Here is a 576716-nt window from a genome sequence, read left to right as displayed (position 1 = left end):
TGGTGACCATCTGGATGGATTTTGCCTTGGAAAGCCTGTCTTGAACTTGAAGCAAACAAACATTTGTTCACATGGTGGGAAGGAAAAGATTGAAGCAATGTGCCAGAACTGGAAAAGCTGCCCATGTATATCAGTACATTTACCTAGAGCAAAATGTGCTCTTTATTTTTGGGACATTATCTTTAGTCCTCTTGACCATCCTGCATAGTGGAAACTCAGGGAAAAGATACCTTTTTTTTTCCTATGTGTGACAACTATATCTATAACACATATTTGCATTCAGATCTATTACCAGAAGACTCTTCACCATACTAGAGGCTGTGAGGGTTAATTTTTATGTTCCCTAACGTGGATTTTCATCACCCCAAAAGCAGTTTGCAGTAAGCAATTCCCTGGGGAGGAGGCAGCCCCAGAACACAGCACGGAGCACACCAGGGGGTTTCTGCACAGTCTTTCAGGACCAGTACCAAGCGAGGTGGTAGTGCCAGATGGTGTCACCTCTGCCTGGCTGGGCTGCCAGAGCCATTTCGGGCATCTGGACCCAAAGCCATCATCTGGTGCCACGGCCCTCTCCAAGACCCATAAAGAAGGATAGATGGTAAACTCCATAATGGAGAGGAATAATGCAAAGTGGCAGAAATGTTTATTTTCCTTTCCTCTATGGTTAGCTGTTATGAATTTGGGTGGCACTGTTTTGGCTGGACCCTGGACAAGGCTGTCTCTGTGCTGCAGAATATTCACTCAAACATTCATTTAATGAGCTGGCAGTTCAGGTGATGGTTGCTTCCCCTTTCAAGCTATTTAATGTCCCTGGCTTATCAGTTTCTTTGGTAACTGATATCCTTCAACAAAAAAACAGTGCCTGCAAACAACATACGTATCAAACCCAGACAGCACCTAAACTTTTACCATCTTTAGCATTCCTGGTTGATAGCATTTACTAAACCTCTGAGCCTGCCTCACCCGAAGTACAAAGAGAGGAGGGACCTTGGATTTCACGTTTCTCCTTTTCACAGCTTTGAGTATGGTGTAAGTAACCTTTCCCATAAAGTCAGCTAATATGATCCTTCATCCTAGATATATATAATCTACAAATGTAAAAACCATGGCTCGTCACATTTATATGAATCCATGTATGGGGTGAAAAGTTGAAATATTTTGAAGATGATACATGCTCCACAAAGGACACCGTGAGCTTATTTGTGCACTGTCATTGCTCTGGCACAAAGACAGACTAACATCAAGTGGTTCAAGGTTACACTTCTAGTACACTTTGCCAGTGTACATTTTCACAGTCTAATGTGCATTTTTACAGGTGCAAATACAATTATATCTAAAAGACATACATACCTGGAAGATTTTAAGTTCAAAATGAAACACCTTTTCCCTAAAGACAATTTTGATTTCTTTTATTTAAAAATTACCTTGAAGTAAACTACGAATCACTCAGTGTTAAAATTAAAAGCAGAGGTTTAAAGTAAAGTAAATGTGTAAAATGCTTTAAGTTCCAGTAAAATCTTTCTGAAATTTTTAGAGCAAATTGAGGGCACCTATGCAGGCACATATTACCTTCCCACCAGCCTTGAAGAGTCTGAGAGCTGAATTATTAGGAAAGCTCTTTTGCTGGATTTCTGACAAATCACTTTAATGTGCCAAAATTGATTTGGCATGAAATCGTCAATAGACCCTCCAGAATACTAATAGCATTAAAGGCAGATACCAGAGCTGACAAACTTGCTTGACTAAAGTTAGGTTCATGAATTAGTAGTTAGGTGTCTGAATTAAAGTCTTCTGCTTCCAGATGTGCTCTGTGTCCGTTGGTCCAGCTGAAGAGGTTGCAGCAAGTGGCAAATGGGGGTACTGGGAGTACTGGGGACAAGGAGAAGAGTTTATTTAATGACTTTGCTTCTCAGATAAAATCTTCATCTACAAGCCTCAGATACTCTAGGTAACCACCCCAGACAGTAGCTAAACCCCTATAGTTTTGTCCTTCTTTTTTTCTGTAACAAATCCACAGATCTTGACTCTGAACACACATCTTTGCATCCATTAAAAACACCAGCACAGCCCAGTGCTCTGGGCAGAGAGCACAGAGCTGACAGGTGGAGATCACTGGCCTCTTCTCCCAGCTCCACTTTCAACACCCCTCATGGCCTTGGAAGAAATTTTCCCCAGCTCTGCTTTCTTGTTTGTAAGACAGCAATGACAGTGTTTATTTTCCACGTTGCTGTGAATGTCTCTTTGTTATATTCTACTTTCCCTGAAGCACAAATTTACTGTAGGATCTTTTATATCAAAGTGTAGAGCAATCTTCTGCCCTCAGCTAGTTGTATTTATGGAATTTAAGAGTGTGAAACAGCATTTGGACCAGGTCTTTAGGCAGGAAGATACATATGTGCTATCTCTGTAACATGGAGGGACAGGAGCCTCGGGTGACATAAATCTGCTTTCTTTAACTTTAGTGAATTTGAGATTTCCTGTGGTGAAGGTACTGATTCAGTTCAGCTGGGGTCCAGGCCTCTGCCATTTCAGCAGCGGCATTTCCTAAAACAACTGGGAAAAGTACAGTAGAGGAGGAGATCTGCAGCCAAGCAACAACTCAAGGGAACTAAAACTGTCGTAGCTGATTAAGAGAAATGAAAGCTGCTCAGAAACAAATCTGAGTATGAATTTGGAGCACAAGAATTAATTGAGAAGGGGATTCTCTTTGTACTTCTTTTAGTAGGTCAGGCAGTTTATCCACTAAGATGCCTTTGAAGCTGCCAGTGAAAAAGGCATCGCTGGAAACATGAAACGGGCCAGTGAGTGAAGTCGTCTGTGTGTCCTGAACTCTGCTATTCTGAGTGAATTAGCTGCATGGTGAATAACTGAAGCCTAAGCCAAAGATGCTCCATTACCCTTTCCAAAGAGAGAGTGAGGAAGGGATAGCTCTAGGAAGGGATGAGTGACGGTAATGGGCAGCCTTAGTGACAGAACAGGGGTGTGATGCTGGAAGGCTGAGTTTCTGCTTCGCTCACAAAGCTGTGCAAATACTTGTGCTGTTGCCGCAGAGAACACCAAAGGACTGAACACAAACTCATAGCAATGTGTTCCCATCTTGATGTCACTCATTTAATGGTTCATGGTGACTTAGTAGGTGGCTATTCACAGAGCCATGAATTCAGTGGGAGTTTTTACCCTGATTTTAATGGAATGTAGCTCTAGAAGGGGAAAAAAAAAAAAAAGGCAGATAAAGGCACAGGAACTGATCAGTAACATACAGGGAACAGACTGCATCTCCTGCAGAAGTCAATGGGAGGAAAGGTTTTCCCCAATAACATACAGGAATGTTTTTGAGAATAAGAAATGTTTACTCGGAGCAAAGGAAATGGAGTGTTGTGTTTTCTAGCCCTTGGCTGCTGAAAGATACTGACAGTAGGAAAACTCACTATTTAAAGCTGTCTCTGTTCTAAATGCAAAATAGCAATGTGGTATTTTTGTCCCAAAGAGAGCAGAAGTAAAAGAGATATTATAATCTCGCAGTCCTATTCTTCCTCATCAAAGATGAGTTGTGGCAGATCATGCCACCCTCTGTCGCCAGCATCCAACCTTGTACCTAAGGGATCACTCACCCTTCTCTGAGGATCAGCTAGGTGTAAGAAATGGAGGAAAATAAGATGCAGTCACAGGATATCACACATTTGAGGAAGTAAATTTTGAAAATACTACTTACTTTGCCCATATTTTTCCGTACCTATAGCCGGAAAACCAATAAAGGAGGCTTTTTGTCACAGTGCTGTATTATGTTGTATTTATTGGTTTTTTCCAGCCTAAAGTGCTTTGTGCGTGAGATTAAAAAGCTGCAAGTCTCAGGCCATCTGGCCAACCAAATGGATTTAGTGTACAGGATCACTGCCAGATGTATGCCAGTTGTAAGTTTAATTTTTGAACATATAAAGTGCCTGGGGCTCTCTGTCTGTTATTCAGAGGAAATCGTGTTCCAGTTTTCCAAAACAATCCAGACACAGTTCAAGTCTAGGTGTATGGTCTATTCTCCTCCACATGGTTTAAGGGCATACATATTCTTTGTTTCTCATAAAGGAAAAGTGAGGGCAAGAGAATTTTGCAGGTATCTTACGTGTAACTTATGTTTGATCACATCTCTCTGACCTTATGGGATGGTAGGAAACACAGCAATAAGTTTTCTTAAGCACCTTCACTGAAATTGTTTAATTGAAAGATAAAATTTGAAAGAGTACTTTAGATTCATTTACACTTATATTTATTTATGAACAACTTGGAGAATGAATATGTTTTCAAGTATATAATAGTTTATAATATCTTAAAAGTGATATTTAATTGATCTGATTTATTTTAAATGAGGAGCTAATGGAAGGTGAGATATATTTTTAGCTTTACAGATGCTAAGAAGGATAAAGTGCATTTAATTTTTTTATTTTGCAAATGTTCTCACATAAGAAGGTCTACAGCACAACAGGCATAGATGTTGTGAAAATGAAGAAAGGTGTGAGCACAGATAACTCTGGGCTTTGCAAAATGGTTGTTCAAAACACAGCAGTTGGAATCCAGGACAGAACAGGATTGGGGTGATGAGAAATGGTGATTTGTGGGTCTGGCTCTCCTGCTGCCCACATTATTTCCCACCGTATTTCTTTGCAACTGAAATCCTGAGGCTAAATTACTTTCTCCTAAGCAGACCTGAAGGCCCAATGAATCAGAGGTAAATGTTTGGAAAGGAAAGACAGACTTGTTTGTCAGGGCATAGTTATTCTCCACTATTTGACAGACCCATGAGGCAGAAGCTGGTGAAAGCCAGACATCCACATCACCCAGGAACTCCTGCAGGAGACCCTGGAGCCCTTGAGAGGTCCAGCTTCACCGAGCCCACCATGCTGACTGGATTTGGCAATTTCCATCACAGTCAAGTTGAAGTATATGTAGACAAAACGTATGTTCAAATGTTTAGAAAAGGAGATTAGTGGCAATGTTGTTAGACACTGCCAAGAACCAGAGCCTTCAAGTTATTTGCAAAAGTCTCTACCACTAAAACCAAATCTCAGTCTTCCAAAACAAGGGCTGCATTAGCCTTGAAATCAGCAGGTCTAATTACATTTGTGCTCCTGGAGATTGCTGAGGAGTTTTGGTTAGCAGCTCTGGTCAGTGTGTTAGCAGTCGTGGTTACCCAGTAAAAAGGGCTCCATGTCTTTTGAGTGCACTTTTCTAGTGAAGAGCCATAAAAGAAAAGCTTACACTGCCATTTGTAGTTTATTTTATTCCTGAAAGTATTTTTCCCTGTTATATTAGCCACTTTTTTTTCTCCTGCAAACTCATTCAGGGGGTGGGAATAAGGGAAATCAAACAAATCGTAGATTTCAGAAAATAAGGAACAGCAAATTGAGCAAAAGTAGGATTATGAAGACTAAATCTTTTGTTCAAAGAGTGATTAAAAAGCATTAAGTTGGATGAAGTCAATCTAGAGCTTAACTGAATGAACCTTCTGCTCTATTTTTCTTCTGTTTGATTTCACATATATTAAGAAATTAAAGGATAGGAGAGGCCTCTTGAGGACTGCTGAGGCTGGGGCTTCTTAAAAAAAATAGCTGAGCAAAATCAGTTGAACATGAGCTCTGTTTCCTGGTTTCTAGGCAATGCAAATTGTCCTGGACAGCTGTGTCCAAGAGCAGCAAGAATAAGTTGAGGTTTTCTTTGCAGCAGAGGACTCGAGCAATTCACACCCAAATGTGTGTGCTGTGGGGATTCCTCCAGGCAATGAAATTCTGGGATTTGTATCCTCCTCTCTCCATAGCTTAAGTGAAACCAGTTCCCCTGCCCAACAGCAAATACAGCTGTAGTTCATTACTGAAACAGGGAAGTGTCAGGGTAATTGCTGTTTGATTTGCATTCAGAATACCTTCTTTTATTTTTCCGTGGTTTTAGGATTAAATCTGCACAAGCTGAGGGCATCCAGCTCTCAGGGTGGTTTACCTTAAAGAAAACTGAGTGTTTAGAGGCACACAGCTCCTTTGCAGGAAATATCAGAAGTATGAAGTAGGAGTTACCTGTGGCTGCTATTGAGGCCATGAACTACAGCCTCAAGAAAGACTAAAACCAAAAAATAATCAGGTTTCTGCACTCTGCTTGTGTGTGGCACTTTGAAAGCTCTGAGCCTTTGTTTCCAGTCTGTGTTTATAGGGAAAGATTAAGGGAAGGGGACAGAGTGTATCCCTTCCATAGCTTTTCTGTATTTACTGACTTAATTGTCTTCTTCTGTTTAGACTGTGGTTTTAAGTGAATTGCAAGTTTGTTTTAAAACTAATTGTTAATTTTAAAGTTATCTGTCTCCAATCTTTGCCATAATGGGCTCTTTCGTCTGTACATTTTTATATCTTCCCAATTTGGCCCAATAACATGCCCTTTATCTGAAACATTTTTATTTCTGGTCTTTGATGTCCTTATGAACGTGGTAATTTCCATCTTTGCTTCTGGAAAATGCTACCCTTGGACAGCAGCTGTGTCCCATAGCTCTGCCATTTGGAGCAATGGCTCATAACAGAGAAACGTAAAACTCTCCCAGTGCCAGCAACATTAAACTTTGAGTTGTACTGAGCAAAAAAATTTGCCCTGAAGCCTTTTGCTCCCTTTGGATGTTATTTTCCCCCTTGATTCAGACTTCTCTTAGAAAGAGGATTGTCCCCCAGGTACTTGAATACAGCTTGGAGGAAAGCTATTTTCTTTCCAACATCTGGTTTTGGTATTTCATCACCTTTCTCATTCTGTGATTGGTGAAAATAGGTCCTTCTTCCTCAGAGAGAGACAATAAGTGACCTAGTGCCTGTGGCAAATGTCCAGGACAGGAGATACTGAACACCTCCTCAGTACCAGAGACTGAGCTCAATTCCTGTGCAGCGCAGGGCAGAGTGTGCTTGACTGTCTTCATCACCCCTCTTCTTTCCCTTTGACCATTCTCACTTCTCCCCCCAAAATCTCTGTTATTCCCATGGAAAAGTGCTTAATCAGCCATCTTACAAAATCTCCATGTGGTTCTAGACAAAAAAGTCAAATCACTGAAACTAGACTTGAAGCTCCAAACATAGGGGATACACATATTTATATTGATTGGTTTTTTTCTGTCAAGTACAGTGAATTATCATAGAACGGTAAAGTCCTCTCAGAATTGCTTTTTCAAGGGGTATTGTTGTATAAATCATGAAAACTAGACACGGAAAATGTTGAGCAGGTCTCCTGATCCAACCATCTGCCAAGAGAAGATTGTCCCCTGCAGAATTTTCCCTGTTGCTCTGCCGTAGCAAGGTATCAAAGAGATGCTTTATCTGCAAAACAGCTCCACACCTATTTATAGTCCTGCAGAACTCATTATCTTTAGCTACAAAGGAATGATTTTACCCCCCTGTTATAGAATAAGGTCCCTCTGTCCGCAGTGTTGCACATTTGCTCATCCTCAAAACCACAAGTACAAAATTTCATATGCGTTCTCTGCTCAATAATTTAATCAGAAATATATCTTATCCACAGCCATCATATATCCTGCCCTTCCATAACACATTGATAACCAAACAGCTACCTCTTGATGACTCCCCCACGAATAATAGGCAGCACAGCAAAATGTTCCTGTGCTTTTGAAGCAGAGAAGGAGCATTTCATTACCAGATCCTCTCCCTCTTTGCCAGAAGCTACCAAACAATAAAAAGGAAAGGAGAGATATAGCTTGTGACATCTGTCAGTGCAAGTAGCCCTTGGTTCAACCTGGGCTGTTATAAATATTATATTTGAAGTATTAGCAAGAGCAGATTGGATTGCAGCAGGTCCAGAATGAGGCAGCCCGAAGGCTGGCAGTAAAACTGGAAGAAATGAAATGGTTTGGCATAGGTATCTCCTGCTTTGCACTGTACAAGGAATGAAGAGGGAAGAGGGAAATCCTTCTGTCTGATTCAGCTCGTCCAGAGCATCTATTTAGAAGAGCCACTTTTGCCACCCTGGCAAAGATGGACCTTTTCTGCACGGGCACACAGTGTGACACGTGACAGCATCCTCGCAACATCAGCTTAATTACCCTCATCACTCTTCTGTGCTTTTCTGGAGGTGTTTCTCTATGTTAGCTATGTTTGCATCACCATTGGATATGCACTCAGTCCTCACTTTGGACCAGAGCTGGGAGTGTATGTTCAACCTGCACAGGCTTCAGGGGGAAAGATGCAGACTCTGGAGATATTCAGGTACTTAAAGATTAAAAAATAGTTACTAACTCCTCCTGGTTTCACAAAATGTGAGCTCTTGAAACTGCTATTTAGATTTTGCTCTCAGGTTTAGGCACCCCAATGATTTTAAAAATCCGGTTAAAGACTCTCCATCTTGGTCCTTCACTAATATTATGGAGAGAAAATTATTTCTCTAGCCTAAACTTTTGTGAGAAGATAAGAAACTTCTGGCAGAGGCCACATGAGTGCCCTAGCTAAACAGGAAAATTCCTAACACAGGTTGAAATTTTGACAACTTCAAGGGAACAGAGAAAATCAAAGGAGTGTGAATATATCTAATATTTCTTTCTGTTACTGCAATTTTAGGTGTTAATTGTAACAGAAATTTTTTAGAAAAATTTTCTTAGGTTCATGATGTTACTTAAAAAAACAAAGAGAGAAAACCAAAAATCTTTTAGCATTTTTCCTCCAGCAATAAGAGAACAAAGCAGGGCAAAAATTATTGAAGTTGTGGACATTTCCACACCACTAAATAAACTCTCCACCTTGGTGTACATGGGGGATTAGGAAAGAGAGATGCGAGAAACTGGCCTGGACTTTATTTCCCTAGAGGTATAGGGAGATACTGAGGGAAATCACATTGTTCCATAACATGTGATTAAGAAATCAGGATATTTTTTTTCTCATTTTAAGAATGCAACAGACTAGACTGGAACCACCTGAGAAAGCTGATGGCAAGATGAGTGGAGAGAAATCATTCCTGTCAATACTTCTGAAGTGTGGGCTTGCATCGTTTGCTCCACAGCATTTTTATTATAGCAGAAATGGTCATATAAAGGAGAATTGCCTTGATCATCTTGGGCAGAAGGATGTTATATAAACAAGTATTGGCTGATCAGAAGCTCAGTGGGATTCAGCAATGTGCACTTCCAGCCCAGAAAGCCAATGGTGTCCTGGGCTGCAACAAAAGGAGAGAGAACAGCAGATCAAAGAAAGTGAATCTGCCCCTCTGCTCCACTCTCGTGACACCCCACCTGGATTTCTGCATCCAGCTCCGGAGCCCTCAACACAAGAAGGACGTGGACCTCTTGGAGCAAAACATAAAAGAGCCATGAAGATGCTCAGAAGGCTGGAGCCCCTCTGCTATGGAGACAGACTGAGAGAGTTAGGGGTGTTTGGCCTGAAGAAGGGAAAGCTCCAGGGAAACCTTAGAGCCCCTTCCAGTACCTAAAGGAGCTACAGGAGAGCTGGAGAGAGTCTTTGGACAATGGCATGGAGTGACAAGACAAGGGGAATGTCTTCAAACTGATAGAAGGCAGGGTTAGATGAGATATCAGGAAGAAATTCTTCCCTGTGAGGATGGTGAGGCTCTGGGACATGTTGCCCAGAGAAGCTGCAGCTGCTCCATCCCTGGAAGTGTTCAAGGCCAGGTTGAGTAGAGCTTTGAGCAACCTGGGATAGTGGAGTGGAAAGTGTCCCTGCCCATGGCAGGGGGGGTTGGAACAATATGGTCTTTATGGTCCCTCTGAACCCAAACTATTCTACAATTCTATGAAGTGTGTATTTAATTGCCCTCTTGTTGTTCTCTGGAAGGACTTTCCTCCCATTTGAAGTTGAAGGTTGGTCTAAACTGAAGAGCACTTGGCACAAAAAGGCACTTGAATTTTTCTCTTTAAGGACATGCAGTTTCATAGCCTCTTTAAGCAGCCTTAAATAGGTGCTGTGAATGGCCAGTGGAGAGGCTGCATTATCATTAGATTTTACCTGAGGGTAAAAAGAAATACACTGTCTGACCTTAGATGGGTCAGAAACACTGGCTATCAAGCAGATGGCAGTAAAATATCCCTGACTGCTCTGCTGCTGTTAACCACTTCTGAGGCTGTGCCTGCCTTAGGAAACACACCAAGGCTAAGCTCTGCTTGCAGGACTGTAGCCTCCACAGGGCAGGACAAACCAGCCACACACACTACACTGCAGTTATTGATGTCCCTCCAAGGACTGGGAATGATTTTTCATCACCACTCCCAACCCTTCTGGACTGTCATTTTGCTGTTTTGAAACATCCAGCTATGGTTGCCTCAATTGTGACCCATGTTGGTGACAACAAATGTCTCCTTCATGGATGTGTCTTGCACATCTGTAAGAGTGGGGTGGTGGTCCCAGGTGACACAAGCTATGGTGTGAGATGTTCCTTCCCTGCCTGATGCTGTATCTCAACGAGCTGTTGCCCAAAAGGCAAGGCCATGAACAACCTGCCCAGTACTCGAGCACCATGCTGCTGGGATGATGTCCTGTGCCAAGGCAACAGGTCTGGCCACACAGCCTCTTGCTGTCCCTTTGCTGTAGACAGCTGCTAGTTGGGGGTGTATTTTTGTCCCCTGTGCAGCACAGTCATCTCCCTTCTCTGACTTCTCCTTTCACACTCGGCATTGCAATTTGGGCTTTGGCTCTCTTCCTAATGACTGTATTATTAGCTCTATTTTCATCTGCTCTCAGCTCTTTATTTTGCGGAGAATTATTTTGGCTGCTCTACATATCACAAATTGAGTGGCTGAACCAAGTCCACAAACACTGACAGAGAAAGCACATTGAGCAGGGCCCTGTCCGACCACCATCATTGTCACCCTCACATGTGTCACTGCTCCTTGTCCACACGGGCATCCTGACTGCTGCCCTGCTGCTTTTCCAAACACACCAGGGCACAGCAAGGAGCAGAGTGACCATATGGCCCGAGGCAGCTGGGCCATATGAGCCTCCATTTGCAATACCCAGTTTGCACTTCCTAGGACACAGAAGGTGTTTAATATGTTATGTGTCACTTTACGGGTTATTCCAGCCTTAATTGCAAAGCTGGAAATGGTGCACAAAAGCTGTCCTCTTGAACGTGCTCCCTGCAGGAGCAGTCCTTCAGTCAGAGTGCTTTTCCATCTGTATCCAGGACATATACCCTGAGATTAGCTCAGCTGGTTAGAGCACAGTGCTAAAAATGCCAACTTTGTGGGTTTGGTCCCTCTATGGGCCATTCACTTAGGAGTTGGACTTGATGATCTTTGTGGGTTCCTTCCAACTCTAAATATTCTGTGATTCTGTGATCTGAGTAAAGCAGCATTCAAGGTGGCTGGTCCTGCCATTTGTCATTTAACCATAGTCCCCTCAGCAGTCCATCAGTGCTCTGGGGTTTTGGCACAGCTAATGGAAATGTGACTTGCAAAGCTGTGGGACAGGTCTACAGGGCCCTTGATGGGTATAGGGAGAGAAAAGGATCTGTGAGACTTCAGTTTTCTCTTGGTCTTCTGTCAGCTTCAAACTACAGAGGTATGACAGGGATGGAGTCATCCCAAATTCACTTCTCACAGACGTTCCTGGGTTTTTGGAAAGGACTCATTTGCATATCTGTATTCCCAAAATATGTCTCTGGAGATCCCTCACTGTGATCAGCAGCAGGTACAAGTCCTTCAGCCTGCAACTGCTTAGGAGCTCAATGCCTCCCACTGCCCATCAACAACTACAGTGGGAATTTCCATCTGCACTGTGCCGATTGCCTCCAGATTGGTTGTATGGAGGGAATGAACTGAGAAACAGGGAAGGAGCCTTCAACTTCTGCTATCCTGGGAGTAAAGACTTCTCAAAGGTTCTATTTCTTCCTGGCTCACTGGAAATCTTTGAGGGAACAGGAGGAGGAAGTATGATAGGAGATTCCCTAAGAACAAAGAGGCATCTCATTGCCTATGGAAAAGCAGGGAGGGGCTGGGTGGATAGAAGGAGAAATTAGTGATCTCCCTTTAGCTTTTCCTTTTCCACTAAATAAAGCTGAAAGCTGGAAATATTAAATAGCTGCCTATCTCCCGGGTTTTAGAAGAAGAAGGAGTACAGGCTAAGTGCATGTGTTTTTACAAGAAAGTCTTAGCTTCAAAAGAGTTTTCTAACAATTTTACCCCCCTCCCAGGCAACCCATGATTTTAGCAACAAACTGGGATCACCGGTGGATTGATAGCCCACTTTCCAGCAGAAAGAACTCTATGAAAGCTGCACATGGTTTTTAATGTTTAATGACACAAAATCAAATGGAAGTGGCTGCTGGCTTCCACAATCAATTTCAGGATATCTCCCAGAGAACAGGAGAAAGTGGGAGAGTTTCCATTAGCCCTGAAAATCTCATCAATGATAGGAAAATGGTTATAAATAACCCTGCACTCCAAGAAACATATTAAGAACCTTGTCCTCACTCATTTCTCATGTCTCTGCAAGAGGATACAGTTTTGTCACTGGTAAGATCATATCTTGGTCTCAAATCCACCCTTTCTTTGCACAAACACTCAAACATCCACAGTGCCTTGAGAGAGCCATGGCTCACAGTTGTTACCCTGGGAGCTGTCCCTGGTCTAGGAATATCTGAGGGACAGGAATCACTTAATCCTCCTGCCTGTTGGCTCTGCCCCATAGTGAAAGGCATTCTTGCCAGAATGCACTGTAGGAAGTTGTCCTGTCCCATAGTTGGGTGGGAAGGTGCTCCCTAGGGAAATATGAAGCTCCCTGTCCTGGGTGTACATGGGGACTTGCATGGCCAAATTCACCCAGATGCTCACTGGTGGCCACACTCAAGGGCTGTTCGGTCAACGAGAAGGTTCCTGCTGATTTTGATGGGCTTTATGCCATTTGCCAAGCTTAATGCTGCATGGCATGAAGTGCCCTTTTTCTGCCCTTGTTTTGCTCAGACTGGAGGAGTGTGATGCCTTCTGCCAGCTGGAATCTGGGAGGGGGAAAAGGTTATTTTTTGCGTCTTTAAAAAAAAAACAACCAGGCCTAAGCAAAGTTAGGAACAGCCCTGACTTCAGCTCAATACAAAACAAGAGGCTGTTTTCAAATTTTGCAGGTTCGCTCCAGGACTCCAGCTAAGTGAAGTCAAGGCAGGGTTTGTAATGCACAATTTAATCAGTGAATTTGTAAATCTCAAAAGGCATGCTTAATTTAATATTGTTTCTAATGGCTATTGTCTTCATGCTTGCCTGTTTCCCTGGTGTTTTTCCCTTTTGTAATTACTGGAATGGGCATTTCCAGGTGCACTGCATATATTAGCAAGCACTTTCATTTTAGTAATGGGTGAGACACTTTCAGTGTTTATTTCTTCATTGCCCTAATACTTACTTTATTAAAGGTCCTGATTCTTCTAAAGGAGAAAAATAAACATTTACCACTCCTTTCTACCTCATTTACCTCTTCCACAGGAAAAAACCAGAAGAGCTAAATTACTTCTTGGCCAGGGTTAGACCAGGTTTAAATTATCAGAGAAAAGAAAAACAAAAAAGGGATGCTTGGTCAATCATAGAACGGTTTTGGTTGGAAGGGACCTTCAAGGTCACATCATTCCAACCCCTCTGCTATGGGCAGGGACACCTTCCACTAGACCAAGCTGCTCCAAGCCCTGTCCAACCTGACCTCGATCACTTAAGACCCATTCTCACCCCTTATGGGGATGAGAACTAAGCCCTTGTTGAACTTAAAGCCATTCTCTTGAGTGTCAGGACTTCACAGCTATTTTAAGCTCAGTTAGGGGCGCCTGCAGTGCCCCTTTCCTACACCTCATTACCATCCCCTAGCAATAAAGTGCATTTTTGCCCTCCTTGCCCCACAGTGTGCAGCCTGGGGACTCATGGGGTGCAGGAGTCCAAGCCTTGCCCAGCCACCCCAGACTGCTGCTGAACACTGGCTGGATTTCAGCATCTGCTGACAGCCTTCATCCTGCTGCTGAGTAGCATTTTATTATACATGCACAACATCCCTTTGCCACATGCTAGTCTAATTTTCAGATTAGCTGTTTATTAGCATTATTACAAACATGGCTCTTCATCTTCTATAAATGGCAGTGCAGCCACTGTGCTCCTGTGTGAAGCCTGTAAGGAAGCACTTAGTTCACTAAATTACCCTGCAAATGTCAAACTTGCTCTGTAATATTAGCTGTACATCTTACATCCTCTTTATTAGGATTTTGTGTCTTGAGGGTGCCCTGTGGCATATAGATTTTTTAAAATACGAACCAGTGTCATTTCACTGTTTAAAAGAACATTTAATTAAACAGGATTCATTGCTTGTATGGGGCAAGTTAAATGAAAACTAAATAGAAGGCATATGATTACATGTTATTAAGCAGAGTGACTGCTCCAGAGACCAAACTCTTTTAACACAACATTAAACTGAACTCGTTTCATATGCACAGGTTAGCTCTGGCTTGGGAGGGCATCATATTTTGAGAGCAGTAGAATGGTTATGGGCACTAAATGGCTTTTAACAAAATGTGTGTTTCAGAAAGAAACCTTACCTAAGCTGGACTTAAATATGTTAATGAAAGAAATCAAAGCTTTGCACTGATTCTAGGTAACCTTTTAAAAAATACCACTTTTATAGTGTTAGATGCAAATGAGAATATCAGTTTTGTTTATTATTTCACTAGCTATAAATTAACAAGGGGCCACAATGAGTATAAAAATCAAATTGGAAGTATTTTTTAGGCTTGAGTTGTTGGTCACATCATGGCATTTTAATGTTCTTTAGGAAAACAAAAGGAATTATAATTAGAACTCCATTACACAAATTCCTATTCCCTACTCCTTTTATGTTAACGCTGTTGGTACAATTGGAATTTTTTTAAGACAAGCACTCACCAAATTTCCTTTCCAGGCATCCTAAGCTCATTTTTGAATGCCTGCTGTTCTCTAATCCCACCCCTAAAACTCACCATGGTTGTGAGCCTACAAAGCCTTTGGCAGTGGTGTAGCACTCGGTGGGCAAAAGTTGCTATTTTTACATGAATTGCAGACACCTCATTGTACTTTTACAGCTCCCAACTACTGCGGTGGTTTCGCCCACCATTTGGAGGAGGGATAAGTGTTTGAGTGTGCATCACTACATGGCCCTGGCTGGGTGCCATAGCCTTCTCTCCCTTTCCTTCTTGCCTGCTGATTGACATGTTACTAAGGTTTAAAACCACAACAGTGACAAGCTCCAGCTCAAGCCCTCTCCAAATCCTCAAAAGGACACCACGTCTATTTTCTCTGCTTGCAAGTGTGCATGCACAGCTAGAGCTCCAGAGGGGAAGCTCTCAGCATGAGGTTCGTGACTGAAAAGCATTAGGTGACTGAGATCTTGTATCTAAGACTGGAGCTATCTGTTTCTTCCAATAAAGTAACTTAAAATCAGGCTGTTTGGTGTGGTAGCTACTGGTGGGACCAGTGCTTGTGTGTCCCCGTGTGTGTGCCCTGAGTGCCACTCTGTTGCAGTGAGGACCTCGAAGTGGGAGGATTTGGCTCACAAACCTCCTCAAATCACATGGAGAGCACAAGGAAAAGGTTTCTCATATGTGAAGCACATGCACTCAGGGGTGAGGCTGCACTGTCTCCCTCCAGTTCAGCTCCCCTGCCCTCTCCGTTGGTGCAATCAGCACCGAAGCTGATTCAAAGCACCAGTCACCTGGCGCTGCCTGACTCCCCCCAGTTCCAGCAGAAGCTTTATCAATCGCCTGGGCATGAAGGTGCCTAGTGACCAGAATAAACACCTGTGTCCTAAAACTGGTGAGGTTTAACCACTCTCGGAATGTTCTCCGTTCTGAGCGGGTGTGGGCAGCTCTGCTCGCTGCCCTCGGAGCTCCTGGCACGGCCCCAGGGCACCTCACTGCCCAGAGCTACAGCCTGAGCCCCTGGGCTCCTCTGAAGGTTTGGGCTGCTGACTGCTGCCTCAGGGCATGTCCCTGGTTAACAAACAGAGTAACTTTTGCCTGTGCATTAGGCCAGACATGTCCCCCTATCTCTATCTAGGTCAGCAACAGCCTTGGGAGCACAGAAGTGTACTCTGAAAAATAAAAAAAAAAAAAAAAAAAGAGGAAGAGACCTTCCTATTTTTAGGTTGTTTTAATTGCTTTTCATGCTTTTCATAACAGCTGAGAGGAAACTCTTCCCTGAGAGTGCCACTTCCCCTTTCACACCTCTTCACCTCTTCTGGGAAGACCTGGAATTCTCAGCCTCTCCTGCACTGCAGCCCAGTCACAGCACCATTTTTGCTGCTCCCAGGGTCCCTCTCAAGCTCATGTCTTGTCTTCTCTGTGTCTCTATTTTTTATCTTCTTTTTTTGCCTGCAAAAAAACCTGATCTCCTCCATGCATGTTAGCGCAGACATGCTGCCACATATCCATGAAAAACAGAATTATAACAAAAAAATTGAAACAAATAAAGCAGTCTTGGAGCAACTCTGCCTTCCAAGTGGGAGCGTGGCTGTCCAGAGGTTCAGTTTATAACTTCTGGGCTTTGAAACAGGTTCTTAAGTGGAGACCCTCCATTGTTTTTGTTCATTAACACAATCCACCCTTGGGTCACATCAGTATGGCTGTGGCTTTGAGGAGAGTTGTAGCCAACACAGTAACATGCAGGTTTGTAATTAGCAACATCGGGAGGGCTGCTGTGGGCAGATGGGAGCTGAAAAGGCTGTGCCTGTTGTGAGACAAACTTTTATATGTACTGGCCTGGGAGTCCAAAGCCATGTGTGATGAATGACCTTACACACCAACAAGCCATTTGAACAGTAAACCATGGCATCTGTGTCCCTTTCTTGATACAGGGCAGTCATACCCTCTCTATAAATCATGCCAGAATGAGGTTTCTCTTAGTCATCTGGGTTAATCTTTCCTGCTGTGTGGGTTACCTACCCAAGGGTTTAAATCAGCTGTTCAGTCAGGTGGCCTGGGGTTCATCTGTAAGTTAAGAAACTCCAAATTTCTTTAGCCATCATCCTTTGCCTTCCAGCGGACCCCAGTTTCTGCCTTAGAGCAGCTGTCCTCAGGCACAGCCTCTGAACTTCTACAAGGGAAAAAAAAAGAGTAGCCAGGAGCTGTAGGACCCAGAAATACTGTAAAGTCTGTGCTGAAAAGCCTCTGTCTTTGGCATACTACAAGATTTTACTTGTTTGGGGTTTTTGCAACCATATTTTTTATCTCTCCATATCATTACCTACTGCCAGGCACAAGGTGTTACAGCAACCCATAGGTACCTGAGTATTTACCTCATAGCTTGCCCTCTGCCCTGGCAGTACATCCACCTGAGCAACAGTTCACCTGACCTATTTCAGGAAAGATCCCAGTCTCAGTAATAGCTTCTAATGGAAATATTCTGTGTCTGCTCGATCTCGAGCTTTCTCAGGTTTTGTTTTCCAGAAAACTGTAATTCAGGTACTCTTAGCATCTGCTCTTACATGGCAATATCCAAGAGTACCTGTTTTTTATAAATGCACAGCAAAAAGCCTTTTACTCAGAATTTAAGAGCATTACACTAACACACCACTGCCTGTGTCTTCCCAGGGATTAAATGCAGGTTGCCAGAGTTCATGCTCCTATGGGCTGTGCAAGCACTGTTTTCAGTTGCCTAATGCTTGCCCTTAGCTTAGCTGTCAGTCATTATTAGGAAAAAAGAATGAAATTCCAGAAGAGGTTTAGTGTGTCAAATGAGTAGCAGCACTTCTGTGCCGCGATGTCACGTATAGTATCTCCAGTGATGGGTATTTCAGCTTGGACTACAATAAATTCTAAATGATTGGACTATCATGATTATTTATTTAGTGTTTCTCCAGCTGTGGTCACAGATAGGGAGCCAGGGGACAGTATCCTATATCTTATATATACAGGGCATCTTATATATACAGGGCAAGCACTTGTGATAGTTTTCCTTAGTATTTTTCCACCTATTTAAGCTCAGGGACCTCATGCTTTGGACACTGGATGTTCCTCCTCAAAATGCTTCTCATCCACTATGTTCTTGTCTTCTCTTGAACCCATGTAAAGGTTTAACATCTGTTCCTCTACCAGGAGGAGTCCCAGAGGTCACCCAGCAGCCATAGGAAGAGCAATTTCGTTCTCAGGATTTATAGATCTGAGCAACAGCAGCCATGGGGGAGGCAACTGCTGCCAGCCAACTCATCCAAGATCACTGATCCAAATTTGTATCAAATCCTTAGAGTCCTCTTCCCTAAATAATGCCCTGTTCTTCACATAAAAAAAATAAATTTGTTATTTATACAACAGATGTACTTAAAACCACCAACCAAGATGAAGACTCAACTGTGCTAGGTACTATAAAAACAAGCAGTAATCCCCCAGAGAGCTTTTAAAGTAAGGGATTGATAGTTTAGCTTTCCTGGGAAGACCAGTCACAGTGAATCTTTAAACTCTATTTCTATGCAGAGCAGAGAAAGTTGTTGGGCTTTCACTCCTTACAGCTCTTGATAGCACACATAAAGCATGAAACAAGAAAGCTACATGTGACTTTGCAACTCCAGCCAGACAGAATGTATGTGCAGATCCTGCAGATACATCCGTTGACTCCTAAGTTGGAATTTATTCCTGAATCAGGAAAACGATGACCCGGGCGTTGCTGCTCACTTAAAATACCGGCCCCACAGTGGCAGATGTGATCACAGCAGGCTTCATAGAGAGGAGCAATTCCTAACCCTTACCGTAAAAGCATATTACTGACTTTCTGCTGTTGCACTATCTTTATGGACGTGCCCAAAACCGTCATTGTTAGAGTGGTTCGACTCCCGAGCTTGCCTCAGTGCACTTTGAAGCAGTTTGTCCTAAGCCAGTCATGTTCACTATCCTAATCTGACACGGAGCCTGATGGAAAAATCTGTGATCGATTATAGCAGCAGGACAAAGAGATATGAGAGGAAAGCAATGCAAAAGAACTGATATCAATCACTGGCTTGCAACGAGCCTGAAGAAGGTAGCTGATGGTATTCCTGAATTTGAAGGCAGTGTAGCACATCTTTTTGCTGTTGTAGGTAAACACTCTGAGCTGCAGATTGTTTGTCTTCCAGACAGACCGATTTGGTGTAAAAAGTGGATTTTGAAGTATGGATTATGTTGGAAGGGGACAAAATAAACTATTGGTTTGTTACCTTGAAAACGGTGTAGCACGTAATGGGTGTTTGCAGCAGTTTCACAGATGCTTATTACTCTTCTTTTTAAGCTTCTAAGTGGTTTTCTTTTTTAGATTTACATTTTTAATTGATTGAATGTGAAATATATGATGGAACAAATTTGTACTGAATAACAAACTTTAATGTTGAGTTAGCTTTTTTCTCATTGCTGGACAAGATCATCCTACAAAGCAAATTAAAAATGCGAAGCCAAATCCTGATTGCAATGCAGGTAACAGAAATCTTCTTGTCAGCCTCAATAAAAGCAGGTGTAAGTTTTCAGTATTAGTCCAGTCCATCCAATTCACATGTCTTTCTGTCTTTATCTAATCTAATACATGGTCATGAGATAAATTACAGAAGCGTATAATAAATTGCATTGCTATTAATTTTTGGCAAGATCACCTATACACTGGCCAGTAATTCATCTTCTCCGGGATCCATTGTAACACACCAGATCCTTGAAACTGCCTCTAAAATACTGCCATTTCATTTTATTTAAGAAAAGAAAGAGATTATAACTGCTGGTAAATATCCTGGTTACCCTCACCAAAATAAATGATACCTCATTGTGACCTCTGTAAAATCATGGTTATAAAAGTATCAAAATGTATTTATAGCATTAAGAGTCCCAAAGGTCCTTATTGTCTGTGTGAGTGGAAAACTATGTACTGAGAGATTTCAAAGTGGAAAGGATGACACGGTTTTAATTCATTTAATTCTGTGTTCATTGGGTTTTGGTTTTCTTTGCCTAGAGATTTGATATTACAGATAAAATACACAAAACTGAGTAAGAAATATGTGATACGTTGTAATAATATTTTCTGGTCCTCAGTTCACTACTCTTGAACAAAGGCCCATTCTGATTCACACAAGTCCCATTCTGAACCCACACACTCATGGATCTCTGCCAGATACCATTCATATCCAACTGGGAGTGGAAAGAGATATATTCCATTCATGTGAAAATACAACTTCTTTTCCCTTACACCCATCAGATCCATCCCTGCATTCCCCTTGGTTCCACCACCAGCATGAGCTGTTGGATGTGCTGGAGGGTGGGTGGGCATTGGGTCTTATCCTGAGCCAACCCCATTGTCCCAGCCCAATGTCCCACCACTCTATACTGCCAAGGAAGAGGTGAAGCTGGTTGCAGTTTTGGCTGGAGACTTGTTAGTGTCTGTGCCCCTGCTCAGTGCCAGCCTGGGAAATTGCTTTCTGCTCCTTGGCATTGTCAGTGACTGCCAACAGTCACCTCCTCCTCACCCCACCATAAATCACAGTGAAACGGTGCCATGAAACATCCAACAGCTGCTGAATTTCACCCAGGAGATTGCTGCACCTCAGTGGCAAGAGAAGTGATTTTGCATATCAAGATTTTAAAGTAATTTGGGGCATTGTGAGATGAAAGACATTGTTGATGTGAAAAGAGAATTATATTTACTTCAAAATCCATTCTCCACCCCATGAAAACAGTAGTTAAAAACAGAGCGTGTATTGCAGGATGATGTGAAAACCTGGTCTTGCTGGTGGGAGGGAGTTTTCCCAATGATTTCAGGGAAATGAAGGCTTCATCCTGCACTATTTAGGAGCTGGTGAGGCATAATGGTTAAGTCCAGCTAATTGGATGCACTGCTATAGGCACTTGAGAAATGTGTTAGACAGATGCATTCAGCTAGATAGATATCCCTTGGTGCAGAGAGCTGAAGTCAATTACAGAGTTAAATTGTGAAAGATTTGACCTGATGTCATTTATATCTCAAGTCATAATTAACGCTTAAAGTTCAACTCTATGGCAATTTTCTTTTAATAACACTTAAAACCTATATAGAGCTGAAAGAATTGCATAGACGTGATGAAGGATGACTTGAGTGGATGCCAGAATTTCAGTGTTAGTAATTAATCCTCAAAACATCTTCGTGGGGCATTTGGAAGCATCATTTCCCTCCAGTTTCTCCTTTGAAGAGAAGGAGGGTGTGCTTAATACCTCCCCAAAGTCTGTGGCACCTGGAGATAAGGACTGAGGTTTTTTCAGGTGCTAAAACAGTGAACACTTAGCTCAGCCCAGCTCCCATCTTTTTGTCCTGATGAATTTTTAAATTTTACCACAATCTTTAGAAATATGGACAAATAACTTGACAAATAGCCTGGGTTTTTCCAATTAAAATCTATGCAAATGTAGAACCTAAAGATCTGTCATAAACACAGCTTCTGCCTCAGAGGTTTTTATGTGGATGAAATATGAATCTTACTGAGGGAAGAAACGTGCTCTTGGGCTGAGACCTTGTAAACTGGGATTCAGCTCCCTGCAGATTTTTATGGTCAGGTTATAACTGCCCGTAAAGCAGGGGTAAAATGGAAGTGCTGACAAAACTTTTAAACTATAACAGTGGAAATGGCGCCACAATAATTTATAATCTACAGGCAGCTTTGGATTTATTATCACAATGACAAATGCACTGTCATTGTTAATAGGATATTTCCCAGCAAGGACTTCTTGTTATGCAAGCCAGGTTCACTATGTCATGCAGCATGATAGCAATAAAGTCTACAAGAATTTGTAATGAACTTCAATTACTAATAGATTATGGTTAATGGGAAATATGTGCAGTAAAGATATGGGTTTTTATATGCGCCTTCTGGTACTGTACAAGGCAATGATTTATGCTACAATTTCTGTTAACATTCTCCTGTATGAAAAAAAAAGCACCTAAATTGGTGGAAAGCCACTCCATCCATAACAAATATTTAAGATAATTTTGCACATCACGTAAATGAAGATGTAAAATTAGATATTAATCCATTTCATTTTAGCATTTGTATTTTTATTAAAAATTAAGACTTTGCACTACTGTGTAATGACATTAAAAATCCTATCATGGGCTGCAAGCATGAATTACACCGACGTAGGAATGGCGACAGCAGCCGAGCTGTGAGTGCATTTGTTCAATTTGCTGTTGTAATTAACGGAGCAGGGAGAATATTTTTCTATGTATGATTTAAAGTAACAACCCTGAAGCTGCTCAGGCAGATGTGTTTGATGCAGGGTGATATACACACGAAGTCTGGGTTCCTTTGGAGGGGGTCAGCCTTTTCCTCCCTCGCTGTGGCTCTGCCCCAGCCTTCCCGTGTGGCATCGCTCCAAAGCCGCACTTCGCTCATGGACATCGGCCTATTCCCTTCCCTGCACAGCAAACCTCCCACGGGAATTACATTGGGAAATAATCACCTGATGCACCATCAGAGCCACAAGCTCATTCTTACTTATCAGAGGGACACAGGCCTGAGTGTTTGCCTGCTGTTTCAAAGCAGACTTCCTCCTCTTCCTTCTCCCTCCCTCCCTCCCTCCAGCTTTTTCCTCCTGTACCTGTATTATATTCCAGGTTTATGTGCTTATGAAATGAAAAGGAAAATGAATGTCTCCCAATTTGAAAACAAACACTGTTCAGAGCCATTTCTGAGAAATATATAGATGCAATATAAAGGATTGCATTTACCCAGAGTCACATTTCATTGCTAAAACGTGTATTTAGCCAGAAAGGGGCACCCATGCATGAAGAACTTTCAGGATCATTTCTGGTATGTTTTTTAATACAGGTATCCTGAAACCTAACATGTTTCAATCAGTGTTATGCTGGTTTAATACCACTGCTCTCAGTGAACCTCTGTATAAGTTAGTTTTCTAAGGGTGTGAGGAAAACGTGGGGTTGGTATTTTCGCAAGGCATGTAGTGATAGGACAAGAGAAATGGATTCAAACTGACGGAGGGCAGGTTTAGATTAGATATTGGGAAGAAATTCTTTATTTTGAGGGTGGTGAGGCCCTGGCACAGGTTGCCCAGAGAAGCTGTTGGTGCCCCATCCCTATAAGAGTCCAAGGCCAGGTAGGATGGGGCTTGGAGCAACCTGGTCTAGGGGAAGGTGTCCCTGCCCATGGCAGAGAGGTTGAAACTGGATGATCTTGAAGGTTCCTTCCAACCCAAAATATTCTATGATTTTATGGTTCTATGAAGACCCATCCCATCGACCTGGGGGTTTGCAGAAACCAGGGCTGGTCTGGAGACATGCTTTTCAAAGCAATTTCTGCTGGTTGAGATAAGGCAGAAATTTCTGAGAAGAAAACAATTAATTTGGTGCAGAAAGCACACAGGTAAATTCAAAATTGCCTTATAAATCCCAGTCCATAAACAACCATGCTGTGGAATAGCAGTGTCTCACTGTACAATTAAGGGTGATTCTCACATGGAAATGTGGTTCTTCACTCTGTTAGGAAGTTCTTTGAGAGATTTACAAAATGTCCTACCATTTTTATGGTAAAATGAGCATAAAATTGTGCTTCCCCACACTCATTTCCTACTAAGTAATATTTACTTCTTGGAAATGTGTGTGTTCCAAATTTAAAATTAAAAATAATTTATCCCTTAAGGGTGCTCTGCTGATTCAGTTTTCCCCTAGTCCCTTAGCAGAAGTAGCAGCATATACAGAACGGAGTTTACTGTATTTTTTTCCCCCATTTTTTTTAATGAAATTCTCCTCAGAAGCAAAAGAGGGGAAGGAGCTCTCTCGTGCATTCACACTGAACATCTTTTGTGTGTGTGTGGTCATATCCTCCTCTCCTCTCCATATCAGCTCTGCTGCTCCTCATCTTTCCTGCTCTCTCCTGCATTTTCAGAACAAACCTCTCCCAAAACCCCTAAAACCCCTTTTTTCATGTGGGTTATTTTTTAAGTCTGCTAAAAAAAAGAAAACAGGATCTACGTGTGCATCTTATTGCTGGGTTTTGTTGTTGGATTTGAGGGGGTTTGGTTTTGTTTGGGCATTTCTGTGGCTCTCGAAGATCTCTCACTCCTGACAGGTTGATGTGGCAATATTCAGCAATCACCTCGTTTGCAAGCACCATTTAGAAAAGGTCACTGACAGCATAAAAGAGCTACGAAAATAATTGTATCTTTAATTTGTTTTCCATTAGAAATGCATGCAGCAATCTGTTCTAATGAGAGATTTTCTTTCTTTCCTGCTTTGGCATGTGACTGTAGCAGCTTACAGATATACTGAGGTCTTGTAATGCAGGAGTCTGTGCACAGAACTGTGTAAAGTGGTAATAGATCTTGTTCTGTTCAACAGCTGAGAAACATCAAGGAAACATTCTAAAATACACTGGAATTAATATCTGAGCACTAGGAGAAGTTTGTGTTTCAAATAATTTGCCCCAAAATGAATATAAACAGCTATTAATGCCTAATATGATCTCTTGAAATCACTTCATATCATTAATAATCTATATTTTATCAGATATGTGTGTGCAAAAATAAAACATAATTTCTTGCAGCTAAAGTATTACCTAAAGTAAACCATTTCAACACTGAATCAAATTATTTCAATGGCAAAAATCACACCTGTCTCACGGGACAAATTGAGTATTCAGACTATTAAATCCATTCAAGCGACTTTATTGTATTCCACTATGTATTGTGCCTCATAGAGAGCAAAACAATTCCTAAAACCATAAAACCATTTAGCAAAACAAATGCATCAACCCCAACAGCCTCACATGGAGCAAGGGACTAAGGAGATGAAACACCTTCTTGCTGAACTCCCTATATATTGAACAGATTTACCTGACACGACACCATTGAAAATGAAAAAAATGCTACTGGAACTGGTCAGTTTTGTATCACATTTTATTTTTACATTTTCCTTGTTACAAAGCTCACAGGCCTCCGCTGCCTGTCGAGGGAAATGCTGTGACCAGAAGGTTTGTGTGGTTAATTAAAAATACAAAAAATAAAAAAAAGTCCTGTGTGACTGTAGCTGCTGATTCCTGACCAAAGACTTTGCATCAGGGCTCACCACTGAAATCCACCTCTCCAGGACAGTTGTTACCGACCCTGTGCCTCAACCATCTTCCATTGCTTTCCTCTTGTACATCATCATAAAGTAAAAATCCAGGAAAAAGGAAGCAGTGCCATTAAATGGAGTTGGCTTCGGAGGCAGGAGAAGGCAACCATTGAACATGCAGGTGTGAGGCCACTTTCACAGTAACTGAAGGTATGAGATATTGAAGTCAGAAGCTCAAGAAATCCCATCAAGGAGCCACCCAATAGTCGGTCATTCTGAGCCTCCATTCCTGCTAGCTGCACTGAGAAGCTGTAATTGGCTTACTTGGTCTGTAAACGATGATGAAACCACATGTAGCTGTGGATTATTTCTTAGGAAATGGTTAGGTTTCTGTAGTGCCTGAGTGGATAGTTTGAGTTATAGCTGATTATACAACATCCGTATGATAAAACACAATTTACTGCCTAGTGAGTTAAACATTCATGGATTAGTGTAGAATTAATCAGCTATTAAAGCTCACTTATAACAACAGATGTTAATACTGATTTCTTAACAAGCTCCAAAAATTATATATCAGTGCTGAATTAAGCCATTTAAAAATATTTTAAAAAAACATATTTCTGTCCTTAACAGTTTGTATCTGACTTTTTGCTTTAGATCAAGAAGCAAGAAGAGGTTAATTCATGGCTCAATCACTATTACACACAGGTTGTTATTGAAAAGCATCTTCCCATCTCTGTTTTCACTGCATCCAGGCTTTCTTAACTCTTCCATTAACTGACGCTTTAGTTCAGGAGGAGCAGTTTTAGAAAACTCCAATGTTTCTGTCAGGAAATCCAGCAACAGCTCCCCATCTTTGTCCCCTTCAATAAAGCAGCTTGTTATGTCCAAGTGGGATGGGAGCTCATAGAGCTGGTACTTCAGCCCTGCTGAGTCCAGTATCTTTGGCAAGTCACCAGAGGAAACGTAAGAGCAGAGATCGTTCAAAGGGAAGGAAGACCCGTACTTCTTCCACAGCGTTTCCCAGCCACTCTTTCCTAAGAGATGAACCACCAGAAAAATGCTCAGGAGTAAGGAAAAACATTATTTGAACACATTTTTGATCATCTCTGGTTTTTAGCAGTTGTCATCACTGCGAGCAGGATCTTTCCAGACTTGGGGGGTGTGCTGGGGCATGGTGGAGAGGGCTGACTCCCTGCTCCTGTGCCTCAGGTTTGGGGACTGCTGGAGTGGGTGGACACATTATCTACCCTGGAGCACCTCTCCCCAAAGCCTCCAGATGAGGCTGGAGCAGTTCACACCCATGCATGCACCGCTTCTCAAGAGACATTTTACAAAACAAAACCAGCTGGGTGAGTTGAAAAGTCCCGAGTTATGTCTTCACATCTTTATTTTCCCTCAGTCTGGATATCTGATTCAGTATTTCTGCTGTAAATCATTTTTAAAAGGATCACCCACAATGACTGGACAGGATGAAAATAACTTCGAGCCTAATGAGCAGCTCTTCAAAGTTACAACTATAATTTTCCCTAAGTCCTAAAACCAGTTGCTCCGTGGTTTTGCGGTTGCTTTATCTGCAAACAGTTATTTATAGTCAAATAAACAGTTTGGTGTTTAGAAGAGAGGCTAAAATATTTTCTTTCACCTGGTGGAAATTGAATGCAGAGCGCTAATTGCAGGAAATTTGCTGGTGTCAGTGTTGTGTGACTCAGTGCCGTCTCTGAGCCGAGCAATTATACAGTACCTGAACGCAGCATTATTATAATGGCCCTCGACAGGCTCAGCATATGGCACTGCTTTTGTTTTCAGGGCGATGTAAACAGATCCACAGCTCCTGCAACTCGCCTGCTCTCCCAGCAGGGTCGGAGCAGGAGGGATTGCAACTCCACCAACTGACCCAAGCCCTCTCTTACCAACGACTGGTTTTTAATTAACACAGCCTGATGTGTTTGTGTTGGAGATGACATTTCCTTTTCTGAAATGAATTTTGTTCTGCCGATCTTTTAGTACCTCTTTTTGCTTCAGTGCTCGTTTTCATGGCACTTCTTCCTTCCTCTCTATTCTCTTGTTTCCCCCAAGGTTTTCCCTTGCCTTCCTCTCTTCTATTCTGAGCCCTGCTCCTCTCTCACACTTTTTTGTCGGTTCCAGCAACTTCTGCTCCATCAGAAAACACGGAGTTACATTGCCCAAAGAGGACTTCGAATCCTCTTCGTGAACTCAGAACTTTAATAATTTTAATTTTGAATAAGCATGTGTTCCTTCCTTTATTCACGTTTTGTGAATATCCAAATGGACAGGTTAAGTAACTGAAAAAGAATTTCAATTAAATATGTGTAGGTAATCAGCAATAGTCTGATATTATGATCTATTCTCATTCAGACAAAGAACAAGTACAGGGGTTTTTTAAATCATTTAAAATAGTATCATTTAAAATAGTATCATTTAAAATAGAGACTTCTTGTCATGAACTGCTTGAAAACACTTTGAACCATAAACATTTTGGATAAAAAATAGTTTGAATAAATGTGGTTCAGAGAATTGTCACTTCATTGTGGACCCTTCATGAACAAAATAAAAAGCAACTTCATCAAATACAGTGGCCAAATTCAATAAGAAATTAAGCTTAAACCTCTGAACAAATAATGCTTAACATCCCTTTCAAAATTATCAGATGAGACTGTTTACACAACTAAAATTTCCATAGCTTTTAAGGCAAATTAAAGGTTTTCCAGAGTCAAATTGGACTCCACCATTTCAGTACTTCTGGCATAACTTCCTCACAGTATTAAAAGGTCATTGTTTACTCTGCTCCTACATTTTCCTGCTGGACTGACCACAGAGCACCTCTACGAGACCTGAAACAGCCTAAGAATGCTGTTTTCTACACAAAAATGATGATATTAAGGAAATGGGTAGTTTGAGAAGAAAATGAACCATATGTGCTGTAACACCTGCTGTATGGCACAGCCGAGCCCCGCCGCGGCCGTTTGCTTAACGCCACAAGTCTCCAGGAGCGAGATAATGCAGTGCCCAGCCTGGAAAGCCTTTTCCAGCAAACAGCAGAGGCTGGAGCAGCTCTTCTGAGTGAGAGCTGCAGGATGGAGCCTCTCTCCTGATGTGGGGCCTCTGCTGTTGTCCACAGCTGGACAGGCTGTAGGATGGGGAAAAGCACAGGGCAAGAGGAAGATGTTTTGTGCCCACGAGGTGGGTTTGGTGGCTCATAACACCGTGGTGTTTATGACTCACACAGGTTTCAGTGGATGTCAGTTCACCTTGGCTGACTGGGCAGCGCTGGTGGAGCAACTCTCACCTGACACCAGGATAATGAGGAGCTTTGCCTGTGATTCCAGGAGGCTGTGGAAATATCGGACAGTTGCTGGGATATCTTTCACATAGTACAGCATCTGGAAAAAACAGAGATGCTGATAGACACATAGTGCCATCCTGAGTGACTGTTAGAACTAATACCTCTGGTAAAATAATCCAAATAGGGGCAATCCTGACAGGCGAGCAGCGGGACAACAAGGCACATTAGCAAGATGCCAGGCAGTGGGCTTGCACTGCAGGCCCAGGCTGTCACTGCTGTGCCTGCTCTCTGGCTCTCCCAGGACCAAGCTCATGTTCATTCATTAACCTGAGATAAAGAGATTCGCCTTTCTTTGCAGTGAAGATGGCTTGTAACGGCTTCAGTGAACTTGGAAATACAAAGGCAATTTCATGGAGAGGACAAGGAGCTTTTGAAGACACTAGTTAAAATGTATTTTTAGTTGACTGCCACCCACAGCCTGGTTAATAGGACTACTGTGCTCAAAGCTGCTTTTCATTTTTGTAGTTCACTCATGCTGAAGTACTTCAAATTACTGGGAAGTAAACTCACCTTTCTTCCCCTTAGAGTGAATAATGAGGTCACATACTTCATGCATACTTTTAACAGCCAAGACTTTGATAGCATTTACTTTGCAGAGACTCCTACCTGGATCATATGAATGAAGTCCCACTTTTTAGACTTCTTTTCTGCATTCATTCGACTTTCATACTCATCAGCTGTCTCCTCATGCCAGGTAAACTTTACCTTCCCAAGGTTTGATGTCTGAGACACACGCTCTGAAATACAGGAGAAGGCAGGACAAAGTTATCTCAATTGCAAATATGTGGCTGATTTCCACTCAGAGCTTTAATACATCCAAAAGTCATATTTAGATAGAGAGTTTTGGTACCAGTTAAACACAACAGTGGAATATTTAAAACCTTGAGCCCATATGTGAGGAGGAGGCTGTGAAGGACTTTGTAGGATGAAGTCTTAAGAGCATCTTAAGATGCTTTTCCCTTTGCTGCCTCATTTGGGCTCCTCTGATTTTTACCTGACTTAAAAAATAAAACAAATACATTCTTCCCCATGACCAGCTCAAGCTGATTTAAAATATATTGGTTGGGATGAACATTTATGAGGCCACAAGCAGCACACTTCACATTCAATAGGAGAAGGACTGATGGTCCCATCACATAAGTGCCACACAAAACCCACATGGCTGAGCAGAAGCCAGGCTGTGGTGGAGGGTTTTCCCCAAATAAATACAGGAGTTCAAGGATGGATTAAAGAGTGGGTTATTGTGGAGAGAAGCACAATTAAAATGCTGAGAATGGCAGAGAAAGCAAATGTCTCCTTCTGAGACTGTATAACTGGGATGGTGGGAGAGGGAAGGAGATTTGCTCTGTAAACAAGGACCTAACTCTTAACATTTTGGCTTCTGCTGTGTTGAAATAATTTTTCAGAAGTGCACAGTTTTGGCTAACTGCTTCAGGTAAAAGGGAAGGCAGTGTTTTAAAGCAAAGACTAGGATAAGGAGCGATATATGGAGTGTTTTCAGACCTCAATACAATGCACATCAGCAACTGAGGAAAGCAGAAAGCTGGAGAAGTGGATTCAAAGAATAAATTACACTGAAGGCCTGGCTTATCACTGCATTTCTTTCCTTTTTATAGGAGCAAAACTGAGAGAGAATTTCATAATTTAGGGGATGCTGGAATACTAATGTCCATCTGCTGGCATATGGAGCTCATCTCACTGCGTTCCTGCCTGGTGCCCAGGATTGCTCCAGGACAAAGCTAGCCTGGATGCAATTCCTGTGCTTCGCTGGAGTTAGCATAAATTTAAAACTTAAATGGCCCAAAGGCAGACTGAGCCTTAGCTACAGAACACATGTTCAAAACAACACGATTTGCTAAAACCAGTGCCTTTACACCCCTAACGACAATGTTACTCCTTTTGGGCTCTGATTAGGACACATCCCCCTCAGACAGATGAGAAATGCTCCATCAGTGCTTATCTCCATTCTTCTGTGGTTGGAAATGGGCCATCTCCTTCAGATGCTGCTGCTGTTACTCTGTTAACTTCCCTTTATCCGTCAATGGCCCCAGCACTTGCAGTTCAGACTTCATTTGCTGTTTTATACTCAGGTGTCATCCAGCAGCAGTTCATATCCCCAACACCAATCTGGTGCAATCTGGTTCCGTTCAGCTGCTAGTCTGTCTGCAAGGAGGAGCTAGGATGACAACTGAATTGCTTGCCAGGGTGGGCCTTTAAAGTCAAAATTTCAGGAAAGGCAAACTCATTATGTGGATTTTCTGCCCAAAGATTCATCTGAAGCCATTCTGAAAAGTTTTCCTTAATTTTCTCTTGAGTTCACCCCAGACTGTTGTCTGGTTCAAAGCTGGTCATGTGCCCCTGACAGATGCCCTCAAAACTGGGCCACCTGCAGCTGTGCAATGGCAAGGCAGCTCAGTCCTGGGGCCACCAACACTCCAATTATAGTCACCAGAGGACTTCACCTGGCTGTGGACCAGGAATGAAGGAAAGCCACAGCCCAGCCATGGAGCTTTGAGTGGAGCTTCCATTGTATGTCTCAGCCTAAGAGAAACCTGAGTTTGTCATCACTGCATGTCCCAGTGTGAAGTTTCTCTTGTGAGTTTGGCTTCTACTTCCCTAGGAGAAAGTATTTGGTGAGGCAGAAAACATAACTCCTGAATCCTCAGAGGTGCAGATAATGTTTCTAATTCTCCATAGAAAATCTGAGGCCTCAGAAACCTAATTAATGGTACCTACTGGGGACATGATTAATTACCAAATAAGAAAGTTTAAAGAAAGAAATTCAGATGAATATTTCATTTCCAGTTTAGCATAAAACTTAAAATAAGGGCAACATATTATATTTTTCTTTAACTTTCTTCTGGAAAGAAGTTCATTGAAGTAGGATAGGACTGTTGGTGGTAGCTGGTGGGACCACTTAGGAAGATTCAGAGCAAACCCAGTCCTACATAGCCCAGATAGGACAGAAATCCTTTGTGCAGGTGCACAAATGTCTCACAAACAGAGCAGATGCTCTGTTGCCCATCCTTCACCATGTCAGCCTGGAGCAATGTAAAAGCTCACGGGATTTTGTATGAGCCATCTTTTAAAAGATCAGGTCCATGTAATACAGAGACAGATATAAAGAAATTACGTGTTTCTTGGGAGCCTTTGGTGTTTCCAGTGACTCTGAATTCCCTCACTGCAGGGAGAAGGGAATTTTTTTTTCCTTTGACTTCCACAAGCTGCTTCATACTGAGAATGCTTCATTTTTAAGGACTTAAGCAAGAGCAAGAGTTGGAGATTTACAGTGTGGTTTTACAGTCTGGTGTTTACTATGGTTTGGAGCATTTCCAACAACACAGCCTGCTGATGAGGTTCATTCATTACTGTCACATCCATTCAGCAGCCCCTCTCTGGGAAGGTGTGTCGTGCTCTGGGCTGCTCACAGCTCTACATGCAGCTGGTGTCACCTCCACATAACACCATAATTACTTGCTAAGGTGAAGCCTAGTAGGTGTTAATCCAGTGATAATCAAACTGTGGGTTGCTATTTAATGCTCACTTTGTAGGGCAGTTTGACCAAAGTACCCTTGTTAACACTCAATCCTCCTTGGAAAACGATTTGCTTTTCTTCTTGAGTGTTGCTCAGACCTTTGGGCTGGTGGAAGGAAACAAACTCTACGCCCCAGAGCACATGGCAAAAGTCTTTCCTGTCAGTCTTGCTTTCCTGACCGTGTTTTCTAATTCAAAGCATGGTAACTAATTTAGTGCACCACTGTGAGGTTTAGCTATTTGTTGGAAACGATTTTTAAGATGTCAGAGAATTACCATGAGACATTAAAATTTTCCCTTTGATGTTGAGGAAGGATCCTGATTCAGTGCAAGTTGAAGGAGAAAAACTTTCTGAAATGCGGGTATTTTACTCTATTCTCATACAATCACCAATCACTTCCCAGCTTGTTTGGCTTTTACAGTCTGTCTAGCCAAGCATTTGCCATGCAGAGTTCTTGCAGTGTGAGAGACTAAGATTTTAAAAAGAGTGAACATCGTTGAGAAGCAATGATGCCAAAAAAGCATAAAATAGTGAATTTTTAAAATTTTATGAGACATTTCTGACAAGAACACATTTGCATGTAGGGCCATCCAGCTTTCAACACTTATTAATGCATTTAGCATACTTAATGTAAATTTAATTTATTTAATGTAAAAATACCTTTGTACTTGGAGATTTGGTCAGCACTTGGCTCTATCACCTCATTGTTGATGCTGACTCCGGGATATCTGGCTTGTACTTTTGAGAGGATCAGCAGGTCCATCTCACCTAGGGAAGCAGGAGACATGAAACACAAAATGAAAGCAGAGCTCAGGCAAATGTGATCTCCGCCACCACCATCACACCCCCAGTTTTGAAGGCTGGTGCCTGCTGTTTGCATACAGAAGACGTACCACACACGTACGTGCAGCTGTTTTGTATTTTCAGTAGGTTGCCAACGGAGATTGAGCTCTAGGATTTCAGAAAAATCTAAATATCCATTCCAACTATCTTCATCTCTCCTCTCTGACTGCCAAGGGAAAATCAGCCACAGTCATGCCTGTGGCTTGACCTCATATTTTCTGGGCATGGTCCAACCTCTTGGGAGATATCCTAAATGACTCTGACAGTGCCAGTTCTGATGGTCCCAAGTCACCAGTAAACCTGGCAGGATTCCTTAGGAGTCAGTAAGAGCATTTTTAGCCAAGTGCCTCACTGGTTACAAGGTCATGTGGGGGAGGGCAAAGAAAATATGTGTTTACACTGGAATCAGAGACAATATTCATGTCTGTTTGTCTTTAGTGTCCTGTGACTTTTCCCAAAAGAATGATGAATAGAACACATGTTTATCCAAACCCTGTTTACAGAATACCTCAGAGATGATTGTACTTTCTTTTTTTTTGTGTGAGGGATAGTTCTCTCTAAACACTGTTCATGCCAGCTATAATTATTTGATTGATGGATGCATCAGTAGATCCAACATTTCAAAATTTAAAAATAGCTGCCATATGTCTTGGCATCTCACCCCTTCTGTGTATAGCAAACTTAGGGAGATGATATTCCTGACTGAGGCACAGGTCCAGGGACAATATCCCGCTGGCTTGCTTAGCTTTCTTCAAGTTCACTTCTGCTTATTGTGCTTGGATAGATTTTAGGTGGAAAAAATAATAGAGGAATAAATTAAGGTCAAAAGAGTGAAACAGAGGGTAAATACAGTGAATAATAGAGCCAGGGGTCACGTTACAGGCAAATGTATTGTCCTGAAAGATGTGTTTGTGCTTGCACACAACTCCATATTACAAAATTCCCTGCAAGCACACGAAGTTATGTTCTGAATGGAAGATCACCCAGCGAGCCCAGATGGCCAGACAGGCCCTTGCTGAGGGGCTGTGGAGGGAGAGTGGTTTCCTTCTTTTGGAGAACAACGTTCCTGCCCTATCACACTGTCTGTTTTATAACTAATGGCCACCATTTATGTACAATTATTGTATGGAGGAGAGATTGACAGAACTGAGATTAGTCTTTGGCAATGGTATGACTAGAGCATTTAAGCTAAATTAACTCTTCATATAACATTTAAGTGTGGTGACTTAATAGGCAGAGCAGAAAACTTAGGTTTTAATTATGGGGGAACTCAAGCAAGAATTTAACAAGAAGAAACCACTTGATCTTACTGGTATTGTTTTTCCACCCAGTGAACTTGAGATAAAATACTTATTTCTTCTGATTTCTACTGGATTTCTTCTGGAGTTTATGTTCAGCTCCAGTGTTTTGGGGGACAGCAGATCCAGGAGGCGTTTCTACGTTGACTGTGGTCAGCAAATACATACAGGCAAAGCAGAGCTCAGCCATGACTGTCACATAGCAATGATGGGGAGTTATCACCTCAACAAAGTTACAATGCAAGTAAAAATTTAATATTCTGAGAAACCTAAGACATTATGGCACTTTTTTGGGGGGGGTGTGTGAAGAAACACTAAGGGGGCAATTCAAGCTTCTCTCTGCCCTTCAGGAGTGATGGTCCAAAAGGAGATGTTTTGTGGAGGACATAAAAGAATCAGGGTGGGGAGGCCAAGCTGTTTTCAGATGATATGGTTGCACACCAACTAACACCATTTGTCCCTTGGAGCTGACTTTTCAACAAAAGACTTATTTCCCACTCTACTCCTTCTTGCAATTTTTAATCCTCTAATCTTTGGGAAAAAAATAATAAAAACACATCAATATTGAAGTCTGTAGCATACCTGCTCCGCCACCAATGCTGAGAACATTGATTGCAGACTTCCCATTTCCAATACTGAAAAACATTATTTATGCATTTTAGTAGAGCTCCCAGTAGAGAGGGCTAAATGCAAGATGTGAAGCACTGGAGATCCCATGAAAACTAAAATCTGCACGACAAAACCACAATGCAATCTGTGCACGTACAGGCATGCCTGTGAGTGGGTAGGAGGGATCAGATTCAGAACTCTGTTCTTTGGAGATTTACCATTTCCCGCTATTTTGGCGATTTGTAGAGGCTTTTAGTATGAGCAGAAGCAGGTACACACCTTCTCTGTGTCTGTGCTCTGAGGAACAGAGACTTCCCTGGGTCTCGACCAGCAGCTTAAAAACCATTTGTAGAAGTTTTATATTTTGCAAAATGGGGAGGAAGAGAGGAAAGTACAATGTTCTTAAAATCCCTGAGGGAGGCTTTGGCAGAGCCATGAAACCCTGAGCCCCAAAGAGAGCCTCCCCAGAGCCAGGATTTGAAGCTGGCTGCCACCTCCTGAGCCAGCCTGCAAAGCCAGGGGTCCAGCAAAGGACACACACTGGCAGGCAAAGCAGGAGAACTGTTCAGCCATACCAGAGAGACTCTGAATATTACCTGAAAAGATTACTTTTAAAAAGCTACTTTCAGTCAAATTTAATGTTAGGATGTAGTATCTGTTACTGCGTTTCAGAGCTGATTCAGGGTAAGCTGTATTTGTGTGCGAGGAAACAATGCAGCCTTATCTCCTCCCTGCTAGGCAGGCTCCGTCCCAGAGAGCCGCCATCCAGCCATGTGTACAAATGGAATCTCCAGCCAAGCCCTATCAGAGACCTACAGATGGGGCAGCTGTCAGGGAGAAGGAATCTGCCTCTTGCAGGCAGCCCCCTGAGCCCAGCCAAGCCCGTCACCGTCATGGGACTGTACCCCAGGCTGGCCCTCAGCTCGGCGTGGCCACCTCGGTGTTACCTCGCTATCACATCTGGCAGCTGCCTCTCCATGAACTCCCGCATGCTCTGATGCTCTGTCGACTTCTCCAGGAACAGGCGGAACGACCGGAGGTATCTGTCAGGGTCGGTGAGCAAACTCCTCATGGGCGACGCCATGCTGGGGGTGGGAAGGGTGCAGGACGGAGGGGACAGGTCTCCTCTCAGACCTAGAGAAGGAATAAAAAATGCTGGAGGGGCAAAGTCAGCAGGTGCCTGGACTTTGTTCCGCATCCTTGGCCCTGCCACTGCTCCTTTGAAGCACTTAGAAGAGTGTTACGCAATTTTGCAACACAAGCTGTAAATCAGGTCCAAGCAGCAGAGGGTAATACATCATCTTTAATCTGTGCAGAGGAAGTGCCAGCATTTTTTAGCTGTGCTGACACAGGACTCACCCTGTTAAAACCCAGTAAAAGGGTCTTCAGATGGTTCTTAAATAAAAGAAATTTTCCCCTGCTTTGTGAAGGCATGGAGAGGCTCCAAAGGCTGGGTCTGGATTAGAAGAAAGTGCAACACCCATCTCCAGAGATGCTGGCAGATGTCTCTATCTGTATTTTTAGTCTTTTGATGTTCTTAGAGGGAATGCTGATAGTGGGGTGAAAACAATAAAAACCTTATAAATGAACTTTATTTCTCTAGTTCCTCTGAAGATAATAGTACAATTCCCATAGGCTAAGTAGTTAATTCAGTGAAGCCACATGAGTTACAGGAATGGATGTTGTGCTAAACCCGGCTTACAGAGAGTAAGGAGCAAGGGAGGCAGAGTGTGCTACCAGGAAATGTCAGGCTGTAGCTTGAAAAGTGCACAAAGATGCCTTCATCCTCTCTTAAACTGCAGTTTAAATCCATCATGTCTTGTCCTAACTGGCAAGGAGAAAGAGGAACCCTCTTCCTCCTCATGGGTTCCTTGCTAAAGGACTGTACCACATTTCCACAGTGTCTCTTACCATCTCCTCTGCCTTTCCTGCAGAGGTTACATCCCAGCCACTTCTCATTATTTTTATTGTTCTCTTTGGACTGTCTCCAGCCAAGCCTCCCACCTGCTGGCATTCCCTGGCTCCTAGCACAGTCAGGATGGCTTCCCTGACCCCACTGAGAACCCCTGCCTTCTCTCACCAGCATGACCACTGGAATACAAACCATGGATTTTTCCCAGACTACTTCTCTTGGCCCTTTGAATTACAGTTCTAGCCTCTGTTGTGCTCAAGTCCCTCCCAGCTGCACATCAAACAACAGTCTTGTCCCTCCTCCAAATCATGAACAGAAACACAAGTGAGTAGCAAGCTCTGGTTCATACTTGCCATTACCTCCCCTTCTGGCAGTGAACTTTTCACAAATTTCCTAACGATGCAACCAGTTTTCCGCCCACCCAATATCTGTCTCATCAAGGCCACATCTTCCTCACTTGTTTATGAGAATGCCATACACAATGCTGCCAACTCCTTCTCCCCTGTACACCAGCAGAAAGATGAGCTTGGCATTATTTCTTCCTGATATTTCCATGGTTTTTGGCCATCACCTTCTCTTTGAAGGACAATTTCTAGGGACAGCCATCATGCTGAGCAGCTGCAGTTCTCCAGCTCCCTCTCCTGCCCCCTTTCCAATGACAACATAAGTTGTTTGGCTTTGCCCATTTTCCTTCACTGGTCATGACAAAGGTAATATCCAAGTCATGACATGCTTTGGTTTTGTAGCCCATGAGCCACATCTCCACATATCCTAAAGGTTCCTGCAGGAAGGATCATGGTGAAGGTTGGTGACAAGGCACCTCCTCCAGCACGTGCTGCTACCAGAGCCATGAAATCAATTAGCAATGTCTGATAATTGTGTCCTTGGGGCTCTCCTGAAGACCTCTGGAACAGGACTCAAGCTGTGATCTTCCACCCATATTGTCTCCAAGGCAGACCAGCTTTGGCATGCTCCCTGTTCCCCACTTTCTCAGACAGCAAGGATGCTTTCAAGGCGAAAACCAGCAAAACAGAGCATGTTAAAGAGCAATGATGAGAAAAGCCTGATAATGAGCAGATAGATGGGAGAGCTTTAAAACCTGTCTCTGACCAACAACCCCTCCTTGACCCAGATGAGCAGCGCTTGAACTCCCAGCAACCTCTGAATTAACCTGGGAAAATGAAGTATGAATTTTGCCAGAAAGAGTAAGGAAGAAAAGTCCTGGATGTATCTCAGGTGAGAACTACTCACTATTAACCCACCCTGAAAACAAAGCAGTGTATTCCTTGTTTACTCATTCTTCTGCTCTGCCCAACTACTCACTTTTTATTTTAAGTGCAAAGAGGCTTTGCCATTTGCCACTAATATATTTTACTATGTTCAATCTTGAAAAAATACTTTGCAGTTAATAAGAGGAGATTTAGATAATAAACCTTTTTTTCTATGCCTCCCCCTACTTCCCATGATTTAATTTGGTGATGTCCCCTGCTCAGCAGTCTCTAATGAGCAGCTGAGATTCATTTTCATGTTAGCTGCAGTTCAAGGAATTTGTCTCGCTTCTTTCATTACGCTTTTGGCTGTTTGAATTTGCCCCATTTATTTGATTCTGTGTTTTGCTCTTTGAATTGCAGCCAATTAACTTTAAAAAATGAGTCAAGGAAAGGAAGGAAAGGATTGTTTCCGAATTAGGCTGATAGAAACTTTTGGATAATAACGTTCACTTGGGCATGGTCTTTTCAGGAATTATCAAATTTATACGTAGCTCCCTGAGAAGACTGAGAAGTTTTGAAAGCGGACACTGTGTTAACGCTGCGGTTACTTGATCCACCCTGGGTTTGTGCAGGCATAAGCAGAGTGAAACCTGCTTTAAACTCGCCATAAAACCCTTTAAACCTTCCCTGTGAAGCCAGAAAACAAGGCGAGCGTGCCTTCAGCTGTAAACTATTTGCAGTGGGAGCCTGGGCTTAACAGCACGGGATTACGTTTGTCGCTGAACGGCAGCGAAGGAGGGATCCCTCCGAGGGGCTCGATGGAATCTGCTCCGCTGGCACTCTCTCGCAGGCCGTACTTACGTGCAGTGGTCCGTGTCCCTCGGGGCTTTGGGCCCCCGTGGAGTGATGCCACTGGGGGCCTGGGATGTGCTCCCACCTTCTTCTCCAGCCACTGTCCCGACGGTCGCTGCCGTCCCACCCCCGGGGCTGCGACGTGTCGTCACGGAGGAGGGTTTGCTGCCTGACGAAGGAGAAGGCAGAACTGTAACCGCGTGTAGCGGCAGCTGCCTCTGGAGGCAGAAGGGCAGCTCCGACCCTGCCCGACATCTCCGCTGTCACTCCCTGCAGGGTCCCCACCGGCTGTCCCCCAGGACACACCTGGCACGGCCACCAGAACCCTGGGAGCATTCGGACACCGAGCCCCATCCCTGTGTTAATTAGAGTATGGATGACAAATGAAGCGCTGCCGCGGTTGTATAGGAAATGCAGCTCTTGACAGATTGGAAATAGTTGTCTCAGTGTGCAGCACGTGGCGATGGGCAGCATCATTTGCAGTGTGCCTATAGAACCCTACCATTATAGAATACCTGGCACTTTAGCTGGTCTTCTTGCCAGCAGCTATTCTTCTTATCCCTTGCTTTCCAGGGCTTAAGCAATGGGAAGCATTTTCCGAGTTGTGTGCACCCTCTGCAGCCCTGTTAGGAGCAGTTTTATCCCAGGGAACACAAAAAGCATTGACCCATATCTGCTGTCACATTGTGTTTTGGTGTTCAGGGCACTAATAAAATATTTGTCCTATGTGTGCCTCAAGTTATTCTTTGTTTCTTAATATTTAGCAAGAAGGAATTTTGTTAAGTTAAAAGAAGACATTTTCTTTCTTAACTTAGATGGAGAAATGAACTGTTCAACTGTTCACACTATGAAAGTCATATAATATAATACCAGTAATATTAATAACGATGCTTTCAAAGGCACAGTTACAGGAAGAATGGCTGCAGTTTGACATTTAGCTGAGAGTTTACTGAAATGAAGATTTCATATCAACAGTTAAAATCGTTCAGCCAGAACGATGACTGTTTGGGAAGGCAGCACCTGCTGCATTTTTTTTCTCTCTCCATACATAATACCATTCCCAGAACACTTTGAGGGAATGAGATACGAAGCCCTTCCCCAAGGAATGGTGTTTAGTACCTATCATATTCTATGATTCGAAGAGTGATGCCAAAGCCATGCAGGAGGAACAAGCAGACCAGCAACGTGTTTGTCATTTCAAACCACCAATCGTGAACTTCCTTGCCTGTGGCAGGGGGATTAGAACTTGGTGGTCTTCAAGGTCCTTTCCAGCCCAAACCACTCCATGGTTCTCTGACTCTATGACTTTATTTTCAAGGGGTGTTTTAAGGAAAATGAAACCCTAAGTAACCTGTCAGCTACAAATCAAGGCAGCTTCTCTTGGCTTGTGGTGTCCCAGCAAATGCTCCTTCTGCAGTGACAGCTCCCACCAGGCTGTGGGTGCAAACCCAGCTGCAGCAGCAGCCGTGCAAAGCCCCATCTTGGCTCCATCCTGGTGATAAGTACTGCTGTTCAAACATAGCTGGACAACAAGGTCAGCTTTGCCTTGTTTGCCTGGTTTTCTGTGCAGTTCTAAAAATCTGTATTAATTGGTGTCACCAAAGCTGTGCAAGCTGACCTAAAGAAAATAAATTCAGTGCATCTGGCCCACACTTTTCTCCCTCTGCAGAGCACTAAATATGAGTTTTCCAAGTGCCAGTTGCCATTTAATGTGAAAGCCTAAGTTTAGAGAGCCAAAAATAAAGATTATATGCATCTGGTGCTTTTAAGTGCTTTATGAAAAATAAAAGATGCTGCTGTTAATTCGCTTCTTTAATTTCTCCTGGAGACACATTCTGTGAGCTTTAAGCCAAATCCCAGCCCTTCTAGTCCAACGTGTGCAGGGGAATTGGAGAGGTGGGGATGCTGCACCATTTCCTGGATCTTATTTTCCTGGCCTCCAGTACCTTCCATTCCCAGCAGTGTCTGTAATGATGTGCTGCAGAGGCACCTGTGCCCAGGGCAAGGCTGTGCTGAGCCAGAGGCTACAAACCAGCAGAGAAGGACAGGAGCCAGGATGGGGGCTGGCATCACTCTTTAAAAAGACACCCTGCAGAGAAGCTGGTCACACTGCCCTCAGGCAGATCTATGGGTTTGTTCGTTGATGTGATTTTACACTATTTAACATCATAGAATTATCATAGAATGTTTTGTTTTAAAAGGGACCTTAAAGATCACCTCATTCCAACTCTCTGCCATAGACAGGGACACCTTCCACTACACCCAGTTGCTCAAAGCCCCATCCAACCTTTGCTTGAGCGCTTCCATTGATGGGGCAGCCACAGCTTCTTAATATTTATTTAAGAAAAATCACATTCCTGTCCTATTTTCCTGCGTGTCCTCCTATATACAGCGCTGTCCTAGATAGCAGGAGGCTGAGTTATTGAAAGGAAATCCTACAAGCATTGAGGGCACCAATATTTGGGAAATAATAACTATTGAATATTAAGCATCCCTCTGTCATGACTCCTCAAGGGACAATTCATAGCTCTGTAGGTACTTGACCAACTCTGACGTGGTGTAATACTAAAATACAAAGTTGTGGGTAAGACAAGTCCACCCTGAAATCTGGCAAGAACCCAAGAAGTTGTCACTGGGCCCATAAGTGAGTCAAGAGCTGGGAACAGCCTATATCTGCAGATTATTTCCCTCTCTGTAGTACATCTGCACGGGTTTGGGCTGAAAATTTATACTCTGGGAAGAAGGAGAAAGGAGTTAAATGTCATGGTCTTGGTCCAAATGAATCATTATTATTTTTTCTCCCAGGTGTACTCCAAGTGGTGGTGGAAGACAACCCCCAGTGAAGGAGGAAAGGTGAAGGGGAAATTGCAGCGCAGGATTTCCTGTAGGTTGTGCTGGTCTACAAGCTCCAACAGCCTCATCAGTCCCATGGCAGAAGCAGGAATAGCAGCACAAAAGTATCCACAGAAGATTTAGAAGAGCTGTGGTAACTGATGAATCAATTGCCTTCAGAAATGAGAAGGGTTATCTAAGTCAGTACAAACCAGGGTACAAGCAGGGTATTGGGACTGAGTGCTGCTTAGATGTGAAGAAGGAGATTGAAGTTCTGTAATATTGATTTTATCACGGAAGGGATGGGATTGTTGGAATAGACCATCCTGTCGTGAGAAGGGTTGCAGCAACCCTCCCTTGGGGGATGATCCATCGCTTTGGAGCAGGCACCAGAGCCTGGAGTCACAGCTGAGAAAACCTAAGCTTGGGTACAGGCAGGGGGTGGATCCATGTGTAATGTCCCTCCTATCTTAATAAAATGCAGGAGTACAAAGTATGTGGGTCAGGTCTAAGAAACTGGATTTTCAAGAGGCAGAAAGAGTGGAAAAGTCTGGGCAGGAGCGACCTAATTATTTACCTCACCACCAGATTTAAGCATCTGTAAATGGACCAAATATCTGAGCCTGGAGAATCAGGAGTTTATTTGGCTTACCTCTGGATCTGATGTAATCACATCCAGCCAGCCTGATACAGCAGAAGCAAGACATTGCTTAATGTCTAAAGAATTATTTCCGCTGTCTCCTAATAAAGGTGCTGATGTAAGCTGGGGGTGATAACAAGAGCACTGCGCTGGGGTAACAAAATCTCATTTTTCAGGGCAACCAAACTGTCAGTGCCAAAGAGCAGACAGGTTATTGCTCATGCTCCTCCAAGGTTACTTTTATTAAAATGGAAATTTTCAAAGCTTTGCATGCACACACACGTGGCCACAGGTGCAGACTTCCCTCAGAGGGGGAGAGGGGCCAGCTGCAAGGCCACAGCCATCCCCTTCCCCCTGCAACCCATCAGCTGTAACCCTTCCAGATGGGAGTACCCTGGAGGAACTGCAGTACAGCTGTCTCTGCCCCAGGTGAAAGGTGTCCAGGCTTCACAACCCCCATCCTCACCACGGCTTTGGGGTGGGTTTGACAGGTACAGCAGCCTTTGGTGGGTGGGATGGGCTCCCCCACATCTGCCCCCCATGAATATCCCACGTGATTTGGGTGAGGATTTGCTCTCCCTCCTCAAAGCCAGTGCAAGCATCATCACCTAAGGATAGGATAGAATAGAATAGAATAGAATAGAATAGAATAGAATAGAATAGAATAGAATAGAATAGAATATTTCATTTGGAAAGGTCCTACCAATTGCCTGACCACTTCAGGCTATAAGTTAAAGCATCCTTTTAAGGATATAGTCCAAATGCATCTTAAACAGTGCCAATAGGAAGAAAATATTAGAAAAAATATAGGGGGGGAAAAAAAAAGAAAAGAAAGCAAACCTGACTGATACACTGAGCGACTACAACAGGACAAACCTGAAGTTGGCTACCAAGAACAATTTTTTCCACAAATATGTCCTTTTATTTTCTCAAGTACATCTGAGGAACAGATTTAATTTTTAGAAATGTGTACCCTAGTTAAAATAATTTTGCTTTTCCCGTCCCTGAAGTTAAACGAATCAAAGATTGTTTGTGAAGTATCTTGTTATAGGGCGCTCCAAACTTCTGGCTTGTAATTGGTGAAAAAAATCAGTGCTCTATTCGCAGATTGAAAAAAAATTAGAGCATTTCAATTAGCAATTTGAAACTGAAATTCTTAATTGAGTTAATATCAGAAAGAAATTTGAAAAAAATGTTCATTATTCATTTTAGGGCCTGGGTTTGGAGGCAGTAAAGGGTGCTGGCACTGCATACCAGAAAGAGCTGGTAGAAGGTGATGCTGCCAGAAATCATCCAGAGGGTTCAGCTCTTGTCCTGCAAAGCCACGAGCAGTGATGGACTAGACAAGAGACCACCAGCTTCTTGTTAGCCCTGAATGCAGCTTGTTTTTAACGGGGGTTTCAATCTCTGCCAAGAAACTAGTTTCTGTGCTGGAGAAGCATGAAGGACTCAGCAAAGACTTGGCTCAGGTTATTGATGTTATGGGAAAGCAGAATTATACCAGGGAAGAAGAGACAGCTTTTATTCTGTGCCACTTTTGCTGCTGATTTAGGTTTTCTACATGTTTTAGCAAGCTACAATCATTCGCTATGAAAGAAAGCAATTCTTAGGGCAGTTTACCCATATATGGCAATAATTATTTTTTCTTTTGAGGATGCAGTGATAGGAGGACAGAACTGACAGAAATATCCAACTACCTATAAACGAAAAACAACATCTTGGTCATGTTTTTTCAGAGACTGTCATGAGGGACCACCTCTGGTACCACACTAACTCAGTGGAGCTTCAGACCCACGGATGATGAAAGCATGAAGTGGTCAGAAGTCGCGCAGCTCTTAACACTTGCTCACGCTTTAAATAATTTTCATTTGTAACAGCAGTTACAGATTCTTATTTATTCAAAACCAAATATTCCTGGCTCAGAAGATCACTGTCTTTCTTATACCCATGCAATATCCACTTCCCATTGGCGCCTTCCCCACATTACTAATTTCCCCTTACCTCCTCCTTCAGCTGTTCCCTAATGAGCTCGTGCCTCATTTGAAAAGCAATCAACCAAAATTATAAGGCCTTTCTTCTGTCCTGTGTTTGGAAAGGCATCATCCCCCTGAGCACATGGCACTGATGTCTGCTTGCACCCTGCTCTGACGTGTCAGTGCAGGGAGCTCAGTGGCCGCCGTTGCAGCATAATTTAACAACTGATATACCACTTGGAGCTCCTTGGTGTGGTTCACATGCCTCCTAAATCTCTCTGCTTGAAGTGTAATATTTTCATACCCTTCATATCTCTTCCTGTGGGAACTTATGCTAAGCTTTGGAAATGGTTTAGGCACACCCACTCCCCTCCGGTGGCAGTAGCCGCTTACAACTCTCGTAGTCAAAATCTTTGCCTTAAGATGACCGTATTAGGAACACTTCAGATGTTTGTAAGCCATCACTTGTGACAAAACCCAGCATTTAAATTACCCTGACCTGGTAAAGCATGTAGTTTTGACAAAATTTACTGTCTTGGAGCCTGTGGGATCCTGGTTCAGACGGCATCTGGCAGTGCCAGGGTGGCATCCCACCTAGTGTCTGTATAGTCTGGAGCCTGTGCATCCCTTTGGGCATTAAATTGCCATGGCAACCTTTATATACTAAGCATCTAAACTGGTCCATGTATCTTTTTGAAGAGGTTCTACTTCCTGGGACAGAGGAGGGTGTCCTGAACATTGGGCTTAGCACCCAGCAAGCCCAGCGTCTCCGTACCAGCCACCTGCCTTTCCCTTTTTTTCTTTACCTTTTTTTCTTCTACTTTTTTTCTTCTCTTTTTTTCCTTCCAACCCTCAAGTCTTTGTCCCTTCTGCCAGGTTCATTACAGTGGTGGGATGTTCTCACAGGTTACTGATGAAAATCTGTGTGATAAGGGAGAACCAGTGAGCAGCTAGAGCGCCTGCGAGGGAAGCTGGCTCAGAAACACTGGATGTTCTCAAGGGAACGACGTGGCCCCAGACCTCCCCTCGAGGCACAGACGGGAGGTGAAGCTCAGCCATGCTGTTGTTATTTCTCCCAGGCCTAACAATGGGTCAGAGGTGGAGGAATAAGAAAAATGAATATCAAATACTCCTGCAAGCAGCATGAATGGACAGGGAGGGCTGCTTGCTGCATGATCTCTGCCTCTTCAGCCCTCAATTCTCAGCAAGCACACCCAGCAGAGTGAGTTTTAATGGCACTATATAACTCATAACCACAAAACAAACTGAATCTATGACCACAGAAACAGATTGGCAGTTTTTCAAACTGATGTTAACAATTATTTCACTATTTTTTTTTTAAATGCCAAGTGTTATGACCAACTACTGCCACATGCAATTAAACCCTTGGATGGTGCTATTCAGGGTGGAAAGCAAGATTGTCTGTGACCCATCAGGGTCTTGTATTGCTATAGAATCACAGAATGGGTTGAGTTAAAAGGGACCTTAAAGATCATCTTGTTCCAAACCCCCTGCTACAGGCTGGGACACCTTCCACTATACCAGGTTGCTTTAAGCCTTGTCCAGCCTTGCCTTGAACACTTTCAGGGATGGGGCAGCCACAGCTTCTACCCCGTGCCAGGGCCTCACTACCCTCACAGAAAATAATTTCTTCTTCACATCTAATCTAAATCTTCTCTGCTTTAATTTAAAACCATTCCCTCTTGCTCTGTCATTACCTGCCTGTGTAAACGGTTGCTCTCCAAAGCCAGGCTGTAGCTTGGCTGTGAACACGGCCATGCTTTAATTTATACTACGTTTTTTACTACAGTTTGAACTAATATATTAATTTTGGAGCTGAGTGTACCACCTACTGCCAAAAGGCATTGCAAATGCGGGATTTCACAGTGAAATAGCAGTACAAAAGCACTGCTTCCTTGCAAGCACTTATCAGTGCTAGGTACATGGATCATGCAAAAGCCCTTGACACAGTACTATAACATTGCTTGAGTGAATGTATACGAGAGCTTTTCATGGATAGTGCTGTCATTTAATTTTTTTTTTTTTTATTACAACTTAATTTGGAGCCAACAGGAGCCTTGGCTGGAAGCTCTTTCCTGCAGAGTCCATTCATGCTTCATGAAGAGATGCTGAAAAGGCCATCTTAAAACTTCCCTAGAAGAAAAAGCACTGTGGATTTCCCCTCCTCTGTGAAAAGCCATTCCCAAAGAAATGACAGTTGTCTGCTCAAGCCTTAAACTGAAGATGTATTTATTTGCACTGAAGCCAGGCATGAGGAATTTTGTCTGGAAAGGAATTTTGCTGAAGGTCAAATTTGCTGAAGGAATTTTGCTGAAAGGAATTTTGTGTGGGATGGAAGGGGGTGGTGAGGGATGCCTGCAGGCAGCCTGACTGTCAGCTTGCAGGGCGTGGACCTGGAAGGAGGCAGCTCGATCCCTGATTGTATACTTTGAGCTCCTTCTCCTGTTGCAGCCCAAGCAATTGCCATTCCTCACCTCTTCACTTACCCTCCTTATCTCTTGCCATGATTCCTTCTCTCCCTTCCTTTTCTGCTCTGCAGGCCTGCAGCTGTTGCTGGAAATAATATTTTTTTTAAAACAGTTTCTATCTCTCACCTCAATCCAGCTGGTGCCATTGTAGGTAGTTTCCACGTGACACTGTTCCTTTCAAGCACCATATCCTCCCTCAAGATAGACACATCCACCCCAGCCTGCCCACTCTCTCCTTTGTGAGGCTGTATATTGAGAGTTATTTAAGCTCCCAGCTATTTTCCTGCTTAAATAAACCCTGGACCAGTTACTCTAAGGGCATCAGGGTTTTAATAGAAAGCTACACTGCCACCTTGTTATTTTGATCCCTATTCACCTCTCATCTTCCCACAGACAAAAGCCTCTGAGGTTTTTTACACGTAGGTGTATTCATGCTTTTATTGAGAAGGAATCCTCTTTGCAAGCTCCACTCTGGCACGAGCCTGTTCTGTGGGTCATATTTGGTGTTTTATTTGGGTTTGATTTTGTCTCTGCTCTGACCAAACTGGTGACCTTAATGATGACAAAAGAAGGAATTTGGAATTTGGTCCTGATTTCAGTGCTAGGAGACACCTCCTTGTCATTCTGTGGGTATTGTCCTTCTGTTGCAGCCACATCAGATTCTGTGGGGACTGGGAAGAGTAGGGGAGGGTGTTTGGGAACATCTTTCAGATTAGGATACACAAGGATGGGTACGGTGCACAAAAATGCAAAGTGCACTGAACTTTGTTACAGTGCAGTATTTATGGCAGAGATAGGTGGAAAAAATACAGTCTTGCTATAGTTAATGGGTTTTACTAACCATGCCTCTCAGAGCCCAGAGGACACACTTGGGCTGTGGATGTATCCCCTGGCTCTGGAATGCTCCTGGAAATGCAAGGTTAAAGCTTCAGCCTCCAGCCTCCAGGCAGGAAAATGCAAATGTGGTCCACCTTTGGCTTTCCAGAGGCAAACATCTGCTTTAAAGGGAGCTTAATATAAAACTTTGGAGCTACCTTTTTCCAGATAGGTTTTATGGTGTGGGAACAAGGCAAAAAAGTTGGGAAGATGGGATATTATTATTATCGTTGTTGTTTAATATTACCATTAATTGCTATTACTGTTAGTATTGCTATTACTTGTTTGGGGTTTTTTTCCCTTGGTGTTATTTCTTGCAGTTTTCATCAAGGATTTTCTAACTCCAGAGCAAGGGAGTGGGATCTTTTCTTTAGCAGTTATTCAAAACCAGGGACACATCTCTGTCTCAGGTCCCTGCAGCTGAGGTAAATACCACAAAGGGCAGCTGGGGAGATGCAGCTGTGCCATCCAAAACACACACTGAGCTGCTGTGGTGACAGTGACATGATAATCCCATGAAAAGCCTTGATAAAAACATGACTTTTTCTTCCATTTATCAACTCTGCTTAAGTTGAATGTGCCAGGTTTACTGAGAGAAGTAACCTGCCTGCAGACATCTGCATACTGCTGTTTAATTTTCCTAAAGTTAATGGAGAGAGTGCCCATAATTACACGTGACCTTCTGTAACTTTTCAGCTTTTGTGATGAAGTAGGAGACAGAATTATGGCACTTACAGCTATTGATTAGTTAAATTAATGGACTGAGACTGATTGAATCTATTGCCATGGCCAGAGGGTTCTGTGTGGTGTTTCTTTTATGAACTCTATAGAAAACATCTCTCAAACTGCAGGGTGGAGAGGTGGGTGGACCAGGGAGCGCCCAGTCCAGGCTGCTCCAACCGCAGAGTGGGTTCTTCATCTCGTTGTGGTACTGCATCCAAATGTCTTGAGACCAAAGCTGCTGTGTGAATCCTTGTCCCACTGGTACACTTCACATTTGGGGTCTATTGTGTGATTTTCATGGGTCTGTCCTACTAAATTTAAGAAAGCACAGAAATGCATGAGATACAGTAAATATCTGAAGGGCACTGAGGGAATAGCAATAACAGTTTATTCATCTAGCAGAGTTCAGTGCTGGGCTACCTAGACAACTTCACTTGATCACTCCCACGAAGTCTGTCACATCACACACATTTTTTTGAGGCAATTTCAAGTTGATCTTCAATTCAACAGCCAGTGCTGAAGGCCAAGCTCACCAGGTTTGCCACTGCACCCAAATTTCCTTGTCCTTACCAGGACACACCAAATCCAGTCTTCAAATTATTTATTTTTGTTAGATATTCAGCCCAAATTTATCTCCTAAAATTTTGTACCTACTGGAGAGAGAGCAAGGGGGAAGATAGAAGCCATTTCCCTCAACCCAGACTAAAAGCTGGCCAGCACCTTGGCCATCCACGGAGACATCAAAGCTGCTTTTCCTTGCAGGGCTGCAAGTGCTGTCCCCAAGGACCATTCAGGCTTCTGGGGAGAGCTTTGCACTGTGCCATTGCCCTGCCTTAAGAGGAGACACACAATGAGTGCCAGACAGCATGTCTGATGGAAACTGCTCCTGTCAAGGGTTTAGTAAGAGGTTGGAATTTTGGCTGAAGAAAGCAACAACACTGAGGCAACCAATTGGACTTGCACAGATACTGGCTTGGTGATGTGCAGTATTTTCATTGTGTGCCAAGAGTGGTATAATGTTAACATGGTGCAGAACATACAGACTGAAAACTACCTGAGTCCCTCAGATCCCTCAAAATATAGGTAAAAACCCAAAGACTTCAAAATAAAGATTACTCATAATCAGAAAGATTAATTTCTTAGCTCAGGAATAAATACTAGGATTAGATTGTCTGCTGGTGGATGGGCTGCCTGGTGTCATGCTGATGGTTCTAAAAATAAGTGTTGCACCTTTTATAATACTTCTGTAGTGCTACATTCACAAGAGAGCCTGCCCATGTCTGGGGATGTTTGTGGTGCTGGGGGTATCAGCTTCTCTCCTGCTGCTACTCTGGGTGGACACAGGTGTCCCACAGGTCTCATGGCAGCACCCTGAGGATGTTTCTGCTGTCCCCAGGTACCTCGGACATGTTTCTGCTGTCCCCAGGTACCTGCCCATAACATGTGCAGGGTCACCTCACAGCCTCCCTTGCCACCTCTCTTGAGGCGCAGCTGGTGGCTTGGTCACTTACCCCTCAAGGAGCTGCTGTAGCTCAAAGACACAAATCATCACAATAAAAGGACAAGGACTAATAAAAACTGATTTTGCGATGTTTGGCTGTTCCTTGCAGGTGGGAATGTGGCTGTCCATCAGCAGGGCAATGCTGACCTCTGCTGCCAGAAACAAAAATTATGGAGAGCTACCTGTGACAGCACTAACTTGGCCAGGTGGCTTGGAGGGAGCGAGTACAACACCATCCAGGTGTAACATCATTTCTGTGTCACCTACCCTGGGTGAGCCTAGGTTTGTATTTTCAGATCTGCAAACCAGATCTTGAGGAGATGGTGTAAAAGGCAACCGATTTACAAGCTGAGGCCAAACCCTTTCCTGATGGTTTGGCTGCCTCTGGTGACAGGCAGAGACAAGGGCTGTGTCCTCACATCTGGGAGCTGGAGCTGATGTATTCACCCCAACCAGCACGGTGGGCCTCACAACAGTGCCTGCATCAACTTCTTCAGTGCTTTGCTCTGCAGGCTGGGAAACAGGTGGAGAGGGGATATCACGGAGCCAGGAGTGATGTTTCAACTGCTCAGGCAGAAATTGGGATTTTCATATTTATAAAAGATTAGCTTGCTAAAACACAATTATAAAAATACAGGTTATTCCTCCTAAGTGTACCTGGGGTCCAGCAATGAGGAGTGCTGAAAGGAGCACCAAACTCAGAGGCATTTTCTAGGGTCTTCCTCATGGGTCAGTCACATGACTTAATATAGTGTGTGGTGATAAAAAATGCACAGATGCCACAAACCAGGGAATGCCTTCAGTACAGAGGAGAATTAGGATACAACACTGAGAGAAATGGATGGCTTTCAGAGCTGAAAATACAATTGGGGATGGTACAAGGGAACAGGCTGCTCTGGTGCAGCATTAGATGGGTCTGTGGTGCCACAGTGATACAACCAGTGGAAAAGGCAAGTGCAGTACTAAGATACATCAGTTGGTAGATGTACTTTCCATGGAGACAGGAAAAAATAAAGTCATTTTGGAGTTATTTGAGGGCTGCAGTTTAGTGGACCTGGCTTACAGAGGAGTTTTCCTGCAGATGTTAACACCAGCACGACCCACCCTCAGGCAGGCTGGGTTTGCTGCCCCAAGCATTGTGAGTGTGCAGGGCCACATCACCTCCAGAAATTGTTCCTGAAGCGGTTTCAGGAGATTTCACTACTCAAGTTATTCGTATTGCAGTCCTGCAGGTCTCCCCTGAGCTTGTTACAATGGATACAGTGTGCAGGGTTGAATCCATTATAACTTGTACTCTGGTTTTACACTCTGCAGAATGTGCAGTGCCCAGCCTGGCAAGCTCTTTTCTAAGGGCTCAGGGGCAAAAAGTTAATGGAAGCAGCTTGCTCCCGCTTTTCTAGTAGGGAAAATTGAGAGGAACTCTGCAGCCTCCCAGGCATTCCTGAAGATCCATCCTGCATCCCTCATCTCCAGATACTTTTTCCAGTTAGGGAATAAGGGAGTAAGATGGGGTTGATGTTTCTGGATTCAGACCCACCAAATTTGGCAGCTCCTGGAGGTGGAAGAGAGAAGTAAAAGGTCCAGGGGAGGTAAAACTGGAGCAGTTGCATTACAAACCTATTGCAACCCTGATGAGCTCTCATCTGCTGATTGCAGCTGCCATGAGAACCACTGAGGGCTTTTTGCTTAAAAAACTCTTTGCAATCATATCTAACACAACTTTCTACCCACTGCTGTACAGGTGACACAGAGAAAGGCATATGTGGCTCCTGAGCAGTCAAAGTGTAAAGGTAAAGCTCGTGTGTTAACACAAAGGCCTTGGGGAGGGTTTGCCATCAGCCGGGTCTTCTGCTGTCTGCATTAGGTGTTTTATTTATTACTGCTGCTAATCCACAGCTGGGTAAACAGGAGTCAAGTGAGTGACTCCTGTGGGGAAGAGGAAGAGTCAGGAACTCAGTAAATGGTTGCCAGCTCTTCAGCACACTGACAAAGCAGTAGCATTCCACCCCGAGCAAGTTCTGGCTGAAGAACGTGCCATGTAACCCTCTGCCACTCTTCATCGGGGGAGAATTATGTGTGTTTGTGGTCAAGGTGGTCTATCCTGGGACGTGCATTTCTTAGTCATTGTCACAAGGGCTAATTTATCTTTGGTAATTAGTTTCTGTGCCTTGGAGCAGTGAGGCGCAAATAAGCGTTTAACATTGATCTATTGCAGCACTTCCCTGGGTAAATAGATGGCTCTGGCTTTGGCTGCTGCTGATGCATCAGCGCCTTTTATGATCAGAGGAGTCACTCAAGCATCAGCTCAGCCACAAGCCAAAAAGCATGTCTAAGCTTTTAAAACCAAACTCAAGGGATCATGTCTTCTCCGACCTGCTTGTGCTCTGGAAGACAACAGCATCATTTCCCTCCTCCTGCTCTGAGGCACAAGCCCAAAGTGCTCCTGAGGGAGAGATCATATCAAAGAGGAACACAGCAGCTTGGAGACTGGGGCCAGCAGAAATGTCCTTTTGTTTTTAGAATCTCACTGTGGCTTAAGCTCAGGTTTTACACCGCCTGCAAGGCCAGCTCAGGACCATAGTCTGTCCTAATTAAACTGTTGCCAGTTTTCAAGCAATTACATGCAATTATATGTGTTCTCTTCTTACATGAGCACCCTCTCTAACCCAACTTTGACAATAGGACCACCAGGGAAAGAAAGATGCCTGTTGGCTGATTTAGCCCCAGAGCTAAATGTCTGGCAAAAAAAATGAACAAAGGAAATACAGTTTCATTAGAAGGAAACTGTACTAAGACATTAATTGAAAAGAATGGACATAGTAGTTGCTAGTCTACATGGAATAGAAGCAGAAATAACTAAGAAAAGCATTATTATATGCTAAGTATACTTAGTGGACTGGTGGACTTTGAAACACCAATTGATCTAGAAATGAATTATAGACAGTAAAGTCTGTAGCTAGTATAGTTTTTCACTTAATTAAATGTATTATTTTTATGTGATAGGGAGATGCTTTATTCTGTGAAACCTAATTATTTCTTTGGAAAAGTTGCATGTTCATCTTTATGACTGTGAAATTAATAACAGGCTGTAAAGTCTCACTTTGATTGAGAAACTCTTCTAGAATACGGAAAGAAATATTAATTCAGTGCCCATCACCTGGATACACTAGCCTGAATACACTGGCTTTTCCACAACCATATTTAACAAAGTGCAATTTAAAGGCTATTCCTTCCTGTCACAAGAAATGTGAGAACTATGAGCAGCTTGAAGTGTTCAAAAATTATCCCAGTTCTTTGTTTGAGCTATGAAACTGGGCTGCACAAATTCAAAGTGGCTAATTTTATCATGACCCCAAAACCACGTAGCAGTTGGAAAACAATTTCTACCCATTTATTAGTTCCATTGTCCTCATTAAATATCTGCTTTTCTTGCTGTTTAATTGGAGATGGGGAAAACTTACAGTTGCTATTCATGATGACTTTACTGAAACATTTTATAGCAGTGGACAAGTTGCAGTGGCCAACATTTAAAATTTGGGTATTTCAGTTTTTCAGCTGAAGTCCTAATTTTCGGGCATGTTTTCTTTTTTCAAGACTGCAGAAATAGTCACTGGCATGTGTGAAAATCAGACCATTAATATGAGTACAAGTAGGAGCTAGGTAGATAATTTGAGTGCCCTCATTTGGAGATGGTCTCACACTTTAGGCTACGTAGAACCAGTTCTAATGGCAGTTCAACAGGAGCTCCCAGTTCTATAAAAGAATAAACACATCATAAATATACGATTTCAAAAAGCCTTCTTATCAATTCTTCTGACTTTTTTCCTCCCTCTGCATTTGTTTTAGTCTGACACCTTCTGCTTTGTTTGAACTTTCCCACTTCTTTTGCCCTTTCTGGCACTTTCTTTCTTGAGTTCTCCAAAGCACAGGGAGCAGCAGCAAAAGACTGTCACGGTTGGACTTCCAAGCCAGTGTGGTATAAAGAGAGTCACAATTAAACAAAACCAATTGAGGGTCTGGTGCACTGATGAATAAAACATGCTTTGATGAAAGAACCTGCCTAAGTGCAAAGTATCATTATAACATAGCTTGGGTGGAAAAAGGGTTCTTTCCTCGGCTGAAATTTCTCAGAGCCAGATGAGCATTTTCAGACTACTATTACTGAAATAACCATCAAGGTGTTCAGCAAAGTAGTCATCCACCTCAAAAATACGGGTTATCAAATAAAACCCCATTTCCAAGTATTTCAAACATGGAATTTTCTCAGCTGCAAATTCAAAGGGAACTGGATACCTAGGAGCTTTATTATAATTTGAGGAGTTATTAAAGAATAGGAATCATCAGGAGAGAGCACGATAGCAGATCAGGTTGAAAAGTACAAACCACTTTTTTTTTTTTTCCTGACAAGTCAAATATCAAAATAAATTCACTTCAGGCACATTCACATCAGTTTTCATCAGCTTTCTCGAAAGACTTTTATTGGCACAAATGATCACAGGAAGCAAACTTCATGCTGAAACTGCTCTACCCACCTCCGAGGGGTAAGTTCATTAGGAAGGATTAATTGGATGAAGGCATTATCTCCTTTGAGAGGTCTTTTTCATGTCAGTACTTAATAATGTTCACTCTATTCAAGCCAACTCGGGAGTGCAACTTTCCACTGCCATTCTGAATAGGCAAAACACCACTCTTTCACATCAATTATTTTTATTTCCATTGTAATGAAACAACCTCCCTTTTCTGAATGATCAAAAGAAGATAAATGCTACAGTAGAGGACAGAAAATGAGGTACCAGACGTTCAAAGGACACATTAAATCTGCTGATGTGACCTGCTTTTGCTCAGTGAACTTACCCATGAGCATCTTGACTCAGATGTACAAGGTAGGCTGCAGCCTTGTGCGATGCTTTGTGCCAGAGCTCTGCAGCAACTGAGACCAACTTCTGCCTTTAACCAAGAGCTTTAGTTCCTTTTTGGACACTGTGAGGCCCTCTGCACATTCATCACTGAACAACAGCCTGCAGGAGAGATGCAGGAAATCACAATTTTTATAAGTATCTAAACCCTTGCCTTGTGTTGAAGTCAAGCGACACCATCTCTACTTAGGGCCAGGAAGATTTATAGCATTTGCATTTGTTATTAAAATAAAAATAAAATAAAATAAAAGGAAATAAAAGGAAATAAAAGGAAATAAAAGGAAAGAAAAGGAAAGAAAAGGAAAGAAAAGGAAAGAAAAGAAAAAAGAAAAGAAAAGAAAAGAGAAGAGAAGAGAAGAGAAGAGAAGAGAAGAGAAGAGAAGAGAAGAGAAGAGAAGAGAAGAGAAGAGAAGAGAAGAGAAGAGAAGAGAAGAGAAGAGAAGAGAAGAGAGAAGAGAAGAGAAGAGAAGAGAAGAGAAAAGAAAAAAGAAAAGAAAAGAAAAGAAAAGAAAAGAAAAGAAAAGAAAAGAAAAGAAAAGAAAAGAAAAGAAAAGAAAAGAAAAGAAAAGAAAAGAAAAGAAAAGAAAAGAAAAGAAAAGAAAAGAAAAGAAAAGAAAAGAAAAGAAAAGAGAAAGAAAAGAAAAGTGTCCAGCTCTTTAGGAAAGGAAGGGCTTGGTGCCAGTGCTGTATTTCTGCATGTTGTGCAACCAGTCCTATGAAATTCAGACTCTGTTGAGGGTTGGGCTGAAACAAATGTGGAGGGAAAAGAGGAAGCAATTCTGAAGGCACTCGAACAGAAAAGCTTGCAGGATCAAGCAAGAATTTACGTGCCTCTCAGAGGGGTGTTCCTCCACCTCTGCACCTCAGCAGGGCCATGTGAACCTGAATGGGAGTGATAGGGGCTTGCATTGATGAGAGATTTGTTGCAGAGTTGATGCACCAAGGACATTTCAGCTGAAGAAAAGCCATTTCTTTCCAAAGAGCAAAAATGCAAGAAGAAAAAAACCTTTGGTCTTTTCTGCACTCAGTCTCAATCCACATACACTGCAAGTGCTTGAAATGCAATTAATAATGTTAGACCCTTTTACACTTTTAGAGAAGTTATTTATTATTACTATTGTGTTGGCATGACACTTATCACCTCCTTAATAAATCCTCTCACTTACAGTAATGGATCTAGCCTCATGACCTGCCTGCAAGGAAGGGAAAGAAAGGTTTTAAAGATGGAAAATTGGGTCCCAGAAAGATGAAGTGATCATGGCCAGAATGGGAAAGCCATGGCAGGGCCACGTGCAAAAACAGATACCCCGGGAACAGGGCTGGCTCTTAATTACAAAAATGAACTTCCCTTCACATTCTCAGATTTAAAGAGCCAAATGAGAGATTTTTAACAGCAGTTTATCTCTGAAATTATTTCTAGCCTGATTTTAGAAGCAGAAGGTGTCAGACTGTTTTGCAGTCAGGGTGTATATGAAAGTTAATGTCAGATCCAGGAGCGGAGCGGCACAACAGGAGGCACAGCCAGCCCTGACAAACCCAACACGTGGCCTTTTGGGGGATTACCTGGCACAGAGGTGAGGTCCTGTCCAAACCTGGCCTGCCAAAAAACAGCATCCTGTACAACAGTGCTGATGCTCTGCCTCCAGAGCACCTCGATATGAAAATAGAATTACGACACCTGCTGGAAAAACGTACAAGCAGCCGCAGACAGAGTACAGACAACCCAGAACTTCTGCTCTGCCAGCTGTTAACTGTCAGCTGGAAACACACTCAGTGTCACCGTGATAAGAAGTGATAAGGTCATACACTTCTGCTCAGGGGACTGAAACTTAGTGGAAAACCTTTTCCTCCACCGTTTTGCCTTGCAAAGTTAAGGAGTATCTCTTGGCTGGCTCCCAGTGCCCACGTTTCTCCCTCTGGGCCATAAGCACTGGGCTGGTCTGGGTTCTTTCTTCTCCTTGCTGGTTTCCTTCCCCACCCTGTTCTCACGGCCTCAGGACACCAAGAGGGTGGTGGAAACAGGTGCCATCCAGTCTGTAGCAGTCCTAAAATGAAGTGCAGAGCTGAGCTGTCTTGTTCGTGGAGGCCAGATGGTCCTCACATTAGAGGAAATTATAAAGGGAAAAAAAAAAGAAATCTTTCATCAAGATAAAAAGTGACTGGGCAGAGGCACTTGAAATGGATTTATTTGTTGCCAATCTTTGAAAAACACACAGAAAGAAATTAGGGAAATTAATGAGGAAAGGCAAGGGGAAGGGAGGATTGCCTGGATGCAGCCTTCAGCACAGGAAGTGTCTGACCAACAGGTTTCCAAAAGGCAGGAGAGGAAGGGAGAAGTATAAGAAAGATGTAGAATAACTTTCCTTCCTTCCTTCCCTTGAAAGCACGGGGTTCTGGTCAAGGTGGAGTTTTTGTCTTAAGCCTGGGTGAAATTTTATGTATTCTTACGCTTTCCAGGGACTGTTATGACACATAAATAAACAAGGCTCTAGTACCAGAATAAATGCTAATTATGTTCAAAAGCAGTTTGTGGCTGAGAGATGGAATTGGAAGATTTATTTAAATTCCCACTGAAACAAGAATGAATTTGGGGACTGTATTTGCTGGGGGGAGCGGAAGCAAAATACGGCTCTCCTACACAGAAAAGCAAGAATTTCTTCTCCAATTAATCTCTTTATCTGGCTTTGTGCTATAGGTTATATATAATGCCCTTAGTTTAAAATTTCAAATCATCAGAAATATTAATAAACATTAAGCAGTGGCTGAGGGATAATTTATACAAAGTGCAGTGAAGGCACACCCTGGCAGTGCTTGTTTTTTTAAGACATTTGTAGTGGGGTAAGATGCTCCCTGTAAAACACCCAGATGAACACATGTCATTTGTTCCGTGTTACCTGAGGCTCTGAAGCAAGAAATTTGCATTAATATTTGGTGGGAATTACAAGTAAGTCAGGACCAAGATTGGCCATGACCCCACGTCCTCTGAGCCCAGGAGGAAAGTTTTCCTTACTTCGGCTGCCTTGAGATAAGTCCATGGGGGGGGGATGCTCTGCCAGAGAAGGTACCTGGGAAGGATGAGGCCTTGGACACGATCTGTAAGAATTAAATAAGAAGGATGTCTAGGTCAAAAATTTGTATTTTTGTAACTGTTATTTTTGTGTATAAAAACAAGTCCTGGCACAAGTTGGGTGAATAATTTTTAGTCTGAAGGTTCTTAACAGTTGAGTTGATTGATTCTCCAGTGTTAATTACTTCTGCTTTGTGTTGGATTATAAGAATCACAAGGATTTCTTTACATCTCAAAGTGGATTACCAATGCATAAAACTGGAGAATGACCAGTTGTTGATAGTAAATAATGGAGAAAGTCCATGAGTCAAATTTATTAAATCTGTAGAACTTTTCTCTGAGTTTCCTCAAATATCATCCACTTTTCCCAAATAACAAATGACATGATCTTCATGAGCACAAAAAAACAAAGTCAACATTTATCTACACGGAAACATCTGCAAATCAAGACCCGATGGAATGTTTGTTCAGCACTGGAAGTGTATTAGCTCTTCTTCCAGAAATAATAAAATCAAAACGTTTATCCTCTATGTGATCATTTTGATACTTTATAAAGTAAAAGCACTCTGAGTCAGGAAAGCACTGCAAAGTGTTTACAAAAGCAAGGGGCTTGGTCTTGTCAGATGGAAGTCGGTGGCAAAATGCCAGTAGAGTTAAATACTAAAGAAAACAGCCACTGGAGCAATAAACTGTAATCTTCCTTAATCTATAGTATCAGCTGTTGGCAGATACATATTGAGTGATAATAGGATGCAAAAAAATTTTAACAAAGCAATAGGGACTTGGAGACTGATCTGAAAATTTCTCTGTCACATTTATAAATTCACCAGTGGTACCATCACTACAAAGTATGATAAAACATATGTTTTCTCTACCAGCTTACTCGCAGGTCTAATCTAAAGTGTCATCAGACTATGGGAATTGGCTACTGGAAATGAAACTCCTGTTCTGCTCTTCTCTGTTCCTTCTCAGAGATGAGAAGAGAAGCCCTGCTGGGATCTGGCCATCTCACATGTCCCGCAGACCTCCTTCAGACACAAGATCCTTCCAGCTGGACCTTCTACTCCAAACATTTGTCTTGGAAGGATTTATTTGTTTATTTATTGTTAACAAGAAATTAAAGGAGAATGGAGGATGAACAATACATTTCCTGCATTTTGCAACAGCTGCTGCTTTAGCTAAAAGCAATGGTCTTAAACAATGCAGTGCAGGGGGGCTGGTCCACAACCCCCTCTGGGTGTCCAGGCACAGCCCCAGCTCCCATGCCAGGCTGGTCACACAACAGACTTGCATTAGAAGGTTAAGATGTCAGTTTATCTCTTTTCCTCTTTTAGGACTGATTGCAATAAACATCTGCATTGATAAGGGTACTTTAAGGGATGGGAAGCAGCTTAATTCTAGTGGCAGAAGATTTGTGTTTTCTTTGTGTTTTCTAAACAGGAGGGCAGTTGAATTTTGGCATGTCCCAGAAGAATTGGGCTGGTGGAGCAGAAGCAGGGGGAACTGTCCAGACCCCAAGGTGCTCATCCCCCAGCCAGGAGTTTGGGTGGCTGCCCCTGAGTGAGAAGGGGCCACAGGGAGATCCTTGAGATGGTTGCCTGTCCCCAGCCAGCACAGAGCTCCTCTGCTGGGACAGGACAGATACAATCATGGCACTGCCAGAATGTTTACAGTACCATCACTCCACTGTGTCCTTGGCAAAATAAGGAGAGATCCAGGCTTTTGCTGTCTGATGTGCCATCAGCTTGGCATGTGGCAGAGTGACCATGCCCTGGCTCACAGATGTCTTTGGAGACTTAACCAGAACTCTCAACATCTAGCAAGATTTAAATTTCTGTTGATATTTAAGTACAGGAGTGGCATGACTGCAAGGAGCAATGGTCAGTAATAAAGATATTTTAGACTTAGATATTAATTGTCAGTCTGAAGGATATGACCTTCCAAAAAAATGGTAGTTTGAAAAGCAGGATAACAAACACCTTCTTAGAGTTATGACCAGAAGGTTATTATTCCTATGAAGGCCTCTGCAAGCTCCAGAAAGGTGAGCATGATCCTACCCCCAGTACATGGAGGCACTACAGCATCATCAGGGAGCTTCAGCAGGATGTTGCCATCTCTGATGATACAGAGCCTGTGCAGATGGATCATATTTTGGATCATCTGGACTAACTTCATCAAAAGACAAAAGACCCTGCACATTGAGCTGGCAGTTACTCCTGTCCTTCCCATCATAAAGCTCTTTGAGAACAGTCTGTCCCTTAGGAAACCCAAATTCTGTGCCTAGCAAGGACTATCTGAGAGTATTTCCAGGGACACATGTTTTCAGTCAGCTGGAAGACTACTTTCTCAACAGAAACATGCCCCAGATTTCCTAGATACAATGTCGTGGCAACCTTTCTTCCTCATCTAGATTCTGCCTCAGGTTTCTGCACCCAAGGGAGCTCCAGAACTAGCATCCTAAATCTAAAGACTGCAGGGCAAGCCTTGGTATCTCAATGAAAACTATTAATATAGATATGGTACAGCTCCCGATTAGTGGAGATCTCACCTTACAGCCATGCATTTATTTGGTGTATGTGTTTATGAAGAATGCATGGGGTACTCAAAGATTTGCTACATCCTTGATGTAAGCTTCAACAGATTTGTTTGGGCAAATATTGAAGGGAGAGGTAAAAAAGTTCAGCCTCTGTATTTTTATCCTTTGCCCCTTGATTGACACTAGGTTTAATCTTTTCAATATATGGTCTACTATTTTACTGAGCTTGTCTTTTAATGGGATTATTCAGAAATCAGTTATTAGATTATTGCAGTTTCTGTGCCACCTTCATTCCCCTGGCGATGCTCATGGGTAGAGAAGCCTTAACATTCACTTCAAAGTCAGCCCCCAAGACTTCATACAGGCCCAGTAAAACTAAAATTATCCATCCTTGATGTTACAAAGAGCTGCTCTCTGTAGCTCCTTTTTAGGGGACTGTAACACATAATCAGAGCTCTGCATTGAAATGGGCATATTACTAACTGGAAATAAGGATAAAGTCTGCAACTGCTCCACATGAAACAATGCAGTTTGGGCTTTGCAGGCCTTAATTCTACTGCAGAGTACACAGGGCAGCTTACTACATGGTTATCCACAAAAGCATTTGCTTTGGGCTGGAACAACCTGTCGTGCTGACTGAGTGGCACAGCTCCCTCTGGGAGACATGGACCAGCTCCTCACTGTCTGCAGTGGACTAGGGCTCATCCTGGCCTGAGCTCAGCGGGTTAATCTGGCTCAAAGCTAAAGCAGAAGCAACCTCCTACTCCTGACATCCCTTTCCTTGTGTTTTCCTCCCTGGTTAGTTGTGACTCCTGGTTCTCTCTCTGCAGACCTGGCCTTGAGAGGCAGCCAAGCTGCAGCACTTCAGCCATCAAGTGGGATAAAAAAAACAACCCAAAAGCAGATTTCATGCATCTCCTGTGTCATCTGTGTTATGCAATCATGACTTTTTTATAAACCAGACCCCAACATCAGAGTCAGAGTCCGTGATTCTGCAGGAGAAAAAAGCAGCTGGCATCAGGATGCGATGAGCCAGCAAGGAAAGCTGGATGCATTTGTCAGCCTGACTACTTGATGCTGCTTCTTCAGCTCAGCATCTCCAGCGTTTTGGGAGGAGGATTTATTCCGCTGGCTGCTGCAGCCCTCTCGTGGCCACACAGACGCAGCCGCGCTCCTGCTGCTGGGAAAGCACAGCCCGAAATTCCGTGTGGGAGGAGAGCGTCTTGTAAAAAGCACAACAAATAGTTATTAAATAGCATGTCCGCCGAAGAATAAATATATAAATAAATGGAATAGACACTTAGGATGCTATTTATTCCAGGTGTACAAGCAGAGTCGTTGATAAATTACTTGCTTTTGAAGAATCAAAAGAAAAAATACAGATAAAGCACTAAGCAGCCGTGTTTTTAATGGGGTGTCCTATTTCATCTCTCCAGGCTGTCAGTAAACAGTCTGCTTTGAAGTGCTCCTTTTCTTCTGAGCATTTGCACATTGATTTACAATGGTGTGGGTAAATATTGTGCTCACAGATGGGTTTTGCTGAGAATCTGCTTATTGGAAATGTGTCTGCCTGGTCAGGAAACTCCAAGGAGGGATGAAAAACCTTCTGGGTTGGGGAAGATCTGGGGGAATTTGAACTGTGCCAAATTCCTGCAAAGATTAACAGACAGATTGGAGCCTATAGAACAAACAGTAGAATGGATCAAAGGGAAAAGCTTGTGCACAGGTATGGTGCACAGGTATTCCTCTGGAGGAGGTTGTCTAGTTTGGACCGATGTTTCTTGAAATAACAGCAACAGTACCTACAGACCAGGGTGCTGCAGTACTGCCAGAGACATATTATGCTACTGTTTTCCCACTACTTTTCTGGTTTTTTCCCTTACAGGAGTTTCAGGAAAAATGGTTGCCCTTCAAAAAGATGTGATAAAACCCAAACCAGACCTAAAAAACATACCCCAAAAAAACAAAGGACAGAATGGAGCTACAGTGACTCCATGGGCTCATTACCTTTTCAGACAGTGCGATGCTACTCCTGGCAGTAACTGCGTCTGGGCAGATGGTCAGTGAATGGGGGGGATAGGTTTAGCAGCACCAGCAGGGCTCTGGATGACAATGACATCTAATGTTTTGCAAGCCAGTGTGCTGACCCATGTGTTCATGATGCTGGAACAAGCCATTTGATCCATACCAGACATCAAGGTGGCAGCGGTACCTGAGTCCCTTCAGGTGCACACAGGTGTGTGCTATCCAGCTTGAGCATGGAAAAATCAGTTCATAGAGATGGGCTCTGTGCCTGCAGGTATTTTCCATCTAAGCTGGTGTTTTCTGCCCTGAGACCTCTTTGCTGTGAGGCTGGTGTGGCTGCAGGCAGCTTTTCCCCTTGTGGTCAGTCCAAGGTCTGCGCTGCTCTAAGGCACTAAATGCAGAGCCAAACCCGGCAGGCATCCTGTGCAGCACCTCCCTTTGGAGCTGGCTACCCTGGCAGCACTTCCTTCAGTCCCCCAAACAGCTCAGGACCCTGTGGTAATAGTCTTATCTCATCTATATTAACATCTTAACCACATACACTCTATTTGAGTACTGTAGGTGCTGTTTTGCTGTGCTGTAGCAATGAGAGACAAGCTACCTCCCAGGGCTGCAGCACAAGGACAAGCTGCAGCTCACTCACAGCTCTTCCACATCCCCAGGCTCATCTTTCTCACTTACAAGAAATCCTTAATGCTCCCATAAAATGGTATTTTGCATATTTTTTGTTTTTAACTAAATAACCTCTTTGCTCTTCATTTTCTGTAAGCTCATATGTGCAGAAGAAGATGTGACTTTTTTGGTTTAAGATTGCTTTTATTTTATATGGAGACAAACTGTAGTAAGAAAGTAACAAAATTAATATCTGCCTGAAAGAGCATGTGGCAAGGATCATCCTGGGATCCGAAATATTCTCCAAATAAAAAGGCTGATAAATTTTTAAGACATGTCCATATTGCAAGATGCTGAGAGCCTTGGGGTAGTAAATACCTACATTGACAAAACCATGTGAAATACCCTAATGCAGAGCAACTTTCAGCTCAGGTCTGGGTGCAAAGCCGCTAGGATAAATCTTGCTGGTTTTGTCCAGCACAAATGGAAGCATTGGGTCTGTACATGGCCAGCACAAGGGCTGCAGCCTCCTCCTGGCTGCAAAGCAGCCCCTGGTCATACAGACCCGTCTTTAGGTGTGCAAACATGCTGGCTACATAGAAAAGTGGAAGTCCCAGAGTTGAAAGCACAGACAGGATGCTTACTGTTAAAAAGTCCATGTAGGCTTTTAGTGAGATGGAGCTCTTTACTTTCTGGAAGATATTCTCCTAGGGGTGGACTAAGTAGCCAGGGTGTAATCTTGGACCTGGTGACCTCATCAGGACAAGGAGCTCGTCCCAGTGTGGCGGGCAGCTCTGCTGACACTGGCTGGCAGTGGTAGGCTGCAGCTGAGCCCCACTTTCTTACCTTCTTGCCTGCGAGTCACCTTCTTTCTATGCTACATTTTCCTGTGACTGCATCACCCCCATCCCCACCCCAGCTTGTCCTCTGCAGTCAGCCCGGCTTTAGGACTCCACCACGATCATGCTCAGGTTGTTGCTGAAGATGATCCTGCCGTCCTTGGTGCTGCTGCACTCGGGCTGGCACAGAGCCTCCCGCAGCCGCTGCCGCAGCGCCGGCGGCGCCGTGCCCAGGAAGTCTTTTGTCCCCGTCAGGAAATCCATCATGAGGCCGCCAACTGCGTCCCCCTCGACGAAGCACTCGGTGATATCCCATCCCGACGGGAACTCGTACACGCGGTATTCGACCCCGAGTCTCTTCAGGACATCCGTGATGCCGCTGGAGGTGATGTAGTGGCCGCTGTCGGTGGAAGGCAGGCAGTCCCTGTATTTCTTCCATAAGCTGGCCCACCCGCTGCTGTCTGCCAGGGCAGGAGGGGAGGTTACTTTTGCAAAGCCAAGGCAGTCAAGCACCAGCTAATGCACCTGCAAAATGAGCTGGAAATGCTCCCCAGGCCTTGCCAGGACCAGGAGGAGTGCTTTCCCCTTACTGGAGTCTACTTATAAAAGTCTGTGCCTAGAGAGGGGTAAAACTCTGTTTTCCCTCAGCCCTCCCTCCAAAACTCTGCTGTTTAAAGGAAACTCCTAGGTGATGGTCTCCAGCACTGGGATTGCCCAGAAGGAGGGATACACACAGAAGTACCAACATGCTGACCCTGAACATCCACACTACCTGTTAACTGTCTCTTGGCTAGAACAGTGCAGATGTTTTTATACATCAAACTTCAATTTTAAGTGCACATCAAAGAATATATACCTGGAAAAATAGCCCCAAAGAGCAAGGGAAACAGGCTACAGGCAATGTGAGAGAGAGTTTTAATGGCAAACATGGGAAAGTGTGCTTTATCCACCCCACCATGAGCCCGAGATTTATGAAGTGACACAAGGGATAAAGCACTCTATTGTTTTTAATAAATGCCACCATGTTATAAGTGCCTCTTTTTCCTGTCCTACCATAAAGCCTGCAGCTCTTGGCAGCATTTCTTGTCCTACTGGGGTCTGGGCCACCACTGTGCAGAGATAAGAGCCCCAAAAATGGGCCCACCCAGAGCTCTGGTTGTGTTTTGACAGTGCTGATTTCGCCAGGAAGAAGGATTGACCCCCATTCATAAACAGCCACACTTCCATCTACTAAATCTTCATAAGCAGGGAAACCAGAACACAAAATCTGTGCCTTAGACATTGGGATCCAAGAGGCTAAGCCCAAGATTGCATGCTCCATATGAAATCCAGCACTAGTTTTATTTATCTACTACAGAATAAGTGCTACTGAAATCCCCAGGTAAACATTTGTGGCATTCAAATTCAAAGCTCTTCAAAACTCCAGGAATGAAGCAAAAAAAATAAAAGGTCCCACTTACCCGATAAAATTATGATCAGGAGTTTACCATGAAGGTCGAGGCAGCTGTGGAAAAACTTGATAGTATTGGGAATATCCTCCACACGGTACAGCATCTAGAAGAGACAGTTACACATAGCCATTATCCCTCCTCCACAGTGCAATGACCCTCCAAAGCCTTAAACCCTTTCTATAGAGTTGTTTTTAATTGTGTACCAGTTGCTTCCCAGCCTGTCCTGACTCAGCACACACATTTAGGGATACCTCACAGGACTGGGCGTCGTCAGCTTTGGTGTTTGTGGAGCCCCTGCAGAAGTTATTGCTCATGGAGAGCTGTCCTAAGCCCTGATCATCCTAACTTTATGCATACATCAGAAACTAAGGAAGGAGTGAGAGCTAATACTCCTATGTCAGAGCAATGCCCATTACCTGGATCATATGGATGAAGTCAAATTTCTTAGGCGTGCCTTTCTCTTTCACCTGCTGTTGGTACTCCGAGGAAGTGAGCTGGTGCCAAATAAAAGAGACATTCTGCAGGTCTGGAGCTTGATTCACCAACTCTGTTTTAAAAAGTAGAAAAACCCCTTGAATTTCACAAAGTAGCAGATGGATGGTCCTCACTGTACCCCAGGCAGCAGGTACAGCCTTACCTTTGTAAGCTGCCACATGCTGCGGGTTGGGCTCTATGATTTCGTTGTCAATAAGGACCCCTGGGTGCACAGCCTGCAGCATCCTGATCATTTTCAAATCCTGCTCACCTATTCAATAAACACAAATTCATTGCTTTAAGAAGTAGGCAAATGTGATGAACGGGTGCCAGAGCATCTGCCACCACTACTGCCAGGAAATCCCCTGAGCAGGAGGGAGGCATATTTGACCTTGTGGCTTGCATGGTGGAATCTAACTGTATGTGTATGTGCCCTGCAAAGTTAGCTGTTGGTGCTCCTCTGTTGCAGTCTAAGCTCTGGAGAAGCAAGCAGCAGTCTGTCCTCCGGTGCTAGGAAATTTCCAGGGTTTTTTGACGCCATGCAGGTCACTTCGCTTTTTTCCCAGAAATGCTGTGATATACCAAGCCTATAAAGTCCACCTAGTCCACCTGGAACAATGTAAATAAACAGCAGAGGTGGGCAGCGTGTCAGGACTTCAGCAAGAATCCTGTCTCTAGCTGATGGTGGGGCCTAAAAATAGTCCTGCCTGTGCAAATGTCACACTGAGAGGTCTTGATATGAGATACTGCATCCTCCCTAGCTTTTTGGCTGATGTACCAGCCATGAGAAAAGTCGTCACCTTTGGCAGGTGTTGCAATAAATAGAATTCAAGGAGGGAAATACTACCCATGCCAGCACTTCAGGGACATCCAGGGCAGGAGGAGTCCTTTGAAATTGGAGAAAAAAATACCCAAGGCCCCTGAGGAATGGAGTGGCAGCAGTGCAGGGTTGGCACAAGGGAAGAGGCTGCGGCTGCATCAGCTGAAGGCAGATGCACAGATTAACATTGTTGTCAGGAAGGAAGATGCCCATAGCAAACAGCTGAATCATTTTAGAAAGTCCTAAATTTCAGTTTTTAAGTACCTGGGGTGGGGAGCACCAGCTCTTAAAGGTGCTGCTGTGGGCTCCCTGCAAGCTCAGAGCAGGTGGGAGGCAAAGCACCACTGCCCCATGCCCATGCCACTGATGGTGGCAAATGAGTATACCAACAGCAAGTGGGTATCTTAAAAGCTGCTTGGGTTTGGTTTTTTTCACTCCATCTCTGCAAAATTCCTTAATCCATTCTTTGCAAGAGCAGGTAATAACGTCCTCAACCAGGCTGTCTGCAGAAAAGAAGCAGTAAAATACAATGCTCCAGAGCAGGGATTTCTCTGCTGCAGCTTGCCCTGCCGGCACCAACCCTTCAGCACTGACCACAGCAAGGCTGGGGCAGGAATGAAACCCCTCTGGCAACCAGCAGCCCATGCTGCTGGAACTGGTCATGGGAAAACACAGGGTGAGAAAATGTGATCTGGACTGGGACACAGGCTTTTAGGATGTAGAGTTGGTCACTAATCCCCATTAATATTTTCATCAACTAAACTAATTCTGGGGGCTCTGTGAAACCCGAGTCCATGCCTGGAAAGGTCAGGGATGAGACATAACCTTTTGCTCAGTGCCATCCCAGCTCACTCCCTCCCCAGACACAGACATTCAGCTCATGCAGTCGTGGGCAAGCTGAGGGGGTGTGGGCCTGTGCCACTGTCTTGTCATCTGTGAGGGGCAGTCAGCCAGGAAACAGAGGAAATTTTAGAGTTTTTATTTTTCCATTAAAACCTCTTCTGAAAAGGACAAAAGGAAAATTAAGGATGGTGCTAAAACTTCATTTTCCCCTTGTGTTTTCTTGGAGTCAAGATTTCTGTTTTATATTACTTAATGAAAATAGAATGTAATTGAGAACTGAATTATTTCTTCCTGCTTGCTTTCTCATATGCTCCAACATATTCCCAGTTGAGGAAAACAATCCAATGCTAATTTTCACTTACTCAGGAAAACAAGGGGAAAAAAGTGAGAAAAATACTTTCATTTGAAAGTATTAGCACTTAAAATTCAGCTGAAAATACTTTTCAAAGCAAAAGTAAACTCTGACAAATCGAACTGCTGTTTTTCTCTACTTTTTATTTTATCCCAGTTTCCCTAGGAGCAAAGTTAGCTGTTTCACCATTTTTTTGATTTTGTTTTTTTTTTTTTTTTTCTTTAAACACAAATACATTTAGAATTTTAGCTTTAAGGCTATTTTTCCAAAGGATGAGTTTCTCTCTGGGGAAAAATATCATTTGCAGTTAAACTCTACTTTTCCCTGGATAAAAACACAACAGTAACAAAGAAACATGTCTTGAAAAAGCTGATGCAACCCCATGCTAATGATTGTGGCCAGCTGGTTTTGCAGTATTGGGAACAGGGCATGGCCCAGCCTTGGCCTCCAGGATCCCTAAAAGCAGAGCAAAAAGAGAGATCCCTTCAGGTGGGTTGGTCTAAGGCAGGACTTTGTGTGGAAAGAACCTCTCTGATGTCTCTCTGTCAAGGTTTGAAGATGCTCTTATACCTAATCAGAAACAGGAGACTTTGCTTTGAGGCATATAAAATCAGGTGAGAGTCTTCAAGAGGCAGAAACTAACCTAAAATCACACACATCTCACTGCTCAGAAAGATTTGAGCAACAGCATTTCAGAAGGGAAATGGGGAAGAAAGGGAGGGAGGGAGGGAGCCTTGTTCTCACCCCAGCTCCACTCTTCCTTCTGCCCTTCTCTGTTTCAGTGAGAAGCATTGTCATTAATGCCTGAGTAGTTATCCTCATTGCCCAAAATTTCAGAATAACCTTCTGCTACCCACAGGGACCCGCATTCCCCAGCATCAGCAGTGCTGCCACACTCCTTACCTGTGCCACTTCCAACTCCCAGAACATTTATAGTCGATTTTCCATGGCCAAGACTGAAAGGATAAGTATGTGTTACTCAACCACACTATGTCACATAACTTTTTGTTTTCATTCTTGTTGCTTGGATGACACATTGGCCCAGAAATTTTCATGTTATGCACACAAATTGGGATAGAAATTGGAGCATCCCTCTTGAGCCCAGCTACAACCAGCATGGTGAGAGCCAGCCCAGTATTAGCAAGCTCATATTTCAAAGTACAGTAGGTACCAGGGTGTAGTGTTTCTCCCCCTTTACCAGAGAGTTTCCTTCAGGCTGTGGCTGGCACTGTGCAAAAAAGCCTTGGGGATCCCCAGGGCAAAGGGGGTAGCGGGGCTGTGCCTGGCTGGGGTGGGCACTGCTGAGAATGCAGGGACAAGGTGAGCTGGGGAGAACCTCTGCACCCTCAGGAGAAAATATTGGATATAAATACCCAGAGAAAGCAAAACCATCAGGCTATCCAGGTGATTGGAAATAACAGAATCACAGAATGTGCTGAGTTGGAAGGGACCCACAAATCATCTCTTATCAACATTAATCTTGATTAAAAATTGGGAGGAATCTTCAATAACTTTTATCTTAGAAAAATTACTTATTAAAGGACTCCAGTCATGTGGTTCATAGCAGAATATTTACTAACAGCCTGGCTCAAGGATGAGGGGCCATGTTCTGACTTGCTTTATAGCTTTATTCTGCTCTTGGGCATGGACTGTGTTGGGGAATTGAGTTTCCCATACATAGTCTCAGGAGACACCACAGCAAGGATTCCACAAGAGTGGAATGAGCAGCAAATCCTGAAGGGTGTGAGTAGCCAAGGAGACTTAGCTCTAATGAGGGTCAAGACCCTTTGACAGACCCACAATCAGCATCATAGAAAGCCACAAGGTTTTGCATCATTTAAATTCACAATAAAAATTTCCCAATACAATCTTCGAATTACTATAATTTTATTGCTTATTTTTACATATATATCTGATCCAGAGAATAAAAAATTCCTGCCCAAACTTTTTTCTCAATGGAGAATACAGTTGCTGTAACATCCAAAAATTATCCAAACTTGAAAGGGCTTTCTTATGGTTTGGATCTAGGCTGTTCTGAAATTATCTGCAGTTATCCAGTCTTAATATATTACATCAATACTTCACAAAACTGATTATCATTTGGTACTCAAGCAACGCAAATCGACTTAGGATAGAAATAAGGAAGTCTTAGGGGATTGAGAAAACCAAGAATTAGTCACTAGAAGAGAATTAGAAATGTGTTTCTGTTTAGATGGTGTGTGATGAAGTCCCAAAAGCAGGAAGAGAGCGCATGAGAGCTTTCTTTTGAAAAAAACAAACAACCAAAAAACCCCAAATTTAATCCGTGGAAAATCAGCTAATGAAAAGAGATGGACATGAAAATGAGGTCTTGATTCTTTCCTTAACATAAACTAAGAGGCAGCACAGTATTAATTGAAATAGCACATACTCTGGAGTCCTTTAGCAGAATATCCTGTAACTCACTATTAGGGGATTTAAAATTGAAAAGCATTAAAGTTCATTCCTGCCCAAAAAAACCCTTAAATGTGTTTGCTGACCCTTGTATGCAGGTTTCCCTCCTAGGATAACAGATGGCTTTCCCAGCTTGGTGGAAGCAATCCTTACCCAGCCATGATATTGGGCAGTTGTTCCTTGTTGAACTCATCCATGCACTGGTGCTCTGTTGAATGATCCAAAAATGTCTTAAAGGCCTCCACATACTCCTCAGCTGTGAGGCTTCTCATGGAAGGGATCGTATACAGCTCTTGAGAAACAAATATGGATTGCATGTTAGTGGTTTCAAGACAAGTGAAGGGTCAAAGCACTTACTTCATGGAAGAAACCCAACCCAACCCAACAGGAGAGAGAGATTTGGGAAGACGATGCAGAGGATGCACTTTCCAACTGGTTTGCACTCAGGGTTTGAAAATTATTCTTGGATATCCTTTGACATCAGCATTTTTGTTAAGTGCCTCATCACTAGGGGTAAGTCTGAGGAAAATGTCTCCAAAATGCTTAGGCAGATACGGGGACTGGAGGGTTTTTCTAGAAGACTAAAGAAGAGAATGTGAAGGGAATTGCACAGCAGGTCCACACCTGGTGGGGGCCCCATCACTTGTGCCTATACTGGGCAGTGTAACTGAGATGGGCAGCTACTGACACACTTCTTAGGAGAGGTGATGCAACACAAAAACTGCCACCTGCAGCTGAAGCAAAAATAGTCAACCCTGTGCACCTCATTTCTGACTCTCGCCAGCATGGGACTGAAATGGGCTGCCAGGGGGGTGAATTCCCTGCTGGGAACTGCAGCTCATGGCCAGGAGAGCAACTGATATCAAAATGTTTCATCTGAATGGGCTCATGTTCAAATGTGGTTGGCTGACAACAAGATTTCTCTCTCAGAGTCGAAACCAGGGATACTCCAGGGCTTGCAAGCAATTATTGTAAAAACTCCCTTTCCTGCTGTCTCATCCTAATGACAGAGCTGTTGCCAGGGCACAAGCTCTGGCCAACTGCTTGCGTGTGACGACCTACAACAGGACTAAGACCAGAAGCTCACGAGAAGATGGCCTGCAGCTGGGTACTGGCTCTGGGTCTGTAGTGCCAGCCTCGGTGTGCGAGATCAGCATTGGAAAGGCATCATTCAGTGGGGAAAAAATCAGCTTTTTCTCCTAGACAAAATGAGGATGAAGTGCAGGACACAGCAGAACATCATCATCCTCATTTTTGCCTTTCAGGGAGCTGCTTTCTTACCATCTGCTTTTAGTTGCCACTAATAAGAAAACTGTATATCTCATCCGGGACTGTGCAGTCTCAAATTAAATGACTCTGCTGTTTCCAAAACCACATGTCATTGACAGCTGTGTTTCTGGTCCAGAAAAATATCAACATCTACCCTCAACACTTGGAACTAAACCCTAACATAATCCTGAAATCACCTGAATTGCAGTCAGTTTACCTTCCTGCTTCTTTTTTTTTTTTTTAAAACAATCTCTAACTCCAAAAGAATTAAAATATGTTTGTAGTGATAGCAAGGTGAGTGGGCATTTTACTTTATTCTCCTTTTTTATTCTCCCAAATACCTGAATTATCGTGTGGAGTTGTCAGAATCTCTGCTTCAAAGTTCATGCTGGGGAAACTATTCCTGTAAGGAAAGTATAGCACTTCAGTTATTTGAAGAACCTGTATGTTTTTTTGAAGCTGCATTGAAAATGCAGAACAAAGGGAAGATGCTCCAGGACAGATTTTTCTCTCCTGATAATCAATGATTTGTTCTTTTTTACTAAAGGAAGTCAAAACTTCTTTGTTAGCTGATCATAGAGTCACAGAATTGTAGAATATTTTGGATGGAAAGGGACCTTAAAGCTCAGCTTGTACCAACCCCCTGCCATGGGCAGGGACACCTTTCACTAGACCAGGTTGCTCCAAGCCCCATCCAACCTGGCCTTGGACACTTCCAGGGAGGGGGCATCCAGAACTGGCCACCTGCACCAGTGTTTGTCTGTGTTGTGGAAGTTTTTGTACCCCAGCAAAATCATTAATCAGTCAATGCAGTTGAAGGCATTAGACTGATATTAAACATCCTGTGAAACCTTGAAAGAGCAGTGAAATTAGGAGAAGGTTATAGTGAGCATCAGCATCCAAAGTGCTAAAATATCTGCTTGGCCTGTTGTTTCAGGGACCCTTTTTGCTTTGCTTTTTTTGCCTTTTTTTGGTTGTTGTTTTGTTTTGTTTTGTTTTGTTTACTTCAGATTTTCCTGGCTGCAAATGTTACATCAGGTAACTTGCAGAAGATATTTGTTCGAAGGACAAAAGTCAAAGAGGGCATTTGGCCATAAATGTTTTCATTCAGTTACATGTTTTCACTCTTAGTTTTCTGGAGCTTTTTTTTTGTGAAGACCTCCAGCAATGGAGTCACATCTTCTTTCCTTTTAAAAAATGCCTCATGTATAAAACAGGGATGAGGTACCACTGGAAAAAAGGAAGGGAGGAAATTAAACTGGAGCAAGGACCTTGCTTCTGCAAGTAAAATGTTGGGCTGATCTGTCTATGCAAAGGGAATAGTCACCTCCTGGGTAACCACATTTCAGCATCAAGATGCACAGCAAGACTTAAGGGTGATATTCCTGTGTAACCTCTGTATAACCTAACACATCACTGCTCCCAAAACTTTGCTGTTAGAACATACTTTGTGAGAAGCAGTCTGAGATAGCAGACAGCAACCTACAACTCTCCTCTGCCATGGAAAAAAATTCCATGTGAAGAAGAAACAAGATAGGAGGTGGAAAAGTAAAGAAGGGAGTCTTGTGGTGGGGCTTTGAGGTGCCAATATGTAACAATTTGCTGGCAGGTAGCAAAGAAGTGGCCACAGGTGCAAAGAGCACACTGCTATGGTCGATGAAGGCAAGAAAGGACTGAGATGTCCCAGAGGTCTTGGAGATGCTGGGGCACTGCCAGAGTCCTGCAAGAGCAGTTGATTTCATCTGAGTTCAGTACCAAAGCCATGTAATTGTCTCCTGTGAGAAACTTCAAAGGTCTCGGTTTCACCACCCTGACCTCACCTCTCCTCAGGAAAGGCCTTGCGGAAGTTCAACAGGAACAAGCCTGAACTCAGCCCACCTCCATAAACTCCAGCTTGGCTGCAGGCCAGTCCCTCCAATTTCCACTCTACCCTCTTCCATCTCTGCCTACCAGTGCAGAGGACTGTTTTGTCCCCTCAGCTGGCTCAACCCAGCAAGATGGTTTTCAGAACAAATGTTCCACTAAAATGCTGAGGGGTAGTATGGCTTCCCCTGTTCCCCTGGCTTCCCTAGAGGAACAGCTCTGGGCATGAGCTCCATTTCTGACCGGTCAAATGTTTCCAGCCGTGCCAGGAGACCTGCCAGGTGACCTGGGCAGAGTGCAGCACAGGAATTCACCAGGACGGATGATGCCAAGATTACTCTTCCACTGACACTTTTGCCATTTCTCCCCAGGCAGGGGTTAGATTCCAAGATTGATTAAAACTTGTTAGTGGCAAGGTAAAATGGGAACAAATAGATTTCCTCTAAAATCTGGTTTAAAATCTAGGTCCTAAAATTTGAATACAACATTTTGGGCTGGTGCTGCCCACCCCAAGGCCCCACAACCCCACAGCAGGACCAAGCTGGTGACTGCCAGGGATTGGGATGCTCACAGGCTGCTGGTCCTGTCACAGGTCCCAGCTAAGATGGAGCTTTTATTAGCAAGGTTAAACTTCTTCCCTCCACAAACCAAGCAGGTGCAGGACACAGAGGGAATTCACGGTGTTGCTTTAAATGATGCAGCCCCTTTAATTAAAGAAGTTTTTTCTAGGAATAGATATACATTTCATTATACCTAAACTTAGGCTGTGGAGGGGCTAAAGGTCTCCCTTAGCCCCCGTCCCTCCCAGGACATGGGCACATCCTCTGCCACTCCCACCTTACACGCACCCATCTGTGACACAGAAACAGCGGGATGCTGGGGAAACACCATCCCGCTCCCTGCCAAAACCCACTTACCTCTTCGCCTCCGGGGCCGCGTCCATTGTCGGGGTGGATGCTGTCCAGGGACACAGGAGTTGGACGTTGATAATCCTCGTGGGTCCCTTTCAGCTCAGAATACTCTGTGCTTCTGTGACACAGCAGCTGGGCACGGGGCCGGGGGTCAGCCCCTAGGTCAGCATGTCCACCTGCCGCCCGCGCCGCGCCGGACGCTCAAACCCCGCGGCGCTGGGGGCGACCCGGGAGCGCGGCCGCGGCTCTGCCGGCACCTGTCGGGACAGGCAGCGTCACTGGGGCGAGGGGGGGAAACCCGAGCCCCGCGGGGAAGGAGCGGGGGGCCGGGGCGGGCAGTGAGCGGGGCCCGGCGTCCGCAGGGATGTCCTCATCGCGCGGGGGCTGCGCTGCGGTCAGGGGGAGAGAAACAAAAAAAGGGACACGTTGAGACTTCCAAACCTTTAAAGCCTGAGTGGAAGTGGCTGAGGAGTGTCCGGACGGACGGGAGGCTATTTGCGTTCACTTTTTAATGTGCTGTGAAACCTTCCTCCGTGCTCACCGCCCTGGGCAGAAAGGGACGCTTTCCTGCATCCTTGCCGCGCTGCTGCCTGACAGATGGGGCATGCACTGAGAGATCCCTGCTTTCTCCAGGGACAAGAGGACCTCTGACTGCCCAGAGACCTGAGCAAGTGATTTTTCCATCTCTGATTCAGGGGGAAATGGGGCGTAATGGCAGCACCTCTTGCGAGCACTGCAGCCCCGCAGTAGGGCATCCTGGCACACCCCCGGTCCTGCCCCACGAAGGGAACGGGGGTGGGCGGGCAGCCAGGACGGGGTGCAGCGAACCCAGCCTGCTCCCTCTCTGCTTGCTAAACCGCAGGGATTAGAAGGCAAGAAAGCATTTTTTGGGACAGCTGTCCAAACCAGAGGTGGCTGGAGGTTCCCAGGAGAGGCTAACACAGCAGAAGGTGCAGTTGTCGCTGTTCCAAATACAGGAAATCCTGAGTGTCCCTTGCACCCTGCATCAGCTTTTCCCCTGCCCACTTCCACAGGACTGATGCTCCTTTTGCCTAAAATCTAGTAACACAAATGTAAAAAAAGAAAGGATTTAACGACTTTCTATTTCCAAGTGAAGTCTGCTTGTGCAAAGAGCAGCATTAGGACCCTCTTCACTCCCTTCCCCTGAGGGCAATGGGTAGAACGGATTTAGCAAATGACAGATAAAGCCTCATCCCTTGCTGAGCTACCCAAAACACTGCCTGCCCCACACAGATCCCTGAGACCAGGGACCTCAAGTGGGGAGGCTTCACCATCAAGTGACCTGCCTTGATTTAGACTAGATTTGGCTTCCAAATGGATTCAAGTTATCCACTGCAAGGCAGGTCCACAGCAGCACATTAAGCTAGAAATGACTGCATTGCTACTCCTAACCAAAATATTCCAAATATTTATTGAAATATTTTGAATAGGTGAGGAAAGACAAGAACCTCTTTGGTAGATCTAAAGTGCAGATTTGGCTCCATTTGACCACCTGAGCAGTGATTTTTACATCAGTCAATTCAATCCCTAAACATTCCTACCAGAGGTGCCAGCCCCTGACACCAACTATGCACCAGTGGATGCACCTGGAATATCTCAGCTGCCTCATGACCCCCAGCCACCTCTGCCTTGTCCCAGCTAAGCTACCCCTCCATTCCCCCATGACAAGGCCAGGGATGGACACCCCGCAGGTCCCGGCAGGAAGCCATACCTCCCCAGAGCAACAGGAGCTGTTGAGAAATCTCCAGCATCCAGGAGCTGCGCAGCCCTTGGAAACCTCCTTGTACATCCAGGGGGTACTGATACCCCTCCGTGTCCCCTTGTGTCCCTCCCAGCTCCAGGAGACCACGTAGGCGCATGCCACAACTGAGCCGGCATTAGCCTACAACAACAGCCTTTGTTCCCCAGTGCTGGAAACAACGGGACATTGTGGGCAGCTGCCCTGGCCGGCAGAAATTGGCAGCAGGGTGGCTTTGGAGGATGTACCCTCTGCAAGCCGTGTTTTCGGGTGTTCTGGCAAGCTCGTGACTAAATCCGCTCTGAACTCAGTTTTCCGTGCAAATCGAAAAAGCTGGTGTTTGATCAGTGAGGTGATGGCTAAAGCTAGAGCTGGGCTGCAGGGAGAGAAAAACAAAGAAACTGTGTTTATCCCCACACACTGCGGCTGCAGAGGTCAGTTTTGGGCTGATCCAGCAGAAATAGGTCATTCACTTTCCCCAGGGCAAGCAATGCCTGAGGCTGGTATTGCCCACGGCCCCGAGCTCCCTCGGTGTTCCGTCTCTGTCATCCCATCATGACAAGCTTGGACCTGTGTCTCCAGGCGGAAAAGCCTGGATATTCAGAAATCAAATTTCAATGACTTTATCTTCTAAACAGTGATCAGCTTTTAGGCTGATGAATGTCAGGAAGGTCCTTGTCATTTTTACAGAATGTCCATGGAAATGAGGTTGGAACTAGATGGTCTTTAAGGTCCCTTCCAACCCAAACCATTCTGTAATTCTATGATTAGTAGTTTTTTTTTTGAGACCCTTTCAGCTCCACCTAGGGCAACTGATTAAGGCTCACATAATTTTTTTGTGTAACTGATTTGCTTGTGAGCAGAGGTCTTCTCTTCTGCAGCAGTTTTCCCTTTTTCAATGAAAGTGTTTTCATCTCTACATATTTTCAGTTTTTCTAGATGTATCTCCCAAGATACATCCAGCAATTTCTGTACTCTCCAAAGTGAAATATTTGGTGCAAACATGTTATTCTGCATCAAGCAAGTTCCAGTAAATAGAACGATAACGAGCAATTTTGTAGCACTCATTTTTCTATAGTTAAAGAAAAGATTTCTCATTAAAGGAGAAGACTTTTTGCTTTAATCCTATTAAATATTTGACATCTGGAAAGCAGTAGGTCTTGGAGTTTGAGCAACAGTATTTGTTTTTTATATGTGTGTACAGGATATTTTCCTATAGGAAAAAGAATATGATTTCTGATAAATACTGAAAAAAAACAACATCACAGAAACAGAACCCATCCCTCCGTGGGAGTAAGAGCTGCTGGGCTCCAGTCATGTTTGTATTCAACCTCCCAAAGAACCCAAAGTATCTAGGTCTGAAGATCAATAATTTTTTTTAACACAACCCTTCTTGCCTTTTCATTAAAGCCTGGGTGCTGGTTCAGTTCTTCCAGACCTTTTGAAACAACCCTTCTCAAACCATTTGACTAGAGGTCATAACTCATGTAGTTGTAATTACAAAGCCAAGGACAGGGCACAGGGAGAGTCTGATGTGGCTGCCTACAGAAAATGCTCTTTTATTCAAGGTGAAGACCAGCTTTGCTCTACAAACTATACAGTATTCAAAAAAAAAAAAAATGTCCCTGAGAGCAAAGGCAGGTATGGTAAAATGTGCCTTTTACCCCTCAAGAGCTCACACGTTTTCAGCCAGGAAAACACACTCAGAATTCAAATTTTCCTCTAGCTGCCAATAGCATGTGCTTGAAGTGTAGCCTCAGCAGGATTAAACACTTCCAACAGGTACAGTGCTCCAAAACAGGGGTATCTGCAAACTCTGCTGTACCAAAATATGAGAAATTGCCAGCAAAAGATTTTGTCCCTGACTCAAAGTCAGCAGTGCAAGTAGTAAGGTCTGGAGACTGGTCCTTGAGAAGTTTTTCTGGTTCAAGAGGATGGACTAAGGGGAACAGGGTTTTGGTTTTTTTTGTAAGAAGGCTGTGAAAAAGGACCCTCACAAGGCTGGAACGGCTGAGGAGGTATCTGCAGGGAGCTCAGTGCCACAGGAGGTTGGCTTCAAGTTAAGGTTTCTGAGCAGTGCTGGTGTGCTAATTTGTTGCTTCTGTGCTTTGGTAGGGTTCACCCACCAGCTTATAACTAGAAGCAATAAGTCTGCAGGTGCAGGAGTTACAGCTGGGCAGTTTGGAGTAATCCCAGCATGTCACAAAGTGATGTAAATGGCTGCAGACCCAGGGACCCACCAGTGCTCTGCTCCCCTATGGGCCATAAAGAAGTCAGAGAGCAGGCAACACAAAAGAAGCACTGAATTATTGTGACTGATTACATTTCAGTTGCACCTGGAATGAAAGATCAGAATTTAAATTCTTTTTACTTACCTCCTCTTGAAGAAAGGCTGGGCCCAGCCATCACGGCAGAAGTGACACCACACGACCTCCAAAGGGAAGGGGCCTGAACACTTGGAGCAGCCAAAGTACCCCAGGAGAAGCCACCCTACCAGGCAAAAGTCTGTTACAAAACTGGAATATTTCCTGGAAAGTAAATAACATGATGGGTCACCTTTTCTCTGTGTAAGCTTAGAGAGTAAGAGGTGGGAGAGTGGGTATGAATCCAATGGGAGATGCTCACCTTTCATAGAAGTTTTGGCTGCTCTTCTGTGATTCTGGTCTCTCCCAATCTTAAAAAGAGTAGCTTAACTAAATTAGCACTTCTTTTTAAGTTGGGTTAAAGTTTCCTTTCCATTGGTGGTAAGTTCTTCCATCTCTAAAACCTAAGGGATATTTATAAAAATAGATCAAACCAAGCAGCTTTGGCTAATCAAGTTCAGCAATATGCATGTCTGTCATTCAGCAGATTGCGGTAACAGAGGAGAGCATGTCAAAACGAAGGGACTACAGATTTATTTTACCAAAAGCCACTAGATGGGGATGTGAGGACGTTTTTCTGATCTCTGTTACACACGGATCCCATTATGCTGAGCTCGAGCTGGCCTTTCCCACTCACATGGGCTGCCGTTGTCTTTGCTTTTTGCTTTTAGGAGCTGACAGAGGTCATTTGGAAACTTATCATTCCCTGAGTTCTCATCCTATAAGAAATCAGGCCTCAGGCAGCCGATACAGTGTGATTATTGCTTGACAAATATTATTCTCTGCACCAAGATTCAGCAGAGGGAAGAGTGAAGGATTTGGCTTTCAGTTTGTGGATTAGTCCTCTTTTATAGGCTGTGGAAAGAAAAAGCACTTTATATTGAACACAGTGGGGGGAAAAAAGTGTATTCAGCAAACTAGTAATCTCTGAAAATGTCCATACTTTGGAATGGTTACTGTGGAAAAAAGCCAGGAGATTTCCTCAGGCTCAATAGTCAAACCTCTGGGTATTTTTTTTTTTGTTTTGTTTCTCCTCCTTTGAAAGCCCTAGTTCTCCTATGAATAAGAGAGATAAAGTCGGGAAAATTGGTTTGGCGGAGATGTAGGCAGGATCAGCCCTGCTCTCCAGGGCAGAAGCACTCCACAGATGTATACCATGAGCACATATAGGCTGCAGGAGTTCGTGCAATGCATAAGCAATGCTATGGGAGTAGGGAATGAGGAGGCCTCCAGTTATACAGTAAATGTCAGCTCTGACCTCCAGTAACCTTGGGCTTCTGCAGTGACCATCCACTCTTACTATTTTACCTTAAGTGTCAGGATATTTGGTGCTTATATTAATTCCCTGCTCCTGCAGTCAGGTGAATGTAAAAAAACCCCTCTTCTAGCAAACTTTTAACAGTAAAATTCCAGATTCAGAGGCACATTAAGGCACCCAAAATGCACTCCAGGGTTCAAAACACAGAAGATGCTTTGAAAGAAATACAAAAATTATTAATTTTAAAGCAATTTAATGAAACTTTCAGTGGTTGGCAAGGGAGGGAGAGTGAGTGTCAGGGTGTCTTGGTGAGTCTGAGAAAAAAAAGCTCTGGTAAATACCCTAAAAGAAAACTAAGTTTTTATCATAATATTAAATTCAGAAGACTGGGACAACCATTCAAATATTTAAGTGACTAAATATCTTTCCTACTCCATATACTTGAAACATGGAGCTAATGCTGCCAGTTCATGGCAATCCATGTTTTAAGGACTGGGAGGGCAGAGACAGTGGGGACTGTTTGGTGGGTTCAATTGCATCTCCACTAATTGCTGAAAACTGGTTGCTATATTTCATTAAACATAAACAGAAGTGCAATTGCTTTTCCTGGGTGAGAGGGTAGAGGGGTTGAAGGAGCACTGGGATGGCAGCAGTGGCTTTGTCCCTGCACACTCTGACTGCTGGACACCACAGGCACCAGCCTGGAGCCCATCAGGTGCACACCTTCCCCACCAGAGTGTTCCCAGCAGCTCAGCAGGTACTGCAGAATCCATCTATTTTTCTTCTGTGTTTTTTTCCTCACTGCTTAGTAGTTTCCTCATGGTGACAACAAAATGTCTGTTTTCCAGGAAACCATTTGAGCTTTATGGATTAGCCATGGTAGGCACTTGCAGACCTCCATAAAGCACGTTGACACACTCTCTGGTGTATTACTAACTCAACTGAAAAATTGATCAAAACTGATAGAGTTACAGGGCCTGCGTCCCTTTACAATCTCCTGTTGTGCCACTCGGCTCCTACAGAGCCAGCAAAGCCAAACCCTGGGAAAACCTTTGCCTGGAAAATATGCCTTTGTCCTGCCCTTGGCTTTGCACCGTGGCAAGAACCACACACCTGAAGCTGATGATGTGTAGGATGTGCCCACCCCCACCCCCAATTGCTGCTGGTTCTGCTGGGGCCAAGCTCCCCCCCGGCATTGCAGGTATCCCTAAAATGCAGCAGGAAGTGCCTGCAGGGCCCTGTCCTGCCACAGGACACTGACAACATCTGCAGTGTGCTCAAGGCTGGCATGTTCTTGCCCAATGTGGGCATGGCCTCAGGTGCCTCCTGCATGCCCTGTCCTATCTGCTCCAGCAGCAGCTCTTAGGAGAGACTGCTTAAACTACAGGAATATTTAGCAAACTCAGTAAACGTGGGCATAGGTCTGTTGTAGAAGATGGCACGTGTACAAGTTTCGAGCTGGCTTCCCGCCAAGTCCCCCCAAAACTCGACAACAAGAACCCGCCTCCCAGAGAGGGAAAAAGGGAAAAAAAAAAAACCCAAGCAGCCAAAGCTATAGCAAAATATATATATATATATATATATGTATATACTTTACATATGAGACAGATACACAAAAGGAGAATACCACACACCGGGGGGGGGGGGAAGGGGGGGAAAGGGAGAAGGACAAAAAGGGGCAAGGACCGAACAAGTCAAACGGCCAGCCGAAGGCAAACTAGCAAAAATCTCACCACTTCCCTTCGAACAGGCAGGATGACCAGACACGGTCCTCGGCTCTCCCCTCACGCGGGCAGATAACGGCAGTCACTGTAGGCCTCGGCTCCAGATAAGCCCGACCGAAACAGGGATCCACCGTTCTCGAACCTCACCGGAGAGGAAGAGAGCGAGATCCCTCCCGCTGGCTTTATTTATACCTCAAGTTACGTAAAGGAATAGCATGGAATACTTCCGTGATCACTTTTCTAGTTCCTTCCTGGCTACAAGTTGGTCTCCAGGAAGGCCTAGAGTGAAACCACCACAGCACGCCATGCAGCAGAGGAGCTGCTGATCTCTTCTGCAGGACCTCAGCAAAGTCTTTTCTTTTTCCTCCTGGCCTCCCAACAGCTCTTGTTTTTGCTCTCTGAGAATATCAGTCCCTTGGAGCAAAGTCTGTGCCTTATTTCATCCCAACATCTCCTAGTCTTTGGGAAGGTAGCCAACTGTTGGGTGTGTAGTGTCTCCTCAAGCATCCTCTAGTGTGCCAGTCCTACAGAAACACCTCCTTCTTTTGTTTGCTATTTACAGTTTGACTTTTGCAGGAATCCCAAATGAACAAGGAATAGCAAAGCCGATACCTGATTCAAAGAGCTTCCAAATGAAGGGTCAGGTGGGATAAAAAGGATATTAAGATAATAGACAAGGGATCAGAAGTGGATGAGATATCAGAGGAGATAAGGCACTTGCTTCCAGTTCTAAACATGCAACCAGAGCCGAAATGCTCTTCCCTGCATGTTATGTGCTCCCCACTCTCAGATGAGATAACAATGCTGTGCTCACTGTCAAATTCAGTTCGATGGAGCTGATCAATAAACACTCACAGATGAATGCCATGACATGATACGCAGAGGAAGGAGCTCTGTTGTCACACATTGCCAATGGGAAAAAGACAGTGAGGGAGATGCTCAGCTTTTCAGCTCTTTGGAGCCACAGGATCGTTTAATCATCTAGATTGACAAAGACCTTTAAGATCATCGAGCCCAACCATTAACCCAGCACTGCCAAGCCCACCGCTAAACCATGTCCCCAAGTGAAACATCTACGTGTCTTTTAAATGCCTCCAGGGAAGGTGACTTACAGTAATGACTAGTTTCATCATCATGAGCAAAGAGGTAATTTCAAAATTGCCTATGTTCACGTGGATAAATATACAGGATATTCAAGAAAAAAATGGGGTTCTCTTACTGCAAACATCAAGTACAGGCAACTTTCTATCACCTTGCAAAATGCTGGACATTGTCCAGTTTTAAGCTGTGTGCAATTGTAACATACCTCAGCGGTTTATTTATTTTTACCTGAATATTCATTTAAAAAAAAAATATCTAGGAGCTGTTTGCACCCCTGTCATTCCCTCCAGCTATGACCAATTTCTGCTGGGCTCCTCCCCAAGTCCCTCACCCTGGCCAGATCCAGCTGGGGTGGACACTCTGTAACACAGCACAGATCAGAGCCACCCCTGTGTCACCCTTATGGGGTGACTGTGGCCAGTAGAGGGGTCCAGGACAGGACCCAGCAGGCCCAGCTACCTCCACAGGTGAAAATGCACAGGATGAACTCTGGGCAACATTAAGGTATTTACTATCTTTTCAGACAAGGATGCTATTTAAGTCATTGTTACAGCAACTGTAATTTTTATTGCACATAAGTCCTTCATGGCCACTGAGCTGATGACAAGTCCTGATGGCCTCAGCTCCCTCCTCTGTCCTTGCTCTCTTATGTGGCCACAAAATCTCATTTCCTTTTCCCCCACTGAGATTTTAACCACTTACCCCAGAAAGGGTCCAACTGCTGAGTCGGGAGGTGACCCACAGCACCAGGCAGGTGTGAAGAGTCATGAAGGACCAAACATCTCAGCAACAGCAATGGATCAAGACCATAACTGCTTCAAAAATCCCAGGAAACAAAAGCAAATAAAGCACCCCTGGTGAAACCCAGACGTCCCTGCTCTCTGAACCGAATTGTGCCCTGTGGCTTGTGCCATGGGCACCACCCCTACACAGCCCTTGTCCATGCTGCAGATCTCATGTTTGGCCCCAGGCAGTGGCCATCTCCTTTAAAGTGAATATCCCTGATCACTTGCACTCACATATTCCCTAAGGAGTGTATCCTAAATATATATATATATAACATTGCAGGGGCTCCTGGAGGTATCTCCAGCATCTTGATGCTCTTCAAAGAGCTCAGGAGGGAAGCAGTTCAGTTGGCTCTGGCACATTCCATCTGCAAGATTTAGTGGAATTCTGAGCTGTTAGCAGCTATGGTTTTCATCTCTCAGATGCTATGGTTTTCATCTCTTTTCCTTCCCCTCCTTACATGGTACATATGTGAGTGAGCTTTCCCAAAAGCAGTTAAGATGCTTTTGATCTCAATTACTAGTATCAACTACACTGAGAAAATTAGAATTCAGGATTTGTTACCAACACTTCAGTTATTCAGTGTTATCAAGTTGTCACCAGGCCTTTAATTATTTTTCAGTTTACACCTAATTTCCCACACTGTGATAGCTTTAGCAATGTTAAGGTAGATCTGCAACTGTAATCGGAAATGTCCAAGTCCTTTATGATGCTGGGGACTGGAAATGATAACGTTAATAAAATTCACACATCTCCTGTGCCACAAGCCCTCATCAATATAGTGTTGATTTGCAGTTGACATGCTATTTAATTATGCTCTTTTGGTACCAATAAGCACTTAATAATATATTCAAAGTGAGTAAACAGGATATAACACTGACTGTGATTCTGCATCTATTTAAAGATTGGGCACAAGATCATAAAATCTCACTGCCAAAGCCTTTCAGTATTTGACTTTGCTTTTTGGACAACGGTGTGACATTGGGAACATCATTTCTGTATGGGGTATGTGCACCCAAACTATTGGTATGTACACCCAAGGCATTGGTTGTATTCTGGAGATGCTCAGAGGTTTCAGCAGTGATTAACACCAATTATGCAGATAGTTATTGTCGTGTGCAGAGATCATTTGTTTTAACACACCAGCCAATTTTGACTCATCAAAACATTATGCAAAGAAGGAAACTGGTTAGAGTGATGGAGCTGGTGCAGAAACTCTAACAAACCTCTAACAGAGTCAGCAAACAGGCAATTTGCCAAGTTTCTCGCCCAGTCCAGGTCAGGAAAACTGGGATTATTATACCTGCTGCAGATCCCTGTCTGGGGGAGGAGCTCTTCCCGTTGCTGTGCTCTCAATAATCTGGATCTCAGAGGGAAGATACTGAACTGCTATTTTCTCCTCTTTTCCCCTAAGAGGCCATTAGCAGTCAGGGCACACTTTGATGTGCAGGTGATGCCTGAGGACACTCCAGGTAGCTCACCTCCGACCAGTAGTCAGACTCCACTCAGTGCCAACCCCCAGCTGCCCTACACCCCAGCCAGGCCCAGGGCTCCGAGCTGATGTACAGGTCTGGGAGAACCACTGTCATCCTCAGGCTGTGCACACAGGTCTCACCACTGTTGTGCAAATCAAACACTCTGGAGACGAGCTGGTTTGAGGGTTTCATGCTGCTCATGCTAATAACAGGCTTATCTAGGGTGAAAAAAAGGTCTTTCACAAGACCTGCCCCAACTGCCCTCTCCAGCTCTCATGTAGCCCCTTTAAGCATTAGAAAAGGCTCTAAGGCCTCACCAGAGCCTTCTCTTCTCCAGGCTGAACAACCCCATCTTTCTCAGCCTGTCTTCATCTCACTGATTTCTTTGCAACAGAAAAATGAGGAAAGCCTATCCACTGCTGCACACAATTCTGGTCCATAAACCTGATGAACAGAAAGATTAGGAGCTTGTGTCCAACTCTGCCCCATTTTACAACTTTTTTGAGCATCCTGAAGCTAAAACACAGGGAGAAAAACCTTCAGCAAGTCAGCACCTCCAGGCTGGGATCTCCCAGTCACTACCATGATCTCCTCTTTCAGCTGGTGTATAGGTGTGTCTCAGGCTTACAGGTGCCTGCCAGCTGTGTGCCAGCTGCTGCTCAAATATACCATTTGGCATGATTTGCCTTGCAACTATCTAATGACATTTCTTGCCCAGAAGCAGATGTAGGAAATCACCTTTCTAACCAGCACCTCCATTCCCGGCCTGCAGCACCTTCTGCAAATAAATGTTACATGTTTGAGATTTAAATTCATGTTAAATCATTAGTGCTGATCTTCCAGAGGTGGGGAAGCAAGGGTTTCAAACACACAGCATCCAAGTGCTCAAGATCATTGCACATTTTATGCTGTTTCTCTCTCCACTAATTGAGTTAATGCCACACACAGCTGGGAGTGCATTTGAATCCCCAAAAGCACCATGGCACTCTGAAGATGGGCTTTTTCACGTGCCAATTTGACAGCTTGACTCCAAACTGGCTCCTCCCCAAAAAAATACCTGTGCCACACAGATGCGGATGACTAGCGCCTGAACCAGAACTAACTTCTCAGAAAATTGTACTTACTGCAGGACAAATTGGGTCTGCTATGCCAGAAGCCAGAATAATTGCTCAGGGGAGCACAGGGCTTATCCAGCAGTTAATTCATTATTTGTACCTTCCCAGAGCCAGGATGGAAACAGCAGGAAAGGCGGCAGCAAACAAGGTACAAACTCCAGTATCTCAGGATCAATTTGTTCAGTTAAAGGCTTATTGCCATCACAGCAAGGTGGCAAAACACCTTTACAAGAGCTTACAGGCAGCAAAATAGAGGAGGGACCTGCTTTACTGCTGTTTTGTGATATACTAAACTGATTTTAATGCAATTAATGCTGCATTTTTGACTTTTCCATGCCTTTATATGCACTCCAAAGTCAGAGTTTGGAGAGGTCTTGCCATGTGCAAAGACTGGTGTTCCAAAAGAAACAGCAGCTTGAAAAAGGTGTTAAAAACTCTATTGGGTTTGTGTGGCAAGGTTTTGGTAGCGTGAAGGGTACAAGGCTTCTGAGAGAAGCTGCTGGAAGCTTCCTCCATGTCTGGCAGAGCCAATGCTGGCCAGCTCCAGGATGGACCTGCCTCTGGCCAAGGCCCATCAGGAATGACAGTAATGCCTCTGTGACAACACATTTAAGAAGGAAAAAATAAGTTATTGTGCAGATGAAAATTGCAGCCAGAGAAGAGTGGAGGGAGAACAGGTGAACAACTCTGCAGAGACCAAGGTCAGTGCAGAAGGAGGGGCAGGAGGTGCTCTAGGCTCCAGAGCTGAGGTTCCCCTGCAGCCTGTGGTGCAGACCATGGTCGGGCAGCTGTGCCCCTGCAGCCCATGTGGGATCATCAGGGTGCAGAGACCCATCTGCAGCCCATGGAGGAACCCATGCTGGAGCAGGGGGAATGTATGAAGGAGGCTGTGACCCCGTGGGAGGCCCAGGATGGAGCAGGGTCCTGCTGGAGACCTGCACCCCAGGAGAGGGAAGCCCACACTGGAGCAGGTTTTCATGGTAGGACTTGTTTCCCTGTGGGGGACCCACGTTGGGGCAGCCTGTGCCTGAAGGACTGCACCCCATAGAGAAGTGACCCACGTGGCAGCAGTTTGTGAAGAACTGTTGCCCATGGGATGGACTCACACTGGAGAGGTTCATGAAGGACTGTCTCCCATGGCAGGGACCCCACAGGGAGCTGGGGAAGGACTCCTCTCCCTGAACAGCAGCAGAAAACAACCCGTGATGAACTGACGTTAATTCCCATTCCCCATCTCCTTGTGCCATAGGGTGGAGGAGGTAGAACTTGGGAAGGAGGGAGGGGTGGGGGAAGGTGTTTTTAAGATTTATTTTAGTTCTCATTCTCCTGCTCTGATTCTGTTAGTAATAAATTTAATTAATATCCCCACTTTGAATCTGTTTTGCCTGTGACGGTGATTGGTAATGGGTCTGTCTTGATCCTTATCTTGACTCATGAAACCCTTCTCTCCTCTGTCCAGTTGCAGAGGAAAGTGAGAGAGTGGCTTTAGTGGGTACCTAGCATCCAGCCAAGGTCAACCCACCACAAAAACCCGGAGCACCAAAAGTGGTGCAGAGCTCTGCCACCATTCTAGTGACACTTACCACGCCAGGGCTGACTTCACTGCTGGCTCCCAACAATACCCCTTTTTGCTGCTCTCAGTACAGCTCCTCAAGGGACAAGAGCTTCTCCACAGCTCCCCGAGGTGACCCCACGTTGGCCCCATCTCCACTGCCTGCTCTGTGACCACATCTGTGCCTGTGAGCCCCAGGAGGCTGCTATCACCCACCTCATCCCACGGCCACACAATGATGAGACACACCGTGGGGCCAGGGCTTGACTTCTTCAAGGGTCCCTGGAAGATCTGGGAAGCCAATTTTTAAAATAAACCCAAGCCATTCATCAGGGCAGACAAACAAGCTCAGGCTCACAGGCTCTGTGTGAGTCCAGCCTGGCCTCGAGGCAAAGCAAAGCTGCTCTTACCTTTAACAGCCTTGACAAATTGGAATAGGATGTGTCTCTATTGAGTGTGGATGTTTTCCCACTGCTTTTTTTTGTAGTCTTGACTGGTGCAGGGAATCACCATGAATCTTCATTTGCTTTGCTGCATTCACACTGGGTTTGTTGCAGTGTATTTTTTTTGTACTAAATCCCCATGGCGGGGGGTTGGAACTAGACAATCCTTAAAGTGCCTTCCTACCCAAACCATTCTGTGATTCAATGATTCTACGAAATGCACACTGTTTTGGCTAACATTCATCTAGGTCTTAGTACATTAGCTCTGTCAGATCTATTATTGCTTAATACTTTTATAGAATTTATAATTTATTAATGCAGAACAGTAAGGATACTGCCAATTCTCTCATTCCTATAAAATGAAATGCAGAACTGCCAGATGAGTGAGGCAATGGGCAGGGATGAGTACAAGGAGGTCTCAGAGCAGGCCAGGCCAGTGTGGTTGGGAGAGTCACATTTACTAATGCGAGTGGCCAAGGAACTTCCCTATGTGACAGGCTTTTTATTTCAATCAAGAGAATGTGTTAGTTAAAATAATCTTGGGCATATTTATGCTATTTGTTCTGCACCATTACACAGCCATTGTGGCTAAAGCAAGAGATAATTAATCTGGTTGTCCCCCTGCATTTATAGGTAGTGCAGATATAGTAATTTTTCTATTCCTTAAAAATAAATATTTCCCAAATGGAAAAGCGGTTTTCAAAACATGAGCATGTTTTACACAGCAAGGGCACTTGTGTTACATCCTATTAGCACAGCCATCCTTCTACTGCTTTCCAAATGGAACAGAAGCAAATGCAATATGAACTCATGGAATGTAGCATTCAGAGGAAAAAGTAGAGAGAAAAGAATAATAAACCCAGCCTGTACCACATGACACAAATCACCCCATCACCTTCATCATCAGCTGCAGCACAGAAAGGCCACTCCAGGCGTCTGCCACTCCTTTGCAATGACAACATCACCTTTAGTCATTCAATGGCTTGAATCACCACTGGGACAGGACCTGCATTTGGATTTGGAAAAGGTGTAACCCAGGGAAGTGAGAGCATCTGGAGCGAGTTAAGTACATCTGGAAAGTGAGCAGCAAAACCCATCCATGAGCTAAAGGAGGAAGAAAATTATTAAGAATATGTTGCATTTCCTTTCTGACAGTGCAAACACTTAAAAATATGCTCACAGTTACATATGTAACATATCCACAATGGAATTCTTGACTTGTAAAGTGCTGGAGGGAAAAAGGAACAAAAGAAAGCTGCCACTGAAGCCTGTGTATGAACTCAGCCTGTGCACAGGGGTGTGGGGGCTGACCCTGCCCAGGAGTGCTCACACAGCAAACACTGCTGCTTTGGTGCACAGCTCCCAGCTGAGGTCTGTGGGGACTGGGGAGTGTGAAATGGGCAGGAATAAGGAATGCCAATACCTGAGCTGTACCAGCACCAGCAGTTCTGCACCACAGTCAGGGATTAGCACATTGTTTCCAGTCCATGCCATGCCGCTCAAACCCCAGAGGAAATAATTTTGCTCCATTTTAACTCTGAAGACCAACTCTAATATAAACATTAAAAACGTTATGTATTTGGAAGAGAAGAACTGGAAGTTGCTGGAAGACGTCACGAGTGTGAATGCCAGTGCTCCAGGCAGCACTGGTATGAAATGCTGCTGTGTGTGTAAGGTGGGTTTCTCTGCTTCACCCTCCACATGGAGAGTGGAGAGTAGCTGGATATATCCACAAGGAACGAGAGAGTTCACACTTCAGCAACAGCTCTGTGCATGAAGAGCGACTGAACACTTTACACGTGAGGGAAGGCAACACTTCCAGGACTGTCACAGAATCACAGAATTGCAGAGCTTGGAAAAGACCTCCAAGACCATCAAATTCAACTGTTAACCCAGCATCACCATGTTCCCCATTAAACCATATACTCAAATGCCACATCCTCCTGCCTTTTGAACACTTCCAAAGATGGTGACTCCACTCCTTCCCTGGGAAGCTTGTTCCAATGCCTGACCACCCTATTGTTGAAGTAATTTTTCCTAATACCTAATCTAAACCTCACATTCCTTGGACATTCCTTGTCCTTGGAGTACAGGAATGAAAAAGAATTTCACCTCCCCATAATTCTTCTTAATAGTAGGAGGGTGTCAGCTTGTTATCTTGGTAGCAGGAGAAAATATCCCAGCTAGTCCTTTTCCTGTCTGGTGATTCACGGGGCAACACATGACACACAGCAGCTGAGCTCTCCTGCAGAGGGGGGAACCAGCAGGTGATGGGCTCCAGCCCTGCCTGCAGCCCTCTCATCCCCCTGCGCTTCCTGACAGCGCTCACAGCCCACCCTCACATGGATTGCCAGGAAAGGGGCTGAGGAGCACAGCACAGCTCTGCAAGGGACCCACCAATTCCTCCTCTGCTCATCAGCAGAGTCCCCCCCCCCCTCCCTCGGCCTTTGAATCTCCCCAGGGTATTTCATGCTCCCAAGTTGCTGTTCTTCCTTTTGGTGCTCATCCCTGGTCCCCTCATGTGGAGAAATGAGTGATCTGGGGAGCTGCTGGCACAGCAGGGTCTGATCCCTCTTGCCTGGTCACATCAAAAGAGCAAAACCATCAGGCTCACTACAAGCAGCACATCACCCTCACAAACGAACCCAGATGTTTCCCCTCACGCCTGCTGGCAGAGCCACCCTGGGCCAGCCCCGCTCTATGCAGGCAGCAGCAGAGGAGCTGAAACCAGCAAATGACTCCTTAGGAAAGCGGGACAGAAGGGACTTCACACCATCATCTGGGTCCATTCGTGAAATTGGTCATTTGATGAAGTAATTGGGGTGCATGGCCCTGCATCCATGGCAGGACAATGCTGACATTTTGGCTCCCGCCCAGTCACGCTGCGATAAATGGAGCTGTCAGGTCAGAGCACACTGATTCATTTTCATTCAAGCACCTATTTAATATTCATCACGTTATAGGAGGACATTTTCATGTCGGGAAAAACACAAATGCTCTCCCGAAATGACTCAAGGGCAGTAAAGAATAAATTGTCTTTAAACCTGTATAAGGAATGCTGAAGTCACAAACAAGGCATAAAATAATATGGAGGTGCAAAGTGCTTTTTCCTTATTAGGTTTATCCAAGTAAAACTAGGCTGGCAAGCTTGCTCTATCAAGCAAACAGATGTGGTAAAAAAAGGAAATTAAAATTCTGATCCATATTCATTGTTTCAGTGTCAGCAAGGGAGAAAGAAAGCTCCACTAATATTTTTTTTGCCTTAGAAAGCTGATCCAAAGTTTTACGGAAAAAAAAATAAGCAAAGCTGATAAGAAAATCAAAGATCATTAATAGAAACAAATCACATAGCAGACACAGTGTCTAATATCAAACAAAATGTGAAACACAGAACATGCTTGACTGCACCAAGCCACAGCTCCAGGCACTGACAGCATCTTAATAGGGAGTTTTCTTTCCCAGAGCTCCCACCGCTGGCCTGGCCAGTGCTGCTGCTGTCCCTGGCCTGTGGCTGCCAGCCACTGGTCCCTGCATTGGCAGCAGGGTTTATCTCCAAACAGATAACAGGTTTTCCTTTTCTGATTAAATTAAGTTTAACACAGTCCTGGAGGCAGCACCCAACCAGTCGCATCCATGGATCCATTGCAACCATGAAATAAAACCAGACTGATTCCAGATTAAAAAGAGGCTCATGCCTTGACCACATGAAGTTTAAGGGAGAAGAGGACTAGTGACAGAAGAAATTGGAAAAGTCCTTTAAGGTTACCAAGTTCAACTGTTAACCCAACACTGCCGAGCCCACCACCAAATCATGTCCCCAGGTGCCACATCTACGTGTCTTTTACATCCCTCCAGGGATGGCGACTCCACCACTGCCCTGGGCAGCCTGTGCCAGTGCTTGACAACCCTTTTGGTCAACAGATTTTCCTTAATATCCAATCTAAACTTCCCCTTGAGGACATTTCCTCTCATCCTGTCACTTGTAGCCTGGGTGAAGAGACTGACCTCACCTGGCTACAGCCTCCTGTCAGGGAGTTGTAGAGAAGGTCTCCCCTGATTCTCCTCTTCTCCAGGCTGGGCCCTCCCAGCTCCTTCAGCTGCTCCTCATAGGACTCGTGCTTCAGACCCTTCACCAGCTTCATTGCCCTTCCCTGGACACGCTCCATCACCTCAATGTCTTTGTTGTTGTGAGGGGCCCAGAATTGGACACAGCACTCGAGCTGTGACCTCACCAGTGCCCAGCACAGGGGGACAATCACTTCCCTGGTCCTGCTGGCCAAACTATTGCTGATACAAGCCAGGATGCCACTGGCCTTTCTGACCACCTGGGCACACACTGGCTCATGTTCAGCTGCTGTCACCAGCACCCCCAGGTCCTTCTCTGCCAGGCACCTTCCAGCCAACTCTTCCCTCAGTCTGTAGTGCTGCCTGAGGTTATAGTGACCCAAGTGCAGGACCTGGCACTTCCCCTTGTTGAACCTCATGCCATTGGCCTCAGCCCATCAATCCAGCCTCTCCAGATCCCTCTGCAGAGACTTCCTGCCCTCCAGGAGATTAACACTCCCACCCAAATAAGGGGGTCTTAATGCTGGCATGGGTTTATGTGTGTATTTTGCATTTCTACAGACTTGATAAATTAACACATTTTTCTCTGTAGAACAATAATAGGACAAACAAGTTTCAAGTCAGTCCCACATGCTACAGCTGAGGCTCGGGATGGAGCTGATCCTACAGCCAGCACTGCATCCCATGTACTCTGGGCTGCAACACTCCCCATTTCAGTTCAAATGTCACAGCATTTGGCTTTCACCATCCTCCCTCCCCCCATATCCATTTCCCAGGATCGCATGATTAGGAGAGACAGGCAGCTTTCTGGTTTTTACTTTTTAGAAACTGCAGAAGGGATCCAGCAGACTCATTGCAGGCAGCAGCTCTTTATTTCTAAATCACATTCTGGTACATCAAAGCACTGCCCAACTTTGCAATATTGAAGAAGTGGGGGGGTTTTGTTGGATATAGGAATTTTTTTTGGTTAATGATGATCCACGCTGCATGTAGAAGAGTGACAAAGGAATGGGAGTTTGATCCCTTTGGCCTTTCTACAGCCCTCTGAGGGCAATGAACAGATCTGTTCTCTCCCCAGCATCTGTCTTTGGTCCCACAGGCTCATCAGCACAGATTTTTGTGTACAAAATCTTCTCCTGCAGAAGACACAGAATTACTGGAGAGCAGTTTATGTAAATATACTCTTTCCTCAGAAGAGGACAGTGTTTTTAATGACAAATTGAGTGAAATCTCACTTGGCGTGAAGCAAATAAAGTAGTAAATATTTCAAGTTACTGCTCTGCAGTAATAGAGACTGCATTTAAAATTAATTGCCGTGGATCTACCGTATCTTACAGAGAAATGGAGTGACAACTGTGATGTGACACATCTGCATTACAGCTTTTCATCTCAATTCTGTCTTCAACAGGCTCCATCAGCTGCTTGCATTCAGTACATGAAGCGATATTTTCCGCCCATCTCTACTGGAGAAGTAGCAATCTCCTGATGCTTCCCAGCAATGAGAAACCTGTCTGAATGTCATTGCTGTCACCACACAGTGCAGCCATCAGGCACAGGGTACAGGTTATAGAGATGTATGTCTCTGATGCTCCTCTGCTGAGCCCACCGTGCACAGCCCATTGCAATAGAAACCAGAGCTAGGACTGGACTGAGTTATAAAATCCCATTTTCTCTGCTCCAGGACTGTCAGATACTGGAAGATGAGGTGGTTTACCCAGTTAAAAAAGTGGTGTGGGGCCATTAGAGAAAACAAGGGATCGCTGCAAGTTGCTCTGGTATGACTCGTCTCTGCCGTGACTTTTCCTGGCAGTCCCTCAGCATGTTTGTCACTGGGAGAGATGGCTCAGACACAGTGTTAGGGCTCCAGCAAATATCCTTCTTGCACTTCTCAAAACAATCAGTTCACTGGTGCTTCAGCTTCTATGCTTCTCATAGAACCTTCACAACTTCTATGTAGTGTATGTTGGAAAAACAAATCCTTCCATCGCAGTGGAATATCTTCAAAGTCCCACTTTGCTTATCTGAGGAGAAGGCTTCAGTTTCATCAGAGGAAACACTTAAAACATTCACTACAAACAGGACAAACATGGATGTTGACTGACACAAATGCTTTTCTTAAAGAATGGATGATCCGAAATGAAATCTCTGTTGCATTCTGTCATTGAAACAATCCTGGATTTCCATCCTCAGGTAGACTCCAAACACTTCACTTAAATAAATTTTGATATACTTGGCCTACCTAATGCACACAAGCCAAGAAGCTTAACCTTTCTGCTGCAGAAGAGCAGCCACAGACCATACTTCTCAGGGGACACCTGCATCTTTCACTGCTCTGACCCATCAATTGCTGGGACGTTCATCTAATTCAGTCACTGAACTGAATTGACTTGTAATGTAGAAGGCAAACCCAAACTGTGTAATTAAATCACTTAATTTGCCACATGAGGCATTTCAGAATCAATGCACTCATATTCACAAAGGTGGTGGAAAACTTCAAGGAAGCAGCAGATAACAACCTATGATTCCAGATGAAGTTGATGAGCATTGTTTACTGACTTTGGATCAGACACATCCCTCCTTTGCCACCTCCAAATATGGTTTTGCTTGATGCTACAACAGTGACAGAGAAGTGACCCTAACTGTTCCTGCTAGTTCCTGCTAAACTCAGAACACAGTTACCAAAGGTTATTTGTAATGGAGAGATAAAACATCACATTGCTCCTTGGCCAGTAATCCTGCTGCTGTGCAGTGCTGTGATCGCTGGGCAACAGCAGCATCCTGGAAACACTATTGCTGGGCTGCATTCTGCAAGAAAAACTACCTGAAGCTTGCTCACATGAGGTAGGAGCCAGATTGCACCCAAAAAATATAAAATCCCAGTGCCACCTTCCTCATGTGCAAAATGAATGCTTGGTGCTCCACTTCCCTCATGAACTGTCAGAAGATTCTTCACTGTTATTAAGCTTGAAGAGATTTTTTCCAAATGTCATACTGGCATGTAACAACCCCAGTATTCACAACATGAAGGTGAACTTTCGTGAAGCAGAGGAGAAAATTAACATTCTTCCTTATTGGAGGAAAATGAATCTTATTTTTCATTCCATCAAAACATCTCTTCACAGACAGGATAAATCCCATAAATTGCTTTAACCTATGTATCCACCTACAGTCCATTCTAGACATGACTGTAAAAAAGCATGTAATCAAAGTAAATGAGCATAATTACCAACGACTGCAAATATGGGGGTTTAGGTTATTTTCTCAGACATTTCATATGTGACCATTTTACCATTAGTTTACATTTAAAAATACCAATAAACTATACTAGATTGGAAGATAAAAGGGTACAATAAAAGGATACACATTAAAAATTCATGCAGAAAGCATTCCATCGCCGTGCTTACCATTATAACTATTCATTCAAATCTAGTCTTTTCTCCCCAAATGTAAATATAACCAAATCACAAAGCGTGGCCAAATATTAACCTGTTTCAAGGGACAGTGGGGTCCCTTGTTATCAGACTTCACAGCAAGACACTTCTTTCATTTCTACCAGGCAGGGGACAAGAAACAACTGCGCAATTCAATTTATTTAATGTCAGTTCATGTGAATTCCTCGGGTTTTTTTACAATCATGTTTCCAGCCCCAGCTATTCCACTGGGTCAAACAGACTTCTTTAAGGCAACCTCACAGCTGTACAACTCTCTTGACCCAAACCCATCCATCCCATCCGTGCTGCTGCACTGGGCAGGGCTGACGGCTGTTCCCCAGGGGGATGCCCTTCCCTGCAGATGCAGCAAGACCAGGAGGAGTTACACGTGACTTCCTCAATCTTCCACGTCTGACAGAAGCAGGAGGCACAGCCAGTCGTGAGCGTTACGGATCAGGTCGTGTCACATCTCAATAGCTTAATGGCATGGCTGGTGGCACAAGTCATGTCAGCAGTTAAGTGACAGTAACAGAGTCACCTGTCAGGTCGTGGCTCTGGGAATCAAGTAACACATACATATTGATGGCACGTAATAGCCTGTGCTCAGATATATCTTCATAAAGGCAATATAAATCAAGCTCCTGTCCAGGACAGGTGCATGTCACAGCTGTAGGATGTGGAAGTTAATTCATTTAAATTACATTTTAAACCAGACAGAACCATAATCTGTCCTGAGGCATGTTCATACATCAGGTAGCCTGATCCATCTTTCAAAAGGTCCTGAGTTAGATAATTTTTTCTGCATTATCACCTCCCAATTGAAAACAAGATGCAAAATCATATTTAAACTACATTTCTGCTTCCACTCATAAGGGCAAATTAAGTTATATATTGAGAAAAAATATGATCAGAGGGCTGGAGCACCTCTGCCATGGAGACAGACTGAGAGCTGGGGTTGTTCAGCCTGGAAAAGAGAAGGATCAAGGGAGACCTGAGAGTCCCTTCCAGTACTAAAGGGGCTACAGAGCTGGAGAGGGACTTTGGCAAGGGCATGGAGTGATGGGACAAGAGAGAATCACTTTAAACTGAAAGAAGGTAAATTTAGATTAGGAAGAAATTCTTCACTGTGAGGGTGATGTGGCACTGGCACAGACTGCCCAGAGAATTTGTGGATGCCTCTCCTTAGAAGTTCAAGGCCAGGTTGGATGGGGCTTTGAGTGACCTGGTCTAGTGGAAGGTGTCCCTGCCCATGGCAGAGAGTTGGAACTGGATGATCCCTAAGGTCACTTCCAACCCAAACCATCCTATGATAATCTTCCAAGAAACCAGCTGTGCCATGTTAGCAGCAAATATGAATAACTTCATACTTACTGGGATTAATCCAAAATAGAAGTCCTCAAAAGATTTTCTTTTCCCCCTAAGATTTATTCATTTCCCAGTGAAACTGCCCATGAATGCAAGTGCACTTAAGCAAAGAAAACTGTGCAATTAGGCTCTTCTTTGACACGTATGAATACAAGCACAAGCTAATTTACAAGTCTTTAGTTGCATTTTCTTGTAGAAATTTTACACTACTCTGCTTCCAGAGCAAAGAAAATTAATCTTTGCTCTAGATTGTAGCACCTGAAGTTCAATGGTCCAGTGACATTTCTAGTGTGGTTGCTGGGGGGGAGTACAGTTGGAATCCAGCCCTACGAATGAGAAAGCTTCCCAAGACTTCAGGAAATTTCTGCAGGAAAAATGTAGTTTGATTTTACATACCTCATACAAAAGCCCCAATGTTGGCAGTGTTTAAGCAAAATGAGATGCATAAACATGGTACCTGTGCATGCAAATATCCCATGCATGGAAAAAAAAAAAGTTGTAGGTCTTACAGCTGTGATACCAAAGTAGGGAACACCTGGCACTGGACATTGAAATCAAGAGAGTTGAAATAAATGATGACAAAGTGCAGACTCTTGTTATCTGGTTATTACCTACAGAGACAAACTGCCAGGGCATTTGGCAAATTCTTCACCCCCAGATGCCTTCACTCACAATCCCATACATGTCTTGATGGGATGCCCTAGCTGGGAGTATTGGAATGACCTTCCTGAACGGGACCAAGATCCCTGTCCTGTCTTCAGCAGGGGACAGCACAAGCACCAGCTACTTCAGCAAAAAGTTTAGAAATACCAAACAGGTAAGAATTGGGAGTAACCCCTTTTCCATATCATGGCTCACTTTGGACAATGAAAGGCAGGAATTGACTCCAGTGCTCTCACAGGAGGCTGGGCATCTCCCCGCAGCAGGATATCCAGGGCTCTTACGAACAGCAATAACCTTGGTATCTGTCTAAACAACTGATTCCTGGTTTTGCACTGTGCTGCATTCTCAGCCTCATGAACTCTGCAGGGCCACCAGCTCCTCTGTTCAATTTCACAGCTTAATTCAATCCCAAATCCATGCAATTACGTTGTGACATTTGAATCACCGTGCTGTCCAAGCTGGACGAGGAGCGGACATGGGTTCATGTCTGCACTGGCAGACAGCACCCAGCCAGCAGCAGCCTCACGAGCCTCCCCTGCTGCTCCTTTTCATTTTACAAAGTCAAACAGGTGCATTCATTCCCTAGAGGGCATTGCTGAACTGCAACAGCTCTGCAGCAGACATTGAGTGTCCCTCAGCCCCCGGCACCACTGCCCTGCACAGCCCGCGGCTCCACCCGCAGCGCCCAGTCCCACTGGGAACCATGGACAGTCCCTCTGGCCAGAAGGTGCACAGGTGGGGACAGAGAGTGGTGAAGGGCACCAAACTGAAACACATCTCCAGATCCATCAATATGAACATACATTTTGCAGTGTTGTACCTGGAGCTCCTTGCCTCCCCAGAGCAGTTGACCACACAGCTGACGTCTCCTGCACCGGATGCAGAATCATCGAGTCACAGAATGGTTTGGGTCCGAAGGGACCTCAAGGGTCATCTTATTCCAATCCCCTGCCAAGAGCAGAGACACCTTCCACTAGACCAGGTTGCTCCAAGGCCCATCCAACCTGGCCTTGAAGACTTTCAAGGATGGGTCATGCACAACTTTTTTGGGCAACCTGGGCCAGTGCCTCACCACCCCAATTTCTTCCTAATATCTAATGTAACCGTGCCCTTTGTCAGTCTGAAGCCATTCCCCCTTGTCCTATCTCTCCATGCCCTTATCCAAAGTCCCTCGCCAGCTCTCCTGTAGCCCCCCTAGGCACTGGTAGGTGCTCTATGGTCTCCCTGGAGCCTTCTCCTCATCACAGTTTGGACTGTAATTTACCCTGATGCTGAGGGCAATGACCACATGTTGCAGCTGTCGTTTTGCTATTTTAACACCAACTTTCCCACTCCAATGCCTTGTTGAACAGCATGCTTAATTGAGTTTATTCCTTCATTATTCAAAGAGCACCATTCTCCTCACATTGTATCCCACAGACAAAATATATTAAGATCTGTCAGTGTTCTTCCTAATAGCACTAGATCATTATTCCCCTTGCAACTCTTACTCTGTACATGTTAGTCAGCAGTTCAGTACAGGGCACCATTAAAAAAAGATTTAGGGTCCCAGTGTTACTGGGAAACACTAGATCCTGCTTTTTATTCCATAAACAGTTACAGCTCTAAGGTGGGAAGCAGGGCCAGCAGAGCATCTCCAGGGCCAGAAACAAGTGAGAAAATTTCCCCTTGCAATTCTTTCAGCCTTTCTTTCTAATGAGGGAAGACAAAAGCACATTCCTGACCCTGCTTTGGTGACACACTAACACCTCAATTTAATGCTGAGGGAGCAGTGCTGGGTGGGTGGGATCGTGACCTGGGGCAGGAAACCTATCTACAATTCCATCATTTTTTCGATAAAACTGTAATATTCAAATCACATTACAAAGGCTGTGCATAGCAACATAACAACATGAGCAATGCCTTCTGCCCCAGTTATACCCACCTCTTGTGATGATCCAGGTAGCTGCAGATTGGAATGGACCACACAGGTGCTGGGCTGTAAACAATTCTTTTTTTCTCTTCTCATTATTGTAATAAGCAGTAGCATTGAGTTAAAAATAACCATTCTCCAGACCCACAATTATTCTCCCCACTTGCACTTGTCTATACTCCCTTTTTCACTAATCACTGCAGCACAAAATATGTCAGAAAAGTTTGGAATCCAACTCCAATCTCGGACACAGTAAAGGACTAATAACACATGTTGTTTACACACATTTAATGCAACATACCAGAAGCAATTTTCTCACTCTCTTTAGCATTTTATTTGCTTATAAATACAAGTCAATACCACAAGATGGCACTTTCTTACTTGCAACACACACTATTATAAACACTTACCCTCTTCAAATGTTCCCAGAATTTTACGACATGTAACTTCTCAGTGGTTCTGAAACATTTAAAAAAGCAAGACCTTCTACAAACTGCATTTGTGTTTGATGTATATTAAATGAGGTCAGGTAATTAAATTCAAAAAAAGGAATTTATAAATATTTCAGATAAGAAAATTTAAATACAAAAGCAGAGTTTGTATTAATTAAACTGAATAACAATTTAAACTGGCCATAATGTATCTACATGGTTTAATATAATTTAAAATACTTTTTAAACAATCAAATCCTCTAGCCATTCATTAAAACACCTATCTACTCAACTCTTTAAAAAATATTCTTGGTTAAGAAACCACCTATGCTTTTTCATAACAATCCTTATTCTGTCCTGTAGGTGGAAATGAAGCAAAATCATATTCCAGACTAGAAAACAGGATAAGAAGGAAGAAACTTTAAAAAACCTGATAACTTCAGACACTTCAACTCATTCTTCCTTGCATTTCTCAAAATACATGATCTGGTTTTAAAGTCTTTGAACGAAATGTAAACACTAGAAAACTCATTGTTGAAGTATGTGAAGAATAAAGAACCCTGCACTAATATAGTGCATAATGATGCTGTGTCAAACTTGTCATTTACAGTAAATGTCACATTTTCCTTGGGATTGTCATGCCTTTTTTTTTTTTTTAGCTAATTCCTTTTGATGCCTGTAGATTCTCTCTTCTTTTTTTTTTTTATTCCCATTGCTCAACAGGAAGAGCTGTATTTTCTGGTCTCTTCAGAAAAGCTTCACAGGATCCAAGTTTTAACTCCTTTTTTTTTTCTTAATAAAGAAATAGCAAATTTTTAAGCTTGCAATACTTCTGTTCTGCCCAGTATATTACACATCAGGAGATTCCTCAAAAAACTGAGAAGTCGGAGAGTTCCAAAAAAGAAAGCAGTTAAGGCAGTTGATGTCTAGATTTGGATTTCTTTTACATGTTACATGTCAATGTCTCCATCGTAGGCCAAGGTCAGAGGCTTCTGCTGTGGAGGAGGGCTTTGATGCTGCTTCGTTTTTTTGCTGCAAGAAAAGCATTTCAGAAGACAAAATCATTAACTGCAATAAGCTCAGAAAAATCATCAAACCCCACACTTCCATAAAAAAATCAACATCCCACACTGGCTATTTAATTTTATAACTGAGTGATGCTGTTGTACAGTGACTACTTCTAGCACAGACCACATGGCCCCCCTTGTGTGCTCTCACGTGTGTGGTACTGACACACAACCTGCCAAAAATGGGCAGCCAACTGTGCTCCTCATCTGCAGAGGAAATAAAGCACATTTGTTTCCCGTCTCTTCTCACAGCTGACAAAACAAGGAACACCTCGCAGAAAAATTGGAACACAAGCTGTCTAGGAGTGGGACATTCTCATTTTTCTTTGGCATGGTATTGAAGCAACAATAATTATTATTGAGAAATACATTTCCTCACCAGCCTTCAAGTGATGGAGAAGTGTGTAAGGTTATTTAAAAAATCCTCTGTATCCTCCAGTGTGAAGCCACGGAGAAATGGAGCCACATGGCTTGGAAAATAAAGGAGCTGCAAGTCCTAAGCAGCATCCAAACATGGTTATTAGAGCTTCTAACCAAAGAGAGAGACTGAGAGAAAGAATAGAAAAATGAGGGGGAATAAACTGGTGTTGGATGAAAGAGGGCAATGATGCTGTCAAGCCACGGTTGTGACTCTCTCGTTGCCTGCCCTGATCTGACAGGGGTTGGGCCAGCTTGCACCATTAACATTTTTAAGTTCAGGCCAAATCCCTGGGCATTGCCTTTCCAAATATTCAGACCAGGGAGTGCAACACAAGCTCCGCCAAGTCAGGCCCATCACCCCTGCCTGGTGCGACAGCTGCGCTGGAGGAGGGCAGACAAACCCCCTCCCAGTAAAGCCCAGCACCAGTGACACACTGGTGTAGATCAGGACCCAGTACCCTGTCTTTAACAGTGGCTGGCAACAGCAACTTTAGACACAGGACATGTTTCCACCTGACATATTCACTGCAAAAACCTATTTAGGGATTTCCTCAGCTGGAGCGTACATCCAGAAAACCACAACTAACATCAGGAGACCCAATCTCCCATGAACTGTTATGCCATCTCCAAATCCATTTGTCTTCCTGGCATGCACAGTCCCCAGAAGCAGTAAGCTCACAAGGTAATAATGCACTGTGTGAAAAATAATATCTTTTGTTTATTTTAAACGAACATTTCATCAGATGCCTCCTACTTCTTTTATTGTGGGAAATAAAAATTCCCTAGCACCCTTTTCTCCCACATTCATGATTTCATAGATCTCTATTGTGTTCCCACATCAAACATCATTTTCCAATTGAATGCCCCTATTCTATTTAGTCCTTCCTTGAGCAGAAGCCAGCTCCTCGATCCAATCATTCTCCTTGCCTTTCTTCAGTTTTACTTTATCTTTTTTTTAAATAATACAATAAAACCCCTTTCTAATCCCAGCACAAGTCTGAATAAATAAAAGGTCCTACTGATAACCAAAAAGAATTCTTTCCCTGCATGACCACCAAACTGCTTCACAATAATGCCCGTTAACAGTTACAGTTTGGAGAGTTTTAATTACTCTGAGATAGGGGCCAAATGAAGGCACTTAGGTAATCCAATCTCCATCCTTTCCTAAAGGCTCGAGGGTTAAATCTCTGCAACACAGAGTGTTGTAATACATTTTGGATTGTTTAAGTAAAAGCAAACAAGCTTTTATTTAAGGACAAAATACATGCCATACTTACCACATCAGATAGGATGTAAAAATCAGGAAAACTATGATGAAGAACCCACCAGCTGATACTCCATACACCCACATCTTCAGTTTACCATCTGTTGAAGATGAGGAAAAAGGACAGAGGGATAAAAGGGGAGAATTAAAAAAAAAATTCTAAAATACATAAAAATTCAAGAGATTAATTAAAGAGAAATTAGTAGCATCATTGATGGAAAATGCAGCAAGGACTGGCTGGGAACAACCCATAAACCCCGTATTTTTGATAGCAAAGGATATTTCTGTAAAAATCAATCATTTTAAAGACAAAATGCTAACTTTAGTAAGGACCGTAGATTTTCCTCAATGAAAACTGAAACTGAGCTCTTCGTCCCAGTTTTCCAAAGCAGTGTTACTTCCTAACCCTGCTCTGGCTGAGCTCCCACAGCTCATTACAGGCAGCCTGGGCTTATGGTGCAGCACAGAAACACAACCCAGGCAGGCTCCTGCCCACAGAAAGGAGCAGGGACACAGGATAATTGGGGTACATTCACTTCAGAGCCCCAGTGGCTGCTCTGGCAGAGGCAATTCAATGCTGAGCTGACCCAGACAGACAGAGGTAACATCTCATGTGTTTAGCCCAAAGAAAAGAAGGTTGAGAAGGGGTGAGATTGTTCTCCATAAATACTCAGGGGTCAATTGGGGTAAACACCAGTGAGCACAAGTGGACAAACTGCTTTGAGCTGGAAAACACTTGGGCAACAAATGGGAATAAATTCAGCTTAGAATAAAAACAAGAATAGACTTTGTAACAGTAAGACGGATAAAGTTGTGAAAGAGCTTTCTGGCTGGGCCACAGAAGCAGGAGACATAACTGGCTTTAAGACAAGGTAAGGCTCTTGATTGGGCTGTTTGGTTGCAATGACCAGGGACCCCTGGAGGAACCTCTCCATGCACATGTGGGCTGGAGTCTGTTGAAACATACCCTTGTCTCAGAACACTTTATCTGCACAGGTCCTTAATGACAAGCTTTGCATTAATAATAACAATTGTTCAAAGATTGACATTTCTGTTTCTCGCTCTGTTCTGCCTGTACAGCTTTCCTTGAGGGGAGAAGGTTTGGTACTTTTCCATGCAGCAGCAGTCTGAGCTGATTCACATCAACAGAGCTGCAAATACTCACTGGAGGCAGGAACAGGAACCTGTGCCGTGCCCACAGACACGGTTTGACAGAGGCCATTTCAAACTCAGTCAAGTGAGAGGGACAATCACTGAGCCTGGTTTACATTTTATGTTTGAATCACGATTTTTTTCAAAGGGAAACACATTTAATCAGATCCCATTCTTTCTCATTTTTCTTCCAGGCCTTGTGGAAAGGCTGAGTACTTCTCAGACATTTTCTCTTCTCCTTGAAACACTTGCAGACTATCTCCCACATGAGAAGAGTTCTGTTTGTCAGGTTTGGGTTGGTTTGTTTGGTTTTTTCCCTGAAGTCTAGGTATGAAATTGGTTGCCCTCTCAACTGGAGAAGGCCAAGAAACATTTAGCAGTCCTGCAAAGGGACTGTCACAGCCACAGGAAGGCATCACAGCATGTCTGCTATGAAGGCAGCTCTGCTCTACATCCCCAACAGAAAGGCATTGGACCATGTCATCTGACAATTTAAGCAATGCTATTTAAATTGCCTCTCTACTTGAAAAAAAGTTTCTGTACCTGAACTCTGGCCTCCCGGAGTGTGGTAAAGAGAGGAAAAACACAGCCTGATTTGAAATCAGTTCTGTGCACCCTGCAGAGCATTCAGAAGAACAAAAACATCAGCCTCATTAAATCATAATAAAATTTGTGTTCCACACTGTAAATGGGAAGGGAAATCACAAATTACCTGGAGAAAGGCACATGTGCTTTCACTGACAGCTAAAAGCCCTTAGACATACACAAATGTCAAGGACTGTGGTGCTGCAGGGTGGAAAATGCCATCCATACAGGAAGCATTCACCACAGACCTGCTATCAAGAGCAGAACTCGTAGGCAACAGCAGTTTCCTGGAGGAGCCAGCACTAACTATTGCAAACCCCCAGACTAGGGAGCCTGAGAGCCTCTTTAAGGCAAGTAATTACATATATTGCCATGAAGTTAGACAAAGGGGAGTGATTTGAAGAGCACCAGCCTTGACCTGGGGTCTGAAGAGCACACACAGACTGAAGAGTTAACTGCAGTATGCCATGGGGTTGGTGATACATTTAACACACATGGAGCACCTTTATTCCTTTCCTGTATATTGGTTCTATAACATTTCTGGCCTAAAATTAAGTAACAACGTGTTCTGTAAAAGTTCCCTAGTCCCTATTTCTGTTACAGTCCCAGGGGGAGAGTTGGCTCCCAGATGCTGCACTGAGGTCAAGCCCACTAGAAGCTTTCAGGGCTGCAGACTGGAATGCTGATTTTAAAACAGGATTGCAGCATCCACCTACACCTCCCTCTCTTTTTCTAACCCCATAAAGGTACACAGCCAAAGAGATGACACCCAAGTAAGACAGCCTACAGAAGGCCAGGGATGCTGAAAAATGGCAATTAACCCCAAATCTGTGACTCAAACTGATGCTGAACTGCGTGGGCTTCTGGATGAAGGGCTTGATCGAAAACTAGACAACTTTAGAAGGCTCTGGACTGAGCTCTCTGAGCCCAGAGACTGTCAACGCAAAGGTTAACTACTGTATGCAGATCAAATATGTAAATGTAACATTCAAAGTGTGATCACATATATCAGACAGAATTATGGCTCCCTGAATCCCCCTAACACAATGTTTTGTTACATGTTTTCCAAAGTCTTGTGTTCAGTAGAAACTAATTGCAAACAAATGCAGTGTCAGGTACCAGGAGAGGGGGAAGACTGCACTGCCAGTATTTTAGAAGACAAGGAGGAGAACAAATGTGTTTTGGTAAAACCTGATGCACCCGACAAGTTTGTTTCCCATTTTAAAGCCCTGTTTGCATTTCAGAAATTTATTTTGGATGAATTAGTCTTCAAAACAACAGTCAAAATGGGAATCCGCTATTACTACAGCACTAGTTCTGTGGACCAGTCTGGGCACATCTGGTATACAGTTCCATCTGGGAAGGATTTTATGCTGTGGATGTCAAAGATCCACCTGGGATGAGCTGCTCGGGCACAGCAGCTTGCCTGCTTTTTTGGGGTGTTTTTAATGCCATAACTTTAACATTTAAACTCTAAACTCTACACTTTCTAGCCTGTTCTTTTCATATACTTTTGAAATACAACAAGAAACAACCAATGCTTTGTTTAATGAAATCTTAAGCACTTTTTGCTCTGAATCTTCTCAAGCGTTGGTGATCAATATCTTTCCTAGTCCAAACATATTACATTCTAGAAACATCATCAGATAATAGTTCTAAGCATCCCCCCAAATCACATAGGAGTATACTTTTGCAAAACATTATTGCCTCATTCTGTCTTTGCTATCTCTCAACATAAGAGATTGTGATTCCTCTGTATAGGCACAAAGGCATGAAAGACAGCACACAAGTCGGAAACTGGGAGGCTGCTCCGCAGCTCCCAGACACAATCTCTGATGTTATGATCTACAAAGCTTGTACCTTTCTTCTACGGAAACATTTTAAAGACAATTTATTCCATTCATATTTAAGTTTTTCACCTGGATTAAAAGGTTGAATAGACCATCCTTTGAAAATGTCATGCATTTTTGAGTTGACAGGCTTATTTTTTCCGGCAATGGTCTTAACATCGGCTTTCTTATCTTCTAAACCTGGTACCTTCACGCAGTAATCCAGGAAACCATTTGATCTCATTACTTCTGTATATCCTCGCTCACAACCGCAGACTCCTCTCTGGAGATAAAAGGGAATTCAGCATTAAACCAGACAGTGCCCCCTCACAGAACAGTGCACACTGTAGGGAAACCACTAAGAAACTGCAAGGTACAACCCGCACGTGCAACTTCACCACCACCAAGCAAACCAAACCACCCAGGAACTGGTGCCTGCAAACCCATTTCAGTTCAAAAAAGCCAAACATATTTGGGGAATTGGTTGAAAAAGAGTCTGTAATTATGGAGAAGCCTAACATGCAAACATTTTCATCACAACAGGCTTAATAACAGGAATCTGTGGCAAACTCCTCTCGTCGGTAACAATTTTCCCACTGACCCTGCCGGGCATTAGAAGAGACGAACCAGAAACAATCCCCCTTCAGACCCAAACCCTCCTCCTGTATCTCCTCTCGAGTATTTCACGGGGCTATCTAAAATGAAGCTTTCTTGTGGCCAAATATTCACTGTCCTGGATCAGTCTAAGCAGTTTGGTCAAGAGCTTTTTTAGAAGTCTGTAGTTTGCTAAATAGATACTCCATTTTATAAATTTTACTTTAAAACAGCTTCTTTGTATTATTTTTCTTTGCTAATTACTTTATAATGTCTGTCTGAGAGTCTTGATACATACACTTGGTTATGATCCAAACAGGTGATTGACTCTTTTATCTCCTCTTTTACAGAAGTTTTAAACAGTCCATTTTCTATGGGAGAGTATAATAGCATTCAATGAAATTTTAACCAATAAAATTAAACCAAGAGTCCCCAAACCCATCTACAGAACAAACCCAAACCTGTAACACCACATAAACACTCCATCACTCATTTGTGCCAGTTTATGGTTTCCTTTCAGGATGAAATTCCCACAACTTCCTCGAGGTGGTACCACGGACACACTAAACTATTTTCTAGGTCCTGGAATGCATTTAGGATCCAGATGCTAATTGATTAGATTTTGCAGTGCTAATTTCCTAACCATAATCTGCAGCAAGTAATTACCTGCGTGCAGTAGGAGAAGGGTTTTCTACACGCCGGGCTGCAGTGCCGAACTTCCGCGGGTTTTGTCCGAAGAGGACACCCTCCTGGAAAAGAAAATACTGAGTGCCTTCAAGGGCATGTTCTTTGACTTGGATCACCACAGTGTGAGAAGTACTTGCTTACTTATTTTATATAGTTAAATACTAGTCTATTATGCACATTAGCATAATATCTGTAGGCATTGTATTAATTAATTTGCCTTAACAGGGCAAGGAATTATTATAATACCCATCTTGTTAATGGAGAACAGCGATATAGAGATATAAGCAATTTGCCATGGGCCACATAGGAAGTTAGGGAAAGAATGGGGAATTAGATGCAGATCTTCTGTGTCCTCATTAATGTCTTATCTACATAAGAAGACATAATCCACATAACGCCTTTGCCCATCCTCACTCAGGGAAGCCTGTGCTTCTATAGGAACAAAAATATGTTAATGAGTTCTTAAATACTTGGCAACCTTTGCACATAAGATTTTTGTTATTATCTTAACCAGTCATTATAAATAGAACTAGATAAAAACATCTGCATTTTCGTTTCTACTCTCTCCTCATTCACCCCGTGCATATTGAAAGAGACCCTGTGGATATGCAAGCCCTACTGCCTTTGTCAATCTCTCACAGAGCTTCAAAGTTCTGATGAATTTCCCTTTTCATCCTGCACAGGCAGAATTTGAGGGTCACGGTGATAGCAGGAACCTCACAGTTTGAGTGATTTGAGACTCTTGCATGTTGAAAGGAAGAAGAGGTACAGAAGGTGGGGTCTCTACCACACGTGCAATGTTCTCTTATACTCTTCACAGGAAGGTTTCACTGAGGGTTGTGCAAGTCAGCCCAGGTAGCCCTCTAGGATGTGCACACTTATTTCTTCTTGTGAGTAGCCCAACAGTAAGGATAACTAGCCCAAATACTCCCACGTAATATATGTGTGATGTTGATCTGACAGCAAGGCTGGTAAGCTCCCATCTGTCTTTGCTATACAGAAATCTAAACTGAAATTCTGGAAGAGTGAGGAAGGATGTCCAACTCCCTCTGAGCAACAGATGCAGAAAAAGAGAAGTCTGGATGGAGACATTTCATTCATAATCCTGCGAGGCAATCTGGGGAGATACCTGTGACATTCATTCCATCCGAGCGCTGACACCACACTGTGCGAACGTTGTCTTGCCAAAGGCTGGTTTTCCACAAGTAGTCATAACACTTCCCTCCTGTAATATCAACATCAGTTAGTCTTCACCTTGCAACTAATTCAGAATAAACTCTTGAAAGGGAGGAAGCCAAGCTACCTGAGCAAGGCCGAGTTTCCACCTCTTGCCCGGCGCAGTTCTCCCGGTTCTCCGGAGACTGAACGATGAGCGCCCGGGATCGAGACTGGCGCCCCGTTGTCTCAAAGCTCCTGCCATTGATGCAGGTGAGCTCGCAGGAGCTCCACTCTGACCACTCTGTCAGGTGGCAGTCACCTGCACATTGAAAGAATAAATCACAGGTTTGCAAAACGAATCAGCCTTGAAGGACAAGGACAACCTAAGCATACAACCGCTTTAGCGGTGAAATATCCCAGGTATGTCATCCAGAGGTATGCAATATTCGGATTTTCTGCTTCACAGGGAATCTCATTTTCTCAAAAAACAAAGGAAGTCTTTTTCAGGTGGTCTAGAAACAGCAGAGTGAGCATTTACCTGATCTGCTGAAGCACAAATTCTTACTACAACAGCTGAAAGCACTCAGAGTTACAGGAGCGTATCCACCTCAGACAGCTATCACAGGCAGGAATGCACCATGACTTCCCAAAGACTTTACCTGGGCAAGGCACAGAGCAGGGTAACTGCAGCACACTGTCTTTCGATGGCAGCTCACCACATAATGCATTTTCTACTGGTTTGGATGTAGCAGAAACAGATGCATCATGCACTACACACGTGAGGTTGCGGACTTGCAATCCATCTCCACACTGTCCACCCTATAAAATGATAAAAGGGAACAGAGGCACACATCACTGGCTTTAGCAGATGACAAAAGAAACACATTTGATTCCAACTAAAAAGTGTTCAAAGATACAAAGTTGGCCTTTGAATGTCAATAGTATCCCCTGCAATAGTTATGCAAATCTCTGTACACATCTCTACAGAAGCTCAGAGGCAGGGGCAGAGTGAGACAGAAAAGTGCGGGAAATGTAACCCAAACTGGGGAAGAGGTGGGTACCATAAAGGATTAATACCATCTTTGGGGTCAACCCTTCATGCCTTCTACTCAAGCTAGTGAATTTCCTGATTCTTAATTAATGCCCAGTTACACGAACACAAAAATTTTCAGCTTCTCCAAAGAAGCCAAGAGCAGAACCTGCCCATAAGGAAGGGACATTTCCTCTACACTCCTTTGATGATGCAGATCAAGAAGAGCACTTACGTGGTTTAAACCCTGCAACAACAAAAATCCTCCAGGACAGTTAACTGGGCTAGCAGGGTTATTGTGCATTAGGTTGGCAGTGTAATGTTCTAAAGGGAGCGACCACTTCTGGAGCAGACACGAGATCCCCAACTTGAGTCACACACTCCAGCAGGACATCAACCCAAGCCAGCCATCACCTGTCAGCACTAAACCCCATTTGAACAAGCAAAAGGAGGCTCCATCTGAGCCACTCCATGCTCATCAAGCCCAGTTCTGAAATACTTAGTCATACACCAAACTACTTGCTGAAGATGACTTCCTTTACTGCAAAATCAATACTGTTTGGCTAAAGCCATGGTCAAGGGCTGAGGATGCTGCAAGAGCTGAAGTGCTGAGGCTATTTCTAGAGGCTGGAATTGTTTCCTTCTCATCTGATAAACAGAGCTCCAGTGCTGTTGAGGTGGATGCCTTAAACCTGCGTGATGCCTTAAGAATGTGCACCTGAAGCCCTGAGGAAATGGCACTTTAAAAAATTCAGTAAACAAAACTCAAGAAGAAGGAAGAAACATTGCTTTTATATAACTGAGGGATGTGCTCCTTTGGATTTCTTGGCAGTGGATTCTCCTTAAATAATGGACTTAATCTGCAGAACAGAATGGCTCCTACCGAGTGCATTCACCCAGCAGCAGATTCAATAGCAGGAATCTCAAGAATGGCTCTCCTGCACACACCTGGCTGCTTTTCACTCTCTCCATCCCTTCTGTTGCAGACCCACAATGAAATGGAAATAGGAGCATAACTAGCTGGATTTAGAGAAGTTGCTAATCAAAAGCATCTTAGAGATTAAAGTAGATTTACTACATGCAGCCAGATTCCAAGTTTTTAACACCATGTTTCACTTTAGTCAGGATGTAACTTACTGTTCTAAATCGCTGTTTCACCACTGAAGCCTCTATTGTGGTCTGAGATTAATGGTGTGTGAATAACTCATGCAGCTGTCAGTTGAGTTAGAGTGCTTAGAAATGGCTAGTGGAAACAGAAGACGATGGAAGAAAATTCTTGGGGGAAAATGGGCACTAATCAAACTGCAGCATTTCCAGTTCAAAGTGGCTCAAAGAGTGACTAAATGACTGGAGAGGACAAAAGAAGTTTTCAAAAATATTCTTCTTCTTCTTCTATAAACAATATATATTTATGTACATATCAATATATAAATAGTAATAAGAATACTGAGATATAAATAGATCAAAACAATAATTTTTTCAGTAAAACAGCCTCTCATAAAATCCACATGCAACACTCTTCATTTTTATATCACGCAATATTGGAACTACATTCATATTTCAATATTTAGAATAAAAAATAAATATAAACTGTGAACTCTCAAACAATCCCAAAGATCAAGATTTACTTTTTAACAGTGGCTTCCATTTGCTTGCTTTCTTTCAAGACCTTAATTGAACACACTTAAAAGATAAAATGTGACCCTGTCACTTACAGTAGGAGAACCTTTTTGGTATATTTGGAAAGGTCTTAAGCAATGCAGGAGCACTGCCTTAACTTCCTTATCATCTTCAAAATTATTCATGTCCCCAAAATTATACATCTGAAGTTCTAATTAATAGAGGATAATTAATAGTGGAGCCAGAGGAAGTTCGCGGCAGCAATGGCACACTGAGGATGCAGGGAATAGCTGCTAATCAAAGAACTGCCAAGGAAACCATCAGATATTTAAAACACAGGAGAACAAATCTGTATTGTAAATGCTCTTTCTTGGAAGGTGTGATCCTCTGAGGTTTGCCTAGAACCAGGATTTGCCTCTTGAGTTATGATCTCTTTGCAGGAAATACATTAGAATTTGCTTTCCAGGGGGGATTTCTCTCATTTGGCTGCAAAAATTTCTATGCTGACCCTATAGAAGATGCAGAACCCATCCTGGATTCCCTAAATAAAGCCAGGACATATGTGCCCCTCCACCAGCACCTGCATGGAGCCTCCACCTCGTACTCTCCTTGAACCAACCACCACTGGCAAAGTAAGGAAAAGGTTTTTACCAGGACTGTGTTTGACAGCCAGGTATCTCTGGAATTCAGCAACACACTAATGTAAGGCAGCATCTCCACAAACCTCCCACATCACCCACATATAACACACTAGTAAGACAGGAGATAACAGCCCCAGTGAGATGCTTTGCCCAGATGTGCCTTTAAGAAAAGTTTTCCCTTTTCGGCTTTTGCTGGGGTTCATGTGTTCACAATTATTTTAGGTAAAGAGTTGATTGGGCAAATGCTTTCACAGGTTGATAAGCATTTAATCAGGTAAAAGTCTTCTCTAATGAGGGAACATTGTGTGATCACATTTAAAGGAGTGCTTTTAAAACACATTAGAAAGGAAAGGTTTTTAGTCTCCTTAGGAATGTCAGCCAGGTGGTGTTTGATAATGCCTAAGCTACTTCACTTATATCCCTTTAATGGAAAAAATGATCAACAGTGTCAGCCACTGTTAAAATTGTTTTTTAAGCTAATCAGGGTAAACCATTTCAGCTCTAGGAGGATAATGACTAATGTCCTGTAACCCTTTAAGACTGGTTGTATTGCCCAGTTCCCAAATTGTGCATCCCTCTGAACAAAGCAGAAATGCCCCATGCCACCAGCAGGTGTGGCTGGGACATGTGTAATTACTTGGAGACCAGCGCAATGATTTCCATACTGTGACACAGAACACATATAGCAGGCTCTATTCCTAAACATGCAGACACTTCTAATTATTCACATGAAATCAAATTAACATAAAATAGTCCTTCTACACCTAGGAAATGCAGTCTCAGTTATCTCATAATACAAGGAAAAAATATTTTGGCCTTATAATTAGTTGTCCCGTTTCTATTTATTACAGGAAGACACTTTCACACTGTGCATTTTGGTCTTACCATAGGATGCATTTACCTTATTTCACAAAGCATCCTTGAAAACAGGACTTCTAAAAGCTTTCTTTAGAACACAGGCTTAAGCTTCTTTTCCAGTAAAGCACAGGAATAAATCACCCAGTATTTATGAACTACATTTAATTCCTAAGCACCTCATTAAAGAGAGAGTGAACATGAATAGAATGGCTCCCCTCCAAAACAAAGTAAAGGGTAGAGAAGCTACACAGTGGTAATTTAAGGAGAGAAGCAGGCTCTATCTCACTGAATGTGGGGATGATATCTGGGTTAGGAGAGGCTGTGATTATTTGCTCTGAGCTGAAATTTAGCTGGATTCTGGATGAGCTCACTTTTAATCTGCACAATGTGTTATTTATCTGGAGAGAGCCAGGGTGTTAATTCAGCTTCCCTACTAATTCTTTTATCAGCTATGTTAGCTCCTATGGCTGAAGGTCTGTTCCCTGATGTTTAACAGGATTTGCTTACACTAGCTATCAGATGATACTATCATTTTGTTCTATTTATGTTATACATAAATAAATACTGAATGCAGCATATACAAGGACCATATTCACCTCACTAGTTGCAATGGGTCGATTACAGAAAATACAAATATATTTCTGTTTCTCTGATCTTGGACTGTACAAAGACTGTCATGCTCCAGATTTCATGTGTGAAAATGTGGGAAAATTCTGGGTATCTACTGTGCCACTCACATATTCACTACATGTCTGTCTACCACACTTAGAAACCATATAGGTATTCAAGGCATTGGCAGTGTGGGAGGGGGCAGAGCAGAAAACACAAGGCATGTGTGTCTTTATGTGCATTACTGGCCTCAATCTCTTACACGGTATAATGTGGAGAAGCAGCCATAGATCTGGCACAGGTCCTGTCCCCTGGGACCAGACAGGGCACTTTTCCACTCAACCACACTTCTCTCACCTCCATTTCAGCAAAACCAGATTTAAGCAGCCTGATAAACCTCACTGTGAAAGATTCACCTCTGCTTAAACTGGGTTACCAACTAATATGTTTTAATATTGGAAATGTGATCTAACAGATAAAGAGAGAAGAAAAAGCACAGAGGGGAAGAAAAAGTCAATTCAAGCCTGGTGCAAGTCACTGACAGTGAAAAAATGATGGCTCCAGTGCTGTGCAGAGGTGCCAAGTGCAGGGACGGCACATCAGAACTGAATCCAGACATTTTCAGATCATTAAAAAGATAGCCAGGGTAAGGAAAAAGTAGAAACCAGCCCCTCATAAAAGAACTTGCACTACTGTACCGGAGACCAGGTGGGGAAAGACCTTCTATACAGTACTTTTAAAAAAAAAGGAAATAAAAAAGATAAAAAGGCTAAGCTCTCTTGATATCTAGTGCATCTATTTTCTTTTTAGAGTTGTTTTATACAATTAAATTATAGGTCATCATATCTATGCCCACTCAAACACATTCACTCCGTAAATCCCTTTTAATAGTTCTATAAGCTTATGGTACTTGAACCCATATTGCTATCTATGAAGGGCTGCTGATGGCTGGAAGATGAGGTGCAGAGACTTACCACTCCTGAACTTCCCCTGCTTCCCTGTGGATCTTATCAGCACCTTCACCGGCCACAGAGACAGCGAACAGCAGCCCCAACTAATCCCGAAATGTCATGATGGGTTTTGTGGTCGACCCCAGGCACAGGGAGCCCCTGCAGCCCTCGGGGAGCACCAGGGAAAGCCGTACCTGGACTCTGCAGGGAGACCACGGCCCCAGGAGCCAGCTGTAGCAGGGCTTCACCGGGCAGCTCCTGTGCTGGGTGAGCTGCTCCGGGCAGGGCCGGCCCTCGCCCGCTGCCCGCAGGACCACGGAGCGCCCACGCACCATCTGGCCTAGGCGAGGGGAGAGCACACACACGGCGAAGGACAGACAGAAGGAGAGAGAGAGAGACAGCTTTTGTAATTTATCAGCATTGCCAGCTCATTTCCCACCACTAAAATCTGCTCAAAAAGCAATTAATTGGGAAGACTGGATAATATGGTTGCGATTGCTAAGTCTAAGTAATGCAGCCACTGATATTTTCAAGCACACTTTTTAAAACATGGTTTTGTATGTTTTCCAAATACAGCATTTGTTTATGCAGCACATTTAAATACTTGACTAAATCCTGATTATTAAATATGACAAGAAAATAATTCCTATGGCAGCAGCATTTCTACCACCACGTATTCAATATGTTTCCAGAGATTTTTAACAAATGAAATTTTCTTTTTATGAGCAATTATGTGGACCTAATTTGAAAACTGCAAACACTGTAGTGGCTATTACCATCCATAACCACTTCTACCATTTCCATTAAAATCCTATTTATTACTGGTGAAAACTTCTTCAGCCACTGAATGGAAAAAGCAATTATGTTACTACTTTTGAACTAATAAAACTGAATATATTCATTAAAGTTATAGCAATTCCATTTCTGTCTCCTTTGCTGTCCATTTATGTCCAGGAATGTTTTCACTCAAAATGTTTCAATTAGAATTCTGGCTCCAATTAAAAAGAAAAGTGGAAAAGAAAAAGCCCTTATGCAATAGAATGCAGAAGACTGTGCTGGACATAAAATTTCTGCCTTGTCTTTCAATATGTGTGGATTTGAGTTAAAAACTAAAAGGTCTGGGCATTAAGGGCAGACACAGACAACAAAGCAGAAGCGAGTGGTAATTGCTAACCCAGAGAAAAGGAAGAGATAAGGTGTTGTGGTAGAGCTCTCCCATTGGGATCACAGCCCTTCAGCTGCTTTTGTGAGCAGAGGGGAGTGTAGGGGGAGCAAACACCCTGCAAAACGGGGAGGCTGCAATATCCAGCCAGATCCTTCTCCCAGCTATTTATGCACATCCTTTTTAAGTAAAAATATTGCAGGTGTAAGGCACATCTCTAATAACTGTCATTGGCACCGCCTAAAGAGCAGGGTTTCCAAAACATTTTAGTAAATAAAAATGAAAAGCAGACACACCTGAAAAAGGTACTGATGGGATACCTTAGCAAGCTATCTTACCTTTACAATGCTATTCCCTTGCTTTGACCCATTGAATTCCATTTTTAAGCCCATTTAAACCAATTTTAAGACTTCTTCCTTTTTCAATTCTAATTCCCTAGACCTGGGGAGTTTGTAACAGAAGTGATGATAAAAGCTCTTATCCACATGACTGTGCATTCAGCTGTCATGGAATCAGATACATTAGAAGGTGGAAAAAATTCTACCAGTTGAGAGAAAAGGAAAGAAACTCCTGCAGTTCACTGGGGAGTCAGAGCAAGGGAAGAGAAACATCCCAGCCTGCTGTTGATGAATCTCACAGCAAGCCTCCCTGGCCCAACAGGCCAAAATTAGCTGTTCCTTCCCCTCCAGCCAGACACCAAATTTGCCAAATTCTTCCTAATGCTGAATGCTGAGGACTGGTGAGCCATGGGAAAAAGGCTCTTTGGGACTGGTGGGCAGCCCATGGCTGTGGGGTTCTGGGGACACCCTGGGACATGCAGCTCCTCCGGCCAGGCAGTTTTGCAGCCCCACCAGGCACCACCTTCCCACCTGGAGTCATGGAAAACGAGGCCTCCTAAGATTAAAAGATCCAATTTCCTTAGGAGGGACTTGAAAGCCTGAAGCATTCATCAAGCTATTTTAATTAACAAAATAATTTCCTTTCGTACACTCTGTTTAACGTGTTTCTAGCAAAATGTAAATGGGAAGATCATTCAATAGAGAACACTATTTTCCTTTTAAGAGGAATTAACAGCCTTTCTGTATTTATTTCCATTTTGGTTTCTTGCAGTTGGTTAACCAAACCATTGAAACTTCACTATAGCCCCAATGGTCAGCTGGGGCTTGACTCATTTAGTCTATCACTTTCTTTTTACACTGTGAATAAATCACTGAAGAAAGACATCTCATTGAAGCCTTTCTTTGCACAATGACTGCAGTGAGTTTCTTAAAGCTCTGATTTCTTTTTCCACTCCACAAACAGTATCTAGGTGCTCGATTACCACTCAAGTAGCAGAAAAACTCCCTGCTTTTTCTTTTTAAATACCTTATCTTTTGCTGCCTATGCAGAAGAGAATCTTACTGCATCTGAAATTAATTTTCTTCCCATACAAACACTGCAAGTTGAAGCAATCTTAGTTGTGTCTTTAATTTCCCAGTGAATTTTTCTTTAATTTCCCAGTGTGTTGGCCACATCTCTGATTCCTCTGCTCTGCAGTATTAAATGATACAAAAATTAAGACAGAAAGTGGGCTGAAAATTGAAAATTAGTATTTCTTCATTTGCTTGATTTTGAAAGAGGCTGGTCTTGTTGATGCTGGTCTCTTAAAATTCTGTTTTGTGTCAGCAGCCAGAATTTCGTCTCAGAAACATAGGATTATATTTTCAGATCAGAATAATGAGATTTTTTTACCCCCCAAAAAATTTTGCCATTCCTTGTTGATTAAAATTCCTGCTACAGTTCACCCCAGTCAAAACAACTAACATGTTGTAACCAGTTTGATGACTGTGGGCAGAGCACATAAAACACAGCTTTACCAAGAAACTCTGGGAACAGACTGGGGATCAAGTTCTTAAATAAGCCCTGGAGGTCAGGTTTGGTCCAGTCACAAGGTAATAAACAGAGCTTTTCATCCACTTCCCACTGCCAGTCCCTCCAGGAGGCACTGGAGCATCCATAGCTCAGGGAGAGCTTTTGGTGGCCCCTCTTCCAGCAGCATTTCCCACCGCTGTCAGACTAGACCCTGCCAAGTTTGAGTAGCAAGCAAGAAAGCATCACAAAAAGTTCTTCTTCAGAAGGCAACACCACAAATGTTTTACCAAACTGGTGATGAACCAGGGAAGAATATAAACACCAAATCTTTCAGTTGTGCACATCCTTGTTCCCCCTCGTTTCTGTCCCACAGGTCAGTCTGGTGCTGGGATGCACATCTCTGCAACCCGCTATGTCTCCTCTGGGCTCTGAGGACTGAGCAACGTGCCTCAGAGTAACTCAGGTAAATCCCACAATTCATCTGATAAAGTCAGCTTTGCAAGTGGAAAAGCACAGGTTTAGGGGGTTTTATAAATCCAGCCCTCCTGTTAGAGAACTTGGGAGAAACCATATGGGATTGGAAAACGTTTACATAGAAAAATTCAGCATCCTCATGTATTTATTTGCCTTAACAAAGGAAATTCAATTTACTGGGGATCAGCTTTACCAAACATCCTTCCAAGTAACTTTGATTCAGGCCATGAAAGCCTCATCCATTAAGGCAGTACTATACATCTTTTCATAGCAGTACAGCAGCTGATATGAGGGACCCTTACATATAACCCAATGTCAGCCTAAAGCCCTAGCCAGCATCCTGAACAGATGCTGCCCAGAACTACAGCTGCAACAGGCAAATATCCATTACACATCTCTGTAGGCTCAGCGCAGGCAGGAAAGAGAGATCTACTTTACTCATCATCATTTATAAAAATCAATATATTCGCCTTTGGCTGCTGTGTACCAGAACTGTACTAGATGTCAGTGCCACATGCGCAGCAGCACCACTTCATGTTTAAATGCACTATTCCACAAAATAAAACCTGCATAAGAGAAAGAGGCCATCCATTAAAATATATCACAGCAAACTGCTACTGGAGGAGATGGACAGAATAAAAACGTTAGCAACAATGCTACATTAAAAAAAACACATGAAAACGCAAATCCAGCAACATTACATTTTGACCTGAATCATATTTAAATTATGTTTCTCTTTGAAGTCCTTGATGGTGCTTCTGCAGGCCCTTCACACACTCTCCAAGAAAACACAGAAAAGCAACATATTGTTTTGAGTAGATCCAGTAACGGTGTGTTCAACTTGCTGTGAATTATTTCTGAATACCAAGCATCTAAGTCCTTTATTTCAGCTGTGGGCAATTACTTACTGGCAAAGGGAAGCAGTATGAGTGTTTACTACAGCTAATTCCCACAGCTCATTTATTGTCATCCTTTGTTTTTTCCTGTCTAATTTGAGGCTTCATCCTATTCACATAAATGCCTGTGAGAAGCTCATGATGACTTCAAAGGTGTCACTGTCCATGAACTTTTCGGTAGGAAACTCTCACTGTATTCATGTGTGAAGCACCACGTACAGATAAGTGCATAATTAATGTCTTCTCTGTTAATGCCATCATCAAGTAGTATTTATAACCAACTGGAACTCGGTGAGGAAGCTGAAATTATGGTGTTTGTGCTGCTGGAACCACACAAAAGCCATGGCCACACAACTGGTGCCAAGGTCCATCCACCATGGATGTTTGATATCAGGGTAGCTCCACACCTTAGGGCTGCTGCAGCAAAAGGCAAATCAGGACTGAGGATGTAGGAAAATAAACCATGTGCTGGAATAACTTGGATGCAAAGTACTTCTGTTTCACTGATGCTTTGGCATGAGTTTCAGAAGACTCTTGGGTTCCTACAAAGCTATTCAAATGGCAGAGAAGGACGAGCAAAACTTGGCTTCTTTATGATACAGTTTTTAGGACAGTTTTCCCAACTGCTCAGCTGCCATAGGTTCACAAAACAGTATCTCCAGCTTTAAAATCCATGTAAAACTACAGGAATAGTACCTGCCTATAGCCTATACAAGACAGCTCTCTAGCCAGCAATATAACAGAGTCATGATCTTTGAAGACCAGGAGATGACCCATAAACTGAGCTGAGCTTGGGCTTGACTGTGTGGTTCAAGTAGCCTTAGTGCAGTTTGGCACCTGCAGCCAGGACACTTGAGGACACTGGCTGGAAGGTCTGCTTTGGCAGGGAATGATGTTTCCAGCTTTCCTCTGATTCAGGACATGAAGTAACTCCTTGCATGCATTGGCAGCCATCACCTCTTTAACCAGTCTTTAGAATTGGCACAATCATTTCAGGATCAGGGACACAATACAAGACCTATCTTCACTCAAGCACATCCTTTTTCAAACTATGCAATATAAGAGCTCAGGATGAAAAAGCCTTCAGGCATTATATAGAGTTTTAGCTCCTTGAGTGTGTTAAAAATCATAAAAAAGTTACAACCTGCTTTTGCACTATACTTTGTTTAATTTAGCAAGTGATTGAACACTCAAAAAATTAATTTAAGTTTATTCAGCAACATGAGCATTAACACTCCAAAATGGATGTTGAAGAAATAATAAAATTTGGAATTAATAGTACTCCCAGTGTGGTGTTGTTAAAACACTGTCCATGAATTATTCATTTCTGTTAAGAAAGCACTACTTCACAAACAGGCTAAAAGCTCAGCAAAGGAAGAACAGCACTAATCCAAATATTAAGCTTTTTCTGTAACATGCTTTGATCTCCAGAATCCATCTGAAGGAATCACTTTATGGAAGTTAAGAGCTTTTTTCTTTTTGACCTTAAGTGAATTTGATTCAAATATACATTATGGCTCTTGAATCTTAAAGACCATTAGCTGTACATCAGAAGCCTGGGAAATAATGTCTCAAGCTTACTTTGAATAAAACCTTCAATGCATTTCCTCATGTCAATACTCAAAGGGTTTTTTACATCCTATAAGTTGAAAAAGGTCCTAATCCTTTCACTTTTTGTATGCTGGTGAGCATTACTGGCTACAGAAAATCTTGCTGAAGTTACTGGGGTCACACAAGTATTAAGGGACCTGTGGATACAGGATGGAGACAGAGGCATATATTAAATGATGACAAATAGCTTTTGTGTATTTTCTTCAATGGGATCCAATTATGTGACTAAAAGTTACTTCACCAGAGGGTTCCCATTTACTTATTTATCTCTCAAGATTACTGTAACACTCCCCAGCTCTTTGGTAGCTTTACATACTCCCTGTCTTAGGGGTTAATGTTTGCTATGACTGAATTCTGAGAGTTTGAATTAATTAATAAATAATCCTCTGGGCATCTGACTTCTTGCTTCCTAAGTTGCATTTTTCACTTTAGAGTACTTTGGAAATAGCCTGCTTTGTTCAAAACACCCAAGACCTCAGGACCCTGAGAGTGTCCAAGATCACCTCTAACAAATTCAGTGTGATTTGGGGCTATCCCTGAGCTCTGCACTCCTGCTCAAGGATTGTCTGAGCCCACCCAGGGTTGGGGGTACTTTTTGTGCTGCGTTGCTGAGATGTGGGGGGGAGGAAGACAGGCAGGGACTCACCACCAGAGCCACACGTGTGGGAGCACTGGGACCAGGCCGACCATGGGGAGAGCTGGCAGTCCACCGCGCACCCCACCACGCACCGGCTGCTCGTCTGCACGGGCTTCTCCAGGCGGAGCTGTGAGGTGACAAGGAAACACAGGCATCAGCTTCCCCAGGCCCCAGCCACCTCCTGCCACAGCCAAGCACCCAAACAAAAACTGGCAGTGACTCTAGCAGGACACCAACATGGGGGAGCTTTCCCAAGGGTGCAACGGGTGAAAACAATTTCAGTGTTGAAGCGTTTCAACATGCTGAATTCTGCTGAATTTGGCTGGGGTAGAGTTAATTTTCTTCCCAGTGGCTGGTATAGGGCTGCATTTTGGATTTGTGCAGAATACAGCGATGATAATAGAGATGTTTTTGTTATTGCTGAGCAGGGCTCACATGGAACAAAGGCCTTGTCTGATTTTCATACTGTCACGCTGGGGCTGGCGGTGCAGTGGGAGGCTGGGAGGAGACAAAGCCAGGACAGGTCACCCCAGCTGACCAAAGGGATATTCCATACCATATGATAACATGCTCAGTATATAAAGCTGGGGGAAAGAAGGAAGAAAGGGGGATATTTGGAGTGATGGTGTTTGTCCTCCCAAGTAACCATAGTGATGGAGCCTTGCTGTCCTAGAGGAACACCTCCCTGTCCATGGGAAGTAGTGAATTAATTCTGTTTTACTTTGCTTAGGTGTGCAGCTTTTGCTTTTCCTATTAAACTGTCTTTATCTCAACCCACAAGTTCTCCAGCTTGTACCCTTCCATCCTCTCCCTGATCTCGCTGTCGGGGAGTGAGAAAGTGGCTGTTTGGGGCTTGACTGCTGACTGGGGTTAAACTAGGACAGCACCCCTCAGTCTTTGGGTCTTATTCCAAAAGGACAACCCCAAACCTCTCATAGTAGGACACAATCTCCCTAGTCACCAACTTCCTTGAAGCCACTGGAATAGTGCAGGGTTGGTAGCCATGCCACATGCATTCAAGTCAAGGGGTGACACCACCCACTCCAACACCCCACAGATGCCTCTGTCCCCCAAAGCACCCAGCAGCTGCGCCCCCAGCAATGAACACAACTTTTCCACCATTTATGGACGATGTCTTGGTGTGGATCAGAAGGCAATACCAGCTTTCTGGAAGCACAGTGAGCCTCTGGATGTTTCCCAGCCCTCCTCACCCTCTGGCAGAGCTGCATGCTGACGGTGGCTCCATCACTGCGCTGGCAGCTCAGGAGTCGGCGCCGCTCCCCATGTCCACACGAGGCATTGGCACCCAGCTGGCACCCGCTCCAGCCTGCAGACACAAAGCAAAGGGTGCACTGCTGCAGGTCACCTTTTCACTCAACACAGAATCACGGATCACAGAATAGTTTGGGTTGGAAGGGACCTTAAAGGTCATCTCGTTCCATCCCCCTGCTGCGGGCAGACACACTTTCCACTAGACCAGGTTTCTCAAAGTCCCGTCCAGCCTGGCTTTGAAGCCTTGAACAAGTGGCTTTACCTAAGGCAGCACTTCCCCAGATCAGGGCATCCCAAAACAAAGAACAATCCTCACAAAAGGATGTTGTTCTTAAAACCAGGCAAGTCTCAGAGGAGATACCACTCACTTTGCACTCTGATATCGTATTCCCTTACGAAACTGGTACATCCGAGCGCACATGTGGAACGTTGATAAAGGGTATCAGTTCAATCCAGTTGGCACACTTACAAGACTGTATTGTCTGAAGCAAAATTTAACTGGGGAAATTTCTGAAGGGAAACTCTGGTTTAACCTGTTTTTGTCTCCAGGCAAAGCAAGCCATTACTTAAAACTAAACTCTAACACTCATGAAATAAAAACAGTATTTCTAGCAGAAGAAAATTAATATCTTATTACGTGTCTGAAATTATGTTGATCAGAATACAACTAAACTGAAATAAGCTTTAAAACATCATTTAAAATAAACAAAAAGCCCAGCACAAGCCACTAAAATTTCCATACACCACCAATAAATAAGAAGGATGAGAAGAAAACCTATTACTTTGTGTCTTCTACCTCTGATAAACATGAACACATAAATGTTCTGCATTTCTGAAATGTGATGATAAAAAAGGCATCGTCCTGCTGCCTGTGTTTCTAGGGCTTTTATTACAAACAGGCTGAGTTTATATTCAGATATTTTATCTTGCTTTGTTCTCCCTTCCCACCAGCCCCAAACTTCTCTTAATCTCTCCTCTCTATGCCTTTCTCATTTATTTGAGCTGGTCAAAACAAAAGGAATTTTTCCTGTTTTGTTTTGTTTCGTTAGTTTGTATGCAGCAGATCCAATTGCTTCTAAGGTCCTAAATAATGCATTTTGCTCTGAATATCCTATGCCCACCCATATAACCCATATTGCCCTCAAAGCAGAGACTTCTGTTGGTACTATTGGTTTAATCAATTCTGTTGATAACACACTGAAAATCTCATTTAATATGCTTTACTTCCAGGGTACCTGTAATGACAATTTAAATACAAAAATTGGGCATTTGTCCAGTAACCTGTAAAAATGTAGGTATGTAATTAACTTTACTGAAACCAATGATGTCTACACGTAGCTCTTTTAAAGTCAAGGCTTTAACCAATGCCACAAGTAAATATAACTAAAAACACAAAGTAAGGGTATATTTGAAAGTTGCACCTACCTGTAAGGTTGTACTGATATTGGAAACAATTTTGGTTAAGAATGCATGGCTTCATTTGCGAATCTTCAGGGCAGGGCTTTGAACTGACAGAAGATCTCAGCACTTGTCGAGTTCGGGTTTGCATAATGCTGGGATCACACACCTGTATGCAAAAGGGATGGACAGTACAGAGACCCCAGTAAATCATACAGACACCAACAGCCCAGGGTTGTTACATGCAGCTCCAAAGCCACATCGAGGTATGACAAAATCCCACTCCTGTTCCAACAACACTTAAAAGCATATGAAGAGAAAGAAATGCAGTTTAATGTTAGGAACCCAATATTACTAAAGGTCATATTTTATCAACCCCGATTTGGCTATTTTAGGCATTCTTATACTACTTATCTCCATGGGTTTTGTATCCTTTGTTTCCATGTTTTTAGGATCAGTGGGGACAATAGGATAAATATTGTGCCATTTTGCTGTGCCCTACTTTGTACCTCTTTCCAAGACCTCTAGTAAAATAACATAGTACTCAAACCTCACTCTCTTAGTATGGCATGGGGCTGTTTATAGTACAGCACGAATGAGTGCGTGGACATGGTCCCAGGAAATCTAATGGAAATAAATCCCTATTAAAGGTATTCACAGCCATTTATTGGACAAGATGACCTATTTAATTCCTAACAGTTTCTCATTCAGCTTGTTCAGGAACAGCAGGGAAAAAAACCCAAACAATGCATTTAGAAATACATTTTCATAAATGCTTGGGGATTTAAAACATGATTTTTCTATAGAGTACTTTAATTACAAAAAATAACTAACAGCTTAAAACCATGGGCTTATTATCATGCAACAAACTGCCTGCAAACACTGAACCCTGCACGGGTGAAAGTGTGGATAATTCCTGTATTGTGAATATTAAAGGGAAATGTAATGGCCTTGCAGCATAAATTAATTCTCAGACTGCTGTAAACCTGGATTAGTTGCACAGATCACAGCATAAATGAACAGAAGAAATATCAGGAAAAATAGGAAAAAAGTTTGGTTAGGTCTTAAAATACATTGCCAGGGCCTGTTTTCCTTATGCTTACATTATGTGAAAGAAATTCTATTATATTCTTGTTGCTGACACACATCTTGTCAAATCATTTCAAACTGGTAATCTTATTTGAATACCCATGGTCAGCTAAAATACCCGATTGCTTCTAATTATCTGAAAATTAAACATATGCTAAGTGTTTACCAATAGTTTACTACCTTTTTCTCAACTAATCCGATTGTTCATCCTCACAACTAACACTAATAACTTAAATGATTTGCCAATAAACCAAAATGAGTAAGAAAAAAATCAAAGCGGGTATCTCAGTGGCTACTCCTAATTAATGTTTCTCTGAATTATGCTACCAAAGGGAAAAAAAAAATCAATGGATGCTGTGATAGAAGTTGCCTGTGCCAACTCAGAAATACCTGCCTTTGCTCCCTTCAAAATGAGAACCCGCAGACAGAAAATATGCATCATTTGTAGATAAGTAAACTCTTTTAATAAAATAATATTTTTCCCCTGTGTAGCATGCCCCCCATTGTGCTCGATTACAGGGCATTGATGCAGCCCAGTGCTGTCATAGAGCCCCTCAGATTTCCTGGCTGGCAGGACTGTTTTCCCTCTCAGATATCCTCCTGGTGGGCAGCAGATCAGTCTGCAGGTCAAAATCTATCTGGTGTTTGCCAAACAAACAACTGGTTTACTGCCGCTCTGAAGCCTGAATTCTCACTGCGCTGATGAGCCACAGTGTTCAGAAGCCAGAGCTGATGTGATAAGCTCCTCACTTTTACCAGTTTGGAATAATAAGGAATCTCTGTAGGAAAAGCATTCATTTAATCAAGCTGAGTACACGGGAAACATGCAAAAATTCAAAGTCGGCAAAGTATAACTAATATCCTGTAATATTATTTGTCGAATTTCTCTTAACGTCAATTGAGAAGTCAAATTAGTTTTATAATTGATTTTCTGGCCTTACTCTTTCAAGTTAACTATGTAAAAAACTGAGCCAAATACACATGGAACTGAGTAAGCAGCAGGAAGGAATGACTTGCAAAAAAAAAAAAGATGAAAGCTGGGATTTTCAAAGGAGCAAGAGAGGAAGCTGAATATCCAGCTACCCTGGAATCTCAATGGGCTTGGGTGCACAACTCCTGCAGGACCCCTCCAAAAACCCAGGCTGGAAAAAAATCAAGTGTTTACAACAAGGCAAAGGTTGAGAAAAGGCTTGGCAGACTCAGAGTCATCAGGGGATGTGAACAGTGAAAGTTAAAGAAGAGAGATTGATTCCACTGGGGAGATGCTGAGGGTATTAACAAGCAATAATGAAGGGATGTGTGTAATCTACACAGCAGGAGGAAGATATTATGTCACCATTGTCACCACTGCCATCACTACCAAGGGTGCACATCTAGTCCTGAATTTGGATCTTACTGGGTTCTGAGAGCAAAACCAAACACCATCAATGGCAATTTACATGTTCAGGAGGTAGGACAGGAATGGTAGGTAGTAATTCATAGAAAAGGCAGCAAATGAAAGAAATATTCCTTGAGTACTTAAAGTAAGAAATTATCACAGAATTAATTAAGATTTGGGCAAGAAAACAGAAGGTGTTGATTCTGAATATTCTCACAAATGAAGAAAATGGCAGAACAAATCTGACTATTCAAATAATCTTCCATACAAAATAGTGAAGGTGCCATTCAGATATACGGATCAAGACTTGATCTGCCCTAGGAATCCAAGATTCTAATTCAATGCACATATGAACCTACAATTTTGGGGGTTTTAAAAATAAATAAAACCCACTGTGATTCAACAATGCTTTACTGAGTATCTTCATTTACAACTCCTCTCTTCCCACTGAGTGGATGCTATACTTCCAAAGACATTATTTTACTTCCTACTGCTCTATTAGCAACTACTGCTTTCACTGATGACAGATGAAGCTTTTTTAATTATATTTTACATTAAGTCAACCATTACCTCCCATAAGGCTATCACAACTGGTTTGTGCTCAGCATTAGCCAATATTTCTACAGTGGAAGCACAAGGAAAGAGGAAAATAGGCAGGCAACAACACCATTTAGACTAGAAATAAAGATTTATGGATCAAAAAAAGACAATGAATAGGAGTACTAACTGGTCATAAATACAGGAGAGGAAACAAGTACTATGAAATAAAGGTAGCTGTGATGCACAGAGGTAGAAGGCCAGAGCCCTGGAGAACTCCATGCTCCCTCAGAGTTAAGTGCCAGATCAGTTTGCCTGTTAAGTTTTACAGAATATGTTGTTTGTCCAGATTCCTTCTTAATGACAACGAGTTGAGTAATTCTGGCATATGCATACTCTAGAATTGGTGATAGGAATGCAATTAATTTCTGGATGGCAATAATAATGGGGACCTATCTCAAGTGGCACATTAACAGCCTACAGCAGTAGGATGTCATACACAGACACAGTAAGTTTCTTTATGGGTACGACTACACTGTCCCAGCCTACTTTATAGAATTAAATCTCACCATTTCCATTATTCTTTTCCATGAAGTATGAAAATGTTGAGCTAGAGCCAGGAACCTATAGGCCAGATTATATAAACCACTACAGAAACAAATATTTTGAAGCAATGAGAGGCACATAAAATGTTAAGACAGGAATAAAGCAGAGTTTTTCTCAAAGGACCATTTAGAAATTATAACAGCCATCATCTTGATTCTGTGCAGGAATTCCTGGCATTATTGACTACTGCATTTTTTAATATTTCTTCTAGCCAATCCCAGTTTTTCACCATGAGCACCTGTCACTATTTTAAGCCAAAATAAAAAGTGAGCGACAAAACCATACACAAAGGATGTACCCAGCCTTCACTCCAGGCAATAACGGAACAGATAAAGCACTGAAAGTTTGTTCTGGAAAAGAAGGGTATTAAATAAAATAAACCTGCAAGGTTATGAATGCTAAGTTCCAGTGCAAGAGCTGTTAAAACATCACACATTAGTATACACCACTAGACCTTCTTTGTGATGGATTTTAAAAGCTGTCCATTGATCTAGGCTTTCATAAACATCATAATTGTACAGCACAAAGGCTGTAACCCATTAGAGGGCCCTTTAAGCTGTTTAATTTATCAAGCAGCTTGTATAATGCATCCTGAGCTATAAATAGCTGGCTGCATTATTTTTAACAGGCTATTCATAAAGAAACATACAATCTCAAAATAAGGCATGTGCAAGGCATCAACAGTATTTGACTATTTTTAACAGAGCAATGAACCATTATATTGTTCATGCCAGTGTGGATGTTTTGTAACAATTTAACAAGCCATTCACAATAACACAAGCAATCTTTTGAAATGAGAATACATTTACATAAATTTTCTTTTTCAGACAGACCTAGGTTCTGAAACTTTACCTGCCTCCACACAGAACCACTGCTTTTTAAAGAATGATTGCTAATGAAGATGAATAAAAATAAAACAACAAATATAAAAAAACACAGCAGTTACCAACTTTTTGGAAAGCTATACAAAAAAATCCAAGCGACAGTTATGCTAAGGAGCAGTACATGTTCTTCCAAAAAGCCTTGGACCAGCATAATTCTCATGCTTAACCTGAATAAATTATCTCCTGGGCTAGAAACACAACTGTGCAAGCCTCACTCTTCAGTTCAGCCTCCACACTGCAAGTGCTCTGCCAAACTTACGTGCCAAACCCAGAGAGGTTGGTGAGTGTCCTCTGGAGATACTCAAAAGCCGTCTGGATACAGTACTGAGTAATGTGCTCAAGGGAATCCTGCTGGAGCAGAGAGTTGGACTAGATGACCTCCAGTGGTCCCTTCCAACCTTGCCCATTCTGTGATTCTGTGCACAGGTACCAGCTGTGATGAAGACTTCAGTAACACACGTGCAGAGCCCCAGTGTCTACCCGAGGCCACAATTTCCCTTCCAGCTGGCATTTCCAAACTGTAGCCACTCCGACTTGCATCCACGATGAAAGCCACTGCAAGCCTGAGAGCTGGCTGCATTGCTTGGTGACACTTCTAATCCAATCAGTTGTGGCAATATCACACTCCCCCCCCCCGCAGATTTGAGGGAATAATAACTCAATTGTGGCAAGTCCTGAGCGTGGTACATCACTATTGATCCAAGAGGAAAATGCTTGCTGAAATGGAGACAGCTGTTCTCACTCACTAGACATGCAACCTCCTATAATTAACTAATTTCAGAGCTCTTGGAATTAGCTGCTAGAAATGCCAACAGCTGAGGCAAGCAAGGAGGCCACTCCGATCCGCAATGGGGGCTGCGACAGCCATCCACCCAACAGAGAGCTAACAAAATAGATTTGAGGTAATTATTTCAGGGACTTGTAGCACCACTCGCATATTAACTCTTTTTAAGAATGCTTTGATGAATTCAATTGAAGTCAATTAATTACATTTCCAAGTCAGATGAATACAAAGTCGAGACGCCGCAGGAAGTGTGTGTTATTCCATCACTGAATATGTAACAGAGATGATAGGATTTCAGTTTCCAGATTGTTTAGCTGGGTCTTTGAGCAATCAAGTGATGGTGTCTGACTGAACACGCTATTGTCCCTGGAACAAATATGAAATCTCTGAAGCAAAATGCAAGTCGACCTAATTTGCCTATGATTTTTTTTTTAACCAGCAAGCTTCAAATTGTTATTTTAAATGGCTTTAAAGGCTTGATATTTAAGTTACATGGACGTTACCTAGTGACAAAGAAGAAAGCTTTATGAGCCAAAAACCAGTCTTCAACAAGAGGGAAAACAGTTTTGAATTTACTTCTCGCAATAGAGATAGTGAAAATAATAGGGAAGCTTCAAATCAGTAACTATGAGTTTCTTGAATCCAGTACAGAGACAAAACCTCAGAGTTTGAGTCCAGTACAGAGACAAACACCTCAAACCTTGAGGTATTGTATTTCAGCTGCATTTCTGGGTCACAGCCATTAGATGAAATATTAACATTTACCTTTATGTAGCAGTGTTAAATAGCACCATGATCAAGATGTGAAAATTGCAATTCAGTTGAAAAATACACATAAAAGAATTGTGGGAGCATCTGAAATTATAAAAGAACACAAATATTTAAAAGTAGAGGGGAAATGCACCAGAAAAAGGTAGAGCAAATACAATGTTTTAGACAAAAAAGTATTGAAGAAAATACTTTCCATTGACAAAGCAGTCACCACCTTTATGACTCATTGATTTCAACATGATTCAAGATCATTTACCATCCTGAAAGTGGAAAATTCACATGGGAAGAATATTGCTACAAGATAAAAACCGAGTAATACCCTAGAAAGTATCCAGAGTACAATGACATATTGACAAAAGGTACAACGGATAATCTAAAAGGCTTTTTTATATTCAGCTGATAAGAGTTAGTTATTCTGCTATCAGGATGAATTTATTATCAACACTATAAAACATGAGCGGAACACCAAAGCGGCTGGAAAAGAATTCTCACCTGAGCAAGATCTTCGGTAAATATCTCAAATCAAAGAACTCCTCAGGCAAACATGAGGCTGAAATTGTGATTGTTCATTTCTTACAAACTAGAATTTGTCAAGTTGCATAAATCCTCTTTATCTCCAGCAAGCCAAACACGACCAGAGCTAGAGGAAGATGTCCTGGAATGGTCTTTGGCAGCTGCCTCATGAGAGCGGTATGACTAGAAAAGTGCCAACTATTTTGGTATGAAATGCAAATGCACTTGAAAAAGAGCAGCCAGGATTTACAGTTTTGCTTTATCATTGCAATATGACGTGATCTCTCAAATTTTTTGGACTAGTTGGGGAAGAGAAAGGAGTCATACTTAGAAAACATGTTTTTGTTGAATATTCAAAAAGCATTTTATACATCCTCAGAAGACAGGCATTTCCTCCAAGTTTGGCATGAATCAGAAACCATGCATAATTATACCAGCTATGGTATAATATGCAATTAAATAGACAGCCCTAATGAGCAAGAGGTTCTGTGCATACAACCTTACTGGCATGTAGTTTGAGCTCTGTGGGAAGACACGTGAAGGAAGACTGGAGGCCCAATAGGTCTGACCAAAAGACTTAACATAAGATGTAGCTGCAGGTACAGACTCCTATATTTGGGTGTCTGTATGTATTGGAGTGTCTATTTGTAGTTCTCCATGCATGGTCCAGATCCAAGCTCTCACTTGCAACAAGTGGAGCTACTCAGCTGACCACAGGTAGCTCTTGCCTTACAGATGGAATGGGATCCTCCATAGGCTCCACTGGCTCTGTAACTCCATTGCCCATGTCCACTGGCTCATGGCCGTTCTCAGTGACGACCTTTCCTAGTGGTGGCTCAGGAGATGAGGGTTCCATTAATCACCTAGTGCTGTCAGTCCCTCCCTCCTGGCCACCATCATTCCCTCAATCCCTGCCCCAGCACACCTCTGGCCCCACACATACCAAAGACACACCACTGGCACAGCACAGTCACTCTGCACTGACAGCAAAGCCCAGCGCTTGCCTTGGAGATGCTGAGCATGTGCAGCCTGGGAGGGACCGTGTTGTGTGGTTCTCTCTTAAAACCAAACACAAACAGCCGGAGTAGCTGTAAAAGGGAGACAGCACTGCTGTAAACTCATCAAAGGGAGGGTTTTATCTGCCCATAAAACTTCAAGCTGTTTATTGCCTCGTATCTGGACAGCACTATTGAAACACATGCTCCGTCGGCACACAGTCATCTTGGTTTCACAACAAAGCATTGCAGAACAGCTTGTGAAAACATATTGTTCAGTTAATTGCATTGGCATGCAGATGCCCTCACAATTATGAATTAACATCCACCGTGGCAAAAGGATGCACAAGGAGACACAGGGACTGTGGCATGAGGCCCTGTGCCTGCCAAGAGCTGTGCTGCCTGATGGAGTGCAGCCCACGAGCTCTGGGCTTCCCTTTCCTGCTTCTGTGGGCTACGGAGGCTTCACCACTGGCAAAAAGGAGCCTCCAGGCAAAAATTCTAGGTGTCTTAAGGATACCAGGGTGCTTAAACCTTCAAGCAGTTCTTCTGCTTGATCTGTCACCAAGGCACCTGAAATACACCCAATGGCCTCAAGGATCTCTGCATTAGTTCACTGCGTGCGAAAATGAGGAAAATCTATGTCTGAAAAAGTCAATGGCAAAGAAACAGCCCAACCACAGTGGGACTTTGAAAGGTATCCAAGCATTTGTATGGGTTGCAAGAGCGTTATACTTCATCAAAGCTATGCTGCTCAGGAGGAGGTGAACGCAGGAAATGAAACACAAGATTTTATTTGACATGTTCTTACCGAGTATATTGATACGCTACACAAAATATTATGGAAGGAAATTACCTGTGTCAGCAGTAGTATAAATACCTGTCCAATAACCACTCAGACTTTCAATAATGGCCCTGTTAACACAGGGGCAATGAATATATGTTTGTCACTTAAATACATCAAGTAAGTCTGTTAAAAAAACCCTGTGAGATTAAACCCGGCACCTATTTCAACACCCATCAGGGAGAAACAATAGGTTTGAAATCACATGCTTTGAGGCCAGAGAGGTTTCACAATACAAAATTTGTAGCTTCTTTCCATCTTGCACACTTAGGAAAACACAGAGCACTTGGCAGTGGCTTGAATCCCTGCATAATTCACCAAGTTTCATGACATGATAAATTGTTCAGGCACCTTGCTGCCATGCCCTTCTGCTGCTGTTGTCTCAAATCTTCCCTCTAGGTTTTGAGGAGGAGGAGACGTTGGACAGAAATAGTGTCTGCTGGGAGGGGAGAGCTGTTTTTCCCTCAGGACTAAGACCTGTCCAGAGAAGTGTCACCACCACAGTTCACCAGTAAATTGTTATGGCAGTCGTGCATCATTGACAGAGGTGTCCCCTGCAAATATTTCCTCAGACAGACAGCCCTTATTGCAGCTTGAATACTGCTCCCTTCACCCCCTCAGCTTGTGTGGGCCCTCTCCTGTAGACCAAGGGGAAGGACTTGTCGAATCAACTGTCACAGTAATAACTATGTGTTTCACTAACCAACTTTCTATAGCTCAGTCTCTGTAGAGATATAAATATCTCCAGATTCAACCACATGGCAGGATCCATTAGGCCTGACATCCCTCAGAAAATAATTTACTTTCCTAGAAAATAACTATGCCATGAAATGGTTGAAGGACAAGCAAAGAGGAACACTGCCAGTGACACAAGCAGGAGGGGCCTACCTGTGGACACCTGCTCCACTGTCCCCAGTCAGACACTGCACACTCACTGGGACAGTACAAGCTACACTTCTGCACTGTGTCTGGGATTTCAGCCTCATTACACAGAGCATTGGGCACAGTCTCCCTTCCATGGTCCTCAGCAGTACTCACACACCTACACAGAAAACAGAAATTTTCGTTAGAGTACCACGGATGTGATGGATATCAACGAGTCTGCTCGACCCCATAGGGGACACCAGACATGACAACAGCTACGTGCAGCATGGCTGGTCAAAAAGCAGAATTAATCATGTTAATGCAAATCAAAACCAGCTACATGCACAACACGCTTTTGTCACTCACAGACTTCAGTAACAATAAACATTTTAAATAAACATTTCGAACTTCATACAGAGGGATTTTAACTTTGATCGGCTGACAGAGGAGCAAACAGAAGATGACAACCAGCAAGAACAAACCTTTGTGCTCCTGCTAGGAATATCTGAACATTTGGAAATAACTAAGCATTTCCCCGTGCCTGGGGAATGAATATTCAGTAATAATGAATGCCACTCTGGTGCGTGCAGTGCCATTACTTGGGGAAAATGTTAGCAAATCAGAATATGGAGGCACCTCAGGGAGCTTTATGTATACATGGCATTTAGGTTGAAGAATTCTAATTTAAATATCATGCTGTCTTCCTGAAAAACCAAGGTTGCATCTCTGAGATGCTTTTCCTTTAAACCATTGCACATAAACACATGTTTCTTTCCATCAAAATACACTGGACTCAGGAACGTACTCACTGTCAGATGGTCAGATATCCCAGCTTTATTCGAGTACATATCAGCTCTTTTTGATCTGGAGTACCTGAGCTTTTGTCTCCACGCACCTGACTTTCCTCGTTTGTATTCCTTCTCCACAGTGGAGGGAATTTTGTTCGCTGTTGATTTTGCACGGAGACCACGGTTCTACTGCCCAAGAATACTGATTGCACTCACTGTAGCATGGGACTGCCTCGTGCACCTGCCAGGAAAAAGAACCAAACTGTTCAGCTGAGCCATCCAGGTTAGCACCTCTGCAGAAACACCTCAGCCAAGCCCAGGAAAAAGCACACTGAAAAATATCCTGACTTACACTCCTTATGCTAAGGGTGTTGTAATGGCTTTAAGTTCATTTATTCATTATTGACTTGCCAAGGGATTTTTAAGTATATAATAAAGAGTAGTATGCATGCAGCATCTTAGGAAACAGGATAAATAACAGCTATTTCCTGCAGCCAAAAGAGGAACTCCATTACAATTTCATTTGCTCTGCCTGCTCTCAGTATAATCTATCACATGTCATTCACCAGGACTGTATGTACCACATCCTTTCATGTTTCAGAAGGTAGAAATTTAAAATCAGCACTCATTTACCTTTGCTTCTAACATATCCTTGTAAGTCATTTACTATAAAAGAATGAAATTTCATGCATCCCACAAATTTCATTTTTATCCATAAAAACCGTAAATGCTTTTTTTTCCATACAAGTGACTTATCTCTAACATATCTCCCAATCAAACACAATAGTGTATTCACCTGAACTATGGTATCTGTGTAGAGAGAAAAATACAGCCAAAAGCTTGATAAAAGGTGCCAGATATTCAGGTTGTTAAAAGCAGCAACACAACTTCAGCAGATGTTTAGGTTTAAATAAATGAACACCTCAACAGTTCTATTACAGTGATGAATAAAAGTTATTTATTTTGAATCTGGCTTGCCTGCAGAAGCTGATTTGAAGATACAGTATTCCCTGTTGCTTTGTACGAAACACATGTGCTGCCCTGGAAAAATACAGTGCACCTAAAATTTCTTCTTCCACACACCAAGATCTCCTCAGCCTTGCTGCTGTGGAGCCATTTCATTCTCACCTTTAAAATAACTACAAATCAATAGCCTTCCTCCCAGTTACCCCCTCAAAAGAAAATCAGCCACAAGTTTAATAATTTACAGCTTCATTTTAAAATAGCGGATTATGACTGTGCATGTTGTGGCCACAAGAATAAAGAAACCTTCTTTGCAACACTTTAGAGGTGGGAAGACAAGGAGATTGAGATATCAGTCCAGAAATAAAACTGGTATCCCATCAGAAAATCACCTTCCTATCAAACAAAAGGAAGATAACTTGCAAAGGAAAACCCCTCAGGAACAGAAAATGTCAGAAACTAACTTCAGCAGTGGGTCTGCTTACATGTTGTGCACAGGTTTAGCAGAGAAGGAAGAATAAGAGATGCTGAAAAGTGCAAAATACACAAAGAAGAAAAGACAGGAAAGAGGGAAACCAAAATTGGGACTGGTGAGGGCAAGGATAACACGAACTAGTAAGAGCATCATGTTCCATGCAGAGAGGAAGGGGAGGGGAACAAATGGGGCAAAGGCAGCAGTACAAATAGTACAACTTTCCCTACATATTATTAAGCACAAATTACAAACCTGGATGAGGCTTGAAGCAACCTGAACTAGTGAGAAGGTGTCCCTGCCCACGCTGGGGGGACTGGAATGATACGACCTTTAAGGTCCATTTCCAAACCACTCTATGGTTCTGTGAAATCCTTTTTTCATGGCCTGTGCACAAATAACACATAGAAACATGCACTACTATACCAGGGATAAATTATGCTCAATGATGGCATCTGCTACAATAACTTTCCTGTCAGAGCGAGTGGGGTCAACCCACAGCCTTTTGAGGGAGCTCAGGGGGTGTGTGGTACTTCGAGCACCTGCTGGACCTGCACAAAGGTCTCCGAAAGATCTCAGTGCTCCTCAGACACTTGATATGGTAAGCAGCACCACAAGTGCTGCTAATTAGCTGTGCAGCCAGGCTCGTTAACACTAACTGTTGTACACAGGAGCACACAGAGGAAGCACTCTCCCACTGTGAAGCCACTATCCTGCCCCACCAGCCTGTCACCTCCAGAGAGCCACCAGCTCCTGCAGCCACATCCCTGCACACGCCGGGGACAACAGCAATCCCTCTCCAGGCACTGCAAAGCCTTTGCATTCCCCACAGACATCCATCCCGGAGATGGATGTAGAGACAGAGAGTATTTATTACTTTCCCTGCTCCACAGGGGGAAGGAAAAACTACAGCCTGCCTATGTTGCCCGACAAAACATACTGCTGTCCGCAGGAGGCGATTAGTGAGAGCAAAATGTGCGCTTGAGGCATGGTCAGTGATTCCCTAGAAACAGAGGGGAGGCAAAACCAGAGAGAGAAAAGAGGCAAACTTGGACAAAGCTGGCTGCTGGGGGCAGGAATCCTGCAGCCCAGGGAGGAGGTAGTGTCACTGGGTAGTGTCAAAGATGGCAAAACTTAGTAAGTTTATTAGGACCTGGTTGGCCTGTTCCTGCTCTTTAGACTTCTGGAGAGAAAGCCAGAGTTGGGAGCAGCCAGGAGCTGATGGTTTGGTGCTGCTTCCCTCCACAAGCACAGCAGGGCAGCAGGGGCAGGCCAGCACAAACAGTGGCTTTGGGGATTTAAGATTCTTTTCCTGGTTCTAATTAATAACCTTCCCTCAGGGTTAGAGGATGCTGCTGTGAATCCTGCAGGTTCACAGCACTGCCAGCCTTTCAGTGCTGGTCCTGCTGCCTGCAGCCAGGACGGGGTCAAGAGCTTGGGAATACCATCTCATTGTCTCAGTGACCTCTGATTGCTCTGCCTTAACATCTGCTAAACCTCAGACCTCTCTGAACCAGCAAAGCCCACCTGTGGATAGCAGTAGAGGCTTAACATCAGACATTTACCACAAATGTGTTTTGGTGGTCAAAAGCTCCTGCAGCATGTACCCGTGTAGAAAAACCAGATGTTGGGCAGGCAGGGGATGCCACATTAACTAAAATCTATCTGAGGAAACAAAACAGAAATCCCATATTCAGTGACACAAATACACATAATACGAAGTGAAACTTCAAATGAGCTCTTTCAAGAGCAGGTAGGATCACAACAACAAAGCCATTAATACAGCATTGCTCGTCTGCTGTCTGATTGTGTCAAACTGCTATGATTACATGTGAAGTCCCATCAGCTCTCCTCCTCCTCTGACAGACAGACAGACAGACAGGCATCCCATTCTGCACTGGAGGAGAAAGGTCACACAACACTGGCCACATATCCCTGCAGCACCTCTGCTGCTAACCTGTTCAGTACTTCCACTTTGGTCAGGATTCCCAGGTTACACTCACCACCAAAACTCTGAAATGTAACTGTTACAAACAACCTGTTTTCCTAAGCTCTTGTCCTGACACACAGCACCTCTCGCCTCTGAACAACCTCTCCCCTCTGCCCTGCGTCAGCACTGAGCAATGCCATCTCTGGTAGTACCTCTGGGACACCGGGGAGACGTAAATAACCACCTCACATCACTGGGAGGCACAGATTTGTTAAGAACAAGTTACAACAGACACCAATGGACACCATTAAGCTTTTAAATGGAAGTCTCAAAGAGATGCAAGATTTCCACAGGTGGAACTCTGTGGAAATGCATTCAGGAAGCTGTGAATATAATTTGTGTCTCCATCTTTGCATTTAAAAACCACAGTGACGTGGCATGTGGTCCCTTCCTCCACAGGACAATGTTTTCCTTCTGTTTCTCTCTCCTGGCTTGCCATAATTTGTTTTCAATCACCTCCAAATCCTCTTTTTTTTTGTATTGGGGAAAAAAATCAAAACAAATCTTTCATTCCTAAATTTTGCTAGAAACTGTGATACTTAAGGAGGTCACATGATGCTCTTGATTTTGCATTTTGAAAGGATTTTGCCTAAGCCTTTCTGTTCTTTGGGTCCTACCTATCAGGGCAACCTAAGTTCACTTCTCACCTCCTAGGTCCACGGGAACACCCCTGTCCTGAGCCTGGGATGGGATGTGGTGTCCTCACTCCTCACCAACCCAGGGACCCAAAGTGCCTGAGCATGGAATGGGGTTGGGATGTGCTCCCATGGATCCCTGGCTGTAACACAGAGTGCATCCAAGCTTCAAATTACATACAGTCTAAGTCTCCCAGCCCATATCATGTTTGCCATCCAGTATCTCTGCTGCAGATACAGAATTTTCTTGACCAGCTATGCCACTTCACAAAGACAACAGTTCTACTGAAAATAAGCTGCTCATCCTTCCCCAAACTTACGCAAACCCACTATGACAGCGCATTTACAAACCCCTTCAGACTGAGCCCCTCAACACATGTACGGAACTGTACTACCATAATCCATCTCCTGAAGGGCAGAAATGAAATAAATTCCATGTGATAGGCACAGAGGCCCGTTGTTCTGCATGGCTCATGGGGGAGAAAGATGCTGGAAGCTGAAAACGGCTGACCTGTGAGGAGCTGCAGAGCTCAGCACCCAGGGGGCCAGCCTGGCTCCACCTCTTACTGCCTCAAGAAATCAACACAGTCTTTTAGCAGTTTAGAAAATTAACTGCTTTCCTCAATTTTTATTCACATTTACATGCTGGGTTTTGGGCTCAATGAATCAAGGGGTGAAACAATGCCTGACTCAAGTCAAGGGGAGCTTTGCCACTGACTTTCACTGGACCACTGTTTCGCTCTTTGTAGACACAACTGCCCTAGAACAGTACTTTAACATCTGAAACCTAAAATCAAGTTGATGGGCACACTTCTTAGTAAATTAAAGGAAAGAAGGACATAGGAGACAGACTGCTAAAGCTTGCTCTAACAAAAGATGCCATTTACCATTCGGTCCAATGCAAAGCCTGAGCTCTTGCTAAAGAATATTGATGTCAACAGTTACTTCAGCAAGATATACAAACATGAATCTATTTATTTTCTCTTTTAATACCTGATACTTGCCTTTTAATGAAAAGTCCAAATACCTAACAACCAAGGAGCTTTGTGTGGTTTACAATGTTCTCTAACTTATCTAAATGTAGGTCAGGAATAACACAGACCTTGCAAAGGATGTATAGAAACAAGTGCACTTGCTCAACTGATGCAATTCATTGAAAGAAATTCATACCTACACTTTAGGTAGCTTTTCTGATGAGCACCTAGAATGAGGTCCAACACTTCTGAAAATCATAGTGACTTCATATTTCAGTGAACATCAAGATTTATTGTGCCTCAAGATAAATATTGACTCTGGTTTTCCCTCAGTCGATATTTTAGCTTTCATGACAGTAAATCTTGGTGTTCACTCCAACTAAGTCAATATCTGCTTATTATATTAGAACAACCAAACTGATCACTGTAGCAGTTGGCTGAGACCCTGAGGACTACCTCTGTGCTATTCATTTCTAATACAAATGGGCTAAACTCATCGCTAACGTAAGTTCATTTCACATCACTGCCCTTATACCAAGGTTACATTAGACCTAATACACTGAAACAGCCAGAGCTGAAGAAATAACAACCCATTTTTAAACTGTGGAGACCACCTTGAGTAACACCAAAGCTAGAAAAGATCCTTTTTTAGGTGGGAGAGCTGACTTGCTCTGGTCTGCAAATGGACTTAATGGTAAGGAAAATCAAGTGCAGATTTAAAAACCCCTCCTACTAAGACTGGCCAGCAATTTGCTCACTTTTAACACCGTTTCCATACCCACTTTTATGTGCCCTGCATATCCAGGCTGCAAGAGAAGGGGAGGCAGCAGTGGGATGTCACAGTGCAAAAGGGAACCTCTCTCCTCCTCTCAGAGCTTATGGCCACCATTTGGTGACATCTGGGCCACAGCCAGCACTCCCTTGTAACCAGCCTGACACAAATGGATCCAGAGCATGGTGGGAAATACATCCCAAAAAATGTCCATTCATTGTAATAACCTGCAAATTTGACTTCTACGTTGAGTCCATCTATTTCACACAAATCTCTTTTTTGGCTGTAAGATGCCTATACGTTAACTGAATAACTTTTATAATGTACCAACACTGCTTTCACATTCTGTTTAATCCAAACCAGACAATTTCTAACAATGAGTTTCTATCATTTAATTCTTTAAAACTGAATTAAAAACGGAGTACTTGCTTTGTTAATTACTTAGCTGTGTGTTTGATTTGGCAGATCTAAGCATGCACTTAAAAGCTTTACTGAATTAACTGTATATCTGAAGTACTTGCACATTAAGAAACACTACATCACAGAAATTATCTCATTAAAATTTCAACATTAAATAGTCCCCTCTAAAATAAAATTGATTTTATTTCATGCGAGTTTATATATTGATCAAGATTGCCAGAAATATGCTAACCACTCACCAGTATTAAAACTGGTTGGACAATTAATTTGCAAACAATTTGGATTTTGCAAAGCAGCGGTTTCACTGATGAATACTTGTCTTTGGGTATTTGGATGCTGCAAACAGCCACCAAAATGAAAAAAAATTGCTCAAAATGACCTACAGCACAAAAGTTTGAACAGATCATTATGCAGTAAGACTTCTGAAATTATTGGAATTCCTGAATTTTTTATGCCTCTAGCAGATACCTGCACAAATACTCGTGGAGCAAATTCAGCACTTTTAGTTTTCATTTATGCCCAAATCAAAGGAGTTTGTGATTTTTTTCTCCTCTGTGGTGTGGAAAAAAGAAAATCAATTTCAACCTTCGCTAAGGTTCTCGAAAACCTTTGCTGGAATTAAACCAAGAAAACCTAGACCTGTCTAAAACTTTGTAGCTGGCAAAGAGATGGGATCCATTTTATTTTAAGTGCAAAATATGAATTCAGAGTCAGGGCAGTAATTATTACGGAACAGACAGAAAGTTGCATCAATTCCCAGTGTCTGCTCTGCAGGCAGTATGGAAGCCCGTACAGAAGCAGACCCTTCACCACTATTCCACTACTTCAAAAACTGCTGAAAAATCACTTTCTCTGAAAAGAGCAAAAACACTTATCAAGCCTCTGAAGTTTCTCCTTCTCTTGATTATCTATTTATAGCCCAATCCTCAAAACTGCTCAACTTTAATCCTAATTTACTCATGAGAAAACTGAGGATGAAGAGTGATTTACTACAGACAGGTTGGTAAGGGAGCCCTAAGGGAGTGGGGAACTGAATCTGGAAATGCCCGATTTCCTGCACTAACTGGATGACATCTCAGATTAAAATCAGCTCCTGAAAAGTTCAGATAAAGACATTTCAGGATGAAGTCATCAAAAAAAGCAGCACCATAAAATTCTGGCTGTAAAATGAGGAAAAGAGGAGATATTAGGAAATCAGCAGGGTATTCTTGCTATAAAGATATCTGGATGCTCCACTTTCCCTCACCATGGCCTTTACTGTATCTAGCCTTTTGCTGGACTTTACAAAATGCTCCTAGTAAATCCCTTACATTCTTCTAACGGGTAATTAAATATTCAAAGTCAGACACTGCTTTATTTCAAATTCTTAAGTGCAATGAGTGGAAAATGCCTTGTTTAAAAAGTTAATTGAGGCGAGCTCTCTCAAACCCCAGTCATTACGGCTCACTCTGACAGAACTAACATGTTGCTCAGCAAGGTTTATTAATTCATATTTATGAGCAGTAAGTGGCTTTGTTTTCTGTGAGATTGGTGCAGGCATTAGAAACACCAAGTTGTAACATGGTAAAGCATGAGTGCTCTTTCACAGAGGTTAAAATACCAAGGTGGCATCATTCAACATGAGAAAATAAGGGAGAACATGCAGCTCCTGGCCCCAAACTTGCGTCCCTGGTTTTACTGTCACTACAGCCTCTGAGGAGCAGGACACAGCACAAAGTATAACCCTGCAGGTATTGGGCATTTATTTCTACCTGAAATACTCAGGTAAGACAATTTAGTCTCAGACCTATACAAAAATTGTAGCTGTTAAATTGGGAATGGGGGATATGAGAATACAATCACAAATGGCCAGTTCCTCTGGCTCTGCTTTTTTATTTTATTTTATTTTATTTTTTAATTCTATTTTGTCACTATCAAGAAAATATTGAATCCAGATGAGATATTGACAAATGCTATATTACTATGTTGTCAAATATGGGGGTCTAATGCAAGGCAGAAACTCATTAGTGAGAGTTTCAGTGCATTTTACAGATTTCAGGAGTTGAAGGTGCTGCAGCTGCTGCTGCCTCCCTGTCACAAAGCCAGACAAGCGTAGCAAATTTAAGTAGATATAAATAAATCAATGTCCCTTGTTTCTGAAACAGCACATTTTGCTGCAGTTTCAGGGGTAACAAACAAATGTGGCACCTCTCTGGATGAATCTGTTATGTAGTAACAATGTTGGATCCAGTTTTGAAGAGGGGAAGGGGGAAAAAAGCTGATTGATGTAGAACAACATCAAAGCCCCTTTTTACTAAATGAGAACAATAAGATGAAGACAGATTGCAACACCAACCTGAGCCTTTGTAGAGGTCCATGTTAGCAGGGCATGACAAGCAGAAAGGAAAGAAAATTATATATTCATTAGTTTAGCTGCTATATGATAATATTGCAAAATAAATTAAAAAAAGGGAAGAAAATCTACTTAAAACTGCCACAATGTAAGGCTGCATTCAATTCTTCGATTTCCCCATCTTTCAAAAAAAAAAAAGAAAAAAAAAAAAGAATCCCTCAAGCAGAAATCAGGCGTTTCTTTGTGAGTGAATGAAAAGCATGACTGTGCTGAAGAATAAAGCACAGTTCATTCAGCTCCATCCAGCAATCATCTGAAGTTCATAACTGTCTCTCACAATCAAAGTTTAGGATAACAAAAACTAATTAAAAAAGCTGTTAAGCTTAACCTGAGATCTGGTAAGACACCCCACAATTACGGACTATCAATCATAACAGATATGAAAGGTTTTCAGACATTTAAATCTTAATGGGGTGGCTCTGTCATTAGTAAAGCCTAAAGGTTCCATGCTCCCACTGCTCTCATTTGACTGCAACACCCAGCAAAGCCCACACAGACGTGCACCAGGAGCCATCCAGGCCTGGAGAACATGGGGCTCCTGAGCAAGTCTGCCCAGCCAGCCGGTGCTCCCAGACCAAATCACAGCCTTCCAGTAGGTCAAAAACCTCCCCCGGTGGGATATGAGCAAGTAATTACTAGATCCAGAAGCCAAGTCATCTGTCACATGAAATGAAATAAATGCCAGCACTAAACACAAACAGTCCCACAGAAGCACTTTCTTTGTGGGCATCTGGACAATAGGCAATTTAAAGAAAAGACCATCAGAGCTTCCTGCTAAGTTAAAAATGATGCCTCGGAGACAAAGTTTCAGGCCTAGTCTTTCTTTTAAGAGATTTTAAATCATTTCAAGGTCTAAAAGCTTCAAATTGATATTCTATCAGTTTATTTTCATGTCTTAAGCAACAATGAATTAGCGCGACAAGAGCAGTCAGGTTTGTCCTTACCATCGTATGATCTTGAACTGACAATTTTTCCACACAAGATTTAAAACCAGTTAGCTGACAAGAACAATTTGATTGATGGCACTGTAGACAAGAGATAGAAGAGACTGGGAAGTGCCAGGCAGTTGAAAGTTATGTTTTTTGAAACACGCTTCTCTGAGGCTACACCAAGGGCTAGAAGCAGAGTGAACTGCAAACCGCTCCTGAGGCTTCCTGCAGTCACAGCAAGAAACAGTCCAGTTTATGTTCCTGCAAAAGCAGCAACAGAAATGCAAACCAACTCAAAACCTGATTGTTTCGTTAGGATGAGACTGTCACTCTCCCCCCAGTCCACTCAGCAGGAAGTCTCATTCCTCCTCAGCTGCATCCAGACTGAAGCAGATGCTCGCAGGGAGAGCGGGACAGGCGCTGATGGATGAGTGATAAATCCCACGGCTTCAGAGCTCAGAAAGACCACCCACAGCCTGATTAGTAACTGGAGCTGGAAAAATTTCCCTAGAAGACCAAGTTCCTGCAGAAGCCAGCATATTTGACAGCCTGTTGCATCACCTGTTTGAGGTAGCTGTCTTTCTGCCAAGACAGGCAGATGTTAGTACCGCGCTTAGACTCTGCATTAACTGGAGCGATTTTCTGCGTATAATTACAGGTAAGGCAGACCTCCCAGCAGTGCACAGGCCAGCCTCGGGACCAGGCAGAGGAATTCACAGATCTGAAGGCAGCTACAACCACACTGCTGCACACTTAGAAATCCTACAGTTGTTACAATCTGACAGTTTTTATTGGTATTTCTTGTAGGCGGGTCCAGACAGAAAAGATTTAGGCACAGAAGAGCCCAGTTTTCTTTCCCAAATGCGTACATTCAAGAAAATTGATGTACTGCACAGAGAAACCAAGCTTCTACCTGCAAGAACATACATATTTAATCAACTAAAAGCTCCCTTGAGCCAAAAGTTAAATTCTACCCAACCTATTTCAAACATCAGAGTGCACACATACTGTCCCTGAGCCAAAAGATAAGAGGGAAGTGTCTGCAAGTCACTACCTTGTGGGGTAGCTGATGTCTCTGTAGTTCTGGATATCTCTCTTCTGTTTCTTTCAGAGCAGGGAATATGTATTCTCAGATTCCTACATTTCTATCACTGACCCGTAGTCTGAGGTTAAATGCTTTACATGGACCTGTACAAATCCACGCGAATCAATGGAAAGTCTTTTACTAATTCCACTGGGTCATGCTGTGGCAAGCAAGGAATATCTGGACATTTATAGGCACATCACTAAAATTTAGCGGAAAAAAAAAAAGTATTGATCATGGTGAATTTTTGCTGCAGTATGTATTTATTAAGAATGTACATCAATACTGCCTATATACTGCTGATTAATGAGAAGCTATATAAAAAACAAATAGATGGTTTTTTGAATAAATCTGACAAGGAACACATCCCTACCCATAGCAGGGGTGTTGGACTAGGTAATAAGGTCCCTTACAACCCAAAGCATTCTATGATCCTCTGAAGGAATAACTGCATAACTCTTCGTGCACATATGCCCATGCACTGCAAACATCAGATCTAGCACATGGTTATGTTTTCTTGGTTTTAAGGAGTTTATGAGTGTCTGACTACTGGAACCCTACCAGAATAATGCACCAGCAGGTACTTCACCTGTAGCAGCTACCACCAGCGCACCAAGTCCTGCTCTGTACCACTGCAGCATTCAGTGGGGATGTCAGGGCACGAGTGATTCAGCAATTCTCACACCTCAGCCATTCCCCTGCTGAGCACCACCTTCATGCATCCATGATTCTGGAAATAATGGAGTGAAAAAGGCTGTTTCCCAAAACAGTAAGTAAAGGGAGCAAATAGAAAGAAAATGCATATGGAGGCTACACAACACAGCTGTGCTTTGCAGCGTGTCGTACACACAAACCACTCTACCTGAAACCTTTTAGAGAATTAAATAATGCAACACAGCAAACAGCATGTGATAGAAATGAGAGGACACAGTAACTTAAAGATCATGCAAATGGTCTAAAAGAAAGTAATCACTCAGCCCATACAAGATGAGAAAGAGAGGAAAATTAAAAGGCATGAGACAAGAACCTGAAGTTAAATGACAGATCTGAAATGAACTGAAGAGCCCAAGAAATAAAGGGAAACACTGTTATCTATCACAGGAGCCACGCAGAGGCAGCCCAACACTAAAAATTCTCAATTTACAATAGAGGGAATGGTAGGAAATGGAAGATCACCAATGGGGTGAAGGGAAAGAAAGGTGAGATAAACTTTTTATGATGAGCATTGACTCAGAAAGTTTGGCCAACAAGGAGGGAAAACTTGAAGAGACACTTGAAGTGATTTATGTGTCGATGGGGTTATTTAGGAATGAAGGAGACAAGATACTGAGTATCCTTTGGAAGATGAAATGTGAGAGAGATGGAGGAGGAAAGGGATAAAAAACAGTGACCTGCACAGCAGTCATATAAACTTTTACTCTTGGGAAACTATTTTCCTACAGACATTATCTATAAGCAGCAGAAAATAACAAGGAGATGAGTAGCAGGCAGCACGGGCTTGTCAAGAACAACCTGTGTGAAATCATTCTGATGTTCTTGGGTAACGGGATAACAGATGCTGTGGATAGGGATGAAATGGCAGGTATTCTGTTGACCTTAGTAAGCCTTTCACACTACCGTTCAGGCTAAGGAAATACAGCCTGGATTAATCTAATACTCTGTAAGTACAATGCTGGAAAATCAAATTCTGAATAGTAATAGTGTAAAATGGGCAAGAAACCTCACAGATGTCTCTGCAGAGCTTTATGTTCTATATCCAGTCATATTACTTGTTTTCATTAATTTGGGGCTGATGGACTGAAAATGATTCTTACTGACTCTGTGGATGCTGCCAAGGTGAGAGGGACAGTGAGGCAACCGGAGGACAGGAAGAGAATTCAAAGTGGGCTTTATGAATTGGTGAAATGGAATGAAAAAATAGGTTGAGAGAGAAGTACAGAACTACAGTGACAAGAGACTGACCAGACAACAGCATGAACACAGGATGAGAAACAAATGGCCCCTCTGTGGTACCACTGTTCTGGATCCAGAAATTGTAGAGAACCATAAAGAGAATGTGATTCATTAGTATTGTAAAATGAGACAAAAGCATAGTTTACTCTGAGGTACCAGTTGAGCCATGGCACAGATTCAGCTCAGGAAGCACGTCCAGATGCATGCACCCAACTTCATGAGACATCTGCAGGATTTGAACCCACTGAGAGGCGAGTGATGACAGTAACACTATTAAGACCAGAATCAAATTGCCAAGGTGAGTGGTGGCATTTCCTCTGTTGCTTTACAGGCAAACATTTAAAACACCAGTATAATTAGTGACAAACTATATGATGGCAGGTCTGTCAACAAAGCATGGTATCACTGTCAGATAAAAGAGCAATACTGAGCCATAAAAAGAAATAACTCTGCTGCATCATACCAGATGCAGAGTAGCAAAAAGACACCTGAGAGAGCTTTAAAGAGATCTTCCAGCAGCTTGAAACCATCTATCTGCAGCATCACTGAGCTCCGTGATGGCTTATTCACTGCTGCCTTGAATAAATCACAGACTACCAGACTGTGTTTTGGAAACCAGAGGCTCTTATACCTCATACAGGAATAGGATGGAGGAATTGATATTATATTAAATATTAACAGCACTATTGTAACACTGCTTACAGTCCTAGCTCCTCATTGTAGAAGCAACATTGATAATGACAGAGTGGTTAAAGGAAACCCAGAAAAATAATTCAAGATTAGAAAAACTTGCCTAAAAGTAACAAAATGAAGGAACTTACCTCTTTGGTTTAGATGAGAAGTGGGGAAGAGGAGACTTAATCATTTTTGAGAACATACAAAGCAGATTTCTCTTAGAAAAGCTCCTTTTAAACTAGCAAGTAAAGAGATACGTTCCCAAGGCTGAAAGCTGTAGTTCAACAAATTCATATTCAAGTTTTAAAAAAAGAGGGAACTTTTTAAGCATGAAGAAAATTAACTACTGGATCAGTTTATTCAGGATAATTCAGCCACAGTGTGTGGCAAGGTGGGTGCCTATCTGCAGACCTCCACAGGTAGGCATGGATTTGCCTGCAGTCAAGGAGCTTACGTTATACAAGAGGTCAAAGCAGACCATCACCTTCATCATCATCATCATGATCTTGTCTTAGAATCTCTGAATGAGGAATTCCACAGAAGACTTCTAAATCACATATTAATCATTAAATGAGCACCACTTTTACTAAACTACACTATATACTTTAAATATAAATTGTAGATTGAAGGGATGCTTGGGTGGATTTCACATGCATTTTGAGAGGTGGTCAAAAAAACATAGCTCTGCATTACAGATCAGAAGCATACTGCAGTTAAGCCAGTCCATGTATCATCCCCTAAATGTTGATCCCCCAAAGATGACAATATTTTATTTACTGCATCAGCTCTAGCTACTAAATTTTAAGCAAGAGAGGAACTGAAATTCAGCAGGAGAATACACTTTTTAGCAAGGTCATAATGGCACCAGTAGCGTGCAGGATGGAGGACGGAAAAAAAAGCAATTATTTAAATAAAGCAAACACTCTCTTGGCTGCAGCTGTTCATCAGTGACTTCTGCCATTTCTCAACTGTAATTCTGGAGTGAGTAAAATAGATGGAATACTTGGAAATGCAAGTTAGAGTCTTCCTGGGTAGAGGCTTCCAGGTTTTTGGTTTGCTTCTGAGACAGCTGCTTGTGCTGGTTTTTATTACTAGGACCCCTGGCTTAGCAACGCACCCCTGACCCTCCTGCGGGTCAGTGCACAGCACCTGGTACATGGACAAATATATGCATGGACATCACTAAGAATAAATATGAGCTGATTGACAGAAAAGTGAAAAGAAAGAAAACAGAAAAAGAACAACTGGCAAAGAAGGGCAAATATTCATTGTACAGAAATGCATTGCAGGGAAAACAAGAAAAAGAGGAGAAATGTGGTAACAAGGAATACTGGCAGTGACACAGAAAGGGATAAAGGAAACAAAAAGACAAAAGGAAACACTAGAGGAAGAGGCTCACTGTGTTTTACAAAGGCTTAGCAAAGTAAAACACAAAGCAAAACATGTCTGAGGCGGCACAGAGGCACACAGAGAGGCAGTGACAAAGTTATTTGCAATAGGGAATACATGGAACCCTGCTGGGCTCGACTTCGGTTGTTTCTTTGTGGTTTGGCAAGTCCTGTAACAGCATCTGGTCATGTGAGACAAGTGCAATGGATCAGAATAGTTGGGAAAGCAGCAATGTTTAAAAGGATAGTGCCTTTATACCCATCAACTGGCAGTTTGATAGTGACCTTAGTGCCACCGTTTGCTCTACATACAAATAGGCAACACTCCCATGGTTATTTTCAGCTTATTTTACAAAGCCACTTTTGGAAATCTTTGTTTTCAGCCAGCAATGCTGGTGTTAGAATCAGGCTCCATTCGCTTCATATCAAAGCCTCTCCCACAGTCCAGCTGCACACCAGCATGTAGGGTCCAGAGACATACATTTCACAGTCATGGAATCAGAGAATATGAGCTCGGTCAGGAACTCAAGGACCATCTGGTCCAACTTTTCAAGGCAAAAGCACGGTCTCGACAAGGTAGCCCAGCACCCTGTCCAGCACCTTGAAGCACTGACGAAGCCACCACTTCCCTGGGGAGGTTATTCCAAAGGCTGATTGTTCTCATTGTGAGAAATGTTCCTTGTGTCCAGCTGGAAGGATTAACATGTACCTCTTACCTGTCATCTCTTCCACGGGACTCCTTGTAAAAAGGGAGTCTCCATCTTCTTTGTAGCCACTCCTTAAATACTGGGACATGGTGATAATGTCTCCATGGTTGCTTTTGGCCTGCTGAGCAAACAGATCATACCAATCCTCCTTGCCCATGTATGCTGAGCAGGGAAACAAGCCACATTTCACTGCCTTTTCATTTAGACTTAGAGGGGAACACTAGGCAGTAAGAAAAGTAGCTGCTCACTCAGAGACATTTAAAAATACTTAAGCATAGCAGCAAATCCCCTTCCATGTTTATTATATGGACACCAGACAGTTTGCAAGTGACATTTTTAACTGTTGACAAAGCTAGAATGAAGGACTGACATACAATACATTGCTGCAGATGGGTATAGAGAAATATACCCTGGTAGAGATCACTGAAAAATCCACTGCATTTGGCATAAGTAATAGTTGGATTTTTAGTTGTTTTGGTTTTTTTCGGATTGTCAAATAAAACAATCCAGCTGCCTTCTGTTACCTTCTGTTATATCAACAAAAATAATCAGAGAGGAAAAGAGCCAAACAAATTCCTTCTTTTGCACCACAGAGATGAAAAAATAATCAACTGACTAACAATGTTATTTGTGCTTGTGTATGTTTACATAAGGAAATATTTTTCTTAATAAAAACAGAAGACATTACAATTTTGAAGAAAACAGAAACCTGAGGTAGCATGTTTCCCTTCTAAATACAGCGAAAGATGCTTCTCAAGGACAACATCTGACTTTCTAACTCAGGCAACTGCTGGACACCAATGAAACCAAATCACGTTCATTGCCATGACGGTCAGCAAAACTCAGGATATTCAAAATAAACAACCCAAACCACAAAATTTAGGTCTCTCTGTTCCTGCCTGGCTTCCTCGTGCACTGGTCTGAGGGCTCTGGAGCATGATGTGCTCCTGTTAAACACAAGGAATGCAATCAGGTAGCACTGCCAGCAAAATGGCCCTTCATGAATATCTCAGACTTTACGTCTCCCACACAAAAGGAAAGAGGATTTCTCTTCCTCACTCATCCAGAGAAAACAATTACAGCTGCACCTGAGCACTGCAGAGTGAAAACAAAGCAACTAAGGAAAAAGCCTTATCACACACTGGGCAGGAGCTACATGGTTTCACACAACACACAAAAGCATCAGAGACATGCCCACTGCTGGCACTTGGGATTTCCACACAAAATCGGGAATGTTTTGGGTGGAAATCACATAAACACCACATCTCTGGTGCAGAAAGACATCAGAGCCACCCAGGGCTGTAATTGCAGACTTTTGGGGGCAAAACCATCAGCAACTCAGAGATATTGGGACATACAGAAGAGCATGAGGGACCACAGCATTCACCTAGTCAACTTGAGCAAAGGGCAACTCAACACTCCTGCCTGCTTACTGGAAAATTTGCTTTGATGCTTTTCAAAAATTTTTGTCTTCACAGTTTTTGCATTCCTGGAATCAAAAAGACACATCGCCAGTGGGAAGGACTAGGGCAGAGAAAATGCTGGTAACTGAGCCCAGGGCAGAGAAAATGCCAGCAACTGATGCTATTTTAATGGCTGTGCTTTTAAGACCTCCTGGGGATGAGGTTAGATGCCACAGCGGGTAAAATACACCTTTCCTTGGGGAAGAATTATGGGAGGCTTAAAGAAAATTAGGTGAGGCACTGAAGGAAGCCCCTGACAGTCTCTGGCACAGGCATGTACAATGGCAGCTCTAAAATACAGAGAACAAACCAGAACACAGTAAGACAAGATTATCTTTGCTAGTAATACATGCAGACTTCTTCACAGCACATCTACTCATAAAAACCAATATTTTTAACAATTCTGATGATAAGAATGCATGTTTTTTGGGGGGATTAGCCCCCTCAGACTGCATGCTTCCAGAAGTCTATCTTTCTTGGTTTTCCCAAAGCAATGTGCTACTAAGCATTCAGACTTTGCTCTCACCTATTGCGTCTTTTGGGTTGTTTTCTTTGTGAAATTCCATTTAAATCTGCTCTGTGTGCAGTAGGAACAAACATGTCTTGGGATAAGTCATGGGCAGTTGGACTGTACTCAGCACAGCTCAGCAAGTGAACATGGTGCAGCTTTACCCATGCGCCACGGCACGGCACCAAACCACCACCAAACAAGAAGCAGAGCCTTCACCAATGCAACCCTGTTTCACCCCTACAGATGACATTGCACTGCACCCCAGACAAGCCAGAAGTGCAGACACAGCAATAGCTGAAAGAGGATGTAAATCCTTCTCCAGTGAGGTCGTGTTCTCCACCAGGCTGGCATGGCAGCAGAGAGGCAAACGCTCGTCCCATACGGCAGAAATAGCAGGGCCATTCCCACACACACTTTACAGCATGAACACAGTTATTCCTCTTCTCCATAGCTCCACTTCATCAGCAGAATTACACACAGCAGTAATCCACACCCAGGCCTCTGTTAGCACCTAACAAACTTGAGAAGTTCTTGAAGGAAGAATTACTTTGGTCCTGTTTCAATAGCTCTTTCCATCAGAGGAGGGTATTGTAGCATTGGTTGATTAGCTAGGAAGATTTTTCCTTAAAGTCAGCCTCTATCTCCACTCTTTTAATTCCACCCCATTACCCTTGTTACACCCGTGGGCACCACGTTGTGGCATCTTTCTTTTATATTTATGCCCTTTATGTGTTTGGGAACTGTTATGACCCCTGCAGACACTGCTCAGCCCCAGATGCCCTTTCACACCAGTATTTGACTCTTCCCACTCCCCCAGCAGCGGGATGATACAGCTGTGTTAACTACAGCCCAAACTCCCATTCAGAAGCAGCCTGGGAAGCACAGAGAAGCTGTATGGCCCCAGCCCACACAAACCCTTGAAGTCTTTAGCATAAACACACAGATCAGACTTTGATGGAAAACAGGATCATACCATTCAAACATCACATTGCTTGCTCTCCCCTGGCTTCTTGGCCCATTTACTGCAATCTTCCCAGGCATTAGAGGGGAAGGAAAGCTCTGTATCCATGTTTATTATGCAATTCAGTTTTATATCAGTGTATTTAACTTTGTTTATGCTGAACTCCACTGGCTTAGCAATGAACCATTGAGCAGAGTCTTAGGGGATTACGTTCAGTATTTTCTCTTAATTAGGCCGCACTGGCTCCTAGGATGCTCCATGCTGCTTTTATCTGCAGCCTCTCACAGACTGGAATTGTGTATCTCAATATTGTAAAACTGTTTTTACTCTTCTCTGAGATAAACCTAAGGAGATTAGACTGGTCGGCTTCTCTCAGGTTGCTGCAGATTATCACCCACAACCTCACTGCCCCTGTGTACATGTCCCTTATCTCCTTCCAACACTTTTCAGTTCTGAATGCTTCTGATTATATGATAGAGACTGAAAAATAGCCAGGGTCTCCCTCAGTGATTTGCTCTTTATGGAAATGCACTTATTTTCTTATTCTTCCCTTCACCCGTTCCTTCTTCAACAGATCATTTGGGACAATAATCTGAAAGCATTTATTGCAGTCGGGCTGGTTTTCCAGAATCACTTGGTCTGCCAACTATCAAGATTAATGACAGCATTGGATTTCAGAAACCTGGAGGCAAGGGAACATCCAAGCTTTCCTGAAAGTCATAAGAAATCCAAGGACTAGCTTCTACTGCCTGACTCTCCTTAGGCTGCAGTACATTTCTCTGTAGAGATTATGATTATTTAATATGAACATTAAGAACAATGTGAGGCTATAAGTCATCTCAGAACCTTTAATCACACTCTCAGACGTGACCAAGCAGTGAGAATCTAAGTGTCAATGGGACTTCATCCTGTGGACACCTCTGTGCCCAAACCACTGTCACCCTGCCTGGGCTCCCACATCAGGAAGGTAATCTGGATGATCAGTATTTTAATAATGCTAAATCTTTATTCAAAACCTTCAGCCTTGTATATGTAGGGCATGGAAGTTCCTGCAGGAGAAGTAGGTCAATGAGCTGGCCTTCAGTTCAGTGGGAGGTTATTTCTGAGAGCAGACACCATAATGTGAGGCAGGGGATTTATGGCTGTCTCAGGACAATGCAAGCCACTGATAGAGCCTGCCAAGATCAGCTGGGGGAGATCCCAGCCTCTGGCACAGCGGCAGTGGAACTGTCAGGTATTAATTCACATCATCAGGTAAGGACTGGGAGAGCTCAATCACCAAGTGAGCCCAGGATCCGTGGGGATCAAGGGTCAACCTGAATTATTTATTTGGTTCAACAGGTGATCTTTGGTCTTTAGATTATCTAATTCCACTCAGCCACCTCCATAATATATCTTTTTTTTTTCTTTTTAATCTTCTGTCCCACTCTCCCAGTGAAAATTAATTTTCTTTCTTCTTCCTTTGCTCAGCCATGTGCTGAATCCTGGATGACTGTCCTTTCTTAGAGGAATATATAATAGGTGTCCATTTTCCCAATGGCAAGATCTAATAAATGCCCAGCTTAGAATCACAAGTACTAGAGATAAAACATTCTTGAATAATGTCAATATAACTTTCCAACTAGTTCAATACAGTATTAGTTCCAGTATGACAATGTCTTATTTTCAAACAGTTATTTATAGGGCTTTCATCAAGCTACCTGGGATTTTTTTTTACTGTGTGTAGCTCTCTTCTCCTTAATATTCAGCCTAAAACACTTCTGAAATCAGAGCTGAAAAACCTCCTGGTTAATTTGATGTTTCAAGTGTCAGTACAATTTCCAGAAAGTACAAGAACTACGGAGGTCAAAAGAATCATTCCAGCTTACACCTCAGTGCTCATTCACAGTGAGTTTCAAGATAACCTTTGAGGACAAAACATTCTAGCCTCAGCTTCAATAAATGTAACTTTCAATTTGGGTGGCCACTCATGATTACCTGAGCTCCTGTTTGAACAGGTTAAGTGACCATCACCGTGGTACTGGATGCTGCTCAATAGTCCACTCCTGGCAGTGGCAATAGTCTGGTTCTGGTTGTGCAGCAGTTTACAACACCCCTTTCCCATTCTGAGCGCACACACCACCAGCAATACACCCCCCAGGAGTAAAGAGCTAACAGCTCAAGATTGGTGGGTCTGCAAACCCTCTCTAGACAGTCACCTACAGCACATCACTGATATGCTCTGAGCGCTGTAACTTCAGAGGCAGAAGAAAAGGAAGCAGTTCCAAAACTGGTATGGGGGCTAAAAACCGCCTTCATCTCGTTTTCACTGTGGCAGCACAGAGTTATGGAGGAGCCAGTAATTACCAACTTATGTGAGACATCATTTGTTTTGTAACTGCTCACTTATCATCCTGAGTGGACTTCTGCCTGTGCAGTCTCCGAGAGACACCCACCGTAAGCTCCACTAATTGGTCAAGTGTCAGAATGGCTGTCAAAAATGTGCTCCGTCGGCATTTCCTTATGAAATCTATCAGGATGTCAGCTAGGAGCTTAGCCCTCAGAGATAAAAAAGAATGGGAAAGGCATTTATGAGTTTGACAGGATTTTAGTGTAAAAGTTAAGGGAAGAGATGATGGTTTTGGAGAGACACACAAGAGGACAATGAATTGCTGCAGGTCCAGTACAATTATATTGGGGTCAGCCACCACTGAGGCACCTGTCTGAGGTTTAGCATTGCACTAATGGAAGATACTGATTTTCCAGACACCACTATGACATATTTTAACACAACAGAAAATGGTCAAACTGTATTTGGATGCCTCTGCAAGGATTTTTCTATTTCCCGGAGACTTTCTATGAAAAATGAATTCAGACACTTAATACACTTGCAAAGTTTTGCAAGTTGCCAATAACTGAAAGCTGTGTTTGGGCGTGCAAATTTTTCTGCCATGTGTTATCTCCCTGGCAAAAAATACGAGATGTTCAGTAATGCAAAAATATGAGAAACTGCAGCTGCTCTTATTAAAGTTATGTGGCCCGTAAAGACAGCACTGTACTTGTTCAAAAAATCATAGTTAAACAGCTCAAGAAAAAGTTTTTGGCCGCAGACACGGCCAGACCCTTTAATGTAGTAATCCACACTTGAGGACACATCTTTAACAAGTAATAAACACACATAAAAAGATTCATACATTAATACAAGAAACTGCATTCTAGAGATCAAGCCACCTCTGCAAGAGAAGGAGCACGCAGTCAAATTTATTTCCAAAATCAGTTTCATGCTAAGCTGCAATCTCATTTACCTAAAAATAATGAAAGAGGAAGGGAAAAATCCACTCAAAATTATTATTAAAATGAACAGAATAGAACATTTACCAGATGTTCAGGCTCTCCACCTACCCTTTATCCTTCTTGACGTCTGACACTTACTTTCATTTTAGAAATGCATTAATAAGATCATAGATCATAACAATAAAACAGGTGGCATTAAAACCCTCTAATTTAGGCTTCTAGTTAAGGCATGTTATAGGCATTCACCTCCTTCCATTGACTATGTATGGATGTCAGCCTCCCAGCTTTGAAGATTAATGGGAATATCATTACAATTTGTCTTTAACCTCCAACTTATCCTACCCCAGATGCTAAACCCTTCCCATTCCTTCTTTCCTTGTCATGCTCATCACTCTAGTCCCCTTCTTTAACTAGTTCTATACATTAATTCTGCCAACAATGAGTTCACTGAGGTTACTGCTTCTATTGGCACTGGAAGACGCGCACAGAAATTCACATGAGAAGCAAAATACTCAGCTATTTCCCTTTTCTACAACTCATCCTTACCTGAGCAACACATAAGGCAAAGTCAGGAGCTGCCAAACAGCCTCACTACAGGTAATTTCTCACTTGTATAAACTGTACTGATGCCCACCCTTTCCATCCCCTCCTTGATGTCTTCCTACGGGAATAAACAGCCAGCCCCATGCCAGTGGGGTGCCCTGTTTTTGTTTAACTGTTGTTTAACCATATAAATTACATTCCTGGGGTCATCCTGAAAAAAGCAGGAAATGCCATGCCAGGAAGCTGATGAGGGTTATCAATTGTCCATATTTAGCTTCATGGTAAATGAAGGAACACAGGGAGCAGAGAGAGGAACTGATAGCCGAAGAACCACCTGTGGACTGAGGGAAGGGACCATGTACTTTGGGTACATCAACACATGGGCAACATCAGCTAAACTATCAGTAAAAACAACACTGAAATAAAGAACTACTAACACTTTTGCAGAACTGGAAGAATAGCAAGATCAACAACAGCCTTTGGCAAGTGGGACACAGGAAGAGGAAGAGGGAACATATGGAAGAGGACGTCATGAGAAGAACTTACCAAAACCAGGGGTCTCGTGAATTGTCAGACTAATGTGATATCATCTTAAAATGGTATGTGAGAGAAGGTAAGGTAAGACTTTAAGGAACTAGAGAGAGAAGTTTTGTCCATGCATGGAGTCAGTGTGGGAGATCATCCAAGGTGGGCAGGGAAGAGGGGAGCAAGTGGGTGGCTGGGGCTGTAGGGGGGAAGGTAGCACAACCCCACAGCACATCCAGAGCAACACCAGGGGCTCGCACTGGAAGGAGACAGAGGTGAGGATGAATTCAAGGGGCTGATGTAGCCATGGAGAGGTAGAACCCATGGGGCTGTGTGGGAGCGCTGTAACTCCTGCAAGAGGTGACTGTACATAAAAAATTCTCTTAGACAAATTGCCAACGCCCTCACAGCGTGCTCTGCGAGCCCAAATGCAGAGATGCTTCTCTGTGCCTCACGGCAGTCCTGCACAGGCTCTGGGGAAATCTTCTTTTCAAGGGAAGGTTTGAGTTCACACTCCTTTGGCTCTTTAACACGGTTTACAAAACCACAGCTGAGTATTTTTTCCCCAATACAGAGAACCAAAAGCAACAGAATTACAAGCTGGGTGAGGTGAAAACTAAGTACTGCATGCAAGATACCACCTCTGGGGCCAGAGAGGGGAAATATATGCAAATATTTCTTGTTTCTGCCAAGGATCAGCCAGATTTGCAGAGTTGGAGCCTGCTCTCATTTTTATTGGATTTTTTTTTTGTAATTCTATTAGAAAACCCCTGACTTCCAATGGTGTGAGATATTGCAGAATCAGATCTAAAATATGTTAATGTCACCAGAATAATGATTACAAATCTTGGAGCGTGATTTGTATTCTGCACAGGTATGTCTCGGGTTACAGGTATCCTGAATCTGAATTTGTTTTCTGATTCTGATGCTTTTACTTGTGCTTTCTGGGACATATTCTACTATATTTTCTAACTGCAATTATTGCAGTAGTTCCTTTAACAAATTTTAGTCTTTTGCTTTGATTTATTTCTGTAAGACTTCTTTTTTAATAAAGTTCTTAAAACTTGCTGCCAAGGACTTTGAAATTTAAGGATTTGATTTAAGCTACCAGAGAAAGGCATTCACGATCACATTGGGATCCTGGTTTCTTCTTTTCAACACCAAAGCACAATTATATCTCTGTAATAGTTATGCTGAATATTAAAAGGAGCGATTATTATGGGGCATTTTAACTATCTGAACATTAAAAACCTAAAAGCACTAATCATAATTCTTTTGCCATATTAAAACATCACGAGTAAAGCAGGAGCCGCACTAAAGCAATAGTCATTAATCGGTATTTAAAATAAGACTGTTGCCAAATTATCTCTTAGGCTTAATTTCCTTGAGCAGTATCATCCCGCAGAGAGAAGTCTGGAGTATGACCTGACATATTACTGTTCTTCAAGAGATAGTCCACCACTGGCAATTGCTCACCTGCATTAGCAGGCCCCCATGACACTGCCAGAACCTCCAGTGCACAGAGGTAGAAATGTCACATTAAATACCCACCTGCCTTCTGAGGCAGCCCAAGGCTGCTCAGTAATGTAGGCAAAACTTGATCAGTTATTTTTCCCTAACCCTATAGGTAGAAAACCTGAATTTGGTGCCAGCAGCAGAGCTGGATCCAGTGGAGGGCACAGAGGACTGGCAGAGCCAGCGAGAGTTCCAGGAGGCAAGGCTGAAAGGAGGGGAACAACTGTATTTTAGAGGCCACTGATTTTGGGCAGCTGGAGGAAGAGAGCATCCATTCTTCCACACACCAGGGAATGCCAGTTCTGGCTCTTTGCAGGGCCTCTCCTGCCTGCCCTCATGCAACAGTGTCTTGGCACTCCACACCCAAGTGGCTGGTTCCTGCTCCCAAGGACACAGGGAAAGCCCCTGTGGACTGACTCTGTTGAGAACAACCCCTCACTTATGTCTGCAGCTTGCTCATCAGCCTCATGTTCTCACTTCTCTCCACACTCCATACCAATGAATAACCTGGCAAGATAACACTTAATAAAGCATAATTAATCTAACCATTCTAATAAGAAAAGCTTCAACGAGACTTAGAGGGTGCAACATTATAAGGGACAGCATACGGTCACGACACGGGTCTCTGACAGGTTAGGCCAAACTTCCTGAAGTTATGAGCTAAGTGCCAGTTGCAAAATTTCCCATCTGCTGGTGATGATGAACTTCTTTCCTCCCTCCTCATTGTAGCTGGAAACATTCCCTGTGGAGGTACTTCCATCTGCAAAGGCAGAAGCCATGCTGGAGAACGCTCCAGTGTGGGAATATCATCAGCAGGCCCAAGCTACAATCCAAAATTGCCATCCCAGGCTGACCAGACAGGCAAGAGCACGTGCACTACTCACCATCTAGATGTAGTGCTCCTGTCAGAGCACGTCACAGGTGATTTGTGTTCGTAAGGTGTTAAAAGCCTCAGGTTCAAATAAGGAACAAAAAAACCTGGTCTCTAATGCAAAGGCCTTACATCCTATTTTATATATATACTGCACCAAGGAATAACTCTATTGAGAACAACAGTTAGCTGTCTCTTTGCTATGCCTTTCATAAGTTTGCTCCCTCCACTTATCCTCCTTTTTATGGGGCACAGGAGAGCTATTCCTCAGCTTGCTCTCTCTTCTTTCTCCCTCTCTTGTCCACAGCTAATTTTATCTCCCCCATGGCTTCAACTTTCATTTCCAACTAGCACTTACACTGTTATATCTGAAGTGTTCCTCTCCAGTCAACACATTATTTTAGTTCATCTCACTCTCATTTCACTTGTCCCCACTTCGCTCCATCAATGGCACCACTGAGGAGCACTCATGTCTGAACTTCTGTTATACCTTTCTTTATGCCACCCTCCTGGAATACTTAACTGGAATTAATATGAAACAGCATTCCCTTTCCCAGCTCTCAGTACTTTCTCAGGATCTGCTCTGGCTGGAAGCCTCACCTCTCCCCCCCAAAACCAGCCAGACACAATATCTCGGTTGCACAAGTCTTGGTAATACTGGCAGCTTTTTATTGTACTTGCTCTATCAAAAAATAACCTTGCAAAAACAGCATCACCATCCCATTATGCCTACTGTTAACTGTGTGACCAAACAATCTCTGCACTACGACCCCCTTCGTTGATCCTTTCTCATTGTTCTGTGATTTATTATTTTCTTTTTTGCATTTGGTTCAATACTGATAGGCTTTCCCACTTTGGGGAAAGAAATACGTCTTGTGTGCATACAGCAACTGTATCAGTGAAGACATTACCATAAAAGTGATAAGAAATAGTGCTAAGAGCTAGTTCTACTTTAATCCATTTATCCCACTGTGCCTTCCAGTAGTCAAAATGAAGATATGTCCATGGGACCCAGCAAAGAATCAAATTTGCATACCACAATAAGACATGAAATAGTTACAACTTCAATTGCTTAAGGATAATTCAGCCTATTATCCCCTTCTGTGCCATGGTGAAGTGTCTGGGCTATTGGTAAAGCTGAAGCACATTTAAAAAAAGTGGATTTTGTGTGACAAACAGAAGAATGCTTCTTTAATTTTGAAGAGTCACGAAGAATAAAAGGAATTGCAAATTAAAAAAAGAATGCAGTTGTCCAGGGAATTTGGATATTTGTACTGGGACCAAAACAATGCTACTTTTAATAAAGCTGCCATCATTGCATATCATATAAAAGGCCACTTTTCAGCCCAAAGCACCAGACAAACAATGAGCCCAGTCTGGCAGTCATTACTTAGGCTTCACACTCATTAGTTTTTTATCTAAACCAGTCTGAGCTGATCAGATTTTCTCATGTGCTGTTTAGGTAAGGATCTGAATGCACTTTATCAGGGTATATCTGTTAGCTTTGCAAAATAGTTTAATGTCTCTCTAATACTCAATATAAAGAGCATCACAATACATAGGTTCTATCTTCTAAAGAAGAGAATATTCCTCTGAAAAATGGCTTAAAGGAGAAATAAGTCCTACAAAACACCTTTGAAGTGAGGAATAGAAGAAGTGTAACTCTTAGGTTGCACAGTGGCAGTTTAGAAAGCACCTTCATAATCACAGTCTCTCCTATTTCAAACTTCTTATCCAATCTGGACCACTCACTTCAGGAATGTCACTGCTATTTAGCAGAGAAGCCCTGTTTGGGTGTAGCTAAAATTTAATATATGAGTGTCTTTATTGAAACCCATCACTCTACCAAATGACTGAGCTGTCTAATGACAATCTGAGGTAGAAGAGCAGAGGTGAAATGAATATGCAGACAGGACCGCCATTCCAGCTGCAGATGATTTGTCATTTAAGTGTATTTTGGACAGACAGATAGGTCAGGCAGAACAGAGACACTTCCACTGACAGAGTCCATTTTGTACTACTCTGACACCACGTATTCCCAAATGAGTCCATCAAGCCTGACCTTTCAACACTCAACAGCTTGGGGGATAAGTGGGGAAAAAAATGACAGTGGTATTTTCCAACAGGACAAAAGAGGTTCTTTTCCTAGATTTGCACTATTGACAAATGAAGACCTATTTGAAACTGTTTGTGTGGGTCTTTGTCTTTATTATCTTTGAACTCATAGCTACCACCCCCAAAGGCAAATGTTTCCAGCAAACAAACAGGACAAAGTAATGGCTGAAAGTTATTCTTAAACTTTTCTAGACTGTTATAAACCTGTATATTTATATTTGCTTGCTATAAACCGCATTCAGTAATTGCATCCAGGCCACTAGCTTTGAAGTAATTTTTTCATATTACTTCTAAAATTTTTCTCATAATTAATTTTCACAATGACCTGCCGGACAGCATCATACATTCCTACTTATTTTTCTTGTGATCAAATATTCACTGACAACATTTCATCTCTGCATTTCCCCTGTGACACTTCCAGTCTTAAACTTGTGTTTAATTTAAAGTGGCAAGGTTCAACCCTGGCTATAAGTGAATGCATGACCAAATCCTCTGAAAAGGGCAGCACCATACAGCAAGAGGAGGAAGGGACCTTCAGCTTCTTCAAAGCCACCCATGCAGTGAAACCAAACCAAACTGCTCTGCTGTTTTCTGCAGTTTTCAACAGGATTTAAGTCATCTCAGTACCTTATATGTGTATTTCCTTCCAACTGACCAAAGGAAGTTCTTCCTGAATTTATAACAATTTTTAAATAAGTATTTAGGACAATCAAAACAAGTACACAGTGTATGCTCAACTCATTATTTCATTTTTTTCTGCGTTATCTTTTCTGTGTAAATCCATGTACATCCTAATATACACACATCTTAAGTCAAAATTTATATTAAAATATTTCTTTAGTTTTTCTACTGAAATATCTAAACCCTTCCCAGAAAATTACAATTCACACATCAGGAAACAAATACAAACGTTTGCATTACCTGCTGAGAAGCAGCACAGTGCAGCTCTATAAGGCTTCAAATAAGGATGATACTTAACTACTTTAAGTTTCTTCTTACAGACACATAAATCAGAACCTGATGTCACAGAGATTCACCAGAGTGAGAGGTAAACAAGACTCAGTGAATTAAATTATTGAAGAAGTTTATCAAAACCAGGCTGAAATTGTCTGGGGCCCAGAAAGTAACACTGGGATGGTTCCACCGTGATGGTGCTGGCGGGCAACACACCACAGACCTCCAGAGAGGGATTTTAATATAAAACCAGTGTTATTAGACCGCTATTTTTTAGCAAGATTTCTCTTTTATTGCAGAACAAATGCAGCTAATAATAATATTAGAACCAGATATTCCCAAAAGCAGTCACTGGCAGGTTCATTCAGCCACTGAAACAAGGTGATGCTATTCCAGATTTGTTTTTCCTAAGAGAAATGAAAGAACTGGCTATAAAAATAAATTTGAAGTATATGATTATATGAAAATTCTAAATTAAAGTAGAAACCCTTAGAAAAGGCAGGTTGGCATTTTCAGTCACAGCTCTTGGCTTCAAAAGGGCGACTTGTGCACAGTGAGGGGACCAGCTGGGAAGCCACTAATCACGGGGGATCTGCCAGGGGAAGGAGACCAGAGGTTTTGAGTCAGGGAAGCCAATACTTACAGGGATCCACACCTCAAGGAAGAAATGAAACCTTGAAGGCAGCATGCCTGGCCCTCACTTGTCAAGGAGATCAGAACAAGCCCTGCGGGGATAACTGAGTGGACGTGGAGATGAAGGAAGCACCAAGGAGAACCCCACCTTAGAGTCTGGAAATGACAGAGGAGACAGCGAGGGGCAGCTGCCACAGCCCAGACAAGTGAGTTGCTTTAGAAGCCACTAAAAGAAGTGACAAAAGATGACAAATGGTACATGAAGACATAACCTGCACAGAAGCGGAGCTAATACGCAGTGAAGCTGGAGCAGTGGAGCACAGATTAAAGGCAATAGGTAACTCCAAATTACATAAATACATGCTTCAATTCTCATTGGTGTCAATGATAATAACCACATAGAAAGTATCACAGTTGAGATGAACATGTAGCTCAAGAAACAAAATGTCCAAAAATGAGAAATTTCCATCCAGACTAGTGAAAGAGCTGGCAGATGAAATTTCACGTGGGGTAGCAAGTTTAATAAATCAAGCAAGACACGAACAATACCACGCAGTCAGAAATAATAAATGCCACATCTATATATAATGAGGAAAAAAAATTATCAGAGCAACTAGAAGCCCTTTCTTCTACGCTTAGTAGCAAAGCCTTAAAACAACTTTAAGGTAAGAATAATCCAAGCCAGTGAAGCTAACAGAATCTGGGGGGAAACACCACATGGATTTAATACAGGTAAGGCACATGGATCTGACATCTTTCTCAGAGAAAAAACCCTCAATTTCCAGAGAAAGGAAATGAAATTGATCTTGGCAGTCCGATTTTGGGAAAGCTTTAACGTCATGTCACCTGGGAAGTTATTAGTTAAATTGAAGAAGATGGGGGATTAGTACAAAAATTTTAAATTGGCCTGAAATTGTGAGAGGTAGGACAGCAACAGCAGCATGAAATGGGGAACGTCAGGCTGGAGGGAAGTTATTAGCATCACTGCTGAGGGACTGGTCTGACAGCCAGTCTTGGTTAATATTTCACCAATTATACTGGCACACAAATAGGTACGGCCCTGTTCAAATTTTCCTGAACACAAGGAGCTAAATGACATCTTTATGAAGAGAGGAGTGGGATAGTGTGGAGCAAGATCTACATGGCCCTGGACTGAAGCGTCGGAGAGAGGCTGCAGTTCAGTAGTAGAGAGCACAGATCATATATTTGGAGACTAAAACAAGCCCAAAATCTTGGTTTTCTTGGGAAACCACGGGGGGGGGCATCACAAGATGAAACATTACGTGATGTGGCTGCTTAAGAAACCAGAATAAAATGGAATCCAGGAAGGTTTTAGCTTAGAATTTCCCTACAAGATGGAATGCAATTACTGGTGTTCTACAAAGCCCGGCTAAGACTGTCCCTTGTGTGGTGTGTACCAATCTGGACACTTACTTTCCCAAATTCAAACACAAAGAAATACAGAAGAGAAACAACAGGGTAATTTTGAGAATGAAGCTTCTGTCTTGCTAGGAGAGGCTAAAAGGTTTAAATATGTCTGGAGATGGGAAGCTGCAAGGGATGGCTATCTTACCATTAGAGAATAGAGATGTTTTCTTCCTATAAAGCCTGTGGGGCAAGAAAATACCAGAGAGCAGAGCTTTTAGTACTAATGGAAACTTCAGCAAAGATGAGACAGAAGAAAATACCCATCTACTCAACCTGGGAATGACAAGAATTTTCAACAGGAGAGGATGGGCCAGGCTTTTCACTGGAGTAATGCAGATTATCTGCCTAATGCCAAGGCAAAATTTAATAATGTTTTCAACTGGCCAATACAGCTGCCTGCAATTTCTGTGACTATAACAGAGAAATAAGTCCCATGTCCTGTGAAAATATCATGAGTGTTCCATGTGTGAACCTGGAATACAGCAGTGTGACACCTGCTGCACCTCCCCTCTCCCTCGGGTGATCGCACATTAATTTCCTTGCAAACCTTCAATTACAGGAGTGAACCAACAGACAATTATCCTAATGAAACCTCAAATTAAATGCAAATTAAATTCAAGACCACTGAAAAAGTGATCTTTGATTGGAAGCAGGTAATGAATTGGGTTTTGTCTTTAGCAGTTGTTAGCAGGGTTTAGGTAGTTCTGGGGTATCAAAGACAAGACAAATTGGCTAAAGCAATGACTAATGTAAAGCTATTAAGATAAACACTCATTTTTTACATTTTGTTACAAAATATAATTAAAAATTTAATCTAAAACCCCACATCAAACCTATAAATTTGTTCTTAACCTTTAGATGAAAAATGCTTCTTTTTTTTCCAATCAGGGTTGTTTGCAACACTGAGAGCCAACAGCTTCAGCTCCAAAACCAAGCAAGGCTGGTGTGGGAAGCCACAGAAGTGGCCCATTTTGGTTTCCATACAAACCATTAAGAGTTTTAATCAATTGAATTTAATGGAAATAGGAAAAGGCCCATTATTTAACAGAAGAATTTTACTCCTACCAAATCAGGAAGGATAGGTTACTTTCCATGATTTAGCTACCCTTATACACATCAAACATAAGAATAAAAACAGGGACAGTTCTACACGGTGAAACTGATAAGTGAAGGTCTTCCCTAAACAAAGTCTATTTACACACTGAAGGTTAGGCAACATAACTAAAATGAACTGAAAATAAATGGGCTTTTTTTTTCCACAAAACATAATGGAGGGACAGCACTGTAACAGAAGGAATTTGAACTGACAAAACATAAAGCACAGACCTCTGACAACACTTTCACTTTACTTTGAATAGAATTACATTATCTCAGGTTATTCTGGTTCTGCTGTAATCCATTTCTGGGAAGTACACTCCTTTCCCTTAGGTGCTTGCAATGCAATCCTGAGAGCATGTTACATTTGTGTGACATTGAGACATTTGCATTTTTCCTATTTGTAACACCTTAAAAAAACAAATGTTCCTGATTTCACCATTTAAGTGATGGTCCAATAGTCTTGCAAATACTATTGGACATATTTCAGGGAAGCATGTGGAGACTGATTGTTCCTTTCATTATTAACTCCATTGATAAACATTAGCTCAAGCCAAAAAAATTATCCTTTTGTTTTTTGAATCAAACATCATCTGTTTCCCAGTCTGCAAACTGGACCACAATCCAGCAAAAACATGCAAACTCCTGGTATATTAAATGGTTGACTATTCCACAGGGAGGCCACTTTGCAGGGATTTACATCTAACTTGGACCAAAGGTCTCACCTTCGCTGAAGAGGCAGAAAAAAGAGAAATATTGTGTAAATTAATACTGCTTTCTGACAAAAAGCTGAGCCAATTTCAGGTGTCTTAAAAGTTAATTGGAATTTCCCTGTATTTAAATAAATGATGAGAGTCGGGCCAGAGACATTTGGTTAGAACAACACAGTCGTTAGGAAAACACTAGGTGGAAGAGAGGACATAAAACTGGTGTTTGCATCTGCTGTCACACAGTATGCCAGGGATTTATGGGCACGCTCCAGAAGTGAGGAGCTGCCATAAAGTGCCTCCCTGCCAGGCAGCACAACCACCGGGCACGTGGAGCAGCTGGAGTGCACGTCCCATCACTCACCAACTACTGGTCAGTGGCTCAGGCACACACAATTTACTGTGGATTACAGGAAGGGAAGCAGAGATGTAGAGCCTGAATCCATTCCCAGACTTCTCACAGCTCAGTGTCAAGCACAGCCTTTTCGTACACGATGCTTCAAAAACTACTGCCTGATGTTGCCCTGCACAGCTGGACATGGAGATCATAGAATCATAGAATCAACCAGGTTGGAAAAGACCTCTGAGGTCATCAAATCCAATCCTTGATCCAACACTGCCGTGGTTACCAGACCATGGCACTGATGCCACATTCAGTCTCATCTTAAAAACCTCCAGGGATGGAGAATCCACCACCTCCCTGGGCAGCCCATTCCAGTGTCTGATTACTCTCTCTGTAAAAAATTTCTTCCTAATATCCAACCTAAACCTCCCCTGGCAGAGCTTAAGACCATGCCCTCTTCTCCTACTGCTAGTTGCCTGGGAGAAGAGAACAACCCCCACCTGGCTACAACCTCTTTTCAGGTAGAGATGAAATAACTCCCTTAACACCACTAGGAACTGAAAGAGAAGTGTCCCATCCTCAGTTTTAAACCAGCACCTGTCAGGCACTGATTATTCTTTGGATGTGATTAGAAATGAATTTCCATTCAGGGGTACAGAAATCAGGTGCATAGAACCAGCGCTGCGAGGACTCTGCAGCTGCACAGGCTGTGTGACCCGTTAGAAAGGACTGTTTTATTTAATTTAAAAAAAAAGTTATGACATATGGACTAAAAGAGACCTGCCTAAAATGAATATTTCACTCCAAAACAAGTAGATATTTTAGTCTTATCAGAGGGATTTCAGAAGTCCTCTGGGTTCCCTTCCCTCACCAAGCTCTCAGGTACCATGGTATGCTACATTATTATGACAGGGTGAAAAAAAGGAAATGAAGGTAAAAAAAACATTTATGCTCCCTCTAGCTGGGATTAATTTCTGAGGTTAGCATGCAGATATGACCCGAATACAAGCTGTACTTCGAATTTGCTGTGTGATAACTAACTATGCTGAAATGCTGCTGTTTGCATACAACTCCTGAGAGGGTTCTTATTATGCAAAAATGAAGACGTGAGACCACTGACAAAAATCTGCGAGTCATTTATCAAACACCGACCTGGAATGAATATTAAGGAAAACCTCTTTTATATGCAAATGTTTAATACGGTTGAGTTTAATCATGACTTTCCTTTCTCAGGACCGATGAGTTGTGCATGTACTGTGCTCTGTAAGATACAATCTTACATATCTCACTCACAAAAAATCCAGTTGTTTTGTCAATGGTTGCTCTGGGAACACACAGCATTGAAAATGAGCCTTTTCTTGTTATTTTACTCACCTGTGAGACTATCCATAAAGCCTGTTCTGTCTGCCCACCTGCTGATCACTGGAGTAAAATCTGGTTTACACGGACCAAGTACTTTCATTCTCTCAACAAGACAAACTCAAAGTATAATTGATTTCTCCAATGGATTTTCTAATGAGTATCTACTGTTACTCTAGTTGCTAAAGTACTCACTGGTGTTTGTGTTCCAACAAAATACAAATCGGTTTATTTACCGTCCAACTTCACAACGAGCTGCAAACTGGGGAAAAGCAACATGAAAAAAACCCCACATCATTTTAATGGTCTTTATTTATGATTTTTAAATATTATTTCAAAGAAAAGGGTTTAAAAAAATCGAGGAAAAAATTCTTGCTTAAGAAACAATTAAGACTGTTCAATGACAGTACTGTAGTTACAAGTCAAGCTATGTAGGAAATCCAAAATTCAAAAGAAAGGTTGAGAGAAGTTGAGAGTTTTCAGTGGTTACACCTCACAAGGAGTAGAGGGGGGTTACTGGAAGGACCCCACTGATTTCAAACAGGACTGGCAGGTGGGACTCAGGGAAGGCTCTTCCCATCCATCCCACCAGAAGTCACAAGAATCACAAATGAAATCACAGCCAAGCTGAACTAACCAACAGAGGGCAGCTGACTCACAGGTATAGGGAATCCCTATTCCTGATGAAACCCACAGCAAAACTCCTGTGCCATCAATGAAATCCAAACCAATGTCAAAACTTTTTATCCGAAATCTATAATGCCAGGATTGGACAAAGTGTTGCTAGTGAAAATAGCAAGTGTTTTCAAATAATAAAGATATTTGAGAAAGGAGGAGATAAACTTACTGAAATTCAAATCAGTGAGTGCTCTGTCTCAAGCCAGCCACCTCTGCTATCACTACAAAAATTGAAGTTTGCATAATATATTCATTCTTCAATAGTAACTCATATGGAGAAAAAAAATCTGTTTTCATAATGCATGCTGATTATAAGTTTAATTAAGGAAAAAACACAGCAGTAACCTACCAACTAAAGAAAATGATCACCCAATGACCAAACTAAAACAAAACACTAAAACTGGTTGGTTTATTGTTTTGACAACAGCATGTGGTTCAGCACTAGAGTCAAATTAATCCTCCATTAAAACCTAAATAACCATTTTAAGCCTGCTTTTTAAATTATTAAAGTGTGGCTAACATCTGTTCATTGTGAAACCACAACTGAGTCTCATCCTTTTTAAAATTAATCTGTAACTCTAAAAAAACATGTAGACTATATTTGCCATCAAACTATAATCGATGCTGCGTAAACTTTATTAAGTGCACTAATATTCAATTATCTTTGATTCTGAGTTTGAAGTCCAAAGTCAATCTGGAACATCTGAGACACTATGATGGGCCACATCTGTTAGTGAATCCAAGGGCTCACAAAATGCTCCCTTCATAAAAGGATGCAAGTTTCCTGGTTAAGTTACAATATGGGAAACAGCTGACTCAAAAATAATATAAATTATAGGCGGATTAAAAGCCCTCATAACTTTTAATTAAGCAATAAATCACACCAGACTGCACAGGACTGCTGATTTATGCACTCCGCAAGTGAGAAGCAGTAAATAGAATGAGACAGGACAGAATATACATCTTATTGGAGAGGAAGAATCTATCCTTTGGTGTTTCATTCATATATAAAAATCTGCTCACCTTTAATATTCCTACTGTTGGATATAACCTGCAACACATTTATAACTCAAAGATGTGCCACAATCTATAGATAATGAGGAAGGATTAGCTGAATTTGTGTAACTCATATTTACAACTCTCTTTTCTTGGTGTCCCTGCTAAAACAAAGACTTCAGGAAGCAGGGAGAGCCCCAGACAGGTGTACAGAGGAGACATCTTTAATTTCTCCCTTCTCTCCCCGAAGGCATCAGCACGTGACTGGAATGAATTTTGAGTTTGGGAAAACAGCCCCTGCAAACAACAGCCCTCCCTGACACGGGGGTTGTATGTGACAACCACTCAGAAAGCTGTAATTGGGCCTTGAAATCTGAAATCTCTAAGTGGTTTATATTCCAGTCAGCAATCTGGGAATGTTGATGGTCCTGATGCTGTCACTTAAGAAAGATGCAAAATTCATGTATTCAACTTGGGGTTCAAATGCACACATTTAGCTGACGGCAAGTCCAGCTCTATCCTTCCAGTCATGAGAGGGGAGATCAAGAGGAATAGAGAAGGTCATTTGCACTTTCATTCTGCTGTCTTGGAGGAAGAAACCAATTAAACAACATAAAAAGAAAATAAAGCCCATTCCTGAATCTATCAATCAGCTACAGAGCACAAAACAAAAGGAACCCAACAAATGAAATGGTTATAATTTCTGAGAAATGGTCACAAGAAACGTCTGCACCAGAAAAAATATTAACACTTGTTAAGTATTAATCAAGGAGAACTGCTGTAGACAGAACAACACAGCAATACTAAATACTTTAAAAAGAGGTAAGACCAGGGTTATTTTAAAGATCAGGGTCATTTTAACGACCATTATGCGAGTGGTGCCTGAGAGTTTCTGGGCTGCTCAGGAGCTCTGACAGATGAATTCACACACCACATACATCTTCATGTCTGTTCTCCCTATTTGAGCAGCAACTTCATTTCCAATTATTCTCCCTTATTCATAAAGGAGAGTCAGAAGAGTAGGAATTTTCTGCTCTGAATGCTCAGGGTATGTTCACAGCACGCAGGTGAGTCAGACCATGTTTAGCAAACTCCTATTCCTCTTAGGAATAAAGCCATCCACTGAAATGCAGTCACCTTTAAACTGGGGACACACAGAGTCTGCTACATATTTATAAGAAAATTCAGTCCTTCTAAAGACACTGCTGTCCACTGAGAAAATTAAAAAAGTGATCAAAATTTTCATTAGTAACCAAGCTAGAGCTGCATACCTAGCCAAGAGAATGCAGAGGACCCCCATATAGAGACCTGTATGAGACAAATCCAGACTGCTATTTGACTGGCCAAAGGACATATGAGATACTCTGTCCTGAGAGGAAACTCATGTCTTTACTGCAGTCTTCCCAACATCAGAGCTGGGAGCAGACTGCCATCACATCCTTTCTTAAAGAGCTTCCTAGAACAGCCTCGCACTCGTTTCTGATGGGAGCAGATGCTAAATCAGGCCAATGCCAGCACCTAATTTACCAAATCGAACCAACCCAACCTTTGTTCATGTTGGATGCTCTCCCAGCATGATTCTGATTCACACACCAGCTCCCTGGATTGGACAGATCTGGGCTGCCTTCTGCTTAAAGCCCTCCTGTGTCCATTATCTTGGCAATATCTTGTTGCATTCACACTTCAAAAAGTTTTGAAGTCATTATGTGGCAGGTTCTTAGAATATTAAATTACTGTCATGAATTTCCTGACTTGACTTAGAATCTATTTCAGAAGAAATTTCCACATTCATGTCTTCCATCACAGCAAACAGTACTTTGCAATCAACAAGATCATATTTTGGAAATTAATTTTGTACAGAAAGGAGTTATAAAAGAGAGTAAAGGAAAGGAAAATGTGTCAAAATGTTCATTTAAATTGCCAAAAGCAAGAGAAGGGATACTTCTGTGTAATTCACTCTCTCTGAAGACTTAGTCACATGTGATAAAATGCATGCCAAATAACTGTTTGTCACATCTTCTACCATATGAAGAGGTGAAGACGTACCAACATTTTCTATTCAGAATATTCTTGGGTTTGTTCCAATTAGAACAGAAGCCAGGGCCCTATTTTAACTGTTATGCAGCATCTCCCCTTCCCTAACGACTGCAAACCTAAAACTGAGAACAAATTGCACTGCAAAACTCTGCAGAAAAGAAACAGAAAGCTTTTTAAAAGGAGGAAGAAGTGGAAAAAAACACCCAAGATTAAATCTGCTGCCAAGGAATAGCCAAGGCATCAATCCTTCGTGTTCTCCTGTTCCTAAGACAAAGACAAGCAGGAGTAAGTTCAGTCTCGGTGTTAGACGCTGTCACGCTGATTTATGACACGCACTGTGTGCTGGTCCTCCAACGTGACATATTGTCCACGAGAGATTCAGCACAAACCAGACTTCTTGCTTAAAAAAATATTGCCCAAAACCAATTGAACTGCAGTTCCTTAGGTGAAATGCTAATGCTTTCTCCACTGGGCCACGCGACCATCTACGGCTGATTTTCCATTTAATTCCATCTTCTCTGCAGAGAAATCAACAGGACAAAACACTTTGGGTATAATTTCTGTCTTTCACTATATTTTGCAGTATGCTGTTGTATTAAGCAATAAATATTCCTTTCAACAACAAATGTAGGAACTACATTTGAATCAGAAATAATTATAGGTACATTCTCAGTTCCAGATATGCAAACATATCAATTTTTTTTACAGCAAAAATTCCTGCTCTGATACATATTTCATTAAGAACTTGGTAGTGGCTGTAGCAGGCAGAAAAAAAATGTAGTTTAACCAATTAGCACAAGGCTGCTTATTTTTGTGGATTCAAAAGTAATTCCAGGAAGCAGACTGGTATCGTAACATGTTTAACTTCACAAAGTGCAAATGTTCTCTCACAATTGCAGAAAAACAGCATTACACCATATATCAAGTTTCTTTGTTATTGAAGAGAAATTTAAAGAAGCTATTTAGAAAAAAAAAAAAAAGCCAAGTGAAAAATACTGTTGAAGTTGTTAAATGGCTCCATTTTTGCAAGGCTCAAGCTTTTCATGAGTGGCAATAGTGAAAATATGTTTATACGACTCTTTATTTAACAAAAAACCTGCAAGAGAAATGAAAATCAAGTGTGGATAGTTATTGAAGCTGAATATAAATTTAATATATACCTGGAATTAGAGCAGACACTACAGGGTTATCATCCTGAAGGATAAAATGGGAAGTAGCTGTATTTCCCTTAGGAAGTGAAGTAACTCCCACCCACATATTGGACTCCCAGACACTCTCTTCAGGCAGGTGAGATAGTGCTCAGGCTACACAGATTTGGCTGCTACTTTTGCTCACTTAACCAACTAAATTACTGTTTAGTATAAAAACTTTCAGTCACAGCAAGAAAACTGTAAGGGAAACAGGAGGTTCTCGCTATTTTTTGACACTGAAAATTCTCCCACATTAGTGTAGCAGGCAAAAAAACTTGTCATTTTTATGATACTGTAAAACTGCACTAAAATCAGAGGAAAAATATGTTTTGTGCTGTAATGCCTTCCTTTAAGGCAGAGTGGGAGGAAATCAGACCTTCTGAAGGGAAAACTGAGATTAAAGATAGGATTTTTTTTTCCAGAAGTTGCACATGAAGCAAATGATTGTTGATAGAGCCAGAGGAAAATGTAAGTCAGATGTTTCCCTGCATGGCACAGGATGGGGTCTTACACAGCCAATGGACTGACACAGCAGAACTGGGCTCAGAAATAAACTACTGGCAGCTGAAATCTATGAGAGGAAGAGATTTTGAGTGCCTCGAAAAGTGCAGTGACTTTTGCTGACAATTAGAAATCTGTATTATAAAAAAAGTGATTTAAGCAGGAGCTATTTATAGCTAGTACACTGATAATGATATTCTTGAAGACCAATTTCTAATACTGGAAGGTGAGGGTTATACATGCAACTCACCAGCCAGGGACTGCATGTCAGCTAATTCAGTGACAGCAATTAAAGTTGTTGGCTTCAAACTTAGCTTCTAAAACAAGAGCCTAAAAGTTTTGAAAGCACTTCATACAACACATGTATCTATACATGTGTATGGATAAAAGATATATTGATGCAAAGGAAGAGTATGACCAAAACAAAACATGAAAATAAACTCTTCTGTAGTCAGACACAGGCAAAATTATGAAAATAAAAACTATTTTAATAATCCACGGACAGGTAAGAGACAAAGATAAATGGAAGAGGTTGCAAATATTTTGCAAGTAAGGACGGACAAGAACATAAATTGAAGGAAAGCAGGTAAAATGCAGTAGTGTTAAATGTTGTTTACTCAGAAACTTTACTGGATACAAAATTATTGCTTTGAGAACAGTTACCTACCTGAAAAAGGGAATCTTGTTTAATTGCAGTGCCCTGGGATAAGCCATGGTATGCTGCTCTTCCTTTGGCAGAGTTTCCCTGACAAGGTCTAAGGGCATTTTTGGATCACTGAAACTTACCTTGCCAAAGGTGAGCCCAAAATTGCCCAGAGAAATGGCTACTCAATGTGAGCAAGACAAACTTTAGCCTGCATACTACTGTGTTGGTTTTCTTTGAGGGTTTACTTGAGGAATTAGAGTGTGAAAAGCTCTAGAAACATCTTTAAAAAAGGCCTTTCCTGAACAGACCATTCCTAACACGACCAGTTAGAAAAGGGGAAAGATCACACACACTCCCACCTCTCCACCTCCAGCCCAAGTCCAGCTCTGCCTCCAAGAGATAGTGACTTCTACAGTCCACCCAACCTTGTACATTCCAATGGTGAGTTTTAAGAGCCAATAATTTTGTAAGATTTTCATTTTTGAAAAGAAATTTGTCACATTTTTTGCCGATCAAAATAAAATTTGGGTTTTCTGAGTGCAAGTAGGGCTAAACCAGTCACTTTCTATGAAAAGGTTCCAGAAATTCACACACCTTCACACCTGCTTCTGAGAGAACTGGTCTGTAAATGCACCACTGCCTGCTCCTTTTTCTTTTCCTTAAACTCCTGTATGCAATTTCAGGGGAAGTACTTGCAATTCTAATGTGCAAAGTGTCTGTATTTCTCATATTCTAGAGTGAACAGCGGAAAATGTCATTAAGAATAAAATATTCATTTTAACGAAAGCAGTAAGTTTACATTCTAAATACATTACATCTTTTTCCTGCTATGCCTGCCATAACAAATACTCCCAATCCTTTAAAAATGTTTGCTTAAATATATACAGCATATATAAAGGGGATAAGCTACTTGCTAAGATATTTGTCCTTTAGCAGGACTGGGTAAGAGAGAGAGGGGGAGGAAGGAGAAGGAGGGAATATCTTGACAAGAATATGTATGAGAGCAATCAATAAAAAAATAATCCCTGGAATTCATGAGTCTTGAAAATAAGATGCATTTTCTTGTAGTAATCCTAAAAACCTATAAAAGAATATTCAAGCAATAAACCCCCCTTAACTCATATTTAACCTTTCATCATGTAGAACTACATATTAAATAGCTTAGCAACTGCATGCTGTGTAAGTGCATTCAAATAGGAGCAGAAATAGAAAAATGTAAATGCTACACCTCTTTTAACATGCACTGCACAGCCAAGAACATCTGCCAGCTGACCCCCTAATCCAATCGGCTGTTCAGAAGCAATCACATCCTCAGATAAGAGCTGCACAGCTCCTACATGCAAAGCCCATTTTCTTGAAGAGATGGAGCAAAATGTAGTTAGCCAGCTCTCCAACGATTTCTGAACACAGGTACAAGGCGAAAGTAATTCCGCAAATTACACGGAGCTGCATTAAAATACTGTCATCTCTCCCACCAAATATTGTAATTTATCCCTTAATTTCACAGGGCAACAGCACAGACAGAGTTTAGGGCTGAAGTGACTACATCAAATCGAGTGGTTGTATCAGAATACCAAGCGCATACAGCCCACACAAATGTTTGTCACTTCCATCAGGAAATAACCTGGAATAAAATCTGGGGCTCAACCTAGTCCATTGACTATAATGAGAAGGAGAAATGAAAAAAAAAGCTGAATTAATTCTCCTAACTCTGAGTTAACTTCTCACATCTACTGCAAAAAGAGTGGGCTGCTTGAGGGGCTCCACAGGCAGATGAAGACATTTAAAGAATGGCTTCAAGATACTCCACAAGAGTCAAAACGTCTGTGGAATTAAGAGCATAAACCCCATGGAACATTATGCAGTGACAGGATGTGTCATTATTTCTGCATAAAATCAAATCCTGCTAAAAAGTTCTGTCCTAAATACACAAGCAAGCTGCACTACACTGACCAAACTGAGTCCAGGAGGACAGTCTTTTATGGAACAGTTTATGTGACTCAAATAACTACTTATATTCATAAAATAAATTGTTTGATCATGCAAACTGTCTGTCTCTCCAAAGCAGTAGCTTTGCTAAATATCTGTATTGGCAGAGCCCTGGACATGGTAAGAAAGAATTGACAGAACAGTGTTTCAAGTAACATTCTCTGCAGTTAAATTTATGTCAAATATTTGAAAGGCATTGAAAAAAACGACATACAGGGGTCTGCCAGAAAGCCTAGACAACACCCTGCACAAGGAGAAGGTGAAAAAATTACATGGCTTAATAAAAAAACCACACAAACTGACTGAGGGATTTAATTACAAGACACTGGAAAAATGGAGGGTTCTCCAAAGTAATTGATTAAGCAATAGCAAGACCCAACCTCAGAAGCAATAATAATAAAAAAAATACTATAAATACTGGAGGAAATAATAAGAAAATCATAAGTGAATTCTATTGACACCTGGAGGAATTCATTATTGGTTCAAAGTTATCTCAAGTCTTATCAGCTGCATAAAACACAATATAACACAGTATCCAGTGAAAAGTAAAACTCAGCACCATGGTGATTTCGCTTTCCCATGTCTGATATTGAACAAAAGCAAATATTTACTGCAGATACCTAATCCAGATTATATAAAATAATGAGGATGTCACATTTTTATACCTAATGAATCCATAGAGCTTTGCTCTAGGGTTTAAACACTGCCCAGACCATAGGAAAGAGCAGACAATCTGCCTGGCAGCGGATTAACGATATGTGTCCAGCTCAGCTAAACAGCAGTGCCATCAGCTAATTTCATTTACCATCTGGGCAGACAACTTGTACATGCTACAGCGTGCCTAAGGACCTCGGTGAGTTACATCTGGGCTGGAAGTCTAATTCCAGTGGGTGCAGAGCAAAACTCCTTCTGAACTGCACAAAGAATTGAGAAGTGTTGGGAGAGTCGATGAATGGAATGACAGACAAAATGTGTGTGTGTGCATTCCATACTGCACATACATATATATGTATAAAAACACACTTTCCTTATTAGCACAAGTTCTTCTTACCGTAAAAGCTCATATATATATATAAATATATATATGATTAATCCTATAAATCTAAACTGGAAAGATATAATCCATTTGTGTGTTAACCAGCTAGAAATAGCTTCTGTTCTACCCTAAAAAAACTCAAACTCACAGGTAAAGAAACAAAAACTCCCCCCCAAAAAACAAACAAAAAAACCCCCAAACCTTAAAGACATGAAGTCACAAACCTAAGGAAACAGACCTTAACGCAATTCTACTACAGTGTCACTCCTACAGCCTTTAACAGAAAGCCTCTAATGAATTCAGTGGGTTTTAGAACACAACATGTGGTCCTGGTAAAGAGGCAAAAAGTACCAACCACGTTTATATTAATACCAGCCATGGCACTTTGCAAGCACTATGCACCGATATACTGTACAAAGACATAACTTCCAAGTTTAAACAATTTCTTTCCTTTAATATCTTCTGAAAGGCTTTTGAAACTAGCAACTCTAATGTGTGTGGGAATAGGTAACACATGATAGCAATAAGTTTGCTTTTAATGGAAAGAGTCTGCTGTGTCTATGGCTAACAAACCCCAGTATCTTTTCATTACAAAGGAGCTTATTGTTACCATATGACTTACTGTGGGATTTCACTTTGCCTCTCTGGTGATCTGTCTGATCTATTAAGGAAAGCACTGAGCTATGGACAACATACACTTTATTGCAGTTTTATACTTTGGTAGTCCCTGCTGCTTCTGTCAGCCTACTTCCGATGAATAGTAACAAGGAGAAAGAAAAAGAAAGGATTAAAAAAAAAAGGGAGTATTTACCAAGTTTCTCACAGGGAAAAAAATTAACTGTGAACAAAATGAGGCAAGTTCCTAACGAGGAAGTGGTGCTGCATCCCAGGACATTACTCCTACAGCAAAGGTTGTGCAGAAAAACAGCTGGATCCACCAGCTCTGGCACCTACCAACCACCACATAAATAAATCTCTGTGTGAATACCATTGAAGTACTTCTACATGACACATATTTTATACATATACATATTCATAACATATATATGAAGTTCCTTCAGCATGACTGTTTCTGCCCTATTAATTAATTTTCATGGCTGAATCTGAAATATAGGACAGGCAAAACTAAACAGTACTTCATCAGTGTTAATTAGTATTGAGAATTAATCAGCAAATGTAGGAAATCACTATTCACTTTGCAGAAATGCATACAGCATTAAGTAGCATTTAAATAGATGCTGATCTTTCTTTAAGAGTAGCAATTTAAAGATTATCTTCCTCTGATGGGATACTTCAATATTGAATATACAGAGATTAATGTTCAAGGGAACTGGTGCTGTGTTGAAGGGAAATGTTGCTAAAAATAGCAATATATATTTAACAAATGTTTCTACAGCAACCATAGTCTCAGAAAGAATTAAAAAGTTTTAAAATAGCCACGACATCTGAGCTCTCTGATGTCTACACACTGCCCAGGTGGGATTATTAATCCAGGGCTTCCGGTGCTCTGGGAGATAATAATTTTTTCATGCAAGAAATACGTTGTTTCAGATCAAATTCTGAGCATCTCTCCTTCAATTCTTAAGAAGTTCAAGGATTGCCTACAAAATGTGACACAAGGTTTGGTCCCAGAGATACCCCCTGTTTTTAATTTCTTCACCAGTACAGTACCTTTGGATCACAATTCAAAACACAGCAAGCCCAGAGGGATTTCTGTTGGTTGTTTCAACACCACTCACCTGATTCTTGAGATCCAGCTTCGGGCAGGGACGGCCTCCATTGTACGGCTTCTCCTTGAGCCACTTGGATCGGACTTTCACCCCCGGTCCACAGGAAGAGCTGCAAGGAGACCAACTGGACCAATCGCTTAGTTTGCAATCAAACGGGCAAGGGACCGTGCAAGGTTCTTCAACGTAACCTAAACCAAAAATGTGAGACAGGTTTTAATCACCGCGACCGATGAACTCCGACCCTCTGATGGGATCTGTGCAATCAACACAAAATGAGAACTTCTGAAAGAGAAGACATTTGGCACACTGACAATGTCATCCCAGTACGAGGCTATGGCATTATTTTTAAAGACCAGCAGCGACTTAAATTAATTTCTACTTGGTTTAGTCCAATAAAGGCAGTGATAAAACTCACCGATGTAAAGGACACACGCTGGTGAAAGTAACTGATGTGAAGCTGGTGGTCACCAATACGTGGTGATTATCTTCCCTATGAGACTGTGGCCATATTAAATTCTGGAGAACCAAGTGCACAGCCCAGTTCCATATTCCTTCAGTATGATACTAGTAATCTCCAGAGCTGGCACAGGCAGGAGTCAGACAGAGGCTCTCTTCCCAGCAGAGGGAAGCAGAGGATGCTGGAGGCACCAGAGTTCTTCTCTTGGCAGCTCCCACAAGATGTGTGAGGGACCTGCCTGTCAGTTGGAGCAGTGTGGAATCCGCTCTTGGGAGAAACAGATGAAACCTGCATCCCACATCTTACTAGTAATTCTCTTTGTACACCTTTCCAACTGTTTTGCTTATTATGGGTTTCATAAACGGCATTTTAAAGCTCTGCTTTCACCTTAACCTGGTTTGACATAAAAGTCCTCAGAAGATCATCACCTCTTAAAATCACAATACCAGGCATCTGCAGTAGCAACACCTTCTGAATTAAAAGCCAACAGGTTCCTCCATGAAGGCACAACCCCACAGCTGTTTTAGGAGCTGGCATATGGGAAGAGAGATTTTGCAGAGCCTAGCCTGGCTGTGGAGCTCTTGGTGTGCAGAAAGGCAGTGGAGGGTGGTCAAACCCTGAAGATCTCCAGGGAATTACTAGCACCAGTCTTGGGTTGGCAGTGTGGAATAATTCCTGCACCTTCCTGCTTACCATGCTGCATTCGTTCTCCTCCAGTTCCTATTACCTGCTTGTCATGTCTGTATGTATTATTTTAATTTAAACAAAAAAGAGTTTTCATGTTAGACCATGAAAGGCAGTGGCTGCTCAGATTAGCCTTTATTAGAGGCAGCTTCGTCCCTCTGACAGCTGTGGCAATGATGGTCATGGAAATAACTGAATTTCATCCCTACCACATTTCTGATGTTTCTCATTTTTATGCCCTTCCTTTCTCTTTGGTTTTCATCACACAAACACTCCCTCTCTATTCCTTACCCAAAGAATACCAAACTAGCTCATTTCATGATTCTTTTAGGAAGGGTTTCCCCACTCTATCCAGGTGACAGTCACTGCAGCATGGAGGGAAAAAACACCCAAACAACAAAATCCGACCCAGCAGCAGCTGCTGTCCAAAACCCTCAGACAACAGCTCCTGACAACCTTGAAACACCAGTGCTGAGGCACAGAGATTATTCTGGTTCAGAGCTGGATTTACTAGCCAAACTATGCCTGAACTGCTGCTCACTCCAACCAGGACTGTATTACAGCCAGAGCATCCACCCACGGCAACAACACGCTGCCTCACTGCCGCTCTTGACACTGAAGTCAGCACCAAGAAAGGTTCCAGGCTTATTTAGGCATCCATTCCCCGGAAAATATCTCCCTTCCAGAAGTACAAGAAATACTGATGTTGCTTTTGTAAACAGTGCCTTAAAAAATGCTGGTAGCAGCAGCAGTTCCCTCCTTCAGCTCGGTGATGCTCCATTTCTCCTCTCATGATGCTCAGTGATGGTGCTGTTCCCTCTTTCTTTACAGCGGCCGCCCCGCAGCCTGACAGCTGCAATCACTTCCCCCGTAACTCACACTGTAACTCTTCCCTGGAGCTGCAGACCCGCTCCCATACAGTGTGCTCTGGTTTTCTTTGCCACCTCTGATCTCTGTGTGCTGTGGGGCCTTTTCATTTGCAGCTCCAAAGCCACTGGAATTGGGCATCTTAATTATTTCCTACTGAATCTGCTGCAGTGGTGTTCACACGTTTGAGACATTTCAACTTTGCACGCTTTGTGTGCTCACTTCGGTGAGAAGACACCCATGCACAGACATACACAAATATTTCCAAAATAGACTCGCTTTTTTCCCCCAAAATAAACCTCCCAAATATCCCACTAATATTCTATTCCATCTGCTTTGGTTGCCACTCAAAGTAATTCATAATACATTATGATAAGTAAAAGAAATTTTCTCATGATAGATTTATGAGAAGTATTTCTTAGGCAGTTCTCCAAAGACTTCTTTTCCACCATCGTATGAAATATCATTTTTCCTTGGGCTGTGTGACAGCCTGGGTAATTAACTCTCAACAGAAACAAAGAAAGTGCCTTGTTTCAAAGTAGAATTAGTCAGAGGGGTTATCAACTTATCAGAGAAGGCAAAATGGGCTAAGTCTTTTGGCAGTTCAAGATCTAACTCTATAATAAAAAAAAATATAAGACAAAAAAGAAAGGAATACAAAAAAAATAAGGAAGATTACGGAAAAGTTATAATAAACCATCTTTCTTAGATATAAGAAAGAAGTTTTTTACAACAGGGGTGGTAAAACACTGGCACAGGTTGCCCAGAGAAGCTGTGGATGCCCCATTCCTGGAAACATTCAAGGCCAGGTTGGATAGAGCTGGGAGCAACTTAGTCTAGCTCACTGCAGGAGGCCAGACATGGTGATCTTTAAAAGGTCCCTCCCAACACAAACTATTCTATAGCATTATGGAAATTAAAGAAACCTATTGTATTCCATCCCCAGGAAGTGCTGTGAGTTACCCCTCAGTGAACCACAGAATTTCTGAAGACATTCTGTTTCTCAGGGACCAGCTCATTCCTTTTTGAGTTTTCCTCACCCATATTTTTAAAGTACATTAAGTATAAACAAACAGTGGCCAGCTAATAGAGCATTAAATTTCCATACTGCCCAGAGGAAGCCAATTCCCCATACTGAACAAAGCTACAGAATCAAAACAGGATCATAACTTTCCTCCAGGCTCTTCTCACAGACTGCCGTTACTCTTCCATCAATCACGTGAGGTTAATTCTAGGCTGAGATACTCACAGAGCAGAGATTTCATACAACCAAAACTTTCCTCCAAAAACGTTCCTGTGATGTACCTTCTCTGCTCAGACAGAGAATGCCTTTATGGTTATCTTTTTATGATAATTAGTAAATAACTTGTACTCAGCTCATCCATTGCTGGTGAGAACACGGTTTTTGTTTTTCTCTGAAGGAGCCAAGCAATGACTTGCTGTTGTCAGGGGGCTAAAAAGACCCACAGTAATCCTAGTTTTGGCATGCCTAGAAGACTTGTAGGATTGGCACGGTGCACAATACAAACCAAACAAAAAATCCCAAGGGAGACATGCTATTGAAACAATCCGTTAATAAAGAATTCTACGTTCAGGCTATTACCAAGAGAAATATTCTTACCATAACAAAATATGAATAAAGGAGCATAAACATATTTCTGAGCTACTGTTGCTCAGCCTGGGGAGACTAACTCAAGGCTGAGTTTACACAGCTGGTTTTGTCAGTGTCATCCTCACACTTCTCACTCATCTATCACATCCCCCATTTTTCTCTCCTCTGCAGAACCTGTTACCAGAAACTTAAGTTTCTAAAATCTTCTGCAGAAAAAGATGTTCTGTTCTCCACAGCCCTGCTCAGCCTGCTTTCCATGTGTTTTTAGATTATTTCTCGAAGCCTCCTTTAACTTCTTTTTTTTAATTATTATTACTTGTCAAAATTTCAAACACTGTTAAAATAAAGCTCATTTAATTAAGACAGAACAGATGAGAGCCTCTGTCCTACCTAAACCAATAGCAGGTACCTGAACACCACAGAGCTGGAGCTGCACACACAGATGTCACAGGAGGCAGTGGCAGGAACACCAGCATATTTAAGTAGATATTTTGAAACATACTCCTGGGAATTGGCAGAAAAAATTGATCTGGATGATCAAACAAGCCTTTTCTATGTTTAAGTGCTATTGTTTTTCTACTGAGACACTGTCAATGTAATGGGATGAACAAATGCATTTACCCAGGCTGCAGAGTTAATTTTACTATGATTTATTCATAAGAACAATGTGCTTGTTGCTGAAGAAGCCACAAATGGAGTCTCCTCTCTAAAGTGCCTGTAACAAACAAAGCCCCCACAAATTACACAGGATGCACTGGAAAGGCTGGAACACACGATGTAGCAGCCACTGCTCATCTCCTTTCTCCTGTGCAACCCAGAGCCAAAGCAATGGCAGGGGGATGAACAAAGTGAGGACAATGGTTTAGCAGGAGTCACAGAATCACAGATTGGTTTGGGTTGGAAGGGACCTTAAGGACAATCTCATTCCAAACCCTGCCATGGACAGGGACACCTTGCACCAGACCAGGTTGCTCCAAGCCCCGTCCAACCTGGCCTTGAACACTTCCAGGGATGGGGCAGCCACAGCTTCTCTGGGCAACCTCCAGCATCAGAGGTTAAGGCACAAATACATGGTGCAAAAACTGTAATTGCCTCATTTTTTTCAGCGCAACCCAGGAGAGGCAAGGCAAGAGGAGGCAGCTGGAGGATGGGCTGGGGGGTGTCAGTGATGCAGAAGGACTAAGAGGGTGTGGATGGTACTGCAGCACCACGGGGGCAGGTTTGTAGCAGCACCATTTCTTTCCCATTTCTTTTGTCTTCTTACACAAGACACTGGTGTATCACAGCAGCACAGCCAGCGAGGGGCTGCAGTGTCCTTCCATGTCCCCTCCATAGGCACAAACGGGAGAAGCAGGAGATTAGTAGGTTTACAAGCTCACATAAGACACTGGCATCCACCTGACTGTTGCACTTCCAAACGATAAATTTGCTGTGGGTATAAGGTCTGCACAGAGAGTTAAACAACAGTGCCAACAGCATTCCAAGAGGCCGACTTAAAAGTGATGCGAAAATAAACAACATTTCTCCAGCAGCTTTGAAAACAGATGCACCTCTAATTGAATTGGCTTTAAACTCATTTGTATCCTCTCTAACATATTTCATGGTTTCAATTAACAAACTTCTAGCGGTTCTACCCTTGTTAGTAAACCTTGAGGTGGTTCATAAAACTCAAGGTCATTACTTGAGAGGGACAATTCTGTGCATCACCGCAGCTGCCACTGGTAATAACACTGCTAATTTCCCCTGGAGTCTGTGGGACAGGACAGATCACCCTCTAACAAACAAGGCAGCAGCAGAGTGGACAGTGACACAGAAGAAATGCTTCTAATTACACACACCAAAGGTAGAGGGGAAAAAAAATTGATTCATTATGCAATTAATATTTACATTCATTTGCTTACTGACTGTGAAGTATCATAGAATAACACCAGTAAATCCATACAGGACTAAAAATTTAATAGCTAAAGGCTCTATAAGGGAGACCTGGTGGACCACAGCACTCAGTGAGTCACATTCTGTTCAGCTGAAGCTTTGGGATCTCCTACAAAGCAAAGGTCTTGTTTTAACTCACGTTAAAACTCAGCATGGAGCACAGACTGAAGTTAAAAGACTTAACTCCACCAGCTGATCATAGTTCTATGGCTGGGGCTTTTCCAATGTGCCATGAATAAGGCAGCCACTGGCCATGGGCCACCCAGCATGACTGAAGGTTCCAGTACCTTGTGACATACAAGGGGAGCACCTCGTCCTAAGCACTCTTGGTTCAAAACCTAAATTCTGCTTCAAGGGAGAAAACTATTAACGGAAGGGAACTAAGCAGAGTAAGTCTGGGAGTCTTGAAGTTGCTAACAACTTGAGTTGCAGCTGAAAAGGATGTAATCTTGCCACAGAACAAATGTTTAATCTTCTTTCTTTCATAGTGTGCAAGGATTTGAGAGATTTTATGCAATATTAGTTTGCTGAGAAATTTAAGAGATAATCTAATGAATACATTCAGTGAAGGCATAGCCAAAAAACCCAGCTAAAATAACTTTCACATCAAATGTTTTGCAAAGCTTAAATAATGGACCCTTAGCTAATTTATTCCCATTTGCTCAACAAAGAGGCACGTGCTCATGTTATCTTGTAGCAGACTGATTACAGATTCTAAATAGACCAGAGAGGACTTGTAAAAAAGGCTGGTAAGTTTAACTCAACATTATTGTTATTGAAATTCATCCAAAGGTTGGTTTTATTGCTCAATTTCACAGTCTCTATAAATCCCGAGGAAGCAGTTGGGTTGGTGCTGACTTTGCACTATGATTCCTAATTTCCTTTGATTTTGCATTACAGTTTTCTTCCTTAAAGAACTTGCGAGCTTATGCTTTGAGTTACACACAAACAATACTAGCTGATATATTTAACCTTTTAACTCAATAAGGAAATCTCCATTAATTAGCACATTCCCTGTAACAGATTGCAGAACAAGCTGAGAACTCTTCCGGAGAAGGAGGCTCGTCTGCTGCCTTCAGAGTGCAAATAAATAGAGCAAATAAATAGGACCTCACAGTGTACATTTATCTCATAGGGAACTTTTGATGCAGGAGGGCAGAAATCCACAGCACAAATCTGTCCAGGCTCCAAAACCAATTGTGGGAATGATTCTCCCTTCTCCCAGGGCTGCTCCCCCACAGCAAAGGACTGCTTGGGAGCCCTGATGTCTTAACAAAGTCCTTACTCAAATAAAAAATCATCCACTGGGATCAATAGCAGTTAGGGGAGTAGCTCAGCTGTGTTTTTCTATATACTTTGCTCATCACTCTGCCACTGTGAAAATCATCTGCTTTGTCCAAACAAAACTGAGTAGCTTTTTTTTCCTTATCAGTGTTGTCATCATCTGTATATCAGGAAAGAAACTCAGCCCACTGTACTTTTTAATGGATTTTTTAGCATATATATTTTTTTCAGGTTACTCCATTCACAGTAAAAGCAGGTTTTTAAAATAAACTTGAGACTGTGTTTATTTTTTATGATGATGATGAGATTTATATAAGAAAACAAGCCTTTTTTTATCGGCTGCACACCTTCAGCAGTACATCACAGAGACAATTAAACTGTCCACAGACCATCAAATTCCCCATTTCTCCTACACTTGACTTCTCTCAGAGGCCTGATTGCACAGCAGCTCTGAAAATAGATGTGCACTGCAGAGTGTTCTGAAGATCAATATAGACTTCGGCAATTTGGACCAGGCAGGAAGCACCTTCCAGAGCCAAGGGTCCATCACTGGGAGAAAGCTGCCGCCAAATGTCACCAAAAATATCTACACCCCTCAGTAAATCTTGTATGACCTGAAGGTCAATGGTTTCAGGCTCTGCTGGAGCACACTAAGAAACTCAATTTCAGAGTTTGGGGCCCTCCATGGAGAACATCTTTTTGCCAGTTTCTAAAGTCACGACATTAGGCACTGTCAACACAATATGCCACCTAATTTCGGCTGCCAAGATGTGACCCCAAGACACAGACAAGCCTCATTTAGACAACTTGCCTCGGACAACAACGTGACAGTTTCCATTCTACAGAATAGGAACCGCTGATGCATCTCCTGTATCCTGATAATTAGCACGTATTGTGCAGTATAATACTCCTCTTATTTCAGACAAAACAAACCACCAGATGACAGTGCAGAAGACAGGAACACTAATTAGGCCAATGTGCAATTAATATTTTAAAGAAGGCTCATAACAACATGAAAAAACCCCAACTTTTTTTCCTTTTAAATGTACATTCCTAGTTCTCCAATTTACAAGCTTGAGAGGTTTTACCAGGTGCAAGGGTGTCTGTTCACAAGCAGGTCACACAGGCACTGGAAAGGCAGGGGCAGGTTCTGAGCCTACAGTGACCTCCACAGCCCCCTCCTAATGTCACAGGAGGTGAATGACACAGTGACCCCTCACTGTCACAGGAGGCTAGTGACACAGTGACCCCCAAAATCAATACCCTTAAATCAATACACTGCCTCAATTCCTTCTCCTCTCATCAACACTAACTGAGAAACCCACTTTAATTATACCGATGCACACTTTAATTACACCAACGCAGTTTTAAGGATGCCACTAACCATTACCAGCTTTAGGAAGACCTTTCCCAAACACCAGGTTCCACCTGCTTGGATAAGGAGTTTCACTCCTCCTATTAGAGGTCACCCTGCTGCAGAAGCAGGGATGCAAAGACATCTGACCTTCTTATATAAAGCTGTACTATAAAAAACATCTGATGGAAACAGGATTTTAAGAAAGGGAACAGTCCCGGTTTTCCACAGCTCAGACACGGAGAGACCAGCGATTCATTTAGATGATGGGAAACAGGACGTTTTTGTGACGTCAGCAGGCCCCAGTACAGAGTATTGATGTACTGAATTCCAGATAGGCTTTTGTTTCAATTTTGCAGTGTGACTTTGAGCTCTCTGGTTGTGTAGCTCAATCTCCTGTGCTGGAGGACTTCAGTGAATTCAGAATCAGAAAGCGATGCAATCTTGTTAAATAATGCCATTTTTAATGGTCACCCCTTCGTGTTACCAAACACAAATGAGATCCAAGATTTCACAGTGGGAATCTCTGTCTGTAGCAAGGAATATCAGAAGATTTGCAAACCAGGCTCTCAGTAATTTAATTTGCACCATCGTCATTTGCAAACCTTGGAGGAACAGAGAGCTATCAAAGTATATCTCAGACTCAGGCATGGAGTAAGGTAGGACAAATGCTCAGTTACTCATCAATATCACTGGGATAATCCTTAGAGCAGACTGAGCTGAGGTTTAATTTCACTTATATTTCCTAGCTCAGGCTCATTTCCTCACATCTAAATTCATCTGTCGCTGTATTTCTCCGTTGGTCTCCCAAACTCTGTGATCAAGCAGACTACATGAGGCACCTTACAGAGCTGTCCATTGTGTGCCCATCTACCCCTGCCATGCTAATTCTACTTCTGTATAAAGTGCTCCATCAAACTCATCACTGCTCATTTTATTCAGACATTAGCCTGTGTCCAAAACATGGAATTCTTATGGCTTTGTCCCATACAAGTAGAAACACAAGAAGTTGCTTCCGAAAATCTTCAGGATATGGCAAGACACGAAAACCTTTAATGCTCACTGCTGTGCACTACACCACCTACCCAGCTCTACCCAGGGGTAAAGATATGGAACTGTCACTTCCCTCTCAAAAATGATTTGTCATCCATTTATCTGACTGAAAGTCACTCAAACAGGTTAAAAAACATTGCAAAAAACCCATGTAAGACATGAGAGGAATCCTGTGAATTACCACCAGTACATGTCACTTCCCAGTACAGCTACACATCTCAAAAAGGATCACGAAGCTCTCCATGAGCAGTAGAAGTGTAGAGGTCTTAAGACCAGAGTACATAATTCATGAACAGGACTAGGCTAAAAGATTATTACTTCATACTTCCAATATAACGTATTAAATGGAATGACACATGGGGAGAGAAAAATGTTAATTCTATCTTTGTATGGTAACATTTTATTAGAGCCTTGCTTCATAACAGGCTGTATTTGTGACAAATGTGTTATTAAGGCAGAAGAGATGGGCCACATTTCAAAGAGACTCTCTTTCCATAGCCCACTGCAGGAGTCAGGGCAGGAGATCACCCACTGCATTAACTTTTTCTCACAGCTCTCCTAAACACCTCCCATAGACTATTTCTACACTGAGTTACAATTTCTACACTAGAAACATTCCCAACTCCCATGGAAGAGCTTTAATCAATCTGTCAAAAACTGACTGAGCCTAATAATAGAAAGCAAAGGGAACGAACACGAGCAAGGGTGGGCAGAGGTGGTCCAGCAAGAGGAAGCTAAGGGTGAGTGTCAAACAAGAGAAAGTCTGTTTCAGGTCAGTAAAAAACCATTCCTTCACACAGTCTGGTACAGCTGCCTCTTCAAAAGGGTCATTTTACGGAATGCAGCAAAAAGCATAAAAGAAATTTGGGCAAAAAGATAAGCAATAAAGATTTGTATTTAAAGCCGAGGAATAACAAGAGACATCACTATGACTAAATGCAGCACTTACAGAGGATGCTGCTCAACTAGCCAATTCTCTCAATGTTTCCCTGTAAGATGCATGTTTCCTTTCTGTAAGAAGATAAAGACCTAGAAGAATGTGCATTTCTACGTACTAATGCCTCAGGGGAAGTCCTACCTTGCTTTAAATAAGCTTCTTTGGTAGCCAGTTTGACCCATTCAGAAATAACTTTTTTGATGGCTGTTTATCTTTGATACTGTTGCCAGGAAAACACAGAGAACTCAATGTCTGAGCACTTGTCCTGTGATCCAATTTCATTTGATAAGTCTTTTAACATCCCTAAAGGAAGAAACACGGCCAAGTTTTCTTATGGTGAACAGATTTGGGGAAAAAAAAAAAAAGAAAGGAAAAGATACGGAATAAATCAATGTTCTTTGAGCACTGTTATGAGAGCAATATGTAAAAATCCTGTAGTCAAACAAGAAATGGAGGGCAGGTCCTTCCTGGGCTCTGTGTCTGTGCTTACAGCTCCCCTGGTAGCCACAGCTGTAATTAAAAGTGTCACCACATACCCAAGGAGACATGTAGAAATGTCAGAGAGAGTCCAGAGGAGAACCCAGCCAGGATTTCAGGGCTAAATTAAGAAGCTATTTTGCTGTGAGAGAGCAGGAAACCAGTCAAAGGTGGCCATGGCTTTGAAGAGCCCTGAAATGGGGACTCGAGGGTAGGACAGTCCTGTCTGCAGCTGGCAACACCTTTTAGCTACCCTAATTCCCATGCCAGGGGATTGGAGGGGCACAAAACAAGGTGAATTTTTAGTTGAAACTTTTTCCTGAAGCAATCTTTGAAAAGGTTTGTCCTAGTAGTAATAGAGCCATTAATAAAATACAGTCATGCAACAAAAAGGCCACAGAGAGAGACTGTGCTGGTTTGGGCTGGGGTAGAGTTAATTTTCTTCACAGTAGCTGGTATGGGGCTGTGTTTTGGACTTGTGATGAAGTGTTGATTACACAGGGATGTCTTCATTATCACTGGGCAGTGATTATAGAAAGCCAAGGCCTAGCTGGACTCTGAAATGAATGGATTGTACTAAAAAATAAAATTTCAATATAAATTTCATTCAGACCAAGAATTAAATTAAATACTTTGGAATATTTTCAAAAACAGAAGGAGGAAAACTTGTGTTCATAAAATCTTCTATTTCTGAGGACTTTTGAAACAAAATCAGGGATTTCTGCAACAATTTCATTTTTCGAAACACAATTTACTAGACATGGAAAAATGTGTAGCACAGTTATTACCAGAAATTATACACTTTCAAAAATAACCATTCAATGCTACATTTTCAACCTTTTTTTCCCCCAAAATTACTACCTTGTAGTAGTAGTAGGTTTGCTATCAGGCCAGGATAGGCTTGGCCTACATTTCCTTAACCTATTAAGCTCTGCTTACAGCTTTTGGAGCTACACCAATATAAATTTGCAGAACAATTATTAGAATCTAGGGATTAAAAACTACCTGAAAACAGCTAATTTTCTCCAAAAATGAAAATGCTGGGACTGACATCCTGCAGGGTTTCAGAGCAGGTCCCTGTGTCAGGTCACAGGTAGGTCACGCAGCATGGTGGCCAGAATTTCCACATACAGGAGCACAAACCCCAAAGGAACACCCCAGGTAGAAATGCAGCATTACTCTGAGATGACATTTCAGTAAATCAAACTTCATGACACTTGATACTGCCTGGTTTTCAGCAGCAGGAGTTGATATTCCCAATCCATGACCTTCGCACACTGCCCTAAATCCCTCAGCACTGGGGACACGGCTGATCAGGACAGAAGCAGCTCTGTCACTGCTGGCACACACTGCCCTGATGTGCCTTGGAGCAGGGAACATCCCTCCAGCAAACAAAACCTGGGAGTTTTCTCATCACCAAATTTTTTAACTCCTCCTGGTGCACCCGTTTGCTAATCCCACCCACGTGGGATTAAAACTGGCATTTTCAAGGAGTGTCCTTGCCAGCAGCAATCTCAGTTGCAGTGTTACATCAACCTGCCTGGGAGGAACCAAGCGACACCCCTGCATCTGCAGGTGCCAAGGAACTCTCTGAGCCACCCCAGTCACCTTCAATTTGTCCACCAGCAACTGGAACACAGACAAGAAAATAGTACTGTTGAGAATAAGGAGGTGTATGAGCATCCCTGCCGCGCCCTTCATAAATTTAGAGATAATTAACGCTTTTTAAGGTGACTGCAGGCTGAAGCTAACCACTCTGTGATTTAAAGTCAGGATCTATTTGTCTGTTGTGTCTTTCTTCCAGGTTCCTCTTATTGTGAGCACAGTAGAATTTGAATAGTATAAGCACTCTTCATAAATTCCTGCTTTCCATAAATTGCCTGTTGGATCAAAAGCAGAACCTCCATGCAAGAGCACAGAAATCTCCAGCCTTTGATTTGGAACAGATGAGGCACCCTATGTTCCTCCAAGATTAAAAAAACCCTGTTGGCACAGAATACAAGAGAGAGAGGCAAAGGGACGACGTGAAATCTTTCAAAACAAAGGAGACAGAAATTCAAAAATAGTACAAGCAACTCAGATGACAGATTGAGAAGAGGATGAACTGCAATTAAAAGGACAATTTCATGTACAAAGGGGATGCTCCAGACACCAGTTAGAAAATTGAGACCCTTTGGACTAGCAGTGAGCTGAACACAATATAATCTAGTCTTCTGATAGGAAGGGAAATTGAGGCAAACTATAAATTCCATTTTTGTAATGTAGTTAAAGATAGTTACCTCTATCTACTATTTCATAAATGCATTTCCAAAATAAAGGTAGGAAAAGAAGTGTGAATCAAATCCAGGAGAAAATAACTAGCTCAACTGGAAACTGCAGGTCTCTCATTTCTTGAGGTTATTGAATGGGTGATCAAGGAAAATGATGACACCACTAAAATAAAGCAGCAGTCTAATCACAAAAGTTAGTCATGAAATAAAAAAGTGCACTTTCTTCTAGATATTGGAGAAAAGGCTTGCTATAGAAAGGAATAAAATTCAGAAAATCTGTAATTTGTATTTTTAAGCTTATCATATCAAATTATGATGAGCTAATAGAAGATTAAATAGCAGTAAGGAAAGGTAAATTAGTCGAGGCATGACCCGTGTGCCCACTAGAGTTGACCCACAGTAATGACACAAGCCTTGCTCAGCTGCGCAGGGTCAGGACAGAGGGGATGCTCTGCATGTGGTAACTACACCAATGTGGAGAAAATCCATTTCCTGCTGAGAAGGTATATTTAAAGGGTTAATACATTTGTAGATAATAGGCTTAGGACAGCTGGAGTCTAGACTGCTGGCAAACACAAATGAAAGGACTTTAACAGAGGTTTTGGTTAGGGATTCTTTTTTCCCCCTCAAGTTGCAGAATGAGACACAAAAGTCAGTGTAAGATCAGGGCCTCAGACCTCGAACCCCCCTGAGCAGTGATTCATCTCTACATTAGACTCAAACTCACAGTACATTTACTTGACAACTTTGATACACTCACATAATAGGTCACATTGACACAAGTGAACCAAACCCTACTGAACTGTAAGTTCAACAAGCAGATTTCAGTCAGGGAAAGTGAAAATCACTGCAGCGAGAAGGCAAAAGCCCAGAATTGGCTCTGTAGAAAAGCTACAAACTGATCAATACTGTTCTATACCACTTTTTTGTCCTATACCATGTACTCAGGACATTATCAAACTTAAATCTACTCTTGAGGCACAATTTGCATCCTTACACCTGTCTTTCTACCTTTTGTAGAAAAACTGAGGTCTAAGTCTTAAAACTTTCCCTTTTGTCCTGGTTCAAGAGAAAGGAAGGAAAAGCACTGTCCTGCAAAAGGAAAAGAGCAGGAAACACAGAGAAGTCAGAAGACCTGAAGGACACAAAAGAGGAACACGCTTACCCCTCCATCTCATAAAGCAAGAACAATGCCCAGATATCACCATGATCAGCATTCATTATATAAAGAAATGGCTTAATTAGCCATAATCATGGTCAGCTAGCAAATGTTAAAAGGTCACTTGATACTAATTGTGAACAAGACAAAATGAGTTGCTTAAAAAAAACACTGTCATGAATAATTTCTCAGGGCTTAGTATTTCTGGATGCTTCTGTAAATTGCTCTTCTCTATTATGGTTGAAAAGCATTCTGCTAATTATTAATTGGATAATGATTTGTTTCTATCACTAATTCAATAATGTGTTCAGAAGTGCATTTTGAAAGTTCCCAGCTCTACAGACCATAAATATCAGACTTATCTTGACATAACTGCTCTGGTTGGAAGGCAGGTCCCAAGTGATGGAAGTGGAGCCTATGGAGTTTTCTGCCCATTTTTAGGCACTTTGCACCAAAGTCACTGAAAGGTCCACATCCTCTAGAGACCAAGGGAATGCTGCTACAGGGAACAGAAGGTGTTCAACACTGGGCAGCTTATGTATCCTAGGTATTAAACAGGGGTTGGCTGGAGATAATAGTTCACCCTTAGCAGGGTATCCAGAAGGTAGAAACATCTCACCCCTCCCTTTACATCCCACTTCCAAACTTAAGGGTCTTCAGAGCACTGTGTACATGGTGTAGGAGGGAGGGCATACGAGAGGACTCTGCTGTACAGCACTGACCACCCCTTTGTCCTGTGACATGGGCCCTGTGCCAGGGTGGTGTTGCAATCATTTCTGCTCACATAAAAAGCTGAAGGCAAGAAAGCTGACAATAATCCTCTGGAGCTACCACCCCCACTACCTCCCTAAGAGAAGCCAGACCATTAAAAATGCCACATAAATATCACTGACAGAAAACAGGCTTCAAGGTTATTCAGAAAAGCCCCACGCATAGACAACCTCCCCTTTTTAGTAGTGATAAAAACCCAGAGTTTCTCAAAAGAGCAAGTCACGCCACAGGCAAACCCACCTTTCAAAACCCAGCAGCTCCCTTTTTGCAGAAGAAAAAGTAATGTGGGGGAAAGGTATAGCACTGCTCCTTCATGGGCCACAGAGGCATAATCAATTGGCACAAAAGCACATTGTTGAAACACAAACCATGGAAAGCTGCTTTATGAACCCGTGCAGCCAGCTGGAACTGCCATCAACAGCTGCAAGAGGAATTCACTCCAGGACTGAATCACTTCATTAGGGTGGAGGTTTTTTTCTTTTATTACACGCAGCTCAGGCTGTTGATCCTCATCCTGAAGACCCTCCACAGAGAAGCCCCACTGCTTCTCTGCTCTCTGAACATTTATGGTTCAGACTGTATTAGTTAATCTTGTCCTGAGACATCATTTCTCCCTCTGCTATCATAAGCAGCCTTCCAACCTACTACATCCCACTGCGTGGTGTCTCAAGCCTTCTGACTAAGTCAGAGAGCAGCAGTGGTTTGGAGGCAGCACAGGTATAGAATCTGCTCCTAAGAAAAAGGCTTGTGACAGGACAAGGGGGAATGGCTTCAAAATGACACAGGGTAGGTTTAGATTAGACATTAGGAAGAAATTCTTCCCTGTGAGAGTGGCAAGGCCCTGACACAGGTTGCCCAGAGAAGCTGTGGATGCCCCATCCTTGGAAGTGTTCAAGGCCAGGTTGGACGGGGCTTGGAGCAACCTGGGCTAGTAAAAGGTGTCTCTGTCCATGGCAAAGGGGTTGGAATTAGATGACCTTCCAACCAAACCATTCTATGACTGCAATGAACTGCAAATCACAGAAACTGGAAGAAAATATCTGAACGGAATGACATCTCCTGCTTGCTCTGCTTTTAATTCTGCCCGCTTTCTGTTTGACATATGCAACTTGATTATACATGAAATAGAGGTGGACACAACCCCAGTAAGCAGTGACATGAAAATACATATTGTGTATCAATTTCAGCTTAAGATTGAACGTAATTGCAAGGAGGAGACCACTGCCTGCCACATGCACTTGGTATGAGGGACAGCAGGTCTCCAGCTGGAGTAGGAACTGTCTTCAAACAAAATGCTGATTGAAATACACCTTCTCCTAAGTTATACTTCTATGGGATTTTCAGATAAATAAAATTTATCTGAATTTTGACTATTCTGACAGTGTAGTCAACTTTAGCCCTCCTGTACTTCATTTCCATTGTAGAAATGTCAGCAGACCCTCATATTGAGGAAAACCTCAGTATTAAAGAGCAATAAGAAGACATTCGAAGAACTGTGTTCAACACCCGCGGCAAACTTGTGAGAGCTACTCCAGCAAGTCACACCTACGACAAGCTCCACCTGCGAGCCATGGAGTGCTCAGCACTGGGGCTATTTACACATGTCGGAGTTGTTTTAAATCTCCTTACCTGAACTGCTGCAGAGAGATGGTTCCACGAGTGTCCCACTCCCATCGTAGCAGGCGACAGCTCGCAGCCGCACGCCCTCACCACACTCCTTGGACACTCCATGGGATGGCATTCCCAGCTGCAGCTCGGATGGGCCTCCTCTGATGATGCAGTCAGACCAATTTCCGTGGGGCTGGGAGGTAAACACCTCGCAAGGGCACGGTTCTGTTTCAACTTGAGGATAAACTTCTGTGTTCTGGCATTTGTCTCGCTTTCTGCTTCGCCCTGTTCCAACCACAGAAATCTGTTTGTTAGCTTAACAGCTGCTACTCTTGATAACAACACGTCATATTATTTATACTTGCATGAATTCAACACATTAGAAACAAGACAATCTGAATGTTAATATCCAGGAATGTTCCTGAAGCATCTATTAGCTGCTGCCAGTGCTCTGGTGAGCAAGGACAACGTATTTATCTCCAGGGGCAACCGGAGAACTTGGAAATAGCGTTTTGATGGGTAGATCAAGGAGCAAAATACGAAGTCTTACTCTAGGCATGGTGTGCCCAAAAACTGCTTTGCAATTTCATATAATATCATTTTTCTCTAATTATCTGATAAAAATAAATTGATTGTTTTGTCTCTATTTGCTCACAATCAATGGTTGCCAGGACAACTTCCAGAGGACTCTACATTAGCCACAACTTCCTCTTTGAGGTTTCTTTACAAATTAGTTAAAGATGTGCTGTGCACACAAACTGTGCTTTGATGAAAACAGAAGAAGATAATCCTCAGTAAATTATTAGGGCTGGAAAGCATTTCAATGGTACATTTGCTTTTATGTTTTCCTTTGGTCTATTCCTTCAACAGGTTTTAAAAGAAGGCTCCTTCAATAGTTTCAGGAAGCAGCAGCATCCGAATAAACCTTTGGTACAGCTCTCTGCAACTGCACTCCCCATGCCCTGCTCCTGCAGGACTTCAAGGCATGAGAAGGGGTCCCCAGCATAAAAGGAAATAATGCAAAGAAGAGAGTCCATGCTCCCTGCATCCCTACAACTGCTGCAGGGAACAAATGTCTGTATACAGCCTCTAAAGATAAAATCAATGCTTTCCTTGGCACAGGTCAGCCAACATGCCATGGAGCAATCTCGATGCTGGCTGAGCTCAGGAATGTCTCTGCATTTGGCATCTGCACAGAAGGGAGAGTTCATCTTCAGTAACAAACTGCATCTGTATCCCACCCTCAAAATGTTCCTCAGGGATCTTGGACGCGCTAAAAACACTTCTGCAGAAGGTTTTTAAAGCTTTGATCCCAAAAGAAATGTTTTCTCTTTGATACTGCACACAAATAAGATAGTAAAAACAAACAAAAAAAAAGTTATATAACCCAACAACCCTCTTTATAGACTGGAACCAAGAGTAATTTCACCACACACAAGCTGGATCTCATCAGTACCCATTTGCATACAAATATGTACCTCCAAAATAAAGGCCACGGCTGCAGACCCTTCATATCACTGTCCTTCAAGCCCCAGCTCTTTCAAAACTGTATTGCCAGAGTTCTGCAGAATGTAAAATTTGCCAGCACAGAGGGATACTAAACACAAAGAAACCAAACAGTGCCAGCACCTTTACGTTTTTTTACATAAATATATGTGTACATTTTTATGTAGGTATTTATGAGCAAATTCAGGTACAACTCCTCAGACTTCAAAAAAAGTCTTTTAAAAGGCTTTAAATAGATTGGGAGCTCTCTAATGGCATCTCCAGCATTTTATGTTTGATGAGCTGACAGGGGCCACAAACTCAGCCTATATGTGCAGTTGTATGTTCTCCATTATACAAGTAAACATGGGAATTCGGGATTTGCCATTGTTTTGTCATCATGGTACGAAGCACATCAGACTCAGGTAAGGATGTTAATAATCTCACACTTATATGACTCTCCTTGTCCAACTTGCCCTACCACCTGCTTTGCTGAAATCTTCCCTCTAAAGAAGTTGCTATGAAAGCCCTAATTTGAGGGCAAAAGTGACACTGATCTCATACTCTTCACAAAGAAATAGTTTTAGAATTATTGATGGTGATATTTTTATCATCTTCACAGGCTGCTTTAAAAATTACTCTTAAAAATACCATCTCCAAAATTTTTGAGGACAGAAACCCTTCAATTAGATAGTATTTTCTTTTTTTAAATCACATTTCTGAACACTAACAAACATTATACACATTAAGTATTATCAGGTAGTGCATACTGTACGTAAGAATTACAGGAAACATTAAAAATACAGAAAATGCTTGGTACCCACAATACAGTGAATTCACTGTATTAATTATCTGAAGACTCACCTAAAAACCGTGTTTTCATCATAATGACTTTGAATTTCGATATGTTCTGTAATAAGTCTTTCACTTCTAAAGTAATGACTAATTTTATATGTAGAGTTGATGATGACTTACAAGGTAAAATGAGTAATACTATTAAAAACTGAGTGGAGGGCAAGCAAATACTTAGCGAACAATTAGCAGATTCCCACTAAATGACACTGTTAATGAACTCTCATAATGAAGCCAAAGCATTCACTTGAGCATAGACACACACAGTGATGAACAAGAGGTACAATTCATGCATGCTTAGAGAGGTGAAATGCAAATGAATAAAGGACTCTTCTAATATCACAAAACACTTCCTAAAATAGCACTTTCCTTAAACCTTTGGACAGATTTCGTGTGGATCGCACCTTTTCAAGACTTTTGGCTACCTCCAATTTTCACAAAGGTTTTATGCAAATACAAGTCAGCACTAATCTCATCGACTTTCCCTTCTCAAATGTGGCCAAACCAACCCCGACGCTGGATTTTGTCCTCCCTTACTGTTTTCTGGGGTGTTGTGCTGTCCCCACCCAGGACACCAACTGCATGTCCACCACTCCCTTTTCAGGACACCTTTGCTGGGCACAGGCTGAGACCACAAGCTCCATCCCAGCAGGAGAAATGGAACCCAGCAAGGCTGTATGGGGACAGACTGGTGGTGTTTGGGCACAAGTGCAGTGAAAGTGAGGAGACAAGTCAGAAAACCTGAGTACTAGAAACCATTTTTGGTCCACTTGAACAAATCCATGTCTGACATAGAACAGAGTAAGGAAGGGAATAGATAGGATCATACTGTTTTGTAACTTGCACAGATGTTCATAAATCAAATTCAGATTTAAAACTACCTGGAAGTAAGTATCCACTTAATTCTTAAATATTTTCTATTACATCAGGCACCTATTATTCTGCCAGGGATCAAAGACTTCTCCTACTACAAACATACAGGCATTGACATAGAGAACATTTTAGAATACACTCTGCCAGAAACAACAGAGCATTATATAATACTGGTTTTTATGTAAAAGAGAAATCTTTATCCTTTAATGAGCCACACTGAAGAATGGCAGCTTGAAGCCATTATATATGTATGCTGTAATTGTTAGGTACTAAAAACTTGGAACACTCCAGCAGTAACACACCAAATAACAAGACATCCATGCAGGCAAGGACAAGGGGAGTATAGAAAAAGGAGCAGTGGTGGCCACCATATTTTGCTGCCACTCGGTTCCCAAGGCTTTATCCCAGCAGATATTCTTACAGCAACGTTAACATTCTACTCCAGAGTAGAAATCTTTGAAGTTTCACCTCTATTAACGGAGCAAACTCAAGCCAGCTACACCATAGCTCTCAAACACAACAGAGAAACATGAAAAGGTGTGAGTGTTGAGGGTAACAATAACAGCCAAATTTCTTGTAAGCCGTCTAAGAACATTATAATTCGTTTTCATTTGATTAACAATATATGTGGGGGAAGACAACAAAACAAGCAGTTCCAAGCTATTAATGTTAAGGAGTTTTAAAGCTTTTCAGTTTGGTCAGCATTCAAATAACATAATAACAAACCACGACAGCAAGTATGGGAGACTGCTCCATGAAATGGTTTGAACTGGTGAGTATAATGAATACATAGAAAATTTTGAACAAAACTGTTCTAAATGGTACTGTTTTTTCTTTACTCATGGTATTAATTTGCCCAGTTGAACTATGGAATACTGCTGAGCACAAAACAGCCAGTTTTAAACCTCCTTCAGATTTCAACAGTCTTAAACAGAAAATGACACTGATTTGTACTCTTATATAGGTGTTTGCTGCATGTTTCCCAGATTAATAAGTCACAGTTGCACAAAGACTGGTCACTGTTTCATTTGGTTTATGCCTAAAACCAGCTTTCTACCAGTGAGTTTTCCTGCATTATTCTCATACCAAAATGTATGTGCATAAGGCAGGCAATGACCACTATCAAAAATCAATTAAGGGTGATTACTACTCTGGGTTTTCCCACAACCCCATCATCAGTCCAGCAACACCTGAGAGCACTAATCACAAGTATCACCATCAGCTAAACATTATAAAATATATCACCTGTGAGTGACCGTCTCCTGCTTCTAGTTGTTTCACAGTCAGATGAGCAGGCTGTAAATTTGGACCAGGGGGTAAATGTGCAGTCATCTTTGCAGGGAATGAGGCACTCCTGGACAGGGGACGGCATTGCTCCTGCCCACCGCACACAGTCACCGACATCGGCAGGGCCGTCCTGCTCTGACAGGCACGTGACAGCTGAAAGGAAAGGCACAGATATCTTTAGATTCTTGTATATATTGTATCATACCCTGTGCAGTCAGTCCCTGTGTTCTGTGTGAGATTCACTCTCCTGGATTAAGAGAATAAAGCTGATTTGTTTTTAGTCATTATTCACGGGTCACTCAAAGATGTGCTAGGAGCTCCACAAAACCGTAAGGACACTTTCTTATTTGAGCAGTGTGTTATTAGAATGGTGATATAAATTCACTATTTTCAAGGAGGAGGTCATTTTAAGGGTTGTGGCAACAGTTTAACCAATGACACATTGTACAACCAAGCAACAAAACATGTAATACTGTGGTTATGTGCCAGAAAACATATTTGGTTGAGGCCAGGATTCACAAGCTCTGATGCACATGCTACTCATGGAACTGAAACTGCTTCAAAGTAAGAAAAAAAACTTAAAAACTATAAAAGAAAGCTTCCTTCTCTAAAACTGTCATCTTTTCCATATTTCAGCTTGAGGGAATGACTGAGCAGCAGAAGCTGCAGCTAAATGCTTCTTGCAGCAAGGTGTAAATACAAGGTCTGGCCTTTCCAAAGTGAGCTCCCTAAATATTGTGCTACCTCTTCCACTCTCCCATTCTCTGTCCATTGTCCTTTTTGTGACTGTAATGATTAATTTTTCAGGGTGGATATTGGCACTGTATAACCATGACGCAGAAAAAAAGTATTTGATGTATAAATTTGAGTCAAAGGAAGCCTAGGACAAAAGTTCCTAAAGTTTCAGTGAATTTATAATAAGTAATTATAATAAATAAAAATAGCCTGCATATCATGGAGTGTCTAATTTCATTAATAATAATTAGTTCCCACAAAATCTCCAAGATTATAGGCTATTTATACCCTACAGTGTAGGTTAAACAAAGCAAAGGAAGGTCATGACTTGATTAAAGTAATGAACTCAGGGATAGAGTAAGGAACTGAATTTGGCCACAATACTTTAGTCATGTTGGGCTCTCTGATTTCAGGCAAGTCCACACATTGTATCATAAAGGCACTGAAGATGAAATTATTTAATCCAGATTTTAATATTTAACTTTAACAACCTGTGATATTACTTTATGACGATCGCTAAATAATTCAGGTCTCTGAGGCTGCATATAGTTTTCCTTGTTGCCAGCACTTAATGTGACTATGAGTGCATGAAGAGAAAGGGAAAAAGAACTGTTTTCTTGCAGTTAAAGGACTTACTGGGGTGTAACTCTGCAATGAATACACATGATTTTGGGGTTTTAACTACAGTACTGTATGGGAGCAAGGGGTGGGTTGGCAACCATCTGGAAATAAAAAAAACCATCCTATTAAAATGTAATTAGATTTCTGTGGAAAAAAAATCAGCATTTTGAAGAGCATGCAAAAGGCAAGCAATTGTTAAAAGTCTCTTTAGACTCAAGTGACAGCAAATCAGCATATTAATAACTACCTCTAAACTGCTGATCCTTGCCTTTCACTTTCAATCCCGTGACCCTCCCTAGCTCCCAACTCCAGCAGTCAGACTTGGAGCCGTTCCCCTTCTCAGTTACGGGAGGGCAAGGACAGAGGTCAGGGCTCTGTACAGGGACATGGTGTAATTGCCCTCTTCAGGAAGGTTAAACAAGTAATAGACTCTGATGCCCAAGGTCTGTATAGCCTCATTACCTTCAGCAAGGACACCATAGATTTGGCAACACAGACGTGTCCACGTGAAGTCTGGCCAAGGATATGCAAACCATCTTCTCAGCATCTCTGCGGCTGTTGGCAGGGACATGAACACCACCCTGCACTGCCAACCCCATGCAGCCAGACTTGTGATTGTATAGCAAATAAAAAAATTATTTTTCATGGTTTTCAGCATACAAATAATTCACTGAGTTCACTGAGCCTATTTGGATGCTAAAATAGATGGATATATCAGGACATATGGGATGAGGGCAAATCTTTGCCAGAAATCACAGAGCTTAAAGAAATTGGTGACAACAGACACATGGGTAGAGCAAAGTTGAATTAAAACAGCAAATAATATAGTGCAGTATAGATGTATAAGCATGGAGACAAGAAAGAGTTGAAAAGAAAATATAATGGATAGTCTAGTAAGAGACATAAGACCTAAAGGAGGATCTCCTGTGATGTGACTAGGGATGGGCAGGTGGTTGAAAATACAGAATTGCTTTTCTTCTCTACTTTAGGAATTTTTTTAAGTGCGGATCACGTAACTCCATCCAGTCATTCCCAACAGAGCAACAAAGCCTCTGTGCCAGCAAGAAGGCAGCAGCCAGAGAGTAAGGAATCCAGAAAGCTTTTCTTGATGCCTGAAATACAGGCTCTGGAGAGCAAACACTTCACTTGCTTCCCACACTCCTGAACTTCTGCAATTCCCAAGGCCATCAGTGTTATTACCCAGCTGGTGGGCACCTCTGTGGTGACCTGACCTGCATCCATGTCACTTTGTGGGGAGAGCAGGCACTTCTCGTTTCACATAACACCATTAAATGCCAGCCACAAGCATCTGGTACCTTTACATACCCCACACCTCCTCAGAAGCAACACAGGGCATTTCAGTCATATTAGGAGGCAATTCATTTCCACTCAAGAGCCTGCGAACATCTTCAAAACTATGCCAGTGCATGACTTCTTCAGCCTAAACTGAATTATCTTCAAAAGCATGAGCTTAATGGGCCTGTCACTCATAAGCAATAGCAGCATTTCTGCTACATGCTTACAACCACGCTTGAGGTGAGCAGCATGAACTGCTAAAATAAATTAAATAATAAAACAAAAGCCCATTTAGGGCATTTTAATGGATTGAGAAGGGGTAGGCAGGAAGCAGCAGAGATGACGGGGCCATTCCAGTGGTTCAGTTGGGAACTATTCCCCTCGTTTCTGCCTGCTGCAAACTTACTTTCCAATTTAGTTAGCTTTAACTTCTAAGAGAAAAATATTTTCATATACAGGCACTTCTGGAAAGAGAATGAGAGAAATTTGTTTTCAGTGAACCTCCAGGAAAGTAAAATTACTTATCCTCAGTGGTTTCAAACTACTGATTGGTTTGGCTCATATGTGGTTTATGTTGCATAAAAAATATTTCCCCTTAATCCTCAGTTCTGTCACAATGGTTTTAAATAAACTCATACCGCAAAGCCATTTCTGCTATGTCAACATCTCTTTTGTTTTTTTAAGGGGGATACCACTGGAGAGTAAATGCAGTCCATTTGCAGCCCTGTGCACTGAGAAAAAAAAATCAGAGTAATAAATCCCTCCTAGACATAATGTGTGATTTCTACCATCTCTGCAGCATTTAAAATGGACACAAACATATGAATAAAACAGCTAATAACAGGACACTGCCAGATAAAGGCTTTCAAATTATAATATTGATTCCCACAAAGTGGGGAAATGTAGGATTTCCTTTTCAACTCCCGCTATTCTTTTTTATTACCACCAATCAACACCACCAAACTGGAATTAAACACTTGGGGCCAAACTGTGAGATGACATTTTGATGCAGTTCTGTTGATATAAAAAGAACTGCTGGCATAAAAATAATAATAAAAAATGTACACCTTCTCTTGTAATGATAAACACAAGATCATGAATTAAATTGAAAGGCAGGCAGGTTTAAGAGGCTAAAAGAAAATAACTTTTTTGCAGGGAAGGGCTGGAATTGTTTAACACACCATGTGGATACATCTGTGAAGGTGCCAACCTAACTCAGCAATTAATATGAGCAATGAAAATACTGCAGATGCAACTGCTTTGCTTCAAGGCATCAGTCAAGTGTTAAATGTACAGCTTGGGGAGGAAGTTTCCCTTTCTGCTGCTACAGGGTCCTGTTGGGAGACTGAACAAGGACTGATAACAGGATATTCAGTGTGACAGTCTCTGTCTTCTGGCTTTATATTTCCACCCACAAGAGCATGTCTGTATCCCAGCACCTCGGCATATGGCACACAGAAGCATATGGAAGCTATATTCTTTAACTACATTTCTCTCAAATTGAAAGTAAATAGCAGGCACTTGTTCTATAAACTTTTAGATGGTGAAATCAAATGTTTGTAGGCTGTCAAATTGCAGAGGTGCTGAAGGCATCCTTCCTTCCATCATCACCAAAGAGGAATGTCAGCATCAAACTGGGATAACTCAGGTGCCCTCAGGTGCACAGGCCTGACTTAGAAGAGCACTAGAGATGGTCCTGGCAAAAAGAAGTGTATTGAAAATGAAACATTATAGGCACAGCGTTGCATCCAATAAGGAAAGATAACATAAATATAGTTCCTCTTAAGTAAAAATCCAATTACAGACAGCCGCTGCAATCATATTCATTTACCAAAGTTATAATCAATTCTCCTTTAAAAATGCATTTCAACAGATTCCAAAGGGTAAAAACGCTAAAGAGTGAGAGTATCAAATGCGAAGCAGTAAAATTATGTTGTACTGCGGCACTTTCAATTCGTGAAAACTAAATTAGTGTTTTCAAAACTCTGGAATTAAATGTCATTAGAACATCAGAAAACAATGACTGATAATTCTGGGAAGGCCAAAGAAACTAAAGCTATGCAGTAGTGCAAATCAAATGGCTGTAATTAGTACAGGAAAAACAGGATGAGCTATGAGGTTAGACAAGAGCTCTAACATCCAAGAGCTGTAGGCACAACAAGGTAACAATCTTCCCTGGCTTCAAATTCCAAGTATGTGTGAAAAATCAAAGCCAGCACGTAAAGTTAAAGAAATTATTTTAATATAGCTTTTTTTCCTTCTCATTGTTCAGAATAAATCTCATTTTGTGTTGCATAGTTATTCTAGGTATCCCAATATAATAACGTATAATTTCTTACACATATTAAGAACTATAAGTGAAAAAGAAGTTAAGCGGTAATACGTTCAAAAAAAAAGGAAATAATTTAAGAGTCCAGACTTGCTGACTATAAGAATAGTCTCATAACTCAGAGTGACCTCATTTATTTTCTATATTGACACTCCTTTACAGTTACAATGAGTTGCTTCAAAATCCCAGGTGGAACATTTAGGTTTTTCTTGGTATGTTAACACAACCCTAATTATAGGAGACCAGAAGCAGACATAATAGAAGACGTAACATAAGGCTCTGCTGACACTCAGGTTTAAGTCTAAGGCCCCAAATCTATAAGGACATAAATATACACTCAACTCCAGCCCTTGGATGCAGCAGCACTCTCTGCACGGAAATGTGTCCAATGTCTGGACTTACAGAAGCAAACCGTAAGATAAACGTTGAAAGTAAATCTGAAGAAAAGAACAAATGATTCCAGGAAGGACATCACAGACACAAATCTAGTAAAAATAGCTGAAGAAGAGCTGGAACAACCAGTTATGCATGAGGAAAACTGCCTCTGAGGTCACCGGTTTCGCATTTTGTAATTATTAATGATATTGACAGTAGTGCTAAAGGGCTAACAAATGCCACCAAGCAAACAGAGCACTGAATAAACACAGATCTCCACCAACCTGCTCTATAAACAAACAAGAGGAGCCCAAGATGAGGTTGGGATGCAATAAAGATGGTAAATACCAGCTGAATAGATAAAGGAAAGCAACTGAAATGATTTGCATGAAAAGGGGTGGGAGAAGTGGGCAGAAAAGTTAAGTGCAGAGCATTAGCACAGAGAAGAAATGGTAACAGGGGAAAGGGCAGAAGTTTGGGATAGAAGTGAAGGAAAAAAAGCATGCACAACTGTGAAGATCCTTCTCAAGTTAAAGGTCCATGTTTTAGCTGCTCTTTAGGTTAGTTTTTCCCCACAGCCTTTCCACAATAAGACATGGACATGGGGAAAGAAAAGTTTCATGTAGGCACAGAAGCCTCAGAAGCAGTCCCAGCTACTGGTCTCTGGGGGCCACCTCCAGTGCAGCCTCTGCCACTTAATGCCTTCAGCTGGACTCACTTCTCTCTGTTCCATCTAAAATAACTCCTTAAAGCGCAACTTTTCTTTGATACTTATGGATGAGGTGACCGATCATTTGGTTTGGAATACAGGAGCTGAGCTGCACATGTCAGTTTTGCCAAGCTGTGTGACTTGATGTTTTATTCTTCCTCATCTGTGAACAGAACCACTGTTTGAGGAGAAGCAGGAGAAAAATACATTGCTATAAAGCCCATTCCTCCTCACACCCACACAGTGAATGCAGAATACAAGATTGATACATTAATGTTGAGCACTGTTTTCATACAAGGGTTTTCTTATTCTAAGGGGTTCACACTCTGCCTGGCCAGAAAGACAAAACAATATGAGTTTTTAATGTTTCAAATTTACTCTGGCCAGAGAATAACTGCAATCTGAGTGCTTTTACATTATGCAATCAGTCTATAGAATCTTTCACAATTTTTCCCTTTTTTTCCTAACATGATTATAGGTTTTGAATGGCTTTACTTTCATTTTCTATTAAAAAGAAAATCAATGGAAGTGCATAAGATGATTAATGATAGAAATTATGCTCCTTTCAGAGAACATAAAATACAAAAATATGCTTATATTTTTCCTCTTTCTGTGGCCCACAATTACTAAAATTACTCGAGTTCAATTTCTTTGTAGCTCCTATCATCAAGTTATATTTAAGATAAATTATTTATTGCACACTTGAAAATAAAACTAAGACATCCTGTTATAAATACACACATTGAGATGACAGTAAATACAGAGAATGAAGCATGCCACATAACACAAGAGAGAGGAAATGGAAAACAAAAACAACATTTACAGTACTTCTAGTAACTCAAGTTGGAAAATCGCTGATTTAGCAAGCACTGATTTTATTTTGAAAGCTCTTCCTCAGTTATACATTCCCTGGACATGGTTTTTAGTGGCAGCTGGATGAACTTAGAATCTCATGCAACCTGTTTTATTCCAGCCAGGTCCAGTTTTTGGTAGCACCCCATGGTCATCTCCCACAATGGCAGCAGAGAGTTCAACACTGCAGCTGACTCCCATGGCAAACCCAGCCTTGGGAAGTCTCAGAAGACAGTTCTGTAAACTTGTCCATTTCAATTTGAATTGTTTTGGTATTGGTTTTGATAAAATTCAAAATTATCCACTTGTATCAACTTTCAGGTGATTAAGCATTCAAAACATTGGTTTATGTGGGGTTAGGAGAATAAACGTGGAATCTTGCCCTGGAAGGCAGACACTCTGCCTGCCAGTTTACTCCATCTCTCCCTTTACAGTAAAGCACAGGTACTAAATCCAGAACATAACACTAACATACCAAGATATTCACAACTGCCCCAAGAGTATATTTAAAACATTGTGGTCCAAGGTAACACCTACAGACCTGCATTTACCCTTTCACCTCAGCTCCCCAATCCCTAGCTCTGGCTCTTCCCATTTTGGTATTCAAAACTCTCACTGCCCTTGACCCCTTGTCAGGGACCAGCACTGCAGACATACATCGGCCCTTCAACAACTTTGCAACTCATCCTCATCTATATTCCTCTCGCAGAAACTGCTCTCAAAGTTTTCTTAAGTACCAACAGATTTTGCAGATATGGTCCTGCATAAAACTTTTCACTTCAACTATCACTTTTCTAAAGAACAGATAAGAATACTAAATGCTTTGAGGTCTGAAGTCTGGCTACTCATCTCCAGCCTGAAACTGATAAAACAACTAAAATTACTTTGACTGAAGCTAACAGAAATACATGCTCAAATAATTCATGTTATCTAAATTAAGTATCTTTCAGCCATCATATAATATTGTCCACCTCATGAGAGAAAATAAAGGTGCTGGACTTGAGATTGAAGGGTCAGCACTGTCGAAGTACAGTAAATACACTGTACTTAGATTAAAGGTGAGAGAGGCAGAAAGAGATTGTGAAAAATCTCCCACCCACAACCCTGAAAAATTAAATGTTTGAGGCCTTTCAGGAGATTTACCCAGTGGGAAAACTAGGTAGGCAGATTGGAATCCCAGTAAGAGCAAGGTCACACTCTGATGTGTGGGAGTTCCATACATGTACACATAATGTATAAATTATACACCCAGAAAGGCTTTTTATACTTCTTCCTAAATATTCCTACTGTGCAGGGAAAAAGTGTTTTACAGAAACCCCACCTCAGGGCATCCTTTCTTTGGAGGGAAAAAAAAAAAGACAAACAAACCCAAAAAAAAGACATCCAAATTTGCCAAAAGAGACTAACAGTCCAAGACAGTGAAGGGTATATTTCTAAACTGAGCATAAAAAAGACACTGATTCCCGTAAGTATAAGAAGTGGTATTTCCCCTGGGTCATGCTAAATGAACTTTTTTTGCGTGTGTGAGTGAAGCAGATCCAATAGATTTTCCTCTTCAGAATAATAAAAATAATTACACCCATCTTTCCTTGGATTTGCTGTTCAGACCGTTCTCACTGCTAGTATGTTCCTTTTTACTCTCCTTTTGAAGCTAGCAGATCTTAAGGGACTATTTGCTTTCTCTTTCTAGTCTCTTAAAAACAAAGCAGAAGATCAGAGAAGATGCAAAGGCAGATATCTTACAGGATGTTGTGTTTTCCATACAGTGATCTTCTTTTCCTTTCTTACAGGCAGAAAAAAAGGAAACATTTCGTATTTAGCTGCTGCTACTTATCTTAAGTTTGTACTAAATTGTTTTAATTGAGGGGGGTTTATAAAGCAGATTGCATTCCTGCTGAAACAATGGGGAAACTCACATTTATTTCAATAGGAAAACAGATCCTATTACACTTTCTTTTTAATGATTCTTCTGTGAACGAAGCATTTGTTTGCAAACATTTGTTTCTAAAGCAATTACACAATCCAAACACTGACTGATCACAATAGGATCATTCATCTATAACAGATACAATATTTGGACACAAAAAATTCTTTTTTGTGGTTTCTTTACCATTGGTTCAGATCACATAATTTATGATTTATTTAACTGAAAAAAGCAATCCAATGCAATAAAAACAAATTAATACAACAGAAACTAAATTGCATCAGACCTAGAAATGCTTTCCACTCTACTGGAATATTGTTAGTATTTTTAGCTAATCTTCATGTGCTTCATTCTAGCCAACCCCAGGGTAGAGCTGGCTAGGACACTACACTACATTTCCTTTTATTATAGTCTTTTCAGTAAAAACCATTTTAATCTTGGCTATAATAAAATTATCAGTTTGATTCTCATCTTATACCCTCTTTTCACCTGTGAAGTTTTGTTCATCTTTGCTGGAGCTCAGAGCCATTTCTCCCACAAAATTGCTCCGTGCGTGAATCTTTCTGGATGCAGAAGGTTTCTGCCAACTGTCATTACAACATCAAAGGTTTAAATTGAGGAGCACTTAAAGCGGGGGAAGGTCATCTCTGGAAGTTAACTTGGAATAAAATTTCATAGAAATGGAGGTGGCTGTTCATACTCTGCCAGTGCAGCAACAGTGGACCCATCATTTAGTTCACATGCCTCTCCTGGCTCATTTACCATCAGCTTCCTCCTCCTGTAAAGGCAGAAACATCCCCCACACCCCTGGGAAGTCCTCAGTGTCCACACAGAGCATCAGGAGCTGTGCTCACCTCTGGAGAGGCAGGACCCAGCCACGGCATCATTAAGGAGCACATCAGTAACTCAGACCTGAGGCTGCCTCAGTGACACAAAGCCTGGAGGAATATCTGACCCTTTCTTCCCTGAAGAGGGAACAAAGTCTATGTCCAATTATGCCCAGCACTACCATGCCTCTCAAAACCAAGAGGACATAACCAGAGGGACTTCCAAAATTTCCCGAAGTGGTAATTCTTCCATTTTAGAATAAGTTATTTGGAAATAAAATTCAATGCAGAACCAACTCAATACTTTGAAGATTCATCAAGATTCACATCACATTCCCTTTTCAGAGGCGAGAACTGATATTTAGAATTTTAAGTGTGTATTTCAAAGAAACAGTAAATAGCAGCTTTTTAATTCATCAGAAGCCCAAAGGAAAGGGAACTTTTCATACAAATGTGCTGTACTTGGGAGACTAAGTCTTGCTGTTGCTATAATCAAAGTGTAAATACAGCATAGCAAGAACCCATAGCAATTTGTGTCTATGAGCAAGTTTCACATGACAGGGCCAAATAAATTCAGACTGTACAGCTCTACAGAACTGGGAGGTTCCCTGAGCTACTGCACTGGTATTTTGCCTTTCCGAGATCATTCGTCGCATCAGACCTTTGTCTCAACTTCTCTTTAAAACTTTGTCATGTCCTGTTTGAAGGCCCACACTCCAGGGTTATATCTTATCAGTTAATTAACTTTTAGAATAGAAACAGCAAAAATGACTATATAAACTTTTGCTCATATATATCAAAGCCAACGTCAGCCAGTGTGGTTCCTGTGTACCTAATCCAGGAGACTTATAATAAAACCTCATCTTCCATTTACAGCCTGAGGCAACAGTAGGTCTTGCAGAGAGACGGGCGAAGTGAGGAGGTTTAGTAGAGCAATAATGTTGCCCAACAGCTTAAATATTGGTCTAGCTATGAAACTTTATGCCAGGAGGTTCTGAGATTACATTATTAAATGCCAATATTTCATCCATGGTTTTCACTTATTCAGAATAATGTATAATTCATTTCAGAAAAAAAAAAAGGCAATTTATTATATTTCTCCACAGCCCCCCAAAGAAAAAACCCCTGAAGGTAACACTACTCTTCAGTAGATCAGGGCCACACTAATGAGGAAGTTTGGGGATGGTGTGTGTAATATGTCAGTTCTTCATTTAATGAACAATTTAGCAACAACATACTAGAAACTATGAAAACCACTGCCTTCACTCAGGCCTATAAGGTGACTGGAACAAGGAATAAAGGAGATATTGATTAAGCTGGAAAGTTTGAATCAACAAATAACGAAGAAGAGGATCCTTGGAAGCAACTTTGATTTTTATTTTACTGGCTCTTCACCTAACATCAGCAGATCTCATTGATGTGTGATAAAAAAAAAAATGGGGTAAGGAGGGAATTGAACAAGAGCCACGTTCGAAAATAATTTTGCCCACAGTTCAAAATGACCCAGCAGCGAAAAGGATGAAACACAGAAAAAGAACAAAGAATCTGAAGGAGAATTGTAGCCTGAGAGGCTGGGAGTGTCCAGCAGCCCCTCACTCAACTCCAAGCACACCTCTTTCCTCAGGAAGGCCCTCAGGCTCCTAACTCCTGTTATTTCTGAAAAGTTGTGTGATCTGCCATCTATAGATAGATAGAGAGATAGATGGATGGATGTTATAATTTACTGCCATTCCTGATTTTTTTTAAAGTTTTTTTTAAGTGCAGAGTTAAATCCATATAGGTTAAGACTTTCTCAAGAAAGTCTCACTAAGAACAGTTTTTAAAAGTCAAGAAAACTTCTTATCATTTTGTTTCTATAAAATGCAAGAGAACACACTGTAGATTTAGATTACCATATCAGTACTTCTGATTTACTCACCTTTTCAACACAAAGACAGGCAATTCCCTTATATAACTTTATTCCAAAGCTGTGACCTTGACTTCTACCAAAAGTTCAATTGCATGGATATTGTTTTTGAGACAGGATGAAGGAAGAAAGGAATTCTCACAGATAAGATTATGAACTGTCAAATGCAGCTTAAGAAATACAACTGTTTCAAAGAGATGATCTGATTTAATATGTGCTGACCGTCAACTCAAAAATTATGACTAGGTCATTATGTAGCACACTGACTACAAAGCTTGCATTACTTATTTGTTTGCCTCATAAAGCATTAGGTGAGTGAACCAAAGACATTTTCAAAGCCTTCCATGTAAGGATCAAAAGTACCAAAATAATATTAAATTAAACACCATAAACTGAAGGTGTATGGTTAACAACATACACAAAATTGGACTTTTTCAAAAGGTAAAGAAGAAAGCATTGAAAAGTACTATTGGTAAAGTAACCAATTACAACAAGATTAAAAAAAAATGGTGTTCTCTAGTTTTTGAAAATAATAAAGAAATGCATAAAATGGCTATTTTAACTATTAACCCACTGGCCTAGGTAATCATACAACTGTAAAAACACAGTGAAGCTTAAAAAAACTACCCCAAACCACAGTGTTATCCCCTGCAATGAGAATTGTGTACCCATATAAAAAAGAAAATATTATTTTTTTCTCTACTCAATAAATGCAGTAAGGTTTTTCTAATAAAAAGGGGAAAAAAAGGTGAGCTGCCAATACTGATGTGTCTGCTATCAATAAATGAGAAGTCATGATGAGACAACAATCTTTTCCAATATGATAAACACAAAATAAAAACCCCTGAGAATCATATGGTGCTTTGCACAGATTCTTGGATTCTACACTGTCCAATATAACAGAAGCTCATTTCACATTGCCATATAAAATTATTCCAGAAAAAATAAGTGTACACTGGAGTGTACATGGGTTACATTTAAGTTAAAAGATGCAAGATTGACAGTTCTCTCCAAAATAAAGAATGAGTAAAGATTGTGAAGAAGTGAGGAAATGCTTAACTCTAATGTTTCAAATGCTTATCTACCTTTCTATCATATATGTTTAAAATGAAGTTTAATACACTTTCCATTATGGTAACAGTGGGACTCTTCAGTAACCACCTCAAACAAACACGTTACATGGAATCACCTTCAAAAATCAAATTATTCTTTATCAACACAAAGTCTGCTACACCCACAAAAACACTGAACAAATAGCAAACAACAGACACCCGCTGCAAATATTAAACAATTATTTTTAGAGAAACTTACATAAGGAAATGAAGAAATGGGACCTGATTTTTGTCCCCCACAAGTCAGCTGCCCAATGTACCTACATGTGAGGCTGTGCCCAATGAGGCACCCAGATCCCTCTCCCAAGTCATGACAGCTCCTCCATCATCTTCTTATCATACTTCAGCTTAGACAACTAAGGTTTCACAATAAGGATATACTTACTCACCAAAGCCTTAAAATCAGACTGAAAATGTTCAGACAGTTATCACAATAACATATATTTTTTATTGAAACCACATTGTAGCCAATATTTAACAGATTAATTCACATGTCTGGAATAGTAACATAAAAGGGGTGCAGCTCTTCTGAAAGAACACATAAATGCTAGGTGACATTTTTTATTTTATCTACAAATTATACATCTTTTCCATCTCTGGAATAGTCTACAAAGAACAACTGATAAAATCTGGTCTGTCAGGGTGGAGACAGAGTAAACTCCAGTCAGATAGAGCAAAAGCCATAAGGAGGAAACAATGGAGAACAGCTGGGACAGACAGATAGATTATTACACTCATATATCTGCATTAAAGCTAACTAAGGTGTCCTGGAAGGCTGGTCTGGTAGGGAAAAGAAAATGGAAGAAGGGTGCAGTTCAGAAAAAAAAGAGAAAAATGAAAGTTCTCCTATCAGGGAATGGGTACAACCATGGTGGGGATAAGCTGGAGTAGGAGAGATCAGCTAAGCTCAGTCAAAAGCTTAGCCCTCAAACACTGCCCTCAAACAAAAAGCAAGGTGAAAATTAGGTCAGATTTCTAAGGATTAGCAGAAGGCTGCAGCACAAGCATGCAAAATCAGAACTAGAAACAGGCATTAAAGGCAACAAAGGATCCTCCTGCAAATGTTGTAAAAATCAGGCACTGTCCCACTCACTTCCTCAAAAACTGGCCCAAGCTTGCACCACCCTTCACTGAGAGGGTAGCTGCAGTGCCAGGACTGTCTTTCCTTTCAGGGAAAGGGCTATCAAGGATAAGCTGGCTATTTCAAATGTCTGTCCTAATGAATTCCAGCTCTAGCAAACTTAGATAAACTGATCTTGATGTGCCAGAAGTGAGTATCAGCTTATTTTTGATTTGCACAAAGATACTGGGACAAATCGTCATTTAGCAGAGACAACTATTTAAAAAAAAAAAAAAAGGATAAAAGTTAAATACATCAACTTTCTTTCTGTAATAGATTGATGGACACAGGGGAAGAATATTAAGAACAGTAGCCTCATTTTAGAACAGCTTGTTTCCTCAAGGACAAAAATCCTAAAAATGCTCAGCACCGTGAATCCTAAAAGACTTTCTTAATAATTAAATTACATTGCATCAAAAAACACATGCCTCCAGCAGTTTGATTTGGATGTGTGTACTCTAAACATGAGCAACTGGGTGAGCAAAGATTGGGTGGAGATGACATAAAAACATATAGTATGCTTAGCACTAAAGAAAACCCCTGAAATTGAATAGAGCCTTTTGCTTCATGATAATCTCTAGGACTGATTCACCACTGTTTTATTACTGACTTTTGTTATTGTATCTGAATACAATTTGATTTTATGAGATCTTAAATATTACCTTTATAAACATTTGATGGGATGTTGACTCTCTATCTGCAAATTGCTTATTTGCTTATTGTATCTGCTCATTGATGCCACTGCAATAGCTTATTTTTGCATTAACTTCTTTGTCGAGTCTAGTTTATCTTCTGAGAAAACTCTGAGATGAAATTTTTAATAAGAAATCCTTAAAAAAAGATATAACTGTAACTGGTAAAGACATTATCCCTTATAGTGTTCTGTTCGCCACATAATTCAATCGGGGAGTTTATGCCAGTAACTGTGAGATTTCAAGAAAGTACTTTGTTTATCATTTAATCAATATGATTTGAGCAACCCAGAAAGATTTTTAAACAGTAAACCAAATTCTGCACACTCCTCCTGCAACTTTACCCAAGTTCAGACTTTTGCGCAATGAATGCTCTCCACACTTCATTTCTTTTGCTTCCACCATTCTGACTGGGCAAACTCAAAACCAACAAAAACCTGTGGCTGAATTCCATCTATACAACACATATTAACTGGTTTGCAAGCAATGGAAGCAGATGATGACTGCACTGGGAAAAAATACAGCAGGATCATTAGCCTCTCCTCATCAACCTACTCGACAGGTTAGTGCTAATTGACAGCTGTACTCAAATACTCATCAGTTCTTCCACTGCAAACCTGATCATTTACATTCCACAAAGCATATAATCAAATTTTATTCAACTAAAGCCCAAGAATTAAGTGTTTTTAACTTCTGATAACACATCAGATGATTATTTCACTCACAGGAAAAATGTAATACCTGCAAAACCACAGAACCAACTGCAAATTGCTAATAAGTTTCATTATTATTAAGTTTGCCCCTTGGAAACACTAGCAATTAGGGTCAAATGAAATTCCATAATCCCTCTAAATTCCTTTCCTGGTTACTTGCACTATTTACATTTACCTGTGAAACTGAGCTCACTAGGAAAGACAGGCATCTTTGAAAGGCTTCAGATAAGACAATTTGAGCAAACACATTTTGCCCTGTTTCTTATCAAAGCACTTAAAATTGGAAAGTTTATGCTTTCATTCCGGATTTGCAGAGTATTAACATTTAAATAAGCTTAAACGAAGGGCCAGATACATGATCTAAAAACAAAAATGAATAAAAATCAGCCATCTTCCTATAAATGCTACAATTAATCACCATGATGAACAGAGAGAAAGCAATCCATCTCGCCACACCATAGAGCTGATGTAGCTTTTCTTTTCATACACCACAGAAGTTAATTATTATGAGCAGATGTGCTTAGATTACATGAAAATTTATACCCTATGAAAGTAGGCATTGAAGATATCTATTTATTTTAAAACACAAATTCGTCCCTGTTTGTTTAGAGGTTTGTTCACGTGCAACTACATCAGTAACGAGGCCCTCACAAAACCCATCCATCTCACAGGCAGTGCTTTTTATGTGCTCCACTAACCAAACGTTTCAAAGCGGTCCTGGAAAAGCACCTGCTGGTCAAAGCAACTTCTTACAAACAGGGTGCTTCTGATTTGTCCCATAGATTCCCCAGTGCACCCCGAACAAGGCCTGCTGTGATCACATCATATGTTCTGGGGGTTAAAATGTGACAGAACAGCTGAATCCCTCAAACTCTCTGAAGAGTTCATGTCTGCACGTAGCTGCTCAGTTCTGCAGGCCAATTTCTGCTTGATTTTCTTAGATATTGTTAATAAGACCTATTATTAAGATGCCCTCCCAGAGCACAAGGAAAAAAACCCAGGCCTGCAGCGGAGGCTCGTGGTCAGCGAGGGCAGTGGCTGTGGAAGCCCCGTATTCCAAGCACACAGCAGAGTCTGGGAGCGCTGCCCTGGCACATCCCACATCCCCTGAGGACGTGCTGATCTCCTTCACCCTGAATTAACTGGATGCTGAAGTAGATGGCCTTCGACAAGCCTATTACATTTTAATAGGTCTGTTAGAATCCCTCGCGCTGCCTGCCTCGAGTTCAGGCGCTTCCTTTGCCTACGCAAAGACCGGAGTAAAAAACAAAGATGAAGAAAGTTAATATCCAAAAGACAGTAGGAAAGACATAACTCGGAGAAATTTCAATCACCCTGGGGCACATCACAAAAAAACCAAATAAATGATTGCAGGGCTGAAACTTCAGTGAACTGTCAAAAAGAAACAATAGCACTGACCGGAATTGATCAGAAAAGCGGTAAAAAGTAATATTTGCTACAAGGCTTCACATTCATGATCCAAATTTGGCATTACAAAATACCCTTCTTTGGGAAAACTCTGTCAAATATCAGAATATATTATTCCAAACTTTCCTTATTTCACAAAGCCAATATCAGCAATCCTTTAATAAATGATGCACGCACCTGGCAAACCCAGCGGCTGCCAGCAAAAAAATTGACTTTAGAAAAATCTTTGTTAGAAGGTGACATTTTTTTCATTACTATCTATTGCCATCAAGGTATAGAGATGGCTTTTTCTTGTGTAGTAATTTTATTCCAGGGGAATTCCAATTTTTTGGATGAAGTTTCACTTGATTTATTATAAATAAAGAAGACAGAATCTTCTCTTGAGTCTTTTCAGAAGCAAATAAATGACAATACTGTTAAGGAAAGTGCAGAAGAGGTGTTTCCAACAGGAAAAATGTTTGGAAGTATTACAACCACGATCATCAGACTTGTTTCAGAGTATTTTTAGTATTTCTGAAACATATTTAGAAACAGTGCCAACAGAAAAGAGCACCACCGGGCACCCAAAGCAAATGTAATATTGACCGGTTCACAGTCACCTGCTGTATTCTCACAAGTGCAAGCACTTCATAAGCATCCCTGTCACTTCCAGTTATTCTACTGTCACTTTAGTGCACCTGTTTGAAAGAAAGATGCTGGGAATTTTGAAAGACAGTTTGAGTCAAGGTTACTCATTCATTCTGAAATTGAAATCTCATGTCTAAAACCTCTACCGGAGACATAAAGGGATTGAAGCAACATTAATATACAAACTCAGAGTCAATGAACATGACATCAGGACTCCTTTTGCACCTTTGTGGCATGTCTCATTTAAAAAAGAATCTTGTGCTTGAAGATTTACAGTAAGCCATACTGATGAGCTCTGCCATTTAGGATGCTAATATTCATGTTGAGTATTACTTCCCAATTATTGAAAGAAACCTGACTCAATAATTTCCAGTAATTTCTAACTAATGCAGAATAAGGGAAAATGCAAACTGCAACTTTTATCAAGCTCCTCTGAAGGAAATTGTTCAGACAGGCCAAACCTTAGCAGTCTGACAATGAACAATACATGCTATAAATCAAACTTTGCATTCCTTTCAACATCTCCATTTTCCTTTCACCAGCAGTTGGGTTTGTTTGTCAGTTGGTTTTTCTGTTTGTTGTTTTTGTAGGGTTTTTTTGTTTCTTCATTTGCATTTGTTGATTTTTGGGGGGGGAGGTGGGGAAGGAGGAGTCCAAACAAGTGACGGAGTCCTTTAATATTTCATTGATTTAAGCAGGATCAGCATTTCAACACAGAATTGTCCATTTCTCAAACTAAATCCCTTTGGTACTACAGTAGTGTAAGAATAAACGACCAGTTTTCATCCTTCCAGTTAATGAGATCATTATGGACAAGAGAGAGGTTATTTGGGTAAAGACTGTGAGAGTAACATATCTAATGTTCTCCTGACAACTAATACTATAAAAGCTTTTTAATAAACTTGCTTATTTTTGGTCATGCTTCAAGCTTTCCCATTTAAAATGTCTATTTGAAGAAAAGTTCTCCTTAAGGCCATTTTCCAGGGAACCTGGATCTTATCCTGCTCAGCTCAGATGAATTTTTAACAATTTCCCTATGAACCACAGCGGCTTTGGCATGAATTGTCTTTGGAGTTGTAAACAGCACAACTGTGACAAGGAGGAAATTAAAATTTTATAAAAGCACAAGTAGATCTAAATCAGTACTGAATGGATCTGCCTGCACACAAAGAGGTGCACAAGGGGGATGTGAAAGTGTTATATAAAATAGCAAACAAAAAAGGAGACCAACCAGGACACAAATGTCTCAAGAACAAAGGATGATTCAATTAAATTGAAAATCATCAAGAAACTAAAATAGTTTACTCACTGCAGGGTTAACCCATTGAACTGAGGTATGCCAGACATACACAGGGGCCAACAGATTAGAAAGAACATGAAAAAGTCAGATATTTTTATAGCTAGTTACAGTGATAGTTACAGGAGCTCATAAAAAATATTAAGGATTAGAAACCCTTGTGTTTCAGGCTCCAAGTGAACCAAACATGGAGTTTTAGGATGAGGTGGCTCCTGTGTTTCTGATAAAGAGCACACAAGGCTGTGTGATCAGGTCTGCTTACAACCCACCCATGACCACAGGAGAGATTCTGTTACAGTCTGCAACATCCTCTGCACAAACCATGATGTGTGACCACCCAGGCCTACTGCTCACATAATATAAATTTCTCAAGATTTGTATTAAAAATCTGAATCAACTGCTCATAACTAGGATTTTAAATCACTGGAAGTTAGTGGTAAAAACAAGCCATAATTGGAAGGGCCTGTCTCCAGTTTGAGGGAGAGATTGCTCTTCATTATGTCTCTCATTATGCCTTTCATCCTCCTCAGTCACAGCACGGTTTGGTTCTCCTTGGACCTCTTTCATCTACTATACTCTGTTTAATGACAGTCCATCATTTAAAAAAGGACCCCAAAAATTACTTTCACCAACGGTAGTTGCTTAGATCATACAGACTACACGCTAGATAAAAGAAATCTTGGGAGGACCAAAGAGAGCTGAACTTAATCAGAGGGATGAAAGACAAAATGAAAATCTATCTACGCTTACATTTAAAAAGGAGTTTCCTTCAGATAAGATGATCTCAACTCTCTCTCTGTACCTGTTAAATATGGTGTGAGTACTGTCAGATCCTGTGGGACTTTTATGATTGAGATGCTCCAGCAATTCCTGTAAATTGTACACATTTGGATGGTGCTGTCTTTGACTTTGAGGTGACCGGGCCACTTCCTATTGATCTGAAACCTTCTTTCCCCCCTTCTTCCCTTTTTCCTCCTAATCAAGACAGAAATACATAATGTGGAAAGCTTTGATGTTCCTCTGCTTTACTTCTCATTATTTTGATCTTATAACAATCCCTCTATTGGTACAAGCCTATAGCGTGCATTTTCAGTGTTCCTGCCTTCTGGCTTCTACTTGATTAAGGCTTTTTATTTTCCCCCAGAAAACAAATGCTGTGTGTGGTATTAAGATGCTGATATTTGTTTTGTTTATCAGATAAGAAGAGCATGTCGTTAAGCTAGAGAGCCTTCTTACTGCCTTCTTCAGAGTGGAATATACTGTCCTGGTTTTGAAGGAAATCAAATATATGTAATTTATCTGATGCGGTCTTCATCATCTTTATTTTACGGGAAGTCTACAGATCATTGAGTTGCCTTTGGATAAAATGCTGCACTGTAGATTGCTGTCAGGACAAATTCTCTGAGAGTCTCCTCAATTTTTATGTTGCTGGCATAAGGCTACAGTGACAGAAATGACTTGGAGCCTCTCTTGCCATTAGTTAGTGTCTATGAAGTAATGTCATGCCAATTCTCCTACCACCTATGAAATACTTTTAGAGCAGCTCTATCTGGGGTGGAAGCGGGGCAGACCTAGGCTGAAATATAGTTTTAACCACCCTGTGATGCCTGTTGACATCCTCCATTAAAAACAGGAGGGCAGTCCACCATCACTCTTCTGTGAACAACCTGTCACTGGAAAATCAGTATCAATCTTTCTTCTCCCTGTCTTATCAACTAACATCCAAAGAAAGAAAAATTGGTCTACGGGAACATATTACCTGGAGATCAGTGGGATGTAATACAATATGAGGATGAATTTCCATGCCCCAAAGCAGTGCCCAGCTGCAGACTCCAGCCATACACAGATTTACATACACACCTCTGCTACAGCACCAGGTTTTAAGAAATTGGCCCAGGATGATTTCTACACAAGCTGGTGATTTTATTTCTCATATATTAAACTGAAGGAATATCAAAGGCAGCCAAAATGGTCAGAGAGATTGATCCATCACATCTCACACAGCCTCATCTGTCCCTTTCCCTCCCCTTCCTTCCTGCTCCTGGTCAATTCTAATGTTAAAAAACAAACTTAATCCCACGGAAAATCTGTCTGGATGAGGATATCTTCCTCATGTCACTGGTGCAGGGAAGGCTAAGAATGCATACATGACATTAGCACTACATTTTTGTCTACCCCTCCTTAATTTTTCCTTGTTTTCCCCTTTGTGAAACACTTTCACACATTTTTGCATGAAACCAATCTACTATCAAATCTACAGTTAAACCCAGGCTTTGGGAAGTAAAGATCAAAGCCTACAGGTGAGCTGATAAACACTACCCAGACTCGCGTAATCACACGTCCATACTGCAGTGATCAATCTCTCCAACTCCTGTGTGCAGATATACAGAGCTCACCAAGAATGGAGATTAGTTTTAAATGCAAAATCAAGGGTATAGTTTCATTAAGTTCAAGAGATTTTAATTTGTTCACTGCTATTCACCAGAGGTAGGCTCCTAAATACCTTATTTCTTTCTGTTAATGAAATTTGGGTGTTTTGCAAAAAGGTTCCCAATCTATTCTAAATCTATTGGCAAAACAGGAATTGGAATTACCCAAGACAAAGTTTTGGTGCTTTTATTTGATCTTAATTGTTTGTCATTACTTACAGTGGCAGAAGGTGTTATGGAACAAAAAGTAAAAGGGAGGATTACCTGTTAACATATTCTATTTTAGGAAACAGAAGAATAAATTTCAGGAACTTGGGAGATGAGAAGAAAAACATAAGTAATACATGATTTTATGATGGGTGCTTTTTTACAACAGTATAATGCCTCTCACACATAGTCCATAATTCCAGACTTTCCTCTACACTACCGTCGCCCACTTTCTACGGTGTAAGTGCTCCACAATTTTTTCTTTGATGAAAATTTCACTTTTCTGATTTCAGAGCATGCTCAAATTTATCCAACACGTATTTTTTGTCTGCCTTTCAAAGCACTCACGACTTGCAATTACCCAGGTGTGTTACAGATGTACTCTCTAGTTTATCATCCACACTGTTAGTGGAAACACTGAAGACAGTCCAGAGCACATGTGCCCTGTGGGAAGCCATCTGAAACAGCCTTCCTGGCTGACAGCAAATAATGATAACAGAGCTCGGAATGGGTTTTTTCAACAAGTTGCACAACCTCACCCTGCATTTCTCTAGGTCATACTTTCTTATTGCACATGGGAGACCATCATGTGGGACCAGACTCAATGTCTTCCTGAACTCAAGAGAATATTATCTGTGCTGCTTTCCGCTTCCCTTATTGCCTGACCTCCAGTCCACTGCCTCATCAGGGAAAGAAACCAGATTATCAAAAATAAGTAATGGTAAATCAATTCTGGTTTAGTTGTTTCTTACCACCTTGCTACTCTCCATGTTTATAAGCTAAAAACTGCATTATCAGCGACAGGAGGGTAACAACACAAATAAACACATCCTTTATGAATTTGTATTAAGATGCAGAGTGACTACATCCCTAAAGCACTGGTGAAGCTCCAGGCAGACGTGGCTGGCAAAGAGGCCAAGGCTCTTCATCCCGCAAAGGCAGGTTCCCCCTGAACCTCAATCCCATCCTGGACAAACTGTTTCACAAACACATAACAAAAAAGATCAGTCCCTGTCTTTACCCTGGTAATTATTCTTCCCTTCAATTATTTGCTCCCAATGCTGCCAGGCAGGTGCCTTCCAGACTGTGACTCTGGCTGGGACCACTCAAGTTCAGCTCGCTGTGCTCCACTGGTGTTACCTTAGACTGGTACCTTCAGGAAAAACACTGACAAACCTCATGAACCCCCAGCATCACCCAGAATAAAGCTCAAGGTGCCATTGTCCTCCCAGGCAAAGTTAATATTGGAGGGAGCTGCTGATGACAGGTGAGCTGCTGTCAGCTGGACAGATTTATACACAGGACTGCACTGCAGAGCACTACTCAGAAAATATCACCCCAGAACTGAAGCAGGCGAGTCTTCGCCGCATTTACAATCGTAAATGTGTTCCTTGCAAACTTTAAGTTATCACATTGCCTTTAGACCGTAAATTATCACAGGATTCTAATATGTACCTCCTGAAATTGGTAATTCTCTGCAAAAGCATTCTGCAATTCAAATTATAATGAATACATCTGTTAATTTAGCTAATCAGCAGTTATAATAACTACCTGCAAAAGAGGGAATAAGAACTGTTGGATTATGAGCAAAAGAAAAAAAAGGTAACACTGATGCTTTTTTGATGGTACAACTCATTATAAATAGGTTACCATAAAATAATTGCAGGAGAAACAACAGCAGTGTATATGGTCATTACTGATTGATAATACACAAGATAATACAGCTAAGGGATGCCTGTTTGAAATATTTTTGTAGATTCAATATTAAGAGCCTATATCTAAACTCATCCTTTCATCTTGCTTGATTTGGATGCATTAACTTAGGCACTATTAAGTTTGTGATCACAGTATTGCCTATATTTCATGCAAGATTTTACTGGAACTATCACTCCATTTAGATACACTCAGAAAACTTATGCAGCAGTTTGTTACCATTTTTTTCTCATGATGACAAGTTCTTGGTCTGAATCACAGTCTAAAACCAGTCTTGTCTGCAATGTCCCTATAGCTATCAGAAAGCTCCGGAGTAAGAGACAGAAACCTGCAATGAAGGAGACAAGAATCTTAAATTGCTCGAGGCCGGTGCTGCCTGCATTCTACTTTTTCCCTGTCAATTCATGCATCAACTTTTCAACTGAAACAGGTTATATTTAACACCAACCATCTTAGCTAAGTCCACGTGGTGTGAATTCACGACACAGTTAAAGAAGCAAACAAATACATCATATGTGGTCTCATATTAGAGCACACCAGAAATATGCCACTGAGATGCCCAATGGGGCTCTCCAGGGATGATCCACCCTGTGACCTCTGGTGAGCCAAGGGCAGTGCCCTTCTCCAAAGCAGAGGAGTAGCTTCTCATTACTGCATTGGTGGGTCTGTAGTTGTTTTCCTGTACACAAATCAATAAATTATCTCTAAAAATATCTACTCCTCTGTGTCACAGCGTTTCTGTATTCTTGCAATGAGGAGCTACAGCTCTGAGATGGACCTACTGTCTCATTAACAGGGGGAAATATGGTCGAATCCCCCAGAGGAATCAAAGCGAAGTGGCAGGAACAGAAGAAATAAGGCATGACATGTTCTATTGCTGCAGCTTCTGGAAAGTAACTACTCTTTCCATAATCACATTGTCAGTGTATTTCCAAGACTAGTTTCTAAAGCAGAGCCTCATTAGACCAGTCTGGACTTTAATACACGTCTATTTACTTTATCAATGGTGTTTGAAGCAGCCTTCAAAGACACTTCCTTAAAACAGGCTTTCCATCCACTAATTAAACCTTAACAATCCCTTGTAATGAGCAACACATTTTTTTCCCGAAAACGTGTATGTCTAAGGTGGCTGCTCATGTCAGCACTGAAAGGAGAGGTCAGTTCTGAAGGATCCTCCGTCACAAACATCTCAGAACAGTAAAGTCACTGGAGGGCACCTAAAGCAGAAACAACTCTCATGAAATCATAGAATGGTTTGGGTTGGAAGGGACCTTGAAGATTATCTCGTTCTGATCTCCCTGCCATGGGCAGGGACACCTTCCACTATCCCAGGTTGCTCAAAGACCCATCCAACTGGGCCTTGAACACTTCCAGGGATGGGGCAGGTACAATTTTTCTAGGCAATCTGTGCCAGTGCCTCACCATCCTCACAGTAAAGAATTTCTTCCTAATCTCTAATCTAAACCTGTCCTCTGTCAGTTTAAAGCCATTCTCCTTGGCCCTATCCCATATCCTTGTCCAAAGTCCCTCTTCAGCTCTCTTGGAGTCCCTTTAGGTATTGGAAGGGGGTGTAAGGTCTCCCCAGAGCCTTCTCTCCTCCAGGCTGAACAACCTCAACTCTCTCAGCCTGTCTCCATAGCAGAGGTGCTCCAGCTTTCTGAGCATCAATGCGGTTTCCTCTGGACCTGCTCCAACAGATCAACATCCTTCTTATGTTAAGGACCCCACAGCCAGATGCAGCACTCCAGGAGGGGTCTCATCAAAGTGGAGTAGAGGGGGAGGATCACCTCCCTCGACATGCTGCCCACGCTGCTTTGGATGCAGCCCAGGACATGGTTGGATTTCTGGCCTGCAAACGCACATGGCTGGGTCATGCTGACTTTGTCATCAACCAACATCCCCAAGTCCTTCTCCCCAGAGCTACTCTCAATCTATTCTCCACTCAGGCTGTACCTGTACTTGGGACTGCTCCCACCCATGTGCAGAACCTTTCCTCACAGTCTTGTCACCTTCTAGTAAAATAGTCCCTTGTCAGGAAAATGACAGCTATACAGCAATAGAAAAGTTTGTAAAGCTTTTCATTTACTTTTAGAAATGTTGTCTACTGTCAAGCAACAGTAACATCCCCACCCTGTTTTACTCAAGTGTCCTATCTCAGGGGCGTTTTCCAAATCACACCTCAATTAAGTTTAAATAACAACTATATTCATTATTTCTAAAGGCTCCTTTTCTCTTTCCTGTATGACTGTTTTCTGAGTAAGTTAGTCCACTGAAGCTGGTATAAAAAATGAAAGGCTATTGTAATTAGTGTAATATCTTTCAAGATGAAACCATAAAAAAATGCAGCTTCAGACAGCTGTCATCTCTTTGGCCATTCTGCTTATTATTCACAGACAAATTCTGATATCTTCTGCATATTACACAGTACATCTACATGCAATTTCAGTGAAAGCACTCATGAAACAAGATTTCTAAGTATCTATCTCAGAATCTAGCTGAGAGAAAGGATGGATCTTGAATGTCATTTCAGACCTAATTTGCCCTCAGCAGAGTCATTGTTCTAAATAGGTACACATAAACACACTCTGTTTTTCTTTGGAAATAATTTCTATGAATTCAATGTCCTTATATAATTGGCTGGATATGACAGCCACTGAAAACTAAAATCCTCTTTTTTACATGACAGTCAGGGTATGGACAGAAAAAAGAAATCTAAAAATGGATGCTCCAAGGAACAGCCAGACTGATTATCTTCAGTGGTAAAAGGGTAATTGCTGTTACATGGTAAAAAAGAAACTAAGCTAATTCATATGAATACTCTTTGGAGAAGGAGCACTTACTGGCTAAAGACACTGGCACATTATGTAAGCTAACTACTGTGTGGAGTGGTGATGATACCTCGAATGCAAGCTCATTTGCAGGATGCCTGAATACTGCAGGAAAGCATCTGTTCTAACACCTGGGGTTCTTCCACTGATGGCACAGATTCCTCTGGAAAAACCCACAGACTGACAGAATCATACAGGGCAATTTAGAATGGAAGGGACCTCTGAAGATCCAATGCCTGCTCTAAGCAGGACAGACCTCAAAGTTAGAAAATGCTGCTCAAGACCTTATTCAGTTGAGTTTCCAGTATCTCCAAGGAATCTAGAGTCCCTCCAGGCAACCTTTCACTTTAGCCTACAACTGTTATCCTCTGTTATTTCACTGTGCACCTCTGGGAAGTGTGGCTCCACCTTCCCTGTGAAATCCACACTAGGCACTTGTCCAGGCTGAACAAGTCCAAATCCCCACCCTCACCTCACATGTTATTTCAAAAATACTCCAAAGACCCCCCTTCATGATGAAGAATGAGAGGATCAGAAGTTCTCCAGTGTCGAGGTTTACAAGCCAAAGAGACCCTGGAAGGCATGTGACAAACACCTCCCTTGGCTGCTCCCTGACATTTCCCAGCACCTCCTCATGCACACAAGCTGCTCCTGAGGAGCTCAAGTAGCAAGGCAGCTTTGTCAAAGTTTCCTTTACTCAACACTTCTACAGATAAAATACAGAATTGCTGAAAACCCAGCAGCTCCTTTTTCAGACACAATATGGTCAGTTGGCAGCTTGGCTTCAGCTGCCCCCTCCATGGAGATCACTCCCCCTGTTCATACAAAACATCTTTAAAAACCTTCTTCCATGGGATTCATCTGAGAACTCATTTTCCTGAGACCCCACTCATCTTCAATAATACCTAGCAGACTGCATGTAATTATGAAAACCAAAGCTGCTACAAAAGCCACAGTTAATTACAAAAAATGAATGTGGCACTGAAACAATTTTTGCTTAAACCTACCAAGGTATGAGATGTTTTTCATGATTACACCAGAACAGCACATAGCCTATGTAATTATTGGAGGGCACTCCACAGAGTTAAAATAAGTGTGATATTCTTCTCTTATACTTCTAATTCTGTCACAGTAACATTAATACAAAGTTCATGCAACTACTAGAGCATAAAGATTACCATACCTTCACACAGAGGCTGAGGAATACAATTTACAGATTTGAAAACCTTGTGGAAAGGTCTGTGGTCAAAACCTAGTTAAAGATATTTACTCATTTGAGTTTTAGTTTAAAACACATTTCTTCTTTCAGATACATCCCACATACTGTCAGAACTTTTCTTTTGTTTCCTTTGTTTCCAGATTATATAAGAAATTCACTTCATCTTTAAAGCTTCTACCTTTGTGAAGGAGTAAATTATTATGTCAAGTTTCCTCAGCATACCTGTATAGCAATTTTTTTTCAATAAAAATAACCTTTTGTGAAAGGTTTCATTAGAATTCCCAGGAGACTGATAACAGCCACATCTCCAGCCATCTGCAGGCACCACTACAGACTCCGATCACATACTCTGAACAGTGACATTCTTCTCAACACTTCTGTTCAGACAATGGGATCACTGTAATTTTTAAGTGCTTAATTACGCCAGGGGCAGGAGCCCAAAGCATTTACCCATGCTGAGCTTCTCCAACAGTCTTAATGAAAATCAGGCCTCAGGCAAGTCATTAGTAGAATTTAAAATCATGGGGAAATTATCCTTTCCATTTTTAGCACCATGAATGGATTACTTCATAGAGGCCTACAGACAATTCTTTTAAAGCCCACATGCTTCAGCTTTAGGCAGAAGAGCATGTTAGTGAAGGTCCTTGAACATCAAGCATAAATCTCCTCCTATACTTCAAACAAACTATCGTGTTAGTGGTATTTTAATGGCCAGCACAGAAAAACTGTACAATGGATCCACACTCTTATTTTATAAAGTACTTCAGTAAGTTTCCAAATTATCTACTGTAAAAGAGCAAAGAGCCTACTTAAATGCCACACTCCAGCAGCATAAATGCTCAGAGGCTGGATGGAGGAAGCTCACCTCGTGACTGCAAACCGAGTCCACACGCCTCAGTCTGTCCTGGTACACCCTGTCTCACTGAGTCTGGCACCAGCACACAGGGACTCCAGCGGTGGGTCTTCCACCTGCAACAGGAAAAGGTGAACAGGTAAGTGGTTAAAACTAGAAAACACGTCCAGGCAAAAAACCTCAGTTACCAATGACAATTTGCTATAGAAACTTAAGAAAAAAACAAGTAAAAAAGCTGCAATTCCTCTTGAAATAAGCAGATGCCAGGTTCACCCTCTAGAAAGCCACATCCTCCTCCAACAACATTCCCCTTTCTTATTTTTGCAGGGCATGGTTCAAAGTTACACAAAATACACAGAAAGTATCTCCAGTGGGCTTTGCAATCAGGCTCTCCTCCTGCCAGCCTGTTCTCATGCAACTGATGGTGTTCCCAGCCTGCTTCCTGTGCTCGTACATGTGCCAGCCAAGCACACCAGGAAGCAGCTTTCCATGGCACAGCGGAGTGGTGTGAACCTGCCTGGTAGCACCTCCAGCTCCCCGCTCCACTCCCAGACCATCTCCTATGGGATGTGTGGGCTGGAGATTTATATGCAAAGGTACAATGCTTCTCTATTTACTAATATTGCATAATAACAGATGGGCCACAGAATTTTAATGAGGAGAGGTGAGTAATTGCCCTATTGTACTGTTTGTCTAATCAGTATTTTTTTAAGTGCGTATTATTCACCGGTGTGAGAGGACTGGGGGAAAAGAAGAGTTTCTGCAATAAGCATACAATCATGATTAAGGCAGTTGAGGGCTTGTGGTCCCAAAACAGCTCCCATTTATTTTTAGATACAGTGAGGGGGGAGTTGCCAGTAACAGCTTCCTTACACACATCAGACCCTGAGGTTGCCATTTCTAGGAGTTGTGTCTATTGCTGCTTGTTCTGATGATGCCAGATCTGCTGAAATCCCCAGTTTGAACTCTACTTTTATACATTTTGCAAGGCACATTATTTGTTTTAACTCTGCATTTTCTAGTATTGCGTTATTTTCTGGTGAAAATTGTGCAGGACAATGGCACAAAAGTAATTTCTGGAGAAGTGGACACCCATCAGAGGCTGGATCCAAACTGACAGTTTTTACCTATACACTGGACAGATGGGAATATCTTCACATTCTCTTTCCTCATACAAGGTGTCTGGGCATGCCTGTCCCCCGCTGGCAGAATCCTGCACGATAATCCTGTACCGAGACTGCTTAACTGAGGTGGCATTGCCTGTAAAACAAACAAAACATTTGCCTTCCAGACACAGCTGGCACCTCAAGTTAGTGATCTAGCTGACTTGGTTATAAACATGCTTTGTGTTCCATTTATATTTTGAAATTGAGAGCACTCTGGCTCTATGCAAGCAAGGAAGGAATGGTACATTGGATCAAAAGCTACCTTTACTTGCTTTAAAGCTACCAGGAGTTCAGCAGAACAGCACATGGAAGGTTGATAAATCAACAGCCTAAGAGATGCATCAAAAAATGTCTACTTAACAGAACATCAAATCAAAGAAGAAAATAAATAAATAAGAAAATGAATACCTTAATGGGAGAAAAGAATAAAACCCAAAGAAACAAACTGGCCTAATGGAAGGGGTTTTTTTTCTGAAAACACATCCTTGTGGTCTCAGGCTGCTAACAGTAACTCATCTTTATGGCTCTAGAAATTATAGATGATAACTTCCTGATAGGAAAACCACTGCAACCAAGAGAGGCTAACTCTCTGCTTAACCCAAGTTGATGCAAGATCAGTCCATCCAGAAACACAGTTCATAAAATCCACAGAACAGAATGAGGCAGGAAAGACAAGGACAAGACTTATCTGTGTATCTCTACAGCCAAACCAAACACAATCCTTGGCTGTGTAGGTGGTAAGTACAAACTGAGAGCTGGTTTAACCACTACCTGTGGCATTAGTACTTCTTTGGGTACCGTATTCATACTTCAAAACCACATGCCAGAAAATTAAAAAAGTATCTCAGCAGAACTCCATAAAGGATCCCACACCAGGTAAACATCTTGAAATAGTGGACTTCATCAGATTTGTCCAAAAGGGGAAAGTAGTGTGCCAATTAGCCCATCATAAGTATTACTTTTCCAGCTCAGGATAAGGGCAAAGCTGCAGCAGCAAGATTACAATGCATTACAGCAAAAGGAAAACTTAGAAAAAGTCACACAATGAACACAAAGTACGAGTCCAATAAAAATGTTGGCTTTAAATGAAAGCCTCCATTGGCACATGTGCCATCACTGTGAGATCACTGCAAAGGAACTTTGGGCCTGCCTTGAAGCTGCTCACCATGGCTGCTGCCCTAGGACAGGATAAGCACATCCAGGGTGATCCCTCTCCTGCTTCTTTCACAACCACTACCTGAGGCAGCTCTACAGCTTCCTAGAGTCTCCTTTCAGATGCCTGATTCAGTGCCTGTAAAGCCTCACAAAGAGCCTTTTCTTAAAATCCAGCCCAAGTCATCATTTCTGTAAATTAAGCTAAACTTGTTTTATCTTCTGTCCACTGCATGAAAGGAACAGTTTATCCCTGTCACCTGATGCACAACCTTCATGAAATTGCAAGGGCTTCTATCTACTCTTAAGTCTTCCACTCTCTAAACTAACCAAACACAGTTCTTCATAAGTCCTTCTCAATTACCTCTCACCGCTCTCTTTCTTTCAACACTGTGCCCAAGGAATCCCACCTGTAGCCTCACCAGGGCAAAGCACAGTGACACCTTTGGTGTGTCACAAACAACATGACCGTGAGTTTGACGGGCCCGGGATGAGTTTTAGCATTTCAAATTGTTGACTTTCACGCATTTTGTAGTCCACTGTATCTCCAGAGGTGCCTGAGGCAGTAGTGATGTTTTCACTTCCCATTCTGTCTTTGTGCAATCAGTTTTTACTTCCCAAGTCACATTTTGAGAATTTTCTCAATTATTCCAATATAACTCAAAATATTGTCTACTATGTTTGCTATCTCTTCAGCTCTGCACACAAGCACACAAGCTGTTAAGACAAATATCACAGGGAATTGGGGCCAGGAGGACTCAGCTCATGTTCCAGTTTGATCCCAAACAGAGGACATCTATCAGCTGACTGACTGCAAGCAGCTTTGCAGAGGACATGGGACTCTTGATGGACAAGGTGACCATGAGGCAGCAATGTGCCCTTGCAGCAAAGAAGGGCCACAGCATCCTGGGTTGCATTAGGAAGAGAATCATCCATGAGGGAGGTGATCCTTCCCCTCTGCTCAGCCCTGGTGAGAAACTGGGTGCTGCACCCAGTTCTGGGCTCCCCAGTAGCAAAAAGATATAGGCACACTGGAGCGAGTCCAGTGAGCAGCCACAGAGATTGTTTAGGGACTGGAGCACCTGACACACAAGAAGAGAACAGGAAAGCTGGGACTCTTCAGCCTGGAAAGACAGCTCACAGGATTTTATCAATGTGTATCAATAAGCAGTGGCAGACAGGAAAGGAGACAGACTGTTTTCACAGTGATAGCCACTGCAAGATTTTTCAAGCAGCTGAGTACCCATTTAAGAGAGACTTAATTCAAGGCACCATTCCTGAGCTTCCTGATAAAAGTTTAATGTGTTAAAACCTACCACTTCCCTTAATTAGAGCAGCTATGCTGCAAAAAAAAAAGTTTAAATTTATTGGGCACAATTTGTTCTCAATAAATCCCTATTGGCCAGGTTATTTGAATCTGATTCTTTAAATGTTTATATCTTGAATAATAACTTGTTCTCGTGGCTTTTCACATAATGAAGTGAGGAAGAGTAATCTACAGTTTTCTTGACCTTTCTTTCTGAGGAGGTGGGGGTGAGAGAGAGAGTGTTGGGTTTGGTTTGTCTTGGTACTACTGAAATTTAATTAATTCCTTAAGACTTAACAGTTTCTCACCCAGAAGACAGACACTAAATGCTCTGGTATTACTTTATTTCTTCCTTCTTATTCACACAGCCCCACTGACACAGGAATAGGTACTCAGTGGAAATACTTACTCTTTAGTCCATTTTTCTCCTGGCTGCAGACAAGAAACAATAGCAGCAATTGCACATTTCCCTTGTTGTGTTTCCCTCATTTCTCAGAAAGTCGTGGACATATATTTCATTCAGTTTCCCTTTACTATTAATCCCTTTATGTAATTCTTGTTATCTAATATGCACTATCTTAGTTTGCATTCTCAATTTCTTCTTTCTAATCTTTGTGAAACAATTTGACAATCCAAAAGGAAACAAGATTGTGAACAACTCCGATGATAAGATAAGAAAGGGCTTCTCTAGTTGTGTGTGATGGTTTCTCTTCATTTTTTGAAGTCTGAACTTGCAAGTCATATACACACATCTCGCTCCCCTGTGCTACTGGTTTGCTCTTAGCACAGTTTAAGGACAGAAATTACAGTCCAGTAGGGCTTCAGTTCTTTGCAGAGGCTTTCTTGGCAGCTTCCAGATCTTCTATACTCCTGCCTGCATAGAAAATGTTCCCAAGAGGTACAGCTACCAATCCTTGCAGTTTGTTGAAGTCTGCCTTTTTTTTTTTTAATGTCTTGCTGATATTGCCATCCTTCCCTCTAAGAATCGTGAACTCTATCACTTTGTGACGATTTTCATTCAAATTATCTACCACCATTAGAATCTTAGCCATTTCCTTCCTATTAATCAGCACCAAATCTAAATGAGCTTCCCACAGTAATTTTCTCCACCTCGAGAAACTAAATTATCCTCAACATTTATTGCACGTTACTCAAACCCCATTTTCAAAATTGAATTTCCTCACTGGCTTTTCTATAGTGTTCCTCACAAATGTTAATGAGCATAATTTTTATATTTCATTTAGAATTGCTATAGCCTGATTTTTCCAGAGTATTAGCATAGCGTAGGACTGTCCTTTTACGGCTGAGCTTCAGTTGATTTTAAGCATGGTTACAACTGTTTGCCCTCCTAAAAAAAGAAAGTCAAGCCTCAAGATCTCTAGGACCATCTTAACTTCTATGTCCTTGACTCTGCAACTCAGATAATGCTGTTTGAGAATTTCAGGGGTGCCTTCTCCACCTCCCTCTGCCATCAGCCTCCATTCTCCTCCCTTACACACAGGGCCATTCAACTCTTTTTACCAAACCATTCTTCTCATTCCTCCCTGGATCTTGCATCTCTCATTCCTCTGTGTTTCACTCCTGCCCAGTGCTCAGAGAGGTGCACGACCATTCTCAGGTGAGGGACAAAATCCTTGTTCACTCCTGTAACATGTGCTATATCTGCTCCAGCTTCTACAGGAAACAACCAGCTTCAGACTCTGCTCCTGACCACATGGAAAGGCAGGGTCTGGTCAGCACAAGGCTCTGCACACACAAATATGGACAGAATTTCACAGGATTCTGAGAATTCAGTCACTAACATCAGAACTCTCTCCAGTACTTCTGTACAGATAAGAGTTTTTGACCAACTCTGACTGTTTGTTTATGAGGACTGAAATGGCAGATTGTGGACTGTCTGACACAAGGCAAAGTCATTGGAATTTCTTATCATGGCACACCATGCATTTTATCCACTTTTACCCCATCTCATTTCAAATCTGATTTAAGGTATGGGGAAAGAAATAGGACAGTTACTACCCAACATTTCATGTAAGCTTGCTTAGAGCATTAAGCAACTGTGAAATTTCTAACCTTCCTCCTGGAGAACCAATGCTCAGAAGAGGAGAGGTACTTACAGGTACCATCTATTTTCAGGAGGAAGATGAAAAACATTATTTATTGCTAGTTTTTTGCTTTTCTTGTTAATCTCTCTGTTTTAAATCTGTGCTGACAGACCAGAGAGCACCTCATCCATGCTGAAAGCAGTTACCTCTCCAGGCCACTTTTGCCACCCTAAAGCAGATGACAGAGGAAAATCTACATGCTGCTCCTTCAGAGTAACTCATACTCTGAAGCCACCCTATTGATTCTTTGATTGTTGTTTTGATCCATCCTCAAAGACCCATTAAAACAGATAACATTATAGGAGACTGCAGTAGACAGTCATCACCTTTAAGTATCTGAAATGGCAGAGAATCAATAACTTGCAACAACCTCCCTGTTCCTGCCTCCCCAACAGGTGCTTGGATTCAGTGGCACTTCTTTGGTGAATTATGCTGTCCGTCCATCTGTTGCTGCCCTGAGTTCATTGCTGTCTCCTCTTCTGAGGTAGGGGAGAATCTTTTGCCAGAAGACAGACGGTCGTCTGATGACATTTAAATGTAGGGAAAATGTCAGCTTTTTTATTGTTAGTAAAATGGGATGTATTTTCCCAGATAAAATACAAACAGCTCAACTGGTAAAGTTCTGTGTAAACCTGATTTAGTGATTACATGTTTGTCTAAGTTCTAATCTTATGCTGGTACACAATTAATTTTAAATCTGCCAGGCAATACCTGTTCCTGCTTGATCTGCTTAGTAATTCACCATCTGTATATTGCTTTCATTAAATACAACTTTTCTATAAAAAAAACAACACCCCTCACAACTCACGTATGCATAGTGGCTTTGAAATTTCATTATCGTGCTGAGGTTTTAATTGTGTGATGCAAATTAAAAAAAAAAAAACAAACTTGCAATGCAGCCATATCAATAACAGATTTAGCAAAAAGCAAACTCCCCCATCTAAGAAGTTTTAATTTAGAATTATATTAAAATGATAACGCTACCAAGGAGGTTAAATAATTAATTTTGTCTCATTTTAATTGTAGACTATTATTTAATAAACAAAGTAATTTACCAGGTAATTTATTCAACTTCTTCATAGGCAGCTCATTTAAAGTCTAAAAATAAATTGCTAATTAAAACAGGATTCACTGTTTTAGAAAGCAACTCATTTTCCTGTAAAATCTAACAAGGACTATGCTACAGCATCCACTGAGAATCTCTGAAGGGCAAGGAAACTACCAACAATAATGAAATATTCTGATAACTGAGAAGACTTTCATCTGAACAATTAATGAAACACATAAATTTGTCACAGAACCCAACACTAGATCATTATAAAGAAACCTTGCTGAAACATTTCTTGTCCCAGCCAACTAGATCAAAGAAATGTAAGGTCCTTGAAAAACCACAAAGCACAGGAGTTACTTGCACAACCTCGTACATACACCTAGGTTGGTCAAGAGAAAAACACCTCATATAACGAAGCAATTCCATGTATAGTTATATAACACTGGGACCTTGGAGTTCTGACTTCAAAGGCAGAAACCCAGAAGGAATTTATTCCAGGAAGAGAGAATCTACATCTCCAAATCTGTTCACGAGGATCCCACTTGCACAAGATCAGCATCAACTCAAAGTCAACCAAAGATCTCAAGTCCAAAACTCATGCACATGAATGCCCTAAAAATTCTTAGACTGGTGTGAACTACATGTTTCTAGGCCAATTCTCTAATTTTTCCCCAAATGTTGACCTCTTAAAGGCTTACCAGGCTGACATGCTGTTGGGCAGGGAGTCCACTCACTGAAAGGTGTAACAACACAGTCCTTCTTGCAGGGGAGGAGGCACGGCCGCACGGCCTCAGGTCGGATGGACTCTGGACATCTATTGATCCGAACGCAGAGACAAAATGTAATAAAAAATTGAAACTATGGAGAAAGACCTTTTTCTCAAGACTTCCACAGGGCTGTGAGCATAGTGCCACGCCAAAGATATCCCTCCTGGTCACAGCACAACTAATTTTTCTTCTCCTTTGCTCTCACATAGCAATTTAGTACATTTCAAGGGTGAAAAAAAAAAATAAATGTTTTAAAAATTGTGGAGCTCAGCTTGATGACTACAGGACAAAGGTAGCTTTGTCTATGACAACAAAAATACAAAGCTCACTGGAGCAAAACAGACATATTTATCACCAAAGAAACTGAGTAGTTATGTTTATAAAGTAACCTTGTTTTAGCACAACATGCAACAGCTTTCAAACCACTTGCAACTGGCTCTAAGGACTGATGTGATATTCCTTCACTCTTAATCCCTAGGAAACACAAAAATAGCTTCAAGTGATCTTTAATTGAGGCCTTGATTGTTATGTTAAAAGTTGTACAATGTATTACAGTAAGAAGAGCTCTGTGAATTTCTTCATTTTTAACTCCTAAATGAAAAACGTCACACATATTTTAATAAAAATTTCAGACACAGTTAATACATAAGTTAATTATATTAATTAGTTAATATATAAAAACTCAAAAAGTGTAAAAGGGACAATTTTCTGGGATCAGGCAGATCTTGCATATCAAGTGGGTGAACAGGAAGGAAATTATTCTTTTTCATTTTTTATTGGTTTCTATTAAAAAAAAAAAAAAATCACTCAAAAATACTTAGCAATGCATGCAACCCAAAATGATCCCATTTGGAAGAGGAATATCCCACTAATCCCTACTAGAGAAAAGAAAAAAAATCTGAAAGTCATGATTCTGCTACTTAAGTGTTTACTTACCCCCTTCGGTTCCATTTCTCCTTACACCATCTCACAAGTGGAGGGGGCAAACAACTATTTTAGACATTATATAGTTCTATAAACAATATGTCTAATTAGGTGAAGTCAGAGCATATCAGTGGATTCAAGATCTAAATGAATACTAGATGTCTTTCCTTTTATTTAATTAATCTCATTAACCTCAAGAATTTTAATTAACTTTACTGAAATCAACACAGTCTGCTTATACGAATAGGATTGTTTTGAGAGCTACAGTAAGAAATGAAACTCGGTTGTAAGTCTCTAGACTCATTAATGGTGCAAAAATAATTAGCAATGTCTTGATTTTTCTATACAAGGGAAAACATCTGTGCTACTTATTTTCCTCATTTAGTAAAGCAAAGCAAAATTCAGGATATTTGTACTGCAGAACATATAATTTTGTTGTTGTGTTGCTATCACATTATAGAAGCTATATATACCAAATGAACAATATAAATCACACATATGGTTCTGCCTCATTGGGGTGCAAATATAATGCAAAATCTATTTACTTTTTCTGTTTTATTAGAGCACTGCTAATAACGTATTGATGAACGTTATATTCAGATGTACTTTACATTTTCCTCACACCTGTCCTTCAGGAAAAGTATTTGCAGAAAACCGTAAATTAGAATAACAGAGGAGCAAAAAAATCTCCACTGCTAAAAGCACGCATTTGGCTTGGATTTACATGGAAAGCTAAAAAGGGGGTAGCTATTTGGTTTTGTTATATATTAGGACCCCCTTCCTAGTAGTGGTGGAGTAGCACCTGGAGAATTAGTCCTGAAACAAATTATTTTCAACGCCACAGATTCCATACACTGAAAATGCCTTTACCTGTCACGTGTTGTATAAATAATCACTACTAGCCCTCCTTTAAATACCTTTTAGGTGTGACCTGGCCAGAACTGCTCTTCATGCAGAAGACTTTCCTCGTCTGTATTCCCACTCCACAAGTGGCCTCTCCACTCCAGTTGATGGTGGAGTTGAGCGCGGTCACCAGCACGTCCTCGGAGCAGGAGCTCCAGGGAGACGTTTCCCAGAAGAAATGCACACATGGATGATCATTACAGGCACGGTGTTCCTGCAGGGCTCGGTCAGGGGGACAGGCTTTTCCACCTGGAAAGGGTCAAGAGAACACCATATTTTATCTTATGGCACATGGCAAAAGGAAGACAAGGAAAGATAAACAAAAATGTCAGGTTTGTCTAATATCTTCTCTTTTTTTCCCATTAAAATAAATAAATAAAGCTTAAAGAAAGCTGTTGACCTTTATGGCTGCAATAACAACCTTCTAAAATATTGTTTCCCCATTAAACTAGCCTTGCATAAAATTGTATTCCAATGCATAATGGAAACAGAAATGGGCAAAGAATATTTCTGAGTTACCTTATTGATAACTCCTACACACAGCCAAGTTAATTCAACTTAAATGCCAGTATCACTCAGCAAACATGCAATTAGGTTTTAAGACAAATTAAGCATTATTTTTATGTTCATTCTCCTTGCTAATTTCCCAAGGAGGAATGCCTCTATCTCATATTTGGACTCTATTCACGTGTTGCCTTAAAGATTGGAGCTGCTGAGATGCTGAACAGTAATGACAGAGGAATGCATCAAACGATACCAACATCTGAAAATCAAGGAGGGGAAACTTGAAAGACAGGTTTTGAGTATGAGGCCTTTACTTTTCTGAAGTACCATCCTTCAAATGTGTGTCCAAAGATTTTGCTAAGCTGCTACACTTTGTCAGCAACTGGTGACAAATCCACAAAGTACACAGGTTTGAACAGCCTCCCCAGAAAGTATAACACTCCAGCCAGCAGCCCGAATTTATCCCATAAAAGCAGGAGATATTTGTAGCTCAAAAGCTATGGAGTAATGCAGTGAAATTTAACAGTAAGCATTGCCATTTTTGGAAGAAAGAAGTAAAAATTACTAAAATGGAAACCATTCTCTTCCAGGAGGGAGAATCTGGCAACTTGGGACATTGCCAAAGTGCTGCAGATTTTGAAAGAACTGAAGAGTGGGGCCAGATATCAGGAGGTTCAGAGCACCTTTACACCCTACTAAAATGAACAGGAGATGAAGGTGTATTGCTCCTCAAAGGGATGCCTATTGCCTTGCAGGACTGACCCTCCCGAAATAAGGTATGACCCCAAGCAGCCACAATGAATAGCAGGGAGAAAGGGAAGAGAGAGAAAAATTACTTGACATGCTGATTTGGGTAATCATGTCACATTACCATTTATCTTTTCATGAAAATGGACTGTTCCACCCAGTGTTCAGTCTCAGAAATGTTTAGTATGATGAAGGAGTAGAAAATGCCCCAGGTAACTTATTTCCTGAAGATTTTGACTTGGCAGGAAAAATGCAGACCAACTACTGTTCTTGTGTGTTTGAGCACAAGTTTTTTAAAAAAAAGGCTTAGCAAGCAAATGGTAAAATGCTTGGTGCATTAGGGAAAAAATAAAAATCAAAAGAAAATATCTAACTTAAATTTTGAACTTCCCAGGGGAAAAAACGAGGTGCCTTTTTTTCAAAAATATCCATGCTAAGGAAGCTCTCCTAAACAACAGAGAGTAGTAACGAGGCAGTTTTAACTTAATAAGAAACACCACAAGGTCCATCCAACCTGGCATTGTGCCTGCAACACCACAAGCAGGAGATACTCTTTATAGAAAGCAAAAAAACCTGGCCACTTTCTGCAGTTCATTGACAACTTTCGCACAAGGAAAGCAGGACAGGACTCCTCTGCCTGGCCATTCCAGTAGCCATTTACAGACTTTTTATGGACATGATGTTCATCAGTTCCTCTAACTCATTTCACACCTGCTGAGAATGCCTGCTCCACAATCTCCTCTTGTACCAACTTTCAGAAGTTTGCTGCATAATTAATTATCTTTGAAAACCTGCTTTAAATCAAGTAAAATAAAGTCCATCTAGTTTCATCAACAGCTTCCTGGTTATCATATTCTGGGAGCTGGTGAAGGGCTTGGAGAAAATGACCCAAGGGTTTGAAGTGAAGTCAGCCTGTGAGATGGTGTCCAGAAGTCCTCAGACAGCAGAGCCACAGCCAACACTGCCTGCACTGACAAACGAAATGGCCCTTGCAAAGGTACCACAGCTTTGTAGAGTTGGGGGTCCAGCTCTGAGCTGGGTATGAAAGAGGCAGAGAAAGCAGGTAACTTAACACTGCCTCACTATTGCAGTGATAATGGCATTAAATCCACTTTCGCTCTCTAAAATTTCAGTCACTGTCTCTACACAGACGTGTGACTCTGCATAGCAAACCATCACACCCATTGCTAAAGATGCACAGAAAAAGTCGGGGTGTTTGATTTTAATAGTTAATTATTCCTTCCTGAGACATTTAAAGCATTCAGTTAAAAGTAGGACATTTTTAGTTTAGTGTCTTGCAGGTTGAGATATACCGTGCTTCTGTACTTCCAGAATTCATTTCTTCACAATTTCACTGTCATAATTCCAAGTTTATCTGTTATTTGTGTTTCATTACTTTCATGGAAAATATGAAGTCAACTGTATTTTTCATTTTAATTATTCTCTAGCTCACAGACTGGTTTAGTAGTAGTTACTATCATTCAATTAACAATTATTTTCATCCTGAAAAGTCCAAATTTTCTTAACAAGTGCTTATAAGGATGTTTATGTAAATATAGACCTTTCACATGAGTAAGGGTTTGCAAGATCAAGTCCTTACACTGTCCCAGAAACAGCAGGTGGCTTTACTGATTATTTGCAAAATAGTACTTAACAGAGCTTGTCCTAAACTAGATTTGCATCTGGAAGTGTTTTGTTGCTGCATTAACCACACATAGGTCTGGCAATAGCAGGTATTTTGTGTCAACAAGGCTTTAGTCTGTTGGAGTTCTTCACATTTTATGAATTTTTATGCACTTGATTCAAGACCTTTCAAATCCTGGGTGATAAACCAACATGCAAATTAATTACCATATGTGTAAGTGTAGCTAGAAGACTAAAGTTCTAATAGAAAATAGTTTGTGTAAATAGCTGTATCACTGATGTTAATATGCAAAAAAACAGATACAAGATGTGTCCATGAAGATCCAGAGGAAATCACATATATTCATCAATAACTATTTACTTGCTACAACAGAAAAACAAGAAGGTCAATAGGTCTGCATTAATAAAATAACATAAGAGGCCCTTTTCCACTTCCTCATTTTTCACAGTTCACTGTTTAAATTATTACTACAATATTCCCAGATAAAGACACTCACAGGATGAGCCTGTGTCACGCAGCAATTTTATTGGTAGAGGATTCAGCTCTCCTGAAACAAATTCACACCCAGACTGGTCCTCAACAGACAGCAATTCAGAGGCTGAAGTAAATAATTTTGAACTGTGACAGAATTTCTCTAAGTGACACATTAACTCCAGCCCATAAAGATCTCTTACACCCCAGGTATGATGCACGGACAAGCAGTAACTATTATTCCTCATTGCTGTGGAACTGGGACTAGCTCTGATCTAAACACAGTTTGGCTGAGGAATGCAAGTCAATTCATCAAGGGAACAGTGGTTAATCCAAAAGTGTTCACCACTCACCCTCAGCTGGAAGGGCCAAGATGGACCTGGTCCTGCTTTGAGCGCCCTCCGCGTTTTTACTGGAGCACGAGTGGGAACAGGGAGACCACGGGGACCACTCGCTGATGACACAGTCCATGGCACAGGGGATTTCACAAGCCACAACTTCAGGGTGGGGCAGCTCTGAGCAGAGGTGATGTGGCACTTCTTCACCTGGAGCAAACGCAAAAAAGACACGTGGAGAGAGGCACGGCTTGGTTCAATATCCACAGTCTGCACCAAACAGACTAAGTTTATGTCAAACACTCGCCTGGCCATGGAGGAATATACTACAAAAGAGAATGTGGTTAGGCTTCAGGCTTGAAAGGGTAGTACTTGAACAACTAACTTAAATATTTATTCAGAAAAGCAAAGAAGAAAGAAACGTGTTTCAAGGTTGGTGTGTGACATCTTGGCTGCAGTCCACTTTATGAAGCAGGCAAGCAAAAGGAATGAGATAATTCACAGATTCACAGAATTCAATCAGAAATAATGACAGTTGCCCTGTATTTTCTAGCAATCTCTACCTACAGAACCTATTTTCCACAATATAAATCGTGCAAGTACTCAAAGACGTCAGATTTTTTTTTCCTGTAGATCAGAGAAGTATCTGATAGATGTTTTTGTCCTTCCCCTGCAACCTCACCAGAATGAACCACTCTTATTTCTGACTCTTGCTTCTCACCCAAAACCCAGGAGATCCAAAATTATGAATCAGTTGGATCACCCACATCCAAGGGAGAAATACTTTCTGTTGGAGATGAGCCAAGGGACCTGGACCAAAGCACACCCTCCTGATGAGAAGCATCTTTCCAAAAGCCCTTTCAACAAGAAGGTAGGACACTGGGGACTGGTAGAGAAAAACCTATCAACCAAAACAACCACTAGCAGAATGAGCAGCAAAAGAAAGCACATGAGGGATGTCATGTGGAATACAACAGAGAACTATTGTTTTTAAAAAGGAAAATAAAATAATAAAATACACTTTTATTTTTTAAAATAATATGGAAAAAGTCCAGAAATTTTAGTAATTACATAGAATTTACGAGGATATCATAATTCACAAAAAGTTCATAAAATATAACTCTTTCAGTACTGAATTACATCTAATATCTTACAAATATATTTTAAGCAATGAACAGTCATGACTGACTTTGTTCTATTGCTTAGTATTTCTGTATCCTCATGAATTTTCAGCTATATATATGTATATGAAATTTCTGGAAGCTCAACTCCACCTGTTTATAAACAACAAGGTCACACCAAACGTTACCTCCTCTTTTGCCCTCATCATAGTTACAAAGCTCTCCTTTGAGGGTTCTTTAATTATGAACCTAGGGAAAAAAAACCATAATGACTATTCAGGCTCAACTATATGTAAGAAAAAATAAAATTAAATTTATAATGGTAACAACTGGCTCTTTCACCTCACACTACAGGAACAGGCTCCAGAACAAGGCAGCCCAGGATGCAATTATAAGTGGGAGGGTAGAAAACTGCTGGCCCCACATATACAAGTGAGTAAATAAGAGAGGCAGGCTGTGAGCACATAAAGCTGTCGGCAGCAGGGTGGTATTATCTGCAGTTGCATTCCTAAATGAAGACAGGCTCATTGCCCTCGAGGCACAAATAAAACTTTTCAAGCGTATTATGAGAAGGAGCGTCGGATCCAGCAGGCAATCAGACTGCAAGATATGGTTAAAAATACTTTATTTTTATACTCCCTTTCCTTTGTGCACACCTCTGCTCACCAGGAAAGGCTCGATATGCCCAGTCTCTGCACTATACTCCCTGCACACAGCCCCCATCCCTCAGAACTGCAACTGGCACCCCTGCAAACCAAGCTCAATCCCTCATTCCCTTTGACTAGCCCGGATCAGCACTGCTGCTTTGGATGCTCACATAATACTGAGAACTATCTTCAGAGAAAAACAATGTAAAAACACCAAATAAACCTGTAAGCCTTATTCCAGCTGTCTTCCCGAGTCACTTCAGCGTCAAAATCCCTGCTAACGTTTTGACAGCTTGTCTGTACAGCAGCAGATAACAGGAGGGCATCCTGGGCAGGCGTGATTTCTGGAGTCAATGGTACAGCAGCATCAAGAGATTATATGCTTTGGTGAAGTGGGGTGAAACATCTGTCCTCCTCTCCCATCACTGACACTGACATGGAAGCACGTGGACAGTCAGTAACAGGTTTCTGAACCAGAAGGGATGGAAAAGGGACACTGGTACTGCAAGCAGGTCCCCCACCCCTCCATCCATAACACAGGTTATCTCTGTTGCATCAGGACTTTATGCAAAGAGAGTACCATGAAGTTCACCAAATTCTGAATTTAACCCAATTTTTCCACCAGACTGTGCTACAGATGTAAGAATCAGAGAAAAACCTACTTGTTGAAAGCCAGGAGAGCCTCTCCATTGATTTAATCTGACTTTACAAAACCCAAGCCACTCCATTCAAAAGACAGGTCCGCTTTGGGGTGGCTTCCTCCAGGTGCCACATATTTTGGAGTAACCACCCTGTGGGGAAGGGAAGCAAAGGAGCAAAACACACTTTCACCTTCTTCCCTCTGTGACTTCTTTTCACGCTGGATTTACAGCAGGTGACAGCAACAGCAACACTGCAAACAGAGGCTGCAATTCACAGTTCCTCAGCAAGGAAAGGAAGCTTTGCGTTTTGTTATAAAGAGTTTACCACCAGGTGCATGGAGGTACAATTCAACACTCACTTTGATTTACTTTATAGTTCCACTCGCTGTGTTCAGGTTTAATTACTGCCTTCTATTACTGCAGAAGGGGAATGTTCTCCTGTACCAGCCGCCTGGCTGAGAATTCACAGAAAACTACTGCATACTACAAAGGGAGGCAATAATATTTCATTTTCCATGAAAAATACAAGTACAGGATAAAGCTGAAGTGTGCTTTATACATTTTCACAGATTTACAGGGAATATTAAATTCTCCAGAGCTCCCAAACTGTCCACTCCGTACCTTAAAGGTGTAATTCTTATCTCAGATATGCTGAATAATCTTTCCAGATATTTCTCTAATCTTTACACACACAAGTCCGTTCTATGGGGCTGGATGGGATCCAACCCAAATGTACTGAGGGAGCTGGCAAAAGGGCTCATTAGACACTCTCCATCATTTACCAGAAGTTCTGGCTATCTGGGAAAGTATCAGGTAACTGGAGGTCAGTAAATGTGACACTCAGCTACAAAAAGGGCTGGAGGAGGATCCAGGGATCTTAAAGCCTGCAGCCTGACCTTGGTACCAGGGAAAGTCATGGAGCAGATCATTGTGAGTGCCATCACACAGCATGCACAGGACAACCAGGGGAACCATCCCTAGCCAGAGTGGTTTTACAAAAAGCAAGTCCTACTTGACTAAACTGACCTTATTCTATGAGAAGGTGACCGACTTATTGGATGAGAGAAAGGTTGTGGATGTGTCTAACTGGACTTTATCAAAGCCTTTGACACCACTCCCCACAGCACTCTCCTGGAGAAACTGGCTGCTCATGGCTTGGATGGATGCACTGTGCAATGGGGAAAAAACTGGCTGGACATCCAGGCCCAGACGGTGGGGAATGGAATTACATCCACCTGAGGCCAGTCACCAGTGGGGTGTCCCAGGGCTCAGTACTGGGGTCAGTCCTGATTGATAACCTGGACAAGGGGACTGAGTGCACCCCAGTAAGTCTGACACCAAGCTGGGTGAGAGTGTTGATCTGCTGGATGGTAGGAAGGCTCTGCAGAGGGATCTGAGCAGGCTGGATAGAGTGGTTGGAAGCTGCCTGATGGAAAAGGACCTGAGGATGTTGGTCAGCAGCTGGCTGAGAGCAAGAACATAACTACCTGCCATCACCTGTGAGGCACAACTGAACTGCCTGAGGTAGAATAATTGAAACAGCACCCTCAGCATCCCAGGAGCCAAAGTGATCCCTCTCACATGCTCTTTATTTCATGCCTTAAGCACAAATTGTTCTCAGCCTTGCAGAATGCCTGCTTTCCTAAAAGAAGCTATAGTTAAGAAAAATGCTACAGTTTTCTATTCAAAATGTTTTATTGCAAACATCCTGAACAACTCTAATGGCATTTTTTAAACTGATTGCCCTGTACTTGAATAGTTTAGTGATTATAAAGCTAAATACTCAAGATATACTCACCAGATAGCCTTTTATAGGAAAGATTTAATCCATATTCTTCCAAGTCAGGAGGTAATAATTACAAAAGAGAAGACAAGCAAGGCATTTTTGTAAATATATTGGCTAACAAAGTTGCTCATTACCTAATGTACCAGTCCCTCATTTGAATTCTTTAACAAAGCAACAGAGAAGCTACGTGGAAAAGTACCATTCTGAGTAGAATTTTTAATTCACCTAAAAGCAAACTAAAGTCTTCCCAACAGCAGACACAAAATAAGGAATGACCTAAATCCCCCCTTGAACTAAAGAGCTTGGTCTTGTTTCCAACAACTCAATTTTTTTCTCATTGCATTTTCCATTCCAGAAAGAGAAGCCACTCCCAGGGTCCTGAATAACGCGCTCCATGTTGAAGCACTGAACCAAAAGGAAAGTTGCATTTGGAATCAGTCCCATATTAAACTGCATCTGTCTATTTTACATACTGCCTTGCAGCTCTGGTGCATTAGTCTCATTCTTCCCAGTGACCCGTCGTACACCCACCTCCTGTGACAGTTTTTAATTACTCCTGCCAAAGACATTCCTCCTCTGGCTCAGGAAAAAGGGAATGTCCACTAGACAGGACACAATTAAGGCAGCAAAAATACAAATCCCATCAGGCAGCAGGAATAGAAAGACCAACTCAATAACAAACCAAGTATTCTCCTTTCGACATTCAATAGTATACCATGATCATTTTTTAGAAGGAAAAACTGCAAAGTTACTTTGAAGATTTCAGGTTTTCACATGGGTGGAGCCTCGAGTGACCTCCACGATGGGAAAAGGCTCAAGGCAAAGGAATTACATTTCAGACTGTTCTGCATTGCTATGTAGAAGTTCAGAAAATTTATTTTTTGCACAAGACTGCTGCAAAAATGCTGCATATTTAATGACAATTACCAGTTTGCCATCAATATTTCTCCTTGTAGCATTCCAAATTATTCACTGGAAATAATGAAGCTGTCATCTAAAATACTATACGTATCGTAAAATTTTATGTGCCACTTAAATCTCAGAAAAGAATGACAATAAACTTTGATTAAATACTTGCCTGTAACAGAGTGAGATGTCAACAGGCAGCAGTAAATCCAGAGGAATTCCTATTGACTGTATGCCAGTTTGCTAAGAGTAAATGCATTCAGAGAAAGCTGTCTGCTGGCAGCATCCTGGCCTAGGCATCTCATCAGCTACCGAAAATGGTACATTTAAACTCAATAACAATCAAATTACAACAGGAGAAATTTCTCATAACCATCTTGAATGTCTTCATCTCATCACAGCATCACGGATCTTTTTTCCCATGCTGCACAACCAGCTTTAGAGAGATCTTAAAGCATCCAGGGGCTGATGTCTTCAGTCATCTCCAGCAGATGAATCTCACTGAAACCTCTGGTTCCCGGTTGACTTTCCTTAATGCCAGTCAACAGGTAAGAACATCGGAGAAGAGCAGTGTCAGTCAGTCAGGGAGAACAGTGGCACATGGAATAAATTTAATTGCAGTGGTCCATCACTATTACCAGAACCCCACGGAGGGGAAGGGGAATGCAAAAGCAACGAAGGCAAACGGAGGTCGAGAGTGTGAAAGAAGGTGAAGCCGTGAAATAGAACAAGCCACTCACAACAGACAGGAGGGAATAAGCACAAATAAAACCAGGACTTTCTCAGGGAACAAAAGAAAGAGAGAATGGATGAGACAATCATTAAGGTTTTGAGTCAAAAGGCTTGGTTAAAATGCAACTGTGAAAAACAATGTGTTAGTTTAAGGAAAACGCATTTTTAACCACATAATGCTCAGTGAAGAGAAAGGGAGAAAAGACTCAGGAGGATAAGAAAAAGGAAAGTAAGCCAAAAAGTACAAAACTTAACAGAGGGAATGAGAATAAAGATGAAAAGAAATGAATGTCTGGAAATATGTTCCAAAATTTCCACAAAATCAGAAGTCTTGTCCAAATCCCGCCATCACTGGCCACCATCCTGTGCCTTACTATGGCCAAGCAATCATTGCAGAGAGTATGAGAAAAAGATGAGTATGGAGAAAAAGCAGTATTTGTTTTCATTTCCTGTGTATCCTCTACAGCAATTTGGACTGTTTGCCCACTGTTGTTTTCTCTCTTTATGTAAATGCACACAAGAAAACTGATTTGTGACTCCAAGGAAGCTCCAAGAAAGCCCAGCACAGGAGAGGCACGTGAGTGAGCAGCTGCCAAGCCCACAGAGAACATCCCAGAACTCCTCTGTGGAGTATTACACACACAAGGTTACAAAAACTAACACACCTGCGTGAGGTTACCCACACAGAGACTGCCTCCAGTGTGTTTCCTATCCCACGTGGAAAGATAAGTTGTCATTTAAAGGAATTTGCTGCATATTCACCTGCTGAGCTTGGGCATAGAAGCAGAATCAGTTCTACCTGATGGCTGCTTGCACAGTCCCTCCTGAATTAAAGAGAAATTGCTCCTGTGGCAGCTGAAAGTAAGCACGGGTTCGCTGCATCCCCAGAGTAAAGCATGGAAATTCAGGCTGCTGTTCCTAATAATTAACACAGAGCAGCAATCTGAAAATATAAAGTATAACAACTTAACATAATCCATATTAGTGTTCTGGGGGTTTTTTCCTCTCTTTTTCTTTGCACGTTTTTCTTTTTTTCTCCATTATCCGTCCTCCTTGTAAATGAGGGAAGCTATACAGGTGGGTTGATCAAGACTGATTGCAATTAAGATTTATTGTTGAAATTGCTGCTATGGTGTAATTGAAACAGGTGTCCCTCTATTTCCTTCTCTGTATTACTTTCTTCCAAATGCTAATCAACACAAAATATTGTAGAAAGCAATTATACAAAAAAGTCAAATGTATTAAAATATTATAAATTATACATATATTTCCAAAACTTTAAGAAAAAATATTAGCGGACTTTTTTATTCCAATAACATACAGAGTCCACTTCATATTATATATCTAAGATATAATATACAATATGGGGCAGAATAATTTTAGTGGAAGAATTCAGGCATTTTAGTTTAGAAAAAAGGAAGGTGGCATTTTATTTCTAATGCATCACAGCCATAAATTTCCAAACATTAAGTTGCCTTAAGTTGCCTTAAGTTGCCACCTTTGCTCTCAAAACTGAAAAAAAAAAAAAGATTTATTACCAAGGGCAAAGTAGAAGAAAAGTTGTGTGTTCACACACGGAAAAGTGCAATACTTTTATACCTATACTGCTTTGATTATTCTAATTTTTCTTCAGATTCTGCTACTCAGTAATGATATTCCTTGCTGGCTTGCTCATAGCCATCAAAAGCCTGTGACTGACTGTTATCCAAACAATATTCCCAAAATAAGTTGGCAATTTGACATCTATTGGGAATAGCAGACTCTTTTTCTCTTCTAGCCCAGAAATCACCCCAGAAGTGAGTTTGTATTAACATGGGACACTGAAAAATTGTAAACAACAGTGCAGCAAATGAGGTTGATCTAAGTTGGCAAAAGTCTTGTTTTCAGATACAGTGAATGCTAATGATAATAAATAATTGCAAATACCATCTGGACTCTTTAAAAAACATCTTTCTCCAAGTCTGCAATTGAATCTCTACAAAAAGAGGATCAATGCAAAAGAAAATGAAAACAGTAAATTAAAATTAGATTTATGCCAACTACTTAAAACTAAGAGCTCATTTAGAAGCAGTTAACACAAAAATGTGTTCTAGTTCAGCTGCAGAGTCTGGCCTAATCCCATAAAGCAACTCTGAGAGCTCCCGCAGCCCATCAGGAAATGTTCAGAATTTGCAGGACCAAACACTAAGCTATTTTTTATTTTTATTATTACTACCATCTTTTTCAATTTTGTCTCTAATTGATCCACAAATCTCAGAACAGAGCTTTTATAAACTGCAATAAAGAAGAAAATACACCCAGTATCATAGATGATCATCAGTCAAGGGTCTGGATGAATGTCTGAGATCTGTTCTTGACCAAAACAACACAACAGCAAACCATGACCTTCAGTTATTGAGGAAAACTTCCCAGTGTACACAGGTTTAGCCAAGTATCAACTATGCATCTAAAGTGCATAAGACACTTTTCAGCTGGGTTAAGTTACTTCTGGCTAATGTACCCTGGCCTCTGCTTGAACCATTTTTACATAATAAAGCTGTGAATTTTAGACAGAGTGTTTAATTTCCACTGTATTTTGCATAGATCATTTAGTACTTAAAATGGGGATAAATCAAATGTAGGAAACACAATATTAACAATATTTTCTGTGTGCTTCCACTTTGCCCATGAGGTGGAACTTTAATTACATCATTAATAAGGATGCCTGCATTTTCACTCAGTACTGCATCATTCCTCTAGTGCCATTTAAACTGCATTTGGTCTCTAAACTGCTCCACCCTCTGGAACTGGTTCACTGATTATATGGGAGCAGCAGCCTCATCCTGCTTACAACTCAGCTACAATGGCATCAACTGAAGAATTTAAAGGCAGGAATCACTTACGATGACCTAATATGGTTTATTTAAAAAAGTTTCCTGTTCTTTTCTGCCTCCAGAAAGTTTATATAGATTTAAAAGTGACAGTTGTTTTGGAAGAAAAAAAACAAAAGAAAAAGAAAAAAAATCTAAAACTCAATCAGTATTTTGCCCAATTATTCAGAGTCCAAACTGTCTGGAAACTATTTTTAAAAAATCTGAAAGATGGCAACTGTGAGTACACTTTTTGCTGAGGAAAAAAATTATAATTTCCTTATTTGTTCCAAAGTAGAAAAAAAAAAAAAAAAAAGAAAAAATAAGTATGAACCCCGAAGGGCCCAAATGGATCCCAACCACTCATTCCCTGACAGGTTTTCCAGTTCCTGTTTTTAACTTTGCTACAATTTTAACTTTGCCACTAGATTAAAGAAAAACACAGAATCAGTAAATGAAATCAAATGAAAGCACTTCACCCCCCTTTTAAACACCCTGAAGTGTCGAGGCTGTCAGGAGACATTTGGACACGCTCTTCACATATAAGAACAGAAACACAAAAAATGGAGAATATCCGGATAAAATTTGGTTTTCTACCACTAAATTTCTCCGTGTGAAAAAAGCAATAACCACTTTGCAACTTGGAAAATATTTCTGTTCTGATTATTCAGCTATTAAAATAGGAAAGTGTCATTTTATGACAATTGCTTTCGGCAGGAGATATTTTACACTTATATTTGCAAGGAACGGGAACATAAGGAAGAACAATATTAAAACCTTCAGCGTTAATCAGTATTTTCAAAGCTAAGCACATTTTGACAAACTTTCTAATAGACACTGTTCAAAATTCATAACACATATGAGCATGATTACATTACTCTAATTTATTTTTTCTCCTCTCATGCGCAGCAATAAAATTTTACCTTTGAACTTATATTTATTACAACTTTTACTCTATGGAGGGCATGCAGGCACAGAAATATAATAAAGCTCTGCTAATTCCATACATTATTGAAATCCTAACAGTGCAAATGGTATCTTACTGTCTTCATGCATACTTAAAATTTCAATTCAAAACCCATTTCATTAAAAGGTCTGGTTAAGCAACAGTATATGTTTTTTATAAATTTGTAAGTTAATGTAGCAGAATTATATTTTAGATATTCAGAAAAAAAGGATGTAATACTAGTGTTTGTTTAGGTGTTGTAAGCAAAAACTTGATTGATACTAAATAATTGAGTGGTCCATCCATCAGACTCCTCTAAGCACTATAAAAATGCAGAGAGGGGAAAAGCTAGAAAATAACATTTGCTCACCCACAGGCAGCTGAAAATTGGGTCTAATTTCAGTGGTAAAAATCCCATTGACTTCCCCACACTGGGAAGTGTACAGCTATGCAGGATAACTTCAAACTTAATGAAAGCACAAACAAGTGAAAGCACAGAAGGAATTTACACTGGGAAGATCAGGGGTCATCAGTAAAACAAATGATACCTGGCCAAGGAAAACATCAGGACTAACACACAAGAGAAATTCTGGGAATCTCCTAAATTGGTGGATAGAGCAGTAACTGATACAGCAATCCAGAAAGGGAGCAGCTCACACAATCAAGTACATGACAAAGTGCAAAAGTTGACTCGAACTGCAGGTATAATATTGGCACAATCTCCTCTCTCCTCGCAAAGGTCACTTCGCACATTAGCTCCAGCTCCATTGATTAGCGGCTGAGATAACAGCAGCTCACACACTCCTCAGGCACTGGGAACAGAGACAAGGGGATGACTTTCTGCATACCACATCCTCATCACATTTCTGGTAATTGTTCAGTCACAGATAAGGCACAAATAGGGAAAAAGCAGCAGAACAGACTCCTCTGAAAACATTAACAGAAACAACTTAACCACCTTTACATTTGGCACTGAGGCATCAAAAATGATAGCTATTATTACTGCTGTAATTACATGGCTGTGACTTGGAGGAATCGCATTTTGCTTCCCTGGAAACATGGCCACGTGTTTGACAGCTCCTAAACCCACAGGAACAGATCTCCCCACCACAGTCAGTTTGTAGAACTGAACACCTGGGCACCTGAAGACACACGGCCAGGAATGGTCCAAAGGGCTCCCAAACCCAGGAGTCCATCACCCCCATCCTCCTGGAGGCAGCCTATGGCAGTTTGACCACCACAGGATCACACAATGGGGAGTTCTGAAAACTCCACAGCCAGGAGTGCTGGCAGCCCTGGACTCGGCTTCTCTAATCCCAAGCTTCTGAGAAGTACCAACATCATGATCTTTCCAGAGCATCACTCTGTCCCCACCACACCTCTGTCCTGACATAGGCCACCCTTGAGGACTAAGTCTGAGACTTTCATATCTAAACTCTTGTCAGAACTCTGTCTGTGAGCCAGCAGTGGTCACATACGTCCTCCTGAGCCAGGTGCAAGACAGAAATGCAAGGGAATAAAGACACTGAGCCAGTTAAGCTTTTTGACCACAAAATACCAGACCAGACCAGGAAAAGCGTGAGGGCCATATTTCAACTCCAGCACACAGATGTAAGGAAGTTGCCAAGACAGAGGATTTCCCAGAATTTAGTAAACTCCGTGCATGATATCAAGCTCTCAATCTCTGATCAAATTTAGGCTATTGAGCCATTCTGGGCCACAGCAAGCCCAGACGGGACAAGTCAAACCTCATCTTTGCATGAATTCCCATCAACAAGCAGCAAAGCAGGGAGCAGTTTACCACAGCAAACTATGGTGTTGTCTCCCTCCTACACAAAGGTGAACTTCCAATATCAGCTATCTCTGCTGTAGAGCCAAACTTTAACAAAATCCTTCAGAAATCTGGTCTCGAACAGATTCAGTTTTGAGAGGAATATTCACTTGCTAAAAAGTAAGGAAGAAGGTTTTTCTTTGAAATCAGATAAGCAGAGCAAGATTTTTACCTTCTCTCAAGCAGTTAGTTGGAACATATTCCACTATGGATTTTAAAGTCACTTCACCAGCAACATAACCTCCCAGCATATTGAAAACCAGCAGGAAGTGTTGAATTAATACATACATGCTAACAAGAACTCCTAGAGCCATGAATGTTCAATCCAGTTTCTCACTAGCTGATGCTGTACCTCACGGCTGCTCCGTGGTTTTGAAGCCTTGAGACAAGGGAAGAACTAGAGGGTGTAGAGCAGGGAACCACAGGAATGCAGGCAGAGGGAAAAGTCTCTGGAGAAAGCCCGAAGCAGAACAGTATCACAGCAAAGGAGGCAAGGCAGAAATGTTAACATCTGGAGTGGGATGGAGGAGGGAGAGAGGGGAGGGAAGTCAGTCTCCATCTTCAGTGGTTGTGGGGCTACATTTGGATAACGTGTGGAATACTTCCCAACAACATATAAGTTGTTCCCGCTCATGTGCTGTGTATACAAAGAGATACAAACAGAATAAGCTCTCAGAGTCACTGTGACACTTGGCTGACTGCACAGGGTAAGTTATTGCACACCAACAGACTGCTGGAAAAAAGGAACTTCTACACACCTTTGGGGTCTTATCCATACATCTTAATGTTCTGGACTGTGACAAATGATTGGATAACAACTCTTACTCCCCTTGTCATCATCCATCTTCTTAGGAGGCTTATTTCTTCAAATCCTGATGATGAACCTCTGTAGTCACTTATCTGAGCAGTGAAAATTTATTGCCTGTACCAGAAAATGAAATTCTCCTGCAGGAGAACTGCAGTGGACACAAAAGGGCAAATTTCCACCCTGGAGTATACGGATGCATTTTCTTTCTCCTCAGTGGAAACTATACACATTTATCCAATGTCAGGATTTGGACCAAAGGGTATCTCCTGTGTTAATAAGAATGGCTAATTTCCAATTAAATAAGCTTAGAGATCATAGAGATGCCCTAATGAGAAAAAAAAAAAATGAAGCCCCATACTAATCCTGCTTTCACTGCACATATTTAACAGGGCTGCCAAAGCAAAGTCTCCAAAATACTTACTAATTACATTGGACTGCCTCCAGCCACTGTCACTGCCAGGAAACGGGCAAAGTTTGCAACAAAACAAAACCACTAAGAGTTCAAAGATGATATTATTATTTTGGAAAAGCCTTGAAGAGGTCAAGAGACAAGAGAACTGTGGAACAAAGCAGTGCAGGGCTGATTTGGACAGAAAATAGTCTGTGGACTTCACAAGCAGCTGTAGAAAAATATTTTGGCACAGCTGGGAGAAGCTCCCAAACCGGTAAGCTGCAAAAGAGCAGACTTGCACTAACTCCTTGGCATTCATATTGGAATGAAACACATGCTATCTGTAGCATAGACTGGAGGGTAAAAAGAAAAGTTGTAGGGAAGAAGTCTATAAACTCAGCTGAAAGAATCCATACGTGTCTTCTTTTTCGTGCATCCAGTGGCAGGATCTGGTACCCCAAGAGTGGTTGTTCCCAAGACAGGGAGAGCCCGAACACCAAAGGATGACTGCAAGACCTGAAAGTACATGGCCGAAGAAATCAAGTTCCTACTTTTGTCTGATCAGTGATGAGAACTAGCAAATCTGTGCAAGTGGTACGTGACCCTCATCAGAAACAGTGCTAGGAACAGCCTGTCCAGCCTTCACATCAAGTTGTATTTAGCCATTAATTAGCTCGAACCAAGAACCTCCACTGCAGCTTCATAGTGCAAGAAGGGTTGAAAGAGCTGCAGGTGCCCACAGTGACACCATAAATATTGATCACAGTGCTCATTCCACTTCATCAGCCACAAAGCACACAATGGTGCTCAAGGGAGAGGAAAAGGCAGATCCAATTTTAATCACACTTCTCTACTAGAACGCAAACCTCATGGAATATTATTTTAATTACTGTTCTTTACTCATGCCAATCGCAGACTATAGAAAAAAAAAAAAGAGGTTTTTCTGGACACAATCAAAACTCCGAGCTTCCAGGAAGGTGCATCTACACTATGTGAATCAGCCCTATGTAACAACACCCAAGTGAGCTCTGCAACAGCAAAAGCAGTTTTTCAGCCCAGCATGGCACCCTGGGCTCGTCAGAAACACAGGTCATTAACCAGGAAAACTTGGTGCTACCACAGCTGTTTCTGAGCTACAAACCCCTCTGGCAGTGAGGGGGCCCTACAGACTTAGTGGCTCATTCAGACTGACCTGCTGTGGTGGGTTGACCCTGGCTGGGCACCAGATGCCCACCAAAGCTCCTCTCAGCTATGCCAAGGGAGAAAATATAACTAAAGGCTCATGAGAGAGATAAAGGCAGGGAGAGATCACTCAGCTGTTACAGTCACAGGCAATGCAGACTTGACTCAGGGAGATTAGTTTAATTTATTACTAGGATAATGAGAAATAAAACCAAATCTTAAAACGCCTTCCCCTCCACCCCTCCCTTCTTCCTGGGCTTAACTTCAGTCCCGATTTTCTCTCCCAGAAGCCACCCCTGTAGCCCCCTGCTGTCAAACCCTTGCCACACAAACCCAATACACCTCCATAGTACAGTACATAAATCCTAAACCACTTAACCTTCAAAAATATATGTCTGGGAATACTGCCAGCGAATATTTGAAAGGGATTACAGTAAATGTATTAGTTGTCACTGGAAATTAAAATATGGATTTCAATTGAAACTCTACATAAGAGGGACGTTTTCCCCCAAAATCCATTAGTTAGCAGCCATGCTGAATGAAGGGGAAATTGTACATCCAGCTCAGACTACGCAGGGCAAGCTGATATATTTTAAAAGCTGCATTTTTATCTACTGAAATAAAACATTTTACTTTTTTATTTTTCTACTTTAATCAGAATATAACCTCATTAAATGACAGTGTGTGAAAAGAACATATAAACTAGAAAGAAAATATAAAAAATTTCTGAATAAATTAATGTTTATTGCTTTTAGACTTTGATATTCTGGTCTTTACTACTTAAATGCAGTTTAAATGTATTACTTGCCACGGCCTTTACGTTAAACCCAGTAAGTCTGCAATTTGTGATAAAATTCCTTATCTCTCTTCTTCTGAACCTATGCAGAGATCCAAGGTTAATTTGCAGATAATATTACTTCATGAAATAATTATCTTAGTCTCTAGTACTTAAAATAGCCAAATTCAAGAAAGATAGTTTTAAAAATGAAGCTGTTAGGGCTGCAGGATGGAGGCTGCTCCCACTGACACACCCCCACATGGCAGTACCTTCAGTGGGAGGCATAGTCTGGGTACCCCAAGCCTGGAGCAGCCACTCACCCAGGAATTCAGGCCAGGGATGCTCCATGCTGATGCACATGAAGGAAGGGGAGCCAGCCCCATGCAACGTCACCCTCCAAGCCCCCAAATGGGAATGGCAAAGCAGCCTTCTGCCCTCTTCACAACCCCAGTACCTGCTGAAAAATTACTCTCTTGAGCCATTCTTCCTCATCCTGCTAATTTTTCCAAGCATCCTCCTATTAAACTATACAAATATATTCATTTAGTAAACATCCCATTAACCAGGTCAGTGTACAGTATTCACAACTTATTATGGAGCAGCACCAAATCAGTCACAGAAGCAATTATGCAATTTTAGAGCAGACAACTCACTTTAATCTTAATGTGGGGCTGGGGATGTATATGTCAATGTTCATTCACATGACTCATTCATTTTCAAGTATTGTGTTCCATTTGTTTCACCCTCACTCATGCAGCACTCGTGTCTTTTGATCTATAAGCTTTGTGGGCTGTCAGAAAACACAAGCTCAATGTTCCACCCTCCACATCAGGGATTTTTTCATTGAATTTAGGGGTATTTCGAAGCTTCTATTGCCTGGGGGCAGTGGGAGAAGCTGGGCTAGATATTTAGAATCGAGACCTAAATAAGCATTAAAAAAAAAAAAAAAAACAAGTCAACCAACATTAAAGAATTGAAGATCTTTCCAGAACCATTTAAAATAGATGGCTGTAGAGAAGAGAAATCAGAGCTAAGATTCTGGGATGTTATAGTTACAACAGGGGGAAAAAAAAGTGCCTGTTAAAATCCCAGCTTTATTTGAAGACATACATTTACTGAAGCATCTTGGGAAAACAGGATGCCATATAATATTAACAAACAAGAATATGCTCTGTCAACCACATGCAGCACCACAGACATTTTGAAGACCTAAATAAATAATGTATTAGAAAACCTAGCCCAGGCTGAATTAATGCAGACTCCAATGATATAAATGAACGGCAGCAGTGGAATTATTTTCCTGGGATTTAAGTCGTATATAGCATTAATAGTAAAGGCCTTGAGATACTTACTGATAGGCAAGAAACTGCTATCTTTAGATCTATGCATGCCCAGGGAGCACTCTGCCCAACTTACAGTCTCAGAGAGTTTCCAAGAGAGTTACCAAATCACTCGGCTTTATTTGTAAACACCATGAAATAGAACAAAATACCCTCTCGGCTCTATTCTCCTTTGACACAGCACTAAGTGTACAACAAACAGTGCTGACTTGGGAAATCTCCTGAAAGCGGGGCTAGGGGTGATGGGAATTTTGCATCTGGGAACAAAAAATGGAATTTGAACTTACAGGATCATCCTGGTTTCTACAATACTACGGGCAGCCAAGACTCAGCTCCTCCCCCGATGTGGGAAGGGTCCAGGTGGACATGACAGTGTCACCTTAAAGTGACTCTGTCCCTCCAGCAAAGCATCCTGGGCTCAGCCAGTCCCAGCAAACTCCCTGCTCACTTGCTAGTGGCAGATATATATTCTCCCTTCTTTCAGAAAAGTCACTTTTCAAACTACAACCATTTCCCACCAGATGCAGTGCCTGAATCCCCATGGACACCTCTAGCCACAGGCCCACGCCAGGAGCTAACTTTGTGGGATTGTTTTTCCCTCCTTAGCAATATGAAAGGAAAAAGTACCATTGTCTGTATCCAGAGCTGCTGCCCCAGTCCACGTGGGTGTGTTGGCTCATTTTTTTCCTTCTTTCTTTTCCTGGGCTTGGTAATTACCACGACAATGTGAGGGTTCATTAGTAGCAACACCACCAGGCGAGTAATGGCAAAATATAGACCACAGCTGTCAGAAAGGAACTGAGCAAATTCATACTTACAGTCCACGTCTCCACAGGATTTTTTAAATAATGCATCTGTTTTAACAACCATGGCAGGAGGATACACTAAAATTATACAGGATGGGAAGACTGGGCTTCAAATTGCAAAACACACCCCAACAATCCAGGATGATTCTGTTTCTAAAGAAACTCCACCTCATATAGACGTTCTCTTCACAAACCTTGTTCTGACATTTGCAAGCTGCCTAAAGATACAAACTGAACAAGCTGTTTATTTAGAAGGGAACCATGAAATATCTTATCCCGTTACTTGTTTAACTCTCCTAAACAAAGGCAGTACCTAATTTGAGGCAATTACAGCCATGTTTCACAGAGACAGAAAGAAAAACACCGTACAATGGAATTTTAAATTGTTCTCAATCTCCTCACAGAGCTAATCTTTCTTGATTCACTAATTCACATTCACTGCAGCACTTCACAAAAGCTCCCATTTATTAAATACGAGATTCAATTCGCAGATAAACAATTCGATAATGTAATCTACACTTAAAATAATAGTTTGGTTTCAAAGTTTAGGGGGGAATTAGGAGTTTTCCCTTTTTATGGCTGTTCTTAGCACCATTTCTTGTCACAACCTCAGAGCTCAAGTCCTGTAATCAAGGTCCACTGGGCTTGTGTTTCCACACAAGGCAGGATCTGTATGAGGATTGAATGCTGTCCCACAGAACTCACGGAATTCAGTGGGAAATCTGCCAATAGGAGGACATTAAAGAGCATTTAGGAGCTGCATCTCATGGCTGTTTTCCCTGCTCTGCAATTTCTCTACTGTTTTATCACATGTTCTTCTCCTTCCATTACGACCACCTGACTAATCACAAATTGCTGCCTAATGAAGAGTGCAGGCATTATAATACTTAATTAGAATTAAGAGGAAGATTTACTTTAAAAACCTGACAGACCAATATGCCCCAGAGCCAATCTCGGTAGTGCAGAACTACTCCAAAATTTCCGTGTCCCAAATTCTTAATTAAAAGTTCGTCAAAACTTATTGTTTTACGGGGGGAGCCTTCCCCTCTAGAATCCATTAACTTCCAAACAAGTGACTAAATTGTTTTTAAATCAGCTCTACTTCATAAACAGCTTGATAAAAAGAAACTTAAAGAAAGTACAAGACTTATCTTTCATTTCCACTCAACAGCCTTCAGAACTACTGTACAAAGGTGGCTCTCACAATCACTCCTGTCCAGCACACGACGTGCAGCACCGAAGGAATTTCTGCAGCAGAAAAAGCCTTCTGTAGGGCCACCCAGCAGGGAAGGATTAAATTACACAAAAAAAGCCCCTGCTTTCTTTCCTCCACGAAAGGGCTGTGGTCAGAGATCAATGTGAGGAGCTGCCTATTGAAGTTAGACTCAAATTATTCCCTTGTTTAAACCCCGGGAGAAGGTTGCTGCTGACACGTGGAGCACAGCACACAACCAGAGCCCAGGTGCAGCTCCTCCACCTTGCCTGAGGAGCAGTGAGCACCGAGACCTCATGGCTGCAGGCTGCTCCCAGCCTTTTCTTGACTCCTCTGACTCCCTGCACCTCTGCAGGGAGACTGCCTGCACTGACTCCTCTGCATCTCTCCTCTCCCTCACCTCAACCCCTCCTGCAGACTGAGCTGGTGGGAGGCCCCCAGCCCCACACACCCTGGCTTCTTACAGATCCTCCCTCCCAGGTCTCAGTCTCCTGTCTGCACAATCAGGTTTAGTTTATTTCTACTTCACAGAGAACTTAACTGGCTTACTCTGAAACATTTTTTTTCCTTTCATGAGTTATATCATATGAGTTGGACTCTGTCCCACTAAGCCTCACATACCGAATGCAATAAAATACAGTTGGTTTCTTTACCCTAATGATCTCCCGTTTAATTTAAACCTTCTGTACTCTTGAGTGTTTCTCTAAGCACAAAAAAAGTCTTGGCTAAAATGATTTTGAACTGTGAATTGGGCAATTTTCTGCCTGTTGAGAATTTGAAAAATACCGCATGCATTAAAAATTATATTCTGGCTTGTTTTAGTCTGGTGTCCTAAGGAAATCAGGATTTGCCATTGTGCTGTTTATCCATCTGCTGAACACCAGAGAATTTTGAAACCTTCTATTAATGTAAATAAAATTCGACAGAGGGGTTGGTCTCTAAGATTCAAATGCCTGTTTGAACTACCTTCTGAGTGCTGGAGAAAGTCAGAAACCATTACTGGACTCTCTTGCAAATTAGCTACAGGATCTTTCAGAAAACTCATGTGAATGGTGTCATATAAATATAGCTGAATATCTGGTTAAAGACAAATGGTTTAAGGACAGTATTAATGCAAAAAACTTTGAATTAGTGTATGTCAAGGAGATATTATGAGTAGGAAAGTAAACTCCAAGGAAATTTTGAGGTTACAACTGTGTAAATAAGCTCTAAAAGCACCATCTCAAAACCAGGTGAAAATGCCACTGATGCAAATGCTATAAACAGCCACTGGCCATCTTCAGAGAGCCCCTTTCTATGTATCAAAACCAACAAGGATGGGACTAAAGCACCAAAATGCCACAGAGACTCCATTTGGGATGGGGAGGATGAAAAGACATCACAGTATTCCTCAAGACACTGTGTGTTTGAGAGACTTAACACAAATGTTACCAAATCAAAATCAAGGAGTGAGATGTGCTATCTTAATATCTACATTTGTTAAACACTTCCTTCACTAGTAGAAAGGCAGTGAAATCCTTAACCCCTTTTGGAATGCATTTAATCCTAAAAACCAGAACCTTTATGGATGAGATTACCCTCACTGTCACATCTCCACCTGCTCCTCCTGGTACATTCAGCCACCTTTGGTCACAGATCCAGAATCCTGTCCTTAGTAATACTTTTCAAAAGAATCCTTCCCCCCTTCCTCTTCCATCCACACAAGTTAATTTTACAACTTGTCATCAGCCTGCCTTTCTAACACAGTTCAAGAAGGATCCTACTTTGCTCATATCTCCCCTTTCTGAAGCAGGGTTCCCTGAGAAATAAAATAACTCTACAAAAAGAATATGAACTCAACGTGTATGTGAAGTTCTGCTTAGTTTAAAGAAAACAGGAATTCTATTGGTACTTAAAGGTATTTTTTCTAGTCTTTTACTGAAACAACCTGGGATTTTTGTCTAAAATAGGGGTAAAACCAAAGAAAACAATTTCTTCTCCAGACTTAAAAAAAACTAACTACAAATACTTCTGTGGTTATAAAATACAATAAAGGAACTTTATTTCAATCTCATAATCAAAAGGTTAGAAACCATCAAACTCAATAAAGATTCCCTAAGCATTAAAAACTAGTTTATAAATAAATAGTTTTAAACTATACATATGCATTAGCCCAGCATATAAATGTTAATCCTTCTATACAGTTTCTTCAAACCACTTGCACCAAACTAACAGACCTACAGGTCACACACACATGCCATGCTCTTTAGGTAACCTTTATCACAAGCTCTGATCAACTCAGGTCAAACTTATTCCATAACATTTAAAACATAAAGGGCAATACAGATCTTGCCATTATAACTGATGTTTATATTTTTCTTAATGTTATAATTCCCATTTCTGAAAAGGCTACCTTGAACCTTTGTTCCAAATCTACAGGTGTTTGAAGCTCAGGTTAATTTTTAAAAAACATCATCACCTGTTGCTCCCTCTCGTGCAAGTGGGAGCTGGATCTTTGAAAATCCATCTCCTCTCTGCCAAAACAGCCACAGGGAAGAAGCAGCCTCTGCCCTCACCATTTTAACACTGCTCTGAAGTCTTGAAAAACATCTTTTGGAGACACTAGGCATTAAAAAGGAGCACTAGGTACTGAAAAGGACCCTGGTTTTGCATAGCAATTCATTTGAGGGCTTTCTGCACTGACCACGAGCACACGCTAGGCTAGCACAGAAAAAAATATGTTCACAGGTAGCTGTAATATCTTATACTGACAAGCACAGGAAGGATGAAAGTTTGACATATACCTAATCAACTCCACTGTATCTCCATCTGCCAAAATACAAGGAGCTAAAATTACCACTGGATACCAACTGTAGTTGCCTTCTGGATGACTGACACGAGACACATCACCAGCAATTGAAAAAGCACTCTCACAGTTTAGCTGGAAATCTTGCAACATATTTGCATTCAGAGATGAAGAAAATGAATCAGAATATGCTTGAGTTTATCCTCTCAATTCAAGCCCACTATCTCCCACCCTTCCAGCACTAGATATTTCAGCCTGTGCTTTAGTGCCAATATTCCTGACTCCAAGACACAGATATTTACACAAACATAGTTACTACAAGAATTGTTTATAGACTTTTCAGTTTCTGTCTTCCTTGGTTTGCGGGCCACATGTTTGCTCTAGTCTTGAATGAAACAAAACTGTTAAAGTGTGACTAAGCAAAGAAAGATCTAACTTTTCAGCAGCTTACCTTAAGATTAACCTAAAGCTGATCTTCTGCTTCTTTTGCAGACATCCATTTCGGTAGAGGATTCAAAGACAATAAATTCTCCTGAACTCATGGCAGTGTCTGTCCTCTGATTGTCTGTGCACCAGTCCTAGAGCAGGGCACAATCTGCATTTTGTCTTTCTAAATGTTTCCAGCAGGAGACATCAAATCTTTGGCACGATACCAGTTGCTGTGAGGTAAGGCTTGATGGAGGTAACTAAATCCAGTCCACCTGGCTCACTAACAGCCAGCCTGCTCACAGAGCACATCAATCTTTATGACTACAAGAAAAACGGGTCTCAAATCTACTGAACAAACCCCACACCATACTTCAGGATTCCTCTAACACTCATCAGCCTTGCTACTAGACTGCAACATCCTCCTTCCACCACGGCTGCTAAATGAGAAATATGGATCCTATTTAATTGCCAGAAAGTTTTGCTTTTAGGATTTAGGATTAGCTTTCAGGATTTGTGTCCCTAACAGTCAGGAAAGCATACTGGTTTGGGATCAGCAGTTCCAGTGACAGGGTGTGGTGGGATACACTCAGGAACGAAAAGGAGGAATGAGCAGTGTGGTGCAGAAGGCTGAGCCCCACAGTGGTAACTGAACCTGTAAGCTTGGAAAAGCTGGTACCTGTTTCATTTTATTGACTCTACGTGCAATTGTGTCAAGTAACTGGGTAATTTTACCATTCCCTACAAAATAATTCCAAATCTCAGATGTGTACAGTTGTTTCAACTCCAGTTTGCATTTACATGACCAGTCCATAACTGTGCATATTAATCACACCCTCCTCAGGCACAACTCCCATTGCCAGTTCTTTCTTGCTAATGCTGACAGCACACAAATCTGACCAGAGCAGTTTATCAGCCTGTCTTTTTTAACCTCAATGATTCCAGAAGCTGAGACAAAACAGCTCCTAATCCATTGACCAGCTATTTAACTTTTAACTAGACACTGCTCTCTTATTCCCTGTGTATCACTCGGAGATCACTCTCCTCCCACACCCTGCTCAGGATGCCAGAGCCCTCATGGGCACTGAAGAAAAATTGATTTTCATTACTCCATTTGTTAAGGTCAGACTAAACAAAGGTGCTTTTCCACATTAAGTTGAAAACAAGTGTTTTAATTTTACAAATAAAACCGCTTCTTTTGGTTTCCAAAAGTTTCTGTTTCTAAAATAAGGAATTACCATAATCTAAGCTTATGCTACTCTTACAGGAGAAACAAAATCTCAATGTATCATTAGATACAGCATCTGGACTTGATGTGTCACTGGACTTGATGCATCAATGGAAATTGATATGTCACAAAGAATGTATTTCAGACTTCTTTTCAATAAATTGAATGCAGTCTTTTCTCCGAGAAATAAAACAGACTCTGCAAATTCACTCTATATCACTAATCCACTGCAAAATGAAAAATCATGAATTCTACCCAGGTAAGAACTTGGCCTTGCTGAGATTGGACTCAATGATCTTAGAGGTCTTTTCCAACCTAAGTGATCCTATGATTCATGTTGTAACAGGACACTGCTACCTTCATGCCCTCAAACAGGAATAAAACCAGCTGTCACCTCTCCTTGAAGCCCCTTTTTCCTGGAGGATTGAGGTGGGAAGAGCCTTTCTTAGGGACCACAGGACACACTGGGATGGACCTGGGAGCACAGACAGGTAACTGAGCACACTGTTGTTAACATCCCACTCCCAAAGAGTCTTCAGCTTCTGTAAGTGCAGAGCTTCACTGTCAACCCGTGGCAGAACATAATATTGGATCTTAAAATAACACTGCTTTGATTACCTTTCTTCCCTTTACTCTTCACTTCAATTCCAACAGGAATTCAGTGTCTGCTCTGTCAATCGAGCCATGTGAATAATAGATTTCTGTTTGGGCACTGAACCAAAAAAAAAAAGGAAATAAAAAAAAAGAAAAGGAAGAAGAACTGTGTAACTGTTTAAAGTAGTCTGAAGAGAAACTGGGGGTGGATTTAGGAAAAAAGTAATTTCAAGATAAGGCAAAATGTTTGTTTAATATGAAAGAATATTTTGCTTTTATGTTAAAAACCTCTTAAAAATAATTTAATTTTTTAATTTTGTTTAAGACTAGTTCACTTACCAAAAAAACCCCAAACATTAACCCTTTGATCTAAAAATGCTGAAAGAAAATATTTTAACTCTGAAATAATGTTCTCCAGTTTTACAAATAAAACTGTCAGGTGAAACAGAAATTTGGGAATAGACGTATTTCAATCGAAAGGTGTATTTTTTCAGTGAACTTACTAACACTTAAAAAGAAAAACCCCCTCATTTTCTTGACAAGTGTCATGTTCTAGATACCAACTCCCTAGAACCAAAGAAATAGAGAAATAAAATAAAACTGAAGCTACTGTCCCCAGTACTGCCAGAACAGCAGTAGCAGTGCTCATATACAGGTTTTCTGCTTGAAACCAAAAGAAGCAACAGACCTAAAAGTTCAGTGAACACCCTTATTTTGTGGGTTTCTTCTACTCGCCAACCTCTGCAAATACACCTTGGGGTCTTGGGGGGTTTGGATCAGGTTGTTTCTTCTTCTGGCATCACACTGCTGAAATGAGGACGATTGATTTTTCACTCCAGAAGGATTTCTGTTCCTGCCTCTCCTCGCTGCCACTCGTGCAGCCCCGTGCCCAGCAGCCCCGAGGCTCAGTGATCCCAGGCTCAGTGATCCCCAGCTCAGGTAAATCCTGCAGCCTGAAGCCAGCAGCTTATTCTACTGAGACTAGTTAAAGAAAACATCTTGCCACCACAACAGCTATGGCAGGAGTGTTTTATGTCTAAGCCACCACCTCAGCAGATTGTCTGCAGCAGGGATGTTCGCCCCTTACAGCTGTGAGTCCTGAGACCTGCCTGATATTAATTCATCAGATATGGCTGGGAAGGGTGCACAGAAACCCACAAAGTTCCTGGGAGGAAACCAGGTAAGGCAGAAGCTGCTGCAGATGGTGTTTCTGTGACAGGTCCTAGGAATAGTCCTTTGGGTGCTACAGGAGAAGAGAGACAGCAGCATTTGTCTGGGCCCCTCTGGACTCTGCTCCTCTGGGTTCAACATCTGCATCTCCCCAGCACTGCATGAACTGTGCATGAATAAGGAAGGGAGAGATTATTCAGAACTATTATAAACACTGTCCTCGAAAAGGAAGACAACTCCACAAGTTTGGATTGTCAGGTTGGATGGGGTCCTGAGGTACCTGGCCTAGTGAGTGGTATCCCCGCCCATGGCAGAGGAGTCAGAATGAAATGGTCTTGGAGGTCCCTTCCAACCCAAACCATTCTCTGATTCTATGAATTTTACCTCCCACAAACTGAAGAAACCCTGACACCCAAGCTGACACTACAGAAAGGCAAATACTCAGCAGCTTTTGAGCTGTGACTAGACTTGTTAACAAGGAGCAGAGTAAAAGAGCCAGAATCCAGCAAAATCACATGACCTTTGCATTAAACCTTGTTGCCGATCCAATAATTTCTGATTAAAACAATTAAGCCTTTGGGTACGAACTATTTCATATTTTTGATTACTTAGACAATATGCTGTTCACTGTCACAGAGAAACTGTCTTTGCTACTAATAATTCTTCTGGTAGGAATCAGAACAAGCAGAAGCAAATTAATAAATGATGACATGGGAATTACAACAAAATAGATTGATGACTTGTGGGTATGATTCTGAATAATAATATTTTACAATCTATTCATGAGCACTGCTAATAGGTGAGAATTCGTTTATAGTATTGTCAGAAACATTTATAAAATGCTCGGAAAAGGAATTGTTACTTTTATGAGTCATACTTGTTATTTCACGAATTTATTGTTACAGTTCCCCTTACGTACGTTCTCAGGTTGTACTCCTTACCATAATGACTACTCTGTTCACAAGCTACACAACGGGCATTTCTAAAAAAAACCACAGTTAGGTTTGGCATTTGTCTTGTTTCAATCTTATTTTCTATCATTATTGCAGCCTAAAATAGATATGGAAAATAACAATAAAAAGGGTGCCCAAGTTGTTACATCAGACTGAACCCAACAACATTTATGAGTTAAAATATATGTTTATATATTTCTTAGCACCTAAATCAAACAACTGTGAAACTACCCATGAAGGCAGAACTTCTCCTGACTGGACTGAGGTTCCATCTGCTGATCCTGAGCCGAGTCCTGCTGTCTAAGGTTATCTGCAGTTTTCTGCACTCTACTACAGCACTGAGTTCCCCTTCACTCACCATGCTCTCAATGCCTGTACCTCTTGCACAGACAGAAGCAGCAGAGCACACAAAAGATTATTATGATCATTGTCTTCAAAAAAAAGAAATTTTGGCTACTGCCCAACTGCACTTGAAAACGAGAAAGTTTTAACCATGTTCATGTTTTGCGAACTGGAAAGTTTTAAGAGAGTTATTTTCATCTGGTCAATGCACAGTAATGTTTGTCGGTTCTAATCAAGACTGCCCAAAATCAAATGTCAAATACTTGCAACTATCTGATCAAGAATACATTACAAACAGGCAATTATTCAATTCCTTGCTGAAAACTGAAAACAACAACACTGAGACAAATCACAAATAATTTGAGTTGGCTGTGAATATAAAAAAAAAAGGAGTTTTCAAATAAATTCTTTGATCTGAATTATAGATCCCTGTACCCACTGATACATTTACACCATCCAATTTTAAGCATCATCATCAATTTTCCTATAGTAGTCTTTTGGCTTCGCAGACTTTCCCAAAAATATGATTCGTCCTTCACTAGCTAAATAAAAAACACTTTGCTGAAAATTTTGTTTGGAAAAAGCATGCAATAGAGGTCTTTTGCCATTCTATGCATTACTTCACATTGCATTTCTATGCATTATTTTATTTCATTTGATTTATTACACTACTGTCTTTAGTTGATACAGAAGAAGAGCACTCGAGGGATATGGACCAGACAGTAAGAACATCTCACATGCATCATATACATGTTCAGTAACTTATTAACAGAGATTAGAGACACTGCTAGTGGGAGCAGACACCTAACAATGACAAAGTAATGAGATTATTATTGTCTTCTCATTACTCCTCATTTACGCCAAAGTACCGCAAATCACAAATTACAGACTCCAGCTACTCCATAAAAAACCTGCTGTACACAGTATGTGCTCTGTGGAGGCCACTTCATTATTAGAGATTAACCTATTTAAGGAACAAAAAGTCATTTCTGTACCTCTAGATCAAGTGGAAGTACGAGTGTTACATCACTGAAATTCATACAAGTCCTTACAAAGAGATACTGCTTTGAGAGGGAAGACTTCAGAGAAACCTTGCAAACCACAGTTAGATCCATCTGTGACTTGCTCCAGCTCAGGCCAGCAGCCATTTGTTACCTGGGTCAGTACCACAAAATCTCACCAGAAAGGATGGTTTTTTAACGTGGGAAGAAAGGACACTACAAGGGATTCAAAGGTGGAGTTTCAGCTGGAGGAACCTGTTTGTTATCCACTGCTCCCTGCTCACCTCTTTCATGGCACACGTTGGCACCATGGACATGGCACGGGAGAAGGACAATGGGGTGACCAGAAGTGGGACAGAGAAGGGCTAATGCCTTGTGAACTTCACTTGCTGTCTATCAACATATTTCAGAGAGAAAGAGGCACCTCCAAGCTCCCCCTTGCTGGAGGGAAGTTTAGTTCAGCTGGATCCCACAGGCTCCAGCAGCAGCAGCAAAGTCCTCTGCCACGGGGGAGGGCTGAAAACACGGCCAGTTCCCCTCCACTGCAATCGGTGGGACTGGAGCTTGTTTTAGGCAAGTGAAAAAACAGTCTCCTCATGAGAAGGGCCTCCTGACTGAGCCATGGGGAGCAGCACAGAACAGCCTAGTTTACACAGCAGAGCACAGGCTGGGGAAGGACTCAGGTTCAGCCACACTGTGGATGGAGAAAGAAGCGAAGGTGGGCAAGGGCAAGAAGGTGTGATGTGAAGCTGTTCTGCATCATGGCTGACACAAACAGCACTGAGATCAGCTCCTTCTCAAGAGAAGTCAACCAACACACTGCAGCAAGAACAGGAAAAGAGTGCCAAAAAGTCTGGCATTCATGTGAAAATGAAGGCGTCTTGCAGACAGAGAAGACCTAAAGTACCCTAATGAACATACTCCAGGCCCAAATGAACTGTGATTAAGATGATGATACACTGGATTTTGTCATGTAACAGGGTCCAAAAAAATTATTATTTTCATCCCTGTAGGCTTTCAGTGGGAATACTGAACAACAATGCCAGGCATGGATGATGGAATGACTGGATAAATTACTGGATTTTAGGAGACAGAACTGAATTCTAGAAAAGATGCTCAAGTAAATGCAAATACCAGCACATAATACAGCTACCCTAAATGCTTTCAGCAGGACCCTTACTTGCACAGAATACTGAATATGTGTACAATGCATGAGCATAGGCCTTATGCTATTTTACCTGTAATTGATACATCGTGTTTCACATGACTCCCTCCTGGCCTCCTACTACCAACTAACCAGCTATTCCAGGTAAAACACATTATGCCAGTCTGACACTTACTCCAGCTTTTAGCTAAAAAGAGAGACTACTTCTTGCAAAGGAAATTTACCTAAGAGAATATTACAGAAGAAAATAAAGTTATGAACAAAGTAACTAATGTTACTGGATTCAGGGAAGAAGAAACAATTTGATTTTTTTTTCCAACTTCTACTTTAAGGACTCTTCCAGACCTCTCCTACCCAACCAAAAATTCAGAAAGGCTTAAAAGTACTATTAAGCAGTGCTTCTAACCTGCCTAGTGATACAGATACTTCCTTGTGAAACCTTCTCAGGTTATAACTGGATACTGATCACGTCTAGTGACAACATTTGTCCCGAGGTGGCAGGGTGGGAAGAATGTTTATTTTGTAACTAGAATATGCACAGAGTAATTGAAATTAAAAGGGTATTGTGAGATCTCCAATACCTTGTTGAACAACTGAGTGAAGAAGAGGCACTTCAAAGGCCTGGCTTCTGTAGGATCATAGCCACAGAGAACAGTTCGATCAGAGATCAAGGATCATCTGCCCTGGAACGTGCTCTCCTTCCCAGCCACAAGTTGGTGCACAGACATGGATGCTGGCACAGTTCTAACAGTGTGAAGTACATGGTGCTCCTTAGCAATACCATCCATCTGCACACTTCACCACAGGCCTGGACCTACAGTTACAATCGCAGATCAGCAGAGACCACTCAGACAAAATCCACAGTCAGCTCTCTGCTCTCCACTATATTCTGGCTGTGTCATTTTATAACAGTTGAAGATTTCTTTTCTTTTTCTCCTGGATTCTCAAAAATTTACAAGAAAACCACACAGATTTAAATGTATTTATTTCAGGAGAATCTGTGCTCTTCAGACAAAGCAGCCATCATTTCTTTCTGTCAGGTTCTAATGCCTCGTGAAGGACACACTATTTTAACCACTTGCCAATTAACCCCTCCTGTTATCAACTTGAAACTGTGATCGGTCTCAGCACCATGTAAAAGAAGAATTCTCCATTTCAGACATAATATCGGGCTCTAAAGTTGCACAATTTTGCCACTTCTGAGATGATAGTACAGTCTTGCTGCGACTAAGGACTGCAAAATCGTGCTCCAAGTAATTGAATCTAAAGATCTGACAACACTGACCTTATCAAGGAATGAAACCTTTGGCTGAGGTTCAAACCAAACACAAGAAATAACATCTTGCTGGTTGTTTGTAAACGTCATATAAAAATGTACTTATTCATTATTAGCAACTTGTACACTGAACACTCTGCAGGTCTCCAACTGCAGGTCTCAAACTGCTGCCAAGTGAAGGATTACTTGGTACAATCATTTCAGTGACATCTTAGTCCTGTATTAATTTTGGCAGTGCAACCAAGCATCCCTTCTCATGACTGTAACAGGGTTATCACAAGATAAACATTCAGACCACACACTAAAAACTGAGGATAGAAGAAATGCTAAGGGCTGGGTTAATATTTTGAATGCCCATAGTGCTGCTGACCTGAGTGACAGCCTCAGTTTAGTACAAGATGAGCAAGAGGGAGGATTCCAGGCAGAACCAGGACATTGGTATCCCACTTTTGTGGTGATAAGACCAGGAATGACAGCACATGACCTGCACTGGTGAGTCATCTCCCTTAGGATAAAATAGAAGAGGAAGCTCCAGGCAAAATCCCAAGTCCTATCAGCACCAGGCTCTCATGAGCAACACAGCCAACTCAAAAAGCTCAAACTTCCATGAAAATTCAGTACAGAGATATTTTAAATGTCTTCAGCAAAATGTCATTTTAGAAGAAGGCACAAAAAACCACAAATGGCTTTTGAGACCATACCACTGCTCACCTCTCCTGCTCTTGCAGACGGCGTTCAGGATGCGGTGTCCAGGCCCACATTTCCCATGGTCAGTCACACATTCTCCTTCTGAAACGACCCACTCGTAGCACAGAGGGTCTTCACAAGGAATAGACTCCACTAAATGGGGACAGCCCACCAGGGTGCCCACTGGATCCACAATCACTTGCCTTTGTCTCATCCTAAAGCCTGGAAAAAGCATAACCGAATTAACTGGACCATGGCAAAAATATTTATACAATCAGGAATAGGACTATACAGGGCACCTGGAACAGGGGGATAAACAAGAGTACAACATTTACAGACTGGATTGGCTGGGATGGCACTCGGCTGCATGTGCCCACTTGGCTATATGTGCCCACTTGGCTGTATGTGCCCACAGCTCGGCCATGCAAAATCTAAGAGTGTGTAAAAGAATTCCAGCAACCCACATTTTTCACATTTCTTTTTCCCTTTTATCAACATCAGATAGAAATACACATGTCAAAATACAGAAATTTACCAGTGATGCATACATTAATGCAATAGTAGCATTAATATAAAAAGAGAGGAACAGTTAAGGAACTGAAGATATAAAGGACATCTATACTCTGCCTGGGAATCCACTAACAAAAAGATTTGTTTTGAGACACAGCAGAGCAGTTTACTAAGAAATTAGTATTCTGCTTTATGAAGGTGCAAGGTTTTCTGATACATAATGCATATCATACCTCTTTGAAATGACATCCTATTAAACTGGAAGATTCAAATGTAAAGTGGAAGAAAAAGGTTACAGAAATAATCATAGAATTGATTACATAATCTACCTCCTCTGAATAAAGCCAAAAGTCATGTTGCTACATAAAATGCAGAACTAATATACAAGTATCTTTCAGCATGTCCTGTTATGTAGATGACACAGAATTCTGAGAAAAAGGTAGAAAAAAATATATGGTGGTCTTTCCTCCAACAGTCTCAGAGTAGGGGCAAATATATAGCCTTAGTAGAGGCCACGTGGAAATGTTCTGCCCATGAAACAGAAAAGGAAATTAAAAATAAAACATTCCAAAGAACATAACAGATCAAACTTTCACAGTTCTCAAATAAGCAAAAAGAAATTATTCAAACATGAAATGCCTTTGCAAGTATTTATATTTGGATATTCATTTTTTATTATTTCTCTTTTAATTTGAAAAATTTTGACCAGTTCAAATCATTTCACAAACTTAGGCAGTTTTCAGAAAAGTGTAATATCCGAACAATAATATCCATTCTCTGACATGGACTCCAACAGTCATCTTTCCAACTTAGAGCCTTAGGAAAGGCTCTGCAAGGAATCTCAATGTGTTGCAGCAACAAACATGTACAGCAGTCAATTAAAAACCAGGAGAGGTTAAATTATATTTGTATATCCTTCTTCAGGAATTTAAACCAAACCCAGGAGAACAGAACAACCTCTTGGGTCAGGCTGACTGCAGATTTCAGGGCTGTGGGATGCACCTTAGTCCTGACACGTTCCAGCCAGCTGCATTGCCCTGGAATCCGGGCATGCAGCAGGACTTCCAAGGGGAATCAGAGAGGAGCAGCCTGGCTGCTGCTAGCCCAAGAAATCCTCCTTTCTTACAACTGCAGTGCAGGATAAAGGGATCTGAATCAGCTTGAAAAATTCTTATCTTTTTTTTATTTCTCACACGAATAACTGCAAAAAGCTTTTAAAGGTCACATTCCGCTACACACACCTAAGAGCTTCATCCTATGTTCGATTAATTTTTAAAAGGAAAACACATTAAGCTCCCGATGTAGAGTTTGACACCACTGTCTTTGCAACGTTATTGTAATATTCCATGGCCTGCCTTAGACCCCCTCGATGCTGCCCAAGGAACAGAGAAGGGCTGCCCTCACCTCTGGCTCCGTGGCGGTGCTGGCAGTTCTCGTGCAGGCAGGGACCCCACGCCGACCACAGGGACACCACGCACTCGGCCGGGCACGGCAGGTGACACACCTGGGAGCTGGAGGGAGCAGGACCCTGGCAGAGCTTCCCATCTACTGGTCTAGCAACTAAGAGATAAAAGAGAAAAAAGAAAATCAAGGCTGTAACTTCGCCCTGACAGCGCTCCAGGAGTTTGCGGTTGACCTTAGTTTTCCAAAGTGCACCAAAATCCAGTGGTTTTTTTTCAGGGTCTTATCTCCCTGAGCAAGAAGTTAATCCTGTGTTCAGCAAGGCACGTAGAAGTTTTATCTAAATTGTCCGTACTCAGCAAGCCAATTAAGACTATGCTTAGTGGTAAACAGGAGCTTTAAATTCAGTGCTGATTTTTGACAATGCTGGAGCAATAAACTGGAATCTAATCCCTGCATTTATGGCCTCTTTATACCAGACTGGATAGAAAGACATCTAAGAAGGAAATCGAAAAAGTTCATGTTGCAATTGGGAGCCAGGCAAAGGCAGGTAACTAAAACCCAAGCAGGGGGGAATCTCCCCATCCCTGTCCTCTTCAGGGGCACTGCCACCTCTGGATTATGGATGAAGGGTCCATACTTTTCAATTTTGTTCATCAATAAAATTGAGCAGAGATCTTGATTTCTTCTATACAGACACATGCAGGAAGCATCTTTCATGCCTGGGAGGTGAGACATTTACTGGAGTTGCCAGGCATGGATCTCCAATCCTCTTTATCCCTGCAGGAAGCATCTTTCATGCCTGGGAGGTGAGACATTAACTGGAGTTGCCAGGCATGGATCTCCAATCCTCTTTATCTCAGAAATGAACTGACTCCAAACTCTGCCAAGGACCAGTTTACTTGATACCAACAATAAATTTGGAAATTTTACTCCCTTTGTATTTCCATTTAACATTAGAGATTTCTAGTTTCAATTAACTTCCCTCACCTTTTTATTTGGGGCAGAGGAAGGAAGGAAAAGAACGGGAAAGACTCCTCAATCTATCTTCTGAGTCATTATATGATATTGCATTTTAATTACATTATGGGCTGAATTTGGCTGTCTCTTTAGATAAATCAATATCAAAGCAGTCTTTCAAAAGGCACAGGCTTGTTTGAGTTTACTCTGCCATGGTATTACCAAGCCTTCATTAATTTTTATAGCTACTGAGTTTGTTTTATCCTCATTTTTATTTTTAATGTCTGTTTTTCTTTGCTTCCATGCATGGAATTGATTTGAAAAGAATTTATAAAAACATGCCCAATATATGAGTAATTTTTTCTTTTTCTGATATTTTACCACTTTCTTTAAAATGAATCATTTGAAGAAAAACACAAGTTCTTTTTTTTTTTTTGAACACAAGACTTCAGTGCTCAAAATCCCCATACATTTTGATTTACACATCCTGAAGCTGAGACTTCAGACAATATCAGTGCTTATGATTCCAGCTCATCAGAATAACAGGATTAAACAACAGTGTGATTTAATACTAAGCTGAAAGATAATACATTAGTAAAAAAGACCATTTTCTGAATGACTTCTGAGACACTGTAAGGCCTCTGACATGTTCATTTAGAGATTAGAACAAGGTGGCATAAATCCAATTCACCTGAATGCTCACACAGAGAGACCCTTTCTGGAGACCTTGCAAGAGAAGTGACAGACAGAATGAAATAAATATTAGAGTTTTAAAGATAAGAGTATTTCTTTTACCAGAAGTCTCATGCATGGCTTAACCTGCCTTTCAGCATCAAGCTTTGCAAAACTGTATCAGTTTTTGAGAGTTCACCTGAAGAAATGAAAGGAAATAAAACTGAGTGCAGATGGTCAACACAAGGAATGAAGTCCAGTCCTACTCTGCTCTAATTCAAGGTGTCGTTGGCAGGAATGGCTCTTTCCTCCTCACTGCTTTTTAGATTTCTATATTGAATTTAACTATTTAAACATGGAAGCCAGTCTATAAAGTCAGATTGTTCTCCTGCCTTGAAAACCAACCAGTGCGCCCGAGGGTATTTTAAATTGATTTTGGATAAAAGAAAAACAAGAAAAATTGATCACAAAAAGTTAAAGGGCCTACCAGCCATCCCAGACTCATGGAAGTCTCCCTATTCTGAAGGATTCTTCCTATTCTGAAGGAAATCCCTGCCTTCTTCTCCCTGCCAACCATCTCCTGCTCCTCCTCCTCCCTCGGGCTGATGCCCTATTTAATTCTAGCACTGGGAGCTCTTTTCCCAGGACCTACATCCTACCTGTCACTGCAGTAAGACTGCTTGATTACTCACTTCCTTAGGTAGTTCTTTATATTCCATAAAAGGTAAATCAGCAAATACCATTCTAATCAAATACACAAATACACTCTAAGTCTGTGCCAGCTTTTACTCACTCTACACTGACTACAAGCCTTCAGTCAAAGTCTCCAAGAATTAGATAAGAACAAAAAACCCCAAGCTGCATTAATAAATGCATATACAACACCATCCTTCTCCAACACCAAGCAGGTACAGAGAGCCACAGTTTCCAGCACGATGGCCAGAGTGACTGGATAGACCAGCAGAGTCCTCTTTAAAAGAATTTCATTCCTTCTTCAGTCATTTGATTAAAATCTCTGATTTCCATCTGTTTTATTTCAAAGCTTGATGTGATTTGCTAATGCTATTCTTGCACACCCTAACAATTTTTTTCTTTTTTTTTTTTTATTTTAAATTAAGGATAAAGTGGACTTTTTCTGTGAACCTTTTAAACACCAAAATCCTCACACACCGCAGCCTCCAAATGGCACAGGTAGCCTGGCTGGGGATGTTTCCTATTCAGGAAAAAAGCCTGACATTATGCCTATGATAAATGAACACAGCTGCTAGGAATGTCTTCAGGAACAGGCCAGCCTTCTGATTTTGTTCAATAATTGACTCTGCAATGGCATTTTCCTACATTCATATAGAAAAAGTGCTTTTTGTGTAATTATTTTCTTGGAACAATATCAGCCTTTTTTTGGTGGGGGGGGAAGGGGAAAGGCAGAAGCCAGAGAAGCGAAGAGTGGGAGGGGGAGGCAACATCTCTGATTCAAGTAGCAGCTTATTTATGACACTTGTTCTTACCTTTTAAAATCCTGTGTTCTTCCCAATCTACAGAACAAACTTGGAAAAGCAATCAAGTACTAATCTGGGAGCCTCTGAAACATTGCACATTTCTATAGCTGTTATATTGAATCTCTCCTTTATAAATGCGACTGCAGCTGTTCCCAGCACCAGTGTCTTGCCTCAAGTTGGAATTTTACTATTTGCTGTTATTTTCAGGTTATTGCTACCAGCAGGAGATAATAAATTGGGTTCTAAAGTGTCTTGTTTCCCTATATATTTTTACTGAGGTAATGATTTGGAGGAAGAGTGGAAGAGGAAATCAGCTCTGATACGATTATTTCCATAATGTAATTTTTCAGACAATAAATAAATTATCTTTGAATACAGTCATGTGGACAGATACTTGCAGGTACACATACCAACACTATGTTAAAAGCAATGCTGACCAGACAGAGGGAGAAATGCATAGGATAGCATTTTGAATGCAGGGATTCCTGTCAAATACGGTTTTTCAACTCCTCAGGAGGTAAATAACTTTTTTTTTCCTGGACCTTAACTACATTTCCTTTTTACAATGAAAACCCAAGTATTTTTGATATTAAAATCAAAATGAGACATTTCCAAATATCACTAACATAGCTGGTATACGCACAGAGATATCAGGTCTGTCTCTTACATATTGGTGCAGCCGTATTTTAGGTAATATTCAATTCTGAAGGAAATAAATCCATATGTTTACCATTTCTTTTGGCAAAACTAACCCAAATTAATGATTTCCAGGGTACAAGAAAGGTACCAGAAAGGGATGGCATATCCTTGTGAAAGTTCTTACTGCCTCTGCCAGGACTTATAAACAAGGACACTTGGATCAATACAAAGGGAAATTACTTGAGAAAATCACAAAGGAATGAGTTATGCTATAAAAACACCTTTGTGTGTAAAACACAATAGGGATAAACCCAGCACAACATTTGTAAGCAATTTCTCTAACCTGAAAGACTTACAGCAAAACCAAAATATTACACAAGGGAGAAGTGGTGAGTGCAACTTAAGCAGCCTGGAAATGGCACCAATTCCAGCCCGTTGCATCCCTCCATTACGGAGCCTAATGCACGCCATGCCTGATGGAAAGGGTTCCTTTAGGCTTTTAGGAAGAATCAATTAGTCTTGAAGTCACCAGGCACAAAGTTGAAGTCCTATTTTCAATTAAAACCTATTTAATAGACAAGGAACAACATATGAATAGAAGGCTGATCACAGCATGAAAGAGGGTTAATAGTGGACTGCCAAGAGCAACAACGGTTTAATGTATTCCAGAACAATAAAGATCCTCACAATTTTATTAAAGTGACACAGGCAAAAAGTGTCCCTGTATCCATATCCTCTGCTGTACAACAGAACTGTGATCCCAGCTGGAATACTGTATTGTTTTGCTACAGCAGAATTTGTGGAGACTCACGGCAGAAACCACAGTTCTGGCAAAAATTCAAAGTGAACGTGGGGCTTCTCACCAGCAGCCACATGACTGAGCAGACCAGAAGTGACAAGTCATTAAGAGTGTCCAGGAAAAACAGTGGAGGCAACAGGGATGCTGGGACAGCAGTGAAGGCAATGATAGGAAGGAAAAAAGGGCTCTGTGGGATGTTTGAGCCTTTTGGCTGTTACCCAGAAAAGGCTGGAAATCACTGGGACAGACCACCAGAGAGGGTGAGAGAAGTCACAAGGAAAACAGGGAAGAAAACCTAAGGAACAGTGAAGAAAACCCATGAAAATTTCATTTCATTTATCTCCAATGTCTTCTGTTCCAGGACAAGCCCAGCCACCGTTGGCTCCGTTCTCTCTCCACAGTGTCCCAACTTGTGGCATCGCCTCGTACATACAAATCTTTTTAATTTTCCATCTGACTCAGTGTTATTGTCTGAACACAATGCAGCTCCCTGGCCTCATAACAACAACAGGACAAAATTACGCAGAACAAACCATCACTGTTTTGAATAAAATGAATCCAGTTCCAGTGGCAGAAAATAATGACAAAAATACAGATGCAATTAAAATCTTAGCTTTCAAGGGTAAAAGCCTGAACTAAAACCTCGTGAACTAACTGGGCTGCATATTATTTGCTAGATACCATGGCCAACTATACAAATAAAAGTATTTATAAAAGTATAACTATTTCATGGTCATAACAAATAGTTCATTGACAAAAAAAAAAAAGGCCTATTCTTTATAAGGCACCTCTTAGAAGGCACACTTCTTTCACTGTCAGTCCTTTTATACATTATTCTCTTCATTTTAGTTTAATTAGTTTCAAGACATGAAAGAAGTGAAAATATTGTACCTCTAAAAGACATTAGGGAAAATGTTTTTTTCCTTAATGGATTCAAACTAAAATTTTTGAAATACGCATTTAAACACTACTGTCAAGCACTGCAACGATCTGAATAAAATCATTTCCTCTGCTGCTTCTAAAGGGTTTCCCCCGAAGAAGCCAGCTGTTACATATTTATTTTTCCATTATGTGAGTTGTATCTCATAAATTCTGCTCAGCATTTGGTGAGCTTACAGATCAATAACTCGGCATCCCAGAATACAAATCTGATGCAGACTTCCCTGAATATATTTCACACTTCAGAGGTGTATTTCTCATCTTTTCAAGCCAGTGCGGTCATCCCAGTGACAAACAACTAGTTTGCTAGTTTGGGACTAAAGGGATCCTTGGGGGGGTTGTTCTTCCACTTGAGAATGTGGTTTCTGGGATTCAGGTCAACTAAGCCCCAGGCTGGATGCTCCTGTTGTTGGACCATGAGCCAGCAGAAGAAAGCTTTTTCCACACCACTGCTGACCACCAGTTCTCTCCCCCACCATGGTTCTAGTCAAGTTTTCTCATTACTAATATATTCTAACCTATTCTTTTTCGACTTCATAAACCAGACAAGGACAACAGGATTTAAACATCAAAGTTCTAAAATTCTAATTTCCGTAGAGTAAATTAATCTTCTCATTCCTGCAGCTTCACCAGCATAAATTTACAACAACAAGAACAAAACCAAAAAAAAAAAAAAAAGAAAGGTGTGCATTTAATACAGGGTTCGTATTCCTCACAGGGCTCATATTCACTCCAACAGTGCAGAACCTGCATCAACTCCTACGGGCAGCTTATCTCCATCAACACAGTCTTTTCCCAGTAAATATGCAGGATGGCAACAGCCATAAATGACAACAACCTGCACAACCAACTTCCAGTTTCTAAAGAGCTGGACCTGGTGGTTCACAAGACAGCTGGCACCCGAGGGGATGGCAGCACACACAAATCGGATTCTTCGTTGGTATTTCTCTCTTCCCAAAACTACTTCCACAGTTTACTGAACAGATGCCACATGTACCAATTTGAAACACTAATCCCCCAGAAGACAAGCACTGGAAGATCATGATTCAGAGCAGAACAAAGAACTTGCAGGGGAAAAAAATGTGGCACCTTCATTAGGAAAGTGTACAGAGCAAAGAAGGAAAACCAGAATATTTTAGAGATAAAAAAAGACAAAAGGGCAGAAAGAAAAAGGTGAGGAAAAACAGAGAATAATACAAGATACGAATGAAAGGAGTTGTCAAATTAATCTCTGTGCAAACTCCAAAGAGGCACCATTTTCTGGAAAATAAAATACAATACCAAAACATGTCCCATATGGGAACCAAGAACAGTCTGAAAAGTTCACTCATCAGATAAGAAAGGAATAGATATTTTTGTCTATCAGCAGTAGGGAGAAAGCTCAATATTTTGAGGAAAACAAGAAAGTATAAAGGCCATAAAATCATCATTTTGAGAGTCGTATAAGTTGGAGTTAGATGAAAGTGCAGGGGAACAGTTTCAGTTTCAGACCATTTTGTGATTCTGTCAGTGAAGTGGCTTGTAAGACAAAACTACATAAGGGAATACACACAGGGATGGATCAGAAAGTAACCATTAGACCTGAAAAGGTACTTGAGTATTTTCCAAGTCCTTAACTCTAAACAGACTAAAGGAGGTTTTGCTGCTACAGCTGGTGACACACAAATTTATAAAAAAAAAATCTGATGTAAGATGAACCAGGTGGAATTGCATCCTAAAAATAAAGCAAAAATTAGTATAGGCTAGGGAACTACAGTGGAGTAAGTCAGTCAAGATAATATGTCTACTAACAGGGGAGGGCTGAATGTCTCTCAAAGGAAAGAGACTTCTGTAAGAAATAGCTTTGCAGGGTAACACTAAAAGGTATCCAAAAATAATGAAGGCACAACTATCTCACACACCTGCAACTGAAATTCAAGATCAAATAAAAATAAATATAAGGAGACAAATATGATGGAGACACTCATTAAGCAAAAAAACTGCAGACAAGACTTTAGAACCTTGTACAGGTAGAAGAATTATATGTGGATTTTCAGATGGAAAATAACAAAGATTAAAAAGATAGGAACCTGCAGTGATTTGCTGGCGAGATGGTAATAAGAGATACATTTTATTAGCCAAGTTTACTATGCTGGGTAAACAATAAAGAGGATTCAAGGGAGAAGAGCATTTCACAAAAGTCTTTTCAGTCCTATAATTAAAACTTAAGCAGGCAGGCTGCAAAAAACATTATAAGAAAATTCGAAAAGTGAGAAGCAAATTGGATCTCATTCAAACAAGTAAGAAAGAAAAAATGTCAAGATATATAAGGCACAAATTTTATGAAAGAATGACAGGGCAGACAGATCCCTAGTTAGAAAGCTGCAGAAAATATGGAGAGAACAGCAATCCCAGTCACTAGGGACAGCAGGCAACTAGTTCAGAGAAGAGAGGAAATGCTTCTGGTGGATTTTATAAAGGCTGCCATCCCCAAGACTACTGATAGAGAGTTACAGTTTCTAGATAAATCCAAAAAGGAAAATTTATCAGAAAACAAAAGGATACTACCTGGTCTTCAGAAGAGAAGATAAAAAATTCCTGAGGAAGAAGATTAAATCTAGGAACCACATATGTTTATAAACTGTTTGAACATAAACACAGACACCACTTCCAGACCCTAAGAGCAATTTTAATTCCCATATCATTGGAATAATTTATTGTGATTGAGAGGAGATTTGCATAATATTCTTCCCTACTTTTACCAAATGTCCTTTTCATTGGTACCCTGGGGATTGCTAGACAGTGATGTTCACCCAGATCAACTAAAATTTATTGTGGGGAAACACATTTCAGGTAAAATTCTGTAAAATCAACAGTCACAAAAATCCTACCTCTTTTCGTAAGCCCACTTGCAAAAGAGAAGAAAATATGTGAGTCCCATGGTGGCAGTGTCTTGCTTTGAAAATAAATTGAGGGTCTGCCTTTCTACTTTATTTAAAAGAGCTTCCACATGAGTGAAGAGGTACAAAGAAGGGTAACCACCACCATGCCTACAGTTTGGTCCAGACACAGGATGGTCAGGCACAGGGATTAAGGAGTATCCAGAGTTGAAGGGCAAAAAGGACAGACTGGAGCTGTACTGTAGATACCTCATTTCCACATTCTACACTACTTTTTGTGCAAACTTTGTCTCTTCCTTAAAAGCAACATCATTTCCAAAATGCAAATTTGCTACTTCCATCTCTGGATATCAAAAGAATAATGATAAACTTGAAGTATTAGATGACGACCTCTCTGTGAAAATTGAGGGTTATAAATTTAAATGTGTTAAAATTCAATGAGATACTTAAAGAAAACACAAAGATCTGTTTAAAGCTAACCATGGTAAAGTTCAGTCTAAATTAACAAAAGCCTCACAGTGAGTAGAGATGTGGAGTTCCCTTTACCTGTTTACCAACTGCTCACTGACAGCTTCATCTAGATGGAACAATCTCAGCATGCAAGAATATTACCAAGGACTTCAAAGAATGGAAGATATTCTGCCTCCAAATACTCCTCACCCAGGTTAAAAGTATGGACTTCCTCCTTAAGGCCTAAAAAATATATAACTTCACTTGGATCAAGACAGGGATTTCTTAGTTAGGTCACCTCTTCGGGGAGAAAGATGTGAAATCTTATCAATGCACTTCTCAAAGTAATACCTAAATGAGAGTTTTCCATTTCCAGTATCTTCGAGTTGGAATTTTATAATCAAAATACAGGAAGATTTCTGTAGACTTAACCTTCGGAATAGCTGATATATAGGGACTCAAGAAAACAGGTGCTCTCTTTCCAAATACACACATTTTAATAAAGGAAGAAATAGATGGGAAGACTAAGCAAATGAAAAATGGGAGAGATATCCTTGGGGGATAAAAGAGCTTTGAGCAGTATGTATAAATACATCACAGATGGTACCTGTCTCCAACCAGGATTCTACATATTTTTCCAAGAATGCTGCTGGAGAGACCACAGGACAAAATCTTCTTTCACATATGTCATTGGGCCTAGGTCCAAATTCTCATTGGAAGTAACTAGAAGAATAACAACTGTGATGGATGGTAATATCCTATTAGACTCGCTTGTTTGATTCCTGAATGATCCCTCTAAGGACACTCAAGAGGTGAAGAAAGAAAAATTACTGTACTTTTGATGGTAGCAATTAGGCTCTATATTTGCTTATACATAGAGGATTAACTTCCTCATCTTCTCCTCATCACTGAAAAATTGGTACAATAAAATATGAGATGCCCTAGTGATGAATAAAAGTATTCTGTCAGTTCAGATTGCCAGAAGAAAAAAAGCCCAAATACATGTCATTCCTTATTTATTCAAAAAACAAAAATTGATCAGCTAGTACATGAGACACACTGAATATTACTGGCTAGGAAGGGATAATAGGGAAGGTTTTCCCTCTTTCTATTTGCATGTGACTGTGCTGCCAGTAGATGGGATTCTCACTTGCCAAGGACTTCTGTACATCTCCAGTACTGCTTTGAAACTACAGTAATAATTTATACCTTGTACAATTGCCCTGCACGTTCAATTTTTTTGCCTATATGAAATTATTTTTTTTTAAAAAAGGTCATAACTGTAAATGCAAGGAAGAGGTATCCCAGTGAGTTTGGGGTGTTTTTTTGTTGAGAAGAGGGCTTGCAACTGTTAAGTTGAACTGAACTTTGAACAAGGGGAAAACCTGCAGGTGATCACACAGTAGATATAGAGCACCACTTCTGTCACAAGATGTATTGGTATAAGGAATTCAGATGCACTCCTCTAATCCTCTGGAGTAATTCACAACACTGACAAAGAATAACGTGTGAATGAAGTCAGTTCAAACTTGTTGCTCACCAGCCTAACACAGAGTGGTCACATGGACCACAGAAGTGGTCAGAAGGATGAAGACAGTTAATAAATGTCCCACACCTCTCATCAACAGCACTTTTCCAGCTTTCAAAGCCCTGTGCACCACACACTTGTGCAGAACAGAGGGGTGTTGTGTTGCAAGAGCAAAGTGGTGCCAGATGTTTGGGAGAGGTGGAGCAGCCACTATACATAAACTCAGAGTCTGGGACACACACTGAGCATCCAGGAAACATTTGCTTTGCCTCTGTAAGTAAATAAATCTAAGATATCCTATTGTGTTGTTATTATCTTACATCTCTGCTCAAAAATACATTCCACAAGAGCACTACATCGAGTAAATAAAACAGCCTATGATGAATTATTCATGGTGAATCTGTAACTACTTATTATTCTTCTAAAAGAAATATAATTCACTTCCTGAGTCCAAAAACCTTCTGTCTGCTCAGAAGTTGTGACAATATTACTTTTGCTTTCCCCTTCAAATCACAAGAAAGACTGTGTATCAATCTGAAGCAGAGGCTAAAGCCACATCCCGAATGGAGTGTGACATCTTTTTTTATACCCTAAACCAGGACTACACGACAGATAAATGCATTCAGCTACCAAGGGGCTGGGCTACCTGATATATGAGAGAGGAAGAAAAGTCAACTCCAAGCAAAATTTAGTTCCTTCATCCTTTGTAACCCTCCCAGCACAAGCGAACAACAGAAGTGGCAGCAATTCATCCAAGAAGGGTGTGGCTCCTGGCACTTCCACACAACACATCCTCCCTCTGATGCCAAGTAACACCTGCCTTGGAGAGCACAGATACCAGGAGGGCATCAGCTAGTCAAAGGCTACCAATGACTGGATGTTATCTCCTTATTTTCTTCCCCTGTTTCCTTACTCAGATCTACTTAGGCCAGCAGTTGGGAGTGACCCCACACACGTACCTTCCTTCAGCCGGTGTGTCCCAAGCTCCATGGTGATCTGGACACAGTAGACCACCCGGGTTTGTAGGCCACCTCCACAAAGCCCTACATGCCTGTGGTGGTGAGGGTCCTGCTGGCCAAGGAGGAGTGACACCTGGCAAGCTTTCCATTCAGAAGTTCTCCAGGCAAACCTTTGGAAATATAACAGGTAAAGATAGTGAGTAAGGGAGAGGTACTTTACTGGATGACAAAATATAATTTGTGTGTATATATATATATATATATATATATATATATATGTAATTATATATATGTAATATATATATATAATATATATTTGTATAAAAAATATAATCCTTATAGCAGCACTTCCCTATCCAAAACAGGGAATGTTCTGAAACATTTTAAGCATTAAATTTACACAGGTTAAGTATTTGCTATGTGTCTGGTGCACTTGTGTAAAACTTTTCCCAGAGCACCAATCTCCGAAGCGTTCTGAAATACTAAATCATCCCGACAGCACCTTTGAGCACGGTGTAAAAAAGGAGTGAAGATTAAGAGGTTTGATTAAGTGTGAAAACTAGTTTTCAGACATGTGGCTCCAACCACTAAACCACCCCTCTCTGCCAAGAGCTGAACACCTCACTCTGAAATGCACTTGATAGCTGAAATCCTGCATATGTCAATGGAGCTCCAAGCACAGGTGGATTTTCTGCGAGGACAATTCCTTCAAGGGATTGGCCAAAGTAGCTCAGCTAATTCCAGTTCCCAGAAGCTGTGATACACAGCAAGCTCTAATAAAAATACTTTTATTCTACGTTCCATTCACAACTAAAGAGCATTAATGGTTCTCAAGTCAGGATAATGTTTTGGGGCACAGACAGGTGAATGCTGTGCAGACAATAGTTGTTGGTGTGTACCAGCTTAAATGCCAGGAAGAACTTATTAAAACAGTAGGGAAAACGGTGTTGTGTATCCATGGAAAGCGAGAGTTATACCTCCATCGTGTCTGGAAATGCAGAGCATATTTCTAACATGACAGTTTTCACAGGCATAATTCACTTTGACTCATAGGTCACAGTATGAGGGGAGTAAATAAGAGCTCAAAGTCTTTCAGAGCTTCCTGAATGCAAATCTTAGGCAATATTGTTTTTATAACAATCTGTTCACACTTCTGCTGCTTTATTCCTCCACTCCTCTAAATTTCATAGTTTCCCCTTTTCCATACAATCTTTGGGGTTTGTGTAATGTAAACTATGTAAAATAATTTCCTTCTTTAATCCTCCAGACAAATGCTCTCTCTTCTTACAGCAGATCCACAGTTGTCAAAATTACGTGTGTTTGTTGGCTGCTGACTGATCTCTGGAAACTCAAACACAATGGGGTGTCTCTGCAGAAAAAGCCTTCCCATCTTAATTTCCTGTATTCTTCATGGCAGGTATATGTTCCTGACCACAGCTATGGCAAGGAAACATGCATCTCAAAATTATATGAAAAATAAATACATTAATTTGTCTGAGCACACATCAATATTCTCTTAAACTTCTTATGTTGTAAGTATGGGCATAAAATGATTTCTAGCCACAAAGCACTTCCGAATTTTGTAACATACTCATGGAAAACATTTGTGAATGCTGGCAATTACTTTTCATTTACAGTTACTGTTTGGACGAGCTGTCATACTCTCTTAAATAACACATAGCATAAGGTGTAAATCTGGATACACTCACAGGGTTTATCACCAACAGAGAAAACAATGAAGAACATACTTTTCACATGACCAGTATCAAATACTTCAACTCCAATAACATATAAAGCACAGCCATGAATTTTTTCTTGTAGTAGTTCCTAATCCCACTTCTTGGGCCTGCAGTGTTAAATGCAACCTTCCCCTTACTATATAGGCAATGAAAAGTAAAGTGCTCTTCATCAAACATTGGGTGAAGAGGATTCCTCCTCCACAGCACTTCAGGACATTGTGCTTTTCAGGTCTACACTTTCAAAACCAAAAGCTTACACAAAGAACACAAACATCTTTCTGCAGCCATGGAAATAGTTCTTTTAAGGAAGCATTTATTGGAAAAAAAACCCTGACTAAAGAAAAACTCATTGTTAATATCTAGCTTAGGAAGTCAGCTGTGAACTCTGGATCCTAAAGCCTCATTTCCAGAGGTGTGAGCATCTGCTTCTCCTATTCGGCGTGAGCTGCGGGAGTTAACACCTAGGAAAATTAGGCCATCGGTGATTAAAATTATGCAAAATAACTAAATCTGAGCTCTGAGATAATTAAACTTCATCAGCTCCTGAATCTTAAAAAAAAAAAAAAAATCCCTTTAGATATTCTCCCAGAGTAAGTGGATAGTGTGTTCCACTGCTGAGCAGCCCATAAGGAACAGCTATCGGAGCCCAGCTGGTGCCTGTGCTGCTCTCACCAGCTCCAAGCCTCAGCCCCATCAGCCCATCTTGCTTCTTCCCAGCTGGACATGCCCTCAGCTGCATGGAATTTTCCAGTACCAAATCCTGATCTCCAAGCATTAAAAGTTTTTTAAAACATTTTCACTGCCATTAAGAAGCCCATTACCCCAGAAACGTATCCAAGGGATTGCTGTCCCACTGAGTAGGAAACCCAATGCACGACCATTCCTGATGGACACAGTGACCTTGGACAGCTCTTTGCAGGGTTTTAAGGAGCGTGGCGAATACTTGGCATTCATTTGCCCACCTACGGACTACATTAATCCCCAGAGGGTGAGGATTATGGTAACTCAGGAATTAGGAGGAACATTACACACTGGGGTCAAAGCTGGTCAGCTCCAGTGTGCTCTTGTGATCTTTACTCCAAAACCTGTCACTGACAACGATTTCAGATGTCCATAGATTTAACATCTCATTTTAACTCCTACCAATCTCTCGTGAGACTGATGCAAACTTGGTGTAGTTGCAGTGCTAGCTGTGACTCATTCACCTACAGACCTCTTACTACAGCTAAAATAATTCAGCCCTTCCCTTTGGCTTTCCAATAGGCTTGTTCCAGTCTTTGACAATACTGAGGTACAGGAAGTCCAGCTACTTCAAAGACAGACAGACCCCACTGATGATGGCTGGAGGACTAGCAAGGTAACATCTCAAATAGGGAACTCCAGAATCCACAGACAGCTGTATCGCGCTGCTTAAGAAAACTGGTTTAGGAACAATGAAGTTTGTGCTTGAGGTATCCAAGAGGGAACTTGGCCAATAAAGCTGAACAGCTTTCACATCATAAGCAGTGCTCAGAATTTCCCTGCTAAAGAGTTAGTAGAAGAAGCAGAAAAGCAGGTCCTGCAGGTTTCGGTTCCAATCATGGCAAAAGTGTGCTCTAATACTGTGACACCCACCTGCAACTGCAACTGCAGGAGAAATCATCCAGCATGGAGATGGATAACCAAAGCTTCACCAGGGATCATTCCTGATCCAATGGGAGGCAACAAAGCTGGAGGTCACTGCTGCCTGCCCAAGACCAGTGATAGTCAAAGGGGTGAAGAGCAGTGTTGCTACCACTCCCGCAGTGTAGCTCCAGAGCCTAGCAGTACTATTCACTGCATTGCCACTCCACTCTTTCCTACTTCACACTAATGTCTTGTCTTTAATTTGGGCATAATGAGACCCATTTACAAAGTGACACTATCACACCTGTATCTCAGCAATAACCTCAAGTCTTTTTTAAAAATCAGGTCTTAAAACTTTCCCATTTTCCATCATTTAACTTTTGAAAAGCTTTGAATTTCCAACAAAGCGAAGAGAGTTTTTTTTCTAAATCCCTGTCTTGTAACATGGCAACCACAAGCAAAATGAACGATATAAAGACATAATCATAATTCTGGAAAATATATCTATTCCCAGCAAACATGAAAGCTACACATCAAGGATAAAAAAGATATAAAACATTGTTCTAAAACCCATGACTCAGTGACAGTTATGCAACAAACAAGTGCTCAATATCTTTCCGATTTATAGTAACCTCTTGGTGCCTTTAGTCTACAGGACTTATGCTCTTAGTGTTTACACAAGTTTTATACCTGTATATAACCATTCACTTTAATTGAAGTATCCCAAATTTATACCACAATAAAAGAAAACAGAATCACCTCCTATGTGTTTAAGCTTTTTAAGCACTTAATCCTTTCAGAGCAAATAACCAAAAGTAAAACAAAGCACAAAGCTCTGGAGTCTTACATGCAGTTAACGTGTTTTATTTTCTTGCATTTAAACTATTGATTACAGTAGCCTTTGTAAACTTCAGTCATAAAATTAAAAGCCCTTCATCTAACAGCAAATTTACAGCTTTGCCACCTACCTGTGATGGGATGTTTAACTTGAAGCCTTGCCATGGACATAGAGATAACATTTAACAGAACAGTTCTGAGCCTTAAGGTATTTTTTTTCCTCTCTGGATCCTTTTAGGAGCTGGAATATCATTTCACCCATCACTCTCTGCTGAGTACAACTCTGCAAGTGCTACCTCTTTATCTGTTGCTTTTCCATGTTGGAGGATGTAGCCCACAACATGTCCCTTCATTCACCCATGGGGTGCTCTCTGCCCCTGCATTAAAGAACAGCCTCTAGAGAACCGTGGGATCATCCAGTGGGTTGGGTTGGAAGGGATCCTATGGATTACCCAGTTCCAACCCCTCTGCCATGGCAGGGACACCTTCCACTGCACCAGGCTGCTAAAAGTACCATCCAACCTGGACTTCGACACTTCCAGGGATGGGGCAGCCACAGCTTCTCTGGGCAACCTGTGCCAGGGCCTCAGCACCCTCACAGGGAAGAATTTCTTCCTAATATTCTCCCTAATATAATAAGAATTTGCTTGTAATCCCCTTCCTTCTCCTGCTCAGAGGCTTGTTCTGTTTCTGGTCTGTGTCATTACCCATTTTCTTTGCTGTGCCCGCAGCATGCATTTGAAAATTCTTCCCCAAAGAACAAAGCTGAAGGAAAGGCTACGTGTCTCAAAATAAACCAGAAATTAGCCTAGAGTGTATTTCAATGAACTGGAAAAGTAAATACAAGTCTCACCTTAAGAAATTTTAAGACTAATCTGATTAGTCAAACACAAGAAAGAAAAAAGGAATGGCTTGTGTTGAGACCAGACGAAGGAAAGAGCCTTTTATTTCTGCTATAGAATCTCCTTAAATTCATCATCTTCTCGTAAGGGGAAGAAAGAAAAGATAACTGTTTGGTAAGCCCCAGCAAAGCCACAAATGAAGTGTCATATATTTAAGGGGGAAAAAGGCATAATCTTTCTAGGTATTACACTGCAAAGAGAATATGGTCAAATAAGGAGAATAGGAACATCAAAGGTTTCTTATATTATTTCATAGGGATTAACACTTTATCCCTCTAGGGCTGAAAGCCACTGCTTTCCAATCTGAGCTTTGTCACCAGTTCCCAAAGAGCAACACCAAATCACCAGGCTGTAAACTGTAATATGGACCAATAGTATCCTTTACCAGCTGTTGACACCTAAATAACATCTAAATGTTGAGTTTCTGTTCACCGATACAAAGTTCTTGTCCCCACAGCCTTATGTCTGGTAAACCCTCAGCACATACTGCAGTATTACAGATTTTCATTCTTGCTTGTTTCTGTATGTACTGAACGGAAAAATCAAAGTCTACTAACTAGGCATTACTGCAAAATTGTCCTCAACACTGCACAGTATGAGAAGGTCATAGCCTACCACCTGCATTTGGAGATATTACATCCCTAGAAATATCAATTAACTAAATACCAGAGCTGTGTTTTTTAATATTTTTAGCTAAGTGGCTCCATTAACCTGCAAGTTTAATGTTATTTTTCTGAGCTGGCACATTAGGCAGTTTATTCCTGCTCTTGCAGATACTGCCCTGGAAGTGTTGCCTCAAGGTATGGAGGCATGGAAAGATGGGGAAGGTTTTAGAGTTCCCAGAGTCACAAAAACCTGGGCACAGCAGCAATACACTGACAGAACAACAGGTTTCCTTCTACACAAAGAGTGGCACCTCCAAAAATTTATCAGTGTCACACAGATTCTCACCTTTTGGCTTCTCCTGTCTCTACACAGCCGTTTGCCCTTCAATAAAGTGCAATGTCAAAAAGCAGAGGTGAGAAAGTGGGCACAGCCCCACGTCTGTTCGCTCCCTGATTAAGTATGGCAAACGCAGCAAACGCAGCAAACACTTTTGGGAGAAGACAACCCAGCCAGTCTCCCCCAGTCAGGTGTCACTGCACCCACCCTCCTGCACAAAATCAGCAAGACAATGTGCTAATCTATTGTCTTTGAAATCGATGTGCGCTTGGGCAGGAGCAAAAATCACTCTCTAAGAGCCTTTTTCAGAGGATGTAATCAAGCAACAGAATATTTTTTTTTTCATACTTCCTCTCTTCTGCTGGCAGGGTGCATAAAAATGATCAGCATTTGATTTTGAATGAGCACAATGATACAGAGACACTTTTACAGGTGATGCCTTCCTAAGAAATATATCTTGCAAAGGCTCTATTGAAGGTTTTGGCAGTGTCTGGCAAAGCCCCAGAAACTCGTGACTTGAGCACTGAACAGATCTCCTATTAAACACACTCATGCACAGACAGGGACATTTGTCTGAATGTATATAAAATTTTACCAATCCCAAAGCTTTTTACAATCAATTTGAAAACATGTCACACAAAAAAAACAAATAATATTTTATTTGCTTTGCAAATCACACACTTGACCAGCCTGGTCAAGCACAATGGTGTGGGTTTGCAGACCAGAAAGGGGAGATCCTCTCCTTCTGCCAGAACAAAGATTGCCACAAAGCAAACAAGCTCTCAGGGATTGCAAAGTTTCCCATTTCAAGAAGTACCCAGAGGGAAGCTGAGTAAAGTCCAGGCTATTACCTCTGATCAGTTCCCATTTTCCTCAAGCACGACTGGGATTTTTTTTAAGGGGAGATGAAGAGGAATCATTAAATCTTATGTAAAAATTGCAATTTCAAAGCCATTAAAAGCACAGCCATAGAGATCTGCCCAGTCTCTGTGCAGCTGAGGAAATTCTCTGAAACAGCAATCAGTACCAAAGCTCCTTCAGACAACAAGAGTCTCTGCTCCCAGTTTTTAAAATATGAAAATATAAACTGTAGTGGGTGTAATTTAAATTCATTTCTATATATAACTGTAATTATTGTAATAGCAATAACAACAATAGAAACAATTACAAGAACATTACTAACAATAAATAACACCACTAATCATAGTTAACAATGATCAAATCAATGATGTCTTAGACACAGAAAGCACAACACACAACCCTCTCTGTGCACAAACCAAGCAATGAGGATCTGCTTTGCACGAGGCAAGTCACCAAAGAGGGGCTTCTTTACTTCCAAAAACTGGGCTAAAAGCTCTCACCATACCTGGGGCAGGGCTGCAGCAGCTCCTTCCCTCCCACGCTGCAGGCTTCCCTCTCTTCCAGCTCTGGGCACGGCTTCCCAGCGCCCACGGCCACGCTCCGCACGCTGCGGCGCCGGCTCCGGAATCCTGGGGTGGGATCTCCCCAGCTGCAGGTCCGTGAGCAGGAGCTCCACGGGGACCACTCGGATGTTTCACAGTCTTTAGGGATGACACAGGACTTGGCGGTCACAGGGACGGGATCCTGCAGGCAGAGGCTGCGACAAGAACACAGTACAACAGCTGAGAGGGTCTTGCTTTAAAAATTCCTTTCTTCTTTTTCAAGCCAAACCCCCAAAGAAGAAATCCATGGCCATTTTGGGCAAATCAGAAGATCTGCATCAACAGGAATACAATGAAAGTCAGAGGAGCTCCAATACAGTGCACATAACACATTTCCAGCAAGCTCTGGGTGCAATCTTTCAGGACGAGTAGTTTGTAAATAATATATCTCATTTATTTTGGGTTAAACAGATGAGAAAGGTATTATATTTGCTCCTCTATAGTTAGAATTTCACAGTTTATCCAGAATGGAAAACAAAATCCAAGCTCAAGAGAAATAGTGCCATTGGTAACCATTCCCACACCCCATACACAGGATGAGATATCCACTATCCATCCATCCGACTAGGAGTCAGCATGTTCTGCTGAGAAACTCTTCTCTTTTAAAAAACAATTAGTCCCACACTAATAAGAACAGTGTCAGTTCTGTGAGGCTCTTATCAAAAACATGCTGTCAAACAAGGTTAGAAGGTTTTCAAACCTGACAAACCACCAGAGACTCAGGAATGCTGCAACTGGGGCTATATTTTGGGACTCAGTTACTCCTGATGACATCAGAACATGATCCCATTCACTCCGCAGCACACCAAGACACCACACAAGGCCCAATATAATAGGAAAACAAATTCTAAGAGCTGCCAACTGTTGAGATTTGGTATCGAGGTACAAAGTCCCAGAATAACATTTTTAAGAGTTCCAAGGTTACAATAAATTTTCACAATAAAGTATGGCAAATGCAGCAAATACTTTTGGGAGAAGACAACCCTGCAGACTAAGGACACCATCCTTCCTTGCTCCTCTGTTTCTGTCTCAGCCAGCTGATGGTTCTCCTGCCCAGAGGGTGCTGGGGGAGACCCCAGAGAGCATGGCTGTGGCTGCTCCACCTCACCCTGGCCAGAGACCAACCAAAGGGGCTGCCCCATTCCTGAAAGTGTTCAAGGCCAGATTGGATGAGGCTTTGAGCAACCTGGTCTAGTGGAAGATGTCCCTGCCCATGGCAGGTGGTTGGAACTAGACGATCCTTAAGATCCCATCCAACCCAAACAATTCTACAACTCTAGAGGGTAACCTCTCCTCCCCTAAAATGGGAGAAAAATCCTTCTTGCCTCAAAAACCTTGGATAGCTGAGATAGCAGAGCACAAAGGATATACCTAAGGAGGACTGAGGGATGTATGAGCAGAGATACCACTGAAGCATCATGGAGGACAGGATGGGGCAGATAGAGACGAAACCGAGAAAAAAGAAATCACCAGGAAAAAAGAAAACAAGTTTGCAAATCATGCAAACTGGACTCTGAAATTAAGACCACACATGATGAAGTCAGTGTGAACTCTAAATTTGTCTTCTCCGGCCTCCAGTTGCTTGTGGTCAAGCTTTTGCCAACTGTAAGGAGCAAATACAGGTACACTTAAAAGGTGTGAAATCCAGAGCTGCTGCCAGGAAACCAGCCATTACCTCCCTTGTTACTACTTACAGCACAGTTTGACCAACCTAACTCCTTCCAAAGAAAACAGACTGGGGCAATCATTTCAGGATTGCCAGGCAGCCTCACAGGCAGGAGCAGAGAAGATAAAGGACATTCACTCGCTTCTCCAGCCTACAAATTGGTCCCCTTTTCACAAAGGTCAATAGGAATATTCCCACTGATACACATCAAGTTTGACTAGAACCTCAACCACCTGCAAAATACAGTATTTAGTGGCTTATATTTGTACTCCAATGTAAAAAAAGAAAAACAACTTTCGGTCTTAATGTCTTCACCCAGAATAAAACTCATTCATCTCACAGGTGTTATGAGCATGAATTTACTGAGGTTTATTTAAACAACTTCATAAAGTACAAACAGCCTGTGATGTTCATAGACCCCTCAAAATAAAAATATTCTTGCTTACAATTTAAAAACATGTCTCATTCCCCTATTACAAGTCAAATGCAAAAGCTGTCTGATTGCAAAGCTGTCTCTGGAACAAAACATCAGCTCTGTGGAACCAAGGACTGAAAAGTACTAATCATTATACATGTACTTACTAACCAAGGGATTTTGAGTCTTTTTTTGGGGAACATTAGGTTAGGTGCAGTCACATGAATGGTCACTTTATTTCCCTTTCAATATTTTTTAACAGGTGTGCCACTAGTGCCAAAAACACTAACAAGAAAGAATAATTCCTGATTTTGAGTAGATCAAACAGTAGCACAGACAAAACACTGCCCTAACTGATGGTACCAGAAAACTCAAGTTTATCTAAGAACACAGCACAGAGGGTAACTGATCTCACATTTTAAAGTGTGATCAAAACTCCCCATTCAGATACCAGTGCAAAAACCCAAATCCATTTTTGGGGTTGCATCACTGCAAAAGAGATTTAAGTCCTGCTTGATCTTTACTGAAGCACTGAACAAAATGAAGCCTTTAAAAATCTGGTTTGGGGTCTTTGAAATGTACATTGCTAGTCCCAATTCTTAGCCAGACAATACCTCTCCTAATGGATTCAAAACTACGCTGACCCTCCAGCTGCAAAAGCCAACCCTGTAGAGAAATCATCCCTGCACTGGCAAAAGCCTTTGCCAAAGGTTGAATAGCTGTTTCTGTCCCTGAAAATCTCTCCACTGCTCCTGCTACAAAATAAGAGGGTAACTTTGTTGACCTCCAGGTGAATCAGACAGGGAGCTGGCAATTTCCATCCTGCTCAAGTAGGCTTTTGAGGGAGAATTACAAGCAACTGCCTAACAGAAAGAAAATTAATTAACTTGTACCTACTCATTCAGAGCGTCCAAGTCAAATTAACTGTGACACCAAGCAACACAAAGACAAATGTAAAAACACTCTTTTGCATGAAATTCAGACACAGCCTTTCATGTCGCAGATGTATTTAGAACGATCTAATACAGATAAAGCCCAGACATGTGAGACACTCGCAGATCTGAGGTTGCAAACGAGACACATATTTGTGCTGCTGTGGCTGTATCCAAACCAGCAGGGAGAGGAAGGAGGTCCTGGGGGCAGGAGGTACTACAAGAGCCCTGTTTTCAAACTTATTTTCCATATATTAATGTCTCAGGTTAGATCTTCTACTTGGGAGTCGATCTGGGAACTGTGACATAATAGGGTACTTACACTACTGATGCTTTATTCTGTGTTATGCACTTGGATTGACACTGTAGCACTACAGGAATTGTTTCCCTGTGTCGAGGTGCCTGCGGTGCAGGATGGATCCATTAGTCAGCAGCAGCACGGAGCCTCAAGTGGTAGAGTGCCCTCTTAGCCTCTTGTGTATTGAAGGGGAATAAACCACTTATTAAAAAACCACAAAACACTCGACCAAGGGAAACCTACTCATGCCTCTTTTACACTTGCACAGTCCTGGAGCTACACACAGAAGAGCAGAGGGGGGGAGGGAAAGCAGCTCCAGGTACCAACCACTCTGGCTGTGCAGCTCCACATCCCTCCAGGCTGTTCCCATGGAGCAGCTCTGCTCGTTTCCTCCATCTCCAGTCACACACACCCAGGAGACACAGTAATTGTGCAGCCCCAAGCTGAACCACACCACCTTTCTGCTCTGGACGAAAAGTAGTTCACCAAAAAATAGCACATTTCCCAGCAGCTCAGTGCCTTTGTGCTACATGCCCTACAGCCACAGAGCCATCACATCCACTGCAAGGAAATGAGTGGGAACATGTCTATCAGCTGGAAAAAGGAGCAAGACCATCCAGGAGCTGTGCATCACTAAATCAGGTTGGGCACAGCACAGAAATTACCCCTGGTTTCCTCTCCTAACCGTACCAATGCAATTCCTCACATTACAGGATGAGGCAGGTGGTTATTGTTAAACCTTTTACACTGAAAGGATCATCTCCAAAATAATTTGACACACTAAGAAGCCGTCACCATGGCCATGCTGCTGGTACAAAGGCAGCACCAGGAGGACAGGGTACCACTTCTGCAGCCAGGCTCTCTCCCAGCAGCTCAGGAAGGCTCCCGGGAAGTACCTTGCCTGACTGGGGAATGTGTGTTCAAACCCATGTGCTGCAGAGCAAGACAATCCTGGAGTGAGCTAAGCCACACTGATAACAACCCATTTTCATTTTTTCTCTTTTTTTATAATGGTCTCCTATGCTGTAACCAAGGATCCAGCCCTACAGGCTGCTGGACTACAAACTACCTGCTCTTTGCACTTGGCTAATAATATTAAGGTCTCATAATGGACACAATCTTGCCATGTTTCTAACAGCATCAAATAACTTTTTCCCTTAGAAATTGGCAATCAATGTTAACAGGCACACTTTTGAGGATTCCTAATGTATTTTAGGGACCTCCAGAGCTGCCAGGGGTATTTTGGGTACTGGTAATACTCAATCTGTGCAGCAGAGGTTTCTTTGGCAGAAGAAACACCAGCCCCTTCTGCACCAGGGTGGTGAAGATGGGGAATATCTGCCTGCCATACAACTGACCAAAGGGAAAGGGAGCTGGGGGTCCTATAATCCAAACAAACATCACTAAAGGTGTCTAAGATTTGGTGTCTCCAAAACTTAATGCACCAGATCCTCTGCTTTAATTAAAAATAAATGCTGGCTTACATTTGCACTACCCAGGCAGAATCTCAAATCTTGGGGCTACAGAGGCAGCTGATTCCCACCACAGTTTGAGAACAGAGAAAAACGCAGTCATTATTGGACACTATTTCAACAAGCATAGAATCAGAGAGTCATTAAGATTAGAAATGGCCTCTAAGATCATCGAGTTCAACCATTAACCCAACACTGCCAGGTCCAACACTAAACCATGTCCCCAAGTGCCACACCCACATGGGTTTTGAACAATCCCTTCCAGGGATGATGCTTCAACCACTTCCCTGGGCATCCTATTACAATCCCTGACCACCAAAAAGTTACTTATGGAAATGAAAAAGCCATCACTGCTCCTTTGTTTCACACACTTTCAGTGAAAGCAAAGTAAATGACAGACAAAACTTTTGAAAAGAACACTAGAAAATAAAATCTCCTTCCTCTCCAACAGCTCTGGGAATTGTTTTGAAGCCTGAGCACTGAGGCTTGATTCCTACATCTGCCAGGAGGAACGTGAACATAAAACTCCTCTCCCAGATCGGAATCATAACCATCAAATAGCGTATCACAGCATGGCATTTCCAGCTCCGGACTGCAGAATTTTGTATTCACCCAGAGAACAGAAGAATGTCAACACTGAAACTGCAAATATTTTTTTCCTAAAAATGTACATCAGCACAGTGGTTACGCACAATCCACTAGGAAATGGATAATGGAAATTTAAATTACAGAGGCAAACAAAAGAGTTGAATGCTGCTCCACCTCCGCCTTGACAGATGGGTTGTCCCTTGACTGAGTTTGACCTGAATTTTCACTTAAAAAGGCAAAGTAAACAGAAACCCAAATCCAACTCTATTATATCACTGTTGTCATCTCAAATGTAAAATGAAGAGTTTAAGAAATATGTACCTAAAAGACTACTAATCCAAATAATAATAATAAAAAAACCCTAAAATTGTTTGATCCTGACTTTACCTTCTCAGTACGCTTAGTGAGCACACATATCAGGTTAGAAAATCAGGTTAAATTTATTTAGGACTTCAGTGTCTAGCTATGGGCACTCATTTCACTAAACTGCAATTCAGTATCTAACCTGAATAACCTTTTTTCTTTAAAAAAAAAAAAAGAAACAAACTCAAGTGCCTTTGCCTCACTATTCAGTACATTTTTACAACTCTAACAAGACAGGAAACCAAAACCAGCAGAATTTCTGGCACATTCATTCCTTGCAACTTTTTCAGAGATTTTTTTTTTTAATGCATGGAAGTGCTTATATTTTAATTTGTTACTGGATATGAGATTTAACACAAAATGGAAACATTTTTCTGAACTAAACTGAAATCTGAGTTCGATCGGAAGTACTATGAAAAAGAATTCCAGTTTTTAAAAAAGAAGTCTTTAAAAGCTTCAGATCAGATCCATCAAATCATCCTATTTTGATGTTATTCCTTTTATTTTCATGAATATAAGGTTTCTACACCAAAATCATTTCTGAGCAGAAGTGAACCTCTCTCAAGGTCTGTTGATGTTCTGCTGTTCAACTGTTGTCACTTCGGGTGTTTTCAGAAAGGTCTGTCGCTCCCTTTCCTTCTCCTTTGCCCCTTTTCCTTCCATTCTGCCAAATGCAGAACCTCCAGACTGAAAAGATGTTTCATCAAAAGCATCCCCAGCTCTGTTTCCCTGACACAGAACATCCAATCTTCCACACGCTCGTGCTCCTCTCCAAGTAATTCCTGTTTACAGTTTTTACATTTAAAATTGCTAGGATTTTTGCTTGCACCTTTAAGGCTGGTACAGACACACGGATCATCACAGGACCAATTATTTAAATTTTAAAAAGTGTCTTCCTTATAATGCAAAGGATTGTTCCTCTCCTTCTGAGGGTTCACTGTAAAACCAAAGGGTCCTTTTTGCAGGGTTACATGGCAAACCTAAACATCAGGCAGGGGCTTGGAACGAGATGGGCTTTAAGGTCCCTTCCATCCCAACCCATTCTGTGACTCTATGATTCATAAGAAGTGAATGCATTCAACCTTTTAGCATTTAAAAAACAGCTTGCACCCAAGGCCACCAAAATCCAATTTTGGGCAAAAGACTGTTCTTTCCCACCAAGGAGTGTACCCTGTATCCTCTCCCATCAGGGAGCACAGCAGCTGCTGCTGCTCACTGGCCTCACCAGCTGCTCTACAGCCCTGAAATTAGACACCAGTAAATTAAACAACCTTGATAATAAACTGGGCATCTTTGCCACTGCATTATAAATCAGGAGGCATGATGAGCATATGTTCCATCTCCTTTTGAGGCCCTTGGCCAGCTGAGGGTGGTTTGCTGACCACTGTTACCTGCCACTTTCCTGTGAGAATTGGGCAGTGGTGGAAGGCAGGGTGATGGCAGAGCCCTGGCAGACCAGCAGCTCAGAGCCCACCGTTAAAGGATGTCCTGGGATATCCCTGTCTCTTGCCTCAGTTTTCCAGACATTTAATTTACACTGGTACTTACTCGGCAGTGACGGTAGAAATGGGAAACCTCAGCCAGGAAAATGCAGAAGCACAAACAAGGCACTTCTTTCCCGTTTTACAGCAGACACTTGGCTTCCTGCCAGACCCCACTACAGGGTGATGCAAATGTATTTACTCTTCTTTATCAGTAGCCAAAATACCATCGCTGTCGTACAGCAACATCTGTAAGATCAGGCCTGTTCTTCAAAAGAATGGCAGCAAATACACTGCACAACAAAACGAGGAGAACACTACCAGGGGATGCTCAAAGGGAGTCACTGTCAAGGGTATTTGATGTCTGTGATGCTCCAGCTCTGAGATTAAACACCAACCAGATTTTGGGCTGGATTTTTAGCTTTGAATTTTAGATCCAGAAAAAGAAAGGAAAAGTGTGTGACTAGCTGGACGTTGTAACATGACATGACCTTTCCTCCTCTACTCAATCAATGAGCTTTGCTCTTGTATTTGGAGTATAGAGTAAGGGATGGGTCAGGCTCAGCTCTGCAGTAAATCTGAGACACAAGCTCAGCAGAAAAAGACTGCCAGGAGGTGGCTAATGGAGCCATACACTCCCCAAAAGGGGGTTAGATCAGCAAAAAACTCAGAAAGGAGCAAGGAAAAAGACAGCTTGATCAGGGACAGAGTCACTAAAACCAAAGCTCTCAGCACTCTCTCCACTGTCATCCAGAAACTGAATGTATAACACAGCAGAGAAAACATTTATAGAAAGTTTCCATACCCATTCTTACAAATATAGCAGTGAGAGTGTGAAGGTAGAGTGAGTGAAATTTTAACAAAAGCAAGATCCCCTTCCTAGAGCCTCTGATAAGGAATGAGATACAAGAGGCAGAACAGCTAACAAGTGTTAGCAGACATAAACCTCCTCGTAGTCACACAGCAGCATAAATCACAAGTGACTCCATTAAAGTCAAGCAGCTACATGAGCATAAAATCTGTATATTTAGAATCAGCATATATTTAGAGACAAGTAATAGAGTCAAGATGTTGGAAACTGCTGGAACAGTTCACAAAGCCCGACTTTTTCCAACAGATAAAAAAATAATCCTTCCCTGGCTACAGGTGTAACAGAAGCAGGTTAGAAAAGCGGTAGAATGTGTATTTTCACCTCTGTGTGTGTGCAAAACCACTGTGGACATTAACAGGGGTAGAGAATTGGACATAAAATCTCTGCCATTTGAGTTTGTGCAAGCACCAGGAGCTATGGATTGATTTCTGCAAAATTCAAGAGCAGGGTTTTTCAAGAACTTCCAATATTCTTGAAAAACAGAACACAAGAAGATCTCCAGCAATTTTGACTTTCTCAGAAGTCAATCAATTTCTCAGTCATCTGCAGCTACTGGCACCCGCCCAAATCCAACCTGGAGTCAAACGGCAGAGCCCAGATAGCTTAAATTCAAATGTGAGAAATAGAGAGAATAAATCTTTCCATTACTTGTTGCACTTTACTGTAACCTTCACATTTGAATTATAGCAAAGCAACCTTACACAGACTAAGAGAAATCATTAGATAAAACATTAGGTAAGGACAGAAATCAACAACCTCTACCAAAGACAGTCATACCAGTCACCTATCCTGTATCAGCACCCAAGAGTTACACCCAGACAGGAAAGCTCCTCAATAAGGACAACAATCACAGGTTTGCTCACTGATTTCTTTCCAAAATATACCTTCCAGCAAATTCCCCAGGTCAAACTTTTCAGACTTATTTTATGCAGTGCTGATTTATAAGAATGAGGGAGTTTAAGTTGGTGCAATTTTAGCCTCTTCTGCCAAATATATGCAGTACATGACTGAGAATGAAACCTCCCTTTCCCCCAACAGTACAAAGTGATATATAATCCCATTTCCTCAAAACAAAAAAACCACAGAAGAGAATTACTGAAAATATAAAATGAATTAAACAGTCACAAATTTTAGAAGAATGCAAAACCTTCAGCATATGCTAGAAGAGAATTATATCAAGAAGAGGTCCATAAAGAACATACATAAAAATAGGCATTTAAAGCTCATTCTCTGTGGTGCTGCCAGGCCGAGCCAGCGTTCTGCCCCACATATCCTCTGGGGATGAACCAGAAGCCAAAGCCCCCTTACCTGAGCACTGCATGTTTTCCATCGCTCCTTACACACCTGACCTGCCTGGTTTGGTAGCCGATCTCCACCTCCCCAGCATGGTGGTGGCGTTTAGAGCCGTGAAGTCCAGGTGTGCTTCGCTCTCCAGAGTCCGAACCCAAATCCCGCATATTCCTCCCGGCCAGCTCGACGTCCTTAGGGTGGGGCAGCCGGCATTCGCCCCACGAGCCCACGCGGAGGCTGTAGGTGTGCTCCTCCTCCCCGAGGGCACAGCCGGGAGCTGCACAGGCCCTGGATTCCGTGAGGTTCGGGCACGGGGCACCCCCGTAGAGAGGGGGAGCGATGACCGCCCGCGTGCGGTGCTGCAAACTCCTGGCGCAGTCCGTGCCGCACTCGGACCAGCCGGAGAACTCGGACACGACGCAGTCCCGCGGGCAGGGCACCAGGCAGGCTTGCTCAGCCGGTGGCTGCGGTGTGAAATACTCACATATTTCGCTGGCAACCACGGTCCTGTTCAGTCTCTGGAGGCAGCGCACGCTCCGGCGCTGCAGCCCGTGCTGCGCGGTGACACAGGCCTCGGCTCCCACCTCAGCTCCGGCGGCGGAGACCAGTCCGCACCTGTCCCATCCCGAAACCTCCCACTCGAACAGCTCCAGGTGCCAGTCGCAGACCTTAAAGCACCTCCTCTGGCTCTCGGGTTTGTGCTGCTGGTCGCAGTTGGCGTGGTACGTGGTCCAGCCCTCCGCGTGGGTGCACCAGACGGCCCGGCTCCGGAGGCCCCCCGAGCCGCAGTCACCTATGCACCGGCCCCAGTGACCTGCAAGAGAGGGGGTGTTGAGAAATGCCATGCAATGCTCCTCCCACGGATCTGTCCTGATGCCCAAGAGCAGATCACAGAACCACAGAATTACAGAACAGTTGGGGTTGGAAGAGACCTTAAAGCTCATCCCATGACAAACCCCTGCCATGGGCAAGGACACCTTCCACTAGAGCAGGTTTCTCAGAATCCCACCCGGTGTGGCCTTCAACGCTTCCAAGGATGGGGCAGCCACAGCTTCTGTGGGCAACCTCTGCCAGTGCCTCGCCAACCTCACAGTGAAGAATTTCTTCCTAACACCTCATCTAAATCTCTCCTCTTTTAGTTTATAATCATTCCCCCTTGTCCTATCACATGTAAAAAAATATAAACTGTATACAAAATATAAACCATACCCTGTTGTATATTAAAAAGTAAATAACTGTCAGCTGGTCCCCAGAATTGGTTAAATGCTTCCTAAAGGCTGCAAGACATTTCTCCTCTCAGTGTACTCACATCACTGACTGCTTGGAGAAACTTGGGGTAAAAAGAAAAAGCCCCACAATACTTCAAATCAAAGACAAGCCAGGCACGTTTCTGTGGCAGTAAAATTCCTCCCAAAGCCTCAGGAAATATGACTACTTAATTTTACTTGTACAAATTAATATAAAAATGATCATAAAAGAACAATAATCTAATAGGAAAAGAAAGTCGAGTTAGATAAGAGGAAAACAGTCTTAATAGAGCAATTAGTTAATGGAATAAACTGCACTGGGAAGCAGCTGAATCATCATCTGAAGGGAAAAAACTATGTGGTTAAATATGTAAAAATAAGAATATATTCCTGGTAGGAGTTTGAAATGGAGGAAGTGACTTGGCATGGTACTGCAGGATGGGTCCCACAGGGTGCTGCTCTGAGAGCGGAGCCCGACGGCAGAAAAGGCATCTCACGTGCATGGACTTCCAATCACCCTCAAGGTACATTGAGCAAGTAATTTCCACTTGCAGTATGTGGCACTATAAGAGGTGGTTAAGCCAGTAATTCAGGAAGAGAAATTAAACCAAAATAAAACCCAGCAATGTAATTTTCACTTCTGGAGCACGTGAACATACATGTGTAATCATATGAATCTTACTTGAGGATTTGCAAGAGAACACAATCAGACAAGGCTAAATAGAAAGATTTGTCTATGACAATATTATTCGATAAAAATCCAGCAAGTCAAAAAAATAATGAGGGCTATAAAGTACAAAATTGCTGGCAAACTTGAAGAGCAAAGGTAGAGAAAAGCACTCAGGCCGAATCTTAACTATTAAAGGGATTTTGATGATCATCTCAAGGGGGTCTCATCTCATTCCTAAGTTTAAAAACTTTCCAATACCTCATAAAAGACCCATTTTGTTCAGTGCAAACACTGCATACATAATCCTTGCTTGAAAATACACTGAAGCTTATCTTTTTTATTTTTTCAAGGCAGAAAATGAACTTGCAACAAATGAGTCTATTTATATTAAGCAATGCTTCTCTGGCCAATTTTTTTTTTTAAATTGATTTTAAAACTACCGGAATCAGTTAACATGCTCACACTACAAAACCAAACGCACATAAAACCCAAAAGCAGTCCCATAACAGCTGCAGTTATAATCCCAGGTATTTCATTCAGCCGATGGCAGTTTCATTGGCAATCCCGTTGTTCTTTCTCCATGAATAGAGGAGTTGATCCTCCAGAGCCAGGGGCTTGACATTGTGTAATGAAAAATGAAAATAAATAAATAAACATGCCTGATCTCTTTTTCGTTGTTAAGAAAGGAAGAAAAGCAAATAGGAACTGGATATAGCTGAGCTTCTCCTCCAACAGATCCCACGCTCTTGCCATGTCCCTCCTGCGGGAGCTCCTCCTGCCCCATCCTCCGGGCCAGGGCTGCAGCTCTGCCCTCAGTCAGAGCTTCTGTTTTGGTGGACAGATTGAGGGAAGAGGGGTTTGCACATCCCTCAGGGTTTAGACAGATCCAACTTTTGCTGAGTCCTTTAGGATACGTGAAAAAAATCTTTGTCCCTTTTATGCCTCCGTTTCACACCAAAAGCCATCAGCCCAAGGTAAAGGACTCAGCTGTGACACATATCTTGAATGGGAAAAGGGAGCATCACACTCTAGTGTGCTCTACAAGCTGTCCTACACTAAGGATAGGCTTTCAACAGAGCATGATGTGCTTAAAAACTGAATACTTAAAAAAAAAATTAATCTTTAAATATGCTTTTGAAGTTCAGTTACAGGAAAAGGTCCATTGATGATTTAAACGTTCGTCCTTGATACTTCACCTTGATCTAACAGAATATTCTTATTCTAATGTCACCAAGACTCAAAACCAGACATCAGATTATGTATAAACTGTCATCTCCTAAAAATACTAGTCAAAATTCAAACCTCAGGCAGTAGGTGGCTTTCTATTAGCAAAGAAAAGCAACTACCACAAAGATTAAGCATCGCGACCGAATTGTATCATGAGCTTATTTATTTCTCTGAGGCACTTCAGCAAAGGCAGCTCAGTTTTTGGAGATGTGGAAATTTCAGTGCAGGAAAAGCGGGGTTTTCACCAGTTTGTTTTTAAAGCAAAAATTCAAGAATATGTTGTTTCACTTCAGAACAGTATTTTGCTCATCAATAGGACCTTGAAACACATTACATCAATCAAGGATTTACTACCTATTTCTTAGGATAGAAAATTGTATTAAAAATAGCATTAAACCCCCAGATGGAGTAATACAAGGCAGCTGTAGCAGAGGACTGGCCAAATCTCACTCATCAAACCCATTACTGCTTTTCCCTACTGCACAGAATGGGTCTCTTTGGTAGTTTTTATACATTTCTGGGTGCTGCTCATGAACTACTCTATGGAACAGCTGCAGATTTACCACCCCTCACATTAACAGGATAGAGAGACAAGCAGCAGAAGCCAGAAGCAAGAAGTGGCCATTATTTAATGTCAGATGTGAATTCAGAATGAAAAATTACAAAAAAAAAAAAAAGTAAGCAAGGAGTTGTAAGTAATTACACTGTCGTTAGGAATATTACAATTTGCAATTATTCTCTGGCAAACATGCTAAAAACAGAGCCTGCTCTTGGCATAGCAAAAAAAAGGAGGAATGAAAAATAAGGTTAAAAATCAGATGAAAAACCCATTACTATAGATTTTTTCACTTCCTGACAATCTCTTCAGGACGTGGTAGTAAACTTATCCACAATCTTTCACTGCTTAGTTAGATATCCTGTTTAGTAGTTAAATGAGGAGAAGGATGTAAATACTTCCTAGTCAATAGCCTGCTTTGTAATTAGAATTTAATTCTTTTTAGAAGGGTCATGTTAAATTTACTCTTTTCCCAAAATAAATCTGAGTCAATTAAAAGAAACATCTCAGTACAATGTGAATAATAATATTAACTACATTAAAAACCCACTGGAATTTAGGCATCAAAAGCCCAAACTTCAGAAACATGTTTTACAACTCCCCATCTCAAACGGGAGGCCACTGGTAATTTAAGCAGAAATGAATAAAATGAAATAAATTTCACAGTGATCTGTCCGTAGAAAGTACAAAAAGATGAAGATAAAGGATAGATCATCTGTCTCCTATCTTTTGTAACCTAATCAGATACTGGATGGGTGTTTGAACTCATCACAGCAGGACAAAGATGGGAGAAAGAGACTGTGGATATACACGGACACAGGGAGATTGCAAGATGGACGTAAGAAAAAATTTCATCTCTGTGAGGATAACCCTGGGAAGAGGCTGCCCCAAGGGACAGCAGAATCTCATCAGTGGAGGTTTTCAAGATCTGACTGAACAAAGCCTGGTGTGAATTCAATGCTGAGCCTGCTCTGTGCAGGAGGTTCAACCAGACGACCTCCCGTGGTTCTTTCTGACCGGAATTACTCCATGAAGGAGCATCTAAATGAAAGCAAAGCCTTGTCCAACAGGATGCCAAAAAAAGCTTTTCCCTAATAAATACCACCGAGATCTGCAAAGTACCAAGGGACATGCAACAGCACAAATAAATCCATTAGTCAACCAAACCAAAGAGGAATTCAACCAAATCTCCATTTCCAAAATCGAGAAGTCAAACGAAACTTGCCTGGCTTGCACAAAAATTGTAACAGACAGTGGGGTGTCTTTGTTTACAGAAAACTGAGAACAAGGACATCCTACTGTTTCTTACAGAACATCTATAACACTACAAGTAAAGACATGAAAGGGATTAATAAATCAAGACAATCTATTAAAGAAAAACTACACATTGTTCTGTTTGCCATCCTTTATCAGCCAGAAGGAGTACTGTACTATCATCCCACACAGCTCCTCTAATCCCTTTCAAAACATGCAATAACACAGCAATTGTAGTTTATTTGATGCAGTGCACACTGTTCTGCTTTTCCTGCCTGCAAGACCTACCTACACCATAATTATGTGTGAAAGGATGCCGTGACATCTGCTCTCTGCCACAGGTCACACACACATAAGGCAGGCAGGCTATACAGACAATAATTACATCTTACAGACAAAATAAAACACCATTAAACATCAAAATTAGATGAGGAATCCCAATAAGATCTGCTTAGTAAGTATGTTATTGCTTAATAAGGCTTGCCAGACTAATTATGCTCTGCTTATTGTGACATTTAGTTTAATCCTAACCATTCCATCGTTGGGGAATTCATTCAACAGTCAGCATCTTCCACAATGGTTCTGTCCCTGATGCTATGTACTGATTTTCAAACTTAGGATGAGATCAGCAATCAGTAAAATAGAATATTGTGTTAGCAATTTGAATCAGGTAATAGATATGTGCACATTTGATACATAAAACAGCAAAGGAACACTGAATGAATTAATGGACAAACACCGGAATAGCCCTATTTTCTACCCATTTTTACCTTCTCTTCCAGTTTAAGTATCAAATTTAGGAGCAATTGCTCTAGACCTTAACAACTTGTTTTTAAACAGAACCTTCTAATTCTTATACATCATTAACAGAGACATACAACTTCACTAATCCCTGACCAAGGAGTAACTCCACCAGATGTGATGTAACTCCACAAGATCACTGCAGTGTCCACTTTAATGGAATATTTCTGCTTGAAACATCATATAACCCCTCTGGATGTCATTCCAGCATCATTCCACCAGACCATGGTCATGGGAAATGCAAAGCTCCAACTCAGCTTTAACAACTGACTCAGAGAACAAGGGAGCTTTATTCCTGATGGCACTACACCTAATTAACCTTGATTATTAGTAATGAAGGCAAAAAATAAGTTCCACTGAATATGTTTCCTCAGAATAATATGTTGCTTTATGAGAAGTTTTTAATGAGATTTATCTAATTTTAATGTAATTTTATGAGAATTATGCATGTTTTATGAGACTTGGACACACATTTTTTTATTATGAACCAAACTCTTAAAGAACACAATTCAAAGACATTCAATATTATACCAAGAAAAATAAGTCAAAGGATTCAGGCAAATATCTCAGTCAAATCTTTTTTTGCAGGCTAAAATCTTTGGGACCAGGTCTGTACAGAGTCTAGGACATCAGATCTCATATGTCTCAGTATTTTATATTACAAAGTAATGTTGTGTCGCTGTAGTTGGCAGAACTGCCCACTCCCTCCTGTCTCCTTTCCCTTCACCTACTGCCACATCTCAGCCAAAACACAGCTTTTTTTCCTTGCCTATACTTAACTGTCTCAATTATTTTTCTATTTATTATTAACAGCAATTCATTAAATCACTTTGTACTATAATCTGTATGAAAGATTCTATACAAAAGACTATTGTTCTATTTGCAGTGTGTCACACAGGGCATAAAACGTTCCTCTGATTCCTGGGATTAATTTTAAATACTTGCAGCACTTTTTTAAACTTTCATGACCTACACAAATGAGCAATTCAGCAGCTTAGTTATTCATCTTATTTTAGATCTGAATAAATGTGAAGTTTAGTGACTTAAAGCCATGCAGCAGTTTGTTCCAATTTTACATTTCAGGTTTTTCCCCTTATTATCCACATGCTGTAACACTCAAGACACACTTCAGCAAGAAAGACATTCTGCAGCAGAATGTAATGAGCAGTGCTGTTTATGAAAATGCAGTGATTTACTAACCCCTTGGCACTGGAAGGCAGGACTTCCCAATATTAAGCACTAATGTAAACGGCATTAGCTGAGCTACTCAATCATGTGCCCACACCCTGGAGACAGCCCAGGGAAAAATACTCTTTTCTTTCAACTCTCAGTTAAAAAATGGAAAAAAAATAAAAAAACCCCACACATTCCAAAACATTTCTGTAATACTCATCCAACACATTCTGAGGGTTTGTGAGAACAGATCTCTTGCCTCGATAGCAGCGGGTGTTAGGAGAGGAGTCCATAATCTATCTAGACCTATGTATTCTATAGAAACAAAAAGAATAAATAGATGTTGTCTATTTGTCTGTCTATCAACAGATTACAACTATGAGTAAACTATAAGTAATGCATCTGAGATTAAAAACACCTCAATACTGGATTATAGATAGCTATAATCAAACTCTGGTCTTTTCAAAATTCCAAACAGCTATGAAAACCAATTCCTTCTAAAACATAACAGCCTTTACGAGTTCTTTGTAAACATCACCTTAAGAGAAAAAGAAATGTTTCTTCATTCACTGCACCCTGACTTTGGGCCTTATAATCCCCAACAGGAACTGTTATTTCCCAGAATCAACACAACACAAGTTATGCAGCATCTCCTATAACACAAAGCATCAGTTTACCAGTGGGGACCAGGGGAAAAACACGGGCATTGCTGGACACCCATCTCAGTAACACTTTCTTCTGATCCCCAGCCTCCTCTCTAGTTATACTTAAACCTTCTCCCAGGCCCACAGGAAAGCTCAAATCCCTTCAAGCACAGTCAAGCAAGAAGTCGACATGCTGACATTTGCAAGGAAGCAGAAGGAAATTTGAGATATTTGTGAATGGGGTTATTTCTTATTTTCCTCCAGGAACTGGGAGATTCAGAAGGTCGTTAAACCTTCTGCATTAACACCAGCAAGCCTTGCAAAAGGCTTTTTCTGTTTTTCCATATTCCGGCTTCCCCCTGTTGCCCTTCACACAGGCAGTCACTCCAAGATGTTTTCCAGCATGCAAAGCCCAGGTTTCACCCAGCTCCATGTTCTGCTGACAGTCCAGCTGGGATACACTCAGCTCTGTAAGAGAGAGCCTCATCCACAACAAACCTCAGCAAACAACATCAAGATCAGACAATCATGGAATGGTTTGGGTTGGAAGGGACCTGAAACACCACCTAGTCCAAGCCCGTGCTGTGGGCAGGGACATCTTCCACTAAACCAGGTTGCTCCAAGCCCCACACAACCTGGCCTGGAACACTTCCAGAGATGGGGCAGCCACAGCTTCTCCTGGCAACCTGCGCCAGGGCCTCACCACCCTCACGGTGAAGACTCAGTGAGGGCAGAGAAGACTGGTACTAATGGACTCCTAAGGGAATCACAGCAGGAAACTCGCTGTCAAAGGTTCGCTGCTCCGAGACAGGCCCTGGGTGGGACAGCTGGGGGGAAGCACTGGCAGTGGTTCAACATCTGCTTGCTATTCCAGCTCCAAGACACAAAGAGAATTCTTATTTTAGTTCTGCAATAATTCATTACCTGGCAAACACCGAAGATAGAGCCCAATGCTTCTTCCAAATCTTGACAACTGCAGTTTCTAATTTTCTTACTCTTTCATGAAGTTTAAATAATGTTTGTTCATTGAAATAATAGCAAAATAAACAAATGGTTTCAGAGAAAAAGTTGTGAAATAATACAGCAATTTGCACACCTGCAAAACCCTTCTGAAGTATCCAAATTTACTTCCCATGCACATAATCACAGAAATAGGTGCATCCCCCTCCAGACATCATTTTAAGGGAGAACTATAATCTTTCTGCTCAGCTTCAAACTATTCCCAGCTTACATATTTTATAACTCACAACAGCCCAGAAGCCAACATATGTTTTCAGCTACTACAGCAATCAATATGCCATGGAATCGGAATCGGAGTCCAGAGTTGCACACTAAGTCTGGTTAGGGCTAAACAGTGGAATTGCATTCCCTGTCCCTCAGCCTCCTGCAGAGTTGATGTGCCCACACCTACAGATATCCCATTACCTTGGAGGTTCTCCACCTCTGGTGAGCTCCAGTTGGGGCAGACCCTCTCCCTTGCTCTGGAGCAGAAGTGGGGCTGCCCAAAGCTCTTGGAACAGAAAAGGTAGATGGGTAAAATACAGACACCACGTACTTCTAGACAAATATCTTCTCAACTGTATGGGCCAGCCACTCATTATTCTTAATAAGCATTATAGAAGAGCTATACAATGGGCAGGAGTCCCATGGTGCCCTACTGCTGCTAATTAGTATTTCTGCAAAGATGGAGAACACCTATGATAACAATTCCCTGGCAACAGCATAATTAATTCATGTGAAAAGTACTATTTTTAAATATGTGCACAATCAATTTTATAAAAACTGGACAGAGGTTATTGTAGAACTCTACAAACTGCTTTTACAGAGCATTTTCCCTTTATTTACAGTCCATTTTTAATTATACCCTTTTCAACTATTTATAATTAAATTCCCATTTGCTCTAGACACTCTACTCCATATTCTAGGGGGAAAGTGTTTTGGAAAAGCGTAATTCAGTGCATTGTTTGTAAATAGCTGTGGAGGAATAAACCATACGAGCAGCAATGCCAAAATTTGGACTGACAAGTGTTCTCCAGCAGTAAATCAATCTGCTCCTCTCGCAGACACTGGGAGCACCAGCTGCTGACAGGAGGAGTGGCTGAGGAAGGAGCAGTGGCTCATCAATCCAGGAGGGCCAAAGAGGTTAGATTTCCAGGCAGTGTACTCAGGATTAAGGGCTTTAACATGCAAGTGATTTACACTTCAGGGAAGAAGGACAGGCATGTAGCACATACAAAACAAAACAAAAAGAGACAACAATAACAACAACAAAACACCAACCAACAAAAAGAAAAAAAAAGCTAAATCCAATTCACAAAAATTCGATTTGGATGAGGGGAAATAAAATAATTAATGCAAAAGGAAAGCAAGGACAAAGACATTAATGTTCTAATTGAAACAAACTCCCATCACATCATGAATTTTGCCTCTTGACTGTGAGGTCCAGAAGAACGGAATAACTGAAATACTTCAGTTTGCACTCAGGGAACGTGATCACATTACCTCGTTCAGGCTTGCAGGTGTTAAGATAAGAAAAATCTTGGGTACCTTGTGCCAAGAATTACAAAATATAAGTAAGCACATCATATCTGCATGAGTATGTGAAGGAAGAAAAATCTCCATCCCATCTGGAGGCAGATTTTGCCAGGCATCGTTCCAAACGACTGCACATGCAGGTAAGTGAAAGCAAAATATGGTCAAATTAAGACCTGAACATCAGGCCAGACTGAGATCCAGGGATCTTATGAGGAGGTTGTATTACCCCTTGGTGCTTTTGAATTTATTTTATTTTATTTTAAGCTAGACATATTTAGGTGCTGGAGAGCAGGACATGGTACTCAGCAACACCCCATCCAGAGCAGCCGTGCTTCTCTTCAAACCCACCTCCCAGGTAAGAGTAACAAAACCCAGAACCAGGGCAATAAAGTATTACAACATTAAAAGCAATTTCCTATTAGTTTTACTTTTTAATTTCGGTTTTTTCCTATTCCAGCTGTGTTAGACTCTGTAGAGCAAAAGCCAGTACTGCTCCAAGGATGAACAGAGAAGAGAACACCTTGGTTTTGGCAATAAATCTCTGTCAGCCCCTTCACTGGAGCCCAAGCACTGCCAGTCCTGCAGTGGGCAGTGCCAACCCACCCTCCAGGGTGGGAACAGGCACGTTCAAGGGAAGGGGCAGGGTTTGGGTTGCTTTTTTCAATACTTACTCTGCTGAAATAAAGAAAGCTGAAAGTAGAACGTCAGCTCCAGTAATTTAAAGATGGAAGAGTTCAAACATCAAACCGCACCCTAAAATTACTCAGAGGTCAGTCTTACCAGACTGATAAGATCTTCACTGCCTTTGTGGCAGGTGTTTTGCTCATGTTATTCTGAATTTATAGTGGTTACATATTTCTGAATAGTCTTCAGCTATCACTGAAATCCTAACAGACACGCACCTTTACTTGTATTTTCACAGGTTTCAGCACAAGGGATAAAACCACCTCCTTTTAGATATTGAAACAGCTGAGAATATCTATCCTGAGAATGGCTTTGCAAGCACAGCCCCATGTTTCTTTCAAAAACCACTAAGAGATGTGGCAGGCAGCATTCAGGTTTTCTGCTGGGGCTGTTTGCTGAGCAGAGATGAACAATTCTGAACTTGGAAATCTGGTCACTGTTGCCATAAAAGACATCATACTCTGATTTTTTGAAGTAAAAGGATGGTGACATGGAAAAGTATCAGTTACAGATGCACATATGCTGCACACAATTTGACATCCAAACATAAGCATCTGCTTTCACAACGTCAGCCCACACTTTGCAACTGAAGGTTTTTTAGAAAAAAACGTTCTTATACATAACTAATCATTTAACAAGGGCTCAGAAAATGCAGCCCTTAATAGATTTAATTAACAGGTTAATGATGTGCATAGCATGCTTGCTCTCAAAAGCAAAGATTTTCACATTAAGCTTGTTTCTGTTTCACAGAAGCAGCTTTCTGTAGAGTATCTGTGCTAATGTAATTACACATCTGGCACTTCTGCTGCTTTCAATTGCAGAGATATTTATAAACAGTGCTAGTAATTTGCACAAGAGTACCTATCTTTTCTAATGTTTTGCACTACAAATAAAGATATTTGCATGAAAATTCAACTGCAAAGAGTTCTCTTTTGTATCCCCGAGTGGTTCTAATGAATACATAAAATGATCATTTAGCCTGCAAAATAAATCTAGCACTTACACTAATGTCATGACTGCCTGGGAAACCTGCATAAACTAAGCCTGCCTCAAGTTCACCTTGATATAAAGAGGTCAAGTACAAATTTTTAGATAGTTTTAAATTAAACATCAGCCCTGCTAATCATCTTTGGACCACTGTGTCACCACATGGCAAAACTAATGTTTTAAAATATAATTTCTTGGCAATGTTCATTTATCACCCTCACTGTAACTGCAAAATGATGGAAAACCAGGCCAGAATAATGGAAATCACACATTATTCCTACCAGTATTGTCAAGAAAATAGTGGTTATTAATTTAAATATGCCTCAAAGAACGATCACAACTTCAAAAATTATTCCAGAAGATAAAAAGCCATTCCTGCCTCAAGCTGCTTTCAGTTCAGTTTAGGTCACATTTAGGTTCATCATGATAGCATCTGAAATCCCTCAACTTACTAAATACTGACAGAAGATGCTGCTGCCCCAGTGTTTAATCAAAGGAGAGGATGAGCCCAAGGTCCTGACGGGTGTTACTTAAAGGAGATACTATCAAAGGAACCTTCCAACACCTGCCCAAGCTCAGCAATGGCTGCATGGGAGAAAAGATAAGCCAAGATAAATATCCCTTTCTCCTTCCTATTGTAAGGCACATCTGATTAAGAAAAATCATAAATTATTTAATAAAAGGAAAAGAATATATGTGTGAATGTGCATAACTTGCATAACTGATGTCAAATATATTCATATACACATGCACAGACATATATATACATTATGAGATATTTGCATTCTGATGATCCCACTTTGCTCCCATTTTGGAGTCAATCAGTGTTTTGATGCTCAGTCTGAGCCCAACACAACAGAAGTGCATGTGACATGCCATGACTGTACTGGAGCCAGCTCCTAACCCTTCCCACAGGAGACACTTCCAGTGCCTTGGAGGTCATGATGGAGAACGTGGATACTTTTGAAGATCAGATGATGACAGGAAATGGACAGAACACTGAAATCTGGTAATCTGATTACTCCAAAACCCCTGACAGTAGTCCAGACAGACAGAATGAGGAGTGATTTTGGGGAACAGGGCAATGAAAACACTTAGCTAATAACCCTGAACCACAGAGCTCAAATGGCTTTTAATTTTGCTGCTTTTATTTGAGTAAGCTGTTTCCATACAAACCAGCTCATAAACATATCCCAGCTGGTTCATTAACCAGTACATGGAGATTCAGTATCACCACAAGAAAACAATAAACTGCTACAGAAAGAGCTTTCTTGAGCAATGGAGTGGGATACCCAGCCTCTGCCAGAAGGAAATCCACCTCCTGGTCTTCTCCCAAGGTTTAAAGAACTACAAAGTTCACAGCAAAGTTGGTGTAAGCACTCACCAACTGCAGCATTAGGAAATCTGTCTGCACCCTCAATAGTTGTCAACACTCAGCTGTAGAAATACCAGACTGGGAGTTCTGTGGAATAAGAAAAAATTGGCTTTCCCTCTAAGGACACTGACGTAACTGCTCTTAATTGAGTTTTAATTCCACTGGGCATTCTTCAATTCAATCAAGCCACTTGGAAACACTCTTCTATTATAAATGTCTATTCCTTTCTTATGATTGCCATAATAAACTTTACGCAGAATATTCTGAAGTAAATAAAGCCAATCTGATTTGAGATCCTTTTAACAGTAAGCCATATATTTTACATACACAAAGAGAAATGACTGGTCAAATGGCAAAAATCAATGAAGAAAAGGGAGCTAAGAAAATACAATCCATATTCATTACATGTTTAAAACGTTTACAGTCTTTCCTATCTGAAGTTTAGAAAGTCAAGATATTCATCATCTTTGAAAATTAACCTTAAATGACTTGTATTCCTTCTCAGATGATGCAGAAAGATTTTCAGTTTACATCTAATCTTGATACTGCTGCAGATACAGAAAGTGGCTTCCAAAAAGCATAAACAGAAAGAATCTGGACAGACTTCAGGTCTTTTTAAAACAAAAAAGAAATTTTTTCAAACAATATTTACTGTTCCCAGGATGTGTTTTCTAAAAATCCTTTCTTACACTAAAACCTGTTTGCTAAATTTAAACTGTTTCTACTTTGCTGTCTTAAGAATAAAGGAGAGGAAAATACCTTCAGGACCTCTGACCTTAGTCACTATAGGGTAATGTAGGCTGTACTGTTGTCAGTTCTTCTACTTATAAAGTCCAGTTGGGTCTGTTGTTCTCTTCTCAAACCACTCCACTGTACCATATTCCCATTCTCCCACATATTCTAACTTAAACCAATAAAACAATCTTGACAGGCAAAACTAAGCAACTAAATGCTTTTCCACATTCCTTTTTACACATGCAAAAATACATTATTAATGATTACTCAGTCGATGTTTCCATTTATCTAAATTTGTCTGATTACAGTAGTTGCTGCCCAAAGAATTTTGCCCTGATAATGACGGATGTGTGATCACACACCACATCCACACCACAGCCTTTTTCATTTCCACGTGCCATCAGTGTCCACTGGACTAGGAAAGCAGAAGCTTCCCACCATGTGTCCAGACAGCCTCCCATCAAACTCTGCAGTAAAACAAGACAATAAAATAGCGTATGGACTTCTACACAATCCTCTATCTTCTTGGCCCTTCAGGACAGCTTCCCACAGGATCCTAGTTCCCTGAAGAAATTAAAATCCGTGCTCCCAAGACCAGGGAAGGAGCTCCAATCCACATTCCCTCCTCACCTCCCTCAGGATCTTAAACTCCACCATCCTGTGCACCAACCCACTCCCCGTGGTCAAGGCTCCTGATTCCCACCCTCCTGATCAGTTCCTCTGTACCTGTGCATCGCCCACCTTGCACATCATCCATCACCTCAGGAGGCCTCTCCAGCACCTGAATACAAACAGTGTAGAGGAGTAGAAGCAGGGAATGACACATGGTGGGATGCAGGCTGGCACTGGAGACCCCAGTGCTACTGAAATCTCACCAGTGGTCAGTCAGGGAAATGGACACCTGGAAATGACTGAGGGGGTAAAATAAAAATTAACACGGTAACATGGACCAATAAAGAAAGAGGGAGGTGTAAAACTGGGGGGAAACAACCCCTTGTGAATCCTACAGAGAGGAAAAAGAAGCCATCAACATGAACATCAGATTCCTCCTGGGAAAATACTCCAGATGCTGATAATCCACCACTCCCAGAACAAAACCCCCAATTTAGGACACATGGGAGCAAGGTGACATTAACACCAGGAAAGGTGTACAAGGTGGGGTTTGTGTGTGTGTTACAACTTGAACTGCATTACTCTTCTTCTCCGTAATGATTAAATCTGGACTAATAATGATTGCCCTCTTAGGGTTTCAGTTACACTAACATTAATTAACTGGATATACTTATCTCTTCCTCCTTGCCCAAGAATAAGGGGGGAAAAGTTTTCCTTAGGCCACTTTGACTCATATTAGAGATGGACTCTCCTTCTTAGTCCACACAGATCTGGGTATTTTCATTTCTGCCACTGCAGCCCCAGGTCCTGACAGGACTGCAATGAAACAAGACAGTCCAGCCTGAGCAGAGACTCTGCCAGAATGCTGGGAACACACAAGTGCCTGCTGTAATGCAGCATATTCAAATAGTGAGTCTCAGGAATAAATCAGTCTCAGACATTTGTGTAAGTAGAAATAAGGATGTTTTGCATCAGCCCTCATAAAAAGATTCTTCACATTTATTAGGTACTGCAATGCCTTGGAAAAACAAGTCACTACAGCTTTCTGACTGCAAAGTTCAGAGTCTTGGGTATTGCAACAGACCTTAATCTTTTCAAGTAATTTATTTCATTTCACATGTAATAGCTGAAGAACACTACGCATGTCAAAGACACTTATTATGGAAACTAACTTAATTTTTTTTAAAATTCCAACTAATCTGAACATTTTATAAACTCTTCCTTAGATTAAGGCTGCACTAAAGCCCTTCTCAAGTTTCATATGTGAATAAACTCACCCATAACAACTCTGTAGGGCTTTTTACATTCATTATTTATGGGCAAACAGATTTTCCCCATCGAAACTTTGGCGAAGCTTGAAAACACCTTTTTATGGTCGCCCTAAAAATACTCCGAAATCATGCAATTATAATGAAACTGCTTATACAAGCTACATTAAAATATTAACTCAGCATCAAGTCTATAGATAAATGGAGCACAGCAGTAACAACAGCATATGTCACTAGACCAAGAGGGATTACAGCATCCAACAGCTGGACCATTAGAACAAGTCACCGGGTGCCAATCACACTGATACAAAATAGGGGGGTTTTACTGATCACCATGCACATCCTTTGCCCCAGGGAGGAGGAAGAACAGCTGCTACTTCCTGTAGAAGCATTCATATTTCCTCTCTTCAGGGAATTCAAGCCCCAGACAACAAACTGGTTGGGCAGGTAGGAGAATTCATTTTCTTCCAGTCTGCTTTTACGTACGTGTTTGCCAGCTCAAGGAGAAAAACGCTTTTACAAGAACACTAAATATGTGTCCCTACAACAGCCACGTTCTTCTCTCAGGGGGTTATGAGTGCCAGGACCAGCAGCCACTTGACAGAGGCACCCTTAGTATCATTTTCCAAAGGAGAAGAGGCCCAAACTCTGATCCATTACACCAGCACCAATTCGAGCTGACCAAACAGAGTCCACGTTCCTGCTCCATTCCTCGCTTCTCTCTGTCCCACATTTTGGATGTCAAGCTAATTACTAAGTTTCATTCACAAACCTCAGTTCGCCAAGAAGCATTTTTAGTCACGTCTTTGAATTTCCAAATGGATATCAGACTGTTAAACAATTTCTTTTAAGATGCCACAGGAAAAAACTCCGTATCGACTCGGACTCGCTTCCAACTGATGCCTAATCCATATTACAATAATAATGTAAATTATCTCTAAGGAGTGGTTGGCCGTTGTGGTCACATCACATGACAGGCAGGCAAGCTCAACCAATACATAAACTGTGAGGGAAAATGGTAAATGTGCTGATTATGTAAATGGAACTGTTTGAAGTCAAAGATGCTGGCCTGTATTTCACTGATAAAACGTGTAAAATGGAAAAAACCACTGCGTAAGCAATTAAATTTAACTTTTTAATCAATAAAGGGGAAACCGGGACCTAAATCCACTTTATAGGATTTAGGAATCAAAGTCTTCCTACAACTCAAAGATAGCTGTGATGCCCATGTAACTAGAGGGGAACTTGCTTTAAGACAAAAATGTCACATTCTATCTTGATGCCACACACAAGAGAGTCATCTATCATAAGATTAAGATAATTTGGTGTAATGATGCTCCTGATCTTTAGTTCTGACTGGCATTCTTTCTAAATAAAGCCGTGCTCACGACAGTTTTGATGGCAACATCTCACCGGAGTTTGACAGATGAGCCCACCTGTCCCTGTTAACACTTTGGAGTTGTTTTTTGTAGGTCCAGTGTTTCTCCAAGGACTACAGAAGTAGGAGCATATTGTGCTTTTAAACTTGCACTTAATACCAAAAATTTCCACACTGGAAGAACTTGGGTTGGTACCAAGGTGTCCAGAGCTGCAAAGAGTCAATTCTCCCTCCTGGTCCTACGAGGAGGCCGCCCAAGACACCAAACACAGTGGCCCAACACTGAGCTGGAGAGTTGCTTTGACTTCCCTGCTGTCTGCCAGAGTCCACTGCATTTTCCTTTCACTCCTCATTGACTCATTTCATACAATCCTAGAATAGTTTGGGTTGGAATAGACTTTGAAGACCATCTCATCCAACCCCTCTGCCACAGGCAGACATGCCCTCCACTAGACCAAGTTGCTCAGAGCTCCATCCAGCCTGTCCTTGAACACTTCCAGGGATGGGGCAGCCACAGCTTCTCTGGGCAACCTGTGCCAGGGCCTCACCACCCTCACAGGAAAGAAACCTAATTTCTCTATATTGACACTCAAACACGGCACAATCTGCCACCTAACACCAACTCCTCCTATTCACAAAACTCAAAAAATTCAGTAGTTTCTAAAGATACCACTTCAGCCAAACCTATTCCATTGCCATAACACACTTGTGAACTGCTGTTCTGTATTTTACCTTATCCATTTCTCTGTTCAATAAAGTACTGTACAGTGTCACAGTCTTATTAAAACAAAACAAACACCCTTACTGAGGATACTTTCACATCTGAAAAGCAACTGAGAACATATATGTAGCACACAGGATACGTATATGCAAACAGGATACATAAATACACACATTCAGAGGTGTTTACTGATGCAAGAATAACTGAAAAATAAGTTTACTACACACAGCTGGGGCTGTGATGGTCAAGCTTCATTCTAAAAAGCACCAAACGACTGCCATCTGCAATGCCTCTGATAGCTCACTAATTAATGATCAAGATTGCATTTGCTTCAGCATAATTTTATGCTTTTATATGGATATCTTATTTGATTATAATTATCACAGACTGTAGAAGTTTATTAGGGCCAATCATTTCTTAATGCAATTAAAATCCCAGGGGAACAATATGAAGTAATTTTTATTGGTGAAAGTGATGACAGCTTATAACAAAAGGGAACCTACTTATCAGCCACAATTATTCCAAATTATACAATTAAAACAAACTGCATGCATTTTTCAATACTTCTTTGCGCATACCTGAGTTAAAACAATCAGGATGTGTTAAAAGTGGCAGAATGAGATGATCTTTGGGCTCCTTTGTATTCACCTCTTTGGGGAAGGGATTAGGCAGCCTTTTTCTCCTCCTGGATGAAATCACCCACTCTTAAAATAGCTCTCTGGGCTACTGCCTCTGCTTCCCAACCCTGTTAACACAACACCTCTAATTCTTTCTCTTCCACAACACTGTGACACTTCCCATTAAAATGAGTCTAAAAACCATTTCTCCACAACACAAATAATTATTTATTCTTTCACCCGAAAGTATTAACATGGAGATTGGAGGGTAAAAACAATAAGAAGTGTCTATGAATGGATTCTATGTTCATACAGCTAATCCTGTTCTTTCATACATTTTTAGAATACCTCCAACTCGGCACTGGCAAAACAAATTATCCTCTTTCCCATTCTGTCATTCTCTCTCTATTGTCATCCTAAAGGTGTTCCTTTTCTTCCTCTGCCCAGACAAGAGCCTTTCAGGTTTTAGTATGCTCCTTACCCCAAGACCTGCTTAAGAAAAGTAATACATAGCACGCTGATGGGTGCCAGAATGTGATTTATTTCCATTTCACAGTTTCCCCACAGTCTCCCCTGAGAACCCAAGTAATCACTGTGAGAACATCTCATCACTGCCACTGGTTTAGCCCCATTTGCTCCCCCTTAAGAGAGCCTTTTGATTTAACATGTTGCACTTAACCCAGATAATATTACAGCGTGTTCCAAATTCCACTTGTTGTGCTCTAAAAAATGTCAAATTTTGAGAAATATTATTTAGCCAGTCAGTCTACACTGGGTGGCTGTATTCACAACTGTTTCCAAACAATACAGACAACATTGCACTATTCCTTACACCATGCTATTTAAGTATTTTGTAGTTCTGCTGAATGAGACCCAGTATCTGATATGCCGTTAAAAAACTGGAAAGAAACTATGCTAAAAAAAAAACCAAAAAAACCCAACCAACCAAACAAAAAAACAACAAAACAAAACAAACAAACAAACAAAAAAAACACCTGTTCTCAAGAAGATACTAAAAAAGAGATCTTACATTTTCTTACCAAAGATAGACCTAAGAAAATAGCCTGTAGAGGAATAAAAGGCAGATCAGGGAAATACCAGCCAGTGTTATCCATGTGATTAACCTTTCTCCAGACACCACCACCAACCCTGGAAAGCAGCCCCTTCTGCTGGGATATCAACACCAGGGAAGGCTCTGCACCAGCAGGTACCTGGAGCCAGGACAACTTCATGGGAACCAAGGAGAACCACCACAGAGGCAGGGTGGAAAAAACCTGGCTTCAACATAAATCAGCTTCCTCTGATTGCTCTTATGAATCACATAAGAGAAATATCAGCAGCCAGCTGTGACTGGCACTGAACTATCTTCCTAAGTATGCTGAACAGCACAGAATCCAGGCATTTCTCCTGTGTCAATATTCCACTGCGATAGCTTTTCTCCCGAGGCTTAGAGAAATCCTTCCTCCTCTAATCCTGTTTTCCAGTGACAACTTAAGAACTGAAATGGCAATAATTTCCCATTTCCAGTGCTAATTCACAAATTACCCAGGCTTTTTTTTTCCTTGGTTGTTCTACACATCCAGCAACGCTCAGTATCCTCATGGAACAGGAGTTTGAACCGTTCAGTTGAGGGGTAGCATGGACAGGCAGAGAAGGATAAGGAACCACTTCTTTATAAATTATACCTTTGCTGATTTTATTTCTACTCTCTGAAAAGAGCACTAGAGGCATCTTGGATCAAGGCCTCTTAGCTCAAGGCAGTGATGCTTAAACTCTCCAGCCTCACTGGCCACCCAAGTCTGGGCACCTCAGCTTCACAGAACAGTAATTTACTGCTGTCTGCAATATGAAGAATACCTATTGATTTCAAATACTTTTAAAAAAAATACTTCCTCTAATAAATCAGCACTGCCTGTGCTTGTCAATTTATTTGCAACAGCTCACACGCCCATCGAGCCCATGCACTGGAAACAGCATCTGGATTAACCACTGTGGTGGTGTTAATCACACTTGCCAATTATGAACTGCAACAATTATAATGCTGCTCATTCATTAAACATTTCAGCACTAATAAGTTAGCTATATATATGAAAAGATCTAGGAACAGGATACACGCTTTCAGACTTCAAGTCTCAGGCAATTCTGTACAGCAGACACTTTAAGGGCAGATAAGGTACTTTTTCTTTTTTTTTTTTTTTTTTAAATAACTGGTGCCAGTTCCAAACCACGATACTATTTCATCCCAAACTGGAACACTGTACAGAGTCAATGCCTGTGAAAGTCATCGGAATGCTGAGATATATTTGTTCTGTATTTCTATGATAAAAAAAAAGAAATTTCCATGCCAGCAGTATGACTCAATGTCAGTTAGACACTAACACCCCAGGCATTTTCCCTATGGTTTGATACTCCATTCTACAAATGTAAGTTCAAAGGGAAGAGTTTTTTCAAGCCCACATTTGGGCATATAATGTGTTCCCTATGAAACGGAAATCACTTATCACCTTGTATTAGTGGTTAGTGGAGAAACCAAAATGAACTAGTATTTTCAAAGGGCAAAATATTATATTTAAATGTCTTACATAGATATTTGTGAATTTGCAACCTACTATAGCCCTGAAATTTTACTTATTTTTGGTGATCTGGCTTACATGAGGCTGCAGGCACACATGGAGGAAGAATCACACATAACTAATTTTTGGTGACTAGGTGTCTGGACATATAGATAAGCCTATAATAGATACCTGTGTAAGAACAAAACACTACTGCTGAGAGGATGGGATGGGTGTGAACATGCACTGACTGGTCACAAAGGGCCCTCAAGGGAAGAGTCCTCCACTATTAGTGGAGACCAATGAGCTTCTCCAGCAGAAAACTGGGAGCACTCAGGTCACGGCCACATGTGGACCTTCCCCCCAGAGAAGCTCCTCTTTCAGCTATACAGACACAGGCAAGGTTAAAGCTCATCCTTCTGCACAGTCTTAAATTTTCCAGCTATTTCAGTAGGAATCTGTATGTTTAAGTCACTTTTCAAAAAATATTTTGCAGGTATTTAGCTTGGAAATCCTTCTTTTTGGGAGGCATATCCCATTAATTACCTGAAATGTTTTTAAGTCTCTAGTTATCCCTAAGAAGTAGATGCTGAAATGGTGGAAAGGTCCACAAGGATAGACAGGAAAAGACTTAATTCAATACAAGATGGTAAATCAGGTTAAAAAGGCAAAGCATGCACATGCCTTCCATTGTGAATAGCTTTCTGAGCAGAAACCCAGCTATCAAAGAACCTTGAATCTGAGTTTCAAATGGGATTTTCAGCTCTGCAATCTCTCCACTCTCCATTCACACCAACAATTAAGGTTCTAATGAAACAGCACAGATTTCATCCACAGTTCTGCCCCAGCAGTGCTATTCTCAGTCTCTCTTTGTCCCTCAAAAAAAGTACACGAAAATTCAACTGTTTCTAACTTTCTGTCCCAATCTTGCAAGAAATATTATACCAGCAGAGATAACTGGGTGCACCAGCATAGCAAAACCCTTGACTCGACATCTTAAATTGATTCTTTTCTCCTTCCTACACATAATCCCTTAAGCCCTGCATTCAATACCTTTGCACACCCTATAGTGTGTTCCTAAGACATGCACAGCAACTCCTAACTCATTCCCTGCTCTTCATCATGAAGTGCATCTCAGTACAGAGTAACAAATACCTCATTTTAAGTGGAGGCCCAGGGAAGGAGGTCCCACATGGACACGGCTGCAGCTGACTGCCTGAAATGGCAAAGACCTTCCTGCCTGCCCCAACATAAACTTAACCACCCACACCTTTCACGTTTCTATATCCACTACCCAGAGCTCAAAAAAGTACACAGCATGCTTCCCAGAATGCACATGCTTTCCTTTTTCCACTGTGCACACTCCTGGTTTCCTCCAAGTCATTGCTATAAACTCAGGAACACCGAGAGAAGCTTCTCACTGGCTTTGTGGAAGTCAGCATGAGCCAAGGTCCCCTACTCTCCCATTCCACTGAAGAACAGAGGTATGAGGTGTCGTCCTTTCCCTACCAAGGGAACAAATTCCTTAAGGACAAAAATTTACTCTTGACTATGGGGAATGAAATTCCTACCAGAATTAATGCAGAGCCAATTTGCATCTAATCTGAGACAGAAAATCCTAGAAAATATTTATGGCAAAGTAATAGGTGTGTTGTTCAACCAAATTTATAGTTATAATAAATCAAGAGATCATACAAGATTTAGCCATATTTTGACTGCTGTTTAACCTTTTCTGAACAGTATATGGCAGGAATAACTCCACCTGCAAAGAGCATTGATATGCTTTTCAAAAGTTCATTTTCCTCTGATTTCACTCAGTTCCAAATTCTCCTGCAATGACAGGTGTCGCAAGAGGAAACAGAAACTTTTTTTTAATTGGTCTTCTCATCCTAGAAGTAATTTTCAAAGTGCAGAGAGCTTTGTCAGACATTTTTATGTATTCTACTTTCATCATTTAAGAAGGTCTGGAACGTTGCAAGGATCATTATTACACGACGAAGACTGTTAGGCAAAGCTTTTTATCTTGGTTGCTATTAAGTGCCCTTTTATTGCCATATCAATCAACTAAATGATTTCTAAAGTCTGGTGTAAAATAGCATGTTGGTGGAGCGGGCAAAGCTGACAGTGGGTAAAACTGTAATCTGTTTACATCTTTGGACTTGATGGCTTATGCTGCTGGTGAGGCATTTCCTAAATCTTTCATTATTGTAGTGACTGGAAGACAACATGAAAATGAGTAAGAGGTTGTCTGGAGCGCAGGAGACTCCTTGAAAGCTCTGAAAACCAAAAATAGAGCCCATAAAAACAGTGTTAAAGAACTTCTGTGTGTTTTAACTGAAGGTGTAGGGAAGCAAGAGAGACCAGAACAATTTAGGAACGAAGTGGAGCAAAACTGTGATGATGTGATGGGAGGGAACCAAAAAGAAGACGGAAGGAGGATTCTTCATAAAGTAGGTGGAAGAAAAATGCATTTTGAGTTAAGAACTTCAGACTTCATATTCAACCAACATAATTATGGCTTTTCACACTAACAGCAAGGCCCAACACTGTTCCCTTCAAGCAGTTCAGCACTTCTGTCACAACTACAAGCTGAAGCACAATCAGTTGCTTTTATTAGACATGTTTGCTTTCTTTCCCCAAAAACTGAATGCTCAGCAAAAACTAACAAAATGCCATTTATTAGCACAGTCCACGAAACATAACAGTGCAGAGGGGAAAAAACAGTAAGTCAGGTACAAAGTGCATCATGCAAAGCACTGAATTTATAAATGCACAAGCAAAGCAGCAGTTTGAAACAGATGGGTCACTGGTTATAAAAGTTTGCTACAGATGGAGAATTAGCACAAATACTTTACCACATCACATTCAGATGAAAACTTTGCATAAAATACAAATAATTTTCTCTCACTATATTGCTCTGCTCTCAAAAAGAGGTATTTTTGCAATTATTTTGCAATGTCAAAGAATTTTAGTCCTCCAAAGAAATGCCCTGAATATACTAAAAACACACACCTCTGTTCAAAGTTCTTCTTTCCATGAAGGGAATCATAGAATCATAGAATCAGTCAGGTTGGAAGGGACCTCTGAGATCATCAAGTCCAACCCTTGATCCACTACCACCGAAGCTACCAGACCATGGCACTAAGTGCCACATCCAGTCTCATCTAAAAACCTCCAGGGACGGAGAATCCATCACTTCCCTGGGCAGCCCATTCCAATGGCTGATTACCCTCTCTGTAAAGAATTTCTTCCTAATATCCAACCTAAACCTCCCCTGGCACAGCTTAAGACCATGTCCTCTTGTCTTACTGACAGCTTCCTGGGAGAAGAGAACAACCCTGACCTGGCTACAACCTCCTCTCAGGTAGTTGTAGAGAGTGATGAGGTCTCCCCTGAGCCTCCTCTTCTCCAGGTTGAACAGCCCCAGTTCCCTCAGCCTCTCCTCATAGGACTTGTGCTCCAGTCCCTTCCTCAGCCTTGTTGCCCTTCGCTGCACCTGCTCCAGCCCCTCAATATCCTTCCTGAACTGAGAGGCCCAGAACTGGACACAGTACTTGAGGTGTGGCCTTACCAGCTCTAAGTAGAGGGGCAGAATCACTTCCCTGGTCCTGCTGCCACACTGTTCCTGATGCAGGCCAGGATGCCATTGGCCTTCTTGGCCACCTGGGCACGCTGTTGGCTCATGTTCAGCTTCCTGTCAATCCAAACTCCCAGGTCCCTTTCTGCCTGGTTGCTCTCCAGCCACTCTGTCCCCAGCCTGTAGCGCTGCAGGGGGTTGTTGTGGCCAAAGTGCAGGACCCAGCGCTTGGCCTTGTTGAACCTCATCCCGTTGGAATCAGCCCAACTCTCCAGTCTGTCCACGTCCCTCTGCAGAGCCTTCCTGCCTTCTACCTGATCGACACTCCCCCCAAATTAGTGTCATCTGCAAATTTGCTGATGGTGGACTCAATCCCCTCATCTAAATCATCAATAAAGATATTAAATAGAACTGGGCCCAACACTGATCCCTGGGGGACACCACTAGTGACCGGCTGCCAACTGGATGCAGCACTGTTCCCCACCACTCGCTGGGCCCGGCCATCAGCCAGTTCCTAACCCAGCACAGAGTGCCCCTGTCCAAGCCGTGGGCTGCCAGCTTTTTCAGGAGAATGCTGTGGGAGATGGTGTCAAAGGCTTTGCTGAAGTCCAGGTAGACACATCCACAGCCTTCCCCTCATCCACCAGGTGGGTCACTTGATCCTAAATGCAGATCAGATTGGTCAGACAGGACCTGCCCTTCCTAAACCCATGCTGGCTGGGTCTGATCCCTTGTCCATCCTGTAGGTGCTGTGTGATTGCACAGAGGATGATCTGCTCCATAACCTTGCCAGGCACTGAGGTCAGGCTGACGGGCCTGTAGTTTCCCGGGTCCTCCTTCCAGCCCTTTTTGTGCATCAACGTGACATTCGCCAACTTCCAATCATCTGGGACCTCCCCAGAACATTCTTCCCCAAGGAAGAACATCTAGGATCTTCCATACCCTGGCCACTGCATCACGTACTGGCCACCACACTTCTGTGAGCACAAGCCCTTCCATGCAGCAAGAGTTTGCAGAAGCTTAAACCAGCTGTACAGCTTAAGTAAAAATAATCTCCTGCTGATACAGGACTGCCCTGATCCTCCAACCAGAACTCCTGGGGCAGCTCCTCACTCCACGTGCAGACCTGGTGGTTTTTGAAGGTTTCACCATCAGTCTCACACCTGGAACAAGATCTACATTGTGGGATAAGCTCATCTCAAAACGGGGAAGGCTTTAGGGCATTGACATTATGGAGCCGGATTTCTCCAAAAGCTATTCCCTTGATCTAAAGCTCCGAGTAAGATGATTAGGAGCCCTGAAGTGTGCAAAGCCCAGCTGTTCCTCACAATGCAGAAAAAGCCCTCTTTAGTCTATTTTACAAGCTACCATTTTTTAATCTTGTTCCCTCATATATATCAGAGATAACATGTTGCTTTTCCTCAACTGCTTTTTATTCAACCTACCACCACTTTCATCAGTAAATTTTACTGTATTTAAAAGTTTCCTGTACTTCACCGTACAGCTATTTTGTATTTGATCTTATCTTCGACTAGGTGGGTTGTCGAGGAAATTTCAGACAGGACACCTGCTTTACAAATGAACTAACAAACAGCAATAGCTTTGGAAGATCACAGGTGAGACAGTATAATGAGGCTCAAGAGGTTCAGTTATTTTACTGCTCCTAAAGGCAACTCACACTCGTTGAGCAGTGGTTCCACAGTCTGTTCATACACCTCTGAATTATGGAGGGTTAAATTCCTGCCTTTATTTCCTAGGTTTAAATGTCATGGGAACAGAGATAGAAATGATAGCATGTGCTTCCATTATTAAATTCTTGCAAAATTACTGAACTACAGGTTATATCAAAAGAAACTGCACCCCAGCAGGTGCATCCTGCTGTAACCATCTCCATCACTTTCTCGCACTGGTGATAAAACAATTTTACAAGCGCTTGTAACACGGTAATATTTGTATTAAAACACCTGACTAGTTCACAGAAGCAGACACTACTCTCCTGAAAGTCAGAAACCCAAGGCCAAATTTCACTACCCATTAACTCCAGATTACTCCACCAGCTGAAAGAGTATAGCATGAGTAAATTCAGAGGTGTGCTGGTATCAGGGCTGGGAAGATACACAGAGGTCCTCTCTCCCTCATTCCTCTCAACTAAAGAAGCTGGGAATAACATCAACTTCCCAAATCACATGTTACAGCAGTGAGGACAAGCAGACCCAAAACATCCCAGCACCCACCCCAGCAAGGCAGGAGGGGTGATGGGCTCTCATACTAAGAAGAAAGTTCACAAAATATGCATTAAAAAAATATTTTTCTCTGTAATATATGGATGTATAACACTAATAGCAGTGAGTCAGTAAATATCATTTAAATTGTCAAGCTCTAAAAACCTTCATCCCCCAAAAATGTACTTCAAAGCCATGTTTGCACAAATTAACAAGGGCAAGGGCACGCTGATGCATTGGTGAACCTGCACTGGGATGAGTAAACACTGTAAGAGAGTCTTAACGTAAAAATACTTTCCCTAACACTGTTTGAATTACAGGGTAATTAGGTGGGGGTTTAATACATCTTGTCAATCTTTTGGCTCAGGCTACAACATCCAACTGTGGCCTTGGTAAAAATAATTCACTCATCACAGACTTTAGTTTCCAATGAGGAGGAGTCTAAAGGCTCAGCTTAATAATTCATTTGCAATTTTTGCATACTGCATATATAATATCAATATTTCAGCACTTGAATCATTGGGAAACTGAACAGATGATGAATTTGAAGTTACAGGAGTGATGCGAGGCAGACTGAGGTTGGCACCTCAAGTCTACTCTTAGAAACCATTTCACTGGCAGGCAGGGCTATCAAGGTCTGTAGGGGTGAAATGCTGACAGACTGGATTTTGCAGCCTGCCTTCTTTCTCACACAGCTGCACAAAACAACTGCTGAGCCATTTAAAAATACATTTGTGAGACTGTGCTACTACAAAACTAGATTTTTAACCAAATATCCTTAAAAACACTGCACTTTAGTACAAATTTTGTTTGCTTTATGGAATAAAGGCAGCACAAATATTGTGAAATACGTAACTGCACAGCTTTCCATCCCTACATACTGAGATGCTTTAGGTCACAAAAGACACTTTTGGTAAATTCTAGTGAAGGTTTCTCCAAGACAACAGTTGTAGCACATATTGGGCATCTCCCTCTGCCTGACCAGGGAGGCTTTGACCTGCTAACAGATGGCAGTGTTTTACTTTATAAGGTTCATTCCGTTAATAAAGAATGTAAATTTTTCTTCTTCATTTCTGCTGATGTAAATCCACCAGAAACCCTGAAACCCAAGAAGCCCACTCCTTGTGACAATTTAAGTGTGACTGCTCAAAATTTGCCACAGACACAGCAAGTGTTATCTGGGCTTCATCCAACCTCAATCAGATCTGTTCAACTTCAACCCACACTGCTGCTCTCCTTTAAACAAAAACATATGACATTGAGAAGAAGAGAAAGTTCATATGACACCATTGTATACAATTGTCCATTAACTGCTCTAAGGGGATAACGTAGTTAACCAGCACACGTGTGTGAGCAAAGTGTCAAATTGGGTTTTTTTAAATATATGTGCTTGAAATAATAACTTCACATTTATGTGTCTGTTCTCTGACACACAATACACAGAACAGAAATTTTCTTTATTACAATAGTGCTACACGTCAGTCACAAATTATTAATGAGTATTTTCTGACAATTCACTCCATTTCAATTATTTATTATTCAGTGTAAAGCACAAGTTTTACATTTTTTTCTTAGATTGTACTTTTCCTGTCTTGTCAATAGGAATTCATATTTGCTATTCAATTTACATAATGTGTAGGCTCTCCTGAATCATCAAAATAAGCTGAAGTACTAGGGAGTGACTTACTTGAATATCAACAACTCCTATTTTTCACTCCTGGTGACATTCATGCAGAAGCCGAAGTATTGAAAAATACCAAAAAGGACAGGGAAAGAAAGGCCAGAGGGCAGATACTGGGACAGGAGAAACATCTGGCAGCCAGCAAAATAGGGCAAGAAAATGATAATTAATAGAAGGGAGGGTTTTCCTTGTAGCACACACATGGGTACATGCTCATCAGTCCTGTAAAACCAGCCAGGGGGTTTCCTAAAGATGATTTAATTTGGACCACAGTGAACCTCTGATCAGCAAAGGAATCCTATCCCAGGTCTGAACAGCTGTAAAGAACAGACACCGCAGCCACACTGCCAGAAAATGAAACTAAATAATTTTAAAATCAGCCAAAGCAGAGGGGGTGCAGCAGCTGAAAGAGATGACTCAGCCCAGAGAGGTGTCCCTTCCATCATCACTAACCCTGCTAAAATTATACTGGTGATCCCCACGGGAAAAGCCAAGGAAGTAAAAGGTACTTTATCAACCACTTCTCTGAATGATATGCTGAACCTCATCATTCTTGCCTCGACTTTTTATTATAAGAAATATATTTAGGTAGAGAAAAGGGAAGTTAAATCCCCCTCATAGGGGGAGGGGGAAAAAAAAAAAGAAAAAGAACCCCAAACATTTTATTTTTCTTCAAATTTCTCAGGAAATAATTTCTTTATGTAATGATAAAAAGGCACAGTTATCTATGCTTAAGTGTAAAGCAATACCAGATATAACACATCTTCACTGGCAAGGAGAGTGTGTTCCACTCTTCTGCACAACTCATTACAGACAATATCCAGAGAAAATCTTTATAACGTTCTGTTTCTCATTTCATGAATTTTTACAGCTAATGTGCTCTCAGTCAAGAATAATGCAGTGATTAGAACAGAGCACGGTAAGAATATCTGGCAATGTAATACCTATAGAATTTAATGAATTTCCCTCCACCTAGAAGAAATTTATTGATCACCAATTTTTTTTCCAGCTTTAGATCAATTTTTACATCATTTAGCATAAAGTTTCTAGAATTAATTCACGAGAAGGTACAGATAACAAGCTTTGAAGGTAACAAGATATTGATTTGTGCGACTTTCTATGCTAATTTCAGGATTTGATCACAGCTAATTTAATTTGACTAGCGCTTTTTTATTTTTAGATATCTACAAAACAGCTTGAGGATGAAGATTCCCTTTGACAATAACTTCAGAAGACTCCATCAGGAAATAGAACCGTGAAAACTTTACGGGGTTTTGTACTCACTTGTGCACACACACTCATGCAGGATCTCACACACCAGCTTGTCCAGTGACAAAAAAAATATTACCTGGAATAATCTGCCAAGACATGAGGCCAGGAACATCTCAGCACAGAGCCACCTCTTGATTGAGAGTCTCCACTTAAAAGTATAATTTGAAAAAACTCAACAGTAAAAGACGCAGCTTTACCTGGGCAGTGTTTAACACTATCTCATGTTGAATCATTTTGTGTGTTAAGCATTTTGTGCCAAATTAATGCAGTTTCCACATTTAAACAGATTAAGCCATGATTTTACACACTGAAATTTTCAAATTCCTTGGCGCTACCTCTGTGTTTCCTGGGACATCACAGCACTGGACAAGCCCCTCGGACAGGGATTTGTTAAAAGCACAACTCCTGATCTAGGGAAGTAACTGTTTGGCAGACAAATTAAATAAAATCTAGAAACCATCTGTTTTAGAAACTTTAATGATTAATTTTAGGAAGATGTTCTAAAAATGAGATTATTTTTGGCATAGCATTTATTTATAAGACATATCGCTGGCAATCCAGCATTTTTCATACCAGGCTTATAACTACATTTTCCAGTTATCCATCTGGGCCCTTTTCAATTCAGTGGTTTAATTAAAACTCAATGGTATTATCAATCTGTTGCATTTTTCATTTTGATGGTTATTACATTTAGAGTACAGCAGGAGTACAAATTAGAGTAAGAAGATAAATCTCATCTTAAAATTTCATTTCTCTATCTTCAGTAACTTTCGTTGTCATAATATTTTCTAGCTCATTCACGTTTATAAAACAGTTTTAATGATCTATTTTTTATTATTACAATAAAGGGAAACAGGAAAAAATTATTTTTCAATAGCTTTACACATCTCGCAGGGAATCTCTCATTACTCATTCCATCAGTCTGGTCAACAGATGGGCATTACACAGCAAGGTTGGGAAAAGGTCCATGGCAGGGTTGATATTAAGTTTTCTTTTCACCTCTTAAACATGTAATTTGGCAGTAGGCAGCCAAGTACATATCTAAGAGACAGAATCTGAGAGATGTAAGAAAAATATGACAGATTCCCCAAAGAAGAGAGTGGTGAAACAAAAATTGCAATGTTGCAAGTAGTTTCAATTAATATTTAAAAAGAGCATTGCTGTGCTTCCAAACTACCTACACAGACCTGGAGGACTCCAGCTTTAGACTGTAATAGCCAAGACCTTAAGGAGTCCATATCATCTTTCCCTGGGTTTTGTGCAGCACTCCCAGTGCACCCAACCATTTCCCTGGGCAGATGATTCCCCTTTTCATTTCCCAGCTCCAAGTCTTGCAGCAGTGCCACCATGCTTGCCTGGCTCTGAGAATGGCAGGGCATTTGGAGCAACACAGTTAAAGGCTTATTAAACCATTTTGCTACTTTTAATTGCAAACCCAACTGAACAAAAGGGGAAAAGAAAACATCTCTGGGTCCCATATTCAGCGCCACTGAATCCTTCAGGTTTTCAGGATAAAATATTTCAAACACTCCCTATAGGATGCAATATGAGAATCAGCAACAGGAAAGGAAAAAAGGAAGTGAATATTCACCTTGTGTCACTAGCTGATTGGCAGCAATCTTAAAACCTTACAAAAAATACAAGGCATAATTCAGATAGAAAGCAAGAACTGTAAGGAAAAGGAATATGATTTATTAGACCAAAGGATACAAGTAGCAAAACCAAACATGCTTCCAGCATATGCCATAGCAGGATCATGATGAATTAAATTTTGGGCCTTGCTGCTCTAGGATGCTTGTATGTTAGAGGTAAAAATTGTTTCAAAGAATCATTTAGACTCATGGCAAAAAGTCCGTCGGGGCTATGAAGGTTATTATCCCCAAAAATGGTGCAAGCACCATCTCCAGCTCAGGGCTTCCTGAAGCTCCAGGCTGCCAGGAGAAGGGACACCAGGAAGTCCCTACATTTACCCATTTCTTACAGAATTTCCCCAGGCAGGCAGTGTGGGTAGTGCTGGGGACAAAGGCAGCCTCGGGGGACTGTGGGTTGGTCACTGCTCCTGCTCTCTTGACACATTGGAAGAAAGGGAAACGCAAGGTTTTACAGAAGGTCAGTAAGAAACCTGCGTTTACTCTCACACACATCATCTTCTGGCCTTACATCAAAGAAGAGCCTACCAAGAAGCATTTACCTGATTAATGTTTCCCCAGCAATCAACCTGTCTGTTGGGACACCATTCATCAGGAGTTGTGCCTGGATTTGTGGTGCTCATCATTTTGTTTCCACAGACCTCACACAAAGTCAGTGCGAATTCCTGCTGACTCAGATGTTGGATCAGAGCCAGCATTTCCTCAAAAAGAAGTGGTTGTACAGCTTAAGGGAGGAAAAATTATTTAACTGCTTGGTCAAACGAGATTCAAGCTTAGATGCTGATCTTGATTACTGAAGGACGACAAAGAACAACGGAGTAAACTCTGACAGGCATCAGGAAGAAAATCATGAAGTCCAAAAAACAGTCTGTATCATAACAAGGAATGTCATCTGCAATGCCTTTATGCCTTAGGCTTGATGTCTGGATTTTCCTTTTACTGTCAGCAGAGGATTCCTTTGGCTGAATCATTATAACAGTACTATTTTAAAAAATTTTAAAAGTTCAGATAACACTATTTTTCATGAAACATATGCAAATACCAATTTTGCAGCTGATCAGTTTTGACACACCTGGCTATCAAAATGTTCAGTCTTCTCTGAAAAACCTGTAGTTAGCTGAGAGGAGCTACCAAGAGTAGCTGACATTCCCAGTAAGGATTTTAAAAACACCTAGGCAGCACTTTCTGTACCCATCGCCCCCAGCCAACACCCACAAGTCACATCTTACTCCACACACACAAAAGTGTCACTCACTTCAGCCAACTCAGTGCATTTAACTCCGAAAAAAATGCTAAAAAGCCAAAATAGAAATTAATCTTAAATGTACACATAACTGTTTCTGGGTCTTACAGTGGGAGCACTAACGAGTTCTCTTTCTGTACATAGTATCTGGAGGCACAAAAAGGGCTCGGCACTCAACTTGAATTGACTTTTGATATGAGTCAGACACCCAATTATCCTTTGTGCTCTTGAAAAATCCACCCTCATCTCTAATTCTTGTATTTCCATAAGAGTTGACATCTATTAAAACATCATTAGGTATGCAGTCAAAACAACATAACACTTCAAAAAATTACTGGTAGTCACAGTTAATTTCCTGTAAAATATTTCTTTAAAACCACCGTAATTGGATTCAATATTTCAGGTATCTCTTCCATAGATTTTGGGGTTGGATATTTACCAGGAGAGCCTCAGCTTACTGGCATTTGCACCAGAAAGAATGAAAGGAAAATACAACACAGTAGCCTCTGCTTTATGAGCAGTTCTGACTTAATTGCAAAGTTATAATTAAAAGAACTGAAGTGCCTACCAATTCAAAACCTATTTACTCTGCTGTTTAAAAGGGTGATGTCTATATGCTTGAAACAATTCTGAGTCCAAATCAAATAGAAGAAAATCTTTACAAGAGATGTAAATGATCACTGTAAAGCACTTAAGGAAAAAGCTGAAAGAAGCACAAGCTTGTTAAGAAAGACCACAGAAATGCAAACACGCAAAATGTAAAATGATTAAAAAATTAAGAAAAATTAATAGAGATTAGCCTTTAGAACTTAACACAAAATGTAAAGAAAAAGATAAGAAAGCTGGTTAGCATGAAGGCTAAGAAATATGTGAGGTTTCAAGAATATCAGGAGCCAAAGGAATCACGCCAACAACATGATTAACTGCCTCGTGGGTCCTGTGAAGTCTTCATTAGACAACCTCAGCTCATCCCTCCCGGATGCTGAGTGATACATTCCTTGACCTGACGTGAACACTTCGGTTTTTCCACGTACATGAAGGACCCCCCAGTGGCCAGAACACACAGGTATAAAGTACTTGTAACCTGTACCCAGATTGCTGCCTATGCTCCAGCCCAGGCACACACATTTCTTGTTGGGAAACCCCAGACAGTCCCACACCAAAGGCTTTTTTTAAAGCATATTTTTCCCTCCCATCGTTTCTGACACGGTCATATTTCACACAGCCTTGTCAATGCTCAAAGTGCAGCACTGGCAAAATACTGTGAGGGTTCTGGTACCATAATTCCTTCCCATCAGAAACAACTCAGAGCACAGTATTACCGAAATGAACGGTTTATTTAATATGCCAGAAATATAAAGTAATATCCAGAATAATACTTTGGCTTGAAACTGAGTGAGAGACTGGAGATGAGACCTGTCAGATTAGACCAATTGAACCAAACAAAATACCAAAATTTTTTATGTGAGTGCTCAATCACTCTGAAATTACTGCAGACTAACTGGCTATTTACCCAGAGGAAGCCAGCTATGCACATGAGTGAGTACTTCTTCTTTGTTAAAATGAAAATAGTATTTGGGCTCTTAAAGCGAGGTATAATACAGCAAAAACAGCAAGTGTTTTCTCATCTATTCTTGAATCCCTTTTTAAATGGAAAGGCCACTTAGCAAATAACAGAAATGGATGCAGCTGCAGAATGTACAGAGATAAATGGGGAGAGGAGCAGCCACGGCTCTACCACACTGCTTAGTACATTAAGTGACTGTAATCTCATAGCTGGAATTTAAATATCACCTCCAGACAAAGTAGTTCCAAGAACCACTCCTAGATGCAGTGTACCAGAGTTTTGTATGGTAGTGGGAGCATCCAAAACTGCCCCAAATATGCCCATCCAGGACTGGCCACACTAAAGAGGATGACCATGAGCCATCAGACAGATTAAACAGCAGCCAGGGAACTCCACAGAGACTTCTGAAATAAAGAAAGAAATCAGCTCCAAAAGTATTTTAAAAGGCATGATTGTTTTTTTTCTTATAGCAGAGGAGAGAAAGCAGGGGGAGACAGATGTCACAGGGCACAGCATCCACATCGTCTGTGGGATGAGACCCCGCACAACCAGGGACTGGGATGATAACCAGGAACTTTTGGGAATTAGCTCTAGGAAGGTGTTTGTTAAGCTATATTAAGCCTTTTGTACTGCAGCTCATCTGGTGCATTGCTGATACTGGCCTTGAACAAACAGTTCCGTGCCTGCTGGTTAATTTTGTCCCGTTAATAAATCAATGAAGTGCTTTGATCCCAATTTGATTCATATTAGATTTTTTGAGCAGCTCCTCACTGCAGCAGGCAGGTGCCACAGCCTTCCCTGCCTGTCTGCCTGAAAAATCAGGAAACAATACGCATCACAAAATTTTTACTCCCAGACATTTTATCACTAATTCAGCCACTTGAAAGAAATTACTGATCGGTTTGAGAACTGACCAGGGAAGAAAGGATTTCCCATGATTTAGAGGGAGTAAAACACCTTTGCATGAGCAAAACAATGCCATTTTGACTTTATGCAAGCCTGACCACTCTCAAAATATGCAAAAGTCCATTATGGTTCTGGGCAGCTGATGAGCTTTATTAAAAAGTTTATTACCTCTTCAGTTAAAAAACTCATGTTAGAATAAACAGAGGCCTGACAGAACTATTAAACCACAGATATTCTCTACTCTCTCAGTCTGTTCATTCAACTGTTTCCCCCGCCCCAGCAGACAGGCACTCACAACAGCACTGGAAACAACCAGCACAGGAGGACACTTGCTACAATAGCCCCAGTGAGCTTCCCACCATTATGTTGGATTTTATTGTTGGCTTTCAGCAGTAAATTCTGTTTTTCTGCAATCCCACTAAGCTTAGGTAAATTATACACCATGCACCAGAGTTTAACTCTCTGCTGGTTGGTCCCCACAAAGAGCATTTGCTGTCACAGCTATGAATTTAGAGAAATGGGAAAAACAATCTAAAGGGAAGTATTGTAAAAGAAAAGTTGACAATTACATTCCTTTTTATTGATGACCCAGAGCACGGTAACGTGCTGACAAACATCCTTCTTTTCCCTCTCTGCCACAGCCCTCGGCACAGTATGTCCTACACGACCACTAACCTTCATTTCACCCCTTTTTTTTTCCACTTTTCCTGATGGATGCAAAGCTACACAGGCACAGGGGAGATCCACGCACGAGCAGGCAGGAAACAGGGCCTGGGTTTGCAGTGCAGGGGCAAAATGGAGGAGATTGCAGCTCTAGGACACCCTGACACCCTCACTCTTTCTCCTTCTTCAAAAGTATAAAAAAAAAGGTGGTTGTATTAAGATTAGGAGGGATGCCCACTTGTCCTCACTAGTTAGCACCACCCTGCTCCAGAAGGAGCCACTAAAGCCTTTGGGAGCGATCTCTTCCCTGAAACAAGATCCACGGAGGAGCCTGACCTGAATGGAGAGAAGTTGCCTGGTAAAAGATGTTTCCTGGAAGGTAAATGTATTTCTTCATTCCGTGGCCTTTCTGCCTTCTGTTAAATTTATGAGCTTTTATGTTCTGTTATATTTTCAGCGTTCAGCTCAAAAAAAAGCACAGTTGTGGCACAGAACGAAAAAATCCTGTGAAGTCAAAAAGCATTAAAAGAGATTTAACTGTCTCCTTTTAATTTCTTTCTTCATCTCTGGGATAAATCTTTGATCCACGCTGAATCTCTCAGCTACTCTCCAGTGGAGGCAGAGGAAATGCACACCCAAAACATCTCCTAGAACAGCTGCACAGCTCCTTGGTTCTCACCACAGCCCAATCCAAACACATTCCAAGCCCAGGGCTCTGGGACAGGTATAGTCCTACCCCCTGCCCACCCCACAGGTAACACAAACAGGGTTTCTCCAGAGCTTCTACGCTGCCTGTGCTGCTGCCACCCATAAATGCCCATGTGAGTTCTCTACCAAAAAACACATCAACTCTGTCTGATCTGTCTTCAATAGCTGCAAAATGTTGAGCTCTAATATATGACAGTAAGGGGGGCTAAACCATTCCACTTTCACACTGTCACACGCACACGCACCCAAAAGAAGTTTTTGATGAGGCCAGGCAGGTCTGTCAAACAAAATCTGTCGTGAAATCTTCTCAAATTAGAAAAAAACAACTCACCCTACTTTATTTAGCTTCCGTTGTTCTCCTTCTCACCCAAAACTGTGAGCTGCAAATCTCTCCAGAACAGAGCCCATTAACGCACCCTCTAACAAGCGGTAACGCCACCGGTCCCAGCCAGCTGTCACACCACGCCTGCTCAGGCTGCTCAGACTGCTCATGGAGAAAGGGGAGAACACAGGACCCAGGCTTTTGGTTTCACATCAGAAGAATGCAAGGCTGGAACACAACTATTATGCTTAGGAACATGGCACAGGAGCTACCCCACAGATATTTTATCTGTGATCCCGCCTGGTTTCCACCCGAACAGAAATCAGCCAGCCTGAAGAGACAGAACTCCAAGATGGGTCACAAGAAACTGAACGGGAGAAAACGAAGCCCTGAAAATTAAGCCTTATAAGTTCATAAACTTCATCTACCACACTCAACTTTATCCTTTCTTACTCTCCCAATTTTAATCTAAGCAGCTGTGATAGCTGGAGCAACTCTTTAAGCCTGCACCCGAATCCATGCAGCTTTTAAGAACATACATTTCTCTGGGTTTTTTAATATATGCAGAATACAGTATGTAGAGAATATATATGGTACTTGGGTTTGCAGAGAAACCAGAAAACAACATCAATATTTAATTTTCATGTCACAAAGCAGAATTCTCTTTCAGGGAGCTTTTCAGAAACTCGGTTCCAGCTCTTTGAGAGGAAGAGGTTGGCAGCACTGAAACCTGGAAAAGGAGTTTCAACTTCCAAAACTTCATTCTTATCCTCCTCATCACCTGCACAGGGAATCATTTCATTTGGTTTTGTTACAGAAGAAGCACTGCTATCCTCATTCCTGAATAGAATCACTAAAATACTGATTGGCCATAAGATTTTAAATTGAAAGAACAGTTTAAACAAGATAGACAATGTACAACAGTAACCCAGACTGGATTTTTTGGTTATTTCCTATTTAATTGTTTTGTTTTCTCCTCTTACTGCACAAGAACCTCTCAGATCATGTATGTTTTCTTTCAGTGCTGTGCACAGTGATTTCAGTTTTTGTTAGAGGATGCCAAACCTGGGGCTGAAGGTGCACTTGGCTGCAAGGACTGACTGTGAATGAACTTGGGCCAAGAGCATCCCAGGTGTACGGTACCAACGCTGTGAGGGCTTCACTGCTGTGCAGCAAATACGAAGCAACAGTTTGGGGCACGTTTGAGTGTTCCTGACTCTTCTAATGCCACCCAGCAACACAGACGATGCCGCGAAATGCACAGTCCTCGAGGTTGGCAGAACAGATGGAGCCTTAACCTTTACTGGAGACTCTGGTTACACAGCTTCTGCATCTTAAATAATTTATAGGAACTGATCATATGGGAGCTTCAGCTGCGGAAACAGATGATGCTGAAACAAGATCTGATCCAATCTGTTCACTTGCCAGTGTTCAAAACCTGGGAAAGGTGAACAGGTCACCCTGCAGCCCACGGCACTTGGAGGCATGGGATTTTCAGCCCCATACACTTGTTTATTACTGTTTATTGCATTTAACACAACCCAGCTTCAGTTTGTGGTGCACCACATTTGCTTCAGCTAAACAACTTTAACCCAACTTTGCTCTAAAACCAAGGAAGGATTCCCAAAGTTACAGTTCAGATGCTCTGCAGATGAAGAGGCAAGTTAAGCAATCACTGTATATGTTACCATACAAATATTTAAGAATAGTAGTTTGTTCTTAAGGTAAAATATTTAGAAATGGCTACAGTGGTTCTGCAGGACTTGAATGGTAAGCAGGACCTCAATTTTAAATACACTGAGAAGAAACCTTAGGCTGAGAGCAGCCTTTGTGCTGCCCCTCAGGATGGGCCATGCTGGCACAGGGGCACTCAGGGCTGTGAACACCATTATCAACAGCACAGAGCAGAGCAACCACATAAATGTGCCTATCTGCACCTACATAGAGCAGCAGAGCAGGAAGCAGGAAGCCTTTACAGACAGCTGGGGCAGAAAGCTTCCCCAAAACAATTCAGGAGAAGCATGTTAAAGCAAACCAGTCCAAGTTCAGCCTACTTTAATATTCCAGGCTAAAAACTGTTTCATGAAAGCTGATTCACAAACAGACCAAATATTGCTGTTCTGGGATGCACAACAAAGAGTGGGGCAGATGGTCAGGGGTGGCAGCAGCTTCACTCATCTGATTTAATCCATCACCACAACCCTGTCAGAGCCCCCAGTCACGTGTGCTTCACTTACTCACTCGTTCGGTTCACACGAGGCATCCAAAAAAAGCCCACTGAACAAGATGTACAGCTCATATTTACTATCCAACCCTGCCAGCATTCCTGGGTTTTTTTAAACAAGATCGGAGAAACAAATTTGCTCTTGGCTGCGAGAAGCTCTGCCAGGTTTTCCATCCTAAGTGTGTTTTAATCGGATCACTGCTTAAACTTTTCAAAAAACAGTGTTTAATGAAAACAAACAGATGTACAACTGCCGAATGTCACTGGGAGACTGTTAACATGTGTCATCACCAAGTTTTAACAGCAGAACTAAAAAAAAAAAAAAGAGATGGAGAGTTATGACAGGGAAATACAGTTGCTATAGAAGTCCATCTTTCCCCAACACAATATTCCCTAGAGAAGGAAGGAGAGGAGCTCCTACGCACAGCCCGAGTGGGTGTCTGTGTCGGAGTTGATGTGCACACTCACACACCTCCCACACACGGGCTGGAGTCATCCCCCTGCCCCAACCCACCCACAGCACCCTCCTGCCTTCCCACTGCTCACCCCTCACATCTACTGCAGGGCAGGTCACTTCTCACACTGCTGATTCAGCAGAAAATCCTTCTAAATACAGAGGGGAAAATACAGTTTCCTTCAAAGGCTTCAAATGGACTCACCCAGCATCCTCATCCAACCCAAGCCACTGAGGAGTGAGGATACGGATGGAAACCTCTGTCCAGGGGAGGATCTGGCTCCCTTTGGCAGCAGTTCTACAAGTCCACACTGAAACCTTTTGAATATATACACCCAACTGAACAAGTTCCAAGTTATCAGCCAAGGCAGCTTCTCCCGAGGATAATTCCACTTACAGCACTGCTTCAAAATACCCACATCCACATTATGACTCCTATTTCTAAGAATAAAGCTGAATAAAATGGTTTGTCCCCCTACTTCCCACAGGAAAGCAAAGCAAAGAGCCCATCTAAACTTTCCTCCCTTTCTTAATGAAACTCTTAATGATTTTTCATCCTTGTGAATCATTGCCTTGGAGCAACTTCTTTTAGCCGCAGGTTCTCACATTTAATTTCTCTGTATGCTTAAGGGAAAGTTTATCATGAGAGTGCCCAGAAAGATACTCAAAGGGTTTTATGAGAAAGCTATGAAATTTTACATATGGCATTTACCAGCCTAGTTTAACAAAAAAAGAAGAAAAAAACCAAAATAACCCATGACATTAACAATCAGCAGATTCCTGTGACATCCTGTGCCACCTCCGTGCAGCTGTCAGTGCACAGAGGCAACAGAAAAACAGATTTATGTTGATAAAGACTAAAAATAAAATAAAAAAACACCACAACAGACATTCATTCAGATGTATGGAGTGTTAACAGCTACCCAAAGATAAGCAGACCAGAACACATGTATGTGTCCACGGGATAGCAGGAATCACTGGCACTATCATGGATATTCGGGCTGGACATGAAAAAACTGTTAGGATTTAATAAATAAATAAATGAAAAATCCATCAGCAATACATTAACAGATAGACAGCTTTGCCAATACCAAGGACATAAAAAGAAGCAACTCTCTGATAATTTATTCTTAAACTAAAATTTCCCAGCTGCTTCAATTGCTATTTAAATGGGAAAACAACTAAAATGCTACAGACCTTGTAGTTCTCATTCATGCAAAATATGCTAATTCTACAGGTTTGGGGAAGAAGCAAATTTATGGGCAGACAGGTAGCCTCCAGGACACAGTAATTCAAAGAAATATTAGCCAGGTTTGTATCTAAGAAAAGGAGATATCCTTTTGCTTAAAAGTTAATCTTTTGCATTGTGGTTAATATTGTCTAAATGGTACCATCCACAAGTAAAGTATTGGCTAGAACTGCTTCCAAAAGACCTGAAAACAAGGATCTTTCACAAAGTATCTAGGTTTCTGGGGAAAAAAAAGATCAGGTCCTATAAAACTTAAAGAAAAGAAGTTGAATCACCTGTCACTTTATCAGTCAACCACCTGTTATTCTTAAGAGGTGAAGCAGGAGGAAAGCTTGATGGAAATCATCTTTTTTCCCATCTTTATTCCCATCTTTTTTCCATTCTCTCACGTCTGTCTTTTCATTAAAGTTCCAACATACTAGCACTGTCCTAATGGTGATAACACAATTGCCCTTAACTGCTTCCCAAATTACCTGACTGAGGAAGGAATTCAATAGTGTTTCCTAGGTGGTACCAATTAACACCCACCAGCAGTGATCTCTAACAGCCCATGAGCTGAGAGCAAAGCAGAGCAGAGCAACCACTGCTGGTCACAGGACTGAGACTGAAGAACAAATTCTGTGAGATGGTCAGACTCACTGCAGGAATTGTGCCAAGGGAAGGCAAGTCCCTGAACTGCACAGGAACAAACATCAGATGAAGCCAAATGAGATGACTTGTGTAGGATAATTATTCCACCACAAAGAAAAGTGGCAACAAAGAACAAAGCACAAAGAACAAAAAGGAGACTTTACAGAGATAAACAGACTGAACAAAATCACGTGTTTGTTGCTCACAACAATTAGGTCTTCTACTCCAAGAATGTTTAAGAACTGCAAAAATTTATCAGAATAAGGTTAGGGAAATTTTTTAACTCTCACTAAACCCAATACCAAAGCACTGAGATTAAAAGAAAGAACATTTATAAAATCTTACATGAAGCAAACATGAAAAGGTTGCTCAGCTGCAAGATAACTGAGTAATGTAACCTTTCAAAGAAGCAACAAAAAGCGATTAGACCATCCCCTGGATTGAAGATGATTGATTATGCTGCTAGTATTGGAATTGAAGTTGACTGTAATGCTTTTCATGTAATTGCTTTATTGAATGCTGCATAGCTTTATTTGGCAATATACTCAGAACATTGCGAGTTTACCAGTTCTGCAGTTCCTGATACACTACAGACACACAGTTACAATATATTTATCCCAATGACATTGGATTAAATGGCACATACTAAGGTTACCTCCTGACCTTTCAGTTAAGGTCTACCGGGAATCTTCTGCCTGCAGAATCATCTAGTTGATTTGAGTACCAGCAGCTCTCCATCCTCTGCATCTGTTCGCTGGTTTATTCCATAAACTCTATCAAAAAAACTTAAATCTGATTTGGGGCCCTGTGTGCTGTAATAATTAAATCATTTTGAGGACTCTGAAAGCTGGCTCATCCATTAAAAAAAAAAAAATCAGTCAAGGACAAGTAAATCACAGTGAAGAAGATGAGTAAGTAAAACTTCCCCGTTTTTGTATTGGAGTACATTAAAATATCTATGGGGTGTTGTTTGTTTTTAACCTTTGTTTTTATCCAAAAAAAACCAGCCTTCGAAATTTAAATGTAACTGCATAGAATTACCTTTTCTCACCTGCTTTTCAATTTCTTTGATTTGTTATCCCCTGGTGTCACTCCCTGCTCTTTGAAGAGAGTCCTGGCAAAGGTCAGCAGTCAATTAACCATCAATAAATACCCAACATGAGAGTGACAATTTTGGGCTGCCTGAGCTCCCATTACTAAACCAAGCAACATGTTGGAAAGCTCATAACAAAAAGCATAAAGTACTTTAGAGTGTTCTGAAAATAAATATAATGTTACCTTTAAAGCAGTAAGTATGAAAAATATCAAAGAAGGTATGTAATACCAAGTTTTATCATCTATTGCACACATATATTGATTTAACCGAGACACGCTCACTTATCTACAAAGCAAAAAATTGGGTTTTAAGTACCGTACTTTGCAAGACCCTTAGGGCACAATAACATTACTGTCATCATTTACTCTGACTTCCCTGTCTCTCACTTGATCCATCTCCAGTCTCTTCAAAACAATGCAGCTCTGTTTCTATTTATGCCACCACACCAGCATCCTTGGCTGGATTGGCAACACAATAATTATACACAGTTAACACAAAACACAGGCAAAAATTAATGCTTAAACATACACACATACCCCCCAACATCTGAGCAACATATGAAACACTCAGACACACAGATGACTTTCCCAATGCTGTGCATACAAGGATGTATTTGGGGTTTTGGGAAGGTGGTTTTGCACACTTTTTCAAGTTTAAGGATTGTTCCCAAACAATTTCAAAGTAAGATCTTCTTTGCATTTTGCAGAGGAGTGTAGAAGATAGAGGATTGATAGTTCCTTAAGAGTAAAGTGAGATCAATAACAGTTAAAGATTCCTACAACTTCAAAACGAATCCACGTTGGCCGCCTGTTAAACACAGACACGACTTCAAATCTGCAGAATCACAAATTCTCACATTAACAATGTTTTAAATCAAGGTTCAATTATACTGGGGTTATAAAATATTTAATGCTGGTTGAAAAATAAATGTACTGAATTAGTTTAACTGAAAATATTGAACTCTTAGACAAGTTACTTATTTCAGTGATGCACTGAACACATTTAACACACAGAGCTGTGTGTTAAATGTACTGAAATTCATTTCCACTTCCTCTTGAACACAGCATTACTTTATTAATGCAACCAAGAATATTAAGGGAATGACAATAAAAACATGAGTGCTACCTTATGTGCACTATATTTAATAACAGAACTTCTGAAAAGTTCCCAGTGTTTTATCATTAAAGCTTCCTTTTAATCTTTGTCTGTAAAAACTCTAATTCCGGGCAGCTGCTTCAAAACTCTGCAGCTAATAGACGTTTATTTCTATGCATTTATTAAATGCACAGAAAATTAAAAGTTAGAAATACTTTTTTCTATATCCAGTGTCTCTACTGCGAAGATCTTCAATAGCTAGAAGAAAAGTGCTTATTGCACAGAATCACAGAATAGTCTGAGTGGGAAGGGACCCACAAGGATCATTGTGTCCAACTCTTACATGAATGGCCTGTACAGGGATCAAACCCACAACCTTGGTGTTATTAGCACCATGCTCTAACCAGCAGAGCTAATTTTGCTTAAAAGCAGCTGGGTAACACAAATCAATTTAACTAATGGGTCAAAAGATGTTGAAGGTGTCACAATTATTGAAGTTAGTTTTCCCTTCAGCAGCTTCGAAGCCATGAAAGTTATGACTATAAATGTCATACTGTAGAGAATTAAAACATGCTTCACATAGGTGGATATTTTTAAACTATTGATATTTGCAGGTCTTTGGATCTCAGGGGTGATAGAATAAACCCCAGAAAACACCAATCAGTGAAAAATTTCAGATAAAACAATAAACACCAGATATCCCCTCACCCTGGGTTTAACCTCATGGCTGGCACCCCCAGCCATATTTCATACTTCTGTTGACCTATTCAAGAGGTCAATAAAATCCTGATAAAAACTCAGAGAAGTACCTCCCTTACACATTTAATTTTTTAAGCATATTGAAAATATAATGCCTTGAATGTCAGAATTTTTCAGAGTCATCCAGCGTGAACTATTATTGCAAATGATGCGTAGGAAGACTTTGAAAGCTGCTGTTGACTAATCCAGGGAATATGAACCTCTCATTACCACTTAATTCTGTACAGGGTATAAACACAACCCTGAGTTTGTTCTCAGAGTTCTGTGCCGGTGGCATCAGCCCCTTCTCAACGCCTTCTGCTGAAAGTCTGACAGCACTGCTTTACAGAGCCACAAAGAGCCTTTAAAACAGATCCTGTGGAATACAACAAGTGGGGGGTGGGGAGGAATACACAAAAACCAGGCAGCAAATATATTGGCTTAGGGTAAATAAGGGAGGTGTACGGTCCTTTCCCCGGGATCCGCTGGGTACCAAGGCACACACTCAGCTCCGTCTCCGAGGCGCTGGGCTGGCTCCTCTTTGAACATATGCCCTTTCAAGTGAAATTAATCACTCTCTTTATCACTCCTGCAGCATCTGGAGCCATAATCATTACCCAACTGCTGAGAAAGAAATGAAACCACTAATCGCACGGGGAGCAGGGCTTAGCGTTCAGAGCAGGAAAGTTTTTATTAAGTTCTCATTTGAAAAGTGATTTTTCATGGCCAGCCTTCCAGGACACGCCACACAAAAGCTGGACCTACTTGAGCAACTGTCTACAACTCATCCCCCAGCACACAGAACCACCATAGAAGCGCTGTAATGAAGTTTTAACACGCTTTTCCAAACTTAGCTCTGTAATCCTCAATCACTATTATAAGCAAGTACGACATGGAGACACATTTAACCACAAACTTTGAAAGGTCTCTGGAAGAAGGAACTGCAGAAGTGGTGGTGGACACCAGTGTCATCAAGAGTAAGGATCAGACAGTGCCTCTGGATTCACACACCACACTCATACTGATCTCAGCAGGAATTCCCCAGGCAAACTGAAGATCCTACATTCAAAACTACTATATTAAGTGGTAATTTCATCATATTTATCCACTAGCTGAAAGTGATTAAAATAAACCATATCAACACTACTGCAATCATCTGGATTACCACGAAATATCCCCTATCCCTTCTAACTTCTCTAATTCATTTTCCTGGCTTTTGACATTCATATTTTTTGAAACTAAGAAAGAATACAAAGAATAAGTTGAAGACAGCAGGACTATTCTCATAAATGCCGGGGGGGGGGGGGAAATCTAGGGAATAAGAAGGCAGACAACCCAAACCTCACGAAGAGTCCCTAGAAAGAATCAGCAGCATTACTTGCACAGTGAGAACAACAATAGGCATCTTGGGGACTTCTAATACAATTTTGTGTATTTTCACCCATAATAATTGTGCTCTACACAAGAGCTGAATGAGAAGGTGATTATCCCCATATACTGAAATCATTCAACTAAGAGGCCAAGTAAAACTCTTCCTCTAACTTAAGATATAATTATTAAGAAAAAAAACCCTGCAGGGTTCTGAACAAGGGCAGCAAAATAATTAAATCTAGTACTCTGCTAAAACAGGTTGAAAATGTGATCATCCATTTTTAATGCTCCACCTATACGTAACAACAGAAATCCTTCCAACAGCTGCATTCAATTAAAAAAATATTAACCCCAAGGAAAAACTACAAAAACATCCCCATCTGTTTTTCTTGCCACTCACTGTGCTTCTTTTGTGTCTGAAATATGTATGACAATACAATCCAATGAAGTTGAATGAAAAGTACCACAATTCCAACAATAATAAGCTATCTTTTTATTTTTTAAAATGAACAATTTAAAAGAAACCACTTTTGCAGATTTTCCCCTGTGACCCCCCAGCTCTGTTCCCATAGTAACTACTGAGGAAAGAAAAGGATAAGAAGCCTAACATACTTTTCCCAATACCAACAAAACACAGAAAAAAGCACCTTATTCTCAAAAACTATTATTCTCAGGAGGGGAAGAGGGACATTAAAAGATTAGTGTGAATCTCTTGTGTAATCTAGTTTAAACCACCACCTACTGAACATCTGATGTTGGTTAGACAAAGATGTTTGTTAAAGCGGGAGGCCTTTGTGTAAAAGAACTGTTGAAATAGTTTTGGAAGCCCAACAATAACAAAATTACCAGGAACATGCTGTAAAAGCTCCCATCTGAACACAGCAAGGCACCAGCCCACAGCCGTGCTGCGGCTCAGCGCTCGTCTCCACCGAGGAACTCGCATTCCAAGCATGTGAAGTGTAAATTTTGGAACTTAATTTCAGTGTTATTTCAGTTCCTCCTTTGCTTAACTTTTTAATTGGTCTCATACTCTACGTTGGAGTGTGTTTTTCTAGGGAAATATACAGAAGCCAGTGATCCTTTCTTTAAGCAGTGCCACCAAGAACCTTCCACTGGTGCCGACAGGTCCCTACAGGAAACCAGAGCTAATAAGGGAACAACTTGGAAACACCGAGTTTACAGACAAGGAAAAACAGCTTCAGTTTAGGCACTTCTGCATCGCTAATTACACTTCCCAAACTCCTCCAGGAACAATTTCAATGGCATTCTCTGTGCCACAGGGCAGGTCCCTCAGCCATGTCCCGTACACAGATCTTTGAGCCCGGTGGGATAAGGACAGGACCCCCGTGGGTGTGCTATGGGCTGCTGTGGCATTTATCCAACCCAACACAGACCTCGAGCACCTGGAGGAAAGACCAGGCTGGAAAATGATCTTCCAGCATAAGAAAGGTTCTCCAGGAGAGAGATGGAGCTCTTATGTTGTATGTTTGTCTGGTTCTCTGACAAACACACCAGTATCTACTGCCTGTAAACACAAGGTCTCTACCAACTTTGAAATGTCTCACCCACCTAAACATTAATTGCACAACCACTGCAAAGGGGTATAAATTAAGGCAACGAGTGCATCTCTACAACTCCAAGTTGGATTCAGCCGTTGAGAAAACAAGACCACGTGAGGACACCACGTCAGAACTGGAATAATGCAGGTGAGATGCAGCAGCAGAACATTATGTAACAGAATTTAGAGGTCTATGGAACAGGAAGGGGAAAATGTGGATAGGAAATGGTAAGGAAAATGAAGAGAGAAAACCAAATGTTTATCCATCTGAAACAGCTGCACTTCTGTCTGAGGAAACATGAAATTAGCTTTGAGGTCACCGTTAAAGCTTCTCAAATATCAGTGACTTATATCAACCAGCATATTAAGTTTTGCTGCTAATGAAATTTTGCAAAAAACTTTCTCTGAATATTTGAATATTATTGGGGTTTTTTTAAAGTTTCATAGAAATAAAAGTGTAATTTATATTTTCCCATAAAATATTCTTCATAAATAATTATTTTAGACAAATTTAGAACTAAAGTACTAATTTTTTATTTAAATCACTTTTTTAATAATGAAACTATAACAACTAACCTGCTTCAAATGAAACTGTTCATTACAAAATATTTTTAAAAAATGATTCAGAGATATTTTAAGCCAGACACTTCTAATTACAATTGTAAAATATCAGTAGGTGAAATCTTCATTGAGATTTGATATAATTCTGAGGAGTAATGCTAAGAAAAGATTCCATTCAAAAAGAATATGTTTACTCATAGAGGTCCAGAAGCTTGGTACCCTCAATGAGTAAACACATTAGCAGCAATGACCAAAAGAAGTGTTACTTAAATAAAAGAGTAGTCTGGCTCAAGAACAGAGGTATAAACTGGTCATTATTAAAGTTCAAGGTAAAAATAAGAAGGTTTATCATTTTAGAACAACTTTTCATCATTAGAAGTTTGGAATCATGAGTGAGAAATATCATAAACCTCCCAGATGCCACACAAAGATCACTAAAAAGCCACCAGTGCCTCATTCACGAGGTGTTGTCCTATCAAATAGAAAAATCACTTAATCTAGGACAGATCATCACTCTTCACTTTGTTGAGCTTCTCGAAAAACTTCACTTGTTGCAGAGCTATTTTTGAATCTTCTTTCAGCAGGTTTGAGCTCTGCTGTCCTTTGAAGACCTGGGCTCCTTTTAACATTTAGTGTACGCAGGTAAAAACCTGTCTTTTAATACGTAAGGTCAAAGGCACTTCCAAACCAGCACTTGACCTTCCTGAAACTACGATCTGGAGAAAGGGCACTTTATGGCAGCATTATCTGAGAACAGAGAACAAAAGACCCTTTTTCATCGTAGCCGCGGCTGCCTCGCCCACCCTCACGGGCAGTTCAAAGGTTCCTCCACGTTAGAAGTGGTTCTCTGAAAAGTTCATTTCGTACCCTTTCCATTATGGATTGTTTCTGAAGAAAGACTAATGATCAAAACCCATTTGCTCACCCTATTTTAAGGACAACTTTCAAATACGGGCAGTGACTCCGAACTGAAGTTTTCCTGTGTTCACCTGGGGCAAGAGCACTTACGGCTCACACACCTGGCTACCCAAAGCCTACGAACTCCACAGGTTTAATGGCTTCTTCCTCAGGTAAAAATCTCTCTACTGTGATCAGAATCATTACAAACCCATTTCCCAGTCTGATACCTCACTTTCAGTGCTCTTCCTCTCATATCAGGGAGCATGTCCCTGCTGGGCTAAATCGCCATCCTGACTCATTTTTGGTAGAGAATTACAGATGGAGAACTCCCTGGGACAAAACATCTTCTAACAGTCCCCTTTTTCCCTTCCATAGTAGATAATTATTTCCATGTTAGTATTTTTACCATGATTAAAGAACTGATTTTTCCTAAAAATCAGAACAATTTCACCCTACAAGAAACATTTTTATAATATTCCGCTTATTAAAAAATAAAGCTGCATCATTGCTTTAGCTCTGAGAGCCACCTTTGTGGGGAATACCCCTCATCCTTTTCAATCTCTCAGTGTTTTGGGGGAAACAGCACATGCACAGTTACTGAAGTACAGTTTATGAAGGAGGTGAAGACACCAGCAGTGATGGGGAGATGGCAACCAACCCATGAGCAACAGCAAGTGGCTCTGGGAGGAGACACCTCAGCATTTTGCAATCCTAATTATCAGCCCCTCTCCAGTAAAGTACACAAAATATTTCCTGTGTTGCACATATTTTACACTTCATTTTGACTTCAGAACTAAGTCTCAGAGCTTCACCAAAAAATAAACCAACTGGAACTATGCTGTGGATTGATGTGTGTGTCAATGTTCCATACACAGTTTTAAAAGCCTGAATTGCTGTCACTAAAACACAGAAATATTGGCATTGCAGAGATTCCAGGAGCTTTTAGGACCACTCAAGTGTTGCAGAAAATCAACACGGGGAAACATGCAAATTGCTAATTGGAAATTGCATTAAATACTATTAATTTACGAGAATTTAGATCCAATCAAACTTAGCAAGAGTGAGAAAACTGTTCAGCTCTTTGAGGCTGCTGAGTAATTTAACTGATACAATTATTGCTTTCATGTTTAGTGGTCACTAAAGGAGCATCTGACAAGAAACATCTTGAAACCAAAAGATACAGTGAAGACATATTTGGACATCAATATGTAACTTCTAAATGCCAGAAGCTCAAAATAAAGGGTTTTAAAACAGGCCACAAATAAGGAACACGCAAGTGACAGGGAGGAGCATGTATAATTTACCTCATACTGACAAGTTCTTACATTTTAGAATTACAGAGCCTGAGTTTTTTGTAGATGCACTGATTTCAATATTGTTGCTTTCACCTACACCAAGACCACTAAGCCCAGCTTGAAAATGTGCAAATTTTCATTAGGTAAAATCAAGGACTTAACTGAAAAAAAGTCTGTGTTATAAACTGCAGTGCTGATATGATTTTTTTTTTTCTTTTCTGTTTTTTATTTTTTTTTAGCCCCATCTATATTAAGGATGCCTCCCTGGACTTCCATGTGCTAGGAAAATTCATTTTAGTACATATAAATTCATTTTCATAAAGTCAGAGCTTTCAGTAGCATAATCTTATTTAATTATAAAGCATGACATTTCAATAAGGAGTTGGATTTCTCCCCAGCAGGTAAGTAACTCGCCATGCTTTCAGCAGTCAATTCAAGATTTAAAAACAGAACAGATCATCCACTTGTCCATTAAGGATTGCTCATTTCTCATCAGGTTGTTTCATTTAAAAAAAAAAAAAAAAAAGTCAACAGCTGCAGGTCTTTCTATCAGAATGGATCTGCTCAGTTCTGACATTAAAATTTTTTAATTTTAGGTTCTCTGTGTTGTGCTTTTATTTAATTTTTCTTATGTTGCATTGGGGACAAAAATCCTCAAACTATGGGATAATTTTTTTATAATTATTATTATTATTATTATTATACAAACCACAGACCTCAATATGCCAAAGTCTCCACAAGCTACATCCCGAAGTTATTTTATTATTAATATCCTTCCACAACAGGTTATGTTAACTCTTCAACCTCTTCAGATCCACCTGTTCCACTCAACTTACCATGCCCCTCTTCCCAAAATTTTTAGAACTTTCTTCCCTGTAATCTTTTCGAAAATTTAGAAATGCTGATGCTTCACTACTACTGCAGAGAAAAAAGGGGCTTCTCAAATACTGTTTCTTAGCAAAACAAAGTGTTCTGGGTGAACATACTATTTGTTTCAACCTAGAACTAAACATTTGGGCTTTAGATGTAACTTTTATCATATTTTCAACAAAATACTCCAGAGAAAAAAGAAAAAGAAAAAAATGTTTACAAATACTGGAGAAAAAAAATTCTTTCTTTTTTTTTTCCCAACAGGACAATGAATTTGGCTGAAGCTCACAAGTGATTTTCATTTGGAAAACATTTCACTCAAAGTTGTTTTCTACCTCTTGTCACTACATAAGCAGAGAAAGTACATCAAAACACGCTTAGGATTTGTGGTTTTCAAAGTGACTCTTGAGGGCTCAGATATTTTTAATTCACTGTGGGAGTCACAGGAGCTGACAATTTTCTTCTGCATCTGGAAGACAGACTTTTTTACAACAAGCTCATCGTGGGGCTTTCAGTGCATGGTGCCCACGTCCACACACACCTGGGCACCACCTTCTCTTAGGTCTAAACAAATCTGCCTCAGATGCCTTTGAAGCATCAATAACTCCTTATTGTCAGCTAGAATCATCAAGTCAAATTAAATTCTTATGACTTCAAATGTACAGCCCTAAAGACTGATGGTACAACACACCTCAAAACTGAAGAGAAGACAGACAGCAACGAAGGCTCTAATTTGTCTTAAGAAAACAACTCTACCTTTCAAATCTTGTTCAAAAATCAGGTAAATAAACAGTGAATTGGGGAAAGACAGTTGGTGTTTATTTCCTCTTCATTTCATATGTTAGACATTGTAAAAAAAAAAGAGTCTTTGGAAATACAGTGTCATATTGCACTTCCCCAGCACTCAGCCTCCCATCCCAGCAGCCAGGCAAGAAGCTGGTGTTGATCCCACCAGAAGGACAGGAGCCCTCCTGGAATAATTGCTTCATTATTCAGTTCATTCAGTCTATTACCTTCCACAGAACTATAATTAAAAAACAAATAACCAAAATACCAAAGAACCTCACAAAAGGCCAAACCTCAAAGGGATCCTGGGCACTGAAACCTCTGGTTCAGTTGGGTATTTTTGATTAAATACTTTAAGTAAACATTTCCCAATTCGACAATTTTTCCATCTCACTGAACATTCTCTGTTGTTGTGTGTTGTGCTACAAAATAAGCATCCAGTGCATCAAGTTTGGGTTTGTGCAGCTGTATCACACCATCTCCTACCCATTACCTCCCTGTCACTGAGAGTCTATCAATGTGTCTTCACGTGTTTCCATGCCATAAAAAAACCATACCTGGTTTTGCATATTCAAACCCTGCATGTATCCAACCTGACCGAGGAACAGAAATAATTCACTAAATGTACCAAGGAAATTACAAACAGGTCAACCAGAGCATGGACTTCTGGCTCAGTACATCCTGAAAGTGTGCCCTTTGCATTCAAAAATGAAAAGCAAATTATTAAATATTTTGAAGGAAACAACATTAGGATGACGATATCAGGATCCAGTAAATATTTTACTCTTGGTTAAAAGTATTAAGGAGTCCAGAATTATACTCTGGAGTCACTCTGGTATTTAACTGCAACATGCATGAAGATTACTAACCTACAACAGAGATTAAACTCCTCTATTTGTCAGTTACAAAAAAAATCAGAACAGAAGAAATTACCAGGCCTTTTAAATTTATTACTGAGCTAAAACAGAACGAAAAACAGGCAATCACTCAATCCTGAAACACAAGAATTATCTAGTAGATAAGAGGATATATCTTTATCCTACCTGTTTTCCAGACAAATTGATGACCTCTCCTGGCTTCCAGATCAGCTGTTTGTAACATTAAGAAAACAAACAAAAGGAAGGGCTTCCCCAGGCTCTGCCATGCCCAATGAGGAGAAACCCAGTTCTGTTGTAGAAGCATAATTCAGATAATTCAGTCTCTTGTCTTCTTTGGTCCTAGAATTAACAAAAAAAAAAAAAGAGAAAGCTTGCTAAAATATTTAAAACACCAAGGCAACAGACTCAGCCTAAGGGTAACCTGGTGGCCACTGTGCATTTCACAGTCCCTGTGTGCCAGGTTTGATGAGGACAAGTCTGGTACAGGTGCTTCGCTTGGAGAGAGGGAGAGGAAAAAAAGAAGGGGGGGAAGAGAGAGGAAGAGCCAGCTCCCAGAGGACCTGCAGACCCATCCTACAGAGCCACTGTAAATGCTTTTAGCAGGTTCTTAAGAAGAAATCTACCAGTGCAAATAAATGGCAAGGGATCCAGGAGCAGCATGTGGTATGTTCCTTTTCTCTGTTTAACTTTAGCATGAATATTATCATGATATAGGCAGCATAAACCAAAGTGAGAATGGATTCCAGGTGCAAAATTCAGCTCCCAGTACAGACCCCATGTCCTACATTTCAGATCCCTGACAACCAAAATGACAGACCTGGAATTGTTTTAGCTCTGTGTAAACATGGGATAGAGCAACACCAGAAAGGCAGCAGGGAAAGCAGGGAAGGAGGGGTTGCTTCTAGCAGATGATGAACCACCTTGAAAGGGAAAACTAGACCCTATGTAGGCATTTCTAAGGGACTCTCATTCAAGTCCCTGATCTTTGAGCTCCAGATCAGCAACCAGTTACTCCAGAGAGGTCTCTCTGACTAATGGATTTTAATTAAGCTCTCCAACACTTCAGACAAATACCAGAGGCACGTTGTGAATGAGACAGGAATGGATCAAGTTCTGCTGCTGCAGCGGTTTTACATCACACAATTCATTAAAATAATCACTGTGTGGTGCTGGAAGCAAGGAGGAATGTCTCTCTTGGTCTCCCACACAAAGCAGGAGACCAACTTCTAAATGCCTACTTCAGCAAACATCCACATTGTTTATACACCACAGAAAAGCTCCAAATGAGAGACTAAAAAGGCATATAACAAAATAACAATTCTAGTTCAGTCTGGTAATTCAAATCCCTGTTTCTCTCATCCCAGAAGATGACCAAACCAGACACTTATTTAAACAGATTCTATGTGAATTTCAAGATATTTTCGACTCATCCACATTCAGGAAGCAACAATTTGGAAGTCTCAAAAAATGTTCATGGTACTTCCCATGAAAAAGTTTTTGATGTAAATTTACATATTCATTTTTCTGATGTAATAGCTTTTGTATTTATACTATGCTTAAATTCTCAACATAGTTCTATTTACTAGTGATTAACCTTACTGTTATAGGTAAAAATGTCACATCCATGCTTGCATAAGGATAGAGATAACACCTGTCTTCAAGATTTGCCTTCATTGGCATAATCTTGGTAATTTTCATTAAAATAATTATTAGTTTTTACAAGTTTAGTCCAGAAAATTCCATTACATTCCTAACCTTATGAAAAGCAACATTGTCATAGTACATAATACACAGCATCGTTCTTGATAAGAAACTGAAGATAAATCTGAAAATTGTACATACTGAATATACAGTAAAGCTTTTAATTTCAAGCTGTATTCAGATTACTTTGAAACAGTTTCTATCATGATAAATTCATGCAATTATGTTTAATCAGATATTGACTAACTACAGTGGCAGATACAATGTAGGATCTGTTATCTGGTTTAGCTCATTCTTGTGTTCCAGACGAACAGCATCTCATGTAAGACCTGAAAACCCACCAAGCTGTCCAAATGCAGTAACGTGGGCAAGAGACCAAACTTATGCTTTTCTCATGTCTTCTGGGTTAAATGTATTCAGAAATCACAATTAATTCACAATGCAACCCACCGAGTCCCAACACCCAGGTAATGTAGCACAGACCACAAGTGGCCTCATAAGAAGCACAAGAAATCTTGAGCATCCTTCAGAAGTCCAGTGCAGCAGGGAAGTCCTGGGGTGGGGGGAAGAAGGGCCCTCGGACACCCTCCAATTAAGGGGTTTTTTGCCCATCTAGACAGCTGCTCACCTCACACAGAAGAGCTGAGGAGGAGCAACTCACCCAGTGCCTTCAGCATCGCAGTCACCATCTATGACGGTCGGAAAACGGAGTCACCGACTTCCTGCCAAGGGAAAGAGAAGGAATCAGTGCCACTGGCTCCAACACTGTGCACACACAGAAACACAGAACGAGGAGAGAAATTATTCAGCTGCTCAGATTTAACTTGTGGAGGGGAGCCAGCTCTGCCCAGCCCTGCCCTGCCCAGACAACACTCATCTGACTTGCAGGGCGGCTCCCCAGGTCCAAAAAATGCCACTGAAACAACACAATTTAAACAGGCAGGGGCATGGAATGAGTGAACCCAAGGAAACTCAGATAAGAGCTGATAAAGATGCTGAGATTTTTAATGAAGCACCAGTAGTGCTCATCATCTGCCTTCTTAATGCACTGCCTTCATCTCAGCATTCAAAGGGTCAGCAAACAGCAGCACATCCCTGGGAGGAGCTGCCTCCTGCCCAAGACAAGGGGTTTCACATATGTTCATTCTTTGGGCAGGACTACAAAGATAACTGGCTGCTGCTCCCCACGGAGCAAGAGCAGAGATTACATTAAGTCAGGAAAACCAGAAATAAATTAGACACCATGACACTGATTGTAATCTCCCCCACCCCAGCAGAGCTCAACACAGTCCACTGATTTACACCCCAGCAAAGCACAATAAAAATTTGTCTGTATATCTGGGTTTGTGTAGCACAATTTGGAACAGTAGCTGTTCTGTCCTGATACGATAAAAAATTATTGCACAGGCAACATATGCTATCTACAGAAACATGAATAAATTACATTATGAAGGCCACCAACACTTCACATCAAATTTAGTTACACTGTATCTCAGCTCCCAAATGTGTCAGCATGGCTAGCTGTAAACTGGCAAATACAAAGGAAAATGGAGAAAAAAAATCTAAATTTACATTTTAGGAATTGACTTCACCGAGACTGTTGATGATTAAATTCATGCAATTGCTTAAATACCACAGAATCACAGAATGGCTGGAGTTGGAAGGGATCCTAATGAACATCTCATTCCAACGCCACTGCCATGGGCAGGGACACCTTCCACTAAACCAGGTTGTCCCGTCCAACCTGGCCTTGGACACTTCCAGGGATGGGGCAGCCACAGCTTCTCTGGGCAACCTGTGCCAGGGCCTCACCAACCTCACAGGGAAGAATTATTTACTAAATATGTTCAAGATTTGTGTTTTAGTCTGAAAAAAAATATCTCTCTTTTCCAAAACTGATTATCCAGATTTATTCAATATCCTTTATAATACAGGCTTGGCCAGTTAATAGTCTGCTCTAGTGTATTTCCATGAAATTAAAAAATGAGGTGTTGTTCTTGATATTTGAAAGATTAGTCACAAGACTCCTTGTCATTTTGTTTGGTTTGTATGGAACCTTGTTCAGAAAAACACAGTTAACACACATCAGCTGTAATGGCTGGGAATACACACGCAGTCGTGAAGAAGTTATGTGCAAGTTTTCTAATGATCATAAAAATGCATTTACATTTTCTAATCCACTGCTAATTCTCTTAATGACAGGATTGAATAAAACTACAGTTTTGAAAAGCAGACATTTTAGAAACCTCTATTTCTGCTGAAAACATGGCATTCTGGCGTCAAAATGTTATAAATAAATAAATATGCCTATAGCTGACATATACCTTATTTGTGAAGTGTTCAAAACTTAATTTCATTTTCAATGTCAATGGAATATCCACCAGCCAAATCCCAGTATAATCCCTGTTTAGCCAGGGAAGGGAAAAACCCTCTGGGAAACTTTTCCCATTTTCCAGCCACTGCTGAGCACTCAGAGAAAGGCATTCCCAAAGGAAGGTACTGTGCTAGTCCAGGACACATTAGAGTCCTCAAAAGCACCCAACACTGAAAGATGGAAGTCTGATGGTCCAGTTTGGACTCTTCACTCACAGCTACTGCACTGTTAGAGAAGGGGCAAGGTGCTCTTTGTCCAAGTTTCCACGGGACAAGAGGTTTCTCCAGTCCTTCTCCATCATTTCTGTGGCTTAGGAAAGTCCAGCCTGGCTCTGCTCCAACATGGATTTACAAAGTATCTAACACTGAATTTAGAAAAAGATCAACTTAAACTGATCCAAAGCTGAGACATGATTTCAGCCTTGTCATACATCAGTTCAGTTCCCCCTGACTTCACTGGGAGTTGTGACCTTCCCCGTCACGGGCAAATCTGACCTACTTTCTGCTGTGAGATGGGAACGCTGACAGGGACACCTGGGCAGTGCTCTCCATTTAAAATACAGGACACAATTAGAATAGTCCCAAACACCTTAAATAGCAACCAAAAAAAAAAAAAAAAAAAAAAGGCAGCAATTGCAGATCACATGCGTGGCTATAAATCATTTGGCAGGTGTCTAGCACAAAGATAAGCATCATTAATCATGAATAAATTTTCTTAATGCAAATGTAAGCAGTAACCATGCAACTGTTTGCCTACTACACACAGCACAAGCCCATTGCAAGTGATATTCCAAGACAATCTGGATGTTTATATCATACTCTTTATCCTCTGAGACCAGTAAAACCTGCCTTGCCTTCTCAGAAAGCTGTTATCCAAAAAGCTAATTCTATTCTGTCCTAAAGCAGCAGAATGCCTGGCCTGTAGCAGCAAAGGCTGATCATCACAGACAAGCACTGCTGACCATCCCTGGGGGAAAGACTTCCAAAAAAACACTAATGCTACTGCTACAGGCATCGAGTTTAACAAAATTAAAGTGTTTGGACAGTCACATATGTCAAACTAGAAACAGACCTTCAAATATAAGTGCATATGTGTCCAGTCTTTTATTTAATGATGAATACAGTTACACCAATTTGCCGTTACTTCCATACCTAAAATGAACTCTATACATTATTCCACTTACAGATTTGGAGGGAGAGTCTTCTGGTTAAAGCAGAGGCAGCCCAAATTCATTCTACTTCCAACTCCGTCAGAAAATTCCTGAGCAAAAAGTCATTTAAGGTCACTCTCAGACACTAATACTTGATTCTGCAAGTGATTTCAGTGAGTGACTTTGCATATATGAGAATGGCAGCTTGATTTTCTATGCCTCTACTTTGTCACCTCCAAGCCCAAACTGAGAATATTTACTCTTCTTCCAGGAGCATTTGAGAAAATCCTGGATAAAAGTACACAGTGTGAAGGAGTAAAATTTATACTTGGGTTAACAAGTGCCTGACAGTATTTTTGTCCCAAGTGGTCACTCATTGGGAACCCAAACATTAATCTCCACAGTTCTTTGATAATTTGCTACAATAATTGTAAGGGCAAATAATGAAAGAACATCTGATGTTAACACATCTGCCCACAGAAGATAACTCCAAACAATGAGCAGATTCCAAACCAGCCTCTTTGGGCTGGGAGAAAGCCTGCACAACCTCCACAACTACAACACTGCTTCATTTTCATGCATAAACTTCAACAACCTTCCTCAACACTCTGTTGCTGGAAAGCTCAGTAAGTTGTCACCATCTTTACCAGTTATATTTGAAAGTTTGGGTCTTTTGGAGATGTTTACAGTCAAACAGTAAGAATCTATTAATTATTTCATCTTTTCTATTCAATTGTATCCAATTCTTGTCCCAAAGCTATGTAAAATCCTGGGGACTAAAAGCAAGAATATGAAACTACTATGCTGCCAGTGAATTGCTTCTTAACTTACATCAATTTGTTTGGGGTAAAAACCACGAATCCTAAGTTCTCCTGCTTCAGTTTTTGTACATCCTAAAAATGTAACAAAAGCAGGTTTGAATTTAGAAGTTTAATTATAAACTCAGCTAAGTGGATTATAATGAAAGATGTTCCAGCAAGGGAGCTCAGACTGATGCATTATGACTACATTAAAGAAAACACCAGAGAATAGACTTTCCATCAGTAGAACGACTTTAATTACAACAGTGCTAGAGCAGAACTGTTCTGTGAAACAATGCTGCTGCTCCATCTCCTCTACTCTGAGTACTTCCAATAGACTCCATGGGAACACACTTGACTTGCAGGAATAAAAAGTGCGTGTGATTGCAGACTCTTCGAGGAACCCAGCTCGGGAGATCAGTCAAAGGCAGCTGACACAACGCCTGCTTCACTTGCACACAAACATGGATGGCTCAGACTCTGCCAGAAGGGCAGGGAGACTTCAAAAGCTCAAGGATTCAGGAGCTTGTGAAAGGAACCATCCTGGCACTCCTCAGCTGCACGACCCCACAGTCACCCACATCCCCCAGGCCCACTGAGAGCAGAATGAAGGATGCTCAGCAACCAAGGAGCCCACTGACATTTCCCTCTACAAACAGCACTCAGGGTGAGCCTCTGTGCAGGTGCCCAAGTGGAAGCCAAGCCTTGGACTTCCCAGCGGTATTTAACAGCCACAGACCTTTTGGTGCTTTTGGTGTTGTATCTTAGCACTCAAAGCAGAGTAATTTACCTTCACAGATGTTCTTCAGGCGATTATCATACCCCTTGCAGCAGGAACAAGAACAGAGCAATTAAAATCAAAATGTTCAAGACTGTCAATAGGTTTCTCTCCTGAACTCAGGCATTGATTTTTTTCTGAGCAGCAGAACACAAGAAGTGTCCAACAACTTTTAAGTAACCTTTTCATGCTGCTCATGCACTTTTATATATTTAATTAAATACAGAAAAGGCTGTAGAGACTCAAACCAAACATCTCATCAACAAACCAACAGTCGTCTTACTAACTTACAGAGTCACATTTTTAACCTACATAAGTTTTGGAGGTTATTTTATATAGGTTGTGTATACAGCCTCTGTACACTATAGCTAGATGCCTCCTGCCAGGCTTCTCAGCCAGCACAGCAGAACACAGCCCAGAATAAGCTCAATGATGTCTTCACACCATGGCACATCCCTTCTGTAACAACAAAACTTTACAGCTTTGAGGCGAAAAAAGTTTCTTATTGTTTATTTTTCAATGGATAGAGAAAAGTTTGAGTCTATTATCAATATACTGCTCTGCTGTAGCTTTTATCATTGGCAATGGATGAGCTGAAGGTCCTTTGAAACTCAGCTATATCTGAGAACTGCTGTCACAGTTGCACAGATCTTGGATTACTGTTAAATTGCAATTAAACAAAGGCAAAGGGAGCTGGCACTGCTTCCAACACCATTTCAGTAAATGCTATTGCAAGTTTTTGTTCAAAGAGGATTACTCTCACTTCACTGGCAAAGCACTGCATATAATGCACATTCGCAGTATAATACCATTTGAAAACTAGTATTTGAAATTATTTTCCTTTAGAAGGCAAACCTGGAAATCAGACTCAGTAGAGAGCAAAGTCCCTACTTTAGCAGCAGGACCATTCACACCGAAAACAACAGAAAGCTTCAAAGTCACCAATTACAAGGCAGCAGAGTTTCAAAAAAAGAATAAACCTCCTCATAACCTCTGCTGCAGGAACAACGGCAGATTTCCTGAGCATTCCCATTAAAGTGCTTTCAGTTCAGAAATCAAATTGCTTTACTGCAGTGATTTTCTTCTGCATTCTGATATTACTTTATATTATTTGACATTAGTGCAGCATCGCAGGCCGTAGGTCAGGGTTTTTTTCTCTCCTCACTGGAACACGGCCCCCACGTAGAGTTTATCAATCTTCAACACAAGGTCAAAACAATACAATCAAGTACCACCAGGCATATGAGCTCAGCAAAGACTTGGGCTCTGCTTAGCAGGGAAGGACCATCTGCTTCCCTGCCACAGGACTGGCAGAGCTGAAGCTCATCTCCAGTTTAAACTATTTTTTCTACACTTCCATGGATCAAACATGCACACACCCAAGCACCTCAGCAAAGAAGTAACTGCAAAGAGGCAGGAAAATGCTAATTTTAACCTGTTAAACAGTTCTGGGGAGAGAACTAGGGTTCAGTTTTGAACCTATAAACACTGGTGACTATGGTTAAAACAACCCCACTCCTGTACACACAAATATGCAGAGGCCAACTTCAATACTTCTGAAATGTATAATTTTCCTTCTGGTGTAACACATACACTAAGAATAATTTCTTTTCCACAAGATCCATACCTCTATTTGTATCAAGTCGTTTCTATTTTGCCATTTGCACCACCTAGCTCTAGCCCATACTCAAATGAGCTAATAAGAAGAGACACACACACATCCACAAGATGAATTCCATTTCAAAAAACTCATTTCCAAAGTGCTGAAATAAACATTTATTCCAATGCATCCTCTGTCATCAGCTGTTCATTTCAGTGCACCAAAGTACAAACTTGTAGGAAAGGAGAAAATATGGAGCACAACACAAGGTAAACACCGTAACAACTCCAAAAACACGCAGGCCCTACAGAGGAGCACAGTCCATCAAACACTGACACTGTACTTCTTCATTTCCTATCAAACATCACACATGAACTCTTGTGACAAACCAAGGCTTCACCATTTCTACAGAATAAAGCCCCGTGTAAGTCAGGTCGCATGTCAGAATATGTATTTTAAATAATTACAGCTAGAGTTGTCAAAATTAATTAATCTAATCTATTTTGTGATGCCTTACTAGTGATTCATTCACTCCCCTTCCATTCACTTTGCAACAGATGTCCCAGGCGTTGATGCCAACTGGCCCAGGCAGACAGTGTAATAAGAGGGCTAAGAAAAAACTATATTACCTTTAAAAAGAAAAAAAGACAGTGAAGGTTGAACACGCATGGGGGGGGGGAGAAGGGGGAAACAGTGATATTAGTATAAAAAGCTCTAAAACCTGCTTTCTGAACACACACAGATGCCAACATGTGCATGCTGCACTCCAGCTTTTATTAACTGCCATGCAGACTTACTCCAACAATCCAGGAGCAACACAGTGCAGGGATACAGGGCTTGTACTGAAAAGCAGCACTTGCTTTTTAGGTGGAATTCATTTTCAGGAATGGCCAAGCTACTCCTTATACCCAACTTCCTCAGGCTGCCGTGGAAGGGACTTGAGGGAAAGTCTTGGAAAGCTCCTTCCCCCTGCAGTGGAGGCACCCAGGGAGAAGGTGCCACTGCAGAAGGTGCACAGAGCAGCCAAGTGCTCACATCAGCACATCACATCGGCTTCCTCCAGAGTGGAAACAACACCAGGCACATGCTCTGGCTCAGAACCTGGCATCAGGATGTGTGCCTGAAGCTCAGGCATTCCCAGACACTTTGCAAGAGCCGCAGAACCAGGTGTAGGAACGTGGGTTTTTTCATATCAAAACCCATTCCTTCCATCTGCACATTCATTTAAAAGTGGACTTGCTTTCACCCCAAGATTAACTATGCATGACTGCAGCAAAAACTCCAAATTGCCATACAGGCAGTTAAAAAGAATGACACCACCCTTTAAAGCACTTGGAGCAACCAGCTGAGTGAAACCATGGATCTATTCAAGAATTCTGTGATGCTGTTACCTTTTTCATTCCCATTTCTTTTCCCCTGTTGCTGGTTATAGTCACTCACTGTATTTTATCACACTGGAAAGTCTAATCTCTTTAGGGTGAGAAATGTATTTGCCCTGAACTCAATATAATACGATTCACACAGGGGTCCCTGACACTACTGCAGTATTGATACGAAAAAATAATCATAATTATAGCAACTGATAAAAGAGCTCATTATAATATTATTTAAGCAAGGTCAATTGCCCGTGCAGGTTGTTCTTACCGGAGTTCATGTTACATCACTGGTCCCATCATCCTGACCTTCCCTGCTGTCATCCCCATCACAGTTCAATTAACAGAGGAGTCCTGCAGTGGCTTGATGAGCATCTGCTGCCTCTACCCGGCAGTAATTCAATAAGGGTACGCCATAGGAAGAGATAATGAGAAGTCAGCCCAGTTGTTCTGTCTCCCTCCAGGAGAGCAGATGAGTTTGGTTTATGGGAAAGAGCGTGACCTATGAAAATTATCTGTTAATTTTATATTTTCGAGCTTCAACATGCAACTCAAAGTGTTGTCTGGTTTCTCTGGTGGTGCAACCCGCAAGGAGTCCCTGATTAACAATCCTTCCCACACTGAAAGGATTCATCCTTATGAATTTTCTCTTTGCCACTTCTACCGACAGAACGGTTTCTACTCGTGCATTCAGCAGTTGGTCTGAATTAAAAAATTAAACACCTGAGCACAGAAAATGAGCCAAAAACTATTACTGAAGTAACTCAGGCAGAATGAAACTCACACTCATGTCAAACCTGGGTGAAGCACTTCCACAAAACCAAAATCTCCTACCTTGCAGTGTCAGCCTGAGTTCTCTCCTTGTCCCACAGAACACACTACTCATTGGTGCCCAGATTTTGTTTGTCCCTCTATTTCCTTCTGCACCTTTCCAGCAGAGGCTCCCCTCTAATTCCCACCTATCTTCTAACTCTCCTGTTGCTTTAGGAACACCTATTCCATCATAAAAATCCAGAGCTACCTATAGTCCCTTCATCTCCTACTCCACCACTGGCAGTCACAGGGACTGTGTCTGAGGGATGTGGCTCTGTGTGGATGTATTTTGACTTCTCATTGTAGTGTCCTCATCAGTTTTTCAGCTTTATTTCAACAATCTTATTCACTGAAATAGGCAATTAACTTGATTTCAATTTTCTATTTCATGTCTCCTTAATATCATTAAGGCACAGATCTACTGAAGATGATGGGCATGAGAGGAGAAAAAAGGAAGATACATTTACTCCCTAAGATCTGCTTCTGTAATGTGACCAGTGAACCACAGTGAATTTACACAGCTGCACAGTCCCACAGCTCCATATTCATGGCCTCATTTCTCTCAGGATCAGCTTCATTTGAGACACGTCCTTTCCCATCACACGATTATTTGCATCTCACCAAAGACTGTCTGCCTGCTCTGACAACCCTTTTCTATGAGTACAGGTCAGTTCATCCCTCACTCACAGGATAATCCAGGCTGGCAGGTCCCTACTTCAGTCCAATCTTCTGCTTGAAGGAGGACCAGACAGCTGTGAATCACACAAGATATTCTACACTGTGCCCAATTTTTTTTATGTTGCTTCTACTTCCCACCAGAAGCTCAGTCTGCCAAGCTCACACCAGCTGACATCAGATCTGAAGTTGTGACCTCTCCCAAGTCCTACAACGAGGCAGCTTTCCTCCATTTCAGTATCACGCTCTTTTCTTCATTCAGTTCTGCCACCTCTTTCCTCATGGGTTTAATCACCTGCTGCACACCTCCTCCTGGTTGTCCTGTCATTAATCCTAAAACCCTTCCCATCCCCTGACCCTAATTTTTTCCCATGCTAAACTAGTTGACTTGTCCCAAAAGATAACACATTAAATTTTATTATCTTCACCACCTCTTCTCAGCATGGTTTCTTAATTCATTTTCTCACCCTACAGTATTTTGTCCTTTCTCCTAACTAGCCCTTTGTTCACTTGCATCTCCCTTCTATTTTCTGATTCCCTGGGGTCATTTTCATGCCTCCCACATTTTCTCTATTGTCTTCTGCCTTTTCTTTTTTTTTCCCTTGGAAAAGCTTGGAGAGGAAATGCTACAGACACACTACAGTATATCCAAAATAGGACACTATAACAATTTTAGAGTTACAAATAATCAGCATTTAAGAAATGCTAGAATTAAGGTTGCCTTGCAGGAATGTATAAAGATAAGTCAGGTTTTGTGATTACATCTATTTTTACCATATTACTAAAGTCTATATTAAAATGCAATTTAAATCTATCTTTGACTTCTTTTGCTTTTATCTATTCATCACACCTGCCTTCAACCCTCTCTTAAAGCCTTACTCATACTTCTCTCTGAAACAGGCAGAAAGTACCTGTAAATCCAATAACTGCAATCACAGAAAATGTTATTTACTTCACTCCTAGTAGCTATGTGTAACATTTTAAAAAAATTATTTAAATATATTAGGTTAAATAACTCAAAATTTGATAACCACATTACGGACTAGCTTCCATCAGGTTAAAGAAAGAATAGACACAGTCTATGCAACAAATGCTACCAAAGCAGTTAGTCAAAAAGCTACTTTTTGCTTTAGTAGCAAAAAAAAAAAAAAGCTACTTTTGATTTAAAGCTCCATCTCAGTATTATTAGCAAGGTAAAACATAGATAGTTGGTCATACTGGGCCCAAGTGTAAGCTGCAAGAAAGGAATATAAAACACTATTTCAGGAGAAGGACTGAGAAAACTCAAGGGCCAAAACAGGAGTATTTTAGGAACACAACAGTCAAGAGGAGCCTGCCCAAAGCCCTCAGTTCCAATTGTCCATACTGGACTTGCACTTTGTCCACTGAAGTTTGTGATGGTTACAGAAGGAAAACACACAAAAACACATCTGTCAAACTAGTCAAGGTCAACTCATCAGACTTTTGCAGGTTAATATATGTCACTGCCCATTTTCTCCACTTTTCCAAAGTAGCTGAATTAATAAGTCAACTAATTCATGAAGTCTTTTGTAAAAGCACACCCAGATGGATGTTTACCAGACTTCAGTCTTCATTTTCCGTGTGTTTCAGAATTTAAATAAAAATTCAGTCAACCTCCAGGAGAAATTGCTGCTGGCAGAAGTTCTTTGTGGATTCACACTTAGAGAGATTAACAGCTTCTGCAGTGAAAAAGCTGCACTTAAACCTAAATAAAATCTGCACTGATAGCTCCCTGAGTCTCATACACTCCTGCTCACTGCAAGTCTTTAGGACTGCTATTACAGACACTTTCAGTATTAAAATCTGCATCCACTCCCAGGCTTGTATTCCACATTATTTGAACTATTTTACCCTCCTCTGGCATTTTCTTCCTTCGGAGAGATGGGAATCTGAACTAAATACAGGAGTTGATAGCAGCAGTAATCTGATATATCTGATTACACAAACAAATCTAAAATAAAATTAGAATCTAAATGGCAGAAGTAAATATATTGCAAGTGCTGGGCATTGCTTTACAAATTGGTCTACCAGGCAATATTTGGCAGAGGCAGCACAAGAGCTGGGTCCTAATTCTACACATACTTTTTTCCTTACGTGGTAAAACTAGCAGGGAACTGGGTTACTAACAGAGTTAGAACTCCATTTACTATGTAATTTTTCCTCAGTACACGAGTCCTTTTTTAAAGGACTGCAATTGCTTTGAGTTATACAAAAAGATTGATCTGTAGAAAGTGGAAAACATCTCCTGTCCTACTTTCAAGACTGGGATTTTGCCCTGCCAGCAATTGTTCCGTTAGGATCATTCCATCCATAAGATACAGGAAAAAATCAGAGAATTTCTCAACCTGTGGGAAGAATTTCCTCTGAGTTACAGGAAAATACACATTTGCAAATACAAATATGCTTAAAATCATGGGTTCTGCTTTTCCTCTATTTGTTACTTTTCCTGCTAAACAAAATTAGCAGTGATTTGGATTTGCTGTTAATGAATGCCAAAAGCAACTTGGCATCCTCTTGCCAAGGACCTCTGTAAACTGCAGTTCAGCAAAACAAGACAATCTTCTTATCGTGTGTAAGAGCTCAATTAAATCATCATTTTAATGTAATCCTGTTTAGTAGCTCTTACATTTTCTGTCCTGATGCTCATGATGTTAGCGGTTTAAAAAAACAAGGAAAGCAAAAATACAGGAGGTAGAAGGGAAGGACAGAAGACAGGAAAATGCAGCTTCTGTTTTGCTGAAGATCATTTGATGGGTAACAGATGAAACCCACCAAACCAAAACCAAAGAACCCCAAACCCAGAAGCATGGAAACAGCTTACACAAAAAGGCAAAATCCAGCAGTTTTTCTGGACCCCAACCCATTCTGACAAACACAATACAAATAGTGAGTTGAGAAAGGCTGTTCCAACCAAAGACTTCCAAGCAATTTTCAAAAGTTTCCCTGCTTCAATCTGCAATACTCACTTAGGGGTAAACACCTTGCTAAAGAAATCAATGATTATGATGACAAACATTTAAAAAAAACACACAAGAGGGCTATAGAACACCCCTGGAATGCACATAACTCTTTATACATAAGTAACTAATCTCCCAGAGTACTATGTAAATTGGCTAAGCTTAAAAGTTGCATTTAAAATTATCCTCAATATCCATTACAAAAGAAAGGTGCCTACCCACTGATGAATTAGCAATTGTAATAAGGGGCTGTAAAGCCAAGGGTAAATTGATTGTTGTTCCTAATTTTCTCTTTATTTTAATCTAAAATTCTCCAAATTGCAAGAAATAAAAGTACCGGCAAGAAGGTGAGCAAAAAGCTTTTGACTGCCATATAAAACATCTAAAAATAGTGTTTCAGTATATTTCCATATGCTGGAAGTAGCAGTGAATATCATCTATATAAATCTATTCCTAGCAGAGGTTTTCAGCAGCATCCAAGACTCGAGAATCAATTGTAAATTTGTATTTTAGAATAATCAATAACAAAAAGTAGAAGAGACAACTTAAACAATATGCAGTATTTAGCAAGAAGATACAGCTATGCATCATCTCATACAAAATAGATACAGACATTATCACATGCCTTATATTTTTAATCTTAAGGAATTTATTTGGGAAGAACTTAAAAACCTGCTGTTAGAATATCACTGCAAGAGGTTTGTTGGTGATGCAAGACACTGCCAAGGCTGTGGGTGCAGAATACACAGGGGTGATCTGGCTGGTCCTGATTCCTCCACGGGCACAGATGGAACTCACACCCACACACAGAAGGGAGGGTTTCCCTCGCAGATCCCTGTGATGTGCCAACACCTACAGCAGCTGAAGAGCTGCACTGGAATATCAATGCACACCCTACCTTCAGATGAACGAGCTGTCAGCACCAGGGAGAAGAAAGGCAGGTTCAGAACTCCACTAGAACATACAGGAGAAGCTGCAGACTCCTTTGCCAAGCCCACCTTGGGAGAAGGTCGTCCCACCAAAGCCAGGAGGACTCTCCAAACTCAGATCAATGCTGTCAGGCTCCCTGAAGCAGCTGTCACTTTCCACACTTGATAGTCCCCAAATCCCACAGTAATAAGTGACAGATGTCACATCTCCCAAGAGTGAAATGATGATAGGATATACTCAAGAACTGATGGCCAGCTCAGAAGGGTTCTCTTCTGTGCTGGCAAGATTGATGCCTGGTGTATCAACTGGGGAACAATATTTAAACCACGAGGGAACATTATACAGTCACTGAGAGACTATCAAATACCAACAAAGAGATAAAAAAGGAGTTTTCCTCATCTATTTCTGGGTTGGGGCAATTCATATTAGATATCTGAGTGATGACCCTAAGAAATTGTTCCATCTCTAACAAAGCTTGTGCCAGCATCAGAACCAGGCTAAGCAAAATCATCTTTTATTCTAATGCCAGTTTGTCTCCCAGACAATCAGAGCAGCACTGCATCCAGCCAGCAACTTTGCTAAACAATTCCCACTGCAAACCAGTGCACTAAAACAGGCTGTGAGATCCAAGTCACTGCACAGCCACAAAGGTGAGCACGAGGTGAAATATGAGCAGGGACCTGCCACAAGACAACAGTTAATTCACTGAAGAAAGTGCCAATCCACAAAGCTCACGAGGAGTTTGTGTGATACGGAATCACATCCAGCAATCACAGATCTAACAGAATCTGGCTGAATAAGAAAGGAAAGAATAGTTAGAGAATGTTGAAGAAGTACACCAGGAAAGGGGATCAGGGAACCACCAAGACCCCAAAACAGGACAGCAGCAATGTTCCAGGCAAGGGAAGATCTCTGGATCAGAGGCAGCAGGACTCAAACCCTCTGTAAGGTGCTTAACTTGAAGAGAACCCTCACGAGGCCTTTCAGGGATGGAAGTGCCACTAAACAGTCACGTACCAGATCCAAGGAACCTTCTCAGCCTTTACCTGAACAGTTCTGCTATCTCTTGGCAGCCTAACACAATCTTGCCACGGCACACTCCACTCTAACATTATCAGTGATTTCACACACAACAAAGGCTTCAATTTTGATGGTGTTTCAGTGGATACTCTGTGCACCCAAACTGATTATACAGACACTGAAACTCAGGGAAAACACTGTTCATTCTCCTCACTTATCTATTGTATTAAATATCATTGTTTATTAATGCAAAACAACCTGTAGAGGGAAATAAGACAGAAGTACGGACTTTCCCGTTTTTCCATACAGCTTTTCTCATCAGAGAAGAACCAGGAGTTGCTCTCAGAGCTAAGAATAAACATATTATTCTATGAACACAGAGTAATTAGGAATGAAGTTACAGTACAGCTGTGTAATTCTTCCTACTTTTATACATATACACCTAAGTGTACCCTCAGACAACTCCATACATTAACATTTCTTCAAACATACCCACAGAATCTGCTCAACATGTTTCCATTTCAACACAGAGAAGTTTCTGTAAATTCGAAAACATTCAAAAGTTGCTTACTACTGTTAATTAATTTCTGAGCAAATGAAGAGATACCTGTTTTCCTCCAAAATTTTAAATTTTATTTTATGTCATAAATGCTGACATCACCTAAGTAGGTCACTGTGCACATCCAGTCCCATTTCCTGCATTAAACAAGCCAAAGATCCATCCTGAAAAACCTGCATCCAGTCCATAACTTCTACTGAAGCTATGATATGTACTTTAAATATGGATATGACCTTGCTTTGAAAGTGTTAAGAATTCGGAAATAAAAAATTGCATAAGTTCTTCTTGTAGTCAACCATCACTTACAGCTAGAAATTTGAATTTTGAAGTGCTAAATTAACAAACAAGCAGGTATGAAAGCAGTGAATCCTGTCCCTTCTGTACCCTTCCATTCCAATACAGCAGTACAAGTCTGACTGCTGGAAAAAAATGACTGCAGGAAAAAAAAAAAAAGAAAAATCATTCTCACCTTTTTAGCAATGCCCTGAAATGTGAGCAGTGATTTCAGGTGCCCCTCACAGGACACAGTAAATGGGCTGGGATTGCAGAAAGCAGGTGATGAGAAGCTCCAGAGGCCAGACCCTTTCACAGGCATCTCGGAGAAATGAAAAAGAAATGTATCCAAAATTATGCACATTACATATACTATTGCCAGTTCTCTTCTGATTGCCTTAGGGAGGTTAAAACAGCAGCCTTTGAAAAATAAGGGTCCATCAGGCTCCTTGTGATTTCCAGACACACTCAAAAAAAAAGGTTATGCTTATATATAATCCTGACATGCCAAGTATTTGGGGATTTAAAAAGGCATTGTAAGTATCTTAATAAAAGCTATTATACATTGCTATAGGACATGAAAAATATTAAGATAGATTAAAAATGTTTAAAAAAAACTCCAGCGTGGGCAAGGGCCTAAGCTTTTGTAAAGAAGTGACTCCATTCTGAAAGGATCCAGTTCAAAAAGACTGCACTGGAGGAAAGAGAGGTTGTGTTAATGGGGAAAAACATACAAAAAATTATGTCTAGACAAATCTGGTGCACACACTTCTTAATCAGTGTAGTATAGATGAATTTTTCATGACGAAAAATTCAATTTCTTTTAAAAAAGAAAATCAGTATGAATAAAAGCTCTCTCTAAACCTTTCTTTATAAGACTACAAGGAGCACTAGATAAACCCTGTATCACAGGAATTCACCCCACCTGATATGAAGAATTACAGTACTGGACCTGAGTCTGCCGTCACTGAACTCAAATGAAATTTGTTAGCAACTTAATCCACGTCAAAAACAAGCCCCTTGGTTAAAACTGTTTTTACTTTATTTCCAGAAGGAAAACTGCCTTTCTGGGTAAAACCCTGGAATATGTAGTGTATGCAGATGAGCAGTCATATACATAAAATACACTCACTAATGTACTCACTAAATGGGTTCATTAATAACATCCCATTTCCCACAGCCTCTTGGAAACATCATAGCAAGAAAACACTCATGTCTTGTACCAAAGATGGGGGGGGACGACGAGGAAATCCATCAGAAAGCCTCTAAAGCTACAATTGCAATTTTCTTCTGATTCTGAAATAATTTAAGAATCTTGGGGAAACTAAAGTTTTTTCCAAGAACCGTAGCTGCAAAGAGCAAGGAGCAGACACAAACCACTGGAGATGATAAATTTGGGTCCACCCTAAAATGACATGCAGTGACCTTGCAGGAACTGAACTCTAACAGTACCATAAAGATGTGTTTATATTTTTAGACTCCACTCTGAATCCCAGCAGACTCCCATGCCCACACACAAATCCAGCCTCGTTTACAAGACAGAACAACAACACATGAAGTGCCTTTTCTTCCCAAACCCTCTCTCCTTAAACCAAGCCACTCTATTGTTTAGCACAACTCCTCAGTGCTTCAGTGGCCTTTTACACTTCTCAGGTTGGGTTTCTGATATATAACAAGGGACCACGAAAATTACCAAAATGAAATCTCAACAGTAGATGCCCATTCTCCTTGCTAAAAGTTATGATTTCCATTTAAAACCAATTAATTAAAGTAAAATCCCATCAGAAAAAAAAAAAGGCAAATTTTTATTTATTTCCTTTATGGTTTTACTTAACTGAGAAGGTGTCTCATGGATGTACTGAAGCCTGGATTTGTATGGATTCTCCCTGGAGGCTTCCCTCCCATTTTCTGTACAACCTCAGCTGTTTCATCATCTCACCAATGCCTCCATCCAGTCCCTTCTCATATCCCCTGTTCTCCTTGTCCTTCCATAGGTCCTGTAGCACATCCAGCTTCAACTCCCACAACCAGTCGAGCAAGTGGTGGCATTTCCTGCAGCTGGTTCCACACCACACACAAGAGTATCGGGAATAGATGGGATGCTCACCCCACATGCTGCAGCCTTCCCATCCATGGGAGCACTCATTTCATGCCTACTCCAGGCAGCCACCAGCTTTCACTCCATACACAGAAACATAATTGCCTTTGACACACCTACCACCATGAAATGTGGTTTAGACCGTGCAGCAGAACAGACGCACGCACGCACGATCCGGGCTAAAAATAACATTTAATAATACAAGCTCATAATCAATTAACATGTATAATTCGGCAACACATTCTATATTATTTGATATGAAATTGATTGTCCACAAGTGGCATGGTACAAGATCTCCAACTAAAATTAATCAGGAAAAAAAATGCCTCCACAAGTATTCCTCTCACAGTCCACTACTACTTTGTTTCTTTTTCTTAAGGACCAGATCTATACATTGTGCTATTATATGAGAATCTCTATCTCAGAAGAGGAAGTTTTGTGTCTTTCATGGCAGCAACATAAAACCTGCAGACATCATCTTGGGTGCATCGTAAGGGATGTTCAGAAACTCAACAGAAAATTAAAAGCACCTCAACACAACTTAGCGCTTTAAATATCACCTGATGCTCTGCATTAAAATGGCCAGCACCAAATTTCAACACAGGACTATTGCAATGAATCCTTGAGCATCAAGGCCAAGGTCCAGAATCCCACAGAGCCACAGGTGGTGTGGAGTAACATCCCCTTGGTGAAGTGCAACAGGGAAACAATCAAGCCAATACTGGGCACAGTTGGCAGTGCAGGGAAGCAGCAAGAAGCGCCCCGTCCTCAGACACTTGCTGAAATGGGATGGATGGTGGAGCACCCAAGCTGTCACTTGGCTGCCCTAGAGCCACCTCACTAAAGGGATCCTGCACTAACCCTGCTGCCAACCCATTCCAGGAGCTCCATGTGGGAGCGAACCCCAGGATTTCTTGCTGTCAGCCCCGACTGGCACTCCCGGAGGGCCCGTGCGCACGAGCATGACCGGCTCTGCAGCAGCTCTCCCAGGCGGCCTCGCGGAATCGCTTTTCCTTTCTCCTCACAGCAGCTAAGCAGCACACAGAAAATTGAATCATAAGGGTAGACAAATAATACATCACAGAACACAGCACTAGGAAATCTTCCTGTCTTTTGAAAGAAACTTACTGCTGAAGCCTTAATTTGCGGGAATTGAAAGCCTCATAACAATTTACGTTGGATTAAGGTTCCTGCCCAGTTAAATGCCAGTACTGACGGTCCTAGATGAGTTCCCATCTTATGAACAACCATCAGCCACATGCTTACAGGCAACATGCCAGAGCACACTGCACTTTATCTGCCTCCCCTTATTGCAGATTACGCTTCTCAGGGGATGTAAAATCTCACAACCCAACTCCATCAGCTGAGAATGACGAAACCTTCCAAGCGCTTCCAGCGGCCGATGGGCATCTCCACACCTCCCAAAGCCCGTGAGCACACACATCTGTTCAAACGCTGACACATATAGAAAAAATTAGAATCTCTCTCCATATTTACTCTTGACATGGATAGCCCAAGCCATTGGCCATCTTCCCACCAGCCAGCCAACCAGTTGTTGGAAGGGCACTGGCTCACATCAGCTGGAGCAGCCACTGTTCAGTCTCATCCACCATCCCAAGTTCATAGAAAGTTGTTCCAACTTACAAGAATCCATAACCTTGGCGTGAGATGCCACTCTCTGTGAAGAAAAAGCTCCCCTGCCCCCTCAGAGATAAGCCATCCCTTGCAGCAGGATCTGCCCTTCACCACTCCACCTGCAGCCCCAGGTAGGGAACAAAGTGTCAGGTTGACGCTCACAAAGGTTTCGTGTTTAATGGTCAAACTTGAAATGTGTCACAGAGGAAAAGGATCAAAGTGTACCTGAAACTTTAGCCTGTCTTTAGCTGCAGATTCCTTTCAGAGCATCTTTAAGCTACCAGCCGCGAAAATGAATTCAGCAGCACTTTTGCCCTATGGTGTTCCATCACCAAACCAACCTCTTGCCACCACCATCCTGTCATGCACCGTGTCTGAGCTGCAGACCAGGATGTCAGGTAGTGGCAGGGCTGGGCAGCTAATGCTGCTTTCCTGGGGATGGAAGCGCTCAGAACAGTTCTGGCTTTTATCTCCACTGCCTCTCTCCAGTCAAAGAAAGGCTCTTTGTCCTCACCTGAGCCTGGTGCCCAGACAGGTGTGCTGATTAGTGACACCTCCCATCCCCAGTTCTCACAGCTGGATTACACAAATGCAAGGGTTACACCAGGAGCAGCCTATTCTCATACCTATATATGTGAGAGTGTATTTCTCCTTTCCCATATAGGATCTTAATTTTCATTTTACTTTTAATTTGCATACTCCTTCCAGCCTAGCTGGTTTTAGCCCATTTACCACACTATAAAAGATTTATAAAGTTTAACAGCAGTCATGTATCATCTTTGACATAATATGTTTGACTAGACTCCCAGTGAAGAGCTTGTTTTAGCTACTCAAAAACACTATTTGCTGTATAACAACACAGATGATTCACTCGATATCAGTGTTTCTGGTAATGTATTTTCTGCAAGGAACCACAAGACAAATCTGAAGCAAGATTCAGCAGCTTTTCATGATTACTCACTACTTCACGTTCTTGCAGAAACTTTGATGTATTCTGTGTCCAATCTCTGTGACACCTCTAGATGTTCTCTCTGAGAAAGCCCTGATGGGCAGAGTGTCCTTAACCTGTCCTCAAGAGCCCTCAGCATGTCCTCCTTTCTGTAACTAAACAATACAGACCAACCAAATGGGCACAGCCAAACTGTGCCATAAGTTTGCCGACAATAATCAGGTAGTCCTTGAGGAGACTCAGGCTGCTCCTGGGATGGACAAAATTTCACTCCTGAAAATCAGCACCTCTGGGGAACACATTCATTTGTCTGGGTTATGCTGCATCCTGAAGCCCTAACATCTCTCATTTCAAGCCATGGGAGCTGTGGAGAGCTCAGGAAACATCAAGAGCCATCACCTGCACTCCTGCAATTCCCACGTGTTATCACCTATCATTCCAGAGTACGGAGCAACAATCTCCCGTGACCTTGACGTTACCTCTTCCTCCTGAGAGACACAGAGCAGCATTTCCATAAAGTGGTGGCAACTTCTGGAACCCCAAATCATATCAATTTCCTCATTGTTTTGCCCTGTCTGTCTTCATACACGTGTAATCCCCAACGACTCCAACATCAGTATCAGACAGCACAAGCACTCATCTCTCAGCTGTCGAGTGAAATGCTGTCAGCTGACAGCCCCTGTTTCATGGGCATCTCTCTGCAGTGTAACATTACTAAGGGGAATCTGATTCTGAAGCTTTCTCAGTTGGCATTTTTTTATTTTGACACCTTTTTCATCAGTTTATTGGATTAAACATAATGGTGACTACCAATGACACATCCAAACTTAAGCTTCTCTGCAAAGTCCTTAAGCTCTTCCCTAAAACCGTGGCTTACTGCTGGATGTTACTGTGTTGGCTGCACAACCTGGAGATCAGAAGCATTTTTGTCCATAGAATCCCCTGTTTAGCTGCAGTATAACCAAAGCTGCCTCAGGGAAATGAAGGGAATAGTACAAAACAAGTACAAAACTTTCCCAGCCTTCTCCTCTGCTCAAGGGTACCAGTATCTCCAGTATCATTAACGGGGCTCTTGGCAGCGCCAGACCTGTATTTTCTCACATCTGCAAAAGCACTGACAGCCTCTGCATCCCGGAGCATCTGAGGCAGCATATAATGTTTAAGGCTTTATCTTCTGTCATTCTGAGCCCTTTAATGACAATCCTGGCACACACTATATATACACTGATAACGAGAACTTGGTACCTCTGTGCTCTCCTATTTTTGGCAGTCTCTTTCTGAACTACAGCTCTGCCAGCCACCATTCCTGTCCACATCATGGCTCATATGTACTTTCTCCAAACTTTCTAAACTGGGAAAAAAAAATAAAAACCAACTAACCACCAAATCTATATTTAATATAGAACCAGCTGCCTGCACAGTCATGGACACATGGAGTTTGCACATCAGAGGTTGGGAAACACATTTCAAGGAGGCTCCATCTGCACTAAGTAACTCATTTAGAGCTCTAAAGCAGCCTTTGCAGGAAGGTGGGGAACGGTTTGTTCCACATAACACATCACTGGTGGCCATGGTACAGTTTTAGGTATCATCTCTGAATTAGGTATGATGTGGCTCTTACACACAATTCCTCAGCACCTCTGCTCCAGGTTGGAGAGGGAGGAGGGCCCAGAAGAAGAACATACCTTTCTCACCTCTTACTCAGTCCACAGCCCAAAACTTTCTCTTTGGTAAAATCAATTGTTTCTGCAGCAGCCTGAAGGCAGGGAATCCATAATCCACCATGCTCAGATCCATGTTTCAGTGCCCAACCAACACAGGGATCCACTTGTGGCCTGGCCTTGCCAGAGCTGCCACCAGTGCTGGGACACAGCTCGACGATTTCAAAGAGCTCACCTAGGAACTGATTCAGCAGAAACACAGATACTGTGTTCGTGCTGTCTGCGAAAGATAAGCTGAATGATTTTTGATGACCATCTGTTTAGCAATGGCTGTTTAACACTCCCCTTTTGACTGTTATTTCCATCCATTATTCACCAGACACTGAGCTGTATTTGCCAATGGTTAGAAAAAAGAAGCCATGTTATTTAAATCACAATACAGCATCATAACAACCACATTACAATGTGCTACTTTGTAACATGCACATTTGATAGAAAACGACAAATTCAAGTTTAGAAACTATTTTCTACTAAGATACAGCATTTAGCATCTGACTCAAGGAGTCCAGACTGACAAGTACGTGGGTGAACAATAATTTCCAAAGAGATAATAAACTGACCAGCATACAATCAGAAGCACAGGGCAAAATCAAATTTAAAAAAGGCACATACTTTTCTTTTTTTGTTCTTATTTGATGGTTCTCACCTAATATTCTTCAAAATCCCATTTGTGAAGGTTTAAATTCTGCTGCATAGCTTCTTTTTTGTCCCAGTATATGTATTACAGCTTAGTCGGTATCTTCTACTCTTTTTTTTTCCTAATTTCTTTGTAAAAACATTAGCAAATTTTCCAGGAAGAGGAATAACTGTCAGAACTGGAGCGTAAGCCGACACATTCCCACCTATTAGGATTAAACTGTGTTTGACCCTCATATGGTGGGGCTGATATGGTTAAGACTAATGAGTCAATTATTTCAAGTCGAGGTACAAGGCACTCAATTGTTTCACTATTTCAGAACTAACCACCACACTCCTTCTGCAGGGTTTTGATTCCCATAAAGTAATCGTGAACAATTTTTCAGTAAGACATCATGAGCATTAGGTTTATTCTAAAAAAAAAAAAAAAAAAAAAAAAAAGGCAAAAAACCAGTGAGATGAAAAGGAAATGGGCTAAGTGTACAGTTAGAGCCACTGGCCTTAAAGCTTTTCACTAGACAAAGTTATGTTCCCCCAAGATGTTGTGCAATACAGCAGCATTAATTGCTTGCTGTTCAGCTGACCTCCCCCAGGGACCCGAGCTTGCAGCCTGTTAAGGCACTGACAGTCCCCTCACAGGGAAGAGAAAGCCCCCCCACACTTCTGCACAGTCAGCTCTTCCCAGTTTTGTAGGTCTCTATTTCAACAGTCTTCCCGTAGCACAGCTCAGTGCTTCTTAATACTGAGCACAGACATGGCTGGTCCACAAAGACACCTGAAAGAACATGGATTCACAGAAGGACACGCTTTTGGAATCTCCACATCCTAAAGACCCACAGCATAATCTCACTGTGAGAGCTGGTCCAAATTTATATCAAAAAAATCTTTTTTAACTTCTCAATATATAAGCTTACATAAGCTGGGCTTTAAATCGGCAGCTTTTAAAATATGCACTTCAATTCACCAGAGGAAATCAGGAGATGTTTTTAACAAAGTTCATTATAAATCCTTTTAAATATGATCTACATTTGAACTTCCATATCAAGGATTCACTTCAGTTATTCTCTTAATCCAAATAAAGAAAAGGGATGACCCGCCAAGACCTCCAAAACAGGTAGTCAGAGCAAGTGCTTTAAATTCAGGTCAAGCTGCAGAAGTTAAGCTTAAGGCTTTGGTCTGATTTGAGGGAGCTAGTTTTGCTGCTCTGTACCATTTTAACTGAAAACAAGTGTGGCTTGCTCTAGCTCTGGTCTCCAGCCCTGGAGCTTCATGTCCCAGCTTCGCTGATCACCACTGCCATAAACCAGCAATCAGAGCGCATGTCACCTGCCCCAACTACAAGAACTGCTGCATTCTGGAAAGATTTTGCTGCTGTCTTCAACAACAGCAGGATCAATCCCACCAGGTGTAAACTCCTCAGTACAGGGGTGACCATAAGGTGACATTCCCTAACTGAAGTCGCACAAAGCACTTTCCAGTAATCAAACTGTGAAAGAGAATAAAAATACTTTCAGAAGTTCACAACTTTCTCCTTTTACCTCAGCAGTCTTCAAAAACGCTTTGATTATTTTTTTAGCATTAAAAGCCAATCAGATAGATATTAGGAGAAGAAAATACTTGGAGTTTAGTTATCAAATTTCCTTGATGGAAACAGCTGGAGATTTTATTACGAATTTATCTTTTACTTTTAGTATTGAATTCAGGATTCAATCAAACAGAAAATAAAATGCAAGTTCCCCATAACTTCCATGGAGCCTTTAGCTAAAAGAAACAATCTTTAATATTTAACAGAATATAAAACTAGCCAAGGCTGGAAACACACACAACTTGGCAGTGCTCTAGTAGGTGGTAGCTTCCTTCATTAAGGGCAGTAATGACATATTTGTGAGGTCTCTGTGCCCACCACAGAGTTAATGAGACTGTGCTGAGGGCTCAGCCTGGGACTGCAGCATGTGAGATGTGGCTGATGCTGACCTCGGCACCGCCTCCTTTACTCCCGAATCATCTACCAGGGAAACAGAAGTAGTAAAACTCCCCACAGCCCCCTTTAAGTACCAGGAACCAGGCAGCAGACAGTTAACAACCTAGTGTGCGGGTGAGATATTTAATCAGTCAGAAAGTGAGTGCGCTTCACGCGACCAGGAGACCAAAGCCTGTCTGTACAATGTTTTGTCATCATCAAGGAAAAGTCTTTAGGAAAATTTCCTTAAAAATTCTAGTGCCTTGCTTAGGGTAACCAAAAAAGGGCATTTATATGTTCTTTCAGATCCAAGGCAGAGGAGGAAGGGGAAACAACCATCAAAACACAAACCACAGTGAGCAGATATGGGACAGCAGCACAGCTCAGGAGACGCCCCATGACACCAGAGGGAACAGACACAGCCCAGGGTCCTGGGCTCCAGGCAGTCACACCGAGAGCAACCAACAACTGCAATTAAGATTTCCACATCAATGAAAACTTAAGCATATTTGCATCCATTCATAACTGTTATCTGCAAAATCTGCTGCAAGTGTTTAACTTACTGCCCTGTTTATATCACTGCTTAATTAGGTCCCAAGAGTGAATTTTAATCTAATTTACACCAAATAAATCCTACATCACCAGCATTCGCTCAGATTTACTCCAGTGTAAACAAGGTAAGAAGTTGCACAAAATGCCTAACACAAACATTTTTGTTTCCTGGGTTTGTAGTTGCCAAAATCTTCCACAAATTCCTTTCAAACAAAGGAATTTGTATTGCTTCTTCTCTACAGACTCGACTCACCACTTTGCAGTGCAGTCTGTAACCTGCTGGCTTAACCTACAAAAACTGCAGGTACAGGGCACTGCCGCTCTACCATCACAGAACTACTGACAAGAGGGAAAAATTAATCCATGCTGAGTGCCATGCTGCTGCTGACAGACTGCTAATGGTTTAGTTGGCTTAGGTTAAAGTTTGTGTAGCTGTTCCTGCGACTGAGAGCAGGTGAACCACGGCTGTCCCCCAGGACACCTCCGACACAGCTCAGGTGTGCAGGGCAGGAGCTCCCTCCCGGTGAGGGTTCATTCAAGAAACCAGTCCTTGCCTGATCTGAGCTCACTTTAGGAATGATTCCCAGCTGCAAGAGAGATCAGAGCCCTGGCTTCTCTCCACCTGCATTTTGCTTGGGGCAGATAAACACTGCTGCAGGGAATGCACAGGGATCCACAACCCCCTTCATTCTTGATGTGCTTCCCCACAGGGGGGTGCACAGGGATCCACAACCCCCTTCGTCCTTGATGTGCTTCCCAGTGAGGCGCCGGCAAAGCTATGGGCCTTCTCCAGCCCTGCTGCCAGCAGCATTATCCATCCCCTGGAAAGACAAGGGAAGGTGTTTGACACACTCTTTTCCTGCGCCCCAGAGAAATGTATTATCTGCCCAATAAACCTGGTTATCTGCTGAACAGACACACTGGAGTCCTGCGAGCCGCCTCCAAATCAGGTTGGGTCCGTCCCTGCAACCGTGTTACACAACACTGCCCGATTCATCTTTTTATTCAAAACCACTCTTTACAGAAGACAAATGAAAAGCTGAAACAACAGAATCCCTCATTGCTTCCAGCATTCTTCATTGCTAGCAAAACTGTTCCGGTAAGAGCGGAAGACAAATGAGATTATTTCAAGACTGCAGGCATAAATTATGAATATAAATGCTACAGAATAAGCTCCTTCACGCTGCCCCTTTCTCACATGCGGTCAGGGAACCAAAATATGTGCAAGGAGATGAACAGGATAAAGCCAAACAGCATTTTAAGCCTTGCCCTCAGCAACTAACACTTGGCGTATATATATATATATATATATTACTGTATTTATTTATTTATTTTTAAGATTGTGCCTGACAAAACCCCTGTTTTCAAGTTTGTCCTCATTTCTCAACACCTGGGCAATTAAAATTAAAGAAGAGGTTCACTTTACAGCACAATAGCCCTGGAGTCCCTCATTTTTTAAAAAGTTTGCTCTGTGAAACCTGAAACACAGAGCGCTCAGAGGTTTTTTCCCATTATCATTTTTCAAAGCTTGCCTCTGGGTTTGGTTTGGAGGGGTTTATTTGTCTTTAATTTCTATGCTAAAGTGCTGAGAGGTACAATAAGAATAGGTGCACGCTGTTAATATTGCGACTTCTCTGTGGATTTATTTGAAAAACAGTAGAAAGGCTAAAATGAGTAAAGACTGTAGTTTTCCTCTTCATTAAACTTCTCCTCATCCATGCATAAACACCTAATTCTCCACTGAGCTTCCCAGAGTATTAAAGTCATTTGAGAAAAAAAGCAGACAGCATCTTACTTACATTTTGTTTTACAAAACCACAGTTACAGCTCTGCAGCAGGACGGCAGCAGTGATGGGCAGTGCCACCACCCCTTGGAAAGGAAGGTTATCCGGCTGCCAGCGAGGCTGGAAATGTTCCAGCAAGGAAGACAACAGAACAGCCTTCCCCCACCCAATCCAATCAGAGACTCATAGAAGGGTTTGGGTCGGAAGGGACCTTGGAGATTAAATCATTCCAGCTCCCCTGCCATGGGCAGGGACACCTTCCACTATCCCAGGTTGCTCCAAGCCCCGTCCAGCCTGGCCTTGGACACTTCCAGGGATGGGGCAGCCACAGCTTCTCTGGGCAACCTGTGCCAGTGACCTGTCACTCCATGCCCTTGTCCAAAGTTCCTCTCCAGCTCTCCTGGAGCTTCTTTAGGCACTGGAAGGGGCTCTAAGGTCTACGCAGAGCTTTCTCTTCTCCAGGCTGTACACCTCCAGCTCTCCCAGCCTGTGTCCATAGCAGAGGGGCTCCAGCTCCCAGAGCATCTTCTTGGCCTCCTCTGGACTTGCTCCCTGTCCTTGGACTCACTCCATCACCCTTGTACTCACTCCAGGAAAAAGCAGCAGGGCAAGGAACCAAGTTAATGAACCCCTGTGTTTGTTCAGTTTCTGAACCCTGAGCACACAGGAGAAGCTGGAGAAGGCACAAAACACTCCAGTGACTACAAGGATACACCACTGAGCCAAAACATCAGGACAGAACAGCACACACAGCACTGAAGCTCTCCAGAGTTCACTCGTGAACACATCCTACAAGATGTCCTACTGCAGGAGGGGCTGGGTCCAAAAAATACATTGTTTTATGATTGCCAGGGCTTAAGTATAAGCTCCAGTTTATTTTAACTTCCATAGACTTTCCGTCAAGTTTTCCTCTCTTTTACAGATGAACAGCAAGATCACAGCAGTTACAACTGTTGTTTTAAAGTTGCAGCTCACTTGGGAAGGTACACACTAATTCAGTTCTGACAACCATGGCATGCACAACTCTGCACTTCAGATGTACCCCCAGATTCAACGTTATATTTAGAAAAGTAAAGCAATAGTTTAGCACTAGATTTATTCCATCAGCCCTTTAATTCAAGGCTGGCTGCACAAAATAATGAACATGTACTTATGTAAAAAACCAATGATTATGGATTGAAACCCAAAAAAAGTAGTACTTTCAATAAAACATTATTTCTCAAAATCTATTGGTTGCATTGATTATACAATCTCACGGCATTTTTTCCTATTTAAACATTTAAAATCATGTTAAAAAGTTGAGGCATTGGTTACGGATTTTGACTGCTTTGTTCTAAAGTCAGCAACAGTTGCTCTGTTAAGCATCTTCAGCCTAAGGAAACATTCACCTATTTGACTTTCACCATGCCATTTGCACAGGAAATAACAACTGGCATAGAAACAACTCTACAAAAATATATTCTAAGAAATACTACATTTGAGAATTTTGTATTTCATGCAACAGTTGGAGCACAGCAATGTTTTGAATGGAAGGAACAGTCAGTGCCTTTACCCAGATGCCCTGCTCATGGATCCTTTACTCAGATAAAAGGATTCCTGTGATTACGTTAAGTAGGGACCATCATTAAGATAAACCAATAAAAGCCAATTAAGGGCCACAACATATCACACATGGTTTATATACAACATTTCTTTGATGGCCACACACAAATGTAAGCTGTTAGTTTTAGCAATTAGCAGTTTTCATGCCTTGTTAAGGCAATGGCACTAATCCAGAGAGGGAAAGGTAATTCACAGAGAAAGATCCCACCATGGCCATTAGTAATTCAGCCAACAAACTGCAGCCCTCCTACAAAACCCATCATACCACGGCACAACCCAGGGACACTGTTCTAGGTAAAATTTAAGCATCAGCCATCATATTTGAGACAATGAGGCCATCTCCACCATTCCACACCACCTCCAGCTTCTGGTAACCCCACGAACTCCTCAAGCTTTGCTGTTACACTTCATGGTATTACCCCAGCATCTTGCTAAAATTACACCCCTGGAACTCTGAGTTACCCATTTATCTAAATTTAATAATCTCAGTGCAGGTTCTGCCACCCAAATTCTGCTGTAGTTTTGAAGTGAAAAGCAGTGAAAATCCAACAATCTCCAACTCGCACTCAGATCTATATTTAAATCATGGGAGATCAGTTTAGAATTACAGAATGGTCTGGGCTGGAAGGGACCTTAAAGACAATCTACTCCCAACCCCCTACCATGGGCAGGGACACCTTCCACTAACCCAGGTTGCTCCAAGCCCCATCCAATCCGGCCTTGAACACTTCCAGGGATGGGGCAGGCACAGCTTCTCTGGGCAACCTGTGCCAGGGCCTCCCCACCCTCACAGCCAAGAATTCCTTCCCAATATCCCATCTAACCCTGCCCCCTGTCAGTGTGAAGCCATTCCCCCTTGACCTATGCATGCTTTTATCCAAAGTCCCTCTCCAGCTCTTCTGGAGCCCCTTTGGCTGCTGCAAGGAGCTCTAAGGTCTTCCCAGAACCTCAGGACAGAGGATCAGTCATTAACCTTCTTCCTGAAAGTTCAGCACTGGCTCAGCACAGCTACCACATCAGATGTTAACAGTCATGGAAGCTTCACTAAAGGTTAATCACATCAATTCCTTTTCTCTAAAGGAAAGATAAAGATCTATTGGACTGTTCATTGCACCTCTTTCAAAACAGAGAGAAGACTGCTGAGAAAAATCTCTAGTTAATCACCTGAAGGAATGAAAAAGCAGGGAATTTTGCATTATTAATGAAAATCTAGGCAATTAGATTAGTAATAGCTTCATTCCATTGCATAATACAGCTAAAGTTGCTTATAAGGCTTCCTGACGGACCACATTTCAAGCCAAATTAAAGCAGCTTTCCCAGTTATAAGTCTTGTCTTATGCACCTGGGAGCTACAGGGTTCATCTGTGACTGTCATTAAGACTGAACTGGAGTGGTTTATTTCATCCTGCAACTTTTTAATGTTCTGATGGATTACGGAGGTTATCCTTCTCACATATATTTTACATCAAAAACATGAGAGAGAAACACCTCACCGCAGCTCCATATTCAAAATACTCAACCGAATCCCAGAATATTAATCCAAGTCCTACATCTAAATGAAGCCAAGCAGAGTGGATCTGAATGCAGGCATCCCTCTTCCTAAGTACATCTTCACCCCCATCCTACCAGCTACAGACTCCCTGGTGAATTACCAGAAATTCCACTGTGAACATTGAAAAAATTATTGCAGAACTTCAGTCAAGCCCAGAGTATTTCATTAAGCTGCCTCTGTTGCAATTGGGGTTTTCTGATAAAAAGGTATTTTGCATTAGGATGTTGGAAAAAGTTTTAGATATTCAAATGACGGGATCTGTCCCTCTGGGTGTATCTGTGCAATTCAGAAACGTGAGGAAGGATTCATGGGCCATCTGTTGCCAGGTCAGAGGAAAAACTGAATCTCACTCTGCAATACAATCTTCACAAAGTGACACATCTCTCAACATATAGCATTATGAAAACAAATATGAATCTTAGGTAACCTTTCCCACTCAGTGGACTTCAGTTTTCCACATGAGGAATGAGCACAAGTTTCAATTCACTGTCTTAACTGAAACATTTCCCTTTCTATCCTGCATATGAGAGTGCACTCAAACTCACTGGCCTTTAAGGAACAGCATTTTATGTAGTCCTCATTGATGCTCTTTGCTCAGAAATGACCAACAAACAGAATAATAAAACTATTAAAGGCCAGGATGTGCTGTACCAGCTGAATTTATAGTATACTAGCACACTTGCACAGCACTATGTCCATTTTTAGTAAGTCTTGCTACTTTTTACAATAACTCACATCTATTAAAAAGTGCAGCTTTATGACATCCCAATGAAAACAGGAATTCTTTTTAGATTTCATTAATTCAACCACAAAAATTTATTACAATAGTAATAAACAACATCTCTCCTTAGGAAAAAAAAATACATTGGAAAAACATAAAAAAGGAAGAACTACCTGCATCACTGAGCTCAGCCCCACAGCCACTGAAAGGTGTGGTAGAAGTTTAATCTACAGGTCCATAAAATGTCTCCTCAAACTACAATCCACGTCAAACACCCAGCAACAAACCAAGCCCAGAGTAAAAGACAGTAGTCAGGACTGTAGTGTGGAACAGAAATACAGAACAGATCGTGGGCATCACCATCTCTTAGGCCAAACACCCAGATGATCTGAGAACATGCATGACACCACATGCTACAGAAAGTCAAAAATCTCAGCTTTCTTTGCTCCAGATGAACATGCTTTCCATTCCTTAAGCCTCATAATCTAATTAATTCAAGCCCAGAGACACCAGCACACATCTGCTGTGACCTAACCTCAACACACTGCTGATAACAAAACAAAACCCCATAAAAATCCACACACTCAAAGTTATAAGCCAGAGAGAGAAACTCCCTGGGTACAGCAGCAGAGAAAGAGACTCAGATACAAAATCCCTCAGACTATGACACCATTCCAGGACACCTCCTATTTCTGGTTTAAACCCTCTCTCAATTTCCAGGCAAAAGTAAATTTGGACAAATGTGTGCCCAGGTCATCTGATGTCAAATGATCATTCACCCTGAGATGTGGAGTTGATCTCCCCTTCTCTTTGTCAGTTATTTAGGGAGGGGCGGGAGAGAAAGGATGGACAAGAGAGGATAAGCAAATAGGGCAGAGCCATCGTGTCACCTCTCATGGTGTCTGGGACAACACATTCCCAACACATACCCATTCCTCAAAGCATCTTAGGAACAACTTCTAGGGTCATAATAAAGCTTCTGTCCCCATGTTATGGGTGAGTCCCTGCCCATTGTGAGGGCTTGGAACTGGATGATCTTTGACATGACACAGCCTCACACCACAGGTACATTTTGCTTTTCCTGAGGCCTTATGGGCCCATGACAATGTCACAGGGTGCTCCAACATTTCCTGTCTAAAGTTCTGCCTTTACATCATCTATAGTACAGTTACCTGTCCTAAACTAAATATATGTAGTGCTCAGTTGTATTTTCCCTGCTACCTCCCCTTTGTCTTTACATTTCCCTCTCATCATACAAGGACTATTTCACGCATTGTGAAAGAGAATCTGTGCTTCTTCTGGTAACTATCTGCTTCAAAGCAGTCTGTAAAATTGACAATAACACTATCATCCTGAACCATTTCAATTTGCAAGGGCTTAATACCAATTTTCACACAGACTTCTTGCACAAAAGGAGCGTTTCCTGCTTTTCCTCACATGCCTTATGGACTTTCCAAACTTCCTGGACTTCTTCACAAAAGCCAGAAGTCAGAAACAGGTCTCAGTGCACTTATACTTAAAATGGCTCAGAAGAGCCCTGGTGTAGATTAACAAGGGCTCTTTCTCTGGAGCAGCAGTGGTGGGAACACACTAAAGGTATTTTTATTTAAGTCCCTTCCTTCTTTTGAATTAATTTAGCAACAGGTCACTTAACTGCCCCAAAACAGTCTTTGAGTGCAAACGCAGGGTTTTATCATTGCTCCACCACTTCAGTGCAGAACAGCAGGCCAATTAAATATTTAATACAAGAGTGCTCAATATTTAATTAGGGACAAATAGCATTCTTTGGCACTTTCCTTGAATTTGAAAACCACCTTTCCCACTGTACCTATGCATGAACGTTTAATATGACAAAGATGTATTTAAAGTTATTAGAATTTGGTTAATAACAATATTACAATTAATTAATATCCTGTCAGTGACTGCTGCACATTACTGTATTACTATTTTATAGAAGAAATGGACTGAAATAATAATTTTGCTGGCCTCAATCAAGTAGCAAGGAAAATACACTCAACTCTTCAGGAAAATATGGAAGAATTTTGAAACAAAACTTTAAAGATGTTATTTCATCCCTCATAGCACGATTATAGTGAAAGGTATCATTTAAAACACTTTAAATACTTATTAAGTAACTAAATCTGTCATAGCACGTTTATAGTGAGAGGTATCACTGAAAAGACTTTAAATACTTATTTAATAACTGAACCTTCACATAAACTTGGTTATGTCATGGTGAGTACTAAGTATTTTGAGATTCCTATTGATTTTGCTGACAGTGCCCACCAATGACAGCATTCTACATAACTGGACTCCACCATTCTAGGAACTAAGGTGGGAATAGTCAAACCTTCAGATCAAAGATATCCATCCCAAAGGAAAAAGAAAAATTACTGCAGAAACACGGAAGCACAGTTTGTGCCTCTGATACATCCCTACACTGACACGGACCAAGTGATTCCTATTCAAGTTCCACTTTCCTTTCAGATGCAGAAAAATAAAAGGCAAAAATCCAGAGCCTGAGACCTTGGATTAAAGCTCTCCATTGCATCTGGACTCTCAAGAGTTATTCAGCTATAGAAAGAGTCCCTTTCTACTGAATTGGCAATCAGCTGTAATAAACAACATATTCTGAATTTAATCACACTTTCTACCTGCATTCCTACGTGCCCAGTGCTGTAACAGGAGGCAATTCCACCTTAGCAATGGTCGTTTCCACCACACAAAGCTTTCATATCACAGATTGAAGCTCTTAGTGTCAGAATTCTTTGCTATTGGGCAAAAAAACTTCCAAAAATTTTGATTATGCAACTAACATAAGCGATCAGTGATCTGTGGTATTTCCACCCAGAATAAGAGGATGCAGGAGCCATTTCACATTTACTTCACCACCCTGAATTTCCAAGGATGAGTACCTGACCCTTCACTATAAGATCAAATTCAAAAAAGTTTCCGGAGGCAACATTGTTTTAATTCTAAAATAATAATCCTACACATTAAAAAAGGCAAGTAGTTAGTAAATGATCTAGTACTAACTGCAAATAAGTTATCTAGTTTTCCCACTCATAATTTAATAATTTATATAGCTCTAAATGAAAAAAGATGATACAGTCATGTTTGCAAATTTAAGAAATCCTGGGTCTTTTAGTTTAAGGGCAAAAAACTCCCAACCCACCCGGTCTTTGTGGTTTCCATGTGCTCATGTGACATTTCCAGTTTTGGTACTTTACCCACCAGACTGTAAGGCTGGTCTGCAACTGGAATGACAGCCAGGACACCACTGCAACCTGAGCTACCAGTCACTGCCAAGCACTTTGAAGACATCTTTTCAGCTCGGGAATCAATTATCTCCTCTGAACTCAACCTTCACAACATCAAAGACGACATTCATTTTAACATGAAATATATGTCAAATAACGTTCGTGAATCTATCATCATCATCGAGCAGAGTATTATCCTCATTCAAAGTCAGGTTGTTTTGAGGGAAGGATCCCTGTCAGAGGTTACCAGGATGGAGCTGTGACAGAGTAATAAGGGAACTGATTAAGAAATACATGAAGGGAGCACTGGGTCCTTGCCAGCAGCTCTTGTGGTTGCTTCTCCTCAGAAGGAACCCTTGGGGAGCCAAGAGAAAGTGGGTTTGGCAGCAGCACTTTGTAGCCAGAAGAAATCAGGGCAGTAGTAGCTTCTCTCCAAAGCCTCAGGGGAGGGATGTGCCCCCAAATGCATGTCCTGAAAGTGTCCAGCACTGCTTCCAGCACAGTGGTCACCTAAGACATCCCTGCTGGTACCAAGCCCCAACTCCCTTAGGCTCAACTGCTCTTCTGGGTTCTGCCCTCGGTGGTTTTCTTTTTATCCTACTACTTACTACATTATGTCAAAGAAGAACAATCTCAAAGTAATTGTCTGTAAAACAGCTTAAATCTGAGGTGATGGGACATGACTTCCCAAAGCAGTCATCTGACCTCTGGTTTGTTTTTTTTTTTTTCAGGGAGTTTTTTTGGTTTGTTTGGGGGGGGTTGGAGTTTTATTGGTTTGTTTGTTTGTAGTTTTGTTGTCATTTGGTTTTGATTGCGTATATGAACTAGAAAACACACTTATACCTTAATGCCTTTGGAAAGAAATAAATTATTGCCTTATGAGCCAACATATTGTTTATACTAGTAACTGATTAACCTTTTCTTCCCCTTTCACCCCTTAACATGGTTGGAACTTCAGACAGAAAAGCATTGATTTTAATAAGTGTTAACATTTACAGAGGGATTTCTGGCTTCTGCCCATAACCACCTGCCTTAGTGGAGGTGAAGACTAATCTTCCACACTGCTGAGTAGCTCTCATTTTCTTCCATATAATCAAAGACCAATATTTAATCTCTAAAGTCCTATCATACAACCATTACTTCTTCTATTAAAGAAGGCAAGGCTGAACAAATATTCCCAACACTTGGTGGAGAGGTTTCCAATAATCCTGAGCTTCACATGGGACCTATTTTAGGCGTAGCTCACTAAAACACTGCATCTCCTACACCTTCCAATCTCTCTCAGAAGATGCTCCAATTCTCAAGTTCAAAGTCTGCAGGCTTTAAAATTCTGTTTACTACCTCAAAAGGTTCCTCTGAACAATTTTATAACCTGCTGCAAGATTTGTTAAGAATCCAGATGGCATTTAGCCCACTCTGGACGTTTACAGCAATTTTCCCCTTGTTTTTAAATGGACTAACATTACCAATACCTACAACCTACACGTGATGCTTGTTGCCATGTAATTGTACCTGCAATTGCCTCTGCAGAGCTGAAATTTCTTTCCTGTAAATACATTATACATTATTTAATAGTATATATTAATATCAAAGTACCTATATATAGTATCCTTATAAATATATTATTAACTCACTGCTCTACAAGGTTGGCTCCAGTTCATTCTCATCTCTACAGCTGCTGCTGCTCCAGGATTGCAGTGGTCAAACTCTAAATTGTACTAAGAAGCAACAGAAAGGAGAAGGTGGAGTGGAAACATGAGTAGACACATTCCTGAGTCAGGCAACCAACTCCTTTACGGGTGCCAGTAAGTCTCTCTAGAAGAGTAAGTATTTAGACCTTAGTTTTTTTGCCTCCAAAGCAAGAGTAAAGCAGGGCAAATGATGACAAATTAAACTAAACACAGTAACAATTCATATCTATTAAGCAGACTATGTAAATTCAGTCATACACAATGTTATCGCAGCTCATTTGTTTTAGTTACTTCAAATATTCACGTTTTAATGGAATAATTACTCAGAAATTCTGGCATGTATACAAGCATATATTTAGAGGAGCTAAAGATGCACAGAAAGAACCTTTCTGGGCTAATGTGCAGCTTGCTGCTCATGCCCATGTAGGAGAGCCGAGGATGTGGCTGCAGTGCCGCGTCAGGTTGGCACAGAGGGCAAAGCTCCTTCAGGGAGCAGCAATTCATCAATCCAGAGTGACACCAGCAGCAATCCCAGCACACAACACCACCAGTCACCTCTCAGCAAATACAGAATATTGAGACATAAAAGAGCTAAGTAAGTTAGAGATGCTCTGCTGAACACCGAGGGCAGTCTGCCTTGCAGGATCCTTTTCGCTACCCAGAGCATCCCTCATCTCACTGGAATTGCTCCAAGTATATTCCACAGATCAGACAGAATATTTCCTTTTTTCTAATCAGGAAACCAGAACTATTTCCTCACCGTTGTTTCAAGAGAACAGAATTTCAGAGTCATTCTGATAAACAAAAAAATACCAAGTACTGTCAGAAAATGCATTTCTTAGATTTCCTTACTTGCCCACACTGTGATGTTGGCTGTAATTCTGGCAATGGAGCTACTACTGGGAAAAAAACAAAAAACAAAAAAAAAACCCAAACAAACAAAAAAAAAACTTTCAAGGTTAGTCAAATGACACATATTTCTAATGTAAAAAACATTTCCCTCATAGCAACAATAACTTCAGACCAACCTCACTGGGGCAATTTCAAAGCAAGCAGGAGAATACCACAGCAGAAGACCCACAAGACAGCAAGAGGGGGAAAAGGAAGATAAAAGGCTATTCCTATTTTCCTTTAATTTGCTATCAGTTATCCTTATAGTTTCATCTGCCTCAGGAAAACAGATTTGTTATTACTTACAAAGCACACTGAATTTTGAAACAATTATAAACAATTATACAAGTTTGAACTTTGTTCCATTTTAAAAAGTGGATGTTTTTAAGGGATCTTTCTTTTTTTACTAATAAGCTGAAATATTGAGCATCTTCACACTGGCAGTGTTTTCCCACGCTCTGGGAGTATGGAAAGGTTACAGAACACAGACATGAGCTAACTTTGAAACCCAGAGAGGCACCAGGACATACACACAGGCCTTCCCTTCACAGAAATATCAACATGGGAGAGTAACTCTTTACACAGGATGGGGAACAAAAATCAAAACTGCACATCAGAGAACTCTGTCCCTCCCAAGTACTTTTTATTATTAACACACAGAGTTCAGTCCCACCACGATGCACTTGTTATCCACTATTCAGTACCACAAAGGATTTGAGGGTTTCCAACCTATGGGCTGTGGTGCAGACAGGACAAGGCATGGGAGGAAGGCTTGTCATACTTTCAGAAGGAAACAAAAATTCCACTTAGCCTTATTTTCAATCATTCTGCACAAATGTTAAAGGCCTTTGCAAAGATACTTTTTTGCTATTTCTTTAAGGCTCCATTAGCACATATATCTCCATCTGAGGCACTCACCAGGGCGCATGATTTGTCATCCCTAAGTACTCCCAGGCACTAGGGACGATAAGCAACTCTGAACATGGAGTCCAGCAGCAGGGTCTTAAAGAACCCAAGTTTAACACAGGAGAAAAAAAAGAGAGACAAAAGGACTCAAGCACAACAAGTATTTCTACATTTAAATGTAAAATTATTTACTGCAAACCAGTAACACCAGTCTTGGCTGCAGAACCCACAAGCCCCCTTGTGCTCAACCCTTTTAGGCCACATTAACTCAGCTTTAAACCAAAAACGACTGCCTTCAAGTGCTGCAAAACTAAATCAATCACTGATTGACTGGTGAGGAGGTCCTGATTTATAGTGTGCCTGAGCTGACCTGAAGTAAGTGACAGCTCTGACTAAAACAGAGGATCAGTGAAGCCAGAGATTAAGCTCTGTTTCAATAGAAACAGCCTAACAGATACTTTACACAAGCAAGGAGGTACTTTAAAAGCTCAGGCTGTGATCCTGTGCATTGTTTAAGAAAAGGATATGAAAATCTGGAATATCAAAATAATAATATTAATGGCTGGAAGCAGAGTCTACTTAGGCTTTTTCATTTCTGCTTAAATTCTTTCAAGGCATGTTGACAGTCTATTTTCCAGTTCCACTGCTTCTATACAGTGAGAAATTTATTTAAAGCTAAGTACAGGACCACTGGCTTTTGCATTCCCATTTAAGTCTCCAAGAAACCTCACACAGACTTTGGTGGGTTTCAACATTTTCCTGTTTCACATTTTCTCTTTTGGATGTGCTCATGGAAAGAAGCAACAAGGGGAAAAAGGGGTGCAGAGACTGTGAAGTGAGAGAAGCTGTTAGCTCAGTGAAAGGTTTCCACTTGTGACTGTATTTCATATGCATTTGTCCAACAGAAACTAAACTTTATTACCAAAATTTTTCATTAGAATAAGATATCCATGTGTTACAGCTTGTTAGAGGTTATATGGAGTGGGTCAGTCACACCATGTCAGGTACCTGTCGTTGTGACGTGGTCTCAATCAAGGATCACTAACGAGCAATGCTTATTTTAAGTATTTATATCAGGTTTCATAGTTCCTACACAGCATGGTCCAAGGAGACACCTTACACTGAGTTAGTCAACAAGTCACTGAAGAGATGTAGAAGGGTTTTATCCTTCACTGAAGAGGGAGCACTTGACCCCCACCACGTCAACAGAGGCTCCAGCACATCATGCAGACAAACCTTTCCAGTGTAATCTTTGCAAAGAAGTGAAGAGTCTCTCCCATTTCTCCATCCAGGATTTTACTACTTCAAATTTTGTAGATAAATGACTGATTGCATTTTGCCTTAACTGTTTTGAACTGAGCATGATCTTGAGTTATCTGGAGAGAAACAATCACTTCTGTTTCAGCAACAGCAGATCCATTGAGTGAGGGCAGCCATGACCTGGCATGAGGTGCCACAGCTCACCCAAGTTTTCCAGAGCATGGAAAGGCAAAGCATAGTCCCCAGTTGGAGCTGCCAAGGTCGAGGGATTCCTCACAACTTAAGGATCGGGATGAACAGAGAAATGTTGGCAACTAGAAAAGTTCTCTATTACAGAAAACAAAATACTGGAAAGCGCATTTGACTCCTGAGCATCCCCAGGGAATTTATTACAGCATCTTGCTGAAATGAAACACCAACACCGGCTTCCTGAAAAGCAAACGTAACTATTTTTTCCCCCCAATCTCTTTAGACATTTCTTGTATTTCTCTCCCACTATTTTCCTATTGGTAACCCCACTTCGTTAAGTGAACCAAAGCCATCATCCCTTATTCAAGTATTTTCACAAACCGTGCTTGCTCTCATGGCATCTGTCAAGTGTAACGTTAATGACTGTGGGGAGATCGAGTTTATCTTTGGTCTTCAAGCACGTAGTTCATCATTCAAACTTTGTACTATTGGACTATAGTTAAATGTTATCTGAAGTCCACAGTTCTCTATTGTACTTCCTTTTCTCTCTCCCCTTTCTCTGTGCGTGGTTTTCTCTTGGGAAAATGTAAGTTCTTACAGATTAGGCTTCCCTATTTAAAACTGAATACAGTGTCTTATACTCTGGGTACTGCTCAAAGGCAAAGCAAATATTCCAAATTTTGTCATCTGGGGCAAAAAAAAAAAGAAGCAAGTTAAAAATCATTTTTAATTTATATTTTTGGGCCTGGGCCCTTCCAAGGGTCAATCATTTCACTTCTCCTGCAGAGTGGCTGTAGTAAGGCAGAAATAGCAATGGTGCAATTCTCCCCTCCAGTCCAGCAGTGTATCTTAAGTCAAGGTTTCCTAACAATAGCTTCTGTGAGAATTAGGACATTTTGGGAAGTGAACTACATCTGCTAGTAAGACTTGTCTTCCACAGGGGGAAACAATGGAAGTTATTAGATTCCATATATCTTCAACTGCCTCATACAAGCCAATTTTTCTCAATCACAACTTTTAGGATTTTTTAAGTGTGCGTCTCCCCACGCTAAAACACACAGAAAAGTGTAAGATATATCCCATTCATATATATCGGGAGATCACAATCTATGCTTTTCCCAGGATACTCCAAGACTCTACACACCTGTTATAACAAACACTTTTTGCTCTTCTCTTCATTCTCCTTTTCCCACCTTTCCGACGTCACCACTGCACTCACCCAGGACTCCCGGTTGCAGCGAAAACGGAGCTCCCCAGAGCCAAACTCTGCAAGGCTGCACACACTCTGTGCATGGAGCTCCAACTCAGCTCCCAGCCTTTCAAGCACTCCACACCAATCTGCTGTGTTGTTCAGCAATCTGTGCTTCCCCCAAGGCTGAATGCAGGAAAAAAAAGCTCCCTCCGTAATCCTTCCTCGCGGAAGCAGATGCCACGGCACCTCAAAGCACAGAGGATTACATCAAGTGCACGGCTCTCCACTGCAAAGCATATGTACAGACAACTCAAAATACACTGATACAGGTTTTAGGGAGATCAAGAGCAACTGTGAAGACAGGAAGGAACCAAAAATCCCTAATATCTTCTTTTTCATTCTGCTAAGAGGATTTTTTTTCTTGAATTTATTTTCCTAGTACGGCTCTACGACGAACAAATGAGAATCCATCAAAATCTTTCATTAAACCATGCAAAGCATAAAAGACAGTGTTTGAAAATGCTAAAGCAGCCTAACAAATGAAAACAGTAACAACTTCCTCAGTTACAGCACAGTCACTCAAAATTCAGCTACATTAACCTTTATTTCATGCAAGAAAATTCCACTCGGAGCAGTCTGAATACCCCCTTCTATGCTGATGGCCCCAGGGTTACTGTGAGATATACACAGAATCATTTAGGTTGGAAAAGTCCTTTAATTAAACTCAAGATCAAGAATTTACTAAGTAATCAGGATATGGAAACAGAAATAAGATATTTTACATCTCAGTAGGATCAACAGGTACATTTTTTTATAAACATTTACAAGCTAATGACTGGAGACTCTCTAGTTTCTGCCTCCCCAGAAAGTTTCAAGTATTTTAAGAACACAAGTAAGGTTTCACTCATTACTCTAAATTATCAGTTAGAAAGGAGACTGAAGTCTATTTTCTAACATTCCTTTCCTTGATCTCGCAATGGCTCATAAACGTGGCTTTACTAGAAGAATTTTGGGGTTGACCTCACATCAGATCAAACCTTTCTCTTATTTCTGCCTCTACAATTTTCAGGAATAAAGACAAAAAGAGCATTATCAAATAAAAAAAAAAAAAAATGCTGTCACAGCAAAAATAAAAAATTCATAACGAACTGCAGAGACCTATTGTGGCTCTTTGGTGCTTAAACCCAGAAGGATTTTCTCATTTATTAACACCCTATCCTTGTTCAACAGCATACTAACGAAGTTAATCTAAAGGCTAAATTTCAATTATGAATCACAGAACCGCATCTCTGCTCCCTGATTGCTCAGATAATCTGAATTAAGCCTTCTCCTATACAAAGCACAATGGCTGACTGCGGATAAAAGTTCCCAAACATCAAAAATATTCGGTCCAGAAGGTAAAAATCTGACAAACACCTTTTTTCACATCCATTCGATAACTCTCTGACAAAGTAATGATTTCTAGTAACTTGACAGGCTGCTCACTCACCTAAAATACGCTGCACAGGCTTGGACAATAAAAGGAACTGCAAATGCTTAAATCTCTCAGGCTTACAGCCAAGACAAAGTCTTCAGCCAGAGTAAAAAAGGGTTTCCATTTGCTAAAATAATTTAGGAGAAAACGTTTTCCTCTTGAGTACCTACAGTGCATTTGTCCTGGAACAAAACCCCAGAGAGCCGCCAAGGAAAACCAAGATGGGCGAGCGGCTGCACCGCTTGGCTGTTAATATGCACGACTACAGACCAAAACGTGGTGTTTCATGACGTGTCAACGCAGCTCAAATGAGGAGCTGGAGCTGCAGAACTAGAAAAAAAAAAAAAAACCAAAATATGAGTAATAACAACGACCTGGATCATTTGCTTCCAATTGCTTCTGCAAACAGAAGAGTGATGATGCTCACAAGAACACCAAACCGAGCTCCCTCCCGTCTGAAAGACTGATAGGGAGGAAACGTCGCATCTGCTTTTTAACAAGACAATAAAGAGAAGCTGAACAGCCAGCCTTTAGCTTTTAGCTGACAGAACGAGGCACAGAAGGACTGTTGGCTTCTGATGGGAGCCCAAGGAGCAAGAAGGAACCAGAAGACAGAAAGCCATGAGTTCCACCTTAGAGCAAACCCGGGTCAAAGAAACCAAAACCTTCCAAATGATCTCTCAGAAGTGTTTTCACCATGAACTGCATATGATTTCCAGACAATGTAACAACTCTACGGTCAATTCCTCCATTTGTCATGGAGAGGGAAACACAGAAAGAGTAAATGCACCATAACCAACTGTTATCTGACCATCCCTGGGAGTAAAAAATTCAGAGGAGATTTTGTTCCAAACCTAGGACCAGACAGTGATAAACTCTTGCTTTACACACACCTATCAGCTCCTTTTCACACTCCAAGAATCAAGCCCCCAGACAGGGAAAAGACTGCCAAGCCTTGCTGCCATTCCACAGCACTGGAACACATGTCAGGTATATTCAACTACTTACTCACTGAGTAGCAAAGACTTTTCTTTCCTCTTCCAGTTAGACGAAGTCCAACATATGCATCCACACCTTCACAGCAGCCATGGCTCTACTGAAGGTTTCTGCTGTTCCAAAACATAAATATTAATCCCTACAGTTCTTCAATTCCAGCCTCAGTCTACTGGTACCTCTTTTCACTGCCTTTTTCCTTCCAGTATCTGTCACCCAGTGGGAAGTTATCAGCATCCAGATGATCCTCAGATCATAAAAATAAATTCTTATCATTAACACAAACAAACAAACAAAACAAAAAAAAATTTTTTTTTCCCAAGGTGGTCAAGATGTTCATAATATTCTCTGTTTTGGAAATATTGATTACTACAGCATTGACACACAGATGCAAAACCATTTGGCAACTACATCCTTCCCAAGCACAAAATCTTCTCATTGTCAAATACCACATGAGGGTATTGCTTTTGTGTTTGACTGGATGCTGTGCAAGTTTTCCTCTGTGCCTTAGTCCTTAAATGAGCTGTTTCTCAGCAACACACTCTCACTTGTCAGACTGAGCACCAGGCACACGTGTCTATGCTTAGCAATATGCTTGGTGGAACTTGTCATTCATAGTTTTTACCGAAATACATCTTAATTGAGTAGCAGCATTACACCACAAATGAGCCAGAAAAAAAGGCCAGCAATAATGACAGACCACTAGAAATAATCTGTTGCCTTCTGGGTAAACTGCTCAACGCTAAAACTTATTATCTGCAAAAGCACCTTTTGAATCACTTTTGTTTTGCCCTGTGGAATACCTTAATGTTTCCATCGCTAATAAAATTTCTGGCTTGCAATACTGCCCTCGTCTATAACACTGCAAGAGAAGGGAAGGGAAACACAGAACCGCTGTTATTATTAAACCTTTAAGTTACAGAGTTAATTCCAGCTAAACACTTTTATCTGTTGCACTGCTTATATGAAGTGGATTCTTTTTTTCCAGAAGGAAATCTAATTTTTTGCACCCCGGCGTGGAACAACTCCATGGCCATCCATATCTGCACCGGCTCCACTGGTGCTACAAGTAATCTGTTAAGCAGCACATCCCCAGCTGGGGACTGTAATTAGGGTGCAAACTGCCATACAATCCCCTTGCCAGATTGATGAAGGAGACCTCTTACAAGGTGATCCAGAAGGCAGTGTTGAGACCATTAATCATTTGTCCGTCGAGGGGAATACAAAAAGCTCTGCCACCAAGAACATTACACTGCAAAAGTGTCTTGACAAAACTAACTCCTAAAAAAACTAGTGAAGTTTTAATTAAAAGGTCAGACGTTAGGTACTGTATTATTTTTAAAAGTTTGAGATAAGTTCACACGGAAAAAAGCTTTACTCAGACGCCAGACAGAATTCAGCACTCCTGCTTTGCTACTCCTTTTAAACACTTGATCAGCTCCGAGGGGTTTTAGCTCTGCAAGCAGCATCCCCAGACAGCAAACAAATGTAACAGTAATCTACACAGCAAGCTTAAATACACTGCCAGGCTGCCAATATTTCAACCTGCAACTATTTGTTTTCAGGGATTTGAATCCACAGAAGATGCAAGTATTTTCTACAGTGTATAATTGTAGATATTGCTATTATATATATAGTACAAAAATTCACTCTACAGGGAGAACACCAAATCTAGAACACCTGCCTAACAGGGTTTCATTGTCCATCCTAAGCATGTAAGTCTTAGCTCTGCCAATATCAACTAAATTTATTTTTCATAGGCTTACTACAATGAAATACCTCAAGTGCTTAAAGTTGAGTTTAAGTGTTTCCCTTCTTCACTGTTATATGATCCAAGAAGCAAGCTCACATTGTCCTTAGAGAACTCATGAAACTACCAAGAGACAAAAATGCAAAAATCAAGATCCCTTATGTAGTCTAAGGGTATATTGCAAGAGTTTGAAGTATTTTTTCTTTGGAAACAACTTTTGAGCCTTCTTTTGTATGCAAGCTCATGTTTCACTTACCACACCATCCAAGATCATCAGCATCAGAAGTTTCTCAGCTACATCCATCAGCTTCACGTGCCCTCCACCTGAGCCCAGCCTAAGGAGAGCCAGCCTGGCAGGGTAAAGGAGGAGGGTCCTTCTAGAGGTCAGTCATTTCACTTCTCCTACAGAGTGGTTGCAGTAAGGCAGAAATAGCAATGGTGCCATTTGCTAAAATTGCAATTTGCACAATGGTGCTCCCTTCCCCACCTTGGAATTATCTGGAATTTAACAGCATTGCCTCAGAGACTTCTGCTGTTTCAAAAGCAATCAAAATCCGTCCTATACAACTATCTTCCAGACTAACAGAAAATAAATTTCCCTGTAGAATGGGCAATAGAGAGGAAACATAATCCAAACACATCATTACATTGTCCAGCAGGATTTGCTTACAAACTCTAAAACTACCCCAGCAAAGGCAAGCTGCTGGTAACTTAGACAAAAGAGCAATCAGCAGTACTCTTTTTTTTTTTAACTGAAAAAGCCAAATCTAAATCCTTCTCCACAGATCATCAAGAAGCATATATGTAATCAAGAGAAGAAAAAAAAAAAAGTCTGCCACCTGTAGCTATGAACCTAAAACAATTTAAATATTTAAAAAGCATTCTTGTTTGCAAATTATAATAATTTCCCCACAAGTATTCTCATTCCCTAGAGACAAGACAATTTTTCCTAAAGGATGCATCACGAGGCAAAGAGTAGTGAAGGCATCTCGGGAGTGAGGAAAACCAACAAAATTTTTAGCATGAAGCGCTTTTTTACAATGAGGACTCCTTTGCAAATCTAACTGTAGACACAACAAAGCTTTTTATTTGTTTCTTCAACACTGGGAAGTTTCGATTTCCAAAGTTCTTCCTTGCATGAATAAGCATGTAAGTAATCTTCTGAATATGTGAGTGAGAGAAGGAAAGAAGAAATAGCTTCATTATCATTATACAGAATCTTACAGGCAGCTGTGGAAACCCAAGTTTCTTAAAAATTATTGTCATGATGAAAAAAGCATAATCCATTTCAACAGCAAGTTCCATCATGTGTCACTGATTCCTTCAATATTTACATTGTTCCACGAGAGCCTGAACTAACAATAAGAGCTCAGCAACATAGTGCATAAGATAATTCATATATTCTGAGGCATCACATCTTTTTCGATCAGTCAGTAACATTAAACCATCACCTAAGAGAACGGAGCATAACTTCCAAAGACAACAGTTCAAACCTGAAGATTACAAAACAGAAAATTAAGTGTGGCATCATTTGCTGAAAAGCTGTGATGAAAACCTAGCAGAGATTCAAAAAAAAAAAAGGTTTTAAAAATTAAAAACAGTATACTGGATGGCCCAAGGCAATCCCTTGTGCACTGCAACATCCAACCCTGCTGTTAGTGTTTCTTGAGGCTTGGCCCTGCACAACGGGATAGAAAGCATTAAACACAACACAGCTGAAGCCACAATGCAGTGCTTGAGACACCAAGTTAACACCCAAGTTAACAGGATGTTGATCTTATTTTGGAGCAACAAGGGGGAAAACCTGCCCCACCTCCCCTGTTTGAGTCTTGCTGTATCATCAGTTACTGGCATTAATATTGCTCTCCTCCTCAGGCAAGCCCTGAAAGACTCTGATCCTTTATATCCTTTAAAGGGAGCAATTAATGCTGCTATTCAAAGTTTCTGACCTTTAACTCTCAGTCCCAGTAGTGTTATTCAGATTTTCCTTTTCAAGTTTAGCAGAAAATAGTAACTATCTGCATTTTCCTAAAGGCAGACAGGCATTAATACCAACCTCAAATTGGAGTCCATTTTGGAAAAGTAATTCCCAAATTTTACACCTCCAAATGTGCTCCTCTGCAGGATCAGATGCTTTCCAAACTCTGCCCTTCCAAATTACTTCAGGTTCTGCCTTCCAGAGGTATTTTGGCAAATGACTTTGAAAATGTCTTCATATCTTATCCTTTCTGCATTAAGTTTTGCCTCCCATTCTGCATTCCTCCCCATCATCCTCTGCAGGATAATCTATTGCTATGATTATTTCCAGTGAAGCCACAGTCCCAACTTCCATATTCTTTATTCCTGCTAAACACCACTTCCCACTCAACTTTCCTGCCCCACTTTTCCCCCCACAGCTTCTTACTCAGCTGCCCTGTTGCTTATTTGAGGAATATTTACAACAAGCTTCCCAGAATCAAAATAATATATCTACTACTTGTTGTCTTCATCTAATTTGTATTTTTAAACTGTCAACCACAGAGGCTGATTTGATACCTAGAAAACCAAGAGAGGATATCATGTTTGCAACTGCCCCTCTCTCAAATAAAAAAAATCAAATCTGATAATTCCAGGCCATCAATACCTTTCTGCTTTAAACCTTTCCTGATAAGAAAGTCTTTACAGCTCATCTGGAAGACTGACAAGCTGGTATTTCTCCAGACCCAGAGAAAGGGCATTGCACAGCCAAGACTCTTTCAAACAGCCAGGGAAAAAGTTACTCCTATGTAAACAGGGATCAAGACAGGCTCAGCCAGAGCTGCACAGGGAAGGGGCAATCAACCTGACAGTAAACATAATTAGTGTTATACTTCCTGCCAAAATTAGACATGATATAAGCAGATATACAAACAAATTTGACATGATATATTACCACCGAAATTCCTAAATATATAAAAGGAGTAGAGGACTGGCTTTTTGAAGGGTGGGAGTAGGGTTTTACATGTTTTGAGGTGAAAAAACAAATCCTGACATGCCTCCATCACTTCTGTCTCCATCCTGTTTGTTCATTAAAGTTTCTCCTCTCCTTTCCAGTTCCTATTTCCATCACAGTCAGAATGACACAAAACATCCTTTTTTTTTACTGCAGCTCACTAAAATCAAAGTTGGATCATGTCTCTTTCTCACATCTTTTCTTCCCTCTTTGTCATTCAGAAGCTTCAAGCCATTTGCTGTCTGACCACATTTACAGTCTGAGTCCATTCCTCAACACCAGCTCACTTCCTTGCCTCCCCACTTTCCACTGGCACTCACCAAAACTCCTTCCCCTCATTTCACAGCTCCATTACAAACTGCCACCATCTCCTTATCAGCACTCACACAACCCTTCTCCCTGGTCCCAACACCAATTTTCATCATCTTTGCAAACTTTTTAGTATGAGCAATTTCCTATTCTTTTAAACACATTCTACTGGTTCCCTTTCTATAAACCACCCTTTCTCTGTCAACTTGCAAAGCTTCTCTCTGTCTGCTCATTCCCAGGTTTGCTTCACTGCAACACTGTCCCGATCCCGTTTTTCTTGATCATTTGGTGTGAGACCAAACACCTCACATTCATTTCACTCATCCCTGTGTTCAGCAAAAGAAGACAGAATAATAAACTGCCACAACCTCTGCAAAGAAATCCTCCCTTACCAAATTCCACTCTCAAGCTCCAGAGATACCAAAAAGAAATCTAGAATTGAAGATTAACAAAAGCCTCAGAAAATAACTTATTTGAGAGCTACTCTATCCAATGTATATCTTTAATAGAATCATAGAATGGTTTGTGTTGGAAGGGACCCTAAAGATCATCTCATCCCAACCCCCTGCCACAGGCAGGGACACCTTCCACTAGACCAGGTTGCTCTTAGCCCTGTCCAGCCCAGTCTTAATACCCAATTTAGACTTGATACTGAAGAAAAAGAGAGAATCATTCCCAGCTCCACACCAAGGAAGTAACAGGAAGACAACAATCTGCATTTATCTCAGAGCTGGACCTGGAGGTGATCAGGCTTCTCTGTTAAATGGAATAAAATATTAAAAAAAAAAAAAGAAAACACCACACCTCCTTTCCCAGAAGAAAAAAGAACTGAACTAGAACTGAATCCTTATTTTCTTTTTGCTTCTGCTAGAAAACAATACTAAAGCTTTCATTTAAAGTCAGCCAAGTTTTATTCCTGAAAAATTATGGTTTCATCTGGGGGAAATTTAGCCTTCTGTTTATTTTGTTTCAATTTCTGTTTTGAAACAGAATTTTACTTAAAAATACATTACAATGTTTAGAGAAATTCACCAAGTTCCCAAATCACGTGACTTCTGAAACAGTGACCTTTCACTAGCAACATGTCCTCTGGGGACCAAACTTGTGTCCTCCCTAACTGGAAGCTCTGGTTGTTCCATTTTCTGCAGCACCTGAACTTGGCACTAAAGTACTTGAGTTAGAAAAAAAATCTAGGCCAGGCAGAGGTATTTATGACTTTTTTTGATGGAAAGTTTAAAAATTACTTTACCCCAAGAAATAAGTCTTTAACTGGACTTGTCTTTGCTATTGCAGCAAACACTGAGCATATTGCTGTTCATCTCCTGACAAATGACTCTCTGGGAGAATACAAATCATCCGTGCTGAGCTTCAGCAAGGCTCTGGAACAGAGCTCTGTTTCAACCCACCAGAGACAAAAAGCCAGCCACAAAACAGACTCCATCCCAGTGGAAAGCCTCCCTTGCTCATAAACACGAGTTTTAATCCCATTCATTAATGGCTGAACTGCACTCACCTTTATTGTGCTACATCTTCAGGTCGCTCCTCCATCCATTACAGTTTGTGCTGTGGGTGTATTCTCTGTTTTATTAACTGTAATTTAATTCAGTACATATTCCCACACAGGACGGGTGATTTCCCTGACTGTTTCAAAACATTTCACAAGATGGAGCACAGATAAATTTTTAAACAGCAAAACAAGACACGCACAGATTGAAGAAAAAAAAAAAAGAAACACAAGAGGGAATCCTCCTGTGTGTTTCTGCAGGGATGGGTTTGTAAAATAAAGTTTGCCATAACTGTCAAGCCTCCCACCACCTAAGTCTTTTCTTCATGAATGAAAACCATACACTAAAAACTGGTGGTCCAAAACTGTACATCATTGCTGGAGATACTGGCAATCACAGAGACCACTGCTAGCTCCTGTGCTAAAGGCATCTATCAGATTCTTAAACACTTGTAGCCTACAGTTCTCAAAAGTGTCTCAAAAGACTTATGTTAATGTCCAGGATCATTACCCCCACAATGCAGTACCCTCAACAGTTCTGCCCTGCCCTCTACTATCTACTCAGATCAATTCTGCAATGAAAACCCAGCAATTCAGTTACAATAGGGGCTTAAGCAAAGATAAAAATCTATCACAAGACTCAATACCACTGTCCTATCGTACACATACAAAACCATTATGTTTTTTTAATATAAATACTTACATATCCCACAATGTGCTATGGCAAGTTCTGCTCTCCACAAAGCCCTGCTGAACAGGCAGCAGACAGAACCCCACACTGCTTTCACCATGTGCTGAAACAAGGCCAGTGTGAATTACAAGCTATTGTGGAAGATGGATCAGAAACAGCCACAATTACACCTAATGACTGAGGAGATCGTTTCATTTATCTTTCCTCGGGAAGGCTACACCAGCCTGACAGAGCCAAATGGCACGTGGTGTCTTTCTGCACATTCCTGGCAACCTAAAGACTGACAAGGAGTCCCCTCTCACCCCTAGCAAGGCTGGCACCAGAACTCTGCCACATGAACTTAGGCAATCTCAAAACCTTTCAAAAACAGCTGTTCACTACCAGAACATCCCTTTCCTGCAGAAACACATTTTCTGTTTAAGGAACTGAGTCAGTAAGGTTACTATTTCTCCACTTTCTAATAGTTTTTAAGTAGTTCTAAATGCTCATTTCACTTACAAAACCTTTTATTTTCCCTCTCTCCTGGGTCACGCTACCCTTTCAGGTCACATCACCTCAGCTGAAACACTTTTCATACTTTCCTGCACTGAAACTGGGCTTGCACATTCTGGTTTTTATTTGCTTTCTTGGTGGTCCTTGAACCTCTTTCCTCACCCATTCCATGCACTTTCTCAAAACAGCTGCCTGCTCTCTGACTGCAGGTGAGGTAGAAAACAAAACAACCCCCTTTTAAAGTTGCTACCTTATTTTCAGACACAAATATGAGCATCAGCAAGATGAGACTCCACAGAAAAAAAAGAGAACAACCAAAAATCTTTTGCAAAAAAAAAAAAAAGATTTTGTTTCAATCAGAACAAAAGCTTAACAAACAAAAATCATAACAGAAAGGAAGCGCAACTAAGAGCATTCCCAACACAAACGATGCAGCATGTCCTTAATACTCGAGTGTTTTAACTAAATACAACAGAAGTACAAAGGAATGCCTAAAGATGATTCAATAAGGAGGCATTCAAAGCAGAAAGAGCATTACCAGCATGTTCAGGGCAAGCTTGCTAGTCCGAAGTACAGTATATTTTGTTCTTGTGGTTAAAGCCAGGCTGCAGACAGCGAGCACTTGTGCTCAGACACAGAAGTAAGGTAGGACAGTCTGTCAGTGACTCAGAGGCTGGACCTCTGCAGCCTCACAGAGTGAGCAGAGAAATCTGCCTTCCTTGCAGAGTTTCTGGTTTTAAATGACCCACACAACTCTCATCCTCCGGCACAAATTCCTGGGTTTCATTTTTTCACATGAACAGTACTTTATTTTGCCTGTGACCCTTTATCTGCTTCCCCTACCACAGTACCCACTTCATCACCACTCTGGAAGCAGCTTTGGCTGTGGTGGGATGCTCGGCTTCCAGAAGGAGCACAACGAGCAGGGTTCAGCATCCTCAGCACCATCCTGGCCTCACCTGGCAATCACACCCTCATTTCACACCACACCCTCCCATTTACTCTGCTCTATGTGATCCTCAGGCAAATAACAGAAAAGGTGGAATGCTATCTCAGTAAAGAGTCAACACTTTCAAAGTTTAGGCAAAGAGCTGGAGTGACATTTGGGCAAAACCTCACAGCATGGAAGGACCCAGAACACACAGAGCAACACACCACAACAGCACAGAGAGTGCTGGCCGTGAAGTCTGATCTTACCCTGAAACTCAAGTACAACGAGGCATGACAGCCCAGATACAGGTTCTCGATTTTTCTGGTTTACAAGCAAACCACACAAGCCATCACCCCTAGGCAGCTCCAGCAGCATTCCCGATCCTCAGCCACACTGGTAACACCGGAGCCTGTGAACTGCTGCCAGGACAAGACGACTTTTCATTTTCTATTGCATTAACAAACCACAGAGCAGCTCTGTTTCATGAAAACAATGCTTTTTTCTCACCATACTGAAACAAAACCCCTGAGTTTCAACAAAGGTCCTGCAAATTGATGACCTAGACACACACTTTTCGAACACACTTCAGGACAATCCATCAGGACAGTTTCCCTCATGTACAAAAATGCCCCAAGAAGTTCCCAAAGCCACCTCTGCGTCAGGTGGCTCCAGCAGACAGATCTCTGCCTTCCCCCCCCTCCAGCCCATCAATAGCATCAAGCCCAGCTCAGCACACCCCATTAAAGCACAGCATATACCTCTAATGGAGAATGAAGAACTTACCTCCCTGGACAACAGCCTGGAGGCATTTCCATCACCTCTTTAATCTGCACCAGTATCCCTGTTGCTCAGCTTTCAGAATCCCTTTAGGTTAAGGTATGGGGGTGCCAGCAGCACTGCAGGGCAGGGAAGCAGAGCAGACACAGGTGCTCGTGGTGTCAGTGCAGCACTGTCACCTCAGGGTAATTTATTTTTTGGTATTTTTCTTATCCCACTCTTTGCTTCCAGCCTGCACAGCCAGACAAGCTCAGTTGCCTTGGACACCTGGATGAAACCGTTCACATCACAGCACATCTTCCACCAGGACCACCCTGCCCACCTACCATCAGGGACATCAAAAGCTTCCAAAGTGCAACCACCACCTGGGTTTTCCACTCCCCAAAACCACTCTTGCATCACCACCTCTGTGCTGTTATTCAGCACTGAGCTTGGCACAGAACACTTGCAGCACCTGGCATGGTTCACCCGCTCCAGCTCAGGATCCTTTACCAGCCCCTGGGGTAGTTAATGCTGAGCCCAAACATAAAGGACCAAGTATCTAAAACAGGCACGAGAGCTCTGATCATCTGTGTGAAGACGTGTAAGAGACTGAATAGTGGTTAGGGAATAAAAAAAAAAAAACAACACAAATTATACTGAAGTGCAAGGAGACCCAGGGGAATCCCCACTTCCTACTCACAAGCCCTGGAACTTTTGTGCCATCAAAGGCAGCTCAAAGCAGCCCGAGAGCCTCGACCAGAGCAGCGTCAGCAAACGCGCAGGGTGATCCTTATCGGCACGGCTTTCTAGTGAGGAAGCGTCCCTAGAAAGCAGTCACTACAAACACAGTTTTCCTGAATATCATTACTGATCCAGAAGTAATGAAATAGCAGATAATATGGCCCCAGGGTACAAATCAACCACCTACCCTAATGCATACAGATGGAGCTTAACAGCTCTTTTGGTCTTCCATTACCAGAGCGAAATGGGATCTCTGAAACACCATAGTGGTAAAGCAGAAGAGAAAGAAGTTTACTAATGAGTGGTGTTTGCTTCTGATTCTTCAGAAAAATGCTTTTAAATCCTGCAATCTGAAAAAGAGTCTCTGTTTTCACGTATGAAGATGAGTAGACACAGCTTCCCCTCACAGAACCAAGACAAAAAAGCAGAGTGTACAGTCTTCTGCTCTCCCCTGGTGCTGCAGAAAAGGCTGTGCTGAGAACAGTGTCTAAATACTTTCTGCAAAAATCAACAATGAAACTTCAGTCCCATCAAAGCAAGCAACAAAACCATCAAGACTTACAGCAGGGTCGTGCTCCTCCTGTCGATGTTCACAGCAGTTAAAGCAGTAACTTCCACAATGCTCTAAAACCAGCCCTGCAGTATGTCAGGTACAGGCAGGCACAGAATCTCTCTGCTTCCATCCTTAGGGAAATTTAGCACTTAACACCACGAGCCTACTCCCTCAAAGACACCATGTTATGCATTCTGAGCTGGTCTCATCCCCAGGAACCAGCCCAGCCCACACCCCAACACGCCCACACCTGTCTTCCCTGAGAAGTATGCCCGTACCCCAGCATGTCACTTCAATGCCATCTCTTTTACCTTTGATATGGCATTACTTAAATTCCACCAGAATCTTCTCAGAAACTAAAGAGTTCAACACTCTAGTTAACCAGTTTCCTTGAAGTTTGAAGATTTTACGACATCAGTTGAACAGCCACCTAACGCACCTGTGTGACACAAGGCACTAACAACAGCAGCTCTCAGCCACCACGTCCTCTCACATGTACCTTCAGTGGTACCCAGCTCTAACAGGTCTATTATCCCACCCACCTGCGCACACAACAAAGACATCCCCTGCATAACTACTTCTTCCAAAAATTACATTCTCAGAAAATCAATTCTTTAAGCTGATTTTCTGTTTTCATTAGAGGAATTAACCAACACATTTCAATTATACAAAAGAGCTGGAGGCAGCGGTCAGCAAGTACTTTTTATGACCCTCATCTATTCTTTTAAAAGCCTTCTCCAGGAACGCTCAGGCAGGCAGAGGAGTGGGAGGGAGGAGAAGGAACACGACTACAGAGTGCTCATCATATCTCCACACAAATAAAGTCCAAACTCTACACGGCTTGACCTTGAATGAACAACAACACACAAAATAAACACACGGACGAGCACAAATTAAGAATGAACGTTCAAGGTGATGAGTGGTTAATGAAGAAGCGTATCCGCGTGCCTCGTTTAAAACCACCGACTGAAGAAACGGGCGGAGGGGAAAAGACAACTCAGACGGACCGCGATGCCGTGGCCGGGGGTGGGTGAGGAAGCGTGGGTTTAGGAGCCACCCCGCACCACGAAGAGCCCAGACCGAGCCGCGACCGCGCTGCCCGTGGCAGCCGCGATACTTTCCCGGCGGAGCGGAGTTGGCGGCGGTGCCGCAACGAGCCGCGGACGCGCTGCCCACCCGAACTTCACCTGCCTCCGGCGGTGTCCGTGCCCCGCTACCCCGACGGGCAGCACCCAGACCGGCGCTCGGGGGATGCGGGCGGGTTCCCGCCCAGCAGCGAGCCGGGAGATCCCGATCGGAGCGCTCCCAAACCCGCGGCAACTTCTGCGGGTCCGTCCGTCCGTCCATCCATCCATCCATTCCCCCCCGCACGCCCCTCCCGGAGCCGAGCCCCCGGAACCCACCGGACCCACCCGCTCCCCCGGCAGCGGGGCGGCCGCACCTCCTCGGCTCCCGGTGCGCGGCATGGAGCCCGGCGCGGTGCGCTGTCGGCGGCGGGTGTGCGGGGCCGGGGCCGGCGCCGCGGGCGAGCCCGGGCGGGCGGGGCGGGACGGGCGCGCACTCCCCGCTCGGCCCCGCGGCGCGGAGGGGCCGCGGGCGGGGCCAACATGGAGGAGGCGCGGCCGTGCCCGCCCAGCCCCGCACGCGAGCGGCGCGCGCGGCGCCCTCTGCCGGCTGCGCCTGAGGGCTCGGGGCCGCGGGCACGGCGCGGAAAGTTGTTGCTCGGGCTGGGAAGGCGGAGGAGATCCGAGTTTTGAGCGCATTTTGTTAAATACACAGTAGCTCTACGAAATCAGTCAGAACTGGGTTTTGATTTATGGTACGTTTTCACTGCTGCGTTTTCACCAACCACCTCGTCCATGCAGCGCGGGGGAAGCTCGCGGTGCTTCCATAACAACCCCAGGGAATCACAGAAACAATCAGGTTGGAAAAGACCTCTGGGATTATCGAGTCCAACCTGTGACCGATCATCACCACATCAAACACACCATGGCACTGAGTGCTACGTCCAGTCTTTCCTTAAACACCTCCAGGGATGGTGACGCCACCACCTCCCTGGGCAGCCCATTCCCGTTTCTAATCACGCTTTCTGTGAAGAAATCCCTCCTAATGTCCAACCTTAAATTCCCCTGGTGCAGCTTAAGATTGTGCCCTCTTGTCCTACTCCTTGGAGAAGACCCCAACGCCCACCTGGCTACAACCTCCTTCGGGATAGTTGCAGAGAGCAATAAGGTCTCCCCTGAGCCTCCTCCAGACTAAGCACCCCCAGCTCCCTCAGCTGCTCCTCACAGGACTTGTGCTCCAGACCCTGCACCAGCTCCGTTGCCCTTCTCTGGACTGTATCCAGCACCTCAATGTCCTTCCTGAACCGAGGGGCCCAGAACCGCAAGGGAATCAGTAGCTTTGCCCAAGGAATGCTGGTGCATTTCACTTGCAAATGCATCTAAGTCATGTTTTCAGGGATGTAATTAGCACAAGAGATCACCAAACTGGTGGAAGTCCTCCACTAAGGAGGGAATATTTATTGAATCCAGGGAGGATAATGAACCTATCACTTTTTAAATACACAAAGTGAATGATCTCAGTTTACTTTATCTGCACTGTTTAAAATTAAAACGAGACATTATTCAGCAGAATCTTTTTCTTTGAGACCTACTCATTAAGTTTAGGCGTTATTGAGGAAAAATTAATGCATATATCCAACTCAGCCAGCAATAGGTGACTGTGTGCACAATGAAATTACTACAATATTTATTCCTGCTTTTCGGACTGTTCTAATTTCTGTGTTTTTAAAGAAGGTTCAGTCTCACACTGTGTTGTGTGTGAAACTAACTATAACTATTGAGAATAGGAAATAACTCCACTGACATAGGACCAGGAGTTGGACCCTTCCAACTCAGATTATTCTATGATTCTATGATATAAAGCTGGTATAAAAGTGCCAATCAGGCCCTTTAAGACTAATAGATGACCTTTGTGCTCACTCTGTACCCCAGGGATAACCTATTCAGGCTCTGAAAATTAGCTCTCTTGGGTATTTGCCATTTAGCAAGAACAACATATATAACGTTTAGTGGACATGGTTGCATCACTTACGTTCCTTGGTTTACTTTTTCTTTACCGAAATATTAAATACTGGTAAATCCTCATGCAAGGATTGTTCACACCATCTACAGACTCCAAATGAAACCAGAACTTTGTGGTGCCAGGTGCTATGTAAAAAATCAGTGTTTGTACTTCAGAGTCCTTCTACCTTACAAAGGTGAGAGACAGCAGAGCAGAAATGAAGGCAGAGAAATGTCACGATACTTATCCTAAGGTATGAAATACAGATCAGAGCTTGAAACACTAGGTTCTGCCCTGCCCATTGCTCTCATGAATTATAAAATCCTAGACATTTGCTGGGGAAGGAGAGTCCCCCAGAGATTGCACTGAAGCTGGTCAGGAATGTTCCAAACTAAGTTTTGTGCGAAAATTTGTCAAAGTGGAAACACTCCCTCAAAGACAATTTGTTTCAAGAAGGTTTCTTTCTCAACCCTCTTCGAGGTCAGAGAGCCCTACCCCAAATGGCCAACAGTCAGTGACAGAGGGCACCCACCCACACTGCACCAGCCCCATCTTCACTGTTCTCTTTTCTTCATTCAAAACTTTTTAAAGGTCTCTTTTTTGTCTGATACAGAATGGAAAACACCTCTTGAAATGTCAGGAGTTTTTCACAAGTGACACTTGGTTTTTTGCTGACTGGCCCTGGACTACATTCTGTTTGCCTCCCCACAGCCCTCGTGTTGTTGCCTGCCAAGAATAGCCACATTTCACCCCTCATGGTTAATCTGGAGTCGAAACCTCTGGGAAACTGCACTGCTGCAATTTTTAGCTTAATTTGCCAATGTAGAGTTTCCATTAATGCAGCTAATCCAGCATCTGGGTATGGGAGCTTAAACTCCTCCCGGCAGCCCAGGAGTATCACTGATCAAAAGAAGAGGCAGCACAAGAAGGCAAGAAAAGAGTCCTCACAGTCCTACAGGCAGGTCAGTGCCAGCTCCCTTCATCACACACATTTTGGCTTTGATTCTCTTCCTTGAGACTTTAGCTTTCCTCAAAATATTCATGGAGGACTATACATACCTGAAAGATGTGTAGGAATATGGGGTGAATATGCAAGAAATACATTAAGTAAATCTGTTTTTCTCAATTTGAGTGGGAAGGCTGAAGGATGAGAACAAGAAGCAGCAACAGGAAAATGAAAGCACAGAGCATGAAGGAGCTTGGAACTGAGAGTAATCTCTTAAGCCGGGTTTTAGCCCAGATCACTCATTGTTTCTTCATGTTTCTGCTATTGGTGATCCTCCTGTTACATGGATCTCACCTGCTTGGTGGGGCTTAAAGAAAAATAACTGATACCCAAGTGCTGTGAGGGCTGGAAGGTTTAAACCAGCGCTTGCTTATGGATGACTGGCTCAGTCTAAGAAGGGAATAACAAAGCCGCTTGAATGACAGCTTGGATCAAGTTCATAATGACCTGGTTTGTACAGGCCAGGTGTTATGTAGATTGGAGCTTGTTATTGTGAAAAATTTTGGCAAAGCTCGCGAGGCAACAGCCAGTTCCAGCAGAGCTGGGCAGAAAGCCACAGACTACAGGCAGGTCCATCTTCAGCACGATGGGCACAGCAGCCATCTCCTCCTGTACCCCGTACCTCGGGGACCTGAACCAACCTGCCTGCACAGCAGCTGGAACAAAGCTTACACAGGAACAGAGAACAGTTTCAAAACATGGCACTCCAGGCTTAAAAGTGAGGAGGTAAGCTTGCACAAAAACACAGCACTAAGGTTTTGTCTTTTTCTTAGGGAGCAAAAATTCAGAGCAAAATTCAGAGCCTCCCACTGCAGCATTAGTGGAAGGTGAACAAACTGTTACAGAATGTTCCTATCAATATATCTTGCATTTTTTAGGTAGTCTCTCATAATAATTTCATAATTCATTTTTTATGTTATTTAAAGTAGTTACAGGAGTAATGCAGATGAAGAGCTGTCGAAATTAGGGCTCACCTATGATTTGTTTTCTCACTCTTCACCATTAATATGCACATACTATGATTTGTTACTGAAGCCAGTTGGACTTAAATTTTATTCTTGCTTTAGATAGCCATTTTTTTTTAAAAGAGGAAGACACAAAAAAAGCCCCCAAACAAATTAAGGAAAATGCCTTGGGTGCATTTTTTTTTAATAATAATTAATGTGAAACTTTCAGGATAACTGGACTCTTTTCACCAATACTCAGCATTTATTCCTGTGCCCAAAGTTAATAAAAGGGAGTGTATAAATCAGAGCAAAGCCAGTTAGATGAATAGATCAGGTTTCTTTTTTTTTTTTAATAATGAAGATTTTGTAAGTGTGGTGGTAGGGATGTTTTTACACCGTACCACAACAGCTAGTACAACTGAGGAGAAGGGAAAAAAAAGAAAAGAAAAGGAAAATCTGAACAAATTACTCCTTACCAGGATGTTGTAACTGCAAATAAATGACAGCTTTTTTCATATGGGAAGTATGGTGTTTTTACTGTAGTTGTATCAGCTTTCACATTGCACCATGGAAAAGCAGCAGAAAGTCAAGCAGATAATGAAAGCCTGACACAATGGATTTGCAGCCCAAAGGCACAGCTTTAGATAAGTGTTACACACAGGACAGGCACAAAGTAGGAGTGGTTAGCTGGGCTTTAATGCTCCATGGAAAGGTGGATTACGAGGAGTTTTTTGAATCTCTCACTGTTTCAGAACTTACACTGAGGTTTAGAAGTTATTTTTAATAGTCTATTACAAGCTGTGATCATGAGAAACTGAAAAAAAGAAATTATCCTCTCATCCTTAGGGACAGTGCCTCAGAAATCAATGCTAATGAACAGACTGCAGCACAGGGAAGCTTGCATTTCCCCTGCTGCACCAATTTTGTGCATTAACAAGGGACACTGCAAGTGCCATCATGTGTAATTAGAGTCAGGGAAAGGGGGGAAAAAGGATATCATTCATTCACACTTCTCGTGGTGTCATTTCTTTGTGGCAGATTTAACAGAGATTAAACAGGCATTCAGTTTAATACTAGTCCTATTAAGGATCAAATATAATTTATTTTTAATTATGGATTTATCGAGACACCAGCATAATAGATGGCAGTCCCGTTGTGAACATATCCTTGTGTTATGACTTCCTTAGTAACATAAGAAATGCAGGCAAGATATTCACCTTTCCTAACATTCCAGTGAGAGTACACCTCTGTGAGTAGATCCAGCCAGGATCCCAACCCACAACCCATCACTGAGAACAATATCCCACATCCCAGCGTGCCTCCCTGCCTGACCTGAAATAACTGATGAATCAGGGTTTGAAATCAATCCTCCCTGCAGGAGCTGATCAGCACACCAGCCCCCTCTCATGCACAACCCACCTGTCCTTTCTTATTCTTCTCCACCCAAGTTCTTCTCTTTGTGTCCCACAGATGGTGGCAAGTGTTTCTCAAGGGACACACAGCTCCTCTTTACATGACTTTGTTACACATCCACAGGTAGTGGAGGGTGTAAACTGCAAGTAAGACCTAAATATCAGTGGAGATTTAACCCCATCACATCCTTGTCATCCAGCGGCTCCCTTGTCACCTTATGGGAACCTCCTGTCCCCACTCCCTACTGTGTACCATACCACAGGGATTGCATATCACACGGGAGAAAAATAAAAAAACCACTCCAGATGCACTCAGGAAGAGTGGATTTGTGTAGACATCACTGGTTGTTACAAAACAATTCTAGTGCTTTATCATTTAAACTTAAGAACGTTCTACGTTCCTTCCCCCAAAGGAAGGGTTTAACTATTGGTACTCAAGATCCTTTTGGGACATATCCTCTGCATGCTAAGACAGCTCCATCAGCAGTGGTGGCTGACCATCGGGAAACATTTCTGTTCAAATTTCAAGATCATGTTTGAGAATGCAGGATCAGACCCTTTAATGCCAATGATGGGTTGAAGAAGGAGGAATATTTACCAAATAAATAGTCACTGAATTAAAACACAGACCAGAACTACTACAAAAGACCAATTATCTCGTTGGCTCAAGCCCCTGGAATTTAAAAATGTGATACCCTCATTAATGTTCAAGGAAACAGTTGTATTTGTGTGTAAGAAAAAGTCCTTTTTGAGCACCATGGCATGCAGGTTAAAGGAAAACATGAATAGGGTGCAGCACTAAGCAATGCATCTGCCACCTATTCACCAGCCATGGCAGGGCAAGAAAAGCTGCAATGGAGGCTCTTCACAAGCTATTAACCTTTCCTGATTGGAGTCTTGCTTTACAGAAAGGGCAGCAAGTGCCTACTCAAAAATGGGCTTCCCTGAAAATAGTAACTGGCAATAATTGAACAGATGGGGAACCTGTCAAGTGTTAAGGGGTTTTTGTCCTGACACACTACTTATTTAGTAGCAAAAGTGATAATAAGAGATAGAGAAGGTTCACGGTAGTGACTAATAATTAGATTTGAAATCTGTCAATGACTGTGGAGTGGAAAACTGAAATTCAAGATATGTTCTGATTATTTAGGTTTTGCTTTGGATTTTTTTCCTCTTCTATCCCACTGCTTTAATTAAGTGTTGAATACAAGGTAAGGGATTTGCTCAGCACAATCAATAATGGCATTCTGATGCTGATGTTGAATTGACTTGCTATTTTTAACACGCTGCTTCGTTATTGCCTGTCATCCTTAGTCACGCCTTGGGCTCTGCAGATACAGCCAGCATGGGAGGTTCCCAAGAAGGTCTTTGTCTCATGGAGGTTGTGTCCTGTCCCATACTTCTGAGGACCCATGGAAGAGGTGAATGGTCCCTCCAAACATGGCAGTGGGAAGTGAGCACCTTCAGCTGTCTGCAGAACTCTGCTTTGACCCAGCCACGCTCACAACAAACAGCTTTCCCTTACTACCACACTTTACTGGATTTGGCTGCTTTTATCTTGTGAATATTTTACAAAGTCAGGGCACATAAGTACTTCTAACTGTATAAAAAAATCTGCCTTGATAATACTACAGAATCATGGAATCATAGAGTGGTCTGGGTGGAAAGAGACCTTAAAGATCATTTAATCCCAACCCCCTGCCATGGACAGGGACACCTACCACTAAAACAGGTTGCTTGGAGCTCCATCCAGCCTGCCCTTAAACACTCAACTTGCTACAATTTATTATTTAAATGACATACTATTAAATTCCCAGTTATGTGTGGGAAAACATGAAACAAAAAAGTCTTTGCACTATAAATGGCTGCAATTTTTTAAGACAAAACTCAATTAGAATTACAGAACAGAAATGGGATGAACGACTGAAGAGAAATTCAGTCAACAGCTTAATATTCAGCCACGTTTTTCAGAAGGTTCCTCTGATTTCTCTTGCACTAAAAAGCAGTCATCACTTTTTGCCTGAAGAACCAAAGATGAGAGGGATATTCAAGTCAGCTAAGAGCCTTCCCTTCATACCAGGTCTCTCTCCTTCTCCAGGGGCTCCCTGATTAATGCCTAAACATCACAGTGCTCTTCAGAATTTGTATGCACCTTGTGTCCCTTTGAAAATCATTTAGAATACCTGATTATACATCCTGTCTGTCTGTACATGCAAACACAATAAATGCATTATACACAATTTTCCATCACCTTATCAAGCTTTTCATAACTTTCTAAAATTGCACTTTTCTGCAATTTTGAACAGAAAATAACATACTAAATTTAACTAGTTTTCAATAGCAAGGATTCAATTCCACAGGATTCAATTCCAAAGATTCAACTCAAGCATCATCCATATCTAAGTGGGACATATGTAGAAAAGAGCTGAAGTGAAGTTCCAGAACAGCCACAAAACAAGTTCGAAACTATTTTTGTTGCTTTTTTATTTTTAAGAAGGTTTTAAAAATCATCCCCTACTTTTTTCTTGTTGAGCATTTAAGGATGATAGGGAATTTGTCTGATGCTTCCAGTGAAGCCAGGTGTTCAGGTTCATTTCTCCTCAAGGCTTGCTTACTGTGGACTTCACTTCCCCACCCGGGCTGTCCTCCCGCAGAAACACTTTGCAACCTCCTAACAACATTTAGGACGTAGTTCAGTGTGTTTGCTCCTCTTTTTTCCACCACATTTCTCCCATTAAGGCTCCAGATTGGTGCCATTTCACAAACCAGGTGATCTGTGAAGCAACTGAGACATTCTCCCACTTTAATAATCCACAAAGCCATCTTGTGCCCAGCAGGAGCAGCAGCAGGATGGGGAGTGATGGACCCAAACCCTTCTGGAGGCAGCGTTGCTGCAGAGTGCCTTAATATTGTTAACTGATTAAGGCAACGGTTACCAACTTTAATACTGTTTTCCTCCCTCTGAAATCCTAACCTAGTTATTTCTTTCTCTGCTTTCTAGTTCTTTTGAGCAACATTTCTGTAACTGTTTTTGTTTTGTTTTTTTTTTAAAAAAACCTATTTGTAAAAGACACTTTGTAGTCCTAGAACCTACATACAGATGCTGAAATATCCCTTCTTTCACTGCAGCCTTGGTTTTCAGCACCATATCAGATGTACCTACTAAGCAACGTGGGGTGGTGTTTTTTCAGATGCCAAGAAACAATACAACTGTTTTAGGCAAAATCTCGTTGCTTCCTAAGGACATAACTAACTGCTGGTGGAACTCTCTGAACTTTTTATTAGTCTGTGTTGAAGCGCTGCAGGATTAGTTATAATTAACTGTCATCATGTCATTTTCTACCAACCACTCAGACTAAAAAAAAAAAAAAGAAAAAAAGAAAAAAAAAACCCAAGCCCTAGCAGCAACCATGATTAAAATGTCTGTATTTGTTTCCTGTCCCAAACCTCATTTTGAGCTCCCAGAGGTCACAAGCTCTTCTCCACACACCCCTCAGCTTTCACACAGAGACTTGTGCACATTTAAAATTAAGCATTTTTAACAGCAGCTAAAGAGTCAGTTGTACAAAAGGGGTAAGCAGCTTAAGACAAATATTTAATATTAAATAAGTGCTTCCTTACTAAACCATTTACACCCCCTGGTGTAACAGTGTGGTGGGTACTTATTGCTGATTTATTCATTTATATTACTTCAAGGAGCCTGCTGGAGCCTGTAGGCACACATTCAAAAATAATTTAAAAGGACACGAATTCATCAGTGAGGCAATGACAACTAATGGTAATTCACCAGTTGGAACCTGTGCTAACTAAAAATAACATAAAACTACCTGTAATTTGGGGTTTTCCTAGTCTAATATGGATCTACAAGCTCTGCAGCAGCATCTTGACAGTCAACAGAACTCGTATGTCCCATGTCTATGACAGATGGTAGCTCTCACCTAACACATCACCTATGATATGACATTTTGCAGAATACAACTGTTGACAGCAGATAATATAAAGATATACTTAAATGAAGATATTGTGAGTGATCACTAACTGTGAATGCTAAGAGATTAAAAGTTATCACTTTTTTGTACGTCACCCCAAAACTTTAATATTTGCAATTCTCCCATGGAGAGATTTTATTTAATTGGGGTGGAATTGGATGGCATTGCAAAAATGAATGCAATATTAAAGTAATATATTTTATCTACTTTCACTTAAAAATCATTCTCTAACATTCATAATTCAATTATTCTGGGGAGTTAGGAGAAGAATGAGCATGTAGGAGGGCAGGGCATCTCCATTGCCCCCAGGCAGACCACTGGTCTGATCCAGTAAGACATCTCTTGTGTTAAGAACCAGAAAATACAAGCAGATACTACCCCAAGTGAAAAAGATTCATACTTTTTTCAGAGTTCCAAACTGATGGAGAATTCTCTCTCACTATTTCTGTCCTATGTAACTCTCAGTGTGAGGTGTAAGGATTTCACTGCCTTGTTTTGGGGGAAGCTCCTACCGGAGCCAAGGTTTCATTTTGCAGTAAGGGCAGGTGAGCCACATCATACACCAGCAACTGCATTTCTTTGTGATCAGCTCTGGGACACGGCTTAATTCCCTCTCCCGTTTATGCAGCACAAGCCTTTCCTCACAGCCCAAAGGGCAAAACAGTCGCTTTCTGCAGACTCTCTACAACCTTCTAAAATTCACTGCTGTGAACATTTACACAACTAAAAGATGATTTAAACGACATTTAATACAAGATTCCATACAGACATGTTTTAGCTGGATGTAAAGAAGTGGGGAAACTGTACATGTGCTCCCTTTTTTTGCTGTACCTGTGCACTTATCTTCACTAAGCAGATGAGGTAACACACCTCACTGATTGGGGATCTGCTCTTCTGTAGCTAAATGACGTTTGCAACACACGTGTTAAGGTAGTTTCTGAACAAAGAGACAAAAAAATATGGCTTCATCCATTGAGAAAAGCATCTGAAAGGGTGAACCAATGCTACTGGTGCCAGTCTGCTTTACACCAGGTTGGTAAATCCATGTAAATCCTCATGGACTTCCCAGACATGGAAAGGCACAGCACATCTCTAATACCACATCCCTGGGTAGTTGATAGGACAAGGGGGAATGGTTTCAAACTGATAGAGGGCAGGTTAAGATCAGAGATTAGGAAGAAATTCTTCCCTATGATGGTGGTGAGGCTCTGGCACAGGTTGCCCAGAGAAGCTGGGGCTGCCCCATCCTTGGAAGTGTTCAATACCAGCTTGTACAGGGCTTGGAGCAACCTGGGCTAGTGGAAGGTGTCTCTGCCCATGGCAGGGGGACTGGAACTAGATGGTCTTTAAAGTCCCTTCCAGTCCAAACCATTCTGTGATTCTACAATTATCATCAGAGGGTCTGACTACAGCACTTTAAAGAGGAACACCCAGAACCTGCCTTTCATGCTCAAATCAAAGCTGTAAAAAATTTTATCTATCAGTAGAGAACAGAGTCAATACTACCACTCATTCAAACATGAACAAGAGGAATTTCATGCCTGGAATAAAATAATTGTTCATAAAAATCACCAAAGGAAAACTGACATGGTGGGTTGTTCCCAGTTGTTGTGGAGAAGTATAATGGAAAAGTATAATGCCATATCAGGCATCTTCTGTACATGACTCAGTGACTCCATGACTCCCTTAGACCTACTCCTGATTTTCAGAAATCCTTTAAAAACAACTTGCTGTTTCCTGAGGTGTTGATTCAGTCAAAAATTGTTTGTTCCCTGATAACTCCTTTTCCCATTTAACACTTCAGGCTACCAGCAGCTGCAGGAAGCCCCAACTTGTTTTTATACCTTCAAACACTCCCAGCTGACAGACAAATTTTAGAGCAGCCTCCTCCTTTCAGTGTCAGCTTTGGTCATCTCTGAAATCCTGTGACCAGTGATGGGCTCTGACTTGTTTCACCATGGCAAGGGAGTCAGACAGGGATAGCAAACGAGACACTGCACTATTGCACTTGGAAATGGGGGAGTCACAACAAGCCACCAACTTTTTTTCCCCTTTGTGTTATTTCCAGATACAATACAACAGTGCCTAAGGTATTTGAAGCTTTTTTCTCTTTAGTTTTGTATCTAGAATTCCACGAGCCCAAATCAAAATAAATCAAGGGAAATTCAGTGCTTTCCTAACTCCAGAAAGGGCACCCCGGCTTAAATGGACTGAAGTTTTAGAGAAAATCTGAGACTCACTTGCTGATTTCATTTCATTTTCAAAAGCAAACACAGTGAGGAGAAAGGGAATAGGAAGAGGAACTCACAAGCTATTCAGTTTACCTTAATCCCCAGACAGTAGCAGAGTTTCATCTGGAGAGGACCAAAGAAGAATTTTGTTCTCTTAAATGTTACTCTGAATTCATTCATGCTCCTCTTAGCAGGCAGATCGAGTCCATATGATTGCCAGCAAGGGCCCATAATTTGATTGATGCTTTCTCATCCATGCAGAAATCTGAAAAGACTCCTTGTAAATGATTAAATATTTGATTTCTAGCAGCAATATGAATGAAAGACAAAACCCTGTATGGGTTTCTAAATGGCAAGAGCACTGGGCTGGGACCTGAGGTAGCTGGAAGTCCAGTGCCTTTGCTGAGGAAAGCAGAACAAAGGTAGTTTTAAAGTTTCACTTGTGCTCACAAGTACAGTGGCAGTGAGAAGGCATTTTGACCTCCTGCACAGTAAATTATTTCCAGATCTGACAAGCACCAGAGAACATTTCACAGTCTGGGCTCAGTGCAGCACTGGCTGCAGCAGTCAATGCACAGGTAAGGACCTCTGCACAGCCAGTGATGAACTCCTGGGTACTGAGAGGGGCAGAAAGGGACCTTACTACGGGGCAGAAACTCATCTCTAGGCTTAGAAACAAGAATTTCACTGTTTTATTCCTAGTGAGAGCCAAATTCTGAACCACTGATCAAAGAGGGGTCATTTGCTCATTTGAGGGGTTAGTTGCACCCATGAATTTGAAAGAGGATGGTGGTTATTTAACCAGTGTCTTTTTAAAACCAAATTGAGAAAAGACAGAAAAAATGAAGACTAATGAGACAACTTCAGAAGACCACTTTTTCTATAAATGATTTATTAGAAAAGAAATAACCTGGAAACCAGGATTCACAGTCTCCCAACCAACCATCCATTTCATGTAAAGTTGCTGTCTTAACCTGCCAAAAGAAATCAAGTGTAAAAAAGTAATGAAAGAAATGGCACATTCCTATTGGACTTAAGGATAGTGTTTAGCTTTAAAAGTATAATCTAAAAATAAACCCTGCTGCTCACTAGTCTCATTGTATACTCAGATTCATTCTTCTTCATTTAATAGGAAATCGATCTAATATCCATTCGGTCTCCAGAAAATCTGTTAGCCAGTGGAAACACACAATTTTAATACTTGTTAAAAGTGTTTCTTTGCAACAAGGAAGGAAAAAACATCTGCCAATTGACTAACATGCGCAGTCTGTGTCTTTTTAGATTGGCCTTGTTTCCACGTTGTCAGCACTGCATATGTCAAACATCCTCAGTGTGACGCAAAACCTTTGTTAAAACGAAACCATGAAATCATCTATACTTACAGGCACAGGCAATGTCAACTGCTGTGCCAAAAGAGACGACACAATTAATGATCTAATTATAGCATATTTATAAACCTTGCACTAAATCCCATTTTCTCACGCAGGTGATACCTTTGAAGTCTATGTGGCTCAACGATCTGCCCTGCAAGCAGTGGTTGCATCAGGGTTTTAGTTGCAGCGCACCTGGAGGGTGAAGAGTCACCATCCTCTCAAGGGGTAAATGTCAGACATTTATTGGTCGGAATATCAATAATTCTGAGAGCTCTCCCTTGAACTGTGTTCAACATTATCCAAGGACTTCCCCGCAATGCGTAACAGCGACTACGGATTCAGCTCAGCTACACTATCCAGAAACCTTCTTTCCTTCTGTGAAAATGCTTCAATGCCTGCACTTTCTCCAGAGTTTAAAGTTTAAGGATCTAATCCTGAGGAAGATTGCACAGTGTGCTGGCTGAGTTATATCATACCAGAATTTAAATAATAGAAAAGATATGCTGTAAGAGATTTGTAGGCTGAACGGGAAAAAAAAGCTCCACTTTTTGACAGTGCTATTATTACTGTGCCAAAGGTAGTAGCTCAGACCTGAGCACTGATCCTCAGAGAGCTAACTCTCCTGTTGGCATTCACTTCATAAATAATCCTGCAGAACAACCAGGTACATCTTGTCCCGTAATAACAAAGATGATCCTTCATTTAGATTTCTCCAGGCAGGAAAGAAAGGAGAGAGGAAACCTCATTTATATCAGGTGGTTTCTCTGCTACTCCTCACTCAGGCATGCATTGCTCATTTAAACCTGCAGGAATGCAAACTGAAGGAAGGGCTAAAAACAGAGGGTGCACCTTCCTGCCTGGAAATCTCTCCACATAAACCTACATCTGTACCAGGCTGTCTGCAGCTTGTCATTCAGGTAAAAGGAAGAAAAAAAATCATCTTCTGCCCTTCAGACTGTTCTGGAAACGGTCGTGGGTCATATGAAAGAGCCTGACTTCTCAGCTCCCTGACAGAGTGCAAATTCAGCTGCTGTCCTCCACAGAGGAGATAATGTCACAGCAGGACACTCTGGAAAAACTTCTTCTCTTTGCTCCTATGTATTCACAATTGCATGGATTCTTCTTCTGCAAAGCGTTAGCTCACAAAGACAGGCTGCTCAGCCAGAAAAACCAAAAAGGAACTATGTAACTCAGACTTCCTCTAACTATAGTGATCAATAAGAGCTATCATCCCAAAAGTAGATTTGCACTTAGTAAAAGGTTAACTGGAAAATATAGAGGCTATATCTATATCTGTGCATGCATATAGAGCATGGCCCAAAGTTTCCTTATAGTTAATCAGTTTGTTACATTTCAGTCTGTAGCACGACAGTCCACAAATCAAGTGAAGGTCGAGGAGATGGAGAATCCCTCTGACCTCATTGCGGGCTTCGACAGCGGCAACGGCTCAACAGTCACATCCCAATAAAACAAAAGCAGGAATGGCCAGAAATGGACTTCCCCAGCTTGACACTTGTCTTCTGATCACATCCAAGGGAAAACATTATTTCTATTTATTTTATGAGAGTTTCCACTTCAGCACTTTACTTGAAGGTAAAGTCACGTTGGGGGTGATAACATTTTTCTCTGAAGTATCTCTCTTGTAAAGTGAGCTTTACAAGGGAGTTCAGATATTAAATGTTTGTCTACAGGATAGAAAAGCTTTCACAAGTAGACCTAACTTACAGTATAATCTTCATCCAATAAAGCTGTATTAGATCAAACAGTACTTGATGTTCTGGCAGCAAACTGATTTGGGTATCACAGTTAGCAATAAACCGAAGAAATTCTTGCATAGGATTAAATAATGTACAAATAATGCCTGTACCTACTTGAAAGATTGAGTTTAAATGCTGTTTAAAGTAAAAACAAATTGCTGAGACATGTTTAAGTGCTCCAGCCAGATGAATCATGGTATGCCCAGAACTCCCACTAAATCTACTTTATCCAAAGAGCTGCCTGGTTAAAACTGACAGAAAAATATGCTGTTAAAACTGATCACATCAGTTGTTTCCCAACACTGATCACTCCTCCTTGCTGCATCCTAAAGACATATCTTGGATCACTAAATTTCTTTTCAATACTTGCCTTCAAGTACCTACCTTACTTCAGAACTGATGGCATGTTACTTTTAAATGATTTTAAAGGATAATTTAGGAGATGATTTTGTGAGATTCTGCAAAGTCCCTGTGGACTTCATCAGGAGTGCTAAAGGCTTCAATCCCTGGACCAGAGGTGGGTTTTGTCATCAAAACTCCAGCCACCTGGCAGAGTGGGCAGCAGCTGGTGGCCATCACCCTCCCTGGGGGGGGTCACAGATCAGCTGCCCAGGACCAAAGGCTTCACCTGCCAAGCGCCCCAGTGAACTACTCCTGGGAGGGGCTGCAGTGCTGTGCCAGGAAGGGAAAACACAAATCCCTCCAAGTCACAACATCTATTTGGAAAGCAGAACTATTTATTCTACCTTCCAGCTAAATTAAGGAATAGTGACTGGGACAGGAATGTAATGATGGAAATAAGGGCTTTTGGTTATTGTCCAGCTTCTGTTGTCATATTGGGGTAGAAACAGAATCCGTGTGCTTGCACCAGAGCACGCTGTAAAACCAAATGCAATTAACGGTATTGGGTTTTACACCTTTGACGGAAAGCATAAAATAATAAGGAATATGGGGTTTGCCCACTGATTGCAGCAGCAGAAGGGGGGATCACTCATTAGTACTTGCAGTGCACGTGCACGAGGGAAGAGAACTAACCTCACCCACACAGCCTTACCTTTGTCGTCACCCAAACTTTGAACAGCTCATTTGTCATTCATCTAAGTGCTCTTTCATCACAATTTTCTAGCAGAGAATTTTATAATTATTTCCAATTACTGTCAGTAATATATGCAACTTTCTCCTCTGCAGTTGTATTTTACCACTGAACTTTAAAGCAAACATGTTAATTTAAAATACACTCTGCCAACTGTATGACACAGCTACTCCAAGATAGCTGTCAAAGAAAAGTCAAGCATAAATATTTACCTCATTAGTAACAATAGCAACATTGTAGTTAGGTAGGCACAATAAAAATTATCTTGAATCCTGTCAATGTCTGTCTGTTTCAAAAGAACTCAGTCCTACAACAGTTTTAGCGCTACATGCAAAAGTCTACGGAGCTGAACCTCACACAGAATAACTCCCCTTTTCTGCACAACACCGCAACAGCTCCTCAGGGTTTGTAGCAGCCAGTGAAAGTCATTAAAGAAGCACTACTTGCCAAACGTGTTTATTTGCCATTGGACAGCCAAAAGCGTTAGGTCTGCAATGGACCTGTTTACTCAGGCTGTGCTGTGTGTTGTAATTACGATCATCAGCCCAAAGGACTGCTAAATTAGCACAGCCGATACGATCGATAAGATCAGGGGCACAAAGAGACTCAGGAAGGGAAGGATCTGCAAAGAAAACTATTTAGTATGACACAGCCACACTCTGCTTCCCTACTCTGTTGACTCAGCAGCCGGAATGGACGTGTCCGATGGAGCGTCCGGGGCACACCTTCAACACACAGCCATGGCTGACTCTTGTCTTAGGACAAGCCACAACACACCTGGTAAGGCCTGAAGTATTTCCCACTCTGTTTTCCACGGCCTTGGAGACCTATGGAATTCACATAGGAGTTCAGAGAGGGTGGGACTGGCAGCATTTGTGCAGTAGAAGGGCAGAAATGCATCCCAAGCCATAATGTTTAAATGCAGTAACTAAAACTAAGCAACTGAAGCCCGTGAGTTCAGCCAGCTCCACACCCGAAAACTCTTATCATCTTATATATTTTAGTCTTAGGGAACGTGCTTGAATACTTCTCTTTGTGATTAAAAAAAAAAAAAAGAAAGGTCAAACCCCCACCCTAAAACTGAGATTAAACTGAAAATTTCTTGCCTAGAAGAAGGCAAGGGAGAGAACAACTGCTTTGCTCTTCATTTCTGTAGCACTGGCGAGCTTTTCCTAATAGCCACCCTGTGACATTAAGGAGAGAGGGGTGCATGTTTCCAAGAAAAGGGCACCAGGGTTTCTCGCCTCAATATACACTCATTAACTCTGATTTCCAACTCTCCAGGAAGTAAAAAACCGGGCTGTAGTTAAAGAGATTTTTCTGCCAAAGGTCAATGAAAATTTATTTCCAATGAAATAGTGCAAAAACCCCATATCAGTCTCCAATTGTCTCAGCTTTTTATGACAGAAATGTCTGGGGTTGCAGGGTCAGAGTTTAGACACTTCTCACATCACAGCTACTAAAACTAAGTCAATATCTGCCATTAAAAATACTGAAAATATAACACAGGATGGAACTATTAAGTTTTACCCATGTAGGAGAAATCAGTGGCTCACATGCTCCCACCCATACAGGGCTTCTTACGGTGTCATATTTGGTGTCTTCAGGCTATTTTGCTTTTTATTCTATACTTGCTTAAAAAACACCATGTAAACACAGGATACAAGAAAAATGGCCTGGTGTAGCACAGACTGAAATCAGTCTGCAGCTTTTAAATTCTGTAATTTATCCATTTTTACATGACTTGTTGCATTTTTAAATCTTTTGGGAAATCACACACAACTGCAGTTATTGTTATCAGTTATTGAAATCAGCATTTAGAGAATGATATCAATAAATTGGTCCCTCTTAAAAGTAAACTAAAATCATAAGCAATCTTTCAGGTACCATTTCAGCAAGTGGCTGGAGCATCTAGATAATGCTGACCTTCAGTTGTGACTTGTTTTATCTGGATTAGCATTGTTATTTGCTGGAACTTTAAAAAAAAAACAAAGGGCTAATCAATACAAGGTCAAAATAAAAGTGTCACAGATGGCTTTGGCCATTCTGAAAAGGTGACATCTGTCACCAAGAGTTACTGCAGGAGCTGGCACGATGCTGCAGCAGCTATTGCTGAGGCCATTTCTGTGGGCAACTTCCTCAGGCAACATCCACAAGCCATTTCTCAGGCGTATTTCATGCCCAGTAGTGGGTTACATGCACTGGCAGGTCAGATTGATCAACAGAATGAAAAATATGCCAAAAAAAAAAAGAGAAAAAATCAGTAGAGCAAGGAACAGAGGTTGTATTGATGGAGGGTTTTGTGAAGGAGTTTAACCCTTTGATACTTGCTCGTTTGCTGCAGCAGCTCATTCCCACTCCACGCACCACGACTGAAGCCAGAGACAGGCAGGATAAGTACGAGGTGTCAGCTGTATACTTTCAATCTATGTGCATACAGGTTTCAGCTATATGGGACTCATCTCAAGTACTTATTCAAGTACTAATGTTCTCTTATAAACTGACACAAAGACTCCTCTGCAAATGAAGTGCTCTAATAGTCCACAAGAAATACAGAATACACCTCCCAGACAAAACTGCCAGGAAAATGGAGATGAGGATAATGGTGCACTGGGGATTTTTTACCCCCCAAGCCACGGACATCATCATCCTTGTATTTATTCCATGAAGCCTTGTTTTGAGCATCAATGGTCTTGCTCCCACAAGTCTCTTGCAGGGCTGGGTAAGAGTTGAACATGTGAGGTTGGTTCCTCTGTGCCACCAGCACATCAGAGGGGGACAGAGCCCCCTGTGCTGAGCCCTTTGAGCACACAAGGTTCAGAGCAGGCTGTGGGCACTGAGGATCTTACACACCACCCAAAAGCATGATCCCAAAGAAAGCCCTGAGGTACAACAGCATTCAAACTTGAAATCCAAACTCACCCTGGCACACTCTCTAGAGGACATCCAAGACATTTGGAAAGCATTATATTTTGTACCACAAATACTGCAAAGCCACATCTGTTTATTGCAGAACCATTATGCAGATAAGGAATGAGGATGAACCTGACTGCCTTGGGGAAGGTCAGCCTCAGACTTAGCTCTTTGCGTTCTGCAGGAGGGGCTGTAGGCCAAAAAACAGCATCAGGTTTTTGTTTAAGGAACAAAGGAAACTGGAATGTGAGTCTACTTCCTGCTCCACCTTCTCACTCTGAGTATTTGGAGCTAATGGAAGCTTTAGTTATCTACTTTGCACCTTAAATTTATTTGGAGATAAGTTTCTACGAGTTTCTGCTCTCAGAAACTGTTTCATAAAGCCTTCAGAATTCATTTTTGTCGTGGGGCAGGTAGGGAAGAACATTCTAATCAAAGACCCTGGGACTACAGCTTCTATAATTGGCAGCTCAGTATTCTCTCGTAGCCTTAATTTATGCGTACTATTAAAAGGTTAAAGTTGGTCACAGGTCTCCTGTGACTGTCATCTGTGAAATAATGCTGTTGGAAATGCAGTTTGGGTTCTACCTCATTCCCGCCTGCAAATAAAACCGCGCATATTCTGCACATCTTTCCCCTGAACACTGACACCTCCAGCGACATAAAATCCAGCGAGCGATGTGACAGCTGCCAAGGTCAATAAGAGTTATACTGAACTGCTGAGTAAGTGCTGGCCACACAAATCAAAGCTGTATAAGGGCAGCTGAACATACACAATCTGCAACTTATTCCAACTACTTTTTTGGACTGAGACATTTTAATCATTTTTCTCTTCCGCGAGATGTTATATAATGAAACGTGGTAAAGTCAAAGGTATTTCGTGAAATCTTTGCTTTTGTGTCCTTTGTCCTTTGTGTCAAATTACTGATAGCAAAGTGTGTTGAAAAATGCATTTCACATTTTTGAGAAGCTTAACACTTAAAGGCAATTGTGGGAGGGCAGTAATACGAATTGGAAAGTAAAAATAACGTAGCAGGAAATTTTAAAGACACATTGGCCAACACTATCTAATTATGACCTCATTTGGCTATTTAGATTAATTCCTAAATAAGGAAGTCTGCATTGGACATTTTCAGGGATACTTTAAGCCTTCTGCCTTTGCTATACACATCAGAAAGGTTTCAGTATTCATTTGCAGCTCCATGTTGCCTTCTAATTATCAAAACACTAGCATTTCCCAATATGTCACCAATTGATTGGTAGAGATAATAAGGTATTTCTGGCAGATCCAAGGGTTAGATTGGACTTTATATCTGAACTCTTCACTCAAAGTCATAGATATAGAAACTGCTGCAAAACTTGTGTTTTTGTCATGCAGTCATGAAATATCAAGGTTTAGAACAATTGCATAGAAAAATCATTCTGAACTTTGTGCCTTGAGTGAGGAGGCTTTGTGTGCCAAACCATCCCCGTTAGCGAGTATTTACAGCTGAGCTGAAAGCCCTGGAAATAGAAGCTGTTAATAGAAGCACTGCTGCAACTCTAACTGGATTGCTGTGACCAGCAACACTCCAGTAATTACAGTGAAGGAAGTGTTAAAAGGGAATGAGGACAGAAGCCTCTCCATCATCTGTCAGGCTCTTGCTTACTCCCGGATTTTTCACTGAGAAGGAGAGCTACAGGCAGAAGGGCTCTGCAAGGGCTTCTGTCTTCCTTTATTCTATTTTAAGGTTGCTAATTGATCCTCTGAGGGAAGGTTTAGTCCTTTTAATGCAATGCCTCCATTAATAAGGAGTCTGTACAAGGGAGGCTGGGGGTGTGTGGGTGTGGGAGCCACACAACTTTTCATGCTGGTCTTCACAATGACTCACAGGAAGGGAAGTCTGAGAACCTTCCTCACACGTCGAGAAATTGTCCCCATCCCTTGCTAATACTGTGGGGGCTGTTGCTGGAGGATTCTTCTGGGTTTGTTTTGCCTGAAAGGAGCCTGCCTGACCTAAATTTTCCAGGTGTGGGTATGATAGCACGTCAAGGAATAAGGGGACGGCGAGACAAAGAGACCAGATTGGGTTGGAACAGTCATTATCTTGACTGACACCTTCATCAGTGTGGCAGGAACACAGGTAGTGGCTGCTCTGCTCTGCACTGGGACATTTCGCTTCAGATAAGTAAAATAAATATCAGGAGAAGCTTCCCCTTTGAGATACTGCCTCTGCACTGGCACAAAAGTAACTTTTCAATGGCTAACTTTCTCTGGTAATACAGAGGAGCAGAAAAAGAAGTGATCAGGTTGATGGCAGTCAACAGGTAACACCAGTCACATCACTGCAGAGACTGACAGCCTGTCCTGGGCTGACTAATGGGTTAATTTTATAGAAGCACTTCCAGACTAAAGAATAGTTTTATCAAGTATTTCACCATTTAAATAGGAAGGCAGTTTGCCAAGCAAAATGGCCCATGGTTAAGAAAGAAGTGTTTCAGTTTACTCATTCCCTGAGCAAAGCACAGTTTAATTTAGGTCTAAGGCACTATGGAGGAAACGTTGCCATTCTTCTTCCTCAAGGGCACTGTAGTTACACCAACAAATACTACTGTCTGTGACATGGAAAGAAGCTTTTTTCCCCTTTCATCCTTGACTCTTTTTTTACTTATCTGTCCTTCCTGCTACCAGCCACAAAGCAATGCCTGCCAACTTTTAGGTGTATCCAGAACCCTTGTGGTCAAGTGTCAGTTCTGACAGAGCCCATGGAAAGATTTCTACTCCATTTCCATTTGATCTCAGAGTTTCAATCTGAGTTGAGTAAGGGCTGCAGTTTTTAAGCATGAAAGCTCTGTTTTGATAAGAATTTTGTGTAGAATTTTCTATCATGACTTACTGTGGCATTTGAATACCTTTTTCGTGACTCAATGCATGCACAGTGTCAGGAAGAAGACTGAATGCAGAAAACTGTCACTGGGATCCTACGGATTACTCCCAGTATTTAACAGGGGGAAAAGCTGTATTCAAGTACTAATCTCAGTCATGTCTTAAGTCTACTCAAGAAAACTAGTTTTATTTTGATCATATGCATATTTTTCAGGAATACCCTACTATGTTCTTAGCACAAGGATTGCTCAAAATTAAGAAAAATTCTCAAATATTTACAAATTCTAGTAATTTTCTTTACATGAGATAAAACATAAATACCTATTTTTACACTAATTATATGTAAATTTCTGATAAACCCGTCATTAGATCATTCTTTCCACTTAAAACACATTCAGTTTTCATTCAGCAAGAAGGTTCACTTTCAAATGGTGTTTTTGTGAAATGCATGAAGGAATTTTAGAGTCTGAAGTGAAATATTAATATTTTTGGATATTCTACCCTTCTCTTCAAATACCACACACAGTCCAACAGCAACATAAGACTTGTGTATAAGCACAAGGAATATCAACCCCAGAAAGAAATTGAAAAGACTACTTAAAATACTACAGTGTGTGACCAAATGCAGAAGTTTTCAATTCAGAGCCCCAGGGGCAAACAGAACAAGCACCGAGGGCTGGACTGTATGGGAAATTCTTCTTCCTCTTCAAAATGCAGAAAGGGGTTTGTTTCACTGTCTCCAATAATTTTGCAGGTATTCACACAACCCCCACGGAGGACTCCTGCTCTGAAATGAGGTGCAGGAAAGAGGAGGCAGTCCTAGGGTGCCAGAACAATTAGTGGGATTACCCCACATCTCTCAGTCAACAAGCGGTCACGGGCCAAATTCTTTCCCAACCACAGTCCACCACATCACTGCTCAGAAGTTGCTCCAAATGAGCACAGATGCCCAATGACTCCACCTTTGTCCATCAATAACTGGTTACAAGTCAGGATCACGTTCACATCAGCTCAGGGATGCCACAGCCACGCTTGGGCAGTGAATCAGTGCCTGGGGTGCAGTGGAGACAGGTTCAGCAGTGCCATCAGATTCGATGCCTTTCTCAGCTCCCTAAAGAGGGCTCAAGTGACCAGTTGTTGCAGACTTAACCCATCTCACCTTCTGCAATTATATCAGCAACGTCCTCAACAAAGGCAAGGGCTCTTTGGCAGGATCAAGTACCTTGGAGTTCTAGATGTGCTACAAACATTTTGGCATCTGAGTTATTGACTCACAGCTCTCAAATTTGTTATCAGGAGATTCATTCAGGGCAGAGTTGGGCTCTCCAGTAAAAATGCTCAGCAAGATAGGTTGGTGCAATTCCACTGAAGGCAATGGAAGTACACAATTCACAGATATAGAGACATTACCATATTAATATTTTTCTAGACACACACATCTGTCTTTATTTTTCTTTCATGGTCTTTGGTATGGCTTTGTTTGAAAAGAGATTTTACCCCTGGATTCCCTCTGTCAGACAAATCTGAGCAGCACAGGTATGTCACTGTTTAACTGCTGCAAAACCACATTTGAGAAGCAACTTCTAGACACACACAGTAGTAACCATGTCTCCTTGGACTGGATCTTTTTTAACCTTCTGCCTGATTTTTTACAATTGTTCTAACAAAAGTCCAGTGATTTGCCTAGTGTAGAGCCAAAAGGGCTTGTTCTTGACCCGTTTCGTGCAGTTCTCTGGGATTTTGTTGATAAACGACCTTGCAAACAGAGTACACACACTCTTGCACTTGCAGCACAAGAGTTATTGGCCAGGGGGCTGGGGGCTGCCCGAGGCTATACGAGCATTTGAGGGTTTAGGTTTTGCCTGGTGTATTCAGGCACACATAATAAAATAGAGCTTTTATTTTAAAAATCAATAAAATGACTGATCTTAAGTCAGAAAACCGTTTTGTTTTACTTTTGCCATCATTGGTTTTTTATTGCATCTCACATTTGGTTTTTTCCTTGTCTTTTTCCTGCCACACAATCACTCTCCACTCATGTTTAGATTCAGCTGCCTACAGCACCTTATTTTCCTGAGGTAATTTCTCGCCTCCTGTTGCTGGTTTTGAATCTTTCTCTCCCATGTTCTCCTACCCCTTTCTTCACCAGGCTGTTCACTGACTCTAATACATAAGATACAGTACAGTGAACAATTACACCATTTAGAGACAAATTGTTAGGTTTTTTTCACTCTGAGCTACAGGGACCAGTAAAATAGGAAACAAGATGAGACAGTGAAAGACAAGTTACACAGTTCACGTGCTGCTAATTATTTATGCCAGGTCTGGACATACCAAGACTGTATCAAAACTAATCTAAGTTTCTACTCTCCCACCCTCGACTGTTCATTCCCATTTCTATTTCAATCTCAATCAGCTCCCTCCCTGTGATGCCACCCTGTGGTGCCACGCTGCAGATCAATAAAATTACCCAGGCTAAAACGTGCCCCACCCAGACCATTTTATTGCTCTAATTTATGCTGCTGCCTCATACAATTGCAGGAACAACCACAGCACAGGTGGGAATTCACCACCCGAGATGAGGGCAGGCAGCTGGGTGCTCCTTAAGCTGGGTACACGTCTAGTGTTGCAAATGTAGTGTAAATAATTGCATTCGCATTCACCCGGCTCCTTTCTCTGTGACTCATTAGTAAAGCTTGCTAAATTAGTAAAGCTCAGTAGGAAAGGCAGCAGCTTTTCTGACTTTCTTCATATTCCTCCCAAGTATTATTTCATAAAGGACCTTGTGACTCCCATAAGAAAGAAAGAAAAAAAGAAACAAAAGTGATTCCTGACCTCTTTGATATCTTGCAAAAATGGTGAGTCTGACTATTTGTTACACTCTTGTGTTGTTAATACCAATAAATGTTAAAGATACAAAGATCAGTTCCTGTATAAATCTTGGTTCAAGGATGACGGGCAGGCAGCTCGAAAACATTTCTTCATGTCTTTTTCCCCTAATGTAAAACTCTTACTAGAAAAATGATAAGGATAAATGGCACCTATCCAAGTGATTCCATTACAGGAGCTGGTTTGTCTGCGACAGATGATTCACTATTTATAGTGTCTTTAGTGCATGGCTCACAGTGCACTCTCCCAGTCAATCTCACAGACGTGTTATTTGGGCAGGGTAATGTACTCGTCTTCTCCGAAAGACAGAAACTTCTGCAGACAAAGAAAAGAACACCTTGGGGGATAAATTTCTGTATCAACAGCCATTCAAAACCTACACAGAGCTCGAGTACAACAGAGGAAGAAGACCAGTATAAATCCAGGACAAACCTTCTGACTTTGGGGAGCTCCAAGATGCTCCAAGGTGTAAGAGGAGCATGTACCAAAACTGTTGTTTCCTTCTAGGAACATTTAGACAATCCCAGATGGAGCCAAAAGCCCAACAAAACCTGCTCCGATTTCTCCCGGCACAAAGGGCTCCATCTCTGACAAAGAGCAAGGTGAGAAAGTGTAGCTCCTGTTTCCTGACAGGTGGTTACACCAGAGACACTCCCAGACTGCAGCATTTAGGAGCCGTGCTCGAGCTGCCTTCGAGCTCCTGGCCTAGAGAAAGCTGCACAAATCTTCATAAAGACTGGAAAAGACGTATATTTAGGATGCTACTTAGCACAGAGGACGTACCCATGGTGATCTTAAGCCCATTTCTTAAGCCCAGTATCAAGATTAGGTAGTGTAAGTGCAGCTGAGGTGAGTTTACAGCATTGCAGGGCAAGCTCTGGGAATGGCATTCCCATAGCCTGGGTGTGCAGCAGCTGAAAAGCAGCTGTAGAATCTATTTCCCTGAGACAGGGGTGTACAATCAGTATTCTAGTTGCCCACTGCAAAATTCCCCTTTTCACAGTAAAACCCAAAACTGACTGTTTCTTCTTCCCCATTTCAGGGAAAAATACATGTTTAATATTGCAAATATTCGCTCTCAAAAAATGTCTCCAGCCCCTACAAAAAGTGTTCAGTGCTTTTTTTTTCCCTAAACATTGTTATTATACTACCTAAACTGTAAACATGGAAACAATGACACATTTTCAAAGCAGTTTGGATAATAAAAAAATGAAGTGTTCCATTCTGAAAAAATATCACAATGGGAGTTTTCAACATCAAAGCATTTGTCAATAAAATACACAAAACTATCGCAGAACACTGCAGCCCTTTTATTTTTCTTGTTTAACATTTCCAAGTCACTGTCATCAACCACTGCAAATAGAGGTTACAATGCTTTGCTTTCCTTTGTCTCTTTTTTTTCTTTTTAAAGCCTTCACACAGTTATACACCTCTTTAAAATACTGAGATAAACCATCATAAAGAAACATCTAAATTACCTTTGTGGCCTCATTTCCCATAAAATACAAAAGCATTAAAATATGTATTATTCAGAACATTTCAGATCAGGAGTAAACCCATTTTATGCTTAATACCCTGTATGAATGATACATTTAAAATCTACATAACTGATGTCTGCAGGTTAAATGCGTTGTGGTTTTCGGGTTGTTTGTGGGGTTTTTTTGCGGCATATTCACAGAAACTTTGAGAAAAAACATGAACTGAAATATACCTCACAGGTGAGGAAAAAACATGAGTTAGATTGACACCTGCAAATCCTGAGAACAGAGGGGTTTAGCAGTTATTATCAAAGGGCAGCTAGAATTCCTGAGGGGACACTGACATTTTTTCCAGCAATAAGTGCAAAGTCTCTTCTTGTTGATCCTTGCTGATACTGGACACCCTCAGTTAATAGATCTGGTGGACTCATATGTGTGCTCCTCATCCCGGGTTTGCTTTCACAGATATCTCTGCAATAAACTATTTTCTGGGAGTGATTCATTGCAAATGCAGCTTCTCATATCATTTCTTTCCACTCCTTCCTCAAGGTAAAGAGGAGTCTTGACAGTATTTTCACCTCACTTCCTTTCAAATAATACCAGAGCACGGCGGATGGGGATGGTTATGCCTGTGAAAGCCGATGTAATGGGCCAACACCCGGCAGCGCCGGAGGTCAGCAGTTCCAGACTCCGGGATGGCACTGTCAGTCAGGCAGCACTTCATTAAACCTCCCTGTCCTATCAAGGGCCCCAAACAGCAGCTTCCCTCTGACTCCAGACATCTGTGCAATTCACTGGTTTTTTTAATTTTCCCATGATGCCTGCCTCCGTAAAACACGCCAGCAAACTTCCACCAAGCAGCAGAGCAGAAGTCTGCCCTATTTTCCTCTCGTTCTGGATGGAGGAGGGGACTTGATTTTTGCTTTTCCATGATGGCTCCCTAAGCCTGCTTTCTTCCAGAGCACCAGTACCAGCCCACTTCTATCAGAATCCCTCTTAAGGAATGGGTGTAAACTTCTCCCCAACAAACCCCAATATTTCCCACCAAGCAGCAGCATTCAGCCCTGGTGAAAAGATCTGTTGAAAAATCGAATACTCAGGAGGGAAGTGAAGAAAGAGGGAAGTGAAGAGGGCAAAGAAACACGTGGGAGAAATAAGAACCCTGGAACAATCAGAACACCCCACATACCCAGTGTTGACTTGAAGGTGGCAATGCTCGTGGGACAGAGACATGAGCATGGGGGTAAGGAAATCCTCATTTCCTGCAGTCCCTTCCCAGCACCTGCTCCCACAGGAGGACAGGCATGGTGGGAACCCACTCTCCATCCTCAGATACTCTTCTCCAAAATATTATGCTCATAGTGGGTTCAGGGAAGAGACGATTTCTGAGAATCAAGGATGGGAGCAGGGACTTCAAAGCCTTGAAGAGCACATGAGAACAGGATCCAGAACCTCAGGCTGCAGGGAGCACTGGAGGAGAAATGATGTGACTTGGTAGCACAGATGGGAATAGAAGGGGAGAGGAAAATGGCACATGAGTACAGGGGAAGAAGGGTGGATTGGTGGAGGATTAAGACAGCAATAAGGGGAAGAAGAGGGATTCTGCTCTAACTCATCCCTCACTGAGGGCTTTCTTCCTGGAAGGTATGATGGAGAGTCCGTGGACAGAAATTCTGGCTCCTGGGATGAGTAGACCCAGATACACACCAAAGTTTTTGGCTCCTGCTGCAGGTGAAGGTAAGGCTTGATCATCCAGGTACCCATGAGCATGATGGGGATGCCACCAGCACCATGGTGACAGCACTGGTCTCTGTGGTGGCTCCCTCCTTCTTGGGGCAGGGGGATGCAGGACTCAGCAGTCGGGATCGATGGACACATGGCCCGACACAGCCAAACCAGAGACATTTTCATCAGAATTCAGCAAAGGGCTCAGGCACACGGTGCTGCCCTGCAGGAGAGATCATCTTTTTTCCTGCCTGTAGCAAGGCAAGGCTCCAAGGACTTTTAACTAAGCCCAGTTGCTGAGTTTTATGACACTTGTATCCTTGACAGCTTCCCCAGTGCCACCTTTTCCTCTGTGCTCCGGGCTGTGTTTTGTTCAATGGGGTGTGAAAATGCAGATCGGGGCCATTCACTGCAACAATTAGTCAGGGTTTTCATTGGTTTCATTGACAGAAGAATTTGGATATTATCTGACTAGTCCACAAAGTAATAAAATGCAAAACTGAACGAACCAGATGTATTCGCAGTCGATCATTAATCTATCGCTTGTTTGATGTGAGGATATTTCACTAATTAAAATGTTTTAATATATAAAAAAATCACATTTCAGAACAAGAGTTTTATAATTGGCAATGAATCCTCAAGTGAATTTTATAGATCAGTTAATGTCTAGATGAGTTAAGGGTGAAAGGTAAATTTGACATTAAATGCTTAGTTAAGAGTGCCAGAGGATTCATTATTGCTGCTAAAGGGATACTGAAATGAAGCTACTTTGTTCTTTTTACTTTTTGAAAACATAATGGTTTATAAGGACATTTACCATCTTTGGAGACTGAAGAAAATAGTGCAAACTTTATGCAGGTAACACTCAGACCATTAAAATAGGTTAGTCAGAGGGAAACCTAAAGATTTAGCTCCATATTTGAGCTGATTTACAATTTTAAACCTTGTTGACCATGTTCACACCATCTCCCTATGCAAGACTTGGTTTTCGTACACCCTTGATTAAAAAAAGTGCTATTAAAGTAAGATTATTTTAGTCATAGAATGTTTCGGTTTTCCAAAACACACAGTTGACATTTTGGCTTCAGCTGCTTGGCACCCCCCTTAATCTTAGCAGAAGACGCCAAGTAAGGCAAACTGCACAAAGCAGGAAATCACAAGCCTCATGAACCATATCTTGTACCAAGCAAATTCCCTTGACCTCTGTGCACACCAGCAGCTAACAGGAGCTGTATCCATTTGCACTCAGACATCCTTCCTGCTTTCAATTCCAGAGCAAAGTCACTCACGACATTATTCCCCACAGCGCTACTGCAATAGCAGGAGGCAACACGCCCAAGGGACAAGTCAGGCTGTCCTTCACATCACAACTGACGTTTCAGGGGTTTCTATTTGCCTCCCAGACTTTGGGACTTTACATTTCACTTGTTCAGGTCTGTCCATATAACTTCCACTGCAGGAATTAATCTCCTAAGCATTGCCTTCATAGAAGAAGTGTCACACTGGGAAAGCTGGTCCAGGAGACTACAATTAGTATGTAAGCCCTACCAATGCAACTAAATTAATTTGTTAATAAAGGGTGAGTGACACGATCAATACTATCATAGGCTGGGGAAAAATTCTGAGGCAAAGCAAAAAGGAGATGTTAACTGAAAGGAACAGCAATTTTAATGCTGATAGAAAATACAGAATATGCATAAATGCCTTACAACAACCAAAGAACCTCACTGTCAGAGCATTAAGTGGAATATGGCACACTTATCTATGAAACATAGGATATGTAACAGCTCAAAAGTTATAAACATTATAAGTCATTTCAGGATGCAAACCACACCTGTCCAGTGCATATTTAATTATACCCTGGACGTAAAAGATTGTGCTCAAATGAATAAGATATTTAGTATGGCACCAGTATCAGAAATTAATAAAAATGTGACATTCAGAAAATGAAATATAACCTCATTATAATATAGAGCAACACCAATATTTGATTCAAAAGCATATGAGAGATGATCTATAGCCTACAGAACCAAACAGTCACTGTTTGAGCTTCATATTGAGAAACTTGTTATAAAATTTCCATATGTTCATGGAAATTTTAATAAGGCAATTACAGCACATATAAGAGAATTAGAGGAGCTGAAAGAAGCTGGTCAGCTTATGAAATCGAAGAGATTATAGTGAAAAGGAAAAAGCTCATTTGTGGGTTGTTTGCTAAGGGAACATGCAGTGCCAGACACTGACACGCACACTTGCTGAGGGCACTCATTTTCTTTCTCCCTGTAAAAGACCATCTCTGCATTTGGCTCAAAAATGGACCAAACGAGCAAAAGCTGGAATTGAGGTTCAGTGGGAGGAGCACTGCATAGGTCTGGGATAAATCTTAAATAAGTACAGAAGCTGGGGCTGTTACTTGCCTTGCTGTTCTGTACTGAGGAGCTCTCTGTGCATCCATCATTCCTGAGCTGTGAACAGTGACTCGTGGTTTGCGGGTGCTTGGTTTGACATAGCAGTGCCACTGTTCTCTGTAACCACCAGTCCAGCTCTCCTGTGGCACAGGAATGAGGATCTAGGTACAGAAGGAGGTGCTGGATGGAGAGAAACTCAGTTCCTCCTTTCTAAAACAGAAAGAAGCAGCATCATTTTGTTTTCAATAAGTAGCCAGCAAAGATACTGATCAATGACCACAGATCAGCTCCGGTGGTGCCATCAGTAGATCCTCCTGCCTCTCACTTCTGTTCTCCAGCCCAAGAGAGTCCTTTATAAGCATTTGATTGCGCCTTTCTTACTCCCACTATTTGCCAGTTCTTGCTTTGTCTGCTCATCAGCATCACTTCATCATTCCTTCCAGAGCTCTTTCCCTCCCCTCCTGCAGGCTGAAGCTCCTTCAGAAGACATATTTCTAATTAGCCACTTATAGGAGGTAAAAGCCACCCTTAGCTAACCCCTCCTAGGCCACTGCCTCGGGATGTTTACAGCCTGCTCATCCAGCTCACAGGTTCCACGGGAATGAGTCCAAACCTGAGCTGTCCTTGCTTGGCTGCTCTCTGTGCTGCTGGAGTGGGATTGCTTCCACCCACGAACAGAGATGTTTAGGGGATTTTCTTCCTACACTGGTAGTTAATAGTCTGTGCAGCAGTCCCTGCTTCACTGATCAACATAAACCATCATTTATGAAGCAGCTTCAAAACCCTCTGAAAGAGATGAAACAACTCCACCTGACCTTTCCCTACAGCCATCAGAGCAGCATGACCAGTGTTGTGCTGGCTGTTGCCTCATCAGCATACTAAACCTAAACTTCATTGTGACTTATGTCCAGAACACCTCCTCCTCTGCAGTATTTCCTCGTACTTCCCCTCAGTGAAAGTCAGAACACTGCATGCAACCTTCAGTTAGTTACGTGAAGTTATGGCAAAATTAAGTGTGCCTATTACAAAAAAAGTGTTAAGAATTAGAATTAATACATGCAATTATTGTTCCCTTAATTTATAGTGAGAGGATTCATGACTTCCAAGACCTGGCAGGTTTTCAAAGCAGACCTGTGAGCCTTGATATGCAAACAGCTCCTGATCCGAGACTTTTTGCCAAAAGGCAAACTCGGAAGAGCAATAAATGGAACAAATCTAGACTGCCTTTGGAGATTAGCCAAGTCTTCATAAAAAGTGGCACCTCTTGCAAAGACAGGCAAGTGAAGCATCAATAACCCAGTAAACCAATAAACACTGAAATCTCTCTGTTGTATTCATTATATATTCACAGCTCTTTCTAAACTTAGATAAGAACCAATAATAATCCATTTGATACCCTGAATCTGAAGCCTGGCAAAAAAACCCACCAAAAGAACAAACAAATTTGTTTCTGTTCTTGTTGTATAAACTTTTCCCTCTAACATGATTTGAAAATCAAATCCTTCCTGCTGTTTATTTCTCTTGGAATGTTTCTTAAACGATACGGACGGCTCCCAGTTTCAAATCTTATCTTTATCCCTGGGGTGTGCTTGGAGATTCTCACTCCACAAAGAAAAACAATGTTAAAACAACTGTAGAAACACCCAGTTAGCACTTCCTAAGAATCTAAATGCGAACCCAAATGGAAAAGCTCTATGGAAATAAACGCCACAAGTTTAAGGTGCACCTGCACCATAATCAAACCAGTGACAGCAGCCAGGGCAGGAGGACTTGTCAGGACCCTGAGTGTGCAGCAGTACCTTGCAGAGACAAGGAGAATACCCAGGCAGCTCCCAGCATGGCTAAAAGGCTTTGTGAGCACAAAAAATCTAGATCAGACACGTCAAGCCAAGTTAGTCACACAGTCTGTAGCATAAAATAAGGCTTTAATGTGCGTGATTATGTCTGTCTCCAGTGACTGCATTAGATATCTTGCCCCAGAAGCCTAGGGGGCTGGGTCCATTTCCCATATCAGGCACAACCCATTTACAACTCCAGATGTCTCAAGAGACCCTGAAACCCTCCTTGTAACTCTTTGCTTGCTGTTGCAGAGGAAAGCTTGGCTTACAGTCTCCTTCCTGGAAGAACCAGGGCTTTGTCACGAGCCATGGGCTTGGCAGTCCAAAGCACAGTGGATTCAGTACAGTCTTGTCACCATCACTGAAGGAACAAAAAGTTTGGGGCTTCCTTTTGAAGGAATAGAAAGTCTGGGGATCACATTTTTTTCCTTTTTTTTTTAAATTAGTATCCAATTTCAGTTCAAGCAGACGAATATACAGACATCCATTAATATTTGAGATTAAAAACTCTACCCAAGCTATTTTCATTACTTTTAAATATTTCACAGTCAGTACATGATCAAAAAGCTGGCTTTTCTTTGCTATTCACACACCAAAAGGAATGTCCAGTTTTTAAGCTCCATCGTTACACATTTTAAAAATGCAGACACGAGAACATACATTGAGATTTTTCATTTTCCCTTGCACAACACCCAGTAAAATCTTAAGCCCTACAAAAAGTTATTAATATTGCTCCCACCACAGCAACCTCACAAATCACCCTTTAATTCTGGCAAAATGAGACAAGATCAGCTCAGGGCTGAGTCTCCCGACAGTATTTCATCTAATAATGGCTATCAAAAACCTGATGCATTTCAACTCTGGGAAAACCTCACTTCAGCTATCAAAACTCTAACCAAGAAATATATTTTTGTTTCCTTTTAGCAGTAGTTTTAGGTGGATTGATCAGCTATTCTCCAAAAATTTCACCTTAGTGTCTCTAATGACTTGTTTGGATAAGTCATCAGAACTTTCCAGCTCTTCTGTGCAGACACTGCCGTGGCACGAGGCTGATGCCCACAGCAGTTAACAGAATATTTCATTCCAGTTAGTGGCTGGATTGCACTTTATATGCTTGAGCAGCACTTTGCAATGCATGTTCTGTCATTTTGGCTTACTCAGAATATTACTTTTTATTTCTACAGTGGTGTCTCTCTGAGCCGTGCAAGTGGCAGAAGTTAAGGTATTTTACATCTTGCCTCTGCTTTGTTTTCGAGGATTTTATAACCCATTTGAAAGCTGTGCTGCCTGCTGTCAGTGGCAGATGTCCCATGGGTGACGTGGTGCCAGGCAACTCTGCCCATTTGAACCCGGTGCCCTGCTCTCACCTTTGAATTCTCTGTCTTGGAAAGTGCATGGACAAACTGACTTCTGCACGAACTTTCTCTTTATTTAAACCTGGCAGCTGCATTATTTTTTTCTCTTAAAAAAAATATTCTTATGAACAACGTTCACATTAATACAGAATACTTTACTAGCAAAATTGAATGTTTCAAATGGTATTTAATGCAGCCTTTGTTTCCAGAGATCTGCATTTGTTAGTCCCCAACCCTGTGAACACCTGAGGTCGTTCCAATCCATTTCATAAGAGCTCCAATTCTATTTGGGGGAAACGTGTAAAAAATATGTATGCAGAGATTGTATATGAAGAATGGATCATATGTAGTACAACCATGCAAGAAAAAAATTAATGCTGGGGGCATAATACCATGCTTGAAGAATCGAGTTCAACATTACCTACAGCTTCTAGATCTATACTGCTGTTGCATGTTTTAAATTTTAATTCAGAAAACACGGGGAGAGATTCAATTTTCTTCCCTGGTATAGTCATATTGATATAAAAGCTTCGCTTCTGCATTATGATCACTATTAAGGGTCTACAAATTGTACTGCAGATTTACAACACCACAGACTATTTCAGAAACCCTCCAGGTTTAAGGTGGGAAGTGAAAGTTATTTTTCAGTACAAGTTCTCCTGAAAGCACACAGGGGAAAAAAGCCCAGCCTATTAATCCAGCGGCTCCAGCGAGACAGTCTGTAGCACTTGGCAATCTGAATTCAACACGAAGCATCCATTCAACCAGGCTCCACTGTGTTCCCATCCACTGCCCAAAAATGCATAAACACAATCATGTGACAAATCAGAGGATGCCACAATGACAGTGAATAGGAAGGTTTAGAAGTTTCTTTTTTTAAAAAAAAAACCTTCCCTCAATTTCAGTGTATTTTGAAGAAGACAAAGACAACTGCTCAAGCAGTAAGGAAAAACAGATAGACAACTGTCTTAAGGTAAGACTGTTCATTTCATGCTTTATTAGCACAATCTTATTATATATATTTTCCCCCTTGGTTTTAATTAACAGAACTGAAGTATAATGGAGCCATCCTGAAGGCCTCTTAGTTAAAAGCTGCAACTTCTGTTACAAACTCTATTTTTAGTGGTATACAATTTTGGCTAGGGAATTAAAAAAACAGCTTAGACTGAAAACTGTCAGGTTTATCTTGAAAACAAACAGAAAAGAGATTGAGGTCTACAATTTGAAGACAATCTGGCAGTGCTGAGTTACAGGTCACCAACATTGCCTTAATTTGAAATGTTTAACCCCCTCCCACAAAACTGGTATCTGAACCCTGCAGTACTTCATTCCTTCATGTGCAGGGTATGCACAGATTGTGCACAGACTGCAAGACACACGTTTTGCATCTTGATGTATTTATAATTAGTATTTGTGTGCCCATACCCCCATCAAGAGTGGCTTCTGCAAGGGACAGTAATGAGGGAGAACTCAGGGTAACTCACTGTATGCCAGCCTAAGGAGAGGCCTCTCCAAAGGGAAGAAGTCAACCAGCCCAGGACATGTGAAAGAAAAACTGCTGTCCCTTGGGCATCAGCAGCCCTCAGCTTGGGTCTAGAGCATCCAAGAATCCAAGAGACAGCCCCTCCAAAGCAACTCCCATGTATCTCAGCTGTGCCTCCTCTCACTCCCATCAGCTGGTCATCCTGCCCTGGGGTTAATCCTTGGCACGTTTTCAACTCCCCACATCCTTAGGGACTCAAATTCACATACAAATTACATTTCCCAGCTAATGAAGCCCTCATTTTAGTTTAGAACAAAGAAACAGTGCTTTGTTCAGGAGAACCAGGGCTCTTGCACCAGCCTAACAAGAAGGTGCTGCTCAAACACATGTATGACCCCATTGGCCCCACAGCCGAGCTAGGAGGTGACCAGCATGTCACAACAGCACTGCAGGGTGAACAATTCTGCCCATACCTGGGCAGAATTCAGCTGGTATTTCCAGCTCTGACCTTGCAAATAAAGCTCTTAAGATCATCACCTTGTCTGATGTTCAACACCAGGTTGTATTCCACTCTCCCCAGGTACCCACACACCATAACACCTCTTGGTTGCTGCACCAATCTACCTCAGAGCTCTATCGATATTAAAGCACTATGATTTCCACCCAAAGTCTTTGGGACTAATGAGAAATAAAAACAAGGAACATTTAACATTTAACAGCAAATGCCTTAACTCCAGTCACATTACTCTTCAAAAAAAAAAAAAAAAATGAAATCCATAAGATGGTACAGAAGTTTCCAAAAGGTTATGAGCCTCATACACTGACTTTCTCTGAATGACAATAAGAGTGTGCATTAGAAGGGCAGACTTTAATGCTCAGCAAAGCAAAACTTATTCTGCATGAACCCAATATTTACTTTTTATGAAGGCAGTTAGCATGGATTGGATGGAGAAACGATCAGTGTTGCCTCAGGAAAGTGTTGCAAGATTCTGAATTGGATACAAGGAGATTAATAGATGATCAGCTCCTGCTCTCTGCCTCATCACAGGCTGGTATATAGATGAAGTTGTATTTTCTAGAGTGTATAATGGAAAACAAAATTAAATAGATTTTCCCCTTTTCTGTAGGGGTATGTTTCATAAAGGCAAAGACAACCCTGGACTCCCTAGAGAGCAGAGGAGAGGTGAGATGTTACCTCTAGCCCATAAACTGTTATGCTGATTTTGGAGTCATAAAAGATGGGAAGAGAGGTCTAAAAGAGCTTGTTTCATTTTCCAAAACAACCAACAGACAAGATGTTATTAACAGCTTTTTTAAACATTCAACCTTCACTTGTCAAAATAGTATGGAATATTTTTTTTGTGTCATTGACTTCAACAATGGAGGATTCATGCCTTCCGAAATATAGTATTTTGGCCCCAGCTTTTGTGGGAGTGAGATGAGTTGAAGAGCAGTTTGCCCTTCCCTTTGCCATTGATTTCACAATCTTAAACACTTTCATTTCTTCTAACTGTAACATTCCCCTTACATGTTTATATCTACATCCCACATTTATTCAACATCACCGTTTGACTTTACATTAGAATGTTGCTTCTCATGACGCCGTGTGTGTGTGACCACGAAGTGTCAACTCCTTGAACGTTCTTACTGTGAACAGGGGGGGATTTACTGGAGAAAATCACTCAGAGAAACACACCCTCCAAACCCAGCAGCACAAGCAAATGGTGTGGTTGCTGTGTGACACCCAGTGTCACACAGGGGATCTCCTTGTCCAGCTGCGCGTGCTCACAGCTCGCTGCCTGCACAGCGTATGGGATGTGAGGGCTGACGGGTCAAGGCAAAGCAGTGCCTGAGCTGGTGGAATCATCTGTAAAGTCTGCCTGGTTTGCTGAGGGCACTGACAGGGCAGGCAATCTCCAGGTAATAGGCTGGGAGCAGGACAGCGACACGGTGACACTGCGGCAGACGCCAAAGCAGGTCCATCAACATCGCATTCCTCACCCACAATCCATTTTCCATTTGCAGGGGTTTGTTATCTCCCCATCAGTGAATCAATGGAATTACAAGCTTATTATGCACACTCAGGCTTGGATTATAGCACATATTAAGACAACATATGAGGTTTTTTAATACTGAAACAATGTTTTGCTTGTTTAATTTTTAAACACCTACTACCACTAGAGCATAAATCCTATTATCAGCTTTTGAAGTTATTACCTCAAGGTCATCTCAACAGCATTTACCATTATGCTACCAATTTCAAGAAACTGTCTTTAGAAGGATTTTCTGTTTTTAGCAGTTGAGAGTTTGGACCTTAAATCAGTCAAGTTACCTGATTTTGATGCAAGATGGGGGAAAATGTATGAATTAATTTCAGTAGAGATGAAAATGACTCACCAGTATCTCTATTCAGGGAAGCACTGCAATCCATTGTGGTGGTATTGGCAGCAGGACAAGACACATTACACTTGCAATGCATCAGAGGAAGGAAAGGAAGGAGGTTTGTCCATGAAGGATGGCAAAGCTGAGTCAAGTTGTCAGAGTTCTCCTCCATCCTGCAGGAGGCCGAGGGCGACACCAATATTTTTGTTTGTTGTTCAGTTGTTCCTTGGTGCCTGGTCCTGTCCAGGAGAGGAAGGACAAAGAGAGTGGCCAGTAAAAATGAAAACGGAAGTGGCCCCAGCAGATCTGATCCAGAGCCTCATGAAATGCAGAGGAAATGCTTCAGAAGTTGAGCACCTTCCACGGTGGCTTCAGACTGGTGTGTCCTGGTGCCTCCTAATCAATATTCAACAAACCAGAGGTGACCTTCTTCTGAGGGACTAATGAGTGGTTATGACCTGAATCTGGTGTACACCAGATTGTTAATAGTGGCATAGGAAAAGCCCTAGTGAGAACAGGAGGGGAAAGAGTAATTTGGTTTAAACTGGTCACAAGCTGCACTTCTCAGAAAAGTTATGATAGCCATTCGTTATGCAGCTTTGCCTTATACAAGCAGAACAAAAATTAAAGGATTGTGATATTTTTAATATTACATTTATGAAGATGATTACCCAGCTGCTGTTTAATTTCCATCTGTGTTCTGCTGCATTTATACCATTAGTGCCACACTGTGGTTAGACAGACAGGCTCGTATTTTGGAAAAAAAGTGTGGCTGACAATTATCATTTCACTGTGTGGAGCACCAACAAATGGGCTTTTCTGTGTACTGTTACCTCTAAATTATAATGACTGCTTTATTTTTGATAACTTTTCAAAATCAAGCAAGAAAGACAGATTCCTGCAAGCCCCAGCAGTTCTCTGCAGCCTCCACGGCAAATTTGCAAAGCTTTAGTTTAGATAGACTAAAAAAGTCCCTCTCAGCAGGCAGTACATAATAATTTTTATATTAAAAAACAATTGCAATACATCTAATATCTACTCGCTTCCTATTTTTCTTAAACTTTATTTTTACATAATTCTATATTCATGCACCATAGAACTGTTCTTCATCTATCTGTTACCCTATCCCAGTAATATACTAATGATTTCTACATGGTAAATTAAATTCTGTTTTCCAGTCAGTCATAAAACAGGGGTTTACAGGCTGCTCTCTATGTGCTTTGGAAAGGATGAGGAACCTTGTGGGGTCTTGAACAGCCATCTGACACCCAGAGTCCTCAACAGGGCAGCAATTCTGCTTTTTCAGAGAATACTGGTGCCATGAGCTCCCCCAAGGGGTGTGCCCTGCAGAGCAGAACCCACAGAACAAGTCCTTGCACCCCCTTAAACCTTCTCCACGTGCCCCTGGGAGGCCCTTCATCCCAGCTTTCCTCATCCCAAGCACAGCACAGCGCCCACAGCTCTTGTTCCCGTTCACCTGGCTCTCAGATCTGCTCTGACAGCTCCTACTATTTCCTTAGGCCAACGCTGAAAGTTTTATATCCCTTATGATCCTGGATATCGATTTGGAGGGACTGCAGTTGATTCAGGCTGTTTTGACTGAGGCAGGAGGTACTTCCCTACTGATGCACCTTTTTACCGTTGCCTCGCTCCCTGTGAAAAACCCTTCTACAGCTGCCTTTGATGTCACTGTGTTTCTGCTGCAGGGCAATGCAGTACAGGCAACCCCAAAGCACAGAACATTTCAGGGGGTTTTGGGATTTTTTGTTTTGTTTTTTTTTTTTAACGCTACGTATTATTACCTATTTTTGACAACAGGCCAGTCAAAAACAACCAAAGCTCTTTCTTGAAGAGGCACAGAAACCAACATTGTTACTCCTTTCCTTTATAAGGAAGTGTACCATGCTAATTTTTCAGAATGAGTCTCAGCTGCTTTTAAACTGTCACTTAACCTCTACCTCTTCAGACTGAAAACAAGCAGCTCCTTTTCTCCCAGATAAGACACCTTTGATTGGGAGTTTTCCTCTTCATAGCTGGTTCTTCACACTTAGAAGAGCTATAAATGTTAAAAGAGGTGCACAACCTTTATTTTCTGAAAAGAAGAGGAGAGCTGAGGGTTTGTGGTGGGTTTTTTTCCCTTTTTCTGATCTCAGTTTCTTGATTTCTTCTTTTATAAAAGGAAAACCACTTGCTTCTCTTCCTGGGCATTAGCTCTCAGAGATGCTGACCATTCAGATTTGTTATCGATTACAGCATTAATTTGGGGTATTCCTTAGCTATAAAAATCAGGCCTATTACTTGCATGCATAGGTTCTAAAAATACATTGTTCCAAGCATAGGCTTTGTGCTGTCTCAGGCAACTATCCATAAATCTTTTAAAGCATTAAAACTCAAGGACTTGAGCTCATCAAGAAACAGTTATCTTTACCCATACATCAAGGCAGCTTTCCACATGTGACAAATATGCAATTATTTATACATCTAACAGAGACCTGCATTCTATCTCAGCTCATTGTGGCAAATTCCTCATGGTAAATTCAGAGTAACTGATGCTTTCAAAGTGTGTGGTCAGACACCATTAAAGGGAACAAGATTGTTGGCTTGCTCCCATTCTGTTTGGGTGCTCTGGAATCCTCCTCCTATAGGCAATTAGAGCAATAAAGATGAAAGAGTATTTATTTATTGTGTCACTGGTCAAAAAGTTGCAAAATCATACAAGTGAGAGAAGAGAAACCACAGGGATTACCAGGAACCTCACTTGCACTTTTACCTTTGAAAGTCCCCTCTTCAGTTAATTAAAGGCTGTATTATCCTGAACTGAAAAATCAACTATTCTCACTGGTTTCAAATGCACAGTATCTTCTTCCTTCCCAAGAAACATAATTTTTCCTGAGATAACTTCCTTCTTCCCAAAGCCAGAGCTAAAAAATGTAACAGCAAATCTGTCTTAGAAGTAATAACTCACCCATTATGTCGGAATAGTATTTAAGTGACAACCAGGCAATCAACAAAAGAGCAACATTATTTGTTCACTCAATCTCTTTTAGAGTGATAAAACAACTCAAAGCCCAGGCCATTAAAAGAAGGCTGATAAAAGAAGGGAGGAAGAAACCTGGGGAAAAAGAAGCATGGCAATATGAAATATTCAGAGTACTTACACATGATATAGTTTCAGAGACAGTGGCCACTAAATAGGAAAACAATTGCAGTGTTTGAAAACTAGAGCTGGGCAAATCAATGATTGCCAGTCATCAGCCATGTCTCACACACATCATTTATTCAATCAGAATCCTTACCCCATCCTCCTTGACAGAAACAATAAAAAACTACTCTAGGCAGTTAAGCCTCAATCTGTGTATCTGAGGAAGACAGAAATCAGACAAATTCATTTTAAGGGAGAAATTCTTCTTCTAGTTTTTCTCGTAGGCAATAGTTTGCCAGCTCTCTACAGTGTCCTGCCATGTGGTTCTGAATCACAGTTATTGCCGAAGCACTCACATAGAAATAGTGGTGGTAATAGCTGGGTTCAGCAGCCCCTTCTGCCAGATGAAACCAAAAAGCATTCAGTATTGACGACCTGCAGTCATCAGCTAACTGTGAGGGAGGCACTGGTACCACACGTATCAAGAAACATATGACTAAAACACAAGAAAAAGCTGTTCTTTGATATATTTTTTTCATATATTTTTATCATTCATAGCATGATGTGTCAAAGCCTGGGAGGTAATCACATTCTGCTAAAAACTTTACAAACAATAGCAAGAAGATGGATTAAGGCCCAAAATCAGAGGAGATAACATGGAGGAAGCCAGAGAAGGAATACAAGGAGACAGGCTCCATCAGGATGACAGGCCATGGTCTCCACACACGAGGAGCCTCACATGTGTCTGTACCAGCATGAGCCTTCAGGTGAGGCAATAAAGACACTCTCAAGATGTGTCTGCAGGCTGTGGAAGCAGTTTGAGAGAAGACATTGTGTTTGTAAATGCAGCGAAGCCGGGCCGGTGCTATGGAATGATCCGTCGCTTCTCAGCGAGAGGATCCATTGGAAGAGGCTGTGACCAAGGGGATGGGGGAAAAGCTCACATTTGGCACAGCTGCAATTGTCAAGGTCAGATAAAAGGATGCTGTAGTAACTAAGGAACGAGTAATTAAAGTCTAGACAAGATTATTAAGGACTTCTTGTTAGGTTTCTAATCAAAGACAGCTCTTTTGCTCTGCGGTGTGTCTGTCCCACAGTCACTGGTGACGGTGCCTTTTCTCTCTTCTCCATCCAGCCCTCTCTTTTTCCTCTCTTGTGTCAACTCTTCCACCTCTTGCCCTGTCTTTCTTTGTTCTCAAATAAACCCAGGCTAAAAACAACAGATGAGGCAGCTTCTGTCACAACTGACATCACACAGTAAGGATCATATTAGCTAATGCATTAAATAGACACTGAAAACCAGGGGAAGGGATAAATTATACCCTTGTCTGTTTGTTCAGCTGCTATGCCCTGTCAGCCGCGAGTTGTGGTGTTTGTTTGTTAAACTGTCCTTGCAAAGAACAATATTCCAAGAGCTCTGGTGCTGACAGTGCCAAGGAAAACGACTCCCTGTCCCTTGACAATGGCATGTTCCCCCCGTCCCATCAAAACGGGCTGTAACCTCCACCCTGTAGGACCCTCTTCTGATTTTTGTACTTCAGGCGTAAATTTTTACACTCATGGAATCGGTGTATTGGTCTGGAGCAAGCACGGAATGAAGATGGTTAAACACTGGAGTCATATGGAGGATTTTGTGGAATTTGGAAATACATTAAGAAATCAGGCAATACACAAAGAAGCCTATCCCAAAGCTCTAGGAAAAGGAAAATGATGCTTCAGTTTTAGCTATGACTAGCCATAAAAGCATCTTTTACCATTTTTTTCCATCCTCAGGATAGATTTTGGGAACAATATAGGCTTTGAACTGGTATTGCAAGGGAAGATCAGGCCCTTTTGCAACTTCTTATTCCAAGAGATTGATGTGCTCGTGGCAAGTAATCTTGTTCACAGGGCACAAAGGAGAAGCACCAACCCACACTCTTACATCAAATCACCTGTAAAGCATTCTAGTTAATCCACTATAAAGTCCTAGAGAGGTTTCTTGACATTGTGCCCCACTTTCCCATTTGTACCAGTTGACTTCTTGAATTCTGACAAGTCCAGTAAGACAGATGTGCAAAAAGGTGGCAGAAAATAGAGGGGGGAAAAAAAGAGGAAAAAAACAAGCCATGAATTTTCAGAAATGTCATTAGAGATTCTTAGGGACTTAAAATGTTTGTTTTTTAAATACTAGATGCAGAGGCAATCCCGGCCATGCAAGATCAGAGCCACATAAGCAAGAATAAATTCCAAAATGGATATTGGTCATTCTGCTTAACTCAAGGAATTTATTCTTTTTGCTGGATGTAGCTGCAAAGTACACTTATTCAAGGAAACCTTCCAGGATACACTAAGTTCGGGGATTATACTGAGGATTAAGCTCATAAGCATTACACAGCACTCTTTACAATAGGACTTGGATATTCAAATTTTTCACAAATCACTTGCAAAAGGCAACCTGAGGTGAAGGATTCTCATAGTAGGAGCTTTGCAAATACGAATCCAGAACCTCATCCAAACTTGCTTTTGCTCCCAAAATAGCAGAGATTCCCTGGGGTATAAGGCAGCTGAAAGCATTTGGCCTAAGCTATTGGATGAAGGCACAAATAATGGGACTCAGGAGAATGAATGACAGCCAATGACCCTGCCTTCTGAGAGCTCCTGTTGTTGCAATGGAGTTCCTCTCTTTCTAAAGGCAAACAGCACAGCCTCCATAAATCATCACTCTTCTAGACTTCAAAGCCACCGGAATATCCCCATCAATGCATCACTCAAATCAGAAATCAGCTTTAACATGCTACATGATCAGTAAATAGTCAGGGTGAGCAGTCAGAGAGCAAGGGAGTGTTGATAGGTCCAGTCAATTATTATTTTCCGATAAAACATCACCTCCAGGAGATCTCTTCCTCGTGTTTCTGAAGATAACAATAGAGTTGTGCTTCAAACCATGACCCTCAGATGCCATAGATTTCAAGGGTCTGCAGCAGAAGGCTCACTCACTTCAGACACTTAAAACCACAGAGCTTCAAAGGAGGCAGAACAAACATTAAAGATGTCTAAAATAACATCTGCATCTGTACCAGCCACATGTGGAGGCAAACAGCTTGATCTGCTCTCTCCAGCTGGGCCAGCGACCTTAGCTGAAATCTTCCTGAGTTGCAGCTAATGACCCAGAACATCCATTGCAGCTATTAAAGCAAATTAGCAAACAGCCTGACATCTTCTGACAGCATCTGAATCTTCTCTTTCTCTCTGCCTGGTATCTTTACAGATCATCTTGACACTAGTCATGAAAAACGGTTGCCAGGATCTGTGAGGGCTCTTGAAATACAGAGCTATGAGCCATAGTTTTCCAGAGGGCCACCTGAGCTCCATGGTGACAGTGATAGCTGGGCAGGAGGTCCACAACTGGAAGGAGTCACAGACATAGAGTCAGTCCAGCCAAACCAGGTAGGCTTTGCCCTTGGATGAAGGAAATGCAGCACATTTCGGAAGATTTAAGCCTATCAAGTGTGCAAGAAAAGGGAAAACAAAAAGTAGCTCTTCCCCTGACAGCACAGGTGAGGAGGCTCCAAACTCACCCCAAATGCTGGTACCCACAGGCTACAGCTCCCAGACAGGGCCATGCTGCATCCCTGCTCCTGAAACTGGGTCACTGTTCCACAAACACTCAGGGGCAGGCAGGGAACCTGCTTAGCAGCCTAAAAGCAAGTGGATTCAAATAGGAGAGCTATGTCCTGGGTCTGATCCCTGCTTCCTGCATCCATGTAGAGGCCCATTCCTTCCCCTTAAGGATGGGTCATCACAATCCACTCTACCTTTGGCAGCAGAGAATAATTGGATAAAGTGTATAAATAACACTAAGGGTCATCCCAGCCAGCACAGCAAGGACATGACTTTGCCTGTGTCCTCACCATTTGTTCCATCAATTCAAATTGTGCACACCAGCTTTGTGTTGAGTTTGAGTGTCTTTTTAGTGAAGCTTCATTTCTGCCAAGTTCCTGTATTTGGTTATGATGGAAATACTAAAATCAAATTTACCAATGACTAAGCTGTGTGTAAGTGGTCTAGTTCATGTAAACACACACAGCCTTTAGCCAGTGTGTGAAATGTTGGTCCTTGATTCTGTATCTCCAAGTACTTATGGCATAATAGTACAAGGACACTGCAACACAGCTTGTTTGAAGCAGACTTCTCTTATGGAAAAGTATTCTTTAGAGCCACCAGAAGTGCTCTCAGTTACATTTCAGTTGCAGCTGTATTTCAGAACCTTCCTGATTAAGCACACCTATAAATTGGGAAGATATTCCTGTTTCCAACCAAGTCTTAGTCTTGCAAAGTCAGACCAGAAAAAGGAAGCCTGCTTTGAGTTGATTGCCAGTCCCACTCCTCTCTCCCAGCCTTCTCTTTCCTGTGGTGGCTATAGTGACAAAATAGTCCCAAAATGTCTGCTTTCATTTAGAAAGAAGCCTCTGGCCCCTTTGATCACAAAGACAACCTTTGAAATGTAAAATGAGTTCAGGCCAACACAGCAATGTGTGCTCAAGTCTTTAGGCACCTGTAACAACACCGGAGCTGGATGTGTGAACTGTCCTGTGCACGGCAGCAGAGTGCAGATTCTAAAGCCAAGTTAAACAGAGGACACATGGTCCAGTGATTAGATCATTATTTTGGCATTTGTGATGCCCAGGTTTAGTTTTTCTGCCGAACCACAGAGTTTTGGGAATTTGGACAAGTCATTTGGCAGAAGGTGTAAACCACGTCTGCTTCCCAACAGGGACTTGAAGGTTGGCTGGTGTCAGGATGGAAGGGCTCTGCCTCCTGCTCTCCCTTGTGCCGCTTCCCATCCATGGTTAGATTTGCATGGAAACACAGGATTTGGCCCCGAGACTGGAAACCCAGCAAAAATATTTGCAAATTACCAGACTGTGCTCTTTGAACAGACCAGGGGCTCAGAGTTCATTAACTCCACGAATCATGACAGGAGGCAACACTGCATTTCTAATGAAAACGCGCAACAAATTAAAAGCAGGGCAGCAACACTGCTGAGGACTGAAAGGAAAAGAGGCTCCTCCTGTAACTCCAGTGCTGTGATGTGGGCTCTGTCCTGCATGACATCTTAAAGAAAGAGTTTCATGATGTGTAAACATTTCATTTTCTGACAGCAGATGAAGCAGCAAGGTAATGGAGTAACTGCTGCCAAAAATTAGCGGGGAAAGGCCTGGCTCTGCTAAAAACCACAGTGCATGAGAGAGAAGGGTGTGTAAGTGTGTGTATAAAATGAATATATTTGTACATATCATTTCCCAGTTAAATGTCAGCAACCCTACAGAAACAAACATAGCAGAATTCAGTATTTTCTCTTGCCACAGTTATGAGAGATTCACAGCACCAATGATACTCTGGCATATTGCTCACTGAAATAGCTCTGGCTGAAATTTATACTTTTTATTTTATCAAAGCCCTTGCCATGTTAAAGCCCAGAAGACCCACAACTTTATGACCACAGCATTGACTTCAAGAGGACTGGGAGGAGGAAAAAGTCTGCACCCAGGCATGCTATTGAGAAATTTTGCCCTCCACAATATTTATTCTGGCCAAATAGAGTCATATCTATCTATATGGAGCATCCTTAATATAAAAATGTATAAAATGGTACCTCTAAAAGCCATCACAGTGATCAAATCTGGAGCAGAATAAAAATGGTGTACAAGAATCAAATCTTCCCTCCCATTCTTCAGTCCCTTGATGCAAGAAAGAAGGGGATTTTTCCCTTCAAGCCAGCCTTTCATGGACAGTGAGGCCATCCTATTTTCTGCCAAGCTCCAGGTAGCTTTACAAGGATAAGGTCATATCTTTTAAGATGTACCATTAGCTTCCTTACTGCTGGAGAAAATTAAAATGGAAAATTGCCTGTCACACCCAGAGAGCTAAGCTGATGATGAAGGCTGAAGTCTGCTCAGATTTTCGTTCCTGGGCTTAGACTTTAAGGTTACCTTATTTATTTATTTTCATGCACCTTGAGTGCTGTTTAAAATACAAAACCTGCCAAGTATTTGCTTTCTTGAGAAGATGATAAATTGGGCTAGATTTCCAATGTGCTGCATATACACAACCCCAACTTTTAGGTGATCTGGAAGGGTCTCAGGTAATTTTATCTTTTTGATGGCATGTAATCTTCAGTGCTAGAATGAGACACATTTTGTGTCTGTTTTCCCTCACCATCTAACTTGTGGCTGGGCTGATGATGCCAGGATTGATGGGCCCGGGAAGAGACACTTGCTATTTTTATTGCTTATACGTTATCTCTTAGTTTTACTATTATTTTTCCTGCACACTTTTCAGGGAGCAGCAGACCTATCCCACTGCATCTCCTTCCCAAGTGTCAGATCACTCATCCAAGCAATGACCTTACTTTTCTGGAAGCCTAAAGATGTGTTTGTTAAAGCAGGCAATTGGACACACTGAGACAGCCTGCCAGGCATGGGAACTTTGTCCATATGAAAGATGATGGCTGCAGAATCTGATGGATTCTGAATATCCTTTTGCTGGGATAGCTGATCCCTGACTCCTTCTGCACAGCTCCCAATTTACTGATATGTCTCGGGGAAATGTTTTAAGCCTTCAAGATACAAAGAAAAAGAATGCATTAAAGTAACCATAAAAGTCTGTTTTAAACCAACAGAAGCAAACAAGCTTGTTTGTTTGTAACATCTGCTCATGTCTGGGCACAACAGGCCTTGAGGGCTATTTCTGCAACAGGGATGCTTAAGCTGTGGTTCTGTTAATAATATGGATGATGGTAATAATAATGATGATGATAATAATAACGATGATGAGAAGGAGAAGGAGATAAAAGAATGTAACTGCATGCTCAAGTTATCATCTGACTTCATTTTGTGAGCCATATAAGACCATTAAGTCCATAGAGACGCTCTGCCTGCCAGATGATGCCAGGTTACTTAGTGCCATAACCCATGCAGCACACAGTGCAGAGCCCCACTGGAAAATAGCAGGAATGCCCCAGCAGAAGCCTATGAAACCATGGAGCTGTCTCAGGAGGTAGTCAAGGGCTGGGGGATCCTCAATGCCAATGGTAGAACTTGAATTCTCCTAGGAAAATAAAAAAAAAAGCCAGTACTGGCAAGTTTCCTTCACAGCTTCAAGTGGGTTTGTTATACCAGTTAGCGGTCCTGGAAAAACTAGACAAGTTGTGAAACAGAAGGGCCATACTCAGATGATATTTAAATATTACATATGGTCAAATATAAACATCCTATTCCTCCCTGCCCCCTCCCACTTCTAACCTTGAGAGGTGGGGGCCAGCACATAAGAACAATGTCTTCCTTCTTCAAGAGATCACGCAAAGCCCTTTGACTGCAACAGGATTTTGTCTCCAGGCACTGGCTGACCCTTTCTTCCCTCTCTGTGGGGAGGAAGAACATCCAGCACATCACAACACTTAAAATAGTGATGGCCACACCCAACGCCTGAGAGAGCCAGAATTCATCAGATTGTGTGGTCCAAACTAGCAAACACGCTACAAAATAAGTACTTGCAGGAAAAAAAGATCATTTTCTTCACCTTGGGCACCTGCCTTCCCTATGGCCCTTCCTTTGAGCTCTGTGGATTCTCTCAGCTCTGATCAGCTCTGCAGTCCATGCTCAGGGCACTGTCACTCCACACTGGAGCACACCAAGCTGCTCCTCCAAACCCGCTGGTCTTCATCATTGCAGAAAGGAGCCACACTCAAAAACTGGGTCTGTCTCACTGCACAAACAACCATCCACAGCTTTTAGGACTGAATTTCAGTCAATGCCTGAGCAAAGGCACTCAGGGAATGGGAATGTCCAGAGAACCAAGCAAGAACAGAACCACCATGGAGTAGGTTCCCTGACACCAAGGAAAGTGTCGTTACCTTACACATACAGAGCTTCTGTGTGGCTAAATCATCTTCCAGGAGAGGACAGAGCAATAAACCCCATCCTGTGGCCAGTCTGTCACATAAACACACACTCTGCAAGACTTTAATAAAGTGACAGCTCAGTGCAAAGCCACAAGCTCCAAAAAGAAAAGTAGAACTCCAGGTACACACAGCAAACTGTGCACTTGAAACCAAGAAGATGCCAGGAAGTGAATGCTGTACATTTTTAGGCTATTTCCTCTCCTCCTTCTATCATTCAATGCACCTTTTTTACACACTATGGACCAAAAAATGCATTTTTCTCTAGATGTACAGTGTTTAATTTACAGACCAAAACAATCAACAATAAGGAAACAGTATTTACCAACAAATGCAGGTTTTATTCATATATGCAGAATACTGCTATGCATAAAACATGATGTCCAACATAGCTTTATGTATTTTTACTTGGCAAACTTAAACTTTGATTTACATCCGTTTCACTAAAACTTTATTGCTTCCTCGTCAGATAGGACAGATTCCTTTCTGTATCTTAGATGGTAAATATAGTTAATGTGCTGAGGCTGCAATGGATCAGCAGTGAAGCTGTTTAATAGTGACATAAATTATTTCAGTGACTTTTCCTGCAAGTGAGAGATGACTCCATGTGCTGTAAACTAATACCAAAGGAATGATGCTCTTTCATGCCAGCAAAGTGCCTCAGCTATATTGTTTTTGTATCCTGTTGGGGATGCTACAAATGCAGCATGTATTACAACTATATGCACTTAGGCCATTTTTCTTTGCTGTTTTTAATGCTCTCCTGCACTGAAAATTGAGCTTCAGTGTCTGAACGAAGGCAAAGCCAATTACTTTCTTTGAAACCTCTTTTTAAAGTCTGCAAATCCCAACAGATTTTTAAAAACCTTTCCATTAGCTTAAAAATATATTCTAAAATAATGATGCCTGCAGAAGCTAAGAAGTGTGAGGCATGAATGAAGCTGGATGGCTGGAAGAGCCACGTGCATGTGCCCACACACCCCTTCCCACACTGCAGAGGCTGCTCAGCGACGCTCCATCTCCGTTAGCCTGGCCCTGTCTCCAGACACCAAGGTATCCTTTCCAGAGCCTTCTACTCAAATTGCAGTTCAACTGCGCTTCTATTAGGAAACCAGTTTTTATTTGTCCCCAAATTGGTCACTTATAAAAGACCTTCCATGTGCACTGTGGTCCCTCAACAGAAATCATGGGAATATGGGGTTTTGAGCAGAAGTTTATTACTGGACGGTTTTCCCCTATTCAGTGCAGTTGTATTGTCTGTTCACTTTTGTCCTTGCCTCCACAGGAATTCTCTTTCCTCCCTTGTACATGTTGCTTCAAACTTCATTGCAGTTTCCCTCTTTCTGTGCATCCCATCATGGTAACTTTGGTAGTCCCACAGAGCATCCCCTTGCTGTTAGGTTTTATCCCTGCACTACCATGAGGGATCTCATACAGGAAATCAGAACCTCCCCTTCCCATTTTCCTCTCTTCCCAAAGCTCTACTTCCAACTGTGCTCCTCCCTCCTCTCGATCTTTGCATGAACTTAAACTGGCCTCCTTCTTTACACCATCCTTTATCTATTTCTCTGCAAACCAACACTAACCTCTGTTACCTCTGTTTTCCCTGTACCTGCAAATGCCTCCAAATACCTCCAATATGGTCTGTAACTGCTCCTTCCATTTCTTTCTCCATCACCAACCTTTGCATCCAGCTCCATCAGTCTTTGTCCCACAATGCAGAAGCTCCACAGCCAAGTAGTTCTCTCCTAGAACCCCCCTTCCCTTCCCAAACCTTTACACCATACTGCCTCACAAACACTTGGTTCCTCACATTTTCTGATAAACTTCCTGTTAAAAGCCGGTTCTCACCCCTGCCTCTGCCATGTCCCAGTGCAGTTGCAGTTTGACCACCTCCTGGATGCTTTACACCCAGAGCTCTCAGTGTTTTTCCACTCTGAAAAACTTTTTCATCATAAAAAGATTTTTAAAAATATTTCTTAAGTGTATAAGAAAAGTCTTCTTAAACCTGTTTACTTGTTTTCACACAGACTGTAAAGCAGGACCAAACTGAGCATTTTCATTTTCTCCTGCTCTGCCGTCTGTCTCTCTCCCTTCATTCCCTCAGCCTTGTTTTCAAATTTTAGGCAAAAAGTGCAGTCAGTCTCCATCACTTCTCCACCAGCCCCTATGGAACATTCCTTTTGAGGGAGGAATGGGACCGGGGGAGTCCCTTATGGCCTCCTCCCTTATGGACTCCTCCCTGAATATAGAGCCAATGAAAGCAGCAGTGTAACAGTTATTTCCCCGTTGTTCATCCTGCTTTCCAATTACAGAACATACTAGTGGGTAAGCACTGAACAAAACTGGCACTATTACAACTGAAATGCAACCATAAAGAACTCAAACTGCATAAAATTTAGATCTGGTGATAAATGTATTGCACTTTGGAGTATTTCTTCTCAAGTTTTCCCAGGAAAGTCTTCAGTTATGGCTTAGAGTCTAAACTGGCTCTCTTGGGAAGAGACTCTATAAGTTATCAGTCTTTTCTGTAGTGGCTGAAGACTACCTTAAGACACAACAGAGAGCACTTAATCTAAGCGATCTCCATCACTTTTAACATTATTTTATTTAAAGCTATGATGAAAGCTCAACTCATCTACATTGAAATCTCCAGGATGGTCTCGGGACAGCCCTTCATATTGTGGCTGGAGCAGGAACAGCTCCTAAGGGAATGTTCAAAATGCACCACCATAGAACCACATCAGAAAGTTCGTGTTTTACCCACAGTTCTGAGGGATCTAACACACTGATTTCCATTATTGATCATGGGTTTAAAGTTTTCCAGTTCCCTCAGCGCAAGATTAAGATGCTCTTTGTCACGTGCTTTGAGTCTTCCCTAGATTTTGAACCAACCCCTGGAGCAAATCCTGCTTTTCCAAACCAAAAACTGCAGTTGTCTTTCTTGTCCCACTGCCCAAGTCACATCCAGAAGAGCCTGTTGAGGTCCCAGTTTCAGGTAACGTGCACCTTATCACCAGGGTTTGGAGTATCATAAGAACTGTAAGGCTGTGCTTGCAATTTTTGACAATTCATTCCTGTCCTTCTTTCCACAGCACATGGATGGTCTTGGACCTACAGGAACCCCAGCACGTGAAACACACCCCACAAAACACCTCAGTGCAGAGTATTTTCATTGCCAAGATTATTGCTCTGGTTTCCTTTTCTCTTGAACCACTCAAAGACTTCCACAGAAATCAGTGGAATTGCTTCTGACTGAAATTCCTATGGCTGAGACTGCAATTGTCCCTGTGTTTCCAGGATTTGCAGGAAGAGAACACTCACTTTAGGGGGCTGATGTGAGTGGATGCAGTGCTTTGTACCCCAGGCCAAAACAACAGCTTAAGGATGTTTTCCCTCCCCCACCTTCTCCTCCCTTTAACTTTTTCTTGTTACAGATGTGTTTCCAGTCCTATTGCTTCCCAAGTAAAAGCCAGGTTAAGGAGGGGAAGGCAGCTGGAAATTTCACTTTAAACACTGAAATTATTTTTCTGATTATTTTATAACATACTTTCCTGGTGTTTATTTCCTCTGGAATGGCCTGGAAACTCACAGTTATTTTACAGTGACTTATTACTGCCATCACTACATATGATAAACACAGAGAATAGACTGACATAACTCAAAATCCACAGAAAATTAAAATAAACACCTCCGTGATGCCAGGCCGGCTTTTGCCTTAACTAGGATGGCCTTTTCCATCCTGGAAGCCTTTGCTTAGCTGGGTGTGGAACAGCAGGGCTGGATGTCCAGGAGAATGACACCATTTGTCCATGATGACAGTGCCACACTAACCCAGAAGAAACCCAGAACCCGCTAACCCGGAACAACTGGTAAAAGTGGGAGAATTCATTGGGATATTTGGATGCTCCTTCCACATTTTCTGGATAAATTTGAGAGAAAAGAAAAAAACAAAGAATTTCTGAACAGTGAAGTTTTGCTGTAAGAATGCCAGTTCACATGTGGGAGGCTGAAGCTGACAGCCTAAATGACTGACAAAATCCAAATGATTACTGAGGTCTAGACTCACAAAAATTTTGGTTTTCAGCTCTTGCCCCTGAATTCTCTTTCTTCCCTTTTTGCTTGAGCACACATTCAGAGAAGCCACATTTGTAAAAGCAGAGGAGAAGGAGAAGAACAGATCCGTGGGATTTTTTTTCATGTACAAACAAGCTGTAAGCAAGGGTAAAACTGAGAGACCAGCCGGTCAGAGGTCTGGAGTTCATCTTGTCTCTTGTTTCCCCTGTGATTTCTTTCTCTTTTGATTATCAAGGAAATCAATAAGGTTATGTCCAGTGATGTCTGGTGCTTGTCTATCAACCCTGTATGCATGAAAAGTGATCGATTTCCATGATCCTACAGAAAAAAAGAGGCTGGCACCATTTTACAGCCCAGGCTCTGCGTCTGAACTTGGCTGAGGTGATCAGCTGTAATTAAATCATTGCTGCCTCTTCCAGACTTTTAAACTAGCAGACCCCGTTCCAGTGATGCTGTGTGTGTACCCCTGGAATGGAAGAACACAGACTTTCTCATTTTTTCAACTCCCAGTTGATTTATCAGTTTTGAAGCAGCCATTTGATTAATTTCTGACTGAGCTCCATTTGAAGTGGGAATCCATTGCTTCCTCCAATCCCCTGACTTAAGGTGCCCTCAGACCATGACCAGATAGGAGAGGGGCTTTACAGCTCTTCAGTCTTGGCTTACCTCCATTTCACTTAAGAAATGCATCTGTCAAGTTTTCAGTTGGAGCAGGAAAGATTTGATAAGACAACTTCATTTTATTACAACTAAGAATTCATCCATATTTTTTTCAGTATCCAAATTGCAGCTACCACTAATACTGGAAGAGAACCTGAAAGGTGAGATAACTTTCAGCACAGCTTTCATTATCTCCCCAATACCAAGTGTTTGGTAGGAAAAATCTACAGTTCACTATTTATCATGAAGACACTTGTGTTATTTAATCTTTACATTTCAGCATTATGATTTGGTAAGAAATTTGGTCCTCGTTCCAAAGGCTATTCATACATGTCATGAGCTCTCCATGACCGAGTCCCACACTGTATCATAGGGCAGAATATTCTGATTCAAACAACTAAAAAACACATCTTTCTGCTAAATTCATCTGAAACATTTTACAAATTAATCTAGACTAATGCGGACTAAATAAAAAAAATTAAGTACTCTCTATTGTGTCTTAAGGTGGTCTCTAGCCACTACAGAAAAGACTGATAACTTATAGAACAAGAAAAGAAAATATTTCCTTAGGCACGGAGCATGTGAGCAGATGGAATGCAGATCCAGACAAAGCTGGTGCAGGGATTGCTCTAAATTGTGCCTGGACCATAACTTGGGGTTAACACAGCCAATCTCTGCAGGAAGAATACTTTCAAGAATAAACATGCTAAGATATTCCTTTACTGTTTCCACTAGAAATCAGCTTTGATTGGATTTTAGGGAATGACTTATTTTTCCAATACTTTTATCTTTTTATATCAGACATTGTAGCTTCTGCCATCCCACACATCTTCCAGGTGGTGCAAAAGCCATCAATTCCATATGTTCAGAGAGATAATGTATAAAGGAAACCATGACATATGTCCCAGAAATACTGTGTACCTGCAGGAAATACAGCCTTGTATTCCTACACAACCCAGTTACACGAAGTTATTGGCACCCAGAATTTCCATACTTCTGTACCTACCCAGCAACCTGCTATAGAGTTCCTGTGGTCAGTCATTCCCTCCTTTGCACCTTATTTATGCGTTGCACAGTTGATGTCAAATTGGCCTTGGCACTTTGTTTATGCTGCACTTACTTTGCACAGATATGAATGACTGACAGGACTGCAATGCAGAAAGGATTGAGACCCCTGTTTCTAGGATGTGTGTGCTTTTCTGAAATTTTTAAGCAGCATAAAAATACAAATGCAAGTCTAAAGGTACATTAATTACTAGGAAAAAAATTGTATTAAAAAAAATAAAATAGTGATGCCACTTGAAACTGAATGTGCACAACCTAGAGAGTTTTGCTGATGAAGTGTTCCTGGGGCAGATGGTTTCTGAATGGAGGGATAATATAACAGAAATATAAGACTACTCTGAGCTGCATATAGGTGAAGTTCTTCCTCTGAAAGGATGGGGCAAAAGTGAACAAAAGGGAAAAATTATTCCACTGAAAACATAATAGCCAAAAAGCCAGGCCTGTTTTGTTACTCCTCTCCCCTGCACCAATAACAGAAATAAGAGCTTTTGCTGAATTGCACCTTCTCACACATAGAGACAGAGAAGGTAACACGTGGGGAAGGAAGTGCCAATGGAAAATCCAGCATTAAAGGGTACATAAAACTTTCCTGCCTATAACTTTCATTAGAATATTAGTGCTGGACAAGTTAACAGAGCTCAGAGAAATAAAAGATTATTTGAGTGGGAATTTTTCTGGGTCCAGGAAGAAAACCATGAGTGAACATTTTTCCCTCTTAAATAATCAATTATCTGCATATGCACAGACCGTAGTTTAGAGTATTGGACATTGTTTTCACTAAGAAGCATTGTAGAGTCTACTAAGGAAGCAGATTTTGTTTGATTCACCTGTGTAATGGACTTGCTCAGAAATTAGCATCCTAAATTCTACCTGGACTTGCATCTTAACAGAGTTCACTGAGCAAATGCATAAATAAGAAGTTTTCATCCATCATTTTTCTGACATGGAAGCTAAAGTCACTTTTAATCTTTGCATAATAAATGGGATTAAGCTTTCCCTGCATATGGTTTTATCATGCCAGTTTACAAGAGCCCAATAGACAAATTCTCCTGACTGAATCTCCCTTTTTCCACACTTTTTGCTTGAGTACCAGGTTTATCACCTTGGGAAGGCACCTTTCACTCCTCCCAGGGGGCAGCTGCTTGACAGTCTACACTGCAAAGCTTCTCTCTGGTGGGTTACCAGTACTAGCAAAGCTTTTGATTTCTGGAAAATAATAGAAGGGCAAACGATACAGCAAAGGAAAACCAGGTTAAACATCCAACTAGAAAGAATTGAAAAGCACAAGTAAAAGGAGGGAGGAGAGTGTTTTTAGAGAGCACTGAATGAAGGCTCTTTTTCCCTGAACCTTGTTCAACTCCTGGTTCATCTGTAGGCTCTCTTTAATATCTACATTTCTACTCAGTTCCTCATCTGTATAACATGGGAAATATTTCCTTACTGTGTGTGCCATACTGTGACTACGACAGGTAATCACATGCAGTCACTGCCAACACATACTGTGAACAGCAAGTGCTAAAAACTTGGTTTGAAGGTTTCGTTTAGAGCCTCTCAACACCACAATTGCTTTGTCTTCTGTCCTTCTGCTTCCTGTTGTTCCCCCACCAAATCTGTATTGTCAAAACTCCATTAGGTGAACTGAAGGAAGGGAAGAGCACTCACCATGTAAGGCCAATAAACAATTTGGGACAGGTCAAGAGCAAACTAAGGAAATACAACATCATGTTTAATACCAACACCCCTATTTCAACTCAGAGAAACAGTGAGTAAAGGACCAAAGGATATCTGTATTTATTCTCCTATGGCGGGAGGGTTGTTGGAGTTCTTTTGCCTTATTCTTAAAAGAAGATTGAATCGAGTCTGAATCATATACAATCAGATTTTCAGAATCTCCCAAATAATTCAGCAAAAGCAACCTCCTTCCCAACAGGCTATGTGCTTTTGCCCATGTAAAATAGTCCCCATAATGTCTCAGGTAAACCTAAGATAACAGTAACATCTTATTAATAGATTGGGGAGGAAAAAAGAAACTACTGAAGATATAACACTGAATTCAAATTTATGTCAGATCATTGAAGACAGAGAAAAGATTTGAATACATTTCCATGTTTCTTCTTCACTGGGAAAAGTAATTCAAGCCATGTGCATAATAGCATTGACATTTCCATACTTTAAAACTGTTCTCCACCAGCTCAGTATTGTTGTTTGATATCTGAAATAAGGCCGAATTCAATAACATCATAAAATTTACTATTAATTCCCCCCCCCCCCCCATGATTTACTGCTCAAATTCCCAAACAAACAGAAAATCTGAGAACAGGGAGAAAGAGACACATCTGGCACATTGTCCTCATCTGTGCAACCACCTACAACACTGTCAGGACAGAGCTGGCATTTTGAAAGTCTCACTGCAAGTAGACATGAGCCTCAAAGCTCTAACCCTGAAAGACTGTCCTAAACCACAAAAGTGCCAGACACTGATCTCCTGCTGTACATATGATCAGAAGAAACAGACTTTGCAAAAGTTCTTCATTCCTATTTCTCTCTTTTCTTTTTATTTTTTTTTAAATAGGGAGGGTGATGATTCTTACTTAACTCAGTAAAACATTTTGAGATCAATAGATGAAAAGGTTGATCCATGCATTTAGAAATATTACTGAGTGCTTTGCAGCAGATAGCAGTGTGCCTGAAAGCATGCCAAATGCCCCATTTCTTATTCCACAATTTAGAACGAGCCAGTGAATGCTGCAGGATCATGATTAAACTTTTAAATGTCACATCTCCTAAACAGCAATATCAGTCAGTCATCGAGACAGTGTTAGATGAACTTAGCTCACATCAGTGAGTGAATTATACAACTCTTTCCCCATAATTTGTTTCAATAGGATATGTACACCTCATAGCTACAGTCAATCACTGTGTTGCTCATTTAAGGAGTGTGAAAAATAAACAGTCTTTATTCAGCTCCACTTCAGGAAAAAAAAGAAGACATATATTTTATACACTGAACAGCACAGGGTATTATCTCTGTACTCATCACCTCCTTGGAATGTCAGCCCTATACAAATCAATAACAATGATGCCAGACTGAGTCTTGCCTATTGACCTATTTGCACAAGTTTTGGGTTTGCATGGCAAGGGTTTGGGGGAAAAGGGGTGCCTGCTGTGAGAAGCTGCTGGAAGCTTCCCCATATCCAACAGAGCCGGCTCCAGGATGGACCCACTGCTGGCCAAGGCTGAGCCCATCAGTGACAGCGGTAGAACCTCTGGGATAACGTACTTAAAAAGGGGAGGGATGGAAAGAGCAACTGCAGCTGGACAGAGGAGTGAGGATTTGTGAGAACAACTCTGCCAATACCAAGGTCTGTGCAGAAGGAGGGGAAGGAGGCACTCCGGGTGCTGCAGCTGAGGTTCCCCTACAGCCCGTGGTGCAGCCGTGCCCCTGCAGCCCATGGAGGAGCACAGGGGTGCAGAGACCCACCTGCAGCCCATGGAGGAGCCCATGCTGGAGCAGGTGCATTCCCAAAAGATGGCTGTGACTCCATGGGAAGGCCACGCTGGAGCAGCGTCCAGGCAGGACCTGCAGACCTGTGGAGAGAGGGGCCCACACTGGAGCAGGTTTGCTGGCAGGATTTGTGACTCCGTGGGGGACCCATGCTGGAGCAGGGGGAGAGTGTGAGGAATCCTCCCCCTGAGGAGGAAGGAGGGGCAGAGAAAACAGTGTGATGAACTGACTGCAGCCCCCATTCCCTGTCCCCCCGAGCTGCTGGGGGGAGAGAAGGTGGAGAAAATCATATGGGAAGACGGGAGGAGTGAGGGGAAGGGGTTTTTAAGATTTGGTTTTGTTTCTCATTAACCTACTCTGATTTGATTGGTGACAAATTAAACTAATTTCCCGGAGTCTGCTTTGTCCCTGACGATCATGGAGTGATCTCTCCCCATGAGCCTTTCCTTATCTTGTCTCCTCCCTGCCCAGCTGAAGAGGGCAGTGACAGAGCAGCTTTGGTGGGCTCCTGGCACCCAGCCAGGGCCAGCCCACCACAGCACCACAGGAACTGTCTCCTGCAGACTCTGTACAAGGTCAAGAAACGATGAGCTGCTAATTATGGGACTGAGACAAGTGGTGCAAGAATATCTTGTTGTATTCTAACTTTGTATTACAGTGGGGTTTTTTTCATTTGTTATAAATCTGTTTATCTAAGTTAAAGCCTTTCTTATTATACAGTGCTTGTGTTCAGATTTGTGCAGACAAGCCCACAGGATATAGTTCATAACACACATCTACAGTCCCACAGCATTTGTAAATATCAAAAATCAATCAAAAGAGAGGTTGGCTGGCTTGATGTGCTCAGTCACAGATCAGAGCCTTTGTCTGATCTCTGGAAACAACCACAAAAATCAGTCTTAGAGCACAGGAAAAAGACATTGTTTAACACTTACCCATGCCACAGCAAATGCTCACTGCCATGGCAGAGATGGACATGTTTCTACAATTGTGCTCACAGCCAGTCATGAGTAGTTAAGGCCAAATAATCAGAAAGAAATCAGATTCAAATTACCCTAAATTGATTTGACTGTGTTGTAACCCAGCTCTGCCTTTCTCCAACCCCACTGCTCATCCTTAGGCAGAGCTGGCCAGCAACAAGCCTTTTACCAGGATAACTTGTCTTTGCTTACACCACTACAGCCTCACCAATGACAAATGAAGGAACATCCCACAGATAAATCACACATAACAAGGGCTGGTTCTCCTTATAGAAAGGCTGCACTTTAAATACCTGCTGACACTTTAAAGAAATGAAATTCCCTTTCAAATGGGAGGGAAAAAAAAAAAAAGCAGAGGTACCTCGATGCTTTAAGCAACTTTTCCAAAGACTTAAATGTTGAATCAGAAAGTCATGAAACACATCAGGAAAGTTCCAGTCAGTTGGAACACTACATGCCCCCTTCTGAACAGCCTTCAAGGAACAAAAATAAAATGTGTTAGTTTTGCCTGAAGACACAGCAAGTTGTTTTCTTTCTTTTAAATCCATTTGATGACAATAACAAAACTCCACAGGAGTCTTCTGAGATCTTCCTTGGGCAAAATCCACAAGCCAGTGTATTCAGAGCTCCCGCACAACAGAACAGCAACAAAAAGGATCTCTCCTAATGTCTCCCAGACTTTGATTTGGGGCAGGTGCATTTACATGCCAGGAACAGTTTCTATTTCTATACATAAGATTAGCAGCAAAGAAAGCCTTAGAAGTTCGGACAAAAAAACCTGCCCAAACCTGAGACACAAAGGTCATTCAGACTCTGCAGGACTGCAAAACTTTCATCTCATGATCTCAGGGAGGGACACAAATGGAAGGCAGTGCCAAAATCTGCTCTCAGCCACTGTAAGTTTTGAGCAATTCCTTTTGCGTTTCAGTGTGAAAACACGATTTGGAGCAGTGACCTTCAGCCTTCTTCCCAGGCACACATCACACCCCCCCTACCTGAAGGTGCCTCTGTGGAGCGCACTCGGCACTGCAGGAAACAGAGCTCCCAGAGGTTCCCTGGCTCTCACCATCTTCCCTCCCCTCCCGCTGCTCCCTAATTGTGCTTTTAAAGCAAGGACACGAACAGGTAGGATGTCTCTCATTAAGGGCATAAACGCCTTCAAACTGCTGCTGGCTTTGTGTCTCCCTGCATTTTTAAAGCATTGCATGGAGGGTTAAAATGCTCCAACCTAACTGATAATTGGAGCTATATGACTGAACTTCTGGGCGTTCTTAAGCAGTAATTTTTGTCTGACTGACAAGGTCCTTCTCTCTCTGAGTAGCAGGGTCACAGAAGCCATCAGTCAATTACCCTTTCCCAGCCCAGTGACTGCCTTTTCACCTCTCTGACCAGGAGGACTTAACAGCGTTATTCACACTTCCACGAGTGTAAAGCTCCTCATGATCTTTATGGATAAGAGATATTCTCCAGATAAAAGCCGAACTCCTCGTGATGTACTGCTCTTTTTTCAGCACACTTGCACTGCTCTACCATAGCACAGGTGGAGTTACAAAGTCACCAGATGTCCACTTATTTCTTCCTCAGCCACTTTTATTTCCTTTTTCTGCAGTGGCATCATAGACTTGAATAATAGGAAGCAGAAAAAAAACCCCACTTAGCAGTATATGCACGCCTGGCTCCGTTCTCCTTATTGGAATTACACTAGGGATGAATTTAGGCATAAACTCTTTTCATTAGTTGTACAGTAAGCAGAGATGCTAAGCAACACCAGTCCAAGGATACTCAATTTACAAGCCACAGCTCATCACAGTAGCACTGTACTTGGCTGTGTTACATCTATAAAGAGTGGACCTAGAAATGAAATAGCTGCACAAAGCCAGAGCCCTCAACCAAAGGGAGATACTGCTAAGAGCTGAGTTACAAGTTATGGGTAATGAATTACAGTCTTTCTTTATTCTAATGCTGTGCACTTTAGTAAGTGGGCACTTATTAAAGTAACTGCACAGCACTTACTAAACTCAATTTAGTATAACTTTTCCAGAGTTGTATCTTCAAAGCTTAACGACCAGGTCAGCTAATAAAATCCTCACTCCCAGTCAGGCTTCCTGTATAGTGGAAGACAGTGGAGAGAATGGAGATAACTAGTTAATTACAGACTATATTGGATGCTGGAAAGGTTTGGATGTAGCAGATCCAAACTGCCCCCAAAGCTTGACATTTCTCCTAAGTGTCACAAAAGGAAAATATTCATGACTTGTTCATTTGAGAAGGTAACTCCTGCTTTGCATAATCACCTTCCTCTTTGTTGCCTGCACATTGTTCTGGCATCACTGCTCTGAGAGGTATCTAATATTTGAAGTTGCTCTGTGCATATGGTTTCAGTGGTGTGGAATGGCCATTTCATTTACATAAAGGTCAAAAGCAGAGCTGTGCAAAGTGCTGCAAGCAAAGAGCCCACTGGGTGCTCTGCTTCTGTTTTCTTTGAAAGGCAAGACTCTCTCTGGGCAGAAGCAATATTGAGCTCTTAATTGCCCCATGTGGAATCAACAACTTCTGCAGCAATAATGGACGAAGATTAAACACAGCTGCAGGTCTATTCTGTCATCATAAGAATTACTCCAACACTAATTTTGGCCCCATTCAGAGTAACTAGAGTAATCAGTTGATATCTCAGGCTTACAAACTAGTTATTACATATAAACTTTCAATTCAGATTGCCTATAAGAGGGCTGAGAAGTCAAATAGGTGTTCATGAAAGGCATAATATCCCAGAGTGTAAAGAAAGCAGAGAACACTTACATGCACTCATTAAGAGATAATTTGGCCAAATTTTGCCTTGAAGTTGAATTTGGCTTTGTATCAGTCAACTTGAACTGTGAGGTTTGTAGAGATTTATATGCATGAAGTGCATGAGAAGAGACCAGTAAAAGTGAAATTAATGAGTTGCTCACTCTAAAGTTTGAAAAGCAGCCTAATGCAATGACTCACTCCTCATCCAGGGTTTTTTTTAATCTGTAAGGATGTCTACTACCTGAGACATCAGTAAAAATTTAAAAATAGACAAATTCAAGCATACAAGACTGCTAAGAATTCACAGAGCTCTTCTAGAGGTGGTAAGACAAAGCAGAGTCCCATCACTGAGTCCATCTTGCTGCTTAAAACTGAAAAGACTAATTTATCCACTTAGGGTTGAACTTGAGCTATAGTTGGATTTGATATTAAAGAGCTTTTCCAACCTAAATAATTCAATGGTTCTACGATTTTTAAATTTTCCAATTAAATTTTAAGTGCATTATTTAAAACATATAGTGAGCTGCATAGGATAGTGATGTGAACTCTGATGACATCTTGGGTAGAATCTGAAAGGACAGGATGTGACATCAAATGTGATACCTGCTCAGCTGGTCCATACAGTGATTTTTCAGAGTAAAATATTTAAAGATTTGACAGATCTCTCAGATTCTCTTCCCCAAATAAATAAAGACAACATAATTAATACAAGGCCTGACCACAAAGCAGATAAAAAGTTAAAGCTTCAGGCTTCTCTAAACAATTAAAGAGGATATAGAAAAAGACTATTAAACCTATTTTGATAATGTGGAGAGTTTGAGAGTTGTAACCATGACTAATTCTCATGCTGAAGCCAGCAGAGGCTGTAGAGAAACTGAGCAGACTGTAGAGGTTTGCACTGTAGATTCTTGAGATCTTTGAGGCTGCTCTGAAGCCAAACCAGTGTGCTGAGTGACCATCAGGAGCTGTGAAGAGAAGGGCCTTGCCACCTCATGGGCATCTTTATCACAAAGGCAGTAACTGCAGACTGGTAATATTTACTACCTTGAAGAAAATGAATGTTCACTGCAAGTCATTTCCTAACTGTGTTTCACTGACCTCATTTTCAAAGCTTTTATTTTTACAGGTCATCATAATCTAGGTCCTTTTCTTGTCTCCATAAAGGAGTGTGTGTACATAAAGATACTACCAGGTCTTGGGTCACTCCCAAATTGTGCTAGACGTCCTCTGCCAACAACATGTCACACTGCCCCTTGAAACAGAGACACAGAGCAAGGCAGGGAAGGACTAAAACAACCCTGCTAAGTGCCAGGTGTACAGAGTGATAATGTCTCTGGCACTGACTCAGAAAAGTTCTTTGTGTCCGGGTGAACTGTGGTTGGTGAGCATCAGTGTCAACAGGTAATCAGACCTCAGGATGTGGAAGTCATGTAGCCCATGGCCAGGCCAATGAATGCCTCGTTGGTCACATTACTGTGAAATACAAGGCACTTTCACCCTTTACTATCATTTTTCTCCCCAGCATCACCACAAGAGCAGAATGAAAGAGGATGAGGCATTCCTTGCTCCAGCTAAGGAGGATAGTGAGACTATCACTAAACAAAGCCACGAAGATGCTTCTAATTCCTGCCCAGTATTAGTCAGCCTGCAGATAATCCCATCAGTGAGCTGCGACTTCCTCCACATCGGTAGGAAACTCATCCTTAAGCAGGAGAAGTAGATTAGCAGGGGAACTTTGCTCCTCCTCTTCTAGTAAGCCTTGAGAGTTTATGCACATCTCAGGTGACCTATTCCTCATCACAGACATGCAAATGCCAGACATCAAAGAACACTTCTAACTGTATTCTCAGGATAATTAATTTTCACCAGAAACTGGTTTAACCTTTTAATCCATCTGAGCTAATAGATAGTAATGGCCTTCATTATTGCAACATCAGCCCAGCTCCATGTCCTTTAACATACAAAGTCCTGTCACCATGTTTTTGAGAGGTAAGGAAATACTGATCACCCTCTTGCACCGAGGTAAAGAGCCAGGCAAATGCCAACTGAATAAACTTTTCAATCTTATGTAGGAAACTGTGCCTGATAAAGCCACCATTTCTGTTCTCAAAACACTTTCTTCCACAGGAATAAATTTTGGAAGTCTAAAACTGCCATTTCACACAAAACATCGACTATCTTTTCACCACCACGCAGGAAAGATGCTCACTTTGGTTCTGGGAAGCTGAGAAAAGCCAGAAAGAGCCATTAAGCCCTCAGAGAGACCCCCCAGTTCGTACAGTGCTAAGTGTCAAGAGCAGTCTGGCAGCATCCTCACAGCTCAAAACAGGCTGGAACCAAAACTCCAGGTCTGAAAAAGCTGAATTCCCTATGGCCCCATGAGTCAGTGTCTGGAATTTGAAATTCACGTTTCTAAGTTTGATAGGTGATATAATGAAGCAAACCAGTGCCTCTGACCTGAACTGGCTGCGATCCCCAGCCCAGAGCTCCCCCTGAGCTGGGCAGCTCAGGTACGGCACAGGTGTTGCAGGCAGACATCGATCCCCTTGGCCAGGAGGAGGCAAAAAATGTTTCCATAACACAAGGCAGCACTCAGCAATAATCTGTTCTCTGCACCTTTTACTTTGAGCAGCTGAAAAATTCACTGGAGTGCTTCAAAGTTAGAAGAAGTTGTAAAGGGTCAAATGAAAAAGCCCACCCAGCATCACACCTCTAATTTCTTTAGTGAATCACAATGCATAAGGGGATTTCTGTTGTCTTCCAAGTCTGACAGCAGAGATTGGATTTATGCAAATTATAAGGTTAAAATAATTAGAGATAGGTCAAAGGTATAAATCAAACAACCAGAGCTGACATGTCTAAAATCCTGCATGCTAAACAATCAAGGTGTTTAAAGACAAAACATATACCAGCTGCTTATTTCTACAGAACAAAAATTAAGGAAGGGTTTGCTCAACTACTGCGTTGCTGAAAATGTACAAATATTTTTTGTCTGTACATTTTACAGCTCTCACCAGGGAAGACAAAGTCTCACACTCATCTCTATTTCTGCAGCAGAATTAACATTTATGGCATTGCAGGTGAAAATTTAAACAGGTGAATAAAAAATTACGACCCCATTTTTCAAAAATTACAAGTGCTGTTTGTTTTCTGGGGAAAGGCCACTGTTTCCTGAAAGGAACAAGGAAAAATACAAACAAATAAACAAACAAACAACAAAAAAAACCCACCTCCCACAACATTTAGTCTTGAAAACTAAAATACTTTTGTCCAAAGTGCCCCATCCAGAACTCTTCATAAAGGCTGGATCAGTCCTGCCTCAAACCAGGGATTTCAATGCATATTTTTCAGGTTTGGACTCAGACATTTCATGAAAGAAAAAAGCTATTTCGTGGGCAGCTGTAGCAAAAAATCATTTGCTGTGCAGTAAACTTGGTGATACCTGATTTATATCTGGGTCCCTTGAATTTTTTTCATAATTGTTTTAGCAATGTCCTATGAATAGATAGAGTGGAAATAAGAAGAGACGCACATTTCAACTATGCCTTTGTCATCTGAAATTATACACATCATGGCCAACAGGAGATAATTAATATCTCTCTTGGTTAGTTCATGAGTAGAGTAGAGTAGAGGTTCATGTAACATTAAATATTCCATGGGAGAAAACAGATCCCTGCACGTTTCATGGTGAAATAAATTACCAAATACAACTGTGCATTGACTTTTGACAGGTAACATAGGAAATAAGTAAATAGATAAATGCATCTTTTAGGAGTGAAGTTTTTGTCCCTGTACTTATCAAGTGAAGAGGGGAGGGAAAACACCACCTGAGTTTACAATTATTTTTTCCCCCATGTTATGCTTGAAATATCAGCGACTGATAATGGCCTACACTTCCTAGCAAAGAAATAGTGCCTTTCTCAAAACACTGATGGAACTGGCACTCCTGAGGTTTGCTCTCTTCCTTCTCACAGGATGGCAGGATAATTTTGCTCATTTCTGATCCATTTTGTTTCCTCAGTTCCATCTCCTTTTTTTCCCCCCATACATCTCTGTCCTCTCCTTCTACTTAAAAGCTCATTTATTGTTCTCTGCAGTTCATCAAAATGTTCCTCGCTTCAAAACCACTTTAAAACATATTATACATATTTACTGCTCCTTAAATTACTTTAAGTCACTTTTTGTCTCACAGTTTTCAAGTGACCTCATTTCACTCGGATGATTTTCCCCATGACCAAAGCCCATTTAGCACAATATGCAATTTAGGGAAATTACAGGCAAATTCTGGGAAATACTCCATATCAGGGAATGCTTGTGCTGGAGCAACATGAAAGCAATCTGGATATATCACAAACATCAATTTCTGTCCATTTTTGACATTGGAAGAAGTTGGTTAGAACTGAGCTAGGCAAATGGTTCACAAGGAATTATTTACTTGATTAATGCAATCCTTTTTGTTTGAATTATTTGTGAACAATTTGCAATCTCCTCATTCATTATTTGAAATAATTTGATAAATAATTTCATAATCCACCCACGTGCACAAGCCAAGCTTTGTAACTACAAGTCTTCTGTTTGGAGTAAACAACTCCAAACACATTTATGTGTCTCGTGGGCATTATTTTATAATTATAACCATTATTCTAAGGCAGTAAAGGTCCACTAAAAAAAAAAAAATCCAAAAATACTCAAACTAACTCAGTTCAGAGACCTTTAATTTATATTTAGTATAAAAATTAAGTATTTATTTTAGATATATAAAATTCGTATAATTAAATTTAATTGTCTCCTGAAAAAATTGTATACATAATTGATGAGGTAGAGGCACATGTGTTCTTAAGAACTACTTTTCCTTTTTGCAACTAAAGAAAGGCAGTTGAGAAGAAATATCGTGCAAGATACTTCAGGGATGCCACTCTAAAAATATTAATGGGACTTTATTTACTACAGCAACATCCTTAGCAGCGCTACAATAAAATCTCTCTCTGTGTTTCCATTCTTTACCCTGACTTCAAAATGTTTATGTATAGCACTCATAAAAAGGTACTGTGCTTTAAAATTTAGCTCAGAAATGAAAAGTAAGAGGGACAGAAGTTGCTCTAATTTTATTTTTTTGAATTTTTTTTACTACTTAGGTACTAAAAGACAGTTATTCAGAAAATATTTACAGATGCAAAGAGACTGCTTGCACCTGGAGAGAAAGGAGAGAGAAAGGCCATCTTTGTTTTCTTGTTTCCTTCAATCAACAGTTACTCACTGACTTCTAAAGCCTAAACTTTTAAACGTATGATTCCAAAATATGTTTACTTTTTTATATTTAAAGATATTTGAGTCCTTGAAGATTTTCAGAACCTGACAGGAGAAAACGCTGAGCAATTGTTGATCTGATGTTAGTCCTGTGTGTGGGAGGACCTCAAAGGTCGCTTCCAAACTGTGTTTTTCTAACATGCTGCGAGTTCAGGAACTCCATGGGAAGGAGTTGCATTTGGAAAGGGCTGAAGCTTTCACTCCAAACTTAATCTACTATTATTTTTTTTTAATGGAGTTAGCCAGTATCTCTTCAATTAGAGTACTTACCTGTCATTCTTCTTCAAAAAGGGCAATTTTGCTGGCAAGGTTTAGGTGCTCTGGAAATAAACTTCTAATAAAGACTCGGTTTGTTGGGTTGTTTAGTGTGTTGGGTTTTTTTAACTTAAATAGGCTGTAGACTACTAGTTTACACAAGAATGAAAGCTTTGACTGAAAGAATTTCAGTAGTTTGACTGAAAGAATTAATAACAGTTATTTCCTAAATGGATATATTTGATTTTAAATGCTTGTAAAATACTTTGCTTTTCTGCAGCACCTAAAATCCAAGATTCTAAAAGCCTTTGCTGGCATTTATTTCTCTCTTCAAATACTTCTGTGAGAAGGGTGAGAAGCGAGGTTAAGAGAGACTCAAAATACACCAGTGAGAGACTCCATGACATTTCCAAGCTCCTAGTCTTCTGTTCCAGCCACTAGAATTACCCCCACACTCCAGTTCAACACCTGCACTGGTATGATAAACCTTTGGAGCTGCTGTATTCCATCAAGTTAATGACACGCACTTTAGACAGCCCTTTAACTAGCCACCAAGGCTATCAAGGAGCAGTTAGTCCACAGATGCAACAATTCAGGCAGTTTTATAAGGTCCCTAAATGTATATTTACATGATAAATGGTAATAGACTCATCACACACCCATCTTGTGCACAGAGAAAGCAGTAGCCACGAGCCATCCTCCAGACCCCGAGTGCAGCTCCACCAACAGCACCAGTTGCAGATGCATTTTTGCTATTAAACCAACCTTGATGCCAGGTCTGTGCCACTAAATCAGATCACCCTGGATATTGTTCTGCATTAGCACTGCACCTGAGCTGACTCTGCTTCCCAGGCACAGCAGATCAGATCAGATCACTCTGGATGTCACTCTGCACTATCACTGCTCCACCAGCTTTGCTGGAGTGTGGTTAAGGTGCAGATAAAACCCAAGGCAAACTTGTTAATAGATAAGGTCAGGTGAAACAGCAGCACAGGAACTCCCACAGTGCTATTGTTCCAAAAGCCAGTTCTCCTGCAGGGCAGTTCTGCTTTGCTTTACTCTTATTTAATCTCTTGGCAGTTTCTTAGTGAGATGCGAGTCCGAGTTCCTCAACTGCACAGCACACTTGGAGCTGACACTAAAGGTCCTTTGCCAGGCCATTTCCTGAGGACTTCCATGTGCCTATAGAATCTTCTGGAGGGAATTAACCAAGTCTAAAGCCAACATGATAGATGGGAGTATTTTTTCACTTTCCTTTCAATAAGATCTTTAATTGAAAGAGCTGCCAGAATAGACTTGAGCCTCAAAGCATTTTCATGCTGGAAGACAAATTGCAAACCACCCAAACCAACATGGAATTACCAACATACTGAATTTCAGCTCAAGCTTCCCTATCTTCTTTCTTCCTTGATTTACTACAGTGCATTTGTCTTCCTAATGGCCTCAGATATTTCACACACTGAGGATCTTGGATATCCCAACTCCATTTGCAATTCTCTCTCGCACAAGGGTTCACTTTTTATACATTTATTGCTTCTTTCTTCTGTATTTGGAAGCCACCTCAACGCTGTTTGCTCTAATGCCATCTCAGAGCTCTCTGGGGTACTCTGAGCTAGGCAGGACCTCTGAGAAACAGATGTAGAGATTCTAGAGGTGACACAGCATATACAGCTGTTAGTACCAGCACTAGTTCATTCGAGGCCCACATAAAAGCCTCTTAGACCACCCAGACATGTCCACATCTGACATTTTAAAAAGATACTAGAGGGCAAAAATAGTATTTTTCATCTGCATAAATGATCATCTGAAGCAGAATGCATATACTGCACCTGAAATCTTCAAGGCAAAGATTGAAGCTAAATGTGCTTTCTTGAATACCAAACTCTCTTCTCACGTCAAAACTGGCAAGTATGGAAATAAAGCAAAAGTAGGGATTCTCCCCTTGATATCAGCAGCAAAAGAGTGACTATTGAGTCACAACAGTCTTAAAGCAAAAAAAAAAACTAGGAAAGGCAGAAGGACTTTGGTTTCTTTCCAGCATGGTGCCCAGTAGGATAAAAGGATCTCTACACAGCAACTACAATTCCAAGGGACAAGCTACACCCAACCTAATCACTCAAAGACTAATTAGAACATTTACTTTACAGCCCATTTGCTGCAGCAACAATGAAGCATTATCTAGATACAGTTCTTCCTGCAGGGGCCAGCAAGGACATACTGTTGACAGAATTTTAAATGAAAGGAAAAATGAAATTTCCATTAAAGCCTCTCCTAAGCAGATCAGCTGGCACTCACTGCTGTAAGGGCTCAGTACTCCAGCCCTGATCAGCAAAATACTGAGCACATCCTAGAGATTAAGTGTAAGTGGCCTCAGCATTTTCAGCTTTTATAGTGTTCATGTCTCTAAGTTAAGCACATTGTTACACGATTTCAGAACAGAGCCCTGTACCACTGCCTGTGACTCCAGCAGCTTGAGTGCTATCCATTAGCAGGGTATTCAGAGAAGAGAGGAAAAAGAAGCTAATTGCACTGCAATTTATGTTCCTCCTTTCCTCTTGCATTGTAGACAGAATTTCTTATCATTTCTTATTACCTGTAAAAAAGGGAAAACTTGAAAGTTTAAGCTGTCTGACGTAAACCTGTCAGTTCCTGTCATAGCTAAATTTTGTAAATGCTACATTTATGCAAACAAGCTCATTCAAAATTCAGAAGATGCTGGAATATGTACATTTTAATGTTGGTTTTAAACTAGATAATCAGCTTTAATAGTCCTTTCTTTTTTTGACCACTGTATCACTAAAAGATTTACTGCACTAGAGGAGAGGTCTAGCACTTGAAACCAGACCCTGTTTCGGTGTCTGTCATGGCCTAATGACTGCTTTTATTATCTCTGGATGAGGAGCACTCACTAAACTCCCCAGATCTCCTCTTCTGTATTGCCATTGTGGAAGGAGCTCAGGGTCCTGGATGTAATTTTTTCCCACATTTGGTTTGCCAAATGGCCCCACCAACTCTTGTGCCAGCACAGCTGACAAAGTCCTACGAAAGGGGAACGAGGAGCTGGAGGGTAGAGGTCAGCATGTCCTTGAATTGGAGCTGCTGCTGCAGAAGACAGGAAAGGAAAACCCAGCGCCAAGCTTTAGAAAACAGGCAGGCTGCAAACAAGAGTCATTTTTATGGGCCAGACCCTGCTGCATTTCCTCATGTTGGAAGTCGTAGTGTCATTAAATGTAACTGTATGTGAATTAAGAAAGCAATGTTTGTATTTTTATTTATGTGGTCTCCTGTGCAATAGCCCTGAATGGAAATGCATTTGTTTAGTTTTAAATGCACTCCAAGTTTTATCACCACAAGAGTGGCACTGCCTTCACACGGCCTTTCTGCAAAATAAATATACTGTCTGCCATAAACACACTGTCTTTTCATTTCAGCTCCTCATTACTACATCTTCAGATTTTTTAATCTGCAATGCAAATAGGCAGGTTGGTGGTCATTGCACACTATGCTTCTATATCTTCTTGAGCTTAATTTAAAACAGATACAATGCTGTCTTGTGATTACATTGGGGTTTGATGTTGTAAAAAGATTTTTAGTATAGATGCTTATTCTGACTCCATTATTTTCCCTTTCACCCTAAATAAAGTTTTCCCAGATCAGTGTTGCTACTGCAGAGAAATAGATTTTCTATTTTGCCTTGAAAGAAATGTGAAAAAGGAAAATGCTGATGGCACAAGAAGCAATTTGAATCCCATGATAGAAAACATAGCCTTAGCAGACAATGCACAACAATAAATAATAGTATAGGAACGTTGGGGGTTTTTTGTTATCAGAAGAGAAATGCAAGGCAGACATTTTAAAACAAATAAATGTTTCCTTTTGCCCTTCTTTTGGTAGTAAGAGAGAGGTGGTAGGAGGCAAGAGAATAGATCTGAAAAATACATGCCCTGTCCATCATTCAGGAGCAACAGAATTGGTTTTGGTTTTTAATAATGTGCATTGGTTCCACTGTTGTTCAGAACACACATAAAGGACGGGCGACAGATAGAGGTCAGGCACGATTACAACAAGTCATTTTCCTCAAGGTGTCTTGGCACCCTTTGCTGTTATTTCCATTGTCATTATCCTGTGTGTGGAATAGCAGAGGAAAAGCTGTACATCTTGCTCCTGTGAATGTGTTGGGCTGTTTGTTTTAGGCTTTGCTACAAGTAAATCAGATTTAGTAGGAGTGATTCAGCAGGTACATATTCTTCCTTAAGTATAATAGCACCATACAGGACTGTGGAGTTTCAGGGATGACAAAGCATACATTAAGTGTTATCCAAGAGCATAGTTTGTGTCCTGGGTGACTACTAGAGCTTATTACATTGCTCTTGATGTAACAGGACAAATTTAAAACTTTGTGAAGTGCTGCCTTGTGACTGGCAAACTACTTCTGACATGAAGCTGAAAGCTGCTGCTATTTAATGGCTCTTTGGCGACCTTTCAGAAGAGAAAGGATGGCCCCGGTCCAAGTTCTAGCACACAGACATCCATATCACCACCAGGAGCAGCTCCTGCTCTGAGGGAGAACAAGTTCAGTCATTCTCATGGGCAGGGGTTTCCCAATCAGCCCATATCTTTCAGAACTGTTCATCACAGCTCAGCTGTGTTTTCTCATTCCTTTTCTTGGTGTTACAACCCAGACTGTAAGCTCACCCCTAATGATGATGAGATGCACAAATGATGATGATGATGGTGCACAGATCACTGGGCAATACCCTTTTCCTCATCTAACTTCTTATGCAAATGATCACAGAGAGAAATCAGCTATTATTGCTTAAGAGTATTATTGCCACCAAAGTACAACAGAAAGCGAGCACGAACAAACAAGCAGACCCATCTCAAACAGACTCACAATGTGCCGTAACCAGGCCTTTTGAAAGGGTCCACATTACTGAAGCAACACCATTAAGAGTTGATTATTAAGTCACACTATTTCTGTGCTGCAGACAGGCCAGTTATATGTCAATAGAGAGGAATATTAGAAGTAGTTTACACTTGTATTATAGAGAGCAGATACCTTCTTTGGCTGTCAGGGACTGCCATATGTGAAATTACCTCTGTGGCCCAGAATGCAGCCACTAAATCTTTACCCACATAACCCTCAGACAAGAAAGAACGACCCCCCCACACCCCCAACACAGTCAATTAATAGAAATATTTGTTCCATCTTTGGCTGTGAGGAAATTTCCCATTTCTTTTTTCATTCCTCTGGGAGTTTTTGCAGACATTTTCCCAGCCTTGGCTGGCACACTCTGTGCTACTCAGCTCTTACCTGCCCCAGGTTGGGGCTGCATTTCCACACTGCATTGGGTAGGGACTGTGAAACAGTCTGTTCTGTATAATAGGAGTTAGTATTCCTATTATTATTTTTAATGGACAGTTAACTGCAGAACACTGGAACATGCTGACAGCTCATGTCTAATCACCACTGTGCAACAAAATATGCTTTCTTTACAGTGAGTACACACACTACCTCTTCTGTTTCTAGTTATCACCAACTATTTGCTGCATCAGAAAGAGAGGGAAATAGGCAACCTGAAACAAAAAATATCATAACCAATGGAAATCAGCTCTCTTACAGCTGAGCTTATTTCTTTGAGTGTGAACAGGAAGGAATATAAGGGAGTGACACACCAGGAGAAGAGCTTACACAGTGTCTTTTTAATGGAGTCAGTATCCAGTGTGTATAGACTGGAAAATATGCAAAGGCACACAATGCAGGGAACTGTGAACAGCCTGCTTGGAAATCACAGGCCAGCCGTGACCATTAGGTCATATTATTAGAGATGAAAAATGGCTTGGGTCTGAAATAAAAGCCAGTTACATCCTATTTAATATCTTGATGTGGTTGCAGGAACATAGAGGCAAGATACAGAAGCTAAACTACAAATATAAATATACAAGGAAAGAGAAACATGAAAATACTTCCTAAGCATGTTAGTAATAAGTAGAAAGAGTTAGTCTGGGGAAACAAATCCAGTAACAGAAAAGTTTTGTGCTGTTTTGGTTCAAACCTAGGTCCAATAGTAATTTACCTTCGAAATCAAAGTGGCAGGTAAGTGTCTAACAACAGAAAAAGGTAAATAGTGCCAACTTCTAAAGGGCATTGTGAGGAAATCCCAGGCTGTGTGAAGTTGGGCTGACTCCCTGCAATTATGAAAACAAGCAAAAAAAAAATAAACCCCCACCTATAAAACAGCAGTCTCCCAAAAAGTCACCCTGACTTGTTCCTAGGACAGGTTAATAGGCTTCTGAGCTCAGGATTAGTTTTAGATTAACTTCAGAAAAGCTTTCTACACAATCTCTTGTGATATTGTCAAAAATGAGCTAAGCTGGCACAATCTCGATGAAGTTCTTGTACAAGTGCTAAAGAAATGTCTGCAGAAGTGCTGGTGCACTGCCAAGAGGAGCCGGTGTGTGGGGCAGAGCCCCTGCGGGAGCCGCGGCTGAGCTCGGTGCTGCTCAGCGCTTTGGTGAAAGACTCCAGTGAGGGAATAAAACACACAGCAATTAAATTTGCAGACAATATCAAGCTGGAAGGATGCACGGGGACTGTGGAGGACAGGATTAAAATTCAAAACTTATCTAAACAAACTGAAGATACAAATAAGATACAATTCAGGGAAAACAAGTGCAATATACTGGACTTATGTAGAAATCATCAGTTGTGCTCACACAGCACGGGGAACTCCTAATTACACAATTAATAGTGTGAGATGAAGATGTCACACACAGCACATATGAAGTAGCCTCCCTGAGGCTGGAGCACTGTAGGGAGTTTAATTCACCAAACATGGGGAAAGAAGCAAGTCAGCTGGACAGGCTGAGAGCAGCAAGGATGACCAAAGGTTTGGAAACACCTGAGAGGAAAGATGGAGAGAATTGGGTTTGTTTAACTTAGCCAAGACTCAAGGAGTCATAACAACAGCCTTCAGATAACACAGAAGTTTTGCAAAAAGTTACTCTTACTGCCCACTCTGCTAATATGTTTAAATTGCAGACAGGAGTATTTAAGGACAAATTAGACAAACATTAGTTAGGAATTACTTGAGTGGGCTGAGGGATCTCTCAGAGTACCTTCCAATCCTATCTGCTGCTCTTGTCTTCTCAATGCTGTTTTTCAACCCTCCAGTAAAAGCATGCTCATTCTTCCCCTGAAAATGTAAGAAAAATAACAAAAATATTACTATGACTATTTTTAAATTTATATTAAATTGTAAAATTTCCAGAATTATTTGAGGTGAATTTCAGAAAACAAGTCTCCCTTAAGTTACCAAAAATCAGCTGCTATTTGTAGGCTAAACAAAGGCATCCAGACCTAAAAAGGGAAATTATTGCAATTAGTGCAGTTGTGCAAGTTGAGCAATGACACATTTGAGAGAGAGAAGGTGAGATTCTAGATATTCTGATCATTTTATTGCCATCTATCTGCCTATTTTTAAAGTTTACACAAAACATCAAAGGTACATTAGAGAGGGAACTTAGACCAGAGCTTGTCCAGATAGAGTATTCACTAAACAGATGCCAGTGATAATGAAGCTCTGCACGATGAAAGGTAATTAACCTGCTCAAGAGCTCATGACAGGATCTGTGATACAACACATAAGGACCTGAAGGCAGAGAGGCAGAAATGAGCAGTAGTTTGAATTCCTGGATGTAGGATGCCAGAAAGCTGGACAGCACCACGAGCTGTTTGGTCTGCACAGAGAGCGCTGCATTCACAAGGACACTCGGGCTCAGTCAGACAGAAGATGGACAAGGTACAATTTTAAGTCTGATCCTGAAATACAGGATCAGAAAGCATTCCTGGAGTGGTTCTTTGGTGACCAGCTGCACCTTGGGGTGCCAAGAGCCCTGGAAAGCCCAGTTTGGCCATGCAGCAGTAGGAGCAGCAGTCAGCTCTGAACATTTTATCTCGGGATCTTTCTCTCAGCAAAGTGTGAAGAATGAAAACACTGTTAGTTCAGTAGAGTGTCCAGTTTGCACCACTCCTTATTTTCAGTCTGCTCCTTTTTACTCACACTTAACTGAAGCATCCTTTTCACGTCATCTTATGCAGATAAAGTAGGACTCACATTGCCATCATTCATCTATTATGTTTTCCCATATTAATTTCCCCTCATGTTTACTTCTCCAGGAATTGTTTTTACATTTCTTCATCAGTTTAGTTGCTCTCTTTAGGACCTTTTCTATTATTCCATGTGCCTTTTGAGATAGAATGCTGAGATTGAACACTTTAATACAGGAAAAGCTGTACTACAAATTCCTGTAATGATACTAGTTTTGTCTTAACACAATCTAACATCTCAATTTCTTTCTAGACTGCACTGAACCCCAGCTTTCCCTATGCTGTTCCCTGCAATGACCAAGTATTTTTCTCAGAGTTGTTACAGCTAATTTAGAATCTATCAGGCAGTATGATTAGTTCCAATTGTCCCTTCAGCATCAGTTATCATCAGCTGTCCACCCTGAAGCTCACCTGTCATTTATTCCTGAATGCTCGATCACTGTTTGATCCCCCTGCATTCTTTGTATCTCCCATAGCTAACCAGCCCTCTGTAATTTCATCTTGCCAACAACAGAGGAAAAAAACCTATTTATTCCCTTTCCAGACAGTTTTCACAAGTTCCAGTATGGGTCCTTACATTGATCAACTATTAATCTTTTTCTCAAGTTCTTATTTCTCCCCTTCTTAGAGGTCCCTAATCCACAAGAGAACTTCCTTCTTATACTGAGATAATTTTTTTAGGGGGTGACTTTATCCACATAAACTGTATTTACTATTGTACCTACAAGATTTCCTGTCTTAAAGTAATGAAAGAATTCTAATAGACTGCAAAGATAATGTTTTCCTTAACAGGAACTATTTTGATTCATTCCTTGATAACAGCTTTATCAAAATGATTCATAAAACCCCATACCAGCAGGATCTCTACATTTCTTGACTTTACCAGTCACAAGGCTCAGACTCACTCACTCAAACCATTTGTACTCCCTATATTTTCTGCTCTTCCCTTTATCTATTTGCTTTATCTCTATGTTTGCCTTTCGCTTAGATTTCCAACTATTTGAGAATGGCTTTTACTCTATTTTATATTTGGACAATGTATAGCACAGTAAGACTGGAGCCCACACACACAATAGGTACCTTACAAAGACAATAGTAACTTATTGCATGGAAAATGTTTCAAATAAAGTGATTTACTGCTTATCAAGTGCAAACAGACATTTCTATTCCTTCTGCTCATGTACTTCTCTGCTCAGTCCTGCTACTAATAAAAATAATTCTTTTCTTTCCCAGTGGTTTTCTAACATCAACACCTCACTGATCCAAAAGAATGCCATTCCTAAATTAACTCTACTGGATGTACAAGAAATGAATCTGGAGACCTCTGCCTATGCAGTTACCATCCTTAGACTTAAGATGGTATCAATTCAGACAATGATTTTTCTTATCTCCACTTCAGAGTAAGTTTTCTCCTTTTCCCAAGAAGCAATTCAGTATAAAAAGTTAGGAAATTCCATCATCTTGGTACATGCCTCTCCACTGTCAGTAAAGTAAACTGCTTGTCTGGAGAACTAAATAATGCTTTAATTATTTTTTACTGAATAAAATGTTATTTACACAGTATTTAGTGTTAAATAACCATCTTTGGTAGATGAGACAATTCCCTGTGTGACTGTGTTGCGGTAGGAGGAAGAATAAAGATGAATGCAACAGAGCAGATGTCCAGGGTGTACTTGGAACACGACAAGCAAATGAGTCACAATCAAGGATCCCATTCCCACTTCCACAACTTGATTTGTGAAGGCAGGAATACAAGGTCAAAGACCTGCAAATTAAGAGGCACATCTTATAGGAAGAGAGGATGGAGGTCGGACAGAGGAGAGATTCCGGGAGAGTTCCCAAAGAAACTATACCTTCCTCAGGTTCAGGGAATGGTATGACTACAGGAAACCCCTAAAGCAAGCTGTGGATGTCACCGTTTGTTGCCAAGAGGTTTCATTGAGGTGAACACTATGCTTTAAAGAAACTGTACAGTCACTGCCCTTGGAGAAAGCAGAAGTGCAAGGTCTGGGATTAAGGCAGATTTACCTGTCCTCACACCAGAAGAGAAAGAGAGAACACTGTTTGATTATTCCTTGAGACAAATGGTAGGAGAGGCTGCCTCAGAGAATGGCAGGTTAGAGACAGGGTTTTACAGAGTGGCGACTGTCACAAGTGAGCAGAGTCACTGCACCAGAACCTGCCTTGCCAGGTCAGGGCAGGTCTGAGCCCTCTCACCAAACACATTTGCCCACCATTGACACAGCCTGTCAATGACTTCACCGTCAGACTCAGCAACTCTTCAACAGAAGCAAACCTAAACACCCTCTCTGCCTTACCGAGAGGCCTGAGCTCACTCTGGTGTGAGCCACACAGATCAGGTGTGGAAGGGGATAAACTCTGTGTGGACCAAGCCAGCAGATATCCAAGCTTTCCTCTTCTTAAACACTCTCTGGATTAAGAATGTCCAGAAACATTCTTATTTCTGTATAAAGGCTACTCTGGAAATAGAAACAACAAATATGAAGCATAAAACAACTCAGTTTAAAATCCTTGGTTTAAAGACACAGCTTTAGATTCTGTTCTCTGGTTCTGTCCACAGTCAGAGCTGGCAGTGAGCTTCCCTCATGGGGCACTGGAGGCTGGCAGGGCAGCTGCCTGTTACCATGTCAGGAGCAGACAAGGAACTCTGCTCAACAGTGTCAGGAACGAAATTTATCGTTCACTCCACAGCCAGGATGAATTACCCTCCTTTTCCTTAATGTCTGTAGACCTTTTAAGTTTTATACACCAGCTTATTGTGGAAGAAAAAAAAGAATAGCACTGAAGAAGAAATTATACAAGGCCTAAGGAAATGGGACCATCTCAGCATAGTGAGAGGTTCCACTAAGCACAACATTCAGCATAATCTTAAACTCTAAACCACTCTTGGCAACAAGCTTGTTACAAAATGTGGGAATAAGTGGGTTCACATAAGGGAAGACATTGGGATCACAAGCGATCAGTTCTACCAAAGATCCCTAAAAGCTCTGAACTTTGATTTCTTGTAAGAATGTCAGTATTAAATGCATTTAGGAAAATGAACCCAAACAAGTAAAAGCAAAGATAAAACCACACACCATTACATCAATTGACGTGTGAGTGATTGACAAATTGTTTATGATCATACTGTAAACACTAGAATCTGGGTCTGAAAATGACCTGTCTAAGCACACCTCATTCCTACACAATACCAATGTATAACACTTAGTATCAATGGGTTCAGAAAAACTTGGGCATTGTTTATGAGAACACAGGTTTTCACACAATATTTCATATACTTTTCAGAATATCTTGTACTTCCATGTCTGATGAAATATCATATTATTCTCCTACACATAAAACTGGGAAATTGGCAATAACTGTTTCACAAGGTAAATGTTTGTCTCCACTAAGTAAAGCTTACAACTCATAATTCATGTAAAACCAAATAGCTGACTGAAATAATTTCAATACAATCTTCATTTTAAATGAAGGCCAAGTGTATGCCAGCTCTGTTCTTACATGCATTGTTTGTTTCACAAAAGAGTAAGTTAAAAAGAGGTCTGGAAATGCTCATCAGATACAGTCAAAACTGACTTGGCATTTTCTTTCTAAACCTTTGTTTTCAGAAATAGCAGCTTTGAACTTCACCTTCTGGGGAGAATTGCTCATGCTTATTCTCAACAGAAAAATAAATGATTCTTGAGGGAAAATTTCAAGAAAAGCAATGACCATATGTTTTAGTCAGCACATGTAGGAAGTGTGTTGGGCACTTAACAATGTGCTTCCATTACCCATCAGATCAGTGATCCAGGTTCATGCACCTGCCCTTGGTCTCCCATGTGTCCCTACGCCCAAGGCAGGAAGGGAGCCACAAATGCAGCTCACAATCCCTCCTCAAGACAAGATCCTGGGTTTTCAAGCCAGTGATATAACCTTGAAATCATGTACACAGTGTGTATTATAAATAAATTTGAGCCAGAGCTCAGGCTGCAGTCTGCACTTGAGACACAGCAGGCACACACTTTGTCTCAGCTGGACAGAGGAAGATCAAACAGGATCTTACATTAAAGAGATATCCACAGCTCACCTTATTCTTAGTGCCTATTGATTTAAATAGCAATAATATTCACCTGTTATGCAGAGCTTCACCAGGAGATTTCAAAACATTCCACAAAGGAAGTCAACAATATTGTCACCATTTTACAGTTGGGAAATTTGAAGTGAAGGGAGGTAAAGTGCTTTGTCAAGAGTCTCCCAAAAAACAATGGAACGAAGGAAAGTTGCATGAATCTGGCACAAGGACTGTGTGAAGAGGAGGCCAGACCATTACTCGTGCATTTTGTGAAAAAGATGTGCTAAGGGAACACAGGATCCTGAAAAAATAAAGGAAAGGGAAAGGGAAATGTAGAGACAAGGAGCATACATAAGTAGAAGCTTAACAGGAGATCTGGAACAGAGCAGTAGATAAGAGTAGATGCAAGAGGAATTATCAGAGCCAGGGAGGAAATTATCAGAAAAGGGAGGAAAAGAGGAGTGTGAGAAAGGAAAATGTCAAAAGAGGCTCTTTGGTATGGACCATAAAAGGTCCTGAAAGGCCAGAAAAGAAGAGCCTGTAGCAGAAAAAAAAATGACATGTGTTGGCAAAAGAGACTGAAGCTGTGCTCAGGTTGTTTCTGACCTGAGTGACTTCAGGTTGTGGGATTTTTTAACTTCAAGCTGCCACTGATGCTGCAATCCCCACCGAGGGTTTGCTGAGTGTGAAACAAAGGAGTCGATTTGCTTTTCATGTTTTTCTTCTGCTCTACTTGGATTTTTTTTCCAGGGCAGTTTTCTCTTCTGTGCTGATTTATTCTCTCTCCCACCACATTTTTTCCCCTATGCTGATCTTTAGGATCAGTTCTTAGATTTTGTGAGAGTTCCTCTCTCCCTGGACAGTATAAGGTTTTTTCATTTAATTTGATTTAAGCTTTAGTTTTGCTGTAAGAAATTTTTCTTCTCTTCTGCATCACCATGACCAACACCTCTGCCCTTTACCTCAATCAACATGATAATGGCATTTGTGCTGCTGTGCACAAACCATCCAGCCTTTATGTCAGAATGCTCTGTGGAGAAAAGCAGAGTGATGGAGAATTCATCCATTTTAGACACAAAAATATCAGGAAATTTTCTCTCAGTCTCTCATGAACATGCCTGTGCATTTCATATACCAATATACATCAGTCTGGAAAAGAACACAGTATGAGAGTTGCATAGAAGCAGATTTATTCATATTTGGACACTTCTTCACTGCTGGGCAGCAATATGTAGGTGTAAGATCCTGTGATTGCAACTGCAGTGGTGGAGTGCAGTGATTTACCTATATAAGCTTGTGTGCTTGCATTGGTTCACCCCTTTAATCACCACAAAGCCACATGAATTTTAGACCTTAACACTGGATAAACACAGGCTCAAAACTCTGAATCATCTGTGATTCTGAATTATCAAAATCCCATTCCCCTCGCTTGAAGATACAAATATGCCTTTATTTTATCACAGTTGCCTAGAGAGGATGTGAAATAAAACCTCCCCATTTTGTCCCTCTGTCTCCTGTCCATGTGCACGCAACCCAAAGGCTCTTCACTGGTGCTGCTCAGGACATTTCATGCACTGGCACAGTTCATGTGCTACTTGTACCAGGGCTCTGCTGAGTCTGGGTTTCTCTGTGTGTGGCAATGTGTCTCTTCTTACCTGTTAAAAGTTTCAGGTGCCTTTAGAAACAGCTTTTCTAAGCCGCAGGCCTCTGGGGTTTCTTCCTTCCCTTAGGAACCAGAAGCCCAAACTAGTAAGATGCTACATTTGTTTTCAGAGTATTTAATATTTCTCACCTATCCCATCTTTTGAAGCCTGACTGGAATTTAAGAATGTAACCACAAAAGTTAAGTATTGTGGTGTGTGTAAAACACTGCGTGTTCTTGAGAATATGATGCTTTTTCTGATGTTTATAAGCACTGTTGATATTTTTCTGATTAATATTTCCTGAGACCTTCACAATTTCCCTAAAACTGTCTTCCATCCTGCACAAGTAGGAGCATTAGACAATTCATCTCACTACTCACCTTTGGGTGTCATGGAGTATTTTTTCTAATGACCATCCACATATCCTACCTTTATTAATTCGTTTTGGTCACAAATGAATTAAAGCTGTAGTAAATTGATACTGATAGCCCTCTGCAATGCAATTTTACAAGCAGCCTCTCTTCAGGCAAAAAAAAAAAATATAAAAGGAAGATCTTTATCCTCTGCTTCAAGTTTCATGGATTAAAAATCACTGAGAACTCAGTTGAACATGTCTGTCACCAGGCACAGGGGTAGTTGAGAAAAACAGTTTTCCACAAAATTCCTTAAGTGTTTGAAGAACTGTGGCTCCCCACTTAAAACAACCAATAGTCCTTGTAAAATGTGAAGTAGGAAACCAAATCAGAGGAAGTACATTCTCAAATATGTAATAATTTTTAAATTATATCAACATGGCTGACTACTTAAAGAGGAATACAAACTCATAAATTCCTACATATAAGTATTTTGATTTTCAAAGAATTGCAACATCAAAATCAGATCTTTTTTAACTTGACTGTTGAAATGGTTCATTGTGGTTTTTTGTTCTTGAAAGTCCTTGAGCTCCTTTCATATGAAGCATTGTGGATCAAATAAAAAGCTAAAGACTTAGACAAATGTTTTTACAATGCCTGGATCTTCTGAGCTCCCCAGATATAAAAAGAGATTAAACAAAATACAACACAATTCGAACTTCAATAATGAAACAAAATCCTTGACTCATAATGTGATGAAATTCCTCGTTCTGGCAAGTACATGTGAAAAAATCAAGAGCCTTCTTTAAATTCATGTGAAGAAAATAATATCAAGGCATTGCCAAAAAATGTCACTTGCAATTTCTTATATCAAGTCCTCAAAAATGGGCACCCAGACAATGTATGTACCTGAAGGTAATGAGCAGGAACGAACAACACAACTTCCAAAATACAGTTTTGCCTTTACAGCTGTTGATGTGTTCTCTTCTCACCAGCACCACACATTTCTGACACCCACATAAATAACCATTAAAGGAGCTTAATGAATAGTGCAGGGTGGACTGCTTTCCTTTGTGCATATTTCACAACCAACTCACCAAAGGCACATCAGAAATTAAGCTTTACTTATATAATGATTTATTTTAAGAGCGAGTTATGAAAGATTGCCAGCTACATCTGCTCATTAACAGGCTGAAACACCCTCTGTTGGCTATCAGTGCCTTTTCTTTCAAGAAATCCCAGGAGGTAATTCTTAGTGTGTTTGTTTTCTGCTTCGTTTGTACGTCTCCCTCCATTGTAAAACCACTGTGCAATATGCAGGGATGTTTGCCACATATTATTACCAGTATTTCCAGATTGAAGTAATTAGTGAATCTCAAAAGAGTGCACACAAGAACGTGTCTCTTCAGCTGGACAGCTCTAAAAAACAGGAAGACCCTGGATTTAACAGAGCTTGTCAATGAAGGTGTGCCTGCTTAAGGCTGTGAGGATCAGGAAAAGAGCATTGTTTTAACATCAAACCCAATATTTTTAATGAAAGATATTATATGCAGGTCTAAAAATTAATCTATATGGAGAACTTGCAGTAAGGATCAGCCTCACTGCATAACAAAGTGTGAGGAGAATGATGTAGATTGTAAAGCTGTGCAGACCCAAGATATCCAAAATCACTCCATTATTTAATCAGTTCAACTGATACTCACATTTGAAACAACTCATATTCTAAAATAACTCCCATTTTTTAAAAAGGAACTTTTTTCAGTCAAGCTCTATCCTCATTAAGGTCCCTCTTTAGACATTAAGGTCACATATTTACAGCCAAATAAATACATATATGACATCTCAAAAGAAAGAGAAAAGGTCTTTGGAATTATGCTTATGTTTCTTATTTAGGAAATCAAAGATATAGGCTGAAGACAACATTACTGTGAAATTTCTCTTTTATATATAAATCACTGAAAAATAAAATGAAGACATTCATTCAGCTGTATTATTAATACTTACCTCTAAGCCTAAAAGAACTCACATTAGATCTGTCAAAATCCTGAAAATTATTTTTTTTCAAGACTTCAAATATTGTGCAATGGATTTAAATCCATTAAGGGAAGATTTCACTTCAGATCCATAGCATTATATTCATGTCATCTGGGGATATTTGAAAATTTAAGTCTGTAGTACTTTCACAACTGATTACTTTAATGGCATTTAAGATAATACACACCAACTATTTGGAATTATCTGTCTGCATCAGTGTCACATCAAACCAGTCTTCCTGCCTACATCAAGATTTTGTGGCTCTGTAAGGGAATCACTCCTGTCATTCACACTTTTAGTGCTGTGCTGTTATTCACTGTTTAAGCTAATGAATAAATAATAGCTATTTTCCCTACTTTTGTCAAATTAAACTTTATTTCAACTGGTCCTTGGCTGGTTTTTTTGGCAGTTCCATGGGGAGAAAAAGGGATTCACAAGTAGATGTGTTTTCTGAATTTAAACATAGCAATAAATCTCTCTTCCTAAGCAATGAGTGTATTATGCCAAACCCAGCACCACTTGCAAGTAAAAGCACAGGCTGCTTGATTTCTCTGTTCATCCCAGCCCCAGACTATTTGATGGTTTTGTGGTGTTCCATTTTCATGTGTTGTACCCAGAGGAACTCCCTGTCCAGAGCATCTTTTTTCCAAAGGCTTCTCAGGAGGACTCCTTCACACATCTAAGCTGTAGCCTGTTTGTATCTTCCATCTAAATTCAGCAATCAAATGTCTGGTAAATCTCTATCCCTTCTACAGAAAATAGAAACTGGAAAAAATCTTCAAACTGGATAGCCAAAAGCAACCTGAATTAGCCAAAACCACCGACAGAGAGGGAACAGATGCCTGGAAGAAATCCTTACCCTGCAGCCTGTCAGAGAGAACCTCCTGTTCTGTTAATCACAGGCCTGCTAGTGCTGCCATTTGTATAGCTACGCCTTTATCCAAGATAATTAATGCAATTCTGTGTTACATCCAGGTTCTAGCATTAAAGTGAATATTTACAGGTGCTGCCTGGACTTTTCTTCCCGTGAGTTCAGCTCCAAGCATTGCTGCAGCTGAGAACCCCTGTGGCTGAATGGTACAAGTGATCCCTTAGGAGAATCCCAGCCTGAGCCTGCGAAGCTTTTGATGCTGTGCAGCCATGTCCAGTCTTTCAGTCTTAGAAAACACTGTGAGGGCGGTTGTGACAAGACAGTTTGTCATCCAGGAGTTTACAGACCTCCTCCTGCTTTTCCATCTGGTTTTTGGGTTGTCTTGTAGAATATCAGAAGTATCATCCCCTTGCCAAGTCCCTGTAGCTGTGCACACGGGAAATTGCTGTTCATCTTATCACCACCCTGTACTGGTGGTGACACTGAGTTATTTTGATACTGAATTTTTTTAATTCATCTTGTTTACTGAACATTCTATGGGTAAGTCTTATTATTTAAACTCCATAGAGCACCTCCAAGTCACAGAAGAACTTGCAACAAACTTTGCTTACATACTCTAACAAAGCTATCTATAGAAACTAAAAACAGACAACAAGAAAAAATCTTTTACCTGTTCTTGGAACTGGGAAATTTAGCTTTTTAGGTGTCATGGGAAATGTATGAGGTGTTATAATCCAAATGATTACTAATAAATAACATAGGCACTTAGGAAACCCTAACAACAAATGTTAAGGGATTTTGCATCCAAATTGATACTTGAAATTTAAGTTCTAGGTTAGATCCCAAATAGGAAGGATATTTTCCAGTATAAATAGAAGTATGTCCTTGGAAGGCCCTAGACTCCCAAGACTTGTAGCATTTATGACCAAAGTCTTGTACGAACACCGTGTTAGAATTACACTTCATCCATGTTAACCCACAGCCTTTTTGTTCATTCTCAAACCTTACTGCTCTGCTCCTAACCCAGATCTAAATTTTCACAAAAGATATTAAGGGATAGGCTGTTCTACACCTGTTGAATATTGTATCTTTGAATACTTTATAGGGTTTTATTTTAGTCTTCCAATTACAGACTCCATGAAAGCATGCACATTTGGTAGCTACTTTTTAAAGCTGAATTCTCTACAAAGTGTTACTTGATACAGCAAAGATCAGACAAAACACACCTAAGGGGTATTATAAAGCATTTTCATAGAAGGTCATCCTTTGGCACCCTCCTGAATTGTAATAACACCAACTTCCCTTTGCTGTTCTCACTCAAGTTGTCACATGATTAGTTTTCTCCTACAGCAATTCCCAGGTGGATTATTTGATCAGCTGCTGTTTCCATGCACTACAAAATTATTTGCCTCCTCTCTCTATTCAACAATACAGCACAAGCTGCAGAAGTGGGACCTGTGCCATCTCTGACCTGCACCAACATCCTCTGGACCAGAGGAATACTGCAGTCCACAGATGTAGGTGGCATCACTTGCTGCCTGCAGAGCCTGGGACAACATCCTTCAGAAAACTGCCTTTCTTCTCTGGCACTGGTGAGAGCAAGAAACGCTTCAAACAACAAAATATAAATAAGTGGTTTTCCCATTACAAGGTAGTAATTTTTTCTTAGAATAGATTTTTGCTCCTCTGAAAGGTTTTATTTGCCCTCCTCTGCTTATTTTGTAAAATTCTTTCTTACATCTATAAATTACAGTTACACAGACACAGGATAACAGTTGAAAGGCAATAGAGTGTCAGCGAATAAATATTCGTGCTTTTAGATGCTTTCATGGGGTTTTTGCTTTGACATTTTCATGTAATCTAGGGTTAATACATCTGCCATTAAACCCAAATGTGTAATGCCAATCACTGCGGAGGAGTGAGTTTTTCTGTCACCCTTTTCCTTTCTGCTTTGTCATTACACTTTATTGTCTGTCCCAGCCTTTGAGTGGCAGCGTTCTGTCCTCACCTGAGCACCCTATCAGAGCCCTGCCGCAATTCCCTGATGCTCTAAGGGAAAAGGTGGGTTTAAGGATGTGCGTTTTCGCTGAAGTGATCCCCACGAGCAGCTGGCCGTGTGCCGCGGCTTAGTCTGCAAAACCACGGGTAGATTTGAAGGTTTGGAACAAGTATTTCCATGGAAGCATTTTCCGTGGAGTCCTCCGTCTCTGTAGGTTGGCCCGTCTCGTAACGCCGGGAGTGTGGGGGTTTGGATACCCCAGGCTGCCCTCCGGCGGAGGCCGGCGCGCCGTGCCCGCCTGTGCCCGAGCCCTTTCCCGGCCCCGTTCCTCCAACACACAAACCCTCCGCGCGGGGCTGTGCCGGAGCACAGGCAGCTAAGGGAGCCCCAAAGCCATCAGGAATGTTGCCTGTGAGCGGGACAGACTCCCAAAGCCTTGTGGCTGAGCTCCCTCCCCGCGCTCGGGCTGTAGCACGCTTCCCGCTCTGGAGCGGGAGCCAGAGACAGGATAACACGTTCCCTTGTCGTCTCTGATCCTCGGTTTACAGCAGGTTTGAAATAAAAATCTAAACGGCAGCGAGATGCCCCCAGCGGGTGTGTCATTCCAGCCAATGGCTGGTGCTCCATATCCCCATGAGCGGAGTCCGTGGGGGTGACATCCTCCCGGTGCTCCGTGTCCCTGTGACCCATGTCTGTGGGGACAGCATCCTCCCGGTGCTCCGTGTCCCTGTGACCCATGTCTGTGGGGACAGCATCCTCCCGGTGCTCCGTGTCCTTGTGACCCATGTCTGTGGGGACAGCATCCTCCCGGTGCTCCGTGTCCTTGTGACCCATGTCTGTGGGGACAGCATCCTCCCGGTGCTCCGTGTCCCTGTGACCCATGTCTGTGGGGACAGCATCCTCCCAGTGCTCCGTGTCCCTGTGACCCATGTCTGTGGGGACAGCATCCTCCCGGTGCTCCGTGTCCTTGTGATCTATGTCTGTGGGGACAGCATCCTCCTGGTGCTCTGTGTCCCTGTGAGCTGTGTCTGTGGGAATGGTGTCTTCAATGCCTTCAACCCGCCTGTGACTCTTCAGGGACCAATTCTAGGCTGCCGGGTCAGTATTAGGAAGGAAGCAATAATTGCATTTGGTTTCTACACACTGTGAAAAAATTGCTTCCTTTAGCTATTACAGCAAGATGAATGAGAAATTCTGCATGTTTGCTTTCAGAGAATGTGGTTACAATCACCCTCAAGTCGGATGCCGTTATCAGTATTCAGGGAAGAAACGGAAGTGCAGCTCTCAGAGGTTACTGGAGTGGTCTCACCTGCTCCTGTTTGGTTTTGAATGTCCCTCAGAAACATGGGGAACTGTCAGTAATTTGTCACTGCATATTCAAAAAGCTAAATCAGCTTTAGTGCAGACAGGCCACACCTGGGAAAGTGACTGGGACCAGTGGGATGGAGCAGGTTTGTTCCTGTCTGTGCTCAACCTGCTCGGATCACAGGCATGGCAGTTGAGTCACCTGGAACCAAGGATCACTCCCTTGCAGCAATGATCTGAATTCCTGCATGAGCTGGTGCCTGTGTGTGTTCAAACACTGGGGGTGGTGAGGAAAGCAGTAGTGTCACAGCCCTGGCTGCTGGCAGGGTACAGGTGTAGCCAAAACCAGCAGGGAAAGCCACAAGGATTGGCATGAGGCCAACATGTCTTGCTTTCTGTGTTTGGTAAAGCTCTTATTTTCCTTCACACTGGGATTCCTAGGGCTGTTCTCCAACACAATTACATGGAGGAACCCCTGAGCATCTTTAAGGGGACGTGCCTAGAGGAGCTCCAAAGTGTTACATCATTATTTTGCAAGGCTGGTGTTCTGCAGGAGGTGGCCTAATGCCACATGTATTCCATAGATCTTGGTGCAGAAATGTTTCATAAGAATGCACTGGACATTGCTTCAACTCCTATGAGCCCAAAACATCACTGATATTTCCACCTTGGCTTAAACAGCACCTCACAAACCAAATCTGAACAGGAATATGGCTCTCACACAGAGACTCATGTGCAGGTCACTGACACACAGCACTACAAACCTGGATGCTAATGGTACAAGCACTACCATAAGCAACTGATGACAAAAATCATCAGCTGTTTAAGAATTAGCTTATTAGATCAGATTTAATCTAACCAGGAATCTGGTTAGGGGTTAAAACTCTGCAATTAAAACCTTTGCTGAAGATTTTTTTTTAATAAAGAGCTTGTAGCTGAATGGTAAATAAGATTTAGACCTGTTAGAAGATTAAGTGTTCTGCTCTGTTCCTAAGCTTAATCTTAAGGCAATTAATAGTTCTCAAGGTCTGAACAGTAGGGATATACATGAATTTTCTTAATTCCACCAGCTGAAAGAGATCTGACTGACTTTTGCCTTACATTGTAACACATACACTGCTGTGGCTTGCAGTGATGTAAATCAGCAGTAGTACAAGATTATGCACCAGTGATCCATTAGAAGACTAATACATCATAATATATTATGGCAGATTAAAAATGTGTAAAAGAAAATCCTTTTAAAAAAATCATAGTAAGAGTGGGGGCTGTTTGGATTTTATTTTATGTTAATTTACCCTCTAATTTAACTTTCCAGTTAAGATGGATGAAGTTAATGAAGCAGTTTATATAAAATAAAATAATCGTAAAACAGCATATTTACTTCACATCTGCATTATATTTGTTTCTTTTCATAAACATGAGGCTTATTGTGCACAGGGTATATGGTGTGACCTGTATAGAGACATATTTCCATCCTGGAAGCACATGCAAGAGCCTGGGTACAACCTTGGTTTTCCCAGGTCAGAATTCTGAGACCTGTTTTTTCTGACTCCCTCTTCCCACTCTTTCCAAAGAAGCACTGTGATCCTGTATTTTGCTTTTTAAACCGTATATACTCGTTTTGTCTCCCTGTTCTCCCATCCTGAACAAGAAGTACAGTGTTTCTGGGGGATCAGAGTGTTAATTTGATGCTCCTGGTCCCCGATCCTGACACACTGCAGGGCCCAGCAAGGGGTCACAGAGCAGAGCAGAGCACGGCTTAGGAGGTTCTGGATCACATGGTGGTCAAATGACCATTTCTGTCTCCCAGATATGAACCATAAAGCAACAGCAAATACAGAAAGTGATCGTTATGAAAAGGTCTAATTAGGTTTGCCATCTACTCACAGTGCTATGAATCACTTTATCAATAGGCATTATGTCTTTATAGGAAGTTCCCACTTTGTGCAGTAATTATAGTCCAAGACCCCTGTACAGTCTATTCACCCCAAGAAAGGTGAATTACACTGTTAGCTTTGCAGAACTGAAATCCTTCACACAGAGAACACACATCCTCTGGTGTGACAGTATCCCCAACCTAGACCCTCAAAGACCACAGGCAACAAACTACCTGCAGCCAGATTAATAGTTTTTCTTAATAATGGCTCAACCTTCTTGGTTTTTTATAATAAGCCATGATTTAACTTCCTAATCACTTGAAATAGTCAAATTAATACCACTAGTGTCTGCAGATACAGAAATTCCTCCTGACAGGGTGACAGTCACTCTTCACTGAAAGGTCTACAAGTCATTCTGCCCTTATCTCTGAGTGACTAAACAAGGGGAATTGGTTTTTGGTTAAGTTATACTTAAATGTGAAACACTTAAAATTTCTTGATAACTGTGTTCTGCAAGCTCCTCATTTGCATTGCTCTTCAGAACACTTCTGCCTTCAGGAGCCCAGATTTACCTGGTTCACTGCTCACAAATAAAACGAAAAAAAAATGGATCTCTGCAAAGTATCCAGCAGATTTTCTTCTCAATTACATATTAGCGAATACCTCTCATTCGTGGCTTTACAGTTGTGCCCCATATTCTCAGGGGATTCTGATTAAGTTCTCATTAATTTTTGCATCACAGAAAAGGAGCTTCGACATTTCAAGTGGGTGTCAAGTTGCATTAGGAGTTGTGTATTCATTCTGCCTGAACTACCATCCATGCACAAAGAGTGTTGGAGCTTTTCAAAAAAGTTGCAGCCCCTGTGGTAGAACTTCGTGGTGTGTGCATTTTGTTTTGCCCATGGTGTGAGTTACATAAGGAAAAAACATAGAGTATCATGCCAAGGCAGGTTTCCCAGTTTGCCAAAAGACTGATCCACAAATCCAATCAGTCTGTCAAAAAGAGCTTGTCTGCTTTAAGTCTCACTTTAAACACATTCTTCTCCAAAGTTCTGTTCTGCGCCTGGAAATTGGTTTTGCTATTTAGGATGTTTTCACTAGTCCAGGAACACAGACATGTGTGTATGTAGATTTGGTTTTTTTATTTGTGTTATTGCTAAATATTTTTTGGCTTGGTCTTCTATTTTGCTATTTAGCTCAGGTTTTTGCTTTCTTCTGTCTTGTGCTTTGTACATATATTCCACAGGAAGTTGGAAAGAGGACTTCAGGATTTGGTTCCTGATTTCTTCTTGTTGTTGTTTTCTGCAACTCTTGTTGAAAAGGGTAGGAGGTAACAGCCTTCCTTTCCAAATGTCCAGTGCTGTCACCTCATGTTTTAGGCTATGTGAGCCATAACCAGAGAATCAAGAGAACAGACACATAATGTTATCAACTCTGCACTCACCTGAACACAAGAAAATTAACCATTTAAGCTGTTTCACAGCCAATTTCAGAATAAGATTGAAACGGGAGCACTTTTTCTCCTCAGTTTCCTGATGGTTGATAAGAACAAGCTTGTGAAGAACAGTTACAGTACAAATACAGACACTACTTTGCAAATAAAGTATTCTTTTCTTAAATGTAGTGTAAAAACTGTGATTGTCAATTCACTTTCTGAACCTGAAAGAGTTGCACATCTGTGGCAGAAATGTATGTCTCTGCAGTACTTGAATTCTGTGGTGGAGTTTATTTCTCTAGGACAGCTTGATAAGTTGATTGTGTCATGAAATACTTAGAACTTGTAACACAACAACCTCTCTGCAACACAAAAATACGTAACCAAACAATTTGAGGTTTAAACACTTTTACATGCCAGAAAAATCTGATTAACCTGTATTATTCATATTATTTACACACCTAAAAACTGACCCATACACACATTTCTTTTCTTTTATTGACTATGCTAAAAAAAAAAAGGCTGTGTATGAATTTTTCAAATCAATATTAACCTTATTTTCTTAAGCTATAAAAAATGTAACCTGTTTCTGTTTCAGAATTATTACCAGGCAAGCTGATGTTCTGCTGGATGCTCTTAAAGTTTTTCTGTGCAGTAAATATTGTTGATATAATTTCACTGACATATGGATCAGAATAATGTAGATAGTTCATAGCCAATTGTTTGAAATACGTTTGTGTAGGAGCATCTAAGAGGAGTGGGAAATAAAACAAAAGCTTACAATAAAACTTGCTGCCAGCATCTAGATCAGTGAAAAAAAAGAGGTGATTGAAAATATCCCAGTTTTACAGCAGAGAAAGGATTTTTATCTTACACAAGGTCAAATAATAAGAAAAATTTGAATAAAGTATAAATATTATTTGAATAAAGTATAAATATTGATTAGGTTTAACGGAGGAGACTGGAAATACAATAATTTCTAAAATTATGTGATTATCTATTAAATATTCACCCAAGGATCAGAATAATAAGGTGACCAAGAGCCGGTGCAGTGTATAAACTGGGACAAACAAAGAATTACAAGCAGCCTCCTCGCAGTGCAATCGATCAAAGCCAGTCGCACTTAGAGCCGGGTGTGGGAATGGGAGCTGACAGGGCCCTTCACTGGCACCAACACAAAAAATGAAAGGGCCATTTCCCAGCAAACTGACATCTTTGCTGCTGATGGTGCCTTCTGGGAGGTGAGCTGGCTCATTCAGTCTCACTGTAACCCTCCAAAACTTCAGGAAGGATGCTCTTCGTCACCAACGATGCTCTGAATGTGCACATTGCTGCTGTCACGTCCCAGGAGTTATTTTTGCCCTCTGAACCATAACAGAAGGTAACTACCCGTGTGTGACACTCTCTGCTCTGCTGGGACTGATAGAGACAACTCACAACCAGCAAAAACAAGAATCAGAAGCAAAGCGCTTTTTTTCCCTTTTTTGAGGAAGTGAAAACAAAATAACTTATTACCAGCCCTGATTAAACTTGTCAGTATATTTTTAAAGTAAAGCATCTCCCAAACTGCACAGTGTGTCCCTGTGTGGGTCAGAGAAGCCCAGGAGATACCCTCATATGGAGGTGGAAAGTATGAGAAGACATAACTATGTTATCCATAAATGCATCAATTGCAGTTCAGAAAATTTTCCCTGATTTCCAGCAAACTTTCTAGTTCAGCCACACCAACTCATCTATTTTTACTTGCAGAAGAGGATCTCATTTCTGCTCTCATATTGTAGTTGGTGTCTCAGAATTCTCACATAATGCGGACATGGCTATTCTACCTCCAAAATGCTTCTCTGACCTAAAGAGTGTTCTAAAAAAAACCATCCAAGATTCTGACACATAGCGAAGAGTGACATTGTCCATAGCTGCTGGCAGTGTAGGAGGAGATTCTCATTTTGAAAGGAAACCTGGAATGTAGGAGTTCCAAAGTTCAACAGCAGTTTCAGACTGGCTGTCATGGTATGGGAAGGAGGTAACACCTTATCTACACCTGGCTTTCTAACACCACTGTTTAAATGGTGTTATGGTGTCCATACTAAACATATGGAAGAACAACAGTGCAGAAATGGTGCCCCGGCCTTTCTAACAACAAGTATGAGTTTGGAAGCCCTTTCTACTCCTTCTCATTCTTTAAACTGCTGCGCTGCTGCTGAAGTGGAAAGGGAGGGAAAAGGATTTTCACTGTAGACCTACTACACCTCTCACATACAGATTACAGCTGGTAAGAACAGACAGACTATTTTTTTCCAAGCTTTACAAAACGCGTCCTTAGGCAGTAGTTTCAAAACCACTTGCTTAGAATTTCAAGTCTCATGAAAGTGTTTCATTTTCTCCATGAATATTTGATCCTTACCCAGAGAAAGCAAGAAAATTGAAAGAGTTTTGCAGTCTTTCTTTCTTTCTCACTCACCTAACAAGGAATTTGGTAAGGATGATGTTCCCAGAATTGAATCAACCAATTAGCAAGACTATTTATGTAGTGCTTCTACTGAAGAAGGAACACGGGAGACTCGAGAATATTGAAAGAGCAGTAGAGTATGCAAACCATCGGAGTGTTTTGTAGACTGCAGCCGCTTTTCACACAGAGAACAAGGATTAAAAAAAATCTCATTTAATTATTCCATCTCCCACTGTTGCTGTCACCTTCTATAAATGAGTAAAGAAAGATGAACTAAGAGAAGTAAACTAAAGCTTAATTAAGAAGGTATTTTCCTTTCTTTCTACTCAGACCTATGCAGACTGTGCCATTTCCTTACTCTGCTAATTAGAGACACCACATTCCCTGAACAGAGCGTTGGAGGGATATTCTCAACCATTTGTTTTACAACAGAATGAGAGTCTCGTCTCTAACTTAGAAGCAACAAGTATTCATGTAAAAACAGCCTATTTGCTCAAAGCAGCTTTAATCAAATTGACATTTCACACCTTTTCAAAACTGGGACTATTCTAAAAGGGGTCAACACTGAAAGCCTTGGATGTGACATCAAAAAAGGTGTAGTAGGTGGAGCAGACACAGGAACATTTTTCAGGCTACCACTGAGAGCCTATGAAGTCCTAAAAGGCATGAGCTCTAATGATTATATCTGAATATAACTGAAATGGCACAGTGAGTGATTAGCAGGCAGAAAATCATCCCCAAGCAGAATATCTGTAAACTATCAAAGGACTAAGGAAAAACTACCCAACATATCTATGACATGTACAGACAAGGAAATACCTAACCAGAGTATTTAAAGATGCCTATCAGCAACTGAATAAACAGTGCTGCCAATAAGTGTAATTTTCTGCACGTTTATGGGTGGATAAATAACCAATTTAAAGTTGCATTATAGAAGATAATAACCAGGAGTAGAATGTATAATATGATGTACAAGGAACTGGCATACAAAGGGGATGCAGAGCTTTCCTCCTTTGGATTCGGGCTGTTAAAGATCAATGTGTATCATTTAGTCAGCACAGTGTCCTATGTTTATCCCTCATCCTGCTCTCCCAAGGAAACCACCAGGACAAATGTATTGTGAGGAAGTGTCATGGCTTTATGAGGTTGAGTCAGACTTGGAGGAGGCAGCAGGTGCCAGAAGGTGAGAAACTGCCTGTTGGAATACCATGAGTGGGTTTACTCCAGGACTTGGAGTACCCCCAGCTCCACAGGGACAAATGTGCCTGAGATCCTGATCAAATCCACATTATTTCCAGCATTATAGAAAAGGTCTTCTAACATTTCAAGTGGGTGTTGAGTTGCTTCCATCTGATGACCCCCGTGCCTCTGGTATCCTCCAGAGTGGCACTAGTCTACCAGACTAGATGAGACTAAGTGCTCACACTTCCAAGGGGTTTGCTGCCATCACCTGCCTGTTCTTTCTTACATTGTGTTTTATTGTAGGGTCATAGATGATTCCCTCTAAGGGCAACTAGCTATTACTACCTATTAATTACAGAAATACATATAAGCATTGGCACACGATTGTACAAAGGTGTCTGAACAGCATTTAATGCTTTTGCCCCTTAAACTTTCCCAACAGCAGCCAACCTCTCCATCTTTAATAGGAAGGACAAACTCAGTGTCTCTCAAAAATCACTAATAACCTTGCTGGACATGCTCAATGGAGAATGTCTGTAAATACACTGAGTATCAGAGCTGAGTATCACCCTTCACATAATAAAGCTGTTCAGGGAGGGCATTTCCATCTCAGAAAAGTGCCCAATATCTTGCAACATATAATTTGCATAACCAAGAGATGGCAGCACTCCATCAACCGTTTGCCTGAGTAGTTGTTTGGAAATGACTGTGCATCTGTAAGCAGGATACCTCCTGTCTGAACGGCACCAGGAGACTAAAAACAATGGAATAACAGCGGAGCGAGACCAGTGATTATTATTCTATTGCTTTACAAAGGTCAGTAAAGATGGAATTCATTCACCAGTGACTTGAATTATTTTTTACCCACCTTTTACTAAGAATAGGACATAGCAAGTATTTGTTTTAATTTGGTTGTCTCATAGATGTATATTCGCAGAGTATATTTCATAAGATAAAAAAAATGACCTTTCACAAAAACTTAAAAAGCATATATATATCAAATATAGACTTCCATTTAAAGCACTTTCTCAGCTTTTTCTCAGCAGCTGGAAAAGTTCCTTGGAAATAATCTTAGGGAGGAAGGCATGTATAAAAATTTTTAAATTATTTATATTTATATATATATACTGGTGACTGTCTCCTGCGGACTGACGTTGGCAGAAATTGGAGCAGTTTAGGATGTCCCAAAGGCCTCCAGTATCCCACACCTTCAGGCTCACAAGAGGTTTGGCAGCAGTGATAATTAACCTTCTGTACCACATTCAGTCCAATTTACCTTTAGATTCTGTGAACTGGGTGTGGATGCAGTAACAGCCTTCGGACAGTGGTGCATGAGGAAGGAGCAGCACAACTCTGTGGGCACCATGGGGTGATGAGGAAACTGGGTAAAAGGCTGGCAGCAATGAGCTTGAACTGAAAAGGAAACTGTTGAACTGAGCTGTTGCTGTTGGATGAGTTTTGAGAACAGCATTATTTAAATTAATGAGATTCACAGTTGACTAATGTTAACACTGCTTTTCACCTCTGTTCCTTACTGCTGAAACTAATTTTTCTGAGGAAAAAGGCCAGGTTTAAACAGCATTGACTATATTTCAGAAAAACACATCACAAATAAGTTGCATAATATCCCTAAGGATCTTAATACTTTTTTTGCATTTAAATATTATTCTTGCTTTAAAATATCTGGATTGATTTTCTCCTGTTGCTACCCATTTTACTTTAGTCTTTCTCTAACTCCATAGATGTTACACTTCATTTAATCCAATACACAAGGAGAATTAGTTTGTTCTCATAGAAAATACCATATATATCAGTTTGTTCTCATAGAAAATACCATATATAAGTTTTTGTGGATTTTGTTCTTTTTTTGGTTAGTTGGTTGGTTTGGTTTGTTTTTAATATGACCTTGTTCTTCCAGGATACCTCTGCCTCTACAGGAAAACATCCACCACTATTGGATTCACCCCCGATATTTCTAATTATACAGAATATTATCTTTCTTAGAAGACCAGCAGGTGGATTGAGTTTTGTTTAACAGCCAAATAGGAGTGGGAGCATCATAGCAGCAGGAGTATCACTTGAAAAACAATTCAGTATTTCATCAAAAGATCCCAAGTGTAGGCGGTGACTAGAAACTGGAATAGCAAGTATGTTTTTATTCTATCTTTTATTCTGACATAGTATGTACATCCTAAATTACATCAATCAGACTAGATGAGACTAAAGTTATCATGAGAACAAGCCTCTAACTGATCATCTCTTCTTGTTTTTATCTGAAGCATAAGGCTGCAGCCTCAGCTTTCTCCTCTTTCTCACACAAATTAGCCATGCTGCCTGTAATGGGCTCCAGTGTCTCTGGAAGGAGATCCATGACACTGGACATACCAGCTGGATCAAATCACTCCATGGAATTGAACAAGATCCCCAAAACACGGATTGGAAGCTAAGTTTTTCTGACTATTTCTGTTTATGGGCCTGGAGTCCCCATTCATTATCAGTTCAATGAATTTTCAGAGGGTGAAAAATGAAATCTTCAGAATGTATATCACAAAGAATTTATAACAGCATATTTCTTGGATCATGATTTACTCAACAGAAATCCTGTCTTATATAAATATGCTTTAAAAGCCCATGCAAAATTAAATATAATTCCTGGGGGTAAAAATAGTGGGGTTTTTTTCCTGTCTGAGATGATCCATTCTTCTGCAGCTCCACTTCCCCCCACTCTATGATGTGGTTGTATCAGAATCAATAATCTGTTTATAGATAAAGGGAAAAATTTTTTACTCAGCATTTAATAGATTTATACTGCTTTCAGTTGTATTTAGTATTTCTTTTAAGTTGTTTTGTTGTTTTTTTTCTCTAGACAGAAAGTTTCAGATAACAGCTTTGAAGAGAAGTCCCATATCAAGCAGAAAGCAAAAAAGATAGCTAAAGTTCGGAACTTCTTAAGCTGTGGCTCAGGGAAGATAGGAGAGCTCACTTCTTCCATTAGTTCCCAACACAGGGGCCTCGGGTTCTTCTGAGACACTGCTATTTGGCTCATTTTCCTCCTCTAGTTCCATACTTCTCACCCTGGAACTTTGCTTGGAATTCCTTTACCTGGTCTGCTGCTCAGCCAAGAGCAGGTTGTGATTTTGTTAATTTTTTTCATTTCTGTGGCAAAGGCTTAATTTTAAGTTACCCACTGCCAATACACCCATTTGTAACGTGTTCCTACATGTTCTAAATGCTCTTTTGCCTAGATGACTCGAGGATTGCTTTCCTAAATTTTTATAAAGATTTTTTAAAAGGAAAATATATAAAAGCACACCATAGTGACATTTAACCCTTTTTCAAGTGAATGGATGGCACCTTGTAAGTTGTGTCCCTACATTTTTATTCGAATGAGCAAAATCTCACTTCAGAAATGCTTGAAGGTGATGGGCAGGACCACTACAGAGTTTAGGTGCAAAACTTCCAGCACTCCATGTAAATTTTGGGTTGAATTCTCCAAGGTGCTTTTGTCACAAGGTCATTATTCGGCATCATTTGGGCCGTTTAAATGCACATCATGCTTTGATATCTCTGGAATTACTGTTGCTTCACGACAACTTAAAGATCACCATTAGTTTCAGGGCATTATTTGATGAACTTTAAAACCACTTTGAACTCAAATCAGAGGAAATACACATATGCTTACTGCTGACCATTTTTGCCAGCTGAAGGACTCAGTGAAAGTTCTTTTGAAGAACCTGTGAAAGATGTTTTGATTGGGTTTCACGTAGAAAAACATTTGCATGATTCTTGTCCATCCTAAGGTAACAGTTTGCTGAAAGAGATTTAAGTATAAATTCCAAATTTTGAACTAAATTGCCAAAAGGCAAAAGTAGAGAATATGTCTAGAGTAAAATTGAACATCTTAAGTGAATGCAAGATGATAAATAGCATAATGTTGGAATTCTACGATCAATGATTTTGGTGACAGAATTCGGGGCGGCGGGCGGGAGCAGAACTCGACTGTGGTAGCCTGACCCACATAAAAACTAAGCTGAGGGAAATTTAGGCAAGCTCAAATAATTTTTGTCAAATTGTCTTGAACAAGAAGTTTGCTTTCGTCCGGCTTTTATAGTAACAAAGCCTGGTGCTATGCCAGGGGAAGAGCCACGGCTCATTCAGTTCCCAAAGTAAGGCAGATTAAAAAGGCGTCTGACTATCCAACCTTAGGAAGTTCCTCTGATCACCTGCAAAGTGAGTCCTAAATTCCGTGAAGGTAACCTCGTTTGGAATTAAACGCTTCGGCATTAGTACCCCGGTCTCGGCTCCTCTGTCTTACTTGGAATACAATTGCCTGGGAACTGTAAATTTGCACTGCTATCGACTACTCAAACACTGCATGTGTTAGCCGGCAGGGCCAAGCTTACCCTGCCTTTCCCAGGGAGGTCTCTGCTGGCAAGTCCCATCAGCGCCAAACGCGATCATGAAAGCGCCGCACACTCGTTCCTACCCCACCCCAAAGCGAAGGCAGCAGTTTCGGTGCCTCTGCACAGGAAGCCGCTGCCCACAAGCCCGTACAGCGCATCCTCTGCGTCCGATCCCGCGCCTGTTCCACCGCAGGGGACCTGCCGTGCTCACGGAAAAGCTCCCGCTGGGATCCATCTCCGCCGGCAGCCCCGCAGCCGGTTGGTGCTGATCGCGACAGACACACCCCTCCTGCTCGACAGAGCCCGGCCCGAGGGGCAGCGCTCCCTGTCTGCAGATTTAACAGCTCTCTGATAAACCCAACAGCCCGCTCTGCCCCGCGGAATGACTCAGATCCTCCCAAACACTCCGTTGAAGTTTGTTTACAGCGCTGTCGTTGCTACATCGGGGGGAGGAGGGCTCTGGGTTTCCTTTTTTAATGGTTCGGCGTTTTTTTGAGCAAACACAACTGACAAAACTGTCAACTCTTTTTATTGTTTTCAAGTTGTATAAACAGAATTAAGCTGCAGGGAGTCTATTAATAAAGTCCCACGCAACAAAACCATTCACAATCTTCAAGGAAGGTTTTAATCTCCCAGGAAAAAATCAATTTTATTTAGAATAAGCTAGTAAAGAATGGAGATTACTCCAGGGAATTAGTCTTTAAAGTATGATGGAGAAATATAGATTTTCTTCTCTACAGGAGTATGATGTTGCATTGCATATAAAATGTGCCATAACAATTACACAAAGGCTTCTTTTAAATTTCCAGGCTCGTTAACCCTATAGCTTTCTAGAAATAAGTACTTCTGATAAAAACAAGAAAAAGCATAATTAGAGAGACAAATACCTGGCAGAAAAAGCTTAGAGCCTTGAATAAATTCCATTGCACTAATGAACCACTCCACCAAATCCCAGGAGGTGAAAATATATTGTGTGTGTCGACTCCAGTGCAGAAGAAGTAACCTTGTGCCCTTGCTTTCCATATCTATGGCATCTCCGAACTGCCACAAAGGGATGAATGCAGAGGGTGAAGTTATAGTAATACGAGTTAAAGGAGCACCTGGAATACAGCTGCCAAGACCTTCCCTCACAGATGGTGACACTTTGTCTTGGAGGCTGAATCTGTACAAACAACCCAAGGAACACAAATTCAGCTTTTGGTTGTACCTGCTCTGCTCTGCAGCCGAGCGTGTCTTCATCTGCTACGGCGCAGAGAATGAAGCTGTTCTCCCTGAACACAGAATTCCAGGCATTTTCACTCCAATGTAGGCACTACTGGGTTTTTAACATTTATAGCTTGGAGAGATCAGAATGGCTTCAAGTCCTGACACTCTGCTTGTTATCGGGGTCAGCATTTCGCTTTCACCTCTGGTTTATATTTCTCTGAGCCAGATAAGTGAGAACTGAACTCTGTGCTTATTATTCCCACTGCAAAAATCTAAAGAACCTTTTGAGTCAACGAGAAACAAATAGTATAAGGCAAAAACACTTCTCAGCTCTTTACACTCTTTAACTGTTTATGCTCCAAGATCTTCAGCAAGTATCCACTAAAGCCTTCTCCTAACACTTAATTAGGGAAAATTATGATTTGTGTTTTGCAGAGACTACAGAGCCACAAGTGCAGCGACAGCTGTGTGGTTAGAAAGGTTTGTTTTGTGATTGTTGGAGTTCACTTACACTTTCTAAAGACATTTAACTTGCTTTTTTCAGACAAAAAAGCAAGCTAAAAACCAAAGCCTGAATACTTCATGACTCTCAGAAATTGCTTTTTAGCAGTCACAGCCACTTTAGGCAGAAGGCAATCTTGTATCTGAGCAAGGAGAAAAGCTCTGATCCAGAGCTGAGCTGAATTTTGTAACTTTCTTGTCTTTATTAAATTTAGATATATTCATGAATATTTAACAGTTAAAATGTTATTACTGCATAAACATTCTTCCTGCCTACAAATTGTTATATCTGCCTCTGTTTATACTTTAATTTGATTTTGCTCCAAAGCAGATATTTTCTATTTTTGCAGAGAATTCAGTTTTCTAGTGGAATCAACCTCTCTTCCACCTGTCAAAAACACTTGTTGCCCTTACTGATGTGGGAGTTTTTGCATCAGGGTTACATCGGTAATAATTCAGCTCATCTTAGTGTAAATGGCCTGCAGTAAAATGAAATGAAGCTGGCACAGATGTGGCTTGCGTGGTTGGAAACCCATTTGACACAGGTGTCACGAGGGGGTTTGATCTGGTATAACCATCACCGGTGCGGGGGGAAGATGGCACACATCTCATCAAAGGATGGTGCAGCGTTGTGCCTGTGGGTTTGGGTGCAAGCACAGTCGGGTGGCAGCAGTCCTCACTTCTCCCACACACCTCCAGTCCTGAATGAAGTCGGTAGCTATGCAACAGCTCTGCTCCCACCTCACATCAGGGGCTCTGCTTACACTGTCGCCTGTAGCGCTTCAACACCTGCCTGCCTTCCGTCCTCCTCCTCCATCCCAACTCCCCTATTCTTTGTTGTAGGAAATAACAACCCAGACAACGGCAATGTCTCTTTTCCTTATTGGTAAACAGTCTCTGGGCACATCTGCTGTGATGATGATAAGGCAGAGGTCTGCTCTCAAATGGGAAAAGCAGAATGTCAGTTTACATAATGGCCACAAAACAAGAAAAAGAACCTACACTCGAGCAGCAAAGCCTGTTTCTGTCTTGCCTCATTGTCTTAACAGGATTCTTATTGTGTTTATATTTAGAGACATGGGAAACTGTGCTAGCCATGCTCCCCATTGTTACTTAACCTCAAACAACCTATATAACACGCTGTCCACTAAGGAACCTGAATATAGACTCTAATCAAGGTGGCTAAACAAGATATAGGAAAATAAAGCTCAGTGCTTCCTCCTTGTTTGGGAAAAAACAAACAGGAAGGCTCCCTCTCACACTCACCTCAGCAGAAAGGAGGGAGGGGGTTTGTTTTTACAGGCTCACAGAAGGGTTTAGCTCTCCTTTGTGCACCTGTTTGGCTTTTTCATCATTCACGCTGCCAATAAATGGATAGAAACACTTCAGCAACTTATTTCCCAACTGAGAAACTTTTTTCTTTTCTTTACTTTTTAGGAACAGTGTTTATTAGAAATCCATGTTTAAAATCAACAGTGGAAACCTGACATAACTAAGACAGCACTGACTGTGAGTGGCTGATCATCAGCAAGTTGCTTTTGATAATGTGTTAGTGCTCAGGTAGGTTTGCCTGAATGCTGTAGAACAAATGAAACATTACCAAATAACTTGAATCTACATAACAAACATTAAATTGAATATAGCCAACAGAGCCTTCATTGCTAAGAGTTCACAGTTCCAACTCACACACACCAGTGTTGAAGAGGAATAAAAGTGGCAACTGAGCCTGAAATTACGAATGCAAAGCCATTTCACATGTAGAAAATATTTACAATGACTCCTGGTTAAAAATTTTAATTATTTAAAAAGCACATTTCAGTCTTAATTTGTCTTCAGGAGTCTTTCAAATCAGCTAATGTTAAAAAATCAACCAAGGAAGACAAATCATTTAAAGCTGTGTATTGACAAATATATATAGACAGCTTTCACTTATTTCTGTGATGATCTGTCTTATCATAATCATAGCACTCAAGATTCCTCAATAAGTATTGGGGTTTCTTATAGAAATATTCAAACTTTGGACATTTAATTTGACATAAAGTCATAACAGTCCCTGGCATCCAGCAGAGAGAGAGGCTGCCATCAGAAAGAAGTACAATCTTTTCTTTTTAATGACATGGCCCTGGTGTGTGTCAGGCTGTGGAGATGCACTGTCAGGTGTGTCCCAGGCCCTCACACCAGAGCAGTGCCTCTCTCAGCAGATAAGAACCTCAAGGTTGCTCAGTGCTATCCTTAGCAAACACATTTCCTTGGTGAGCACACTTTGTACTGTCTTATCTTGTCACCCAGCCATCAAACATGAGATTGATGTAAAGATATGGACAGTGAAAAGGCTGCGGTTCTTTCTTACTTCTCCTTTCACCTCCCAGTACCTCTGGAATCCTCCTGTGCAAAGATCAACAGGAAAACTGGAAAGGAACATCAGTCTCCAAGAGGAGCTCAGGGACCAAGAGATCCTCCATGGCACCTTCCTGCTCCTCATGCAAGGAGAGAAGCCTTTCCTGTCCTAGTTTCCTCTCTCTCCTGCTCAGTTTCACACCCGTATCACCCCCGGTACATTCTGCATTTAGTGCTGGAGATGAAAACAAACTGATTTCCAGGCTCGAGGCCAAAGGCCTCACTGGGAATGGCTGCAGTAGGATTTCAGTTAGATTTCAAAGTCAGACCATTCCCCTGATTTCATTTATTTTAATTGTCCTCTCTGCCTTCTCCCCCACCCTCAGAGTCTCCCTTTCTTTCAGGTGGTGGCACTGCTGCACCGTTTGTGGTGCTCAGCGCAGCCTCCTCTGCTAGATTTGAGAGTGTATCTTAACAAGTAATTAGAGCAATTTTCACTGGCTCATGCTGTCGGCTCTCCAGCTCCTGCATGATCCAAATGGCTCTCAGGGGATGTTACATTATGGTTGGTTTGTTATTGTTTGTTCCAGGCCAGTGCCACTAGACAAAAGCGTTATAAAACCGGTGAGTGGTATTAATCACAATTTCTTAGATGTCTATGTCTGCCATGTCCCTATTCTCACTTTCCCATTTTTTTGCTGAGCTTTCATTTTGTTCTGAAAGAACAATAAAGACGTGATGTACAGAGTCCTGTGCCATATAAAAGCTCAACAATAGGCTGAAATATTTGTAAGGTTAAATAAAAAAAAAGTAGGAGAGAAAAATAAGCATTTCAGCGACTCCATCTCTTTGTTAGGAATGACTGGATTAGTGTCCGAGAGCTTCCTTGTAAACAGCCAAAATCCCACCAGCTTTGAGTATTTCAAGCCCCTAAATTCAACTGGAGCTTAACGACTTACCCATTGTGTGCCTCCATATCTAACTTGACTTCAGCATACAATGCAGAATGTCCCCTGCTGTGCATCCCCAAAACAAGCCCCTTTGAAAATAGTGTTTACTTCAATTCATTAATCCTTATAGTTTTGAAATTCACAGAGATGTGCCCCTACCCCTGTGTTAAGAGAGAGGTATTCGGTCATACAGGGGGAGGAAAATAAACACAGTAAATAGATCTAATTTATTCCATTTCTGACTTTATTGATTCCGGGTCTGGGGGGCTTTTAAACCCGTTAATTGAGGCAATAAGAAGTAATAATAGGTAATAATAACTTTTGCCTCTCCCTCCTGGGTCTTTTCAGTACAATGAAGGGGCTATTCAGTATTATAAGAAAGAAACCTTCCAATTGAAAACCCACCAACACAACTGAAGGACCTCTAAAAATATGGAAAAGAAAGAAGAGGCAACCGGACAGTTGTTAAATACGTTTTACAAAGAGGACTATGAGCCTGGTAGATTATTGACTGATGAAGCAATAATAACAAGCCTGCACTTACATGGTGCTTTACATCTTCAAAGTGCTGTGTAAACATTAACTAATTGATCTAGTCAGAAAAACAACCGCTTCCACTGTAATATCAAGTATGTAGTCACAAGAGAACAAGTTATTAACTAAAGGAAGCAATTTATTTGAAAATCTATTATCATAAATTATACTCATCTTTTTTCCCTCCTTTTTTAAGTTATTCCCTCTGCAGTCTGATTAATGCCTGGATTAATTTGCTTAGAATTTCTGCAAATTTAGTAAGTGCAAACTTAATAGGAGGCTGATAGAAACGTCGGAGGTAATTGATGCTTTAATGGGCATGAAATCTGGAAAAGTACCCGATTGGAATAGATTCACAAAGGCCTTTGTTAAAGCACTTGGGCGAAGGTTCACCATATCAGGCTCACTTCTTCAGATAAGTTTAGTAATTCATGTGCTGTGAATATTCTCTGCTTCTCAAACTTGGATGTACAAAAGATGTATCAGACCAATACAGCGCTTCTCCCATTAACCTCCACGCATTGTATTATTTCCTACCTCTTTTTTATCAACATTTTTAAATGATGGCATTTTCAATTGAATGGTTGCATAGGAGATTCTGTTTTTTATAATTATAATAAGTAGTGTGTATCATGCCACACCAGCCGAAAAGTATGATAGACGTTTTATTTATTTATTTTTCCTTACTTGTATTGACACAAAAAGTTTCTGTTCCCATTCTTGGTTTGTCTCTTCCTTTAAACAAGGCCCGATCTGATCTCTGAATCAGGTAAATCCTATTAGTCCATTTCAGCCATGAATACAAGGGAAACATTCCATAATCTGTCCACAAAAATCTAATCCACGTCTGTTTCTTAATGGAATACACACAAAACGATAACACACATATTGTGTGTTATCAGGAGGCAAGAATATCTTCATCTGTGAACGCTGCTGGGTGTAAACGCTGCTGGGTGTAAACGCTGTGTTTGTCACTCCAGTGTTTGAAAGGCCTTTCTTTAGAGGAGAAATAAGTTGGAAAAACACCAGTGAGCCTCAGTGTACCAGGACAGACTGGGGCACTCCTGCCTGCAAAGCCTCTGCCATATATTTAAAGTCAGCTCTCGAGCTCCTTTCCCTCTGCTCATACCACGGAGTTCTGGCTGCACTCGCACTCCCCAGCCCCACATTAGCTCTTGCAGTAGCCAATAAGTAAAAACCATTGTAATGCTGTCTGGCTTGTAAATGAGAAGAACAATAAGGAAAGTCTGAGCCTGACAGCCAGCAGTCCATGGTGATTACAGAGAAAAGGGACCGCATTTTTTACTCTCTTTTTGTTATTGTTATTAAGGTCAGTGTCATCCATCAAGATGTGGAGTTATTTCTGACACAGTTTCAAAGGTCAATTGGTCATGTGCAACGACAAAAGAGACTCATGGAATAATGTACCCAAAAACTTGGGAATGTGCCTTTTCACTTTCTATTGTCATGCTCCTACTCATATTTCAATGCCAAAAATTGACAAAGAGAGACATTTGAAAATACCAGTTAAGCAAACAACGAGAAGAAACCCCAAGTAACTCATTGATGTATAGTTTGAAAGCCTTGGAATGTCTCCTTCTAAGCTACCATTCTCTTCATTCCAAATATCCAGTCAGTTTTTAGCCAGGAGAAATATTTCATTGGCCTCTCTATGGTACAAAGCAACAGATTTGTTAAAAAGGGTCCTGGTCCTACTCCAGTGAGAGTTTAACTCTCAATAAGAGCAGAATTCCGAGTATAACCTCTCACGCTATGATTCCCTTGGCTGGAGCACAACCATCTTTGTCCTGCCTTCTAGGAGGAACCTTCTCCTGAGTTTTAATTCAGGGGAAATTTTGGGTAAAGTTTGCCAAGGTTTCATCACCATAACCTGCCACATTTCCACAGGAAGAACTGCTGAAATCAGAAATAAATGGGTGAACACTGAATCCAACAACCTGCAGGACACTGAGAAATTCCACTTTTACCCTCTACTGTGCACTGGCTGCACAAACACAACGCTGTAAAACTTTCTGCCACTCTCATCCATCTCTGCTTGATAGGAGAGCAGGAGTATCAGTGCTACCCATGTTCTAGAGCCAGGCAGAGGGGGATTCTGTACCAGGCATGTGAAGCCTGGACAAGAGGCCCCTGACTCCCATACCCCACTCCTTCGTAAAAAATAAACTCACTGGTTATTTGTTTCTCAGTGAATAACTTCAGAAACAAGGATTACTTGTCCTAATGAGTTACAAAGCTGAATTCCCTGGGAACATAAACAGCATGATGCAGAGCTCCAGTCTGTTCCTGCTCTGAACTGCTCTATCTGTGACATACGTTATATGGACCTCTCAGCTACAGGCCCACACAGCACTTCTGGTGAGGGAGGTAGCAGCATTATCTTTGTGCATTTATGGACAGAATTCAGCACGTAGCCAGGCTGCACAAGGACTGCATTATCCACCTGTGGCACAGGTACCTCCTGCATTTCCTGTGCAGTTCAGCTCATTGCATTTGATAGGAGCTTATTTGCAGGCCACCGATATAATGTGAGTGGTCCTGGCACTCACAGTCACTGCTAATCACTGTAATTGCAATGTAGAACCATAGAATGCTATGGAAATTATATGGTAAATAATTACCAAGTAAACAGTTGCATTTGTTTCATTTATTTTTGCAGCGTCGCAAAACTTGTCGCATTGTTGTTCATAAATCAGGATTAAGGATGTCCCATGAGTGGTTACTAAGTGTTTAGTATAAAAAACTGCAGTGAGTTTCTTCTCACTTGTGAAAACATAAAGCATGTATTGGAGGATGCATTATATCATTAAATTTAGAGAACAACAACCAAGAACAGAAATAAGGTTATATGGAAGGGTATGGTCGGAAGTGGATCTGTGAGACACAAGATAGTTCTAATTTCCCCATTAGTGTTAAAGCTCATTGTTCATACCCAGCCCTGGTTTACTAAGCTAGAATAAATATAGAACTAATATTTTGAATCCAGAGTATCATTCAGTCAGATACATTCAGTTTTACAGCAATCAGGGTTAGGTCAGTTGTTAACAGCCTGTTTAGACCCACTTTAGACACACTGACAGGCATATGTATTGACAAAACAGCTCCCAAAAGTAAAAAACATTCATTATTTAACTGTAGAATGAAATCAGTCATTAAAAAATGAGACTGTGAAAAGCTGGAGACTTCTCTTGTTTATCTTTGTCAAAGGCTCACTCCATTACCCACCAGGATGGGCAGACCTTGCTTTTTCAAACATTGCACACCTCAACCTGTCTCCCCCAAGAGCACACTGACCTCTCTTTTGAGGAAGAATCCCATTTAAACACCGGTCACAAGGGGGTTATTCTTCTGTACTCTCAGGGTTTGCCCTTCCTAGATAAAACCAGTACTGTAAACTCAGAAGGAGATTAAGACAAAGTTCTCAAAACCAATGGTTCAACCATTGTCCCTCTCAAGTGTGGGATCGAGATAAGGCACCTCTCACAAATAATTTCTTTTTTCCTGCTTTTTCCTCCCCACTGCCTTTTAGACAAACACTGAGTTCATGCATCCAACAGCCCAATAACTTACAAGTTAAAATACAACAGTCAAAAATTACTGTAGAGCAGCTTCAAATTCTGTCATCTATTTTCAAAGCTTTGCTAGTGATCACATATTGAAGGCACAATATTTTAAAACACTCATAGGCTCCCCAGTTATTCTCTCAGTTCCTTGTCTCAAAACTGTGATTCCTTGAAACACTTTAAAATTATGAAAACCATTTAAAATCTTAGTTGAATGATTATTTTGCTTTTGCGAAGGCAGAGAACTTGCTAGTAAAACACATGGAGAAGCTGAGTTGCACAATTCCTTAGCTCCATGTGTTGTGTATTGTCCCCTGGCAGACAAAGCTCTCAGTGGAAGGACTCTGTTCTGAAATGCCAGAGATCTGAGAGCGCTAATGGTTCTTAAGGGCCCTGTCCTTCACCTGGGCCCCACTCCCTTGCCCCTGGGGCCAGGGGCTCCATTTCATTCCAGGCTTTCAGCCCTTGCCTGAGCTGTTTTGTTGGAATGTTTGCCTCCAGGATTGCCCCCTGGATGCCTCCTGCACCCACGTGGTTGGCTGCAGACATGCTTAGATGTGTGTTACCGATTGTCTCCAAGTCCTGCCTTTGGCCTCGTCCCCTGGCTGGAATTTGGACCCACTCTGTAGCCTTGTCTCCAGTCCTGGCCCTGCCCTGTCTCCTTTTACCCATGGTGGGCTCTCTGGAAGGCCCCTGGACCTGGATCATCATTTGCCTTGTCTGGAGCAGTTGATGGACTCTGTGAGCAGCTCCTGGCTCTGACACCATGGTCAGACCCCAGAGGATGTGCCAGGGCACAGCCACCACAGGGATCACCCTCGGCACCAGGTTCACCTTCCCTGAAGGGATAGCAGACACTTGCTGTTCTCTGATATAGAACAATAACCTGTAAATGTGCTCAAATAGCAACAATAATGATTTAGTTTCCAATCTTGGAGAAAAAACAAACCAGAAACATGTGGAAGTTCCTTGGTTTTCCCCTTTAAACAACTGAAGGTGACACCAACTGTTCTCAAGTCCTGTTCAATCCTCCCAACAAAGCGCCTTCTGTTACAAGTGATTAAGACAGATGAGGTCCCATAAATATAATTTCATATGATGTGCTGTAATTACCATAAGCCATAAGTTTAACTAATTTATTTTCAAAGAAAGGACACTAGTCAGTTAACAGCCTTGAAGGTTCCATCCACTAATTGTTAAAACTCCTCCAGGTGAAAACAAAGACCTGGAAATCTTCAAGCCCTTCAAATGTAGAAACTCACAGAAAAAATCTGTATAAAACAACCAGGAATTCAGGCTGAAATTCTGTAACATGTCATAAGACTCCTTTATAAGGGATCCTTCACTTTCTTCTACAGTCTCACAAGTTGAGAATGGCTGGCAGTTATACCCAAAGGTTACTCATCTTAGAAAATAAAACTCATTTTAACTGAGGTACACACATGACCACCTATGGAGCTGACTCTACTGATGTATACAGAAAAGCACATAAGTTATTAAGGGCAGAAGCAAACTTTCATGACTGAAAAAGGAGCTAATATTACCTGCCTAAAATATGCCAACCATTACATGTCAGCACAGTGCTTACAGAAGCTGGAAATTTATCCCAAGATTTGTTTCTTTTCTTCAAAACAGCATATTTGTGCTGCACAGAGCACCTGGTGTATGAGGGTTTGCACTGGCATATATAATTTGAGGAGACAAAAGAAAGCCAAAGGTTGAATTTTCAGTAGGCAGTGTTGTATAGAACATAATTTTGATCATTTATTAGAAGAACGAATACTCCTGAACTAACCCCAGACATCAGAATATATAATCAATATGTGTGTGTTGACCTATAGATATGCTGGTTAGACATTTTTGTGAGCAAACATGTAGGCCCTACCCATGAGTGACAATCTAAACTGCACTCCCGTCACTCGTCTACACGCGGCTCCTCACTGTTCAGCTCCAGTGGGAAGAGACTCTTCCCATAAAAGTCACATCCTGCCCCAGCACACGCTGTTGTAAAGTTACTCACCCCCTGATATTAATGTTGTTATTTGTTCATTCCATGACCCCCCCCCAGGAGCAGAATGTGCTGCTGTGTGACCTCGGTGTGTCCCTCCTATCGACAGAGCTACATGGGCCACTTCCCAAAGATGAAATCGAGTTTTAATGTTGTTTTAAAGACCTGTGAGGTTGTGCATAATTTCATAAATTGTCTATTAAATTGGATTGCTGACTCTAAGCTACTGATATCATTCAATTCTGATCTATTGATCATACAAAAAATGCAGGCTGAAAGTGTGTGCAACACTTGCTATAAATTTTGATATACCAGAGAAAAAATGCACTGCTGGTCAGGGTATGAAAGCCAAATGAACACACTCCTTTCAGCCTAAAGATCTCTATTCCTGATAACTTTAGCCTCCAGGCAAAATACAATGTGGTATCACAGAAACAAAATTTTATTTTATTTTTATTTTTACTTGTATTTTTATTTAATTTTATTTCATTAGAAAGTACTTTGGAATGTATTTGTATATGGGATCTCTTGTACCCTCTGAAGGCTGAATTATGATGATTTGTGTCACATGGTTAGACTGCTTTCTTTGCAAGATGTAGCACAGCTTTTACAGACTAATACCAATTTAAATAAAAAAGCACTTACCTTTCAACTTAAAAGAGAAAATAAAGATATCCTGCGAGATAATAAGATAACCCCTGTAGTATTTTGCTGTCATTTTGTTAATGACATACAAGCATGATAGAGATGACCATACACTCACATTCATAAATACTACTATTTTGCAATGATTGCCACTGTATTGTGACCCGAAAATCACCAAGAGTATTAAAGGGTTCCCTATGAGCAAAGAATTCACTGGAATTGCAGGAAAGATTAACAGAATAAACACTTTCTGCCTTTCCAGGCTCTTCTGCTAAGTTTGTTTAAATAAGAAAGAAGGATGGAGATGCTAAAAACAACTGGAGAAGTCACAAGCCTTGACTGGACCCTCCCTTCCCCAGTGTCATTCCGATTGGCCTGAGCACCAGTCGGTTGCTGTTTGGTCCATCTTTTGGACTCCAGGCTCTCAGTTTACCATCTCATATCAGCAAGAGGCCCGGGAATTACAAGCCTGTTTGTTACAAGTCAGTCTGTTCTTCCCCAGAGCAACTGATGTTTGCAGTTCTAGACAGAGGAACACATCATCACTCACTCTGTTTTCACCTCCCTTGAATTTTCCTAAATATTTACTCTGAATCTTTAACGAATCCTGATCTCTTCCCTTTAAATTTGGACTGTAAAACATCTGCCCTTGTGTCTATCTTACCTACTTGCTGGGTATGGTCCTTGGAGCACTTAAATTATGGTCGTGAGCATGATTATATCAACAAAATCATAAAAATAATAAAAGAGATATCTTAATTGCTTATGATAAAATGCTATTCCAACAGACTGAATGAAATGTTACCACCCTATGGTTGTGTTTTACTCCTAAAGAAGACCAGAGCTTGGATAATGTGGATAGATGCAGGTACAGTTTGTAATTACGAGAAGAGCTGTCAATAACACTCCAGCACTGTCACTTTTATTACCTGCCTCCCCCTCCCACAACACCACCTCGTTTGCAGCCATGGTAAGATGCCAAATTGCTTTATCTCCAAAGTGTATGACTCTGTTTAAAAAAAGCCTTTGTGTGCAATATATTCCCCAGTGCTTAGTCTCATTAGTATTGCCTCAGCATGCATGGATTCACGACCAGCATCCTTATTTCATATGGAGACATCCTTTAAAGAAATTGGATGCTGGAGGGCCTATACATCAATGTTATGATGCTGTATTTTTCACGGAATCTCTAAATAAGGTCAGCTTGATAGGGATATTCCAGATGACAGAATCTCTAATAGTTTTTGAGGAGCAGGCTGTCTCCCTCTAAAATGTCAATTTGCTTTCGACCCATGCCTATTAAAAAGTATACTTTGTCTAGCAGGGGCAAAGCACAATTCCAGCAGTTTTCATGGCTCTGGGTAAATATTGCTGGGGTGATGTATGCAAGACTAGCTGCCCAGAGCTGAAGAAGATGGTAATGAGGACTCTGGATCGTTTCAAGTGGCTTTGTTTGACTCTGTATTTTAGGGTCTCCACCATGATGAATTCACAACCGAGATAGTGTGGCAAGAGAGAATAAACAGCAGCGTTGGCCTTGTGAAGGCTGTACTTTAGAGAGCCAAGAATGCCATTTCTGTTGCTACACATGAAAATTTAAATAGCTTAAGCTTCTTTCGAGACTTTGGACCCAATCCTGATTCTCTGGAAATCACTGACTTCAGCAAATGGAAGGTCAGACTCTGTTTCACAATGGAAGGATTTGTAGTTTCAGCAGCTAATCTGAGCCCACTACAGAAAAGGGATTGAGCTCAGGGCAAAGGAACCAATGGGATCCAGGTCACCAGTGACTGAAAGTCACTGCAACTGGGCAACTGAGATCTAAACTGGGGCGTGAAACTAATTCCTGGTGAATATGTGTCCACGTACAGAAATCACCTCTGTAACAAGAGTGGCAAAAAAGGGGACAAAAAAAACTAATCAGAAAAGAATGCAAGGTGGGAAATAGAGCAGCAGATATCTAGGGAATCAAATGAGGCAGGCAAAACCAGAGCATAAAGCCCAATATAATATATTCAATATATTATATAGCCCTGTATATCCATTATAATTCATGGCATAGAAGAGTTCTTGTTCATCTCTAATTCCAACATCCAGAGGCAAGCAGCCCAGATATTCAGGCTGATATAATTCTTTGTCTTAGCTAGAATACAGAAAATGAAAAGAGGAAAACTAAATTAACATGAACGAAAGTGAACAGAATTGAAGTGACCAGAAAAAGACTAAATAAATGAGATTATTTATAACAGGAGGGATGTAGGTCCTCAGTGCATCCCACACCTGCTTTCTATCCCATTCTTATAAAGTTCCTTCCCTCCTGTCACTAATGGACTTAGATCCTATAACTGTTCCCAGAGCACAGGACATTGGAAGAACAGGATAAAAAAAATGGGGTATCAATAATAATAATAGGAATGGTTTGTGTTTCTGCTAATGAATTCTCATTGTACTGATCAGTTAGTCCACAGCAATTTGGGAAGTGGTTTCTTTCAAGAGAAAAATGACCAGCTAGTGGACACTGAATCTTTAAATTTTCCTAATCTACTTTTATTTACAGTTCCCTTTGACAATTCTCAGTTTTCCTTTTTTTCATCCTAGCCCAAAACATCTTCCTCCTTTGAGTTGAAAGTGAATTCAAGTCTTGTCTCTTTCTTTAAAGATTTTATCTCATCGCTCAGGCTCTGCCTGTGAGATCATCCAAAACTGTTTATGTTCCTTTTGTTCGGAGGTGCAGCCACATGTTCCATGGACCATTCAGGTGGGGAACCCACCTGCTGGGTCCCGGAGTCAGTGTGACTGGCACTTCCCTTCCACACCAAAGAAGCCACACAATCACTTTGTCACTTCCATGGCACCTATTTTACTGCAAAGGACTTTCCCTTTCAGAGAAAACCCCTAATTCCTTAATTGCTGTCTGCTAAAGACCACTTGTTTTTGCCGTACTGATTAGCTTTGGAGTTTATATAACCCTTTGGCAGAGGAAGGGTTTCATATGAAATGAGCAGAATTTGTTTCACAGGATAAATCTCTCCCCTGTATCTGGCAGCAATATCCCAAACCTGTCAGTGCAGTCAGCTGGGTCTATTGCCACCAACACCAGCAAAGGAATTTGGGAGCCTAAGTTCGGTGGTCAGTGCAGTGTAGAGGAGAAAGGCACTGAGAGAATAGTTGGCCCACAAAGAAACTATTAGTGGCATTAGCAGAAATTAGTCACATTAGTGGCACCATTAAATCTCTCTGTATTCAGTGGATTTCAGGATTCCCACTGTGACATGACTATTCACTCATCCCTTGTTCCTAAGGAAGTGTCTCAGGTTTCCATCCATACCTACAATACAAATACTGACTCTTATAACCTTAGCCACACTGCTATGTAGTTTTACAAGAGTCAGACACTTCAGGCAGGCCCTGAAGATACCATTTTTCTGTCATTCTTGTATGATCATTGCTTCTGGTTCACCAACATCAAGCAATTTTCCTGCATAACTTTTTTCCTACCTTATCTTTCCATTTTGTGGGATATAATGAAGCTTCATATCCAAGAAGGCCATAGAAGTGCCCATTCCGTGACTGAGACTTGAGCTGACCTCCCTGGACATTTAGTGCATTTTAGCACTGCATGCAGTATCTTGTTCACCACACTGTAGTTTGTGTGTTTTAGAGGAATACAGGAATTTTTCCTATGTAGGATACTACTTCCTGGACAGTCAGACAAGTGCCAGGCTGTTATCTGTCAGTCCTTCCACCTTTCATCATCTCCTGGGAGAGATTAACTGCAGAGACAGTGATGAAGGACAGTCTGTAATCTGCTAATGCTTTTATTCATTTGTATCAATAGAAAAGGAATGTTGGAAAATACAAGTTTACTCTTGCAAGAGTTTTTGCTGAAGTTAATATTCCCATGGAGGGCAGGAATAATGAAGCAATATCTTCCAAAGTTATGGTGCTGAACAGAGTCAAGAGGCCTGAATTCTACTATCAGTTCATCTCACATGTTTTGGGTAATTTTCTCAAATCAAATAAAATCTGTTCCTCTAGTCTCAGTGTGTGTTGAACAATCTTCCACCACTTTTTAAAGTTCATGGGCATCTGCAGTCAAGAAGTACTAAACACTTCTATTATAAATTGATTGGAATGAACATGTCTTGATATCAAACTCCCAAGCTTTATTTTAAACAAAGCTTTAGGGAAAAAGCTGTCACACAATTATTAAAGTCAAATGGAATTCTCTCAAAAGGCTTCATGTGTGATTGAGATGACTGGGTATTCAGCATTTCATCTGTAATCCTGTGAAATAAAATTAGTTTGTATGCCCTTTTTATGTTTTAACAAAAACATATTTTAAAATCTTATCCTGATACTAGTTCAGACTTTGTTGGCATTTGGCATTAGATTTCCTAATGTATCTCTTGGAGCCCTTCCAAAGAAGAAAAGAAGGGGAGAGAGAAGAGGGGAGAGAAAGAGAAGAAATAAAGCGAGAAATTTTGATTTATGTTATTTTTTTTTTGTTTTAATCACTTCTCTCTAAAATAACATGCAATGAACTACAGGGTTTCAGTGGTGAATGTTGAAATATTATAAGCAGTTCAAATGGCTGTGGATTCTTCCCATCTGTCATGGGCTGCAATTTAGCACTAGAACAGAAAAGTGATATTAATTTCAAACCAAAAGTAAATCATCAAGCCAAGTCTGTGTATTTAATCCTACCTACACTGCCCTACCAGTGACCTTCCCATGGCCAGGACAAATCGTATTCTGTAGGGAATTCATAAATTCATTCTTCATGCTGGCTCATTTTGGTTCTCTTTGTGGGGAAAAAGACAATCTCAGCTCCCTCATACTGACCCCACCACATGAGGGTCTCAGACTTTGGCACTGTTAAGCTTCTCTCCACCACACTCTGCCCAGGCTGCTTTCATATTTAAGAGCTCTGAACTTGTCCACCAGCAGATTATAAGGGCTGAGACATTAGGAGCTGATGCCTGTCCCTGAAGAATTCATGTAAACAGAGGGAAAAATAATGGAATCTCACTCCAGACATGGATTACAGACAGGGAGCTGTCCTTTCACAGGTAAGAGATTAAGTGCAGAGATAACTTCTGCTGTGTTCAGCATCCTCTTCCAAGGCCTAAGCAGGTGCACTTACAGGAACAGCAAAATCCAGTGAATTCTGTTAAACAGCCCAAGATCAAAGCTGCTTCTCCACACAATTGATTCAGGCCAAACCAGATTAACTCCTGAAGTCAGATCCATCCTGCCACAGTCTTTCTGTCAAATGACATCCCTTATGTATAATCTTCATTCATACATGAAAATGGTCTGATCAGTTCATGTGTTGCTTGTTTGAGAAAGCGGCACCAAACAAACCCAGCGATTGGAACTGACTGGCAGAAGAAAACAACAACATCCTTCTTATTTTAGGAAAATCTCATCAATAGTCCAGAAAAGGGAAGTGAAAAGATGTTCTGCACAGTGGGTTACTACTTGAAAACAAAGTGTTTCTGCTGTATTGCTTTGCTTTAAGACATATTTTAGAGTGGGAAACAAGCAAAGTTTCTCAGTGACAACAACTAAAATCATGGATATACAGAATATCTGAAATAAAACAGGCTTAAGGTACCTTTTGTGCCTGAAAACACAAGCACCCAAAAGCACAGGCCTTTAAAAAAAAATTCTTTATGAGGGAAGGTCCAAGGCCAGACAAGATGTTTGTGTCTGAATCTGGGAAAGGACTCAGGCTTCCCGGATCCACATCTTAAACAAATGATTTGCCTTTGTTTGCTCCTGAAAATGCTAATTTGCACATACAAATTACTGGTGTGCACCTATGTCCCTGCATGTTTGTGGGAGCCAATTCAGAGACTGCTTTCTCAAAGCTAACTCAGGGATCCAAACTTGTAAGAAAGTCTCCACACAAAAGATAAGTTTCTACATATAAAGAATCCCAATTTCTAATCAGGTTCATTGATGTTCAGTGTTTCTCGTTCCCATGGTAACCAGCACACACAATAAATGGTGTTTTGTTTAATCAACCATAAGAAAGAAGTCTGGGCATGGTGAATCAGTCTGAATCAGAAACAGTTTCCTTTACTGCCCTCATCAAAGTAACTGCAGTGTAACTATAGGACAATTCCAATCAGCAAGGCAGGATCAGGCCGTGAAATTCAGGGCTCAATCCCATTTTCAGACACCCCCCTCAGAAGCTCAGATGAAAGTTTTACTTCTATTTCAAAGGCAGGAGTCTCTATAGGCCAGGATTAGTTCAAGGTTCAGATTTTGTCTCACTGTACTGCAGGTAGTTTGTATCAAGTCCACCAGAGGCAATAGATGTTCAAGCCAGAAAACTCAAAATAATTCCAGGCTCACATACAAACTGGAAAAAACACAGGAGAAAATAATTCTTAAATAGTGAAAATGTCCCAGACTTAATAACAATGTAAATAAAATTTGCTTCCTCCTAGTTAATGCTTTAAGGCATTGAAGGCTGGAGTTTGCTTTGCACCAGAGGAAAAGAAATATAATTAATATATAGTTATACATTTTTAAATAGAAAAATAAAAAGCATGTAAACTAAAAGGCATTGAGGAAAAAGGGGGTTTTCTGACATTCTCAAGAAACAAGTATAAAAGTAACACTCACGTGACTGGCCCTAAACCAGTTGTAGAGTGGAAAAGGATTACCTTTGATCTATAAAGATCAAAAACCCCATTTTTTTCAGGTAATAAGATCTCTCTCATATGGATTTCAGTAATATGAACATGTTTTCCATGGCATGGTAATAAAAATAAAACAATGCAATAAAACTACATCTAGGACTGACTCGGTCACTCTTGAATTCTTAGCGGAAGGTCAAACAAACTTACAGTTGGTGCTCACAGTTTCTAATGTAACAGTCATGTGTAAAGAAAAATTATAAAAGCAACGTGAGAAATAACATTTTAAATAATTTTGCAGCTTTGATGACATCATAACCAGCTTGATCAAGTGCCCTGTGATGCAACCACAACTGGAACAATTTTTTCCACAATGTCGCTTTTTAAAGGGGCTTTGGGAATGTGGGTGGAGAAGGAATATAATGTAAAAGTTTTCTTTTTATCTGTTTTCAGTTCCTGCTCAGGCTATCCCATGTCCTTTATTCCCTTCTCTTGATGATTGTCCCATGCCTTTCTCTGGCCTTCCCTCCTGAAGCACTAAAACCCAATCTCAGCCTTGTCACTGCCATTGCTTTCATCACACTTTCACAAGTAACTCATTTTGTTTTTTCAAAACAAACAAAAAAACCCCTTTTCTCTTTTTTTATTTGGGTATTTGATCCTAGAATTTCCGAGTACTGCTAATTTCAATATATTAGAGAACATCTCAGTGCAAACATTTCATAGATAGGTAAGAACAGAAGCCCCCTGTGAGAGAGTGGTAGAAGTAGGAACAAGACCCTGTGATTCTGACAGTGAGAACCCTTTCTACCCACTGAGTAGAATCTTTCCTAGTGCTTTTGAACTTCTGGGCCCCTTCTGTTCCAGGCAGGACAAGTGGAAGTGAGTGCTGTTGAACGCTGTGCCAAAGCCAAGGAGAAATACAGGAGCAGAAATAGTTATTATGGCTATCAAATTCACATTCCCTGGGGATGGCATCTTGGCAATAAAGCACGTTGAACTGCTTTATTTTAACATATTTGTAATGGCTTGTTTCCAGCAAGATGCCACATATTAAGAAAGAGACTGCTCAGCCAGGGAAAATGCCAAACATTTGCTATTTTCTGTCTTTTGTTTCAATCCCGCTGTGGCTCCGGTTGGTATCAGTCGTGCAAACGCAGGGAAACACCTGTAGGTTTACTCATTTCATCTATTCAGTTCAGTTACAGAACTAAGTTTCCACTGCAGGCTTTGCTTTTTACCTAATTTTCCATCTGAGCTGGCAGAAGATCAAGGAGGTCAAATGATTTGCTCGGGGTCACATAATGAGTCAGGATCTTGAGCCCAGATTAAATGTGGGATAGTCTCTGGCTCCAGCACACGGGACTTGTCTGCTCAGTAAACCACACAAGTCCCAGCTGTTTTCCCTGCCCACATGAGCTGAAAATGAGGAAGTTTGTAGAGACTGTGTGTGAAGGAGAAATTCAGCCAGCAGCAGGCTTTCTGTAGTAAATGCTGGATTTAAAGTGGGGTTAAATCAATATCCAGAACTGTGTGCTACCTAGGACTGTTCTTCTCTTTTCTTACCCCCTTCAAATATTTGTGCATTTTCTTTCTTGTGGTTATCCAAAAAATAAGGAAAAGGTTTTTAAAAATCTTTGTTATCACATGTAATCTCTGAAGACAGAAACGAACAAACAAAGCCAAACTATTTAACCACAGAACATTTCCTGCAGCCACTGGAGCTCGTACTTTTATTCCTTTGGTTCACAGAGAAGTTGCATCACTATCAGGTAAAATCACAGCATAGGACAAGCCTAATCTAGATGAATTACAAGCAAGACCCAGTGTTTCAAATATTCACCACAGACACAAATGAAACTTCATGGCAGAGCTAGAGAGCTCTTACAGGCCACTGAAGATTCCTGAAGGGAAAGTTGGGAGCACACATAGTTTCTACTGGAGTAAGGTCAGAGCATTAGGAATTATCACTGCAGCTTGAAGGTCTTGATTTTTTTAACATCTTGTCTGATATAATAAATTTGAGCTTTAACTAAGTAAGAGCTGAAACTTAACTTTCATGGGAGACCACTGTAACACCAAAATAAAAGGAAGGTAAGGGAATCCAGTGCTACTTTAACACCAACACAAGTTCTGCAGCAGCCTAGAGAACTAAGGTATGCCTTCTGTAATTAATCAGTTACAGGGTTAATTGAAATTAAACACTATTGCTAGTACAAATGCTGGTGAATACCTTTAAAGACATATATGTTACAACAGAATAGATGAGGGACTCTTGATTTCTTCATCAGTGGTGTCAGCCTAGGTAAGCATGTGAATGCTACACTGGTGCTGTCTTACATGGCAATAGTGCCAGGTGATCATGGAGAGGTTACAGACTTCCCACCCAGAACAATTTCTGTTATTGGGATACAGCAGTCACATGTTACAGATTGGACTTGATGATCTCGGAGGTCTTTTCTAACCCAATTGATTCTGGGATTCTGTTTTCCATGACAGACTCTAAGTCTCACCAAGTCCTATTCACTAAAAATAGATGTTTCAACCAGTCCAGCTCTTATCACCTCGGCTCTGTCAGACCCTCACCTTTGACAAGCATTTAGTAAATTCTCCTTAAAAAGCCATCCAAAGGTAAAGTCCTAGGAACACTTGGCATGGACTGTAGTTGGCCTTGAATTCCTCAGTCGTATCACCAATGTGATGTTCCTGTTACTAATAAAATCCCACATGCAGAAAGCAAACTGGTGGGAGGTCACCTCAAAGAAGATCCACATTCCTCTTGAGGAGGCCCCTTCCATCCCCATCCCAAGTCTTGCTCTCTGCACAGTGCTTGGTGTGCAACTCAACCTTGGTTTCCACCAGTTGCAAAACTGCTTCCTGCACACCGGTGGTGCAGAGACTCAACTGCACCTCTGAAGAACAGAGACAGAAAACCCACAGCTGAAGAGAAAGCCTCCAGTGCCCTAAATATAGATACAGCCCATGTGATCCTGCCCTATGATGCTCACACCCCAGAGGCCACTGTTTGTCACCTGCCACCTCGATCACAACAATGCAGCACGTGAGTGTGGAGGTGCTGACCTCAGGAAATGCCAACAACTCAACTTATAGCAACACATGGTCTCTGAAACACAGACTGTCATGGAGGTACTACACGTGTCCTGCCTCAACATCCACCAGAACGATGAATAAAGTTCAAGATCATTTCTTTTAATCATATGGTGCTCCCCAGTTTGCCTGCAAGATGTACAAATTATTTTATACACCTTTAGGGTGAAGACTGTGGTTGACAGCTTCACTGCTTAGGAACTTCAGGACTGGATCATCATGGTGACACTTCTTCATCTGTCCTAGAGCAGGAATACTCTGCATTGCTGACACAGGCCTACAGAATGAATTCCCTGCAGAAGGAGAATGTACTGTCTTCTCCCTGCTTATGTGGCACTTGTCTGACCTTATTTTCTCTAAGACAAAGGAAGATCCCTGTGCATACCAATGTGTGCCTGCACCTCTCTTTGTGTTCCTATGTGTGTGGATATATGTATACATTTGCATATTAAAAGCCTGACAGATTAATTCTCTGTGTGCACACTTTCTCCCAAGGAGCACGCCAAGCATCTGGCTTAATGTACAGTGGGAAGGGTCTCCAGGGATGAGCACAATACCTGGCTCTGTCTAGAACAAACCAACACCACTGTCACTCCTGGAGGATGCTGGCAGGGCCACAGCCTGAATCTGCCTCCAACATACCCTCTTTTAAAAGTTATAAGATAAAGTTCAACTTTATAATTTCTTTTAAGTCCACACAAGCAAAATAAACTCACAGGAAAACTGCTGGAATTTAAAAGTTGCAAATGTAAAAATATAAAACTCAGATGCGAGGCTGACAATGGCCAGCTCAAACATGCATAAACCTCTCAATCATATATTATGAATGTGAAGTAAAAGAAAATGTTAATTTTCTGATTCCCCTCACGGTCCTCTGTGACCCAGTTATTTCCATTAGTGCTACTCACACTCCCAGTGCAACATTTGCTTTGACAATCTGAATTTGTCTGAGCTGAAACTCACATCGTATTATTACCTATCTGATAAATTCATTTTTAAAGCACACAAGAGAGACAAGCACACTGACTAGAAGATACTTTCTATTGACAATGAATATGTCAGATGTGAAGAAGGTACCCACATTTAGCTCAAGTGAAACAGTTGTCCTGCTGGCCAAGCACAGACAGCTCCTTAGCTGTGATCAGAAACCCTAAATGGGCAGGAAAATCACTGGAAATTATTCTTATTACCTTGTTGTAGCTTAAATGCAATTTCAATGCACTTAAGGGCCATTTTACACTGTTAGATCTCTGCAGATTCCTTAATTGTAAATAAAAGCAACACCTACATGTTCCAATTGCTTTTTCTTTTTAATTTAGCAATCATCTCTTCCGGGGACCTTGTTAATCAAGCAACACAAACCAGATGAAAATGTATTTTCTTTTGCTCCAGAAGAAACACTCTTCAGATTTAATATAAGTTATTCTGAATTCATGCTGAATCAGAAAATGAAGAGCAAGCCAGTTCTGATTGCACTCCATAGGAGTGTGTCCCTGTCTCTCAGGATCTTCTTGCACGTAACATCTTCATGTTTTGGTTCAGGCCTCAGCTGATGTAACTCTGGGCCAGCATGTGACCTGTTTGGAGGAACACTTGCCAGTGTGACTTGGGTGGGTCCTGAACACACAAAACCAAGAAGTCAGATAAAGAGAACTTGGCATATGTGGCAGCTTCAAAATTCTCATGACTTCAGCAAATCTCATGATGCTTTGAAGGCTGACTGATGGGCAGGGGAGGAGAAGCTCATACTTGTGGCTGGCAGTGCTGTTGATACTTTAGAAACAATAGCATCAGAAAGCCACTTTGAGAAAATCTAGCACTCCCAACTGAGAGAGAGGCAAAGTGCCTTGTCTTCCAGAACCCCCAGAACAGCCCAAAGGGAACAAATCTCCAGATGACCCCCTGTGGGAACCCTCTCTTTAAAATGCCATCTGACCTGGCCTTTCCAGGGACAGACCTGGGGAGCTCACACTGACCCATCAGATTCATCCTCACAGAAACTGTGGAATTTCTTTTTATGGTCAGGACACAGGATTTCCTATTTCCTAATAAAATGTCTCTTGGAAGCCCTAGATTTCAGGATCATAGACCCAGGGATGTCCCTCCACTCTCCCTTCCTCTTCTGGATGGAGGGGATAATGCTCATACACAGGTGGACATCCTTACTTGTGATACAGAGAGTGCAATTAAACTCAAGTTATTACTATTTCATCCAAGATTTTACACGCAGAATACCCTTAACTTTCATTACAAATAAGTTTTTTTGCATCAGGTTGAAAAAATTCGATAGGAATTTTGTCTGAAAGAAGTCTTCAGTTGTCCTCTAAGTGAAATAACTTATTTTTGAGTGGCTGAGTTGCGCATCAAGAAACAAGAATTGTAAATAAGGAAGTACTTTGACTAGTGCAGAAGATTGATACAGCACCTGACAGCTTTCATTACGTAAATCTAATTTATTTCAGCAAACAAGTGACTGGAATCATGCATCATTTCTGAACGAGCTGACCCTCAGGTTTACATGGTTGGCTGATATGGGTTTGAAAACAGGAAGCTCCAGCTGTAACATGAGTGACCCAGACAGCAAAAAGCTAGACACCAAACTAAATTGGAAGGCAGGAAGTCAAAGTTCATGCTCATACCACAAACAATACAAAAATAATAAAGTTCCTCTGAGATACGTTTGGCAAAGCCAAATGTCATTGTGAGGAATAAAATATAAAAGAACGTATAATATAAATGTTTATAAAGAAACAGAGCAAAGAATTGTTGATAAATTCCCAACAGTGTTCCAGGGAGCCAATCCATCTGCATACATTTCCATAAACACTATATGTCCACTACAAACTGAACACTAACTCTGACAGGATGTCTAACTCCCCGAGGTTCTCTTAACTAGGCCATTCAAAAGCCCTGGGTTTTGATATCTTTATTCTTTGGTTTCCTAAGCCTTGATTTCAGTTCCCTCTCAGCTCCCAGAGTACTGCTGGAGTCCCTGCACTTTCTTCTGCTCCTCTGACACTCCACTGTAAAGCACTTTCTACCTCTCTGGGGACCTACCTCTTGGCCCTTTTGAGCTCTAGAGCCTTCCACGGGCTCACACAAAGCCTTCACAGCCACATCCAGAAACATCTCACATCCTGTTTGCATCAGAGTCCCCAACGATTTCCCCAGCAACTGCACTGGGGCTGTTGCTGTCACCTCCTGGGGACCACATCTGTGCACAAAAATACTGCAGAGACAACTCTCTGTGCCCACACAGAGCAAAGGCTTCCCTTAGGGACAGAACAAGCCAGTGCAGAAGGTGTCTGGCACCTGATGCAGGGGCAGCTCTGCAGGTCAGGAATAACGCTCCTGAAGCAAAGGGAGAGATTTCCATCCCAGCAGCTGGTGGTTGCCAGAGCCTTGATCTAGATCTGCACAGAATCCCAGAAGCACCTTGGTTCTGCACCAGATACACTCAAATCGTCCTAATTCCACTCTGCAGGAAACAATGAAAGTTTTAAATTCAATTTCATGTACATTTCATTTATCTGGGACTATAATTCATCCCTATATTCCTGACAATTTAATAAGTCTAACCACCATCTATGTGTTCCAGTTTCATTTTAGGACTCCTCTACATCCTTGTGTTCCATAACCAACCTCCCTTTGCTACGAACTGTCCCACAGCCTTGTGCTCAAAAACCTGGAAGGCAATTTCAGCCTCTGTCTCTCTAAAATAACTATCATTCCCATTATGTCTATAGAGAAAGAAGGGTTGATACGAACTTCACCCTATATAAAATATTTCTACTATTTTATCCTCCATAAAATAGTTCTTCTGTGCAGAACTCCAGGCTCTGGAGCTGCAGACACAGAAGGTGAACTCTGCATTGTCAAACATCCGCAGTAGTTCACAGCTGATCTGACACTTCACCACACAAACAACACTGGTGTTTTCCACAGATCTTGCTCAGAGGACTTTTTTCTCTGAAGTTCCTTTTTAATCTTGTTTGCTTTTTTTTTTTTTGCTTTCCAACTTCTCCTGTTTATTCCCTTGCCTTCTTCATTACAATGAATCACAAAAAATATTATACCATGTTAAAGAGCGGCAGTCAAGTCCATGTTCACCTTACATGTGCACTGATGCCCTCCTGGAGCCAAGGGAGCTTCAGCACATCCACACATCCATACAATATATCTTATTGGACTAATTTCTGTTCAAACATGTGGACAAATTCTTTTAAATTGCAACATATGGGAAAAGGAAGACTGAAACAGGAAAGACAGAAATAAAAGGCAAGAATTTTAAAAAGCTTACTTATTTTTGAATACCTCTTTTCATCTTGGGTTTGGCAATTTCTGTATAAAAATGGTTTTAACACTTGAAAGCCTAGAAAAATGCTGTTAATTCACCTGCCAGCTATCAACACTGCAAACCACATGAATTCAGAAGCTTTCCAAAAGCTTTATTTCTGTTAATAGTTACTGGTTCCACAGAGTTCATTATCCCATGCCACCATCTATTAGTAACGATTTTATTCACAACAGATGTCAAAGCTCTTCAAGGAAACACAAAAACTACAATAGAAATGAGTGAAGTTCCATTTGCCATCAATGTTTTGTAAATGCAAAACTAAGAGGCCCATAGGCTTGGGTCTGCACTTTGAATATAATGCAGCATTTTGCATTCTGAGAATTTGTTGCTAATCTAGGATGATGGACTTATTCTTCCAAGGCAACTTTACTGCCACTAGTTGCTATTAATTTTGTTATGACAACACTGAACTGCATTGTTTGGTGATGCAATAGCATGGAGAGAAACACAAGGCAGGAGTAGGAGAGTTTGACATGTGGGATAAACTGGTACCTGAGCACACATTGATCAGTAGTGAAAATACAGATGTGCAAATCTTGAAAGCCAAACTCTGCATTCTTAAGTTGGATATTCAAGGACTAACAATCATTTTAAAGCTGCAAGGGCTCAGGCTGAGCTTAAAATGTGAAACAAACTGAAGATCATATTAAGGCAAATGAATATGCTGGAAAACATCTCAGTAAATATGCAGTGAAATTTAGTTTATCCCGATGAAATGCTAGCTTTGTATTTTTCAATATATGCAATTAGTAGAGTTTCTGTGGTCTCTGCAAAATTTTTCTGATATATTTACAGTGCTTTAAACCCTTCTTGTGCACAATTCCCCTTAAGATTAAAAAAGACTACAATCTACTACAGGGGAAAAAATGAACAACATTGTCACAGTGGATAAAGGGATTTAATGACAGGTTTAGTTTTACTTATGCTCCGTGTTTCTACATTTTGCAACCTAAATTGTGACACAGCTTCAATTTGTTTCCTCACTCAAGTAATTGAAGTTGCAATACTGTTTCCTGAATTTGCAATTTCAATTTGCTCATTCTTCTCCTGAGACTCATCTTTCCTCTTCCTAGGGAAGGTTAACAGAACCAGTCAAATGTGCCTTATCTGTGTCCCGGATTAGATCAGGGAGAATTAATAGAGAATGTTCTGTATCTCACCTGGTTTGGTATAAAGGGATTAGAGGTGCTTAGAAGGGGAAAATAATAATTATCCTCTGTGTTTAATTGTCACAATAAGTTACTAACAATCACTTTAGGGAAAAAGAAAAGCTTTTTGCTGGGAAAATCAGGCATTCTAGTTCTATTCTAGTATTTGCAGCATTTTCTAATCATGATTTTCTAATTCTAAAGATCTGGATGCATGAAGAGCACAGAACATGGAACTCAGAGGTGAATGTTGTATCAGCTTTACACTGCAGGGTGTCTTGGTGCAGCACTGCTGGGGGCACAGAGGGACGACTCCAGACCTGTCTGTTATTGAAGTTATCTCAGGTCAGTGCATAGAGTGTTCTACATGAACAGAAATGTTTGATTTTGAAGCAGGGTGGCTTAGACATAATTCAATGTTATTGTATAGTTAAGGGCAGGCTTTTTGCACACACTGAGATACCACATAGTTCCATCATACACTGTGATTCACCACCCACCCTCAAGCACAGGCAGTATAGTTTGCTATTTATCCCTACCCATGCACATGTATTTACATACACTTACCTTAGACCACTGGGGGCTGCCAGCTTTTGTGATATCTCAAAAAAGCAGTGAATATTATTCTGCTCTCCCTAATGTACAAACTATCAGAACAAACCCCCTCTCACAGTAGGTTCAGTGTGTGCTGCAGGCATCTCTCCCAGGCCACTCGCAGTCACTTCTCCCTGTGGCCTTGGGCCCCTCAGTGGCAAAAGTATTTTACCTGCACCCAGATTTTCCATCTCCACACCCCCATCCCAGTATCCTTTCTCACAAACTCTCCCCTCAGTGCTGTTGCAGTGGCACTCCTGTGACACAGAGCCCTCCCCATGCAGCACTGTGCTAGCAGGGAACACAGCCCCTGTTGAGATTTTTAAGGAAAATCATGGGGTTTTTTCCACAAGCCAGCTTGATTTGAACCCAGCATCTTCAAACTATGAAAACATGCCTGTCCATCACTCGACCAAATGGAGCTACTTATTGACCAATAACTAGCAGATGTGCAAACAAGCTCTCTGTGTCCCCCAGTCTCTCCAAATGCTGCTTTCCATGGATTGGGACCACAGCAGTTCTGCTACCTGTAGCCTGAAGAACAGTGCCAGGCAAATTGCACACCTTTAGAGTAGAAAAAAATAATTTGCAAGAGGCCAGTTACAGACTTGCCTACTCAAAACAATGGAAACAGGTAATTTTCCATGCAGTGAGCAACAACAGTTCAAGCTGTAGGTGTGCATCTATATAAATCCTATTGAAAGTAAACTCTGATGGCATTTTTCATGAGTTGAGCAGCTTTGTTCAACTTTCTCCCTTACAAAGAATGAATAAATATCCAACTGCATGTATGCATTGCTGAATTTTTTGACGGTTTTGATCTCAAACACTCTTCTTTATTTTATTTCTCTCTATATCCTTCCAGATAATGAAGTTGGGTATAAATTAAAAATTAATATCTGCTAACTACAGAGAACAGGTCTTGCTTGAGCTGTGGTACCTGAAATGGAACAGACTATTCCTGGGCATGTGCACAGCACAAAGCACAATCCTCAGGAGCTTCAAATCCCAGCAAAGACCACTCAGAAAACAAAGAGTGAGCAGAAATGTGAAGTATTAAGTATTTAACAACAATGTTTATAAGACAGCAGCAGTAGGGCATTTTGCTCTGATTTGAGGCTGAAATGCTTTCAGCAGACAAAGTTTGGAGCTGCTCTTTTTCAAGGGCAGGGAGAAGAGTTCTTATAAGTTATTAAATCAGAAAGCTGAGCTCCCCAGGCACAGAGAACGAGATCAGATGTGTCCAACAACCCTTCTTCACATGTGCTGTCCCCATCAAAGGAAGAGGAGGCCCAACCTGCCAAGCAAATGTTTTATATTGAGCTGGAGGGTTCCAAATGTCTCACAACAGTGTCAGATAAACAAAAGGAGACACGAGAAGGTGACAGGGAAGCTCTCACTCAAGTGTTGCCTCTGTTTCGAAGATGAGTGACAGAAAAAGAATCTTCCCCCAGTTAACAACAAAAAGAAATCTCAGACTGCTCCAAGCAGAGAGTTGTGTGAAATATCAGTGTGTGCAAAATCTTTTCTAAGATAAAGTACAGATTTGTGTCTAAAGAGAAACCCAATCAAAATAGCACAAATTATGCTTTCAATTGTAACTTTTAATAAGAAAATCAATCCCACAGTAATAACATTTCAATAATTTCATTAAGTATTAAACTTCACTGACCACAGAGATTGCCCGCTGATCAGTTTAATTTCTTTTCTGCTAGAAATAGTTGTATCAGATAACTATTGATTGGCCAGTTGTAATTCGTGTAATGAGTGTGATAAATATGCATTTATCTTAATGCAGAATGACTATAAAACAAATCTCCCCAGAAGAACCATGAGATGGCAGAATTAAAAGAACGAGGGAAAACCACCAGAATATCAAATTTTTTTCTGTTTTGGATATTGATTTGTGATACAGTTGAACAGCTGAAATGGGGTCCTGTGCCATGGGTGGGGTGTGAAGGTCCCATGGAGGCTGGTAAGAACCACCAAGGGCTGTTGGTGCCCCCTCTGCCCTGAGAGTAAGTTGGTAAGACCCATCTATTGAAATCAAAAATACAGTGGTGTTCATCTCCAACAAGTTTCCAAGGTCAAGAGGCATCAGTAGAGCACAGACATAAGTATTAAGAGAGTATCTATTTTGATAGATCTACAGCCTGGCATTGGGAAAGTTGCTACACACATTTCCCTGGGGGTTTTTTTTGATTTTTTAAGTAAACAGGTTAAGGGAGAAGTCAGCCAGGGCAGATCCCACAGCCCCATCAGAACCTGGGCCTAAATGGGAAGCCTGTAAAGGTGGCCATGACAGGAACCAAAAAGCCTTTTTATATATCACTGAACGAATGGGCACGTTTCTTTTGATGGGCATAACAATTTTCCTAACTTTAAAAGTATTCCTAGCACTTCTCTATTATTTTAAGCCCACTCACTTTAATAAAGTTCCTGCGAATTTAAACCCACGTAAGACAGAATTCAGACAGACAGCAGTGCCACTGTCCTTGCTCTGTAAATCAGCAAATTTCCCTCTCTACTAAAAGTGAGATTTCACAGTCAATTTAAGCTGATCTAAGACTGCACTGCTCCTGAGCAGGGCAATCCAACTTCCTTTTATCTCCAGCTGCGTGTTCCCACCACTTCCCTTGTGTGGGCTCTAGAGATCATCCAGCCAAAGGATAAACAAGATCAGCTCACTGATCCTGCTGAAAACTAACACTGAAAATACTTAGGTTGCAGCCAGTTTCTAAAGAGCTGTAAACACCTCTTTCTCTGACAATCTACAGTTGACCCTCACATAAATTGTTTGTGAAACCTCAGCATTAGACAGAAAGGAAAAAAAAAAAAAAAGAACAAAAAACTGGCAGTCTGTAACAGGCAATTGCAATATTTTAAAAGACCAATTTTAATTCCACTTTAGAAATTGCCCCAGTCCACACAGATCTCCACGTACAAGAAGGAACAGCTAAAATAAAACAAATTTCAGCAAAACACTAATTTTTGCAAAGTGTATTTCAAATCTACAAAGACTTAGTTCACATGAGAAATACGATCTAAAGAAAAACTCATCATAAAAATGTTGTCATTCTCCTTTTAATTTTTCTTTAGTATTTTTCTTACCTGATTGTTTTAAATGTTTATGCATTTTTAACCCAGCATTGAAGCTCCTAATTAGTACACTTTTTATCAGGTATTTTTTGCTAACTCTGCTTATAAAGCAATTAGGAAGATCCTCATTCCCCTGCTCCAGTCTTTGGTGTTTGTTAGATTTTATCTGCGCAGTATTGTGATGATAAGAATAATGTTCCTTTCTGAGGTTTATTTCGTGCTGCTTCTGTTTTTATCTGTGTTCTAATGTGTGTTGTAAGATGAGAAAGCAACAAAATAATGTAGGAAGAACAGGTTTCACTAATTAACTTACATTATCAAGTGGTTTAATGTTTACATTAGACAGGTAATGTGGGTAACTAACATCATCCTAGATGAAAATATATTCATTAATAATATCAAAATAATTAAGTTCTGAATTTACAGAACCATCAAGCTCAGAAATCTAATCACTGGTTCTGGCCTTGTGCTATGCTTGAAGTTTATAAACACACATTTTTTTTTTAATTTAAATATAGTGCTTGTAGGAATGATAATCCATATGATAAAGTTCTATATACAGGTGGAATTTCCCAAAAAGACTTATTAAGAGTTTCCAAGTGTCCACAGGCAGTCAGAAGTAAATTAAAGGTATCTATGATGTCTGCTAAAACAAGATTTTTATTGTAGTCCTAACTTTCATGCTGTAGGCAGACAAACAAAGACAGGTAAATGTCTTTATTATAGGTCTTGTGATAAACAATCAAACAGTAACATTTGGTAGATATAGACCTAAATTTGATTTGAATTGGGGATTTAAAAGCCTTCTTGGACAATCTGTCCCATTACTAATATCTGTAGCATTTGACTTCTTAATGTGTTATTCTTTTGCAGTTTTACTATGAACTGGATTATTACCAATTACTTGTATGTGCAGCTTTACCCTGTGCACTGATCTGTGTTATTAATACATTATTACCCACACACACACTAAAAAATCCCCCAGTTTGTGCAGATCATAGCAGTTCTATAGAGGGTGGATCACCTTCAGTAGGAGCTCCATGTCTAAACCCTATTTAAACATGAGGGTTTGCATAGTGCCCTCCCAAATCAACAGCTGGGGCAAAAAAAGATGATTTTCTTAAGAATGAGCAACAGTTTTCTGCACACAAAGAGTTAAATTATTAAAAATGGGATCAGACTTCTTTTAGGTGGATTATGGCCAGACAGGGGTTCTCAGAGATCACTCAGTGACTCAGTAAACCCACTAAAAGTGACAAGATGCTAAAACAGTAATGGTTTATATTCTGACCTTTTCTACTCTTTATCTTTTTGTCTGTTTTTTTAATCATGTAACCTCTTAGGGAAGGAAATATTGCCTTCTTTTATGTTGGGAAATTGCCCAGAACGTTGCAGACACTACCCAAACAAGGAGTAACTATAATAATAACAAAAAGAGGAGGAGGAGGTTTACTTGACCCCACACCAGTCCCCAAAAGGTTCCTGTCAAACTCAATGGAATTCTAACCTGGCTTGTTACTTCAGTAAAATTACCTGTAGTTAATTGCAGCAATATAATTATTGCTATCAAAATTTACAGCAGAAAGGAGCGTTGCTGTGCAATCAAGAGATAACTGAACTTGTCTTTGGAGAGTGTCAGATAAGATAGTGAATGTAGCCACTTAAAAATATATAAATACACACCTGTTGTGTTGTCCTGAGATGGAGTTAAAGAGATCTCGAGTCTCCTGTCAGCTCTGCTCCTGACTTCATAATCTCCACTATGGCCCTGGCAGATAAATCTCTGTGCCCCCATCTCACCCTCTGTAAAAGGTGAGATATGGTTTTGTTGTTGGAGCATTTGGATACAAACAAATAAAATGCTACACAAGGGTTCAGTACCATTAACACACTTTTTTTCCACTGAGTAAGGTCTTGGAGCAAAACCTTTCCCTTGGGTATTTTTTCCTGCAGCATGCCCTCTGCCAGTCCTCAACAACACATTTTAAGCAGTGTATGATAAAAAGGCCAATGTAATGAAATAAACTCTGCAAATACCTCATTTTCCCTAGATTTAATTATGATGTATCCTCTCTACTGTGATAACATTTTTTAACCTTTATAATTTCACAAAGTGCTCATACCAGATTCTGTTAGTCCCTCATATTTCATGACATGTAGTCCCATTTATCTCCCATCTATGAAATACAGCCTGAGCATGACATTTCAATTTTATAAACTTGCAGTACCACACCAGGACCGCTGCCTTCCTGTATCATTAATACCAACATTATGATTCAGACCCATGGCTTCTAAATATTTCTTTTAGGTTAATTTATTGCAGCAATAAACCAGTTTCTTTACTCCCTTCTGCTATTTTGTATAGCAGTGCAAAGATTCAAAAAGTATATCAAAACTTCTGCTATCCTTAAAATTCTTTTCATATTTCCGTGATCTCACGTAAGTGATTTTGACATCAGCTTTGTGACTATTGGTGGGGCAACCCACTGGGATTTGTCTGATTTTTGTTGATCCTTATGGGTATTTGGAATATCAGATCGTAAAATTATCATTTGTACAGTTGTCAGAATCTCTCTTCCTTAATTTAATTCCTTAATTCTATGTTACCTAGAAAATGTGTACTTTAAGAGAACATGGTGTCTGCCAAAAAAAGCAGCTGTAGAGATATATATATATATATATATATATATATATAAAGAAATAATATGTGTTAAATAAGCAACTCCTATTTAAAAAAATTGCCATAAATTAACAAGTAGATGGAAAGGTATCTTTGACCAAGGCTGTATTTGCAGCTCTGTCACTGGTCTGTGGGTCTGTCTCACCTCCTGCTACCCCCAGGACTTTTCTTGGGGAAATTGTCTTCAGAGTTCCATACTTTGGTGTGGTTTCAGTTTAGGTCCTGGGAAAAAGAGATCTGACTCCACATGACTGTTTCTCCCACAACCCAGCTTTCAGTTTCATTTCTGATTCAGGACAGTATTAGTAACAAAAATTGTAAAATTCACATAAACTGAAGGAAACTTCATTTGTTATATTTGATCGTTTTCTCAGTGAAAAATGCTAAAATTTCAAGAATGTCTCAGACACTGTATTACTAATACCAACAATTCCAAATGCCCACATGCAGAGAATTTGAGAACAAGTTTCTTGCATCGGATCAAAATCACTCAAAACTCTAGTTGGTGCTGGTTCAGACTATGATATGCATGGATTTGTGCTTTTGAAATATCACATTTTGGTACAGATTGTGAACTTATAAGGCAATCAAGATTAGTAGCAATAATAATAATAATAATAATAATATTCTGAAAGCTTTAGTTAAGAAAATGTAGTTGAATTCAGAATTAATCCCTTTTTATTGAGCATGTTCGGTGGCAATTTTGCCTTAGTAAAGTTATCAAAAGGGGCTTAAAAAACTGATTTTAAAAATGGAGGAAATCAGTGGATTTTTTTTCCCTAAGGACTCTTTAAATAGAAGGCTTGATTAAGTGGAGTTTAGTTAATGACTGCAAAAAATATCTTTCAATAAAATACTGAGTCTATGATGAAATAACCGGTGAGATCCTGAGAAATTTAACCTGTAGAAAACTCAAACAAAGGCCTGTGGATAGATCAAGATTTCTCACTCCAGCAGAAGAGAAAACAAGGAAAAACTACTATTTTAGGAGACATCTAAAGGGCACCTGTGCCTTTTCTTTATCATTAAGCTGCAGGTTTGTTGGTTTTTTTGACAAACATTTCAAAACCTGTGTTGTACCCATCACTTGTAAGACAAGAAATAAACATGTTTAGTGTACAGTGTCCTGGCTCTTTGGCTTCCAGGGAATTTTGCTGCTTTTCTTGGGAGCCTGTTTGGTTATTCCAGACATACAAGTACAAAAGCACACTCCTCTAAAAAACTCTAGCTGTAGTTCCTGGGATTTCAGATCCTGTCTCTTTAAGCACAGTTAATGCATGCAAGACTGTAGCTCTTTGCATTGCCTTAATACTTAAGGCTGTTGCAAACAACCAAATTAAATATATTTGCAACAGAAATATGTTAAAAATAATTTTAAGTCTGTAAATCCAAGCACTCAAAAATTACAGAATGCCTGAAAATTGAAGAAATCTAGAAAATAAAGATTGCTTGTCATGCTGGATTTGTTTCTAATCCCATCTATTGTACTCCACTCCTATCCATAAAAAAAAAAAAATGTATAATTTATGGGAACATCTATAACCTTAAGGTCATCTTACAGGAATGCCATTATGTGGAACCTTGTACAAATGTTGCCAGCAGTACCTCTGCTGTGCTCTCTAGCTGGCACTTCAGCCTGCCTTCTGCAACCAAGAGTCACAGTAACAAGATTTTGAAGTTTAAATCTCTTTAAAGGAGAAAAGCTGCTTTTTCATCCCTTTCTCCAAGCGTACAATGTAATTGGCAGAGCATCAGGAATAATAAGACAACTGGTTGACGCAAACCCCAGGAGGAACAGAGTGGCTTTTGTTCTGAGCTCTCATCAAAATCTTGGAAATCTCGCAATAGGAAATGTTGCTGGAATGTAGGTTCTTATTCAGAGTCCTGCCATATCAGGCCTGTGAGATCTGAAATCTCTTACCTGCTTCAATAATTATTGCACATCACCCCTTTTGCTGCCTGTAGCTGAAACAGGGCTACAGATAACTACTTGAAATTTTCTTGGTACAAAAAAAATACATTTGATTCTCTATTAATGCATCATTATTTGAGAGAAAAAAAGAAGGATTTGCCTGTGGAACTTGCTTTAGTTGCATACTTTGCTGTGCAAACATGTCACCAGATCTGTTTCTGAGTGTGCATTGTCATGTAACTCAAGCTCTCTAGACTTGAGTTACTTCCTCCTGATCAATGCAGTGGCTTAGAGGAGAGCCCCACTCCATAAAAACCACTTGAGCTGCTGTGCTCATGTTCGCCCTGCATCCACTCACATATGATGCCAAGATTTCTGGGGACGCATCTCACAGACATTGTACAGCGAGAAGACTGAGCTGGATGTGTTCCCCCAAGGAAACAGATTGGTTTTTACAACATGCCTCTTATGCCTCTGAAAAACAGAGGTAAAAAAAGCACAGCTTTTTGGAGAGAGAAAATATTATTTTAACAAAGATTTCTCTGGCAGAGAATTGATTGTATTATATTTGTTTCTATTATTGTTCAAGAGGAAAAAAGAAATCTTTAATATAAATTACACCAAGAAATATTAGCTCAAGGGATAAGCCCAAATCAGTTTTCATCTAAAGCTGAAAGCAAACACAGAAAAGCCTTGAGGTAAGAACCAGAAAAGCACCCGAGTGCAGGAAGTTTCGGATCAATTGATGGGACCAACTGCCTTTTGATTGTATCAATGAACAGAAGACACCCACCAGGAACCACAGAAACTGGGGTGCCACCTGTGGCAGGGTGATGGCATTTTCTCCTCTCCTCTGACACCACATTAAAGCTTTATTTTTAGAGATGAGCCAGGCCTGTGGGTCTGCAATTGTTAAGTGAAGGGAAGTAGAACCTGCTCACAGCAGCTCTTTCCCTTTCAAATCTCTACTCTCAGAATGCAACACACCTCCTTTTAAGAAGACAATAGGTTAAAGTTTTGCTAAAGATGACAATTATTAGTTTGTATGTTTATAAAATTCAATGTATCGTCTATGTTCTTGCAAGAAGTTGCTCATCTTTTTTCCATTTTAACTTTGCTCTCTCATTTTTAATGTGAGTTACAACCTCTTAAGTTAGAAATGTAAGATCTGAGCCCTCCCTTCTGAGTGGTGATTTACTGTGTTCTAGTTTCAGAGCGTTCCTAAAACAGTCACTGGTCACATGTGGTGCGGGCTTCCCAAAAAAGTGACACAAGATGCTTGTAAACACCACACTCCAACGTGTTCTTATGGACCTCTCAGAGACACCAACACAGGGACACCACAAATGAAAGGAAACATTGGTGGGTCTCAGTTCTACACAGAAGTTCAGTTGACAATAGAAATGTATTCAGTAATTACTGGACGTCCAGAAAACACGTTGGTCTAACGTGCAGCTCCTTCTGCTTTCAGAATGAAATGGTAAGTTGGAGGGGATTTTTCAGGATGGAGGGCTGAGGGTGAGGAGCAGGGGGAGGAACAGGGGGGTTTTATTGTGGAGCTGCAGTTGAGCAGTCTGGTAGTGGTTATTACTGCTTTACAAAGAAATCACAGCAACCGCAGCAAGAGGAAAAGAAAAACTGCTCAAAAACTCGATTTCACTTTCTGTTCACCACGTTTGTACCTGCAACACTGATTCACTGATTTCAGCTTCATTGTTGTTTCAGAAGCACTACAGTGATGCCAACTGGTGTAACCAAGAGCTTTCAGTCAAACTCAGAGAGAGGAACACTGTATAACCAAAAGTCAGTTAAACAGTTCCCCAAATGAACTGGTGCCGTGTAGCCCAAGGCTATAAAAAGTCTTGACTGGGCCAGCAAACTTCCAAGCCTGCATCCTGCCTATCTTCCTGCCCCAGGGAGCCTTTGTATAAGGCTCATTGTTACACAAAGCAGCTACTTCAGCAAAGGGATCACTGCAGGAATTTAAGCCTTATTTGAGAGGATTATCAGAAGTCGTTGTTTTGATGTTTCTTAATTTTCAGGGTTTAAGAGAAGAGATACTCACTCATGGTCCAGTTCATTGAACTATGTTCTGAATTCATTGCTTGCATGTCAGCCCTGCTCTGTTTGTTGGTCCTCATTATTTTTTAATTCATTTCTATTTTTGAGGGAAGGTCCATATTTCTTTCTGTTTAATGAGAAACCTCAGAATTTTTCCATAACCAACTGATGAGTAAATCCTTTTGCAAGCAACAATAGATGGGCACTATTAACTCCAAATTCCTTCAGTTTGGATGTATACAGCAAACAAAAGGGGGGTTCTGCCCAAGTTACGAATTTATTCCCTCCTAGCTTGAGGCCTTATTCCAGGCAAATATTTCTTCTAACCTCAGATACAGGTATTTCTATTTGGATTGCAGACATTCTTTACCAAAACCATAATCAAAGCTTAAGTAAAAGGTATGTATGTTCTATCAATGAACTCATGGTTAGTAAAACCTTTTCTGCCTTGATCAGTAAAAGAACCATTCTTCAGCAATTCATTGGAACTCTACCATAGAAATTCATAGACAAATGATCTGAGGAGTCCAATTTTTTCGTGTCTACATGTATAATCAATGTTCAGAAGCATATTCCATTAAATCTTCAAACCAGTGCAAACCACTGGAAGTCCATCATCCTCTGTGTGTTCAGTCCTCTCCATTCCTCTCCTCAGGGCATTCAGTTTGGTTAAATTATTTGTTCCCCATGTCCAAAACTCTCCTTCAGTGTCATTTAAAGGAGGGACCATTTCATGCTATGTGATCTCAACTTCCTTTGATGACAGCTCTATCCTACTGGAACTATGAAACTGTCAATGTCAAGAGCAAAATTGAGGTGTGCAGAAGACAAAAATGGTTCAGCATCCCTCCCACAAACTCTTTCAATAGAGGTCAGCAACCTCAGCATCGATGGGCAAAACTGCGAAGCTTAATATTTCCAACAAACGGCCCAAAATATGGCTAGAAGTTTCTTGCTGTCTGGAAGTAAAAGAAAAATATTTTGTACACACTGCAGTTTCAGAAAATGAGAAGACAGTACCATGGCAGACGTGGAATGAGACAACAAATCACCTTGATTTAGTAGAGGTGAAAGGTGTGCACGGTCAGCCTTTGGGGAGGAACGCCTTGGAGCAAACTGAGGGGACAGAAGGGCACTCTGCAGCTGTGACAGAGGGTCAGGCAGGCCACACTAGTGGCTCCTCCTCTTCTTAGGCACTGTATTGTCACAGTCAAGGTAAGGTGATTTGAGGTCACCTTTATCAACAGATCAAACCCGAAGTTGGGTGTTGTGTTTTTGGTTGGTTTTGGGTTTGTTTCTCTGAAAACCACCAACCTGACCCAAGACACATTAACTTATCATGCATAGCTCCTAACCCAGCCCATAGGTATGAGATCCTCTAGTATTTAAGGTTTTCCTGGAGTCAAGCACACACACTGTGTTCTCCCCTTTTCAAGGAGCATTGAGCTGCTGCAGTGCTGGGGAAATGGTTTGCCTGGAGTCATCCAGCACATGAAAAGTAGAGCCATTATCAAAACCCTGGAGTCTCAACTGACAAGTTCTGTGTAGCAAGGATTGCAGTGGAGTTTCTCTCTAGGTAAAATAAAATGTTGTGGTTTATGGCAATAGAAATATGGGAATTTCTACACCACATTAGGCCCTAGCACATATTACTTTCATTTGTCAGTGGCCAGCAGGAAAAGCACAACCACCCCATCCTCCCAGCTGACAAATGTTTTGCTTTTCCCCCTCTGCCAGCCATTATATCTCCCACGAATCTCTCAAAATGCATTTTCACATTACTGGTAAGAAGATCTAATGGCTTGTCCCTCTAATGTCAGTCTTGATCCTAGCAATATAATCCCACCACTGTATGGGCTCCAAATTCACAGTGAAACAACTTAGGGAACTGAAATGTCAGGGATTAACCCTACCAGGTGAAAAAAGTGAATAGTCATCTATCCCTTTTCTGCCTGAAACTTATAGCTATGTGAGCAGATATTACTGACTGTAGCAGCTCTGGATATATACAATATTCAAATAAGCATCTTCTCCTTTCTGGAATCTGTACATTTGAAGGTTCAGGCATCTGAAGGTCACACACACAACACAGGGCAGTGACCTCTCCCTGCCACTGTCCTCAGCTACACCAGCTGTGTGACTTCCTCAGCCAAAGGAGCAGGAGGTCACTGCTATATTGAGTTCACTGAGTCCCCTTATTTTAGTCTTGTAAAATTAGAAGACAATAAGCTCCTCCTCTGTTTTCTCTAGGCCATTCATTATTTTATAATTTAGTCCTCTGTTATTCATGTTTGTTCAGAGCCCAGTGTCAGCCTTTTTGGCCAGGCCCTTGCCCTGAACAGTCTCATTACTCACTCCTGGGCATCTTCCTGACAGGGACAACCAAAGAAGTATTTTACTGATTTCAAAATGCACTGCATTTACTTGTAGCATTTTCACTCATTTTCAGAAATGCAAATCTGCCCTCCAAGAATTTGGTTCTGTATTACATTCCTGTTCATGAGTTAATTTAATTTCATGTAAAATTGATACAAAACATAACTATTCTTAGGAAATAATATTTCACAACCATTCTTTACTGATATAAATGACAGTGTCAAGTAAATTGGAAAAGAAAATCCAACCTAGGAAAATACAAGCATATTAATTAAAACCTACTGTCTGTCCCTTACTAAATTATACATTTCTAAATCTTTCAGAGGCATGCCTTTTCAAATAACTCAAGGGATTTGCAGTTGCCTACCCAGCTTTTCATTTCTAGGTCACTTGTTAAATCTACCCCAGGTCAGCAGTGACTGAAAATTATTACTGTCTGGCAGCTGGTTTGTAGTCCACAGAAAATGAATTAGTGGTGTCATTCCACTTCCTAATGGACAAGTGGCCCCATCTTACACTTCGACCTGAGTGACACCGCACTGACCACGGCAGGGACAGAACTAAATAAACCCTTTTTATTCTGTAGGTGGGTCCTTGTGGTTGGGAATGAGCCTGGTGGGACTCTCAGGGATGTTACAGCCCTGCTTTCCAAAAAATAGAGCCCTCCATCTCTGGAACTCCTGTCATCAGAACAAATAAACCACTACTTTGGTGAGCTGTCGAGGGGGTATTTTGGTCCTTGGAGGATCTCTGTCACGTGGTTCAGGGGGGAACATGCTACAGGTTGTGCACTGTTACACTGGGGAGTTGTCCCCTCCACACCATTTCCCAGTTCCAAGGGCAGAGACTGTGTGTGTGTGTGTGTGTGTTTGTCCATAGCCACACAGGAAACCAGAGGAATAACCCACAAATGTTTCCTGGTTAGTGGTAGGAGAAAGAAAATTGCTATTTGACAGAAATAAAAATACATTTAAAATTATTTAATAATAACATGGTTGACAAACAGACAAAGAGTTATTAAATAGCAAGAGATGGAAATTATAAAATCATCCATATTTGAATTCTACTCATTGTGCTCTACTAGCACTTGGAATAAAACAGGTTTTCTTGTCTTGAAAACTCCCAGTCTTACACTTGCACAAGAATTGCATCCCTTTCTTTTTAGAATAGACACAAGCAGAAAGGCACCAACATGTATTAATAAAGAACTTTGCGTTTGCCTATTTGTAGTTAAAATATTTCTTATAGAAATAAGGTGTAAGTCAGTCCATTATTTTCTCTAGTTTCTCTTGTTATTTTTCCCCTGGATGATAAATAAGTCTCTGAATCTGGTACTATCCCTGTCTGTACTGAGCTAGGACAAATTTCCCCTAAGGCCCCCATTTTCCTCTCCATTTTCATTTGTCATTCTGCTCAGCCTGCAGCAATTCAAACAGACCTGCTCCTTGACTGAGAAATCTTCACCTCTTCCTGTGTACCAGGATAAGGTTGCTCCTCTATGGTTATGTGACAACTGAAAATAAAAGAGAGGGACTATCAACTCCATCTGTCACCATCTTTTCATGCTCTTGTCCCTCAATGACCCTGCTGTCTCTGTTCCTATTTATTTGCTTCTTCTGAACTTATTGTTCATCTTTTTCTCTTCGCTGCTCCTCCCTTCCTCCACTGTTTAACCTGACTCTTCCCAAAGCAGCCCCCATTCCACAATAAATAGCTGTTCACTTCAAGGTGATTTCTCCACCTTGGGAACAACAGCAGGATCCAAGCTGTGCTTGGCTTCATATTCCTGTCATAATTGACCACATTACTTTTCTGAAAAGCCAGATGCATAAGTTAGTCTGGCTCTTAGGGAGTTTAAATCTCTGTTTCTAGCACTTTCAAGTAAATAATTGAGCTGATATTCCTCCTTCTGTTGTTTCATGCGTGACATTTTCTGTTGGACAAGCTGTTCTGGGATGATTGTACACATGCAAGCATTGTATATACAGTCTTATTTTTGCATGTTTCCCTTTTATCCTTTACCATGAAGTTTACTGCCTTTTAAGTTCTGATCTGTGGTCACAAGTTATCTCTCTGAGATGGAATTTACCTGCATGGGAAGTGGTTTCTGTGTCATGAATATTACAAAGAATCACAGGCAGCTTTACCAGTGTTTTGTTACCCAGAACTAAGAGCCTTTCCAGGGACTTTACAACAAAGCCTGGGCACGAGGCCAGTCAAACACTCACTGCCATTTCTTGTCCTTCTCTCCCTGACTGAGGTTCAAGAAGCTGCACAAGTTGTGCTCTGCAATCAACCAGACATTATCTAGAAGTAGAGACAACTTGTTGGTTTTTACTACATTACTTCTATTTCATTGTGTACGTCCCATTTATAAGAACAGACATAAACATAGATTCAATTTCCACAGCGCATTTAATATTAAAAGACATATTCTGGCAGCATCCAAACTACCACACTTAACAAAACCGACTTTCCAATGGACTTGTGACTGTGTGTGTATTCCCCAATATCTAACACAACATGTTTAAAGTGCAGCCTTTCCCTCAATGGGTACTAATGTAAAAATCAAGGTCTAAGAACACAATTAGACTTTGCCTTTACCATGTCAGGCACTGACCTCCTCCTGACCCCCAGATTCTGGCTCTGCATGTTTACATTTTGCTTTTACTTGCCCCTTCTTGCCTTTGATTGCTACCTTTCCTAGAGGAAACCACCTTCCACTGGCAATAAGACAGATGATGAAAAGGCCCTTCCACCTCTTTGTTCATGAGATTTGAATTGTTTGTGTTTGACTTTTGTTCAAAGACTAACAGTGGTTATGACTGTTCATTCCTGTATTTTCTTTACAATGGTGGTTCTTACACAATCAGTCAGAAACCACTGAATTAATGTTTTTGATTGAGTTTTTGTAATAAGCAACAGTACAGTATGTGACTGATTTTATATGCTACTCCAAGGTCCATTTTTCAAGGTAGAAATACTTGACACAAGCAGTACAGTTGGTGAACAGAGATTTGCTCACCAGCTCTGCCATAGGTTGGACACTAAAATCTGACATTTGTGGCTGAAAATTTCTTCTCTCTTGATCATAAGATCAGGATTTTATGAACTATTCAATACTACTTCATCTTTAGTAACCAGAAGGGCACTCTCTCAGCAGTTATTTCTATCTCACATAAAACAGCTCTTGCTACTCGAATTGCTCCTGAAACCCTAAAGAAAGAGATTAAAAACTCTTTCAAATTTAACAAAAAATGCATAGGATGAAAGTTACACAAATGCTTAGATTCTGTGATCATCAGATATGTGATATTTCAACTTTCACAGACATTGCAGCTGTCAAAGGAACAGAACTTCAGATCAGAACCTAAGATAATGGGACTGAACAGGATCAACAATCCCAACAAATCTGGCAAGGCAGACAATTGGTTAAAATCCTCTTTTATTGGGAAACTGTTCCTAAAGCTTGTTGCTCTGACAGTTAAGAATTTTGTCATATTTTTACAGTGTGTATTCACCATGATATTACATCCAGTCACTTGTGTGCCAATACTGGCCCCAGCATTTCTTTTCTTTCCCAGATGTCTACTATCCTACTTCATTGTCCCTTTCAGCATTCCTTTTGTTAACTAAGGAAAAGAAGCTCTTTCAGTCTCCTCACACAGGAGCAGCTCTCCGTTCTATTCTTCACCCCAGTCATCCTTCTGTTCACCTATCCCATTTGAATTCAGTTTTTCTTGTTAAGAGTCATAAAAAATATTTCAGAAGACGAATTTCCAGCACTGTGTTTGGCAGCAATAGCCCTTTGTCCCTTCAGTACTTTTTTCTCCCCTTAATAATACTCTACTTGATGCATTCAACAAGCAAAGACATCACACTCTCAGCTGTATACAAGAAATTCAGACTCATCCTGCAACTGGCTCATATGTTTGTGTCTTCTCACTTCTGGCTGAGGTATCCTCAGTTCAACAGTGACACCTCATTTTCCACCAGCAGTGAATGTCAGTAGCTAACTACTTTTTGTCCCAAAGCTAATGCAAAATAGTGAGTGTAAGTGGTTCCACTAATGAAGAGCTCGCTGATTGCCTTCCTGCAGCCCACTGGTTCCCTTGCAGTGTCAGCACCGTAATTTTCCTTTATAAATGCCCTTGTTCACATTAAATACATGCTATTAATTCTCTAGGTTAATGAACTAAGATAATCAGCACTTAAAGAGCATCATATGAAATGCTTCACTGAAGTCTAGACAAGTGGAACTTACTGTAATTCATTTGCCTAGAAAATTAATTATCAATGAAAGCTAATATGTAGTCCTCCAACAATATATATCTTTATAAATTCAACTCCCTTTTTGCTTCATTTTCTATTTATTCCCACACTTTTAAATACTCTTCACACCAGAGATTGTTCTGAAGCTTTGTATGCTAATAAGACAACTAAAGCAATACGAGCCCAAGTTATTCTTTTTAGATGTAGGCCGTGCATTTGCTACTCAATAGTCACCTAACTTTGTCCTGATTTTGACAGATTTTTAAAAAACTGACTGTTTCGAGGTTTAACAGTCCTTTCAGTATTTGATGGAGCTGATATGGTTCTTCTGATCTTCTTGAGCTTTGCTTCCACATCCCTCAGAGCAGTTTCTATTTCCATATGCTCATTCATGCTCACTCATATGGGGTATCTTCCTTCATCTGTGTCTCCTTGTTCAACACCTCCAATGTTTTTGAAAGGTGAGAAAAATCTATAATTAGTTTCTCCCCTGAGCTGAGTTGCACCACTCCTTCAACCAGACTTAGATCCTTGGTAGATCTAAATCAAAGCAGCAGAGGAGGGTTCACAGCCTACTTCATGGAAAATAAATATTCCACATTTTACTAAAGTGCATTTAGAAACCCTTTTGCGACTGAGTTGCAAGATACACGTTGAAAACAGATCAAGTCTTAATTCCTAAGTGCATTTTGACAAATCCAAGGAATGGAACAGTCTCTTTCCAAATGCAGTAAAGCGTCAGATATTTTGCATCAAATGTGATGCCAGACTAAAGTGGTTTCTTAGTTTGGTTTCAGTTTTAAACCACACAACAATCAATCCTTCCCAAAAGACTTTATTTTGGTGGAATAAATGTCATCAAGCAACTTTGCTTTAACATCTTCTCTGCTTAGAAGAGAAGAGGGAATTAAAAACACAGCTTTCAAACCACAGAGCAACCGTTGAAAACTTAAAACCACAGTACCCAAGAAAAGACTGAGCCTATGATTACCTAACACAAAGTGTGGTTTAAGCTGGGCATCACACCAAGTTTTTCACAGAAACCCACGGGGAAAATGGAGTATAAGTATCCATGGTTACAGTGACCCCTGCTTGGCACATGAAGAGATCTTTCTAGAAGAAGCCAGGTAGAAACATTTATCAGGGTCCTCAGAAGCAGCAAGGCTTCTTCCTGTTTTTATACGTTAAAAAGAAAAAAAAAAAAAAGATAGAATATAATTTGGTACAGACCGTCCTGAACACAGACTGTAACCCAGGAGTATTTTTAGAATTCCCCTCTTGTATGTTTTTCACAATATTCACTCCCTACTGAAAAATAACCTCAAAAATATTGAACCATTTACCTAAAATAATTTTCAGAAGAGCAAATTCATTTATAGGGTGAGTATTTAAAGGCTAAATTCTTCCTTCCCATGTTCAGTTGCACTGAGTTTATGAATGAAGGAACAGGACCATAGAGTACAGTTTTAAATGGAAAAAGTTTGAAGTGTAAATTAAGCTAAACTAGAACCATCACTGGTAAATATTTACGTTTGGGGAAGGTTTTTTTAAAAAATATGCTGGTGCATAACCAGGTATAGTGAAGCGTGAACAACCGTGCACACATGACCAAGTATACTCACGACAACTACATTTCTAGATGCTTCTCTGCTGGGTGCAATAATCTGGAGGGAGAGCGAAAAAAGCAAGCTGAACTGAGTTCAGATGGTGACTTCTGCTCACCCTGGCAGGGAGGGACAAACCTATATCACCTTAAGGTCCATGTACAAGCCAAATGCAAGTTCTCCTTCTTGTGCAAAAGGAAAAGGCAGGAAGAGATTTTTAATGCCCTTTATTTCCTAGGATGCTCCTCTTCTATTCTTTACATTCCTTCAGGATTCTGCCTCACCTTCTCTTGCAGAGGTGAGGGCTCCACAGTTCTTCAGATCAGGTTGTTGCTGAATTGTCCAGCTGTGTGGCTGTGACCTGGATCAGGCACCACGTGCTGTCACTTTTCTGTCAAACCAGCCAGAGCACATGCCACGAAGTTTGGGAAGTCTTTGATTAAGACATCTTGGAAATTATGCAGACGGTGTCTGGTTCAGCACAAAGCTTGCCCAAAGTTGCCTGTTCAACTTCCAAAAAATTAATTTGAACCAGCAAGACGAAAGTTTAGCAAGTTCAGTTGTAAGAGATCAGCTCTTTGTACCATATGGCTCTTTATGCAGTAAGAGATACCCTGAAAATTGAATTTGCCTTCCCATTAAATCAGAAAGAGAGGTTCAACATCTCAATAATTTCTTCAAGCAGTTCTCCTGCTTTCATAGAGGTTGATCACCTAATGACCGAGAAGAAATCCTACTGTGTGACCTTAGGGATTATTTGCAAAGATTAGGCCCCAAATCTTGCCTACTAAATTTTCAAAACAGCAAGAGCAAATATCACTATTCACAACAAATCAGCTTAAAATAATGAGCATGTGATATCATGCTCATTTCGCTGGTAATTAATGAACAGAGAAAGGAATGGACCTGCCATAAATATTCCTACAGATCTCCATTTACATCCTTGTATTTGGCTATAAATAAATGGATGTAGCAGACAGTATATGTGCGTTTACTCTGGGTATTTCAGCAAGTCCTGTACATAGAGGGCTTGACAGTAGGACCAAAAGTTTGGCAACATCTAATAGAGATATTTTGGTTGTTTTAGAAATGTTTGGTCATGATTTCAACAGACATCAAAGGGGATGGACTGTTACCAAGTAAATGCTACCAAATACATTACCTAAATAGGAAGCACTGACTCAAAAATGTAAAGCCAGTCTTACTCTTGCATATATTTCAATGGCATACAGCAAACCTGGTTTCCAGCAGCAAAAAAAATGTTTGGAATCCTGAAGTGAAGGAGAGATCCAAAGGAAAGAAACACTAGCAATGCTCATCACTGAATCTGGGAGACCTCCCTACTTGCTGAACCACAGATCCCATCACCAGTTTTGAGAAGAAGCAGAGACAGGAGCAATCCCTGGCATGCAGGTTCTGAAGTATCCGAGCTGACACTCAGCACCCACATGCACAGAGACTTTACTTCAAAGCTGATGCAATAAAACTCAAACATTTGAGCTTCAGACTGCTAAACTGAGCTAAACAGGAAGAGTGGTTGCTCCTACTCTGCTTTCAGTGCCACTTTTTAGACAAGTGGGCAAATGAGGTAAGTGACTTATTTCAACAAGCTCAGAAGCTCACAACGTGTGAAAAATCAATACCTACTACGGCATCCAGAGAAAGGAAGCAGAAGAAATGTGTGAAATGACAAAGAAACAATGGCACATTCTAGAACACTTTGCTACATCCCAGGCACACGGTTCTACAGACAGCATTTCAACAAAAGATTGATCAAAAACTGTCAGGGCGGAAACACAACATCAAAATGCCATTTCCATTGTGAAGAGCAAATGGGCTTAATGTACACAAATGTATGGGATGTGTCCTGATCCAGATAGCCCTGGGCACTGCTGGTAGCAGTGGTAGGAGGACAGGGACTGATGGACCTATTTTGAGTCATAGAATAATTCAGGTTGGAAGGAACCTCTGGATTCAAAGCCAGACCAGGTCACCCAGGGCCCTGTTCAGCCTATTAGTCTCCAGGCACCCGTGTCCTGTTTACACTGGTAGGAGCAATCCCAGATGTAACTGTATTTCTAAAGCTATCTACTAAGAAATCATGAGATTGTGCCAATATTCATGTATTCATGAATATCTGAACTAGGTTTTCTAATTTATCCATGTGCTCTTAAGACAGGAGCATAGCATGGCTTTAGCACAGGTCCCAGAAGCAAATCCCATCCTTTTTAATCCAAACTGAACTAGAGCAAGTTACTAATGGAATTTTACAGCATAAAAGAACATAATAAGAAACACATTTCATAGTTAAACAGAAATCTATCTGAACACTCCCTGGTTATAGGAAACTTATACTTGAGATATAATTACGTAGGTTTTACTTAGTTTTCATAATTATGATCTGACTGCAATTCTGGAAAAAAACCCCACATTTCAACGGTGTCTCCAGAACTGTTCTGCTATAGAATCATCAAAGATAAAACCTTCAGCTCCAGTGATATGCAAATGAAGACATGTTTGTTAAAAGGATTAACCGAGTTGTTCAAAGCATCTTTTTAGTCTACTCTGCTTCCAAACAAACAATAAACTGTCCTCATGCAGTGAGATTCACTAACCCATAAACACAGCCAAATGGAGGAAGAAGAGCAGAACCTTAATGAGTTTGGTCCCCTTTGACTTTTAGCTGATCAGTGTCACCAATAATTTCAACAGGCTCTAAAATAAGCACTTTCTGTCTTCAAAGTGCCTTGCTAACATCAACCAATTAATCCCTACAACTCTCCTCTGAGGTAGGTAAGTAGGTATTGTTATCCCCATTTTACAGTTGGGTGCACACAGTCAGAGGGTTAAGTGATTTGCTGCAGGCCACAGATGGAGGTGGGATTAAAACACAAGAGTCACTAGGATTCTTTTTAGAGGACAGCACTTCTTTTTTTGTGCTGACTTTTCTGTGCTGACTTTAGACCTATTGGCCTCGTGGCAATACTTAAAGGAAACAAAATAAATTCTCCTTGTTAAAAGCAAGGAACCATCAAGAAACCTGGGTGTTTTTATGCCAGTGATGAAAACATTTTTGTTGTCTTATACTGATGTAAGGTTTTTCCTTTAATTTTGTTCTGATATTCAAGTATCATTCCTTTCACAAGGGAACTTATTTCTATGGTGATGTAACATGCTACCAATTGAAAGATACGTCCTGCTCCTTTGCAGGTTTTATTCTGTCTTTCTGCTTTCAAATCTGTAAGTTTAGGTGGCTCCCTGCCCATAAATTGGGCAGACACTTTCCTTCCAGGATCAGGGTAACAGTTGGTTGGCTTGTTTCACTGCAGCACAGGCAGAAAGAAATGGAGAAAGGCAGCTTTGAGAAGCAAGAGCAAAGAAAGCCATTAAGTGAAACCCAACCCCAGCGAAGCGCTTGTAACCCTTGGAACAGGCGTAAGATTGATACCTCTCCCGCTTCAACAGAAAGATCAGATGGAAAAGGGAGAGTGTATCCTTTTCCTCCCTGTGTATACAACTTCAGGCCACTGGGAGATCCATTAAGTCAATCCAGTGTATTGTAATAAAAGTCTGAGCTTTATCAGGAAACCACTTTTCATCCAGCGGCAAGTCCACAGCACTGGTTCCTGGAATATTTCTTAGGATAGAAAAATCCACTGCTCAGAGCTGATGTCTTGCAACCCCTGAGCACATTTTCTGTTATGTTCTTCAGAAGATGCTCTCCCTCCTTTCTGAAGCCTTTCAGTACAGGAATTGACATGCAAAGAGAAAATCAGTGAATACTTGAAACTTATTCACTCCCTGCTATATAGTACAGTATTTTCAGCCCTATTGCTGTATTTTTGTGATGTGAAAGTAGAGCTCCATTAATGCTAAAAAGTAAGGAACAACTTATTAATGCACCATTGTAATTAATCCATGTTAGCATTCATCTACTACATAAGCCAGGGATAATATCCCCTTTGTGTTAGGTATTGCCCACAGGTAATGGTCTCATCAGACTTTTATTAGCTAGAAGTTTACTTTGTTAAGGGCACTTGTGAAGCCTTCAGATTAAGTAAATCATTTAACATAGTTAAAGAAAATGCAATTTGTTTTTCCTGCATCTGTGGATGCTGAATCAAAAGGGTATTTTTCCCATTAAAAAGGTTTGTTAGAAACTATTTTGCTCTTGCATGACAAGCACTTATGTCTCTTTTTAGAAGACAAAAAAAGAAGGTTAATAATTCACAACTGAGGAATTGTACTGTCAGCACAAAAGTGTAAAAACATGTAGGATTTTGACTCTCTGAGGGCGGGTTTTCAGTAACAAAAATATGTATTACATGGGTTGGGAAAGGTCTGATTTTCACAGTAATTCTGTGACCAGAAAAACATGTCATGCAAAACATAAGCTTGGAAATTGCTATTTGCTAGCTCTGTCTTAAGAGGATTTGTGGCTGACTCTGAATTACATGCTCTGCAGAAACAGCTCCCTTCTTTTATCACTTTGGAAATCATTAACTTGCCCCGGATGGTCCTCTGTGCAGCAAAGGAAGTTTTCACATGGATTTTCTGATAGAGGAAACAAAAGAGATCCCAGATAGCAAAGTAGCAGTGTGAATGACAGTTTTAGAGGACCTTCATCCAAACACGTTTCAGTGACATCTCATCGGATAGGGTATCAATCCCCAAATTTCCCAGCACTCAGCACTACGGCCTTCAGGGCTAATTCAGGGAAGCAGATCACTCCACAGTTCCCAATTTCTTACGTTATCTATGAACACAAATAACTGAGTGAGAGTTCCATATCCCATTAATTAACTTAATCAATTTTTACATAATAATCTCTGCTGTTATGGGTCCATCTGCATGGTAAAACGGAGCTGTGAGAACACTTGCCTACTTGGGCACAACTGCACTGTGCATCCCTGCCCCACATGTCAGGGTCCCTGCTGTCCACCCCAAAACCAGCCAACTCCCAGACTTTTCCAATAGCTTCAGAGTTCATGTGCATAGATATCTTTTGCTCATCTGCACCATTGCCACAAGCCACCAGCACCAGGAGCATATTTTAATGTCCTGCCTTGCGCAGGTAGATGGGAATACTTCTGCATAAAAATACATCTCTCACCCACACGACTTTCTGGCGAGGTGCAACCCAATCTCTCCTGAAAGTTCACCTCCTCTATACATCTCTATACTGCCCTGAGCAATGTTTTAGCACCCGTTCAATACACATCTTTGTGAAACCTTGTTCCCAGGTTTGCAGGCCCAGTGGGCTGGAGAGCCTTTGCAGCAGCATCTCCCTGCTGAGAACTGCCCAGCACCTGCTGGTGCCGTGAGCTGGGCATCCTCCACAAGGGAAAGAGTGAGAGGGAATTATTTAGACATGATCCTACTCATCTGTACATAAAAGTCCCTCATTTGCTCATTTATCTGCCTGGCCACCTAATGTTGTGCTGCACATTCTTTGATTACTTTCCTATTTTTGTGTCTAAAAAGCAGTGAATGTATCACAGGTTCTATGGAAAATAAGGAACAAATACCAATAATTATACTTTGGTCCCACTTGTTTTTAAAGAAGTTTGGCAGAGTAAGGTTAGGGTTAGTATCTGAAAAGGGGGATTCAGGAGAAGATTTTTTATTTCTGTAGAATTCTAGCACGGTATCCCTTTCAAATATTTCAGGGTATAAACTCAGAGTAGATCCTGAGTTTTCTGAAGATTGGTGTTTCCCAATTTATTTAGAAAACTACAGTTTCCTTTTAATGCAACTTGTATGTGATTTTCCAGACCTACTAGCAAAATATTAATTACTATTGAATTAAAATGTAGTTAAAGTACACAGTGGCATTATAGGTCATACCTTACACACCATGTTTTTAAAGATAACCGTTATTTGGTTATTAATCATAACCAAACTCATACTCACTGTAGTGCGTGAGAAAGAGTTCTAAAGCTTTTAGGGGAAGTGTAAGACAGTAATTCTTGTCAAATACCTGGAAATAAGATTTGCATCTAAAACTGGTGTTTTAACTGACTGGGATTACGTAGACTGACAATAGGGTCATTTAATAATGAAACTTTTGTCAAACTTTCAATTTTTTCATCCCTTGAGGCTACCAGGGTAATTTGAGCATATTGTTATCACATAAAGAATGCTCTCTTCCTTAGTCTTCTTTCCACTCCAAATTCCAACTGTAAAGAGCAAATCTGAACAGCTGAATCAATAATTCCCAATAGAGTTACTCACTGTGGTGTGAGCTGTGAAACTGAGGGGACACACACACACTGGACACACTATTCTAATAGTTTCACTGTTGGGGTTCCCCTCCTATAAGGAGCAGCTGAGGGAGCTGGGGTTGTTTGGCCCGGAAAGGAGAAGTCTCAGGGGAGACCTCGTCACTCTCTACAACCACAGGAGGGTGTAGCCAGGTGAGAGTTGGGTTTTTCTCCCAGGCAACCAGCGACAAGGCAAGAGGACACAGTTTTAAGTTGTGCCAGGGGAGGTTTCAGTTGGACAGCAGGAAGAAGTTCTTCACAGAAAGGGTGATTAGGAATTGGAATGGGCTGCCCTGGGAGGTAATGAAGTCACTGCCCCTGGAGGTGTTTAAGTAAAGACTGGATGTGGCACTGGATGCCGTGGAGTGTTTGACATGGTTGTGTCAGGGCTCAGGTTAGATTTGATGATCCCAGAGGTCTTTTCCAACCTAATTGATTCTGCGATTCTGTAAACAAAATCTTTTCTGCAAATTAATTTACCTGCATGAATATCAACAGTATTGAGACTCCAGAGAAAGGAAAAACAATTATTCTGGTTTGTATTTCTTTATATTTGGTAGTTTTCCCTTGCAAACCTATGTTATATGACTGCTATTTTAATTCTATATGATTGCTAATTTAATCTCACATTTTTATCTTGTGGTTGTTATTGTCGTTGTTTTTACATCATCCAACTACTGGAAACAGATCATCATCAGACTTCTCACCCAAAACCACAGGTGCCAGAGTTCAGAGGGCAACCTGCAGCCCACTCACCTTGCAGAACCCCTCAAAGGTTTGCAGAACTCTGATCCCTCAGATCCCTCACTAGGGACCATCCCTCTCTTCCTGCCTCTCTCAGTACACTCTCTCTTCAGCGCGGGGGAGCGACAACTTTGAGGACAGAGTTGCCTATTTTTACACTCCTCTTCCTCCTCCACCACGATTCCTGGACTAGTGACTTCCCCAGGAGCCCGCCTGGAGTACCCATGGCAACACGGGGCCCGACAACACACTTCAAAGAATGCTCTTGAGGGGAAATTCAAAAGCCCGCTTGTATGAACACATCAATCAGAGGGTGGCAAATGTCCCCGCGAGGTGCGTGGCCCCCGCGGGCGCGCCGGGCAAATGCAGTTCCCATGCCCGGGGCGCAGACAAAGAGCGGCCCGAGGCGCCCGCCCGAAGTCCGGGCGGCACCCGCCGGGGAGGAGCCAGACGGGGCTGCCCCGGGGGCGGGGGGGCAGCCCCGCAACTTATAAGAGCCGCGTCCCGCCAGAAGAGCCGGGGCGTGTTTGGAGCAGCGGCGAGTGGTGTCACTGCGAGAGGCGCGGCGGCGACAGCCCGAGAGCCCGGAGCCGCCCGATGGCTCAGAGCATGGACAGCAGCCTCGACAGCCTGGATGTAAGTGCCCATGTGCGCGCTGTTTGCAAACAAAGCTGCCCTCGGCGGAGGCTGCGGGTGGCGGGGTCGGGACAACGGAGGGGTCTGCGGGGCGCAGACGAGCGGGGCTCGGCCCTGAGCCCCGGCCGCTGCTGCCTCTGCCCGCAGCGCTTCGGACCTTGGCACCGCTGCGGCCACGGCCGGACCTTCTCCTGCCCGCGGGCTCTGCTGCCCGGCCGCCGGGTCAAGTGACATGTGGCGCTTTTGCGGGCTGGAAAACGCCGGCAGAACATTCAGACACGGGAAGGATGAGGGGGAGAACAGGCGAGGAAGTTTGGAGCGATGTGACTCCAGGGAAGGGCATCCCTTTGGCCCGGTGCGCGTCCTGACCGCGAGCTGCCCGCGGCACCGGGAGCGCGGCAGCGCCCGGCCAGCCCGGCCCGGCCCCCGCCGCCCAAGCGCGGCGGTGTCCCCGTGTTTCGGAGGCAGCCACTCTGACACGGGGTTTTGAGAGCAGTTAGGAGCGAAGCGGAGATCTCCGGCAAGTTCCAACTTTAGGTCCTCGGTTAATGCCCGCGCGGGGCCGGTGCCTCTGCGTGCGAAGCGCTGCGGGACCCGCGGGCGCGCCCTGCGCGGGGGTCGGGGGGTCTGCGGGACACGGGGCATGACAAGGAAAATCTGAGGAGCTGAGGAATTGCACAGAGCCAGATGGCACTCGCCCGCCAGCGTTGCTTTTCGGCGCGGTGGCCAAAACCGTTGGTGGTTTCCTGATGCGCTTTCATGCCCTCCCCAGAATTTCGCTTCCTTTTTCCACCGCTGTGCTCAGTGGATCCGTCTGGTGAGCCCGCCGCGCTCACCCCCTGCCCCGCGACCGCAGAGGGTGGGGAACAAAGGGAGGGAACGTGGTGACCCTCCATGGGGTGTGAGTTCCCCTGAGTAAGGTCACCTCGCTCTTTATGGGCTTTGGGGTTTTTTTCTTGTCTGTGTGTGCAAAGCTGTCATTTGCTTCTCAGCAGGGAATTCTTGCTATTATTTATCCTTTATTACATCAGCCGAGGCTACCTTCTCTATTTCTCCTTGACCTCATCCCCTTAATGAGAAGGCACTATGGAGTAGCAGCATTTCCAAGTAATTTTTTTTAATAGCTCTCTATTGTAAGAGTTAAACGTGATAGGTCATGTTCTGTGTGGACAAACCTCTTGCATTCAGCCCTTCTGGGCTCTCCCATTTGTGGTGTGTATCTGATCAGAGCACTGAGGTGTCCAGAACCAGCGAGATTTCTGGGAGCAGCCATTCCCTTTCTTTTCCCTTTCGCGCCTTGCCCCTTAGCAAGACCTTAGTTCTCAGAGAAAGACAAAGGAAGTTTTTTAACGTGTTCTTATTTGCTGTGTATTTTATATATATACTTGAACATTGTATTTTCCCATCTGGTTTTCAAAAAGTTTGCCCATTTGTGACGGTGGGGACCATTCTCCACACACTGTCCTCCACACACACTGCCACACAGAGTAAGTTTTTGCAGAGGGGCTAACATCTAATTTACTTGTTTTTATTTTTTTTTAGCTGTCGTCTGGGTTATTCATCGAATTTTCTGATAATGGCACGGATGAGGTTGGTTCCGGTGACTACGGAGACTATGGAGAGCCGTGCTTCCAGCATGAGAATGCCGATTTCAACAGGATCTTCTTGCCAACCATCTACTCCATCATCTTCCTAACGGGAATAATCGGCAATGGATTGGTTATTATTGTTATGGGCTACCAGAAGAAACAAAGAAGCATGACTGATAAGTACAGGCTGCACCTCTCTGTGGCCGACCTCCTTTTCGTCATCACCTTGCCGTTCTGGTCCGTGGATGCGGCCATAAGCTGGTACTTTGGGAATGTCCTGTGCAAGGCGGTTCACGTCATTTACACAGTCAACCTCTACAGCAGCGTCCTGATCTTGGCCTTCATAAGTCTCGACCGTTACCTGGCCATAGTCCACGCCACCAACAGCCAGCGCCCGCGGAAGCTGCTGGCTGAGAAGGTGGTGTACGTGGGCGTGTGGCTGCCAGCTGTGCTCCTCACAGTGCCCGACATCATCTTCGCCAGCACCACGGAAGTGGAGGGGAAGTACCTGTGTGATCGCATGTACCCTCACGATAACTGGCTGATCTCCTTCAGGTTTCAGCATATCCTGGTAGGGCTGGTCTTGCCCGGTCTCATCATTCTGACTTGCTACTGTATCATCATATCCAAGCTGTCACACTCCAAGGGCCACCAGAAGCGCAAAGCCTTGAAGACCACGGTGATCCTCATCCTCGCCTTCTTTGCCTGCTGGCTGCCATATTACATTGGCATCAGCATCGACACCTTCATCCTGCTGGGAGTCATCCGACATCGCTGCAGCTTGGAGACCATAGTGCACAAATGGATCTCCATTACGGAAGCCCTGGCGTTCTTCCACTGCTGCCTGAATCCAATCCTGTACGCCTTCCTGGGTGCCAAATTCAAAACATCAGCTCAGAATGCCTTGACATCAGTTAGCAGAGGATCCAGCCTCAAGATCCTCTCAAAAAGCAAACGTGGGGGACATTCTTCTGTTTCTACAGAGTCCGAGTCTTCAAGTTTCCATTCCAGCTAACGCTGCTCTTGCCGTCGTTTTATACACAGACACTTTAAAGTTGTGCAACAGTTCAGCGAAATAAGACTGACCATAATGTACAGATTTATTTACAGTTGGGATTTTATATTATTTCTTTTAGTCTCTGTGAAGTTTAATTGACTTATTTATATAAAAAAACCTTTTGCATTGATGACAAACTGTCTAGGCAGGTCCTGTGGACAAGTGGTTAGTTCACAAGAGCTTTAGTGTCTGTCTGTATGTAGAGATACGTGAACTAAACCCTTTGGATTGTAGCAAAGTGACTGTTAAAAGTTTAGAAAATATTTGTTGTTTATATGTAAATGTTTTCAGTGTTGCTGTTATTCTCAAAAACTTGGCTGGATATTTTTACCTTACTACAAGATGTTTGGTTTACAATAGCTTAACTCCGCTGTAGAAATGGCACTTATAACCAAAGCCTCCTCTGTTACATGCTAGGGTTTGCCCCCCATTCTCAGTAATTGATGGTTTGCAAAATTTTCTGTTCAAGATAAAATAAAAGTATTTGGAAAAAAAAGTTATTTTGAGTGGTATTTTCATTTCTGGTGAAATGTTTTTCTCAACGCTTTTATTTACAATTCTCAATACACAATCATTTCTTTGGAAATTGCTTGTCTCATGAAAAGCAGGAAAATGAGTTTCAGTACAGCCTGATAATTGACACCTGTGAGTTCTAAGTCATATGTTTTTTCACCAGAATACATTTGCTCCAGTTAACATTATGTTTAGAATTACTTAAACTCTCACTTAAAGAACTTCTTGAGGGCAAAATATCTACAAATGAAAAACAATCTGTTTAAGCAATTGCTAAAGTTCACAGCCTCAGGAATCAAATTCGGATTGCTGCAAGTGCCTCACCTTTATACCATGAATATAAAGTCAATCCTACATTTCTTCTGCCTTTTGCTGTGCTTCTAAGATTAGTTTCACATGTTAATGGTAATCAAACATAGTTGGATTGAAACCATTTTGCTATTTGGACTAGAAACTAAGTTATTGGTGTATCTGCTCTGTGGAAGGTAAGTTGTTTTCCTTTATGGATCTTTCCCTGTCCTGTCTACATCCAGATTTACTTAAGGTAACATTACAATCTTAACATCCTTTTAAAAAATATAGAATGTGTACCAGTTCTTAAAAATATTTTTAGTAGGGATCAGCCAGACTACAGAATTTCCCATAATTAGTGTTGAAAACTTAATTGTCTTGTCATGTCTTCATGTTAGTAGAATGTATTCACAAGTAATGGATTCCCAAGAGGACAGAGCCATTGAGAGTACTTGTTCCTACCTTAAAAGGACAAACACAACTGTTACTTATATATATGTATTTATATATATATATAACAGTTTGGAGGTCAAAAAGAGCAAAAAAACGATGTCTAGTAGTCACACAGAACTCAAATGGGCAACACGGATATTGCAGTGGTATTATCCAAATTTTTCACAGGCACAGCACCCTGGTGACTTTGTGGAGCAAGTACCGCTATGCTAAAGTATACATTAAATTCCATGCTTTATTTTAGATATTTTCATAAATACAAGACCTTTCTGTTTTCAACTTCCCTCCTCTCCAGGCAGGAGGCTGCAGCCTTGGCTGCATCCTGCACTCTTTCCCTTTCAATGACAGTAGGAGTCACCTGATTCTACGTTGAGCTGTCTCAGTTTGCTGAACCAGCACAAAACTAACCTGGCAGAAAAATAGGGTTTCAGCAATTAAGAGAATTGAATGAGCTCAATGAGGAGTCCAACAAGCACTACGAAAGTGCAAGATCCTGTTACCTGGAGCCAGGCACAGGGAGAGAAACGTGAGATAAAATGAAAAGGAAGCAGATTTCCTCCCACTTTTAGCAACTAAACTTTTAGATCAGTCAAGTAACGCGTATTTTCACTCAACATAAATTAACAACAGGAAAGATGTATTTTCAAGAAACAAAAGGTCTCACTTTGATCAAGTTGTTCCTCCTAAACAGAGCTGAGAAATGAGGAAAACGTGGTATAAGAGCAGAACTCCTTGTTTATTTTTGTTGTACCTTTGTGTGTTTTCTTAATTTAGTGAGGGTTTGCCCCGTGAAGAATTTGTTGTTCTAAATGATTCTGATTTTCGCTCCAGCCCAATCAATCACTGTGATTTAATTGCACTTATAAAATACTTACAGGCTATCAACACACTGCTGCTTATTTGCTGAGGAAATGTTTAGAGCTCCCAGCATTAACTCAGATTATTCCCATTATGGCTCAGTCAAACAACTGTTCTCTGGAGCAGAGTTAACAGGAAAGAGGGTGCAAGACAGAATAAACTCAGCAGTCAGGTTACTGCCAAAGACCACTGAAAGGACACTAAACAAACAACAGAAAGGATTTGTGTAGAAAACAAATGAGCAAAACTAAAAAAACTCAACCCATGCCCCAGAAAATGATTTTCATTAAACTGCCATTGTTCTCAGGAGAATTAGTGAAACTATGGACAGAAGACTGTCCTGAAAAGGAGATTTAAGTTCCTTGGGGGTTTGCTCCAGTAAGAAAAGTTAGTCAAAAGCCACATGTATTTATTTCTAAATAACTTTATATATCTATAAATATAACATATATTGGTACTGTTGACAGATCAAATATTTGCAAATTGAATGAAGCTGTCACAAGGAAACATAGTAAGAAATTATGAAACCAGTTCTGTCCTTTTACCTCTGAGTAAGTCAGAGAAAATCAGGCAAATTTCTCTCAAAGCCACTGAGCTATTCCAAATACTCCATGTTGGTAAAAAACATTAATTTTCTCCCTTTCAAAACAAAATCACCATTAAGCTGGTTTTTGTTGAGGCTGTGACTATTTTACGTCTTTCTGAAGCAAAAGTGGTCCCAGTAAATGCATTTCTCAAAATGTAAATTCAATGTCAAAGGTGAATGGACCTAATTTTGTAATTTATATGTTGGACAAGTCCACACACACCAAGAACTTGTCAAAGTTTTCAAAGGGACTTTCCAAGTTTTTTTCCAAATTGTTCCTCACTAGCATACGGAATATTCATGACATTCTTCAAGATACACACGATGCATGGGCTCAGCATTTTCTTGAGGTCATAAAATAATAGCTGTGTCCAAGTAATTTTAAATATGCAACTCAAGATACAGAGCAGAAAACAAATGTGAGCCCCACTGAGTACTGGTTAAAAAACAGTTTAAAATTTTATGTGGTAATCTCAAAGATTTATAATGGATTTAAAGACTCTTTCCATGCAATTCAGGCACTAAGTATTCTGCAGTGTGCCAACAGCAGTGCTGGACTAAAACGTGCATTTTTATCCAGTACTCTAATGCACACATTTTGTGTGCTTAAGATTAGTTAGAAATCCTTTGGATCATGCAGAGCTAAACCAGGAACAGAACATGTACGTGAACTTGCTTTTGCTTCCTCTGAAATGCTGTTTGGAAGTAGAGTCAGAACACTTAAAGCACTGGGGCAGAATTCCTCTGTAATACAGTGTTTGATGGTGCATTTTCACTCTGTGTGACCAGGCTGTACCAAGCCCACGTTAGAGGAGCACGTGGAAAGCTGAGTGGTGTGGGGAAGGTGAGAGAGCTCCTGTGTGCTGAGGGCAGAGAGCAAGGGGGAGTCACTTGGGGTATTTTCCCTGGCCAGTTCTATGACACAATCATTACACAGGGGCTTGAACTTCTCTGCACATCCATAAATCAAAACAAAATCACCATGAAAATAAAAAGGAAGTGGCAGCAATAACATGGAGCCATTCATACCAGTGAATGGTTTATCTTACCATGGCTGTGCTCTAGTTGGACAATGTACAAAGTGACCACCTCGAGATGTTTGGTTGAAAAGGCCATTTTTCACATTGTTTGGGAAAGGAAACAGCATGACGAGGAAGTACTTCCTTGATCCAGGCATGCCTCCAAAATCCCCTAACAATGGAGTATTCTCATATTCTCATAGTGCTGAAACTTAGGAAACACTTAAGCAGATAGAGCCCCAGAGGTTTTTGCTCAAAGGATGCCACTCCCTCACTTTATGTTTTGAAAGAGCTGTACAGACTCTTTTTCGCAGCCATAAATCACGTGTCAATTGAAATTACATGAGCACTGGGATTATTGCTTATAAAGAAGGCACAGATTTCTTAAAATCCTTTCTCTTTAGGCAACAACTTTTCTGTCATTCTTTTCATTTTCTCTGAAAATATTTAATCTTTATCAGGATGAAGTTTAAAGAGAATTTGCTGTCACATCAATTCTGTCACTATCTTCCCACCATTCCGGTTCTAACAGGACATGCAATTAAACGATGCTATGTTTATTGGGTTTGAAAGCATATTTTAATAGAGCTTCTTATAAACATACTTTGTGTTTGCTTATATATATTTTAACATAAATACATCTACATATATATAATGATGTAGATTATAAGCACCATTTTTAGGTGTTGATACAAGTGACCCAGGCTCCAGCACAGCTACTACTGACTTCAGAGGCGTCAGGATTCATTACAGATGTAGCAGGTATTGATTAAAATGACTATTTTCTTGAAAGGACAGATGGCTTCGGTGACAAACTCCCACTGAAGGCAGAGACAGCAGGGTACCTAAAGAATTAGGCTTCCTAAAGTGTACAACCTTCCAGCCCCAATCAATTACGAATGAAGATTACAAGTTGCTCTGATTTCGGTTGCAGTCAGAGGTGCACAAAAAACTAAATATTTCAGTCTGGAGCAGGTGGAATTGTTCTGCTGAACACAAGAGAAATAAACTTTCAGCAAAATGGTTTTCTCTTTCTGAAGGCTTGCAAGCTTTGCATACCCAGCTACCAACTGTCTTGCAATGATTTGTCTTCAGTGGCACAGTGTTTGAAAGAAAGAGGTCAACATCTAAAAAATCTTTGTCTTCTGGAATTCACACCAGGAATAGATCCTCACCACACAAACATAAGTAGAAATTATGAGGGATATTTGAAGGTTTACACTGTAAAGAGTTCTTTGGCCTCTGGTTTGGTTTGGTTTTCACTTGGATTTTTTTGCTGTTGATGCTGCCTTTTGTTCCTACTGCCCTCTTCTCACAGTTTCTATTCTACTAGACTTTTCCTTTAGAAATATATCTTTATAGAATTTTTAATGGTTCTGTTCTGTTAGGATTACACACAATATCCTGCACAAGTAAGAAAAACTAAAGAGAAACTCTTCAAAGAAGAAACAGAGCCTTCACAAGTGTTTCTATATCTTCTCTTGTGCATTTCCCTTCCAACATCTGCTTTTCTTTAGCTGGAAGATAAATTACTTCTATATTGTATGAAAAGTTTAAACTCAAAGGTTGGTTTTACTCTCAAGTTTCTTAAAGTGCAATCACAGCACGTTTGTTTACTGTCTTGGTTCTTTCCTACTCAGCACTGGGTAATGGGGCAGATCTCCCAGAGAGGGGACGGATAAGGAGGCTGAGGAGGCCCCTCTCCTGCTTGTCTGTCACCACTGATGCCACCACAGCTCCAGGAACACGAGCTGCCCATGGATTTACTCTCAGTACTGAGGCACTTTGAAAGGCTAAAACAAGACCAGACACCAATAATCATCACTGAGGATAATCCTAATCTGTCCCTTGCCAAAGGTGAGCATCACACTCCTCAATAGACATAACACAAAATAAACCCAAGAAGTTCAAGTAGAACACCTTTTCTTAACTTTCCTTTCACAACTCCTTGTCACCCTTCCTACAATTACTCTTTTAAAAATATATTTAAAATACCTTTAAAAACACCGATTCTGCCAAGCCTGTCTACATGAGTTCACCAATGAGAGAAATGCTGATATGCTTGATACCAGAAGATGAAACTGGGACTTCAGTTTCCACAGATCAATTCCATCTCTAAAATCTGTGGGAAGCAAGAGAATAATTCTGATGTTTTTATAGAGGTGTTTTAATGGGACAGCAATGTCTTGTCAACAAGAGGCTGATTGCAAGCCTGAGAGCTGTTATTCCTGCTCTTTAGAGGAAGAACTATGTCTCATACAAGTGCTAAGTTCACTGTTGGAACTCAGTACAGGATTGCATTGATAGGAGAAGCAAGAGTCCCACAAGAAGGAAAGGGAAGAAGGGATTATTGTACAAGAGCACAGCTCACGTTAGATTTAATTCGGCAGCCAAGTAGATTTAATGAGTTCCTGTCCTCTCTTACCCCTCACTATTTGCTACCTTCCTTTCCATGGCCCAGCAGGCCATGCCCCCACCCCGCTCTGTTTGCTCTCTTCTCCCCAGCTCCATTGGGGTGATCCCTGAACAGAGCAATCCTGCTCTAATAACGCACCCACACAAGGCACTGAGCTGATCAACAGGACAAAAGTGGAGAGTTTCACACCTCACAGTCCCCTCCTTCTCTCCTTTACTCTTACCCTTGCACACCCTCAGCCTTTGCTGCTTATATGATTCCTTGGCAAACCAGTTCAGCTCCTGAAGATTGGAGTTCCACGGGAATTTGAAGCAATTTAACTTCCTCTGTCGGGAAGATTCTCAGTCTCCCTCCTTCCTTTCCTCCCTCCCTGTTCTAATCCTTTCATTTGATATCTTCAATACTCTCTTATTCCAAATCCTCTGGACCTGTCCCCTGCTGTGCATTATCTATGGAATCAGTCACACTTTCTTTTGAACAGACTTAATTGACTAAATAGACAGAGTATCTTTTTTCTTAATGTATTTTATACCATTTTAATGAAGTTAGCTCAGAAAAAGGGCTGACTACATCCCAGATAAAATAAAAGCAGTCAGACACATGGCAAAGCAAAGAAAAAAAAGTAGGAGGGTTTTTTTCCCTCTTTCTTTCAGCAGCAATGAGCTCTTAGTTTGACTCCTCTATTTGTGAATCCCACAGAAAACGAACTAACAAAAGGACGAGAATGGATCTCAGCCAGCATAGTGAACTGAACTGGCTCACCAAGACGTCAAAAATCAGAGCAACTGCAAGAGTGAGGGCGGATTCACGAACTTGGGAGCTGTGGGGGGAGCAAAGAAATGGGACCCCGGCTTTGGGAGCAGCAAGTTGTCAGACCGGTTTAGCTGTCTTGTCAAAACTTCCCTAAGTAAACAGCCAAACTGTTAAACAAACAAACGAGTTCTCAGGTAGGGGGCAAGAGGTTGAAAAGGTGAGAGAATGGAGAGAACAGATGTCCCTCTTTAAGGGAAGTGAGCCCTGACTGCTCCTTAAATAAAACATCATTACCTGTTAACTATGTGATCATGGTCCTGCAGAGGACTTTTCCGTGAAACAAAGCTCAAGAAAGAGGCCAGGAATAACCGTTTTAAACTAAAGAGATCTGCAATAGCTGATTAATCACGTTCCTGAGTATAACCTATATTGCTCATTAGATTCAATGTAGCTACTTGTTAAGGCACACTGCGACTCCACATTCATAGATCGAGTTCACAGGACTTTTGGAATGTGGTGGATGTTTGTGCGATTTTTAAAAGCAGGGTACTTGAAAAGTACAGAACAGGTCTTCTATTTAACAATCACTTTAAAAAGCAAACCATTTAGTGTAAGTATTATGCTGTGATTCTCTTCATATACTCAGCCTGTCAACTAAGGAAAGAAGAAATTGCCTCACAATATGAAATCTGCTTAGCAAATGCACACTTAGTTTCATTGAAGATATGTTGTCAGCCCAGTTATGTTGAAGCCAAACTAAATATGCTCTGACTGCATAGTCTGAATGTACGGAGCTATAGGAACTACATGGCTCTCCTAATATTTTGCAGGGAAGGGGAGAGCCTGGCAACTGCATGAATATTCAGTGTAGTGTATTCACCAGTCCAACAGTCTAACCACATCTCAGCCCAGCGAATAAACAGTCAACAGAGCCACAAATCCTTGAATCCGCTCACTCTTGCTTCTTACTATACGCTAACATGGAGGGAATATTAAGAAACTTTGCCCCTGCATCAAGCACTTTGTGGGGACTCTGTATTAAAAGCTGCGACAGATGAAGGATACAAGATCCTTTGTCTGTGATATTCAAGAACCACTCAGCTGCCCAGGTGTTTGAAAGAGATCCTGTTCCTTTATTCACCAGTTCCACTAACAATTAAAAATCACAACAAAGATTTTTGTATCTTGTTAGAATACTTCCAGTGTCTAAAAGCAAACCATTTTAAAATCCCCTGTTCTTAGCACCAGACAGTTTACATGTACTCTTTCAGTTGCCAGCCAGTGGGGCCCATGATGCCCTCTGCAAGCCGTGTCCTGCGAGGAAAATGAACCTGAACTGGAAGAGGGTGTTGAAGTGCTGAGGTTACACTGAGCCCGCAGCGGTGCTGTTCGGCGATATTAACCGAGGTACTGTCACCGATGGAGCCAAAGAAGCAGCTGTGATTACCTGGCCCTTCATCCATCCCGACTGTCCTGACCACCGGGCTGTACAATTAGTCTCTCTCCGATGTGGTGAATATTTATTTATGCAAAGTTATACATTTTCAAAAGGACTCACAGGACAAAAGCACCCCATCAAATACAACAGCACGGCGATTAAGCGCCTCCCAAGAGAGAGCGAGCTCTCAGACTGCGAGGAAACCCGAGCTTTTGCACCGATGTCCCCTGACAAGGGACATTGTTTTTGCGAGAGGGCTCCTCCTCCTGCTCGTCAATGTTTTGTGTAGGATTAAGTGTGCGTTAAGCACCTATAGGAGTAAGGCTGTCCTCGGACAAAGCCGAGAAGTGCTTTGTTTTGACTTCTGCTGGAGTCCGGCAGATCTACGTCGGTCATTGGCACCATCAAATCTGAGACGGTTCTGTACGAGAGCAGCAACAGATATCGGGGTATCAGATCTGCTGCGAACGGACAAAAGCTTTTTAAGGCCGATGTTCAGATTGAAGTGTCCGTCTCATTTGTAGAAACGTAAATGTCCTGTACATCCAGGTGTCAGAGTCTAGAGCAGGACAGACCCCTGCCCCACATCAAAAGCAGAGCTGCAGGCGATCCTGGTACCCTGGTAAATCCCGCTCTACACCAGCAGGAACAGCCACAAAGTCTCGGTCTGTTCCCAGTGTCCATAAGCGAGCGGACAGCTGATCCTCACGAGCCCTTCGGGCAGAGCTACACTTAATCCTGAATCAGCAAAACCTCATAATAACTCTCAGCTGCTTGAAATGGAATTATTTTCTGATGACTGGACTTAATCCAACCAAAGGTCAGTACAAATAAAAAAATGCTGTCAGCTCAGGACTTAATGATATATTCTTACCTCTGTAGGCCTATAATTTCTTTAGATACCTAAGAGGTCATGTCAGTCCTAATGTCTGCCAGTTTTATGAATGCAACCATAAGCCCCTTTTAAATCAGATTACAAATGATTATTATAACTCTAAATCAAGGGAAAGGTTCACCATTTTCTCTAATTGGAAACACTAATTTAATTATAATTATTTTCTTTCCAGATGCTTTGTATTTGTTCCATTACATTACAATAGATAGTCAGGTTTTGTGGAAAAGAAACAGTGGATTGTTTATGACTCGGAAAGGATGAGAAAGTAGTTCCCATATGTTGTTATAGCCATACTTCAGCCACACTCCTGTTGCTTTTGAAGTGCAGGTATCTTCATATACAGGACACCATGGCTTCACTTCTAATTTTAAGTAGCTGAGAAGATGGTGTAACTGCAAAGCTTATGCTGTTCTAGCATTTTTTAAAGATCTTCTTCCATCTAAAAGAGTCAATTGATAAAACCACCAGAAGTAAAAAGCTAATATTACAAGATTTATACGTCAGTGGGCATGAAGTGGAAAATGGTAATGTATTCAATATCCCAGTCTGATTTGGCACTGAATTAACATAAATAGACACATCCTCCAAAGCACATCTTGTGAACAACCTCACTTTGCCATATTAAAATCATTGTGGCATCTAAATTATTTTTTGTTTGTCAAAAATAAGTAGCTTTCCAGATATTAGGTAGGCCAAATCTATATTCTGTGTAGCTTTGCTGAGCCCAATGTTTAATTATTTATTAGATATCAAATGTATAACATCTGTGTAAGAAGGCTGACATATGTTAAGACCTTTGACTTCGATATACAAAAACTGTCTGCTGAGTTAGGAATCTCTCAATAAATTAATTAGATAAACATGAATATAGCATTTGTATTCTTCTAAGAGTTTGCTTCCCCAGAGATGAGGATGATGCTTACACAAAGAACACAAGAGTGAGTGAATGAATGGATCCCTTTTGTCTTTGAATGCACAAGGTTCCACTTTATGCTTCCTTAACTTTTTAGCGGATGTCTTTCACAGTTTAAGGATTTCACAGTCTAAAGGTTAATTATTCTCTCTTCTCTTAAGCCATTTCTGAGATTGTGCCAATATTACAGAAAACTACACCAGTACAACTACCTAGATTTTCTTTCCTTGGCGCAAATTTTGTAGGCAAGGCCTCAGTTAAGAACATTCTTCTGGAAAGATGTTTGTCTTCTTCATTCATACATGCAAGCACACAGGCACACACACACAAACCCAACTGATTATACTTTGGGTCACAGTCTCAGATTTTGATAGGAAAACTTCAACTTCATTTATCTCCATGGCTGTACTTTTGAGTTGGCGTCCTGCTAAAACTTGCTTCTTCAGCTGCTTGTTATTCCACTATATAACAACAAATCCTTTTGCCCAACATCCTTTAGAAAGCAGAGCCTACTGCTCATACAATGTTATTTCCTTTTTCTGAGCTAGATACAAAATGTAGTATTTTTATCAAGATAAGGGAAGGGTCACAGTTGATCTTCTGGTGAAAGTGCAGAGTCTTCTCTCCACATTTTTTTTCTTCTAGACATCCCTCAGCAGAGAACCATATTTTATGATTTTTTGTTACAATTTTGCAATAGAACAGGAGTAGTTTACAGGAGAGTGGCAAGGCTTAAGTTGTGCCCATTCTCACTACTCAAAAGTTATAATCTTCTTCCCAATAAAGCTGCCTATAGCAGGATATCCAAGGAAACTGGAGGAGCAGACATGTGCCAAGAGCATCAAACAGCTCTTTGCCTGAGTCGGGCCCATAGTGACATGCATGCAAAAGAACACTTGCTTTTTCAAAAAGCAATCCTGAATAAAAACTCTTCTCATTGAAGATAGAGGCCTTAAGGAACATCCTGCATGTTAACAAACATCTTCAGATAATGCCGAGTTTGATGCTCGTTTCCTAGTTATTCACAGACTCTCTTAAATGGAGCTCTTTCAGTTCTGTGCCTTAGCCTAAGGAAATCCTGCAAGAACAATGTGTGACTCAAACACACACAGGTTTCCCAAATGGTGGCCAGACCCACTGATGCTGCTTCTGACAGCACCGAGACAGGCAGTTAGAACACAAGCTGAACAAGAAACGGGCTTGTTTGTACAGAATTGATTCGGGTTCAAGCTTTCTTCCTTTCGATTTGCAGTGTGTTATGTGAAGTGTTCTGCAGTGAAGAAGTTATTTAGCTGCCAGACTGCCTCACCTTTCCTCAAGGATTTCAGTAGATGGAATTTCAAAGCCACCAACTGCTCACTCCCCAAATAAAGCATTCCCATTTACTATTCTGAGTAGTCCGGGATCAACTTGCAGGTACTGAAGGTCTGGTAACAGAAAGAGAAGTTTTACTCTATCTCTAAAATAAGATACCATGGCAATGACACAGTTTTATTAATCAAGGTTGATTTATGCTGTAAAAGATGTCTACTTCGATGATCTTGGAATTGGTAAAACCTGTAAATATTTACAGAAAAAAACCTGTATCACTGAGAGTGCTACAGCTTTCCTAGGACAACCTCTGTAAACAAGGGAAAACCCTTAGGATCCCTGAATTATTCAACTTTCCTGCTGAATTTATCAACAGGGTATAACTGATTCCAGTACATGGACATCTTTCCATTGTACAATAGATTTACACCACTAATTTATGATCTAAATAAACCCAAAATATAAATCTTCCTCCTCTTTCTTCTTTATTTCTACAGCATGATCCAGTGCCTTTTCCAGTCACAGCCTAGTTCAAGCTGTTGCTGGTACCTTGTCTAGTCAGAGCATCCCCAATGATATTTTAATGTTTCCTCAGCAAAGAAGGCACATTTTTGTATTCACAGCAGGTCTTAGGTATCACACAGCACCACATATATGTTAGTGGATACACCTGGTTATCTGTCTTCCCCAGAAGATCATATTGATCAGCCAGGCAACTCCTAAAACACCTTAAATCTAGATTACTGTTTCAATTTTATTTGCGAAAACACATTATTTCTCTGTTGACATGCTTGAGCCATATGGTTCTAGGAAAGCTGTCTTTTGACTGCAAGAAAGACTGAAAGCAGAGCATGCCTAATATACACACAAAAGAGACACAGTAAAATAAAAAAGAAATTAACTTTCAACCATTTTTTTAATGAAAGGATTTATGACACTAAATAGCCACAAAGAAATGAAAAATAGTAGTCCATCCACTAGGTGATTCCAGAGGGTTCATACACAGGTAAATACAGTTACAAATTCAGATATCGTATACCATTTAGAAGTAAAAGCAAGGTATAGTGAAGAATATGTGCATAAAATGGATCCTAATACAATTTTTCCCACTAAAATTATTAATAATCAAGCTTTTGAGGTAGAACAGAGTAGGCCAGTGAAAGCACTGCTTCCCGACGCCATCACAGCTACCTCAGGAATTCTGACTGGTTTTTGCCTCAGAGAGCTGGGGCTTTTCAGCAGAGTGCTCACAGTGGGCCCTGTGTGGGTAACTGGTGTGCTGAGCAAGATGATATACTGCAAAGTGAAGTCTCAGGCAGGAAAGCTGAAACAATGAGTTACTCACAAAGTAGCTGGAATACACCACGTTTGCTCTTTGCCTTTCTATACATAAAAATTCTTTGGAGCTTATTTGTTCAAACATTAAAACCTATCCAACTACAAACTCCAAATCTCACATCTCTAGTTATAAGCCAGTTCTGTTCACAAAAAGCAACCCTCCTTTACCCATCAGGCACTTCTAAGCACATCTTTGGATGTTGTAGCTGTTGTCTTTTTATATAGTTGAGCTATTTGTCTTAAGCAAAAAAAGTGGCATCTGTATGTAATTTCCACTTGGCACCACTATCTCCTTTTGATGACAGTCTGTACTGTTTCCCTTTCTTCTTCCAGTCACTCCAGCTGCAGGACCCAGATGTCAAACTCAGGAATGTATTTTTTTCCCAGCAGTGATATCTGATTCTGCTGTTGGCACCTCTGCTTGGTGGCTGCTCTGAAGCTGCCTCTGTGCAGCTTCCTAAGTTTAAAATGCAGGCAGTGTTTTTTATTTATATGCTAAAACCTTTTCGGTTGCCTTAATTATGGGAACTGAATATTATAAATTCATCAGCTACACAAACACACAGATTCCATTATTTACAATATTGGTTTCATGACAACTGTTACACTTCTGTAACCAGAAACTGGGAGGCAAGAAGAAAGCTTCCAAAAGTGCTAATGAGACATCAAAAGCAGTTGCTTACTTTCAATAACTGATCCAAACAAAGAAAAGGTAAATATAAAGCAATCAAAGGGTGATTGATGAGAATAAAGAGTAAGGTAGAAAGGAAAAGGTGAAAAAAGAAATGCATTAAAAAGGAATGAACAGCAAAGAGATGAGGGGAGAATAAAATATGTTAGAACTGTCTAAAGACATTTTGCCACATGTCTCTAAAAAGTGAAGTTCTTCAGAAAAGAATTGAGGGAAAAACCTCTTCCAACTAACACTTTTCTGCAATTATCTCTTCTTTCTTTCTCCTAGTTCCATGTTTCCCTCCGGGGGACTTTTTTTCTGTGGTATTCGGTTCTCTATCACAAAGACAAGGGCTTTGTCTCCTCAGGACTGCTGCAGCTCACACAGGGTGACTGGCCTGGAATGCTGGATGTGTCAGGAGCTCCATCCTCCTGCAGGCCCCCACAGCACCTGTGTGCTCACCCTGCTGCAGCCCGTGGCACAAAGGCATTTTCCTGCCCACAGATCCCTTCAAGACGCACCTTCCTCTTCCCCTGCATGAATTCTCCTCTGTGATAGACATGAGTTTGAGACAGCTTCCATTTTACACATTATATATAATATAATATTAACAATTCCTTTACATTGATGCACAAGTAGTCACAACAAGTTTAGGAAGACAAAAGAGTGGCATATTAACAAAGGAAAAGAGAAAGGATGGTAAGGGCTGAATCCATTAATGGGATAAAGGCGAGTAAGTGGTGAGTAACCCAGTCAGGTAGATAGACAGACTGGAAAGTTCAGAGATAAGAAAATATTATGATATTTTTATGAAGATATATAACTACATAAATATTAAGGCACATTGTGTTATCTTGACAGCTGACTTGATTCCTATCTCAATATATCTGTTGGATGTTGAACTCTGTATGTGATTCATGCTGTAGAAATTAAAGAACTATGACCAGAAGTTTAAGGATTCGAATGCAAAGAGAAAACTAGCTTGAA

General features: G+C 41.4%; 4 protein-coding genes across 10 annotated transcripts; 1 reads left to right on the top strand and 3 right to left on the bottom strand.

The window, feature by feature from the left end:
• Nucleotides 1–24834: 24834 nt before the first annotated feature.
• Nucleotides 24835–38768, bottom strand: LOC116789697 (histamine N-methyltransferase-like). 4 transcript variants are annotated; one of them, XM_032693825.1, is made up of 7 exons: nucleotides 38646–38768; nucleotides 35609–35795; nucleotides 34635–34687; nucleotides 32572–32679; nucleotides 28983–29113; nucleotides 28320–28413; nucleotides 24835–26046 (listed from the first exon to the last, which is right to left on the bottom strand). In XM_032693825.1, exons 2-7 carry the CDS (start codon nucleotides 35743–35745, stop codon nucleotides 25691–25693), a joined length of 879 nt encoding a protein of 292 aa, XP_032549716.1. In that variant the 5' UTR covers nucleotides 35746–35795; nucleotides 38646–38768; the 3' UTR covers nucleotides 24835–25690. The 4 variants fall into 4 exon arrangements, with proteins under 4 accessions (XP_032549716.1, XP_032549717.1, XP_032549714.1 ...); XM_032693826.1 differs by lacking the exon at nucleotides 38646–38768 and adding an exon at nucleotides 36021–36039; XM_032693823.1 differs by lacking the exon at nucleotides 38646–38768 and having other exon boundaries at nucleotides 35609–35861.
• A 24729-nt stretch (nucleotides 38769–63497) lies between these two features.
• Nucleotides 63498–75956, bottom strand: LOC116789771 (carnosine N-methyltransferase 2-like). Its single transcript, XM_032693960.1, is given in 10 exon segments — nucleotides 63498–64126; nucleotides 65126–65219; nucleotides 65533–65663; nucleotides 65754–65861; nucleotides 68509–68561; nucleotides 70192–70330; nucleotides 71649–71710; nucleotides 74088–74122; nucleotides 74124–74338; nucleotides 75814–75956. Coding segments are annotated over 10 exon segments (1233 nt in total). The 5' UTR covers nucleotides 75854–75956; the 3' UTR covers nucleotides 63498–63770.
• Nucleotides 75957–99408: 23452 nt separating this feature from the next.
• On the bottom strand, nucleotides 99409–408169 carry THSD7B (thrombospondin type 1 domain containing 7B). 4 transcript variants are annotated; one of them, XM_032693776.1, is made up of 30 exons: nucleotides 408129–408169; nucleotides 354226–354319; nucleotides 352062–352235; nucleotides 299364–300159; nucleotides 289873–290124; nucleotides 282482–282651; nucleotides 271164–271319; nucleotides 269274–269471; nucleotides 239664–239855; nucleotides 235958–236192; nucleotides 234048–234163; nucleotides 227697–227829; nucleotides 226582–226685; nucleotides 198716–198910; nucleotides 194282–194545; nucleotides 177805–177983; nucleotides 141904–141909; nucleotides 133450–133583; nucleotides 132579–132732; nucleotides 123317–123458; nucleotides 121831–121946; nucleotides 120629–120746; nucleotides 114183–114328; nucleotides 108940–109099; nucleotides 108426–108599; nucleotides 108252–108347; nucleotides 107102–107184; nucleotides 105932–106124; nucleotides 102289–102376; nucleotides 99409–100556 (listed from the first exon to the last, which is right to left on the bottom strand). In XM_032693776.1, exons 3-30 carry the CDS (start codon nucleotides 352198–352200, stop codon nucleotides 100475–100477), a joined length of 4821 nt encoding a protein of 1606 aa, XP_032549667.1. In that variant the 5' UTR covers nucleotides 352201–352235; nucleotides 354226–354319; nucleotides 408129–408169; the 3' UTR covers nucleotides 99409–100474. The 4 variants fall into 4 exon arrangements, with proteins under 4 accessions (XP_032549667.1, XP_032549670.1, XP_032549669.1 ...); XM_032693779.1 differs by having other exon boundaries at nucleotides 408100–408154; XM_032693778.1 differs by having other exon boundaries at nucleotides 408091–408153.
• Nucleotides 408170–559492: 151323 nt separating this feature from the next.
• On the top strand, nucleotides 559493–562761 carry CXCR4 (C-X-C motif chemokine receptor 4). Its single transcript, XM_032693828.1, has 2 exons — nucleotides 559493–559626; nucleotides 561169–562761. The coding sequence occupies exons 1-2, from the start codon at nucleotides 559588–559590 to the stop codon at nucleotides 562228–562230; spliced, it is 1101 nt and encodes a 366-aa protein (XP_032549719.1). The 5' UTR covers nucleotides 559493–559587; the 3' UTR covers nucleotides 562231–562761.
• Nucleotides 562762–576716: the final 13955 nt, after the last annotated feature.

Source organism: Chiroxiphia lanceolata, chromosome 7 (assembly GCF_009829145.1).
Source record: "Chiroxiphia lanceolata isolate bChiLan1 chromosome 7, bChiLan1.pri, whole genome shotgun sequence".
NCBI classification, from domain to species: domain Eukaryota; kingdom Metazoa; phylum Chordata; class Aves; order Passeriformes; family Pipridae; genus Chiroxiphia; species Chiroxiphia lanceolata.
Note: the sequence above shows the minus strand (reverse complement) of the source record. Positions and strands in the feature narration are given on the sequence as shown.

Excerpts from the sequence above, each read along its gene's own strand:
- LOC116789697 (XM_032693823.1), bottom strand. The coding sequence starts at position 35,859 with ATGCGGAACAAAGTCCAGGCACCTGCTGACTTTGCCCCTCCAGCATTT. Across the intron at positions 29,114-32,571 it reads CCAAATCTCCAAGTACAAAG|AGCGTGTGTCTCAGACATCA; the intron begins GTATTTTTACAT and ends CCTGTATTTCAG. Across the intron at positions 28,414-28,982 it reads ACTTCATTCATATGATCCAG|ATGCTGTACTATGTGAAAGA; the intron begins GTAGGAGTCTCT and ends TGTTTTTTCCAG.
- THSD7B (XM_032693776.1), bottom strand. The coding sequence starts at position 352,200 with ATGCTTCTACAACAGAACTGGGTTTCTCCTCATTGGGCATGGCAGAGC. Across the intron at positions 226,686-227,696 it reads CCCATCTGTCCAGTGTATAG|GTGGAAGACCCACCGCTGGA; the intron begins GTAAAAACTGTC and ends TTCCTGTTGCAG. Across the intron at positions 102,377-105,931 it reads TATTCAACCTTTTAATCCAG|ATGGTAAACTGAAGATGTGG; the intron begins GTGAAAAACTTA and ends CATCTTCAACAG.
- CXCR4 (XM_032693828.1), top strand. The coding sequence starts at position 559,588 with ATGGCTCAGAGCATGGACAGCAGCCTCGACAGCCTGGAT. Across the intron at positions 559,627-561,168 it reads GCAGCCTCGACAGCCTGGAT|CTGTCGTCTGGGTTATTCAT; the intron begins GTAAGTGCCCAT and ends ATTTTTTTTTAG.